We start from the raw sequence: 527,137 nt of genomic DNA, 5'->3' as shown, positions 1-527,137 counted from the left end.
TCTTTGCTTACTGAACTGATTTATTGTGACTGATACGACTTCCCTTCTGTTCTCACAGACACATCCGCACGCAGCGCGGCGCCGTGGTCCGCACACGCGGGAAGCCGTGAATTATGGCGCCGCTCGTGACCACAGTTTTTCTAGGAAGCTCAATGTCCAAAGATTTACTGCTCTTTGTTAAATGTTTGTAAAACCGCATTCGTCCTCCTTCACTCTCTTTTACGTCTTTCTGGGCCGAGTTCGCCTAATGGTTAAACCGCCCGACCGCGTCCATTCTGTGCCGCCACGCACTATTTCTGTGGAGTAATACGAGTTGCGAACGCCGGGCTGCTGCTGCTGCACGTTGCAAGAAAGTCTAGTTAAACCTTTTATCCTGCAGTATTGATCCAACGGAAGCAAAAATATCCTCTATGGAGCAGAAGCTAATTGTCCTCATCGCAGGGATGATAGATTTCCTATTCCTGCTTCCAATATGGCAGACTGAACAGCTCTCCCGGCCGCGGCCCCGCCCCCAGCGCCTCTTACTGATTAGTGCAGCAAAGACATCAAGAAGCTAATTGTAAAATAATTTAATGAATCAACCATCACAATCCCCTGGGACATAGAGAGCAATAATCTCACGCAGGGGCCCTGTAGCAAAACACAGAATTGGGCCCAATCCCCCCCCCCCCGCCAAAAAAAATTAAAAAATACTATATAACTTGGTGGCTCGGCTCTGGGATACCACAAATTCATACAGTCACCACATAAATGACCAGCTCTGCCCAGTGATGGTGATTACAGCGCTGTGATCACAGGTGACGTCTCCTCTAATTGGTAATCTCAATTTTCATGTTTGTTCTTTATCGGGGCCCAGACCACCATGAAGCCTTCCTCCAAGTGTGATTTTCACACCAGTCCGCTGCTATTCCCAAGGAACCTCTGCGGCCTCGTAGTGCTGGCATCGCTCCGGTAGCCCCCCATAGTACTGATGTAGCCCTCGTGTCTCTCCTGTAGCCCCCAATAGTACTGTTGTCTCTCTGGTGTCCTTCCTGTACCCATAGTACTGATGTCCCCTGGTGTCCCTTCTGCACCCCTCCCCCATAGTACTGATGTCCCCTGGCGTCCCTCCTGTAGCCCCCCCCCCCCCCATAGTACTGATGTCCCCTGGTGTCCCTTCTGCACCCCTCCCCCATAGTACTGATGTCCCCTGGCGTCCCTCCTGTAGCCCCCCCATAGTACTGATGTCCGCCTGGCATCCCTCCTGTAGCCCCCCATAGTACTGATGGCTCTCTAGCGTCCCTCTTCAAGCCCCTCATAGTACTGATGTCCCCTTGGCGTCCCTCCTGTAGCCCCCCATAGTACTGATGTCCCCCTGGATTCCTCCTGTAGCCCCCCATAGTGCTGATTTACCCCTGGCGTCCCTCCTGTAGCCCCCCATAGTACTGATGTCCCCCTGGCGTCCCTCCTGTAGCCCCCCATAGTACTGATGTCCCCCTGGATTCCTCCTGTAGCCCCCCATAGTGCTGATTTACCCCTGGCGTCCCTCCTGTAGCCCCCCATAGTACTGATGTCCCCCTGGCGTCCCTCCTGTAGCTCCCCGTAGTACTAATGTTCCCCTGGCATCCCTCCTGTAGCCCTCCATAGTGATGATGTAACCTTGGCATCCCTCCTGTAGCCCCGGATAGTACTGATGTCCCCCTGGCGTCCCTCCTGTAGCCCCCAATAGTACTCATGTCCCTCCTGTAGCGCCTCATAGTACTGATGTCCCCTTGGCATCTCTCCTGTAGCCCCCAATAGTACTGATGTCCCCCTGGCGTCCCTCTTGTAGCCCCTCCATAGTACTGATGTCCCTCCTGTAGCCCCCCATAGTACTGATGTCCCCCTGGCGTCACTCCTGTAGCCCACCCTTAGTACTGATGTCCCCCTGGTGTCCCTCCCGTAGCCCCCAATAGTACTGATGTCCCCCTGGCATCCCTCCTGTAGCCCCCCATAGTACTGATGTCCCCCTGGCGTCTCTCCTGTAGCTCCCCCATAGTACTAATGTCCCCCTGGTGTCCCTGCTGTAGCCCACCAATGTACTGATGTGCCTTCTGTAGCCCCCCATAGCACTGATGTTCCCCTGGCGTCTCTCCTGTAGCCCCCCATAGTACTGATGTCCCCTTAGCGTCCCTTCGGTAGCCCCGCATAGGACTGATGTCCCCCTGGTGTCCCTCCTGTAGCCCCCCATAGTACTGATGTTCCTCCTGTAGCCCCTCATAGTACTGATGTCCCCCTGGCATCCCTCCTGTAACCCCCCATAGTACTGATGTCCCCTCTGGTGTCCTTTCTGTAGCCCTCCATAGTAGTAATGTCCCCCTGGCGTCCCTCCTGCAGCCCCCCCCCCCATAGTACTGCTGTCCCCTTTGTGTCCCTTCTGTAGCCCCCAATAGTACTGATGTCCCCTTGGTGCCCCTCATGTAGCCCCCAATAATACTGATGTCCCTCTTGTAGAACCAATAGTACTGATGTCCCCCTAGCATCCTGCCTTAGCCACCCATAGCACTGATGTCCCTCTGGCGTCCCTCCTGTAGCCCCCCATAGTACTAATGTCTCTCTTGCGTCCCTCCTGTAGCCCCCCATAGTACTAATGTCTCTCTTGCGTCCCTCCTGTAGCCCTCCATAGTACTGATGTCCCCCTGGCGTCCCTCCTGAAGTCCTGCATAGTACTGATGTTTCTTCTGGCATCCCTCCTGTAGCCCCCCCCCCCCCCCCCCCCCGTAGTACTGATGTCCCCCCGGTGTCCCTCCTTTAGCCCTCCATAGTACTAATATACCGTGTTTCCCTGAAAGTAAGACAGTGTCTTACTTTCTTTTTATCCCCAAAAGCCCCACTATGTCTTACTTTCGGGGTATGTCTTATATTGGAGTGACAATATAAGACACTCCAATACTGGAGTGACAAGTGCAGGGGACGGCGCGGTGACGCCGGCAGTGACAAGTGCAGGGGACGGCGCGGTGACGTATGGAGAGGGGGGCGGCGCTCATTTGGATCAGACAAAGGCCGCCTGCACACGAGCGGAAATCCCGCCGCGGGATTTCCCGCGGGATTTCCGCCGCTGAAAGTTTGCATAGGAGTGCATTAAAATACGCACTGCTATGCAGACGGCCGCGGTTTGGCCGCGCGAAATCTCGCGCGGCAAACAAACCGCGGCATGTCCTAATTTTCTGCGGGGCACGCACTCACTCGGCCGCCGGCTCCGGTCTGCGCATGCGCCGGCTGAGCGGCAGCCGGCACATGAAAGAGTCGGGGCCGCCAGGTGCGGGTGAGTACGCGCTCGTCCCTGCAGGCGCTCGGGTCGGATCGCGCGGCGAGAATTCTCGCTGCCGGATCCGACCCGCTCGTCTGCAGGCGGCCAAAGGCGGCAGACGCGGTGACGTATGGAGGGGGGGACGGCGCGGAAGTGGGCAGGAGGCGGCGCTCATTAAGATCAGAGGGAGGTGGCAGACATGGCGACGTATGGAGAGGGGGACGGTGCGGACGTGGGCAGGAGGCGGCGCGCAGCTAGATGAGAGGGAGGCGGCAATACCCCCGTGTTTCCCCGAAAGTAAGACATATGTCTTACTTTCGGGGTACGGCTTACATTGGCCGACCCCCCTGAAACCCCCGATACGTCTTACAATCGGGGGTGTCTTACTATCGGGGAAACACGGTATCCCCCTGGCGTCCCTTTTGTAGCCCCCCTAGACTGTAGCTCCTCCCCCTCCCTGCGTTTACACAGAATGTTATCGTTCAGAACATTTTTTAAACGAGCAAAACTGACTGCTAATCCTTCCGTTCAGCAGCATGTGACGGCTGAGCGACGGGGATCGTGCATTTCTCCTACACCCCTGAGAGTCAGCCGACATATAAGTCGGGGCTCATGCGGTTTAACTCCTAAAATACCTGACACTTTTAGGGATTTTACCCAGACATCGAACACACAGCTCCGCTACATCCATCCTGATCCCCACACATCACACACACAGCTCCACTACATCTATCCTGATCCTTAGACATCACACACATGGCTCTACTACATGATCCTGATCACCACACATCACACACACACAGCTCTGCTGCGTCCATCCTGACCCCCAAACATCATACACACAGCTCTGCTACATCCATCCTGATCCGCACACACATCACACACACAGCTCTGCTACATCCATCCTGACCCCCAAACATCACACACAGCTCCACTACATCCATCCTGATCCCCACACATCACACACAGCTCCACTACATCCATCCTGATCCCCACACATCACACACACAGCTTCGCTGCATCCATCCTGACTCCCAAACATCATGCACACTGCTCTGCTACATCCATCATGATCCCCACACAGCTCTGCTACATCCATCCTGACCTCTAAACATCACACACAGCTCCACTACATCCATTCTGAACCCCAAACCTCACACACACAGCTCTGCTACATCCATCCTGACCCCCAAACATCACACACACAGCTCTGCTACATCCATCCTGACCCACACAACTCCAACACACACACACACACACACACAGAACAGAGCAAAGTCCTGCATCCACTGATCTCCCCTATGGTCATATGATCTCTGACTCCTCCCACACAGGGTATCCCATGGCGGGACATCACCACAGGTCCTGGAAGTTGCCAACTCTGCAGGTCTGTATGTTCCCTCGTGTCAGTACTAGGGGGCAGTGCAGGCTCTGTAAGGGACTTCTGGCAGACTGGGCTGTACGGAGAAGCTTCTCTGCGACCAGTCAGTCACACGTGGTCCCGGGTAGAGCGCACACAGGGAGGCCGGCAGGCGCTGCTTCTCCTGCAGCAGCTCTAATAGTAACTCCTCTACCTCCCGCCTCTACCAGAGCTGACTGGCTGAGCTGTCACCACCCTCACTGACAGCACCTGGGGGCAGCCGCCCCTGCCCCTGCTACACCACTAAGCCAGCAGTCACATGATCATCAGGTCGAGCGCTATGTAGCCTGCAAGAGAGAAGCAGAAGAGGTTAAAAATCCCTTCTGCCCTCTTCTCCGGGTCCTTGGCTGCGACTAAAGACCTCTTTAGACGCAGCAATTTTCGCTCAAAACTTGCTCAAAGCCATCTTTTGAGCGATAATCGTTGTTTCTAACTGCACTGACATCCTGCAGTCTTCGTTAAGCATGCTGAAAGATCAATGATCAGTTATCAGCGGGATACAGCTGATACTATTGTTTCAGCTGTATCCCGCTTTCTGAACACAGGCGGGGTATGAAGAACACAGCGGTCCAGATGTTATTCATCCCCCGCTCGGAGCGCTCGGCTATATAACAGCCGGGAACAGCTGGATGTAAAAGATGAAGCCCCTGCAGACTGTTTGGGCCATCTGGAAGAATGATTGTCCGGAGAAGATGGCGGGCGCTACCATGAGTCCTTGTCATGTCAACAGTAAAGCACCCTGAGACCCTTCATGGGTGGAGGTCTTCTCATCCCAGGGAGCGGCTCACTCACAGCCGAAGACCACCGCCATGAATAAAGAATGGGATCTAAACCTCATCCAAGAGCAAAGTCTCCCAACCCTCCGGGAGCATCTGGTGATGAACAATGCTTCCTCCAGCATGATGGAGCCACGTGTCACAAGGCAGAAGGGGTAACTAAGTGGCTCGGGGAACAAAACATTGATATTTTGGGTCCGTGGCCAGGAAACTCCCGAGATCTCAACCCCATGGAGAACTTATGATCAATCCTCAAAAAGTGGGCGGACAAACAAAAATACAGAAACTGTGATCAACTCCAAACACGGAATAGGTAGAATGCTGATATCCAGCCTGTCGGGGCGAAGTGCAGAAGTCTTGTAGGGGCAACACTGTAAACATGGGGGCTCGGCCTAAACTTGATGTATTTGTCAAACAAAGTGTAAAAACTTATGAATGCTTCTACTTATACTTCAGTAACCATAGAAACAGACGACTAACAGAGCTAAGACACTGAAGCAGAAAACTATGAAAACCCACATTTTTATCAGCTTCTAAGCTTTTGGCCACAACTGTAACATCCCAGGCAGCGATGAGCAGCGGCGACCGTCACCTCAGCCGGGGGCAGCATACCTCCCAATGTGGAAGCAGTTGTCGGGCCGCGCCGGATGGAAGAGAGAAGCGAAACGTGCAGAATTATGGAGCTGTTAAATAGAAGACCTGGAAACTAGAAGTGACCTCCAGTGATGGCCTCTTCCTTGGAGCTCCCATGTAGGAGCGTACGGGATCTCCTCTGGGAATACCGATACTTGTGGATGGATTATCGTCGTTCTGAAGGCCAAACTGCGCCAAAAAACACATGGCCCAAACCACTAACTCCACCAGCTGCCAGGAAGGGGTCAGCGATTCATGCTGCTTGTGCAAAATTCTGCCCCCCCATCAGCAACAGAAATCTGCATCCATCTGACCAGGAGATGTTTCTCCGCTGCTCAGTGATACAAGTTGTGTGCTCTTTTGCCCGCTGGCAGTGAGACCCCGGCTAGTCTAGCACTGATGACCGGCCTTGGTGGAAGTCGCTCCGATCGCTGGATTTTCGCATCTAATGTGGATTCACACTGAAACTGATCCACGGAAAACTTGTCACGTGATTTTATGCTCCGGGATCACAGGGAGAACTACCGTACAGGGGAGCGCCAATTGTGAGGGCCGGGGCTCTGATAAAGGACCAGGGGTCTGATTAAGGGCTGTGGGCTCTCATAAAGGGGTCAATCCGTGTATATTTTGTGGCCCATCTGAAATTGCATACCTAAAGGACCTGTCTGAGGCTTTGTGGACGGGGATGTTATAATAGATGTCCTGGACGTCGTGATGCAGTCGGAATACATGAGATTTACGGCGGCTGAAATTTTCTCCATCATGAATTTCTTGCACTTGACAAACTAGCAGAGTTTGACCTTCCCAACCAAGATCTCCGGAGAGAGAAAATAACCGTGTTGTCATGCTGGGACCGGAGAAAGAACCTGTTCTGGCAACAAAGTCCTTATTTCTGACTCGCAGAGCATGTATTCATTTCTAGAGGCGACTCGGTGGGTGGCGCTATTGCTGCTCTGTGGCCACGGACCATCTATCTACATGCAGCGTATCTTCTATACTGTGGGCTCTCCTTCTACTCTGGTTACCTACCAAACAAACATCGGACAAAGCCTCAAAGGATAAAGTGGCTCCTTGTGAACTTTTCTCTGGGCTGTACATAAGATGAGACGCTAGCTTGTGATTCCCACGGTGAACCAGACGCTGCAGAGCACAGCGGCACTATACAACCACATAAAGGAAACCGCGGGAACCGGAGCCCCGACTTCAGGATGCTCAGAGGTAACTTCTAGAATCGATGTAAATTCACCCTCTAGACACATCATTACTATCTACACCCAGGGGCGCCCCGAGCCTACATGCTGCCTGAGGCAAAGTGTGAAATGCCACCCCCCCCCCCCAAAAGCCACTCATTATCCCAACTCATATAAAAAGTATTGAATATTGCCTGAAGTGACAGAGTAATAGTGTCTCCAGTATTAATAGCGATCCCCTTGGTGGCCCCAGTAGTAATAATGTCCATGTACAAACTAGATGGTCTACATCGTGGGTCCCACCTTGCAGTTGGACACAGGATCCTGGCAGCTCTCCCGAGCATCCATCGGGATATAAGGAACGGTGGGTACACCTCTGTTACATTGGTTATAAGCCAACCAGGATGTGGAGGTGTTAGTGGAGTTCTCTCCCAGGAGCCCCACTAAGCACCGGGCAAGTCCTGATTTACCCATCTATATTTCCATCAATTTGCCTATTTTGCCAGGTGGAGCGCTGTCCTAACATTACCTAGTAGTACTAATAATCACATTAATCACCCCAGTAGTAATAGTGTTCCCCATAGTTGCCCCAGTAGTAAGTGAACCCCATAAGTGACCCCAGTAGTAATAGTCCCCCCTGCAGTTTATGTCCAGCTGAGCAACAACCCAGAAGTATTCAAGTCAGTGTCCCCATTACTCCCAGTAGCAGTGATGGCTGTAATGTGAGTGTGACCCCCAACGTCTCTGCCCGGCGTCTGCCTGCAGGTCAAGGGTCATACTACAATGGGGATAATGGGGTCAGTCAGTTGAATGCTTGTTGAGTTGCTGCCTGGCCGGCTCAGGTCACCTCACGATAGGGGCACCCATGTGTACCCCACCTCACAGAAAACACCATAGCAGGAAGGTTTTGCCACAACGCTATACAGTTTTCAGGATGTGTTCAGAGAAAACAAGTTGTGCAACCTAAAGCCATTTTGGGCCAATCATGATGAAAGGGGGAAACCAGTCTGTGCAGCTCTCCGGTGACACCACGGCCACAGAAGCGGCTTTGTGTTGGTTTTTGTATCGGGATAAAGAGTAAAGATGCCTCTAAGATACCGATGAGAAGGGTTTCATCCTACAGGTGAGTTTACTGAAGGTGTCATCGTAGAGTGATGGACAGCTGGTTGATCTTTAGTTGTAGAATGACACTCAATGGGATGCCACAACCACGGGTCAAATCTGGAGACTGGTGTCAGTAGAACTGAATGTGCATCATCATAATGAGACTGGAGCCCTGAGATGAGCGTCACAACGCACAGATAGACACATTTGACGTCATTGAGTAGCGGCTCCACAGTCCGCAAATGGCGACACTCTCAGAGTTTATGGATAGAGTCGAATGCTCCAATATCAATGTAGGGGCCCAGAACGTCTATTCCTGGCCCCTCCATAAATGTCATACGTGTCATGTCTTTTGTGTAGATGCACTGTGCAAACTGTCTCCTGTTATGTGTATTGCACAGCTACAGCAAGTGAGGGGTTAATGTCTGCATGTGACTGGGAGATGTCTGCAGATGTATCAATGAATGCCCTGTCATCTGGTATGTTAGAGTCTGTAAGTATGAGTGGTGTGGTAGTGCAGTCCATCATCTTCTGGGTTACTGAGAGAGAGTGCCGGCCACATGGGGGTACCTTCAACTCTCGTGTGGTGAAGAGATGGAGGAAGAGGAGAGCTATCCTGAGGACCCCAAGGCCAGGAACCAGTAGAGAGTGAGGAGAAAGAGAGACTGAGAGAGAGCGTGAGAAAGAAGTCCAAGACCACCGTGCAGAGGAACTGTGTTTCAAGAGTGTCTGTGAAGTGACCCTACCCCTATCCTCCACTGGGAGAGTTCCCCTTCCAGGAGCGGTACCTGACAGATAACGCAGGTGTGCAGGATCAGTGTCATCCTGAGTTTCTTCCCTGACCTCCAACCGTTTGTTCTTACCTGCACTGGTGTGTTCCTGATGTGTGTGACAATTAAGTTTTCAAGTAAAGTTTTGCCCGGCCCTGACCATTCCCAGGGACTGAAGTACTTCAGCCTTACGTTGTGTGTGAATTCTCTTTATTACCGCCAAGGGTCACAAAGCGGATATCAGCTGGCAGCTCTGCAAGGTGTCCACGACCTCCAGACCTCTCTCCAATGGAGGATCTACTGGACATCATTGGACATGGAGTGGTCGCTCTCCAACAGCCTGGTAATGAAGAACTGTGGATGACGGTCAATACCACACGGTCAGCTCCACCCTAGAACAGGATTCCAGCACTCCTTGAATCGCTGCCACGCCACATTAGTGACCGTAACGCCCAACGTGCAGTATTAGGGAAAAAGGCTTACCAGCAGCACATAACTGTACCCAAATCAGGTGTGACTGAGGTCATGCAATATCCACCGAGGAACTTGAACCACCGGTCCCCTTAACAAATCCAAAATAAGAAGAGTGCCAGCATATATGGGTGCAGAATACGTCAGCTCAGCAAGGACCCACAGGGTCGAAACGTAGCTGTTTATCTTTGGCATGGAAGAATAAAGTTGCGTACTATTCTGCACCCATTTATGCTGCCACTCTTCGTCATTTGTATCGCCCAACATGGCACCCCACTAGAGATGAGCGAGCATTGTCCTTAGCGAGTATCTGCCCGCTCGAAAGAAAAGGTTCGGGTGCCGGCGCGGGTGAGCGGAGAGTTGCAGGAGTGAGCAGGGGGGAAAGATGGAAAGAGAGATCTCCCCTCCATTCCCCCCTGCACTCCCCCGCCGCTCCGCGCCCCCCCCCCCCCCCCCGCCGGCACCCGAGCCTTTTCTTCCGAGCGGGCACGTATTCACTAAGGACAATGCTCGCTCATCTCTACACCCCACTATTTACTAATTATCCCGGTTATTGGGGTTCAGGAGATGTGAAATTGGTTGGAATTAAAATCGATTGTTCAGGACTTAATTCTCTGTGTGTTGAGCTTCAGCTCATTCTGAGCATTAGTGGTGACTCCTCTGTGAGGCCGTGTATTGGGGTGACCCTTGTATCGGTGTTATCCTTGTATTGGCGTTATCCTTGTATTGGTGTTATCCTTGTATCGGCGTTATCCTTGTATCGGCGTTATCCTTGTATCGGCGTTATCCTTGTGTTGGCGTTATCCCTGTATTGGCGTTATCCCTGTATTGGCGTTATCCTTGTATTGGCGTTATCCTTGTATCGGCGTTATCCTTGTATCGGCGTTATCCTTGTATCGGCGTTATCCTTGTATCGGCGTTATCCTTGTGTCGGCGTTATCCCTGTATTGGCGTTATCCCTGTATTGGCGTTATCCTTGTATTGGCGTTATCCTTGTATTGGCGTTATCCTTGTATTGGCGTTATCCTTGTATTGGCGTTATCCTTGTATTGGCGTTATCTTTGTATTGGCGTTATCATTGTATTGGCGTTATCCTTGTATCGGCGTTATCCCTGTATCGGCGTTATCCCTGTATCGGCGTTATCCCTGTATTGGCGTTATCCTTGTATTGGCGTTATCTTTGTATCGGCGTTACCCTTGTATTGGTGTTATCCTTGTATTGGCGTTATCCTTGTATCGGCGTTATCCCTGTATCGGCGTTATCCTTGTATCGGCGTTATCCTTGTATCGGCGTTATCCTTGTATCAGCGTTATCCTTGTATCGGCGTTATCCTTGTATTGGCGTTATCCTTGTATTGGCGTTATCCTTGTATTGGCGTTACCCCTGTATTGACGTTATCCTTGTATTGGCGTTATCCCTGTATCGGCGTTATCCTTGTATTGGCGTTATCCTTGTATTGGCGTTATCTTTGTATCGGCGTTATCTTTGTATCGGCGTTACCCTTGTATCGGCGTTACCCTTGTATCGGCGTTATCCCTGTATCGGCGTTATCCTTGTATCGGCGTTATCCTTGTATTGGCGTTATCCTTGTATTGGCGTTATCCCTGTATTAGCGTTATCCCTGTGTTGGCGTTATCCTTGTATCGGCGTTATCCCTGTATTGGCGTTATCCCTGTATTAGCGTTATCCCTGTATTGGCGTTATCCTTGTATTGGCGTTATCCTTGTATCGGCGTTATCCCTGTATTGGCGTTATACTTGTACTGTCGTTATCCTTGTATTGGTGTTATCCTTGTATCGGCGTTATCCTTGTATCGGCGTTATCCTTGTATCGGCGTTATCCTTGTATTGGGGTTATCCCTGTATTGGCGTTATCCCTGTATTGGCGTTATCCTTGTATTGGCGTTATCCCTGTATTGGCGTTATCCTTGTGTCGGCGTTATCCCTGTATTGGCGTTATCCTTGTATTGGCGTTATCCCTGTATCGGTGTTATCCCTGTATTGGCGTTATCCCTGTATTGGGGTTATCCCTGTATTGGCGTTATCCTTGTATTGGCGTTATCCCTGTATTGGCGTTATCCCTGTATTGGCGTTATCCCTGTATCGGCGTTATCCCTGTATTGGCGTTATCCTTGTATCGGCATTATCCTTGTATCGGCGTTATCCCTGTATCGGCGTTATCCCTGTATCGGCGTTATCCTTGTATCGGCGTTATCCTTGTAATGGCGTTATCCTTGTATTGGTGTTATCCTTGTATCGGCGTTATCCCTGTATTGGCGTTATCCTTGTATTGGTGTTATCCTTGTATTGGCGTTATCCTTGTATTGGTGTTATCCCTGTATTGGCGTTATCCCTGTATTGGCGTTATCCTTGTATTGGTGTTATCCCTGTATTGGCGTTATCCTTGTATTGGCGTTATCCCTGTATTGGCGTTATCCCTGTATTGGCGTTATCCCTGTATTGGCGTTATCCTTGTATCAGCATTATCCTTGTATCGGCGTTATCCCTGTATCGGCGTTATCCCTGTATCGGCGTTATCCTTGTATCGGTGTTATCCTTGTATTGGTGTTATCCTTGTATTGGTGTTATCCTTGTATTGGTGTTATCCTTGTATTGGCGTTATCCTTGTACTGTCGTTATCCTTGTATCGGCGTTATCCCTGTATCGGCGTTATCCCTGTATCGGCGTTATCCCTGTATCGGCGTTATCCTTGTATCGGTGTTATCCTTGTATTGGTGTTATCCTTGTATTGGCGTTATCCTTGTATTGGCGTTATCCTTGTATTGGTGTTATCCTTGTATTGGCGTTATCCCTGTATTGGCGTTATCCCTGTATTAGCGTTATCCCTGTATTGGCGTTATCCTTGTATTGGCGTTATCCTTGTATCGGCGTTATCCTTGTATTGGCGTTATCCTTGTATTGGCGTTATCCTTGTATTGGCGTTATCCTTGTATTGGCGTTATCCCTGTATTGGCGTTATCCTTGTACTGTCGTTATCCTTGTATTGGGGTTATCCCTGTATTGGCGTTATCCTTGAATTGGCGTTATCCTTGTGTCGGCGTTATCCCTGTATTGGCGTTATCCTTGTATTGGCGTTATCCCTGTATTGGCGTTATCCCTGTATCGGCGTTATCCCTGTATCGGCGTTATCCCTGTATCGGCGTTATCCCTGTATCGGCGTTATCCCTGTATCGGCGTTATCCCTGTATCGGCGTTATCCCTGTATCGGCGTTATCCTTGTATCGGCGTTATCCTTGTATTGGCGTTATCCTTGTATTGGCGTTATCCTTGTATTGGCGCTATCCTTGTATTGGCGTTATCCTTGTATTGGTGTTATCCCTGTATCGGCGTTATCCTTGTATTGGTGTTATCCTTGTATTGGCGTTAACCCTGTATTGGCGTTATCCCTGTATCGGTGTTATCCCTGTATCGGCGTTATCCTTGTATTAGCGTTATCCTTGTATTGGCGTTATCCCTGTATCGGCGTTATCCTTGTATCGGCGTTATCCTTGTATTGGTGTTATCCTTGTATTGGTGTTATCCTTGTATTGGCGTTATCCTTGTATTGGCGCTATCCTTGTATTAGCGTTATCCTTGTATCGGCGTTATCCTTGTATTGGTGTTATCCTTGTATTGGCGTTATCCTTGTATTGGCGTTATCCTTGTATCGGCGTTATCCTTGTATCGGCGTTATCCTTGTATCGGTGTTATCCTTGTATCGGCGTTATCCTTGTATCGGCGTTATCCTTGTATTGGCGTTATCCCTGTATCGGTGTTATCCTTGTATTGGCGTTATCCTTGTATCGGCGTTATCCCTGTATCGGCGTTATCCTTGTATTGGCGTTATCCCTGTATCGGCGTTATCCTTGTATCGGCGTTATCCTTGTATTGGCGTTATCCCTGTATTGGCGTTATCCTCGTATCGGCGTTATCCTTGTATCGGCGTTATCCTTGTATCAGCGTTATCCCTGTATTCGCGTTATCTTTGTATTGGTGTTATCCTTGTATTGGTGTTATCCTTGTATTAGCGTTATCCTTGTATTAGCGTTATCCTTGTATTGGCGTTATCCTTGTATTAGCGTTATCCTTGTATCGGCGTTATCCTTGTATCGGCGTTATCCCTGTATTAGCGTTATCCCTGTATCGGCGTTATCCCTGTATCGGCGTTATCCTTGTACTGTCGTTATCCTTGTATTGGCGTTATCCCTGTATTGGCGTTATCCTTGTATCGGCGTTATCCCTGTATTGGTGTTATCCTTGTATTGGCGTTATCCCTGTATTGGCGTTATCCCTGTCTCGGCGTTATCCCTGTATTGTCGTTATCCTTGTATTGGCGTTATCCCTGTATTGGCGTTATCCTTGTATTGGCGTTATCCATGTATTGGCGCTATCCTTGTATCGGCGTTATCCCTGTATTGGCGTTATCCTTGTATTGGCGTTATCCTTGTATCGGCGTTATCCTCGTATTGGCGTTATCCCTGTATTGGCGTTATCCTTGTACTGTCGTTATCCTTGTATTGGCGTTATCCCTGTATTGGCGTTATCCTTGTATCGGCGTTATCCCTGTATTGGTGTTATCCTTGTATTGGCGTTATCCCTGTATTGGCGTTATCCCTGTCTCGGCGTTATCCCTGTATTGTCGTTATCCTTGTATTGGCGTTATCCCTGTATTGGCGTTATCCTTGTATTGGCGTTATCCATGTATTGGCGCTATCCTTGTATCGGCGTTATCCCTGTATTGGCGTTATCCTTGTATTGGCGTTATCCTTGTATCGGCGTTATCCTCGTATTGGCGTTATCCCTGTATTGGCGTTATCCTTGTACTGTCGTTATCCTTGTATTGGCGTTATCCCTGTATTGGCGTTATCCTTGTATCGGCGTTATCCTTGTATCGGCGTTATCCTTGTATCGGCGTTATCCTTGTATCGGGGTTATCCCTGTATTGGCGTTATCCTTGTGTCGGCGTTATCCCTGTATTGGCGTTATCCTTGTATTGGCGTTATCCCTGTATTGGCGTTATCCCTGTATTGGCGTTATCCTTGTATTGGCGTTATCCTTGTATTGGCGTTATCCTTGTATTGGCGTTATCCTTGTATTGGCGTTATCCTTGTATTGGCGTTATCCCTGTATTGGCGTTATCCTTGTATCGGCGTTATCCTTGTATCGGCGTTATCCTTGTATCGGCGTTATCCTTGTATCGGCGTTATCCTTGTATTGGCGTTATCCCTGTATCGGCGTTATCCCTGTATCGGCGTTATCCCTGTATCGGCGTTATCCTTGTATCGGCGTTATCCCTGTATCGGCGTTATCCCTGTATCGGCGTTATCCCTGTATCGGCGTTATCCCTGTATCGGCGTTATCCTTGTATCGGCGTTATCCTTGTATCGGCGTTATCCCTGTATCGGCGTTATCCTTGTATTGGCGTTATCCCTGTATTGGCGTTATCCTCGTATTGGCGTTATCCTTGTATTGGCGTTATCCTTGTATCGGCGTTATCCCTGTATCGGCGTTATCCTTGTATTGGCGTTATCCTTGTATTGGCGTTATCCTTGTATTGGCGTTATCCCTGTATTGGCGTTATCCTTGTATCGGCGTTATCCTTGTATCGGCGTTATCCCTGTATTGGCGTTATCCTTGTATCGGCGTTATCCTTGTATTGGCGTTATCCTTGTATCGGTGTTATCCTTGTATCGGCGTTATCCTTGTATCGGCGTTATCCCTGTATTGGCGTTATCCTTGTATCGGCGTTATCCTTGTATCGGCGTTATCCTTGTATCGGCGTTATCCTTGTATCGGCGTTATCCTTGTATTGGCGTTATCCTTGTATTGGTGTTATCCTTGTATCTGCGTTATCCTTGTATTGGCGTTATCCTTGTATCGGCGTTATCCTTGTATTGGCGTTATCCTTGTATCTACGTTATCCTTGTATTGGCGTTATCCTTGTATCGGCGTTATCCCTGTATCGGTGTTATCCTTGTATCGGCGTTATCCTTGTATCGGCGTTATCCTTGTATTGGTGTTATCCTTGTATCTGCGTTATCCTTGTATCGGCGTTATCCCTGTATCGGTGTTATCCTTGTATCGGTGTTATCCTTGTATTGGCGTTATCCTTGTATTGGCGTTATCCTTGTATTGGTGTTATCCTTGTATCGGCGTTATCCTTGTGTTGGCGTTATCTTTGTATTGGCGTTATCCTTGTATTGACGTTATCCTTGTATCGGCGTTGTCCCTGTATCGGCGTTATCCTTGTATCTGCGTTATCATTGTGTTGGTGTTATCCTTGTATCGGCGTTATCCATGTATTGGCGCTATCCTTGTTTTGGCGTTATCCCTGTATCGGCGTTATCCCTGTATCGGCGTTATCCTTGTATCGGCGTTATCCTTGTATCGGCGTTATCCTTGTATTGGGGTTATCCCTGTATTGGCGTTATCCTTGTGTCGGCGTTATCCCTGTATTGGCGTTATCCTTGTATTGGCGTTATCCCTGTATTGGCGTTATCCTTGTATTGGCGTTATCCTTGTATCGGCGTTATCCTTGTATCGGCGTTATCCTTGTATTGGCGTTATCCTTGTATTGGCGTTATCCCTGTATCGGCGTTATCCTTGTATTGGCGTTATCCTTGTGTTAGCGTTATCCTTGTATTGGCGTTATCCCTGTATCGGCGTTATCCTTGTATCGGCGTTATCCTTGTATCGGCGTTATCCTTGTATCGGCGTTATCCTTGTATTGGCGTTATCCTTGTATTGGCGTTATCCCTGTATCGGCGTTATCCCTGTATCGGCGTTATCCCTGTATCGGCGTTATCCCTGTATCGGCGTTATCCCTGTATCGGCGTTATCCTTGTATTAGCGTTATCCTTGTATTGGCGTTATCCTTGTATCGGCGTTATCCTTGTATCGGCGTTATCCCTGTATCGGCGTTATCCTTGTATTGGCGTTATCCCTGTATTGGCGTTATCCTTGTATTGGCGTTATCCTTGCATCGGCGTTATCCCTGTATCGGCGTTATCCTTGTATTGGCGTTATCCTTGTATCGGTGTTATCCTTGTATTGGCGTTATCCTTGTATCGGCGTTATCCCTGTATCGGCGTTATCCCTGTATCGGCGTTATCCTTGTATTGGCGTTATCCTTGTATCGGTGTTATCCTTGTATTGGCGTTATCCCTGTATCGGCGTTATCCCTGTATCGGCGTTATCCCTGTATCGGCGTTATCCTTGTATTGGCGTTATCCTTGTATCGGTGTTATCCTTGTATCGGCGTTATCCTTGTATCGGCGTTATCCTTGTATCGGCGTTATCCCTGTATTGGCGTTATCCTTGTATTGGCGTTATCCTTGTATTGGCGTTATCCTTGTATTGGCGTTATCCTTGTATCGGCGTTATCCTTGTATCGGCGTTATCCTTGTATCGGTGTTATCCTTGTATCTGCGTTATCCTTGTATCGGCGTTATCCTCGTATTGGTGTTATCCCTGTATTGGCGTTATCCCTGTATCGGCGTTATCCTTGTATTGACGTTATCCTTGTATCAGCGTTATCCTTGTATCGGTGTTATCCTTGTATTGGCGTTATCCTTGTATTGGCGTTATCCTTGTATCGGCATTATCCTTGTATCGGCGTTATCCATGTATTGGCGTTATCCTTGTGTTGGCGTTATCCTTGTATTGGTGTTATCCTTGTATCTGCGTTATCCTTGTATTGGCGTTATCCTTGTATCGGTGTTATCCTTGTATCTGCGTTATCCTTGTATTGGCGTTATCCTTGTATCGGCGTTATCCTTGTATTGGCGTTATCCTTGTATCTACGTTATCCTTGTATTGGCGTTATCCTTGTATCGGCGTTATCCCTGTATCGGTGTTATCCTTGTATCGGCGTTATCCTTGTATCAGCGTTATCCTTGTATTGGTGTTATCCTTGTATCTGCGTTATCCTTGTATCGGCGTTATCCCTGTATCGGTGTTATCCTTGTATCGGTGTTATCCTTGTATTGGCGTTATCCTTGTATTGGCGTTATCCTTGTATTGGTGTTATCCTTGTATCGGCGTTATCCTTGTGTTGGCGTTATCTTTGTATTGGCGTTATCCTTGTATTGACGTTATCCTTGTATCGGCGTTGTCCCTGAATCGGCGTTATCCTTGTATCTGCGTTATCATTGTGTTGGTGTTATCCTTGTATCGGCGTTATCCATGTATTGGCGCTATCCTTGTTTTGGCGTTATCCCTGTATCGGCGTTATCCCTGTATCGGCGTTATCCTTGTATCGGCGTTATCCTTGTATCGGCGTTATCCTTGTATTGGGGTTATCCCTGTATTGGCGTTATCCTTGTGTCGGCGTTATCCCTGTATTGGCGTTATCCTTGTATTGGCGTTATCCCTGTATTGGCGTTATCCTTGTATTGGCGTTATCCTTGTATCGGCGTTATCCTTGTATCGGCGTTATCCTTGTATTGGCGTTATCCTTGTATTGGCGTTATCCCTGGATCGGCGTTATCCTTGTATTGGCGTTATCCTTGTGTTAGCGTTATCCTTGTATTGGCGTTATCCCTGTATCGGCGTTATCCTTGTATCGGCGTTATCCTTGTATCGGCGTTATCCTTGTATCGGCGTTATCCTTGTATTGGCGTTATCCTTGTATTGGCGTTATCCCTGTATCGGCGTTATCCCTGTATCGGCGTTATCCCTGTATCGGCGTTATCCCTGTATCGGCGTTATACTTGTATCGGCATTATCCTTGTATCGGCGTTATCCATGTATTGGCGTTATCCTTGTGTTGGCGTTATCTTTGTATTGGCGTTATCCTTGTATTGACGTTATCCTTGTATCTGCGTTATCATTGTGTTGGTGTTATCCTTGTATCGGCGTTATCCATGTATTGGCGCTATCCTTGTATCGGCGTTATCCTTCTATTGGCGTTATCCGTGTATCGGCGTTATCCCTGTATCGGCGTTATCCTTGTATCGGCGTTATCCTTGTATTGGCGTTATCCTTGTATCGGCGTTATCCCTGTATTGGCGTTATCCTTGTATCGGCGTTATCCTTGTATTGACGTTATCCCTGTATTGGCGCTATCCTTGTATTGGCGTTATCCTTGTATTGGCGTTATCCCTGTATTGGCGCTATCCTTGTATTGGCATTATCCTTGTATCGGCGTTATCCTTGTATCTGCGTTATCATTGTGTTGGTGTTATCCTTGTATTGGCATTATCCTTGTATCGGCATTATCCTTGTATCGGCGTTATCCATGTATTGGCGCTATCCTTGTATTGGCGCTATCCTTGTATTGGCGTTATCCATGTATTGGCGCTATCTTTGTATCGGCGTTATCCCTGTATTGGCGTTATCCTTGTATCTGCGTTATCCCTGTATTGGCATTATCCTTGTATTGGTGTTATCCTTGTATCGGCGTTATCCTTGTATTGGCATTATCCTTGTATCGGCGTTATCCCTGTATCGGCGTTATCCTTGTATCTGCGTTATCCCTGTATTGGCATTATCCTTGTATTGGTGTTATCCTTGTATCGCCGTTATCCATGTATTGGCGTTATCCCTGTATTGGCGTTATCCTTTTATTGGCGTTATCCCTGTATCGGCGTTATCCTTGTATCTGCGTTATCATTGTGTTGGTGTTATCCTTGTATTGGCGTTATCCATGTATTGGCGTTATCCATGTATTGGCGCTATCTTTGTATCGGCGTTATCCCTGTATTGGCGTTATCCTTGTATCTGCGTTATCCCTGTATTGGCATTATCCTTGTATTGGTGTTATCCTTGTATCGGCGTTATCCTTGTATTGGCATTATCCTTGTATCGGCGTTATCCCTGTATCGGCGTTATCCTTGTATCTGCGTTATCCCTGTATTGGCATTATCCTTGTATTGGTGTTATCCTTGTATCGGCGTTATCCATGTATTGGCGTTATCCCTGTATTGGCGTTATCCTTTTATTGGCGTTATCCCTGTATCGGCGTTATCCTTGTATCTGCGTTATCATTGTGTTGGTGTTATCCTTGTATCGGCGTTATCCATGTATTGGCGTTATCCCTGTATTGGCGTTATCCTTTTATTGGCGTTATCCCTGTATCGGCGTTATCCTTGTATCTGCGTTATCATTGTGTTGGTGTTATCCTTGTATTGGCGTTATCTTTGTATTGGCGTTATCCATGTATTGGCGCTATCCTTGTATTGGCGTTATCCTTGTGTTGGCGTTATCTTTGTATTGGCGTTATCCTTGTATTGGCGTTATCCATGTATTGGCGTTATCCCTGTATTGGCGTTATCCTTGTATCGGTGTTATCCTTGTATTGGCGTTATCCTTGTATTGGCGTTATCCTTGTATCGGCGTTATCCTTGTATTGGCGTTATCCCTGTATTGGCGTTATCCTTGTATTGGCGTTATCCTTGTATTGGCGTTATCCTTGTGTCGGCGGTATCCCTGTATTGGCGTTATCCTTGTATTGGCGTTATCCCTGTATCGGTGTTATCCCTGTATTGGCGTTATCCCTGTATTGGGGTTATCCCTGTATTGGCGTTATCCTTGTATTGGTGTTATCCCTGTATTGGTGTTATCCTTGTATCGGCGTTATCCCTGTATTGGTGTTATCCTTGTATTGGCGTTATCCTTGTATTGGCGTTATCCTTGTATTGGCGTTATCCCTGTATTGGCGTTATCCTTGTATTGGCGCTATCCTTGTATTGGCGTTATCCTTGTGTTGGCGTTATCCTTGTATTGGCGTTATCCTTGTATTGGTGTTATCCTTGTGTTGGCGTTATCCTTGTATTGGCGTTATCCCTGTATTGGTGTTATCCTTGTATTGGCGTTATCCTTGTATTGGCGTTATCCTTGTATTGGCGTTATCCCTGTATTGGCGTTATCCTTGTATTGGCGTTATCCTTGTATTGGTGTTATCCTTGTGTTGGCGTTATCCCTGTATCGGTGTTATCCCTGTATTGGCGTTATCCCTGTATTGGGGTTATCCCTGTATTGGCGTTATCCTTGTATTGGTGTTATCCCTGTATTGGTGTTATCCTTGTATCGGCGTTATCCCTGTATTGGTGTTATCCTTGTATTGGCGTTATCCTTGTATTGGCGTTATCCTTGTATTGGCGTTATCCCTGTATTGGCGTTATCCTTGTATTGGCGCTATCCTTGTATTGGCGTTATCCTTGTGTTGGCGTTATCTTAGTATCGGCGTTATCCTTGTATCGGCGTTATCCTTGTATCGGCGTTATCCTTGTATCGGCGTTATCCTTGTATCGGCGTTATCCTTGTATTGGCGTTATCCTTGTATTGGCGTTATCCTTGTATTGGCGTTATCCCTGTATTGGCGTTATCCTTGTATTGGCGCTATCCTTGTATTGGCGTTATCCTTGTGTTGGCGTTATCTTAGTATCGGCGTTATCCTTGTATCGGCGTTATCCTTGTATTGGCATTATCCTTGTATTGGCGTTATCCTTGTATTGGCATTATCCTTGTATTGGCGTTATCCATGTATTGGCGCTATCCTTGTATTGGCGTTATCCATGTATTGGCGCTATCCTTGTATTGGCGCTATCCTTGTATTGGCATTATCCTTGTGGTCAGTTCTACCCTCCATGCCTCACCTGATGTCTCCAGCTCTAAGTGTCCAGCAACAAGTGTTTGATGCTGTTGAATGATGCAGTTACTAATAATCATCAACCTTCTCTCTTTCACCAACAGGTATGTTTCACTCATCCATTGCTGCACTCCATCTGCATTTGATTGCTCCGCCTTCCCTCCACTGACTCTGCTGTGATACCTTTAAATTTGTCATAATCTGTGCGCAGTGGTATGTCCCATTGCTTCATATAAATTGAATTGACTCTATTTGTACTATATGTATTTTCCTCATCACCTCCCCCAAATAGTTTTCTCCCTGTCTCATCTTAGTGTTGCTGGACACAGTTTGTTTTTGTAAGAGGGCAATAAAGCCCCCACCATCTTGTTCATTAGCCATCTAAAGGTGGGTCAGCTGGTTGACTAGTGAAATGTAACAAGCCACTCCCAGCTGAAGTCCTGGAGCCAGAACTTTAAAGTCAGTTCTACCCTCCCTGCCTCACCTGATGTCCCCAGCACTAAGTGTCCAGCAACAAGTGTTTGATGCTGTTGAATGATGCAGTTATACAGCGCAGTTGGACAGTGCAGGAGACAGGTAACATGCACAACTGTCCAAAGCCTGGAGGGAAATGCTCTCCTCTTTGCATTGATCTCCATCACTATCCTCTTTTCAAGCCTTCACACTTTCTTCCAACGCCCAGCCCCAACACACCCCATCCACATCAGCCCCTCCCTCCTCTCCTCACCTATGTATGGCTCCCATGCACTGTTCAACTTCCTAAGACGCCTCCAACCCCCCAATACTGCAGAGAAACGCCTCAGACACCCACACAAATCCCCTAGCCATGTGCTCACCCTTGCTACTCTGCTACTCCTAGCTGCAGGGGACATCTCCCCCAACCCAGGCCCACCCCGTACTGTTCTCTACCAAAATGCCCCCCCTGCTCCATTCAAATGCGCCCTATGGAACTCCCAATCTGCGTGTAACAAACTCCCAACTATCCATGACCTTTTCACCAGTAAACACTTGAACCTGCTCGCCCTCACGGAAACCTGGATACAGCAGTCCGATTCTACCTCCCCCGCTGCATTGTCCTATGATGGCCTGCAGTTCTCCCACACCCCCAGATCGGATGACAGACGCGGTGGAGGAGTAGGCATCATCCTCTCCCCAAACTGTACCTTCCAGGTCATTCCCTCAGCTCCCTCGCTTACCTTTCACTCCTTCGAAGTCCACACCCTGCGACTCTTCCGCCCACTGCCTCTGCGTGTCGCAGTTATTTACCGCCCCCCAGGTCCTACCCGCCTGTTCCTAGACCACTTTGCTGCCTGGCTCCCCCACTTCCTATCCTGTGAAATCCCAACCCTTATCCTTGGTGATTTCAACATTCCTACTAACGACTCTAGCTCCTCATCTGCCTCCCGGCTCTTAACACTTACCTCCTCCCTTGGCCTATCGCTAATCTGACTCCCCCACTCATAGAGATGGTAACACTCTCGATTTAGTTTTCCTCCGTCTCTGCTCTGCCTCTCACTTTACTAACTCCCCCCTTCCACTCTCGGATTACAACCTTCTCTCTTTCTCCATCAGGCACCCTAGCATCTCTCCTGACCCTCCTATCTATCGCACCTCTAGGAACCTCCAGTCTGTCCGCACTAAACAGTTTGCCGAAACTATTCAGTCCTCCCTATCGCCTATCTATCGCCTCCCCTGCCCTAACCTGGCAGCCGAATACTACCACACCACCCTCAGCCGTGCCCTGGATGAAGTGGCACCGCCCGTGACGCGAGCTGTCAAACGCAGACCACGGCAACCCTGGCTCACATCCCAAATGCGCTTCATCCGGCGGTGCTCTAGGTGCGCCGAGCGGCTGTGGAGAAAGTCAAAGCTGCCAGCAGACTTCCTCCACTTCAAATTCATGCTTAAAATGTATAACCTAGCCCTTCACCATGCCAAACAAGTTTATTTCACCTCCCTTGTCTCCTCACTATCCCACAACCCCAAACAACTCTTTGAGACCTTACACTCCCTCCTCAGCCCCAAGGAACAGGCCCCTGCGACAGACCTGACTGCTGGAGAACTAGCTGCCTATTTCAAAGAAAAAATCGACCACATTCGAAAAGAAATCTCTGAAAGCTGCATGGTTAGCCCTGATCCCAGCTCCATCAGCACTGCACCCAGCACCTACTCACTATCTACGCTAGAACCAACGACAGAGGAAGAAGTCTCCAGGCTCCTTTCTGCTGCCCGACCCACCACCTGCGCTAGCGACCCTCTCCCCTCTCACCTCCTCTGCTCCCTTTCCCCAGCTCTCATTACTCACCTTACCACAATCTACCACCTCTCCCTAACCTCTGGCACTTTTCCCTCCTCATTCAAACACTCCATTATATCCCCTCTGCTTAAAAAACCAACCCTGGACCCGACTAATGCTGCCAACTACCGACCCGTCTCAAACCTCCCCTTTATCTCCAAATTACTGGAACGCCTGGTCTACTCCCGGCTTACTCGCTTTCTCTCTGACAACTCACTCCTTGACCCCCTCCAGTCTGGTTTCCGCTCTCTACACTCGACCGAAACTGCCCTTACAAAAGTAACAAATGACCTGATGACTGCAAAGTCGAGAGGTGATTACTCCCTACTAATCCTCCTTGACCTGTCTGCTGCATTTGACACTGTCGACCATAATCTCCTTCTCACTATGCTCCACTCTATTGGTCTAAAGGATATTGCTCTCTCCTGGTTCTCTTCCTACCTCTCTGACCGCTCTTTCAGTGTTTCCTTTGCTGTTTCTATCTCTGCTCCACTTGCTCTCGCTGTCGGGGTACCCCAGGGCTCGGTCCTTGGTCCCCTTCTTTTCTCTATCTGTACTGCCCCAATTGGACAAACCATCCACAGATTCGGCCTCCAATACCATCTCTATGCTGACGACACCCAACTATACACCTCCTCTCGTGAGATCTCTGGACCATTCCTCCAAAATATCACCGACTGTCTGTCCGCTGTCTCTAACACTATGTCCTCTCTTTTTCTCAAACTAAACCTCTCTAAAACTGACCTCCTTGTCTTTCCACCTTCTAACCGACCTCCCCTCAACATCTCCATTCCAGTGTCTGGCACCATCATAACCCCCCGACGGCATGCCCGATGCCTTGGGGTCACACTGGACTCTGACCTCTCCTTTGCCCCCCATATCCAATCTCTGGCCCAAACATGCCACATGCACCTCAGAAATATTGCTAAAATACGTCCGTTCCTAACCACGGACACGCTAAAGACACTCGTGGTTGCGCTCATCCACTCCTGGCTACTGCAACTCGCTACTCATCGGCCTCCCCCGCACTAGACCCGCTCCACTCCAATCCATACTAAATGCAGCAGCTAGACTCATTTTTCTACCCAGTCGTTACTCAGATACCTCTGCATTATGCCAGTCGCTGCATTGGCTGCCCATCCACTGCAGAACTAAATGTAAACTCCTCTACCTCACTCACAAAGCTCTGCATGGCGCTGCACCGCCATACATCACCTCCCTCCTGTCAGTATACCACCATACATCACCTCCCTCCTGTCAGTACACCACCCAGCCCGCTCACTCCGATCGGCTAACACCCTCAGACTAAACACCCCTGTAATACGAACCTCTCATGCTCGCCTACAGGACTTCACCAGAGCAGCACCCATCCTCTGGAACGCTCTACCCCAAGGCATCCAGACAATTCCCGATGCACGATATTTCAGACGTGCCTTAAAAACGCACCTCTTCAGGGAGGCATACCAAATCTCCTGACCTAGTCCCTCGCCGCTCCCTATGGTGCTCCACCCTGTTTGCCTTCTGATAAAATTCCCTATTGCCTGTGTTCCCCCCCCTGCACCTCCTGTACCACCCCCAACCCATTTGTGTCTAACCCAATGTATCTCACATTGTAATTGTTGTATTGTTTTGCATTTATCCATGCCTGAAAGCGCTGCGGAATAAGTTGGCGCCATACAAATAAAGATGATTATTATTTATTATTATTATTATTATATTATTGGCGTTATCCCTGTATTGGTGTTATCCCTGTATTGGTGTTATCCCTGTATCGGCGTTATCCTTGTATTGGCGTTATCCTTGTATTGGCGTTATCCTTGTATTGGCGTTATCCTTGTATCGGCGTTATCCTTGTATTGGCGTTATCCTTGTATTGGTGTTATCCCTGTATTGGTGTTATCCTTGTATCGGCGTTATCCTTGTATCGGCGTTATCCTTGTATTGGGGTTATCCTTGTATCGGCGTTATCCCTGTATTGGCGTTATCATTCTATCGGCGTTATCCCTGTATTGGCGTTATCCATCTATCGGCGTTATCCCTCTATCGGCGTTATCCTTGTATTGGTGTTATCCTTGTATCGGCGTTATCCTTGTATCGGCGTTATCCCTGTATTGGCGTTATCATTCTATCGGCGTTATCCCTGTATTGGCGTTATCCATCTATCGGCGTTATCCCTCTATCGGCGTTATCCCTCTATCGGCGTTATCCCTGTATTGGTGTTATCCCTGTATTGGCGTTATCCTTGTATCGGCGTTATCCCTGTATTGGCGTTATCCTTGTATCGCCGTTATCCTTGTATCGGCGTTATCCTTGTATCGGCGTTATCCTTGTATCGGCGTTATCCTTGTATCGGCGTTATCCCTGTATTGGCGTTATCCCTGTATCAGCGTTACCCTTGTATTAGCGTTATCCTTGTATCAGCGTTATCCTTGTATCGGCGTTATCCTTGTATTGGCGTTATCCTTGTATCGGCGTTATCCCTGTATTGGCGTTATCCTTGTATCGGCGTTATCCTTGTATCGGCGTTATCCCTGTATCAGCGTTATCCTCGTATTGGCGTTATCCCTGTATTGGCGTTATCCTTGTATCGGTGTTATCCTTGTATCGGCGTTATCCTTGTATCGGCGTTATCCTCGTATTGGTGTTATCCTCGTATTGGCGTTATCCTCGTATTGGTGTTATCCCTGTATTGGCGTTATCCTTGTATCGGCGTTATCCTTGTATCGGCGTTATCCCTGTATTGGCGTTATCCTTGTATCGGCGTTATCCTTGTATCGGCGTTATCCCTGTATCAGCGTTATCCTCGTATTGGCGTTATCCCTGTATTGGCGTTATCCTTGTATCGGTGTTATCCTTGTATCGGCGTTATCCTTGTATCGGCGTTATCCTCGTATTGGTGTTATCCTCGTATTGGCGTTATCCTTGTATTGGCGTTATCCCTGTATTGGCGTTATCCTCGTATTGGTGTTATCCCTGTATTGGCGTTATCCTCGTATTGGCGTTATCCTCGTATTGGCGTTATCCCTGTATTGGTGTTATCCTCGTATTGGTGTTATCCCTGTATTGGCGTTATCCTTGTATTGGCGTTATCCCTGTATTGGCGTTATCCTCGTATTGGTGTTATCCCTGTATTGGCGTTATCCTCGTATTGGCGTTATCCTTGTATTGGCGTTATCCTTGTATTGGCGTTATCCTTGTATCGGCGTTATCCTTGTGTCGGCGTTATTGTTGTATCGGCGTTATCCTCGTATTGGCGTTATCCTCGTATTGGCGTTATCCTTGTGTCGGCGTTATCCGTGTATCCGCGTTATCGCCAGCATTCTTCCTCCAATCTGTTTCCGGTATGAAGAAGCATCACTTTTCTCCTCGTCTCGTCTGGTCAATGAGATGCTAAGCCCTGGCGCAGTTCTCGGAGCTCCAGCTGAGCCGCCCTTTCACTATCTGCCAGCATGTTGCATTGTAAGTAATGCTTTCCCTTGTCTGATGTGCGAATCCATTATTGTGAATCCAACCGTAAAGATTGCAAAATCTCTTGTTTGTAAATCTTCTTCCACGGCTCCCGCCATGCACACATCTTGGGGATGCTTTAGCCATGCGCACATCTTGGGGATGCTTTAGCCATGCGCACATCTTGGGGATGCTTTAGCCATGCGCACATCTTGGGGATGCTCCGGCCATGCGCACATCTTGGGGATGCTCCGGCCATGCGCACATCTTGGGGATGCTCCGGCCATGCGCACATCTTGGGGATGCTCCGGCCATGCGCACATCTTGGGGATGCTCCGGCCATGCGCACATCTTGGGGATGCTCCGGCCATGCTCACATCTTGGGGATGCTCCGGCCATGCGCACATCTTGGGGATGCTCCGGCCATGCGCACATCTTGGGGATGCTCCGGCCATGCGCACATCTTGGGGATGCTCCGGCCATGCGCACATCTTGGGGATGCTCCGACCATGCGCACATCTTGGGGGTGCTCCGGCCATGCGCACATCTTGGGGGTGCTCCGGCCATGCTCACATCTTGGGGATGCTCCCGCCATGCGCACATCTTGGGGATGCTTCCGCCATGCGCACATCTTGGGGACGCTCCAGACATGCGCACATCTTGGGGACGCTCCAGACATGCGCACATCTTGGGGACGCTCCGGACATGTGCACATCTTGGGGACGCTTCCGCCATGTGCACATCTTGGGGACGCTTCAGTCATGCGCACATCTTGGGGACGCTTCGGACATGCGCACATCTTGGGAATGCTCCTGCCATGCGCACATCTTGGGGACGCTCCCGCCATGCGCACATCTTGGGAATGCTCCCGCCATGCGCACATCTTGGAGACGCTCCCGCCATGCACACATCTTGGGGACGCTCCCGCCATGCGCACGTCTTGGGGATGCTCCGGACATGCGCACGTCTTGGGGATGCTCCCGCAATGCGCACGTCTTGGGGACGCTTCAGCCATGCGCACATCGTGGGGATGCTTCAGTCATGTGCACATCTTGGGGACGCTCCCGCCATGCGCACATCGTGGGGATGCTTCAGTCATGCGCACATCTTGGGGATGCTTCAGTCATGTGCACATCTTGGGGACGCGCCCACCATGCGCACATCGTGGGGATGCTTCAGTCATGCGCATATCGTGGGGATGCTTCAGTCATGCGCACATCTTGGGGACGCTCCCGCCATGCGCACATCTTGGGGACGCGCCGGCCATGCGCACATCTTGGTGACACTCCGGCCATGCTCATATCTTGGGGACGCTCCCACCATGCGCACATCTTGAGGATGCTTCCTGACTGAATATTGACTAGAAATACTATTAAATGTATTAAGTGTTTCAGACCCTTTTCACCCACATGTATATATAGGGGTACGTGTATGCCAACCATGGCTGGCCTTAGCTACGTGCGACCCATGTGGTTCCACAGGGCACCAACCACCAGCTCGTAGGGTGGGCAGATGTAGACTGGGGACAATTGCCCTCCATCGGTCCACCTGAGCAGATAAACTTCCTTCATGTGGCAATGTCTTGTAGAGCCACGGGAATCATTGTCTTCCTGGCTTTTCCTCCTCGTCTTTGATGTTTCAAGGCCTTAAAGGGGTTGTCCCGCGGCAGCAAGTGGGTCTATACACTTCTGCATGGCCATAATAATGCACTTTGTAATGTACATTGTGCATTAATTATGAGCCATACAGAAGTTATAAAAAGTTTTATACTTACCTGCTCCGTTGCTGGCGTCCTCGTCTCCATGGTGCCGACTAATTTTCGCCCTCCGATGGCCAAATTAGCCGCGCTTGCGCAGTCCGGGTCTTCTCCTCTTCTCTATGGGGCTCCGTGTAGCTCCGTGTAGCTCCGCCCCGTCACGTGCCGATTCCAGCCAATCAGGAGGCTGGAATCGGCAATGGACCGCACAGAAGCCCTGCGGTCCATGGAGACAGAGGATCCCGGCGGCCATCTTCAGCAGGTGAGTATGAAGACGCCGGACCGCCGGGATTCAGGTAAGCGCTGTGCGGGTGGTTTTTTTAACCCCTGCATCGGCGTTGTCTCGCGCCGAACGGGGGGGGGTTTAAAAAAAAAAAAACCCGTTTCGGCGCGGGACATCTCCTTTAATATCAGCCCATTGGTCCCTCTGTAACACAGTCACTTAGTTCTGCTACAGTATTCATGTACTTAGCTTGCTTCTGGTATTGTATTTATGTACTGCGGGTGGTTTCTGTTATATTGATCAGCTTGGTTCTGGTGCTGTATTTATGCTATGAGCTTAGTTCTGGTTCTGTAACTATGGTATGAACTGGTACACTATTGCCTCTTCTGATGTAGATGTAAGGGGGAGGCGCTGCTTACCCTCCCCTTACAGAAGAGCAGCATGCAGCCGCTCTGTCAGAGCAGTTAATGGCCGCACCACACGTAACACCACCGCTTGCTTTATGGATATGCTGCTATATGGTTGCTTTTACACAAGCTGACTGCCTATTAGTGCAATATATATATATATTTTTTTCTTATGACGGGAGGAGGGAAGTGCATGAAATGTTTTGCACAGGTCGTCATCTAAAGTAAGGCCAACACAAATGCCAGAAGGAGAAATGTGTCCACCGGCCGCCTGTGATCCGTGCTGTAATTCTAGGTGCAATGTTTATGTAGAGAAGGCGCCGGGGGTCCCCGAATGGAGTGAACTTCTCATGGTCTTATATGCGATAGTCCTCATGACCCGGGTATGTTAGACTCACTCCCCCATTATTACACACTCTCTTCCTTACTTAACTACAATAAACCACTGAGACCAATTTCTTTGGAAATTTTTGGCCACAGCAGCCAAGTTTATTAAACAAAAACACATACAATTATTTTAACCTTTTAATACGAGGGGAGGCCCTGGAGGCAACCAAAAAATACCAAAATTACCAAAAGGGGTCTGGTGTTAAATAAATAAATAAATAAATAAACAAACCCGTACCTTGCCTCCAGCCGTCACCCGCCTCGGAGACACCACTAGCCCCCCTCCACCGGGATGCTAGAAAAACAAAAATATCTTAAGGCCACCCGGGATCCCTTCCCTGGCCTTCTCCCACACACCAGCCCCAACACCATAACACCAGGGTGATAATACCGGTGAGGCCGTCTCCACCAATACTTCCTTTCACCCAACATACCAACTCAGCCTCCAAGGACCCCTCCCCCCGTCCGCCACAGCCAGCAGAACTTACTCCCTAAGTCTGCGCAGCCCCCACAATCGCAGAGCCCTCTCTATCCCCTCTTGGATCGCCAGTGTCCACATATCGGTACCAACCTCATTGAGGTGTACCCCATCACTCCTCCAGTAACCCCCATAACCCCCTTCAAGATCATGGTGGCGAATCTTTACCCCACCATTCCGAACCACAAAATTCGAAATGTGCCTATTAATTTTAATGCGAGCTTTGTTTATCTTTTCTACTGATCTCGCCATCCGCCACGTTTTCCTAGGCAAGATCTCCGACCAAACCATGATCATGTCCGGGAATAACCTTCGCATGCGCAAGAAGTCATGCTGTATGTCCCTGCGTATCTCCCTCGCAGGTCTTCCACCCAGGTCATTGCCACCGGCATGCAGCACTAAGATGTCCGGTGCCTTGTCTAGCTCAACAATTTTTTGCACCACTGACGGGCTCAAACCCCATTCTGCAGCCTCTGTAGCCGCACCAATCCTAAAAGAATGGGATGAATAACCCACTCTTTCAAGGCCTAACTGCTCCAGCGCCTTTTTTAACACTGCACTTAATTGAAACTTTGATAGGTACAGGCCATTCCTATGCTGCAATAATGGACCATCCTTTATTACCAAAACTTCCATCAGATTCTTCACACACCCCACCGGACACATACGTGCCCCAGGTACTGACCCAAGGACAATCCTTTTCCCTTTTCCTAATTGGTCGGTCTTGGAGCTTCTCAACCAGATTTCCAACTGGTCCCTCAATAACGTAACGTCTGTGCACAGCAGACCGCCCCCCATTTTTGTGCTGGGTGATACCAACTCACTAATACGAAAAGCCCCAAAAAAGGCTAAGGAGAACGCCGCCTTAAACAAACTTGATTCAAACGAGTTATGACAAACCACCTCCAATGCCTTCCCCAAATTCTCCAAAATGGCAAAAGATATCGGCCGTCTACCATCTTTTCCCCGTTTTCCCCTTCTAAAACCTTTTAAAGCTTGCCGTACTATAAACTCTTTAGTAACATCCCTCCAACCTTGCAATTTAAAATTAAACGCTATAGCTGCCATAATGCGATCCACCTTAGCCACTGACCAACCACTACTAGACGCCTCACTCAATAACCATAACAAAGCCCCTGTCCTATCTTCATCACTATGGACTTCCCCCAAAATTCCCACCCAACGTTCCCACTCCTTCCATGCCGAATCATACGCTTTCCGCGTATTCTCAGCTAAAGATCGTCTTATAAGGTGCTCCGCTGCACGTCTACCAGACTCCAAAGTTCTTGAGGGCATCGAATTCCTTCCTCCTCTGCATCCGGCACCAATGTTCGAAAACGCTCCCACTGAAAGCGAGAAATTGAGTCAGCAATGGCGTTCTCAATCCCCGGAACATGCACAGCAATTACCCATGTGTTAAGTGACAAACACAACAAAACCAAATGCCGTAACAAGTCCACCACTGGGGGGCGAATGCGCACTCAGAGCATTGATAGCTTGTACAACCCCCAGATTGTCGCAACAAAACCTAACTTTTTTATTACGAAAATAATCACCCCAAATTGCCACTGCCACGACAATTGGGAATAACTCTAACACCACCAGATTTTTAACCAAACCTGCTTCCACCCATTCCTTTGGCCATGCCGCCGCACACCATTGTTTTCTAAAGATTGCACCAAAACCTGTGCCCCCTGCAGCGTCAGTGAACAGTTCCCAATCCACATTATCCACCCCTTTTTCCATCATAATTGACCGCCCATTATATTTTCCAAGGAATGACAGCCAAACTGATAAGTCAGCTTTCATTTCCTTTGTGACCCTAATGAAATGGTGAGGAGATATTACCCCCGCCGTTGCCCTAGCCATTTTTCTACTAAAGACTCGCCCCATGGGCATAATCCTGCAGGCAAAATTTAGTTTCCCTAATAAGGATTGCAGATCTTTAAGCGTCACTTTTTTGCTTGACCTTACCTTAAGTAGATCGTGCTCCAAAGAAGACAACTTCTCTGGCGGCAAACGACACTCCATAGCCACAGTGTCAATTACAATCCCTAGAAAACTCAAACATGTTGCCGGGCCTTCCGTTTTTTCCGGAGCCAATGGCACACCGAAATGACCTGCGACCCATTGCACCGTGTCCAGAAGGTTCTTGCAAATATCATTATTTGCCGGCCCCATACACAAAAAGTCATCTAAGTAATGGATGACTGACCGAATACCTGCAACGTCACAAATCACCCACTCCAAAAAAGAACTGAACGCTTCAAAGTAAGCGCAAGAAACAGAACACCCCATTGGTAAACATCTGTCGACAAAAAACATCCCCTCCCAATAACAACCCAGCAACCGACAACTGTCTGGGTGTACTGGCAACAAACGAAATGCTGATTCAATATCAGTTTTCGCTAGCGTCGCCCCCATCCCATACTTGCGTACCCATTTTACGGCTGCATCAAACGATGTGTATACCACCGAACAGAGTTCTGGATCGATCCCATAATTTACTGACGCCCCTTTTGGGTACGACAAGTGATGAATGAGCCGAAATTTGTTCGGCTCTTTTTTAGGGACCACCCCTAGCGGGGACACCACTAAATCCTCCCAAGGCGGGGCCTCAAATGGACCCGCCATTCTACCTAAACTAACCTCCTTAAACAATTTTTCATGCACGACCTCCCTATGCTCCGCCGCCGACTTCAAGTTTTTCAACGAAAACGGAACTTGATGCCTCGGTCGAGGTATCCTAAAACCCTGTTCAAAACCTTCAAACAAAAATAACCCCTTTTCCTTATCCGGGTATCTATTTAGATAGGGGACCATCCTTTGAAGATTCACCGGTGTCATCCCTTTTCCAATTGCTCCCCCCCCTTTTCCCTTATCCTTTCTGAAGCACCGAGAGGCGCCGTGAGATGCGCCTTCACAAACTGAGCAGACGTGCTTGAACTTGCATGTCGCTCCAAATTTACATTTTCCCTCATTAAATTGCCAGCAAACTCCTGGCTTTTTTCCTCCTGCTTGTCCCCCCTGTTGTCCGCTCCCCGAAACCCCGCTTGTGCCGGCTGCGCCTAGTCCTCCCTGAAAGGGATGCCCGTGTCTAGCCGGGGCCATCACTCTAAGCCATAGACCGATGTCCTTATGGTCCCATCGGATGCTGGGCCTAACCGACTTCCGCTGACGAAATTGTTCGTCATAACGGAGCCAAGTTTGCCCCCCGTATGTGCGGTATGCCTCTCCTATGGCGTCCAGGTAGCAGAACAAACCCGAACAATTCTCTGGATTCTTTTCGCCAATAACGCTCGCTAATATTGCGAACGCCTGTAACCAATTCTGAAAAGTTTGCGGGATCAATCGCCACCGCCTCTTTTCCTCTTCCTCCTTCTTGTATTCCGTCCTTTTTCCCTTTTCCAGATTAAATTTTTCCAACGGGAGTAGAGAGAATATCTCCACGTACTCATCCCGCCAGATCTTCTCTTTTATCTCTTTTTTCAGGTGTGCCCCCAAAGGACCCTCAAAGCACACATACACCTCTCCCTTAGCCTTATCATCAAGCCGCACTGCATTCCCGTCCTTCTCTGTCTGAACGGCGACTGTTACCCCTGAAGTCGCCGACGCTGTACTGACCGGCTGACTGTCCATTAATGTTCCTGCATCATTTGCCGAACCGGCCCCCCCCCCTTGCTAGCCAAGCCGCCACAGGCGACGGACCACTCAGGCCCCCTGACGCTAACCCCCTTTCACACCTTACCAAGATTTCCCGCACATTACCCAATAACTGACTTAGATCAGCCTCACTGCTGCCCCCCCTTTCTCTATCACCTACTCCCCCAACCCCCACATTACCGCCAGCATGGATGACATCACTCTCTTGCATTGCATTTCTACAATGCATAACACTTCTACCCCGCACTGCGTCTGACATTACATTACTATCCTGCATAACATTTTTATCTAGAGATAAAGACAAATAGGATAACACATTTTGCTCACCAGGCCGCATGGGCGCTGTGTCCCCACCAGCCGTACTGCGCGGATCCTGTGGAATCTCCGTTCTCCTGTACGCCATGGAGTCCTCGATCGTCGCTGAACGCTGACCTGTCAGCATGTGACCCGAGCCACCCTGATGCTCGTGCTGTGTCGGCACCATAACCGCCGACCTGATAAAGCCCCTTGATGGTCCTGCCGCTGCACTGTCGCCTGACAAACTCCTCTCACTGGTGCGCTCAGCCGAACGCACCGTTGCCCTGGGCGGATTTTCATGTTGCTGGTCATCTTCCATACCCGGCCCTGCTCTCCTTGAGCCGACCGTCCTGCACCTAGATCCTCCCTCAGATGGCCCCTCGCGCGCCTCACGCTGCCTGGCTGGCACCCGGACCGGTGCATCATCCAAGGCACCAGCCGTTGCTTCTCCTCTGCCTCTCATTACAGGCTCCGCTAGCCCCGCCCCCCGAGGAGAGCGGGACCTGCGAGAAGCCGTTAAGCCAGGCCGGCTTGCCGGATTCCTCCTGACCGGTCTATCACTGGCCCCCTTTGCTCTGGGAGCAGGACGACCGGCCAAAGGGTCCCCGGAGGGGCTCCTGTACCTGCGCCTGGGTTGTGGCTCATTCTCCTCCGCTATGAGCCTTGTCGGAGGACGGGCCCTGCGCGCGCGCTGCGCTCTCCCACTCATCTCAGACGTCGCCGCTGCTCCTGCCTCTGCCGCTGGACCCGATGTTGCCGCTCAAACGTTCAGCATGCCGGCTACCTCCTGCTGTAGCCACCCTGCCGGGTGGCGCTCCGCTGCTGCCCTCAGCTGCTCTAACACTTCCTCAACCGAAGCCATAGTAAGTCTCAATTCTTTCTTACTGCTGATAGCACTCTGGTATGTCACACAGCTAATACCAGATTTTAAAATGGCGCTCCCGCCCAAATTACCCTTTTTATGAGTACTTTTAACCCCTCCCCTTACTTAACCCCTAACCAATTAAATTAAATATAAATAGCCCACTCTCCTAAGTCCTCCCCCCCCCCTTCCTTTCCCAAGCTTACTTTTATTATTTATTAACCCTATCCTACCCGCTCCATTCCCTAACAACCCTGTCATGCAGGGCCTACTCTCATGGGCCCCTGCAGGGCCCGATCCAGCCCCGAGCTTTCTGCTTGCTGGCATGGCTGACTGCTGTAGAGAAGGTGCGACTGATTTGCATTGTGAGTCACAACGAGACCAAATTCACTTACACTGCCTGCATCACAAGTAATGTGTCGTGCGTCACAGAGTCCGTGAGCGGCCGGCCCAAAGCCAGAGAGATTACCGCTCCGCTTCATTCTCTTCCCTTCAGTCGGAGGAATACTATAAAATCATTCTCCCACATTCACCACCAAAGGAAGACTGCGGCATGCAACGCTTACCACCAAAGGAAGACTGCGGCATGTACTGCTTACCACCAAAGGAAGACTGCAGCATGTACCGCTTACCACCAAAGGAAGACTGCGGCATGTACCTCTTACCGCCAATGTAAGACTGCAGCATGTACTGCTTACCGCCAAAGGAAGACTGCAGCATGTACCACTTACCACCAAAGGAAGACTGTGGCATGTACTGCTTACCGCCAAAGGAAGACTGCGGCATGTAACGCTTACCACCAAAGGAAGACTGCGGCATGAACTGCATACCACCAAAGGAAGACTGCAGCATGTACTGCTTACCACCAAAGGAAGACTGCAGCATGTACTGCTTACCACCAAAGGAAGACTGCAGCATGTACTGCTTACCACCAAAGGAAGACTGCAGCATGTACTGCTTACCACCAAAGGAAGACTGTGGCATGTACTGCTTACCGCCAATGGAAGACTGCGGCATGCAACGCTTACCACCAAAGGAAGACTGCAGCATGTACTGCTTACCACCAAAGGAAGACTGCAGCATGTACTGCTTACCACCAAAGGAAGACTGCAGCATGTACTGCTTACCACCAAAGGAAGACTGCAGCATGTACTGCTTACCGCCAATGGAAGACTGCGGCATGTAACGCTTACCACCAAAGGAAGACTGCAGCATGTACTGCTTACCACCAAAGGAAGACTGCAGCATGTACTGCTTACCACCAAAGGAAGACTGCAGCATGTACTGCTTACCACCAAAGGAAGACTGCAGCATGTACTGCTTACCACCAAAGGAAGACTGCAGCATGTACTGCTTACCGCCAATGGAAGACTGTGGCATGTACTGCTTACTACCAAAGCAAGACTGTGGCATGTACCACTTACCGCCAATGTAAGACTGCAGCATGTACTGCTTACCGCCAAAGGAAGACTGCAGCATGTACCGCTTACCACCAAAGGAAGACTGCGGCATGTAACGCTTACCACCAAAGGAAGACTGCAGCATGTACTGCTTACCACCAAAGGAAGACTGCAGCATGTACTGCTTACCACCAAAGGAAGACTGCAGCATGTACTGCTTACCACCAAAGGAAGACTGCAGCATGTACTGCTTACCACCAAAGGAAGACTGCAGCATGTACTGCTTACCACCAAAGGAAGACTGCAGCATGTACTGCTTACCACCAAAGGAAGACTGCAGCATGTACTGCTTACCACCAAAGGAAGACTGCAGCATGTACTGCTTACCACCAATGGAAGACTGTGGCATGTACTGCTTACCACCAAAGGAAGACTGCAGCATGTACTGCTTACCGCCAAAGGAAGACTGCAGCATGTACCACTTACCACCAAAGGAAGACTGTGGCATGTACTGCTTACCGCCAAAGGAAGACTGCGGCATGTAACGCTTACCACCAAAGGAAGACTGCGGCATGAACTGCATACCACCAAAGGAAGACTGCAGCATGTACTGCTTACCACCAAAGGAAGACTGCAGCATGTACTGCTTACCACCAAAGGAAGACTGCAGCATGTACTGCTTACCACCAAAGGAAGACTGCAGCATGTACTGCTTACCACCAAAGGAAGACTGTGGCATGTACTGCTTACCGCCAATGGAAGACTGCGGCATGCAACGCTTACCACCAAAGGAAGACTGCAGCATGTACTGCTTACCACCAAAGGAAGACTGCAGCATGTACTGCTTACCACCAAAGGAAGACTGCAGCATGTACTGCTTACCACCAAAGGAAGACTGCAGCATGTACTGCTTACCGCCAATGGAAGACTGCGGCATGTAACGCTTACCACCAAAGGAAGACTGCAGCATGTACTGCTTACCACCAAAGGAAGACTGCAGCATGTACTGCTTACCACCAAAGGAAGACTGCAGCATGTACTGCTTACCACCAAAGGAAGACTGCAGCATGTACTGCTTACCACCAAAGGAAGACTGCAGCATGTACTGCTTACCGCCAATGGAAGACTGTGGCATGTACTGCTTACTACCAAAGCAAGACTGTGGCATGTACCACTTACCGCCAATGTAAGACTGCAGCATGTACTGCTTACCGCCAAAGGAAGACTGCAGCATGTACCGCTTACCACCAAAGGAAGACTGCGGCATGTAACGCTTACCACCAAAGGAAGACTGCAGCATGTACTGCTTACCACCAAAGGAAGACTGCAGCATGTACTGCTTACCACCAAAGGAAGACTGCAGCATGTACTGCTTACCACCAAAGGAAGACTGCAGCATGTACTGCTTACCACCAAAGGAAGACTGCAGCATGTACTGCTTACCACCAAAGGAAGACTGCAGCATGTACTGCTTACCACCAAAGGAAGACTGCAGCATGTACTGCTTACCACCAATGGAAGACTGTGGCATGTACTGCTTACCGCCAATGGAAGACTGCGGCATGCAACGCTTACCGCCAAAGGAAGACTGCAGCATGTACTGCTTACCACCAAAGGAAGACTGCAGCATGTACTGCTTACCACCAAAGGAAGACTGCAGCATGTACTGCTTACCACCAAAGGAAGACTGCAGCATGTACTGCTTACCACCAAAGGAAGACTGCAGCATGTACTGCTTACCACCAAAGGAAGACTGCAGCATGTACTGCTTACCACCAAAGGAAGACTGCAGCATGTACTGCTTACCACCAAAGGAAGACTGCAGCATGTACTGCTTACCACCAAAGGAAGACTGCGGCATGTACTGCTTACCACCAAAGGAAGACTGCGGCATATACTTCTTACCGCCAATGGAAGACTGTGGCATGTACCACTTACCGCCAATGTAAGACTGCAGCATGTACTGCTTACCGCCAAAGGAAGACTGCAGCATGTACCACTTACCACCAAAGGAAGACTGCGGCATGTAACGCTTACCACCAAAGGAAGACTGCAGCATGTACTGCTTACCACCAAAGGAAGACTGCGGCATGTACTACTTACCACCAAAGGAAGACTGCAGCATGTACTGCTTACCACCAAAGGAAGACTGCAGCATGTACTGCTTACCACCAAAGGAAGACTGCAGCATGTACTGCTTACCACCAAAGGAAGACTGCAGCATGTACTGCTTACCACCAAAGGAAGACTGCAGCATGTACTGCTTACCACCAAAGGAAGACTGCAGCATGTACTGCTTACCACCAAAGGAAGACTGCAGCATGTACTGCTTACCACCAAAGGAAGACTGCAGCATGTACTGCTTACCACCAAAGGAAGACTGCAGCATGTACTGCTTACCACCAAAGGAAGACTGCGGCATATACTTCTTACCGCCAATGGAAGACTGTGGCATGTACTGCTTACTACCAAAGCAAGACTGCGGCATGTACCACTTACCGCCAATGTAAGACTGCAGCATGTACTGCTTACCGCCAAAGGAAGACTGCAGCATGTACCACTTACCACCAAAGGAAGACTGCGGCATGTAACGCTTACCACCAAAGGAAGACTGCGGCATGTAACGCTTACCACCAAAGGAAGACTGCAGCATGTACTGCTTACCACCAAAGGAAGACTGCGGCATGTACTACTTACCACCAAAGGAAGACTGCAGCATGTACTGCTTACCACCAAAGGAAGACTGCGGCATGTACTACTTACCACCAAAGGAAGACTGCGGCATGTAGCGCTTACCACCAAAGGAATACTGCAGCATGTACCGCTTACCACCAAAGGAAGACTGCGGCATGTACTGCTTACCACCAATGGAAGACTGCGGCATATACTGCTTACCACCAATGGAAGACTGCGGCATGTACTGCTTACCACCAATGGAAGACTGCGGCATGTACTGCTTACCACCAAAGGAAGACTGCGGCATGTAGCGCTTACCACCAAAGGAATACTGCAGCATGTACCGCTTACCACCAAAGGAAGACTGCGGCATGTACTGCTTACCACCAAAGGAAGACTGCGGCATGTACTGCTTACCACCAATGGAAGACTGCGGCATGTACCGCTTACCACCAATGGAAGACTGCAGAATGTACCGCTTACCACCAAAGGAAGACTGCGGCATGTAAAGCTTACCACCAAAGGAAGACTGCGGCATGTACTGCTTACCACCAATGGAAGACTGCGGCATGTACCGCTTACCACCAATGGAAGACTGCAGCATGTACTGCTTACCACCAAAGGAAGACTGCAGCATGTACTGCTTACCACCAAAGGAAGACTGCAGCATGTACTGCTTACCACCAAAGGAAGACTGCAGCATGTACTGCTTACCACCAAAGGAAGACTGCAGCATGTACTGCTTACCGCCAATGGAAGACTGTGGCATGTACTGCTTACTACCAAAGCAAGACTGTGGCATGTACCACTTACCGCCAATGTAAGACTGCAGCATGTACTGCTTACCGCCAAAGGAAGACTGCAGCATGTACCGCTTACCACCAAAGGAAGACTGCGGCATGTAACGCTTACCACCAAAGGAAGACTGCAGCATGTACTGCTTACCACCAAAGGAAGACTGCAGCATGTACTGCTTACCACCAAAGGAAGACTGCAGCATGTACTGCTTACCACCAAAGGAAGACTGCAGCATGTACTGCTTACCACCAAAGGAAGACTGCAGCATGTACTGCTTACCACCAAAGGAAGACTGCAGCATGTACTGCTTACCACCAATGGAAGACTGCAGCATGTACTGCTTACCACCAATGGAAGACTGCAGCATGTACTGCTTACCACCAAAGGAAGACTGCAGCATGTACTGCTTACCACCAAAGGAAGACTGCAGCATGTACTGCTTACCACCAAAGGAAGACTGCAGCATGTACTGCTTACCACCAAAGGAAGACTGCGGCATATACTTCTTACCGCCAATGGAAGACTGTGGCATGTACTGCTTACTACCAAAGCAAGACTGCGGCATGTACCACTTACCGCCAATGTAAGACTGCAGCATGTACTGCTTACCGCCAAAGGAAGACTGCAGCATGTACCACTTACCACCAAAGGAAGACTGCGGCATGTAACGCTTACCACCAAAGGAAGACTGCGGCATGTAACGCTTACCACCAAAGGAAGACTGCAGCATGTACTGCTTACCACCAAAGGAAGACTGCGGCATGTACTACTTACCACCAAAGGAAGACTGCAGCATGTACTGCTTACCACCAAAGGAAGACTGCGGCATGTACTACTTACCACCAAAGGAAGACTGCGGCATGTAGCGCTTACCACCAAAGGAATACTGCAGCATGTACCGCTTACCACCAAAGGAAGACTGCGGCATGTACTGCTTACCACCAATGGAAGACTGCGGCATATACTGCTTACCACCAATGGAAGACTGCGGCATGTACTGCTTACCACCAATGGAAGACTGCGGCATGTACTGCTTACCACCAAAGGAAGACTGCGGCATGTAGCGCTTACCACCAAAGGAATACTGCAGCATGTACCGCTTACCACCAAAGGAAGACTGCGGCATGTACTGCTTACCACCAAAGGAAGACTGCGGCATGTACTGCTTACCACCAATGGAAGACTGCGGCATGTACCGCTTACCACCAATGGAAGACTGCAGAATGTACCGCTTACCACCAAAGGAAGACTGCGGCATGTAAAGCTTACCACCAAAGGAAGACTGCGGCATGTACTGCTTACCACCAATGGAAGACTGCGGCATGTACCGCTTACCACCAATGGAAGACTGCAGCATGTACTGCTTACCACCAAAGGAAGACTGCAGCATGTACTGCTTACCACCAAAGGAAGACTGCAGCATGTACTGCTTACCACCAAAGGAAGACTGCAGCATGTACTGCTTACCACCAAAGGAAGACTGCAGCATGTACTGCTTACCGCCAATGGAAGACTGTGGCATGTACTGCTTACTACCAAAGCAAGACTGTGGCATGTACCACTTACCGCCAATGTAAGACTGCAGCATGTACTGCTTACCGCCAAAGGAAGACTGCAGCATGTACCGCTTACCACCAAAGGAAGACTGCGGCATGTAACGCTTACCACCAAAGGAAGACTGCAGCATGTACTGCTTACCACCAAAGGAAGACTGCAGCATGTACTGCTTACCACCAAAGGAAGACTGCAGCATGTACTGCTTACCACCAAAGGAAGACTGCAGCATGTACTGCTTACCACCAAAGGAAGACTGCAGCATGTACTGCTTACCACCAAAGGAAGACTGCAGCATGTACTGCTTACCACCAATGGAAGACTGCAGCATGTACTGCTTACCACCAATGGAAGACTGCAGCATGTACTGCTTACCACCAAAGGAAGACTGCAGCATGTACTGCTTACCACCAAAGGAAGACTGCAGCATGTACTGCTTACCACCAAAGGAAGACTGCAGCATGTACTGCTTACCACCAAAGGAAGACTGCGGCATATACTTCTTACCGCCAATGGAAGACTGTGGCATGTACTGCTTACTACCAAAGCAAGACTGCGGCATGTACCACTTACCGCCAATGTAAGACTGCAGCATGTACTGCTTACCGCCAAAGGAAGACTGCAGCATGTACCACTTACCACCAAAGGAAGACTGCGGCATGTAACGCTTACCACCAAAGGAAGACTGCGGCATGTAACGCTTACCACCAAAGGAAGACTGCAGCATGTACTGCTTACCACCAAAGGAAGACTGCGGCATGTACTACTTACCACCAAAGGAAGACTGCAGCATGTACTGCTTACCACCAAAGGAAGACTGCGGCATGTACTACTTACCACCAAAGGAAGACTGCGGCATGTAGCGCTTACCACCAAAGGAATACTGCAGCATGTACCGCTTACCACCAAAGGAAGACTGCGGCATGTACTGCTTACCACCAATGGAAGACTGCGGCATATACTGCTTACCACCAATGGAAGACTGCGGCATGTACTGCTTACCACCAATGGAAGACTGCGGCATGTACTGCTTACCACCAAAGGAAGACTGCGGCATGTAGCGCTTACCACCAAAGGAATACTGCAGCATGTACCGCTTACCACCAAAGGAAGACTGCGGCATGTACTGCTTACCACCAAAGGAAGACTGCGGCATGTACTGCTTACCACCAATGGAAGACTGCGGCATGTACCGCTTACCACCAATGGAAGACTGCAGAATGTACCGCTTACCACCAAAGGAAGACTGCGGCATGTAAAGCTTACCACCAAAGGAAGACTGCGGCATGTACTGCTTACCACCAATGGAAGACTGCAGCATGTACTGCTTACCAACAATAGAAGGCTGCAGCATGTACCGCTTACCACCAAAGGAAGACTGCGGCATGTACCATTTACCACCAATGGAAGACTGCAGCATGTACTGCTTACCACCAAAGGAAGACTGCGGCATGTACCACTTACCACCAATGGAAGACCAAAGGAAGACTGCGGCATGTACTGCTTACCACCAAAGGAAGACTGCAGCATGTACCGCTTACCGCCAATGGAAGACTGCAGCATGTACCGCTTACCACCAAGGGAAGACTGCGGCATGTACTGCTTACCGCCAATGGAAGACTGCAGCATGTACTGCTTACCACCAAAGGAATACTGCGGCATGTACCACTTACCACCAATGTAAGACTGCAGCATGTACCGCTTACCACCAAAGGAAGACTGCGGCATGTACCACTTACTGACAATGGAATACTCTTGCATGTACCGCTTACCGCCAATGAAAGACTGCGGCATGTACCACTTACCGCCAAAGGTAGACTGCAGCATGTACCGCTTACCGCCAATGGAAGACTGTGGCATGTACTGCTTACCGCCAATGGAACACTCTGGCATGTACCACTTACTGCCAAGGGAAGACTGCAGCATTTACTGCTTACTGCCAATGGAAGACTGCGGCATGTACCGCTTGACTCCAATGAAATTCTCTGGCATGTACTGCTTACTGCCAATGGAAGACTGCAGCATGTATCGCTTACCGGCAAAACAAGACTGCAGCATGTACCGCATACCGCTAATAAAAGACTGTGGCATGTACCACTTACTGCCCATAGAATATTCTGGTATGTACTGCTTACCGCCAATGGAAGACTGCGGCATTTACCACTAATGGAAGACTGCGGCATCTACTGCTTACCGCCAAAGGAACACTGCAGCATGTACCGCTTACTGCCAATGGAGTACTCCAGCATACACTGCTTACTGCCAATGGAATACTCTGGCATGTACCACTTAATGCCAAAGGAAGACTGCGGCATGTACTGCTTACCACCTATGGAAAACTGCAGCATGTACCGCTTACCACCAAAGGAAGATTGCAGCATGTACCACTTACCGCCAATGGAAGGCTGCAGCATGTACCGCATACCACGAAAGGAGGACTGCGGCATGTACCACCTACCACCAATGGAGGATGGCAGCATGTACTGCTTACCACCAAAGGAAGACTGCAGCATGTACTGCTTACCACCAAAGGAAGACTGCGGCATGTACCACTTACTGCCAATGGAAGACTATGGCATGTACCACTTACCACCAAAGGAAGACTGCGGCATGTACTGCTTACCACCAAAGGAAGACTGCAGCATGTACTGCTTACCACCAAAGGAAGACTGCAGCATGTACTGCTTACTGACAATGGAATACTCTTGCATGTACCGCTTACCGCCAAAGGAAGACTGCGGCATGTACCGCTTACCACCAAAGGAAGACTGCGGCATGTACCGCTTACCACCAACGGAAGACTGTGGCATGTACCACTTACCACCAATGGAAGACTGTGGCATGTACTGCTTACTGCCAATGGAACACTCTGGCATGTACCACTTACTGCCAAGGGAAGACTGCAGCATGTCCTGCTTACTGCCAATGGAATACTCCAGCATGTACTGCTTACCACAAATGGAAGACTGCGGCATGTACCGCTTACCACCAATGGAAGACTGTGGCATGTACTGCTTACCGCCAATGGAACACTCTGGCATGTACCACTTACTGCCAAGGGAAGACTACGGCATGTACCACTTACCACCAAAGAAAGACTGCAGCATGTCCTGCTTACCACCAATGGAAGACTGCATCATTTACCGCCAATGAAAGACTGTGGCATGTACTGCTTACTGACAATGGAATACTCCGGCATGTACTGCTTACCACCAATGGAAGATTGCAGCATGTACTGCTTACCGCCAATGGAAGACTGCAGCATGTACTGCTTACCGCCAATGGTAGACTGCAGCATGTACTGCTTACTGACAATGGAATACTCCGGCATGTACTGCTTACCGCCAATGGAAGACTGCAGCATGTACTGCTTACTGACAATGGAATACTCCGGCATGTACTGCTTACCGCCAATGGAAGACTGCAGCGTGTACCGCTACCAGTCAATGGAAGACTGCAGCATGTACTACTTACCGCCAATGGAAGACTGCAGCATGTACTGCTTACCACCAAAGGAAGACTGCAGCATGTACTGCTTACCACCAAAGGAAGACTGCAGCATGTACTGCTTACCGCCAATGGAAGACTGCAGCATGAAGCGCTTACCACCAAAGGAAGACTGCAGCATGTACCGCTTACCACCAACGGAAGACTGTGGCATGTACCACTTACCACCAATGGAACACTCTGGCATGTACCACTTACTGCCAAGGGAAGACTGCAGCATGTCCTGCTTACTGCCAATGGAATACTCCAGCATGTACTGCTTACCACCAATGGAAGACTGCGGCATGTACCGCTTACCACCAATGGAAGACTGTGGCATGTACTGCTTACCGCCAATGGAACACTCTGGAAGACTGCGGCATGTATCACTTACTGACAATGGAATACTCTGGCATGTACCATTTACCAACTATGGAAGACTGTAGTATGTACTGCTTACTGCCAATGGAATACTCCAGCATATACCGCTTACTGCTAATGGAAGAATGCGGCATGTACCACTTACCACCAATGATAGTATCACATAGATTACTTACCGCCAACGGAAGACTGTGGCATGGACCGCTTACCGCCAGTGGAAGACTGCGGCATGTACTGCTTACTGACAATGGGAGACAGCGGCATGTACCGCTTACTGCCAATGGAATACTCCAGCATGTACCGCTTACTGCTAATGCAATACTCTGGCATGTACAGCTTACCGCCAATGGTAGACTGCGGCATTTACTGCTTACCGCCAATGGAAGACTGTCGAATGGACTGCTTAATGCCATTAGAAGACTTTTGCATGGACTGCTTACTGCCAATGGATGACTGCGGCATGTACCGCTTACTGCCAATGGAATACTCCAGCATGTACTGCTTACCGCCAATGTAAGACAGCGGCATGTACTGCTTACCACCAATGGAATACTCCAGCATGTACCGCTTACTGCCAATGGAATACTCCGGCATGTACCGCTTACTGCCAATGGAATACTCCGGCATGTACCGCTTACCACCAATGGAAGACTGTCAAATTGACCTCTTACTGCCATTAGAAGTCTTTGGCATGGACTGCTTACTGCCAATGGATGACTGTGGCATGTACTGCTTACTGCCAATGGAATACTCCAGCATGGACCGCTTACCGCCAATCGAAGACTGTGGCGTCTACCGCTTACTGCCGATGAAATATTCAGCAACCGAGACACAAGGCACACCACTGAGGAGATGGCAGGGGTAGTTGTTAGGGTTGTCATAGTGGCACTATCAAACTCCTTCCGAGGGACGCATGCAGCATCAGCCAAGGCACCGCTAGGTCTCTTTCAGGCAATGCTATGACAGTGGTTACCAGAATAAATGGTGTAGTGGGCTTGAATAAAGCTGCCACGGGTGTCGCCACCATTATTCCACATCATGTCCGACGGGAAAATTAAGAAAGTCCACACACAGATATTTGATAACTTTAGTCACTGGGAACAGTCAGAGAATGGAACTTTACTTTCAGAAATGGTGACTTCTGACACCAGTGTAGGAAGAACAAGTCAAAGAGGTCAAGGAGGAGAACACAGGATGAAACCAGGACTACAGTCCAAGTTATCTGTATGACTCTGCTCCTGGACACACACGCTTTGGGACACATACATTCCGGGACACAGGATGACACTGGGACTACAGTCCAAGTTATCTGTATGACTCCGCTCTTGGACACACACACTCCGGGACACAGGATGACACCGGGCCTACAGTCCAAGTTATCTGTATGACTCCACTCCTGGACACACACACTCTGGGACACAGGATGACACCGGGCCTACAGTCCTAGTTATCTGTATGACTCCGCTCCTGGACACACACACTCTGGGATACAGGATGACACTGGGACTACAGTCCAAGTTATCTGTATGACTCCGCTCTTGGACACACACACTCTGGGATACAGGATGACACCGGGCCTACAGTCCAAGTTATCTGTATGACTCCGCTCTTGGACACACACACTCCGGGACACAGGATGACACCGGGTCTACAGTCCTAGTTATCTGTATGACTCCACTCCTGGACACACACACTCCGGGACACAGGATGACAGCGGGCCTACAGTCCTAATTATCTGTATGACTCCGCTCCTGGACGCACACACCGGAGGCAGACTAATCACTCCACTGACACTCACTTGCAGACAGGTGTCTGAACACTGCACAGTGGGCTCCTTCTCTCTCTTTCCTAGGATAGGAGTCCGGGCGTTAAAGGGGTTGTCCCGCGGCAGCAAGTGGGTCTATACACTTCTGTATGGCCATATTAATGCACTTTGTAATGTACATTGTGCATTAATTATGAGCCATACAGAAGTTATCAAAAGTTTTATACTTACCTGCTCCGTTGCTGGCGTCCTCGTCTCCATGGTGCCGACTGATTTTCGGCCTCCGATGGCCAAATTAGCCGCGCTTGCGCAGTCCGGGTCTTCTGCTTTCTTCAATGGGGCAATGGGGCTCCGTGTAGCTCCGTGTAGCTCTGCCCCGTCACGTGCCGATTCCAGCCAATCAGGAGGCTGGAATCGGCAATGGACCGCACAGAAGAGCTGCGGTCCACGGAGGAAGAGGATCCCGGCGGCCATCTTCACCGGTAAGTATAGAAGTCACCGGAGCGCGGGGATTAAGGTAAGCGCTGAGCGGTTTTTTTTTTACGTCCCTGCATCGGGGTTGTCTCGCGCCGAACGGGGGGGGGGGGGTTTGAAAAAAAAAAAAACCCGTTTCGGCGCAGGACAACCCCTTTAAGTCATTCGGGAACCTCTCTTCGTCTTCCATCTTTTTACCATATGAGGATTGAAGGTACTCCCATGTGGCTGGAACTCTCACTCCACACACTACCGTTGAAGACGATGGACTTTCTTTTGCTCTTACCTTACACTTCTATTTATACCTTACATACCCACGTGACAAGGCAATTGGTTACATTTTTCAGACATATCTCAGACATTCACAGACATTAACCTCTCACATGCTGCAGCTGTGCAATACACATAACTAGTGAAAAGACAATTTGCACAGAGCATTCACACTAAAGACATGACATGTATGACAATTATGGAGGGGCCAGATATATAGACTTCGGGCTACTACAGAATACTCCGGCATGGACCGCTTACCGCCAGTGGAAGATTGCGGCATATAACGCTTACCGCAAGACCGTGGCATGGATTGCTTACCGCCAATGGAAGACTGTGGCATGGACCGTTGTATAGTCACCTATTACAATTAAAGATGCTGTATACTTTTTTTACAGCATCCATCTGTTTAGGAAAGTGCAAACTGACCAACACAAACCTGCCCGCTGCATGTCGAAAGGAGGCTGTTTTGGCACATGCCAGCCGCTCGGATGCCATCGCTCCATTCAGCAAATACGCAGGAAGCTTTCCAGCACTTACATGTTCACATGACCGGACATGGAGGGTCTTAAGGCCTTTATGGGCCAATATTCAGCCAAGCAGCAACTAACAAAGGATGTTGATCCGCGATCGTTCGCTGCCAGCGGCTCTTTATGCGTCTAAAAATACACGACAACCGAGTGCCGCTCCGCTGGCGGACAGTTGGCCATTATACAAGCCCTTTTTTTGGCTGAGTGTTGAGGCGGATCAGGCTGTAAGAAGCACCAGAATCTAGAGGCGGGTCATACAGGGCGCCAATGCCTAAAAGTCAGTTTTTAAATTTGTTAGACACTTGTGGCAAGTGTCACAGTATTTCGGGTACGATGTGGACATCAATGTGGGGATGGTGTCACGGTAGTCGGGCACCATATGGACATTAATAGGGGGGGTCACGGCAGTCAGTTACGATGTGGACATTAATGGGGGGTGTCACAGTAGTTGGGGTACGATGCAGATATTAATGGGGTGATGGTGTCACGGTAGTCAGGGTACGATGCAGATATTAATGGGGGGATGGTGTCACGGTAGTCGGGCACGATATGGACATTAATAGGGGGGGTCACGGCAGTCAGTTACGATGTGGACATTAATGGGGGGTGTCACAGTAGTTGGGGTACGATGCAGATATTAATGGGGTGATGGTGTCACGGTATTTAGGGTACGATGTGGACATTAATGGAGGGATGGTGTCAAGGTAGTCGGGGTACGATGTGGACATTAATTGTGGGAAGGTGTCACGGTAGTCGGGGTGCAATGTGGACATCAATGGGGGGATGGTGTCACGGTAGTCAGGGTACGATGTGAACATCAGTGGGGGGATGGTGTCACAGTAGTTAGGGTACAATGTAGATATTAATGGGTAGATGGTGTCACGGTAGTCAGGGTACGATGTGGACATCAATGGGGGATGGTGTCACGGTTTTTGGGGTATGATGTGGACATTATTGGGGGGATAGTGGGTCGGCAGTCGGGCATGATATGGACATTAATGGGGGGGTGTCACGGCAGTTGGTGTACAATGTGGACATCAGAGGGGGATGGTGTCACGGTAGTCGGGGTACGATGTGGACATCAATGGGGGGAATGGTGTCACAGTAGTCAGGGTACATTGTAGATATTAATGGGTAGATGGTGTCACGGTAGTTGGGGTACGATGTGGACATCAGTGAGCAGATGGTGTCACGGTAGTCAGGGTATGATGTGGACATTATTGGGGGAAGGTGTCATGGTAGTCAGGGTACGATGCAGATATTAATGGGTAGATGGTGTCACGGCAGTCGGGTTATAATGTGGACATCAATTAAGGGATAGTGTCACAGTAGTCAGGGTATGATGCAGATATTAATAGGTAGATGGTGTCATGGTAGTCAGGGTACAATGTGGATATTAACAGGTAGATGGTGTCACGGTAGTCGGGGTATGATGTAGACATTAATGGGGAATGGTGTCACAGTAGTCAGGGTACGATGCAGATATTAATAGGTAGATGGTGTCATGGTAGTCGGGGTACGATGTGGACATTAATTGGGGGATGGTGTCACTGTAGTCGGGGTACGATGTGGACATTAATGGGGGGATGGTGTCACTGTACTCAGGCACGATATGGACATTAATGGGGTGGGGATCACGGCAGTCGGGGTACAATGTAGATATTAATGGGGTGATGGTGTCACAGTATTTAGGGTACGATGTGGACATTAATGGAGGGATGGTGTCACGGTAGTCGGGGTACGATGTGGACATTAATGGAGGGATGGTGTCATGGTAGTCGGGGTACGATGTGGACATTAATTGGGGAATGGTGTCACTGTAGTCGGGGTACGATGTGGACATCAATGGGGGGATGGTGTCATGGTAGTCAGGGTACGATGTGGACATTATTGGGGGGATAGTGTCACAGTAGTCAGGGTACGATGTAGATTTTAATAGGTAGATGGTATCACGGTAGTCCGGGTACAATGTGGACATCAATGTGGGGATGGTGTCACGATTGTTGGGGTACGATGTGGACATTATTGCGGGGATAGTGGTATGGCAGTTGGGCACAATATGGACTTTAATGGGGAGGTGTCACGGCAGTCGGTGTACGATATGGACATTAATGGGGGTGTCACGGTAGTCAGGGTACAATGTGGATATTAATTGGGGATGGTGTCATGGTAGTCGGGGTACGATGTGGACATCAATGGGCGATGGTGTCACAGTAGTCAGGGTACGATGTGGACATCAATGGGGGGATGGTGTCACGATAGGGTACAATGTGGACATCAATGGGCGATCGTGTCACGGTAGTCAGGGTACGATGTGAACAACAATGGGGGGGATGGTGTCACAGTAGTCAGGGTACAATGTAGATATTAATGGGTAGATGGTGTCATGGTAGTCGGGGTACGATGTGGAAATCAATGAGCGGATGGTGTCACGGTAGTCAGGGTATGATGTGGACATTAATGTAGGGATGGTGTCACGGTAGTTGGGGTATGATGTGGACATCATTGGGGGATGGTGTCACTGTAGTCGGGGTACGATGTGGTCATTAATGTAGGGATGGTGTCACGGTAGTTGGGGTATGATGTGGACATCATTGGGGGATGGTGTCACGGTAGTCGCGGTACGATGTGGACATTAATTGGGGGATGGTGTCACGGTAGTCAGGGTATGATTTGGACATTAATGGAGGGATGGTGTCACGGTAGTCAGGGTACGATGTAGATATTAATGGGTAGATGGTGACACGGTAGTTGGGGTACGATGTGGACATCAATGAGTGGATAGTGTCACAGTAGTCAGGGTATGATGTGGACATCAATAGGGGGATGGTGTCACGGTAGTCAGGGTATGATGTGGACATTATTGGGGGGGAAGGTGACATGGTAGTCAGGGTACAATGTGGACATCAATGGGGGGATGGTGTCACGGTTGTTGGGGTATGATGTGGACATTATTGGGGGGATAGTGGTGCGGCAGTCGGGCACGATATGGACATTAATGGGGGGGTGTCACGGCAGTTGGTGTACAATGTGGACATCAATGGGGGATGGTTTCACAGTAGTCAGGGTACGATGTGGACATTATTGGGGGGATGGTGTCATGGTAGTCAGGGTACGATGTGGACATTAATAGGGGGATGGTGTCACGGTAGTCGCGGTACGATGTGGACATTAATTGGGGGATGGTGTCACGGTAGTCAGGGTATGATTTGGACATTAATGGAGGGATGGTGTCACGGTAGTCAGGGTACGATGTAGATATTAATGGGTAGATGGTGACACGGTAGTTGGGGTACGATGTGGACATCAATGAGTGGATAGTGTCACAGTAGTCAGGGTATGATGTGGACATCAATAGGGGGATGGTGTCACGGTAGTCAGGGTATGATGTGGACATTATTGGGGGGATGGTGTCATGGTAGTCAGGGTACGATGTGGACATCAATAGGGGGATGGTGTCACGATAGTCAGGGTACGATGTGGACATTATTGGGGGGATGGTGTCATGGTAGTCAGGGTACGATGCAGATATTAATGGGTAGATGGTGTCACGGCAGTCGGGTTACAATGTGGACATCAATTAAGGGATAGTGTCACAGTAGTCAGGGTATGATGTAGATATTAATAGGTGGATGGTGTCATGGTAGTCGGGGTACGATGTGGACATTAATTGGGGGATGGTGTCACTGTAGTCGGGGTACGATGTGGACATTAATTGGGGGATGGTGTCACAGTATTCGGGCACGATATGGACATTAATGGTGGGGGGATCGCGGCAGTCGGGGTACAATGTAGATATTAATGGGGTGATGGTGTCACAGTATTTAGGGTACGATGTGGACATTAATGGAGGGATGGTGTCATGGTAGTCGGGGTACGATGTGGACATTAATTGGGGAATGGTGTCACTGTAGTCGGGGTACGGTGTGGACATCAATGGGGGGATGGTGTCATGGTAGTCAGGGTACGATGTGGACATTATTGGGGGGATGGTGTCATGGTAGTCAGGGTATGATTTGGACATTAATGGGGGGATAGTGTCACAGTAGTCAGGGTACGATGTAGATTTTAATAGGTAGATGGTGTCACGGTAGTCGGGGTACAATGTGGACATCAATGGGGGGATGGTGTCACGATTGTTGGGGTACGATGTGGACATTATTGGGGGGATAGTGGTACGGCAGTTGGGCACGATATGGACATTAATGGGGAGGTGTCACGGCAGTCGGTGTACGATGTGGACATTAATGAGGGGTGTCACGGTAGTCAGGGTACAATGTGGATATTAATTGGGGATGGTGTCACGGTAGTCGGGGTACGATGTGGACATCAATGGGCGATGGTGTCACGGTAGTCAGGGTACGATGTGGACATCAATGGGGGGGATGGTGTCACAGTAGTCAGGGTACAATGTAGATATTAATGGGTAGATGGTGTCATGGTAGTCAGGGTACGATGTGGACATCAATGGGGGGATGGTGTCACAGTAGTCAGGGTACGATGTGGACATCAATGGGCGATGGTGTCACAGTAGTCAGGGTACGATGTGAACAACAATGGGGGGGATGGTGTCACAGTAGTCAGGGTACAATTAAGATATTAATGGGTAGATGGTGTCATGGTAGTCGGGGTACGATGTGGACATCAATGAGCGGATGGTGTCACGGTAGTCAGGGTACAATGTGAATATCAATTAAGGGATAGTGTCACAGTAGTCAGGGTTCGATGAAGATATTAATGGGTAGATGGTGTCATGTTAGTTGGGGTACGATGTGGACATCATTGGGGGGATGTTGTCACGGTAGTCGGGGTACAATGTGGACATTAATTGGGGGATGGTGTCACTGTAGTCGGGGTACGATGTGGACATTAATGGGGGGATGGTGTCACGGTAGTTGGGGTATTATGTGGACATCAGTGGGGGATGGTGTCACGGTAGTCAAGGTACGATGTGGACATTATTGGGGGGATGCTGTCTTGGTAGTCGGGGTACGATGTGGACATCATTGGGGGATGGTGTCACAGTAATCGCGATACGATGTGGACATTAATTGGGGGATGGTGTCACGGTAGTCAGGGTATGATGTGGACATCAATAGGGGGATGGTTTCACGGTAGTCAGGGTACGATGTGGACATTATTGGGGGAATGGTGTCATGGTAGTCAGGGTACGATGCAGATATTAATAGGTAGATGGTGTCATGGTAGTCGGGGTACGATGTGGACATGAATAGGGGGATGGTGTCACGATAGTCAGGGTACGATGTGGACATTATTGGGGGGATGGTGTCATGGTAGTCAGGGTACGATGCAGATATTAATGGGTAGATGGTGTCACAGTAGTCGGGGTACGATGTGGACATTATTGGGGGGATGGTGTCACGGCAGTCGGGTTACAATGTGGACATCAATTAAGGGATAGTGTCACAGTAGTCAGGGTATGATGTAGATATTAATAGGTGGATGGTGTCATGGTAGTCGGGGTACGATGTGGACATTAATTGGGGGATGGTGTCACGGTAGTCGGGGTACGATGTGGACATTAATTGGGGGATGGTGTCATGGTAGTCGGGGTACGATGTGGACATTAATTGGGGATGGTGTCATGGTAGTCGGGGTACGATGTGGACATTAATTGGGGGATGGTGTCATGGTAGTCGGGGTACGATGTGGACATTAATTGGGGGATGGTGTCATGGTAGTCGGGGTACGATGTGGACATTAATTGGGGGATGGTGTCATGGTAGTCAGGGTACGATGTGGACATTAATTGGGGGATGGTGTCATGGTAGTCGGGGTACGATGTGGACATTAATTGGGGGATGGTGTCACGGTAGTCGGGGTACGATATGGACATTAATTGGGGGATGGTGTCACTGTAGTTGGGGTACGATGTGGACATTAATTGGGGGATGGTGTCACTGTAGTTGGGGTACGATGTGGACATTAACGGGGGGATGGTGTTACAGTATTTAGGGTACGATGTGGACATTAATGGAGGGATGGTGTCATGGTAGTCGGGGTACGATGTGGACATTAATTGGGGAATGGTGTCACTGTAGTCGGGGTACGATGTGGACATCAATGGGGGGATGGTGTCATGGTAGTCAGGGTATGATTTGGACATTAATGGGGGGATAGTGTCACAGTAGTCAGGGTACGATGTAGATTTTAATAGGTAGATGGTGTCACGGTAGTCAGGGTACAATGTGGATATTAATTGGGGATGGTGTCACGGTAGTCGGGGTACGATGTGGATATTAATTGGGGATGGTGTCACGGTAGTCGGGGTACGATGTGGACATCAATGAGCGGATGGTGTCACGGTAGTCAGGGTACGATGTGGACATCAATGGGGGGATGGTGTCACAGTAGTCAGGGTACGATGTGGACATCAATGGGCGATGGTGTCACGGTAGTCAGGGTACGATGTGGACATCAATGGGGGGATGGTGTCACGGTAGTCAGGGTACGATGTGGACATCAATGGGCGATTGTGTCACGGTAGTCAGGGTACGATGTGAACAACAATGGGGGGGATGGTGTCACAGTAGTCAGGGTACAATTAAGATATTAATGGGTAGATGGTGTCATGGTAGTCGGGGTACGATGTGGACATCAATGAGCGGATGGTGTCACGGTAGTCAGGGTACGATGTGGACATTATTGGGGGGATGGTGTCACGGTAGTCGGGGTACAATGTGGATATCAATTAAGGGATAGTGTCACAGTAGTCAGGGTTCGATGAAGATATTAATGGGTAGATGGTGTCATGTTAGTCGGGGTACGATGTGGACATCATTGGGGGGATGTTGTCACGGTAGTCGGGGTACGATGTGGACATTAATGGGGGGATGGTGTCACGGTAGTTGGGGTATGATGTGGACATCAGTGGGGGATGGTGTCACGGTTGTCAAGGTACGATGTGGACATTATTGGGGGGATGCTGTCTTGGTAGTCGGGGTACGATGTGGACATCATTGGGGGATAGTGTCACGGTAGTCGCGATACGATGTGGACATTAATTGGGGGATGGTGTCACGGTAGTCAGGGTATGATGTGGACATTAATGGGGGGATGGTGTCACGGTAGTCGGGGTACAATGTAGATATTAATGGGTAGATGGTGACACGGTAGTTGGGGTACAATGTGGACATCAATGAGCGGATGGTGTCACGGTAGTCAGGGTATGATGTGGACATCAATGGGGGGACGGTATCATGGTAGTCAGGGTACGATGTGGACATCATTGGGGGGATGGTTTCACGGTAGTCGGGGTATGATGTAGACATCAATGGGGAATGGTGTCACAGTAGTCACGGTACGATGTAGATATTAATGGGTAGATTGTGTCACGGTAGTCGGGGTACAATGTGGACATCAATGGGGGGAATGGTGTCACGTCTGTTGGGGTACGATGTGGACATTATTGGGGGGATAGTGTCACGGCAGTCAGGCACGATATGGACATTAATGTGGGGATGTCACGGCAGTTGGTGTACGATGTGGACGTTAATGGGGGGTGTCACGGTAGTCGGGGTACGATGTGGACATTAATTAGGGGATAGTGTCATGGTAGTCGGAGTATGATATGGACATTAATGTGGGGGTGTCACGGTAGTCGGGGTACGATGTGGACATCAATGGGGGGATGGTGTCACAGTAGTCAGGGTACGATGCAGATATTAATGCGTAGATGGTGTCATAGTATTCGGGGTACAATGTGGACATTAATGGGGGGATGCTGTCACGGTTGTCAGGGTACGATGTGGACATTAATTGGGGGAGGGTGTCACCGTAGTCAGGGTACGTTGTGGACATCGATGGGGCGATGGTGTCACGGTAGTCAGGGTACGATGTGGACAATAATGGGGTATGGTGTCACAATAGTCAGGGTACAATGTAGATATCATTGGGGGATGGTGTCACAGTAGTCAGGGTACGATGCCAATACTTTGTCTCTCTGTGGTCCTTGCTGCTTTGTTCTCTGATGTAGGTTTTGACACCTTATGGAGCTACACTTCACAAACACCGGCTGCCTCCTTTCTTGTGCTGCTGACCCTCCAGCAGGCACAGATTCTCCTGGAATGTTTTCATCCATCCAAGACGGCTACAGCAATTTTCTAACCATTTGATACACACTGTTCTCTGATTGGCCATTGATGACATTGTCACATGAGCGGTGCTGGCCAATCAGAGAGCAGATATAGTGATTAGTAGTCTAACACCACCTGGCACTGTGGGGGCTGGATAGTCTGAAGATTGTCAGACATCTGATAACGTGGCCCGGAGCTGGCGGATTAGAGCGACAGCATTGAAGAACAACCACAGATTTCGGTCCTCGTACAGAACCTTGTCCTGGATTTGCAGGGTCACTTTAGGAACTGACTGCCCCTTTAGATCGCTGTACGGTGATGGAAACGTTGTGGCGGGATCGCTTAGGAAAACGCATCGTGTGCGGCGGGAATTTAAAGCAAATCAGTACAATTTTTTCATGTTTTTTAATGTGTCAAATAGTCATTTTGTATTTAGTGCCTTTAATTTCCAGAATTGCCGGATTGGCGCGACTCCTCGACTCCTCGTTCACCGTGTTATCCCCTTGAATGGATTGATTTACTGTCCGTTAAGCTGAGACCTTCCTAGAAATTTATGGTGGGCGCCTGACTGTAGCATTATATATGGCACATTACTAAACTGCAGATACAGACGAGCCGGCGAGGTGGAGTGGGAACGAGCCTGCAGCACAAAATATCAGAAATGCAAGCCAACGAGAAGCGGCGCAAGCAGAACGCTGATCCAATAGCGGCACGGATACTTCTATTGCCACCGGTAAGGCCTCCTTCCCACGAGCGTGACGGGCTCCGCCGCGTAATATTCCGCAGTGAAGCCCGTCACGGCGCCCCCCAGAGACCCCATACTTACCAGCGGAAGATAGCGTGAAGACGCTTCCCCGCCCACCGCCGTCGCGTCATGTGATACGCCCCCCGCGTCACATGACGCGGCCGGCCGCGTCATATGACGCGCAGCGGTAGGCGGGGAAGCGTTTTTTCACGCTATCTTCCGCTGGTTGCAGCGGGAGATAGCGTGAACGGACGGCTTCCATTGACTGCAATGGAAGCCGTCAGCGCGTACAGCCCGTCCTCACCCGCAGCAAATAGAGCATGTGGAATTACGCATCGTGGAATTACGCATCGTGAGCATTGTGCTATTAGGTTCAATAGAACCTAATAGCATGGGGCAACGCAGCGGATTTTTGCCGCGGATTTACGCGGCGTAAATCCGTTCGTGGGAAGGAGGCCTTAAACACAGACAGTTAAACTGCTTATTAGCAAGGTGCCGGACATCACTCACCTAATGGAGAAGGGACAAGGCACCAGACATCACCCATCTGATGGAGGAGGGGCAAGACACTGGACATCACCCATCTGACAGAGAAGGGGCAAGGCACCAGACATCACCCATCTGATGGAGAAGGGACAAGGCACCAGGCCACCCATCTGATGGAGAAGGGACAAGGCACCAGACATCACTCATCTAACCGAGAAGGGACAAGGCACTGGACATTACCCACCTCACGGAGAAGGGACAAGGTACCAGACCACCCATCTGACGGAGAAGGGACAAGGCACTGGACATAACTCATCTGATGGAGAAAGGACAAGGCACCAGACCACCCATCTGATGGAGAAGGGACAAGGCACTGGACATTACCCATCTGACGGAGAAGGGGCAAGACAGCAGACATCACCCATCTGACTGAGAAGGGGCAAAGCACCAGACATCACCCATCTGATGGAGAAGGGACAAGGCGCCAGACATCACCCATCTGATGGAGAAGGGGCAAGGCACTGGACATCACCTATCTGACAGAGAAGGGGCAAGGCACCAGACATCAACCATCTGATGGAGAAGGGACAAGGCGCCAGACATCACCCATCTGATGGAGAAAGGACAAGGCATCAGACATCACCCATCTGATGGAGAAGGGACAAGGCACCAGACATAACCCATCTGATAGTGAAGGGACAAGGCGCCAGACATCACCCATCTGATGGAGAAGGGAGAAGGCACCAGAAATAACTCATCTGATGGTGAAAGGACAAGGCGCTGGACATCACCTATCTGATGGAGAAAGGACAAGGCACCAGACATCACCCATCTGATGAAGAAGGGGCAAGGCACCAGACATAACCCATCTGATGGAGAAGGGACAAGGCACCAGACATCACCCATCTGACCAGAAGGGACAAGGCACCAGACATCTCTAATCTGATGGAAAAGGGACAAGGCGCTGAACATCACCTATCTGATGGAGAAAGGATGAGGTGCTGGACATCACCCATCTGATGGAGAAGGGACAAGGCGCTGGACATCACCCAGCTGATGGAGAAGGGACAAGGCGCTGGACATCACCTATCTGATAGAGAAGGGACAATGCACCAGACATCACCCATCTGACAGAGAATGGACAAGGCATCAGACATCACTCATCTGATGGTGAAGGGACAGGACACCGGACATCACCCATCTGATGGAGAAGGGACAAGGCACCAGACATCACTCATCTGATGGTGAAAGGACCGGACGCCGGACATCACGCATCTAACAGAGAAGGGACAAGGCACTGAACATTACCCATCTGACAGAGAAAGGATAAGGCAGCAGACCACCCATCTGATGGAGAAGGGACAAGGCACTGGACATTTCCCATCTGACGGAGAAAGGACAAGGCATCGGACATCACTCATCTGATGGTGAAGGGACAAGGCACCAGACATCACTCATCTAACGGAGAAGGGGCAAGGCACTGGACATCACCCATCCGACAGAGAAGGGGAAAGGCACTGGACATTACCCATCTGACAGAGAAAGGACAAGGCACCAGACCACCCATCTGATAGAGAAGGGACAAGGCACCGGACATCACCCATATGATGGAGAAGGGACAAGGCACAAGACATCACTCATCTGATGGTGAAGGGACAGGGTGCCGGACCACCCATCTGTTGGAGAAGGGGCAAGGCACTGGACATTACCCATCTTACAGAGAAGGGGCAAGGCACCAGACATCACCCATCTGATCGAGAAGGGACAAGGTGCTGGACATCACCCATCTGATGGAGAAAGGACAAGGCACCAGACATCACCCATCTGATGGAGAAGGGACAAGGCGCCAGACCACCCATCTGTTGGAGAAGGGGCAAGGCACTGGACATCACCCATCTGACAGAGAAAGGACAAGGCACTGAACATCACCCATCCGACGGAGAAGGGGCAAGGCACTGGACATTACCCATCTGATGGAGAAAGGACAAGGCACCAGACCACCCATCCGACGGAGAAGGGGCAAGGCACTGGACATTACCCATCTGACAGAGAAAGGACAAGGCACCAGACCACCCATCTGATGGAGAAGGGACAAGGCACTGGACATTTCCCATCTGACGGAGAAAGGACAAGGCACCAGACATCACCCATCTGATGGAGGAGGGACAAGGCGCCAGACATCACTCATTTGTTGGAGAAGGGGCAAGGCACTAGACATCACCCATCTGACAGAGAAGGGGCAAGGCACCAGACATCACCCATCTGATGCAGAAGGGACAAGGCACCAGACATCACCCATCTGACGGGAAGAATCAAGGCACCAGACATCACTCATCTGATGGAGAAGGAACAAGGCGCTGGACATCACCTATCTGATGGAGAAGGGACGAGGCCTGGACATCACCCATCTGATGGAGAAGGGACAATGCACCAGACATCACCCATCTGATGGAGAAGGGACAATGCACTGGACATTTCCCATCTGACGGAGAAAGGACAAGGCACCAGACATCACCCATCTGATGGAGAAGGGACAAGGCGCCAGACCACCCATCTGTTGGAGAAGGGGCAAGGCACTGGACATCACCCATCTGACAGAGAAAGGACAAGGCACCAGACCACCCATCTGATGGAGAAAGTACAAGGCACCAGACATCACCCATCTGATGGAGAAGGGACAAGGCACCAGAAATCACCCATCTGTTGGAGAAGGGGCAAGGCACCAGGCATCACCCATCTGATAGTGAAGGGACAAGGTGTTGGACATCACCCATCTGATGGAGAAAAGGACAAGGCACCAGACATCACCCATCTGATGGAGAAAGGACAAGGCACCAGACATAACCCATCTGATAGTGAAGGGACAAGGCGCCAGACATCACTCATCTGACGGAGAAAGGACAAGTCACCAGACATCACCTATCTGATGAAGAAGGGACAAGGCGCCAGACATCACTCATCTGACGGAGAAAGGACAAGTCACCAGACATCACCCATCTGATGGGGAAGGGGCAAGGCACCAGACATAACCCATCTGATGGAGAAGGGACAAGGCACCAGACATCACCCATCTGACAGGAAGGGACAAGGCACCAGACATCACTCATCTGATGGAGAAGGGACAAGGCACCAGACATCACCCATCTGACAGGAAGGGACAAGGCACCAGACATCACTCATCTGATGGAGAAGGGACAAGGCGCTGGACATCACCTATCTGATGGAGAAGGGACGAGGCCTAGACATCACCCATCTGATGGAGAAGGGACAAGGCATCAGACATCACTCATCTGATGGTGAAGGGACAAGGCACCAGACATTACTCATCTAACGGAGAAGCGACAAGGCACTGGACATCACCCATCTGATTGAGAAGGGACAAGGCGCTGGATATCACCCATCTGATGGAGAAGGGACAAGGCGCTGGACATCACCCATCTGATGGAGAAGGGACAAGGCGCTGGACATCACCCATCTGATGTTCAAGGGACCAGGCGCTGGACATTACCCATCTGATGTTGAAGGGACAAGGCGCTGGACATCACCCATCTGATGGAGAAGGGACAAGGCACCAGACATTACTCATCTATGAAAAAAAGACTTTGGCAGCATCCAGGGTGCAAATTGATATCCAAAATTTTATTCCCCCATCACAGAAAAACAGGCTACGTTTCGGCCATGTTGGATATCACCAATCTGATGGAGAAGGGACAAGGTGTCAGACATTGCCCATCTGTATGATTTTGCTGTGTTAATTGATACCAGGGACTTATTAGGCTGCACTGTCGATGTGAACACTTTTGGCCGTGCAAAAAAGTACAGAAAGCAACGTGGATATACTCGCAGAAACACGTGACAGCGCTCCATTCAGTGCGCAATCACATCATGCTCTCGCGAGTGTATGTACGCCTTCGCTCGTGCGGCGGTCCTTAACTATCCTATACACCGGTTTTCGACGGAAGTTCTAGCAGCCGAATATACAGGGAATAGAAGTCATGGTCACCAACGGGTTGAGTCTCAGTAGTATAGCGCACCCAGAAAGATGGCCGCTGATGTATGACGGCTGTTTGTAAACTGGAAACACGGACGTTTTTGTGTGAATAGCCGTGTTTGCCAGCGTAAAAACAGCCATCCTGCCTCCACAGCACCCTAGGGTGAGACACGTCAGGGACCCGGGGATGTGATTGTTATGCTTCCGGGGGCTCCGCTGACGGTCGGTCGTCCTCTGAAGTCGGCGCACCTTGCTTTAGTACAGTAAAGTGAGAAGCTGCCACAGCGGGGAGACGGTGGGCCATCAGCGGGGACCTGGTAGGGTGCTTGGGGACATGACAGGGTAACATACGCAATGTTTTGCTATTGGTATCAGAATTTTTTTTTTCTGTTGGTTGGCCGAGCCCGTGTAGGCCCGGTCCCCCTGGCCACAGGAAGGGCTTCCCCCCATTCCCATGTGTGGGCCAAGGTTATAGGAGAGTTATAAGGGCAGTTATAGGAAAACCATTGGGCAGTTATAGGACAGTTATGGGACAGTTTTTACCTATAACTGCTGTTTTACTGTTAATCTCCATTCAGCATCATCTCTTATATTATGCACCACATCTTCCAGCTGTTGGACAGAGCGGCTGTCTTGCTTTCATGGTGCGTCGTGTGTTGGTACAATAAAGCTCTTCACTATCCACCATTTTGAAGTCGACTATCCCTTCTGTTTTTCATGGCCAGATTCCAGTCTTTGTCCTGAACCTCTTCTTCATTTGATCTCATTGTGACCAACTCAAACGTATTTGGCTTTATGTTCTCTCAAGAAGTCAATTTTCAGTCAGTATAATTCCTGTGATGGACTGTACTGCACAAGCTCTTTAGAGGGGACACAGACGCTCCTGTCATAGTTACTGATGATGACCACACAGGTATACTAGAGGAGATCACAGCTCATCCTCCTGACTGTATACTTATGGTCTGTAGCTTATTTAGGTGTATAGAGAAGGTAATGATATTTACACTGTTCTCCCTACAAGACCGTCTATAGCTGCTCCTGTAATCCTGTGCCGATGCATCATGGGATTGGCAGCACAGAACAGTAAAAGTGAAAGCAACATCAAAAGGTGTCTGATAAGCATCAGACAAGGGGCTGCACTGCATGGAAGACCTTCAGAGTGTGACAGACAATCAGGTGAGGGGGGCAGGGAGGAAAAATGTGTTTTTGCTGGAGTGGCCCTTTAATTTAACTACTACAGATGTCAAACTAACTGTTCTTAAGTTCTCAGCTTCCTCTGTACTACCCTTCATAAGGATGTGTACAACGATGGCCATTCTCCGATCACCAGGAACATCTCGTGTTAGAAGGGACTGGATACACAAATCAGAGGTGCAGAAATCACAGGTTGGTGTTTTCAGGACCATTAAAGGGGGCGGGGGGGGGGGGGGCGTCTGGACCATCGCCTCATTCAACTTTAAGCTCCTCCATATCCTTGAAATTAGTCTTTCCAAAGTTTAATACCTTGACTTCAGTAAGACATTGTTCAACGTCTGTTCTTATGTCAAACCATGAACATTGGCGGTTGCTGGAACCCAAACTGTCTGCCACCTCAACCTCAGATCCCCATTAGTAAGTACTAAATCTAGAATGTTTTTCCTCTTCTTGATGACCTAAGAAGCTGTTTCAGAGATGCGTCTATAAATGCCTCTATGAAATGGTGAGTCCTGAGACATCATCCGAGGCGGCCCAGAAGTACGACGCTAAATAGGAGGCGAAGTAAGACACTCTCCGGGCCGCAGAGATGGAGCTCCGGCCGCTATGTAAGGACTAATTACACTAAAGTCCATTTATTAGACATTGGCAACAATTACATCTTCATGTAAAATGCAAAAGAAAAAGGCTAAAAAGTAACATTTACATAAACAGAAAGTGTAAAGTAAGAGGAAGAAAGACAAACAGACGGAGAAGAACAATAAAGTACAAAGAGGATAAAAACCAATGAGTATAATAAGCCGGAGAACAAAGGAGAAGGGAAAATCTTTTGTGGAGTGTCAGAGACTAAGATGTCAAGAGCGGGTCAGCTGAAGGACGCTTCCAAGAGCCGGGAACCGTCAGCTTACCTGGAACATAAAGGAAACGCAACGGTGATGCATTCCCCCGACACCTCCAGAACGTTATGGACTGTCACCGTGTAAAGTATCTTCAGACTATAAGATGCGACGGATGATAAGACAAAGTCAAGTCTACTTGGCAGAAAATATATTTACAAGCCGCCGTCTGACTCGGAATATCAGACACACAAGGAATCTTGCAATGTAATTCTTCCCTTTAAAAGTCAAATATACTATAAAGGGCTGTAAGGGAAGACGGATGGGGCTTCCAAATCATGAAGACATCAGAAGAGAAAAAGGATGCGACTCCTGAATGAGGTTTGCAAGCGTTCATGCACAAGCTGCAGAAACAACCTCATGCTGCACACCTCCCAACCTCTCAACAGGGAGAAATGGGTCAACCGTTGTGGCACACCAGGCTAACGTATTCTGTGAGGCCCTCACCACTCTCACAATTATAATGCCCCTCAGTGACCCCTCTCAGTAATAGTCCCCCTCAGTGAGCTCCTCACAGTAATAGTCCCCCTCAGTGAGCTCCTCACAGTACTAGTGCCCCTCAGTGAGCTCCTCACAGTAATAGTCCCCCTCGGTGAGCTCCTCACAGTAATAGTGCCCCTCAGTGACTAACTCACAGAAAGAGTGCCCCTCAGTGACCCCTCTCAGTAATAGTGCCCCTCAGTGACCCCTCTCAGTAATAGTGCCCCTCGGTGAGCTCCTCACAGTAATAGTCCCCCTCGGTGAGCTCCTCACAGTAATAGTGCCCCTCAGTGACTAACTCACAGAAAGAGTGCCCCTCAGTGACCCCTCACAGTAATAATGCCCCTCAGTGACCTCCTCACAGTAATAGTGCCCCTTAGTGACCTACTTACAGTAAAAATGCCCCTCACTGACCACCTCACAGTAATAATGCCCCTCAGTGACCACCTCACAGTAATAATGCCCCTCAGTGACCTCCTCACAGTAATAGTGCCCCTCAGTGACCTCCTCACAGTAATAGTGCCCCTCACTGACCTCCTCACAGTAATAGTGCCCCTCAGTGATCCCCTCACAGTAATAGAGCCCCTCAGTGACCCCCTCACAGTAATAGTGCCCCTCAGTGACCCCTCACAGTAATACAGCCCCTCAGTGACCTCCTCACAGTAATAGTGCCCCTCAGTGACCTCCTCACAGTAATACTGCCCCTCGGTGACCCCCTCATAGTAATAGTGCCCCTCAGTGACCCTCTCACAGTAACAGTGCTCCTCAATGATTCCCTTAAGAATTGCTCATGTGTATGACCCCATTCAAATGCACAAATTTGGCTTGATTTTGTCGCCCAGAGTTGGTGTAAGAAGGAGGGGTTCAGGTTCCTGGAGAACTGGGCTGACTTTGCTGTAGGTTACAGGCTCTACCATAGGGACGGGCTGCATATTAATGGGGAGGGGGCAGCGGTGCTGGAGGAGAAGATGGCTAGAAGGTTGGAGGAGGGTTTACACTAGGCACTGTGGGGAGGGCAAAAAGAGAAACAGGGGGGTAGACAGTGTAAATAGTGACCTGGGGCCAAGTAATGGGAATGGAGGTCGAGCAGGTGTGGGGTTAGTACAATTAGAACTGACAGATCAGCCAATAGTACCATTAGTATCATGATGAATATAAAGAACAAAAACAACCGTATAAATTGTATGGCAACGAATGCAAGAAGTCTGATCGGTGAAGTGGGCGAGAATGACTGATGAAAATTACGATATAGTGGGAATAACGGAAACATGGCTTGATGATAAGTGTGATTGGGCGGTGAATTTACAGGGTTACAATCCCTCCAGAAGAGACCGTGGTGAACAGAAAGGGGGAGGGGTATGTCTGTACATTAAATCGTACTTAATGCCGAGACTACGGGAGGATATAGGTGCAGAAGATGAACACGGGGAATCTCTGTGGGTAGAAATACAGGGAGAAAAAAAATAACAAAATTCTGATAGGGGTTTTCTATAGACCACCAAAAGTAACAGAAGGAACTGAAACCTTACTATTAAGGCAGATAGAAGAGGTGTCAAACCGCAACAAAGTAATTATCATGGGGGACTTTAATTATCCGGATATAAAATGGGAAAATGAAACCTGCAGATCTCACAGGAGGGATAAGTTCCTGAGAACAATTTGTGCGGGAGCAAACTAGAGGGAGGGCCACTCTGGACTTAGTATTAACTAACAAACCGGACCGAATAATGGGGGTACAGGTTGAGGGACACTTGGGAAATAGTGACCACAATATAATTAATTTCCAGCTGTCATTCCATAAGAAACCTTATCAGGGAGCTACAAAAAAAACAGATGGAATACACACAAAGGTTGTAAGGGAACTAAGTGATGTGATAGCTAGACCGCTATTTCTTATATTAATGGATACTAGACCGGAGTTGTACCACTGCATTGGCACATTGCCAATGTGGTTCCAATATACAAAAATGGGTGAAGAAGAGAGCCTGGTGACTACAGGCCGGTAAGTCTCATTTCAATAACCGGAAAAATATTCGAAGGGTTTCTGAGAGACGCCATCCTAGAATACCTCAAGAAGAACAACGGCATAACTACTCATCAGCACGGGTTCATGAGGTAGGCTCATTTTTCTATCCAGCCGATTCTCAGACCCCCCTGCACTATGGTTGCCCATCCACTGCAGAACTAAATTTAAACTCCTCACCCACGAAGCTCTCCATGGCGCTGTGCCACCGTACATCGCCTCCCTCCTGTCAGTACACCACCCAGCCCGCACACTCCAATACGCTAACACACTCAGACTATACACCCCTCTAATGCCAACCTCACACGCTCGCCTCTAGCACTTCACCAGAGCAGCACCCATCCTCTGGAACACTCTACCCCAAGGCATCTGGACAATCCCTGATGCACAGAACTTCAGACGCACCTTAAAAACACACCTCTTCAGGGAGGCATAACATATCTCCTGACCTAGTCCCCCGCCCATCCCTATGACTCCCTACACCTTCCACCCTGCTTATTGCATACGACTTTTACCCCTTCACCTCCTTACCACCCCACCGTTTGCTTCCTAATACCTGATTCCTACATGTAATTCCCGTACTGCCTGTTCCCCATGCCTTATCCCCCCCCTTGTACCTTCTGTACCAACGCCACCCTGTTGACTTCAAACTGATTATATCTCACATGCAATTGTTGTGTTGTCTGTGTTCTCCCTGCTTGTAAGGAATAGGTTGGCGCTATACAAATAAATTATCATTATTATCTTCCTCCCTGCCGGATCCACTTCGGACTTTGGCTAAAAATATTACATCAAAAGTAAAGCATGAGCCGGTGTCAGTGGGACAAATGTAGGAAAAGGCGCAAGCATCTTAAAGGGGCATGAAAAATATTGTTAAATTTAGATTTTTTGTATTTACACTTTCTAAAAATAAATATTAGAATAGCGCCCCCTGCTGATTATGTCCCCAAATATTCCAGGACTGATGCTAGAATAGCGCCCCCTGCTGATTATGTCCCCAAATATTCCAGGTATGATGTTAAAATAGCGCCCCCGCTGTGTTTTTACCCTAAGGTATTCCAGGGCTGAGAGATACTGCAGAGAAGTGAGACTGAGCGTGTGCAACGCCCTTGTGACATTTACTGTGGGGGACACAGCACAGAAGAAACAGGTGGCGCACTCCTTTTAATGCATTGTTTCAGCTGGTGGCACCTCTGTGTACCAGATGGAAAGTTCTACTCCAGCTCCAAGCTGGACTGGGTGTTTGCTAGAACAGCTTCGCGCATAGATTATAGTACAAGAGAAGCAGCGCATGTGGCCACGCCCCCTAGAGCTGGACCCCGTTCTTTTTGAATGAGTGGTGATAGTATATTGGCACGTGCACCACGACTGCAATTTTTGGACACCAGAATTCTGGCATCCCGGAGGGGTGCAGCAGCCCCAGTGCTTGCAGGGAGTTTCCTACTTGACTGTTGACCTACAACAAACATTTGGATGCAACATTTTTCGCCTTAAAACCCCCCGCTGTGTCAAATCGTTAAAAAAATGTCTGTTTTTCTCAGAATAGACGGCGTGTGCCGCCGGCCGGCGGGCGTTTATTCCTTCACACCTTCTATCTGTTCAGATCCTCTCCCGCATTCAGCTATAAAAAGCATCTAATTGTCGGAGTCCCGCGGGACCCAATCTCACATCCCCTGTTTAAAAATTGATCTAAACTCTTTACTGTTGGATGAAGTGAATTATTTTTGGTGGATTCCGACCCCTAAGAGAGATAAAAGTACGTGTTATAGGGAACTATTGCGCAATGTTGTCTACGGGCCAAGTTTCAATCTGATTAACCCTAATGAGGAGGTTGGGGCAGCTGCAGTTCCGGAGGTTCGTCTCTGCTGTTGGACACCTTGGAAAGCCTTCAGTGAAAAGCGCATTCACAGCACTGTGTCAGTCTCGCTGATGTAATTCACTTTGCTGCTTCATTATGCGTGTTATTTAAATTTCTATTTCCAGCCTCGGAAAAGTGACTTTTAAAAGCAGAAGTAAAGGCCGCTCCAGTCTTGGCGCTTTAACTGCCTGAACAACTGAACTGCTGATGACTGATGCAAACTGAGGTCCTCTGCTGAAGCAGGTTGTTGGATGGGTCAACAGGGTGGTCTTTTGGTACGAGGTCTACCTTCAGGTCTATCTTTGGGAGGACTACTGCCTGAAGAAACGTCCAATAGAATTCTCATAAGGATGAGCGTCATTGTAAAAGGCAACGTGGCAGCAAAGGACCGAAGTTGGGCCACAGTTTTATTTGCTTGGAACCAACTTGCTTTATTACCAACGGAACTCAGCAGCGGGTTTGGTAGTCAGTAGGGGGGGCAGTACTGTTCAGGACTTTTTCATTAAATTACATAGCTCATTCAAACTTTGCATGTTGGTAGAACTCTTCCTCTGTAGTTTAGTACAGCAGCCCTTCTTCTTCACTGCACATAAGTGATAGATTCCAAGCAGAAACAACATGGCTGGGAGAAATCTGTGATCCTTCCTTTAGATCTCTTGCCGGTGGACTATTCATGGGAACCTACACAACTACAAATGATGAAGGATTTTAAATATTTGGGAGTTGTGGTATCTTCTAAGCCTCAAGACTACATTTCTGCCAATCTGCTTCCATTGGTCGAGGTCTGGAGTTGTCTCCCTTTGTCGATTGTGACTGTTTTGGGGGGTGACAAGGGCGCAGTTCTCTTTTATTTTCTGGAATGTGGCCGTATGGTGACTGGCGAGAGGTAAACTGAGTCACTCAATAAGATTAGAGAAGCCATAAGAAGGAAGAAAATGAAGAAGAATCTGAAAAGGATCCACATTCACATTGACAACGTATGACCTCAGACATCTCTGGCAACAAATCAGGTAATGGGCTGGTCGGTGGTCCCCCATACCGACTGGCTGTGCTGCCCTCTAACTTCCGCCTGTTTGTCCAATGATTCGATGACACAGACCAGGTGAAGAGCGGCTACAAGAGTGCAGAATTCATGAGTAGGATTCAACGATGGCACAAATGCTTCGCTGACGATGGAGACTGGGTTTAGTACTTTTGGGCTTACGTCATTTAATGGAAACGTTCCGACTGCTGTTGCATTATTTTCAGTATGACCCTCGTAGGAGAGGAAGTATAGTGTTCGGTGCTGCAGCATTCTAGCCATCAAAATAACCTGCTCCGTGACCGACCCCAACGGACCAAACTGTAAGCAAGAAGGAACATGGGCTTAGTGTTTGTTAAGGCTTTGATCAGAGTAGCATCAGGGCTTGGATATATTAAGCAGCCGTGACACTGGATGATCTTCAAACAGATACTGGTGAACCTTGACGGATCCCATTGACTTACTGGACTTCTGACATTATTGACCACCTGAATAGCACTGCAGTCTATTGTATTCTTGCCATGATAAAATACTAGATGGGTTGGCTGAAAACCAAACAGATCTCCAGAGGTGTGACATAAGAACATTGGGCATGTCTACATATAGAAGATCCAGCTTGACTAGTGATCCATTTCATTTTCTTGCTACAGAGGTGTCCTGCCTTTCTCTTACTCCTTAAACCAACCTCCAGTCCCGGACTCGGTGGGGGAGTTACATTACTCGGTGTTCTTCTTTACTGCTGTACAGTCGTAGAGCCAGCAGTTCCTGGGGCCCCAGTCCGGTGCTCTCAGGTGACCGCATCCCTTCATGGATGACTTATTGCACACTGTGCATTGTTAATAAGCCACTGCATGCTTTCTGATTGGCCACGGCTGCCCACATAAGTGGCATAGACATCTGGGATCAACAGACTGGGGCTCCAGTAAGCCAATAATGACTGTATAGCAAAAGATGAGGGCTCCAGGTAATATAATCACACACACACTTTAGGCCTCTTTCACACAGGCGACAGTTATATCGCCCCAAGAAAATCGCAGTGATATCGCATGGGTGTTTTGTGCGATACCACTGCGTTTTCTTGTGACTATATCGCGACTTTGTGTCGCTCTGTTGCACGACTTTGTAGCGCTCTTTTGCTGAGGTTTTCGGGGGAAGGGGGGGGGGGTGTTGAAATACAAGCCCTAGCCCGAAAATAAGGCCGAACTGTGTAAAAAAACAAAACAAAAAAAACCCCATCACCTAACAGTCGCTGTCAGCCCCATTGCATAACTTCTCTACAGGTCCCCGGGACTTGTTTGAAGTCTTCAGGCAACACTTTCTGGTCAGGAGTTTGAACCCCCCCCCCCCCCCCCCCCACCCCTCCAGGAAGCGCAGCCTCTGATTTGTTCTCATTGAATGGCTGTGATTAGTTCATCGAGCGCTGGCTCTGATTGGCTGTTAGGTAAAGTGACGAGACGTCCTGATTAAGGTGGGAAAGTCCCGTTTTGGGAACCTGTGTCCTACCTTCCGTCGGGACCCTGGCGGGACAGCCATTTGTCCCATTTTTGGAACATCTGGTCACCATAGTGATTACCAGCTGGGGTGCTGCAGCTCCCCGCCGGTAATCACTTTACAGAGCGGCGGTGGATGCCTGAACTGATGGCAGTGTGCATCCGGGATCTTCCTCCCCTGATCTCTCCTCTTTAGTTCCGCAAGAGGAGAGAAGAAGGGAGGAGGCTTCTGTGGTTGCACACACACTTCTTCTTGCAGCAGCGCTGAGAAGAGGAGAAGTAGTGGCGCTTTGAAGACTGGAAAGAGGGTAAGTATATTGGTTTCATGGGGACTCTGAGGGCTACTGCAGGGGACACTATTACTACTGAGACCACTGGGGCAACTCTGCACATGGCAGCATAAATCAAGCTGACTTACGGTATGTTCACACGTGGCGGAAATGCTGCCGAATGTCCACAGCAGAAATTTTCACCGCAAGTTCCGCAGCATTTCTGCAACCAAAAAAAACTGTCAAAATCTCTACCATTAATGTGGATTTTGACTGAAAATCAGCCGCGTACGTGTAGCTGATGTCATACTATGCGGCGCTCCCCCTCACCTCCTGCTAGTCGGGTACCGCGCTGCTGGTCAGGTGTTGCTGGTCAGGTGAGGCCACTACAGGCTGCTGGGAACCAGAAGCCGGGGAGCGCTGACAGCGGAAGGCCTACGGAGGAGGTGAGGGGGAGCGCCGCATAGTATGACATCAGTTACGGATACGCAGCTGATTTTCAGTCAAAATTCACAGCAACGGCACGGAGTCTGACAGTTTTTATGGAAGCAGAAATGCTGCGAAATTTGCTCCGTCTTTTTTGAAACAGCCCTGTACTTTTTATAAGGGCAGAGGTCAAATCATGCATCACAATAAGCCCCACCCCTGACCACACCCCTCTGACCACACCCCTCTGTTAGGGAACATATTTGGTTGTTTGTTTTTTTTTAATGCAGCTAAGGCTTATTTTAAGGACAAACAGTAGGATTTCCTACTGTAAAAGTTGCATTGCACCATAAAAAATGCATTTTCATGCAATGTGATGCAACAGAAAGGAAGGCTTCATAGGGGAACATGGGCTTCAAAAAAATTGCAAATTGCGGCTGTATAGAGCATGCATGATTTTGTATTCGTGCAGTGACGCAGGCTACAAGACATGGCTTATGTGAAGGAACCCGTAGGAAAGCATGGGCTTCACATGCATGCAATTTGTGGCGCTGCCGCATTGTGAGAGAAAACCACACAATTTTGTCACCCGTGTGAGAGTGGCCTTAATGTGACTCTGGTTTAAAGGCACAGTTCTGCTCTTGGAGTGGAGGGGTATATCACCTGTAGCTGCTCTTCTTTGCTGCCCCTCCGATCTGCCAATTGTAGGTCCTGTTTTTGGCCATGCAAGATGGCTGATGCATTTTTCAGACTACCTATTCCCACAATGCATTGGTAGTGTTAGACTAGCAATGCACTGCATCTGCCCTCTGATTGGGCAGTACTGATTAGATGCCCTGGCCAATCAGAGAGCAATGCACAGTTTGCATTGTGTAGCTGTGGTGGCCATCATGAACATCCAAAACAGAAGCCAGAAGTGGCAGCCTGAATGGACAGGTGATATCCTCCTGCGGTCCCAGGACAGAATCGCTTCACCTAAACCCATGGAGGACACTTGTGTGTCACTACGTTTGCAGTAAGCACTATGTGAGACGGCGGTGGTGTCGTCCATCAGCATTGCTTTGTGTTGGGTATTGCTTTCCGTAATGTTGCGCTGCCTAATATACTTTTACGTACTGCCATTCTTTATTCCGTCGGCTCATGTTGTCGTCGTGTTCGCGCCGCCGCAGCCCCTTCACCTCGCCTTTATTTTTAGAGGAACTTTCTGGGGATAAAAAAAATAGCACAGTGGAGAATAACAATCTAAGCAGGACTTCTGGGCTCTCGTGTCGTTCTTGGCAGTGATTGGCTGAGCAGCCGCTCTGGGAGCGGGGCGGCGGCACGGGACCTTGGGGCCATTCATCAGGTGAGCAGTGCCTATTTGTTTTATTCTCTACCATTCGCTTCCCCTACGTCTTTTCTTTGGGTCTCGTAAAGCCCTTAATGTTGCAGCTGTTCCGCCTCGGGGACGACAGTGCAGAGATCTTGACCGCAGTAAATGTCAGGTCTTTGTGTGGTTTTTTTTCCTTTGCAGAAGGGATATTCGTTCTCTGATAACGGCGATCTGCTTTGTGACGGGAGCTGCAGTAATGTCGTAGGGGAGACGTCCGCGGACAGCCCACAATGGTGTCCTTCAGCCTGCGGTGTACGACTTCTTCTATCTCACGGAGAACCAGAAGCATTTTCAGGAGCTGGATAAGAAAAACCTCGAGGAAAGGGAGAAAAAGGGAAAGAAGGTCCACATTACCATCCGAACGTGTCTAGGGTACATTCTCCATCCTTCTATGCAATCAGGTAGGCATGTGTGGTGTTTTATGTTCACCGACCGCCCCTTTATTACAGACCCCCCTCTAGTAGTGTTGGACTCCTTTCACCTTCCGATCTGGAGCAATTCATTGTGGTGCAGATCCCATTGGGTGATGAGACCCTCCTGCAGGTATACCGGCCCTGGCGGACAGGAAGCTTCCTGTAGTTGCCGCAGATTAGATGGCGGTGCTGACATGTTCTGACCGGCTGACAGGAAGGGGTCAGCGATTCATGCTGCTTGCGCCAAATTCTGACCTCCCATCAGGAACAGAAATCTGGACTCATCTGACCAGGAGATGTTAGACGGGGACAGAGAGTCACCTTCCAACAGGACAAGGACCCTAAGAATACGACTAAAACTACACTGGTGGGCTCTACGGGGAAACATGGAAATGTCTTGGAATAAAAAGCCGAGACCTCAATCCAATGGAGAGTCAGTGGTGAGCGTGAAGATGGCGGCCGCCAACACAACCAGCTAACTGGAGGAGTCGGAGCGGTTTTACCTGGAAGAATAGGAGACAATGAAGACCCCAAGAGGCTCGTAAAACAAAGAGGCTCCAAATAAACGGGTTCACCTCCAGTTACATCTTGTTGCGGCGGACACGCGCTCCGTTTTCCTTACGTTGGGATTCTCAGTTGCATCTGTAATGGCGGCTGACGGCGGCTCCCCAAGGCACCGAACACTTCGACTCATTAACGTTCTCCGTGTTTTCTTTAATTATTGTTTTTGCTTCAGTAGGAAATATTTTTCATCTTCAAAGTGATCAGCAAGTTGTGTGAATCACAAAGTACAAACCCACAAAAATCCATTCTAATTCCAGGTTGTAATGCAAGAAAACATGAAAAATAGCGGGGAAGGTTGAATAACTTCGGGGGCCTGCGTGCGAATCTGAGAGACGACTGAAGCCGAAAACAGTCTGTTCTAAAATCATATATAATAAGTCCACCCGGCAAGATAAACAGCAGTAATCGGCACATACTGGGGAGTCCCGTTATTATGGCACCTCTTATGTTGGCAGCACATGGCCATGAAGGAAGTCACGGGTGGTGGCGGCTTGTTGGGTACATATGGGGTGCGATGGGCCGTCTGCTCACATATCACTCGTTGGATAATTGGGGTGATTTATCACAGTGGGGATGATTATTGGCTTTCGGGGCGTTGGTGGTGGTATTTCTGAAATAGCGCAGCTTGTGAACGGTCCGCGTGCTCCTGTGATGAGAGTGTATCGTGAATGGACAAATGGCATCATGGGGGATAACTAATGTGGGAACTGAGGAGCACCACACGCCACTGATGTGAGAGGTGAACGTCAGCTATGAAGGTGCGCGACGGCCAACCAATACGTTACAGTGGAGCCGCTCACCATGAAAATGAAGCAGGGGGCTACCAGAAGTATCTAAAGCAGCAAACCCGACTGCATACGGGGCTCTGAAGCAGATGGATGGTCCCCGCACGTATGCTAATGTAGGGGCATCGGAAGAAAAGGCTTCAATCTGCTCGGCAGTGTCGGAATTGGACCACCGCTCCGATGAGTCACATTCATCGACCAGATGGATATCAGCGTGTCAGGCGAGAAGCATCAGAGAACAAAGACCCTGCGGCCCCTGCTGGATGACCACCTGCTGGTGGTGGCAGCATTATGGGAATATCTTCACGGTGTTCTCTGGGCCGCTCATCCATGTGGAAGTCACTCTGAACCGATCTGGCTATGAATCCACCCTTGCAGATCACTTACACCCATGCTGATTATCTCCCGGGGACAGATGGGATCTTCCAGGAAGACAATACAACATGTCACCTGCTAGAAATGTTCGACAGTGGTTGAAAGAACATCGCTGAGACTTCCAAGTACTTCCCTGGCCCCCTAATCCCCCGACTTGGACCCAATTGGGCATTTGTGGGACCACCTCGATTGTCGTGTTTGCTCTATGGATCCTCCCCCACGCACCCTCCAACAACTGTAGGATGTAGTCAGCATGGCTCCACATACCTGAGACCACCTACCAGCCCCTTACTGAGTCACTCCCGACCCGTCTAGCTGCTGTCCGTGCGGCACACGGCGGTTACTCCGGATATTAGCTGGTGGTCAGAATAATGTGACTCCACTCTGTATATCCATATAAATGGTAGCCGCGACGGTTAAGAGAAGGTCACTGGACTGCATCCGTAAATTAAAATCAGGAGTCACTCAGCATCTCTGTAGACACAAACCTGGGAATATTGTAACGTGTTGTTTGTGGCGGAGTGCCCCTTTATGTTGTCCTACAGACTGATTTGCATAGGTCCCCTCCGTGACCACAGATGAGCCGCGGGATTCCCACCAATAGTTTTTATCTTTACTTATTCATTAACTAAAATGAAGCCGTCAAGACGACTCCGGCACACGACGACCAACCGGGGGATGGGGGGGGCTCTGGATCAAGGCCTGACAAGCGTCAAAGGCTTCACAAAACAAGACGATTAAAGTTTAATGTTCCAACGTCAGGCCCAAAGATGAAGAAGAAGGAGAGATGAAAACACCGGGGAAGGCTCAATAATCCTAAGAGACAGTCCAACCGAAGACCACAGAGTCTAAAGATCTCCCCGATTCACCACACCGGCTGCGGCTCGGTAATAACTTTGGTGCATTTCTAGATAGTTTTGTCTAACTTTATAGCAGCTGTTGGTTCGCTTAGTCTGAGCAAGAATGTTTGTGCATAAGGTTGCATTTAGGCTTTGCCCCTTTTCCGTAACACCCTTGTTGAGTAGGACACGGTGGATTCTATTTGGTGCATTCATTTCATAGGTAGGTCTAGAGCTTGGTGTACAAAAAGCGCTCCGACCTCCCTGACTATGCAATGTTCTCCCTGCTGTGCGGTGTATATGTGACTTGGGCAGCGTGCAGCAGAAGCAACGCCATCTTGTCCACAGCGGAGTGAGAGAAATCAGCTTGCCAGACAGTCGCCTCGCCCGTAGCTCCTGAGGTGTGACTGAGCCCCGCTGACATGGATGGTTCTTGGAGGCATCAGTGGTTTCTTTTTTCCAAGCCAGAAGCAAGAGAAGGTGAAGAGGTCTTACAGCATCAGAAGGTTAGAATGCCGGAAGACCTCTTCACCTTCTCTGATCAAGTACTAGCCACAGCCGGTGGAGTACAGCTACTTCGGTGAGGCCGAAGTCAAGCCTGGCCTGATGTTGGTCCACCAGACTTGCTGCCAGAATGCCAGGTAGGCCCGCCTCCCATGGGCAGCCATGCCTGTCTGGAACTGATGCCTGAGGCCCTGTTACACCTTGTACATCTGCCTCTTTGTAGACATGTGCAACTTAACACGACAGATCCTGGAGTGCATGACAGAACCCATCGACTAAAATGGGTTCCACCCAGTTCCGTCCAGGGGTTCTGTTTCCAGCATGTACAATGGAAGAACAGAACAGACAGAAGTGTGAACAGAGCCGGAGCCCGAGGCCAGAAGAGTTCTCAGAAGCCTACACTCATGATTAGAAACAACCCATGGAAGGTCACCTACTAATGCTTCCGCCTATATAATGAGCAATATCCACGGTTTATGGAGTAGCACCATTGACTCCCAGTGGATTAGATGAGACGGCTTTAGAACTGATCAACAGAAAAAGACTCTTCAATGTCAAAGTGAGAACGACTCTGCGAGTGATTTACATTCATTACAATTATTAGCTGACAAATACATAACTATTCACCTTCAGATCGGCCTTACTAGAGGCCGCCGCCGCGCTGAGGGCTGTTTGAAGTCTGTGTGGAACATTCGTTAGCAGTTTTGCACCAAACTTTGATGCGCTTTGGAGTATTTAGGCCACGCCCCCTTTTATAGACTTCCAGAATGTCTAGCGAGGTGCAAAAAGTGTCTAAAACTCATCAGAAATGTGGTGCATGCAGTGGCGGATTAACTCTACCGTAGGCCCCGGATGGATCACACAACTCGGGCCCCTTGCTGTATCTATGTTTGTTCTCCACCTTTCAAAGCCGTTACCTTTTTATTTCTCCACTGACATGGAGCTGTAGTTTTTATTGGTCCCGGCGCACAAGACGCACCACGTGGAGGATGAACGTAAGGTTGTGTTCGCACTGGTAGAGAGAACAACACAAACACCAGATGACAACAATCTGTACTGAAATGCTACAACCGATGAACCGGTCAAACGCCAAAACACCAATAATACCAACATGCATAAGAAGATGGAACAGCCCCACGCTGGAAGAACATATACGCTGAGCAGCACATCGTTCACACAAACCAACAGACAGGGACATATATACACCCTGACAACACCTCGTGTCTGGTCAATGATGACTATGATAATACACTGCAGGACTTGCTTGTCACGGCAGCATTAACCACGCTCCCTCCCGGAGGGACACGCGTAGCCTCAGCCAGGGCAGCGCTGGGTCTCTTCCAGAAACCCCTAGGAGAGGGATGCCCAATAAACTGTAGAACGGGGATAGTAGTTGTCACGGGTGACGCCACTGTTCCGATACACATCAGAATGACCTTCGGTGGAGAATAAATGAGCAGCAGACAGATATAACGTACCTCAGGTCTCTGGGAACTATCAGGGCCTGGAACAACTTTACTTAAACAAACTCCAGCAGTACAAGAAAAATAGACAATATTCCAGGTGCAGGCATTTAGACAGACTTGATTAGGAGTACCTCCGCGCGGTGATCCCAGGCTTCAGGACACCCATGTTTGAACAATTGAAGATGCGTACCTCCACACAGCTGTCCCAGACTTCAGGACGCTTGGGCGTGAACAATTGGTGAAGAGTAACTCTGCACTGGGCCTTGGGTAAAACTCCACTTCTCTCTCACGCTCTCTCTCTTGAATTTGGGCTCACTCCTCTCTCATTCTAGATCAGGCAATCCAGGGAACCTCCCCTCTTCTTCCATACTTCACTACATGAGGGTTGGGTTAAAGGTACCCTCATACAACCAGCACTCTTGATCAGGAACTCAGAAGACATGGACCTCTTCCCGCTCTCAGATGCTCACATTTACAGCCTCACTCTTCCACGTGACAGGACATAAACAGGACATAAACAGATACATTTTCGGACAGTCTCCAGGCTTTGCAGACCCTTAGGCCTCATGTTCACTTGCAAATTCTAATTTAGGATCCGCAGCCCATAGGGAGGCATTAGACACCCGCAGGTAGTTAAATACCTGCGGATGTCATTTTTCCCTGCAGACGCGGATACGCGTGCAGGAAAAAATCCGGACCATGCTCCATTTGGTGCGGGTCTCCCTATTGAAGCTTATGGAAGCCGTCCGGATCCGCGGGAGACCTAAAATCAGAATATACCCACCTGTGCGTTTCTTCCCTTCTTCCCAGCCGGATCTTCTTGCTTCGGCCCGGCGGATGTGCCCGGCGCATGCGCGCGGCACGCAGCCGGCGTGCTGAGCACATCCTCCGGGCCGAAGAAAGAAGATCTGGCCGCGAAGAAGGGAAGACACGCGCAGCCCGCAGCAGGTGAGTTTCTTTTTTCAGCCCTTATGTCCGCGGGGCAGGAGGGACCCGCTGTGGATTCTCCATGGAGAATCCATAGCGGGCTTGATTTTCCCCGTGGACATGAGGCCTTAACTCATCACACCCTGCAGCTGTGCAATACACATAGCAGGATGACTAGACAGATTTGTACAGTGCACCAATACAAGGCATTACATGTAAGACATTATGGAGGGGGCCAGGAATGTATGTACTGGGCCACTACATAGACAGGATAGTGGTGCGACAGGGAGGATTCACAGGATGGCAAACGAGTCCACAGTCCCAGTTATCTGTCTGGTTCTGCTCCCGGCCGCTCTCCTCTCTCCAGCTCTCTAGCGGTACACACTCACAGTTAGTTGTTACACTTAGCACTGCCTGGCTGTTCCTCTCACTCTCTCTCAGTTCTCCATTTTAGCACCAAGGAGTCCTGGGTTATTTGCTCCCAGGGCAGGCATTAGGCCATCGCTCAGCCTCTTCCATCTTGGGGATCCTCGTAGGACAATGCACAGTCTCTCTCTCTCTTCCCAAGACTCTGGCAAAACCCACTCTCTCTCTCTTGCAAGAAGAAGACGACTCTTTCTTATACTCACTTGCATACACCTTGCAAACACATATATATCACACGATCACGTGACACACAACAAGATACATTTTTCAGACATAACCCAGACGTTAACCCATTCAGTGCTGCAGAGGTGCAATACACATCAAATGCACACACATTGAAGACACTGACAATACAAAAGCACAAGACAAACACATGCATACTTATGGAGGGGCCCCGTTAACTCTGGGCCACTACAGTCCCCCCTGCATAGCTGTGTCAGTGCATCTCTCCATGGGTTCCTGCAGGGATAGTGAGGGCCCAGAAGAAGACAGTGGGTCTGTCCTTATCAGGACAATAACTCTGCTTGCAGGCAGGGGCTCCTCCCTTCCCTGTTTGGTAGGGGATGGGTTATTCCATCTCCTGGAGTAGTGATCAGTGTCCTGCATTGCGTGGTGTATGATACTTGCATTTAGTGTGAACGTCACCCTGCGCCCGTGCTGAGCATGGTGCTCTTGTGCTGCGCGGACGTGACAGGATCATTTCTCCTAAGGGAGAACACCTAGAAGGTGTGAGGAGACTTATAAGGCCAGTAATGATCCTCTGGGAAATATGCAAATGTGAAGATGGAACAATACCTCTATAGCGCCACCTAGTGGAAGGCATCATTCCTGCATCTCAATTTCAGACCTTTTAACAGGCCTTGTAACAATGACTGGGAATATGAGACAAAGCCAGAGTCTTCTCCAGAAGGAAGAGAGATAACTGTGTACAGACAGACTGTTTGGGGGGTTTTGCCCCTCATCGGTGTGCCCTACATTGCTGGCCTATAGATGTGGCATCCATTGGCGCAGACAGTACCACAAATATCAATATTTGTTTGGATTCCAATTGGATTAAATACTCATTTTGGCAAAGACAAAACATGCTGCGACTGCACCCAACCGGGCCGTGTGAACAAGTGCTACATAATCAGCCTTTTTTAATCTCGGCTCTTAATAGAAACTGGGTTACAATTATCATTGCTTGAAACCAAGTTTTGCTCTGACTTTCCAAAAATTCCCTCAGGAGTCAAATCTCCCCCAAGTTACATCTCGCTACAACACAAAATCCGCCTCTTGAAAGTGACCCATTACCATAAACACATGCAACGAGACAAGAGAGGCTGGAGAATACAGATGGTCTCGTCAGCCAGACAAATCAATAATTGCGGGTTCATGGAAACCAAGTCAGCCACAAACCAACGAGGCTTCATGCGTCCCAAAGAACGGGCTACAATTCTCATAAGAGATAGAAGGCACTTATACTAAATAGTTAAGTCTTGGAGGGCACCGTTTCTCCTTGTGGAGAGTGCTATGTGGGCATAGGGAGCTTTATAGACATGCAATGCAACGTGGGAGGTGAAATATGCAAATTAGCTCTACTTCCAGGAAGAAAAAAAACGGTCTCTTTAGCGAAATAGTTTTCCTTCCTCCAAGAAGGAAAGCTAATTAGCATACCTGTAGACAGTAATAAATCTACGTTTGGACTGGAGGTAATTGACATTTAATGGGCCTGATCCGCCTGATGCTCCTCAGCGTGGATGGAATCCGCGTCAATAAGTGATATGTGACTGACGTTCTTTCTGCAACACAGATTCCAGACTGCGGCGCGGATCCCCACAGATTCCAGACTGCGGCGCGGATCCCCACAGATTCCAGACTGCGGCGCGGATCCCCACAGATTCCAGACTGCGGCGCGGATCCCCACAGATTCCAGACTGCGGCGCGGATCCCCACAGATTTCACATGAAAGTTACATTGTTTAAACGTTCCGTTAAGCTTAGGTTACAATATTGTAAACTTACATTGTATCCTGTACACAGAAATCATACCGCGCTGCAGCAAAACTCACCGTGGGCGCCATCCACTGACAACCCGGGTATGAACTGAACGCCCCTGTATTAGACCCCTATCTAGTAGTGCGTTGGATCTCCTTTTGTCGTGGTGTAGAGCCCACTAGATGATGACATCATCCTGCAGAAATACCGGCCCCTGCGGACAGGAAGCTTCTTGTAGACACCGTAGATTAGATGGCGCTGACATGTTCTGACCAGCTGACAGGAAGGGGTCAGCGATTCATGCTGCTTGCGCCAAATTCTGACCTTCCATCAGCAACATAAATCTGGCTCCATCTGACCAGGGGATGTTTTTCCGCTGCTCAGTGATACAAGTTTTGCGCTCTTTTGCCCGCTGGATTCTTTCTGTTTCTCTTACACACAATGGCGCTGGAACTGGTCGCCCGCTGTTATACCATCCGTGCGGAGGAACGGCGAGTTGTGCGTTCGGACACGTTAGTTGGAGCTCCAGCGTTGTATTCAGCTGACTGTGCAGCCTGTTGGTCAGAACGATTCCTGACATCCTCCTCCGACCCCTTTCAGCGATGAGTTGTTTCTGTCCACAGGATCCCCTTTCACTGAATGTTTTCCTCGATCGCGCCATTCTTGGTATACTCGCCACACCCTTTCATGAGAAAGACCCCCTGCGGTTGGCGGTGAGCCCCCGGCTAGTCTAGCACCGATTACCGGCCTCGTTGGAAGTCGCTCCGATCGCTGGATTCACACTAAAACTTATCCACGGAAAACTTGCCCCGTGAAGGAAGCGCCAATCATAAGAGGGAAATGGGGGCTTTAATAAAGGGGCCATTTAGTGCATATATATTCTCTCTTCATGCAGCCACCAATAGGGGGAGCTAATTACATAAGTGATAGTGAACACAATGGGACCTGTAGAGGCAGGGAGCTCCCTCTAGTAGGCGCAGCTTGCACAAACCATGTGGCTGGAAGCGAGGGAAGTAGTTCAGTACCGCGCCGCCTCTCACATGGTCATCTGCACGCTCCGCCTCTCACATGGTCATCTGCACGCTCCGCCTCTCACATGGTCATCTGCACGCTCCGCCTCTCACATGGTCATCTGCACGCTCCGCCTCTCACATGGTCATCTGCACGCTCCGCCTCTCACATGGTCATCTGCGCGCTCCGCCTCTCACATGGTCGTCCGCGCGCTCCGCCTCTCACATGGTCGTCCGCGCGCTCCGCCTCTCACATGGTCATCTGCGCGCTCCGCCTCTCACATGGTCGTCCGCGCGCTCCGCCTCTCACATGGTCGTCCGCGCGCTCCGCCTCTCACATGGTCATCCGCACGCTCCGCCTCTCACATGGTCATCCGCACGCTCCGCCTCTCACATGGTCATCCGCACGCTCCGCCTCTCACATGGTCATCCGCACGCTCCGCCTCTCACATGGTCATCCGCACGCTCCGCCTCTCACATGGTCATCCGCCCGCTCCGCCTCTCACATGGTCATCCGCACGCTCCGCCTCTCACATGGTCATCCGCACGCTCCGCCTCTCACATGGTCATCCGCACGCTCCGCCTCTCACATGGTCATCCGCACGCTCCGCCTCTCACATGGTCATCCGCACGCTCCGCCTCTCACATGGTCATCCGCACGCTCCGCCTCTCACATCGTCGTCTGCACGCTCCGCCTCTACGGCAAATTCTGCGCTGTATGACAGGATTATTTGTCTCACAACTCCCTAATATTTTATTAAGGTTATATGACACAAGGTGGAGGGAGTTTCCTCTTCTGCCATAAAGCCATTTCCATATGATGGCCCCCAAGCTAAGGGCCCAGAAGATGCCGGGGATTTGTCTGATTTTTGAAAGTGGAAAATCCCTTTAAATATTTCAGTTAATTGCTGTTCATCCAAGTCAGAGATGGAGATTAGAGCGCCTAATGCAGGCGCCCCGGAGTGTTTATGTATGTAAACCTGCATAAATCTCCGTAATGTAATTGCTGGGACATGAGATGACGGAACCAGATGAAAACTGATGGATACTTGGATGCTCTGATCAATCTGATTAGAAAGGTGAGCGCAGAATATTGCTAGTCAATTATAAAATAAAGCCGCCGGAGTTTATGGGGCAAATTACCAAACGGCAGAGTCCGGCATGTAAAGTAGTTGGCAGCGTTGGACGCTTGTCACGGCATAGATGGAAGTGTAGTGGCCCAGTACATCTATCCTGCCCCCCCCCCCCCCCCCATTATGTCATACATGTCATGTCTTATGTCGGTGCGCTGTGCAAATCTATCTAGTCATTCTGTTATGTGTTTTGCACAGCTGCAGCAAGTGAGAGGTTAAAGGGGTTGTCCCGCGAAAGCAAGTGGGGTTAAGCACTTCTGTATGGCCATATAAATGCACTTTGTAATATACATCGTGCATTAAATATGAGCCATACAGAAGTTATATACTTACCCCCTCCGGTGTTGGCGTCCCCGTCTCCATGGCGCCGACCAAAGCCGCCTTCTGCCTGGATTAGACGCACTTGCGCAGTCTGCCCTCTTCTGTCCTGCTCCGGCGTGCTCGCGCCACAGAGGTCTTCTGCACATGCGCAGACCGGAGCGGTCCCTTCAGCGGGACAGAAGAAGCAGACTGCGCAAGCGCGTCTAATCCAGGCAGAAGAAGGCTTCGGTCGGTGCCATGGAGACGGGGACGCCAACACTGGAGGGGGTAAGTATATAACTTCTGTATGGCCAATATTTAATGCATGATGTGTATTATAAAGTGCATTTATATGGCCATACAATAGTGCTGAACCCCACTTGCTTTCCTGGGACAACCCCTTTAAGTGTTTGCAAGAGACTGGGAGATGCCTACAATGTATCAATTTGTCCTGTCATGTGGTGTGAGTGAGAATATAAATAGGAATGTGTGAGAGACTGGGAAAGGAGTCTCTGGACTGTTCTTCTGGGTTTCTGAGAGTGCCAGCCACATGGGGGTACCTTCAACTCCAATATGGTGAAGATTGGAGGAGAAAGAGCAGTTCCTGATCTTCTGTGTGCCAGTGACAGTGGAGGAGTGAGAGTCCTAAGAGAGAGAGAGAGCGTGAGCATGTTGGCGGTGAATCATGGCCAATTACCCGTTCAGAGGTACTCCCCTACTGCTTTTCCTATGTGGCCGTCCTGTGTCTTAGGATCGGCGCGCAGAGGTACTTAAATCCTGCTTTGCCTACAGGGCCGTCCTGTGCCTTGGGATCACCGCGGAGAGGTACCACTGCAGCTCCATTATTTACCACCGACGGTCTTTTCGGTGGGTAACGGAACGGTGGTGTCACCTGTGACAACCCCTATTCCTGTTTGCAAGTTTATTGGGCATCCCTCTCTGAGGGGTGTCCGGAAGAGGCCCAGCGCTGCCCTGGCCGAGGCCACATGCACCCCCCCGGGGAGGGAGCGTGGTAAGTGTTGCCGTGACAAGCAACCATCCTACCCTCCCAGCTCCTCAACGTACGCCCTGTGTCTGGGGTCACCCTACTGGACGCTGCAGAAGTTTCTCACATAATAAGAGGACCACAATGCTGATTCCCCCGGAGGTTGGTGCATCTCCACTGGGGAGCTCAAATATCTGTGTCTTATTGTAAAGGGGTGACACTTAAGGGGGTAACCCTTACCCTCTGGTTTAACAATTTTCTGCATGTGCCTTACAGCATTTTAGTTATTGTATGTTGTTTTGTGTTGAGCACTTTAAGGTGGAGGAGCGAGGCGCCAACCAGAAGGAAGCCCATGCCAGCTTAGTGCTCAGAGGAAGCCATGATCCAGGAGAGAGTAGACACATCCAACGGTTCTCCAACGGGGACATATTATTGGTTTAGGCCCAGGAGGAACTGGTGGTCTTCATCAGCATGTTATAGAGAGAGACTATACCGCTACTGTGCGTGGCAATTACTGGAGCGACCGGTATATGTAGTGGCCCAGAGGGTATTACACAGTGGTTAAATAGTCGGTAAGTCCTTCATACCCGACTATGAGCTCCTGCTGAGACATAGAAGGTATCTAGCAGGAGAGAGACCCTTTCTTTCCCCTGAATTACGGGCTAAAGCTATTGTACCCAGCAACGGTGCACTTCGGATTGGCTGTTTACTAATAAATTCCTAAATTACTATAAATATAAGTGTGTTGGTGCCCCGAGTTCATCCGCAGGAAAAAAAAAAGACATTATTTACTGTTTCAAATAAAGTTTTATTTTACTGCAAGCATGGAAGCCATGCCAGTGTGATTTGTGACTGATTGTAATGTCTTACCGGCGCTGGATAGGAGCCGCGGGTGTAGTAGCTATGCAGGTCACTAGAGAGTAGTCAGGATTGCCAGGAGTTGCTATCGAGAAGTCTCAGTTGTAGTACAAATGCATGAGGCAGGTAACATAGTCAGGAGGGAAGCCAGAAGTCTTGTAGGAATAGTAGCAGAAGGGAAGCTGGATCAAACGCTCTGGAGCAGAATAACCACGCAATGCAGGAGTCGTGGCCAGGCTTTTATAGGAAGTACAATCAAGACAGAGGCAAGATCCCAATATCAATGCTGACCAGCGGGCAGGAAATGGCCGGGCCAGGGGAGCCTAGGGGGATGAGATCAGAGACCTGTCCAGGGCCCTCCTGCTTTTCCTCATCTGGCCTCACCCGCTCTAGGATTGACCCCCACCAGTTCCTCTGTTCTTGGAAGCACTAATGTCTAGCCAATTTAGCCAATGGAGAGGAGTTCCAGGCATCACCATGCCTCCAGTAGGATGTAGTTGAGGAACTCTGGTTTGGATAAAAGTTTTGGCCAATTGTATGATTTGAAAAAGTTGTTGGATGTGATATCTTCTGTTGATGCCCCCATCTATGTGTTGTACCAATCAACCATAACATTAAAACCAATATTGTGTAGTTCCCATTGTCTTACTAAACAGCCTGGACTCCATAAGCTCCCTGAAGGTGTCCTGTGGTATCTGCACCAAGATCTTAGCAGCAGATACAAGTATAAAAAAAGTTTACTCTAAGTGGACGGTCATGCTATAGAATAGGAAAAGAATGGATACTTACCTCTCTTCTCCTCCGGGAAGCAGCGGAGGAGCTCCATTGAATCTCCCACTGTCAGTTTTGGACAGAAGTCAGGTGACCGCTGCAGCCAATCAGAGGCCACAGTGTCACCTGCTGTTCTCCTGGCATAAATGCTCACATCTTGGGCGTGATGATGCCAGGAGTTCGGAATGAGATGCTGCAACCTCTGATTGGCCGCAGACTCACCTGAGTTCCAACCAGAACTGACAGCGGGAGATTCAATGGAGCTGGTTCTTCCTGGGGGAGAAGAGAGGTAAGTATCCAATCTTTTTTTTATTTTCTAGTGCACCCGGCCATTTAAAAAAAATGTCAATACTCAGACCGCCCCTTTAAGTTGTCGTGTGGTCTCCGTGGATCCAGTGTTAGTCCAGCATATCTGGTAGATGTTCGAGCGGAATGAGATCTGGGAACATGGAGGCCAAGTCATCATCTTAAAGTCACGTTCTTCAAACCGTTTCTGCCAGCAGCACCACAATGTGTAATATGGAGCCTCGAGACTGGAGAAGGAGGGCTACATGACCTGGTGCCGCCTTCTAGAGCCATACAGCTGTGGATCCGCCTTTATCATTTGCCCGTTGGCAGTCTTCCAAGATGACTGCGCCATTTCTTGTTCATCATTAGTCTAAGAAATTGCGCGCTGCTACGATTGGCCTCGGAAGCAGTGCTGGCCGATACACAGTGTGCATTCTAAGAAGAGGAGCAGCCATCTTGGAAAACTGCCAAAGGTAAACATATCATATGAGTCCCTAAACAAATTCTCAACCGGAGGATCACTTTAAAGGGGCTCTTCAGGACTTATACTATTGATGACCTATCCTCAAGATAGGCCATCAATTAGCAGAGGCCCACCAGTCAGGATCCCTGCTGATCCCTGACTGCACTGTCACTATGGACAGCGCTGGAAACAGATAGCGCTCTCCGTATTGCAGTGGCCCAGTTTGGTACTGCAAGTACAGATCCCATTGAATTCAACAGGAATTGTCCCTGCAGTACCAAACTGGGCCACTGCACTGCGGAGAGCGCTATCTGCTTCTGGTGCTGTCCGTAGTGACATTGGTACTGGAAATCAGCTGGTCAGCAAGTATCCGGACCTGCGGACCCCAGCTGTGCTGAGGATACTTGATCAATAGTGTTTTCCCCCGGAGAACCCCTTTAAGTTCCTCCATATAGTGTCCAACTAATACCTACATCCCGCTAGCGTCCAGCAGCTCCGCACACTAAGGAACCCAGCAGGGCTGTACAATTCATGGTGGTTGCCAGCGTTGCATGCCAGGCTATGGGTGTCACCTCCTTCAGCAGGGTCAAAGCCATTAACCCTTTCCAGTCCAATTTGTATATGGTTTTCCTAGGGGGCTTACTCTTTTTCTGCTGTTATACAATAGCGCTATATGCTGGCTAAAGCCAGTACTGCATGAGGTGACACGTTGGATAGGCTCCGACAGCAGAGAGGCTGGCAATATACAGTAAGAGAACCCCGACGAATGTCTTCCAACATCGGAGCTGTACAGCCTTAAATTATAATGTCTTCAGAGGTCAGACAGTGGATTGGAAAGGGTTAACATGGTGGCGCACATTGTTCCATTTAAGCCACTCCCCCTTGTCGAGTGAGGTCCAGTGGATTATTCTTTTTGGAGCACTGGCTTCATCAATAGGTCTATAGCTCTGATGCGGCTTTATGCGCCAACTTTCCATGATGAAGCCTAAGTGCGATGGCGTGAGTATCTGCGCCCAGTGATCCACAGCTGTTTATCGGATCGCACCCGCGCCGCTGATGGGGGCGGCTCTGCTACTAATATCACACTGCTGTCTGCTGGTTTCTCTGAGCGCTCGGCAGCCAGATGTGTTCCTTAAAAGCTCGCTGACAATCGCTGGAAGCTTCTCCGTGCGCTTTTATTTTGAAAAGCTTCTCGAAAATAAATTGAATGTAATCGAGGATTCTTCGCCGCGGCGCCGCTTCGTCTTCCATTGTCTAATCACAATCTGATCACAGAAACAAATCCCTTTTAACTGGGTTTGCTGTGATTTGCTTGCTGATGTGACAATTTGCCGGCGCTGATATGAATAGTACAACAACAAAGCGCTTCCCATTTTTAGAGGAGGAGAGCATCTGTCACCCCGGCCGCCCGGCACGCCGCGGTCACACGGGCGGCTGCGATTGGTGGAGCACCTATCAGTCACTGCCCCCCGGGGACGGAGTGTGAGAGGTGCTCGGGGCGGCGCTCCCCTGCAGACGGGCGATGGTGCCACGAGCAGGATTACTATTCCTGACACGCTCCGGCTGGAGCTTCCAATATAGCGAGGAGGACGGGGAGCGATGCGCCGGCTGTGATTACATTTTAAATTAAACTCATCTTGCTGATTTTTTTCTTTTTGGCGGCGTTTGCTCCCGCGCTCACGGATAGCAGCCGTCACGCCGGCATTAGTGGAGGATCAGATATCTGGGCTGCTACATTGTTGCTTGTTTGCTTATTGTTTCTCCTTTTGTAAGGGGGGCAGAATATCCTTCGCGGAGATCCGAGACCCCCAGTCCGACTTACGGATTGGGACGCAGGTTCGCAGCAGAATTTAACTAACTTGAATTACACGCAAAAATCTTGGTGCAGAAGTTTCCACGGGCGGAATATCTGCCGCGGAATGTTCCGGTACGTGTGACAGCGCTCTTAGGGTGGTTTCACACGGATGATTGCAATCGTGGCAAAATGGCGTCTTTGTTCCCGTGATTGTCATTGAGTGTCAGCGATGCTTTTTCTTGAGAATAATCTCGCATTGCGTTGCTGCCGCCCACGATGAAATTGCGCAAATTTTTATCGCAAAAGTCAATAGGACTTCGTAATGTTAAAAACACATCGCATTGCATGAAAAGCGCAAGTTCGGGCGTTGAGATGCGATAAAAAGGAGGCTCCATAGGGAGCATATCGCAGGAAGTTAAGGCGTGCCGCGATTTTTTTTGTTTTGCAACATCGCTAACGGGTAGGAAATAGAGATGAGCGAACGTGCTCGGCCACGCCCCTTTTTCGCCCGAATACCGCGATTTCCGAGTACTTCCGTACTCGGGCGAAAAAATTTGGGGGGCGCCGTGGCGGCACGGGGGGGTAGCAGTGGGGAGTGGGGGGGAGAGGGAGAGAGAGAGGGCTCCCCCCTGTTCCCCGCTGCTACCCCCCGCACCGCCACGCCTCTCCCCGCCCCCCGGCGCCCCCTGAATCTTTTCACCCGAGTACTGAAGTACTCGAAAATGGCGGTACTCGGGTGCGTAACTACTCGAAACGAGTACGTTCGCTCATCTCTAGTAGGAAACTATTAAAAATCATTGGTTTCATAATTCAGCGTTTTCACTCAATCTCGCATCGGACAAAAATTGCACGATTTTATCGCCCCGTGTGAGAGCGTTCTTAGGGTGGTTTCAGACTGCCATATGCGCAGCCCCCGCTCGCCGGCACGGGGCACAGGGGCACACGAACAAGGCTTTTTTCTTTACCGGCCATTGAAACCCCGCGCCATAGAATGCTGATAGTAAAAACAAAACCTCTGAAATCCGTGGTTTCGTTTTGTCCCGTTCTGCGGCCGTAATTATCACCTTAAGGTCCATTGGAAACAACGGCGCGGCGTTCCGAGGAAACGACAAAAGATGCTGCGAATTTTATCCCCGTAGCATCGCAGTTAAGGACGAAGCCGCTCATGTGGATCCATCAATTCTAGAGAATGGAGTTCATATTCGTGCGAGTTTTGTGCGTCTCGCAGCGCCCCAAAGTCGCACGAGATTCTCGCCAGCGTGAATGTAGCCTTAGGCAATATTTACACTCTGCGTTCTGTGAGCGCAGTGCGGTTGGGAGAAAACCGTCTGGCATCGCAGAACATGGAATTCTGACGGCCGTGAAAATCACGTTTTTTCAAAAAGAAAATGTAAAATGCTTCCATTTCCACTGGTGTGATTCTTGCGCGGTATTACTGCGCACGAGAAAAGATAGGACCGGCCTTGTCTTTGTCGCACGTAGTTATTTTCTCGTACGCAGTAGCGCGAACTTTGAACTGTCAAAACAAAAAACAATTTTGACAGGTTGATGCGCTAATATGCCCGCAGCGGCGAGCGCATTGGCGCATGTGTCCGTCTATTTAAGCCCTGAGGCCATATTAGACAGTCATCAAACTGAGGCGGGTTCTGTCCTGTCCGACACGGATGATGAGCGCCGCTTCCCTCCGATCCGCAGTCCGAGATTGAGATACCGCTGCCTGTCCTGCGAATATCGCACGCTAACAGGTCCTGTAATGTGCGGTGCCTCGTACCACCACAGAGGAGGTGCCCGTGGAATGCGCGATACACGTTGCGCCTGAAGAGTCTCGGGTGTAATTCGCTAAGCCGCACATAATTGCAGACTGACCGGATCGCAGCAGAATTTTGCTATTTTCAAATCCACAAAAAACACTTGGTGCAGAATTTTCCAGACTGCGAAATATTCCAGCAGGTGAGCGAGCGCCATAATGTGCACCAACAATCCGCTTACAGTGCGCCGCCAGGGATTTAGAACGCGAACGCCTGATTTGCATTTAAAATCTGCATCACTGAAAAAAAATCGGCTCCAGCAGTCACAGGATTGGCCAGCATCACCGTAGGACCTGCTGCAGAAGTCACAGGATTGGCCAGCATCACCGTAGGACCTGTTGCAGCAGTCACAGGATTGGCCAGCATCACCGTAGGACCTGCTGCAGAAGTCACAGGATTGGCCAGCATCACCGTAGGACCTGCTGCAGAAGTCACAGGATTGGCCAGTATCACCGTAGGACCTGCTGCAGAAGTCACAGGATTGGCCAGTATCACCGTAGGACCCGCTGCAGCAGTCACGGGATTGGCCAGTATCACCGTAGGACCTGCTGCAGTATTTCTTGTATGAAGTAGAGAGATGAATATTGTTTGTAATTTTATAACAGACAATTGTTTTTAAAAAATTCTTAATTGGACAAATGATAAACTTCAGCAGACTGGCAGCCACCACTAGGGGGAGCTCACTGCATAATGCTGTATTATTATATATGTAGTGGGCTTCTGAGCTCCCCTGGTCAGAGGGCCGATGGGGAAGCGCTCCAGAGGCTTGGGAGGCATGAACTGTGAAATGGTGCCCCCCCCCAAAAAAAAACAACCTATTTTACAGGCATTGAAAGCACCAATACACAAAATACTCAACACATATCTGAACCATCAGTGACAAAGTAATATGGTTCCTAGTAGTGGCCCAAAAGTAATAGTGACCCTCTGAATGGCCCCAGTAGTAATAGTGACCCTCTGAATGGCCCTAATGGTAATAGTGACCCCTATATTAGCCCCAGTAATAACAGTGACCCCCCATAGAGGCCCCAATAGTAATAGTGACCCTCTGAATGGCCCCAGTGGTAATAGTGACCCCTATAGTAGCCCCAGTAATAACAGTGACCCCCATAATGTACTTCTAGTCAGTCAGCAACTCGACAAGCATTCCACTCAGTCCATCTGTGGCTTCACTTCGGCTGGTGCTGCAACCATCAGTCTGTGACCCCGGACATCTAGACAACCGACAACCCCCCCCCCCTCCTCCCGATATCTACGTTCCGGTACGTAGCTCAGATACTGGGGGGAGAGTTCAGGAGTCACTGACTGGTGACAGCAGCGGCAGCCGGAGTGAATGAAATGTTTGGCGGGTTAAACATAATCTCTGGCTGGGCTGGTGACGTACCAGTGGGGGGGCACCGCTGCTGCCCCTCTGAGTTCCTGCAGCCTACCGCCTGAGGCCACAGGCTCAGGTAGCCTCATGGTGGGGGCGCCCCTAGTGGTGGGTGCTGGAAGTTTATCACTTAGAGACCCGACCGCTAGAAACATAAATAAAGAAGTAATCGCGCAGAACTTTGAACCAATTTAGATACAAAAAAAAGCATTGAAGGGTAAATATTCACTTTAAAGTCAAACTCTCAGCAGACTTTGCTCTCAGCCATTGGTTACCTATTAAATCTGCAAACCAGGTGATTATTCATCTCTTGGTCGGTGATTTTCGCCTTTGATCACTCCGTGCGCCAAATTAATAATGCAGCACAAAGTTCAAGTGAATAATCTCCATTGACTATGATAGATAAGCGGTTAATCACATGAAGGTGGGAGATTAATAATTGGTAGCTAATTGCATAAGGTGACATCAAGTGATGCCTGGAGATTAATATTTGATTTTAACCCACTAATGACCAGGGTATTTATGGCTTTAATTACCAGCCGCTGTTAAGCGATTTCACGTATGTGCGGTTTAATGATCGTACAGTTAGGATCTCGGAGCAGAAAATATATGGCCCCATTAGCAGAGCTCAGCATAGAGCGGCGGCCCGCTGAGAGCTCTGACACATATATGGCTCCTTTATGAAGCTCTATTAAAGTTCTCATCCACCCTTCTAGCTTCACTTCTAAACCCTCTATGGGAAGCGCTGGGATAATGATATAATTGTGGATGCTTGTAGGCACCACTAGGGGGAGGAACTTGTATACAGGTTTATACAGCTGCTATTGTTTGACATTGGAGCTTGCAGTGAGTTCCCCCAGAAGGCAGCTGCAGGGAGAGCCATTTAAAAGGGTTGTCCCACTTCTAGCCTCAGCATAGGTCATCAATGGCAATTTGGGGCGGGGTGTTTCGCCATCCAGGACCCCCAGCAATCAGCTGTTCCCTTGGCCAGACAATTAGTGCAGGAAGCAGGCAGCGCCATACATCGTGCAGTGCTCGGGGTTGGTACTGTAGCGCTGTCTGCTTCCTGCACCAAAACAGCATTCTACACTAAGACACCAGCCAGGGCAAATGCTGATCGCTGGGGTTCCGGGGGGGTCAATCTGCTACTGTATAAGGGTCCGGCCAGCGTATAGCGCTCCTATAGTAAGGTTCTTTTGCCCTCCAAAATGCTTGTGACATTTGGCCTCTAGTGGACAATTACTGCTATTGCAATTATTTCCTGGTTGTAAAAAAAGCTTTTCCCTGTTGGTCATGGGGTGCGGCGCACGAGGGCCGGGACCAGAAGAGATGGGTTGGTGAGGGAGCAGGGTAATGCATTGAGCCCTCAGTACTCGCTATGCCAGTGCGTTTGCAGTGAGCGCCTCGAGTTGACGCTTCCAGTGCAGCTTCTTCAGGTATCCCCAATCCGGCCTTCCCCGCTGTGACATCAACCCTTCTCCAGAGCTTCTGTGAAGGCTAAAGTTCACTATGTGGACTATATTTGGGTGACCAGTAAATCCCACCCCTGTAACCGGGCCTATCCGGTGCTTCATGGACCAAGGACTACCGGAGGCTCCGCTGGCCTTTCCCCCAGCAGGGGGTCCCGGCTCCACCTGAGCCTCCCCTCTTGCTGAAGGTGGTCAACAGCTAGAAGTGGCCACCTTCCACTTTTTGAAGCTCTTGAACAGATTCTGCTGGGCGGCGTTCTCATGTAGAAATGCAAAAACCAACAAAAATGGATGCAAAAAGACATTTCAGAAAGAAATAATTATAGTAAAAAAAAAGCTGCTGTAAAACCGCAGAGAAATCAGTCAGCGACTAATCGACGGCAATTGCAGACGCCCGCGCACAAACTGACTTGTGGCAAAGATGGCATCCTGTAATAGTGCCGCATTAAAGGTCACTGAGCTCTTCAGCGTAATCATGGGATGACAGAAGTCTGTAGCAGAACTTCCATCTATTCTTCGCCTTCGGAGGCTCCGTCTACCTTGTAGCTCACAGCGGCGGCGCACGGCGGCCTTCTGTTCGAGGGTCTTCTCAGATGCTCAATTATCTTGTCAGACGCTTTTTACTGTGGAAGCCATAATGCCCCGTAATGTGTAAGCGCCAATTCATACTGACTCCCATTACGTCTTCTAGACGCTCCATCACACCTTCTATTGTCCTCATGACGCCTATAAAGTGAGGGAACACGAGCTCCCAGAACCGGCAGCCAATCAGGACGTCCAGAAATAGGAATCGTGACAATATGTTTCACTGCTCCTTTCTCTTACTTGTGAATTGCATCACATTTATGGCACCATTAAAGGGGACCAGTCACGTTGCAGAGGGTGTCTGATGTGCGGGCATCATGTAGTAGAGCCGGAGGAGCCAAGCGACATATAGGTTCATGGGGAAGATTCAGTAGAACTTGTATTATATTCATCTGAATCCCTGCTCTTGCTATACTTAGGAGTCCAGTGGGCGTGTATACAGATAGCTGGAGGACCGCCCACTGGACTCCTAAGCAGAGAAAGAGCAGGGATTTAGACCAATAAATGACAAGTTTAAGGGCTCATTCATATGAGTGTAAGCGCATTTTGGTTGCGTACATACGCTGTGTGTTTGAGAGACCAAAACGCGCTTACGTCTGTGTATTTCACCCGCTCTGGTTTGTATTGTGTATGTGTGACACAGAGTGTTAAGGCAGCAGAATGCAGTCCTGACGGTTGTAGGTTCAATCCCCGCAAGGTTCAGGTAGCCAGCTCAAAGTTGACTCAGCCTTCCAAGGTCAGTTAAATGAGCACCCAGCTTGCTGGGAGGTAATAAACAAATTACCTGAAAAGCGCTGCGGAATATACAAGCCATCTGATGCAGACCACGGTAACCCTAAACGGCTCTTTGATACTTTTCACTCCCTTCTCAGCTCTAAACCGCAGCCCCCCATGACGGATCTCAGTGCCGAAGAGCTGGCTGCTTACTTCAAAAAGAAAACTGACGACATCCGGCAGGAAATAACTTCACAATCCCAGACTAGCCCCGACCCTAATCTACCGATAGCTCCTGCTCACTATCTGTACTCAGACCAACGACAGAGGAAGAAGTCTCCAGCTTTCCTCTGCTCACCCCACCACCTGCGACCCTCCCCCTGCCACACCTCCTCCGCTCTCTCCCCCCTCACACCTCCTCCGGTCTCTCTCCCCCTCACACCTCCTCTGGTCTCTTTCCCTCTCACACCTCCTCCGGTCTCTCTCCCCCTCACATCTCCTCCGGTCTCTCTCCCCCTCACACCTCCTACGGTCTCTCTCCCTCTCACACCTCCTCCGGTCTCTCTCCTCCTCACAACTCCTCCGCTCCCTCTCCCCTCACAACTCCTCCGCTCCCTCTCCCCTCACACCTCCTCCAGTTCCTCTCCCCTCACACCTCCTCCACTCTCTCTCCCCTCACACCTCCTCCGCTCCCTCTCCCCTCACACCTCCTCCAGTTCCTCTCCCCTCACACCTCCTCCACTCTCTCTCCCCTCACACCTCCTTCGCTCTCTCTCCCCTCACACCTCCTCCGCTCTCTCTCCCCTCACACCTCCTCCGCTCTCTCTCCCCTCACACCTCCTCCGCTCCCTCTCCCCACACACATCCCTTTGAGGAAAAAAATAGCAATATGAGAATACAACTAAGCCGTTATTATGTCAGACACAATTCAGCGGTCCTGACAGAAGACACCGACCTACCACCACCACAGAGATCTGGTGGGCTGAAGGATCTGTGGTGATGTCACTGCTGTGGGAGGAGCCAAGCTGTGTTTGTCTTGTGTGGTAATCAAGCTGCTGTGTGTGTAATGTATGGGGATCATAATGGATGTACCATCTAGCAGAGCTGTGTGTGTGACGTGCATGTAGCAGAGCTTTGTGGCGCATTATGCCACCAGAAACACTAGTACTATAATTTCCTAATAATTACTAGTTAGTATCACATTGGTGGGGGTCAGTCACTTGGGATCCATATTGGTCAGCTCTCTGAAAAGGCCGCAGCAGTCTAGTGAGCATCACAGCCTCCTCTCTGGCAAATGATGTCACGTTCATTAGTCAGCTGGCCTAAAAGCAGCTCAGTCCAAGTGAAAGAGACAGATGAGCTGCCATGCCTGAAACCACCACTATGAGATGAATGGCGCTGTGATTTGTGGGGTCTCATGTGGCTGCAGTGCTCACCCGAGTGCCATGGCCACTACAAACAGTGGATTGGCGGATATCCCGAGCAGCGGATATTGATGACCTGTAAAGTAATTATTCGGGAAGATTAGCGCACATCAAGTACTAGAGCGCTATTTATATTTTGCAGCACTAACAGAAAGCTCACTTATTAGAATCCTTCCATCTTTCCGACCGCCGCATACTCCGTTATCTGAATTGCTTGTCTGACCTATTTACCTCACTAGTCTGTAAATTATAGCGTTATCGCTCCCCTCCAACTGCTTCTCCATAACTCCGCAGACTGTGACTCACTAGACTCTGCTACGACATAGTTCCCTCAGTGCGTCTATTCCATGTATGACGTTGGCAGTCCTGTACGTGAGCACAAGCATGTTCTTTGGTTTTCCACTAGCCCCAGATGTCCTCTGTTAGCACAGTATTGGAGAGCCTTGGGTCCACCAAGGGGCGTATTAAGTCAACCTGGGCTGTATGAAGATTATGGCCCCCACCAGCCTGAAGATTTAAGGCCACCTGACAATTACTGCATAGGTCTCTAAACAGACACAAGCTTACTACAAATATACAGTACCAGAACCAAGCTTACTGTATAGATACAGCAGAAAAACCAAAAATACTACGTAGATACGACGCCAGAAACAAACTAATTATTTATATATAGTCAAAAACACTCCAGCCCCAAAAGAAGCTGATGTTTTACTACAGACCCCATCCTGCAGTTCCATCTCAGGCAGATCTGTAGATGATGAGAGTTGTGGTGATTAGATGGACGGTCTTGTCACCGAAGGCCCTAAAACTGGTTTCCCCCTTGGCCTATAAGAGGCTCTCGGAGGCTCCTTGTATGTAGTGACCTCTTCTTCCGCTTCTGTGGAGCTTGTTGACTACTAGACGCCTCTACGACGCAGAGAACAGATGTCACCCCATTACCAGAGTCTGAGAGGGGCGCATTATTGGGAAGTGAGTAGCTGGATGGTCATATCGATGAATTGTCCCCCACCGGGCCATTCTGACCAGACTGTTAGGAGGTGTTGGGACCAGTGGATGGGGGCACAAAAGGCGACCGGGCTCAAGACGCCCCCTACAGACCACCAGTAGAGAGGAGCATCTGACCAGACTGTTAGGAGATGTTGGGACCGGTGGATGTGTGAGGGCACACAAGGTGACTAAGCTCAAGACGCCCCCTACAGACCATCAGTAGAGAGGAGCGGCTGACCAGACTGTTAGGAGGTGTTGGGACCAGTGGGTGCGGGTACAAAAGATGACCGGGCTCAGGACGCCCCCTACAGACCACCAGTAGAGAGGAGAGTCTGATCAGACTGTTAGGAGGTGTTGGGACCAGTGGATGTGTAAGGGCACACAAGGGTGACAGGGCACAGGACACCCCATACAGACCACCAGTAGAAAGGAGCGTCTGACCAGACTGTTAGGAGGTGTTGGGACCAGTGGATGGGGGCACACTAGGTGACCGGGCTCAGGACGCCCCCTACAGACCACCAGTAGAGGGGAGCATCTGACCAGACAGTTAGGAGGTGGTGGGATAGTAGATGGGGCACACAAGGTGACCGGGCTCAGGATGCCCCCTACAGACTACCAGTAGAGGGGAGCACCTGACCAGACTTTTAGGAGGTGGTGGGACGAGTGGATGGGTGAGGGCACACAAGATGACCGGGTTCACTGCGCCACAACAGACCATCCAGAAGAGAGGAACGTCTGACCAGATTGTTAGCAGGTGTTGGGACCAGTGGATGGGGGCACACGAGGTGACCGGGCTCAGGACGTCCCCTACAGACAACCAGTAGAGAAGACCGTCTGACCAGAATGTTAGGAGGCACTACATAGATATGGTACCAGTACTAGAGATGAGCGAGCATACTCGCTAAGGGCAATTACTCGATTGAGCATTACCTGCCCGCTTGGAAGAAAAGGTTCGGCTGCCGGCGGCGGGCGGGGAGCAGCGGGGGAGAGTGGGGAGGAATGGAGGGGAGATCTCTCTCCCTCTCTCCCCACCGCTCCTCCCTGCTCACTACCGCAACTCACCTCTCACCCGTGCCGGCAGCCGAACCTTTTCTTCCAAGCGGGCAGGTACTCGCTAAGGGCAATGCTCGCTCATCTCTAACCAGTACCAAGCTTACTACATAAATAGCCGAACAAAACAAATTGGATGTATGATAAACAGCATACAGATGACACGCTGCTGTGTCCCGGCCAAGGTCACCGGTTTAGAAGAGGTCTTGATGAACACGTAGTGTGAGGCCATGAGAGACGGATACACTAAGAATTTTCTGGAGCATTTGTGACAGATTTGGTGCGGAAATGTTGAGGATTTGCTGCAGTTTTCGTTTTTTGCATTGAAATAGGTGAACTCTGTGCTGACAATCACCTGCATGAATCAGCGCTCAGGTTGGTTGTAATGAGCGAGCACGCTCGTTTAAGGCAGATACTCCAGCGAGCATGGGTCTTCTCGAGTAACTGTTACTCGTCCGAGCAAATGTGGGGGGCGGCAGGGGGAGAGAGAGAGTTCTCTCTCCCTCCCCCCCCCCCCGCACTCCCCCACCGCCCTCCACATTTGCTCAGACGAGTATCTGACTTAAACGAGCGTGCTCGCTCATCTCTATTGTTTACCCATGTGGCCACTGCAGCCAATGGGAGGCCGGCAGGGACATCATTAGTGATGTCCTGTAAGCCTGCGACACATTTACCGGACGTCACCTGTCAGATTCCGCAGCTCCGCGCTGCCATGATGGCGGGCCAATGCCGCAGTAAGTATATTTCTTTTATACAGTTTGGGGGACGGGGAACCCCTTTTTGAATCTCATCCATTTTACCGCTAATGTAAATGAGGTGGAATTTCGGCTTGGAACATCTGCAGCGTTTCAGTTTTGTACGCCCGTCTCCATACTACTGCGCGCTTTTAGGTGTCTTTTACGTCACGCTTGCACATCCAGCGCCATTTCTGCCTCAGCTTTCCGTCTTCTATGCACGGGGCAGAAGCCTGGTTGGAAACATAGGGATTAATATACGTGACGGAGGCTGCTCGGTTCTCACCTGGTTTTTGTCGCCATGTGGTTTTATGCATAGAAGATGGAAGGCCAAGATAGATCCGACTGCGAATGTCCAAATGTGATGCGAAAGAAGCCCTACATCCACGCCCGCAGCGCTACGCCTTACACAGGTGGACATATAACCGAGACATGTACTCTGATACATACACAGGTGTGACTTACACACATAGGCAACAGCATGCGGCCACATACATACTGCTATAGCTTCTAGCCAGGGCCACCAGCAGGACCTAGCAAGTACTTCCCCAGCCAATCACTTAGTCTCCTTGGCTATATCAGGCATCCTCCCGCTATGGAGGCTCTTGAGGATTGTGGGTTTTTTGGTCAGGGCGCTACTAGTTATCCTCATTCTCTGGGTCTGACTTTGGCTTTTCCTGACTACGTTCCTTTCTCCACTCCTGACCTCACGTTGTTATACTGACCATGTTCCTGTCTGCTGCCTGCCTGGCCTCTGGCCTATTGTATAATGCTAAACCTGTTCTGAGTGTGCTGACAGTCACTGCCTGCCTTGGATTATCTGACTACGCCTCTGTTCACACCCTCATGTGCTGCGCCTTGGTATACAGTAGCATCAGCTGCCACGTTACTGGGACTACTTCCAGTATAACGGACTGCTGACCCCGCAGTGAAAACCACATCTCAACTGACAGGGTTAGAAGGTGAAGAATGAGCTTCCTCGGGTGACGCTTTGGATTTGGCCAAAAACCAAACCAGTGTGTGGCTCAGCAGGTCTACATCTGCAGATCCTGGAAGTAATTCAGATGTACGTACAGCTCAGGACGCTTTCACACGGACAGGAAAATTGTGCAAGATTTGTGCGTTTCGAGACACACAAATTTCGTATGCAGGGGCGTAACTAAAGGCTCATGGGCCCGGGTGCAAAAGTTCATCTTGGCTCACCTCTCCCTGCTCCATCTCAACTTCTCTTAACCCCTTAACACTACAGGCCGTACAGTTACGTCCTGTAGGTTCGGGTGTGTATGCAGGTGAAGTGGCCCGAAACACCTATTTCCGGACCCTCCATAATTGTCATACATGTTGTGTCTTTTATGTGGATGCTCTGTGCAAAGGGTCTTGTCTGCTGTTATGTGTATTGCACAGCTGCAGCATGCAAGAGGTTAATGTCTGAAAGTGGCTGGGATATGTCTGGGAAAGTATCAATATCTGTAGATAGAATCTATAGAGTTCCTGATCTTCAGCAGTTGAGAGAGGAGTGAGAGTGCCGGCCACATGGGGGTACCTTCAACCCTCATGTGGTGAAGTGATGGAAGAGGAGAAGAGGTATTCGGAGGCCTTCCATGCCAGGAGCCGCCTCTGATGAGAGAGAAGTGAGGAGTCCTCCATGCAGAGCTGTCTAGCAGAGTGCAGAGTGAGTGTCAGTGGAGTGTTCCCCCATCCTCCTCCGGAGTGTTCCCTGTCCAGGAGTGGAGCACTGCAGATAACTAAGGCCGCCTGCAGACGAGCGGAAATCCCGCCGCGGTATTTCCCGCGGGATTTCCGCCGCTGAAAGTCTGCATAGGAGTGCATTACAATACGCACTCCTATGCAGACGGCCGCGGTTTGGCCGCGCGAAATCTCGCGCGGCAAACAAACCGCGGCATGTTCTAATTTTCTGCGGGGCACGCACTCACCTGGCCGCCGGCTCCGGTCTGCGCATGCGCGGGCTGCGCGGCAGCCGGCACATCAAAGAGCCGGGGCCGCCAGGCGCGGATGAGTACGCGCTCGTCCCTGCAGGCTCTGGGGTCGGATCGCGCGGCGAGATTTCTCGCTGCCGGATCCGACCCGCTTGTCTGCAGGCGGCCTAAGACTGCAGGCCCGATATCATCCTGGGTTCTCCTCCCTGACCTAGCACTAGCAAGTTGTCTTTACTGGACGTGCGAGTTAATTGTATTCTACTGCACCTTCTACAGTAAAGTTCCCAGTGATTGAGGTATTCAGGTTTATCAGTGTGTGGACTCTAATCATCCGCCGGATACTCAACGGTGTGAAGGAACAGTGGCGTCACGCGTGACAACTTCACGTCCACAACACCTATACAAGTAACCACTGTCTCAGCGTTGCCTGGAAGAGGCCTAGTGGTGCCTTGGCTGATATTTCGTGCGTCCCTCCGGGGAGGAGTCTGGTAGAGCCACCGTGACAAGTGCCAACTCTACCCAGCCTGCTCCTCAGCGTGGGCCTCATGTCTGGGTTGCCGCGGAACACTACACAGGTCGATCCTGCTCCATAAAATGTGGGTGCTGGCTGTTTCTTACAGCTGACACCCGCCCGCAACGGCTCCGATAAACCGCACCACTTATCGGAGCTGTTAACTTTTTAAATGCCACCCTCAATTCTGACAACGGCATTCAACTGCTCTGACTGATGTTCAGGGGTCCCACGCTGCCCCCCGCGATAAGATTGCAGGTTGCTGTGCGAGTGTCATGGCAGCTGGCGGCCTTCTGGAAGACATGAGGGCTGTTTTTGCAGATTGCCTATCAAGCCATGCCTGTGGAGTGGCTTCATAGATTGCCTGTCGGATCGCGGTGTGATGTCATGCTGCTGCATCGGTCAAAACATCGCAAGTTTATTAATTATTTCATAAAAAGTAATAAACATTTTAAAGAAAACCCTTTTTCCATATTAATTATAAAAGAATCTAATTAATAAAACAAAAAAGTACATTTGGTATCGCTGCGTCCGTAAAAGTCCGATCAATCACGGTAACGCATTATTTACCGCGCACGGAAAACGTCGGCAGAAAAAAAACGCCAGAATTGCTCTTTTTTTGGTCACTTTTTCTCCAAGAAAAACATTTAACAAAAAGTGATTAAAAAGTCACATGGCTCCAAAATGGCACAAAGAGAAACTGCCGGACGTCTCAGGGAAACGCTCCCAGACCGCCAGGCTGACATGAATGTACGATCTGTGGTCGTCAGAAAGCGCCGCAGAAAACACATTTTTTTCCAAAGATATTTTTATATTTTAAAAGTATTACAGAAAAAAACCCTCTAGATTTGTAGAAGTTGCACCGACCGCAGAGTAACGCCGGCAGCTCATTTTTGCTGCAGTTTGTAGACCGTAGCAGCAAGACCCCCTCAAAGATGGCAGAATTTCATTTTCTTTCCATTTCATTCCACTTGGAGGTTTTTTTTAAGTATTTCAGCAGAATAATTATACCATAGAAAAATACAACTCGTCCCACAAAAACCCCCACGAGCCTCCGGCAGCGGAGTTTAAGGGAGTTATGAAGGGGGGATAAACTGTCAGTAAGCCCCTTTAATGTAACAGTATTACTGCGCCGCCGCGCCGCCTCCAGCCTGAAGTGCAGTGTGAAGTCTGCTGCAGATCTGCCTGTGTGAACGCCCCCTCAGGTGCTCTGATGCCTTTGCACTACATACATGTACATGACTCAGCTCTACACACGTGACACATATTGGGGCTCATTCTCATTAGTGCTAACGGATTCTGTTTTCCTCTCTGTTTGGGGGCAGCATCCTCCGGCCAAATGGATCAACTGAACAGACCCCATTGACTATAGCGGTCTGCCATCTTACGGGGTGGAGCGGCACGCTACACTATTCTGTCCTGTTTTCTTTAGCAAATTCAGTAATGGAGGCTCCGAATGAATCCCAAACGCTGATGTGACCCAAAGGGCTCGTTCCCATGAGTGTATGTGTGCACCGCTGGGGGTCCCCGTTGTACACATTACAGCCCATACGCTCTGCCAGCAGAGACCACGTACGGATTGCCTATGACACTGCGCATGCCCACGTGTGATGCGTCACGGACATGCGCTGTGCTCAATGCATGTATATGGACAACGTGTCATACACAGCCTATACTAGGACTGCGGATGATACGCGGAGATATACAGCGCGCTGCTATTTATTTCTCCTGCGCATTGATATGCAGCGCCTGCACGCCGGTGTGCGTGGAAGAGTGACGGTCCATTGGCGTTCACTGCCTCTATTCACCACATGTTGCGCATGGGATATACATGTGTGTAACACGCGGTGACAATCCCCCCGTGAGAACGAGCCCTCACACACATCAGCCTCCTCCTCCTCTGCGACAACGGAGCAGCTGTCAGTGCAGGAGGGGGGCAGCCGGTCTGATGTAGCAGAGCTGGAACCGTAGCCTCTCAGCCAGACGCCATCGACCAATCAGTGACAGAAGCTTTGATGATCAGTGGAACAACCAATGAGAGTTTACTTCAGTATGATGAAGGGATCGCTAATTGATTAGCCAGGTCTTCCTTCTGTGTGCTGCGATCCTTGTGTAGACTGTGGTGAGGGGCCCGTACCCAGCTAAGGGGCCCGGTCACAATGGCGACCCCTAGCGGTACGCCTATGCTTGCATGAATATGAACCCCATTCTTTTGAATGGAGTCATATAGATGGGTGGTGTCTTATATTTTCGTGTTCCTTAGAACGCACGGCGTGGGAGGGGCACGCGACTGCAATACGAGGTTTCCCATTGAAAACAATAGGCAACACTTGCCGATCCTCTGACAGGGCTGAAAGTGACACCAGAGGATTGTAACTGTACTGAAGTCATGGGAGGCGCTTTTGACATAAAAATGCCTCGCATTGCAGTGAAACACACGTTAGCGAGCGCGATATTGGGCCGATATCGCACTCACCCGTGTGTAGGTAGCCTTAGGCCTCTCTCACACTTGCTGCTTTTTAATGCAATTAGCACCTTGTCCCAAGTGCCGCACTAACCGCGGTACAACGCTGCCATTGATTTCCATACGGCATCACAGAGCAGCAATATTCGAGCGCTGTTTGTTCTATTTTTCAGCTTTTTTAATGCACCCCATCACCCATCACCACGACCTCTTGTGTTCTAGTCGGCAGCTCTCTCCGCTAGGCTATCCAGGACTTGGACAGTTCCCTTGCTGAAACCTAGCCTTGTTGTGTATTTCCCAGTTTCCTAGTTCCTGCTCACTGGCCCTTACCCCGCCCCTGTTCCCGATTGCACTTCCTATATAAGCCTAGCCCTGCCACTCCTTCAGTGCGTGATTATTGTGTTCCATCACCTTGATCAAGCTCCTCTTCCTCCGGCTCCTCTACAAGCATACCGATACCTACTGCTGCTGGCCTTTGGCTTCCATTGACTACGCTTCTCCCTCATCCATTTGTACTGCATAGTGTGACTTCCCGATAACGACTCCCGGCTATTATAACTACTCTCTAGCGACCGGCTCGGCTACTACACCTGCGGCTCCAATCCAGCAACAGTAAGATGCGACAAGATAATCACGCCCAAACATGGAACCCGTAGTGAACGACCTGTGGAAGCAAGTTACAGAGCTCCAAGAGATATTTGCAGGATTACAGACATTGGTGCTAGATCAACAGAAGGAAATCATCAGTTTACAGAAGCAACTTCTGGACTTGCATCACTCAGGCTTCGATGTCATAGAATCCTAGAATGGTAGAGTTGGAAGGGTCCTCCGGGGTCATCGGGTCCAACCCCCTGAGCTATCCAGGCTGTCCGCATTGCACTGCCCACAAGTTTGGCGTGGATCGCCATCAGCATAGAGGCTTCATCAATCAATGCCGGATTAATTTCCAAATGCAGCCCACATTGTTTAGCAGTGACCGGAAAAAGGTGCTCTTTGTCAGTAACCTCCTCACTGATGTGGCGCTTGACTGGGCTTCGCCATATGTAGAGACCAACAGTAATCTCCTCGACAACCTCAATGCCTTCACGGCCGATATGGGTCAAATCTGGGCTGAAGGGTGGTTACATAGCCTACGATAAGGGAGATGTTCCGTTACAGAATATACGGCAGAGTTTCGTCGCTGGGCCAATGATACCATGTGGAATACTGCTGCACAACAGAGCCAATTGTGGGATTCTCTAAATGGGTAAAAGACGAACTTGCCAGAGTGGAGGCTCTTGATAACCTGGAATACTTCATCCATTTATGCATCTGGATTAACCAGAGACTTTTCGAGCGCCAAAGGGAGAGATTGCGGGGTCAATACATGTTTAGTCCCCACCCAAGGACTGAAGCCGCCCCCCAACCCACGCAGGTGGATGTCATCTGCAGACCTCTCTCTATCACGAAAAAAGAAAGGCGTCGGGCTGAAAATGTTTGCCTCTATTGTGGGAGCTCAGGACATTATGCCCCAAACTATCCACGCAAACCCCAAAGGACTCTTGCCTTGGCCCACGGCAAGCCAATGGCCAATCCAGCCACCATGAAACAAGGGGATACCATCCAATACACCTTTGTACCAGTAATTCAGGATGGTGTGGAAACCGTTTCTCCGCTTCACCATTTTGTCCTCCCAATTGAGATTGTAATGGGCAATCAGAAGACACAGTGCTCAGCGATGTTGGACCTGGGTGTAGGGGGGAACTTCATGGACTTAACATTCGCTTGTGACAAAGACATTGCAACCAGACTTCAGTCCATACCGATAGATATGAAAAACATGAATGGGTCACTCTTGTCTTCAGGCCCCATCACACAGGAGACAATTGAACTGGAGCTCCACATGAACCCTGACCACCACCAGACAATCAGCTTCCAGCTCATCTCATCGCCCAAGTTTCCAGTGATTCTCAGGATCCCCTGGTTTTCTACCCATAATCCCTCTATCAACTTGGAAACCAGGACCATTGCCTTCTGCTCAGAATACTGTAAGGAAGACTGCCAGATGGCAGCATCCGCCCCTATATCAGTGCAAGACCTCAAGGATGAGCAACAGGACTTGGAGAAATTACTAGTACACTACCAGATGTTCAAGGATGTTTGCATCAAGAAGAGATCTGATCAGCTGCCACCTCACCAGCCGTATCGAGATGAATACACCAACAAGAGTGCCTCCTCAGCACACAAAAGATGCGACGCATCCAATATATTCATCTGGATACATAAATTCAAACTGCACCAATCTGCTGCCTGACGTCTCTTTATTGTATGACGCGGTTTTCCTTGGGAATTTGGACCCGGTCCCGGTTTAGGCGTGCAGACGAGCTTAAAGCTACATCTTCTTTCAAGTTTCTTCCCCCCCCGATTGGTGGTCGTGAGTGCTGCTGTGCATCATACTTTATTCACCTCACCAGCCGTATGACTGTCCTTTAAGCTGCTCCCGGGCTCTTCTATTCCAATTGGGCATATCTTCAACCTTGCTAAACCTGAGTTAGGGGCCCTTTGGAAACATCTAGATGAAGATCTAAGGAAGGGCTTCATCAGGCCTTCTTCCTCTCCAGCAGGAGCACCCATTTTCTTTGTTAAAAAGACGGATTCTACTCCCTAGTACGTGCATCAATTACCGGGAATTAAACAAGATTACCATCAAGAATCACTATCCTCTCCCATTATTCCCAGAACTGCTGGGGAGGCTTCGGGCAGCCAAGGTCTTTACGAAACTGGACCTCAGAGGAGCATAAAGAACAGAGCAGAGGAGAAAGAGGTGCAGCAAGAAATGACTCTACCCACAAAGAACTGTGTAGTAAGCGCACAGAGTCCTCCTGAATGGAGAAAATTAAGTGCTGTTGTGAAGAAGAGGAGAGTGCTGGTTGTGGGGGTTTCCCTATTGAGAGGAACAGAGGCCGCTATCTGCAGACCTGACACCTCACCAGAGGTGTGCTGTCTTCCAGGGGCACAAATCAAAGATGTGTCTGATAGGACAGAACACCACCCATTCCTACTAATACATGCAGGGATAAATGACTCTGCAAAAAAGGACCTTGCAACTATCTGCAGAGACTTTAAGACCTCAGAAAGAAGGGGAAGGAACCAGGAGCTCAGGTGGTCTTCTCATCCATCCTCCCATGGAATAAGAAGATGGAGCAGGATTCTAGAGGTGAACAACTGGCTACGTCGATGGTGCCGTCAGCAAAGATTTGGATTCCTAGACCATGGAGTGAATTACCCATATGATGGACTGCTTGGTAGAGACGGGTTGCACCTTACAGACAGGTAAGCATATATTTGGTGGGCGCCTTGCTTCACTCTTCAGGAGAGCTTTAAACTAGAACAATATGGGAAGGGAAGTGAAAAGCAAACATATACAGCTAATTATAATGACATTTGAGACCCTTGTTATTAAAAGGGGAAAGAAAGAACAAAGACAAAAAATTCTGAAGGAAAGTAGAGGAGCAAGAGACACCGATCACAAACGAACATGTTTTTAGAATCCTAGAATGGTTGAAAAGTTGAAAGAGACCTCCGGGGTTATCGGGTCCAACCCCCTGCTCAGTGCAGGATCACTAAATCATCCCAGACAGATATTTGTCCAGCCTTTGTTTGAACACTTCCATTGAAGGAAAACTCCCCACCTTGCTAGTGGGGGCCACAGGGTTCAGTATTAGGCCCCATTTTGTTCAATATATTTACCAACGACCTGATAGAGGGGCTGCACAGCAAAATATCAGTATTTGCAGATGACACACATACAAGATAATTAAAGGGGTTGTCCCGCGGCACCAAGTGGGTCTATACACTTCTGTATGGCCATATTAATGCACTTTGTAATGTACATTGTGCATTAATTATGAGCCATACAGAAGTTATTCACTTACCTGTTCCGTTGCTGGCGTCCTCGTCTCCATGGTGCCGTCTAATTTTCAGCGTCTAATCGCCGGATTAGACGCGCTTGCGCAGTCCGGTCTTCTTCTTTTCTGAATGGGGCCGCTCGTGCCGGAGAGCGGCTCCTCGTAGCTCCGCCCCGTCACGTGCCGATTCCAGCCAATCAGGAGGCTGGAATCGGCAATGGACCGCACAGAAGACCTGCGGTCCACCGAGAGTGAAGATCCCGGCGGCCATCTTCACCAGGTAAGTAAGAAGTCACCGGAGCGCGGGGATTCAGGTAAGCACTATCCGGTTTTCTTTTTTAACCCCTGCATCGGGTTTGTCTCGCGCCGAACGGGGGGGCTATTGAAAAAAACCAAAACCCGTTTCGGCGCGGGACAACCCCTTTAATACAATGGGGGACAATGTGCGGCTACAAACGGACCGAGATAAGCCGAGGGCTTGGGGGGGGGGGGGGGGGAAATGGCAAATGGAGTTCAATGTTGATAAATGTAAGGTTCTGCACATGGGCAGGAGAAACGGATGTCACCAATATACACTAAATGGGGTACTGCTAGGGAAAAGTGATATGGAAGAAGACCTCGGGTACAAGTGGACTGTAGATCTAACTGGAGCAATCAATGCCAGTCAGCTGCTGCAAAGGCTAATAAAGTCTTGGGGTGCAGTAAAAGAGGTATAGGGAACAATGACCCAACCGTTAACATCCCTACCGAATCTCATGTTCATATTAGGCAAGTGGGCAGAACACTCAGGACTTAGAGTAAATATAGACAAATCGGATATAGCATTCATAAACACTCCAGAAAATCTTAAAAAATTACCCAAGCTTAATTTCCAATTCCAATAGAAACAACCCTATATAACTTATCTGGGCATCAACCTGACTACCTCCTTTCTTTCCCTCTATAAATGGAACTATCCCACTCTACTCAAGACTCCAGCTGCGGACCTGGTAAAATGGGACAAACCCCACCTATCCTGGATAGGAAGAATAAACTCAATCAAAATGGTGACCCTACCAAGGATACTATATCTTTTCAGATGCTTACCAATACCTGTTCCTGCACATACTATTCGCGAATTTCAACGATCCATATTTAAATTTATATGGGCTAATAAACGTGCCAGAATCAGGCACAAGGTAATGCATTACCATCGTAGCCTAGGGGGATTGTCCGTACCCAACCTGATGAAATATTACAAAGCAGCACGATTAGCCCAATGGATGATCTGCTTAAGCGAAAAGGTGAGCCCACTTTGGGTAGAGATGGAGTAAAGTCACATTAAACCACACTCGGTAGCTTACCTGACCTGGTCCACGAGCCCACTCCCCCCGGGAATGCTCCAAAGGAGCCCTCTCTCCTACTACTCCCTCCTACTGTGCAGGAGCACCCGCTTCAAGCATAAACTCGCATCTAAACCCTCCCCACTACTACCAATAGTTCCCCACCCGCAATTTGCTCCAAGTCTTGATCGCGCCCAGTTTGCATGGTGGAAAGGAAATGGCATACACATACTTAGTCACTTCTATAATAAGACAAGGCTATATACTATACAACAATTTATAAACACCTTCAAACCTCCCACACAAGAGTATTTCAGGATCAACCAAGTATTCCATTTCATTCACTCCTTATCGGCACCCCTACACTCCCCCCCACCCACCCTATTTGAAAAACTCTGTACAAAAGACCCTTCCCAAAGAGGAACCCTCGCAAACATTTATAATATGCTAAACAAACCTGAGACCGAAGAAAAACTATCCTTTATGAGGAGGTGGGAGGAGGATATGGGAGTAGAGATGTCCTTAGAAAGATGGCGACACTGCTGCACTACGATCACAAAGGGCAGCCAACAGGTCACTCTTGTGGAAATGTCAGTCAAAATACTGCACAGGACATACTTGGTACCACAGAGCCTACATTGTCTGTTCCCATCCTCCTCTCCACTTTGCTTCAGAGGGTGCCAGGCTATGGGCAGTATGACCCACATCTGGTGGTCCTGCCCGGAGGTGGCCAAATTATGGACGCAGATACACAACCTGTTAAAACGCATGTTCATTGGCCTGATACCGAAGTCACCCACAATGCTCCTTCTGGGAAATCGTGAACCTGGAATTAGATTTAAAGCCCATAAGCTTATTCAAGATAAACAATGGCCGGCACTCCCAGGACCTGAGCACGGGGGTCAGGCTGTATACACTACTTGCTTTAAAGTTTTATTGTCATCAATATTCTCAGTGCGACGCGAGACTTTGAGAAAGTCGTCCTGCATGACGACGAAACGCGTCGCACTGAGGATATTGATGACAATAAAACTTTAAAGCAAGTAGTGTATACAGCCTGACCCCGGTGTTCAGGTCCCGGGAGCGCCGGCCATTTTTTATCTAGTCTACAAACGAACTACTTTGGAGTGGGTCCTGTTATCCAGCAGGACACAGAAGCCTAGCAGCCAACCGGACGCACCAGGGGATTTACAAGCCAAGAAGAAGTGGAGGTGTTGGTGAGGCCTCTCCACAGGGGCACTCGCCATACACCGGGTGAGTGTAACATCAGATAGAGCATTATTACTCCAAGCCAATACGGGTAACGCCTCCCTGACATCTATGTATAAGCTTATTCAAGTTATTTGTATGGCCGCAAGGATCCACTTCGCCTCCAAATGGAAAACGCTGAACCTCTCCTTTTTAGAGGTGACAAACAGAATCTCTACAATTATGCTATACGAAGGAATCCACGCCATCCGGACGGACACCTTAACAAATGTTCTGACCACATGGCAACGAGGATAAATTACCTAGCGGTTCCAGGGCTACATAATATATCCTCCACCACCTAAAAATGTATAACACAAACTTACTTAAGATTCTCAATAAATCGTACCATGGGGAAGATGTGGATCCCTGACGACCCCCTGTTCTGTTCCCCCTGTTAACCCCTCCCAATATTATATGCCAAGAGTAAAAGATTGTATTATAAGCTAAATAATACCAGACAGCTTAACTTAAGCCCCCTGCGTGGGGACACGAGTATGTATGTTACCGTCTCACTCTTGGAGAAAAAAACCTTCAATAAAAACCGTTGAAACTAAAAGAGGTATAGGGGCGAGGGGCGAGAACATTATCCCCCCACTATATAAGGCACTTGTCAGGCCTCACATGGAATACTGCGCACAGTTCTGGTCACCGGTGCTCAGGAGGGATGTTACAGTGCTGGAGGGGGTTCAAAGAAGGGCAACTAAACTAATACATGGAATGACGGGACTGGAATACCCAGAGAGGCACCAAAACTGGGATTATTCACCCCGGAAAAAAGACGGCTAAGGGGCGACCAAATAACTGTATAAATCCATGAGGGGACGATACAAGGATCTCTGCCAGGATCTGTTTATACCCAGGACTGCAACGGTAACAAGAGGGCATCCGCTACGTCTAGAGGAAAGCAGGTTTCATCACCAACACAGAAGGGGGTTCTTTACTGTAAGAGCAGTGAGACTGTGGAACTGTGCCTGAGGACGTGGTGATGGCAGGATCCATAGAGGAGGTTAAGAGGGACTAGATGTCTTTCTAGAGCGCTATGATATTACCTGATATAGACATTAGGTGACCAGCGGGGTTGGTGATTTCAAATGTTGATCCAGGGATTATTCTGGATGCCATTATGGAGTCAGGAAGGATTTTTTTTCCTCCAAATGAGCTAAATTGGCTCTTTGGGTTTTATTTGCCTTCCTCTGGGTCAACAAGGAGGGGGGTTGAAACAGGCCGAACTAAATGGACATTGGCTTCATTCAGCCAAATATACTATGTTACCTTTTACACAAATGCACAGAACATGGGAAACAAACAAGGAGAATTGGAGCTCCGAACACAGGAAGAAAAATATGATGTCATAGGCATCACGGAAACTTGGTGAGATGATACACATGATTGGAATACAAGGATTGTAGGATACAACTTATTTATAAGACACAGACCTAATAAAGGGGGGGAGGTGTTGTGTTGTATGTTAGGAGAACATTCATCTCCACAGAGATTCAAGCTTCAGAGCTGGGAGTTCTGTAGAAACTGTTTGGGTAAAAATACAAGGAGAGAACAACAGAAAGGGCACTAAAAACCTGATTGGCTTTGCAAATTTTACAGAAAATTTATCAAGGACTTCTCAAAAGTCATCTCTCCCATCACCTCCCTCACAAAGAACGTGCACACATTTTCCTGGTCCCCAGAGGCACAAACCACTTTTGAGAAACTAAAGACTCAATTTACTTCAGCACCAATACTGATCCACCCAAACCCAGAGTTGCCTTTTGTTGTGGAGGTGGACGCCTCCAACTCCGTGGTGGGAGCCATTCTGTCACAGCGAATGGGAGATGAGGTGCAACTGCACCCTTGTGCATTTCTATCCTATACATTATCACCTGCTGATAAAATGTTGGGAACAAGAAGCTTCTGGCCATCAAAGTAGCTTTCACCGAGTGCAGACACCTTTTGGAAGAAGCCCATCATCCAGTGACTGTTCTTACTGACCATAATAATTTAGAGTTCCCCGCACTTGCAAGAGGTTTTCTGTGAGACAAGCACGATGGGCCTTCTTCTTCTCCAGGTTTCATTTCATTGTGTCCTACCGCCCCGGTGCCTGAAATGACAAGGCAGATGCATTGTCCAGGGTATGTGCAGGGCAAATACAGACAACACAATTCTGCTCCCAAAACTTTTTGGGGCATCTTACACTCTGAAGACCTCCTAACAAAGCCTAAAGGAGGATATGAAAAGGAGATACCCAGGGAAACTGTCACCTGAGATGTCTGGAGGTTATCCTCAAAGAGGAGGGCTACTGTCAGGGCTCAAATCCACGACCTCTTGTGTTCCAGTCGGCAGCTCTCTCCGCTAGGCTATACAGGGCTTGGACAGTTCCCTTGCTGAAAGCAAGCCTTGTTGTGTATTTCTCAGTTACCTAGTTCCTGCCCCCTGTTCCTGATTGCACTTCCTATATAAGCCTAGCCCTGCCACTCCTTCAGTGTGCATGATTATTGTGTTCCACCACCTTGATCAAGCTTCCATTCCTCCTGCTCCTCTACAAGCATACCAAAACCTTCTGCTACTGACCTTTGGCTTCCATTGACTACGCTTCCATCTCATCCATTTGTACTGCATACTGATACCCCCTTCTGGTGCTATCCTTTGGCTTCCATTGACTGCGCTTTTATCGCATCACATTTGCACTGCATACCATGATTTCCTGATAACGACTCCCAGGTATTTTGACTACTCTCCAGTAGCCGGCTCGGCTACTACTCCTGTGGATCCAATCTAGCATCGGTAAGATGCGATAGTGGCCTCAGTAGTAACAGTTGCCCCAGTAGTTATAGTGACGACCACAGTAGCCCCAGTAGTAATAGTGACCCCCACAGTAGCCCCAGTAGTAATAGTGACCCCCCACAGTAGCCCCAGTAGTAATGATGTCCCCTTTATCAGCCCCAGTAGTAACAGTGACCCCCCTTAGTAGTCCAGGTAGTAATATAACTCTCCCTGAAACCCACATAGTTCCCCTTGTCCTGGTCTTCAGAGCACCACTGTTCCTCTCTTTGGCGTTGTTGTGGGTGGAATGTGTGCGCCCGGACGCCCGTGGCACCGCAGAGTGATTACCAGCCAGGGAGCTACGGCACCCCAGCTGGGAATCACTTTAATGGTGACCTCGCATCCCAAAGGTGGGACACAGGGTCCTAAAGCAGGACTGTCACACCTAATTGGGGATGTCTAGTCACCTTAAGTTAGGGCAACTAGAATAAAGGAGGTAAAAATATATATTATATACCCCTAGCCACACCCCCTTTTACCTTGGCCCTTATATCTTTGTGACAAAGCTTGCATCTCCAGCTTGGTGCAGACCCTGGAACCAGATAGGACTGTCATAGAGGCGCAGATGGAGAAGTGTGCAGCGCCCCCGCTTGGTCGTGCAGACACAGCTCCCGTTGAAGCGATGCCTGTGGATAAGTCATGAATTTTTAAGAGCTGAAAAACCCCTATGAGATTCCTGGTTGTCAGAAACCTCCAATGCCCGGGCATGCAAGGCGCCCCCTTCAGCACGGGCAATGATGCTCCCTGTGGCCCCGCACAAGTCCTGCAGCCCTAAAGGGCCCTGTAAGATGGTCCGATGCTGATTCAGGGCACATCGCTCTCCTCCGCGCTCCCAGTAACCTTCTCCCTCTCGCACGTAACAGGACTACAAGAAGCTGAGGTTCGGGGTGCTGTTTGCTGCTGCCCTCTCCTCTCCTGCCGGTGACACGGAGGGCGCGCCGCGGTGACTGCTCATTGTCATTCACAGAAGCGTTTCTGCAGGTTTAAGGTCAGAAATTGATTTCTTTTTTATTTTGTGACTCTGGGGAAGAAACTCGCCAGTGATTATAATGATCCATCTAACATGTGTCATTTCTGCAGCAAATCCAGAGATGCTCCACAGGGTCAGGGTCCGGGATAACAACTCTCAGCATCCTCAGGGTCCGGGATAACAACTCTCAGCATCCTCAGGGTCCGGGATAACAATTCTCAGCATCCTTAGGGTCTGGGACAACCACTCTCAGCATCCTTAGGGTCCGGGACAACCACTCTCAGCATCCTCAGGGTCCGGGACAACCACTCTTAGCATCCTCAGGATCCGGGATAACAACTCTCAGCTTCCTTAGGGTCTGGGATAACAACTCTCAGCATCCTTAGGGTTCGGGACAACCACTCTCAGTTTCTTTAGGGTCCAGGACAACCACTCTCAGTATCTTCAGGGTCTGGGAAAACCACTCTCAGTATCTTCAGGGTCCAGGACAACAACTCTCAGTATCTTCAGGGTCCAGGACAACAACTCTAAGCATCCTTAGGGTCCAGAACAACCACTCTCAGTTTCTTTAGGGTCCAGGACAACCACTCTCAGTATCTTCAGGGTCCAGGAGAACAGCCCTAAGCATCCTCAGGGTCCGAGACAACAACTCTCAGCATCCTCAGGGTCCAGGACAACAACTCTCAGTATCTTCAGGGTCCGGGAAAACAACTCTCAGCATCCTCGGGGTCCGGGACAATAACTCTCAGTATCTTTAGGGTCCGAGACAACCACTCTCAACATCTTCAGGGTCCGGGACAACAACTCTCAGTATCTTCAGGGTCCAGGACAACCACTCTCAGCATCTTCAGGGTCCAAGACAACCACTCTCAGTATCTTTAGGGTCCAGGACAACCACTCTCAGCATCCTCAGGGTCCGGGACAACCACTCTCAGCATCCTCAGGGTCCGGGACAACCACTCTCAGCATCCTCAGGGTCCGGGACAACCACTCTCAGCATCCTCAGGGTCCGGGACAACCACTCTCAGTATCTTCAGGGTCCAGGACAACCACTCTCAGCATCCTCAGGGTCCGGGACAACCACTCTCAGTATCTTTAGGGTCTGGAACAACCACTCTCAGAATCTTCAGGGTCCAGGACAACCACTCTCAGCATCCTCAGGGTCCGGGACAACCACTCTCAGTATCTTTAGGGTCCGGGACAACCACTCTCAGTATCTTCAGGGTCCAGGACAACCACTCTCAGCATCCTCAGGGTCCGGGACAACCACTCTCAGTATCTTTAGGGTCCGGGAAAACCACTCTCAGTATCTTCAGGGTCCAGGACAACCACTCTCAGCATCCTCAGGGTCCAGGACAACCACTCTCAGTATCTTTAGGGTCTGGGACAACAACTCTCAGTATCTTCAGGGTCCGAGACAACAACTCTCAGCATCCTCAGGGTCCGGGACAATAACACTCAGCATCTTTAGGGTCCGAGACAACCACTCTCAGCATCTTCAGGGTCCGGGAGAACCACTCTCAGTATCTTCAGGGTCCAGGACAACCACTCTCAGCATCTTCAGGGTCCGGGGCAACCACTCTCAGTATCTTTAGGGTCTGGGACAACAACTCTCAGCATCCTCAGGGTCCGAGACAACCACTCTCAGTATCTTCAGGGTCCAGGACAACCACTCTCAGCATCCTCAGGGTCCGGGACAACCACTCTCAGCATCCTCAGGGTCTGGGACAACCACTCTCAGCATCCTCAGGGTCTGGGACAACCACTCTCAGTATCTTCAGGGTCCAGGACAACCACTCTCAGCATCCTCAGGGTCCGGGACAACCACTCTCAGTATCTTTAGGGTCTGGGACAACCACTCTCAGTATCTTTAGGGTCTGGGACAACCACTCTCAGTATATTCAGGGTCCAGGACAACAACTCTCAGCATCCTCAGGGTCCGGGACAACCACTCTCAGTATCTTTAGGGTCTGGGACAACAACTCTCAGCATCCTCAGGGTCCTAGACAACAACTCTCAGCATCCTCAGGGTCCGGGACAACCACTCTTAGTATCTTTAGGGTCTGGGACAACCACTCTTAGTATCTGTAGGGTCCGGGACAACCACTCTCAGCATCCTCAGGGTCCGGGACAACCACTCTCAGCATCCTCAGGGTCCGGGACAACCACTCTCAGCATCTTTAGGGTTTGGGACAACCACTCTCAGCTTCCCAGATTCCTGGAGAAATATTGGGGTTCACATCTGAATTTTGAAGTTTGCAGCAGAATAAGGGTGCGTTTACACGGTTGAGAGTGATATTGATGGAGAAGCTGTTAGTGACATCAGACTCTGAGATTGCAATCACTTCGCTGCAACCTGCAATTTTCATGTATGTGGAAATCCCATCTTGTTTCAATAGTAGCAGCACGTCCACTTCATCCCCTTCACATGGCCTTCGTGTGCGCCTGCGATATTTTGCAGATCCATTGAAAATAATAGGTGATATTGCTTAAAAATATTACATGCTGAACGTTACCGTCTCGCAGCGATGTGAATCGCTCATGTGAAAAAACACATTGAAAATAACGGGTTCTGTAGCTGCAGGTTTTGTGTGTCTCACAATGCACAAAACTCACACGGAAAAATCGCCCAACGCACCCGAAGCCAAGAGTGGAAGCGCGGCATCACTAAGCAAGTCATTCTAATCATCACTTTCATTAGCTGCGAGCAGGACTGTGAGGAATTTCGGTTTAGTTTGTGCCCCCCTATAATCAGGGTCTGTTCTCTTTGCCCCCCTATAACCAGCGTCTATCCTCTTTGCCCCCTATAATCAGGGTCTGTTCGCTTTGCGCCCCCTATAATCAGGGTCTGTTCTCTTTGCCCCCCTATAACCAGCGTCTATCCTCTTTGCCCCCCTATAATCAGGGTCTGTCCTCTTCGTGCCCCTATAATCAGGGTCTGTTCTCTTTGCCCCCTATAATCAGGGTCTGTCCTCTTTGCCCCCTATTATAATTAGGGTTCGTTCTCTTTGTGCCCCCCTATAATCAGGGTCTGTTCGCTTTGTGCCCCCTTATAATCAGGGTCTGTTCTCTTTACAGCCCCCCTAAAATCAGGGTCTGTCTTCTTTGCTCCCCCTTATAATTAGGGTTTGTTCTCTTTGTGCCCCCCTATAATCAGGGTCTGTTCACTTTGCGCCCCCTTATAATCAGGGTCTGTCCTCTTCGCCCCCCTATAATCAGCGTCTTTCCTCTTTGCCCCCTTATAATAATCAGGGTCTGTTCTCTTTGCAGCCCCCCTATAATCAGGGTCTGTTCTCTTTGTCCCACTATAACCAGCGCCTGTCCTCTTTGCCCCCCTATAATCAGGGTCTGTCCTCTTCGCGCCCCCCTATAATCAGCGTCTGCACTCTTCGCACCCCCCCTATAATCAGGGTCTGTCCTCTTTGCCCCCCTATAACCAGCGTCTTTCCTCTTTGCCCCCCTATAATCAGGGTCTGTCCTCTTTGCGCCCCCCTATAATCAAGGTCTGTCCTCTTCGCGCCCCCCTATAATCAAGGTCTGTCCTCTTCACGCCCCCTATAATCAGGGTCTGCCTTCTTTGCTCCCCATTATAATTAGGGATGTTCTCTTTGTGCCAACCTATAATCAGGGTCTGTCCTCTTCGCGCCCCCCTATAATCAAGGTCTGTCCCTTTCACGCCCCCTTATAATAATCAGGATCTGTCCTCTTTGCGCCGCCCTATAATCAAGGTCTGTCCTCTTCGCGCCCCCCCTATAATCAAGGTCTGTCCTCTTCACACCCCCTATAATCAGGGTCTGTCCTCTTCACGCCCCCTATAATCAGGGTCTGTCCTCTTTGCGTCCCCTTATAATCAGGGTCTATCCTCTTCACACCACAGTATAATCAGGGTCTGTCCTCTTTGCGCCCCCCTTTAATCAAGGTCTGTCCTTTTCACGCCCCCTTATAATAATCAGGATCTGTCCTCTTTGCGCCCTCCTATAATCAAGGTCTGTCCTCTTCGCGCCCCCCCTATAATCAAGGTCTGTCCTCTTCACGCCCCCTATAATCAGGGTCTGTCCTCTTCACGCCCCCTATAATCAGGGTCTGTCCTCTTTGCGTCCCCTTATAATCAGGGTCTATCCTCTTCACACCACAGTATAATCAGGGTTTGTTCTCTTTGCGCCCCCTTATAATCAGAGTCTGTTCTCTTTGCACCCATCCCCCTATAATCAGGCTCTATCCTCTTCATGTCCCCCTATAATAAGACTCCATCTTCTTTACACCCCCGTATAATCAGGGTCTGTTCTCTTTGCCCCCCTATAACCAGCGTCTATCCTCTTTGCCCCCCTATAATCAGGGTCTGTACCCTTCGCGCCCCCCTATAATCAGGGTCTGTCCTCTTTGCAGCCCCTCTATAATGAGGGTCTGTCCTCTTTGCCCCCTATAACCAGCGTCTGTCCTCTTTGTGCCCCCCGATAACCAGGGTCTGTCTTCTTTGCTCACCATTATAATTAGGGTGTTTTCTCTTTGTGCCCCCCTATAATCAGGGTCTGTCCTCTTTGCATCCCCCCCCCCTATAATCAGGCTCTATCCTCTTCATGTCCCCCTATAATCAGACTCCATCTTTTTCACACCCCCGTATAATCATGGTCTATCCTCTTTGCGTCCCCTTACAATCAGGTTCTGCTCTCCTTGCGTCCCCCTATAATCAGGGTCTTTCCTCTGCACACCCCCTATAATCAGGGTCTGTCCTCTTTGCACCCCCACCCTATAATCAGGGTCTCTCCTCTTTGCGCCCCCCTATAATCAGCGTCTGTCCTCTCCGCGCCCCCTATAATCAGGGTTTGTTCTCTTCGCGCCCCCCCCCCCCTATAATCAGGGTCAGTTCTCTTTGCGCCCCCCCCCCCCTATAATCAGACTCCATCTTCTTCACACCCCGTATAATCAGGGTCTGCCCTCTTTGCGCCACCCTCTAATCAGGGTCTGTGCGCTTTGCGCTCCCTTATAATCAGGGTCTGTTCTCTTTGCCCCCCTATAATCAGGGTCTACTCTTCACGCCCCCCTATAATCAGGGTCTGTCCTCTTTGCAGCCCCCTTATAATGAGGGTCTGTCCTCTTTGCCCCCTTATAACCAGCGTCTGTCCTCTTTGCCCCCCTATAATCAGGGTCTACTCTTCGCGCCCCCCTATAATCAAGGTCTGTCCTCTTTGCAGCCCCCCTATAATGAGGGTTTGTCCTCTTTGCCCCCTATAACCAGCGTCTATCCTCTTTGCCCACACTATAATCAGGGTCTGTCCTCTTTGCGCCCCCCTATAATCAAGGTCTGTCCTCTTCACGCCCCCTATTACCAGGGTCTGTCTTCTTTGCTCCCCATTATAATTAGGGTGTGGTCTCTTTGTGCCCCCCTATAATCAGGGTCTGTCCTCTTTGCATCCCCCCCCCCTATAATCAGGCTCTATCCTCTTCATGTCCCCCTATAATCAGACTCCATCTTCTTCACACCCCCGTATAATCAGGGTCTGTCCTCTTTGCGTCCCCTTACAATCAGGTTCTGCTCTCTTTGTGTCCTCCTATAATCAGGGTCGTTCCTCTGCACACCCCTGTATAATCAGGGTCTGTCCTCTTTGCGCCCCTATAATCAGGGTCCGTCCTCTTCGCACCCCCACCCTATAATCAGGGTCTGTCCTCTTCGCGCCCCCCTATAATCAGGGTCTGTCCTCTTTGCCCCCTATAATCAGGGTCTGTCCTCTTTGCCCCCTATAATCAGGGTCTGTCCTCTTCGCGCCCCCCTATAATCAGGGTCTGTCCTCTTTGCCCCCTATAATCAGGGTATGTCCTCTTCGCGCCCCCCTATAATCAGGTCAGTTCTCTTTGCGCCCCTATAATCAGGGTCCGTCCTCTTCGCACCCCCACCCTATAATCAGGGTCTGTCCTCTTCGCGCCCCCCTATAATCAGGGTCTGTCCTCTTTGCTCCCTATAATCAGGATCTGTCCTCTTCGCGCCCCCCTATAATCAGGGTTTGTTCTCTTCACGCCCCCCTATAATCAGGTCAGTTCTCTTTGCGCCCCTTATAATCAGGGTCTGTCCTCTTCGTGTCCCAATAATCAGGTCTTGTCCTCTTTGCCCCCCTATAATCAGGGTCTGTCCCAGAGGCGTAACTTGCAGCTCCTGGGCCCCAATGCAAACCTGTAACTGGGCTCCCAACTATCATGCTTTATTCATAGTACTGGGTTCCCTATATGGACAAGAGAGGCCTTATGGGCCCCCTAAGGCTCCTGGGCCCGGGAGCAACCGCATCCCCTGCATCTTCTATAGTTACTTGTCCTCTTCGCATTCCCCTATAATCAGGGTCTGTCCTCTTCGCGCCCCAATAAACAGGGTCTGTCCTCATTGCGCCCCCCTATAATCAGGATCTGTCCTCTTAGCTCCTCTATAGTCAGGGTCAGTCCTCTTTGCCCCCCTATAATCAGGGTCTGTCCTCTTCGCCCCCCTAAAACAAGTGTCTGTCCTCTTTGTCCCCCTATAATCAGGGTCTGTTCTCTTTGCCCCCCTATAATCAGGATCTGTCATCTTCGCGCCCCTATAATCAGGGTCTGTCCTCGTTGCGCCCCCCTATAATCAGGGTCTGTCCTCTTCGCGCCCCCCCCTATAATCAAGGTCTGTCTACTTCACCCCCCTATAATCAGGGTCTGTCCTCTTTGCCCCCCTATAATCAGGGTCTGTCCTCTTTGCCCCCTATAATCAGCGTCTGTCCTCTTTGCCCCCCTATAATCCGGGTCTGTCCTCTTCGCAGCCCCCTATATTCAGTGTCTGTCCTCTTTGCGCCCCCTATAATCAGGGTCTGTCCTCTTCGCACTCGCCTATAACCAGGGTCTGTCCTTTCACGCCCCCCTATAATCAGCGTCTGTCCTCTTTTCTCCCCTATAATCAGAGTCTGTCCTCTTTGCCCCCCTATAATTAGGGTCTGTCCTTTTCGCGCCCCTATAATCAAGGTCTGTCCTCTTCGCACCCTCCTATAATCAAGGTCTGTCTACTTCGCCCCCCTATAACAAGCGTCTGTCCTCTTTGCCCCCCTATAATCAGGGTCCGTCCGCTTCACACCCCCCGATAATCAGGGTCCGTCCTCTTCGCGCCCCCCTATAATCAAGGTCTGTCTACTTTGCCCCCCTATAATCAGGGTCTGTCCTCTTTGCCCCCCTATAATCAGGGTCTGTCCTTTTTTGACCCCCTATAATCAGGGTCCGTCCTTTTTGCGCCCCTTTAATCAGCATCTGTCCTTTTGCACCCCTATAATCAGCATCTGTACTCTTTGCCCCCCTATAATCAGGGTCTGTTCTCTTTGCACCCCCCTATATTCAGGGTCCGTCCCCTTTGCCCGCCCTATGATCAGGGCCCGTCCTCTTTGCGCCCCCCTATAATCAGGGTCTGTCCTCTTCGCACCCCCCTATAATCAGGGTTTGTCCTTTCGCGCCCCCCTATAACCAGGGTCTGTCCTTTCGGGCCCCCTATAACCAGGGTCCGTCCTCTTCGCACCCCCCTATATTCAGGGTCCGTCCTCTTTGCCCCCCTATAATCAGGGTCTGTCCTCTTTGCCCCCCTATAATCAGGGTCCGTCCTCTTTGCACGCCCCTATAATCAGGGTCCGTCCTCTTCGCACCCCCCTATAACCAGTGTCTGTCCTTTCGCGCCCCCCTATAACCAGGGTCTGTCCTTGCGCCCCCCCTATAACCAGGGTCTGTCCTTTCGCGCCCCCCTATAACCAGGGTCTGTCCTTTCGCGCCCCCCTATAATCAGGCTCCCCTCTATAAGTAGTTGCTTGCATGCAGTGCTGGGTACATTGTTGCAGGTGGAGCTTCGCTCCCATCGATCGCCCGTCCGTTTCTACCTGTAGAGCGCCGTTTTCTCCCCTCTTTCTGCCTTACGTCATCCCTCCAGCCAATCACCCTGTTCCCATCAACTCCATTTCTTGCTCTGACCCCCTCGGTCTCTAACTAGCCCTCACCCCTCCTTTCTGCAATCCCTTCTTCCACGTAATCCCTCCTTCTCCATCGCTCGCTTCCCCGTCCTCCTCTCCATCGCATCCTCCCTTCTTCATGTCTCTTCTCGGCTGCATCCCTGGATAATCCTGAAGGAAGACGCAACTCATTGTCTCCTGCGTCGCCCCCCGCTCCCCCCAGATGTGCTGCAGTTAGGAGGCTCCGTCTGTAAGATGACACCCGGGGCAGAAGAATGAAGCATGGAAGAGAAGGAGAGGGAAGACGCGGAATATCCCCCCGCCTCGTCACCTCGTATTATTAGACATCGGAAATCCTAGGAAGAAGTGCGAGCGCCCGCGGACGGCAACATGCGCTGAGCGCCCGGCTCCTATTCTCAAAGGTAAAACTCCTCCACGTTTCCGTCTCGCGTTGCATCCCGTTCGTTCGTTCGCTTCTTAAGATTTTCGCTATTTGATTACGTTCTAAACTGCATAAAACAACCGAAAAAAGCCCCGAAGCCCATCAGTCATTCTGCCCGCCGCTCGCCAACCTCCCCATTAACCCTTTGCGTATGTGCCGATAGACACGTCCTAAGTTCCCGTGACATGTCCCCGCGCGAACGTGTTATCAATATAATAACACCGTGACGTTAAACCCTGTCACTTGTCAGTCAGGCGGCGGACTAAGGAGCGCTGTGGTACAAGGAGGGGTTAACGGGATGACTTCCTCCATATGAAATCAGCGGCATGCATCCTATACAATGCGCTGCTGCATCATGCGGAGCCGCGGCTCTATCGTCCGGGCTCTCGCCTGCAAGCTGCCGCTGAACGCGGTGGTGGATTGGGGTAATGAGCCCCCTCCCCGTGTAATGAGTCCATGTCTGGTTATGAATGTGTGTTCTCTTGTGACACGAGCGGCAGGTGGACGCGGGCCGAGCGGAGCTGCACCAGCTGCGGATGGGGGGTCTATCCCTCCGGAATGGATGATGCCCATATCATTAGTTACTAAGCAGAGCTGGACGTGTTCGCTGCCGGAGGACGAATGCTAATGACGGGCCGGGACGGGCTCGCTGGATACAAGGTTGCAGCCGACGGCTCGCTGGATACAAGGTTGCAGCCGACGGCTCTGACTTGTGTCAGGAGGCAAATTCTAATTATTGGATTGTGTTTCACGGCAGACAGGGTGGGCCAAATGTTAATGTGCCTCGTGCCAGCCCTACCAGGGGGGAACACTGGTGCCAATCTATTTGTATGGGCAGCGAATCAGAGGATCTAGAAGTAGACTTGTATACATGGAGGACGCAGACCTCTACATGCTGCTCTGTTCACATGCTGCAATGTCCTTTAACCCTTTCCAGGCAGAGTGAATACATAGAGATCACATGGTCACCATGTCTTGCATCTGTTATATCAGGGCATCCAAAATCAGGAAGCTCTTGGGTACTAAAGCAGCCCCCGATTGGAGAGGGGTAAGATAGCGCCCTCTGTTGGTGGAGCGTCAACTGACACCTATGCACTTTATAAGGAAAGCACATGGCAGGGTGTATTTAAAGGGGTTGTAAACTATTGATGGGCTATCCTCAGGTCTACTAAGTCATCAATAGTAGATTATTGGGGGTTCGTTGCCGAAGCCCCCTGCCGATCAGCTGTTTACCAGGACGATGCACTCGTACACTGAACTGAAATCTGTAGGAAGCAGACAGCTCCGCTCTTACTGTAGTGGCCACGTTTGGTATTGCAAGCCAAGTTCCCACTGGAATGAAGAAGTGTAATACCAAGCTTGCCCACTGCAGTGGGATCGGAGCTGTCTGCTTCCTGCAGATTTCATTTCAGTACACAAGAGTCCAGCAAACAGCTAATCGGCGGGGGTCTCAGGCAGCGGACCCCCACCTATCTACTATTGATGACGTATGCTGTGGATAAGCCCTCAATAGTTCAGAACCCCTTTAGGGTGCATTCACAGGGCACGTTCCATGTGCAATAGCTAACCGATTGCGATATGGTCAGCTATTGTGTGTGAAAGCAGACACGGCTTCAATGTGTTTATTCACAAGAGCGATTCTTCTCTCAGACAATAAAACAAATCGCTGCGCGCCTATTTAGGTAGGATTACGGCCACAAGGAACGGGTATCTGGCACCATCAATGCCAGGAAGTGAGAGAATCTTACACCTGGCAAAAGCACCCTGTTGGCGCCGTGAAGTCATCGCACCTTTGAAATCAATAGCATACATCTGTGAGTCAGATCAGAAGGGGGTTTACTAAGGCTTTCATCCTGGGCATCGCTGGTGGCACAAGTACCCAGATTCCCACAAATGAATGAGAAAGTCTAAGTGGCATGTAAATGTGGGCATGGAGCGGGCTCTAAAGTTTAACCTTTACAGACTTACCACCTGACAATTCTGCAAGCAAGGGCATCTTCATGCCATATGTGTGTGGTGCCCACAGCAGCTGCAGCCCAAGAGGTTGCAGCGGCAAAAACATTATGATTCTGCACACAGGGTGCAAGTGCCAAGCTTACGCCCATCCTACTACTCACATGCAGTGCCCGCATGTGAGCTACTGCTTTGTGACTCTGGGGTTGGACTGGCAGCGCCGCCATGTGAGCTGTAGGTTTGTGACTCTGGGGTTGGACTGGCAGCGCCTGCATGTGAGCTACTGCTTTGTGACTCTGGGGTTGGACTGGCAGTGCCCCCATGTGAGCTGCAGGTTTGTGACTCTGGGGTTGGACGGGCAGTGCCCCATGTGAGCTGCAGGTTCATGACTCTGGGCTTGGACTGGCAGTGCCCCCATGTAAGCTGCAGGTTCATGACTCTGGGCTTGGACTGGCAGTGCCCCCATGTGAGCTGCAGGTTCGTGACTCTGGGGTTGGACTGGCAGTGCCCCCATGTGAGCTGCAGGTTCGTGACTCTGGGCTTGGACTGGCAGTGCCCCCATGTGAGCTGCAGGTTTGCAGGCTCCGGCATCCACGCTGCAGACTGCAATGTTTTCCAGGGTGGTGAGCCGGGGTTGAGCTCCTCCGGGGATGCAGCTGCACAATGTCCTCTCGCACCAGGCAGGTTTCATTACTGTCCAGGCGTCTCCTCATTTTGCACATTCCGGCTGTGCGCTCGCAGAGATTGTGACTGTGCAAATTACACACTGACATTTAAAAAGTCATTTGTCAGATGATAATTAGAAACGTGATTTCTGTGACTGTTCTTCTGTATCTGCACAGCGCAGACTCCTATTTTTCCACATATTTAGCTCTTTCTACACGGGGGCCTGCGCATGAATATTCATCTCATTCCATCATGGGCATTAAATGGAGGAGAACTGTAAATGTGGAGATGAGAATGATCTATGTACACAAAGCCTTCTGCCAGGTTTCTCTAGAGCGAACCCGAATACATGACTTTTCAGAATAAAGCTGCATGTACATGAGGAATAACATCTGACCATTACATTACTTGTATCCTGCCTTTATCACCAGCTTTCACTTTGCAGATTGTATATCCAATTCTCAGCCTTCTCTGAGCTGGTGGGTGTAGACTGCTGCTATGATGTTTCCATACACTGTACACATAGGAGAGCAGGATCTCTTCTCCATCTCTGAGCTGGTGGGTGTAGACTGTTGCTATGATGTCTCCATACACTGTACATATAGGAGAGCAGGATCTCTTCTCTATCTCTGAGCTGGTGGGTGTAGACTGCTGCTATGATGTTTCCATACACTGTACACATAGGAGAGCAGGATCTCTTCTCCATCTCTGAGCTGGTGGGTGTAGACTGCTGCTATGATGTATCCATACACTGTACACATAGGAGAGCAGGATCTCTTCTCTATCTCTGAGCTGGTGGGTGTAGACTGCTGCTATGATTTCTCCATACACAGTACACATAGGAGAGCAGGATCTCTTCTCTTTCTCTGAGCTGGTAGGTGTAGACTGCTGCTATGATGTCTCCTTAAACTGTACACATAGGAGAGCAGGATGTCTTCTCTATCTCTGAGCTGATGGGTGTAGACTGCTGCTATGATGTCTCCATACACTGTACACATAGGAGAGCAGGATCTCTTCTCTATATCTGAGCTGGTGGGTGTAGACTGCTGCTATGATGTCTCCATACACTGTACACATAGGAGAGCAGGATCTCTTCTCCATCTCTGAGCTGGTGGGTGTAGACTGCTGCTATGATGTCTCCATACACTGTGTACATAGGAGAGCAGGATCTCTTCTCTATCTCTGAGCTGGTGGGTGTAGACTGCGGCTATGATGTCTCCATACACTGTACACATAGGAGAGCGGGATCTCTTCTCTATCTCTGAGCTGGTGGGTGTAGTCTGTTATGATTTCTCCATACACTGTACACATAGGAGAGCAGGATCTCTTCTCTATCTCTGAGCTGGTGGGTGTAGACTGCTGCTATGATGTCTCCATACACTGTACACATAGGAGAGCAGGATCTCTTCTCTGTCTTTAAACTGGTCGGTGTAGACTGCTGCTATGATGTCTCCATACACTGCACACATAGGAGAGCAGGATCTTTTCTCTATCTCTGAGCTGGTGGGTGTAGACTGCTGCTATGATATCTCCATACACTGCACACATAGGAGAGCAGGATCTCTTCTCTATCTCTGAGCTGGTGGGTGTAGACTGCTGCTATGATGTCTCCATACACTGTACACATAGGAGAGCAGGATCTTTTCTCTATCTCTGAACTGGTGGGTGTAGTCTGTTATGATTTCTCCATACACTGTACACATAGGAGAGCAGGATCTCTTCTCCATCTCTGAGCTGGTGGGTATAGACTGCTGCTATGATGTCTCCATACACTGTATACATAGGAGAGCAGAATCTCTTCTCTATCTCTGAGCTGGTGAGTGTAGACTGCTGCTATGATGTCTCCATACACTGCACACATGGGAGAGCAGGATCTCTTCTCTATCGCTGAGCTGGTGGGTGTAGACTGCTGCTATGATATCTCCATACACTGTACACATAGGAGAGCGGGATCTCTTCTCTATCTCTGAGCTGGTGGGTGTAGACTGCTGCTATGATGTCTCCTTACACTGTACACATAGGAGAGCAGGATCTCTTCTCTGTCTTTAAACTGGTGGGTGTAGACTGCAGCTATGATGTCTCCATACACTGTACACATAGGAGAGCAGGATCTCTTCTCTATCTCTGAGCTGGTGGGTGTAGACTGCTGCTATGATGTCTCCTTACACTGTACACATAGGAGAGCAGGATCTCTTCTCTGTCTTTAAACTGGTGGGTGTAGACTGCAGCTATGATGTCTCCATACACTGTACACATAGGAGAGCAGGATCTCTTCTCTATCTCTGAGCTGGTGGGTGTAGTCTGTTATGATTTTTCCATACACTGCACACATAGGAGAGCAGGATCTCTTCTCTATCTCTGAGCTGGTGGGTGTAGACTGCTGCTATGATGTGTCCATACACTGTACACATAAGAGAGCAAGATCTCTTCTCTATCTCTGAGCTGGTGGGTGTAGACTGCTGCTATGATGTCTCCATACACTGTACACATAGGAGAGCAGGATCTCTTCTCTATCTCTGAGCTGGTGGGTGTAGACTGCTGCTATGATGTCTCCATACACTGTACAAATAGGAGAGCAGGATCTCTTCTCTATCTCTGAGCTGATGGGTGTAGACTGCTGCTATGATGTCTCCATACACTGTACAAATAGGAGAGCAGGATCTCTTCTCTATCTCTGAGCTGCTGGATGTAGACTGCTGCTATGATGTCTCCATACACTGTACACGTAGGAGAGCAGGATCTCTTCTCTATCTCTGAGCTGGTGGGTGTAGACTGCTGCTATGATGTCTCCATACACTGTACACATAGGAGAGCAGGATCTCTTCTCTATCTGTGAGTTGGTGGGTGTAGACTGCTGCTATGATGTCTCCATACACTGTACACATAGGAGAGCAGGATCTCTTCTCTATCTCTGAGCTGCTGGATGTAGACTGCTGCTATGGTGTCTCCATACACTGTACACATAGGAGAGCAGGATCTGTTCTCCATCTCTGAGCTGGTGGGTGTAGACTGCTGCTATGATGTCTCCATACACTGTACACTTAGGAGAGCAGGATCTCTTTTCTATCTCTGAGCTGGCGGGTGTAGACTGCTGCTATGATGTCTCCATACACTGTACACATAGGAGAGCAGGATCTCTTCTCTATCTCTGAGCTGCTGGATGTAGACTGCTGCTATGGTGTCTCCATACACTGTACACATAGGAGAGCAGGATCTGTTCTCCATCTCTGAGCTGGTGGGTGTAGACTGCTGCTATGATGTCTCCATACACTGTACACTTAGGAGAGCAGGATCTCTTTTCTATCTCTGAGCTGGCGGGTGTAGACTGCTGCTATGATGTCTCCATACACTGTACACATAGGAGAGCAGGATGTCTTCTCTATCTCTGAGCTGGTGGGTGTAGACTGCTGCTATGAGGTCTCCATACACTGTACACATAGGAGAGCAGGATCTCTTCTCCATCTCTGAGCTGGTGGGTGTAGACTGCTGCTATGATGTCTCCATACACTGTACACATAGGAGAGCAGGATCTCTTCTCTATCTCTGAGCTGGTGGGTGTAGACTGCTGCTATGATGTCTCCATACACTGTACACAGAGGAGAGCAGGATCTCTTCTCTATCTCTGAGCTGGTGGGTGTAGACAGCTGCTATGATGTCTCCATACACTGTATACATAGTGGTGCAGGCTATCTTATATTTTGCATACACAGAAAAGCAACAGCATAAAGAATATTATACAGCAATCCAGAAATATGAATCCAGCACTGGTTGAGATAAAGCACTTGCTATAAGTTGTAGCAGGGTCTCTTTCTCTAATGGAGTGGAACTCCTACAGCCATATATACTATATTTTAGTCTGCTAGTGATTTCCCTCACAACTTCCACATACAGATGCATTCTGAAACTGCTGAGTGTGGATGCGCTCTGAATGCAGTGAGGGGAATAAGCTGCTGCCACATATAACCCCCCGACAGCTTATCTACCCAAAAACAAAAGAAAACTGGCCATGTTGAAATCCAATTGTTTGATCCTTTTCTCCCCCCGCATCTGCCATTGATGTAGAGCCGAGACGCCACCACTCACATCAGATGGTCGGTCATTTGGCAGTTTCGGTTGACATAAGCGCTGAAGCTTGCTTCGAAAACAATAGCGCATATGTTTTAGCGGTATCACAGGAATAGCTGTTTACTGTCAGCGTCTCTCCGTGGTCGTACTAATCTAATGACCCCGCGGTTCAGAAGCAATTTACTCTCTGCAGAACAACAAGTACCCTGCTTTACAGGCTCACAACCGTGGTGGGACATGAGCTGCTATGGTTGGCTAGAAGAGTCATTTTAGGAAAGACTCTGTAACTAAACCCAAGGTCTGCCGGCTATTTCATGTGATCTGCCAGTATCTCATTGATTAAAGGCGGCATACAATTCCTTCCTCGCCAGGCCTGTCGGGCTCCCGCATGACTCCACCTCGTAGGGCCCTTTGCCTACTAGAATATCGGCTAAACTGTGGGTTTAAACAATAATTTCCCCCTCAGATGTTCCGTAATGAGGTGCGTTTCCTTAGAAGAATTCTTAAGCCGGGCCTCACAAGCGTCTGGAGACTCGCAGCGTCCTGTCATAAATCACATGGCGTTGTTCTCCAGTTTGTGAGGGCAGCTTACTGGGTTCTAGGTGCTACAAGAAAGGATATTAAAGTAGAAGGGGACGTCCCCGGGGGCCGGTGCTGGTTCACTACAGATGACTGTACATCAGTGTGTGCTATCAAATATTCATGGGCTGTGGAATATTATTCTGTTTCTTATGCTAATGCACGCAGGGATGAACGCCCGCCATCGCCTCCGCGGGTAACTGGTTACATACAACCGCGTATACCGACTCCTCAGAGGCTTCTCCTTTCTCTAGAAGACCTTCCAGTAGACCTCCAAAGCATCCAGGACCTCCGCAGGTTCTGATGGCCGACGACCCCGGACGGGAATCTGATCAAATGTGTCTTACCGTGTATCTCGCTGTGTCAGGCGGTAAGACGACTGAGGCGGCATTCTTGCTCAAATGAACTTTACAGAACGCAATTGAAACTTGGCAAACGGCACCATCTCTCTTATTTGGCGGTCGCAGCAACCGACTCACTTGAACTGATGATGATTACACTTTGGCTCGTCCTGCAAAAGTCAGGCTCAGCGCTCTCTCCTTCTCTGCAGGCAACTCTCCTTGCTGACATCCAGGAGGTCTCTGATGGTCGGGAGGTTTCTGATGTCCATGAGGTCTCTGACATCCGGGAGGCCTCTAACGCTCTGGAGGTCTCTGACATCCGGGAGGTCTCTGATGTCCAGAACGTCTCTGACGTCCAGGAGGTCTCTAATGCTCTGAAGGTCTCTGACGTCCCGGAGGTCTCTGACGCTCGGGAGGTCTCTGATGTCCAGGACGTCTCTGACGTCCAGGAGGTCTCTAATGCTCTGAAGGTCTCTGACGTCCCGGAGGTCTCTGACGCTCGGGAGGTCTCTGACGTCCGAGAGGTCTCTGATGTCCAGGCATAACTGTCCGGCACTCAACAGGGAGTGGTTCCACAATGGTACTTCAGTCATCATGCTCATTACAGCACATGCGTACATGGCTGGCCTTACATGTAACCCCTACGGGCGCACAGGGCACCCACCAGCTTGTAGGGGGACAAGCAGGCAGATGTAGAGAGGGATTGATCAACCTCTTAAGTCTTCCTGGCCAGATGATCTTCCTCTGTGAAATAACATATATAATCCTTCTACTCTCCACCCCCCGCTATATTCTGAGGCACTGCTGGCTGCTCATCAGTGTCCCACAACACAATTGCTTAATTCTGCTACTGTATTGATGTTATGATGGTTATGATGCTGTATTTATGAATATTCTTAGCTCGTGTATTGTTTCTATGTACTGAGCTTGGTTATGGTGCTGTCTCCATGTTATGAGCTTGGGTTTGGTGCTTTATTTATATTCTGAGCTTGGTTCTGGTGCTGTATTTATGATATACGCTTGGTTCTGGTGCTGTTTATGATCTGACCTTGGTTCTGGTGCTGTGTTTATGTTGTAAGTTTGGTTCCGTTGCTGTGTTTATGATATGAGCTTGGTTCCGGTGTTGTGTTTATGATATGAGCTTGGTTCCGGTGCTGTGTTTATGATCTGAGCTTGGTTCCGGTGCTGTGTTTATGATCTGACCTTGGTTCTGGTGCTGTGTTTATGTTGTAAGTTTGGTTCCGTTGCTGTGTTTATGATATGAGCTTGGTTCCGGTGTTGTGTTTATGATATGAGCTTGGTTCTGGTGCTGTTTATGATCTGACCTTGGTTCTGGTGCTGTGTTTATGTTGTAAGTTTGGTTCCGTTGCTGTGTTTATGATCTGACCTTGGTTCTGGTGCTGTGTTTATGATATGAGCTTGGTTCCGGTGCTGTGTTTATGATATGAGCTTGGTTCCGGTGCTGTATTTATGATATGAGCTGTTCTGGTGTGGATATGCTGCTATCATGCTGTTTTCTGCACAAGCGGTGTACAGGCAGACTGCCTATCAGTGCAATGTATAGACTGTTTTTTCCTTATTGGTGCTACCAAGAAAAATCCTCATAGGACCTCATGTAACCTAAGGCTGGAGTGTCCGCCAACTGCCCGCCGTACAGCCAATCCGCTTGTGTGTGAACCTGGCTTACTCAGCCACGTCGACAGCCGTACTTTGCCGGAGCTGCTTTCCGTCACTACCACTCGCATACTCATCATTTTCGAGGGACATCAGATATTATACCAAGACCAGGTAGGTCCATCGTTCCTGTTGACACTTACAGTATGGTGGCTGTGGCCCTTGCATCTGGAGGCGCGCGGGCGTGTAGAGCGCTGATAGCAATGTGTCACTGTCTCCCGCGTATTAGCACACATCCCCAGATGTGATCCGCTTGGGTGTCTGATAAGCTAATGGCCTCTTATGTCACATAATCAGGAGCGGAAACTGATGAGCAGGATGGCTGGCGATGACTTCTGCTCTCGAAGCTCATATCTCGCCGCCGGCCGGCGCTGCTATTTATCTGGCATTGCTTGTCATTCATGCCTGACATTTTGGATGAGCGAGTTCTGGGAGAGCGGCGGTTCTCACATCACCAGTTGACCGCCTGCAGTTTGCATTACTGTTGTACAATGCAGGTAAGTGGCGTGAGAGGTGAGTCGCTGTGGAAGTCATTGTCACCTGTGCAGTCTATGAATATCTCGCAGTGCTACGTGCAAACTGAGCAGCTGTTCAGCCGCTACACGCTCCATCACACAGCCGCGCTCCACCTGCAAGAAGCCAGATACTAATATCCACCGCGCATCAAAACCCGCACGCTGTGCCCAAGCTCTACCGTCTAGACGATCCGTAAGAATGTGCGGCTTCGGTATGGCATCCGCACGGCGGCAGACCCAAAATGAAAGCGGCGATGCCATCAGAAGGACCAAGCCCCTGCAGAAAGGGAGACCCCCTCTCCTCTCACACAGTCATCAGACGACTGACCAGGCTCAGCAACCACCACCCAGTCAGCGACCACCACCCAGTCATACATAGCCCCCTGCCCTTGGCTCCTACATGATGCGCACCCTTCTGTTACTCTCTGAACTCTCTAGTCACGCAGCTTATTTTTCTTTGCAGGATGCCGAGAACTTTCTCAGACTTTTGGGGAGGTGGGCGAGCCAAGCCCCACACTGCCCTATCATGAGGGCTGTCCATGGTGGCGACGTGCTGCCCGCAACATCAAGATCAGAACCCCTTCTCTTCTGCGCTGCCCAGTGCTTTGTATGCTCCCCACTCCCTAGCTCTGCAAACTGGCAGGGGAGTGGGGACTGGCACTGACGCCTAGAGCGCCTCGTCTACTCTTCCCTCCCCAGCCATGGCAGTGGGCCAATGGAGGGGTACAAATATTGCCATAGTACTACAAGTGCTGGTAGACGCCTTCTCCTCCTGTCCCCTCGCCTGGCTGCATCCCAGAACAGGAGGAGGCGGGGCTTAGTGCAGCCATTGGCTGCTGCTCGGAGTGGCTGTCAGCCGCTGACCTGTGTCAGGGGGGTGTGGGGCACCGCTCATCCCCCTTACAGTATTGCACATGTAGTGCACGGAACGTCTGCAGTATAGTAGAAGGTGAGTAGATGACGTTCCTTAATGAATCTCATCCACACACTGGGGACATTTTCACTTCAGAGCTGCAGTGCGGATTCTGTGGATTTCTGATGCAGAAGGTTTGCATATTTTTTGAGGATCTTCCTCACTGACTTGAATGGGAAAGTCAGATCTGCAGTAAGATGTGCTGTTGGGTATTTTGCTGTGAGCTGCCCTCGGATTCACAGCAAAATGTGCAGGTTTCATAAACAGACATCCTCTGTAATACGCAGGAAGATCTGCAGCGAATCTACCTGATTTGGTGCAGATTGGTCTTGCAGGTTCAGCTGGGCGCCAGTTCGTATCCCGGCTCCCCTGCCAGTTAGAGCAGCAAGGAGTGGGGAGCATACAAAGCACTGGGCCACGCAGACAAGAAGCGGTTCCGTCATTGATGTTGCAGGCAGCACGTCGCCACCCATGGCAGCCCTCATAATAGGGAAAGTGTGGGGCTAGGCTCGCCCACCTCCCCGAACTTTCAAGAAGATTCTTGGCATTCTACAAGGAGAAATAAAAGAAAAGGAGCCGCATCACTAGAGGGCCAGCAGGATGGGTGTAGAGCAGAAGCATGGGTGTAGGGCCAGCAGCATGGGTGTAGGGCCAGCAGTATGGGTGTAGGGCCAGCAGCATGGGTGTAGGGCCGGCAGCATGGGTGTAGGGCCAGCAGCATGGGTGTAGGGCCAGCAGCATGGATGTAGGGCAGCAGCATGGGTGTAGGGCCAGCAGTATGGGTGTAGGGCCAGCAGCATGGGTGTAGGGCCAGCAGGATGGGTGTAGGGCCAGCAGCATGGGTGTAGGCCAGCAGCATGGGTGTAGGGCCAGCAGCATGGATGTAGGGCCAGCAGCATGGATGTAGGGCCAGCAGCATGGATGTAGGGCAGCAGCATGGGTGTAGGGCCAGCAGCATGGGTGTAGGGCCAGCAGCATGGGTGTAGGCCAGCAGCATGGGTGTAGGGCAGCAGCATGGGTGTAGGGCCAGCAGCATGGGTGTAGGCCAGCAGCATGGGTGTAGGCCAGCAGCATGGGTGTAGGGCCAGCAGCATGGATGTAGGGCAGCAGCATGGGTGTAGGGCCAGCAGTATGGGTGTAGGGCCAGCAGCATGGGTGTAGGCCAGCAGCATGGGTGTAGGGCCAGCAGCATGGGTGTAGGGCAGCAGCATGGGTGTAGGGCCAGCAGCATGGGTGTAGGGCCAGCAGCATGGGTGTAGGCCAGCAGTATGGGTGTAGGGCCAGCAGCATGGGTGTAGGGCCAGCAGCATGGGTGTAGGCCAGCAGCATGGGTGTAGGGCCAGCAGCATGGGTGTAGGGCCAGCAGCATGGGTGTAGGCCAGCAGCATGGGTGTAGGGCAGCAGCATGGATGTAGGGCCAGCAGCATGGGTGTAGGGCAGCAGCATCGGTTTAGGGCCAGCAGCATGGGTGTAGGGCCAGCAGCATGGGTGTAGGGCCAGCAGCATGGGTGTAGGGCCAGCAGCATGGGTGTAGGGCAGCAGCATCGGTTTAGGGCCAGCAGCATGGGTGTAGGGCCAGCAGCACGGGCCTATGTATGACTTGGTGGTGGTCACTGGACTTAGCGATTTGCATGCCTGTTAGGCTGCATGCATGTCCATCCAGTTCAGCCTTTTACCCCCCAAAGTTGATCCAGAGGAAGGAAGAAAAACCCAACGGGGTAGAGGACAATTTTCCTCATTTAAGGGAAAAAATTCCTTTCCAACTCCAATCTGGAAGAGGAACAATCCCCGGATCGCCGACCCTTCTGACGTTATTAATGATTATAGGGCCTCTTTCACACGAGCGTTGCTGTTTTAGGCCGCCCACATCGCTGCCGAATATCGCATGAACAGGAAAAAGCCACGACTAAGTTGAGGCTAAATCTCGTGTTTTCCCGCCCGTTCACACTGCCAGAACTCCTTCGGCCGGGAGAAATCTTCTAAAAGACTTCTATTGGCTGAATAGAGCCAGCTGCCATGATTTAGCAGCGCTAGCCACTGCTATACGCCCCTCCCTTTGCCGGCAGCATAGAAGCCTATGGGAGCTGCCAGCTGATTGTGGCCAAGACCTACCTATTCCAGCCGCGTCATAACATCGTCCGACGTATTCGCCCGCGGATGCCCGATCTTCACCAGACGGATGTTATTAAACAGCTAATAATCGGCCATGTGAATGGATGCATTGGACGGCAGCGCTTCACACGGGCGCAATTTTTTTTACTACAGCTAAATTAGCCGCGTAAATACTTTATGTGAATAAAGCCTAAAGACGTCCAGGGCCCTCTTGAACTCTTTTATCAAATTCGCCATCACCACGTCCTCAGGCAGAGAGTTCCATAGTCTCACTGCTCTTACAGTAAAGAACTTCCTTGTGTGTTGGTAATGAAACTTTCTTCCCTCTAGATGTAGAGAGCGCCCCCTTGTTACAGTCCTGGGTATAGTAGATGATGGGAGATATCTCTGTACTGACCCTGATATATTATACATAGTTATTAGAGCGCCCCCTTGTTACAGTAATGGGTATAATAGATAATGGGAGAGATCTCTGTACTGACCCCTGCTAGATCTATACATAGTTATTAGAGCGCCCCCTGGTTAGAGTCCTGGGTATAATAGATGATGGGAGAGATCTCTGTACTGACCCCTGATATATCTATACATAGTTATTAGAGCGCCCCCCTGTTACAGTCCTGGGGTATAATAGATGATGGGAGAGATCTCTGTACTGACCCCTGATATATCTAGACATAGTTATTAGAGCGCCCCCTTGTTACAGTCCTGGGTATAATAGATGATGGGAGAGATCTCTGTACTGACCCCTGATATATTATACATAGTTATTAGAGCGCCCCCTTGTTACAGTCCTGGGTATAATAGATGATGGGAGAGATCTCTGTACTGACCCCTGTTATATTATACATAGTTATTAGAGCGCCCCCTTGTTACAGTCCTGGGTATAATAGATAATGGGAGAGATCTCTGTACTGACCCCTGATATATCTATACATAGTTATTAGAGCGCCCCCTTGTTACAGTCCTGGGGTATAATAGATGATGGGAGAGATCTCTGTACTGACCCTGATATATCTATACATAGTTATTAGAGTGCCCCCTTATTACAGTCCTGGGTATAATAGATGATGGGAGAGATCTCTGTACTGACCCCTGATATATCTATACATAGTTATTAGAGCGCCCCATTGTTACAGTCCTGGAGTATAATAGATGATGGGAGAGTTCTCTGTACTGACCCCTGATAAATCTATACATAGTTATTAGAGCGCCGCCTTGTTACAGTCTTGGGTATAATAGATGATGGGAGAGATCTCTGTACTGACCCCTGATATATCTATACATAGTTATTAGAGCGCCCCCTTGTTACAGTCCTGGGTATAATAGATGATGGGAGAGATCTCTGTACTGACCCCTGATATATCTATACATAGTTATTAGGGCGCCCCCTTGTTACAGGCCTGGGTATAATAGATGATGGAAGAGATCTCTGTACTGACCCTGATATATCTATACATAGTTATTAGAGCGCCCCCTTGTTACAGTCCTGGAGTATAATAGATGATGGGAGAGATCTCTGTACTGACCCTGATATATCTATACATAGTTATTAGAGCGCCCCCTTGTTACAGTCCTGGAGTATAATAGATGATGGGAGAGATCTCTGTACTGACCCCTGATATATCTATACATAGTTATTAGAGCGCCCCCTTGTTACAGTCCTGGGTATAATAGATGATGGGAGAGATCTCTGTACTGACCCCTGATATATCTATACATAGTTATTAGAGCGCCCCATTGTTACAGTCCTGGGTATAATAGATGATGGGAGAGATCTCTGTACTGACCCCTGATATATCTATACATAGTTATTAGATCGCCCCCTTGTTACAGTCCTCGGTATAATAGATGATTGGAGAGATCTCTGTTCTGACCCCTGATATATCTAGACATAGTTATTAGAGCGCCCCCTTGTTACAGTCCTGGGTATAATAGATGATGGGAGAGATCTCTGTACTGACCCCTGATATATTATACATAGTTATTAGAGCGCCCCCTTGTTACAGTCCTGGGTATAATAGATGATGGGAGAGATCTCTGTACTGACCCCTGATATATGTATACATAGTTATTAGAGGGCCCCCTTGTTACAGCTGACATTTCAATTTCCTCTGCAGAAAAAGCTATTTAATAGATTTGCTTTCTCCTCATCACCTTCTACAATTTTTCTCACATTATTAATTAAAGGGCCCACACTTTTACTATTATTCGTTTTACTATTCATGTAGTTGAGCAGTTTAGGGTTAGTTTTACTCTCCTTGGCAATAAGTCTCTCTGTCTCCATCTTTGCTGCTTTCCCCTGATTTTCCCTTATCTGTGTTTAGTGCCTCCTCGCTGCCTCCGTGTTTTAGCAGTGTAAACGCATTATTTTTGCTGCTTATTGCCCCCCTACATCTCTATTGAACCATATGGGTTTTCTCGTATTCCTGGCGCTTTTCCTCCTGGTCAGATGTTGGTGCGGCTTTGGCTTCCGAGCGTCTGCACTCTGTCTGCGGATGATTGCGAAGTGATGCTGGATACAATCGCTCCACCTTCTCGTTTTTTGCACACAAGCCGGCAGCGCCCATGCGTGCGGCACGGATCAGAACCAGTCCGTATTTCACAGGGCAGGGCTGGACGCGCTCGCCTGAATGGGCCTGAGGGTGATATTTGCGGCACGGGTGGCATATATTGGCGGGCCGTCACCCGTGGAGATGATATAAACCGATAGAAATACATTTTCTTCATCCGGATTAGAATCGCAGCAGGCGGCTCGTAACCGAGAAATTAGGACTAATTGTTGGTTTGAGGCGGCGCTCATCGGATCTGCAGCCGCTGATGACTCGGTTGTGCGGAGAATACGGCCTTTTGTCTGAGGCTGGTAGTAAACACTTTGCAGTGATAATAGGCTGCAGGAGAGCGGCGCGGCCTTTGATTCAGACGCACAATTGCCTCGTTAATGGAAGCCATAGATTACAGGCCCGGCGCGGGGAGCGGTATTTTTAGACGGGTATTTATACTCTGCTTTCGCCAAATGTGACTTTACAGACACAGATGAGAAATAGCGGCCGGGCTGGAAGCGTCTCGGATCCACTTTACAGAAAATATTACAGGGCGCCGAAAGTAGCAATTATGTAATATATTGTTAGCGGGGGGCGTGGCGCCGAATTACACAAGGTCAGGCGGTGGAATGTCAAATCTACCACAGATGCCACGCGGTTCAGGCAGCGCGCCGTGGTCTGCAGCCGGCCAGTGTCTGCAGACGGGCTACTAGCCCATGGATGATGCCAGCAATATTAACCCTTTCAGGAGCAGAGATGTTTCAGTTTTTTGTTTCCTCCCCGCGTTCCGACCGCCATAACTTTCTTATTTTTCCACTGTCGCGGCTCGCTGGGGGCTTGTTGGTGGTTTTTGTGGGAAAAGTGACATAAAATATACTGAAAAACGTTTAAAAAAATCAATTGAAGTAAAATGGAAAGAATGCAATTGCGCCATTTTTGGGGGGAGGTTTTCACAGCGTTGAGGAGATGGTCACCACGGCATGCTAACTTTATTCTGCGGGTCTCTATGGTTACAGCGATGCTAAATGTTCGCGGTTTATTTTGTTGCGCTACTTTAAAAAATGTTTTAAAAAAATTGCTGTTAAACCCGCCTTTCTGCCGCCCTCGACTGCCGTAACTTTTCTTCCTTTTCCGTCAGGCGGATGCGAGGGCTGATTTTCGCACGGTGACCTGTAGTGTTTATTGGTAACATTTTGCGCTAAGTGCGACGTTTTGATCGTGTCCCGGCGGTTCCGGCGTTGTGCTGACCGGGAGCACAAGTGATTTTCCATGCATCTTCCTCCTGATTTCCTCCATTCTTGTTTTTGACTCCTCAGATTCGTATATCTGTATCTTTTAGACGCGCTCCGGGTTTAGGGCTCTTTCGTACAGCCACGTTTTCACAGCCGGCCGATATACGCTGCCGTCCGATGTATTGGACTCCAATGTCTGCGCCTCTGCCGTATGCACGCTATATACTCGCAGCGCTGCCGTATATACCGTACACGTTCACGCGCAGTCCTCATACGCACTCAGCTCTGCTGCACGCAGCTCACATGTACACTGCTGTACACTTTTACTCTTGGGGCTTATTCTCACGCGTTTTATCACAGCTCTGTTACCGCGACCGCGTGAAGCGTTAGATGCCACTGCCTTCATTAATAGCCAGGGAAAAGCGTTCGGCCGGCCAAGAAAGAATATCAGCGGCCGAATACGCCGGCCAATGTGTGACGTGGCCGGAGACGGTACGACTTGCCTTATCCTTCAGCCGCGATCAGCTGGCGGCTCCAATAGGCTTCTACGCTGCCGGCAAAGGGAGGGAGTTCAGCGGCGGCGAGCGCTGGGAGAACATGCCAGCTGGCTCCATTTAAATAAGAGAAGCCATGCTGAGCATTTATGTCGGCCAGAGGACTTCGGGGCTGCAATGTCTATACGTGGCCCCCGGCCGTGTACAGGGACGAGAAAATGCAAATTTTAGCCGTGACTTAGTTTTGGCGTTTTCTTGTTCACGCGTTTTTCGGACGCAATGCGGCCAGCTGCAAGACCAATCACCTGTGTGAAGGAGGCCTTAAAGCGGTTGTGAACTATTGATGGCCTGTCCTCAGGACAAGTCATCACTAGTAGGTTGGTGGGGGTACATCGGCTGGGACCTCCAAAGATCAGCTGTTTACCAGTGTGATTGTGCACTGAGCAGACAGCTCCGTTCTTACTGTAGTGGTCAGACTTGGTATTGAAGGCATAGTTCCTATTTATTTCAGTGCCTGTAATATCACACATGGCCACTACAGTAAGAATGGAGCTGTCTGCTCCCTGCAGAATTCAGTTCAGTATGCAAGTGCAGTGGCCTGGCGAACAGCTGATCAGCCAGTAAATTCTCCTGCCTGAATGTGACTCCTCCCACTGGTCATGTGATCATGATATCAGAAAGATCCCTCAGCTCATGACTTTTTATTGCTTGCTGCTGCCTAAAGCTCAATGATTGCTGTGCTGAAGTCAGAGAGACCTGCAAGAAGCGCCGTCTCCCCTACAAGGTCCCTCCGGAAGCTGAATGCGCGGCTTCAGGATTTTTTTGGTTTTCTCTTCAGATCATAAGATTTCGTCTTGCTAAAAAGTGCGTTTTATAATCCAAAAAATCCAGTATGTAAACTAAGGAGCCCCTTTATTAGAGCCCGTCTGGTATCATGTGTGACCTCCCTCGACCTTCAGGACTGCAGCAGTGCATCCATCCACAGATATCAGAGTCCCAGGTGCCAAGAACACCCTCCCCGCCATCAGTGCACCTCCACCAGCCGACAGGAAGGGGGCAGCGATTCATGCTGCTTGCACCAAATTCTGACCTCCCATCAGCACATAAATCTGTCTCCATCTGACCAGGAGATGTTTCTCCGCTGCTCAGTGATACAAGTTTTGCGCTCTTTTGCCCGCTGGAGTCTTTCTGCTCCTCTTAGACACAATGGCGCTGGAACTGGTCGCCTGCTGTTATACCATCCGTGCGGAGGAACGGCGAGTTGTGCGTTCGGACACGTTAGTTGGAGCTCCAGCGTTGTATTCAGCTGACTGTGCAGCCTGTTGGGCAGAACGATTCCTGACATCCTCCTCCGACCCCTTTCAGGGATGAGTTGTTTCCGCCCGCAGGATCCCCTTCACTGGATGTTTTCTCAAAATACTCTCTCCAGGAGACACTCCCCCCACGGTTGGCAGTGAGGCCCAGCTAGTCTAGCATTGATGACCGGCCTTGTTGGAAGTCGCTCCGATCGCTGGATCTTCCATCTAATGTGGATTCACACTGAAACTGATCCACGGAACACTTCTCACGTGATTTTATGCCGCACTCCGGGGTCACGGGAAGAATTACCGTACAGGGGGCGCCAATCGTGGGGGGGGGGGAATCCTAATAAAAGGGCTGTCAGTTCAGGCGGCCTCCACTGGGGAAACCGCTGTATTATGGCCGCATGAGACCCGCCGCCTCCTTCCTCATGATTGCACCAGACGGCCGCGAAGTGCGAGGCGAGGGGCGACATTTGCAGCTGCACTGATTTGCTTCCTGCACCGTCCACCTTTTGCTTCTTTAGCTCAATCTCTGAAATGCTGAAAGCAAAAACAAATAGTTTTTAGCGCTGTGCGGCGCTGGCGGCGCGTCCATGCAGCGCTACGTCTGCACGTAGGCCTCATTACATGTAAAATAATAGCGGGGACATTTGCAGTTTGTGCAGCCGAGCGCGGATGGATTTGGGGCAATGGAAAAAACAATTACTAGCAGCGTGAAGATTACCACAAATTGCTTGCTGACTGCGGCGCGGCGGATGCGCGGTAATTGCAGAGGGGGGCACTTTTTGGCCACATAAGGGAGCTCCTAATATGAATTCCTGTTGTAATGCTATTTAGTGGCGGCGGCGCGGACCTTTCTGCTCGCTGCGATGTGCTGCGCGCCGTCCGAGGACCCCGAGGCCTGAAGGTCGTCTCTCCTCTCTAATTACTCCCGGCGGACCTGTATTACAGCAGAGGAGATTATTCCAACAGGTGGGGTTAGTCGCCGCGGCGGTGAGCGATAGCAGCCACCGTGATACGGCGTCCATTCATCGTGACGGGATGCCTGGCGCTGGCCGTTCCTGCAGGGGGGGCGGCGGATAATAAATGTCACCAGAAGGATTTAATGTATTCACAGTCTGCGCATTATTCAGCTCCAGAGGAAGAACATCATGAATCTCCCTCCAAGGTACAAACCACAACAGGAAGAACCGAGACGACCAAGCACAGATCCATCTTCTCCTCCCAGACTTCAGGCTTGGAAGGTCCAGGATGATGCCGGCAGGCCTCTCGCAGGACACGGAGCGCGCGGTGATATATATACGGGATAGACCGGAGCATTAGTCACTCATTCTGTAGTCTCGCATGTTTAGTACGTGATTACCAAGGCCGCCATCTTCCCTGAGCCGGGACGCCACAACATTACTGCTGCCAGGGGCCCACTCATTGTGCAGGCATTGGGAGCCCCAATACACGACATATCAGAACCATCGAGACTTGTCTGAAGTGACAGAGTAATAGGGTCTCCAGTACTGGCCACAAGTAATAGGGTCTCCAGTACTGGCCACAAGTAATAGGGTCTCCAGTACTGGCCACAAGTAATAGGGTCTCCAGTAGTGGCCACAAGTAATAGGCTCCCCAGTATTGGCCACAAGTAATAGGGTCTCCAGTAGTGGCCACAAGTAATAGGGTCCCCAGTACTGGCCACAAGTAATAGGGTCTCCAGTAGTGGCCACAAGTAATAGGGTCTCCAGTAGTGGCCACAAGTAATAGGGTCTCCAGTACTGGCCACAAGTAATAGGGTCCCCAGTATTGGCCACAAGTAATAGGGTCTCCAGTACTGGCCACAAGTAATAGGGTCTCCAGTACTGGCCACAAGTAATAGGGTCCCCAGTATTGGCCACAAGTAATAGGGTCTCCAGTAGTGGCCACAAGTAATAGGGTCCCCAGTATTGGCCACAAGTAATAGGGTCTCCAGTAAATGTCCCCAGAAATAGAGTTCCCACTAAATGTCCCCCATAGTGCCCCAATAGTAATAATGCCCCCAGTAGTAATACTGATCCCATGAATAGGCCCACATGTAATCGTGCATCCACAGTGATCTAGTTGTAGTAGTGTTCCCAAGTAGTATCCCCAATAGTAGTAGTGTCCCCTATAATGGTACCAGTTGTATTTGTGTCCCTATTAATGGCCCCAGTACTAATAATGTCCCCATTAATATTCCCAGTAGTAATAGTGACACCAGTAGTAATAGTCTCCCCAATAATGGTCCTAGTAGTAATAGTGACCCCATAGTGTCCCCATTAATGGCCCCAGTAGTAAAAGTAGCCCACACAGTGGTCCCAGTAGTTTTACTGTCCCCCATCATGCCCCTGTAGTAATAGTGACCTCTTCATGGTGGCCCCAGTAGTAATAGTGACCCCATGAATGGCCCTAGTTGCAGTGGTGACCCCAGAGTGATCCAGTAGTCATAGTGTCTCCAGGAGTGTCCCCAGTAGTAATAGCGTCCCTCATAATAGCCCCTGCAGTATTAGTGCCCCCATAGTGACCCCAGTAGTGTTACTGTCCCCCGTAGTAATAGTGACCCCATGAATATCCACAGTTGCAGCGGTGACCCCATAGTGATCCAGTAGTGGTAGCGGTTCCAGGAGTTTCTCCTATAGTAATAGTGTCCCCCGTAATAGTGACCCCATTAATGTCTCCAGTAGTAATAGTGTCCCCATTAGTGGCCCAGTAGTAAAAGAAGCTCGCACAGTGGTCCCAGTATTAATACTGTCCCCCCATAATGGCCCCTGTGGTAATAGTGGACTCAATTGTAAGTGTCCCCCATAGTGCCCCAGTTGTAATACTGACACCACGAATAGTCCTAGTTGTAATAGTGTACCCATAGTGATCTAGTAGTAATAGTGTTCCCAAGTAGTATCACCAATAGTAATACTGTCCCCCTTAATGGTACCAGAAGTAATAGTGTCCCCATTAATGTCCACAGTAGTAATAGAAACCCCACAGTGGCCCTAGTAGTAATAGTGTCCCCCATAATGGCCCCTGCAGTGATAGTGACCCTAATAGTGGTCCCAGTAGTATTAATGTTCCCATTTATGTCCCCAGTAGTAATAGTGTCTCCCACAGTGGCCCCAGTAATAATAGTGTTCCTATTAATTGCCCAGCCTTATAGTGGTCCCAGTAATACTGTCCCCACATAATGGCCCCTGTAGTAATAGTGACCCCCCTATAGTGGCCCCTGTAGTAAGTGTCCCCCATAATGTCCCCAGTAGTAATAGTGGCCCTAGTAATAATAGTGACTGCCACAGTGGCCCCAGTAATAATAGAGTCCCAATTAATGGCCCCAGTAGTAAATGTGGCTCTCATAGTAGTCCCAATAGTAATACTGTCCGCCATATTGACCCCTGTAGTAGTAAGTGTCCCCCATAGTGGCCCCAGTAGTAATAGTGACCCTAATAGTGGTCCCAGTAGTAATAGTGACTCCATTGTGGCCCCAGTACCAATAATGTCCCCAGTAGTAATAGTGCCTCCCATAGTGGCCCCTCTAGTATTGCTGTCCCCATTATTGGCTCCAGTTGTAAAAGTGGCCCCCATAGTGGACCCAGTAGTAATAGTGTCTCCCGTAGTGGCCCAGTAGTAATATTAGCCCCCATTGTGGTCCCAGTAGTAATAGTGTGCCCCTTAATGGGCCCAGTAGTGATAGTGGCCAGGGTAATAACAGTGTCTCCCATATTGGCCCCAATAAAATCGTGTATCGGTTTCGGTGTGAATCCACATTAGATGTGAAAATTCAGCGATCGGAGTGACTTCCAACGAGGCCGGCCATCGGTGCTAGACTAGCCGGGCCTCACCACCAACTGCTAGGGTTTTTCTCGTGTAACGGTGCAGAGAGTATACAGAGAATGGCGCAATCAAGGAAACCATCTAGTGAAAGGGGATCCTGCGGACGGAAACAACTCATCACTGAAAGGGGTCGGAGGAGGATGTCAGGAATCGTTCTGGCCAACAGGCTGCACAGTCAGCTGAATACAACGCTGGAGCTCCAACTAACGTGTCCGAACGCACAACTCGCCGTCCCTCCGCACGGATGGGATATAACAGACGACCGATTCCAGCGCCATTGTGTCTAAGAGAAACAGAAAGACTCCAGCGGGCAAAAATAAAAAATATATTCCATTGTAGAAGCGGTGAGCGGTGTAGGGCTCACGTGGTTAAGTGTGATGGAGATCCTCCGGGGGGTTCACATACTTGTTCCTGTATGTTCTGCCTGCTCATTTCTGTGGGTCCATGATGTCATGGTGCATCGGCCTTCATTATCTCTGACCTGATCTGTTTTTGTGGGATTTTTCTAGGGTCAGTGGGTGACAGAATGAGTAACATTGACGGAAACCCATGCTGGATAGTCATTCATTGTCCGTCAGCTTAGACCAGCGGCGGCTCCGGTAGGCGGCGGTTTTGTGCCACATTTTTATTGTTTTATTCCGTTTTAACAGAGAAAACTCCCAGAAGCCAGAAGGCCGGAGCAGCGAGCTGGAGAAGGTGATCCCACCCACATGGTATACTTAATAGTACATACGGTAGTTACTCTATGTAGCACATAGTAGGTCCATCAAGTCCAAGCAAGGTATTGGCGAGGATGTGGACAGGCAGGAGGGGGCACAGGGTATCGGCGAGGATGCGGACAGGCGGGAGGGGGCGCAGGGAATCGGCGAGGATGCGGACAGGCGGAAGGGGATGCAGGGTATCGGCGAGGATGCGGACAGGCGGAAGGGGGCGCAGGGTATCGGCGAGGATGCGGACAGGCGGAAGGGGGCGCAGGGTATGGAGTTATCTCTATGGATAGCTTGAGGTGTAGAGCGGCCTCTTCCCCCGATTGGACTGTGTTGTTGAATGATGATATAGCTTTCTTCCTTGCAGTCATGGCGGAGGTGACTCCCTTTGGGCTGTATGAAGGCCTGGGACAGTTAGGAGGGAGCAGGGACTACGTGTAGTGCTGCAGGACTCTTTGTGCAGTATTAACATAATGATAGGGAAGCCGTGACCCGTAATAATAGAGAAGGATGAGCAGCAGATAGGTAGAATGGCCCCATGTAAATGGGAGGTTTGACACTGCTTGCTTGAGTCCAGTGGGCCAGGCGGGTAATAGTGACCCCCATAGTGGCTCTATTAGTAGTAATGACTCCCATAGGGTCACGGGTAGTAATTCTTTCCCCAGTAGTGGCCCCCAATAGTAATAGTGTCCCCCATAGAGGGCTGTGCAGTAATAGTGACTCCATAGTGGCCCCAGTATAAATAATGGTCCATTAGTGACCCAATAGTAATAGTGCCCTTCGTAGTGATCCCAATAGTAATAGTGACCCCATGAATGGCCCCAGTTGCAGCGGCGCACCCCCTACATGTTTATCATGGCATATAGCAAACCAGGGTAAAGGGAGAAGGACATACGGGACTGTATCCTCATCCCAAGAACTGTTGGGGCATAAGTCCATGGAAGTCCAAGTGTAATGTGCAACACCTTGCCTAGGGTACAGAGTAGGAGAAGGCCTGAACCTACAGAGGCATATGACTGAGACTGTTGCCACGGGGCAGGAGACTGGCTACAGCGGCTGCTGCAGGAGAGGAGAGCAATGGCGAGGCGCCCGGGGCTCCGGAGTGTGGTGGCCACGTGAGGGGGCTATAATGGATGAGTGGTGGGAACACCAATATGACAGAGCAGTGAGGAGCATCCAAGTCAAGTGTGAGAGGAGGCCAGCAGAGTGGCAGGTCAAGCCTACTAGGGTCTGGTGAGGGACGGGTGAAGTGGTGGCAATGGAGAATAGATGAGCTGAATATTAACGGGGTCCCCGGGTGATGGAGGATTAAAAATAATGGCAGCAGACGTGTTAAAACAATAAAAGCAGCCGTAATCACCTGTTCGTTCCCCTGGCGATCCAGTACTGAAGCTCCCATAGTCTTTCCTTATGAATAGCTACCCCCTGACCATTGCACCCAATCTGAGGCCACAGCAGTCACATGCCGTCCTCCTGGCATCACGGCTCCCAGCATCTGAGCTGTGATGCCAGGAGAACGGCACATGAGACGGTTGCAGCATCTGATTGGCTGCAGCAATCAGGTGGTAGCTGTTTGAATTGTGCCCGTTTCCCCGACACCATCTGCCAGGAGGTCTCCGGACACACAGGAGAGTTGTCTGATCCCACCGACATCGTGAGGTCCTGTTGACTCTTGAGTGATGTGTATGTAGGGGGGGGAATGTCATGGAGTTGGTCAACAACTTCGAGGCCAACCATGATGGACACATAGCCTGGGACCCGGGGGCAGATAGGGGACATACAGGCCTATAACCCCTCCCGAAATACTTCAAACATGATTCAAAGATCTACTTGCGGGAGGTTTCTTCCCTGGACCCCGACATGACGGATCCCACCTCCAGGCCGCCGCGCTCCCAATGTTTCTGCTTGCCTATAGAAGACATTTTTGCTCGTCCACAGAAATATCTAATGAGCTAACTTAGTTTAATTCTTCGTCTCTCCGGCGTCCCAGAATGACACGTTAGCCGCGGACGTCGTCAGAAGATTCCGGACCTGCTGGATTAACTGTGTTCATACAAATGTTTCTGCTAATTAACGAGCCGTTTGTGACATTCTGTGTGGGCGGACGTGTTTCTCTCCAGATTGTTTGCTTGTATACAGAAAACTGCAAAAGGGAAAATTATCACAAAAAAAACGAAAAAAAAGCAAAAGTATGGAGTCCTTCGTGATTTATCGTGTTACATCATTGGATGACCGTTGGTTCATGTGCGCCAATCAACACAAAATGAGGCTGCAAACAGAACATAGGCAGCATTTTAGCCATGGTGTCCGGGTGCTACATTTATTCTACTGTGCCAGGCATGATCCATTACATGTGCAGGGAGGAGAGGAGGTCAGCTGTGACTATTGTGAATGGTGGCTCCTGTGTTATCTATATATAGGTGTCTCCTCTCAGTGTAATCCTGTCTGTGCAGGGAGGGGAGGAGGGGAGCTGTGACTATTGTGAATGGTGGCTCCTGTGTTATCTATATATAGGTATCTCCTCTCAGTGTAATCCTGTCTGTACAGGGAGGGGAGGAGGTGAGCTGTGACTATTTGGAATGGTGGGTCCTGTGTTATCTATATATAGGTGTCTCCTCGGTGTAATCCTGTCTGTACAGGGGGGGGGGGAGGAGGTGAGCTGTGACTATTGTGAATGGTGGGTCCTGTGTTATCTATATATAGGTGTCTCCTCTCAGTGTAATCCTGTCTGTACAGGGAGAGGAGGAGGTGAGCTGTGACTATTGTGAATGGTGGGTCCTGTGTTATCTATATATAGGTGTCTCCTCTCAGTGTAATCCTGTCTGTACAGGGAGAGGAGGAGGTGAGCTGTGACTATTGTGAATGGTGGGTCCTGTGTTATCTATATACATGTGTCTCCTCTCAGTGTAATCCTGTCTGTACAGGGAGGGGAGGAGGGGAGCTGTGACTATTGTAAATGGTGGTCCTGTGTTATCTATATATAGATGTCCCCTCTCAGTGTAATCCTGTCTGTACAGGGAGGGGAGGACGTGAGCTGTGACTATTGTGAATGGTGGGCCCTGTGTTATCCATATATAGGTGTCTCCTCTCAATGTCATCCTGTCTGTACAGGGAGGGGAGGAGGTGTGCTGTGACTATTGTGAATGGTGGCTCCCGTGTTATCTACATATAGGAGTTTCCTCTCAGTGTAATCCTGTCTGTACAGGGAGGGGAGGAGGGGAGCTGTGACTATTGCACTATTGTGAATGGTGGGTCCTGTGTTATCCATATATAGGTGTCTCCTCTCAATGTCATCCTGTCTGTACAGGGAGGGGAGGAGGTGTAATCCTGCCTGTGATGATAATGAGGTAACTACTGTTATGTGATCTCCACAGAGTAGGTAGAGTCAACTGTTTTGAGTCTTTTGCTCAGTGTGAGGACTGCAGGACATTGTAATGTAGATAGTTGCTGCAGTCACACCTTGCAGACTGGTGTACAGTACTCTCCTTTAAAGGGAACCGGTCATCACCTTTGAACCCCATAAACTATGTAATGGGGCCCAAGGGTGATGGATCGGGAGTCTGTGGATCGGTGCTCCATACTCACCAGGCCCCCCGTTCCAGTGATGTCTTTCCACAAAATAGAGATGAATGTGCGAGCGCGCACTACTAGGTGAGAAGGATCCCGCTGTCTTCCCGGGCAGCTCGGCGGGGAGCAGCATTGGGGCACCCAGTGGGTATGGAGCTACCCATACTCCCCGGCCCATCACCTAGAAGCACCATGCTGTCATTTCGGGGGCTCGGAGGTGATGACAGGTTCGCTCTAAGTAGTAACATTCTTGTTATCATAAAAAGACGGTCTGAGATAATCCTATCTTAAATGCATCCATTGTAAAACCGCAGCCCTCTAATTTAGGGGAGGGACGCGGCCCCCGGACGGCAGGGGCCCCATGATCCCCGCTGCACACATTCTCCAGTCTTCTTACTTACTTCAGTGATTTGTTCGGAGTCTCATGTATATTCGTCAGGTGGATAAAAGTCGGCGTCTTATACTGCATTGTTACCACCTAAAGGCCCTTTTACACGGACGAGGTCCGGGCAAACGATGCTGACGGCGCCTCCCAGTGAAGCTCGGTGCTGTTACTCAGGAGCGAGTATCGCTGGATCACCAGCATGGCGGTGGGGTGGCTGGGGAGCGTTCTCCTCCTGCTCTCACCCCTACCGCCTCCATTCACTGTAAGCAGCGGGCGTTCAGTTTTCAGCATGCATGAATACTCGCGGGAACAACCAGAATGATGTCATCCCACGTAGCAAGGCCTTAAGAGATGCCATCAGCAAACCTCTGTGGACCGCAGTGAGGATACCACAACTTGTGCCTTTGAAATCTCTGACTATTCCAGCAAATATAAGTTGATCCCCAGTTCCTGCAGGGTGTTATACATTTGGCGTAGTTGTCAGCATAGATGCAAGGGCATATTGACTTGTAGAGCTGGAAGGGACCTCCAGTGGTCATCGGGTCCTACAGGGGCATCGGGTCCTCTGGGGTCATTGGCTCCAACAGGGTCATTAGGTGCTCCAGGGTCATTGGGTCCAACCCCCCGCTCAATGCAAGATCCCTAAATCATCCCAGACAGATGTCTATCCGGCCTCTGAACTCTTCCATTGAAGGAGAACTCCTCACCTCCCGTGGCAGCCTGTTCCACTCATTGATCCCCTCACTGTCTAATATCTAATCTGTGTCTCCTCCCTTTCAGTTTCATCCTATTGCTTCTTGTCTTTCCTTGTACAGATGAGAATAGGGCTGATCCCTCTGCACTGTGACAGCCCTTCAGATATTTGTAGACAGCTATTAAATGTCCTCTTGGCCTTCTCTTCTGCTAAACATTCCCAGATCATTTAACCGTTCCTCATAGGACATGATTTGCAGACCGGTCACCATTTCTCTGAACTTGCTCCAGTTTGTCTAGGTCTGTTATAAAGTGGGGTGCCCAGAACAGGACCCAGTGTTCCAGATGAGGTCTGACTAAGGAAGAGTAGAGGAGGATAATGACCTCACGTGATCTAGACTCTATGCTTCTCTTAATACATCCCAGAATTGTGTTTGCCTTTTTGGCTGCTGCATCACATTGTTGACTCATGTTCAGTCTGTGATCTATTAGTATACCCAGGTCTTTTTCACATGTGCTGCTGCTTAGCCCAATTCATCCCATTCTGTATGTGCTTTCTTCATTTTTCTTGCCCAGATGTAGGACTTTGCATTTCTCCTTGTTAAATACCATTCTGTTAGTGGCCGCCCACTGTGCAAGCTTTTCTAGATCTTCTTGAATCCTCTCTCTCTCTCCCCTAGTGTTAGCTATCCCTCCTAGCTTTGTGTCATCGGCACATTTGATCCGTTTCCCACAATTCCCTCCTCCAGATCATTTATAACAATGTTGCCCAACACTGGGCCCAGGACAGAGCCTTGTGGTCCCCACTTGATAGATTCTTCCACTTGGATGTGCGGCCATTTATGACCACTCTTTGAGTACGATCACTCAGCCAGTTGTGAATCCACCTAACAGTTGCCTTGTCAGTCCCAGATCTGATAAGCATGGGTTGATAAAACCCTTTTGTTGTGTGATAGTGTTTGGGCATATGATTAAACTGGTAGTTGACATGCCCATACATGCCTTCACCAAGCCCGTGGTTGCCCCTAGACACTTCTCATAATAAGCCTTGAGAGAGGGAAGTATCAGAGTATGAAGGAGGGATCTACTACAGGACTGTCTTCATTGTCTGATTTATCAGCCCCTCCAAGCTTTGCACAGTAGAACTCTCTCTACAGTGTCGGATTTACTGTTCTGCCCAGTGAGGGCGATGGAGGACGCTCGGGGTGATGGGGGACGCTCGGGGTGATGGGGGATGCTCGGGGTGATGGAGGACGCTCGGGGTGATGGGGGACGCTCGGGGTGATGGGGGATGCTCGGGGTGATGGGGGATGCTCGGGGTGATGGAGGACGCTCGGGGTGATGGAGGACGCTCGGGGTGATGGGGGACGCTCGGGGTGATGGGGGACGCTCGGGGCGATGGAGGACGCTCAGGGCGATGGGGGACGCTCGGGGTGATGGGGGACGCTCGGGGCGATGGAGGACGCTCGGGGTGATGGGGGACGCTCGGGGTGATGGGGGACGCTCGGGGTGATGGGGGACGCTCGGGGTGATGCTGAGGGCTTTATGGTTTCTCAGATGAAAAGCTGTGTAAATGTTGCCAGGACTCCTATGCGCTACTGCACTCCATAGCGGCGAGCGTATTAGCACATGCCCCATGTGTTTTTGCCCTCATACAGGAAAGGCTATGTGCAGGGGGGAAGCAGGACCCACCAGGCCTCTCCCACGGGTCCTCGCTGCATTTTCAAAAAGTTTTACCTAAAAATAGTGAATTTAATCTTAACCCCCTAATGCAACATGACGTAACCTTACATGTTGTGGCTGGCGTGGGACCGGAAGTGAGCCGCACCATCCAGCAGCAGGAGCTGGCTGTTACCAATAGTCGGCTCTCGCTGCAACAGAAGGGTTCATTAGGAAAGCGACCCCCGCTGTTAACACCTTACATGACACGATCTATGTAGATTGCGACATGTAAAGGGTTCACAGAGGGAGGCGATCCCTCTGTGACGTCATTGGACCCCTGTGATGTAATCGCAGAGGACTGACGGGTTGCCATGGCAACAGGATGCCAGATACAGGCGCCTATGATCTCTATAAAAAGCGATAAGGCATTTCAGTATAGACGTCCTGCAGTGCCTTACCACAGCGATGATTGCTGCTATGGATCGGGTCCGCTTCAGGGACGTAAGCCGTGTAAAAAACTGAGAAAAATAGTGTAAAACAACATAACAAAATAAACCCTTTTTTGCTCATTTTTCCCCTGCTTGTATAAAAAGCCGACATATGTGGTATCATCGTGTCCGTAAAGACCTGTACTATGATTTCAGGACACCATTAATCCTGCGCAGCAAAAACCGTAAAAAAATGGAGGCAGAATGGGTATTTTGTTCATTTTACCTCCCAAAAAGTGATGAAAAAAGCTGTATCTATCCCAAAATGGTGTAGATAGGAGGAGTCTGGCTTTGCTAGTGAGAGTTCTGGGACGGGGGTCCACTGTACACTGATGAAGGGTAAATACCCTGAAACAGCTGTCTGTGCATGGAGTCTGGCTTTGCTTTTAATTCCCAGTCATTGTTACAAGGCTTGTATAAAGAGTCTAACTTTGGCTTGAAGAATTTCTGCCTTCCAATAGGTGGCGCTGTGGAGGTATTATTCCATCTCCCTTATTTCCATATTACCCAGAGGAGCGTGCATGGCCTTTTGAGTCTCCTCATTCACCTTCTAGATGTTCTCCCTGAGAAGAAAATATAGTGTTTCTGGCTTTCAAAAACTAGTCCCAGTGAATGTTAGAGGTTTTGCTTGGTGAAGTATCAGGTGCTGAGGCCCCGCCAACCACTGAAACGAAGCTGCAGAAGTGCTCAGCCGAGCTCTGTGCTGCTTCAGATGTGATTGGCAAGCGGTGTGCGGACTGACAGACTTTCTATTGAGCCCATACGGCGCTTCTTGGAAAGCCGTAAAGTGTCGGTCGGACACGGCGCTTCTGCTCTGCCGTAGTTTTCACTAAGGGGCAATAGACCTTTATGTTACCCCGCCGCAAGATGGAAAATAACACAAGCAGCTAAACAAGCCAAAACGGCATTCCTAGCCGCACAAAGCGCTGCATATTTATGTAATGCGCAGGATGGCGAATGCAAATCACAGAAATCACAGCTGTTATCCGAGAATAATTACTTCTTGTTTACATTCTGAAAGCCCCCAAAAAACAATAAGAGAAGCGGAATGATTCCAGGTGATCCATATGGATAATGTTAATGTTACATCAGTAAAGTGCGGCACTTATTTCATCCTGATACATAAATCTGGAGCCGAACAGCGAACATTTCAGAGTAAAAATAGCATTAAACCTTAAGATATGCAGCAAGTTACAGATTGTGGTGATGGTACCCGGGGGGGGGGGGGGGGGGGATTGGGAACGGGGTGACTCGCCCGATGACCTCAGCTTACATCCTGGCACTGCCACGCTGCCCGCCGCCCCTTCTGGCTCATCCAATATAACCATAAGATTGAGTTTGTCATTATGTCCTTGGGACAAATCCAAGACGATACGACCTTTTCACCGAAGTGTCCCGCTGAAAGTCAATGAGATACTTAAAGAGGACCTGTCATGTCCTCGAGTCAGCGGGTCTGGCTGCATAGAGTACCAGCCGCAGACCGCTGACTCTCCAACAGCCTTTATTTAATTCCTACTTCCTGTCATGTCTGCCCTGAGCGTAAGAACGCACCACGCCCGGGGCGAACGCAAACAGAAAGCTGGTCATTATGCTACGTCCGTGTAGGCTGTGAGAACAACGACCTACATGGGCGCAACCCAAGTATGTCTTGGAGGCAAAGGAAGGGGGGGGGGGGGATGGGACGGGCATACATGACCTTTGAACTTGGCCAGTATTTTTTTTCTTACAAAGGTGGCAGCCCTATCTTCACTGCTCGCTGCCAACGAATGATATCAAAGTTAATTGACAGTGAATAGTAGTGACCGCCCATTTGACTGATTTGTCCCCCGGCACTTGTAATCTAACGGCACTCAGCACAGGGGACCGAAGTTCCGTAGGAGCAAAATAACAGCTGCTGGTGAGCAGGGCTGCGGATGGGAAGCTATGCAGCCAGCCTCAGAAATTGGAGGACATGACACGTCCTCTTTAACCCCCTTCCGACATCCACAGGACATATTTGGCAGATGTTAGGTGTCATTGTGTAGAATGGCTTGGGGACTTAGGCCAATTTATAGATGATGGGTGCTGGCTCAAACTCATGCCTGGATCAGAGACAACTCCAGTGACAGCTGTAAACCCTTTAGATGCTGCTGCCATTTCTGACAGCAGCATCTAAAATGCTCCACAGAGTGGGGGGATTCCCTCTGTCACTTGAACAGGCAACGGTTCGAAAGTTGTGGAAGCCTTCAGGAAGTCCCTAGAGTTGCCACGTATTTCTGCCTACTAAGAAATGGCTTACTAGGATGCATGCAGAACATACTGCAATACTTCAGCAGTAAAGCGACTTCTAGTTCAAGTCTCCAATTGAGTTAAAGATAAAGTAAAAATAAGAATAATCATTAATTTAAAATTAATACATTTTTAAAAATATTAAAAGTTTAAAAGCTCCATTTTCACAATCATCACATAAAATACATAATACATTTGGTGGCGCCGCGCCCATAAAAGGCCAATTTATTACAATATCTTATTATTTTTTCTGCACGGGGAACTATTTAAAAAATACACAATGATAGAATTGCAATTTTTTTAGTGCCCCCCCCCCCCCCCATCTGCAAGAAAAACTAAATAAAAAGCAGTCAAAAAGTTATATGTCCCCAAAACGGTAGAAGGAAGAAGCCCGCACACAGCGCCATCAACGGCAAATGTTATGGGAGTCAAATGACAGGACACAAGGTCATCTTTACATGAAATAGGTTTCGTTTTTAAGTAGTAAAACATAAAAACCCCTAGATATTTGGCTCTTGTGCGGAGCTGCAGACTAAAGGGGACCTCATATTAACTGCAGCATCAACGCTGAGAGAACAAACTCCTGAAAATGGCGGAACTGTGTTTTCTATCCGTTCCACTCTGCTTAGCTTTCCAATACATTATATTGTACTACTCCACGAGCCCTCCTGCAGCCATTCACAGGAAAAACGGTAAAAAGTTATGATTTTTTGAAGGTGGGAGAAGCAAATAACAATGAAAACAAAAAGTGCTGCAACAGCAAGGGGTTAAATGGATTGTCGGACGTTTCAACAATGTAAGGAAATACTAAAGGAAATAATAAAAGAAGGTTTACTGACCGTTTCCATCCTCCACCGCTCATGCACCTCCTGGTACCATGTAGTGCTGAGGGAAGTGATTGGCTGCAGAAGTCACATGGGTGGACAGTCACATGACCACTGCAGCCATGTAAATATGGAGGACTGGAGTGGCAGGAGATGCAATAAGTGAGCAGAGCTTCTTTTGTTATTTTTTACACTTCCTGGGTTTACCTCTTTCTTTTTATATCTCAGACCACCCCTTTAAGTCCACACTAAGTAAATTGCATAATGAAATTGGGGGTCAGTTAAGAGCCTAGCTGAGGGGGCTCTTGGGGTATGTACCCCAGGTGCTGGGTAGTAGTTGAGGTGCTAACAAGCCATGTTGCCTTGGATAGTGTTACATACATGCAGAGCGCAACTATGATGCCCTGCAGGGGGCGTCACCAACAGATCTACTATGGTGCATAAATGATCAGGATGAACCAACATGAACACCAAAATGTATTAAAATGTGCATAATGGACTAATACAGGAGCGGGATTGCTATCCCTAAAAACTTGGGCTTGGCGGACCTTGCCTAATAGTAGGGCGATCGTCCTAAGAAGGACAGCTTCACGTTTCGAATCTAAGAAGCCTAGTCTGACCCTAGATGGAATATAGAGAAGGATGTACAGCAGATGGTAGAGCTAACAGAGCTAGGCTGGCGGTCCACAGCCACACTATGCAGCATCCGAAGAGCAGGCCACGGCCTAGGAGACAGCAGGGTAGAGTTTGGGCCTTGTCACGGTGGCTCTACCGTCTACCACCGGGAGGGTAACCTGTGACACGTCCAAGGGCCGAGGTCCAGGTTATTAAATAGGGAAACCCAATATCGGATTACCTTAGTCTCTTTGGTCACGGGTGACGCCACCGTTTCTTCTGCAACGGGGGATTCCTGGATGGTGGAGTAAATCCTCTCTCGAGTAGCTTCTGTAGGAAATTTCAAGTTGGCAGAGTAAATTCACACACACACGGGTACCTTTTAAAACCGGGCGACCGGTCGTTTTACTTCAATTTCCAATAACTAACCAGTTCAGTCATTTCTTGATAAATGGTGTAACAGGGAGACCTCCCAGGATCACAGGGGAGACCACAGCCACAGTTATCTGTAGCTCCCGGCCCGGCACCACGCTTGCTTTCCTCTCTCAGTCTCTACCGGTACACACTCACAAACACATATATTAAGCATCATCACGTGACAGACAAAAGGATACAAAACCCAAACAGTCATGTCACAACCAGACACTTAACCCTTTCAGTGCTGCAGCTATGAAATACACATCATTCTTGCAACACAGAAGACAACCATAATACAAATGCATGCCACTACAACACCACAAACAAGACATAATATGGATGGATTGGGGACAAGGCACTAGACATGACCATCTGGTAGGGTAGAGGAACAGACAGGACTTGCCTTGACTCTGACACCCAACGATCCACATGTACAATGTGGAAACAAACTAAACATGAGTTAAACAACAGTTCCAAATAGCATGCATGCACACACCAACAAGCATAGGGACAGATAGGGAACAAAGGCGTTAGACAACACCCATGTGATGGAGTACAACAAACAGAGCCCGCACAGCATGGATATAGGCAGGACAGGAAAATGACCCATGCCCAAGTCAGGGCGGGGCCAGAATATGCACAGATAATCGCTGATTGGCTGGCCAACTAATCAGATCATACACCACAGGAGCTGGCGGAGAAGAAAAGAGTAGCACACTAAGGAATTTCCAACATACAATACTTAAGGGACCTTTTGCAGTGACAAACAAAACCTAAGGGATCCTCTGCAGTAACAGGATTTCGGCTGAGAAGCTGTAACAATACCTCACCTTCAAAGAGGGACCTCTAGACCCCAAGGTGCTGTCCACAAATGATCTATGTCATTCTCTACTTTTTGCCCCAGAGCCTCAATGCACCGATGTTCAGAGTTGCCTTCTTGGAGCTTCTTCTCCTCTTCAGACACCTAGACAACAGACTTCCTTCCAACTCCTAAAGCTGCCTAACACGGCACCATAATAATTGGCTGGCTGGTAAAATCACCAAACAGCCAATTTAATCATCAACTACCTGCAAAGCTGTGACCCTATAGAGGGGTAGAGTTGGAAGGGACCTCCAGGGTCATTGGGTCCTCCGGGGTCATCTGGTACAACCCCCTGCTCAGTGCAGGATTCACTAAATCATCCCAGACAGATGTCTGTCCGGCCTCTGGATACTTCCATTGAAGGAGAACTCCCCACCTCCCGTGGCAACCTGTTTCACTCATTGATCCCCCTCACTGTCTAATATCTAATCTGTGTCTCTCCTCCCTTTCAGTTTCGTCCCATTGCTTCTAGTCTTTCCTTGTGCAGATGAGAATAGGGCTGATCCCTCTGCACTGTGACAGCCCTTCAGATATTTGTAGACAGCTATTAAGTCTCCTCTCAGCCTTCTCTTCTGCAAGCTAAACATTCCCAGATCCTTTAACCGTTCCTCACAGAACATGATTTGCAGACCGCTCACCATCTTGGTAACTCTTCTCTGAACTTGCTTCAGTTTGTCTATGTCTTTTTTACAGTGGGGTGCCCAGAACTGGACACAGTATTCCAGATGAGGTCTGACTAAGGAAGAGTAGAGGGGGATAATGACCTCACGTGATCCAGACTCTATGCTTCTCTTAATACATCCCAGAATTGTGTTTGCCTCTTTGGCTGCTGCATCACATTGTTGACTCATGTTCAGTCTGTGATCTATTAGTATACCCAAGTCTTTTTCACATGTGCTGCTTAGCCCAATTCCTTCCATTCTCTATGTGCTTTTTCATTTTTCTTGCCCAGATGTAGGACTTTGCATTTCACCTTGTTAAATACCATTCTGTTAGTCACTGCCCGCTGTGCAAGCTTTTCTAGATCTTTTTGAATCCTCTCCCTTCCCTAGTGTTAGCTATCCCTCCTAGCTTTGTGTCGTCGGCAAATTTGATCAGTTTCCCCTCAATTCCCTTCTCCAGATCATTTATAACAATGTTGACCACCACTGGGCCCAGGACAGAGCCTTGTGGTCCCCACTTGATACATTCTTCCACTTGGATGTGCAGCCATTTATGACCACTCTTTGAGTACGGTCACTCAGCCAGTTGTGAGTCCACCTAACAGTTGCCTTGTGAATCCCAGATTTGGTCAGCTTTTCAATAAGTATGGTATGAGATACTTTGTCAAATGCTTTACTAAAGTCAAGATATACTATATCCACCGCATTTTCCTGATCAACCCAGTCAGTGATTCTGTCATAGAAGGAAATTAGACTCGTCTGGCAGGACTTGTTTCTTACAAACCCATGCTGGCTCTGGGTAATTACTCCATTCTCATCCAAGTACTTGCATACATGCTGTTTAATAATCTGTTCAAAGATCTTTCCCAGTATAGAAGTCAGGCTCACAGGCCTGTAGTTTCTTGGATCCACCTTCTTCCCTTTTTTAAAGATAGGGACAACATTAGCCCTTTTCCAATCTTCTGGGACTTCTCCTGTTCTCCAGGAATTTTCAAAGATTATGGCGAGTGGTTCAGCGATTACCTCTGCTGCTTCCTTCAGTATCCTAGGATGTAATTCATCTTGACCTTGAGACTTGAATTTATTTAAATTAAGGCCCTTTTAGATGGGGTGAATGTTGGGCAAACGATGCCCGACATTCGCCCCTGCTCATACTAGCTTTCATGCACCTGCACAGGAGCTTGTATCGTTAGCTTTCAGCTTCCCCGCTCCTTTCCATTAAGTTAACATAGTGGTTGTTCAATACTGAACAGCCACTATTTACACTTAATGATGAACGATCTGCTCATCGTCCATTGTTTATGCTGCATAAACGATGGGCGATGAGCTGATCGCTCATCATTCAGTGTAAATAGTGGCAGTTCAGTACTGAACAGCCGCTATGTTAACTCAATGGAGAGGGACAGGGGAGTGAGAGGAGAGAAATCTCCTGCAGCCGCCCAGCCCACCTGCTGGCTGCTCTGCAAGTGAGCCAGCACTTCTAGCTCATGTACAGGAGAACGAGAACGAAGACACATAGGGACGCATGTCGGGCATCGTTTGCCTGATATTCGTTCTGTCTAAATGGACCCTCAGCTATGTGTTCCCTCACCATCTCTTTGCTAATAGATAGCCTGCATTCTTTTATTTAAATTCTCTTTAAATGCTTCCCATTCTCCCGTCTTTTAGGGATTGGTAACGATTGTACTTTGAGAATCTCATTTCACAATATTTCCCAACCTTCTTGGACATTTCTGTCCTTAAGAACATCCAGCCATTGGATTCTTCCAATCCTCTTTCTGAGTTCATTGAAATCTGCCTTTTTTGAAAGGTGAGTGCATAGCAACAGGAGCTTAATCTGACAACTATGACAGACACAGGGGTGTAATGATAGTGCCCACTGTCTCTGGACAATGAAACAGTTGCAGCTGCTGGTGCTTGTTGGACGATCAGATTCTCCGCTCTACTGGTGGTCTGTAGGGGGCGTCCTGAGCCCGGTCACCTTGTGTGCCCTCATCCACTGGTCCCAACATCTCCTAACAGTCTGGTCAGACGATCCTTTCTACTGGTGGTCTGTAAGGGGCGTCCTGAGCCCAGTCACCTTGTGTGCCCTCACACATCCACTGGTCCTAACACCTCCTAACAGTCTGGTCAGACTCTCCTCTCTACTGGTGGTCTGTAGGGGGCGTCCTGAGCCCGGTCACCTTGTGTGCCCACATCCACTGGTCCCAACACCTCCTAACAGTCTGGTCAGACGCTCCTCTCTACTGGTGGTCTGTAGGGGGCGTCCTGAGCCCGGTCACCTTGTGTGCCCTCACACATCCACTGGTCCCAACACCTCCTAACAGTCTGGTCAGAACAGCGCGGTGGGGAACAATTCATCGATACGACCATTCAGCTTCTCATATCCCAATAATGCGCCCCTCTGGTAACGGGGTAAAATCTCTTCTCTGTGTCGTAGAGGCGTCTAGTGGCTAACAAGCTCTACAAGCGGAAGAAGAGGTCACTACACACAAGGAGCCTCCGAGAGCCTCTTATAGGCCAAGGGGGGAACCTCTTTTATGGTCTCCGGTGACCGTCCATCTAATCACCACAACTCTCATCATGTGTATATTTGCCTGAGATGGAACGCCGAGATGGAATGCCTAAGATGCATGCCAAGTTTTGCCTCAAAATGACAACTCCTTCTAAGGGTGCAATTTTTCTTGACAAAGAGTGTATATTGACATGCAGGATGCCACTTTCCATGGAGACATTAGTTCCAATCATAATACAAATCAATGACTGACAACTGGAGTTGATGTTCGCGGTTTATTATTTCATTATATAGACAATCATTTCCTGAGCGGTACATAGTTCGAAAATAAATCCAAACAAAAACGTTCAAGTACTCAATTCATCAGATAGACAATTCATTATACTCATCAAGACAGAATAATTGGCCTTAGGAGAAGTAAAATAATGGATGGAGCTTTCCACGGATTCTGCAGAGTACTCCAAAACTATATTAAAATGTACGCAGCCCTTGCCAAGTAGCATTCATTCACATAAAGGGTTTTTGCAAGATGCACAACTGCTCCTTCAGTGCTGGGTCCCCACCGAGCGCCTCACCGCCCGGGTCCTTCTCTTGGCACTCTCAGCAGTTAGTTAATTTTGTTGGGGGAAGCTGCAACCATCGAAGCTTTTTCCTTGCAGTGGCCAATACAGGGGGGATGTAGTATTGAAATTGGGCTAGGAGCAGTAGACCCCACGAGCGCAGGTTCACTGGACTCCAGTGCTGATACCGCCCTTTCCGTGTAATGGAGACTGCAACTACTTGAACCCAAGGTCAGGCCGGATGGGGTTCAAAGGGAAGGGGGCGGCTGGGTCAGGAACAGGGCTCGGCCACAGGGAGTACACCATAGTGTGTGGGTAAAAGACTCATATTGAAGCTCAAGGCTCTAGCTGACAGCCGGGAATTGTTATTAACTGCTTAAACAACAGTCCTTACCAGTTTTGCTTATCCCCTTTACAAGGGGTCTGTAGAACTGGATGCAGAAGAGCCGGGAACAGTAGAGGGGTTCTTTTGTACAAAGTCCCATTAACCATAGTTGAATGGCTACAGATGAGATGTTTTTCTCTCTCTTTTCGTCCCGAAAGACCTTTCAATGCAAATGCTTCACTGGGCTGCCCCTGGGAGATAAGTCCTAATGCTGTTGACGAAGATTCGTACTGATTCTGCTACGTGTGAAAGCACCCTTAATGCACCTTCCTGTTTTAGCCTTACTTTTACATCATAGGATGTAGCCAAGAAACCTACTTAAAAAGTGGAAAAACTCAGCTGTTTCCCTGGTTGGATTGGAAGTCACGAACCAAGAAGACTAGATGAATAATGATGCAATTAAAAAGCAGTTAGATTTGCATTATTGGTGGGACTGTTCTGGTTCATAAACATGACGCCCTTTTCATTGAGCTAATCCAAACTAAAAATGACTCTCTTACCCATCCGGAATATCTCACGAAGGACACAAGGATGTATTTTCTCTGGTCTCCTGATCTGCATTGTATTCACACCTCGCACCTAAATGTGACACCTGTCTAAAGGAATTATCAGAGTTCAGAAGCCGAGTCCACCGACTCCAAAGAATTCTTCCCACTTACTCAGTTAGAAGGTTTATGTAGTTCCAGAAGTAAAGAGGCAAAGAATAAGGCTGAGGTTAATTTAGGGTATTGCAGCGACCGCGGCGCAAGGCACACCACTGAGGAGATGGTGGGGTAACTGTTAGGGTTGTCACGGTGGCACTACCAACTCCTCCCCTGAGGGACACGTGTGGCCCTTGGCCAAGGCACTGACAGGCTTCTCCAAGCAATGCTAATGGTGCGGTTACCTGAATTAATGGTGCAGTGGACTTGAAGAATTCTGTCATGGGTGACGCCATCGTTCCTTACTCCGCGGGAAGTCCAACGAGGAATAAGAAAGTCCACACGGTTAACTTGATAAACTCAGTTGCTGGGAACGGTCAACAACCAGAACTTTACTTGAAGACAGATAACTTGATACAGGCTCACAATTTTCTGTGGGAAATTTCCCACACCAGTGCAGGAAAGACAAGGATGGAGGTCAGGGAGGAGACATGGGATGACACCGGGCCTACAGCCGAGTTATCTGTAGGACTCCGCTCCTGGACACACACACTCCGGAAGAGGACAAGAACACTCCACTGAACACTCACTTTTGGGAAGCTTCTAGACACTGCACGGTAGACTCACTCTCTTTTTTCTCAGGGTAGGCTTCTTGGACATGAACCTCCAGGATACCGCTCCTCTGCTTCCACTCTTCACTACATGAGGGTTGAAGGTATCCCCATGTGGCTGGCACTTACTCTCTGACTGACTAGAATGGATCTCTCTTTACTTGCACCTTGCACTCACATATATCTTGCATGCTCACATGACAACACAAATTGTTACATTTTTCAGACACATCCCAGACATTCACAGACATTAACCTCTTACATGCTGCAGCTGTGCAATACACATAACTAGTGACAAGACAATTTGCACAGAGCATTCACACTGTAGACACGACATGTATGACAATTATACAGTATCGTTCCATCAGCTGGACATCATGTACCGTCTGCCTGGACTGTCCACTCTAATATCCCATCAAATGTGATGAGGAAAGTCTAGCAATGTGGATACAACACAACTAGTAGTTCGGTATTCGTGGGATCCCACAAGGCAGGTAGATTAGGAGAGGGAGCACACGGTGCAGTAAGCAGTGACCGTCTTTACAGTCTCTATAACTTGTCACACAGTTTCAGAATGTTGTCATGGTTACAATACTGACACTAGAGTTTGCAGCCCTGTTCTGGCTTGTTAGCCCTTGTGGGATCTAGTTAATCGTAAAGTAACACAGAAGAAAGTTTTTGTGTCATTTTTGCTGCAGTGCGTACGCCATCATAGCAAGAAACCCCAAAGATGGTGGATTTGCGTTTGTTTTAAATTTCACTCGACTTAGAAGTTTTCACTACATTATGTGGTAGATTACATAGCACCATGGAAAAATACAACGCAGCACACGAAAAACAACTCGCCCTCCGACAGCAACGTCGATGGATAAATAAAAGAGTTGTGAGTTTTTGAAAATGGGGAGGAAAAAGCAATAATGAAAAAAAGGCCACATCCTCCGGACTCAGACGGGCGTTGTGATGTGCAAATTTATGTGCGCAAAATAATATGCGTGACCGAAGCGACGTCACACTGAAAAAACCGCACCTGGCAGCGTTTATGTGCACATAAAGTGCGCTGCCTGCTATTCCCTGCTGAGGCTGTGACAGCTGCAGCAGGGAATTCCTTGGATGTCCTACCTTTCGTCAACGGAGCCGGTGGCAGCAGCGGTTGCCTTATTGTCATTCAGAGAACATCGCGCTCCCCTGCCACAGCTGTCACAGCTGTGGCAGAGGATTTCTCCATCTCCACGGGGAGTCCCCTCATCACTGAACACTGTGACAGCTGTGACAGCATTGTGTCCAGTGACAAGGGGACTCCCCACGGAGATGAAGAAATCCTCTGTCACAGAGGCAGAGGACCACAATGCTATCCAATTGAATTCAGTGGAGCTGGCGCTACAGCTGGCTCCATTAAAAGCAATGGGCTGCCGGCAAGCCCTGCACTGATTTTCAGGGAAGGGCTTAAAATATAAGTCCTTCCCTGAAAGTCATTCCAAAAATGTGTAAAAAAAAAAATATATATATATATATATATATATATATATACTCACCTCTCTGCAGCTGCCGGGGCTCAGGCGTGTCTAGCCGGGTATTCTTCTGAACTGATCTGAAGTGCTTTCAGATTTAAAATCCCCGCTTGCTGAAAGGGCTGCCTCTGATTGGTCACAATGCTCAGCCAATCAGAGGCAGCCCTTTCAGCAGGGGGAGGATTTTAAATCACCACCTGCTGAAAGCACTTCAGAGCAGTGCAAGGAGAATACCCGGCTAGATGCGCCTGAGCCCGGGCAGCTGTGGAGAGGTGAGTATATATATATTTTTTACACATTCTAGGGATGATTTCCATGGAAGGGCTTATTTTTAAAGCCCTTCCCCAGAAAATCACTGCAAGTATCTGGAAGGTTTGGCTTCCCCCCAAAGGGGTCGGAGGCGGATGACAAGAATCGTTCTGCCCAACAGGCGCTGCACAGTCAGCTGAATAAAACACTGGAGCTCCAACTAACGTGTCCGAACGCACAACTCGCCGTTCCTCCGCACGGATGATATAACAGCGGGCGACCAGTTCCAGCGCCATTGTGTCTATGAGAAACAGAAAGACTCCAGCGGGCAAAAGAGCACAAAACTTGTATCACTGAGCAGCGGAGAAACATCTCCTGGTCGGATGGATCCAGATTACTGTTGCTGATGGGAGGTCTGAATTTGGTGCAAGCAGCATGAATCGCTGACCCCTTCCTGTCAGCCGGTCAGAACATGTCAGCACCACCATCTAATCTGCAGCGACTACAAGAAGCTTCCTGTCCGCAGGGGCCAGTATTCCTGCAGGATGATGTCATCACCTCGTGGAATCTACGCCAATTGCTGCAGTTATGAAGACCATGGGAGGCCCAATGCTTCTCTGATGGGGATCTCATAAAGGGGCCACTCTGGGTCTATTGAACCCAACTCTCACCTTTTCTAAGGCCCCCGCTCATCTGTCACAGATGAAAATCTGATTGGACAAGCCTCACCACCACTTCTGGACCTTGTTACTTTTTATGTCCACCAGTAAATCCCTTCCGTGTCTTCTGGGCCATATAGGACACTTTCCATTTACTGACCACTTTAATAAAACTCCTGCAGTCACATAGTGAAGAGGGATGGGGGGCTCGGGACCCTTGTTCAGTGATTGGTGGGGGTCCCAGTAATGGATGACGGGTATTCATGGGACAACCCCTTTAGTATGCCGTGTGACTCCAGTGGACCTATATAACACTCTGCTGTTTGATGGCTTCAGTCTGGGTGGAAATGTTTGTGGCAAAAAGAAAATGAAGAAAAATAAATAAGAAATTTCCAGTATTTTAAGAATATATCATGTTGGAGTCGGTATATAGATGGCGGTATATAGATGACGGTATGTAGATGACGGTATATAGATGACGCTATATAGATGACGGTATGTAGATGACGGTATATAGATGACGGTATGTAGATGACGCTATATAGATGATGCTATATAGATGACGGTATGTAGATGACGGTATAGAGATGACGGTATAGAGATGACGGTATATAGATGACGGTATGTAGATGACGGTATGTAGATGACGGTATATAGATGACGGTATGTAGATGACGGTATGTAGATGACGGTATGTAGATGACGGTATATAGATGACAGTATGTAGATGACGGTATGTAGATGACGGTATGTAGATGACGGCATATAGATGACGGTATAGAGATCACGGTATCGAGATCACGGTATATAGATGACGGTATGCAGATGACGGTATGTAGATGACGGTCTGTAGATGAGGGCATATAGATGACGGCATATAGATGACAGCATATAGATGACAGCATATAGATGACGGTATATAGATGACAGCATGTAGATGACGGTATATAGATGACGGTATATAGATGACAGTATGTAGATGACGGTATATAGATGACGTTATGTAGATGATGGTATGTAGATGACGCTATGTAGATGACGGCATATAGATGACGGTATATAGATGATGGCATGTAAATGACGGTATATAGATGATGGTATATAGATGACGGTATGTAGATGACGGTATGTAGATGGCGGTATATAGATGACGGTATGTAGATGACGGTATGTAGATGGCGGTATGTAGATGGCGGTATGTAGATGACGGTATGTAGATGACGGTATGTAGATGACGGTATATAGATGGCGGTATATAGATGACGGTATATAGATGGCGGTATATAGATGGCGGTATATAGATGGCGATATGTAGATGACGGTATGTAGATGACGGTATGTAGATGACGGTATGTAGATGGCGGTATGTAGATGGCGGTATGTAGATGACGGTATGTAGAAGACGGTATGTAGATGACGGTATGTAGATGGCGGTATGTAGATGACGGTATGTAGATGGCGGTATATAGATAACGGTATATAGATGGCGGTATATAGATAACGGTATATAGATGACTGTATATAGATGACGGTATGTAGATGACGGTATATAGATGACGGTATGTAGATGACAGTATGTAGATGACGGTACATAGATGGCGGTACATAGATGACGGTACGTAGATGACGGTACGTAGATGACGGTACGTAGATGGCGGTATGTTGATGGCGGTATATAGATGACGGTATATAGATGGCGGTATATAGATAACGGTATGTAGATGACGGTATGTAGATGGCGGTATGTAGATGATGGTATATAGATGGCGGTATATAGATGACGGTATGTAGATGGCGGTATATAGATGACGGTATGTAGAAGACGGTATGTAGATGACGGTATGTAGATGACGGTATGTAGATGGCGGTATATAGATGACGGTATATAGATGGCGGTATATAGATGGCGGTATATAGATGACGGTATATAGATGGCGGTATATAGATAACGGTATGTAGATGACGGTATGTAGATGGCGGTATGTAGATGACGGTATGTAGATGGCGGTATATCGATGACGGTATGTAGAAGACGGTCTGTAGATGACGGTATATAGATGACGGTATGTAGATGACGGTATATAGATGACGGTATGTAGATGATGCTATATATATGACGGTATGTAGATGACGGTATATAGATGGCGGTATATAGATGGCGGTATATAGATGACGGTATGTAGATGACGGTATGTAGATGGTGGTATGTAGATGGCGGTATGTAGATGATGGTATGTAGATGGCGGTATATAGATGACGGTATATAGATGGCGGTATATAGATGGCGGTATATAGATGGCGGTATGTAGATGGCGGTATGTAGATGATGGTATGTAGATGACGGTATATAGATGACGGTATGTAGATGACGGTATATAGATGGAGGTATGTAGATGACGGTATGTAGATGGCGGTATATAGATGACGGTATGTAGATGAAGGTATATAGATGAAGGTATATAGATGGCGGTATATAGATGGAGGTATGTAGATGACGGTATGTAGATGGCGGTATGTAGATGACGGTATGTAGATGGCGGTATGTAGATGACGGTATGTAGATGAAGGTATATAGTTGGTGGTATATAGATGATGGTATATAGATGGCGGTATATAGATGAAGGTATATAGATGGCGGTATATAGATGATGGTATATAGATGACGGTATATAGATGACGGTATGTAGATGATGGTATATAGATGACGGTATATAGATGACGGTATATAGTTGGTGGTATGTAGATGACGGTATGTAGATGGCGGTATGTAGATGACGGTATGTAGATGACGGTATGTAGATGACGCTCTTATGTGCGGGAAGAAGGTAAAGATAAAACCTGAACACAGACGCAGCGTGCGTTAAATGAATGTTCGCCATGCTACATCTGTTTGTTTAACCCCTTCAGAACCAAGGATGGGATCCAGAGTGGAATCTAGAGCTGATCCCGCACCGTACATGGAGGGGCAGCTGACACCTGCATACAACAGCAGCAATCAGTGTAAACACTGAGCACAGCTGTTAACCCTTTATATGCCTCAAAGGGTATTCGCAATTTGTTAATGACTTCCCCCTACGATGAAATTCGGTTGCTATGGCAGCCTAGTGCCTTCTGATGGGCCCCCGGGGTAGACTGCCTGTCGGAATACGGCATAATGCAATACTACGGTGCTGCATTATTATACTCTATGAGCGATCAGATGATCCCGAGTTCAAGTCCCCCGTGGGGACTAAAGAAAATGTATGATTGTGTAGAAAAAGTTTTATTATTAGAAAAATTAAAATGGATTAAAAATGTAAAAAAATATTTTCCCATATTTATAGTTTTTAAAAAAGCATATTTAGTATCGCTGCGTCCGTAAAGTGCGATCTGTTAAAGTAACGCATTATTTATTCCGCACGGTGAACATCAGAAAAAAAAATACACATTGACAGAATTGCGCATCTCTTGTCATCCCATATCCCTAAACAATGGAATAAAAAGCGATCAAAAAGTCGTATTTACTCCAAAACGCTGCCAAGGGAAACTACAAGATGTCCTGAACCAACCCCCCCCCCCCCCCCCCCCCCCGCCCTCGGACACGCCCATCAGGAGAAAATAATAACAAAAGGCATTTGTTTAGAAGTAGTACAGCAAAAACATATGTATAAAGTTGGTCTCATCAGAATCGTGCCGACCCAGGGAGGAAAGTTAGGTCTCTTTAGCCGCAGTGTGTGCGCCGTAGACGTTCTTTTTTTTTTTTTCATTTCAGTCCACTTAGGAACTTTTAAAAGAACATTATAGGGTACATTAAATAATACAACTCGCCCCTCAAAAAACGACAACAAGCCCTCCAGCAGCAACTAGTTAGACAAATGAAAGTTATGATTTATTCAGAAGGGGGAGGAAAAAAAACAAAAATGAAAAAGAAAAAAAAACAGGGACGTGTCATTAGGACTTATTCACATGAGCGTATATTGGCCGCCGTTTTCACGGCCGTCCGATATACGCCACCATCTGAGCTGTCTTCCCCTTCCCTCCCCCTTTCCAGCTCTCTGCTCTCTCTCCTCCCGTCCGGCTGTTTGCAATGGGGGTGGAGCCCATACCATTGCTTAGCTCTGCCCCTGTCCCGCCTCCTCCCTTGCAAACAGCCAGAGGGGAGGATAGAGGCAGGGAGCCCACAAGGAGGAGGGAGGGGGAGACAGCTCAGATGGTGGCATATATTGGCCGGCCATGAAAACGGCGTCCGATATACACTCATGTGAATAAGCCCTAAGGGGGTTAATACTTCCGCAGGCTTCACAAATTGCATAGGTGCGCTAGCCTAATGGCGTAGTGTACTGCAAAGTCCAATGTTAACAGTGCCGGGTCTGTACCACGGCGTACCGTCAGTTATCTGACTGAAGCATTTAGATGCAGAGCTGACGCCAAAGCGTTGGTCATGTGTCAGCGCGTTTGCGTCAGGAAGCCTCCCGGCTGATTACAACCTGCAGCCAAAAACAATTAATACCTTTAAGAAATTTACAAGCAGATTTAAAAATTGAACCAAGTCCGATGTGCCGGCGCTTGTGCTTCATAGACCGCCGATATAACAGCGGCCTCCATTATTAGCGGCTCCACATATGTTACAGACCCCCAAGTCCTGTTATTACGGGCAGAGAAGGTATCAAATCCTTCACTAATTCACAGCATGAGAAGAGAACAAAAGCAGCCAAAGGCCAATAGTTGTTACTTAAAGGGACAGTGCCGCCCTAAAACCATTCTTAGCTTCACATGGCCCGAGTATAGCAGTCATGTGTCGCCTCTTCCAATCCCTCCCATTTCCCCCTTCTAACCCCGGCAACTAAAACACAGACACTGTATATTTTAGATCATTTTATTTAATGATATTAAACAAAAAGATAAACTCAGTTCAACATTCTATTTAATCGGAGGGAAGGTGAAGGGGAGGTGAAGTGGAGGGGGAGGGAAGGTGAAGGGGAGGTGAAGTGGAGGGGGAGGGAAGGTGAAGGGGGGAGGGAAGGTGAAGGGGAGGTGAAGTGGAGGGGGAGGGAAAGTGAAGGGGAGGTGAAGTGGAGGGGGAGGGAAGGTGAAAGGGAGGTGAAGTGGAGGGGGAGAGAAGGTGAAGGAGAGGTAAAGTGGAGGGGGAGGGAAGGTGAAGGGGAGGTGAAGTGGAGGGGGAGGGAAGGTGAAGGGGGGAGGGAAGGTGAAGGGGAGGTGAAGTGGAGGGGGAGGGAAGGTGAAGTGGAGGGGGAGGGAAGGTGAAGGGGAGGTGAAGTGGAGGGGGAGGGAAGGTGAAAGGGAGGTGAAGTGGAGTGGGAGGGAAGGTGAAGGGGAGGTGAAGTGGAGGGGGAGGGAAGGTGAAGGGGAGGTGAAGTGGAGGGGGAGGGAAGGTGAAGGGGGGAGGGAAGGTGAAGGGGAGGTGAAGTGGAGGGGGAGGGAAAGTGAAGGGGAGGTGAAGTGGAGGGGGAGGGAAGGTGAAAGGGAGGTGAAGTGGAGGGGGAGAGAAGGTGAAGGAGAGGTAAAGTGGAGGGGGAGGGAAGGTGAAGGGGAGGTGAAGTGGAGGGGGAGGGAAGGTGAAGGGGGGAGGGAAGGTGAAGGGGAGGTGAAGTGGAGGGGGAGGGAAGGTGAAGTGGAGGGGGAGGGAAGGTGAAGGGGAGGTGAAGTGGAGGGGGAGGGAAGGTGAAAGGGAGGTGAAGTGGAGTGGGAGGGAAGGTGAAGGGGAGGTGAAGTGGAGGGGGAGGGAAGGTGAAGGGGAGGTGAAGTGGAGGGGGAGGGAAGGTGAAGGGGAGGTGAAGGGAGGGGTAGGGAAGGTGAAGTGGAGGGGGAGGGAAGGTGAAGGGGGGAGGGGGAGGGAAGGTGAATGGGGGAGGGAATGGAAAGTGAAGGGGAGGAGGGGAGGGAAGGTGAAGGGGGGAAGGGGAGAGAAGGTGAAGGGGAGATGGAAGGGAAAGGGGAGGGGGCCTTGGAGCTACAAAATCTGGTGCTTAAACCAATTAAACAATAAAAGCCTTTTTGCCCCCAGCCGCCCCCACCGGCTCGGAGGCACCACTACCCACAGTAGTGAAGGTGATGCCACACCTATCTGACTCACTCCGATTCTGGACCAACTTCAAGGACCTCCGACCCACCACAGCAAGCATAACTTAATGTCTTCAGCCTAAGAGGCACCCCACAATAAGAGTACACACTAATCCTTTCTGAATGGCCGCTGCCCACATGTCGATGCCCACCGCATTCAGATGACCAGCGGCATTCCGCCCCCAAAAATTGCCATGTCCTGATTGCAGATCAACATGGTACTACTACAGGACATTCCGCCAAAAATGAGCCCCCGCACAACTACATCAACAGAAAAATAAAAAAGATATTGTGCGCAGAAGATGACCGCAGAACATAATTGAAAAAAGTAAATGTCTTTTAAAAAAAAAGAGCAGTATAGTAAAAAAAAACTATCCAAGTTTGGTATCGCAGTAATCGTACCGCCCCATAGAATAAAGTTATCAGGTCATTTTTCTTGCAGTTTGTACGCCCTAGAAATAAGATGCACTGAAAAATGGCGGAATGTCATTTTTTTTTTTCATTTTACTCCACTTAGAATTTTTAAGAAGTTTTTCAGTACATTATATGATAGATTATATAGCACCACTGAAAAATACAACTCGTCCCGCAAAAAACAAGCCCTCATACAGCGACGTCGATGGAGAAATAAAGGAGTTATGATTTTTTAAAGGGGGGGGAGGAAAAACGAAAATGGAAAAAGAAAGGGCCGCATCATTAAAGGGTTAATTTTTCCACCAACCGTGCTGCGCTCCATGTTTTCTGCAGAAACAAAGTTCGTAAACCCAATATGTCATAACGGATGTCTTGCATTAAATCCTAAAACGGGCGCGTACCCAAGTTCTTTCCCCCGACGTGTAAAACCAAAATATCTGCAGCCCGATTAAGCCCCACAAATCGATTCACCTTGGCAAAACTCTGCTCCACTGCATGCCTCGCAAACCCAACACTGCACCACTGCAGCTTTCCTTGAAAAACCTAGTTGTCTGCCGTTGGGTCTTAATTTCGCCCGCTCTGCACCCCGATATACAACAGAATGCCCAAGAATCGAGATTAAAGCCGCGACCTGAAAAATTAGAAAAAAAGGAACAATAACCGCCCTATCAATAACCAGAACATTGGCACAACTGCCGTCAGCAACTAGGCCAATACTCTACTTACCCTCTCTCCCCGCCCGCTAGTTACAAGATCCTAGCAGCCCCTGTGAACGAATATAGGACTTATAACGATGAGACTCCCGTCTCCCAATTCTCTGAGATGTTTCTGGGCAGAACCCCAACGCACCGCTTTATTCGCCAACCCTATCCTAAAAACGGGTGATGAAAACCCAGAGCCATCAAGGAGGACAATGAAGCATTTGGAGCTGCTGGTGTTTGTCGGACGATCAGACACTCCTCTCTTCTGGTTGTCTGTAGGGGGCGTCCTGAGCCCAGTCACCTTGTGTGCCCCCATCCACTGGTCCCAACACCTCCCAACAGTCTGGTCAGAGGCGCTTCTCTACTGGTGGTCTGTAGGGGGGTCCTGAGCACGGTCATCTTGTGTGCCCCCATCCACTGGTCCCAACACCTCCTAACAGTCTGGTCAGACGCTTCTCTCTACTGGTGGTCTGTAGAGGGCGTCCTGAGCCCGGTCACCTTGTGTGCCCCCATCCACTGGTCCCAACACCTCCCAACAGTCTGGTCAGAAGCGCTTCTCTACTGGTGGTCTGTAGGGGGGTCCTGAGCCCAGTCACCTTGTGTGCCCCCATCCACTGGTCCCAACACCTCCCAACAGTCTGGTCAGAGGCACTTCTCTACTGGTGGTCTGTAGGGGGGTCCTGAGCCCGGTCATCTTGTGTGCCCCCATCCACTGGTCCCAACACCTCCCAACTGTCTGGTCAGAAGCGCTTCTCTACTGGTGGTCTGTAGGGGGGTCCTGAGCCCAGTAACCTTGTGTGCCCCCATCCACTGGTCCCAACACCTCCCAACAGTCTGGTCAGAGGCGCTTCTCCACTGGTGGTCTGTAGGGGGGTCCCGAGCCCGGGCACCTTGTGTGCCCTCACACATCCACCGGTCCCAACACCTCCTAACAGTCTGTTCAGACGCTTCTCTCTACTGATGGTCTGCAGGGGGCGTCCTGAGCCGGATCCTCTTGTGTGTCCTCACACATCCACTGGTCCCAACACCTCCTAATAGTCTGGTCAGATTCTCCTCTCTACTGGTGGTCTGTAGGGGGGTCCTGAGCACAGTCACCTTGTGTGCCTACACACATCTACTGGTCCCAACAGTCTGGTCAGATGCTCCTCTCTACTGCTGTTCTGTGGGGGCGCCCTGAGCCCGGTAACCTTCTGTACTCCATCCACTGGTCCCAACACCTCCCCACAGTCTGGTCAAATACGCTTCTCCACTGGTGGTCTGTAGGGGGTTCCTTAGCCTGGTCACCTTGTGTGCCCCCATCCACTGGTCCCAACACCTCCCAACAGTCTGGTCAGAGGCGCTTCTCTACGGGTGGTCTGTAAGGGGTTCCTGAGCCTGGTGCCCTTGTGTGCCCTCGTACATCCACTGGTCCCAACAACTCCTAACAGTCTGGTCAGATGCTTCTCTCTACTGGTGGTCTGTTGGTGGGTCCTGAGCCTGATCACCTTGTGTGCCCTCATCCACTAATCCCACCACCTCCTAACTGTCTGGTCAGATGCTGCTCTCTACTGATGGTCTGTAGGGGGTGTCCTGGGCCCAGTCACCTTGTGTGTCCCCATCCACTGGTCCCAACACCTCCTAACAGTCTGGTCAAATTCTCCTCTCTACTGATGGTCTGCAGGGGGCGTCTTGAGCCCGGTCACCTTGTGTGTCCACACACATCCACTGGTCCCATCAACCCCGAACAGTCTGGTCAGACGCTCCTTTCTACTGGTGGTCTGTAGGGGGGTCCTGAGCCCGGTCACCTTGTGTGCCTTCACACATCTACTGGTCCCAACAACCCCTAACAGTCTGGTCAGATGTTCCTCTCTACTGGTGGTCTTTAGGGGGGTCCTAAGCATGCTCACCTTGTGTGCCTTCACACATCTCCTAGTACCAACACCTTCTCACAGTCTGGTCAGACGCTCCTCTCTACTGCTGATCTGTGGGGGCGCCCTGAGCCTCGTAACCTTGTGTACTCCCATTCACTGGTCCCAACACCTCCCAACAGTCGAGCCAGATGCGCTTCTCTACTGGTGGTCTGTAAGGGGGTCCTGAGCCTGGTCACCTTCTGTTCCCTTACACATCCACTGGTCCCAACACCTCCTAACAGTCTGGTCCGAGACTTCTCTCTACTGGAGGTCTGTAGGGGGCGTCCTGAGCCTGGTCCCCTTGTGTGCCCCCATCCACTGGTCCCAACACCTCTTGATTGTCTGGTCAGATACTCCTCTCTACTGCTGGTCTCTAGGGGGCGTCCTGAACCCAGTCACCTTGTGTGCCCCCATCCACTGGTCGCAACACCTCCTAATAGTCTGGTCAGATACTCCTCTCTACTGCTGGTCTGTAGGGGGCGTTCTGAACCCAGTCACCTTGTGTGCCCTCACACATCCACTGGTCCCAACATCCACTAACAGTCTGGTCAGACGCTCCTCTCTACTGGTAGTCTGTAGGGGGCATCCTGAGCCCAGTAACCTTGTGTGCCCCCATCCACTGTTCCCAACACCTCCTAACAGTCTGATCAAACTCTCCTCTCTACTGGTGGTCTGTAGGGGGCGTCCTGAGCCTGGTCACCTTGTGTGCCCCCATCCACTGGTCCCAACACCAAAAAACAGTCTGGTCAAACTCTCCTCTCTACTGGTGGTCTGTAGGGGGCGTCCCGAGCCCAGTCACCTTGTGTGCCCTCACACATCCACTGGTCCCAACATCCCCTAACAGTCTGGTCAGACGCTCCTCTCTACTGGTGGTCTGTAGGGGGCGTCCTGAGCCCGGTCACCTTGTGTGCCCCACTCCACTGGTCCCAACACCAACTAACAGTCTGGTCAAACTCTCCTCTCTACTGGTGGTCTGTAGGGGGCGTCCTGAGCCCGGTCACCGTGTGTTCCCTCACACATCTACTGGTCCCAACAACCCGTAACAGTCTGGTCAGACGCTGCTTTCTACTGGTGGTCTGTAGGGGGGTCCTGAGCCCGGTCACCTTGTGTGCCTTCACACATCTACTGGTTCCAACAATCCTAACAGTCTGGTCAGACGCTCCTCTCTACTGATGGTCTGTAGGGCGGTCCTGAGCATGGTTACCTTGTGTGCCTTCACACATTTCCTAGTACCAACACCTTCTCACAGTCTGGTCAGACGCTCCTCTCTACTGCTGATCTGTGGGGGCGCCCTGAGCCTCGTAACCTTGTGTACCCCCATCCACTGGTCCCAACACCTCCCAACAGTTGGGTCAGATGCGCTTTTCTACTGGTGGTCTGTAAGGAGGTCCTGAGCCTGGTGACCTTGTGTGCCCCCATCCACTGGTCCCAACACCAACTAACAGTTTGGTCAAACTCTCCTCTCTACTGGTGGTCTGTAGGAGGCGTCCTGAGCCTGGTCACCTTGTGTTCCCTCACACATCCACTGGTCCCAACACCTCCTAACAGTCTGGTCCGACGCTTCTCTCTACTGGAGGTCTGTAGGGGGCGTCCTGAGCCTGGTCCCCTTGTGTGCCCCCATCCACTGGTGACAACACCTCTTGATAGTCTGGTCAGACGCTCCTCTCTACTGGTGGTCTGTAGGGGGCGTCCTGAGCCCAGTCACCTTGTGTGCCCTCACACATCCACTGGTCCCAATATCCCCTAACAGTCTGGTCAAACTCTCCTCTCTACTGGTGGTCTGTAGGGGGCGTCCTGAGCCCGGTAACCTTGTGTGCCCCCATCCACTGTTCCCAACACCCCCTAACAGTCTGGTCAAACTCTCCTCTCTACTGGTGGTCTGTAGGGGGTGTCCTGAGCCAGGTCACCTTGTGTTCCCTCACTCATCCACTGGTCCCAACATTCCCTAACAGTCTGGTCAGACGCTCCTCTCTACTGGTGGTCTGTAGAGGGCGTCCTGAGCCCGGTCACCTTGTGTGCCCTAACATATACACTGGTCCCAACATCCCCTAACACTCTGGTCAGACGTTCCTCTCTACTTGTGGTCTGTTGGGGGCGTCCTGAGCCCGGTCATCTTGTGTGCCCCCATCCACTGGTCCCAACACCAACTAACAGTCTGGTCAAACTCTCCTCTCTACTGGTGGTCTGTAGGAGGCGTCCTGAGCCCGGTCACCTTGTGTTCCCTCACACATCTACTGGTCCGAACAACCCCTAACAGTCTGGTCAGACGCTCCTTTCTACTGGTGGTCTGTAGGGGGGTCCTGAGTCCGGTCACCTTGTGTGCCCTCACACATCTACTGGTCCTAACAACCCCTAACAGTCTGGTCAGATGCTCCTCTCTACTGATGGTCTGTAGGGGGGTCCTAAACATGGTCACCTTGTGTACCTTCACACATCTCCTAGTACCAACACCTTCTCACAGTCTGGTCAGACGCTCCTCTCTACTGCTGATCTGTGGGGGCACCCTGAGCCTCGTAACCTTGTGTACCCCCATCCACTGGTCCCAACACCTCCCAACAGTCGGGCCAGATGCGCTTCTCTACTGGTGGTCTGTAAGGGGGTCCTGAGCCTGGTGACCTTGTGTGCCCCATCCACTGGTCCCAACACCAACTAACAGTTTGGTAAAACTCTCCTCTCTCCTGGTGGTCTGTAGGGGGTGTCCTGAGCCTGGTCACCTTGTGTTCGCTCACACATCCACTGGTCCCAACACCTCCTAACAGTCTGGTCCGACGCTTCTCTCTACTGGAGGTCTGAAGTGGGCGTCCTGAGCCTGGTCCCCTTGTGTGCCCCAATTCACTGGTCCCAACACCTCTTGATAGTGTAGTCAGATACTCCTCTCTACTGCTGGTCTGTAGGGGGCGTCCTGAACCCAGTCACCTTGTGTGCCCCCATCCACTGGTCCCAACACCTCCCAACTGTCTGGTCAGAAGCGCTTCTCTACTGGTGGTCTGTAGGGGGGTCCTGAGCCCAGTAACCTTGTGTGCCCCCATCCACTGGTCCCAACACCTCCCAACAGTCTGGTCAGAGGCGCTTCTCCACTGGTGGTCTGTAGGGGGGTCCCGAGCCCGGGCACCTTGTGTGCCCCCATCCACTGGTCCCAACACCTCCCAACAGTCTGGTCAGAGGCACTTCTCTACTGGTGGTCTGTAGGGGGGTCCTGAGCCCGGTCATCTTGTGTGCCCCCATCCACTGGTCCCAACACCTCCCAACTGTCTGGTCAGAAGCGCTTCTCTACTGGTGGTCTGTAGGGGGGTCCTGAGCCCAGTAACCTTGTGTGCCCCCATCCACTGGTCCCAACACCTCCCAACAGTCTGGTCAGAGGCGCTTCTCCACTGGTGGTCTGTAGGGGGGTCCCGAGCCCGGGCACCTTGTGTGCCCTCACACATCCACCGGTCCCAACACCTCCTAACAGTCTGTTCAGACGCTTCTCTCTACTGATGGTCTGCAGGGGGCGTCCTGAGCCGGATCCTCTTGTGTGTCCTCACACATCCACTGGTCCCAACACCTCCTAATAGTCTGGTCAGATTCTCCTCTCTACTGGTGGTCTGTAGGGGGGTCCTGAGCACAGTCACCTTGTGTGCCTACACACATCTACTGGTCCCAACAGTCTGGTCAGATGCTCCTCTCTACTGCTGTTCTGTGGGGGCGCCCTGAGCCCGGTAACCTTCTGTACTCCATCCACTGGTCCCAACACCTCCCCACAGTCTGGTCAAATACGCTTCTCCACTGGTGGTCTGTAGGGGGTTCCTTAGCCTGGTCACCTTGTGTGCCCCCATCCACTGGTCCCAACACCTCCCAACAGTCTGGTCAGAGGCGCTTCTCTACGGGTGGTCTGTAAGGGGTTCCTGAGCCTGGTGCCCTTGTGTGCCCTCGTACATCCACTGGTCCCAACAACTCCTAACAGTCTGGTCAGATGCTTCTCTCTACTGGTGGTCTGTTGGTGGGTCCTGAGCCTGATCACCTTGTGTGCCCTCATCCACTAATCCCACCACCTCCTAACTGTCTGGTCAGATGCTGCTCTCTACTGATGGTCTGTAGGGGGTGTCCTGGGCCCAGTCACCTTGTGTGTCCCCATCCACTGGTCCCAACACCTCCTAACAGTCTGGTCAAATTCTCCTCTCTACTGATGGTCTGCAGGGGGCGTCTTGAGCCCGGTCACCTTGTGTGTCCACACACATCCACTGGTCCCATCAACCCCGAACAGTCTGGTCAGACGCTCCTTTCTACTGGTGGTCTGTAGGGGGGTCCTGAGCCCGGTCACCTTGTGTGCCTTCACACATCTACTGGTCCCAACAACCCCTAACAGTCTGGTCAGATGTTCCTCTCTACTGGTGGTCTTTAGGGGGGTCCTAAGCATGCTCACCTTGTGTGCCTTCACACATCTCCTAGTACCAACACCTTCTCACAGTCTGGTCAGACGCTCCTCTCTACTGCTGATCTGTGGGGGCGCCCTGAGCCTCGTAACCTTGTGTACTCCCATTCACTGGTCCCAACACCTCCCAACAGTCGAGCCAGATGCGCTTCTCTACTGGTGGTCTGTAAGGGGGTCCTGAGCCTGGTCACCTTCTGTTCCCTTACACATCCACTGGTCCCAACACCTCCTAACAGTCTGGTCCGAGACTTCTCTCTACTGGAGGTCTGTAGGGGGCGTCCTGAGCCTGGTCCCCTTGTGTGCCCCCATCCACTGGTCCCAACACCTCTTGATTGTCTGGTCAGATACTCCTCTCTACTGCTGGTCTCTAGGGGGCGTCCTGAACCCAGTCACCTTGTGTGCCCCCATCCACTGGTCGCAACACCTCCTAATAGTCTGGTCAGATACTCCTCTCTACTGCTGGTCTGTAGGGGGCGTTCTGAACCCAGTCACCTTGTGTGCCCTCACACATCCACTGGTCCCAACATCCACTAACAGTCTGGTCAGACGCTCCTCTCTACTGGTAGTCTGTAGGGGGCATCCTGAGCCCAGTAACCTTGTGTGCCCCCATCCACTGTTCCCAACACCTCCTAACAGTCTGATCAAACTCTCCTCTCTACTGGTGGTCTGTAGGGGGCGTCCTGAGCCTGGTCACCTTGTGTGCCCCCATCCACTGGTCCCAACACCAAAAAACAGTCTGGTCAAACTCTCCTCTCTACTGGTGGTCTGTAGGGGGCGTCCCGAGCCCAGTCACCTTGTGTGCCCTCACACATCCACTGGTCCCAACATCCCCTAACAGTCTGGTCAGACGCTCCTCTCTACTGGTGGTCTGTAGGGGGCGTCCTGAGCCCGGTCACCTTGTGTGCCCCACTCCACTGGTCCCAACACCAACTAACAGTCTGGTCAAACTCTCCTCTCTACTGGTGGTCTGTAGGGGGCGTCCTGAGCCCGGTCACCGTGTGTTCCCTCACACATCTACTGGTCCCAACAACCCGTAACAGTCTGGTCAGACGCTGCTTTCTACTGGTGGTCTGTAGGGGGGTCCTGAGCCCGGTCACCTTGTGTGCCTTCACACATCTACTGGTTCCAACAATCCTAACAGTCTGGTCAGACGCTCCTCTCTACTGATGGTCTGTAGGGCGGTCCTGAGCATGGTTACCTTGTGTGCCTTCACACATTTCCTAGTACCAACACCTTCTCACAGTCTGGTCAGACGCTCCTCTCTACTGCTGATCTGTGGGGGCGCCCTGAGCCTCGTAACCTTGTGTACCCCCATCCACTGGTCCCAACACCTCCCAACAGTTGGGTCAGATGCGCTTTTCTACTGGTGGTCTGTAAGGAGGTCCTGAGCCTGGTGACCTTGTGTGCCCCCATCCACTGGTCCCAACACCAACTAACAGTTTGGTCAAACTCTCCTCTCTACTGGTGGTCTGTAGGAGGCGTCCTGAGCCTGGTCACCTTGTGTTCCCTCACACATCCACTGGTCCCAACACCTCCTAACAGTCTGGTCCGACGCTTCTCTCTACTGGAGGTCTGTAGGGGGCGTCCTGAGCCTGGTCCCCTTGTGTGCCCCCATCCACTGGTGACAACACCTCTTGATAGTCTGGTCAGACGCTCCTCTCTACTGGTGGTCTGTAGGGGGCGTCCTGAGCCCAGTCACCTTGTGTGCCCTCACACATCCACTGGTCCCAATATCCCCTAACAGTCTGGTCAAACTCTCCTCTCTACTGGTGGTCTGTAGGGGGCGTCCTGAGCCCGGTAACCTTGTGTGCCCCCATCCACTGTTCCCAACACCCCCTAACAGTCTGGTCAAACTCTCCTCTCTACTGGTGGTCTGTAGGGGGTGTCCTGAGCCAGGTCACCTTGTGTTCCCTCACTCATCCACTGGTCCCAACATTCCCTAACAGTCTGGTCAGACGCTCCTCTCTACTGGTGGTCTGTAGAGGGCGTCCTGAGCCCGGTCACCTTGTGTGCCCTAACATATACACTGGTCCCAACATCCCCTAACACTCTGGTCAGACGTTCCTCTCTACTTGTGGTCTGTTGGGGGCGTCCTGAGCCCGGTCATCTTGTGTGCCCCCATCCACTGGTCCCAACACCAACTAACAGTCTGGTCAAACTCTCCTCTCTACTGGTGGTCTGTAGGAGGCGTCCTGAGCCCGGTCACCTTGTGTTCCCTCACACATCTACTGGTCCGAACAACCCCTAACAGTCTGGTCAGACGCTCCTTTCTACTGGTGGTCTGTAGGGGGGTCCTGAGTCCGGTCACCTTGTGTGCCCTCACACATCTACTGGTCCTAACAACCCCTAACAGTCTGGTCAGATGCTCCTCTCTACTGATGGTCTGTAGGGGGGTCCTAAACATGGTCACCTTGTGTACCTTCACACATCTCCTAGTACCAACACCTTCTCACAGTCTGGTCAGACGCTCCTCTCTACTGCTGATCTGTGGGGGCACCCTGAGCCTCGTAACCTTGTGTACCCCCATCCACTGGTCCCAACACCTCCCAACAGTCGGGCCAGATGCGCTTCTCTACTGGTGGTCTGTAAGGGGGTCCTGAGCCTGGTGACCTTGTGTGCCCCATCCACTGGTCCCAACACCAACTAACAGTTTGGTAAAACTCTCCTCTCTCCTGGTGGTCTGTAGGGGGTGTCCTGAGCCTGGTCACCTTGTGTTCGCTCACACATCCACTGGTCCCAACACCTCCTAACAGTCTGGTCCGACGCTTCTCTCTACTGGAGGTCTGAAGTGGGCGTCCTGAGCCTGGTCCCCTTGTGTGCCCCAATTCACTGGTCCCAACACCTCTTGATAGTGTAGTCAGATACTCCTCTCTACTGCTGGTCTGTAGGGGGCGTCCTGAACCCAGTCACCTTGTGTGCCCCCATCCACTGGTCCCAACACCTCCCAACTGTCTGGTCAGAAGCGCTTCTCTACTGGTGGTCTGTAGGGGGGTCCTGAGCCCAGTAACCTTGTGTGCCCCCATCCACTGGTCCCAACACCTCCCAACAGTCTGGTCAGACGCTCCTCTCTACTGATGGTCTGTAGGGCGGTCCTGAGCATGGTTACCTTGTGTGCCTTCACACATTTCCTAGTACCAACACCTTCTCACAGTCTGGTCAGACGCTCCTCTCTACTGCTGATCTGTGGGGGCGCCCTGAGCCTCGTAACCTTGTGTACCCCCATCCACTGGTCCCAACACCTCCCAACAGTTGGGTCAGATGCGCTTTTCTACTGGTGGTCTGTAAGGAGGTCCTGAGCCTGGTGACCTTGTGTGCCCCCATCCACTGGTCCCAACACCAACTAACAGTTTGGTCAAACTCTCCTCTCTACTGGTGGTCTGTAGGAGGCGTCCTGAGCCTGGTCACCTTGTGTTCCCTCACACATCCACTGGTCCCAACACCTCCTAACAGTCTGGTCCGACGCTTCTCTCTACTGGAGGTCTGTAGGGGGCGTCCTGAGCCTGGTCCCCTTGTGTGCCCCCATCCACTGGTGACAACACCTCTTGATAGTCTGGTCAGACGCTCCTCTCTACTGGTGGTCTGTAGGGGGCGTCCTGAGCCCAGTCACCTTGTGTGCCCTCACACATCCACTGGTCCCAATATCCCCTAACAGTCTGGTCAAACTCTCCTCTCTACTGGTGGTCTGTAGGGGGCGTCCTGAGCCCGGTAACCTTGTGTGCCCCCATCCACTGTTCCCAACACCCCCTAACAGTCTGGTCAAACTCTCCTCTCTACTGGTGGTCTGTAGGGGGTGTCCTGAGCCAGGTCACCTTGTGTTCCCTCACTCATCCACTGGTCCCAACATTCCCTAACAGTCTGGTCAGACGCTCCTCTCTACTGGTGGTCTGTAGAGGGCGTCCTGAGCCCGGTCACCTTGTGTGCCCTAACATATACACTGGTCCCAACATCCCCTAACACTCTGGTCAGACGTTCCTCTCTACTTGTGGTCTGTTGGGGGCGTCCTGAGCCCGGTCATCTTGTGTGCCCCCATCCACTGGTCCCAACACCAACTAACAGTCTGGTCAAACTCTCCTCTCTACTGGTGGTCTGTAGGAGGCGTCCTGAGCCCGGTCACCTTGTGTTCCCTCACACATCTACTGGTCCGAACAACCCCTAACAGTCTGGTCAGACGCTCCTTTCTACTGGTGGTCTGTAGGGGGGTCCTGAGTCCGGTCACCTTGTGTGCCCTCACACATCTACTGGTCCTAACAACCCCTAACAGTCTGGTCAGATGCTCCTCTCTACTGATGGTCTGTAGGGGGGTCCTAAACATGGTCACCTTGTGTACCTTCACACATCTCCTAGTACCAACACCTTCTCACAGTCTGGTCAGACGCTCCTCTCTACTGCTGATCTGTGGGGGCACCCTGAGCCTCGTAACCTTGTGTACCCCCATCCACTGGTCCCAACACCTCCCAACAGTCGGGCCAGATGCGCTTCTCTACTGGTGGTCTGTAAGGGGGTCCTGAGCCTGGTGACCTTGTGTGCCCCATCCACTGGTCCCAACACCAACTAACAGTTTGGTAAAACTCTCCTCTCTCCTGGTGGTCTGTAGGGGGTGTCCTGAGCCTGGTCACCTTGTGTTCGCTCACACATCCACTGGTCCCAACACCTCCTAACAGTCTGGTCCGACGCTTCTCTCTACTGGAGGTCTGAAGTGGGCGTCCTGAGCCTGGTCCCCTTGTGTGCCCCAATTCACTGGTCCCAACACCTCTTGATAGTGTAGTCAGATACTCCTCTCTACTGCTGGTCTGTAGGGGGCGTCCTGAACCCAGTCACCTTGTGTGCCCTCACACATCCACTGGTCCCAACATCCCCTAACAGTCTGGTCAAACTCTCCTCTTTACTAGTGGTCTGTAGGGGGCGTCCTAAGCCCGGTAACCTTGTGTGCCCCCATCCACTGTTCCCAACACCTCCTAACAGTCTGGTCAAACTGTCCTCTCTACTGGTGGTCTGTAGGGGGCGTCCTGAGCCCGGTCACCTTGTGTTCCCTCACACATCCACTGGTCCCAACACCTCCTAACAGTCTGGTCCGACGCTTCTCTCTACTGGTGGTCTGTTGGGGGCGTCCTGAGCCCAGTCACCTTGTGTGCCCTCACACATCCACTGGTCCCAACATTCCCTAACAGTCTGGTCAGACGCTCCTCTCTACTGGTGGTCTGTAAAGGGCGTCCTGAGCCTGGTCACCTTGTGTTCCCTCACACATCCACTGGTCCCAACACCTCCTAACAGTCTGGTCCGACGCTTCTCTCTACTGGAGGTCTGAAGTGGGCGTCCTGAGCCTGGTCCCCTTGTGTGCCCCAATTCACTGGTCCCAACACCTCTTGATAGTGTAGTCAGATACTCCTCTCTACTGCTGGTCTGTAGGGGGCGTCCTGAACCCAGTCACCTTGTGTGCCCTCACACATCCACTGGTCCCAATATCCCCTAACAGTCTGGTCAAACTCTCCTCTCTACTGGTGGTGTGTAGGGGGCGTCCTGAGCCCGGTAACCTTGTGTGCCCCCATCCACTGTTCCCAACACCTCCTAACAGTCTGGTTAAACTCTCCTCTCTACTGGTGGTCTGTAGGGAGTGTCCTGAGCCAGGTCACCTTGTGTTCCCTCACACATCCACTGGTCCCAACACCTCCTAACAGTCTGGTCCGATGCTTCTCTCTACTGGTGGTCTGTAGGGGGCGTCCTGAGCCCAGTCACCTTGTGTGCCCTCACATATCCACTGGTCCCAACATCCCCTAACAGTCTGGTCAGACGCTCCTCTCTACTGGTGGTCTGTAGGGGGCGTCCTGAGCCCGGTCACCTTGTGTGCCCCCATCCACTGGTCCCAACACCAACTAACAGTCTGGTCAAACTCTCCTCTCTACTGGTGGTCTGTAGGGGGTGTCCTGAGCCCGGTCACCTTGTGTGCCCTCATCCACTGGTCCCAACACCTCCTAACAGTCTGGCTTGACGCTTCTCTCTACTGGTGGTCTGTTGGGGGCATCCTGAGCCCAGTCACCTTGTGTGCCCTCACACGTCCACTACGCATGAGGGCACACATTTGCATGAGGTAAATACGCATGCAAATATACATACACTCAAGTGAATCCGACAAAACACACCCCTCCTACCATCGCACAAAACACACCCCTCCCACCATCGCACAAAACACATCCCTCATATTGCCGCACAAAACACACCCCTCCTACCATCGCACAAAACACATCCCTCCTACCGTCACACAAAACACACCCCTCCTACCGTCGCACAAAACACGCCCCTGCTACTGCCGCACAAAACACGTCGCTCCTACTGCTACACAAAACATGCCCCTCCTAGTGCCACACAAAGCACACCCCTCCTACCGCCACACAAAACATGCCCCTCCTACTGCCACACAAAACACGCCCCTCATACCGCCACACAAAACACGCCCCTCCTACCGCCACACAAAACACGTCGCTCCTACCGCCACACAAAACACGCCCCTCCTACTGCCACACAAAACATGCCCCTCCTACTGCCACACAAAACACGCCCCTCCTACCGCCACACAAAACACGCTCCACAATAGGTAGCATCACTAAGGGGTTAATCGCAGTCCAGCCCTTTGTTACAGAGTTTCACATCTGGCATAAATGAACTTCATTCTGCGGGTCGTTACAATTAAGGCGATTCCAAATGTATCCTTTTTCCCAATCCTCAGTGTATGGCGCATTGTGAGTGCTGTGACTCTGTTGGCTGCATGAGGGGTGTTTGCAGGAGGCATTGTTTTCATTGCCATCACGTCGGCCTGCCCCGACTACGACTTAGCGATTCCTCTGTTGTTCTAAGGATACAAGTGTTTTTCCTTGTTCTGTTTTTCCCCCGTTGGATTTAACATTCTGTGTCTGAACATTATTTGTAACTTTGTGACCTTTTCCTCGTCCTTCACTATGTGATTTCCTACACAATACACTGCAGTACTTCCATACTCCAGCGTATTATGCCTGTCAGTGGCAAACTCACCCACAGAAGTGACAGACCAGAAGAGGTCAGAAACTGTGCAGGCATTTATGGGTGAGATTCCAGTACGGAACATTTTGTGCTGATTGCTCGAAGTGTCCGGAGGCCTGTAAATGAGCGTTAGGCTGGTGGCGGAGCACCGGCGCTGGTTCCTGCACGCAGCGCTCATGCGTCGGCCTCCCCTAAAGCATTTTAGTCGTTTGTTCTTACAATAAATGTTTCACAGCTACATTCTGCCTCCACAAGACTTGTTACCGCTGATAGCAGGCCGGTGAGGAGCCGTTCCTACCGCTGTACCCCCGTCTAGTGATGTCAGCACGGGGGGCTTGTAATTCTTGTTATTCCGGCCCCTCGGCAGAATGGCCTTTAGGCCTCATTCGCACAGCTGCAGTAACGCTCTGGTTACTTTGTACTAAAACAAACTGTCTGTAGTATTGCATCCTCTGCAGCGATCTCAGCCTCCATCTACCTGCAGCCATCATCGCCCGCTGCTGGAGCAGCTGCTTGCTCTGCCCTTCTTGGTGCTGCGCTCCGCTGCTACGTCTCAGGGGCTTCACATGGGTGGCTTTTATAGTCTAGCATTATGTCCATATGTCCCGGAAATCCTGCAGGTTTCTCATGAGAATGGAAAGTGGATTTGTTACAACTAGCATGAAGCCTCCTGCTGCTTTACTATCTCCTGCCTTCTAACTTGTTGTTGGGTAGGAGAACAAATGGGGTATAGGGGAGTGGATCCCTGGGAGGGGGAAAGTAGATCCCTGGGGTGGAGGTGGGGAGAAGATCCCTGGGGACGGGGAAGTAGATCCCTGGGGAGGGGGAAAGTAAATCCCTGGGGAGGCAGGGAATAGATCCCTGGGAAGGAGGGAGTAGATTGAGGGAGGGTGGTAGATCCTTGGGGGTGGGGGAGTAGATCCCTGGGGAGAGGGGAGTAGATCCCTTGGTCAGAACAATTTTTTCTTCACTGGTAGGGTCAAAGCTTCTATAACAGATGCAGCCATCCCAAGTACCATCTCGACCTGCAGGGAGGACGTATATGTGACCAAGCCAATTAGCGACCTTTTAGAGAAGCCCAAACACATGAGAATAGTAACTCAACTTCTCTGTTATGCAGTATAAATATAGATACATTTTCGGGCTAAAACAATCCTTCCTCGGTATTTGATGGTGACGTACTCAGCCTGTGTCCTCCCAGTGACTGAGCAGCCACCCGGGCTCCATGTCTGTCCACTGACCTCTCACCTAGCCACCACTCGGACTCCCTCCACAGTTGTAATGGCAGGGAATGCTGGCAAGGAACGTTACGTGTGAAAAGCAGAGAGACAGTGAGCCAAGCATTGGGTGGCGGCTCAAAGTCCCTGGCAGGAGCACAGGCTGGGTACGTGCCCAGAAAATACTGAGGAAGGGGCATTTAGCCCCAAAATGCATCTATAATTATGTTGGATAACAATATAACAGAGAAGTTGAACCACAGTTTTCGTGAGTTCGCGCTTCTTTGAAAGTTTGCGTCTTCCTCCCAATTTTTAACAGCTGATTGGCTTAGTTTGTTTTTGGGACAGCTGCTATAACCCGTAGCGGGGGACCTCACTGCTCAGCCTAAGCCTCACTTAGTAGTAGTAGCTATTGGTTAGCCTCCCTATAACTACTTTTTACTTGGTCAATGTGGTGCAGCTGATAGCTGTGACAATGTGTGTTTAATCCAGGATTCCTTGGAGTCCAATTTGTTTAGTCAGTTTGTCTTGATTACCTTATTATACTAATTGATAAAAGTATGTGTATAATTCATGTGTAGTAGCCCAGTACATCATCCTGGTCCCTTCCATAAATGTCATACATGTTTGTCTTATGTGGATGCACTGTGCAAAGTCTGTCTTGTCATATCCAGTATGTGTGTTGCACAGCTGCAGCGTTTGAAGGGTTAACCGTAATAAAATCATAGTCTGCATGTAAATGTTGCAGTTTATCATGCCATGTGGTATGTGAGAAGGTATATATAGGAGTAATTGAGAGCGGGGAGTGAGTTCCATCTTGCCTGCCAGCTAACAAAAAGCCACATGGAGGCACCTTCAGCTTCCTTGTGTTGAAGATGGAAGCGGAGGAGAGATTTCCCATGAGAACTGAATTTTGGATTTGAGTGGAGTGAGCCCCAACAAGAGAGTGAGCATTTGTAAGTAATCACTTTTCCTAACAAGGCCAGTGCAGAGGTACTAAGTAATTCAACAAGCTTTCCTACGCGGCCGTCCAAACCAGGATCACCATGTAGAAGTACTCCCTTTAAGTTAATAATTGCTGACAGAGTGCCTGTGGAGTGACCCTACCCCTTTCCTCCTCCAGAGTGTTCCCCTTCCAGGAGAGGCTCCTGACAGATAACGTGGACTGCAGGACCGGTTTTATCCTGAGTTTCCCCCCTGACCTCTGATCTCTTGTCTTGCCTGCACTGTAAAGACTGTACCTAAATTGCCTTTTAATTGTTATTTTTGCAAGTTTACTAAAGTAGTTCATACCGGGCCCTAACCGTTCTTGGGGACCCGCGGTACTAAAAGATTGTGTGTCTGTGATTATTTTACCCTGAAGAACATACCGGTGTGTGTAAGAATGATGGTGTCACCCGAGACAACTACTACCCCCATCCTCCTGTTTATTGGCAGTGGCCTGCAGTTATACTCTGGCCTTGGCTGCGTGTCATCCCTCATGGAAAGGAACCTGGTAGGTGCCGCTGTGACAAGCTTACACTTAACCCTCTCAGCTCCTCACGTATGTCAGGTGCCCGGGGTATCCCTCAGGGATGCTACACACGGATTGGTATTTACAAGAGTTATGCCTTGATGCTAAATGTGTATGAGGGTGCCGCCGCGTGCTTCAGCTTGTATTGTATTGGCGCAGCCATGGTGTATGTGCACCTATTATATGCCTTTGCTTGTTGGATGTGCAGACCTTGTGTTTTTTGTTGCCTTGGCTCATTATTCAGTTTGCTTGTTAACTTCTCGTCTGAGTCCTAGTGCCCTCTTCTTCTTCTCAGGGATAGTGTTTTAGACAGTAGGGTCAACTGAGGGCTACTTGGCGACAGTGGGGTCTGGTGTTGAGGGGCAGTGTTAGGGAAAGATATAGGGAGAGCTAGCATTAGGAACAGGATTTCTCAGGTAATATCTTTTCCATGTGCTGCAGTTTCATCCTAATCATCATCTGATTACCATCACCCTCTGCTCTGCCATATAATGGTGAGTCCCCCATTTGAGCTTTACTCTGTTGATATTTGCTTCATATCGATACCTTTTGTGATATCTGGTTGATACAAAGTTTGTCTCTGCTGTACATCCTGGAGGTATCTGAGTACTGGGAGACACTGTGTGTACCCGGGTAAGATGACGGCTAAAGGTGAAGTGACGTTCTTCTGTTTCGCTGGCATTGTTGTGTAGGGGGCGTCCCTTTCAAAGTAGAGGGGTGAAATCTGCAGCGGAATCCACCATTTTTCCTTTTTCGCTGCACATTTGTGATGAAATACGCCAATAACTTTGTGGCCGATTTCCCGACGTGAAGCAGAATAGCCTTGAATTTGCCGCTACATCACAGTACAGGCCGTTCCTCTTGTGTACTAACCATCCACTATGTAACCGTAAACCGTTATTTACACAATAGTTATGTACTAAAACATGAGCCGTACAGAGAAAGAGTCAAGATTAGTATAAAACATGGCAAATAAAAGAGGAAGATATAAAACAGGCAACACAGGATACCGTTATATCTGGGAAGACAATACTCATGGCGAACGCAAAAGCTCGCCACTCCAGTAAACCGCGCCGAAGATGTCAGACACCGCGATCGCTGTAATAAAGCAACGGGGATCGGGAAAACCTTTACAGATAAAAAGCACATAAAGTTTTTATCTAGAGCATAACTGAAGCTTCGTAGACTGTGAACAATGAGGGAGGTAACGCAGCGGCTTAAAGGGGTCTAAAACCCCAAAAACATAAAGAAAAAATGCACATTTATAAACAGATTTAGTTCAGAAGTGGGAAATAAGGCGACAACCAAGAGTGTTGTGGACTGTCATCTCATGTAAAAAGGGGCTCTACTATCCCCTGATATATCTATACATAGTTATTAGAGCGCCCCCTTGTTACAGTCCTGGGTATAATAGATGATGGGAGAGATCTCTGTACTGACCCCTGATATATCTCTACATAGTTATTAGAGCGCCCCCTAGTTACAGTCCTGGGTATAATAGATGATGGGAGAGATCTCTGTACTGACCCCTGATATATTATACATAGTTATTAGAGCGCCTCCTTGTTACAGTCCTGGAGTATAATAGATGCTGGGAGAGATCTCTGTACTGATCCCTGATATATCTATACATAGTTATTAGAGCGCCTCCTTGTTACAGTCCTGGGTATAATAGATGCATAGGAGAGATCTCTGTACTGACCCCTGATATATTATACATAGTTATTCGAGCGCCCCCTTGTTACACTCCTGGGTATAATAGATGATGGGAGAGATCTCTGTACTGACCCCTGATATATTATACATAGTTATTAGAGCGCCCCACTTGTTACAGTCCTGGGTATAATAGATGATGGGAGAGATCTCTGTACTGACCCCTGATATATTATACATAGTTATTAGAGCGCCCCCTTGTTACAGTCCTGAGTATAATAGATGATGGGAGAGATCTCTGTACTGACCCCTGATATATTATACATAGTTATTAGAGTGCCTCCTTGTTACAGTCCTGGGTATAATAGATGATGGGAGAGATCTCTGTACTGACTCCTGATATATCTATATATAGTTATTAGAGTGCCCCCTTGTTACAGTCCTGGGTATAATAGATGATGGGAGAGATCTCGGTACTGACCCCTGATATATTATACATAGTTATTAGAGCGCCTCCTTGTTACAGTCCTGGGTATAATAGATGATGGGAGAGATCTCTGTACTGACCCTGATATATCTATACATAGTTATTAGAGCGCCCCCTTGTTATAGTCCTGGGTATAATAGATGATGGGAGAGATCTCTGTACTGACCCCTGATATATTATACATAGTTATTAGAGCGCCCCCTTGTTACAGTCCTGGGTATAATAGATGATGGGGGAGATCTCTGTACTGACCCCTGATATATCTATACATAGTTATTAGAGCGCCCCCTTGTTACAGTCCTGGGTATAATAGATGATGGGGGAGATCTCTGTACTGACCCCTGATATATCTATACATAGTTATTAGAGCGCCACCTTGTTACAGTCCTGGGTATAATAGATGATGGAGAGATCTCTGTACTGACCCCTGATATATCTATACATAGTTATTAGAGCGCCCCCTTGTTACAGTCCTGGGTATAATAGATGATGGGAGAGATCTCTGTACCGACCCCTGATATATTATACATAGTTATTAGGGCGCCCCCTTGTTACAGTCCTGAGTATAATAGATGATGGGAGAGATTTCTGTACTAACCCCTGATATATTATACATAGTTATTAGAGTGCCTCCTTGTTACAGTCCAGGGTATAATAGATGATGGGAGAGATCTCTGTACTGACCCCTGATATATTATACATAGTTATTAGAGTGCCTCCTTGTTACAGTCCAGGGTATAATAGATGATGGGAGAGATTTCTGTACTAACCCCTGATATATTATACATAGTTATTAGAGCGCCCCCTTGTTACAGTCCTGGGTATAATAGATGATGGGAGAGATCTCTGTACTGACCCCTGATATATTATACATAGTTATTAGAGCGCCCCACTTGTTACAGTCCTGGGTATAATAGATGATGGGAGAGATCTCTGTACTGACCCCTGATATATTATACATAGTTATTAGAGCGCCCCCTTGTTACAGTCCTGAGTATAATAGATGATGGGAGAGATCTCTGTACTGACCCCTGACATATTATACAAAGTTATTAGAGCGCCTCCTTGTTACAGTCCTGGGTATAATAGATGATGGGAGAGATCTCTGTACTGACTCCTGATATATTATACATAGTTATTAGAGCGCCTCCTTGTTACAGTCCTGGGTATAATAGTTGATGGGAGAGATCTCTGTACTGACCCTGATATATCTATACATAGTTATTAGAGCGCCCCCTTGTTATAGTCCTGGGTATAATAGATGATGGGAGAGATCTCTGTACTGACCCCTGATATATTATACATAGTTATTAGAGCGCCCCCTTGTTATAGTCCTGGGTATAATAGATGATGGGAGAGATCTCTGTACTGACCCCTGATATATTATACATAGTTATTAGAGCGCCCCACTTGTTACAGTCCTGGGTATAATAGATGATGGGGGAGATCTCTGTACTGACCCCTGATATATCTATACATAGTTATTAGAGCGCCCCCTTGTTACAGTCCTGGGTATAATAGATGATGGGGGAGATCTCTGTACTGACCCCTGATATATCTATACATAGTTATTAGAGCGCCACCTTGTTACAGTCCTGGGTATAATAGATGATGGAGAGATCTCTGTACTGACCCCTGATATATCTATACATAGTTATTAGAGCGCCCCCTTGTTACAGTCCTGGGTATAATAGATGATGGGAGAGATCTCTGTACTGACCCTGATATATTATACATAGTTATTAGAGCAGCCCTTGTTACAGTCCTGGGTATATTAGATGATGGGAGAGATCTCTGTACTGACCCCTGAAATATCTATACATAGTTATTGGAGCGCCCCTTGTTACAGTCCTGGGTATAATAGATGATGGGAGAGATCTCTGTACTGATCCCTGATATATCTATACATAGTTATTAGAGCGCCCCCTTGTTACAGTCCTGGGTATAATAGATGGTGAGAGAGATCTCTGTACTGACCCCTGATATATGTATACATAGTTATTAGAGCGCCCCCTTGTTACAGTCCTGGGTATAATAGATGCTGGGAGAGATCTCTGTACTGATCCCTGATATATCTATACATAGTTATTAGAGCGCCTCCTTGTTACAGTCCTGGGTATAATAGATGCATAGGAGAGATCTCTGTACTGACCCCTGATATATTATACATAGTTATTCGAGCGCCCCCTTGTTACACTCCTGGGTATAATAGATGATGGGAGAGATCTCTGTACTGACCCCTGATATATTATACATAGTTATTAGAGCGCCCCACTTGTTACAGTCCTGGGTATAATAGATGATGGGAGAGATCTCTGTACTGACCCCTGATATATTATACATAGTTATTAGAGCGCCCCCTTGTTACAGTCCTGAGTATAATAGATGATGGGAGAGATCTCTGTACTGACCCCTGATATATTATACATAGTTATTAGAGTGCCTCCTTGTTACAGTCCTGGGTATAATAGATGATGGGAGAGATCTCTGTACTGACTCCTGATATATCTATATATAGTTATTAGAGTGCCCCCTTGTTACAGTCCTGGGTATAATAGATGATGGGAGAGATCTCGGTACTGACCCCTGATATATTATACATAGTTATTAGAGCGCCTCCTTGTTACAGTCCTGGGTATAATAGATGATGGGAGAGATCTCTGTACTGACCCTGATATATCTATACATAGTTATTAGAGCGCCCCCTTGTTATAGTCCTGGGTATAATAGATGATGGGAGAGATCTCTGTACTGACCCCTGATATATTATACATAGTTATTAGAGCGCCCCCTTGTTACAGTCCTGGGTATAATAGATGATGGGGGAGATCTCTGTACTGACCCCTGATATATCTATACATAGTTATTAGAGCGCCCCCTTGTTACAGTCCTGGGTATAATAGATGATGGGGGAGATCTCTGTACTGACCCCTGATATATCTATACATAGTTATTAGAGCGCCACCTTGTTACAGTCCTGGGTATAATAGATGATGGAGAGATCTCTGTACTGACCCCTGATATATCTATACATAGTTATTAGAGCGCCCCCTTGTTACAGTCCTGGGTATAATAGATGATGGGAGAGATCTCTGTACCGACCCCTGATATATTATACATAGTTATTAGGGCGCCCCCTTGTTACAGTCCTGAGTATAATAGATGATGGGAGAGATTTCTGTACTAACCCCTGATATATTATACATAGTTATTAGAGTGCCTCCTTGTTACAGTCCTGAGTATAATAGATGATGGGAGAGATCTCTGTACTGACCCCTGATATATTATACATAGTTATTAGAGCGCCCCACTTGTTACAGTCCTGGGTATAATAGATGATGGGAGAGATCTCTGTACTGACCCCTGATATATTATACATAGTTATTAGAGCGCCCCCTTGTTACAGTCCTGAGTATAATAGATGATGGGAGAGATCTCTGTACTGACCCCTGACATATTATACAAAGTTATTAGAGCGCCTCCTTGTTACAGTCCTGGGTATAATAGATGATGGGAGAGATCTCTGTACTGACTCCTGATATATTATACATAGTTATTAGAGCGCCTCCTTGTTACAGTCCTGGGTATAATAGATGATGGGAGAGATCTCTGTACTGACCCTGATATATCTATACATAGTTATTAGAGCGCCCCCTTGTTATAGTCCTGGGTATAATAGATGATGGGAGAGATCTCTGTACTGACCCCTGATATATTATACATAGTTATTAGAGCGCCCCCTTGTTATAGTCCTGGGTATAATAGATGATGGGAGAGATCTCTGTACTGACCCCTGATATATTATACATAGTTATTAGAGCGCCCCCTTGTTACAGTCCTGGGTATAATAGATGATGGGGGAGATCTCTGTACTGACCCCTGATATATCTATACATAGTTATTAGAGCGCCCCCTTGTTACAGTCCTGGGTATAATAGATGATGGGGGAGATCTCTGTACTGACCCCTGATATATCTATACATAGTTATTAGAGCGCCACCTTGTTACAGTCCTGGGTATAATAGATGATGGAGAGATCTCTGTACTGACCCCTGATATATCTATACATAGTTATTAGAGCGCCCCCTTGTTACAGTCCTGGGTATAATAGATGATGGGAGAGATCTCTGTACTGACCCTGATATATTATACATAGTTATTAGAGCAGCCCTTGTTACAGTCCTGGGTATATTAGATGATGGGAGAGATCTCTGTACTGACCCCTGAAATATCTATACATAGTTATTGGAGCGCCCCTTGTTACAGTCCTGGGTATAATAGATGATGGGAGAGATCTCTGTACTGATCCCTGATATATCTATACATAGTTATTAGAGCGCCCCCTTGTTACAGTCCTGGGTATAATAGATGGTGAGAGAGATCTCTGTACTGACCCCTGATATATGTATACATAGTTATTAGAGCGCCCCCTTGTTACAGTCCTGGGTATAATAGATGCTGGGAGAGATCTCTGTACTGATCCCTGATATATCTATACATAGTTATTAGAGCGCCTCCTTGTTACAGTCCTGGGTATAATAGATGCATAGGAGAGATCTCTGTACTGACCCCTGATATATTATACATAGTTATTCGAGCGCCCCCTTGTTACACTCCTGGGTATAATAGATGATGGGAGAGATCTCTGTACTGACCCCTGATATATTATACATAGTTATTAGAGCGCCCCACTTGTTACAGTCCTGGGTATAATAGATGATGGGAGAGATCTCTGTACTGACCCCTGATATATTATACATAGTTATTAGAGCGCCCCCTTGTTACAGTCCTGAGTATAATAGATGATGGGAGAGATCTCTGTACTGACCCCTGATATATTATACATAGTTATTAGAGTGCCTCCTTGTTACAGTCCTGGGTATAATAGATGATGGGAGAGATCTCTGTACTGACTCCTGATATATCTATATATAGTTATTAGAGTGCCCCCTTGTTACAGTCCTGGGTATAATAGATGATGGGAGAGATCTCGGTACTGACCCCTGATATATTATACATAGTTATTAGAGCGCCTCCTTGTTACAGTCCTGGGTATAATAGATGATGGGAGAGATCTCTGTACTGACCCTGATATATCTATACATAGTTATTAGAGCGCCCCCTTGTTATAGTCCTGGGTATAATAGATGATGGGAGAGATCTCTGTACTGACCCCTGATATATTATACATAGTTATTAGAGCGCCCCCTTGTTACAGTCCTGGGTATAATAGATGATGGGGGAGATCTCTGTACTGACCCCTGATATATCTATACATAGTTATTAGAGCGCCCCCTTGTTACAGTCCTGGGTATAATAGATGATGGGGGAGATCTCTGTACTGACCCCTGATATATCTATACATAGTTATTAGAGCGCCACCTTGTTACAGTCCTGGGTATAATAGATGATGGAGAGATCTCTGTACTGACCCCTGATATATCTATACATAGTTATTAGAGCGCCCCCTTGTTACAGTCCTGGGTATAATAGATGATGGGAGAGATCTCTGTACCGACCCCTGATATATTATACATAGTTATTAGGGCGCCCCCTTGTTACAGTCCTGAGTATAATAGATGATGGGAGAGATTTCTGTACTAACCCCTGATATATTATACATAGTTATTAGAGTGCCTCCTTGTTACAGTCCTGAGTATAATAGATGATGGGAGAGATCTCTGTACTGATCCCTGATATATTATACATAGTTATTAGAGCGCCCCACTTGTTACAGTCCTGGGTATAATAGATGATGGGAGAGATCTCTGTACTGACCCCTGATATATTATACATAGTTATTAGAGCGCCCCCTTGTTACAGTCCTGAGTATAATAGATGATGGGAGAGATCTCTGTACTGACCCCTGACATATTATACAAAGTTATTAGAGCGCCTCCTTGTTACAGTCCTGGGTATAATAGATGATGGGAGAGATCTCTGTACTGACTCCTGATATATTATACATAGTTATTAGAGCGCCTCCTTGTTACAGTCCTGGGTATAATAGATGATGGGAGAGATCTCTGTACTGACCCTGATATATCTATACATAGTTATTAGAGCGCCCCCTTGTTATAGTCCTGGGTATAATAGATGATGGGAGAGATCTCTGTACTGACCCCTGATATATTATACATAGTTATTAGAGCGCCCCCTTGTTATAGTCCTGGGTATAATAGATGATGGGAGAGATCTCTGTACTGACCCCTGATATATTATACATAGTTATTAGAGCGCCCCCTTGTTACAGTCCTGGGTATAATAGATGATGGGGGAGATCTCTGTACTGACCCCTGATATATCTATACATAGTTATTAGAGCGCCCCCTTGTTACAGTCCTGGGTATAATAGATGATGGGGGAGATCTCTGTACTGACCCCTGATATATCTATACATAGTTATTAGAGCGCCACCTTGTTACAGTCCTGGGTATAATAGATGATGGAGAGATCTCTGTACTGACCCCTGATATATCTATACATAGTTATTAGAGCGCCCCCTTGTTACAGTCCTGGGTATAATAGATGATGGGAGAGATCTCTGTACTGACCCTGATATATTATACATAGTTATTAGAGCAGCCCTTGTTACAGTCCTGGGTATATTAGATGATGGGAGAGATCTCTGTACTGACCCCTGAAATATCTATACATAGTTATTGGAGCGCCCCTTGTTACAGTCCTGGGTATAATAGATGATGGGAGAGATCTCTGTACTGATCCCTGATATATCTATACATAGTTATTAGAGCGCCCCCTTGTTACAGTCCTGGGTATAATAGATGGTGAGAGAGATCTCTGTACTGACCCCTGATATATGTATACATAGTTATTAGAGCGCCCCCTTGTTACAGTCCTGGGTATAATAGATGATGGCAGAGATCTCTGTACTGCCCCCTGATATATGTATACATAGTTATTAGAGCGCACCCAGGACTGTAACAAGGGGGAACTCTTATAACTATGTATAATATATCAGAGACCTTTTAGATGATACCAAATCCGGCCGCTGCAGTTAGTACGGAGCTGTCTGCTTCCTGCAGAAATTAGCTCACAAAATGGGTGCATTGACCCAGAGAACAGTGGACTGGTGGAGGTCCCTGGGGACAGACCAAAGTCTATATACTATTGATGACCTATTATGAAGATAGTTTGGACAACCCCTTTAAGAATGGCTCTCACACAGGTGGACTGGAGCCATCCATGGATGGTCATTCATCTGAATGGCTGACATTGAAGGCTCTGGCCGGTGAAGGTCTCCTCCAGGAGTCGGACCCACAGCATGCAAGCCACTGCAGTCTGGAAAGAGCTGTCTCTGATGAGACAACCGCCAGATGGGGCTGAACTGCAGATTTACAATATTTGCTTAGTAGGTTTCCAAAACCGCATCAATCCGTAGAATATGTGGCCGGCTCATTAGCCGCGGTCCTTCCTGTTGTCCTCCTCATCGCTGTCACACGTCTTGTACGGTCTGCCACATGTTAGCCGCGTCTTCGTGTTTATTCAGCGCCGTCTTCCATCTGCTGCTGCTCATTTTAGTTCATTATTTTCCAATATGTTGGATATTTACTCACATTTATTAATTAGCTTCAAGTGACGGCAAATAAGCAACAAAAGGCAAGAAGAGAAAGTTCTCACAGGAAGTTAGCCGAAACATTCTAAAGCAACTTTTATTTCTTAAAGTTGTCTGACCTGTTAAAGGGGAAGTGTCGTCAGAAAGTGACCCGTTAGACCAATGAAGGGTTTATGCTAAACATATTTGGTGATTTTCTTTACATTTTTGATGTCACAATCTATTTTTTTTTTTTTTTTTAATCCTGAAATGTTGCAGTTCTCACACCGACCTCTAAGCCTCATAATAGCCAGACACTGGTCTGTGAAGGAAACTTCTCAGCTCATCACAGGCAGGATTACACTGAGAGGAGACACCAATATATAGATAACACAGGACCACCATTTACAATAATCACAGCTCACCTCCTCCTCTCCCTGTACAGACAGGATTACACTGAGAGGAGACACCAATATATAGATAACACAGGACCACCATTTACAATAATCACAGCTCACCTCCTCCTCTCCCTGTACAGACAGGATTACACTGAGAGGAGACACCAATATATAGATAACACAGGACCACCATTTACAATAGTCACAGCTCACCTCCTCCTCTCCCTGTACAGACAGGATTACACAGAGAGGAGACACCTATATATAGATAACAGGACCATCATTTACAATAGTCACAGTTCACCTCCTCTCCCTGTACAGGCAGGATTACACTGAGAGGAGACACCTATATATAGATAACACAGGGCCATCATTTACAATAATCACAGTTCACCTCCTCTCCTCCCTGTACAGGCAGGATTACACTGGGAGGACACACCAATATATAGATAACACAGGACCACCATTTACAATAGTCACAGCTCACCTCCTCTCCTCCCTGTACAGACAGGATTACACTGAGAGGAGACACCAATATATAGATAACAGAGAAGCCACCATTCATTATAGGTGATCTCACTGCTCACCTCCTCCCCTCCCTGCACAATGACTTCTGCACAGAGGACGCCGACAACACTCTCCCATAGAAGTCAGGGATTCATCTTCAGACTGCAGGCTACCAGGGTTCAATATGGCCGTCCGTATAATTATACACAGAAAATAGAATAAAATGATCTACTGTGAGGAGAAGACGCGTTGCGGCTCGAATCGTCTGATACAGCGATGGTTTATGATGCTAATTTCAGGTGACGGACTTCCTTTAATGTGTGAAGCAAGGAGGTTTTAACGATCATGAATAATAACTGGGATCTGCCCTTCCATGATGATGAAATACGAGGCACATCGCAGCTAAAGGCTTCTGGATGATCTACGGCTCTGAGTCATCGCAAATCACAAATCCCAAGACCGTTCTTCCCTGTGGAACAGGACTTCCTGTAAGGGGGACGCAGATTTCGGTGCGCGGCGTTATATTTCTTCTCGCAGCCGTCGTTCATCCTACGGGAAATACTTGTAGGAGAAGAGAATGGCGATTCGTACAGCGAGCAACGCGGCGGCAAATCTAAGGGGGCGGGGCTACTTTCCCCCCATATTAAATCGTTATCACCAAACCTACCCTAGACGCCCCCGGCTCAGGTCCTCTTGGGCCTGCAGATCATCAATAAGGGACTTTTATTATGTAGCTTTATAATCGCCTTGTTTTACCTTTTGTTTTTCTTTGCCTAAATGTTTATGAGCTGATCGCCCAGAATGGCGTCACTATGGCGGAAAAGGTGGGAGACCCCCAGTATTATCCTCAGGGGGAGGTCCTTATGATGAGGAAAGGGTTAAATAGGAGTTGTCCCTCCCTTGTATGAGGTTAGGGTTGCCACTTCTGTCACCCAAAAATACTGGCCAAGGTAAAAGCGGGCGTGGTTAAGGGTGTGGCTTAAGTTTTTACCTCCGTTATTCCAGTGCCTCAGTACTAATAATGCCCTCTGTCTCTGGTCCCGGTATTAATAGTGCCCCAATAGTAATAGCGCCCCCTCTTGGTTTTCTCCCTACCATGAACCTCCAGCCAAGAAGCATCCTTGTCATCATCAAGTGCTGTATCTCACTATGAAGCTCCGCGTGGGACGGCACGCTGCTGCAGCGCTCACAGAGAATCCTGACTCCTCCCCTGCGTAAGTACATGCAGGAACAAAGACGCCGGGAGGAAGAACAGGATCTTCTCTGAGCTTCAGCGGTGTACCATCCGACCAGAGCTACAGTGCTTGATGTGATGGTTGCTGCCCAGTGGAGGTGCTCACACCAGGTAATTGCTTTCTACCAGCCATTAGTATGGCACCCCATGCCCTCCGCCTTACTGAATGGAGCAGCATGCAGCCCAGCGACCAATGGCTGTGGTGGTAGCTCCCCCCTCTGCTTTAGGAGGGGAAGCGGGGACATGAGGAGAGAGACAGCAGCAGAGACCCTGAGGCAGAGACAGTGGCAGAGACCCTGAGGAGAGAGACAGCAGTAAAGACCCTTAGGAGAGAGACAGCGGCAGAGACCCTGAGGAGAGAGACAGCAGCAGAGACCCTGAGGAGAGAGACAGCGGCGGAGACCTTGAGGCATAAACAGCAGAAGAGATGTAGGTTGAGTGAGAGTATGTGGCGGAGGGTAAAAGATTGGGCAGTATCCTAATGCTTGGGAGCTGCCCGTCTGGAGAGAGAGCGACTTCTCTGAATCCTGAAGACCCGGTGGTGAAGATAGACGGCTGGCCACATCCCTGGGGTGAGGAGAAGGAGATTTTCTTTAAGCATAAGTGGACTTTGACCGTTGACATGGCGTCCCGTGAAATCCCTGGCCAAGGTGGGGGAAAGGACTAATGGGACTGTACCAGCGTTACCTTGATATAGTTATGGCACCTGGTTTAGCTTATATAAGGCCTTGTGGGAAAGGGTTAATAGACCTGAAGTTGAAGTGTGATGTAAATGTTACTGCTGACCTCTGATACATATGATGGTTATGGTGCAGTGTGATACAGTGTTACGGGAAGTGTCTGTGGCGCAGGAAGTGTAATGGCGCAGCGAGGCGCATGACAGACAGCAGTAGTACGGAGTAGCGCAAAGTAATGTGAATTGAGTAAAGTCGCACCGGAGTAAAACCGCTAGTGTGATGATGATGTGACGACCTCTGGAGATATGGCTGGCGTCTAAGACGTGTGGCGCGGGGTTGGGGATCAGCGGTGGGAGTGGCCGGCTGCCTGCTGGAGTCACTAAAATGTACTGATTGCAATAAAATCTTGGCTGCTACGTTTTGCATCAGTGAAGCGAGATACTTCCTCTTACTGCGCTGGAAGACGAGGTGGTCTCACACTGCACTGACCCCCTAATATTACCGGCTACTAACAAAGAGATGCCAACCAAGTAGCCGTCCATCCCCTCCCCCTTCGGAGTCCTCCCACAAATGACATTCATCTACCTGATAGGTAATAGATGTCTGATCGCCAGCTTGGTTCTGGTGCTGTACTCATGTTCTGAGCTTGGATCTGTATGTTCTAGTGCTGTTTTATGTTCGGAGCTTGATTCTGGGACTGTATGTTATGAACTTGTCTCTATGTACTGATATTAGTTCCGGTACAATATTTATGCACTGTGTGTGGTTCTGGTTTTGAACTATTCTTTTGGGGTACACTGCTACCCTGATGCTGAATATGGGGAAGGGACTTGTTATTTGTATAACGCCAACTTATTCCGCAGCGCTTTCAGGTAATTTGTTTATTACCCCTCCACCAAGCTGGGGGCTCATTTTACCGACCTCAGAAGGATGTGTAGTGCACAGAAGTTGACCTACACATCTGTTCTGGATGGCCCGTGTGGTCTTGTGTTTCTGTGTTTTCCCACTGTGTTCTGTGTGTATGAATATGATGTGTATTGCCGCACTGATTTGGTTATGTCTGGGAAAGTATCTATTTGTATGTCATGTGACCTTGTTCTATATATATGTGGGTGCAAGGTGCATGAAGTGGTTGTTGAGTTTAGCGAGACTAGACCTGTACTCGGACACCCTCAGTCTAAGTACTAGAAGACATGGAAGAGGCTGAGTGGATACCCCTCTAGGCCGTGAACCCCTTCTTCTCATTACCCTCTTTAATGGAGTACAAGTGGAGTTTGCTCGCCGTGTGGCGTGACGTGAATCGGGTGCAGAGATCCGTGAGAGCGGACCGGTAAAGTGTTGGTGGAGTTTCTCCAGAGTCGGTGTCTGGGACCAGGGACTACAGATAACTCGGCCTGTAAGTCACCCTGTTTCTCCCGTGTTTCCTCCCTGTCGCTTCGCGTGTTCTGAACCCTCACTATCTTTTCCAGAGGATGTAAAGAGGACTGTTGTTGCCAATTGTTATTTCAAGTTTTTCAGTAAACGGCTTTAGCGACCTTTCCTGGTTTGGCCTTTTGAATTCTACCCCTTGTGTGGACTCTTATTAATTCCGCGGAGAGATCACCACGGAAGAAGGAACGGTGGCGTCACGAGTGACAAGAAGGACTCCCCGAGGGATGGAAGGCTGAGTCAACCTTGAGCCGACTACCTGAACCAAGCGGGGATTGAACTCACAACCTTCAGGACTGCACTCTTAACATTAGGCAGACAGACTGCCTATCAGTGCAATACATGTAGTTTCTTTGCTTTAAGACGGGTGAGGGGTGCCATCTAACCTAGGGCCTGATTTGAGAGGTGAGGCAACGGTTCACTCTCTCTGGGCAGACACACACACTTGTCAGCGCCTCATTCAGAAATCACGTTTGCTGAATGACTTTCTTCGCTCTCACCCGTCTCGGTGGATTTCTCTGGATACCAGTCTGTGTCTGTTTGTTGGCGGTTGTACCCCGGCCACGTAGCAGTCCACACGGCTGAGTGTACACAATGAGTGTTTCCATTCACTGACAGTAAGATGAGATCTTGCATTATGTTTCATTCTGCAATCAATAAACTTCATTTACATAAACGGCCTCATCCCCGTAAGATCTCAACATTGTATTTCAATTTTTTAATCTGGCACCAGATATACGGCTGTAATAACACTAATGTACTTGGCATCAGATACGCGGGTTTTATGTCTGTCACTTGGCATCAGCCGAGGATCTAATACACACAGTTACATGGCTAATAACGCAGAACAAAGGCATTAGGTTGACTCGACTACATTAGGTTGAAGCCATTGTTAGAATATAGACGGCCTTATAATATGACGGGGGGGGGGGGGGCATCAGACACTCAGTCCGTCCATCGCGGAATACGAGGGAGCGGCGACCAGCATTTGTCTGGCTCCCACGCCGTCGCCGGCTGATATATTACGCTCCGGTGTATATTTAAATGAGCTAAACAAGTTCTGTCAAATAAGATGTAAATGGCGACTCGCAAATAAACAACCAGAAATCTGCGGCTCCCGGGTGTTTGTCAAATTCTGATGCGTAAAAATGCAACAAAAATATCAGTCCTGTCGTTTCTACACAAACTACCGTTCACGAGTATATGAGCTGCGCGCCTGCGGGCCGCCATCCAGCGTTACTTTATTACAGCCCGCGGCCCTCTCATGATTGGCGCCCCCTGTACGGTAATTCTCCCCGTGACCCCGGAGCATACAATCACGTGACAAGTCTTCTGTGGATCAGTTTCAATGTGAATCCACATTAGATGGAAGATCCAGCGATGAGGGCATCCGCTACGATTAGAGGAAAGTAGGTTTCATCACCAACATAGAAGGGGGTTCTTTACTGTAAGAGCAGTTAGACTGTGGAACTCTCTGCCTGAGGACGTGGTGATGGCAAAATCCATAGAGGAGTTTAAAAGGGGACTTGATGTCTTTCTGGAGAGGAAGGACATTATAGGATACAAGTCTTAGGTTAATTGTTAATCCGGGTATACAGGCAGGTAGGAACTATTAGGGGTTGGTCCAGGGAACAGTCTGATTGCCATTAGGGAGTCGGGAAGGAATTTTCTCCCCAAAAGGGCTAATTCGCTTCTGCTCTTGGAGTTTTTTGCCTTCCTCTGGATCAACACAGGAGGATAGACAGGCTGGACTAGATGGACATTGTCTTCATTCAGCCTTACGAACTATGTTACTATGTTCCAGCGAGGTCCGGTCATCGGCACTAGACTAGCGAGGGTCTCACCGACAACCACGGGGGGTTTATCATTTAACAGGGTGGCGAGTATACAGAGAATGGCACGATCGAGGACAACATCCAGCGAAAGGGGATCCTGCGGACGGAAACAACTCATCACTGAAAGGGGTCGGAGGAGGATGTCAGGAATCGTTCTGACCAACAGGCTGCACAGTCAGCTGACTACAATGCTGGAGCTCCAACTAACGTGTCCGAACGCACAACTCGCCGTTCCTCCGCACGGATGGTATAACAACGGACGACCAGTTCCAGCGCCATTGTGTCTAAGAGAAACAGAAAGACTCCAGCGGGCAAAAGAGCGCAAAACTTGTATCACTGAGCAGCGGAAAAACATCTCCTGGTCAGATGGAGACAGATTTCTGTTGCTGATGGGAGGGCAGAATTTGGTACAAGCAGCATGAATCGCTGACCCCTTCCTGTCAGCCGGTCAGAACATGTCAGCACCGCCGTCTAATCTGCAGCGACTACAAGAAGCTTCCTGTCCACAGCGGCCGGTATTCCTGCAGAAGCATTTCATCACTGAGTGGGATCTACGCCATGACGAATTGCTGCGGTTCCGAAGGCCAAAGAAGGTCCATCCCTACTAGATGGAGGTAACAAAGGGGCCGTTCAGTTTGTGCATTCAATATGTAATATATATATAGAGAGAGATTTTGTTATTCTTGCCTCGCAGTTTCCCCCGTTGAGGGTCACAGGTCTCTGGCAGGACGAGCCTCCGTCCCCGTGTGACACCTTCCCTCCGTGTCTGCTGGCAGCTCAGGGACTTGTGAATATTTTACCATAGAAAAAAGGCAAGAATGTAACAAATTGGCGCGTGTGAACATTCCGGCTTGTACTGCGGCCCCCGGGCTCTCCGTGTGCTGCTGTCACCGCAGGGCAGGTGATGCGGACATCAGGCTTACAAACACATAGATTTTTATAACACGGCTTTGGAGATGAAGTTGCTGCAGAAGCTTCTAGTAACAGACAAGCAATATGCGGTTAGACAACCTGACTGACACTAAGTTTCTGCTTAACTCCCCCGTGAGCGGGGGATGGTAACAATCTGCTATAAATCACAGAGATCCGCAACACACTTCACTATAGAACATGCGGTAGAACCGCCCAACGTTTCACCCCCGCTAGTGATGTCCAATAACTAGTCCACAAGTGACGGATGAATATGTGTTCCTCTGGTGTCGGCTCGAGATTCGTATTTGTAACCAGGAGGCCTGTGTTTCAGTCACTACCCATGTGCACATCGGGCCTTTTCTTGAGGACCTACCTCACTTACATATCTCCAGTGAGTTCAGTACCATGATGGAGGTGACACGTCTTTGCATGTCTGTGGGTACCTTGATTCATAGAGCTGCAGGTCGATGTGAATACTTTGTAGCCGTCTCTCTAGCTGGAGTCCCTGCAGTCTTGTTCTTTCAGCAACGTCGGTTCTTGTACGTTATGGAGCTGCCTGCTTTCTTGAGCCACTGACCCTCTCTAACAGGCACAGATTCTCCAGGACACGTCCTCCACGGCTCCCCAAGCCACCTCCTCACACCTTTGGCAGCTCTCTCTCCCAGCAATGCAGCTCTGGGTCTAGTTCTGGGCACCCCACTTTATAAAAGACATAGACAAACTGGAGCAAGTTCAGAGAAGAGTTACCAAGATGGTGAGTGGTCTGCAAATCATGTCCTATGAGGAACGGCTAAAGGATCTGGGAAGGTTTAGCAGAAGAGAAGGCTGAGAGGAGACTTAATAGCTGTCTACAGATATCTGAAGGGCTGTCACAGTGCAGAGGGATCAGCCCTATTCCCATCTGCACAAGGAAAGACTAGAAGCAATGGGATGAAACTGAAAGGGAGGAGACACAGATTAGATATTAGACAGTGAGGGGGATCAATGAGTGGAACAGGTTGCCACGGGAGGTGGGGAGTTCTCCTTCAATGGAAGTGTTCAAACAAAGGCTGGACAGACATCTGTCTGGGATGATTTAGTGATCCTGCACTGAGCAGGGGGTTGGACCCGTTGACCCCAGAGGACCCTTCCAACTCTATCATTCTATGATTCTCTCTTAATACTCAGTACTACTAGAATTACTTTCCAGCTTGCAGCTCTCTATGATCCCAAGTTCTTCTGATCTTCCACCTGACCTCTGCAGCCAATGGGAATTCACGTACAACACTCTATAGAGAAATATACAAACTGCAGTAATGTATGATGGCCAGTAGAGGTCGCTCTTATGCCATCCAGATGACATAACTATAGGAACCATACCAGAGCTCATTAAGGGGTCAGAAACGCTCTTTTCTCCTTAGGGAGAGCAACTATATACTATAAACTAAGTGAGGAGACTCAAATGGCCACGCACGCTCCTCTGGGTAATATGCAAATAAGGGAGATGGAATAAATCCTCCACAGTGCCACCTATTGAAAGGCAGCATTCCTTCGAGTCAAAGTGGGACTTTTTATACAAGTCTTGTTACAATGACTGGGAATCAAAAGCAAAGCCAGACTCCATGTACATACAGCTGTTTCCGGGTTATTGCCCATCATCAGTGTACAGTAGGAGTCTGGCTTTTGCTAGTGAGAGGCCTGGGACAGGGGTCAGAAATGCTCTTTTCTCCTTAGGGAGAGCAACTAAGTGAGTTTATAGTGCATAGTAGTGCATGGGACTACTATGAGCTACTATAATTGCCTACAGCTACTATAGTCAGGTAGATTGGCACTTTGGGTCCTTGGGCGAGTCATAATGGGCCCCTGTGTAATCCATGCCTTTATAACCCCATGTTTACACACATCCCTGTGTGCCACCCAATCTGACCAGCTTTACCTGATAGTAACGCCAACCCTGAATGTAATGGATTCATGCCATCTATGATTGCCCATAGTACATGTTCAGTGGTGCCATCCACCTGAAGTGTGCCTGCCTCCTCCAGGTGCCAAGATTACAGGACCTTCTAGTAAGCAGCATTGCTGCAGGACTCCCTTATCAGAATCTATGTGACGAATACAAATAAAGTAGATGGTAACATAGTAGCATACACAGACAGCTGTTTGGGGGTAATGGTGGCTGGTTTATGGTTTTGGCTTACAATTCCCAGTCATTGTTACAAGACTTGTTTAAAAGGTCTGACATTGACTTGCAGGAATGCAGCCTTCCAAGAGGTGGCGCTGTAGAGGCATTGTTTCATCCGGTTCATTTGCATATTTTCCAGAGGAGCATAAATGGCCTTATAAGAGAAAAAAAAGCCTTCCTGACTCCGCTTCCTGCAGTAGGATACCAGCCTCGTGGAGAAGCTAATTGCCAGGGGCCCCACGATAGCCAATCTCCTATTCTGAGGAGAGCTAAAAGTGGGAGAATGCCTTTAAGAGAATTTTAATTAGTTATGGGACAGACATAACTCCTAATCATCCATATACGCTCTTTGTAAAACCCCCCGCCCAGAAGAAGTTGTCATTTTGTGGCAAAGCCTGGCATGCGGTTCCATCTCAGACAGATATTATTTTCATTGTTCCTTAGGAGGGTTCTGGTACTTCTGTTATGTCATAACTTCACGTTAATAGCGTCTACTTGGGGTGATGACAACAACCCTTTCACCAGAATCCCCGGCATTACCCTGCGGCACGCACACTGCCTCCCAGTTTCTACAAATTGGCGGCAGCGAGGTGCGTGTAGCCTCAGACCTTCTCCATACATGCCCAATCTATACCACATTTGGCCTCCTCCTTCTCAGTGATTCCGCTTCCTCTCATGCAGGCCTGTCATCATACTTTCAGACACTTTCACTATCCTGGCAGCTGCTGGGATTCCACATCCAGATACCTTCTGCCATCGAGGTCTGGAAGCTGCTTGGCTGCTCACACCTAACACCAGAGCCGCACAGAAGCCTTTACTAACATGTTGGCTCCCATGACTTTCTTCGCTTTGGTCCCACACCTCTTGGTATCACCCAACAGAACCTCCTCAGCCAGTGCCCAGAGGCCTTCCCTGGCATACTGCTATCGGTGACTGTATCACTATGTAACTCCTCATATACAATGTTGCCCACACCAGATGCCTTGCTGCACCATAACCATCGCAACGAACATCTAACTATTCTATCAAATACCTATGCATGGACTGGCACAAACTATGGTGCCCAAATGTAACCCTTCCTGGCAGTCTCACAGAGTCCAAAACCCTCACCTGGCCAGGGAGTTTATTTCTATAGAACTCGGGGGAACACGTGTACGTGCGACCAGTGCCGGCATCACCTTTACCGGATATAGGCCCTTCCAGGTTGGACCCTGGTGGCGGTTCCTGTCTTTGTTGGTGCAGCATCCACTGCACAGACCTCTACAGCTGTTGTTCTGTCTCTGCCTTCAGGTCTCGGCAGGGCCGGAGTCTCCCCTACTTCCATGCGCTGCTGGATCCTCGGCTCCAGTCATCCAGCCATTCGTTGGCAAGGGGAAGTGTTTTGTATGTTGGCATGATCCTGGGTCTGAGAGAACAGCCCCTGTATATTATATGCTGCAGGGGCGATCTCTTGTGGATGACGTCTGCAATTGCTAGTTTTGTGTAATTGCCCCTAGGATGCCTATGATTGGTTTTGGTGGTCACAGGGGAACGTCGGGATGCTCGCGACCGTTGTGCGCTAGAAGACACACATATGCTTGTTGTGGTGTAGTATATGCCAGCTCGAGACCGAATTACACATGGCTGCTGGTTGGTGCCCTGAGACAGACCCTCTGACATGACCGACTTGTGTTCGGCCTAACGCCCGCTCCAAATAGAGATGTCAGTTAGAGACTTTGAATCTCGCGGTATCCCTAACACAACTTGTTGACCGAAAAGACTGCGAATGTCTGGACTACCCTTGGGGCCCAACTCTACTCACCGAGGAAGGACTGTACCATGGTTACTTCATGAGGGATTGTTGGCCAAAGACTGTTGTAGACAGCCTGCCATCACATCGGATGCGTAAGGACTGGTGTTCGCAGCCGGATGGCGGCTGCTCTGGAGGTGTCAAGGCATAAACCCTTGTCGACCGTAATGCATGAGCGTGATTAAAGGTACTTTAAAAAGCATGGACCCATGGTAGAAGAGCGGATGTGTAGGCGAAATCTGCCACTAGAGGACAAGAAACTGGTGACGACCGGGCTTGTAGTTCCTGTCAGCTCTGGCCCAGTGATCCAAGACGAGTGCGCCCTACAGACCCTATTCGTGCGCGGTAAGTTCCCTTTCCCTGAACCTACTGGAGGGTCCCAACACCACCCTGGGGTCTTTCCCCTCAGCTGCCTTTTCTTTCCCCTATGAGGCAGCAGCTGCGCAGACTTTTCACAGCCCCTTGTGTCTGACCCTCTGAGTCCCTGGCAGATCCTTCTTGGTGGTTGGCCTCCGTCACTTCAAGAGCTCTACTGCATTGTACACTGCTGTGACACAGTTTATAGAGCACCATATCGGCACCTAGAGGGCACTTTGGAGGGCGCAGGGCTTAGGCCCTTACATTGCCCCAAATGTAGACCTGATTTCCTTGGCGGTGATGCATTAGCCAAAGACGTGAGGCCACCTTGTGCCCAACTTTGGAGCTCCGCTCATCCTGTTCCTTTCGCTCCCCTTTGCCATTTCACAGGCAAGGGGGTGGGGCTTAGTGTAGCTGCTGTAAGAGCAGTGCAGCAGCGCTGTGAGCGTGCAGAGGGAGCGTTGAGTGCTCCCTTCATCCTCCTTACATCAGAGTTACAACGCTGGAGAGGTGAGTTATGGTTCCCCTTTTATTTTATGGCGTTTCCTCCCTTTAACCTAATTGTTTTCCGATCTCAGAAAACCCATTTAAAAGAGAAGCCGCAAATCTTAACATTTCTGAACCCGATATGGGAAGCCGCTGGACCGGGACGGCGGCCAAAAACAGACATTTAAAACATATTTTAAATAATTATTGCTGCACATAAAAAACTCCTGGAAACCAAAGAGCCGAATCAATAGGAAAGTTCTCTGCTTAGAATAAAAAGTAATGGAGGCAAAATGTAACAAGGAGAGCTTTTCATGGTCTGGAATGAGAAGAAGGTGGCGGAGGCCCGAAGAAAACTACAAGGGAAATGATGTGACCCATAAAAAGAATCTAAAGTAAAACGGGAAGACAAATCGCCGAGTAAAGGAAAATGTTCCTGGAATATACAAAGAGCAGAAAAGATTAAAGCCGAGAGAAGATCCGAGGTAGACTGAGAGGGGAAACGAGGAGAAGGCGCACTCCTTGGCGGCAGAAGCATCCTTCAGATGTCCTCCTCTACAATCAGTGCGGCGGGTTCTCCTTTAAGCGGAAAGCAGCGGGAGAGAATGACACAGAAAAGGAATATTCATAGACGGTAATATAATTGCAGCAACCAATGCCAGGCAGCTGCTGTCAGGGCGAATAAGATCATGTCGTGCATAGAGAGGAGCACAGATGCAGATAAGGAAGAGCTCGTTTTAACTCTGCTTACATCATTTAGACTAAAGGTTTCTGCTCACTTTGCCGCATCTTCTGTGGCGGCCGCAGTCGTGACTAGTGCGCCATCGCTGTCATATGCGGTAAACACAGACTGTCCAATCCGAAACGCAACACTTCTGTGGCTCAAAATACAGCAGTAAACCGGCGCATGGGCCGCATTTATAATGCAATCTAGACACCCTGTGCCCCTCCCTATACAGCTTTGAGAAGTGTCCAGAAAAGGGGGTCTGACTAAGTAGAGTCCTTCAATGCGTCTGATTAAAGGGGTCATCCGGTTACTGGAGATCCCCGCTTCAATAGGCCTCTCTGTGTGAAAATAAATATTTAAAGAGATATACTTACCCCTCTGCGGCCGCCGGGATCAGCACTACAGTCCCGCTGTGGTCCCGGTGATTGTTGTAACAGATGATGTCACGGAAGTTCAGGTGACGCTGCAGTTATTTTTTTTCTTTACTATTTTTATATTTTTTCATTTTCCTGTTGGGGACTTGAACTGCGATCCTCTGATTGCTCTAATAATACACTGCAAACTGCAGTACTTCTGTACTGCAATGCATTATCAATAATCATAGAAAATCACAGGCTATGGCAGACCGAGATGCCATTGAGTGGCGTCTGGATGTCTTCACAGCCCATCAGCTCTCCATGATTACAGTGCAGGAGGGGAGCGCGGGAAATGCAGTCTCTGCCGTACGATCACTCATACTAGTTCAATAGCGGATGCCTCCAAGTTGACGATGCCTTGCAGCAGAGGCTACTCCCGGGAGTATCCCCAGCCCCTGTTCACACAGCGTAGCTCCTGCTCTACGTCCGGTGACCACTCAGAGTACCAACGCTTCCACCCCGTTACACAAAGCCTTATGGAAAGGGCCAATGGATCCATGAGGTGTATAGAGGAAGGCATCGAACAGGTACAAGTCTCAGCTAACAGCACTGGGATAAATTTGGCGCATCTTTCGTCTAACTCGCTGCCGGCATTAATAAATCTGCCCCAGTGAACTCATGAACAATCTGACAGATCTGCATGATCGGGATACATGTTTTCTGCATTATCGGTAAACTCCTCAGACCGGACGGGGGGACATAAACGTCATCAGTTAAATATTAGAGCTGCAGATAGAAGATCCACAGACGGGGAGGTCCATTAGGTATTTGGTCGCTGAACCTGCGCCGGCATAATGCATTAAAACCCACTTTAGTACGAGCACGCTGTTCGCAAATTAAATACAATCAATCACGATCAGCAGAGAAGAAAGCAGACGAGCGCTGCTCCTGATTCCGTTAATGTTGTCTTTATTCACGGATGCCTGACAGAAGAAGGCGGTGGCAGCGTGCGGTCTGTTCTCGGTCGTGACTAATTGTTTGACTGTGTTCTCTATCATCCGGCATCTGGAAGTTTCCTCTTCCTACTTCTGATGGGTAAATATTTGCACCGCTCTTTGGATCCAGTAAACGGTAACGCAGCCGGTAATCATTATTAGCCACAATGAACTACTGTTGGGGCGCCTGATGGGGGACGAGGAATGGAGACCCCCAGAATGACAGGCAAGAGGGGCCTGGCTGGGCATGGGTGGTGGAACCCTTGGCGCAGTAAGCCTGCCCCCCACCAGGATGGAGCTAACAGCCAGGGCAGTCTCTTGCCCCTTCTTGCCCTCACTCTGGTAGTGCCTCCTGTCACTCCAGTGCCGTGAAGTGAAGCGCTGATCCATCACACTGAACCCTTGTAGGAGTTATTGCTTACGATTCATCCCGAAATCCGGAGGTATAATTGCAAACTGCGTCCCCCTAATCCGATGGTTTGGGGAACTGGCTGGTCTATGTCTCTGAGGCCGATGCTTGAATAAAGTCCAGTAGCGCCAAGAGCTGATGCACGCGTCCCCGATCATCTGTACGCTTCATGGAGCTCTGAGGCCAAGGCGCGGGCACGGTCTATATATATTGCAGCCATGTGCCTGGAGGGAGGGTACATCCCCCCAGATGCCTAGCCGGGGGCAGATAAAACTCCAGTCCAGCTCTTCCTTCTGGATCCTCTGAGGTCAGGCAGTCGGGGTCAGGAGGGAGCACATCTTCTGGTGGGCTGATGCTGGTTGCTGACCATTGCTGCCCATTAGCAGTAAGTGACAGTCCTGCAGTTGAGTTGGCCCCTTGACGGGCAAGGCTTTGTTCTGTTGCACCAGGTCTTGGTGCTGCCGGCGGTTGCTGTCTTCACAGGGGTCTTCTGTTCTATTGCTGAAATCAAGAATAATGAAGCAGTTTGGCCTTTTCTATGGACCGATTGAGCTGCTAGGTCTTCGCCGACCTCCTCCATACAGACATTGCTACAATGTATCAACCACAAACAGCAATTGGACTTTGCCTTTCAATTCTGCGCAATCCCAGAGTGCGACCCGTCTGCACTGCTAAGCGGAAATGTCAGCCGCCATGTTGACGAGAAAATAGAATTGTTGATGGTGGAAAGACCATCAGGAGAGCGAAAGGAAGTAGGTGAGAAGCTTGAAAACGATTTTACACGCTGTCTTGGGCAACAAAAGAACATTTGGATGATGGTGATGCAGCTTCTGCTCGGAGGACGGCCGTCGGGAAGAAGACACCACCACAACGGTGGGCTCCGCTGCCTCGTTCAGAGACTGTCGGACCCCCGCACACGTTGGCCACGTTATCAAACTTAACTGCTGTAAGTAAACAGAGTTCCTTGTCTGACGGTCGTGTGGCCCCCCAGTCCGTCCAACGACATCTGCCCTCCGCATGCCCTATTGTGGGGACGCCTGGAATTCAATGGCACCAGTGGGCCCTTGTACCCATGCGCAGCCACCTGATGCCTGGCAAAGGCTAACACCCCCACCCACCCCCTTGTGTCCCTGCTCCTGTGTCCTCCCTCTTTGTGCCCCCCCCCTTGTGTCCCCGCTCCTGTGTCCTCCCTCTTTGTGCCCCCCCCCTTGTGTCCCCGCTCCTGTGTCCTCCCTCTTTGTGCCCCCCCCTTGTTCCCCGCTCCTGTGTCCTGCCTCTTTGTGCCCCCCGCCCTTGTGTCCCCGCTCCTGTGTCCTCCCTCGTTGTGCCCCCCCCACCCTAGTGTCCCCGCTCCTGTGTCCTCCCTCGTTGTGCCCCCCCCACCCCCTTGTGTCCCTGCTCCTGTGTCCTCCCTCTTTGTGCCCCCCACCCCCACCCCCTTGTGTCCCCGCTCCTGTGTCCTCCCTCTTTGTGCCCCCCCACCCTTGTGTCCCCGCTCCTGTGTCCTCCCTCGTTGTGCCCCCGCCACCCTAGTGTCCCCGCTCCTGTGTCCTCCCTCGTTGTGCCCCCCCCACCCTCTTGTGTCCCTGCTCCTGTGTCCTCCCTCTTTGTACCCCCCACCCCCTTGTCCTGTGTCCTCCCTCTTTGTGCCCCCCCACCCCTTGTGTCCCTGCTCCTGTGTCCTCCCTCTTTGTACCCCCCACCCCCTTGTCCTGTGTCCTCCCTCGTTGTGCCCCCCCCCCACCCTAGTGTCCCCGTTCCTGTGTCCTCCCTCTTTGTGCCCCCCCCACCCCTTGTGTCCCTGCTCCTGTGTCCTCCCTCTTTGTACCCCCCCACCCCCTTGTCCTGTGTCCTCCCTAGTTGTGCCCCCCCCCCCCCTTGTGTCCTTCTCACCCATTACAATATACAATACTTCTAGCGGCGTGTAAAGGATGACTTGTTTTATTCCCCACCGCTGGAGCAGGACGGAGGCGCCGCGATCACCCGCCAGCTCTGTCCGCTGCAGTTCTACATTTTCTCTGCTTGTTCATCATCTTTCTGTTCTGGTCAGGAAAGTTCTGGAGTTAATGAGATTTCATTCCTTCTGAACGTCCTGAATGTTTAATCGCCGACGACATTGCTCTGTACATGCGGGTGTGGAGGCGAGCGGCTTCTCTCCATATACTACATGTCTCATCCGTCCTGGAGGCGGCATCTACGGACTCCTCATGATATCCACACGGTGCGTCACAAGAGCACAAGCCACAGTGCCCCCATAATGACGTCCAGATTGGGGGATACAAGGAATGGCGCTATATACTGGGGAGGACGTAAGATACGCCAAAAGTGATTGATAGATGGTGGAGGAGAGACCCCCATGGACCTTCAAACTGTGACATCACTGTGTATTATCTCTGTACTGTGACATCACTGTGTGTATTATCCCTGTACTGTGACATCACTGTGTGTATTATCCCTGTACTGTGACATCACTGGTGTATTATCCCTGTACGGTGACATCACTGTGTATTATCTCTGTACTGTGACATCACTGTGTGTATTATCCCTGTACGGTGACATCACTGTATGTATTATCCCTGTACGGTGACATCACTGTGTGTATTATCCCTGTACTGTGACATCACTGTGTGTATTATCCCTGTACTGTGACATCACTGGTGTATTATCCCTGTACGGTGACATCACTGTGTGTATTATCTCTGTACTGTGACATCACTGTGTGTATTATCCCTGTACTGTGACATCACTGTGTGTATTATCCCTGTTCTGTGACATCACTATGTGTATTATCCCTGTACTGTGACATCACTGTGTGTATTATCCCTGTTCTGTGACATCACTGTGTTATCTCTGTGCTGTGGCATCACTGGTGTATTATCCCTGTACGGTGACATCACTGGTGTATTATCCCTGTACTGTGACATCACTGTGTGTATTATCTCTGTGCTGTGACATCACTGTGTGTATTATCTCTGTGCTGTGACATCACTGTGTGTATTATCCCTGTACTGTGACATCACTGTGTGTATTATCTCTGTGCTGTGACATCACTGGTGTATTATCCCTGTACTGTGACATCACTGTGTGTATTATCTCTGTGCTGTGACATCACTGTGTATTACCCCTGTGCTGTGACATCACTGTGTGTATTATCCCTGTACTGTGACATCACTGTGTGTATTATCTCTGTACTGTGACATCACTGTGTGTATTATCTCTGTACTGTGACATCACTGTGTGTATTATCTCTGTACTGTGACATCACTGTGTGTATTATCCCTGTGCTGTGACATCACTGTGTGTATTATCCCTGTGCTGTGACATCACTGTATTCGGCAGCAATCAGCAGGTCTTCTGTATCTTCCTTTTAGTTTAGCATCCTATAAAGGATTGCTGACAATTACATGTAGTATAACTGCGCCATTTTCTGGACGCCCTCCGTTGTGTCGTCGCGGTTCTTCTCGGTCGGTTTCTGCGTTCAGCATTTGTCTTCCTATTTCATAACCACAAACCAAGAAAATTAGAAAGTCGACTCCGGCCTCCTGTGTTATCAGCAACAACGGCACAATCTATTCCATATTTTAATTATCACTTCGTTAATAATTTAGTGTTTTGCAGAGACGTCTGAGTGTGAGAGGGAAGCCGCGTCCTTCCTGCAACGACCTTGATTTGTGCCACGGCGCGGTCGCGCGGCATCCGTCGGTCTGTGTGGGTTGTGGCGCATTATTCCGGGTCCCATGTGCTCGTTTATATTTGTGTAATCCCATAATTAGCATTGACTGCAGGTTATTTATGTTCTTCTGCAGTCTTGGAAGTTGGAGACCACGTAGCACATTAAGGAACGCCGCGGGGCTCGCTGCCTTTTTTAGAGATTTGGAGAGAAATTGTTCCTAAGATGACATGGAGGGCGGACGAGCGCTGCTCTGCTGAATACAGAGAGTTCTGCTCAGTTAGAGGTGATGACGGACCGTGTCTTTTATCAGCCTTATTAAGTCCAACCTATAATCCACCGCGTTGATCCAGAGGAAGCCCAAACCTCTATAATGCAGACGCCAACTGCCCCCTACTAGGGCAAAAAAATCCCTCAAATGTGGCAATCGGGAGAAATCCCCGGATCAATGTCCCATCGCCAAACATCTGATACTCCAAATTTGTGATATTGTACAAGGTGAGGCAAAAGTCTGGACACACCCGTTTAACTGATGTGATAATAAGAAATTTGGCTTCCAATGTGAAAATGTATTATTTTGGAGGGAAGCTGAATTTTTGGGTGCAGGAGACTTTTTCAGCGGCCATTTTGAACCCTACCATACTGACTTCAGCTGAGGTTTTTCACATGGGACATCGGTCATGTGATATATCAAGCTTGGCTAGAATTTACTTCAGAACACCCTGGAAGTGTCAATTTTGTCCTCTTTCCTTGTTTAGGAGTTAAAGGGGCGGTCAGAGTATGATTTTTTTTAATGGCCAGGCATGCTATAAATTAACAAAAGAAGCAGCACTCGCCTCTCCGCTTCCCTCGGGCAGCAGCCGTACGGCTCTGGTGAATCCCCTGTGGTGCGGGCTGGAGGTCAGGTGACTGCTGCAGCCAATCAGAGGCAGCAGCATTGCATCCCGTTCTCCTGGCATCAGCGCTCACATCCTGATTGGCTGCTGTGATCACCTGACTTCTGGCAGGCATGCCGGGATCAATATAAATTATTTTATTTTATAGCATGCCTGGCTATTTACAATGCCCTGCTGGCCACCGGATTGGTGGAGAGGTCCGGTACAATGGCCGCCAGGTTGCTGGGCTTTTATCTCTGGAGCCCTTTATAGTCTCTTGTGTAGGCGGTAAAAATACGCAAATTGGTTTAGCTGAAACGGCGAATCCTGCAGTGCTGCGGAGAAATATCACCTGCAGGTCTCCAGCGTATTCAGGAAGACTGGATTAGAGGTTTAACCCCGTGTATCCAGAAGAATGGTGGGCGGAGCAAACACATCATGGAAAGCACTTTGTGAGACTTCGCCTTAACTTAACTCCTAAGCAAGTAAAGATAGGGTAGCTTGTAGCCAAGTCTGATCTATCACATGACCATCCCATGACCATCACATGACCCCCTTCACATTCAAGAAACCTGAGCTAAATTCAACATGGCGGAGTTCAAAATGGCTGCCAAAAATCTCTCTTCCACTCGGCTAGGCCCTTCGTGTCCATGTGTGCGGTCTGACTAATGAGTACAGATACAAAACAATATGCAACCAAACATTAGTCGCTACGGGTGAGTTATACTTCCATCAATGTCTGTTTATTATCTAGTATACAGAAAGTCTTCACACCCTCTCACTGTATTATGTTGTCTCAGACGAAGACTGACGGCGAGGCTCCTGCTCTAACCGCCAACAGTGGGGAAGCCTCAGATCCTGGCAGTTTAACCCCTTACATGCCACAATAAATAGCGACTGCAGTATGTAAGCAGATGACAGGGGGAGGGGCTCCCGCTGCCACCCATCAGTACCCGCAGTGTGAACAAGGGGTTCCCATGGCAACCGTGTCTGCCATGTAACTCAGCCTAGTAGACCCGGCCTCCAGCAGAGTCTAATAGGCTGCTACCATGGGCAGTTTATATTGTAGTACATTATGTCCCCTTCAGGGGTTAAAACACTTCGGTAAAGAAAGTCAATAACATTTAATTTAAAGAAAACATCTTTGGGCCTCCGTCAGACGGGCGTCTTTATCTGCGCATGCTACTTGTGTTTGCGATCCGCATCTATATAGAACCAATGCTTTTCTATGGCAGCGGTCAGATGCCCGATATTTACCTGCGCACAAAAATGCAAAGTGGTAAATATCGGGCAGCGGATCGTAAAACGCAGGTAACTGTGAGGTCCATGTTTTTTGGATGTGAAACCCCTGAATGTTGTCACATCCAGAGGTTCACCTTGTGCCCAATGGGGCTGGTGGCAGCGGCAGCAGCGGCGACCCCATTGAGGGCATACAGTGAAGATCGCGATCCTCTGGCACAGCTGCAGCCCAGGAGCGCGATGTTCTCTCTCTGAATTCAGTGGAGCCGGCGCTCCACAAACTGAACCCCGCCATCAGATACGATGTTCTCGGGAACCCCATGGAGGCGAATGGTTTCTTTTGCAAAAATCTTGGCAAATTCTATTGCCGAAGGGAGCTTCTTTAATGCCACGTAATGTGCCATCTTCGAGAACCGATCGACTAGCACTAAAATAGTGGTGAACTTCTGGGATTCCGGTAGGTCGGTGATAAAATCTACCGATAACTGCAACCACAGACGAGCAGGCACCGGTAACGGTCTCAGAGGCCCTCCGGAGGACGCCGCCGGCTTTTACCGCGCGCGGGACAGAGCATCCCTTAACAAAGTGGTGGATCTCCTGAGACATGCCTGGCCACCAGAAGGGTCTAGTACAAAGATACAGAGTCCCCTGCACCCCCAAATGGCCTGCGAGAACAGATGAGTGAGACTCTTCAATGACCCTGAGACGTAAGGTCTGGCACAAACCATCTGCCCCCCGGCACCCCCGAGGGAGCGTCCTGCTGACAGTTCTGTAGTTGAGGGACGAGATCAGATTCTACAGCTGCCACCACCACCCAAGGTGCCAGGATATACTTAGCAGTCACTGTCTCACTTTCTGGCAACCCAAAACTCCGTGAGAGGGCGTCCGCCTTCACATTCTTCTACCCTGGAATATATCACAACGAAATTAAACCTGGCGAAATACAACGCCCACCGGGCCTACTGAGCCGTGAGTCTCTTAGCATTGGCGAGGTATACCAGGTTTTTATGATCCGTATACAGGGTAATGGGGTGTCTAGCCCCCTCCAAATGGTGTCGCCACTCTTCAAGGGCCCATTTGATCGCCAGTAACTCACGGTTACCCACGTCGTAGTTACGTTCTGCCGAGCTAAACTTCCGTGAAAAGAACGCACATGGGCAATACCCGGATCTCCCGCCGACTTCCTGAGACAATACAGCCCCCGCCCCCGCCCCCACCTCAGACGCATCTACCTCAATAAAAAATGGCCGCCGTGCATCCGGCTGTACTAACACTGGGGCAGTAGTAAATGCTCTTTCAAGACAACTAAAAGCCTGGTCTCCATTGGAGAGCAAAAACAAAAACCCCGCTGGGCAATTTTAAGGGCCAGTTATTATGTTACGGTATCCTACCCGCTGATACGCCAGCCAGGGTGCCCTAGAACTTACCCGCAACCCCTGTCGCTGCCTACTTGCCTCCAGTCCTGGCTAAGCCCAGGCGGGCAACTGGGCGGCGGTCCCTGCTCTCACTAGGGACCGAGAGGGGGGACTGGCGTACCAAGATGGAACAGGGTAGAATACCGACAGGAAATACATGCAGACCGAGGCGGATGGGAGAACCTGGCAGATATAGCAAAACATGACACACAGGAGACTGGCAGGCAGGATGCCAGCTGACAGAAACCAATAACTAGCAGTGAACGGACCTCACTGCCAGCCTTATAAACAGAAGCCTCCGCCCAGGGGCGGAGAGAGGGAGGCGACACCTCCCAGCAGAATCCCATACACAGGGGCTGTACTCACAGGCGTGCACGCACGTCGCTGCCTGGACCCACCAGTGCACACCCCACGCCGACCAGCCAACCGGGGGGATGCGCCCCAACCACGGGACTCAGGGCCCTGCTGCCCCAGGAGTACCCACAGCTGCCGCGTGGTAACAAAGCACTTCAGAGCAGTGCAAGAGAAGACCCAGCTGGATGCGCCTGAGCCCCGGCAGCTGCAGAAAGGTGAGTATGTGTATATATATATATATTTTTTTTTTATATACACATTTTAGGGATGATTTTCAGGAAGGACTTATATTTAAAGCCCTTCCTCAAAAATCACTGCAGGACTTGCCGGTAGCCCATTGCTTTCAATGGAGTTGGCTGTATCGCCGGCTCCATTGAATTCAATGGGATAGCATTGCGGTCTTCTATGACAGGGGTCCCCAACCACCGGGCCGCGGACCGGGGCCGGGCCGTTGGGTGTTTAGCGCCGGTCTGCGGCACCGCCGGGAACTTTTGCTCTAAACACAAGGCCCGCGGGCCGAATCCGGCCCGCTGCCTTGTGTTATGTGGCTCGCGGTGTGCCGACGCCGCTCACCACTGAAGCGATTACCAGTGGGGGCGCCGCAGCTCCCCGCTGGTAATCACGCTGATCCCGGCGCACACTGATGTGTGCAGCCCAGAACGCTTCCTCCCCGAGTCCCCTGCTCATTAGTTCCGCAGGAGAAGACTCGGGGAGGAAGCGTTCTGGGCTGCACACTGACGTCAGGGCAGAGAGCGACGCTGACAGCAGGGAGGAGGTAAGTATATGGGTTGCGGGGCTGCTTACTACTGTGGGGGGGGGGCTACTTATTACAGGGGAAGGGGCTGCCTATTACTGGGGGGACCTGCTTATTACTGGGGGGGGGGAGGCTGCCTATTACTGGGGGGGGGGGGGCTGCCTATTACTGGGGGGGACCTGCTTATTACTGGGGGGGTTGCTTACTGGGGGGGGTACTTATTACAGGGGAAGGCCCTGCCTATTACTGGGGGGGGGGGGGGGCTGGTTATTACTGGGGGTGGGGGCTACCTATTACAGGGGAAGGGGCTGCTTATTACTGGGGGGGGGGCTACTTATTTCAGGCAAAGGGGCTGCCTGTTACTGGGGGCGGGGGGGCTGCCTGTTACTGGGGCGGGTGCCTATTACTGGGGGGAGGCTGCTTATTATTGGGGGGATTGCTTACTGGGGGGGCTGCTTATTACTGGGGTGGGGTGGGGGTTACTTATTACAGGGGAAGGGGGTGCCTATTACTGGGGGTGGGGCGCTGTCCATTACTGGGGGGCACTGTCTATTCCTTGGGGGGGCTGCCTATTACTGGGGGGGACGGGGACCTGCTTATTACAGGGGTGGGGGGGACCTGTTTAGGACGGGGGGGACCTGCTTATTATTGGGGGGACCTGCTTATTACTGGGGATGGGGGCTACTTATTACAGGTGGAGGGGCTGCTAATTACTGAGAGGTGGGGGCTGTCTGTTACTGGGGGGGGAGATAAATTATATGCTGCCCTATGTGTGTGCTGCCAGGACATTCTAAATGTCATAATTAAATAAGAAAGCACTAAACTCCAACCCCCTTCATAACCCCGCCCCCTATAACCAAATCCCCGCCCATGTCCCGCCCAACCCTGCCGGGCCTTGTAAAAGTGGTCCTGCTTGAAGCCGGTCCCTGGTGCCAAAAAGGTTGGGGACTACTGCTCTATGACAATGCTGTGATTCAGTGTCCAGTGACAGGGGGACTCTCCGCAGAGATGAAGAAATCCTCTGTCGCAGCTGTGGCAGGGGAGCGCAATGTTTTCTGTATGTCAGTGAGGCTGCCGCCGGCCCCAGGTGAAGCCCCTGGATGTGACAGCATCCAGGGGGTTTCACATCCAAGGAATCCCCTGCTGCAGCTGTCACAGCCGATCTATGGCGTCCAAGTGCGTTTCTTTCTGCGTGCCGCCCACTTCGGTTATGCAAATTTTTGTGCGTTCTGTGCACAAAAGATTTGCACGTTAAAATGCCCGTCTGACTGAGCCCCAAAATGGATAAGATCCCCCAAATGTTTTACAAAGCAGCACATCATAGATGTTACCACGCTGGTAGCGACCCAGATAATGACAGTAACTTGTAATGTATCGCCCTCGCTGAACGCCATAAAATAGTTTTACAAAGTAACCCCAGAATTGTTGTTTTTCTTTTGCTCGCCTCTCAAAAAAGCGTAATATAAAACAATCCAGTAGTCACATGTACCAATAGAAACTGCAACAAAAACAAGCTCCGCAGAGCCCCGCCGCGTCTTAGAAGGCGGCCATGTGGAGGCAATGTTTTTCTTTAAAAGCATGAGGGTTTTTTTGTGTAAGCGCAGTTATTAAATCCCAGTCATTACGGTGGCCAGACGTCCTGATTTAGTCAGGACAATTCCGCTTTCCGCCAGGACCCAAGCGGGACAGCCATTTGGGTCACCATTATAGTGATTAGCAGCCAGAGTGCCGCGGCTCTCCTCGCACCAGAGATCATGTGATCTGCAGGCTTCCTCCCTCCTCCACGTGCCGTTGTCAGGGTGATATCGGCACTCATCTATTTGTGTCTGTTCTACTAGACAGAACAAGCCGATACACAATCTCCTACTGACAGCAGAACGGAGTGTAGGTTGCCACCTTTGTCGCGAAAAAATATCGCCCATGGTTAAAAGGGGGCGTGGCTTGAGGTGTGGCTTATTACGGTATACTATTTGACCTCCAGCACCCGGTGGCTTCTAGTGATTGCAGCCTCGCTGGCTGCACAATGAAAGCCAACGCTGGGTTAACCAATCACAGCCATTTAATGACGTCATTGAATGGCTGTGATTGGTTAACCCAGCGACAGCTTTCATTGGCTGACGCCTGCGCTGGCTAGCCAATCAGAGCATGGGCGGTCGGGGCTGGTATTTAAAAATACCGGCCTGTAATATGGGCGGTAAAAAAAATAATAAAATACCGGCACCAGCCTGGCGGGCAAAATACTGGCCAGACCGGTGGATTACCGGCCGGGTGGCAGCCCTAACGGAGGGTGAGGGAACTTGCTGCACAGTTGGCGGGCCATAGAAAATGAAGTGGCGGGCCGGATTTGGCCCAAGGGCCTTGTGTTTGACATGTGTGCCTTAACGCACTCCTCTAGGGGTGTGCTGAGTATTCGGACCGCACAGTATTTGAATGAATCTAATGTGAACTGTGTGGTCCACAGACACGGGTAATTACGGGGGCTGGTTGGGATGGCACATGGGGCAATAATACCGGGTATCCCTCTTCCCCTCATGCTTGCTGCAAACCCAACACTTTTTTGGGGGTATTCCTTGCCCTCAGCGGCGGGGATGGGGTGTAAGAAGTGGCGCTCTGTGAGTCCCCGTAATCTTGCTCAGGTGCGGCGGTGTCAACAAGCTGCTCCTGGAACTGCAGGAAGGCGAGCGTTCCCGGGGCTTCTTGTAAATTACGTATTACAGGTAGCGGTCTGAATAACGCCCGGCTCACATGGTTGTACGTGGAATCCACTTGTGGAGGCCGGCAGCGGATCCCAGCTGTGAGCCCGGCTGTGACCCTGCGTACGGCCGTGTAATGTACGGCGCATAACTGCCTACTCACACCGGCGGTCATGCGCAGTACACCACTTTTTGTTTGTATTTCTCGCTTAGCGATGACCCGGGGACCCGCAGCCCGTACACCATGTACTTACGTATGGGCTGCGGGTATATCCACGATGTAGTTACGTATGGGCTGCGGGTATATCCACGACCGTGGAGCACAATGGGCTCTATGTCACGGATCTCCGCAGTAAAATAGAACCTGCTGCGTTCTGTTTTCTGCGAGTGGATTACGTAATTCCAACCCGCTAATGTGAGCGGAATTGTATAATCCAATGCGATTGATCTGCGTATTACCGCGGATCAGACGCATGCGGAATCCGCAATTTCTATCCGGTCATGTGAGACCGACCTAAGGTAGATTGGTACCTTTTTATTACCTGACCGGGGACTACTGGTCTCTGCCCCGGGCTCTCGGGTACCTTTGGTCGCTAGCAGCAAGGATATATTAAATTTCCCAGGCCCTTCCCGGCCCCTGCGCATGTGTCTGGCGTTTTTCTGGCAGGGGCGTGCGCAGGAGTCGGGGAAGGTCTATGGAGGATGATCGCATCGGGGTTCAAATGTGCAGGCCTCCGCTAAAAAGTTTCATCTCTTCTCACTGATTGCATCGGTGGGGGGAGATGAAACTTCAACTTTTAAAAAACTTTTATGTGATCGCCATTATCCATTGGATAGCAGCGATCACGTGACCAGGAATAGCACACTGCCGTCCCCCGTGAACTCTCCAGGCTGTCGGTGACCTTTGGTAGCCAGGAGCAGGGAGATTTTAATTTTCCGGGGCAATCCTTGACTTTTACGTATGAGTCTGCCATTATGCTGGCAGCGCATGTGCGAAGCTGGGGTAAGGCCCGCAGATAAAGATCCCATCTGGGGACAAATCCGGGGACCTTAGGTACGTCATTTCATCTCCCCTCATGCATACGATCCATATGGGAAGATGACACTGTAACTTTTTAAACTTTTTTTTACACTCTAACTTTCCATGATCACCATTATCCATTTTTTTAAACTTTTTTGAACGTTATTGCGATTGGTGCTATCCAGTGGATAACGCTGATCACATCGCTGGGTGGTCTCCTCGCGGCCCCCCATGACAGCTCCATGTTGTCAGCTACCTCCGGGCACCGACAGCCTCCCGCTGTCACGTCCTCAGCCCACGTGGGTTTAATTCCCGCAGGAAGCATGTTTTTACGTCCTCAGGGATTAAAGCCCACTTAGGCAGGACGCCAAAACACTATGGGCTGGGCACTAAGGGGTTAAGAAAGCAAATCTGCATTGTACATCAAAGCAGGTGGATGAAGCATGAATAAAGCTATGAGACATTGTGGCACGCAGCTCTCGGATAAGAGGCAATCGATTACAGTTCACAGCAGCGATAATACGCCGAGCAAACCTGACTGATGGGATTGTAAGAACTATGACTATAAGACAATAACCTGTGGACCACTAGGGGGCGTCATCAAGGCACTGAAGAGGGTTTACCAGTAATGGAAATTGGTGCAGATTTTGACATCATCCGTGTACCTGCAGCTGATGTCATACTATGCGGCGCTCCCCCTCACCTCCTCTGAGCTCTTCCTGCTGTCAGCGCTCCCCGGCTTCCGGTTCCCCGCGCCGCTGGTCAGGTGAGGCCATTACAGGCCACTGGGAACCGGAAGCTGGAGAGCGCTGACAGCAGGAAGGGGGAGCGCCGCGTAGTATGACATCAGCTGCGGGTACACGGATGATCTGCACCATTGGTACGTATTTTGTCTGTTTCTTGGATGCAGCAATACTGTGTAATTTGCTTCCTGTCTTTTTTGAACTGGCCCTGTATTTTTTATAACGATGGAGGAGAAATCATACGTTGTGATAAGCCCCGCCCCTGACCACACCCCTTTGTCCCGCTTTGACCCTGGGAAAGTCTGGTCACCTTACAGTAATCGTGCCGCTGCAGATTAGGGAGGATTCACAAAATGATGAATGCTGTAGAAACAAAACCCTCAAAATATGTTGGAGTTTCTGAGGGGTTCCTGCAACACCCCAGAGGGGTGACCCCGGGCGCCTGCTAACGGGAAGAGCTGGGAGGGATAAGTGCTGTATCGTCACGGTGGCACCTACCAGGCTCTGGTCCCTGAGGGATGACACGCAGCCAAGGCCGGAGCAGGATCGCAGGTCAGCTTCCACACTCCTTTGGCAGGGAGTGCCAATAAAGGGGATAAGGGGGATTGTAGTCATATATCACTCGTGACGCCATTGTTCCCACACACCGTTATTTTATGTGGCGGAGTAACAAACACGGAGACCTGTGTGCAGTACTTCAGATCCACAGGAACGGTTAGGGCCGGTATAACTTTTACTTGAATATTAACTGTTATAACAGGTAATGTAGGTACAATTTACTTTTAGACATTTACAGGCTATGGCTCTGAGGTAGAGAGGACACAGGATCTATACGGCCCTACAGTCCACATTATCTATATATCACGGGTCCTGGATTGGGAGCACTCCGGAGGAGGAAGGGGGGTAGGGGTCACTCCGCATACACTTACTCAGGAAGGCTTAGCCACTATACACCCCGCACAGCAGATGCGTGGGTGTCTCAATCAAGTACCTCTGTGCGGTGATCCTAATGTCAGACAGCCGCACAGGAAAAGCCTGTGGTGTGAATGGGTACCTGTTTTCAGAAACTAGGGTTGCTCTCTCTCTCTGTTGCTGGGACTCACTCATCCCATGCGACTCACATGCAGTACGGGCGTCTCTCCTTCTCCTCCATATTAAACACAGGGAAACCAGAGATATCCTCCTGCACCCCTGCGGATTCTCCAACAGATGGGGAAGATGGATGATCCTCAATTCCTGCAAACGGAGCCTCTCCTTCTTCTCCATTTTCGATACAAGGAAGCTAAAGGTACTTCCCTGCATCACTGTGGGGCGTCCAACAGCATGGGCAGATGGATGATCATCAACAACCCCTCAAACACTCACTTTATCACCTCACCACATGTACCCCATGACATTAGAGAATAGATACATTCAGCAGCAGAGCTCACAGGCAATCACTTTATTACAGTTAACCCTTCAGATGCTGCGGCTGTGCAACGCACATACAGAAAATTAAATGACCGCTTTGCACAGTGCATCCACATGAGACAATACATGTATGACAGTTATGGAGGGGACCAGGATGGTGTTCTAGGCCACTACATTTCCATCCTTCCGACCCAAAAAAGTTCTACAATACATTAAATGTCCCACAGATTGCAGCCATTAAACATGCAACTCGTCCCACAAAAAAACACATTCCTACATACGGCTGTCAGCGAGTCATGGCTCTGAAAATCACTTTGTCTTAAAGGGGCTGTCACCATGTTTTTGCATCCTCCTGAGAGCACCATTAGGTAGTGCTGGTCACACTGATATGTCTGCTGCGGGGATCTGTGCAGGAGTTCTGGAGAAACTTGCTTTTATGAGTAGCAGCAGCTGCACAGAGGAGTGCAGGAAGTAGTCCTGGATATTCATGAGCTGCAGGCTAGCTCCACCCACCTTGTCCTCCAGCTTTCTCTATGCACGATAATAAGCAGACAGCAGACATTCATTGGCTGAAGGGTGGGTGGGTGTGTCTGCAGCTCATTAATATGCAGGACTAGCTGTGGGTCTGGCTGCTACTACTAAAAGGCAAGTTTCTCCCAAACTCCTGCACAGATCCCCACAGCGGACAGATCACTGTGATCAGTGTGACGGGCGTTACCCTATGCTGCTCCCAGTGAGGGCGGCACAAACATGGTGACAGAGTCTCTATAAGGCGGTCACTAAGGAGATAAGCATTTCAGGGAGGACGATCCACTCCAGGCATAGCACTTACCTAAAGGCCCTCAAATTACGTGTAGATGGGTAAAACCAGGCAAGAGTCGCCCCCAGCAAGCGCCAAAGAGCACCTACACCTGATTATATTGCACTAACGACCCAGCTTCCCACAGTTGGCCGCGCCTCGGATCATCGCGCCAATGTTGCTCTGACGGTTGCAGTTAATAATGGTGGAGTTTAGGTGCGGTGATAGCCGATGTACATGTTGTGGTCGTGTAATCCCTGCAGTCAGCAGATTTAGTAGGAAGATAACCCAAGAAGCGTTTACTATCCTAAGTTCCTTAAACCGTTCTCGCCGTATGCTAATGATCTCTTGGAGCGTCCGCGTGGCCGTCACTTTGTAGGCAGAACTATTACGACCTCAAGGCTATACGGATCAATAATCATCGATCCTCCGTGACAAATGGTTTCCTTAATGAGAGCGCGTCCCGTCAAGCCGCCATAATAAACAATTGTGATTTCACCGGTTTTAAAGTCCCTCCTATTGAACAAAGCTCTCCTCCGTTACTGATAGGTTTGTAGCCCTGAAGCAACGGGAAAGGCTTTGGATCAATACTTTAACTCCATGAGGTCCAAAGGAATCGTTAGAAAGTCATTTCAGGCAAATTATATAAAAGCCAGAACCCCAACAGGATTTTACAGATCTGTTTTTTATTATGAGATTCGCCCTACCTCGGCAAGGGTTTGCGCCAATTTTTGATTCTGGGTTTAAGGCTAGAGGCTTGTCATGGTGCGGACCCCCGATGCCAGTGACTGGTTTGGCCTCGGGCTAGTCATGACGGCTGCACCTAGGGGTCCTCTGGTTTTCATCCTTTAACCCCTTCTATGAGGGATCTGGTCTTCGTTGGAGGAGCCCCAAGCTGTTACTCAGTGGCAGCCAACACAGACCGGTCAAAAGTCTTATTACCGCGTAGCAGACTGATAGGCAAAGATGTAGTTGATATAAGAGGCCAAAGCAGGACAGGTGGAGCTCATGCAAATATGAGAGACAAGCTGGGTACTGGTGCATCTTGTCTCCACCACAAGTATAGCTGGAGACTAGTGAAGGGCAGTATCCGCCATGATTACGCACCCAAGCTCCTGATTGGCTAGGGTTGCTGTGTGCGGTGTGATAGAGCCGGCTGAGGAGCAGCATGACCGGGCGCAGCGGGATGCTGGGAGGCTGATACTGGATTTGTCCCACCTGCATCTTGGAGACGACAAGGAAGGGTGCCGTAGGAGGGAGAATGGCGCTGCGCAGCACAAGAGCACAGCGGCGGGGCCACTGAAAGCACAGGAGCGCCGATGGGACCACGCAGAGCGCCGGCCTAAGTGACAGGAGGCAGGAGGGTACTACCTCCGCCGAAGACCAGCCTGACACTTACATGCTGTCTGCGGGGGCCCAAGACGGCCATTAGGGGTAACACATGCAGTACTTCACTAGTAAATGCAATGTCGGAAGAGGAGTGATCCAGCCACAGCAGCGGTGTCGCAGTCAGGGAAGATGGTTGGCAAGATACTCACAGCTCCAGCCTCTCACTTACAGTGTCAGGAGTGCGGATGGCAGCCCATCGGGTAAAGTACCAGCTAACCCTTGTCTCCACCCATACTTCCAGTGGAGACAAGATACCTGAGTACTGACAAGCTAAAGGTCAGGACAGGCAGCAGTCAGGCAAATTGTGGTCCAAGAACGAGCCACGGTCAGGAGAGGAGGTCAAGAAAGCTGGGTGGAAAGGCACAGGTCAAAACCAGGAGTCAACAACAGCATCTTTGCTGAATCTAATGGAGCCTGTCACTCAGCAACTTCCCATGGGAGAGCAGGGGCGTAACTATAGGGGGTGCAGGGGATGCAGTTGCACCCGGGCCCAGGAGCCTTAGGGGGCCCATAGGGCCTCTCTTATCCATATAGGGAGCCCAGTACTATGAGTAAAGCATTACAGTTGGGGGCCCTGTTACAAGTTTTTCATCGGGGCCCGGGAGCTTCAAGTTACGCCTCTGCGGGAGAGGGTTCCCTAAATAAGCAAGAAACTGTCCAGATTGGTTGGGGGTGAAAAAGCTGTGTGCACACACTATGGGGGAGACAGAGAGCTGGAGGGGCAGAGCAGTGGTGGGGCGACCAGCAGGAGGCGGAAGAAGAGATGAAAGGGCCTGCTAGCCGTAACATTGTTTGCATCCATGCTTTCATATGAAGCAGTGAGTCCCCTGAGACCTGCTGCCTGGGTCTTACCCTAGTTTGCATTGATAAGTTTTCCCCATCCCAGCCCATTAGCGCTGATGCTGATGATTGTTCTTGCTTCTTTGCATTGATCTCCGCCTGCCAGCGACATTGTGTAATCCTACCAGCGTTAGATACTAGATGACGCCTGCAGCCTTCAGTTTCACTATTCCTACTTTATTTCTTATTCATACCCTATAAGATTCTCGGCTTTCTCCTGCGGAGTCACACTACTACGAGAGGACCGTGAATGTTGTGGTGCTGAAGTCCAGCAGCTTTGGATTTTTTCCGATTTTTGTGTTGCATCCACTCCGATCAGCCGCGCTCTGTAGTCGGAGTAGTCCGAGCCCTGAACACTTTTCATAGCCTTTATCACTTGTCTGCACACAGTTTGCACTGACAGTCATTTTTGCAATGGGGATTGATTCAAGATGTTGCACCATTTGTCTTCTACAGCTTCCATATCACTGCAAACTGAAGCTGCAGAATAAGTCTCAGTAGGCAATCCAGCGGTGAGGCTGGGCGGACGGCTTCGTTTTCAGCCCTTATCCTTCCTCTGCGCCTTCCCATCAGCTGGTTTATGACCACAACCAAGAAGAACATAGTCATAGATAAGAAGGTGCAGGAGAGGAGAGCACAGAGGGAAACCAGGTCATCACTCCAGCACACTGACGGATCCCCTACTTGGACTGCAGTGTCTGTATACAGTGATATGTAGAAGCTGCAGAAGACAAACGCTGCAACATTGTAATTAAACTCCAATGCAAAAATGATCGTCAGCCCAAAATACAAGCATCTTAAGGAAATAAAATGGCCATCGCCTACAAGCAGGATTCACACCAGACTGATGGCCTTAGTTGGCCTTCATCAGAGCAGTCTACCTCACCAACTTTTCAACATTTGCAGAGCAATAATGAAGCAGGCGGCACTTGACTACACCGCTCTACAAGACAGGAAATGTTAAGTGGCAGGTCACTTAAGGGACTTCAAAAGCCAGGGACTAATCACTAGTGAAGGCATTCCCTAACGATGCTGCAGCTCACCCCCGCGGCCCTGCAAACACAAAGAGAAGGGAATTCTTTCCCAGCCTTCCCTCCGCACCGTCTTCGGTTTGAAGATAATAATCGAATTACTGAATTTGGTCTCCACCGAGACGGTTTTGTCTGCAGCCTCAGGTGCTGCCGTCCCTGCAGGCTCATCGCTACAATGTTTGCCCCTTCTCAGAGCTTCTATTGGAGGACAGAGAGGAGCGAGGATTTACTTATATCAGCTGGAAATAGTTACAGCGAAGAAACATCTTTAAAGGGGTTTTCTCCGACTAGGAAAAAAAATGTAGTCAAATAAAGGAGTTGTGCGAAGATGCCCAACGCCTTTGAGAATGCGTGGCTCGGGTGATCGACTGATCGCCCCCAAGTCCCACTCTCGGCATCCCTGGTAAACAGCTGATCTCGCCAGGGGAACTTGAGGCCAGCAGCGGCTACTGCAGGGGAAATGTGCTATTACTGGACGGCCGTCAGGATGGAAGCTACTCTTACTGAGCGCCTCTCCATTCTGGCACATGGACAGGGGTCCGGGGTGGGAGCCCGACTCATTCATGTGCCACAATTCGGTTGCTTTATTTATGTACTGAGCTTCATTCTGGTGCCGTATGCATGTTAGGTGCTCAGCTCTGATATTTGTATCTGTATTTATGCCCGCACCTTGGTTCTGGTTCGGTCTGTGTGTGTGTGTGTGTGTGTGTGTGTGTATATATATACACTACCGTTCAAAAGTTTGGGGTCACCCAAACAGTTTTGTGTTTTCCATGAAAAGTCCCACTTATTCCCCACCATGCGTTGTGAAATGAATAGAAAATAGAGCCAAGACATTGACAAGGTTAGAAATAATGATTTGTATGTGAAATAACATTGTTTTTACATCAAACTTTGCTTTCCTCAAAGAATCCTCCTTTTGCAGCAATTCCAGCATTGCACACCTTTGACATTCTAGCTGTTAATTTGTGGAGGTAAGCTTGTGAAATTGCACCCCACGCTTCTAGAAGCATCTCCCACAAGTTGGATTGGTTGGATGGGCACTTCTGGCGTACCATACGGTCAAGCTGCTCCCACAACAGCTCAATGGGGTTCAGATCTGGTGACTGCGCTGGCCACTCCATTACCGATAGAACACCAGCTGCCTGCTTCTGCTGTAAATAGTTCTTGCACAATTTGGAGGTGTGTTTAGGGTCATTGTCCTGTTGTAGGATGAAATTGGTTCCAATCAAGCGCTGTCCACTGGGTATGGCATGGCGTTGCAAAATGGAGTGATAGCCTTCCTTATTCAGAATCCCTTTTACCCTGTACAAATCTCCCACCTTACCAGCACCAAAGCAACCCCAGACCATCACATTACCTCCACCATGCTTAACAGATGGCGTCAGGCATTCTTCCAGCATCTTTTCATTTGTTCTGCGTCTCACAAACGTTCTTCTTTGTGATCCAAACACCTCAAACTTGGATTCATCCGTCCACAACACTTTTTTCCAGTCTTCCTCTGTCCAATGTCTGTGTTCTTTTGCCCATCTTAATCTTTTTCTTTTATTGGCCAGTCTCAGATATGGCTTTTTCTTTGCCACTCTGCCCTGAAGCCCAAAATCCCGCAGCCGCCTCTTCACTGTAGATGTTGACACTGGTGTTTTGCGGGTACTATTTAATGAAGATGCCAGTTGGGTACCTGTGAGGCGTCTGTTTCTCAAACTAGAGACTCTAATGTGCTTATCTTCTTGCTTAGTTGTGCAACGCGGCCTCCCACTTCTTTTTCTACTCTGGTTAGAGCCTGTTTGTGCTGTCCTCTGAAGGGAGTAGTACACACCGTTGTAGGAAATCTTCAATTTCTTAGCCATTTCTCGCATGGAATAGCCTTCATTTCTAAAAACAAGAATAGACTGTCGAGTTTCAGATGAAAGTTCTCTTTTTCTGGCTATTTTGAGCGTTTAATTGACCCCACAAATGTGATGCTCCAGAAACTCAATCTGCTCACAGGAAGGTCAGTTTTGTAGCTTCTGTAACGAGCTAGACTGTTTTCAGATGTGTGAACATGATTGCACAAGGGTTTTCTAATCATCAATTAGCCTTCTGAGCCAATGAGCAAACACATTGTACCATTAGAACACTGGAGTGATAGTTGCTGGAAATGGGCCTCTATTCACCTTTGTAGATATTGCACAAAAAAACAGACATTTGCAGCTAGAATAGTCATTTACCACATTAGCAATGTATAGAGTGCATTTGTTTAAAGTTAGGACTAGTTTAAAGTTATCTTCATTGAAAAGTACAGTGCTTTTCCTTCAAAAATAAGGACATTTCAATGTGACCCCCAAACTTTTGAACGGTAGTGTATATATATATTCTCACAAGCTTGATTCTAGTGCTGTATTTATGCAAAATACAGGCAGGCTGACTATCAGTGCAATACATATAGTTTTTTTTCTATGAAGAAGGGAGGCTTGGTCAGTCTCTGAACACTTCCATTGAAGGAGAACTCCCCACCTCCCGTGGTAACCTGTTCCACTCATTGATCCCCCTCACTGTCTGATATCTAATCTGTGTCTCCTCCCTTTCAGTTTCATCCCATTGCTTCTAGTCTTTCCTTGTACAGATGAGAATAGGGCTGATCCCTCTGCACTGTGGCAGCCCTTCAGATATTTGTAGACCGCTATTAACCCTTTCCAATCCACTGTCTGACATTTAAAGACATTCTGATTTAAGGCTGTACAGCTTCCAATGTCGGAAGACATCCGGCAGGGTATTCTTACTGTATATTACTGGCCACTCTGTTGTTGGGGGCCTCTACAGCATGTCCAATACTGCAGTACTAGCTCTAGCCAGCAGGTGGCGCCATTGTATAATAGGAGAAAGAGAAAACTCCCTAGGAAACCCTGAATCTAAAATTGGATTGCAAAGGGTTAAGTCTCCTCTCAGCCTTCTCTTCTGCTAAACATTCCCAGATCCTTTAACCGTTCCTCATAGGACATGATTTGCAGACCGCTCACCATCTTGGTAACTCTTCTCTGAACTTGCTCCAGTTTGTCTATATCTTTTATAAAGTGGAGTGCCCAGAACTGGACCCAGTATTCCAGATGAGGTCTGACTAAGGAAGAGTAGAGGGGATAATTACCTCACGTGATCTAGACTCTATGCTTCTCCTAATACATCCCAGAATTGTGTTTGCCTTTTTGGCTGCTGCATCACATTGTTGACTCATGTTCAGTCTATGATCTATTAGTATACCCAAGTCTTTTTCACATGTGCTGCTGCTTAGCCCAATTCCTCCCATTCTGTATGTGCTTTTTTTCATTTTTCTTGCCCAGATGTAGGACTTTGCATTTCTCCTTGTTAAACACCATTCTGTTAGTCGCGGCCCACTGTGCAAGCTTTTCTAGATCTCTTTGAATCCTCTCTCTCTTCTACCAGCCCATCACCCCCCCCCCCCCCCCCTCATCACTCCTGCTTAGTTCAGCTACTATATTTAAGTACGGAGCTTGTTTCTTGTGTTGTATCTATGTACTGAGCTTGGTTATGATGCTGTATCTGTGTTATGAGGCTGATTCTTGTGCTGCATTTTGTTATAAGCTTAATTCTGGTGCCGTATTTACAGAGGCAACAAATTTTACTTTGATTATGATAGGAGGGAGCAGAAAGTTATCTTAATCCATGATAAAGCTATTGTCGTATCGCATCACGTCAAGATAAAGAAAATCTCAGCTGTTTGTTATAAGCTCGTTTCTGGTATATCTATGTACTGAGATTGGTTGGTGCTGTATTTACTGAGCTTGGTTCTGGTTCTATATGTTATAAGTTTAGTCCTGGTGTTGTATTTATGTTATAAGCTTGGTCCTGGTGCTGTATTTATGTTACAGCTTGGTCCTGGTGCTGAATTTATGTTATGAACCTGGTTCTGGTACAGTATTCATTTACTAATCTGTTCTGGTGTGGATATGCTGCTATCTTGCTGCTTTCTGCACAAGCAGTGTACAGGCAGACTGCCTATCAATGCAATACATATTGTTTCTTACTTGTGACTGGATGTGGGGGGGGGGGTCACAATGCGGCATCAGAAGACCGGTACGGCCCATTGACACTACTAGTTTTACGGTACAGATGCCTGGGGTCCCAGCTCTCTGGCCTTTGAAGACTCACCAGAGTAAGGGAGGGGATCCGTGGAGCAGTGGGACCGCACCGGATAGCGGACTGTTGCGCCTTCCCTGTTTATATGGATCATTGTATATAGCTTAATGTTTCCAATGGGATTTCCGCTGACTTTGTTGGAGGCCTCATTATAGTAGTGAATAAACCCGCACAAGCGACAGCGGTACCTGATGGAATCCAGACCGGCATCCTTTGTTTGTGATCCGCACAATAACACTCACATGTATAAAACATTCCATCTTCCTCTTCTTCGTCTGAATGGCGGTTCAGCACCTGATGGTAGTAAGCGGCGCGCCACAAGCTGAGAATTCAATAGCGGGTAAATCAAGGTAAATGGAGGGTAATGTAGAGCGTCCTGCGGCAGAGCCGTAGCGCGGAGCTGCGGAGGTGGAAGCTGGGAGACGCGCCTCGAAGCCGCCGAGTCCATACATTCAGCCACTTATTGTGTTGCAGCTGCAGATTGCAGGAACCCATCTACTTACTGATTGTAGAATGAAGCCCATAATACGCTTGTGGACGACTTCCAAAACAGCAATTCTGCGCATTAGTGCCAGGGAGATAACATACAATAAGAGAGGAGATGAATGTCAGACAACATGAAGATGGCGATAAACATCACTCACATCCTCGTACTGTAAGCGCCCAACGTCCCACCGTCTCCAGCGAACAGCTATGGTTGGAACCCCGGATGGCTGACAGCTACCTTCCTGACCCCTCATGCATGCTGGCCAGAAGTCCGCGGACAGACCCCTCTGGCAGCTTATCTCCCCTACGGACAAACGGAAATTCACAGCCGATCCTGCAAGCGGATATCAGGGGAAGGCGGGACACCTCCAGCAGGGTCAGCCGATGAGACCCGCCACCTCCCCGGTCAGACCAGGGACCGAAGGGAGGGGGGGGGGGGGGGGTATGACCTGCCATTGGTCTTCACTTGAATCCGCCAGTTTTGGGCTCGTCAGTATAACTGCTACAATCTTATGACGACATAACTAAGGCTGGTGGCACACGAACGGATTTGCAGTATCGGCGGTTGGTGTCCACACCGAGGATCCGCAGCAAATACCGTTCAGAACATGCTATGCCAAATTGCTTTTTATTACACACTTGCGGAAACGAATTGCAATTTCAGCGAGCAGAGTAAGCATCGCAGCATGTGCCCCTTACATGCGGATTCCGCACAACTGGCTTCCATTAAAGTCAATAGAAACCATCCGAGCCGTGGCCCGTTGCGGATAGGATAAAAGACTTCACTGTGTATTATATCTGCGCTGTGACATCACTGTGTATTATCCTTGCACTGTGACATCACTGTGTATCATCCCTGTACTGTGACATCACTGTGTGTATCATCCCTGTACTATGACATCACTGTGTATTATATCTGTGCTGTGACATCACTGTGCGTATTATCCTTGCACTGTGACATCACTGTGTATTATCACTGTTCTGTGACATCACTGTGCGTATTATCCTTGCACTGTGACATCACTGTGTATTATCTCTGTGCTGTGACATCACTGTGCGTATTATCCTTGCACTGTGACATCACTGTGTATTATCTCTGTGCTGTGACATCACTGTGCGTATCATCCCTGTACTATGACATCACTGTGTGTATTATCCCTGCTCTGTGACATCACTGTGTATTATCCCTGCACTGTGACATCACTGTGTGTTATCCCTGTGCTGTGACATCACTGTGTATTATCTCTGTACTGTGACATCACTGTGTATTATCTCTGTGCTGTGACATCACTGTGTATTATCCCTGTACTGTGACATCACTGTGTGTATTATCCCTGTACTGTGACATCACTGTGTGTATTATCTCTGTACTGTGACATCACTGCGTATTATCCTTGCACTGTGACATCACTGTGTATTATCTCCGTGCTGTGACATCACTGTGTGTATTATCCCTGCACTGTGACATCACTGTGTATTATCTCCGTGCTGTGACATCACTGTGTGTATTATCCTTGCACTGTGACATCACTGTGTATTATCTCTGTGCTGTGACATCACTGTGTATTATATCTGCGCTGTGACATCACTGTGTATTATCCCTGTACTATGACATCACTGTGTATTATATCTGCGCTGTGACATCACTGTGCGTATTATCCTTGCACTGTGACATCACTGTGTATTATCTCTGTGCTGTGACATCACTGTGTATTATCTCTGTGCTGTCACATCACTGTGTATTATCTCTGTGCTGTCACATCACTGTGCGTATTATCCTTGCACTGTGACATCACTGTGTATTATCTCTGTGCTGTGACATCACTGTGTATTATCTCTGTGCTGTGACATCACTGTGTATTATCTCTGTGCTATGACATCACTGTGTGTATTATCCCTGTACTGTGACATCACTGTGTATTATCTCTGTGCTGTGACATCACTGTGCGTATTATCCTTGCACTGTGACATCACTGTGTATTATCTCTGTGCTGTGACATCACTGTGTATTATCTCTGTGCTGTGACATCACTGTGTGTATTATCCCTGTGCTGTGACATCACTGTGTGTATTATCCCTGTGCTGTGACATCACTGTGCGTATTATCCTTGCACTGTGACATCACTGTGTATTATCTCTGTGCTGTGACATCACTGTGTTATCCCTGTGCTGTGACATCACTGTGTATTATCTCTGTGCTGTGACATCACTGTGTATTATCTCTGTGCTGTGACATCACTGTGTATTATCTCTGTGCTGTGACATCACTGTGCGTATTATCCTTGCACTGTGACATCACTGTGCGTATTATCCTTGCACTGTGACATCACTGTGTATTATCTCTGTGCTGTGCGGTGGTGATGAGACTCGGGGCTTCAGCGTCAACTTGACTTCTCTTTTTTAAATCCAGCAACATGTGGCGTTTTGAGGCCAAGAACCCTTCATCAGAGGATGGAGCTTCATACAAAGGTCCTAAGTAAACTGCTGTAATTCCCCATTACTACTCGGATTAGTATGACGGCTGGGTGGGCTCCTCAGGACCCCAGAAGTCTGAAGAAGAGGCACCCGCCTCAAAGTGCATCACATTAAAAGAGGTCCAGCGGGCGTCCTGCCCTCGAGTCCTGTCGCACGTACCGCGGCGGCAGCGGATCCCAGTCTCTCATACATTGATTATAGAGGAATATAGATGGAAATCTACCACCGTCCACATGTAGGTCATCAATGTCTTGTCCCAGAAAACCTCTTTAAAAGCGCTTCAGAGGTACCGTAATAACAGCCCTATCCTTATAATGGACCCGAGTACACATGGCTCTGGGCAGTGCCAGCCTTAGGGTAGATGGAGCCCTTTCTTGGCGACCTCCCAAAGTGATATATATGTGCAGAAAGCAGTAATATAGCAGCAGACCCACTGCCAAAGAGCTCAGTGAATACATACTGTACCACAACCAAGCTAATAACTAATACAGCACCAGAACCAATCTAATAATTAATACAGCACCAGAACCAAGCTCAGTATATAAATATAGCACTTCCCTCTGGTGCATTACAGAGGCACCAGAGGGAGGAGACAGAGCAGAGGATTCATGTAGCTCCATGGGATACTGCCCCATGGAAGAAGGTGATCTGGCCAGGTGGACCTAAGACAAATGACATTCTCAGTACAGGCATACAGTACCAGGACTGAGCTCAACAACAGATACAGCATCGGAACCAAACTCCTAATATAAATACAGTATGAATTAACCTCAGTACATAGGATATAGCACCAGAACCAAGCTCATAACATGAATACAGCACCAGAACCGAGCTCAGCACCAGAACTAAACTCATAAAATAAATACAGCCCCAGAATCAAGCTTATGACATAAAAGAAACAGTAGCAGGACTAAGTGATTGTGTTGTGATTGTGATGAGGGTGATTCATGTAGCTCCACAGGATACATCTGGCTGGGCAGACCTAAGGGGGACAATGGCCGCAGGCCTGCAGGCTGCTGTCCGACCGCACACTGTAGGTCGCTGGTAGATAAGGCAGGCCCGGCTCCGGACCTGTGACAGTAATGAGCTGAATGGTCTCATTAAAAGACAATTCTGGAGCGTTGGGGTAATTTGCATGCCATGCGGCCCCCGAGGCGCAGATGAATCTACTTCCATGCTAGGTGGAGTGATAATGAGAGGCCGACGCCACCTCCGATCACCATCCGGCGCTTCATCACCGCTCTATTTCTAATAACCTCCTCTTTAAGCATCCATTGAATGCGGCATTTCCCGGCGGATCTCCTGAGTCTTCCCTCGTTTATTTGCTTTAGATTATCGTTACTTTGTGACTAATTTCTTGCGCATTTATTAGCGGCGGAGCTGATGTGACATTAATGATTTCACGCTACCAGATATGGCTATTGAGCTTCTTGCATCCAGGGATAATAACATTAGTGCCGTTCTTATGGAGTCGGCAGGAGCGCGAGATGCTTCTGGATGCCGGCCGCCCCTGGTGGATTGCAGCTTACTTCACATTTGTTAATGAGGTTTTACAGAAACGTATTTAGATCACATGATGCTGGAAACGCTGAAGGATTTGTAAGAGCGCCGTGAGGACGCCGAGGCCGGCAGGTTTTACGTCAGGGGTAGAACTTTTGCAACCTGTTGCTTTATTTTTGCCTCCATCTGCCGTTGAGCGCCCCTGATGTTCTCTCCAAGGGGTCGTCCAGGATTAGAAGAACAGTCAGGACCAGGCGGCGCCCCCAACAGGTTATGTCTGTGACATCCGTGCAGGGCTTGTCCTTATGTGGTCTACATGGGTGTGACTTTAACCCCTTGGTGTTTTGGGTGCACATGTACACCCTCTGCCATAGGGGTTTGTATGGAGCAGGTACACATAGGGCAGTGCCGGCTGTTTCGGGGAGCTGACACCTGCTAGCAATAGCTGCAACCACGCTCACTCAGCTGTTTACACTTGTAATGCCACTGTCCATTCTAACAGCAGCATTTGAATGCTCGGATCAAAGTTCGGGGGTCCAGAACAGCCCCTCCTGCATTGGGATTGCAAGGTGATGTTTAGTTGCCATGGCAGCTCAGGACCTTCTGAAGGCCCCAGGGCTGCCATGTATATCTGCCTATTAGGAAGGGCCTGTCCTAATATAAGGTGACCAGGCATCCCAATTTAGGTGGGGCAGTCCCACTTTGGGACCCTGTGTTCCGCTTTCCCCAGGGTCCCAAGTGGGACAGCCATTTGTTTTCAGGATGCAGGGTCATCATGAAGGTGATTACCCCCCAGAGTGCCACAGCTCCGCGGCTGGAAATCACTCACTGGCGCTGCTGCGGGATACACATAGTGTGCATCCGGGATCCTCCTCCCCTGACCTTTTCTCGTTGCCCTCAGTATGTGCGCCCCGCAGCAGCACCAAGCAAATGTGCAGCAGCGCCTGAAGACAAGAAGGAGATAAGTATATTGGTCTCAGGGAGGCTCTATAACTAATGAGGCCACTGTGGGGGTCACTATTACTACTGAGGCCACTGTGGGGGTATCTGTTACTACTGAAGCCACTGTGGGGGACACTTTTTTTTACTGGGGCCACTCTTCATGTGGCAGCATATCTCGAGCTGACTTAGGGTATGTTTACATGCAGCAAGCGAGGAGCAGGACACGGTAGAGCTTGGGGCCTTGTCACGGTGGCTCTACAGTCTCCCACCTAGAGGGTAACCGGTGACACATCAGGTTAATAAACAGGGAACCCAATACTGGATTACCTTAGTCCTGTTTTGTGTCACGCGTGAGGCCACTGTTTCTTCTGCCGCTGGGGAATTCTTAGATGGCGGAGTAAACTCACCCTTGCACGGCCTCTGTGGGGCAATTCCTAGTTGGCGGAGTAAATTTACACATACACGGGGTTCTTTTAAGACACAGCCTCCGGAAACGGACGGGCAACCGGTCACTTTACTTGAAGTAACTTGATTACAACTTCAGAATACAAACCAGTAGGAAAACAGTGCAGAACATCAAAGTGGTGTGCCAGCGGGGATTCACGGGGGGACAGGAGAAACCACAGTCACAGTTATCTGTAGGGCCTGATCCCGGCAACACACTCTCTTCTCTCCAACACTCTACCGGTCAACACTCACATTTGATAGAAAGAGTGCGCTGCATGGCGGTTCCTCACTTTTTCTCTCTCGTTGTACAGAAGGAGTCCTTTCATATCTCCAGGGTACAGCAGGCCAAGGGCTGGCTGTAGACTCCTTTCAGCCTCTTCCATTCTGGGCCATACAGGCTGAAGGTGTCTGTGTGGTCCACTTTCAGAACCCCGACCCGACTGCTCAGACTAATTCACTCCTGCAAGCCCAGAACAACCTTTTGTGTGCACCTTGCAATCACATATATCACACCGGTCACGAGGGAAAATGTACAGTAAGAATGCGCCTTATGAAACAAATCTTCAATCAATGAAAATGAAGTATGGAAGGTGAATGAAAACTCACCTGGTGCTCAAAGGGTTAACCGAGTAACGGAGGAGAACACGAGCACCAACAGACAGAAGTAACAGAGGAGACTACGAGCAGCAACAGACAGAAGTAACAGTGGAGACTACGAGCAGCAACAGACAGAAGTAACAGAGGAGACTACGAGCAGCAACAGACAGACGTCAGGCAGGGCTCAGACAGGAGTAAATCAGTGTCAATCGGTACAGCTGGGTCCAAAAAACAAGTGTTTTTTCTGATGTAATTGGCGTCTGGCAGTAAGAGACGCCGGCCGGGATTTTTTTTCAACTATAGTTTGCATTGCACATACGCAGGTCAAACGAGAGACTGAAGCAGCTAGCGGCGGAGGGAGGAGGACGACACGCCGGAGAGACAGAGAGCGGGGTCTCCTTGTAAACTGCCCCGCACCGGTGGCCTCAGCTGAAGGCTGCGCATCATGTAGGGCGTGCTGACTTGTACCGGGCCCCTGAGGGCAGCAGACCGTGGCCCCCTTCACATGGGTGTTGCGTTTTTCAACACTGCCTGCATCTCTGCCGAAATCTGCATGAACCAAGAATATCTTGTAAGGGGACCTTTCACACCAACACAAATCTCTCCAGAGGACACAGCAGAATGGCCATTGTGAAATCCCCCGGACTAAATGCAGGTCTGGATGCAGAATGGCCAACGGAATTAAACCATTTTCAGTTCTGCAATAAAATCTGCACATTAAACCGGCAGAACTTTCTGTAGGACAGCAGTTTCTGCTGCATCCTGTGAACGGATTCCACCTGTGTGAAAAAGGTCTGAAAAGTGCTTATTCCAAGAGGTTCTGCAGCATCAGAGATTCTAGCCCGTCATTTTGGGTGTTTCTTGGATGTACTCCTGGTGGTCCAACAGATCGGGTTTTCCTACTGGTTACTTCCAGCGGTCCGACAGATCGGGTTCTCCTACTAGCTACTCCCGATGGTCCGACAGATTAGGTTCTCCTACTAGTTACTCCCGACGGTCCGACAGATCAGGTTCTCCTACTAGTTACTCCCGGCGGTCTGACAGATCAGGTTCTCCTACTAGCTACTCCCGACGGTCCGACAGAACGGGTTCTCCTACTAGTTACTCCCGGCGGTCTGACAGATCAGGTTCTCCTACTAGCTACTCCCGACGGTCCGACAGAACGGGTTCTCCTACTAGTTACTCCCGACGGTCCGACAGAACGGGTTCTCCTACTAGTTACTCCCGGCGGTCCGACAGATCAGGTTCTCCTACTAGTTACTCCCGACGGTCCGACAGATCAGGTTCTCCTACTAGCTACTCCCGATGGTCCGACAGATTAGGTTCTCCTACTAGTTACTCCCGACGGTCCGACAGATCAGGTTCTCCTACTAGTTACTCCCGGCGGTCTGACAGATCAGGTTCTCCTACTAGCTACTCCCGACGGTCCGACAGAACGGGTTCTCCTACTAGTTACTCCCGGCGGTCTGACAGATCAGGTTCTCCTACTAGCTACTCCCGACGGTCCGACAGAACGGGTTCTCCTACTAGTTACTCCCGACGGTCCGACAGAACGGGTTCTCCTACTAGTTACTCCCGGCGGTCCGACAGATCAGGTTCTCCTACTAGTTACTCCCGACGGTCCGACAGATCAGGTTCTCCTACTAGTTAATCCCGGCGGTCCGACAGATCAGGTTCTCCTACTAGCTACTCCCGGCGGTCCGACAGATCAGGTTCTCCTACTAGTTACTCCCGACGGTCCGACAGATCAGGTTCTCCTACTAGTTACTCCCGGCGGTCCGACAGATCAGGTTCTCCTACTAGCTACTCCCGACGGTCCGACAGATCGGGTTCTTAAACTGTAGTGGCCCAGAGTTAGGGCCCCCACAACACTTGCTTGGCTACCTCATGTGAGTTGTCCTTGTGCGTCCACATTGTTGTTGGTCTTTGAGATAGGTGTATTGACCTCCTTAGGTTGTCATGAAGTCAATGTCTGGTGTTTGTGTCACCAAACTTTAATGTGTCTGTGCTCCTGTCAACCTAACCTGCTGTGTGGTGTGAATGGTGAGGGTGTAGGCTAGAGGCGGGTTAGGGGCAGAGTTTGTTGAGGAGAAGGGAGATGTAGTCGGTGAGGAAGGACGTGTGGAGGAGGCTTAGGTTCTGACGCTGCCATCTGGGCTAAGCCCAAGCCCCTCTCACCTGGGGATGGTGGATGACCTCGCTGGGGATCGAGAGTCAGTGACAGTTTTTGGAGAAGAAGTCGGCGGAGAATGTTGTGCACTCCCCTGCTTAACTACAGACTTGTAAGTCAGGGCAGACGTGCTTCCGGTTCAAACAACGCTTTGACTACCGACTCTCTATTTGGTTCTGATGTTTCATTACCATAAAAGGCCCTGGCATCACATGAACATTCAAATGATCGTATTCATCATCACCGTCATTATTCTTGCCACTGCGCAGCCGGCCAGGCTTGATATTCCAGGAGGGGACAGTAGACCCACTGTTGACAACTGATTCCCCGTTGTCTCCCTACAAAGGTCTGCGCTCGGCCACCGCACTACTAGTTACCCCTGGCGGTCCAACAGATCAGGTTCTCATACTAGTTAAAAGTCTTCAAGTTGGGGTGGAGGTACTGCAAGAAAATAGTCTGTATTACGTTGGAAAGTCATTTGCCTGCACTGTAAAATTTCTCATTGAGCCGCCTTATATAATCCGTTCAGGTTTTGCTAAAGTAAAAGTTTATGCTGGGCCCTAACTGTACCTAGGGGCCCGTGGTACTCAAAAAACGGCTCTGTCTGTAATTATTCTCCGCCGAAGATCATTCCACATTCTCCTGTGTATTGGCATTCCCTATCCGAGGGGTGTTCCTGTGCCCTGCAGATATACTCTGGCCTTGGTTGCAGGTGCCCCTCCGGGAAAGAAATCTGGCGAGTGCCGCCGTGACTAGCCATCACCTAACCCTCCCAGCTCCCCACGTATGTCAGGTGTCAGGGGTCTCCCTATGGGGCGCTGTACCAGTCCGGACCATACCTGGGGTTAATAGGGCCCAGGCTAGATGATACCCAGCTAAATGATGGCTAATGCCAATTCACACCCCTCAGACCAGATTATACCCCCATGATAGCAGTAGTGTTGGGTGATGTACGCAGGAACTACTTAATGTTTCAGCATTTTATCTGGGGTTCGGCTTTGTCAGGTAAATTAAGTGAGAAAACTAACTGAGTTTATTCTTAAACTCTAGACTTCTATAACTTCAAGCAGAAAACCTTCAATCAGTAAAAATATTAGACTTCAGGGATCACTAGCGCACACAGGAGTGGCTACACCATAAGATAAGAGCACATACCCATTATAATGCAGCTGTAACATAATGTTCAATTATTTGACTGTTCAGAATATAATAAGTCATGAAGTCCTGAAACTTCTACGACTAGCAGGTCCTCGCCACGATATAAACGTTCAGGGTTAAACACGGACCACAGCATCAGAACGGTCATGCTTGTTTTCAGGATAAAGTGCATGTTGTGTTGTTGACGGCCGGTAGCTTGCGGGACGGGTCAACTATCCATGGAGTCTTCGACTTTAGTGTGGATGATGATGCTGCAACTCAACAGATTGGCTGTGGCCATGATCTCTGCATCAGTTGCCCAGACTCCATCACAAGAGATGCCAGAGGTCTTCACATATTTATTTACGTTTTGGTTCATGTAGCCCTGTAGTTTTTTGTCAAGTCCGTGTTCATGTGGTGGATGACTTCATCTCTAAGAAGGTAGTGGTTATCCTCCGATGCTGTCAGGATGTACGTAGTTGATTGCCCGGATGTAGCAGTTCCCATCACCCTTGGTTTTATATGTGGTTGTCCAAGGTCCCTTGTGTGTCCATAGTACACCTCTTTACCAAACGTTAGGCCAAGAGTGGTGCTAAGATACTTCCTTCCTGAACTTGGAAGTCTTAGTTGTCTGCTTGTTTCTATGAGATGTAGGTGTCATCATTGTTTGGTTCTTCAAGTGCTCTTTTGAGTGTCTTTTGCTTTGGGCAGTCATTGGCACAATCATCGGGGGACTGTGGTGGTAGAGAAGCATCTTCATCCTGGTAAATCTTAAGGTCGCTGGCATGGTAGGTGTTGCTCAGTATCTTGTCAGTCTTATTGTTCCTAAGTTTTACTCTTCCCTTGGTCAAGGATTCTACAACTACGTAGGGTTCAATCCAGCGTGGTTCCCTCTTAGAACCCATACGATGAAAATGGCGCTGATTCTTGATATAAATGGAGCCGGCAGTGATTTCTTTGTTGTTGTTGTGTCGGCGATCCAAGGCACGCTTCTGGTGTTCCTGGGCAGAGTGGATGTTGGTACTGCCGGTTAGGTGGAGCTTTTTATAAGTGGTTTTCAGTGTATCCAGCAAATCAGGGTTGGCATCATCTAAAGGGGTATGGAGTCCACAGTGTCATCTTCTGAGGTCTATAAGAAGCTTGGTCTTCCACCCATACATGACCTCATATAGAGTGCACGGGGTTGAGGCATGCCGAGATTCTTTGAGTGTTCAATTGTCATGTTCCCACTAACCATTTATTTGTGGGTGGTAGGCTGATGAAAAACGGTGATCTGTTTGAAAATGCTCCATCAGGTTGTCGATGGTCAAGTTCACAAAATCTCATCCCTGGTCGCTAATCAGATGGTGTTCATACTGCCAAGACGGAAAATATTGGAGTATAAAAAATTTGCTACTGACTTGGCCCTCTTCTCTGGACCATCTGCTGCTTCAGCCCACTTGGAGAAATGATCAGAAGCAGCAACTATGTATATGTTGGCTTTGGATGTTTCTTGAAGGGGACCAATCATATCCATCCTGACTAAGCTCCATACTTTTCCAGGCACTTGTATACTGTTGAGTTGTGGAGTCTCCTTGCTGATTTTTGGATATGCCAGAACCTATTTGACAAGCTTTGACATGTTGGTCCCTCATTCCCTTCCAGTAATAACGGTCACAGATATTGGCTAATGTTTTATCTCTGCCAAAATGACCACCAGAAGTTGGATTGGCATGACCGGCTTCAGGAAACTTGGCAGTCGGCGTTTAGTGAGAACCTCCATTTCCCCGTGGTAAAGAATCCCTCCTTCTCATGGATCTGGCTTCGCTGTCTGAACAGGGACTTGGCGCTCACACGTTTCTCTGGAAGTAGATCGCAGATCGTTGTGCTGCAGTGTAGAATCTCAAAAGATGGCCGTATAGTTGGCCTCTGTGGTTGTAAAGACTGGAAAACCGCTATGTGTCTGAGTATGATGAGACTGTTAGGACCGGCGGCTCTCGGGGTCTCCGTGTCAGGTGCGGTGCAGGGGAGCTCCGGTCTTGGTGACCTCCCCTGGCTGTCGGGGTCCCGGACACTGGCTCCGGGCGCATGCTCCTGTGCTCAGGGGGCGGCGCCTGGATAATCGAGTTGCTGGGGATGCGGCTGATGCCGTCCCCGTTGCCATGACATCCTGACTAGGATGATCCGCACTGCTGCTGGATGTCTGGATCTCCTCACTCGTTGCCTTATGTCTGGGTCTGGTTGCTGGTAGGGCCTCGCCCTAATTAGCAGCTGGGCGGGAGTTCTGACAGCATTTAAACCTGCCTGTTTCCTCCCAGCATTGCCAGTGTATGTTTGTCCCCAGGCTACACCCGCATATTGGGATTGTGCTCCCGGCTTTTGACCCTCGGACTTCGGACCCAACTTTGCTTTGCCTGACCCCTTTGTACCTCTCACCCTCCAGTTGCCGACTCGGACTGTCTGATTCTCCTCTTTGTTCGTTTGTTTCCAGTGTTTGTCTGTATCGGTCCCGGTGCCCCACCTCCCTAGTAAGTGTTGGGACCGTCGCCCAGTTGTCGCCCTGGGGCTTAGCCCAGGGGGGCAAGTAGGTAGGGACAGGGGTAGTGGGTTGTTTTCTGGGAATCCGGCACCCGGACCCCAGATCCCTGACATAGATGATAAAAAGAGAAGACGCGCTATATGAAAGTGTTTGGGCACTCGGCGAATATTCTCGGTTTGTGGCCGCTTTATCACAATTGATAGCGAATATTTGTCACGTCTTCATCACAACGTTACTGTTAAACATAAGTCACCGTTCACGACTGACACACGTTAATTACCAGACATCAGTACTAGATGGGTACATTCTGGCCTGGGCTATTTTACACCCCCGGATATAGTTTGGCCTAGGGCAGTTTATGCTCCGGGGTATACTGGGCCAAACTATACCCGGGTTTAATCTGGGTCGGGGTTAATTTAGCCGGTTACACTGCATCATACCGACCGTCCTCTGTTGTTGATTGGCGTGTATATGGATTTCTCTGCTTCACTGTATTCACATGTAAACCCCGCCCCCACACGCTTCCGCGCACCTCAGTCCTCCATTATTAGCTGAGTCGTCAGTGACATACTGAGCATTGTTACTCCCACTGTGCCCGAGGTCAGGTGACTGTGGGAGTAACAACCCTCTAAAGAGACAATACACACAGTGATGTCACAGCACAGGGATAATACACACAGTGATGTCACAGCACAGGGATAATACACACAGTGATGTCACGGCACAGAGATAATACACACAGTGATGTCACAGCACAGGGATAATACACACAGTGATGTCACGGCACAGGGATAATACACACAGTGATGTCACGGCACAGGGATAATACACACAGTGATGTCACGGCACAGGGATAATACACACAGTGATGTCACGGCACAGGGATAATACACACAGTGATGTCACGGCACAGGGATAATACACACAGTGATGTCACGGCACAGGGATAATACACACAGTGATGTCACGGTACAGGGATAATACACACAGTGATGTCACGGTACAGGGATAATACACACAGTGATGTCACGGTACAGGGATAATACACACAGTGATGTCACGGTACAGGGATAATACACACAGTGATGTCACGGTACAGGGATAATACACACAGTGATGTCACGGTACAGGGATAATACACACAGTGATGTCACGGTACAGGGATAATACACACAGTGATGTCACGGTACAGGGATAATACACACAGTGATGTCACGGTACAGGGATAATACACACAGTGATGTCACGGTACAGGGATAATACACACAGTGATGTCACGGTACAGGGATAATACACACAGTGATGTCACGGTACAGGGATAATACACACAGTGATGTCACGGTACAGGGATAATACACACAGTGATGTCACGGTACAGGGATAATACACAGTGATGTCACAGTACAGAGATAATACACACAGTGATGTCACAGTACAGAGATAATACACACAGTGATGTCACAGCACAGGGATAATATACACAGTGATGTCACAGCACAGAGATAATACACACAGTGATGTCACAGTATAGGGATAATACACACAGTGATGTCACAGCACAGGGATAATACACACAGTGATGTCACAGTACAGGGATAATACACACAGTGATGTCACAGCACAGGGATAATACACACAGTGATGTCACAGCACAGGGATAATACACACAGTGATGTCACAGCACAGGGATAATACATACAGTGATGTCACAGTACAGGGATAATACACACAGTGATGTCACAGCACAGGGATAATACACACAGTGATGTCACAGCACAGGGATAATACACACAGTGATGTCACAGCACAGAGATAATACACAGTGATGTCACAGTACATGGATAATATGCACAGTGATGTCACAGTACAGGGATAATACACACAGTAATGTCACAGTACAAGGATAATACACACAGTGATGTCACAGCGCAGAGATAATACAGTGATGTCACAGCACAGGGATAATACAGACAGTGATAATACAGACAGTGATGTCACTGTACAGGGATAATACAGACAGTGATGTCACTATACAGGGATAATACACACAGTGATGTCACAGTACAAGGATAATACACAGTGATGTCACAGTACAAGGATAATACACACAGTGATGTCACAGTACAAGGATAATACACACAGTGATGTCACAGCGCAGAGATAATACAGTGTCACAGCACAGGGATAATACAGACAGTGATAATACAGACAGTGATAATACAGACAGTGATAATACACACAGTGATGTCACAGCACAGGGATAATACACACAGTGATGTCACAGCACAGGGATAATACACACAGTGATGTCACAGTACAGGGAGAAGTGTATTATCACTATATATTGCCAGACGTTGACTGAATAATGTGAATATATAATTAAACAAAGCCTCCTGGCGCACATTACAGCGACTAGTTCCGCCGTTCCGGTGCCACCATGAAGGTGTCATGCAGGGATAAACTGCAACATTGTTACCTGAGAAGAGATCCTTATATCAGGCAACCAACACCAGTTCCTCCACATTGAGCGCCCGCCACTAACCGCTTGTTACCGCCGGTGTCTAACAGCAATCAGCAGGAGCGGCGGCACTGGGTCCTCTGTAGCCGGCATCCAGTGATCAGCAGGAGATAAGCCCACCTGCAATACGCTTACAGAATCGCTCGGACTTTATGTACAATCTATCCATATGGAAACTGCGGCGGACGGAGATCAATAACATATGCTGCTTCGGAGATAATGTGAACAGGACCCGAGACGAGCCGGGGAGGCGCAAAATACATTGTACGGCGAGAAAGAGGAAATTGAAAAAAAAATTAAATGTAAATGGCGAGCTGGAGGAGGGGGAGGGGTGCAAATGCGACTACAAGACGTAAAAGTCATTTACAGCAACAATATGGAGAAAAGGGAAGAAAAACAACTGAATGTTAGTGAATGCGGGGAGGATCTCCTCCACTGTCATGGATACGTCACAGAACATTTTAGTGGAATTATAGATGTAGAGTCTGTGAAAAATGTATGTGCCCCCCCCCCCCCACACCCACCCTGCCCATTTTCCCAATTTCTTCTATTCTTGCATATTTGTACCTGTTGAATGTTTTAGATGTTAACGAGGCTCGTCAGGAAACAAGGGGTCAGCCTGGCCCGATTTTTGGAGACAATCACTGGAAAATCGTCTTCTCCAAAAGGCTTGCTGACCAACAGTGGTGGCGGATGTGGCTCAGTGGTTAGCACCGCTACCTTGCAGTGATGGAGTTCCAGGTTCAAAGCTGTCCAATGGCAACATCTAGATGGAGTTTTTCAAAGCCCATGCAGATATTGCCCTTGCTGAGATTTCAAACTAGGGCCCCAGTACTACAGAGCAACAGCGCTAACCACTGAGCCACATTCATCAAAAAGGCACCACCAGCCACTACAACCACCACCATAGAACTTGGGGGCATTTGGCTGCATCATAGCTGTATAATTGGGGAAACATGACCAGACCAATTCCAAGCCCCCCCCCCCCATCCCCCCTTGCTGCGATGAAAATTACACTGACCAGACTCACTTACGTAATGCAGAATCCAGTCCACCCATTCATCCTAAATAACCCCTTCCTCAAAAATCAAACTATAATCCCTGCCAGTTTAACCATGGCCATAAACAGAGCCCGGGAGGGTCGGTCACCGGTAAACGCTGTCACCAGAATGGCCGTCCAGCCCTGGGCAAGATACTGCAGGCCCCAGCCTAGGAAACAGTGGGGTAGAGGTTTGGCCCTGTCACGGTGGCTCTACCATCTCCCACCAGTGAGTAACCAGTGACAAGTCCAAGGGGCCGAGTACAGGCTTGTTACGATCGTGTGGGCAAACTAAGAAAGAGGCCCACACGATCGTGACCAAATGGGAAAGAGTTGGATGCACAAGTGTTTCAGACAAACTTGTCTTATGCTAACGGGAGGACGACATGGCCCTACCTAAGAGGGGGCATCACCCCTAATAAAGGGCGGCCAAGCGGTCTTCGGAACTGGGCCCTGGCTGCTCCTAGGAACCATGCAACGGAACAGGAGACATACACATGCCACATGACAGGGACAAAACAACAGGATACACAGAGCAGAGAACACAGCAGCCAAAATGCAACCACTAGTAACAGATGATAAGCTGAATATAAATACCAGGTATTAGTTGAGATTTTGTACAAAACATGGAAGCCAGTAGGCCACTTCACGGCTCCTGGTTACACTGCTAGTCCCTACACTAACCTGGAGTCCAGCAGAACCAAACACAGTTCACCACACGCTGCAACAGGACAGAACAGAGCACACAGATCACAGGTCACACAGCAAGCTGACACAAAACTGACAGAAAATAAACGTACAAATGAACATGAACCATAGCACACTTCACACAGATGAAACTCACAGCAAGTTTATGTGTCCTCATACAGGGGGGATAGACAGTCAGCCACCGAGCTGACATAGGGAACTCTGTCAGGGATCCATCAACTAACACACAGAGTGAGACATAAGATGTTTGGAGGCTGCACCTGTAAAGGAAAAGGGAGCTGCATGAACTGCAGACCAGGACTACAGGTGTCTAAACCATCTTGGGGAAGCAGAGAGACAACAGACCTACATGCAAACACAGAGTGGGAACATACCAGATACATCCAAACAGTTCAAGACCAGCTTCAGACTAGCAAGAGCTGGGTTTATATGTGCTGAAGACTAAAGGAGATTGGCTGCTGGAGAATACCACACCCAGCCAGCTCAATTAACCCTCAACCACCTGTGGAGCTGTGCTGCTAGGAAGCTTAGAACTACAGATCCCAGCATGACAGGTAACACGGCTATTAAGGGAACGCAATGATGGATTACCTTAGTCCTTTGTATCACGGGTGACACCATCATTCCACCCTCTGTGGTGAATCCAGTTGTTGGTAATAAGGAGTCCACGCACAGGGGGTTAACTTTCTGAGCCAAACCGGGACGGTTGCTGAAGCTCATTTACTTGAAAATAACTTGATAATACACGCCAGCAGGAAACAGTGCAAAAACACCAAAGTGGTGTGACGGAGGATTCACGGGGGGACAGGAGAAACCACAGTCCTGTTATCTGTGGGTCCTGGTCCCGGCAACACACTCTCTTCTCTCCAACACTCTACCGGTCAACACTCACATTTGGATGAAGGAGTGCGCTGCATGGTGGCTCCTGTGGGGTACTTTCATATCTCCTGGGTACAGCAGGCTCGGGGCTGGCTGTAGATCCCTTTTAACCCTTCTCCATTCTGGGCCACAGGTGTCTGTGTGGTCCTCTTGCAGCACTTCAACACTCCTCTCTCTTGCAAGCCCAGAACAGAACACCCTTGCACACACCTTGCAATCACATAGATCAAGCATGGTCACATGACCACCTACTCACAACATAAAATGATACATTTCCAGACAGACATCTCACGTACCAGACAGTTTAGGCCCCCTGCACTAGTGTGGGAAATTCCGCGGTGGGATTTGCCGCAGAATTTCTGCCTGTGGAAGCTGCCATAGGATTGCGTTAGAAAACACAATCCTAGGCAGACGGGCGCGATTTGTCCGTGTGAAATCTCGCACGGAAAACAAATTGCGGCATGTTCTATTTCTGTGCGTCGCTCCGTGAGCCCCGCACAGAAATGTCAATCCCCGGCCGCTGGCCCCGCTTTGCGCATGTGATGGCTGGACGGCAGCCGGCACATCACAGAGCAGGAGCCGCGAGAGCAGGTGAGTGCCGCTTGGTCCCTGCAGGGGCTCGGGTCGGGGCCGCCCCGGCCGTATGCAGGCGGTCTAACTCTTATAATGCTGCAGTTATGCAATACACATCAATGATGCAACACAGAAGACCCTGACATTACAGTGGACCAACACATACACACTATTATGGAGGGGCCCTATTGTTCTGGGCCACTACAGTATAATGCCTTCCCCTCCCTTTAAGTCAACTACTCTCTTCGCTTCCCTGTTCCCCTTGTCACGGTCACCCCTCCCCTCCTTCCAGTTCCCATATTGGATGCAGTTTCACTAACCGAACCCGGAAGTGAGCACTGCTAGATATAAGCATCACTTATATACAATGTGATCGGCTAAAGGTCACATGATGTCAACTTCTGAAGAGATTCACAGACGGATGCCAAGCAGTCATTGGTTAAGGCGGCCAGAAGATGGCGACACAAAATATAAGTCTTATTTTAAAGTAGTACAGAAAACTCTCTGCTGTAATCGTTCTGACCCCAGAATAAAGGCAGCAGCTCTTTTTTGCCGCAGTGTGTACGCCTTAAAAATAAGACCCCCCAAAGACATTACAATTGCGCCTCGCCCTCTGTTTCACCGAGGCGCGTCCAGTAATTGATGCTCCATTTGTGATTTGTGGCAAAATGACACTTTTCTACGTTATTGAGGCTTGACAAATGTGACGCGAGGCGGAACCGCTGCGTCCTGCAACCTCTCATGATGAATAAACGCTGCCGTTTATATGGATTCTCAGGCGTCTCGGATAAAGTGATTCCGTGGAAAGATGTCACCAAGTTTAGTACGGAGGGCTACAGGCGGTCCGCGGGACTCATACCACTGATGGGATGCGCCTTTATCGGCAATCACCCCCACCAAACGTTCCCTGAGGTTGCAAATAAGATCGGCACAATGTTGAACAGTTTTGGACCCTTTTCTCTCCCTCAATGTGCTTCAGTTGGTTAGTATTTCTGGGATGCCTTGTATGTACAGCCCTCTTCAGGCCACGCCACAGCATCTCCACAGGGTTAAGGTCAGAACTCTGAATAGGACATTCCGGAACACAAATCTTTTTCACCTTTTCTTCAGCTAATTTCCTTGTGTGATTTGGGTTGTTGTCTTCTTCCATCACCCAACATCTCTTCAGCTTGAGGTCCAGGATGGACGGCCTTATTATATCCTCCTGTAAGATGTTCTGATCCACCTAAAATTCATTCTTCCCTTAAAAGGGTTCTGACACGGATAATGTTTTTATGCTTTAGCAGCCATTGTTTCCTGGTCGGCCTCATGGACACAGGGAACCCAGGATTAATGGCTGTTAAAGCATAAAAACATAGTACTTACCTAATACTTACCTTGTTGTTGTCATCCGGGGGGGGGGGGGGTCATCTCCCGGCAGGCAGTCGTCTTCCTCTTCTTCCTCCGATGAGCCGCCCCCTCTCCGGGATTGCGCGCATGCGCAGTGGAGAGGTTCCCTCTGACAGGAGTCAGGATGGGCTGCGTCTCAACTGTGCATGACCAGAACTCCAACTTCAGCCAGGACAGACGGGCCGCCCACAGCAAGCACTGCTTGTGACGTGCTTGCTGTGGGTGGCCTATCCGTTCACCTCGGAAGTGGCTGACGGACGGAGCAGAGCAGGAAGCGGTCATTTTGACTGCCACAGATGAAGAAGCCGGACGGAGGGGACATGCCTGACGATCGGTCCTGGCCAGGCAAGGTGAGTGACATTTTTTTTTTCATGTCAGAACCTCTTTAATGATCACAAAGTGTCCAGGCTGCGAGGAGCAAAGCAGCCCCAAAGCATGATGTCCGCTCCACCAGGCTTCACAGTTGGGTGAGGTTTGGTGTTGGTGTGCTCAAAGCCAACGTCGGGACGATAAATGAGGCCAACGGTCGTCCAGCAGAAAGCAAAGTCCTATAACAAGCCGTGGTCAGCTGGGATGTCAGGAGAGAGGATGTGGTGTCAGCAGCAGGGGAACCGAGGGGCACAGCACCACCCATGACCCATGGGAAGACCTGCTGTTGGCCACAACCACTGGTGGCAACCAATTGTGTGTTATTACTCGCGGTCACCTGTACTTGTGGCGGAGGCCACAATCGGACCCCAGTTATTAGTAATCATTGTTAAAGTCCACTCCAAGGGGTTCACTTACTTTGTCTTGTAACTGTACATTCATATACTTCTACACACTGTGATATGTGTGCAGACATATATAGATGCAGGTACATATATATACACACACTATATGTATGTGCAGGGACGCCGCGCCGCAGATTATTCCAATACACCACAAATAAGGCAAAAAACCTGTTTTTTGCTCATCCACATGATTTCCAGTCGTCTGTACGTCACATTTCGGCCCGACACTCGCTTAGATCCTGACACTTCTTCATTCTTCTACTTCCAACACTTGTTGCTGTCTAATACAGTATATCCCATAATATATACATAATATATCCCATAATACAGGCTGAGGCAAAAGTCTGAACACACCATTTGGCTGGTGTAATAATGAGAATATTGACTTCCAGTGTGGGAAAGTATTAATTGGGAGAGAGGCTGAATTTAATAATAATAATAATCTGTATTTGTATAGCGCCAACATATTCCGCAGCGCTTACATAGACGGGGGGATACAGAAAGACAAAAGTACAAACATTACAGAACCACGGTTACATAGTAATCAGCTGATGGAGACAATAGGGGTGAGGGTCCTGCTCCAACGAGCTTACATACTACGAATAGTGGAGTGATACAGAAGGTAAAGGGGCTGGAGATGTGCACAGTATGGTGGGGTGGAGATGTGCACGGTATGGCGAGGTGGAGATGTGCACGGTATGGCGGGGTGGACAGTGAGGGATGTTATACACGTAGACAATGGTCAGACATTTAGCCGTGTGACGGCAGAATCGGTATGACTGCAGGAGCGGTTTATGATGGCTAGCAGGGATTGCAGTCAGTAGGTCAGGGAGCATGTTATCAGGTGGAGTACAGAGGGGTTTGTTTAGGGAATGCGGTATGCCTCCCTGAAGAGGTGCGTTTTTAGAGCACGTCTGAAGTTCTGCGAGTCCTGGATTGCTCGGGTAGCCTTTGGTAGTGCGTTCCAGAGGACCGGTGCTGCTCTGGAGAAGTCTTGGAGGCGGGAATGAGAAGTTTGAATGAGAGGGGCGCTCAATCTGGTTTCATTAGCAGAGCAGAGAGCCCGGGCTGGGTGGTGGATTGAGATGAGGGAGGCGATGTAGGGGGGCGCTGCGCTGTGGATGAGGGATACAATATAGGGGGGCGCTGCACTGTGGATGAGGGATACAATATAGGGGGGCGCTGCACTGTGGATGAGGGATACAATATAGGGGGGCGCTGCGCTGTGGATGAGTGATACAATATAGGGGGGCGCTGCACTGTGGAGGGCTTTGTGGATGAAGGTGGCGAGTTTAAATTGAATTCTGTATTTAACGGGCAGCCAGTGCAGTGACCGGCACAGGGCAGAGGTGTCCGAGTAGTGGCTGGACAGGAAGATGAGCCTGGCTGCCGCATTCAGGATGGATTGGAGAGGGTAGAGTCTGGTGCAGGGGAGGCCGATCAGCAGCGAGTTGCAATAATCGAGCCGGGAGTGGATGAGGGCGACAGTGAGAAAAGAGCGGATTCTTGCGATGTTCTTGAGGTGCAGCTGACATGTTCGGGCCAGAGATTGGATGTAGGAGGTAAAAGAGAGATCAGAGTCAAATATGACCCCAAGGCAGCGGGCGTGCTGGGAGTTATGGTGCCACACACTGAGATGGAGATGTCAGGAGGAGGTCGGTTAGTGGAGGGTGGAAATACCAGCAGGTCAGTTTTTGAGGGGTTTAGTTTTAGGTAGAGAGAGGACATGGTGTTAGAGACAGCGGACAGACAGTTGGTGATGTTTTGGAGGAAGGGTGCAGAGATGTCCCGGGCAGAGGTGTATAGTTGGGTGTCATCAGCATAGAGGGGGTATTGGAGGCCAAATCTCCTGATGGTTTGTCCAATAGGGGCTGTGTAGATAGAGAAGAGAAGGGGGCCGAGGACAGAGCCCTGGGGGACCCCAACAGCACGGGGAAGAGGAGAGGGCCGAGGACCAAGCCCTGGGGGAGCCCAACAGCAAGGGGAAGAGGAGGGGAGGTAGAGCCAGCAAAGGAGACACTGAAATAGCGGTTAGATAGGTAAGAGGAGAACCAGGAGAGAGCAGTGTCCTTTAGGCCGATGGAGCAAAGCTTACTGAGGAGGAGTTTGTGGTCAACAGTGTCAAACGCTGCAGAAAGGTCGAGGAGGAGCAGTAGGGAGTAATCGCCCCTTGATTTGGCTGTCAGTAGGTCATTGGATACACTTGTAAGGGCAGTTTCTGTCGAGTGTTGAGGTCGGAAGCCAGACTGTAGGGGGTCTAGGAGAGAGTGCTCTGATAGGTAGCTTACAAGGCGGGAGTAAACCATTCGTTCTAGTAGTTTGGAGATGAAGGGGGGGTTTGAGATGGGTCGGTAGTTGGCAGCATTAGTCGCGTCCAGAGTCGGCTTCTTTAGCAGTGGGGATATGATGGCGTGTTTAAAAGAAGAGGGAAAGATGCCAGAGGTCAGAGAGAGGTTGAATATAGTGGTGAGATGGGAGATGACCACTGGGGAGAGGGACCGGAGGAGGGGTGAGGGGAGGGGGTCGCTAGCGCAGGTGGTGGGGCGAGCAGAGAAGAGCAGTTTGGAGACTTCTTCCTCTGTCGCTGGTCTGAGTACAGACAGTGAGCAGGAGGTAGATGCAGTGCTGACAGGACTAGGGTCAGGGCTAGTCTGGGATTGGGAAGTTATTTCCTGACGGATGTCATCAATTTTCTTTTTGAAGTAAGCAGACAGCTCTACAGCACTGAGATCCGTCATCGGGGGGCTGCGGTTTAGGGCCGAGAAGGGAGTGAAAAGTATCAAAGAGCCGTTTAGGGTTGTGGGATAGTGAGGAGACGAGAGAGGTGAAGTAGACTTGTTTGGCATGGTGGAGGGCAAGGTTGTAGGTTCTGAGCATGAATTTGCAGTGGAGGAAGTCTGCGGACGTTTGCGATTTCCTCCACAGCCGTTCAGCACTTCTAGAGCCCCGCCAGATGAAGCGCGTTTGAGGTGTGAGCCAGGGTTGCCGCGTTCTACATCGCATGGCTCGGGTCCTGGGGGGCGCCGCTTCATCCAGGGCATGTTTGAGAGCGGTGTTGTAGTGAGCGGCAGCCAGGTTGGGGCAGGAGAGGAGAGAGATAGAGGACAGAGAGGACTGTAGGGACACAGCAAAGTTCTGGGTGTGAATGGCCTTAAAGGGGTTGTCTCGCGAAAGCAAGTGGGGTTCAGCACTTCTGTATGGCCATATTAATGCACTTTGTAATATACATCGTGCATTAATATGAGCCATACAGAAGTTATTCACTTACCTTCCCTGCGCTGGCGTCCCCGTCTCCATGGCTCCGTCTAACTTCAGCGTCTAATCACTGAAGAGACTATAAAGGGCTCCAGAGATAAAAGCCCAGCGACCTGGCGGCCATTGTACCGGACCTCTCCACCAATCCAGTGCCAGCAGGGCATTGCACATCCCGCCATCTGCGTACAGCCACCTCAATGTGCGGAGGTGCGCCATCCTGTGGAACGTATCGCGGGAACTCGCTGCCCTCAGATTCACATTACACAACGGATTAAACATTTAACCCCGTGCATCCAGCAGAAGCATGGAAACCTTAAACATGCCACGGAAAGCACTTTGTGGTACTTCGCCCTGACTCAGGGGGACGGTCTGAGGATAGAAAAGTAGTTTAAATGGCCGGGCATGCTATACAATAAAATCATTTATATTGACCCCTCTTCTCCCCCAGGAAGCAGCAGAGCGGCTCCAGCGTGCGGGCCAGAAGTCAGGTGACCACAGCAGCCAATCAGAGGCTGCAGCCTCTCATTCCGAACTCATGGCTTCCAGGATGTGAGCGATGATGCCAGGAGAACGCGACACAATGCTGCAGCCTCTGATTGGCTGCAGCAGTCACCTGACCTCCGGCCCGCACCGACAGCAGGAGATTCACCAGAGCCGTACGGCTGCTGCCCGAGGGAAGTGGAGAGGCGAGTGCTGCTTCTTTTGTTAATTTATAGCATGCCTGGCCATTAAAAAAAATCATACTCTGACCGCCCCTTTAACTCCTAAACAAGTAAAGAGGACAAAGCTGACACTTCCAGGGTGTTCTGAGGTAAATTCTAGCCAAGCTTGATATATCACATGACCGATGTCCCATGTGAAAAACCTCAGCTGAAGTCAGTATGGTAGGGTTCAAAATGGCCGCTGAAAAAGTCTCCTGCACCCAAAAATTCAGCTTCCCTCCAAAATAATACATTTTAAACATGCCAAAACTGACACTTGCAGGGTGTTTCGGAGTCAATTTTAGCCAAGCTTCATATATATCACACAATCCTCTTCCGATTTGACAAACCTGAGATGAATTAAATATGGCAGAGTTCAAAATGGCCGCTGAAAATGCCCCCTCCACCAAAAAATGCCGCCTCCCTCTGGACTAATACTTAATTACACCAGTCAATGTGTGTGTCCGGACTTTAGCCTCACTCCATATATATACATATATACACACACATTGACTGCTGCAATCATATCCCATAATATATAAGAAGTCTGAACCCAAAGATGATGGCCGGGAATGCTATAAACAGCGTGACGTCTGTCGGAGGGCAGCGAGGCGCGAGCACAGAACTCCCGGCGCTCCAGCACCCCTTCTTACACGGCACATGCTGTACATGAATACCCTGCTCGGACCCGGTACTGCAGCACAAGGAGGCCTACAGATCAGCAGCCATGCATGAGGCACTGAAGGATAACCCATTCTCCCCAGGATGAATGCTGGTAGGGCCAATACCCGCGTACTGCGGTATATGATGCTGCATGCCATCATTTTGTTTGTCACTGAATGCATGAAAATAAATCTGCTGCGTGACCCTCGGATCTCAGCGGGTGCAGAACTTGGGCTGCGCCTGGTCGGTGTGCTGCGGGGACATCTAGAGGATAGAACCAGCATTACATGCACACGGCTGTTTCTGAGTCTTGCATCATAAGGGCTTGTTTAGACGGCCGTATTTACCTCTCGCCATGATACACAACAAGCTCCCATAGACTTTTATGGCAGCTGGAAAAAAGGCAGGAGTAGGGAGTCACCCTGCGGACAAGGCTGGGATAAGAGGACGGCCGGCACTAATTAGGCAGATCGGTCATTCCAAGGATTTCTGCCGATCGTTGGTTTCCATCGCTTCCGTGTATTTTTTAATATGGCTTGAAATACGCGACTAAAGATCGGGACTCGATTGCGTCAAACCTTCATTCATGCGATTATACTAAAGGGGCATCCCAGGATTTAACTGATCCCTATCCCCACAGACCTCCTCATCAGCGGTGAGAGTCGCAGCGCTGCCTTCACTCCCATTGAAATGAATGAGCGCCGCGCTTCCCTACGCTTCCTGCAGAGGACATGAAAGAGCAGCGGGCGCTCCTATTCATTTCATTGGGAGTGAAGCCGGCGCTCCAACTTCCTCCTCTGATGACGATCAACTGAGGGATGGCTTCCACCGCTCAGGACCCCTGTCCATCAACTACCAGCTAAACTACACCTAGCTAAACAGGGCACCCACCCCAAAAAGGGTGACCTCGATCTCACACCTCTCCCTAAAAGCCCCAACTCTGGGCAATAAGAAGGGAGAGTAAGAAAGAGCCCAATCCCTGATAGATGTGCCCGATCCCTGATAGATGTGCCCGATCCCTGATAGATGTGCCCGATCCCTGATAGATGTGCCCGATCCCTGATAGATGGGACGATCCCTGATAGATGTGCTCGATCCATGATAGATGTGCTGATCCCTGATAGATGTGCTGATCCCTGATAGAGGTGCCCGATCCCTGATAGATGTCTCCGATCCCTGATAGATGTCTCCGATCCCTGATAGATGTGCCCGATCCCTGATAGATGTGCCCGATCCCTGATAGATGTGCCCGATCCCTGATAGATGGGACGATCCCTGATAGATGTGCTCGATCCATGATAGATGTGCTGATCCCTGATAGATGTGCTGATCCCTGATAGAGGTGCCCGATCCCTGATAGATGTCTCCGATCCCTGATAGATGTCTCCGATCCCTGATAGATGTGCCCGATCCCTGATAGACGTGCCCAATCCCTGATAGATGTGCCGATCCCTGATGGATGCGCCCGATCCCTGATGGATGCGCCCGATCCCTGATAGAGGTGCCCGATCCCTGATAGAGGTTGCCGATCCCTGATAGACGTGCCCGATCCCTGATAGAGGTGCCCGATCCCTGATAGAGGTGCCATCTGCCCCCTTAAATAAACCACTCAAAATAAATGGAAAAAGAAGATGTATTTGGGCAAAAAACAACATAATCACAAGGAAATAGCTAAAAAAGAGAAAAAAGGAAAGAAAAAAGGGGGGGGGGCAATCCTAATAGGGATAATAATAATGATTGCTGCCCCTTTAAATAGACAATCATACAAAGCAGGACAAATCTGAAAACAAAACACCAAAAACTATTTTGTCCTTTTCTTGTGGATTTACTTGGGATTAGTTGAATCTTTTGCCCGGATCTTCAGTTTACTTTTATTGTGTCTGCTGAATTTAAAGGGGTTGTCTGGGCTCTTTTAAATTGATGACCTATCCTATACCATCAGTAGTTGATGGACGGGGGTCCGCCACTCGGGACCCTCAGCATTAACTGATCATTTAGCCTGCTGTGATGGATTCGGACCACCGGCTTCACTTCCATTATAGTCAATAGGAGCGCCGCACTGCTACCCCCCGTCTGTTACTGACATCCTGTCCTGGGCAGGAAGTGGCGCTCCCGTTGATTTCAATGGGAGTGAAGCCAACACTCTGACTTCCTCCTGAGTGGAGGACCCCCATCCATCAACTACTGATGGCCTATCCAGAGGGGGCTCATATATCAGTCACTGGGTCTCTTTCTTCTTACTGTGCAGGGTAGGGGCTTCTAGGTGAAGTGGGTGATCAGGGTCATCTCTTTCGGGGCGAGTGCTATTTAGGTAGTTGTTCATGAGGGACTTTTTAGTTTTTGGAGAAAAAGCCAGAAGAGGTTCACAGAGAGCGCGAAGTATACGGGAAGGTATACAGGAAGGTCTTCTGCTTCTCCGTACTGCTGGAATCACTTCCAATAATCTGCTGGGTGTGAAGCCTCGCTGATAGGTTTGTGTGCCTGCTAGGATCTGCAGATGAGTGAAGGCGCGTCATCCGCACAGCGGATCCCAAATGCAGGAGACCTGAGTCAGAACCATCTGTTCAGGCACCACTAGTGTTACGGCGTGTGCGGACCTGTTGTGTAGGAGCAGCCGGCGCAGCCCCTGTAGATATGCTTCTATTTACATCTGATCGCGGCTGTTTCCTACTACGGCGGAGATGACGGCAGCTGTAACTGCTCTTTTCTGTATGCACAGACATAAAAGTACTGCGCAGCACGAGCCGGCAGACAGGAGGGTGAAAAGACGCCATTTACTAATGTTATCGTCAGTTAATGTGGATGAATCACTAAGGTCCCGGATTTTACATTTCATGCTATTTGCTGTTTTTGCTTATTATTTGCATGTTTTGACACACGGGCGAGATTCTTTCACAAAATTTGTGCGTTGCAAGGTGCACAAATCTCACACGCATATGAACCCCATTCTTTTGAATACACATGAGTGACATTTTTCAAAATCACATCACACTGCAGCAGTCTACACCAACCAGCTCAGAGATAGAGAAGAGATCCTGCTCTCCTATGTGTACAGTGTATGGAGACATCATAGCAGCAGTCTACACCCACCAGCTCAGAGATGGAGAAGAGATCCTGCTCTCCTATGTTTACAGTGTATGGAGACATCATAGCAGCAGTCTACACCCACCAGCTCAGAGATAGAGAAGAGACCCTGCTCTCCTATGTGTACAGTGTATGGAGATATCATAGCAGCAGTCTACACCCACCAGCTCAGAGATACAGAAGAGATCCTGCTCTCCTATGTGTACAGTGTATGGAGATATCATAGCAGCAGTCTACACCCACCAGCTCAGAGATGGAGGAGAGATCCTGCTCTCTTATGTGTACAGTGTATAGAGACATCATAGCAGCAGTCTACACCAACCAGCTCAGAGATAAAGAGATCCTGCTCTCCTGTGTGTACAGTGTATGGAGACATCATAGCGGCAGTCTACACCCACCAGCTCAGAGATGGAGAAGAGATCCTGCTCTCCTATGTGTACAGTGTATGGAGATATCATAGCAGCAGTCTACACCCACCAGCTCAGAGATACAGAAGAGATTCTGCTCTGCTATGTGTACAGTGTATGGAGATATCATAGCAGCAGTCTACACCCACCAGCTCAGAGATGGAGGAGAGATCCTGCTCTCTTATGTGTACAGTGTATAGAGACATCATAGCAGCAGTCTACACCAACCAGCTCAGAGATAGAGAAGAGATCCTGCTCTCCTATGTGTACAGTGTATGGATACATTGTGGCAGCCGTCTACACCCAGCAGCTCAGAGATAGGGAAGAGATCCTGCTCTCCTATATGTACAGTGTATGGAGACATCATAGCAGTATTTTGCACCCACCAGCTCAGAGATAGAGAAGAGATCCTGCTCTCCTATGTGTACAGTGTATGGAGACATCATAGCAGCAGTCTACACCCACCAGCTCAGAGATAGAGAAGAGATCCTGCTCTCCTGTGTGTACAGTGTATGGAGACATCATAGCGGCAGTCTACACCAACCAGCTCAGAGATAGAGAAGAGATCCTGCTCTCCTATGTGTACAGTGTATGGATACATTGTGGCAGCCGTCTACACCCAGCAGCTCAGAGATAGGGAAGAGATCCTGCTCTCCTATATGTACAGTGTATGGAGACATCATAGCAGTATTTTGCACCCACCAGCTCAGAGATAGAGAAGAGATCCTGCTCTCCTATGTGTACAGTGTATGGAGACATCATAGCAGCAGTCTACACCCACCAGCTCAGAGATAGAGAAGAGATCCTGCTCTCCTGTGTGTACAGTGTATGGAGACATCATAGCGGCAGTCTACACCCACCAGCTCAGAGAGAGAGAAGAGATCATGCTCTCCTATGTGTACAGTGTATGGAGACATCATAGCAGCAGTCTACACCCACCAGCTCAGAGAAAGAGAAGAGATCCTGCTCTCCTATGTGTACAGTGTATGGAGACACCATAGCAGCAGTCTACACCCACCAGCTCAGAAGGTAGAGAAGAGGTCCTGCTCTCCTATGTGTACAGTGTATGGAGACATCATAGCAGCAGTCTACACCAACCAGCTCAGAGATGGAGAAGAGATCCTGCTCCCTATGTGTACAGTGTATGGAGACATCATAGCGGCAGTCTACACCCACCAGCTCAGAGATAGAGAAGAGATCCTGCTCCCTATGTGTACAGTGTATGGAGACATCATAGCAGCAGTCTACACCCACCAGCTCAGAGAAAGAGAAGAGATCCTGCTCCCTATGTGTACAGTGTATGGAGACATCATAGCGGCAGTCTACACCCACCAGCTCAGAGATAGAGGAGAGATCCTGCTCTCTTATGTGCACAGTGTATGGAGACATCATAGCAGCAGTCTACACCCACCAGCTCAGAGATAGAGAAGAGATCCTGCTCTCCTATGTGTACAGTGTATGGATACATTGTGGCAGCCGTCTACACCCAGCAGCTCAGAGATAGGGAAGAGATCCTGCTCTCCTATATGTACAGTGTATGGAGACATCATAGCAGTATTTTGCACCCACCAGCTCAGAGATAGAGAAGAGATCCTGCTCTCCTATGTGTACAGTGCATGGAGACATCATAGCAGCAGTCTACACCCACCAGCTCAGTGATAGAGAAGAGATCCTGCTCCCTATGTGTACAGTGTATGGAGACATCATAGCAGCAGTCTACACCCACCCGCTCAGATATAGAGAAGAGATCCTGCTCTCCTATATGTACAGTGTATGGAGACGTCATAGCAGCAGTCTACACCCACCAGCTCAGAGACAGAGAAGAGATCCTGCTCTCCTATGTATACAGTGTATGGAGACGTCATAGCAGCAGTCTACACCCACCAGCTCAGAGATAAAGAGATCCTGCTCTCCTGTGTGTACAGTGTATGGAGACATCATAGCAGCAGTCTACACCCACCAGCTCAGAGAAAGAGAAGAGATCCTGCTCTCCTATGTGTACAGTGTATGAAGACATCATAGTAGCAGACTACACCCACCAGCTCAGAGATAGAGAAGAGATCCTGCTCTCCTATGTATACAGTGTATGGAGACATCATAGCAGCAGTCTACACCCACCAGCTCAGAGATAGAGAAGAGATCCTGCTCCCCTATGTGTACAGTGTATGGAGACATCATAGCAGCAGTCTACACCCACCAGCTCAGAGATATAGAAGAGATCCTGCTCTCTTATGTGTGCAGTGTATGGAGACGTCATAGCAGCAGTCTACACCCACCAGCTCAGAGATAGAGAAGAGATCCTGCTCTCCTATGTATACAGTGTATGGAGACATCATAGCAGCAGTCTACACCCACCAGCTCAGAGATAGAGAAGAGATCCTGCTCTCCTATGTATACAGTGTATGGAGACATCATAGCAGCAGTCTACACCCACCAGCTCAGAGATAGAGAAGAGATCCTGCTCTCCTATGTGTACAGTGTATGGAGACGTCATAGCAGCAGTCTACACCTGCTCGCTTAAGGAAGACAATAATTAGATATAGTGCCTACTGCCTACACATGGAAAAATGCAAGATGCAAGTCTTATAATGACCAGATATATTGCTATTCCTCATTTTCTCACACAGTAGATTATTTAGAAAAGCGACGTTCAATTTAAAGAGGACCTGTCAACCTTTTCTGACATGTCTTAGCATGGGCGTACGAATAGGAGGTGCAGAGGGTGCGGTCATACCTGGGCCCAGAAGCCCTAGGGGGCCCATAAAGTCTCTATTCCCCATATTGCAAACCAATCCAATCAAAGAAGCTTCATAATTGGGGCCCAGTTCCAGATTTTGCACTGGGGCCCAGCAGCTTCAAGTTTCGCCACAGTGTTGGCTCTGATTGGACAGTTTAACTGTATAATGATACTCCTAAACTGGTAACGCCCAGTTGTCCATGGATTCATAAATTGACAGGATGAATAACAGAGGAATGACACGATGAAGAGAAGCTCCACTATGAGGAATACAATTGTACAGACAGCTGATCTGTAGGAGCAGCGAGCTACATTGTATCACCCTGGCCATGTCGCCCACAATTCAGGCATCTGATGCCCGATGCGACCAGACAAACCTTTTACTGAAGTCTTGTAGAATGTGAACCCCCTCCTCTCGGGCGCTGTGTTAGCGGGATGTCAGGAAGCGCCTTCTGAGAGAAAGGAAATGTTTGCTGAGACGATTAAAAACAGTGAAAGGTGTAATTTTAGTTTAACAGTAAAGAAATTGGCCACGATTGAGCGAGCGCCGACACGGCCCCTACGCCGGTGCGCGGCAGTAAATTCCCCGGTGTGCGTCTGATAACCACGCCACGCTGGCTGATCTCTCCCCATTAAACATGATCAATTACTGGATGTGATGAGCTCGGCATCAGCTGCGCGCCGTCCACGCTTCCGCAGCTCGCTGATTCTGGAGCAGCTGCTGCAGGTCAAACAAACCCATCAGGAAAAAAATGACACGGAGGTTTGGAGGACGAGAAGAGGCGCGACCTGTTGCACCGCAGTAAACATCATTTATCTGCACGCGTTTATGCGGCTGCGAGCGGATTGTTTCGCTCACAAAGTAACCGCCATCTGTTGAGAGTGCAGAAAAAAGGACTGAGCGCGAACCGACTGCGAGGCGCCTGTTGTACGGCGATGAAGTCCTGCCCTACCTTCTGGAGGAAACAACTGTCCGGAGGACGCTCACACCTCCGCCAACGGCTATCCCCTCTTAGAACGAAGCAGGTAAAAACTAAAGTCCAGCATATACCGGGCACGCACGGCGCCGGGCAGACCCATTCACTATAACAAGGTCTGTCCAGTATCTGGCGTGGCGGCGGACATGTTCCTGGACACAAGGGGGCAGCACCTGTGATGGTTAGGCTGGGATTTTATGCCAGGTTTGCAGTCTGACTTGAGCCTCCGGCCCGGATGGGAATGGGGGGGATGTAATAATGCCCCATTACCCCTCATGGCCCTGTTTAATAATAATGCCCCACAAGGTCCTGTGCATGTCATGTCATCGGCCTACTCAGAAGCAAGCTGAGACCTGCGGCACGGACTGCAGGGGACAGGAGGAGCGGCACAGGTGAGGTGAGTATACAGTAGTTTGGTTTTTGCAGTGGCACATTTCCACTAGTGGTGGAATATAATAGGCACAGCTTGGACAGCCATGGGCCCCCGGATCCTCAGGGGCCACCCCTACCACCCCTTTTAAAAGAGACCCAAATCAGAATACCACCATTGGTATGTTAACGCCTTCCTGACCACATTACATGAATTAACAGGCTGATGAGCGAACAGTGTCTGCATCCAACGTCATCGGAACGACGAGGCTCATCCCATAGAGACACGGGGAACTGAGCTAATAAATAACCCTCAGCCCAAGGCGCATACAGAGCGCTCCCACATTCTGGCAGTAGCTAGGGAACCCTGTGACATCACTAGTGACATCACAGGGGTTCCCTGTGCAGTTCGGGCTTGGAGACATGCAGAGAAGATGTGCTTTGCCTCCTCCCTGCATTTCTGTGCATACAGATCACAGATCAGAGATCTCATGGGCTCTTAGCATTGGATTACTGCGATCTGTATGCAGCGAACACATATATAATATCATAGTGAAAAAAATAACAATAAATAAATACAGTGAAATGTTGCAAAAAACAAATAAAATATCGAAACTAAATAAAGAACAAGAACCAAAGCACAATACATAAATACAGCACCAGAACCAAGCTCAGTATATGGATACAGCACAAACCAACCTCAGTATATTGATACAACACCAGAACCAAGGTTAGTAAATAAATATAGCACCACAACCAAGCTCATAACATAAATACTGCACCAGAACTAAGCTCAGTACATAGATACAACACCAGAACCAAGCTCAGTACATAAATACAGCACTAGAACTAAGCTCAGTACATAAATACAGCACCAGAACTAAGCTCAGTACATAAATACAGCACCAGAACTAAGCTCAGTACATAAATACAGCACCAGAACTAAGCTCAGTACATAAATACAGCACCAGAACTAAGCTCAGTACATAGATACAACACCAGAACCAAGCTCATAACATAAATACTGTACTGGAACTAAGTTCATAATATAAATACAGCACCACAACCCAGTTCAGAACATAAATACTATACTGGAACCAAGCTCATACTATAAACACAGCACCAGAACCAAGCTCAAAACATAAATACAGAGAAAACTAAGCAATCGTGTTGCGGGGACATCAATGGGCTGATAGTGGCACTTGGAACGTCAGAAGGGAGGAGACAGAGCCAGAAGGATGATGATTCATGTAGCTCTACAAGATGCAATGGCAGGGATCATCTGGCCGGGCAGACTTTAGGGAGCGGTTTGCATATAGCCAAGGCCAGCCATGCTCGAGACCCTGTTTGACCCAGAACAAAGAGGTTCTGGTGTACCTCGTGCCCTCCTGGTATTACTGGGCAGTGCTACATTCCCCCGCAGGTCCCGCACTCTCGGGCAGGCTGCGCACGTTGGCCATCCCTTTAGACAATAGGTCGTGTCCTGATAATAGATTTCCTTTAACCAGATGGAGAATAGGCTAACAGTAGCGATGGAAACATCCCGATGCGGCTTGTAGTCATTATGTTGTACGCCGGTAATCTGCGCTCCATCTGTTCCATCCATGTTGTGGAGGACCTGACAATATTGTATCAAATCCACAATACAGAAGGGCTTTATGCACTAATGGAAGAAGAAATGTAGCAACATGGCGTCCAATCCCCTGGGTCATCGGACGTGTATAGCGCCACATACAGCTCACCCCTCAGCACTAAGGCTACACTGGGGAGAGATCTGACTACGAGATCGCATTTTATATGCGACGGCACAACTGTTGGCTGTCAGATCTGCATCAATCATGTCATTGGAAGCATAAGGAGGCAGCAGAGCCTCATTGAGCTCTATGGATGCCAAATTACGCCAAATTAAATGGAGCCGTTATCCGCTCGTGTGCACGCGGTTATACTGCGCATTCTTTTATGGGGCTCCATACAGTTTATGATGTTCCTATCTGTACGTTTTAACCAGCGCTGTAGCTCCAGAATTACTCGGATGTCATGGATTATGTGTGCCGTTAAATTGCTAAGTAAAGTTTTATCACTTTGGGAAAATAAGGAATGCGACTAAACCTTGTAGAGAAGTGGAATGACCCCGCGAGGCTCCCGGGGAGCAGACCACTTCTTTGTCCTCTACGGTTCCGTGGTGTTTGTATCGCCGCTGGTTATACGCTGTTTATACTGTTCTGTGGCGGTTCTGTTACACAGGGATCCCATGGACTGGGGGTGGAGCGCGGGAGCAGCGCTATAACAAGGGCCTAACTTTGTGTTGAGTTTGATTGCAGTGCCCGGTTTCTCTAACTTTTGTCTAGTTCTAACTGTTGGGGGATGTTCTTGCATCGGTACCAGCTGGGCATGGTGGGCCCCGGGGAGCCTGGTAATGGCAATGGGGGCTCTGCATGGGTGGTGCTGGTAGGAATGGTCCAGACTGGGCTTCCAGTAGCCGACCTCAACAGTATCCATGGACAGGCCGGGGAATCTGGGTTCCTCTAGCTCAGGCTTCGTCTGCTCATCGTCGGATCCGTTAATAATCGTCTTGGCACCAATTCCATGCATATAACAAGTAGAGCTTCATTAAAGGTCCCCCCAGGAGCCGCTGGGGCGCACAGTGTGTTAGAAAGCATAGCAACAAATTTGCAGTCTGTCGATGTAAGTTTCCCCCTTAGTATTGTTGCCTGCCGGAGGCCGAGCGCTGGGCAGGAGTAGGAACACAAATCAGCGGTAGCATGCAGAAGGGGCCTCGCAGGCCAAGGCCATTCCAGGAGGTTCTAGACAACCCAGCACTCTGACGATAGCAGCGGCTTTAAGCACCGGCAGGCGCTGCGTTAGAATAGTCCACCAGTCCCTCGTGGATGTCGCCAGGTCGACACCCCTTCACCTTACCTTGCATGTAATACAAATACCATGCAAGGTAAGGTGAAGGGGTGCAAAGTCTACCCTCCTTACATAGTGAGGAGCGGGCAAAGTCCTGGAAGACTGGGTCTTGCAAGAGAGGTATGAGAGAACAGACTAGAACAAGCTCCACCTGCGCTTCGGAGCTGATGAAGGGGCGCTGGGCCCAAAGGAAGGTGCGGGGTTCCCTGTAACCGTGGCTGGGACTGAGGCCACACTCACCGATGTGGAGGGAGCTACAGAGTCACTTATTGCAGTCTGCATCAGGCTAGATTTACAAGTAGGGGTCATCGTACCTTGTTCTCGTGTTTCGGGGCAGCAGGGTAACTAGGCTGTCATGGCTGTGCCACCTAACATGAGGTATGCGGTGATACTTTACCTCATTGTAGGGCCCCCTTAGAAGTAGAACCCAGCAGGATCGCTGAAGAAATGCCCACAACTTGTATTTACAAACAGTTTAACTTGGGCCGATCCGGCCGAAAAACAGAACAAGCAACAAGCCCCTCGTGGGGTACAATAGCAGAAGAAAGTCTATTTCCTCAGTAATTCGGATAAGTTCACAAACTCCATAGGGCAGCAATTAAGCGTGTCTCTAAACAGATCCCACCGGACGGGCTCCTCCAGGGGTGGCCCCTCTATTATGTGAGTCCACAGGGACAACCTCCAAACAGCCCCTAGGGCAGAAACTCTGCTTGTGCCCAGGGAGGAGCAGCACACACCCGCTCACTGCAGCGACACAGCAGCCCGCTCCTGGTCCCGGCTAGTGATGCGAAGGGAGAAGAGTGGCCACACCCCCAAGTCCCATCCCAATCTACAGGTGGGCTTCACTAGAGTCCGAAAAGTTCAGCTCAGGCGAGCAATCCCACACACGAGGCCTGGATAGAGATAGAACGCCACGATTCGTTTTGCGCGCGTGTTTTCACGCAGACAAATTGCGGCTGTGGGCATAGGATTGCATTTTCTAATGGCGGACATTCTGCGGGAATTCCCACCCATGTGCAGGGATACAGAGAGAGAGAAGGAGTGAGTGGAAACTCCACTGCAATGTAGAGTGCCTGCCAACGTGATTGCCCTCCGGCAGAGAGCTGGAGAGTTTGAAAGGAGTTTGTGCCGGGACCAGAGCCCTATAGATAACTGGGACTGTAGACTCCTCTGGGCACCTGTGATTTTCTCCCTGTCGCATCACCCTGTGATTTTCTGCACTGTTCTCCTGCTGGTGTGAAGTCTACTTGTCTGGAACTGTACCTACGTTTTTCCAGTAAAGAGGCAGCGCCGACCGTTCCCGGCTTTGCTAGTTAGTCATTCCCTGTGAATGTGGACCCTTTATTCTATCGCCTGGATTCACTGCAGAGGAAGGAAGGTGGCGTCACTCGTGGCAACCAACCGCCAAGTTAGACCACGTATTGGGTTACCCCTTTGCAAAGCCTGCTCTCAGTTAATTGGACAGGTCCTGTGCTACCCTCAGGATGGGAGATGGTAGAGCCCTGTGACAAGCCCTAAACTCTACCCCACTGTCTCCTAGGCTGAGGGCCCGCTCCTCGGACGCTGCTCATGGTGCTATTCTATTCATTTCGATAGGGGTGGAAATACCTGAGTACGAGTGCTTGGCATCTCCGGCAGTCCCATTGAAGATGAATGAATCCGCATCGCACATGATCAACCCCCACTCCATTCTGTCTCCTCCTCACTGCAGGGGGTGCAGGGAGCCCACAGTGGTGAGAAGAGGGGAACACAGGACTCTTGTTCTTGGGATTGGTGGGGGTCTCAGTTGAGACCCCCACTGTTCAGACTTTTATTGTCGGTTCTATAGACAGGTGATAACAGTCACATTTGGGGATCAATAGAAGGCTTATTTCTACATGTTTGGGGCTAGTAGCGGCCCTCTGTCAGGTGGCTGGATGAAAGGTCGGGTAGTGGAGTGAAACGCATTGAAGTAGGTTTTTTATCTAATGTTTGTGCAATATAAGTGCGTTAACAAGTTCATCTTATTTTACATGAAATCACAGATAGTGCCGACCCGCGGCCGGAGTCCCATCTGCTGTTTACCCCTCCTAAGTGTCTTATACAGGAACCAATTCAGGCGGCAGTCACAATATAACCTCCATACCGCCCAATGGGCTGAGTACCTTGCAGCCATAAAGGGAGGCGCTATAGGGTGCTTCGTGCTGTCGGCTTCATGCCAGTCCCGCCCACGAGGAGCCGGCTCTTCTTTCTCTGCATGATGTTTCAGAATTGTCCAAGACACAAAATGCTGTCAGGTTCCAGCAGCAACTCTCTCTGCAAGATGTTTTATGTGCCTCATGGTTATTTCTATTTCCGGACCGGGTCCCTGCCTACACCCGGGTTGTTGGCTCAGCTGTACAACTACGGCATGAGCGCGCTCTTCCAGCACCACAGATGCTATGCCCCCTCTCACAGCCTGGTATTCAGCTGCTGGGCACCAGGGCAAAATCTGTAACAGAGCCCCCAACTATCATGCTTCACTTATAGTGCTAGTCTTCTGATATAGATGAGCTTATACCGCCTGGACACAGTGCAGGGGAGGCCGCCATGACTGTGCTAGGAGGGAGGGCATAGAGGGATCAGTGGCCAATGGTGACAGGGGGGGGGCAAGTGTTTATGATATAAGCCCTGCAGATAGAATGGTTCTTCCCATGTAGGCAGCCAGTTAAGCCCTTTCCCGCCATGTTGTCTGTCTTTTTCTCCACCCGTACCTCCCCTGCCATGGCCATTTTGGCTATCCTTATGCAGACTGTGGTCGGTAGGCGTTAGTTTCCCATAGGGGGCAGTTAGGTGCAGTGGGCAATGAAGTTGTATTGTCTTCGTCATGGCAGCTGGGGGCAGTCTTTGACTTCGGTGGTTAAATTTGGTAGGGAAGGATACATAATGGCTATACAGTCCCCAAATTAATGTGCAGTGGTTTCTTTCTCTGGCTGGATGTTGGGGGCTCCTGTAGGGTGTTATCCTTCTGGAGCTACATGAGGTGGTCACTGATTGCATCTGCAGGTGGTCTTGTTGGTGCCTCCTTCCCAGGTCACGGCTGCAGGTAAGAGTCGTATACAGAGTGCCACCAGAGTCACAGCTCCAAGGACGTCCGCTGGTGTCAAGGTGTTCTCAGTGTTGTATGTTTGTAAGTGTTGGTTATGTACAACTTTAGGTACAATTTCTTAATGTTGGATGGTCATCGCTATCTAAGTAGTTCCTCTATCTTCTTGTAATAAACGGCTGTTGTGGCTCTAGCACCCACTCTTGACCTCCCCGTTTTCTTTGGCTGGATTGGAACCATGTAGAGTGTTGGGAATGGTTGGACAACTCCGACTCAACTTATTCAAGTCAGGGGAAGAGCTGGGATGTACGGCGCCGCCTGCATCCACGGTAGTTACACCCCTGCTGGTTCTCTTCAAGAATGGTCACCCGGAGCCCCTCTGTGATTGACGTTTATGGTTTCTCCACGCTGCCCAGAGCGGCGCCGTCTGCTCTTCTCTGGCACCGCCTGCCTGTTATGCTGCCAGCTTCAAAAAAGGCATTTTAAGTTATATTGTAGATTTTAGCTGCGCATCTGCTCTGGCTGATTACCGGAGGCGAGCGCACTGATCGCCATTCTAAGCCGGTCCATTATCATCTGGAGCCGCTCTGCCAAGGTGCTTTGTCTTCCCGGCTCAGATGAATATGTATCTCGCTATTGTTCCTCCGCTTTATTTTTTATTTTCAAGGCCAAAGCCTATTAAAAGACTATTTCCGGAGTACAGCGAGCTGCGGCGGCGCGCCCGGCGATCGGCACCGGCTTTATTGGAATCTCTTTCGTTGATTTTCACCTCTGCTTTCTGAGAGACGGAGCTTTTTTGATTTTACCTGTCGAAAGGTAATTATTATTAGTTGGAAGCAGATTTTTTCCTGCTTTGTGTCGCCACAGAAGGTTTTTATTCTTTCGTTGATGGAGCCGCTTTTTACGGAATGAGCTGTAGTTTTTACATACATGTTGTTGATCACCTTGTATTCATGTTTTGGGTCAGCAGGGGTAACAATCTCCTCCCCCCCCCCCCTAATTCTGGCATTTTGTCAGTTTTTAAAAGATGTATAAATAAAGTGTTATTTAATGGCTCCTCGATGTCCGGATGTGATGACAACAATTAGGTTTATTTTTACTTTTATGAGTTATAAGAAAAGTTGGAAACGTTTTTTACCTTCTGATACCTTTATATTTTTTACATTTTTTTTTTGGCAGCCCCCGTAGGTGACTTGATCATGTGATCACTGTGTTGCCTATTAAGCCCTGCCAGAGGCCACAGATCGGGCTTGATAAGCAATCATGCATGGCGTCTCTGGGGAGCAGTCACTAGACCCGACGCCCCGCAGGCCAGGAAGAAAGGCTTTACTGCTGGTCTCTACATAATGCTGTCTCCACCGGCTGACTGGCTCTGGGGGGCCGTGCCCTCACACAAGCTCGTTTATTTCTCAGCACACTTGTTTTGACCCCCTTAGCGGAGCGCTCACCTGGCTTTTTCCAAGGCTTTTCTATTTAGGTTGAGCCCCATCTGCATTTTGGGTTTGGTCCAGCCATTTGTGTCTCCCTCTATCACATGCAGTCAGTGCACGCGGGATGCCTGGTGGGCCGCCAAAACACCCCCTCCGTCTGGCTGCTTAGACATTTGGTCAGCTATGACCGCAGCATCTTAATGGTTAATTGTCGTGACCGGAGCCAATTGCCCATGGCTATCAGAAACAGATGGCTATCGGGAGCGGAGGTGACTCCTCATATAACTACACCCTCCGTATTTATGTGAGGCGGTCAGGATGGGGTCCCCTGAGGGAATATTCCGCTATGTAGATGCTGGCCGCACACGCCACCTTAAACTGAACTCGCCACGCCCGGCCGTTACGTACCCCTGGCTTTCCGGATAGCGTTCTACCTTGTGTTGGGATCTCTAATGAATGGGACCCTTCGGCATGAATTGGTGGGATAGGTAATAATCTTTATTTGTATAGCGCCAGTATATTCCGTAACGCTGCCGAGGCTCATGGGAACTCAAACAATACGAAAGTTACAGAAGGTACACGAGTTCCATCTGGTATTCAGTTATTTGGAAACAAAGGGGGTCGAGGGGATCCAGATCGTAATGAATGCCCAATCTCAGGGACCCCCAGCGATCACGAGAACAGTGCACCCCCAATGCCCCAAGGGAATGGAGTCCTGGTGTACAGGGGAGAGCGCCACCATTGGGAGACGGAAGGAAACTGGTGCGTTCGGCCGTCTCCCCTGGAAGTGGATGGATTAGGGGTCATTCACATTCGAGGTGCAGCACTCTCATGGCCACCGGGGACGTGGTCAGGTATGCGGTCGGGTGGGCAGAGTTCTTCCCCCGGGGTTCTTGTCCTGATGCAGATTGCTTCCCACATTTGAAAAGGTGAAATCCTGCAGCATACGTGCGGCTCCACACAAGCGTCTACCGCGCTCGCAGCAGCCTTATTGCGGAGGAACAAGGTTTGAGGAGGGCCAGAGTCAGCGTGCTGCTCGCATCGGCGCACGTTACTGAGCGCAGGCCACACCCTGTCCGCGGGTTTAATGGCTATTTAAGCCTATTAAGGTCCGCTGTGCACGTCTACCTGTGTTTTGCGCAGTCGCACCTTCCACTTGCACATTTTCGCACCAGCCATGGACTTTTATGGTAGAGCAGGACCTATTTTTTTGTGCACGCACCAACAGCGAGCGCAAACACGCTTATTGGAACAAACCCACTGAATTGGTTCTACTCTCAGTGCAGCGCGTGACGAAAAACAAAACCGCTGACCTCCATGGTTTCGGTCTAGCAGGATTCTGGCGCGTTAATACTACGTGTGAGAAAAGACACGGCCGGACCTTCTGCCCGCTTTTATTTTTCTTTGCCCGCGCGCAATAGTGTGGAATTTGAAGCGCTCTGACTGCCTCATGCGCCAATACGCTGCACAGCGGCGAGTGTAGTTGCGCACGCGCCCATCTGAGGAGGCCCTCGTTCGGCTGCAGAGGCTCGCAGATATTTTCTGCCCCGTGTGACTGAAACTTGGTAAAACCTGACCCAGATCTGCAAACCTCATTGCGTGCAGCGAGCCGATCTGTCCTACGGACGAGACTCACGGCAATGGGAAGAGAGAAACACCTGAGCGCCCGCGGCGCCGCCCGCCTGCCAGCCGCCCATCTCTGTTGCAGATGGACATTTGTGCTGACCTGTAACCCTCGCCTTTGTTGTGAAGCTTCTTCAATGGTTCCGTTTCCACTATCAGGATTGTCGCGCGTTAATACCGCGTGCCGGGGGATCGGGCCGCACCCATCATGCTGCCTTTTTTTCAATCTGGTGTAATAGTGCGGAGTATGAATAGTCCAAAAACACCCGGCTCACGGGCCATCCCAAGCGTATCGGCGCCTCTGCGTTTTAGTTCCCTCATAGTCTGAAAAATTGGTGCCAAGTGCAGCAGTTATCAGTCGCGGCGGCCGCAGGGTCTTTTTGGCGCAGTTTGCTGGGCAGGTTAGACGCTTCTCTTCTGTCGGCCACCTCGCCGCTGCCGCATGATACTCGGCGCGCTTTTCAAAAATGTGTTTGATGTGTAAAATGTATAATGAATTTGCCGCATGCACCGGACGCCATTTTTTGCGGCAGTTCTTAGTAAACGCCCCCTTGTCCGCGCTTCTCGCTCAGCAGAAGGTCCATTTTTCTATTAGATCTTTTAATCCAATATGCAAAAAAAGCAACATAAGAAAATGGCGCCGCGCCTTCACTTTGGCAGCTAAAGGGCCCCTCTGCCGAGATGTCTTGTTCATTGCCGATGCGGCTCGCCCCCACTATAAGTCGGTTATCTGAAACTTCCTCCTCAGACGGTCATGTGATCTCAGTTCTGGCCAGCTCAGATCTACTTGGGGTTATGTGTTCATTTACTAGTCAGTTTCTCAGCCTGTGTGATGCTGTTACATGGATCCACCACAGAAACTGCCTAGAGGGGGCACAGACCCTCCTATCACAGTTACTGATGATGATCACACAGGTATAATAGAGGAGGTCACTGCTCATCTTCCTGAGTGTATACTTATGAGTTGTAGATTATTTAGGTGAAATAGAAGGTAATGAAGATTAAGCTGTCCTCCAGCAGGCAGAAATGGTACAGCCTCTAGCTAATCATGGGATAGATGTGAAACTGAAAGCCTCAGCCTCAGCATAGTGCCTGATAAGTATCAGACAGGAAGCTGCACTGCAGGGAAGTGACTTCAATATACAGAGGAGACCACCAGAGTGTGACAGGCCATCAGGTGACAGAAGTGATTAAAAATGTGTTTCCCAGAGTGACCTTTTAATAGAAATCCCTCATTTCCCCTCTGCCGCGCTCGGTCTGGCGGCCCTGGCCGTGCGTTATTGGCCGCAGCACTGATGGGATGCTTTGTGATAGGAGATTTTGAATAAGTTCTATTATTAGTTGAGAATGTAAAAGTTCCCCTCTTGCTCACCCCGTTGGGGGGGGGGGGGGGCGTCGTTGCACACCTCCGTCCCTTCCTCGCCTGACCTCGCCGTTTCTGCTGCCTGGTTGTTTCTGAGGTTTCATTGCTAGAGTATGAGGAATGTTCTTTCCATCTGGGTCATAAATCTGGCGTGCCGCAGTGTTCATCATCCCTCCTTTCTTCTTTGCAGGTATTTATGGAGCGCCCGCATCACCAGAGGGCTTCATGACGATTTGTGTAAAATGCTCCGTGTCTTGGCGCCTCTGGTGCTTCTCTTGCTGTTGCTGATGAAGACCACCGGTAGCCCCCACTCTATCCGAATTGGTAAGTTTGGCCAACGTGTCCCGACGTGATTACTAATAGTGGCAGGTATGTAATATCCCCTCTTCTTGCACTAGGTTTTCCTAAAGGGGTTTCCGGTCTTTACCCCGTTTTCGCTGCGGACCCCTTATTGTGGTTTTCATTTTCTCTTTTTGCTCCCCACTTTCAAAAAATCCTAACTTTCTTATTTTTCCAGCAATGTAGCTGCATTAGGGCTTGTTGTGTGTGGGACACGTTGTATCCGCTTGTTGTGTGTGGGACACGTTGTATCCGCTTGTTGTGTGTGGGACACGTTGTATCCGCTTGTTGTGTGTGGGACACGTTGTATCCGCTTGTTGTGTGTGGGACACGTTGTATCCGCTTGTTGTGTGTGGGACACGTTGTATCCGCTTGTTGTGTGTGGGACACGTTGTATCCGCTTGTTGTTTGTGGGACACGTTGTATCCGCTTGTTGTGTGTGGGACACGTTGTATCCGCTTGTTGTGTGTGGGACACGTTGTATCCGCTTGTTGTGTGTGGGACACGTTGTATCCGCTTGTTGTGTGTGGGACACGTTGTATCCGCTTGTTGTGTGTGGGACACGTTGTATCCGCTTGTTGTGTGTGGGACACGTTGTATCCGCTTGTTGTGTGTGGGACACGTTGTATCCGCTTGTTGTGTGTGGGACACGTTGTATCCGCTTGTTGTGTGTGGGACACGTTGTATCCGCTTGTTGTGTGTGGGACACGTTGTATCCGCTTGTTGTGTGTGGGACACGTTGTATCCGCTTGTTGTGTGTGGGACACGTTGTATCCGCTTGTTGTGTGTGGGACACGTTGTATCCGCTTGTTGTGTGTGGGACACGTTGTATCCGCTTGTTGTGTGTGGGATATGCTGTATTTGCTTGTTGTTTGTGGGACACGTTGTATCCGCTTGTTGTTTGTGGGACACGTTGTATCCGCTTGTTGTTTGTGGGACACGTTGTATCCGCTTGTTGTGTGTGGGACACGTTGTATCCGCTTGTTGTGTGTGGGACACGTTGTATCCGCTTGTTGTGTGTGGGACACGTTGTATCCGCTTGTTGTGTGTGGGACACGTTGTATCCGCTTGTTGTGTGTGGGACACGTTGTATCCGCTTGTTGTGTGTGGGACACGTTGTATCCGCTTGTTGTGTGTGGGACACGTTGTATCCGCTTGTTGTGTGTGGGACACGTTGTATCCGCTTGTTGTTTGTGGGACACGTTGTATCCGCTTGTTGTTTGTGGGACACGTTGTATCCGCTTGTTGTGTGTGGGACACGTTGTATCCGCTTGTTGTGTGTGGGACACGTTGTATCCGCTTGTTGTGTGTGGGACACGTTGTATCCGCTTGTTGTGTGTGGGACACGTTGTATCCGCTTGTTGTGTGTGGGACACGTTGTATCCGCTTGTTGTGTGTGGGACACGTTGTATACGCTTGTTGTGTGTGGGACACGTTGTATCCGCTTGTTGTGTGTGGGACACGTTGTATCCGCTTGTTGTGTGTGGGACACGTTGTATCCGCTTGTTGTGTGTGGGACACGTTGTATCCGCTTGTTGTTTGTGGGACACGTTGTATCCGCTTGTTGTTTGTGGGACACGTTGTATCCGCTTGTTGTGTGTGGGACACGTTGTATCCGCTTGTTGTGTGTGGGACACGTTGTATCCGCTTGTTGTGTGTGGGACACGTTGTATCCGCTTGTTGTGTGTGGGACACGTTGTATCCGCTTGTTGTGTGTGGGACACGTTGTATCCGCTTGTTGTGTGTGGGATATGTTGTATCTGCTTGTTGTTTGTGGGACACGTTGTATCTGCTTGTTGTTTGTGGGACACGTTGTATCCGCTTGTTGTGTGTGGGACACGTTGTATCCGCTTGTTGTGTGTGGGACACGTTGTATCCGCTTGTTGTGTGTGGGACACGTTGTATCCGCTTGTTGTGTGTGGGACACGTTGTATCCGCTTGTTGTGTGTGGGACACGTTGTATCCGCTTGTTGTGTGTGGGACACGTTGTATCCGCTTGTTGTGTGTGGGACACGTTGTATCCGCTTGTTGTGTGTGGGATATGTTGTATCTGCTTGTTGTTTGTGGGACACGTTGTATCTGCTTGTTGTTTGTGGGACACGTTGTATCCGCTTGTTGTGTGTGGGACACGTTGTATCCGCTTGTTGTGTGTGGGACACGTATCCGCTTGTGGTTTGTGGGACACGTTGTATCCGCTTGTTGTGTGTGGGACACGTTGTATCCGCTTGTTGTGTGTGGGACACGTTGTATCCGCTTGATGTGTGTGGGACACGTTGTATCCGCTTGTTGTGTGTGGGACACGTTGTATCCGCTTGTTGTGTGTGGGACACGTTGTATCCGCTTGTTGTGTGTGAGACACGTTGTATCCGCTTGTTGTGTGTGAGACACGTTGTATCCGCTTGTTGTGTGTGGGACACGTTGTATCCGCTTGTTGTTTGTGGGACACGTTGTATCCGCAGTGGCGCCATTTACGGTAATGTATTGGAAAACTTTTAAAAATGTCTAAGTGGGATGAAAGAGAAAGGAAAATGCAATTGCGCCAAATTTTGTGGGATTCACGGTAGAGTAAATGACGAGTTATCTTTATTCTGCGCGTCGGTACTATTATGATGATTCCAATTAATATCCTTTTTTATGTATTATACTTAAAATAATTTAAATAAAATACCTTTAAAAATACTTTCTGTCGCCATTTTTTGCCCGCCATAACTTACACTTTTCCGTCGATGCAGATGTGCGAGGGCTCGTCTTTAGGAGGTGGCCTGTAGTTTTTATTTGCACCATTTTGGGCTATATATAGCTTTTTGATAGGTTTTTATTCCTGACCCAAGATCTAAAGAGCACTTCTGGTATTGCGCATTTTTCTCTGACGGCGTTCCCCATGTGGAATTAATGATGTGATTTTTTTTTCTTATGATTTGGGTTTTTGAAAAAGCAGCAATATCAATTTTTATATTTTAACTTGTGATTGTTTGATTGTTAAAACAGTATTTTCACAAGCATTCTATTAAGCCCTGCAATAGGCATGTCTTAACCCTTTGCAATCCAATTTTGGATTCAGGGTTTCCTAGGGGGTTTTCTCTTGCTACCTTTATACAATAGCACCATCTGCTGGCTAGAGCCAGTACTGTGGTATGAGACATGCTAGAGAGGCCCCCAACAACATAGCGGCCAGTAATATACAGTAAGAATACCTTGCCGGACGTCTTCTGACATTGGAGCTGTACAGCCTTCAATCAGAATGTCTTTAGATGTCAGACAGTGGATTGGAAGGGGTTAATAGGCAATCATTGATAGCCGTCCAGAGGACCTATACAAGGCTGCCATGACACCCAAGCAGCACCTCCCACTCTCATCATGAGGGGACTGTTTGGGGCATTTCAATCCCATTCAGGATGTTTAAATGTTGCTGTCAAAATTCACAACAGAATTTAAATGGTTAACAGCTGGGTTCAGAATTATCTCTGTTGTGGCCGGGTGTCCGCTGTTGTAGTAGGGTGTCAACTGTTATGGGCAGGTATCGGCTGTTGTGGGTGGATGACAACTGTTGTGGCCAGCTGTTGGCTGTTGTAGGGGGGTGTCGGCTGTTGTGGGGGGGTGTCGCCTGTTGTGGGGGGGTGTCGGCTGTTGTGGGGGGGGGGGGTGTCGGCTGTTGTGGGGGGGGTGTCGGCTGTTGTGGGGGGGTGTCGGCTGTTGTGGGGGGGTGTCGGCTGTTGTGGGCAGGTATCGGCTGTTGTGGGGGGATGACAACTGTTGTGGGGGGGTGTCGGCTGTTGTGGGGGGTGTCGGCTGTTGTGGGCGGGTGTCGGCTGTTGTGGGCGGGTGTCGGCTGTTGTGGGTGGGTGTCCGCTGTTGTGGGCGGGTGTCGGCTGTTGTGGGCGGGTGTCCGCTGTTGTGGGCGGGTGTCAACTGTTGTGGGCAGGTATCGGCTGTTGTGGGTGGATGACAACTGTTGTGGCCGGGTGTCGGCTGTTGTGGGCGGGTGTCCTTTGTTGTGGGTGGGTGTCCGCTGTTGTAGTAGGGTGTCAACTGTTGTGGGCAGGTACTGGCTGTTGTTGTCGGGTGTCGGCTGTTGTGGGCAGGTATCGGCTGTTGTGGGTGGATGACAACTGTTGTGGCCGGCTGTCGGCTGTTGTGGGCGGGTGTCAACTGTTGTGGGCAGGTATCGGCTGTTGTGGGTGGATGACAACTGTTGTGGCCGGCTGTTGGCTGTTGTGGGGGGGGTGTCGGCTGTTGTGGCCGGCTGTTGGCTGTTGTGGGGGGGTGTCGGCTGTTGTGGGCGGGTGTCAACTGTTGTGGGCGGGTGTCAACTGTTGTGGGCGGGTGTCCTTTGTTGTGGGTGGGTGTCCTTTGTTGTGGGCGGGTGTCGGACACCAATGCAGTCCTTTAGTATTCCTGCTCGCAGCATGCAGCACAAAGAATAAGACATAATTCCTGCTGAGCTTGTTGGCCTCATCTGCCAAGTATCTGCATGTACGGTATGAAGGACATTCCTGTATTGTGCGTCCGGGCAGAAGACCCCTCTAACTGATAATCATCCAATGGATGACAGTGATCATGTAAAGTTAAAAAAAAAAGTGTAAAAAAGTTTTTAAAAAAAAGTTAAAAAAGTTTTTAAAAGTTTTAAAAAAGTTTAAAAAGCGTACGTTTCATTTCCCCTCACGGATCATATCCATAAGGGAGGATGAAAGTACGTACATAAGGCCCCCAGATTTATCCGCGGACCTTACCCCAGCTTCTGCGCACACGCCCGTCGCCAAAGTGGCGGACGCATGTGCAAAAGCTGCGGATTGCCAGGATAATTGAAATTCTCCCTGCTCCTGGCTTCAAAACGTAGCCAAGAGCCTGGAGATTTCACGGCTACATACAATGGATAATGGCGATCACGTAAAGGTTTTAAAAAAAATTGAAGTTTCATCTCCCCTCACTGATGCGATCGATGAGAGGAGATGAAACTTTTTACCGGAGGCTTGCGTATTTGAACCCCGACGCGATCCTCCTCCGTGAATTTACCCGGATTCTGCATATGTGACCGCCGGCAAAATTCCGGACACATGTGCAGGAGTCGGGGAGCCCAGGAAACTTAAAATCCCCTTGCTCTCGGCGACCAACGGTCGCCGAGAGCCTGGAGAAGTGATGGGTGGCCTCGTTGAGCGGTCCCTGGTCACGTAATAAAAAAGTAGCGCTCTAACATAGGTCGGTCTCACATAACCGGATAGGAATTACGGATTCCGCATGCGTCTGATCCACAGTATTACGCAGATCAATCGCATTGGATTACACAATTCCGCTCACATTAGCAGGTCGGAATTGTGTAATCCACTCGCAGAAAACAGAACGCAGCAGGTTCTATTTTACTGGGGATATCCGCAGCATAGAGCTCATTGTGCTCCATGGCCGTGGATATACCCGCAGCCCATACACAACTACGTTGTGTACGGGCTGCGGGTACCTGGGTCATCGCTAAGCGACGGTGCGGGAAATACAAACAAAAAAAAGGTACTGCGCATGACCGCCCATGTAAGTACGCAGTTTTGCGCAGTACATCACACGGCCGTACGCAGGGTCACAGCCTGGCTCACAGCTGGGATCCGCTGCGGGCCTCCGCAAGCAGATTCCACATCCGGCCGTGTGAGCCCGGTGTTATTCAGACCGCTACCTGTAATACGTATTTTACAAGAAGCCCCGGGAACGCTCGCCTTCATGCAGTTCCAGGAGCAGCTTGTTGAGCGCCTTCTGTGCGAGACCGCCGCACCTCATCAAGCTTACGAAGACTCACGGAACGCCACTTTTCACACCCCATGTCTGCCACTAAGGTCAAGAAATACCCCCCAAAAAGCATGAGAGGAGAGGGGATACCCGGTTTTATTGCCCCATGTACCCATCCCAACCAGCCTCCGTAATTACACCTGTCTTCGGAAATACCACACAGTTCACATAATTACTTTTATCTAAGATTTGCGAACACCAAAAAGGGCGCGGATGGGGGGGGGGGAATTTTTAGGGAGTCAATTTTTCAGTTGTGCCCTGAAATCCAATGGGTGTTCCCTCCTTTATAGGCCTTGCCATGTGTCCTGTAAGTAGATGAGGGCCACAATGGGTATGTTTCTGAACACGGGACAAACGGGGGTATCCATTTTGGGGTGAACGTCTTCATTCCTATGTACGCTGTACAAAAAAACTTTTTAAATTTAAAAAATTGCCAAAAAAATTGAAAATCGTGACTTTTTCCTTCTGCTTTGCTTAGATTCATTCAAATACTGTGGGATCAAAATACGCAGTACACCCCTAGATGAATTTGTTAAGGGGTCTCGTTTTCAAAATGGGGTCATTTGAGGGGGTTCTTTATCGTTTTGGCCGCTCAAAGGCTCTATAAGTGGGCGATGGGACCTGGAATTTATTCTGTTGTACCCTGAAATCCAACGGGTGCTCCTTCCATTATAGGCCTAGCCATGGGTCCTGTAAGTAGATTAGGGCCACAAGGGGTATGTTTCTGAACACGGGACAAACAGGGGTATCCATTTTGGGGTGAAAGTCTTCATTTATATGTGTGCTGTACAAAAAAAACCTGTTTTTAAATTGACACAATAGCCCAAAAAAATGAAAATCGTAATTTTTTCTTACTGCTTCGCTTAGATCTATTCAAAAATTGTAGGGTTAAAATACACAGTACACCCCTAGATAAATTCATTAAGGAGTCTAGTTTTCAAAATGGGGTCATTTGTGGGGGTTCTATATGGTTTTGGGCGCTCAAGAACTCTACAAGTGGGCAATGGGGCCTAAAAGGACTTCAAGCAAAATCTATGTTCTGAAAGCCACCGACTACTCCTTTTATTTTGGGCCCCGTTGTGCATGCGGACATAAGATTAGGGCCACAATGGGTATATTTCTGAAAACAGCACAAACAGGGGTATCCATTTTGGGGTGCAAGTCTTCCTTCATATGTGTGCTGTATAAAAAAGCTGTTTTTAAAATGACAGAATTGCCAAGAAAACGAAAATCCTAATTTTTTCCTTTTGCTTTGCTTGAATTTATTCAAAAACTGTGGGGTCAAAATACACAATACACCCCTAGATAAATTCGTTAAGGAGTCTAGTTTTCAAAATGGGGTCATTTGTGGGGGTTCTATATGGTTTTGGGCGCTCAAGAACTCTACAAGTGGGCAATGGGGCCTAAAAGGACTTCAAGTAAAATCTATGTTCTGAAAGCTACTGACTACTCCTTTCATTTTGGGCTCCGTTGTGCATCCAGACATAAGATTAGGGCCACAATGGGTATGTCTCTGAATATGGGACAAACAGGGGTATCCATTTTGCGGTGCAAGTCTTCCTTCATATGTGTGCTGTACAAAAAAAGCTGTTTTTAAAATGACAGAATTGCCAAAAAAAACGAAAATCACAATTTTTTCCTTCTGATTTGCTTGAATTCATTCAAGAACTGTGGGGTCAAAATATGCAGTACACCCCTAGATAAATTCCTTAAGGGATCTAGTTTTCAAAATGGGGTCATTTGTGGGGGTTTTGTATGGTTTTGGGCGCTCAAGAACTCTACATGTTTGCTATGGGGCCTAAAAGGACTTCAAGCAAAATTTCTGTTTTGAAAGACACTGACTACTCCTTTCATTTTGGGCTCCGTTGTAGACTCAGATATAACATTAGGGCCACAATGGGTATATTTCTGAACACGGGAGAAACAGGGGTATCCATTTTGGGGTGTAAATCCTCATTTTCATGTAAACTATAGGAAAAAAAATATGTCTTTAAAATGACAGATTTGCAAAAATATGAAATTTTACTTTTTCTCCTCTAAATTGAATTAATTCCTGAAAAAAAACTGTGGGGTCAAAATACTCAGGACACCCCTCAGTGAATACGTTAAGGGGTGTAGTTTTTTAAATGGGGTCATTTGTGGGGGTATCTATTATTCTGACACTCATGAGCCGCTGCAATCTTGGCTTGGTGTAGGAAAACAAAGTGTTCCTCAAAATGCTAAAAAGTAATGTTAAATTTGTACGTCTCCTAAATGGTTAAAAAAAAATGAAAGTTTTTGCAATGTGCGCCCAAAATAAAGTAAACGGGTGGAAATATAAATCTTAGCAAAAATTTCTATATTATGTTTGCACATATTTAAGATATTGCAGTTGGAAATGTGAAAAAATGACGATATTTTTCAACATTTTCCCAATTTTGGCGCTTTTAATAAATAAACACAAATTCTATCGGTCTAATTTTTTCGCCTGAATGAAGTACAACATGTGGCGAAAAAACTATGTCAGAATCGCTTGGATATGCAAAACCTTTCTGGTGTTTTTCCATGTTAAAGTGACACATGTCAGATATGCAAAATTTGGCCTGGTCATAAAGGCGCAAACAGGCCTGGTCACTAAGGGGTTAAATCTTACAAAGACAGGAATGTTCTTGGAGGTCCGGCGAGTCTCCTCAGCAGACGTTCTGCTTCTACTGTGTAGACTCCGGCCATTTACAGCTGCGCTGCTTCCTTTCCGCTGTTATACAGATGGAGATAAATTTAACTTTCTGCTACAAGTTATGTTATTTTTAAGCCATTGAATAGCGATTGTTCTCTCATCTTCATACAACAGAAGCCGCTGAAAGGGCAAATAAATGGCGGCGCAGAAAGGTATCTGAACACGGTAAAAGTTGAACTTGCCTACATCTGTATATACAGCAAACATTCAGGGTTTCATGTTCAGGTTTATGTTCCAACTGAAAAATATAGGGTCATTGTCAAAAACCCCCAGAAGAAGCTGATGTTTAGCTGTAAAACCCGTCCTGCGGTTCCATCTCAGGAAGATCTGTAGATGATGAGAGTTGTAGTGATTAGATGAACGGTCTTGTCACCGGAGGCCCTAAAACTGGTTCCCCCCTTGGCCTATAAGAGGCTCTCGGAGGCTCCTTGTGTGCAGTGACCTCTTCTTCCGCTTGTGTAGAGCTTGTTGGCCACTAGACGCCTCTACGACACAGAGAAGAGATTTCACCCCGATACCAGAGTCTGAGAGGGGCGCATTATTGGGATGGGAGAAGCTGGATGGTCGTATCAATGAATTGTCCCACACCAGCCATTCTGACCAGACTGTTAGGGAGTGTTGGGACCAGTGGATGTGTGAGGACACACAAGGTGACTCGGCTCAGGACCCCCAACAGACCGCCAGTACAGAGGAGCTTCTGACCAGACTGTTAGGAGGTGTTAGGACCTGTGGTGGGAAGCACACAAGGTGACTGGGCTCAGGACCCCTAACAGACCACCAGTAGAGAGGAGCATCTGACCAGACTGTTAGGAGGTGTTGGGACCAGTGGATGTGGGCACACAAGGTGACCGGGCTCAGGACCCCCCCCCCCCCTACAGACCACCAGTAAAGAGGAGCATCTGACCAGACTTTTAGAAGGTGATGGGACCAGTGGATGTGTAATGGCACACAAGATGACAGGGCTCAGGCCGCCCACTACAGACCACCAGTAGAGAGGAGCATCTGACCAGACTGTTAGGAGGTGTTGGGACCAGTGGATGTGGGCACACAAGGTGACCGGGCTCAGGACCCCCTACAGACCACCAGTAAAGAGGAGCGTCTGACCAGACTGTTAGGAGGTGTTGTGTTAGGGCTCGAACCCGCAAGCTCGTGTGTTCCAGTCCCTCTCCATTAGGCTATTCAGGACTTGGACAGTTCCCTTGCTGAAACCTGGCCTTGTTCTGTATTTCTCAGTTTCCTAGTTCCTGCTCCCTGGTCCTTACCCCGACCCTGTTCCTCATTGCACTTCCTATATAAGTCTCGCCCTGCCACATCTTCGATGTGTAATTATTGTGTTCCATCACCTTGATCAAGCTCCTCTTCCTCCGGTTCTCTACAAGCACACAAATACCTACTGCTGCTGACCTTTGGTTTCCATTGACTATGCTTCCATCTCATTCATTTGTACTGCATATTGGGACTTCCTAATAATGACTCCCGGCTATTCTGACTACTCTGTAGTGACCGGGTCGGCTACTACACCTGCTGCTCCAATTTATCATTGGTAAGATGCAACATGTTGGGACCAATGGATGGGGGCACACAAGGTGACCGGGCTCAGGAAGCCCCCTACAGACCTCCAATAAAGAGGAGCGTCTGACCAGACTGTTAAGGGGTGTTAGGACCAGTGGATGTGGGCACACAAGGTGACCGGGCTCAGGACGCCCCCTACAGACCACCAGTAGAGAAGACAGTTTAACCAAACTGTTTGGAGATGTTGGGACCAGTGGATGTGGGCACACAAGGTGACCAGGCTCAGGAGGACCCCAACAGATCAGCAGTAGAGAGGACAGTCTGACCAGACTGTTGGGAGGTGTTGGGACCAGTGAATGGGGGCACACAAGGTGACTGGGCTCAGGACCCTCCCTACAGACCACCAGTAGAGAGGAGCGTCTGACCAGACTGTTAGGAGGTGTTGTGACCAGTGGATGAGGGCACACAAGGTGACCGGGCTCAGGATGCCCCTTACAGACCACCAGTAGAGAGAAGCATCTGATTGTCTGACAAGCATTAGCAGCTCCAACTGTTCTGTTGTCCGCCATTCAGAGACAGCAGGCGCCATTATTACACCCCTGTGTCTGTTGGAACCATTTTCAGGCATTTGGCTGAAGGACATTTGTTTTCATGGCCCCCATTACATGTAAGGCCTCTGACAACCACTGTCGCCTCCATTTGCAGCGATGTCCTGAACGATGAAACTGGACGCTACGGAGGGGAACTGGGTTTTCTGCAGCGATGAATCCAGGGTTTAGTTTGGGCGCTGATGACGGTTGGGTTTGTGTCTGGAGACCTCGGGGTGAACAACTCAATCCTGCCCCCTTACCAATAATGCGTAATTAGGGCCGGCAGGGTAACTTCCTTCCCGACTTTTTGTTCCTGCTGCGATAGAAGTCTATGGGAGCTGCTGTGCAACACTGTATCTGTTCACATGGCGTTTGCGCTATTTTTACTGACGCAATTATTTTATGTGGCACAAAAACAGTCGTCTGAACGACCCGATTGAAATCCAATTTTTCTGGGCGATTTTTTTTTTCCATAGCAAAAAAAGTGTGTAAATACAGCGGTCTGAATAGGCCCTTGGCACGCACTCACACGGGCAGATTCTTTACGCCATATTATGCACGGACCGTGGACAGTATTAACCCCGTTGATTTCTGATGAGCTATTTAGGCGTGTTTTTTAGGCTTCTTTCACACGAGCAACAGCGATATTGGCACTACAAAATCCTGGCGATATCGCAGCTGTGTTCCCGCGATTTTGTAGCGTCAGCGGTGCGTTTTTTTTTTTTCCAAAACTGCACATCGCTTCGCTGCTGCTAGTGATTTTATCACAAGAAAGTTAGGCCCTCCTCCTAAAATAAGCCCTGAATTCTATGGAAAAAAAGAGGAATGCTTAACTATAAGGTTCGGTCTGGGGCCTCCGCTGCTCTCCAGAGTTCCACCGGGCATCCTGCAGTCCTCATTCGCCCAAAGAAGATCACTTCATGGTTATGGGATTCAAAAATCGCAGCTCCAGGAAGAGATAACTCTGATTGGTTCATTGAGCGCTGCATTGATTGGCTGAGTAGTGCTGCATGAACCAATGTGAGGGCTGTGAGTGGTTCATGCAGCTTTGCATTGATTGGCTGAGCAGAGTTTAAAGAACCAATCACGTTGTGGAGACGGGATTTATGAATTGATTAGCCAATTCATAAAAAACGCGCACTGCTGCTCTCATCCACTCATCCGGCTCGATTATTACAACTCGTTGCTGATCGGCCTCCCCTGCGCCAGACTCTCCCCCCTCCAATCCATCCTGAATGTGGCAGCCAGGCTCATCTTCCTGTCAAGCAGCTACTCGGACGCCTCTGCCCTGTGCCGGTCACTGCACTGGCTGCCCGTCAAATACAGAATACAATTCACACTCCCCACCCTCATCCATAAAGCCATCCATGGCACCGCGCCGCCGTACATTGTATCCGTTACCCACAGCACCGCACCGCCCTACATTGTATCCCTCATCCACAGCGTAGCGCCCCCTACATTGTATCCGTTACCCACAGCACCGCACCGCCCTACATTGTATCCCTCATCCACAGCACCGCGCCGCCCTACATTTTATCCCTCATCCACAGCACCGCCTTACATTGTATCCCTCATCCACAGTACCGCGCCACCCTATGTTGTATCCCTCATCCACAGCGCCGCGCCGCCCTACATTGTATCCCTCTTCCACAGCTCTGTGCCGCCCTACATTGTATCCCTCATCCACAGCGCCGCCCTGCCCTACATTGTATCCCTCATCCACAGCACCGCACCCCCCTACATTGTATCCCTCATCCACAGCACCACGCCGCCCTACATTATATCCCTCATCCACAGCACCACGCCGCCCTACATTGTATCCCTCATCCACAGCACCACGCCGCCCTACATTATATCCCTCATCCACAGCACCACGCCGCCCTACATTATATCCCTCATCCACAGCACCGCCCTACATTGTATCCCTCATCCACAGCACCACGTCGCCCTACATTGTATCCCTCACGCACAGTGCCGTGCTGCCCTACAGTGTATCCTTCATCCACAGCACCGCCCTACATTGTATCCCTCATCCACAGCACCGCGCCGCCCTACATTGTATCCCTCATCCACAGCACTGCACCGCCCTACATTGTATGCCTCATCCACAGTATCGCGCCGCCCTACATTGTATCCCTCATCCACAGCACCGCGCCGCCCTACATTGTATCCCTCATCCACAGCACCATACTGCCCTACATTGTATCCCTCATCCACAGCACCATACCGCCCTACATTGTATCCCTCGTCCACAGCACCGCACCGCCCTACATTATATCCCTCGTCCACAGCACTGCCCTACATTGTATCCCTCATCCACAGCACCGCGCCGCCCTACATTGTATCCCTCATCTACAGTGCCGCCCTACATTGTATCCCTCATCCACAGCACTGCGCTGCCCCACATTGTATCCCTCATCCACAGCACCGCCCTACATTGTATCCCTCATCCACCGCGCCGCCCTACATTGTATCCCTCATCCACAGCACCGCCCTGCCCTACATTGTATACCTCATCCACAGCACCGTGCCGCCCTACATTGTATCCCTCATCCACAGCACCGCCCTGCCCTACATTGTATACCTCATCCACAGCACCGTGCCGCCCTACATTGTATCCCTCATCCACAGCACTGCCCTGCCCTACATTGTATCCCTCATCCACAGCACCGCACCGCCCTATATTGTATCCCTCATCCACAGCACTGCCCTGCCCTACATTGTATCCCTCATCCACAGCACCGCACCGCCCTACATTGTATCCCTCATCCACAGCACTGCACCGCCCTACATTGTATGCCTCATCCACAGTATTGCGCCGCCCTACATTGTATCCCTCATCCACAGCACCGCGCCGCCCTACATTGTATCCCTCATCCACAGCACCATACTGCCCTACATTGTATCCCTCATCCACAGCACCATACCGCCCTACATTGTATCCCTCGTCCACAGCACCGCACCGCCCTACATTATATCCCTCGTCCACAGCACTGCCCTACATTGTATCCCTCATCCACAGCACCGCGCCGCCCTACATTGTATCCCTCATCTACAGTGCCGCCCTACATTGTATCCCTCATCCACAGCACTGCGCTGCCCCACATTGTATCCCTCATCCACAGCACCGCCCTACATTGTATCCCTCATCCACCGCGCCGCCCTACATTGTATCCCTCATCCACAGCACCGCGCCGCCCTACATTGTATCCCTCATCCACAGCACCACACCGCCCTACATTGTATACCTCATCCACAGCACCGTGCCGCCCTACATTGTATCCCTCATCCACAGCACTGCCCTGCCCTACATTGTATCCCTCATCCACAGCACCGCACCGCCCTATATTGTATCCCTCATCCACAGCACTGCCCTGCCCTACATTGTATCCCTCATCCACAGCACCGCACCGCCCTACATTGTATCCCTCATCCACAGCACTGCCCTGCCCTACATTGTATCCCTCATCCACAGCACCGCGCCGCCCTACATTGTATCCCTCATCCACAGCACCGCCCTACATTGTATCCCTTGTCCACAGCACCGCACCGCCCTACATTGTATCCCTCTTCTACAGCCCCGCTCTACATTATATCCCTCATCCACAGCACCGCACCGCCCTACATTGTATCCCTCATCCACAGCACTGCGCTGCCCTACTTTGTATCCCTCATCTACAGCACCGCGCCGCCCTACATTGTATCCCTCATCCATAGCACCACTCTACATTGTATCCCTCATCCACAGCACCTCGCTACATTGTATCCCTCATCCATAGCACCGCTCTACATTGCTTCCCTAATCTCAATCCATCACCCAACCTGCAACTTTTGCTCAACTAAACCAGACTGAGCGCCCCTTTAACCCGAACCTCTCATTCCTGCCTCCTAGACTTCTCCAGAGCAGCACCGGTCCTCTGGAAAGCGCTACCCAAAACTATCTGAGCAATCCCGACACACAAAACTTCAGGGCTGCCCTAAAAAAACGCACCTTTAGGGAGGCGTACCGCGTTCCCTAAACCAAACCCCTCAAGTACTCCGACTGATAACATGCTACCTGTTCTACTGACTGCAATACCTGCCAGCCGTCATCAACTGCCCCCTGCAGTCACACTGATTCAGCGACTATACAGCCTGACCATTGTCTGTGTGTATAACATCCCTCACTCTCCACCCCACCGAACCTGGCGCACCTCCACCCTGCCGTACTGGGCCCATCCCCACCTCGCCATATCGGGCCCAACCCCACCCTCCTGCACACATCTGCAGCCCCTTTTACCTTCTGTATCCCCCCCATTATTTCTAGTAATCAGCTGACTAAATGTAACAGGGTTTTGTTTCTGTTCCCCATCTTTGTATGCGCTGCGGAATATGTTGGCGCCATATAAATAAAGATTATTATTATTAAGTATTCCTTTTTTTCTGTTAATGCAGCTAGGGCTTATTTCAGGGGTAGGGAAATAAGGGAGTCGCATGAAAATCACTAGTTCGTGAGATGTGATGCGCTAAACAAGGAGGCTTCTGTTAGGACTGGCAGGGGCAGATGGACAGGTGAGCACACAAAGGTCAGGTCAATAATTGCGGGTGTAGGCAGAAAAGTCCAAACCAAACACTGGCAACAGAGTCGGGCCCAGCAAGGTATATATGCAGAACTCCCGGCCCAGAGGGGCGGGCTGACGTCACACGACGACCATTGGGAATCACAAAGCCGCCTCCCCCTGGTGGCGCGCACTGGCCTGAGCGCCGTGCGGCCAACCACTGGAGGGATGTACCTCTTAAGGAGTGACTTGTGGAAAACCCTATGGATTCTCCACGTGTCCGGCAGTGGTACGCCATAGGATTAATAACTCTGGTGACTGGAAAAGGGCCCACAAATTGGGGAGCCAGCTTCAAAGATGGCACTTTTAACTTCAAATTCTTGGAAGACAAGTATACCAACTGGCCCACAGAAAAAGGTTCAGAAATAGTAATCTACTCCTCCTTGGCACCGCACCCCTGGGCTGCTCCAAGTTGCCCTGCACCTTCTCTCACACCTCCCACAGGTCCTGAATCCGGGTGTCTGCAGAAGGATTGTTAGAGGAGGAGAGGAAAGACACCGCGAAACTGGGATTAAAACCAAAATTACAGAAGAAAGGAGAAACACCAGACGCCGAATGTGTATGGTTATTGTTGGCAAATTCAGCCAACGCTAAATAATTGACCCAGAGACTCTGACAATCACTCACGTACATTCTGAGGTACTGAACCAGTTCCTGGTTCATACGTTCCGTCTGCCCATTAGACTCCGGGTGGAAGGCAGAGGAAAACGACAAGCCAATACCGATACTCTTACAAAAAGCTCTCCAAAACCGGGCAACAAATCGGAATCCCTGGAATCCTTGATAAATACGGTGGCTAACTCAGGAGCGGGTGGAAGCTTCTTAAGAGCAGTAAAATGCACCATCTTGGATAATCTGTCGACAACCACCAAGATGACCGAGCACCCCTGGGACTCGGGCAGGTCGGTAATAAAATGCATCGACAGATGGGTCCATGGTCTCTCCAGAACGGGAATAAGGTTGAAGCGGACCTTCAGGCCATCTCCAAACTCTTCCCTCGGGCACAAATAGGACAGGACTTGACATATTCCCTGACGTCCCGAGACATTTGTGGCCACCAATACTTATGGCCACACAACTCCAGGGTGTTTCGGACTCCTGGATGACCAGCTAAGACCGACGAATGAACTTCCTCCAATTTAAGGAGCTGCAAGGCATGGGGAACAAAAAACCTCCCCTCGGGGAGGCCCTTGAGAATAGACTATTGAGCCGCCAGGAGTAAAGCAGAGGTGTCGGACGTAAGGGCGGCAACCACCACGCCTGGGCCCAAAATACTCTCCGGCTGAGGCTCCTCTACCTCGGGTACCCCGAAGCTGGGTGACAAAGCATCAGCCTTGACATTCTTGGACCCAGGCAGTACAAAATTGAGGCGTGAAAAAAACAATGCCCACCTGGTCTGAAGAGCGTTCAAGCGCTTGGCGGACTCTAGATAAACTAAATTATTATCATCCATGAGGACCGTAATAGTATGACGAGCGCCCTCTAAGTGTCTCTATTCATCAAATGCCCATTTTATGGCCAACAATTCCCTGTTGCCAATATCATAGTTGAGTTCTGCCTGATTAAACTTCCTGGAAAAGAATGCACAGGGTTGGAGACCAAGTCGGCCGGGAGATTCCTGCGAGAGGACTGCCCCTACCCCATGCTCAGAGGCATCGACTTCAATGATGAACGGGCGATCTAGATCTGGCTGAGCCAAAATCGGTGCTGTGGAGAAAGCCCTCTTGAGAAGTGCAAAGGCCTTCACTGCCTCTTGCGACCAGGAATCAACCCTAGCCCCCTTCTTAGTCAGGTCAGTCAAGGGCTTGGCCACCACCGAAGAGTTCTTAATAAATTTACGATAAAAGTTTGTGAACCCCAAAAAGCGCTGTAATGCCTTTAAGTTGGCGGGTTGCACCCATTCAGTGATGGCCTTGACCTTGTCCGAGTCCATCTACATGGCTGATGGAGAAAAGCAAACTCCTGTACTCTGAAAAGGCATTTCTCCAACTTAGCATACAAGTGATGGGCTCAAAGGCAGGAAAGCACTCTGCGCAAATGCTTGACATGGCTCTCCCAATCAGAAGAGAATATCAGAATGTCATCCAAATATACAACCATGAACATGCCCAGGATGTCGTGGAAAATGGTGTTAATAAAAGCTTGAAACATAGCTGGTGCATTAAATACCCCGAATGACATGACTAGACCTTTAAAATGCCCAAAAAAGGAGTATTAAACGCCGTTTTCCATTTGTCCCCCTCTCTGATACAGATGAGATTATAGGCTCCCCGAAGATCAAGCTTGGAGAACCAACGGGCTCCAACAACCTGGCTGAGGAGGTCAGGAATCAGAGGTAAAGAGTACTGATTCTTGATGGTTATCCTGTTCAAGGCCCTATAATCAACACAGGGCCGAAGGCCACCATCCTTCCCCACGGAAAATAACCCTGCCCCTGCGAGTGATTCGGAAGGACGTATGTGTCCCTTGGGGAGACTCTCCATGATATACTCCTTCATTGCCTTGCGTTCAGGGACAGTTACATTATCGATCTTGCAATTCCATTCACGGTGCGGAGGTAACAGGTCTCAGACAGTTGTTTCAGAAAAATCCTCAATATACGGAGGTAAGCCCTTTACCTGACACTCAGTGGAATGCACCAGGACTGAGACCAAATGCTCGCTGCAACCGGGCCCCCATTGCACTAATTCAGAGGTGGACCAATCAATCTGGGGATTGTGCAGCCGGAGCCAGGGTAACCCAAGGACTAGAATCAACTAAGAGGCCCTCCATCACCAGAAAAGAGCACACCTCAGAATGCAGCGCCCCTACAGAAAAGACTAGTTCAGGAGTCCTCGTACTGATTAACCCCGCCGACAACGGAGTAGAATCAATACCCAAGACCCGGATTGGAGGATTCACCGTTAAAAGACATGCAGACATAGATTTGACAAATTCCAAATTAATGAAGTTCTCGGCAGCCCCTGAATCAATGATGGTCCTACTGTTGAGGTGATGAGTATTATAAGTAATGGAGAACGGCACAAACAATTTGGAACATTCCAGAAGTACCTGAGCACCTAGGTGATCCCTCCGGACAGTTTTCCGGCGGCTGTTTCTTGAGGCAGTTGGCGACCCGATGACCTGGACCTCCGCAATACAGACATAATCTGTTCCTGAGCCGGAATTCCTTGCATTCCCATGGGGACATAGAGCCCGCTTCCATTGACTCCACTTCGTTGGTAGCTGAGGTCATGGACGGATTCTCGGACTGGGTCACGGGCAGTTCGGTCCACGTCTTGCCTCGGGCCCTAAGACGACAGTCAGCCTTTACAGTGATAGTCATGGCCTTCGCTAACGTCTCTGGTTCTGGATGCGACAACAACAGATCTTTTACGGACTCTCCCAACCCAGTTAAAAACAAGTCTTTCAGAGCGCGGTCATTCCATCTTGATTCCACACAAAACTGACAAAACTGGGAACAGAATTCTTCTGCGGGACGTTTTCTCTGTCGAAGACTCAATAACTTGCTCACGGCGTACCCCGCCCTATCACTCATCATAAATCTGCCCAAGGGCCATAAAAGAGACATCAACCGATTGGCGACACCGCGAATCGGGAGGTAGGGAGAATGCCCAGTTTTGAGGGTCACCCCTCAAATGTGAAATAACAATACCCAGCCTCTGGTATTCAGAACCCGACGAGTGGGGACATAATTCAAAATACAACCTACAGGCTGCCCGGAAAGAGAAAAACGTCCTACGGTCACCAGAGAAAACATCAGGTAGAGAGATCTTGGGCTCGATCCCCGACCCTGGGGCTGCAGCAGTTGTGACCGAAGTACTGGTAGCGGTCTGCTCCTGTTGCTGGAGCCGAGTAGATGGGTCTTGCACATAACCTGTCAAGACTTATACTTGATTGGCAAGAGCAGCCACAGCCTCCATATCAGGGGGCAAGCGGGAAGGTCGAAACGGGTACCCAGCGGCAATATGGGCCAGTGTTTCTGTTAGGACTGGCAGGGGTAGATGGACAGGGGACCCCTACACCAGCCCTCTCCCGTGTCCTTACCTACTTGCCCCCCTGGGCTAGGCCCCAGGGCGACAACTGGGCGACAGTCCCTGCGCTGCACTAGTGACAAGGACCCCAAGGAAGGAGGGACGGGGAGACCAGCAGGTGAGCACAGCGTAGCAGACTGGAAGCAACAAGCGAGCAGACCAGAGAGTAGTCATGAAGCAAGACGGGTCAGACCGAAAGACACGTGTGAAGTACAGGAGGGCAAAACAGAGGCAGAGTCAAATGAAAGGCCGAAGTCAAACACACAAGGGTCAGGTCAATGATAGCGGGTGTAGGCAGAACGAGTCAAACCAAACACTGGCAACCAAAGTCCGGCCCAGCAAGGTATATATGCAGGACTCCCCGCCCAGAGGGGCGGGGTGATGTCACATGACGACTGGAGGGAATCATAAATGCGCAGTACAGACTTTACCAAAAAACAAAAACCTTGCTTTCCCGCATCATTGCTTGTCAATTGCAGAAGGGCTGCGGGTCGGACGGCTTCCATTGACTTCTTCCGCGTGGAATCCACTCAAAAACAGAGCATGCTGCGATTTTGTTTTTTTCCTCCACAAGCGGAAGAATCGCAATTGATTTTCGCTCATGTGTAGGAAACAGCGCTTTTCCTTGGCGTGCTGTGGAAGGTATTTGCTGCAGAAGCCGGAGGCGGACGCCTGCTCTGGATTCTGCAATGCACATCCGGTCGTGTGCGGCCGGCCGAAGGGCTTCAACAGACGAATGCACGCACAAACACTCTCGCTGCATGAACAAGGCTCGTCCGCAGCGGCGCACCCTCCCCTTGATTTGTTTATCCCGCCATAGACTCCTATGGTAGCTTTCTGCATAACACGTAGAGGGATCAGCAGGTCCCATCTGTTCTCACACACGGGAATTGTGCAAGAAACGCTCTCAGGAGAGCGAAGCCATTGAAATCAATGAGTTTGCTTCATCCCTTTTTCCGGGCGTGAGTTTTCCGCGTGCGCGAACACGTTTGTCTGTTTCAGCCATGATACTGTTGTACCCATTTCACTGGTAATTACCCCACGAGGCGCCGGCCGTTCACATCAGCACTGCAGGGTCTGCAGCATACGTTTATAAAGCAGTTCATTGGGGGAGGGAATGGATAAAAAACAGACTTACCTCCCTGCTTGCACCGCCGTCTGCTCCCCTGCTGGAGTTTGCTTTCCTTGGCTGCAGCAGCCACCTACCCGTTTAACCATGTAGCTGCTGCAGCCAATGACCGGCTATGAAACAGAGCATCATCAGTGACATCCTGTATGCAGACGTGGCCCTCGACATTAGGAGCCCTTATGACCTATTTACAGAACGGCACTGGGGCCAGAAGTCCCCTCCGCAGGTCTCGAGGGGTTTTAGTTAAAGGGGTTTTCCACTGCTCGAAATCTCTGCCAATCAGCTGATTGAAGTAACAGCGGAGCCCGGGTGAGTGCTGCAGCCGCTTCAGTCTACACCAGGCACAGCGCCGTAAATTCTATAGTGGCTGTTTCTGGTATTGCAGCCATTCCAGTTCACCTGAATGGTAATAAGTTGCTCTCTGGCCGAGTGACATCACAGACCTGAGAAGAGGGTGGGTGCTTACCTGAGCATTGGGGCCCCTTCACTTAGCTGATCGGCAGGGATCCCAACCTGCAGACCCCACTGATCAACTACTGTTGCCCGGCCGGTACATAGGACGATGTATGATGTTCTGTTCGCGGGTAAACAAGTACGACCGCCTGCAGGCAATGTAAAGACAGACGGGAGGTCGGGAACGGCGGCAGGGGAGGCAGCGCTGTTGTACGGGGTGGGCATAGAGGGGTTTATATACATGTATATATTTTAACCGTCAACTGGCTCCAACATTTAGCAAACTGGACAGCCCCTTTAAGGCGCCAGATCCGTTGGGCACTATGGGGTTAATCTTCTTTGTAATCGCGCAATGCCTTCCTTGTAGAAGCAACTCCATTACAGGCCGCGCGTATTGACTTACAGGAGTTGTGATTACACGGCACAGATAGACGCGGTCTCTGCGGACGGCGGCGCACATTGTGCTGCAGACGCAAGGAGGCAAGTCAAGTTATTTTTGCAAATGATCTCTTACCACCGAATCTCAGAGTAGCGAAACCGACGGCGGCGGAATGTTTGATGTGCGGCGCGGGCAAAGAATCTGATGAGAGAGATACGGAGGCAACCGGGAATTGACAGAAAGCCTTTAGTGAGCGGAGAGACGTCTTTCAGAGGACCTTGCTTTAATGCATCGGACATCAGACACTCGAAGGGGCGCCATTACTTTTATACAATGTATTACCGCTATTCCAAACCGTAACGCAGCGGCGGGAGCCGAGGCTTATTCTTAGTGATAAACTCCTTTTCATCTTTTTGTCCTTCGGTCGCGTCAATCATTTGCTTCACAGTCACCTAAAAGAGAACCAATTCCATGAGGGTCAACCTTTAACCCTTCGCGCTTGCATCCACTTGTACCACTACATAAGAAGTACCGTGATAAGATGCTGTAAAATGCGCAGAGTCTAATCGCGGTGAATGTGCAGAATTACTGCTGATTGTGGAATAATATCTCGCCTGATAAGATTAACATACAATGTTGGATCTCAACAATAGAGCGACATCGCTAGACCTCTGGGGGGCGCTCTGAAGGTAATCTCATTCTCTTACAGCTGCAATCCTAGATGACCCCATGGAGTGCAGCAGAGGAGAACGACTTTCAATCACACTGGCCAAGGACAGAATAAACCGGACCCCCGAAAGGCAAGGAAAGTCCAAACTGGAGGTGGACATCTTCGAGCTTCTGAGAGACAGCGAGTATGAGACGGCGGAAACAAGTAGGACGGTTCTTCTACTAATAGTGTGATGCAAATGTGCTATAAAGTACCGTGTTATTTACTAGCAGTGATGGTTATATGATGAACGGCCCCTATATTACAGCCCCCCCCCCATGGGCACCACCCCACTGACAGCTCACAGTCATACTCTGACCGCCCCTTTATTACCCGCCATCTATTCGCGTTGGACCCCTGTGGCCATCTGAACCGCAGCAATTTGTCATAAATTTCACTGGGTGATTAACTCGTTCTGTAGGAATATCGGCCCCTGCGGACAGGAAGCTTCTTGTAGTTGCTGCAGATTAGATGGCAGTGCTGATATGTTCTGACGGCTGACAGGAAAGGGTCAGCGATTCATGCTGCTTGTGCCAAATTCTGCCCTCCCATCAGCAACAGAAATCTGTCTCCATCTTACCAGGAGATGTTTCTCCGCTGCTCAGTGATACACGTTTTGTGCTCTTTTGCCCGCTGGAGTTTTTCTGTTCTTCTTAGACACAATGGCGCTGGAACTGGTCGTCTGCTGTTATACCATCCGTGTGGAGGAACGGCGAGTTGTGCGTTCGGACACGTTAGTTGAAGCTCCAGCGTTGTATTCAGCTGACTGTGCAGCCTGTTGTTCAGAACGATTCCTCACATCCTCCTCTGACCCCTTTTATTGGATGTGTCGTGTCCTGCAGCAACCAAGACACGAGGCCCACACTGAGGAGCTGGCGGTGTAGAGTTGTCACTTGTTATGGTGGCTCAACCAAACTCCTCCCCAGAGGAATGTGTGCAACCTCAGCCAAGGCACTGACAGGCCACTTCAGGCAATGCTGGAACAGCAGTTACCTGTATAGTGGTGTAGTGGGCTCGAGAAGTTGTCACTCGTGACGCCACGGTTCCTTCACACCATTGGTTGTCTGGCGAGAAAAATAATAGAGTCCACACACAGTTATAGTTGAATACCTTAATCACTGGGAATGGGCAGTGACTGGAACCAATTTCAGCAAGGTCAGGGAGGAGAACACAGGATGACACCGGGCCTGCAGTCCTAGTTACTTGTAAGGCTCCACTCCTGGACACACACTCCGGGACACAGGATGACACGGGGCCCACAGTCCTAGTTATCTGTATGACTCCTCTCCTGGACACACACACTCCGGGACACAGAATGACATCGGGCCTACAGTCCTAGTTATCTGTAAGGCTCCACTCCTGGACACACACACTCCGGGACACAGGATGACACCAGGCCCACAGTCCTAGTTATCTGTAAGGCTCCGCTCCTGGACACACACACTCCGGGACACAGGATGACACCGGGCCTACAGTCCTAGTTATCTGTATGACTACACACTCCGGGACACAGGATGACACCGGGCCCACAGTCCTAGTTATCTGTAAGGCTCCGCTCCTGGACACACACACTCCGGGACACTGGATGACACCGGGCCTACAGTCCTAGTTATCTGTAAGGCTCCACTCCTGGACACACACATTCCGGGACACAGGAAGACACCAGGCCTACAGTCCTAGTTATCTGTAAGGCTCTGCTCCTGGACACACACACTCTGGGACACAGGATGACATCGGGCCTACAGTCCTAGTTATCTGTATGACCCCGCTCCTGGACACACACACTCCGGGACACATGATGACATCAGATCTACAGTCCTAGTTATCTGTAAGGCTCCCCTCCTGGACACACACACCGGAGGTGGGAAGAACACTCCACTGACACTCACTTGTACACTGCACGGCGGCTCCTTTCTTCCACTCTCATTCAAGTTAGGGGTCCTGTGATGGCAACATCGGGATACCTCTCCTCAGCCTCCATCACTTCACCACATGAGGATTGAACAAACCCCCATGTGTCCGGCACTCTCTCTCAAGGAACCCAGAAGAACAGATTCTTCCTTGCACACCTTGTAAGCACTTATATAACATCCCATGTCACATAACAAGACAAACTTGTTACATTTCCCAGACAGTCACAGACATTAACCTCTTACATGCTGCAGCTGTGCAATACACAACTGGTGACAAGACAATTTGCACAGAGCATCCACAATGAAGACATGACATGTGTGACAGTTATGGAGGGGCCAGATATATAGACTTTGGGCCACTACAGATGTTCTCTTCAATTGAGCCATTCTCGGTATGCTCTCTGCACTGTTACATGATAAACCCCCCGCGGTTGGCAGTGAGCCCCTGGCTACTCCAGCATTGATGACCGGCCTCGCTGGAAGTCGCTCCGATCGCTGGATCTTCCATCTAATGCGGATTCACACTGAAACTGATCCACAGAAAATGGATCAGCTTCTGCACACAGGATGTTTGGAGCTCAGCCAGAGTGACCGCTGGGCTCTTGATCTCTCTTACAAGACCCTTCCCCTCCTTAGTTTGGGGTCGGCAGCTCAAGGAAGAGTCCTAGTTGTTGTTCATGTAAGTATTATGGGGACCGCTGGGCTCTTGGTCTCCTCTCTTACAAGACTCTTCTCCCCCTTAGTTTGGGGGACAGGGGGACGGGGGGGGGGGGGGGGGGGAAATCGGCGGCTCTAGGAACAGTCCTGGTTCTTCTCCCATGCAAGTATTATGGAGGCCGCTGGGCTCTTGGTCACCTCTCTTACAAGACCCTTCTCCCCCTTAGTTTAGGGGGGGGGGGGGTCGGTGGCTCTAGGTATAGTTCTGGTTCTTCTCCCATGTAAGTATTATGGGGGCCGCTGGGCTTTTGGGGACTTTCAGGGCAGCAGAGATGTTTTTGTAGCTTCTCCAGATCTGCGCCTCCACACAATCCTGTCACTGAGCTCTGCAGGCAGTTCTGTCCTCCTCATGGACTGGTTTTGGCTCTGATCTGCATTGTGAGTGGTGAGACCATTTATAGACGGGGGTCTTATGTCTAATCAGCTGAATTTACCCCAGCTGACTCCAATCAAGGTGTAGAGATAATCTAGAGATATGGTAGTCCCAGATCTATGTGTCACTTGTCAGACCGCAGGGTGGGAATACTCATGTCACTGCAAAATGGGAGTTTATCATTTTTACAAATGTACAAAGATTTCTCTGTTTCTGTTGTCACTTGGTCATTCTGGGGTCTGAGTGCAGAATGAGGGGGAACAACATAACATGTAAAAAGTGAGAGTGTGTGGGGCCTTCCCGGACACACTGTAAATATATGTAGAGCACTGGGGTACATCAGTCCTGCAGCCTAGTACTGGGCGGCTTCCCTGCGGATTCATCTCAGTCCAGCTGTCTGCGTTTTGCTGTTTTGCTTGCTGCGTTAGATGGAAGCTGCGGGGCGATTCCTAAATGACTGACTTTTATCTCCTTGCTGCAGTGTGCCAGATCCTTCCCAAAGGAGTGCTGGGGGTCCTGGGCCCCTCGTTCAGCCCGTCATCCAGCTCCATCATCAGCAACATCTGCGGAGAGAAGGAGGTGAGCCGCCCGCCTGCCGCCCGTCTGTCGCCCGCTGTCCTCACCCGCCATCACACATCGTTTCCTCTCTCTCGTCTTTTACTGTTATTTTCCATGTTTTCCTCTGATTTGTTTGACAATTACATCTGTAAAGTGGAACTAAGTATCTGACAATGGCGCCTGCGTTCCCTGATACAACATGTAACAGACGCTCGTCACGCGGTGGGAATCGTATCCGTTCGCTTTTATGTCGGGGTGATTATTCTCCGCTGACAAGAAATAAAATTACAATCTAGTTATTATTGTAAGTGAGAAGCATAAAACCCGCCGTCATGGGGGTCGCAGAGGGTTCGTCGCGGACATCATTGGAGTCCAGGATGAAATTCTGCATCCAAAATCCACAACGCATCTAGAAGACGCTGTGGAAGGTAACTGAGAACCCGCACCTCCTGCGCCGTTACCATATCGGGTCACATGGTAGCGCCACTCTCCATTCCCATCACGCCATCACTGCGGACTGCTCTCTACATCGGCCATAATCAAGGGGGCGGGCTTAGTTGAAGATGCATCAAACAGCCAGACCCCTTCTTTTAGCCATTAACCCCAACATCTGCGCGGCCGTATGAGGGCTGGCTGTGTGATAGGGAGACAATGTCCACCCTGCTCAGCTTGCTTCCTCTCTGGTGTCCGGCTGGTATTGCAACATGTTGGCCCTCTATGATTACGTAGCGAACGGCTGATGATGTCACAGAGGGAGCGCCCCCAGGTGATCCACTCACAGTAATAGTGCTCCTCAGTGACCCCCTCACAGTAATAGTGCCCCTCAGGAGCCCCCTTAAAGTAATAGTGCCCCTCAGAGACCCCCTCATAGTAATAGTGCCCTCAGTAATAGTGAGAATGCCCCTCAGTAGCCCCCTCATCATAATAGTGCCCCTCAGAGACCCCCTCATAGTAATAGTGCCCCTCAGTGACCTCCTCACAGTAATAGTGCCCCTCAGTGACCTCCTCACAGTAATAGTGCCCCTCAGTGACCCCCTCACAGTAATACTGCCCCTCAGTAATAGTGATAGTGCCCCTCACTAACCCCCTCATCATAATAGTGCCCCTCAGTGACCTCCTCACAGTAATAGTGCCCCTCAGTAAGCTTTTTAAAGTAATAGAGCCCCTCAGTGACCTCCTCGCAGTAAAAGGGCCCCTCAGTAACACCTCAGTATCAGTGCCCCTAGTGTCTCCTAATATGTAATAGTGCCATTGAGTAACCCCCTCACAGTAATAATGCCCCTCAGTAACCGTCTCACAGTAATAGTGCCCCCAAGTGATCCCCTAATGGAAATAGTGCTCCTCAGTAACTCCCTTACAGTAATAGTGCCCCTCAGAGACCTCACAGTAATAGTGCCTTGCCGTAACCCCTTTACAGTCATAGTGCCCCACAGTAACACCTTCACAATAATTGGGCCCTTCAGTAACCCCCTCATCATAATAGTGCCCCTTGGTGACCTCACAGTAATAGAGCCCCTCAGTGACCCCTGACAGTAATAGAGCCCCTAAGTGACCCCCTGACAGTAATAGTGCCCCTCAGTGACCCCCGGACAGTAATAGTGCCCCTCAGTGACCCCCTCGCAGTAATAGTGGCCTCTAAGTGATCCCCTTACAGTAATAGTGCTCTCCAGTAACTCAGTAGCACCTCAGTATCAGTGCCCCTAGTGTTCTTTCTGATGTAATAGTGCCATTGAGTAACCCCCTCACAGTAATAGTGCCCCCAAGTGATGCCGTAACAGTAATAGGGACACTCAGTAACCTCCTCACATTAAAAGTGCCCCACAATAACATCCACACAGTAATAGGACTCTTCAGTGACCCCCTGATTATAATATTGCCCCTCAGTGACCTCACAGTAATAGGAATAGTCCCTCGCCGTAACCCCCTTACAGTAATAGTGCCCCACAGTAACACCTTCACAGTAATTGGGCCCTTCAGTAACCCTTTCATCATAATATTGCCCCTCAGTGACCTCCTCACACTAATAGTGCCCCCAAGTGATGCCGTAACAGTAACAGGGACACTCAGTAACCTTCTCACAGTTATAGTGCCCCACAATAACATCCATACAGTAATAGGGCCCTTCAGTGACCCCCTCATTATGATAGTGTCCCTTAGTGACCTCCTCACACTAATAGTGCCCCCAAGTGATGCCGTAACAGTAACAGGGACCCTCAGTAACCTCCTCACAGTTATAGTGCCCCACAATAACATCCACACATAGGCCCCTTCAGTGACCCCCTCATTATGATAGTGTCCCTCAGTGACCCCCTCACAGTAATAGAGCCCCTCAGTAACTCCTTTACAGTAACAGTGCCCCTACTAACCCCCTCATTATAATAGTTCCCCTCAGTGACCCACTCACAGTAATAGTGCCCCTCAGTGACCTCCTCACACTAATAGTGCCCCCCAAGTGATGCCGTAACAGTAATAGGGACCCTCAGTGACCTACTTACAGTTATAGTGCCCCATAATAACATCCACACAGTAACGGGGCCCTTCAGTGACCCCCACATCATAATAGTGCCACTTTGTGACCTCACAGTAATAGAGCCCCTCAGTGATCCCCTCACAGTAATAGAGCCCCTCAGTGATCCCCTCACAGTAATAGAGCCCCTCAGTAACTCCCTTACAGTAATAGTGCCTCTCAGTAACCCCCTCATAGTAATATTGCCCCTCAGTGACCTCACAGTAATAGGAATAGTCCCTCGCCATAACCCCCTTACAGTAATAGAGCCCCTCAGTGACCTCCTCACAGTAATAGAGCCCCTCAGTAACTCCCTTACAGTAACAGTGCCCCTACTAACCCCCTCATTATAATAGTTCCCCTCAGTGACCCACTCACAGTAATAGTGCCCCTTAGTGACCTCCTCACACTAATAGTGCCCCCCAAGTGATGCCGTAACAGTAATAGGGACTCTCAGTGACCTCCTTACCGTTATAGTGCCCACAATAACATCCACACAGTAATAGGGCCTTTCAGTGACCCCCTCATTATAATAGTTCCCCTCAGTGACCCCCTCACAGTAATAGTGCCCCTACTAACCCCCTCACAGTAATAGCGCCCTTTTATAACCCCTCAGTCACCCCCTGCCCGTAATGCCCCTCAGGGACCCCCTCACAGTAATAGTGCCCCTCAGTGACCCCCTCACAGTAAGAGTGCCCCTCAGTGACCCCTCAGAGTAATAGTGCCCCTCAGTGACCCCCTCACAGTAATAGAGCCCTTCAGTGACCCCCTCACAGTAATCGTGCCCCTCAGTGACCTCCTCACAGTAATAGTGCCGCTCAGTGACCCCCTCACAGTAATAGTGCCCCTCAGTGACCTCCTTACAGTAATCGTGCCCCTCAGTGACCTCCTCACAGTAATAGTGCCGCTCAGTGACCTCCTCACAGTAATAGTGCCCCTCAGTGACCTCCTTACAGTAATAGTGCCCCTCAGTGCCCTCCTCACAGTAATAGTGCCGCTCAGTGACCTCCTCACAGTAATAGTGCCCCTCAGTGACCTCCTTACAGTAATAGTGGCCCTCAGTGCCCTCCTCACAGTAATAGTGCCGCTCAGTGACCCCCTCACAGTAATAGAGCCCCTCAGTGACCTCCTTACAGTAATCGTGCCCCTCAGTGACCTCCTCACAGTAATAGTGCCGCTCAGTGACTCCCTCACAGTAATAGAGCCCCTCAGTGACCTCACAGTAATAGTGCTCCTCAGTGACCTCCTCACAGTAATAGTGCCGCTCAGTGACCCCCTCACAGTAATAGAGCCCCTCAGTGACCTCACAGTAATAGTGCTCCTCAGTGACCTCCTCACAGTAATAGTGCCGCTCAGTGACCCCCTCACAGTAATAGAGCCCCTCAGTGACCTCACAGTAATAGTGCTCCTCAGTGACCCCTCACAGTAATAGTGCTCCTCAGTGACCCCCTCACAGTAATAGTGCTCCTCAGTGACCTCCTTACAGTAATCATGCCCCTCAGTGACCTCCTCACAGTAATAGTGCCGCTCAGTGATCCCCTCACAGTAATAGAGCCCCTCAGTGACCTCACAGTAATAGTGTCCCTCAGTGACCCCTCACAGTAATGGTGCCCCTCAGTGACCCCTCACAGTAATGGTGCCCCTCAGTGACCTCCACACAGTAATAGTGCCCCTCAGTGACCTCCTCACAGTAATGGTGCCCCTCAGTGACCCCTCACAGTAATGGTGCCCCTCAGTGACCTCCTCACAGTAATGGTGCCCCTCAGTGACCTCCTTACAGTAATAGTGCCCCTCAGTGACCTCCTCACAGTAATGGTGCCCCTCAGTGACCTCCTTACAGTAATAGTGCCCCTCAGTGCCCTCCTCACAGTAATAGTGCCCCTCAGTGATCTCCTCACAGTAATGGTGCCCCTCAGTGACCCCTCACAGTAATGGTGCCCCTCAGTGACCTCCTTACAGTAATAGTGCCCCTCAGTGACCTCCTCACAGTAATGGTGCCCCTCAGTGACCTCCTTACAGTAATAGTGCCCCTCAGTGAGCTCCTCACAGTAATAGTGCCCCTCAGTGACCCCCTTTCAGTATCCGTGCCGCTACTGCCCCCTCACAGTAATGGTGCCCCTCAGTGACCTCCTTACAGTAATAGTGCCCCTCAGTGACCCCCTTTCAGTATCCGTGCCGCTACTGCCCCCTCACAGTAATAATGAAAAGACGAATGTATTTGCGAGGCATTTTTGTATGTGAAAATCCCGCCTGTAGCGCGGCAAAATGACGCCATTCAATTCAATGCATTCGTTGCATTCGTGTTTCTGGCGGGCAAAAATCTTTGTCCGTGTTATGCAGAAAGCTGCCATATGACAGCTTAAAAAGGGCGGGGAGGGAGTGATGCTGCGTTCAGCAGAAGGAAAAGACGACACCCGGCGCTAATTTGGCGTTTAATTGCCAGTCTATTCCACGGATGGTGTAAGCGCACGCGTGTGAACCGGCATCTACAGCGCAAAAGTGACAGTCCTGTGCGCCGCCATGTGTGTCAGCCCGCTTCCTGCCATCTGCCAACCTAGTTCAGGCGCAAATAAGATCCGGAATCGACAAACGTATTTGCGCACGCTGTTTTTGCTCTAATTGTGTTAGGTATAAATCCTCTGTAACCCCCAGGGCTCCGTCACGCCGGCGGAACGTACAGCGAGAAGGGAGAATGGAGAGATTCGCATTTCTTCCGTATTTTGGACCGGCTCCTGGTTCTAGATGAAGAATCCCCCCGTGTGACAGAGCCCTCAGAATGATGTACAGCGCAGCGCATCTTCATATGGAGGACTGGTCCTCCTCAGACCCCAGTGTGACAGCTGCTGCGGCACCTCTTGTGTCTGCCCTTCATCTCTGAAGCAGCCGCCGGTATAGATTTCCCGCAGCTCCAGGGGCCGTGACGTCGGGGAGACAATGGCGCTATATATAACATCTCTTACACCGACTGTACGGCGAAATGAAGTTATTGAACGTCTGCTGAATAGAAGATGCAGAGAGACGCGTGCGGCCGCCTATTTATAGATTAATAATGGCGCGGCGATGACAGCTGCCAAGAGACGGTTCACTCAGCGCCCGTCAGATGAAGCGATGAGAGGATCCGTACGTTTACTGGAGGCGGCTGAAGGCAGCGATCAGCGCGGGAATCACTTGTAGAACTCGAGCGGCGACTAAAGAGACATCCCTCCTGTCATGAGCGCCACGTAATCCGCGCAGCAACACGCTGATCTCCGAGAGGAAGGGCGACGCCACACCGGCGTAAGGCGCGTTCACACCGGCAGCGCGTTGTACACGCAAATACGCTACATGACCAATCTGCACCGCAAGAAATTAATGAGCGTTCGTAAATGGGCACGACGTACGCAAAAAAACCGCAGATTCACCGCGCGTTTATGCAGAATAGCAATGGGATTTTGTGTGCGCAAACAGGCGGTGCGTCCGAATACACACGGGAGCGGGCCAAACACGCGGTGCGTACGAATACACATGGGAGCGGGCCAAACACGCGGTGCGTACAAATACACACGGGAGCGGGCCAAACACGCGGTGCGTACGAATACACACGGGAGCGGGCCAAACACGCGGTGCGTACGAATACATACGGGAGCGGGCCAAACACGCGGTGCATACGAATACACACGGGAGCGGGCCAAACACGCGGTGCATACGAATACACACGGGAGCGGGCCAAACACGCGGTGCATACGAATACACACGGGAGCGGGCCAAACACGCGGTGCGTACGAATACACACGGCAGCGGGCCAAACACGTGGTGCGTACGAATACACACGGCAGCGGGCCAAACACGTGGTGCGTACGAATACACACGAGAGCGGGCCAAACACGAATACACACGGGAGCGGGCCAAACACGAATACACACGGGAGCGGGCCAAACCCGCGGTGCGTACGAATACACACGGCAGCGGGCCAAACACGAATACACACGGGAGCGGGCCAAACACGAATACACATGGCAGCGGGCCAAACACGAATACACACGGGAGCGGGCCAAACACGAATACACACGGGAGCGGGCCAAACACGAATACACACGGGAGCGGGCCAAACACGAATACACACGGGAGCGGGCCAAACCCGCGGTGCATACGAATACACACGGGAGCGGGCCAAACACGAATACACACGGGAGCGGGCCAAACACGAATACACACGGGAGCGGGCCAAACACGAATACACACGGGAGCGGGCCAAACCCGCGGTGCATACGAATACACACGGCAGCGGGCCAAACACGCGGTGCATACGAATACACACGGCAGCGGGCCAAACACGCGGTGCATACGAATACACACGGCAGCGGGCCAAACACGCGGTGCGTACGAATACACACGGCAGCGGGCCAAACACGCGGTGCATACGAATACACACGGCAGCGGGCCAAACACGCGGTGCGTACGAATACACACGGCAGCGGGCCAAATACGCGGTGCGTACGAATACACACGGCAGCGGGCCAAACACGCGGTGCGTACGAATACACACGGCAGCGGGCCAAATACGCGGTGCGTACGAATACACACCGCAGCGGGCCAAACACGTGGTGTGTACAAATACACACGGGAGCGGGCCAAACACGTGGTGTGTACAAATACACACGGGAGCGGGCCAAACACGCGGTGCGTACGAATACACACGGGAGCGGGCCAAACACGTGGTGTGTATAAATACACACGGGAGCGGGCCAAACACGCGGTGCGTACGAATACACACGGGAGCGGGCCAAACACGAATACACACGGGAGCGGGCCAAACACGAATACACACGGGAGCGGGCCAAACAAGCTGTGCGTACGAATACACACGAGAGCGGGCCAAACACGAATACACACGGGAGCGGGCCAAACACGAATACACACGGGAGCGGGCCAAACACGCGGTGCGTACGAATACACACGGGAGCGGGCCAAACACGCGGTGCGTACGAATACACATGGGAGCGGGCCAAACACGAACGCACACGGGAGCGGGCCAAACACGCAGTGCGTACGAATGCACACGGGAGCGGGCCAAACACGCGGTGCGTACGAATACAGACGGGAGTGGGCTAAACACGAATACACACGGGAGCGGGCCAAACACGCAGTGCGTACGAATACACATGGGAGCGGGCCAAACACGAACGCACACGGGAGCGGGCCAAACACGCAGTGCGTACGAATGCACACGGGAGCGGGCCAAACACGCGGTGCGTACGAATACAGACGGGAGTGGGCTAAACACGAATACACACGGGAGCGGGCCAAACACGCAGTGCGTACGAATACAGACGGGAGCGAGCCAAACAAGCTGTGCGTACGAATACACACAGGAGCGGGCCAAACACGCTTATGTCCATGTGAGCCCGGCCTTCACTAAATCTATGGACTTTTAGGACGACGCATTAGGGCTTCTGGACATGAGCGTATGCGCAAAACAGCTTGCCGCAGCACAAGGCGTCCACACATAGACTTCTATGGGACCTTTGCTGCACGAAGCGCAGGCGGATGGAGCAGGACCGGTTCTTTTAAACAATTGTGAGTTTTGTGTGTCTGTAGATACGAATACGGACGGGCGCTGTTCACACGGGCGACTTTCATCCGTGGTTTCTGCGTGTCACGAGGTGCGCAGAAATCACACGTGAAGAGAAGCCATTATTGTGAATGAATTGTTTTCATCTGTGTTTTTTCTCGTCTGAACTCGCGGCTCGTCCTGTTTGGGCGCCGGCACATCATTTTCTATGCGCTGTGTACGCGAATGCGATGCGGCTTTTACCATTAGAAGTATGGGAACCGCTTGTGATTATTTTCATGTGCGTGACGCTGCAGCGATGCGGTTTTCACCCATTCATAGGATCATCGCGGGTTTCTCGGACCAGTACGGCACTCGGCTGCCCTATACATGCCCTCGTCTTCACCCAGCAGTGCCGCCCATCCCGCGGGCGTGTTGTTACTTCGGGTTGGACTGTGATTTGCGACCATAAATGCGTCCGTTTAACTTCAGAGTAAAATTGGCTTCATCATGAGCAGGAGAGTCATCCGGAGTCGCGGCTGCAGCCGTGGCGTAGTACATCCCTGCGACCGCCGCAGCCACACTAAACAAAGACTGCGGAGGACCAACGACACGTCGGCGCTGCAGCGGCGCGGGCCGGCAGTAAACGGGGTTTGTCGTCAGTTAAAGGCTCATTAATGATGAAGTAATAACCGGCTCTTCACTGTTAATTGGCGTGCGCTTTGCCTTAAACTGCGCGGCCTTTAGCATCGAACGGTCCGTAACTAAATTAGTTGGCTGCATTAAGCAGGAGGAGCGCAGCACCGCAGGCGAACTGCAGACCCGTGGTCGCCGCAGAACGGACTGCATGAGATACTTAGGTTTCAGTTACAAGTCCCGAAGCAGCTGGACAATTAAGGGTTAATAGCGAGTGTCTGCAGCGTTCCGCTAATAGCGTCCTGAGGGCTCATTCACACCCGCGAGCTCCTGGCGTTGTGAGACGTGCGGTGAGATAGGCGCCAAGGTCATTAACGGGTCTATTTACATATAAGCTGTGAGATACAGAGTCACAGTCTGTTCTTTGTTCCATCTCGCCCGTTGTTTCCGATGGATCGCAGTGCGCCGACGCATGCCGGCGGTTTCATGCGACGCCATTTTAAATTTCTTGCTATTGAGAATTCATGTGACTTTCACACGTGTAAGAACGCACGTTCAACATGCGAAGCGATTGTCTTGCTGTGAACAAGAGCGGCAGCGGGCTGTCTGTGGCCGTAAATACAGCGACCTGCACCTTCCTTGGTCGTCGCATCACCACAAGTTGTTAGCGGTCAGTGACTATTTAAGGCGGTATTAACAGCTCTCCCTCCGTATATCCTAGAGATGCGCAGCGGTCGTCCGCCATGTAAGGCGGCACTTTATAATGTGATGTTAGAACTGCAGCGTCCCATAGGGAGACCCCGGAGTCCGGACATACATGGGGAGCTGGGAGTGTATAGTGCTGACGTGTCACGGTGGCATTTACCAGAAGGGACACACGTAGCCAAGGCCAGAGGAGCACCTCGGCCACCCCTAGGATAGGGATGCTCAATAATGGGGATAACAGGGATAACTGAAGTCACACGTGACGCCACTGTTCCTACACACGGTATGACCCTTGGCAGATAAGTAATTCAGCCACGGACAGTTCTTGAATACCACGGGTCTCTGGGAACGGTCAGAGCCCAGCATAAACTGTACTTGAATGAACAGACATTACAGGGCAGTTCAATGATAGACTTCACAGTGCAGGCAGTTTAAATAGACTTTAGAAGTTAGTACCTCCACACGCGCTCATAGACTTGTAGATGCCAGTGTGTGAACAGAGATTAGAAGCCTTCAGTACCTGCACCCAGCCTTGGGGACGCCTGGGTGTGATAAATGAAGGGTGTACGTCTACATGGTGAGCCAGACTTCGGACGGCCGTGTAGGAAAATCTAACAGCATAGATAGTACCTCTGCACCGGCCTTGATGGAACACAGATTAGAACTTCCAAATTTTCTTTCTCTCTCTTCCATCTTCACCACACGAAGGCTGGAGGTGCCCCCATGTGGCTCTGTACTTTAGACTCTTTCGTGGTGAGGAAGATGGAACTCCTGCTCCTTTTCCGCTCTCAGTCACACACTCTCTCACCACATGACAGGACCTAACTGATATTTACATGCAGTCTCCAAACTCTAAGGCTGGGGTCACACGGGGCGGATTCCCAACGGAAAGCCCGCGGTTTGGCCACAGCAAAAACCGCGAGATTTCCGCCGGGAGAACCACCGCGGAAAAACCAGCGGCGACTTTGAAGCGGCCCGGCCGCTCGCTCCTCCGCTGCGGCTGTCGCTCCCATAGAGGAGAGCGCGGCCGCAGCGGAAAGAAAAAAAGAATAGACATGTTGCGGTCGGCAAAGCCGCGCCGCAGCCGCGGTTTCTGCCGGATTAACCGCAGCGGATTGGGCGTCCCGTGTGGACGAGATTTATGAGAAATCTTGTCCACATGGCTGGCTAATCCCGGAATTAGCGGCCGCAGGCGGATTTGCCGCGGCGAAATTCCGCTTGGAATTTCCGCAGCAAATCTGTCCCATGTGAACCCAGCCTTACCCTTCACCTGCTGCAGCTGTGCAACACACATACTGGAAATAACAGGACAGCTTTGTACAGCGCATCGACATAAGACAGAACATGTATGACATTTATGGAGGGGACCAGGATGGTGTACTAGGACACTACATGAGCACAAGGTAGAGATCTTCACACTGATCGCAGTGATCTGTCTGCTGCAGGATCTGTGCAGGAGTTCTGGAGAAACTTATATTGTATCAGCACCTGCACAGAGGAGTACAGGAAGTAGTCCTGCATATTCATGAGCTGCAGGCTAGCTCCACCCACCTTGTCCTCCTGCCTGCCTCTTACTGAGCTGCCAATCATTGGCTGGAGGGCAGGTGGGCGTGGCTGCAGCTCATGAATATGCAGGACTAGTTCTGCTGCTACTAATAAAATGTTAGTTTCTCCCAAACTCCTGCACAGATCCCCACAGCGGACAGATCACTGCGATCAGTGTGACGGGCGTTACCCTATGCTGCTCCCAGTGACGGCGGCACAAACATGGTGACAGGGTCTTCAGACAGAACCGCCCAAATAGGACATGAGACAATCCAACATCACACAGCATCGCTGCGAGAGAAAAGCTGACATGTAAACGAACCATGGTTATCCCCATGTGATCAATGCACAGAAATCGTGCAGCAAAACCACCCGTGTAAACACAGCCTTAAGGCCTGAGAGGTGCGGACGTACCGGCGGTCTGCCCCGGTTAGTATCCAGTGGTTACGCCCTGTACGCTGCGCTGTTTTCCTGGTCGGACGCGCTCGCTGCCTTCACATCCTGTAATGGCGACACTTTGTGCAGTTGTGAACGCGCGCTCGTCAGTAACCGGCAGCGGGGCATTGTGGGAGATGTCGGTTTTGTACTCGTCAGCCATTAGAATTAATGTGGAAATCTGCAGCTGGTTGGAAGCAGCGGCGCCGCCGGTCGGTTCCGGAGTTCAGTGCGACGATTTAGGTGGACGTCTGTTGTAATGGCGGTAAGTGGGAGCGGTCGGGGAGGTTTGGACATTTTCCCCTTATCCTGAGATGGAGCGCCGTGCGGTACCTTCTGTTATTTCCCTCTCCGCTGCTTTTCGATGACTTTTGTTATATAAAAGTAATAGATTTTTCGTGGCTTTTGTTGACTCGTCGCAGAAAGTTGTTGCTGTAAAGTTAAACTTTGCTTCCTCTGTCGTCCGACGACTCGTTGTTCTAAGAGTTGCTGTAGCAGAGCTCTCTGACGTCTAACCTTTGCTCCGGCTCCTCACACCTTCCTTCCGTTCTCCGTGTTCGGACTCTAATCCGGCTCTTTCTCCCGTCTCTCCATCAGGTGCCGCACGTTAAAGTGTCCCCGGAGGAATTCCTAAGGTTTCAGTTTCAGAGATTCACCACTTTGAACCTTCATCCCAGCAACACGGACATCAGTGCGGCGATTGCGGCTCTCCTCAACTTCTTCAACAGCACCACTGCCTGTCTGATCTGTGCCAAAGCGGAGTGTAAGTACTTGGCGCGCCATTTAATTAACCAACTGCTCGATCCGCTCGCCCTCGCGGCGCCTCTACAAGCAGACTGATTACTCAAATGTAAAGTGTTGGAAAATGTATTTAATGGAGTATGGGAAATAAGCTGCCGATATTGTGGCGGCGGCCTCGCCGCGGCTCGTACGTGCTGAACGATTACCGACAGGCAGCGCCAGGGGCACGGTTACTGCCGCAGGGCTTCTGAGTGCATGCGATGCGGCATCATAGTGATGTGGAAATGACCTGCTTATTGTGGAAGTGTAAGGGGTTAAATCCACTTTTTGATCCGCTTGCCTGTAGATGGGTAGAAGGAGCTTCCGAGACGGAACTCACATGATTGTGACATCACTAAAGTCCTGAAAGTCACTAGGACTAGCTGTGCATGAGGACTAAACCCCGCCCCCAGGGAATGTCGCGGCGGCCATCTTTGCCTATAGATGTGAGCGGTGTGTGCATGACAGCAGGGGCTGCTTCACAGAGACAGAGAGCGACTCCAGAGCAGTGTGGGCAGCAGTGTAAGAGCGGCAACCGTCAGCCAGAGGGCCTATAGACCCAGGGGGCAAAAGACTACAAACCGCATGGAAGGAGAGGGAGTCTGCAAAGAAGATGGCGGCACTGTGGACTTCTAATCCACGAAAACTGTCATAAATATGAGACTGGTCCAACGACCACATGAGGGACAGTGATGATGACGGACGAGCTCAGACTGAGGGCGTATCTCCCTGGAGACTGTGATACGGGGAATGTAGGAACGGGCAGGACGCAGCGGGACGCTTCGTGTTTATGGGAGTTAATGGGAGTTATAGGAGGTTTGTTAGTATATGAAGTGTAAAGCGGTGCGCGGGGGGCGGGGCACTTGGGAGATGGCGGTGCTACAGGCTCATACGTGATGATGTGAGTTTCACCTGAGGTCACAGATGATATTCTCACCTCCGGTGTGATCCCGCAGCAGTACGGAGCTCCTACAGTCTGTGTACCTACGGTGTATTGGGCTGTGGGGTTGACGCACCGCGAACCGCCAGTAATACGGGGTACAATGAACTGCGAGGACAGCAGTCCGTGAGGGATAGAAGTACGAAGTGCCGTGTCCCGCCGCAGTCACCCCTCATATGTAATGGATGTGGTGGCAGGAGACTCCAAGGGAGGCAGAGATGTATGCGGCACGTATGGTGTATTCATCCCGCGCCCGTATGTTAGAGGTGTGCAGCTCTGCTTAGTCATATGTAGCATTAACGTATTTGTAGCTTCTCATGGAGGGAGGCTTCAGCCCAGTTTGTTTTATAACATGTGCCGTCTGTCACCACCGCGCCATTCATAACACCACCTGCTTCATGATTATAGTCGCACGTTCAATTTACCACCATAGTTAAAGAGAACCTGTCACTAGTTGGTACTGCCCCCTACAGGCAGCATGACGTCCAGACAGATGCCCACATTACAGGGGTGCTGCAGCACTTCACAAGAACATGTGATTGAAAGACCCGCTGGGGGTCCAGAGCGGTCCTGACAGCTTCTCCCCGCTGGCTAGTTAGACGGGTTTCTCTCTGTGCATGGGGAGAATACCCATAATGCGAAAACAAACATGGCGGGTGTGAACCCCCTGTACCACTGATTTGGCTTTGTGCCATCCCTAAGGGCTGCTCTAAGGGGTCTCCTGGTCTTCTCGACAGGGAATCCCCAGGGGCACATATTCCCGGGTGCAGTGATAGCAGACTCAGCGGGGCCAACAGAGCGTAGTACCAATGAGACGGGAAGGGGGGAGGCAGTCTAACGGGCCGAGGTCAGGACAGGTGGAGGTTCTGCAATCTAGTAAATTAGGCTGGAGGTCAGAAAGCCGAGTATACAGGCAGAGCAAGCCGAAACCTGGAACACCTTCACTGACAACCTGCTGATCAGGCACCTTCCCTTGGGGGGTTGTCTTATAACCCCGGGAAGGGTCTGGATAGGTTGGGCACAGGAAAGCTGGGTGCAGACGGAGAGACCTGTCAATCTAGCTATCTGGGTGGGGTGGAGCCTGCGAGGCACCGCCCTCTTGACTCTTTCTCCTGTTTCCGACGGCTCTTTAAAGGATGTTTTTTCTGTTTTTCCTGAAGCGCTGTAAAGCATTCCTCTGTGTAATATGGCCGCTTGTACGGACTCCATGCTGCCCGTCGTTCGGCCAACCTGAGCCAAGCCATCGGTTCCCTTTAAATCACGGTCCTAATTATGACTAGAAATGTATCAGCCGATCAATAACCCTCCTGTGTAATCGGCCGCTCATTAATCAGAGTTATTGGAAGCTTGCTAGTGGCGACCGTCTGCTGTATCCTACGTACCCCGCACCCTAATACCGGCCTTTTCTTACCAGACTCAGAAATGTCCAGTTCCCGATATTCTCGTATGTCTTTAGTATTACGCTGTGGGCTGAGCGCCCGTCTCTGGCCGTCTAATCGTCGTCCTATGCTTTTCGAAGGGACAGTAGCTGTGAATAACACGCTAAAACATAGGGAATGCCCTGAGGAGTGTGCCAGGATAGACGGATAGACCCCGCTGTGCCAGTATGCCCACCTCCAAGTCTGGCGTGTGATTCCCCGCTGTCCCTCTGAATGCCATCGTCCCCCTTTCTGTTGTACTGCTTTGGCACAGCACCTTGTATTAAGATCAGCTAGTTATTCAGGGGTTAATGCAGATTAGTCAGACTCCTGAATGCAGCCGGTCCGTCATGCTGGGGGCTTGAGGATTATACTCAGTCATTGTATCCACATTCCTTGTGCCTCATGTCCACATGCCGATCGGATTCTGCTAACTTTATTTCATTTGTGGACGGCCATGTATCCCTATGGGTGGATTGAATTGTGGATTTTCCGCACGGGTGACCCGCGTGGATTCCCCAAATCGGATCCGCCCGTGGACATTGGGCCTTACTCTTATCAACATAGTTATGTATGCACACCTCACATTGTGTATTCGTTCCTCAGTACTATTTGTCACTACTTTTGTAATGATTTGCTATTTGTGTAAGCAATAAGGCATAACTTAGGGAGTTGTCCCCTGTGATTGGACATTACACATTCCTTTGTTCTACTTCACATTATACATAAAACTGAGCTGGTCCCTCAGAGAGAGCACAGTGGGTACTTCACACAGTTGATTCCTCCTGTTCTTTCTCTGATGATCATCGTTCATTAATTTGGACACATGAGAAAACTCAGATCCCAGTAGACCTAATGCAGATTCTAAATTTTAAGGGGTCCTCCAACAGCCCCAATCCCTGGTCTTAATTACAGGACAGATTCCATGGCCATTACTATTCTCTTGCCTATTTTAGGCCTCATGCACACGGCCAGGTTGGATTCTGACTACAAGATTCTCGCAGCGAGATGCGACCTGTGCCCCTGCAGTGACCCCGCTTACCCATCCGGCGTACATCCAGAAATATTCCACCACCCTCACTGGGTCTTGCTCCATCCTCCTTTTTCTTTTCTTTTACTCACCATATGATGTTAGTACTGCTGGTCCACCATAGGATGTTAATAATGCTGGTCCACCATAGGATGTTAATAATGCTGGTCCACCATAGGATGTTAATAATGCTGGTCCACCATAGGATGTTAATACTGCTGGTCCACCATAGGATGTTAGTACTGCTGGTCCACCATTGGATGTTAGTACTGCTCGTCCAACATAAAATGTTAGTACTGCTGGTCCACCATAGGATGTTAATAATGCTGGTCCACCATAGGATGTTAATAATGCTGGTCCACCATAGGATGTTAATAATGCTGGTCCACCATAGGATGTTAATACTGCTGGTCCACCATTGGATGTTAATACTGCTGGTCCACCATTGGATGTTAGTACTGCTGGTCCACCATTGGATGTTAGTACTGCTGGTCCACCATTGGATGTTAGTACTGCTGGTCCACCATTGGATGTTAGTACTGCTGGTCCACCATTGGATGTTAGTACTGCTGGTCCACCATTGGATGTTAGTACTGCTGGTCCAACATAAAATGTTAGTACTGCTGGTCCACCATATGATGTTAGTACTGCTGGTCCACCATATGATGTTAGTACTGCTGGTCCACCATAGGATGTTAGTACTGCTGGTCCACCATAGGATGTTAGTGCAGTGTGTGAAGAGGTAGTACTGCTGGTCCACCATATGATGTTAGTACTGCTCGTCCACCATATGATGTTAGTGCGGTGTGTGAGGGGGTAGTACTGCTGGTCCACCATAGGATGTTAGTACTGCTGGTCCACGATATGATGTTGGTACTGCTGGTCCAACATATGATGTTAATACTGCTGGTCCACCATAGGATGTTAGTACTGCTGGTCCACCATAGGATGTTAGTACTGCTGGTCCACGATATGATGTTGGTACTGCTGGTCCACCATATGATGTTAGTACTGCTGGTCCACCATATGATGTTAGTACTGCTGGTCCACCATATGATGTTAGTACTGCTGGTCCACCATAGGATGTTAGTGCAGTGTGTGAAGAGGTAGTACTGCTGGTCCACCATATGATGTTAGTACTGCTCGTCCACCATATGATGTTAGTGCGGTGTGTGAGGGGGTAGTACTGCTGGTCCACCATAGGATGTTAGTACTGCTGGTCCACGATATGATGTTGGTACTGCTGGTCCAACATATGATGTTAATACTGCTGGTCCACCATAGGATGTTAGTACTGCTGGTCCACCATAGGATGTTAGTACTGCTGGTCCACGATATGATGTTGGTACTGCTGGTCCACCATATGATGTTAGTACTGCTGGTCCACCATATGATGTTAGTACTGCTGGTCCACCATATGATGTTAGTACTGCTGGTCCACCATAGGATGTTAGTACTGCTGGTCCACCATAGGATGTTAGTACTGCTGGTCCACCATATGATGTTAGTACTGCTGGTCCAACATATGATGTTAGTACTGCTGGTCCAACATATGATGTTAGTACTGCTGGTCCACCATATGATGTTAGTACTGCTGGTCCACCATATGATGTTAGTACTGCTGGTCCACCATATGATGTTAGTACTGCTGGTCCCCCATAGGATGTTAGTGCTGTGTGTGAGGAGGTAGTACTGCTGGTCCACCCTATGATGTTAGTACTGCTGGTCCACCACAGGATGTTAGTACTGCTGGTCCACCATAGGATGTTAGTACTGCTGGTCCACCATAGGATGCTAGTACGGCTGGTCCACCATAGGATGTTAGTACTGCTGGTCCACCATAGGATGTTAGTACTGCTGGTCCACCATAGGATGTTAGTACTGCTGGTCCACCATAGGATGTTAGTACTGCTGGTCCACCATAGGATGTTAGTACTGCTGGTCCACCATAGGATGTTAGTACTGCTGGTCCACCATAGGATGTTAGTGCTGTGTGTGAGGAGGTAGTACTGCTGGTCCACCATATGATGTTAGTACTGCTGGTCCACCATATGATGTTAGTACTGCTGGTCCCCCATATGATGTTAGTACTGCTGGTCCACCATATGATGTTAGTGCTGTGTGTGAGGGGGTAGTACTGCTGGTCCACCATAGGATGTTAGTACTGCTGGTCCACCATAGGATGTTAGTACTGCTGGTCCACCATAGGATGTTAGTACTGCTGGTCCACCATAGGATGTTAGTACTGCTGGTCCACCATAGGATGTTAGTACTGCTGGTCCACCATAGGATGTTAGTACTGCTGGTCCACCATAGGATGTTAGTACGGCTGGTCCACCACAGGATGTTAGTACGGCTGGTCCACCACAGGATGTTAGTACGGCTGGTCCACCACAGGATGTTAGTACGGCTGGTCCACCACAGGATGTTAGTACTGCTGGTCCACCACAGGATGTTAGTACTGCTGGTCCACCACAGGATGTTAGTACTGCTGGTCCACCATAGGATGTTAGTACTGCTGGTCCACCATAGGATGTTAGTACTGCTGGTCCACCATAGGATGTTAGTACTGCTCGTCCACCATAGGATGTTAGTACTGCTGGTCCACCATAGGATGTTAGTACTGCTGGTCCACCATAGGATGTTAGTACTGCTGGTCCACCATAGGATGTTAGTACTGCTGGTCCACCATAGGATGTTAGTACTGCTGGTCCACCACAGGATGTTAGTACTGCTGGTCCACCATAGGATGTTAGTACTGCTGGTCCACCATAGGATGTTAGTACTGCTGGTCCCCCATAGGATGTTAGTACTGCTGGTCCCCCATAGGATGTTAGTACTGCTGGTCCCCCATAGGATGTTAGTACTGCTGGTCCCCCATAGGATGTTAGCACTGCTGGTCCCCCATATGATGTTAGTACTGCTGGTCCCCCATATGATGTTAGTACTGCTGGTCCCCCATATGATGTTAGTACTGCTGGTCCCCCATATGATGTTAGTACTGCTGGTCCCCCATATGATGTTAGTACTGCTGGTCCCCCATATGATGTTAGTACTGCTGGTCCCCCATATGATGTTAGTACTGCGGGTCCACCATAGGATGTTGGTGCGGTGTGTGAGGGGGTAGTACTGCTGGTCCACCATAGGATGTTAGTACTGCTGGTCCCCCATATGATGTTAGTACTGCTGGTCCCCCATAGGATGTTAGTACTGCTGGTCCACCATAGGATGTTAGTGCTGTGTGTGAGGAGGTAGTACTGCTGGTCCACCATATGATGTTAGTACTGCTGGTCCACCATATGATGTTAGTACTGCCGGTCCATCATATGATGTTAGTGCTGTGTGTGAGGGGGTAGTACTGCTGGTCCACCATAGGATGTTAGTACTGCTGGTCCACCATAGGATGTTAGTACTGCTGGTCCACCATAGGATGTTAGTACTGCTGGTCTGCCATAGGATGTTAGTACTGCTGGTCCGCCATAGGATGTTAGTACTGCTGGTCCACCATAGGATGTTAGTACTGCTGGTCCACCATAGGATGTTAGTACTGCTGGTCCACCATAGGATGTTAGTACTGCTGGTCCACCATAGGATGTTAGTACTGCTGGTCCACCATAGGATGTTAGTACGGCTGGTCCACCATAGGATGTTAGTACGGCTGGTCCACCATAGGATGTTAGTACGGCTGGTCCACCATAGGATGTTAGTACGGCTGGTCCACCATAGGATGTTAGTACGGCTGGTCCACCATAGGATGTTAGTACGGCTGGTCCACCATAGGATGTTAGTACGGCTGGTCCACCATAGGATGTTAGTACGGCTGGTCCACCATAGGATGTTAGTACGGCTGGTCCACCATAGGATGTTAGTACGGCTGGTCCACCATAGGATGTTAGTACGGCTGGTCCACCATAGGATGTTAGTACGGCTGGTCCCCCATAGGATGTTAGTACGGCTGGTCCACCATAGGATGTTAGTACTGCTGGTCCACCATAGGATGTTAGTACTGCTGGTCCACCATAGGATGTTAGTACTGCTGGTCCACCATAGGATGTTAGTACTGCTGGTCCACCATAGGATGCTAGTACGGCTGGTCCACCATAGGATGTTAGTACTGCTGGTCCACCATAGGATGTTAGTACTGCTGGTCCACCATAGGATGTTAGTACTGCTGGTCCACCATAGGATGTTAGTACTGCTGGTCCACCATAGGATGTTAGTACTGCTGGTCCACCATAGGATGTTAGTGCTGTGTGTGAGGAGGTAGTACTGCTGGTCCACCATATGATGTTAGTACTGCTGGTCCCCCATATGATGTTAGTACTGCTGGTCCACCATATGATGTTAGTGCTGTGTGTGAGGGGGTAGTACTGCTGGTCCACCATAGGATGTTAGTACTGCTGGTCCACCATAGGATGTTAGTACTGCTGGTCCACCATAGGATGTTAGTACTGCTGGTCCACCATAGGATGTTAGTACTGCTGGTCCACCATAGGATGTTAGTACTGCTGGTCCACCATAGGATGTTAGTACTGCTGGTCCACCATAGGATGTTAGTACTGCTGGTCCACCATAGGATGTTAGTACTGCTGGTCCACCATAGGATGTTAGTACTGCTGGTCCACCATAGGATGTTAGTACTGCTGGTCCACCATAGGATGTTAGTACTGCTGGTCCACCACAGGATGTTAGTACTGCTGGTCCACCATAGGATGTTAGTACTGCTGGTCCACCATAGGATGTTAGTACTGCTGGTCCCCCATAGGATGTTAGTACTGCTGGTCCCCCATAGGATGTTAGTACTGCTGGTCCCCCATAGGATGTTAGTACTGCTGGTCCCCCATAGGATGTTAGTACTGCTGGTCCCCCATAGGATGTTAGCACTGCTGGTCCCCCATATGATGTTAGTACTGCTGGTCCCCCATATGATGTTAGTACTGCTGGTCCCCCATATGATGTTAGTACTGCTGGTCCCCCATATGATGTTAGTACTGCTGGTCCCCCATATGATGTTAGTACTGCTGGTCCCCCATATGATGTTAGTACTGCGGGTCCCCCATATGATGTTAGTACTGCGGGTCCACCATAGGATGTTGGTGCGGTGTGTGAGGGGGTAGTACTGCTGGTCCACCATAGGATGTTAGTACTGCTGGTCCCCCATATGATGTTAGTACTGCTGGTCCCCCATAGGATGTTAGTACTGCTGGTCCACCATAGGATGTTAGTGCTGTGTGTGAGGAGGTAGTACTGCTGGTCCACCATATGATGTTAGTACTGCTGGTCCACCATATGATGTTAGTACTGCCGGTCCATCATATGATGTTAGTGCTGTGTGTGAGGGGGTAGTACTGCTGGTCCACCATAGGATGTTAGTACTGCTGGTCCACCATAGGATGTTAGTACTGCTGGTCCACCATAGGATGTTAGTACTGCTGGTCCACCATAGGATGTTAGTACTGCTGGTCCACCATAGGATGTTAGTACTGCTGGTCCACCATAGGATGTTAGTACTGCTGGTCCACCATAGGATGTTAGTACTGCTGGTCCACCATAGGATGTTAGTACTGCTGGTCCACCATAGGATGTTAGTACTGCTGGTCCACCATAGGATGTTAGTACTGCTGGTCCACCATAGGATGTTAGTACTGCTGGTCCACCATAGGATGTTAGTACGGCTGGTCCACCATAGGATGTTAGTACGGCTGGTCCACCATAGGATGTTAGTACGGCTGGTCCACCATAGGATGTTAGTACGGCTGGTCCACCATAGGATGTTAGTACGGCTGGTCCACCATAGGATGTTAGTACGGCTGGTCCACCATAGGATGTTAGTACGGCTGGTCCACCATAGGATGTTAGTACGGCTGGTCCACCATAGGATGTTAGTACGGCTGGTCCACCATAGGATGTTAGTACGGCTGGCCCACCATAGGATGTTAGTACGGCTGGCCCACCATAGGATGTTAGTACGGCTGGTCCACCATAGGATGTTAGTACGGCTGGTCCACCATAGGATGTTAGTACGGCTGGTCCCCCATAGGATGTTAGTACGGCTGGTCCACCATAGGATGTTAGTACTGCTGGTCCACCATAGGATGTTAGTACTGCTGGTCCACCATAGGATGTTAGTACTGCTGGTCCACCATAGGATGTTAGTACTGCTGGTCCACCATAGGATGTTAGTACTGCTGGTCCACCATAGGATGTTAGTGCTGTGTGTGAGGAGGTAGTACTGCTGGTCCACCATAGGATGTTAGTACTGCTGGTCCACCATAGGATGTTAGTACTGCTGGTCCACCATAAGATGTTAGTACTGCTGGTCTCCCATAGGATGTTAGTACTGCTGGTCTCCCATAGGATGTTAGTACTGCTGGTCTCCCATAGGATGTTAGTACTGCTGGTCTCCCATAGGATGTTAGTACTGCTGGTCTCCCATAGGATGTTAGTACTGCTGGTCTCCCATAGGATGTTAGTACTGCTGGTCCCCCATAGGATGTTAGTACTGCTGGTCCACCATAGGATGTTAGTACTGCTGGTCCACCATAGGATGTTAGTACTGCTAGTCCACCATAGGATGTTAGTACTGCTAGTCCACCATAGGATGTTAGTACTGCTGGTCCACCATATGATGTTAGTACTGCTGGTCCACTATAGGATGTCAGTGCTGTGTGTGAGGAGGTAGTACTGCTGGCCCACCATAGGATGTTAGTACTGCTGATCCAACATAGGATGTTAATACTGCTGATCTACCATAGGATGTTAGTACTGCTGGTCCACCATAGGATGTTAGTACTGCTGGTCCACCATAGGATGTTGGTACTGCTGGTCCACCATAGGATGTTAGTACTGCTGGTCCACCATAGGATGTTAGTACTGCTGGTCCACCATAGGATGTTAGTACTGCTGGTCCACCATAGGATGTTTGTACTGCTAGTCCACCATATGATGTTAGTACTCCTGGTCCACCATATGATGTTGGTGCGGTGTGTGAGGGGGTAGTACTGCTGGTTCACCATAGGATGTTAGTACTGCTGGTCCACCATATGATGTTGGTACTCCTGGTCCACCATATGATGTTGGTGCGGTGTGTGAGGGGGTAGTACTGCTCGTCCACCATATGATGTTAGTACTGCTGGTCCACCATAGGATGTTAGTACTGCTCGTCCACCATATGATGTTAGTACTGCTCGTCCACCATATGATGTTAGTACTGCTCGTCCACCATATGATGTTAGTACTGCTCGTCAACGATATGATGTTGATGCGGTTTAGCCGCTGCAACGGCCGGCACTTGGCTCTGCTCCCCTGTGGTCTGTTTATCTCTTCCATGAAGGCAGTTGCCCGCTGGCCATGGCTCAGCTGATGTAGGAGGAAAGCTTCCTCCTGCAGTACCAGCTGTGCCCTAAACATGGCACTCGGCCTCCCAGCATGCACTGTCCAACCTCTCTCAACTGGTTCCCAGACTGACCAGAAGGAGAGCGCCAACAATCAGAAGTGGGGTCACAGCAGGGCTACCCCCTTACAGGTGGACAGGGGTCCGCTGGGGTCCACTGCTCAGGATACCCATCAGATGATCATCTGAGCCAGTGCAGTCGGCCAGACGTAGTCATCACTGGTCAGTGGAGGAAGTCAGAGCGCCGGCATCACTCTCACGGAAATCAGCAAGAGCGCCGCACTCCTCCTATATCTCTAATAGTCAGAACAGAAGACGGCGCTCCACGGGAGGGAAACTGTGTTTGTTGTGATCAACTGACCGCTTGTAGGGAGGCTCTAGTACCCTGTTGTACCACCTCTAGCTTAGATACAAAATGTGATACAGGAGGCATGGAGGCTCTAGTACCCTGTTGTACTGCCTCTAGCTTAGATACAAGATGTGATACGGGTGGGCATGGAGGCTCTAGTACCCTGTTGTACCACCTCTAGCTTAGATACAAAATGTGATACAGGTGGGCATGGAGGCTCTAGTACCCTGTTGTACTGCCTCTAGCTTGGATACAAGATGTGATATGGGGGGCATGGAGGCTCTAGTACCCTGTTGCACCACCTCTAGCTTAGATACAAAATGTGATACAGGAGGCATGGAGGCTCTAGTACCCTGTTGTACTGCCTCTAGCTTAGATACAAGATGTGATACGGGTGGGCATGGAGGCTCTAGTACCCTGTTGTACTACCTCTAGCTTGGATACAAGATGTGATACAGGGGGTATGCTGGCTCTTGTACCCTGTTGTACCGCCTCTAGCTTGGATACAAGATGTGATACGACCAGCCATGGGGGGGCTCACAGGTTCTGTATGGTATCCTGCGGCATATCTCTCCACATTTGCTCTAGTTGAGTCTCTGCATCATGTAAACTCCTAGGCTGTGGAAGTTGGCATCTCAGACATGTTGTATTGGCGGTAAATCTGGTGACCGGGCAGCCACGAATGTGTGACAGTGTTGTGGGGGCTTCCGTGACCCCCTTGTGTGTGCGGCCAGGCATTATCCTGTTGGAAAATATACAGGAGATGTAGAACTTATACCAGCTGTATATGTATAATTATATACAGTAGATACCCAGGTTATACCAGTATGCTCCATATCACTATATACAGGAGATGTATAACTTATACCAGCTGTACATATATAATTATATACAGGAGATACCCAGGTTATACCAGTATGCTTCATATCACTATATACAGGAGATGTATAACTTATACCAGCTGTCCATATATAATTATATACAGGAGATACCCAGGTTATACCAGCATGGTCCATATCACTATATACAGGGGATGTATAACTTATACCAGCTGTCCATATATAATTATATACAGGAGATACCCAGGTTATACCATCATGCTCCATATCACTATATACAGGGAGATGTATAACTTATACCAGCTGTACATGTATAATTATATACAGGAGATCCCCAGGTTATACCAGCATGCTCCATATCACTATATACAGGATGTATAACTTATACCAGCTATACATATATAATTATATACAGGAGATACCCAGGTTATACCAGCATGCTCCATATCACTATATACAGGGAGATGTATAACTTATACCAGCTGTACATATATCATTATATACAGGAGGTACCCAGGTTATACCAGCATGCTCCATATCACTATATACAGGATGTATAACTTATACCAGCTATACATATATAATTGCATACAGGAGATACCCAGGTTATACCAGCATGCTCCATATCACTATATACAGGAAATGTATAACTTATACCAGCTGTGCATATATAATTATATACAGGAGATACCCAGGTTATACCAGCATACTCCATATCACTATATACAGGATGTATAACTTATACCAGTTGTACATATATAATTATATACAGGGGATACCCAGGTTATACCAGCATGCCCCATATCACTATATACAGGAGATGTATAACTTATACCAGCTGTACATATATAATTATATACAGGACATACCCAGGTTATACCAGCATGCTCCATATCACTATAGACAGGATAAAACTTATACCAGCTGTACATATATAATTATATACCGAAGATACTTAGGTTATACCAGCATGGTCCATATCACTATATACAGGTGATGTCTAGCTTATACCAGTAGTACATATATAATTATATACAGGAGATACCCAGGTTATACCAGCATGGTCCATATCACTATATACAGGAGATGTCTAGCTTATACCAGTAGTACATATATAATTATATACAGGAGATACCCAGGTTATACCAGCATGGTCCATATCACTATATACAGGATGTATAACTTATACCAGCTGTACATATATAATTATATAGAGGACATACCCAGATTATACCAGCATGCTCCATATCACTATATATAGGATGTATAACTTATACCAGCTGTACATATATATTTATATACAGGAGATACCCAGGTTATACCAGCATGTTCCATATCACTATATACAGGAGAAGTATAACTAATACCAGCTGTACATACATAATTATATACAGGAGATACCCAGGTTATACCAGCATGGTCCATATCACTATATACAGAAGATGTATAACTTATAGCAGCTGTACATATATAATTATATACAGGAGATACCCAGGTTATACCAGCGTGCTCCATATCACTATATACAGGATATACCCAGGTTATACCAGCATGCTCCATATCCCTATATACAGGAGATGTATAACTTATACCGACTATACATATATAATTATATACAGTATATACCCAGGTTATACCAGCATGCTCCATATCCCTATATACAGGAGATGTATAACTTATACCAGCTGTACATATATAATTATATACAGGAGATCCCCAGGTTATACCAGCATGCTCCATATCACTATATACAGGAGATGTATAACTTATAGCAGCTGTACATATATAATTATATACAGGAGATCCCCAGGTTATACCAGCATGCTCCATATCACTATATACAGGAGATGTATAACTTATACCAGCTGTACATATATAATTATATACAGGAGATACCCAGGTTATACCAGCATGCTCCATATCACTGTATACAGGAGATGTATAACTTATACCAGCTGTACATATATAATTATATACAGGAGATACCCAGGTTATACCAGCATGCTCCATATCACTATATACAGGAGATGTATAACTTATACCAGCTGTACATATATAATTATATACAGGAGATACCCAGGTTATACCAGCATGCTCCATATCACTATATACAGGAATATATATAGCTTATACCAGCTGTACATATATAATTATATACAGGAAATACCCAGGTTATACCAGCCATACATATATAATTATATACAGGGGTCTCTGCAGTCCTATCTTTCTTCGTGTTCTCGCATCGCATCTCTTGATGATTTCTATGGGTTCGGCGGCATCATCGTACCGTGTACTAGGGGCACACGATGCAAAGTTTCCCATTGTCAGCCGTGGCGGCGGCTCGCTACTTCCCTGGCGTAATGCGAGACGTTTCTAAAACAAAAATGACTCGCATCCACGGCAAAATGCGAATGCGATACCGCCTTAGGGGCTACGGGCCAACCTTTATGTAGTCCATGGAACGTGTCCTGTTTGGAAAGCTTATGCCAAGGGGCAGATCATGTATGGAAATCCGTTTTGCGGCTGTAGGTATCATGGTTTAGGTATGGGTACTGGTACAGGGCAGAGCGGACTGTGGCACCCGGGCCCTGAGCCTTTAGTTATGCCCCTGGACCAGACTGTGCACTTAATCACCATAACTCCCATCATCTACAGATTTGCCTGAGATGGAGCCGCATGCCGGGGTCCGCAGCAGAGCGGCACCTTCTTCGGGGGCCGCGCAGGAGGTTCTCTTTAGTTTTTACAATTTTATGTCTAAACTTAAATGCACATAATCAGTGACATCATGTGGATCTGCGGGTAACGGTGGAAAGCTGCAGGCTGACATCCAGGATCGGCTGCTGATAAACCGCAGGAAGTACAGTTGGGCTTATCCTCCATAGCTGTACCCGGCTCATCGCGCCCTCACTTACTCCTCTGCAGCGTTGGATGGTTCCCGGTGGGGGGGGGGTTATCTAATTCTGCGGTTAGACAGTAATTGACGGCTGTGATAGATGTGTGGGCTGCCGGCTCCTCGCTGCACAAAGAGCCATGTCACCGGAGGTTCAGGCGCTCCCGGGGTTCCTTCCCGGCTTCTGTTGGTGGGATTTACGGGGGTGGATTGGAGCGTCTCTTTGTAGACGGTCAGGGTTTGGTGCGCAGGGCCGGCGGCACACGGGGTCCCAGTGCGTCCGTATTGTGGAGTCATTCTGGGACGTGTCGGATGGAGTGTCCTTACAGCGCCAAAGTCTTCCATGGAAGCAGAGCCTATATCTTGTCTCTGTAGTCGGACCTGCGCTCCACTTGCCGCTCCTTGTTCCGCACGTTCCATAGGACTCCGGGTAAGAAAGATTATTTTTTTAAGTTTCCATTTAAAATGGAAGAATGCAAGACACCTGAGCAAGCGAACCCCGGAGCAGCGGCGGGCGTCCGGCACCGAGCATAGATCACTATGGCCCCCTGCACACGGGCCGAAATTCTGCGGCAGGACGTGCCCGCTTCCATAGGATTGCATTACAAAACGCTATCCTATGCAGACGGACGCGTGAAACGCTCTATTTCTGTGCCAGTCTCGCAGAGGCCCGCACAGAGATGTCTCTCCCGGCGCCCTGGCTCCGCTCATGCACCGGCTGGGCGGCAGCTGGCAGATCAGAGCCGGAGCCGCACTGGTCCCTGCAGCGGGATCTGACCATCTGCAGGTGGCCTATGGGATATGCATTGAATGGCCCCTTTATTAGAGCCCCCAACCTCTTCATGATCGGCGCTTCCTGTACGGTAATTCTCCCCGTGACCCCGGAGCATAAAATCACGTGACAAGTTTTCCGTGGATCAGTTTCAGTGTGAATCCACATTAGATGGAAGATCCAGCGATCGGAGCGACTTCCCACGAGGTTGGTCATTGGTGCTCGACTAGCTGGGGGCTCACTGCCAACCGTGGAGGGTTTTCTCATGTAACGGTGTGGAGAGTATATAGAGAATGGCGCGATTGAGGGAAACATCCAGCGAAAGGATGGAAATAACTCATCACTGAAAGGGGTCGGAGGAGGATGTCCGGAATCGTTATGACCAACAGGCTGCACAGTCAGCTGAATACAACGCTGGAGCTCCAACTAACGTGTCCGAACGCACAACTCGCCGTTCCCCCGCACGGATGGTATAACAGCAGACGACCAGTTCCAGCGCCATTGTGAGCGGTAAAGCGTAATCACTCAATACTTCTGCTGTGCTACAGCAGAAGTATCGCGTGACGGACGGCTTTCATTGACTACAATAGAAGCCGCTTGCACAGTTTCCCGCGGCAATTAGAGCATTTTGCACTTTCTTTCATGCTGTGGAATTCCACAGCTTGAACATTGAGCTATTAGATTCAATAATAGCTGCGGGATTACCCCGCGGATTTCCACTGCATGAAACGCGGGAGACATCTGGCCATGGGCATTAGCCCTGACTAACCTATTAGCACAGAAACTGTTGTATCACTCATGTCTGTTATTGAGCACATGGAGTAAACATCCACAGTGCAGAACGAAACCAGGTGAACCCCTTCATTAAAGTCTATGGACAGCAATGTACTCAATCCTTTCCAAACAGAGGAGGAGCAGAAGCATTACAGATAGCTGCTATATAAAGCAAGCATATGTGAGCGTGCAGGCTGTATTTTATGTGTACTTGTTGCGTCCTGACTGGACATGAAGGATTAATAAACATAATGAAGCACAACCGTGCAAAACTAAACCAAAGCACCACTGTGCATAACAAGCATGACTAAACCAAAATGGGTAAATCCCTCCCTAAACAAAATCCCTTATCCCAGGAGCGAGCCATGCCTAACCGGCAGGCTGATCGCTCTGATAAGTGCGGACCTGGGCCACTGATAAATCCTTACCGGGGACCCTGAACACTATAAGCAATGCAAGGTGACCAACGGTGGTACTTATCTATAACAAACTTCCAACTTTCCATGACCTCTTCACCACTAAACACTTAAACCTGCTCGCCCTCACGGAAACCTGGATACAGCAGTCCGATTCTATCTCCCCTGCTGCATTGTCCTATGATGGCCTTCAGTTCTCCCACAACCCCAGATCACGTGACAGACACGGCGGAGGAGTAGGCATCATCCTTCCGCCCACCTGTACCTTGCAGGTCATTCCCTCAGCTCCCTCGCTTACCTTCCATTACTTTGAATTCCACACCCTGCGACTCTTCCGCCCACTGCCCCTGAGTGTCGCAGTTATTTACTGCCCCCCAGGTCCCACCCGCCTGTTCCTAGACCACGTTGCTGCCTGGCTCCCCCACTTCCTATCCTGTGAAATCCCAACCCTCATCCTTGGTGATTTCAACATCCCTACTAATGACCCCAGCTCCTCATCTGCCTCCCGACTTTTAACGCTTACCTCCTCCCTTGGCTTATCACTAATCTCTGACTCCCCCACTCACAGAGATGGCAACACTCTCTGCTCTCCCTCTCACTTTACTAACTCCCCCCTTCCACTCTCAGATCACAACCTCCTCTTTCTCCATCAGGCACCCTAGCATCTCCCGCGACCCTCCTATCTATCGCACCTCTAGGAACCTCCAGTCCGTCCGCACTAAACAGTTTGCCAAAACTATTCAGTCCTCCATGTCCCCTGTCTCTCTCCTCCCCTGCCCTAACCTGGCAGCCGAACACTACCACACCACCCTCAGCCGTGCCCTGGATGAAGCAGCACCCCCCGTGACTTGAGTCGTCAAACGCAGACCACGGCAACCTTGGCTCATGTCCCAAACGCGCTTCATCCGGCGGTGCTCTAGGTGCGCCGAGCGGCTGTGGAGAAAGTCAAAGCTGCTGGCAGACTTCATCCACTTCAAATTCATGCTTAAAACGTATAACCTAGCCCTTCACCATGCCAAACAAGTTTATTTCACCTCCCTTGTCTCCTCACTATCCCACAACCCCAAACAACTCTCTGAGACCTTTCACTCCCTCCTCAGCCCCAAAGAACAGGCCCCTGCGACAGACCTGACTGCTGGAGAACTAGCTGCCTATTTCAAAGAAAAAAATTGACAACATTTGAAAAGAAATCCCCAGAAACTGTATGGTTAGCCCCGATCCCAGTCTCCTGAGCACTGCTTCCAGAACTTACTCACTTTCTGCGTTAGAACCAACGACAGAGGAAGAAGTCTCCAGGCTCCTTTCCCCTGCCCGTCCCACCACCTGCGCTAGCGACCCTTTCCCCTCTCACCTCCTCCGGTCCCTTTCCCCAGCTCTCATTACCCACCTCACCACAATCTACAACTTCTCCCTAACCTCTGGCACTTTCCCCTCCTCATTTAAACACTCCATCATATCCCCTCTGCTTAAAAAACCAACCCTGGACCCTACTAATGCTGCCAACTACCGACCCGTCTCAAACCTCCCCTTCCTCTCCAAATTACTAGAACGCCTGGTCTACTCCCGCCTTACTCGCTCTCTCTCTGACAACTCACTCCTTGACCCCCTCCAGTCTGGTTTCCACTCTCTACACTCGACCGAAACTGCCCTTACAAAAGTATCAAATGACCCGATGACGGCGAAGTCGAGAGGTGATTACTCCCTACTAATCCTCCTTGACCTGTCTGCTGCATTTGACACTGTCAACCATAACCTCCTTCTCACTATGCTCCGCTCTATTGGTCTAAAGGACACTGCTCTCTCCTGGTTCTCTTCCTACCTCTCTGACCGCTCTTTCAGTGTCTCCTTTGCTAGTTCTATCTCCTCCCACTTCCTCTCGCTGTCGGGGTACCCCAGGGCTCGGTCCTTGGTCCCCTTCTTTTCTCTATCTATACTGCCCCAATTAGATAAACCATCCACAAATTTGGCCTCCAATACCATCTCTACGCTGACGACACCCAACTATACACCTCCTCTCGTGAGACCTCTGGACCATTCCTCCAAAATATCACCGACTGTCTGTCCGCTGTCTCTAACACTATGTCCTCCCTTTTTCTCAAACTAAACCTCTCTAAAACTGACCTCCTCGTCTTTTCACCTTCCAGCAGACCTCCTCCAACATCTCCATTCTAGTGTCTGGCATCATCATAACCCCCAGATGGCATGCCCGATGCCTTGGGGTCGCACTGGACTCTGACCTCTCCTTTGCCCCCCATATCCAATCTCTGGCCCAAACATGCCACATGCACCTCAGGAATATTGCTAAAATACGTCCGTTCCTAACCACGGACACGCTAAAGACACTCGTGGTTGCCCTCATCCACTCCCGACTCGACTACTGAAACTCGCTACTCATCGGCCTCCCCCGCACTAGACTCGCTCCAATCCATACTAAATGCAGCAGCTAGGCTCATTTCTCTATCCAGTCGTTACTCAGAAGCCTCTGCATTATGCCAGTTGCTGCATTGGCTGCCCATCCACTGCAGAACTAAATGTAAACTCCTCACCCACAAAGCTCTGCATGGCGCTGCGCCACCATACATCGCCTCCCTCCTGTCAGTATACCACCCAGCCCGTACACTCCGATCGGCTAACACCCTCAGACTAAACACCCCTGTAATACGAACCTCTCATCCTCGCCTACAGGACTTCACCAGAGCAGCACCCATCCTCTGGAATGCTCTACCCCAAGGCATCCGGACAATTCCCGATGCACGAAATTTCAGACGTGCTTTAAAAGCGCACCTCTTCAGGGAAGCATACCAAATCCCCTGACCTAGTCCCTCGCCCCTCCCTATGGTGCCCCACCCTGTTTGCCTTCTAATAACTGATTTCCACATGAAATTCCCTATTGCCTGTGTTCCCCACCCCCTGCACCTCCTGTACTTCCCCCAACCCAATTATGTTAAACCCAATGTATCTCACATTGTAATTGTTGAATTGTTTTGCATTTATCCATGCCTGAAAGCGCTGCGGAATAAGTTGGCGCCATACAAATAAAGATTATTAGTATTATCTATAGCAGCAGACTGCAGCAAGGGAATGGAGCTCCAACACCAGGCTGTGCTCCTCGCAGCAGACTCAGGAGCAGACTGAAATTGACCATCACCGAGGTCAATCCTAGAACAGATTATATAGGGCAGGGCAACGAGAGACAGGTGAGAACTGACATCACTCACCTGACACCACGCCCCTTAGCCCCAGGAAAGGCAGAGACACTGCTAAAACCTGGTCTGGCCTGATAGCAAGGTGAAGATCTCAGACTGGGAGGACTCCCCTTCCCCACCTTAGCTCCCCACTATCTTATGAAATAAAAACACAACAACCTGCTGGCGTTTTACGTGGGTAGGCCACAGCTTTATTTAATTTCTCTTTTACTCCACTTTATACCCATCTTCCATGCCGCTTAAAACTGCTTTATGAAATTTTAAACTTTTAAACGTGAAAACCAACCAGGCATAAGACAGCCCCATAATGGGCCTGTACAGCCCTTCCATCCATTGCTGGCATGGAAAAAAATTACCGCCACCAAGGATGCAGCATATCCCTATGCTGCACTCCGCCCCCCACATGCCAGCCACAACGCCTCCTCTACCCCGTCCTGCAAGCCTGACAAAAACGTGTCGGTGCCAATATCACTAAGGTGTACACCGTCACCCCTGAACATACCTATCTCTCTCTTTTCTAACTCCCAGTGTCTAACTGACACCCCCCCAATTGACTGAACAAATTTGGACATCTTAAAATTAACGTTCTTCCTTGCTCTTTCTATAGCCTCCATATCCCTCGCGTCCCTCCAGAACCTTCTGGCCACAATATCTGACCAGACTAAAATAACGTTGTTGAAGAATTTTTTAAACCGGCATAAATCCTCCTTCATCAACGTCAGCAACTCTCCCACTTTAACTTTCCCCAGATCGTTTCCACCCGCGTGGATTACCAAGATCACTCTATCTGGTGACCGCCTGCTGATTTGCAGTACCTCGTGGAGCAGCCCGGTCCATTTCAAACCTCGTATGCCGTGCCATTGCACGCATACGTCTTTTTGTCCCAAATGGGGACCCATCGGCCTGGCTCTAGCCCTCTTTTCGGCCCAAAATATGTAGGAGTGTCCTACCACCCACACTGTCCAATTTGAACCTGTAAAACAAATCAAGAAAAAACAGGGGAAGAAAATGTCCCCAACATCAAACTCATAACCATTTTTACAATACTCTCAAATCCGGCCTTACGTAGGACCGATACGCCTCCAACTTCCATCTACCCACCCTTTTTACTTCCTCACTTCGCAACCCGCAGGCAAAAGCCGACGTGGCCGCCCCAATTCTAAACGAATGAGACCCAAATTCGTTTGGCGCAAAACCCAGGTTTTTAAGGCATGACCTCATTACCGCCGTGAACTGGTACCTTGTTACCGGAAATCCCGCCGCGTGCACCAATAGCGGGCCGCCCCCGCTGTGGTGTACCATAACGTCTCTAACTAACCTTACTGGGCACCACTCTGTCCCCAGCGCACGAATCCGCAACCATTCACCCGTTCCGTATATGTCAGTTTTCGATTTTCGTATACAAATTTTAATATCGTCGTCCCCGAGCGAAACATCCGAAAATTGAAGACCTCCCGGATTATTTTTACTCGTCGATACTAATTCGCCCAACCGCAACGCCGCAAAAAAGGCCAAGGAAAATGCAGTTCTAAAAAGCGCCGTTTCTTCCGCGTTCGCACATACTGATCCCATTATCTTCATCATTGCGCAAAGCAGCTCGAAAGTGATCGGGCGTCTCCCATCCCGAGAAAACTTCTCTTTCTTCCAACCTTTCAGTATTTGCGTAAAAACAAAATCCTTTGTCACGTCGCGACTCCCGTGTAGGCGTAACAAAAATGCTATTGCCGAAACATGTTTCCTCGCCGCATCTGCCGATGCCCCCCGCCCGCGCAGGTTCGCCAACATGTCTAAAGTAACCGCTCTAGCCTGCTCCGCATTCGGAAAAACCCCCCCGGCGACCTCAAACCATTGCTTCCAAATCGCATTATAACGCCGCCATGTGGCTTCGGTTACCGACTTACGGACCAGATTCAGGAGCTCCTTTCTATTATTTGCCACAAGAAAGCAGGGCAACATACCCCCTCGCCGTCCGCCGTCGGGTGAAGCTCCCTGAATTTCGACATCTGGAATCGAGAAAGAGCGTCAGCTTTGTTATTTAAATGTCCTGGTACATGGCTCGCTTTGAACTTTATGTTATGCTGTAGGCAATCCAAAATCAAATGGCGTAAAGCCGCCAACACCAATTTGCACGCTGAAGACTGTTTATTCACTGCTCTCACCACCGTCTGGTTATCCGACCAAAAACATATACTTCTATTAGCCAACACCGGGCCCCATAGTTCAATGGCGACCATGATGGGAAAAATTTCCAACAGTGCTATGTTTCTCGTCCATCCTCTCTCGACCCAGGCTTCCGGCCACAAGGCGTTGCACCACCTGTTACCAAAAATCAAACCAAAACCGCAGGCTCCGGCTGCATCTGATACCAGTCCTAGCTCCTCACTGTCGACTTCTTCCCTTTGGCATATTACCTGCCCATTGAAAGTTTCGAGAAAAACCTTCCATATGTGCAGGTCCGCCTTCATTTCCTTTGTCACCCTGACAAAATGATGAGGCTCCTTTGCCCCTCTCGTCGCCAAAGACAATCGCCTCGAAAAGGCGCGTCCCCTGGGTATGACCCGACACGCGAAATTTAGCAGGCCCAGCAGCACCTGCATTTGAAGCAGTGTAACTTTCCGTGATGTACTAACGGTCTCTACCATCTGCCGCAGCCGCGCAATATTTTCTTCTGGTAGCCGAAACACCATATCCTTAGTATCGATCTCGATACCTAAGAACTCCAAAGCTGTCACTGGCCCTACTGTCTTCTCCGCGGACAGGGGGACGCCTGCTCTTTCCATCAGCCTCTGAAAAGATGCCAATAGAAAACCGCATACGCTTGACTCGGGGGGCCCTACGAACAAAAAATCGTCAAGATAGTGTAAAACTGAAGGGATGCCCGTCTCGAATCGAAGTATCCATTCCAAAAATGAACTGAAAACCTCAAAATAATAGCACGAAATAGAGCATCCCATCGGTAAACACATGTCCACAAAATAGCAACCTTCCAATCTACACCCCAACAGATGAAAACAATCAGGGTGTACCGGAAGCAACCTGAAAGCTGATTCAATGTCCGCCTTGGCTAACATCGCACCAGCTCCCGCCCGACGGACTAGATGCACCGCCCGGTCGAAAGACGCGTACGACACTGCCGCTTGCTCTTTCGAAATCCCGTCGTTGACCGAATCTCCCGCCGGAAAAGATAAATGATGGATAAGCCGGAACTTGCCCGGTTCCTTCTTCGGGACCAGCCCCAAAGGTGAAACCCGCAAGTTCCCGAATGGGGGTTCCCGAAATGGGCCCGCCATCCGACCCAATTCCACCTCTTTCAGTAACTTCTCCATCACCAACTCTTTGTTTTCTCGAGCCGATTTTAGCTTGTCGCAGAGCCTAAGGGAAAAGGTCGGGTTGTGCGGTATCCGGAAACCTTCCGTAAAGCCTAATCTAATTAGTCTTGACTCCTGCGTCCTGTGGTACCGGACGAGCCACCGCTCCAGGTACCTGACGTTCACTGGGGTTCGCTCCTGCGCTGGGCACCCCTGGTGTAGCTGCTGTCCTCTGTCGCCTAAAACACCGTACCGCGGAGTGTGCTCCTCCGCACACTGAGCACTCGTGCCGAAACTTACACGATGCGTAGAATCGGCAATGACCTTCGTTGAAGGCCCAGCACGATCCGGAGGGTTTCGGTGCCGCAGGTGCCTGCTGTCCACTGGCGCCTGCAGCGGTCCCCTGAAAAAACGGCTTTATCGGCTTTTGTGAAAGAATAAGCTGGATCCACACATCCGTTGCTTTCGTGGCCCAGCTTATGTTCCTCATTCCGGAAATACGACGACGAAAATCCTCGTCGTACCTCCACCACGCCGACCCTCCGTGCAGTTTATACGCGCTATGAATGGTGTTCATATACACCAATAATTCGGGACCCTTCTGTGGACTGTGTTGACAGGCTACGTGTGCCAACATTAAAAACGCCTGTAGCCAATTACCAAATGTTTTGGCTACTTTCGCTTTTCTATCGGTCCCACGTTTCGAAAACCGCTCCTTGTCGACAGCAATATGTTCCACCGACAGTAGTGACCATATGTCCACATATGTACTATTCTTAATTTTCTCAGTTATCTCTTCCGTCAAGCCCACCCCGAGCGGGGCTACCCCGCAGAAAAGTGTATCTGCGAACCTCAAACCGTCACCAACCAACTCTTCGCCCCTACGACTCGCCCCTTGCGAGCTCTCGGGTGCGTGAGCCAAACCTTTACCAACCTCGAAACGATTTACCAGCGCTTTAAGCGCCCCCATAAACTCTTCATCACACAACTCTTCGCCCCTACGACTCGCCCCTTGCGAGCTCTCGGGTGCGTGAGCAAAACCTTTTTCAACTCCAGAACGATTTACCAGCGCTTTAAGCGCACCCATAAACTCTTCGTTGTACTTATCACCAGATGTTACCGATACATCCCAAACATTCCTGTAATGTGACTCACCCGCCTTGTTCCTCCCTGGTCCCGCCAAGAGGAAGCTCGGGCCGGGTGGCGTTGATGTACGATCCCGCCTTTGGCCTGCGTGTCGTTCCGTGCCCAAATCCTGGGTGACACCACGGCTCCTCTGGCTCTGCGCACTGGATGCCCTACCGGCCGAAGATGCCATATTGTGCCTGCTACTGCGGGGGCCGTACCTATTATCTGCGGAAGAAGCCGGCGAGAGAGATGAAGTATCGCGTGAAGCCCGAGCGTCCCGCTCCCGGCCGCTGCGCCTATCGTATGCAACCGCCGCTCCTGCCCTTCTCTGTGCGTCCAGTAAAGGGGCCTTCCTTTTCCGACCCTCATCCTCTGGAGACACTGAGGAGCTCGTAGCTACCCGCGCTCTTCTGCCTGCCCTAAACCGCTGCGCCCCTTTTCCGCTTCTGCGCCCCCCCACCCCGCCATACTTACCTTGCCCTGCTGCTTGTTCCTCCCTGGCGCGCCAACTTGCTCGCTCCCTTGCCGAGCTGCCCGGTGAGCGCCCGCCTGTGTGCCGCTCGTGTCGGGCGCCCTGCCATCCGCCGGATGCCCCTAATGCCGCTGTTGCCTGCTGCTGCACAAAACGCCCCCGCCCCTCCCCCCCCTCCCCTCTTCAGGCAGAGGGGCTGTTGCCAACGCCCCAAGCCCACTTCTCATGTATACTATGCTGCCTGCACTGTCCTCACTATCCCTACCCTCCCTTCTATTTAGCCTCCTAACGCCTCTCTTTGCCATCCGACCCCCCCCCCCCCTTTCCCTCCCGCTACCTCCGCTTAGCTCTCCCTCCCCTCCGCTAAGCTCCTCCGGGCTGAACAGGGACTCGCTCCCGTAGCCCCTTGTGGCCTCCTTCCGAAGTGCAGGCCTCCCGCCAGTACTACTTCCGGCTCGCAGATCCCTCCGCCTGCTGAGGGAGACACGTGTCCCGCTCTCCCTCTCCTTCGCCATGACCCCCTGCACCGCCACGGGATTCCCCTTGCCCGCGCTGGACTTACCCGACCTTGGCACCGCTCCTCCGCTCCTGGTGAGTGCACCTCCGGCTTCCGCTCCGCTCTCGTCCCCACTCCTGCGCTCCCCAGACCTGTATGCGTCCGCCTGGCGCTGCGACCGCGCCGCTCCACTCCCGCTCGCTCCCGCTGCTCTTGGGCTGCTTCTGCCCCCTTTCTTCGGCGCTGGGCTGGGGCTTAACCTTGCCGGTGGTTGCCTTCTTCTTTGCGGCCTCCCACGTGGTTCTGTGCCGCCGCACTCCGCCGGTGGCTCTTCCTCCGCTCTCGTCTCCGGTACCGCCGCCGCTGTCCGGAACTCTTCGGCCATCTTCATGAGCCACTGGGGACCCTGGCTGGCCACAGCTTCACGAATTTGTTGTGCGAGATGCTCCATCTTCAGTCTTGCTTGCAGACCTCTCCTGGTGCGACTTCCCTCTTCTTTCTCCTTCTGAGCACTGACTCCTCCTCTTCCTCCCTCTCTCTCTCCTATCCCTCTAACCCTTCCCTTGGTCGCTTCCTTCCTCTCCATCTTGTTAGCCCCGCCTCCCAGTCCCCCACAGCTTCGTTAGACACTTTGCTGTTCCTTAGGACAGCTGCAACTGTGTCTTAAGTGAGTGACTTGGGATTCAAGGACTTTGGAAGAGTCACTTGTATTTGTTTTCTGCTTATTTATTTAATTTTTTGCATATATTACTTTCATCTACCAGTACGATCCCCAATTAAAGTGTGCTTCATGACTAACAATGCCGTCCAGTCTGCATCTTGTGCCATGTATGCCGTCCAGTCTGCATCTTGTGCCACGTATGCCATCCAGTCTACATCTTGTGCCACGTATGCCGTCTGGTGTACATCTTGTGCCACGTATGCCGTCTGGTGTACATCTTGTGCCATGTATGCCTTCTGGGGCACATCTTGTGCCACGTATGCCATCCAGTGTACATCTTGTGCCACGTATGCCATCCAGTCTACATCTTGTGCCATGTATGCCGTCTGGTGTACATCTTGTGCCATGTATGATGCCCTTGACCAGCCGGCTGCATACTGCTGTATGAGATGTGAGCGTGTTGCACATTTGGAAGCCCCGAGCCTGAATCTAAATGAACGGCTTGTAACCCTGAGATCCATTGGCATCATGGAAAGGATGTGAATCTTATATGAAGACAACTATAATCCCCCCAAAAATGTCAGTCCCACTCATCAACCGCTCTAACCACCCCGAAATAAATGTCCAGGACCGGACTGCAGAGATCATCAGTAAAATATGGTTTATTGAGAAATAATGAAAAAACAGAACATGAAGGAAGTGCAGCATCGATACAAGGGGGACCATCACCGAGGTCACATATACAAGGTCCCAAAGACAATCTTGCTCATGGTAACCTGCCATAGCTGCAGCCCAGCTCAGTGTCATGTACAGAGTAAAGTGCCCGTATGTTTCCGTGTATCAGACGCACCCCCAGGTTTCCCTCCCAAAACTCACAAAAAAATAGATGTTGAACATGGAATAGTTCGCGTTTATGTAGTTCTGTTCTGTGTTTAAACATCAGTAAAAGTCCTCATTACACTCCCCAGCCTTCCTCATCGCTGCCGGCAGGGTCTCTGCAGGTCTCCCCGTTCACTTCCTGTTTACAGGTTGCTATGGGGACCAAGCGCAGGGGACTACAGGCCCGGACGGGCAGCGCTGACAGGACATGGCGGGTGAGTATACGGTGGTTCTATGTGTGTACTGTGTATTGTGCTGTGTACTGTGTGAGCTGTGTGTAGGTACTGGTGTATCTGGTCTCCACCAGAAATATGGATGGAGAGCTGCACAGTGACAGGTAACGCCTTTGTTCTGCCCTGTTAACAACCCTCTCAGCTTCCAGCTTCTCTGTAGTGGCACTCAGCGCAGCTTCTCCCTGTCAGCGCAGCTTCTCCCTGCCCACTTCAGCTTCTCCCTGCTCACCGCAGCTTCTCCCTACCCACCATATAACTGGGTTGTAAGCGCTGGTAAGAAGAACCTGATCCCCATATCTGCATTCACCCCTGCGGCTGTTGGACTACCAGAGGGCAGCAGTGAATTATAGGCTGCGGCCGACAGAGGTGAGATATGTGCCCTTGTGAAGTGTGCTGTGTGCCCGGGGAACAGCGAGATGATAGGGGGAAAGTTACTGACTATCCCTGCCCTTACCACAGGTAAGCCTTCCTTCATGGCTGCAGCTGCCCCCTGTGCTCTCTCAGGTCCTGCCATCCTGGTGGCTTCTTGCTTCCCTACATGCCGGCAAAACATTGCAGGTGGGCGTGCTTGTGGCCAGAAGGTGTGTTTCTGGCAGCCAATGCAAAGTTTTGTGGGCGTGAACTAGGCGTTATCTTTAGCTCAGGCAACCCAAGCCATACTTCCGGTGTAGACAAGATACACCAGTGCCTGTGTAGTGTGTATGTAGTGTGTGTGGGACGGCGTCGAGCATACTCACCTAGCCGCTGCTCTCCCTCTCCCCGGCGCTGCTCTGTACTGCGCCGGCATGTTAACGTAAGTTTTGACTGGATCGCTTCCCATGAAAAATGTTGGCATCTTGTGTATAAGACGTGGGGGGATTTTTTGACAAAAAATTTTATCAAAAAACACGTCTAATACACGGAAAAATACAGTAAGTTTCGCCCGAAGCGAAGGGCCAAACGCGCACTTTGGGGTGCAGGAACTTCTGGGCCCTCGGTTACGTGGTAACACTTTAGCTTTGCTGCGCCTACTGCAGGTTACTATGAGCAGGACTTTCTCTGCGACCTTCTTATATGTGTGATGGTGATGGATTCCCTTGTATTGATGATGCATTCCTGTTTTTTAAATGCCTTTATTATGTATGTAATATATGTTTCTAATGATTATCTCTGCAGTCCGGTCTTGGACATTTATTTTGGGGTGGTTACCATGGAAAGGAGTTTGCTGCTCACTGAACCGACACTCGCTGGGGTAGATGTGGGGGTGGATGGTAGTAGGGGGTGCAGGATGAGCAGGCAGCTAGCTGGGTGACAGGAGGAGGGATAGAGGGAAGAGAGCCAATGCCGGTGGATGTCTGCTCCAATAAGCAGAGGAATAGGATCTTAGAGAAGGAGGTCCTGGTAGTGCGGGACTCAATTATAGGGGGGACAGACAGGGCAATCTGACACAAAGACCAGGATCATCCAACGGTGTGTTGTCTTCCTGGCACGCAAGTTCGGCACATCGCAGATCGGGTTGACAGATTACTGGCAGGGGCTGGTGAGGATCCAGCGGTCATGGTGCACGTTGGCACAAGTGACAAAGTTAGAGGGAGTTGGAAGGTCCTTTACCCCTTCCCTCCATATAACGTAAGGGTACGTCCTGGAGGCGGGATACTTCCTGCAGCTGGACGTACCCTTACGTCATAGGGATATCGCGCTCCCTTTGTAATGTTATCGGGCTCTCGCCATGTAATCGCAGAGAGCATGGCAGGTTGCCATGGCAGCAGGACGCCACCTACAAGCGTCCTGTATTGCTAGTGTCTATGATCGCTATACAAGCGATAAGGCATTGCAGGAGAGAAGTCCTGCACTGCCTTAGTATAGAGATAATCAGCGGTATGATGTGAGTCCCATCATACCAAAAAGATACTAAAAATGTGGGACAAAAAACCTTTTGGGGGGGCTTTTTCTCATATTAGCATTAAAAACCCCACATATTTGGTATTGTTGTGTCCGTAACGACGCGTACAATAAATTGCACATGCTTTTTATCCTGCACGGCAAAAAGCGTTAAAAAAATTCTAAAAAAACTGAGGCACAATGCTAATTTTTAGCATTTTGCCTCCTAAAAACGCAATAAAAGTGATCAAGAAAGCCGTATGTACCCCACAATGGTAATAATAAAAACTACAGCTTGTTTTGCAAAAAATAAGCCCTCATGGAGCTCCATCCATGGAAAAATAAAAAAGTTATAGGACTTTGAATGCAGTGAGTTTAGAAAAAAAAATCCAAAAAAAGAGTTTTTATTGCAGATAAGTGGAAAAACCTAAAAAAATATATATAAGAATTTTGGTATCGTTGTAACCGTACCGACCCGCGGAAAATGTATTGTGTCATTTATGCTGCAAGATTAAAGCTTTAAAAAAAAAAAAAAAAAATCTATGGCAGAATTGATGCATTTTTTCTCCCTGCTATCGTAAAAAAAAAAATTAAAGTTTTACAATGTAGTCTATGTACCCAAAAATGGTGCCGATAAAAACTATAGTTCGCCACGCAAAACACAAGCCCTTATACAGCCGCGTCGACGGAAAAATAAAAAAGTTATGGCTTTTGAAAAATAGAGATTAAAATCCGCCAAAAATCGTTACATCCTTAAACTCAAAATAGGTCGTGTCCTTAAGGGGTTAAAACTAATTCAGGGACCTAGGATGTAAGCTTAGGGCGAGGACCACGAAATAAATATTTTCTGAAATACTCCCTGTACTACGAGCCACACCAGAAAGGCATCAGGAGATTAGGGAGGTAAACAAGTGGCCCCCGAGTTGGTGCAGGAAGGAGGGCTTCGGGTTCCTGGAGAACTGGGCTGACTGCTGTCAATGGGGAGGGGGCAGCTGTGCTGGGAGAGAAGATGGCTAGAAGGTTGAAGAGAGTTTGAACTTCTTTCAAGTGCCCACCTCTGGGGCACTCTATACACATCAGCCCCTCTCTCCTGTCCTCACCTATGCACAGCTCTCATGCACTCTTTACCTTCTTGCTTAGCCTCAAACCCCCTAGTGCCACTAACAAAAATAACAGCCGCCCTCATAAATCTCCTAGCCATCTGCTAACCCTCTCTATCCTGCTGCTACTAGCTGCTGGGGATATCTCTCCCAATCCTGGCCCACCCTCCACTGCTCCTAGCTATCACCCCCTACCTGACTCACTAAGAAAATCCCCAAGCCCAACTGATAGCCCATGCATAGCCTCCCCTGACTCCTTTAAATGTGCCCTCTGGAACTGCCAGTCAGCATGTAATAAACTCCCCACCATCCATGACTTTTTTACTGCTAAATCTTTAAACCTGCTAGCTCTCACAGAAACGTGGATCCAGCAGTCTGACGCGGCCTCCCCTGCTGCACTGTCTTACAATGGCCTGCAGTTGTCCCATACCCCGAGACCAGATGACAGGCGTGGCGGAGGAGTAGGTGCTCTTCTTTCCCCGAAATGCACCTACAAGGTCATCCCCCCTGTACCCTCACTCACTTTCCCATCATTTGAGGTACATATGCTACGGCTTTTCCGCCCGCTGTCCATGCGAGTAGCAGTTATCTATCGCCCCCCAGGTGCTCCTCGCCTGTTTTTGGACCACTTTGCTGCCTGGCTCCCCCACTTCCTATCCTATGAAATTCCAACCCTCATCTTAGGTGATTTTAACATCCCCACTAATGACCCTATGTCCCCATCTGCCTCTCAGCTTCTTTCGCTCACCTCCTCCCTTGGTCTCTCTCAACTCACAGCCTCTCCCACTCACAGGAATGGCAACACTCTTGATCTGGTCTTCTTCCGTCTCTGCTCTGTTTCCAACTTCACTAACTCCCCTCTCCCGATCTCGGATCATAACTTCCTCTCTTTCTCTGTCACACTCCCTACCATCTCTCCAGACCCACCTACCTACAGTACCTACAGGAACCTTAAGGCCATTCACACCCATGACTTTGCTGAATCCCTACAGTCCTCTCTGTCACCCATCTCTCTCCTCTCCTGCCCCAACCTGGCTGCCGCTCACTACAACACCGCTCTCAAACATGCCCTGGATGAAGCAGCGCCCCCCAGAACCCGAGCCATTCGATGTAGAACACGGCAACCCTGGCTCACACCTCATACACGCTTCATCCGGCGGTGCTCTAGAAGTGCTGAACGACTGTGGAGAAAATCGCAAACGGCACCAGACTTCCTCCACTACAAATTCATGCTCAGAACCTACAACCTCGCCCTCCACCATGCCAAACAAGTCTACTTCACCTCTCTAGTCTCCTCACTATCCCACAACCCTAAACGGCTCTTTGATACTTTTCACTCCCTTCCCAGCCCTAAACCGCAGCCCCCGGTGACGGATCTCAGTGCTGAAGAGCTGGCTGCTTACTTCAAAAAGAAAATAGACGACATCCGTCAGGAAATAACTTCCCAACCCCAGACTAGCCCTGACCCTAGTCTTGTCAGCACTGCATCTAGCTCCTGCTCACTGTCTGTACTCAGACCAGCGACAGAGGAAGAAGTCTCCAAATTGCTCTTCTCTGTTCGCCCCACCACCTGCGCTAGCGACCCTCACACCTCCTCCGTTCCTTCTCCCCAGTGGTCATCTCCCATCTCACCACTATATTCAACCTCTCTCTGACCTCTGGCATCTTTCCCTCTTCTTTCAAACACGTCATCATATCCCCACTGCTAAAGAAGCCAACTCTGGACGCGACTGATGCTGCCAACTACCGACCCATCTCAAACCTCCCCTTCATCTCCAAACTACAAGAACGCCTGGTTAACTCCCGCCTTGTAAGCTACCTATCAGAGCACTCTCTCCTAGACCCCCTACAGTCTGGCTTCCGACCTCAACACTTGACAGAAACTGCCCTTACAAGGGTATCCAATGACCTACTGACAGCCAAATCGAGGGGCGATTACTCCCTACTGATCCTCCTCGACCTTTCTGCAGCATTTGACACTATTGACCACAAACTCCTCCTCAGTATGCTACGCTCCATTGGCCTAAAGGACACTGCCCTCTCCTGGTTCTCCTCCTACCTATCTGACCGCTCTTTCAGTGTCTCCTTTGCTGGCTCTACCTCCCCTCCTCTTCCCCTTGCTGTTGGGGTCCCCCAGGGCTCGGTCCTCGGCCCCCTTCTTTTCTCTATCTACACAGCCCCTATTGGACAAACCATCAGGAGTTTTGGCCTCAAATACCACCTGTACGCTGATGACACCCAGCTATACACCTCTGCCCGTGACATCTCTGCACCCTTCCTCCAAAACATCACTAACTGTCTGTCCGCTGTCTCTAACACCATGTCCTCTCTCTACCTAAAACTAAACCTCTCTATAACTGACCTGCTGGTATTTCCGCCATCTACTAACCGACCTCATCCTGATATCTCCATCTCAGTGTGTGGCACCATAACTCCCAGCATGCCCGCTGCTTTGGGGTCATATTCGACTCTGATCTCTCTCTTTTACCCCCTACATCCAATCTCTGGCCCGAACATGTCAGCTGCACCTCAAGAACATCGCAAGAATCCGCTCTTTTCTCACTGTGGAGACGTTAAAAACGCTTATTGTCGCCCTCATCCACTCCCGGCTCGATTATTGCAACTCGTTGCTGATCGGCCTCCCCGCACCAGACTCTACCCTCTCCAGTCCATCCTGAATGCGGCAGCCAGGCTCATCTTCCTGTCCAGCCGCTACTCGGACGCCTCTGTCCTGTGCCGGTCACTGCACTGGCTGCCCGTTAAATACAGAATTCAATTCAAACTCGCTACCTTCATCCACAAAGCCCTCCACAGTGCAGCGCCACCCTATATCGCCTCCCTCCTCTCAATCCATCAACCAGCCCGGGCTCTCCGCTCTGCTAACGAAACCAGATTGAGCGCCCCTTTAATTCGAACTTCTCATTCCCGCCTCCAAGACTTCTCCAGAGCAGCACCGGTCCTCTGGAACGCACTACCAAAGGCTACCCGAGCAATCCAGGACTCGCAGAACTTCAGGCGTGCTCTAAAAACACACCTCTTCAGGGAGGCATACCGCATTCCCTAAACAAACCTCTCTGTATTCCGCCTGATAACATGCTCCCTGACCTACTGACTGCAATCCCTGCTAGCCATCATAAACCGCTCCTGCAGTCACACCGTTTCTGCCGTCACACGGCTAAATGTCTGACCATTGTCTATGTGTATAGCATCGCTCACTCTCCACCTCGCCATACTGTGCACATCTCCAGCCCCTTTACCCTCTGTATCACCCCATTACTTGTAGTATGTAAGCTCGTTGGAGCAGGACCCTTACCCCTATTGTTTCCATCAACTGATTACTATATGTAACCGTGGTTCTGTAATGTTTGTATTTTGTCTTTCTGTATTCCCCCCCTGTCTATGTAAGCGCTGCGGAATATGTTGGCGCTATACAAATAAAGATTATTATTATTATTATTACTAGGAACTGGAGGGAGGGGCAACCAGAGAGATGGGGGGGGGGGGGGGGGGGAGATAGTGACCTGGGACTAAGTAATGGAAATTGGGTGGAGCGGCGGGAGGGGTTAGTAGAGTTAGAAGCGGCAGAGCAGTTTATAGGGATACACGATATAAAAAAATAACTAAAACCTTTTCAATTGTTTGGTGCTGGAAGTCTGACCAATAAGGTGATTAATGCTAGAAGTCTGACCAATAAGGTGATTAATGCTAGAAGTCTGACCAATAAGGTGACTAATGTTGAAAATCTGGCCAATAAGGTTGACAAACTGAAAGTAATGATGTCTGAAGAAAAGTACGACATAGTGGGAATAACGGAGACCTGGTTGGATGAAAGCTGTTACTGAATGGTGAATTTACAGGGTTACAGTCTCTTCAGAAGCGGTCGTAAAAAAACAGAAAGGGGGAGGGGTATGTTTTTATGTAAAATTTTGTTTAAAGCCCACACTATGGGAAGATATATGGGAGGGAAATGAACATGTGGAACCTCAATGGGTAGAAATACATGGAGGGAAAAACAAGAATAAAATCCTCCTAGGGGTTTTCTACAGACACCAAATATAACATAAACTATTGAAAATCTATTACTGAGGCAAATAAATGAAGCAGCAAATCACAATGAGGTAATTATTATGGGGGACTTTAACTATCCAGATATAAACTGGGAAGCCGAAACCTGCAGATTTCAGAAAGATAACGACTTTCTGTCAATTACTAAAGATAGATACCCAACTTGTACGGAAACCAACTAGAGGGGCGGCCATTGTGGACTTAATACTAATGAAACAGACCTGACAGAATAACAGGGGTGCAGGTTGGGGGGCCACATAGGAAATAGTGACCATAATATAATACATTTCATCTTGTTTTATAGGGCAGCTATGAAAATACTAAACTTTAGGAAGGCCAAGTTCCATCAGCTTATTGATGCCCTTAACCTTATTGACTGGGATCATGTGCTCAAAAATAAGAGTACGAACAATGAATGGGAAACGTTTAAGAACATCCTAATTACTTACTGTGAGCGGCTCATGCCTTACAGGAATAAAAGACTTAGTAATAGCAGAAAACCAATGTGGCTCAAGAAAGATGTAAAGGGGGCAATAAACAGCAAAATAAAATGTTTAAACTACTACAAGAATAAGGCAGCGAAGAAGCACTAAAAACCTATAAGAAAAAAATATATTATGTAAAAAACAGATAAAAGCAGCAAAGATGGAAACAGAGAGACTTATTGCCAAAGAATAAAACTAACCCTAAACTGCTCTTCAACTACATAAATAGTAAAAAGATTAATACTGAAAGTGCTGGCCCTTTAGTAAATAATGTAGGAGAAATTGTAGAAGGTGATGAGGAAAAAGCAAATCTATTAAATAGTTTTATCTCCAGTGTACAAAGGAACATGAAATGTCAGATGAGATGCAGAGTGATAAAGTAAACTCTCCACTAAATGTCACCAGTCTATCTCAGGGAGAAGTGCAGAGCCGACTTAAAAAGATTAAGATGGACAAATTGCTGGTTCCTGATGGCATACACCCCCAGGTTCAAAGGGAATTAAGTAATTCTGCACTCCTTCAGTAGTGGAGTTGGTAAACTGTTCCCTGGTCTTGATAATAACTGGACGTCTCATTTCAGGTCTCCTGAACCTTGAAAAGCTCCTCCGGCAGTTTCTGATTTCCAAGGACTGTCTCTCGGTCAGGATGCTTGATGATACCTGGGATCCAACACCCCTTCTTAAGGAGATTCGTGACGACAAGACCGGCACTATTATTATTCACGCCAACGCATCAATGTCCCACACGATTCTGATGAAGGTACTCTGCGCAATATTCATCCACCAAAGCCATAAAACAGGAATCTGGGGCTCCTATGTACTAATCCAATAAAAACTGTTAGGGCGGACACCCACTGGTGTTTTTTTCTCCACTGCGCTGTGAGAGTAAAGGTAAAGTCTTGCAGCGTAGTGTGGGGAAAAAAAACGGCATCATGCCAGGATATCGCTAGTCTTTTCAATGGGGCCAGTGGCAGCAGCGCTAGCCCCATTGAAAAGAGCTGGAGAATGCCGGGGACTTCTGCCACAGCTGTGACAGCTGTGGCAGGAGTTTCCTTCTTCCCCGCGGGGGCCGCAGGAATGAAGGCATCCTCTGTCACAGCTGTGGCAGAAGTCCGCGGCATTCTATCCCATTGCTTTCAATGGGATTGGCACTGCTGCTGATCCTATTGAAAGCAATGGTTTTTGCCAAGCCCCGAAGTATGATTATCCACCTCCTGAAAGGGCTGTGCTGATTGGCTGAGCGCTCAGCCAATAGCAGCTAGTGCTTAGCTATTGGCTGAGCGCTTAGCCAATGGCAGATAGCTCTTAGCTATTCATTCATAAATAGCAATATCTTAGCTATTTATAAATGAATAGCTAAGGGCTATGTGTCATTTGCTGAGCGCTCAGCCAATAGCTAAGCACTAGCTGCTATTGGCTGAGCCCTCAGCCAATCAGCACAGCCCTTTCAGCTCCCCGCCTGCTGAAAGAGCTTAATAGCAGTGCAGGGGAGCCAGCCGGAGGACGCATCTGAGCACCGGAGAGGTGAGTAATTTAAAATAAAAAAATTTTTAACACTTATTGCTGATTATCGGGGAAGGGCTTATATTTCAAGCCCTTCCCTGATAATCATACAGCGGGGCTTGACACAAAGCTGTGCTTTCAATGGGATCGGCAGCAGTGAAAGCAATGGGATAGAATGCCGCGGACTTCTGCCACAGCTGTGACAGCTGTGGCAGAGGATTCCTCCATCTCCGCGGTCCCCGCGGGGATGAAGGAAGCTCCTGCCACAGCTGTCACAGCTGTGGCAGAAGTCGGCGGCATTCTCCCTATGTTTTCAATGGGGCCAGCGCTGCTGCCGCTGGCCCCATTGAAAGCACTTGCGATATGCTGGTTCTATACCGGCGTCTTTCTTGCGCTGCGAGGCGAGAGTTTTCTCGTGCTCTCACAGCGCAAGAGAGAAAATATCGCCAGTGAGCGTCCACCCTTACCGTCGGCTGGGGTGACTGGATTGTAGGGAACTAGCAGTGGGCACAGCTCAGTCATGTAACCACATGTGTCACCAACATTTACCGCCACCTACGTATGGCAGGTCTGGGTCCTACACAACTAAACTCCATTGTTAGAAACTTTAGCACTACCATGAACGGCATTGGCTGCTGTCCCCATAACACGCTGTTCGTCTTCAGGGAAAGTTTTAGACAAAGTGTGCCACAGGGCAAAATTAAAAGTGGGGCCCGACATGCTCTTATCAGTGGGGCCCCAAATGCTCTATCAGTGCTGATATCTAGCGCTTCCATGGGCATTGCTATACTTATAAGATTAGGGGGCACAACCCCAAGGCATGCAGTGTGTCCCCCAACACACACAAACACTGACTTATAACAGTAATACACCAGGACCGACTATTACCGCCATACAGCTAGTAAAAGCTACTGAACAAAATGCACCATAGAAAGGCCAATATTAGCAATGATACCACTATACCAGGCCCAAATAATGCCGCCACACCATGACCGCTGCCATTACTACTACAAGTGACTGATATTACCATAGTGTTACTGGACATAATGCACTATAGAAAAACCAGTATTACTATTTATACTGCCATACACGGTCCAAATAATGCCGCCACACAATGGCTAGTACTGAACAACATTACCATAATGTTACTATATAAGAGCCACTGTACAAAGACCATACTAGCACCACACAGTGACCGGATAGTAGTACCGTATTTCCCCGAAAATAAGCTCTACCCTGATATTTTGGGATTTTCAGGGAGTCTTAAAATATAAGCCCTAGCTTGATTACCTTAAAAAAAAAAAAAGCAATACATTACCTAGCAGGCGCGGTCCGGGTCCTGCTGCAGCTCTTCAGAGCTTCGGCACGCTTGTATCAGTCCTCAGTCACTGACAGAAGATTGCTTTCTGGTTATGGGATTCATAAATTCCGCCTCCAGGAAGTGATTGCTGTGATTAGCTCTTGAGCGCTGCATTGATTGGCTGAGCGAGCTCGAGAACCAATCACAGCTATCGCTTTGTGGAGACGGGATTTATGAATTAGTCAATCATTGCCATGGCTCAGCCAATTCATGAATCCTGTGTCCACTACGCAATGGCCGTGATTGGGTCTTTGACCACTGCATTGATTGGTTCTCGAGTGCTGCTCAGCCAATCAGAGTCATCGCTTCTTGGAGGCGGGATTTATGAATCCTGTAACAAGGAAGTGATCTTCTGTCGGTGACTGAGGACTGAATCCAGCGCGCTAGAGCCCCGGAGACCAGCGGGAGAACCCGGACCGCACCTGCTGGGTAAGAATTATAAGACATCCCCCCAAAATAAGACCTAGTACCTCTTTTGGGGCAAAACTTAATATGACAGGGTCTTATTTTTGAGAGAAACACAGTAGAGACCAGCTCCACACACGTGCTCTGCAGACCGTGTAGATGAAACCAGTACAGTTAGATGCAGTGACTTGCAGGCGATGTCCGTTCTGATTGGAGTTGCTCACTTTTCCTATCTCTTCCATCTTGCCCAGACGACCATGAATATCTCTTCCAGTCTCAACTCGTCTGAAGTGTTTGCCACTCATACATCTTTGGCTCTTCACTTCTCCAGCACCCTACCCACCATTTATCCACCTACGCAAATATCCTGTCCTAGTGCTATCCCCAACTGAGTCTGCTGCTGCCCGCATTTTCCCTGTGTACCTCCCAAATACTGTAATTGAGCTGTTATGGTTAGGCTGCAAAAAATAGTGGCGCACAGCTGGCACTCCTGAAATCAATAGTGCCAAATAGTGTCCCCCACAAATATAATGCCCAACAGACTGCTCCCTGTGCCCCTCTGGTCCTTCTCTTTTACACTCTCCCTATGACCCCCTTATTTACATATTCTTCTCCCTATGGCCCCATTTCTCTTAAACGCAGCTCCCATTGTTACACAAACTGCTCCCCATACACCTTCTACTACACAAACTGCTCCCCATGCCTCATCTCTCTCACCGACTGCTCCCCATACCCCTTCTACTACACATACTGTACCCTATGGCCCCAATTCTCTGAAACACGACTCCCATTGCCTCCATTTGTTACACAAACTGCTCCCCATGCCTCATCTCTTTTACAGACTGCTCCCCATACCCCTTCTACTACAGACTGCTCCCCCTTCCTCGTGTCTCTCACAGACTGCTCCCTTGCCTCATCTCTCTCACAGACTGCTCACCATACCCCTTCTACTACAGACTGCTCCCCATGCCTCATCTCTCACAGACTGCTCCCCATATCTTTTCTACTAGACAGACTGCTCCCCCTGCCTAATCTCTCACAGACTGCTCCGCATACCCCTTCTACTACACAGACTGCTCGCCATGCCTCATCTCTCTCACAGACTGCTCCCCTGCCTCAGCTCTCTTATAGACTGCTTCCCATGCCCCTTCTACTACACAGACTGCTCCCCCTGTCTCCTATCTCTCACAGACTGCTCCCCATACCCCTTTTACTACACAGACTGCTCCCCATGCCTCATCTCTCTCACAAACTGCTCCCTGGACCCCTTCTACTACACAGACTGCTCACCCTGCCTCATCTATCTCACAGGCTGCTCCCCTGCCTCATGTCTCTCATAGACTGCTCCCCATACCCCTTCTACTACACAGACTGCTCCCCATGCCTCATTTCTCTCACAGACTGCTCCGCATACCCCTTCTACACAGACTGCTCCCAATGCCTCATGTCTCTCACAGACTGCTCCCCATACCCCTTCTACTACAGACTGCTCCCCATGCTTCATGTCTCTCACAGACTGCTCCCCATACCCCTTCTACTACAGACTGCTCCCCATGCTTCATCTCTCTCACAGACTGCTCCCCATACCCCTTCTACTATATAGACTGCTCCCCCTGCCTCAGGTCTCTCTCAGACTGGTCCCCTGCCTCATCTTTCTCACAGACTACTCCCCATACCCCTTCTACTACACAGACTGCTCCCCATGCCTCATCTCTCTCACAAACTGCTCCCTGGTCCCCTTCTACTACACAGACTGCTCACCCTGCCTCATCTATCTCACAGGCTGCTCCTCTGCCTCATGTCTCTCATAGACTGCTCCCCAAACCCCTTCTACTACACAGATTGCTCCCCATGCCTCATTTCTCTCACAGACTGCTCCGCATACCCCTTCTACTACACAGACTGCTCCCAATGCCTCATGTCTCTCCCAGACTGCTCCCCATACCCCTTCTACTACACAGACTGCTCCCCATACCCCTTCTACTACACAGACTGCTCCCCATGCCTCATTTCTCTCACAGACTGCTCCGCATACCCCTTCTACTACACAGACTGCTCCCAATGCCTCATGTCTCTCCCAGACTGCTCCCCATACCCCTTCTACTACACAGACTGCTCCCCATACCCCTTCTACTACACAGACTGCTCCCCATGCTTCATCTCTCTCACAGACTGCTCCCCATACCCCTTCTACTACATAGACTGCTCCCCATGCCTCATTTCTCACAGATTGCTCCTCTGCCTCATCTCTCACAGACTGCTCCCCATACCCCTTCTACTACACAGACTGCTCCCCATGCCTCATTTCTCTCACAGACTGCTCCCTATACCACTTCTACTACACAGACTGCTCTCCATGCCTCCTCTCTCAAATACTGCTCCCCTGCCTCGTCTCTCTCTCAGACTGCTCCCCTGCCTCGTCTCTCTCTCAGACTGCTCCCCTGCCTCGTCTCTCTCTCAGACTGCTCCCCTGCCTCGTCTCTCTCTCAGACTGCTCCCCTGCCTCGTCTCTCTCTCAGACTGCTCCCCTGCCTCGTCTCTCTCTCAGACTGCTCCCCTGCCTCGTCTCTCTCTCAGACTGCTCCCCTGCCTCGTCTCTCTCTCAGACTGCTCCCCTGCCTCGTCTCTCTCTCAGACTGCTCCCCTGCCTCGTCTCTCTCTCTGACTGCTCCCCTGCCTCGTCTCTCTCTCTGACTGCTCCCCTGCCTCGTCTCTCTCTCTGACTGCTCCCCTGCCTCGTCTCTCTCTCTGACTGCTCCCCTGCCTCGTCTCTCTCTCTGACTGCTCCCCTGCCTCGTCTCTCTCTCTGACTGCTCCCCTGCCTCGTCTCTCTCTCTGACTGCTCCCCTGCCTCGTCTCTCTCTCTGACTGCTCCCCTGCCTCGTCTCTCTCTCTGACTGCTCCCCTGCCTCGTCTCTCTCTCTGACTGCTCCCCTGCCTCGTCTCTCTCTCTGACTGCTCCCCTGCCTCGTCTCTCTCTCTGACTGCTCCCCTGCCTCGTCTCTCTCTCTGACTGCTCCCCTGCCTCGTCTCTCTCTCTGACTGCTCCCCTGCCTCGTCTCTCTCTCTGACTGCTCCCCTGCCTCGTCTCTCTCTCTGACTGCTCCCCTGCCTCGTCTCTCTCTCTGACTGCTCCCCTGCCTCGTCTCTCTCTCTGACTGCTCCCCTGCCTCGTCTCTCTCTCTGACTGCTCCCCTGCCTCGTCTCTCTCTCTGACTGCTCCCCTGCCTCGTCTCTCTCTCTGACTGCTCCCCTGCCTCGTCTCTCTCTCTGACTGCTCCCCTGCCTCGTCTCTCTCTCTGACTGCTCCCCTGCCTCGTCTCTCTCTCTGACTGCTCCCCTGCCTCGTCTCTCTCTCTGACTACTCCCCTGCCTCGTCTCTCTCTCTGACTACTCCCCTGCCTCGTCTCTCTCTCTGACTACTCCCCTCCCTCGTCTCTCTCTCTGACTACTCCCCTGCCTCGTCTCTCTCTCTGACTACTCCCCTGCCTCGTCTCTCTCTCTGACTACTCCCCTGCCTCGTCTCTCTCTCTGACTACTCCCCTGCCTCGTCTCTCTCTCTGACTACTCCCCTGCCTCGTCTCTCTCTCAGACTACTCCCCTGCCTCGTCTCTCTCTCAGGCTACTCCCCTGCCTCGTCTCTCTCTCAGACTACTCTCCTGCCTCGTCTCTCTCTCAGACTACTCCCCTGCCTCATCTCTCTCACAGACTGCTCCCTATACCCCTTCTACTACACAGACTGCTCCCCATGCTTCATCTCTCTCACAGACTGCTCCTCACACCCCTTATACTGCACAGACTGCTCGCCATGCCTCATCTCTCTCACAGACTTCTCCCCTGCCTCAGCTCTCTCATAGACTGCTCCCCATACCCCTTCCACTACACAGACTGCTCCCCCTGCCTCATGTCTCTCTCAGACTGGTCCCCTGCCTCATGTCTCTCACAGACTACTCCCCATACCCCTTCTACTACACAGACTGCATCCCTGTCTCATATCTCTCACAGACTGTTCCCCATACCCCTTCTACTACACAGACTACTCCCCTGCCTTATCTCTCTTACAGACTGCTTCCCATACCCCTTCTACTACACAGACTGCTCCCCATACTCTTACTACACAGACTGCTCCTCATGGTTCATCTCTCTCACAAACTGCTCCCCAGACCCCTTCTACTACACAGACTGCTCACCCTGCCTCATCTATCTCACAGGCTGCTCCCCTACCTCGTGTCTCTCATAGACTGCTCCCCATACCCCTTCTACTACATAGACTGCTCCCCATGCCTCATTTCTCTCACAGACTGCTCCCTATACCCCTTCTACTACACAGACTGCTCTCCATGCCTCGTCTCTCTCACAGACTGCTCCCCTGCCTCGTCTCTCTCTCAGACTACTCCCCTGCCTCGTCTCTCTCTCAGACTACTCCCCTGCCTCGTCTCTCTCTCAGACTACTCCCCTGCCTCGTCTCTCTCTCAGACTACTCCCCTGCCTCGTCTCTCTCTCAGACTACTCCCCTGCCTCGTCTCTCTCTCAGACTACTCCCCTGCCTCGTCTCTCTCTCAGACTACTCCCCTGCCTCGTCTCTCTCTCAGACTACTCCCCTGCCTCGTCTCTCTCTCAGACTACTCCCCTGCCTCGTCTCTCTCTCTCAGACTACTCCCCTGCCTCGTCTCTCTCTCAGACTGCTCCCTATACCCCTTCTACTACACAGACTGCTCCCCATGCTTCATCTCTCTCACAGACTGCTCCTCACACCCCTTATACTGCACAGACTGCTCGCCATGCCTCATCTCTCTCACAGACTTCTCCCCTGCCTCAGCTCTCTCACAGACTGCTCCCCATACCCCTTCCACTACACAGACTGCTCCCCCTGCCTCATGTCTCTCTCAGACTGGTCCCCTGCCTCATGTCTCTCACAGACTACTCCCCATACCCCTTCTACTACAGACTGCACCCCCTGTCTCATATCTCTCACAGACTGTTCCCTATACCCCTTATACTACACAGACTACTTCCCTGCCTCCTCTCTCTCACAGACTACTCCCCATACCCCTTCTACTACACAGACTGCTCCCCATACTCCTACTACACAGACTGCTCCTCATGGTTCATCTCTCTCACAAACTGCTCCCCAGACCCCTTCTACTACACAGACTGCTCACCCTGCCTCATCTATCTCACAGGCTGCTCCCCTGCCTCATGTCTCTCATAGACTGCTCCCCATACCCCTTCTACTACACAGACTGCTTCCCATGCCTCATTTCTCTCACAGACTGCTCCGCATACCCCTTCTACACAGACTGCTCCCAATGCCTCATGTCTCTCACAGACTGCTCCCCATACCCCTTCTACTACAGACTGCTCCCCATGCTTCATCTCTCTCACAGACTGCTCCCCATACCCCTTCTACTATATAGACTGCTCCCATTGCCTCATCTCTCACAGATTGCTCCTCTGCCTCATCTCTCACAGACCCCATACCCCTTCTACTACACAGACTGCTCCCCATGCCTCATTTCTCTCACAGACTGCTCCCTATGCCCCTTCTACTACACAGACTGCTTTCCATGCCTCCTCTCTCTCACAGACTGCTTCCCTGCCTCGTCTCTCACAGACTGCTCCGCATACCCCTTCTACTACACAGACTGCTCCCAATGCCTCATGTCTCTCCCAGACTGCTCCCCATACCCCTTCTACTACACAGACTGCTCCCCATACCCCTTCTACTACACAGACTGCTCCCCATGCCTCATTTCTCTCACAGACTGCTCCGCATACCCCTTCTACTACACAGACTGCTCCCAATGCCTCATGTCTCTCCCAGACTGCTCCCCATACCCCTTCTACTACACAGACTGCTCCCCATACCCCTCATACTACACAGACTGCTCCCCATGCTTCATCTCTCTCACAGACTGCTCCCCATACCCCTTCTACTACATAGACTGCTCCCCATGCCTCATTTCTCACAGATTGCTCCTCTTCCTCATCTCTCACAGACTGCTCCCCATACCCCTTCTACTACACAGACTGCTCCCCATGCCTCATTTCTCTCACAGACTGCTCCCTATACCACTTCTACTACACAGACTGCTCTCCATGCCTCCTCTCTCAAATACTGCTCCCCTGCCTCGTCTCTCTCTCAGACTGCTCCCCTGCCTCGTCTCTCTCTCAGACTGCTCCCCTGCCTCGTCTCTCTCTCAGACTGCTCCCCTGCCTCGTCTCTCTCTCAGACTGCTCCCCTGCCTCGTCTCTCTCTGACTGCTCCCCTGCCTCGTCTCTCTCTCAGACTGCTCCCCTGCCTCGTCTCTCTCTCTGACTGCTCCCCTGCCTCGTCTCTCTCTCTGACTGCTCCCCTGCCTCGTCTCTCTCTCTGACTGCTCCCCTGCCTCGTCTCTCTCTCTGACTGCTCCCCTGCCTCGTCTCTCTCTCTGACTGCTCCCCTGCCTCGTCTCTCTCTCTGACTGCTCCCCTGCCTCGTCTCTCTCTCTGACTGCTCCCCTGCCTCGTCTCTCTCTCTGACTGCTCCCCTGCCTCGTCTCTCTCTCTGACTGCTCCCCTGCCTCGTCTCTCTCTCTGACTGCTCCCCTGCCTCGTCTCTCTCTCTGACTGCTCCCCTGCCTCGTCTCTCTCTCTGACTGCTCCCCTGCCTCGTCTCTCTCTCTGACTGCTCCCCTGCCTCGTCTCTCTCTCTGACTGCTCCCCTGCCTCGTCTCTCTCTCTGACTGCTCCCCTGCCTCGTCTCTCTCTCTGACTGCTCCCCTGCCTCGTCTCTCTCTCTGACTACTCCCCTGCCTCGTCTCTCTCTCTGACTACTCCCCTGCCTCGTCTCTCTCTCTGACTACTCCCCTGCCTCGTCTCTCTCTCTGACTACTCCCCTGCCTCGTCTCTCTCTCTGACTACTCCCCTGCCTCGTCTCTCTCTCTGACTACTCCCCTGCCTCGTCTCTCTCTCTGACTACTCCCCTGCCTCGTCTCTCTCTCTGACTACTCCCCTGCCTCGTCTCTCTCTCAGACTACTCCCCTGCCTCGTCTCTCTCTCAGGCTACTCCCCTGCCTCGTCTCTCTCTCAGACTACTCTCCTGCCTCGTCTCTCTCTCAGACTACTCCCCTGCCTCATCTCTCTCACAGACTGCTCCCTATACCCCTTCTACTACACAGACTGCTCCCCATGCTTCATCTCTCTCACAGACTGCTCCTCACACCCCTTATACTGCACAGACTGCTCGCCATGCCTCATCTCTCTCACAGACTTCTCCCCTGCCTCAGCTCTCTCACAGACTGCTCCCCATACCCCTTCCACTACACAGACTGCTCCCCCTGCCTCATGTCTCTCTCAGACTGGTCCCCTGCCTCATGTCTCTCACAGACTACTCCCCATACCCCTTCTACTACACAGACTGCATCCCTGTCTCATATCTCTCACAGACTGTTCCCCATACCCCTTCTACTACACAGACTACTCCCCTGCCTTATCTCTCTTACAGACTGCTTCCCATACCCCTTCTACTACACAGACTGCTCCCCATACTCTTACTACACAGACTGCTCCTCATGGTTCATCTCTCTCACAAACTGCTCCCCAGACCCCTTCTACTACACAGACTGCTCACCCTGCCTCATCTATCTCACAGGCTGCTCCCCTACCTCGTGTCTCTCATAGACTGCTCCCCATACCCCTTCTACTACATAGACTGCTCCCCATGCCTCATTTCTCTCACAGACTGCTCCCTATACCCCTTCTACTACACAGACTGCTCTCCATGCCTCGTCTCTCTCTCAGACTACTCCCCTGCCTCGTCTCTCTCTCAGACTACTCCCCTGCCTCGTCTCTCTCTCAGACTACTCCCCTGCCTCGTCTCTCTCTCAGACTACTCCCCTGCCTCGTCTCTCTCTCAGACTACTCCCCTGCCTCGTCTCTCTCTCAGACTACTCCCCTGCCTCGTCTCTCTCTCAGACTACTCCCCTGCCTCGTCTCTCTCTCAGACTACTCCCCTGCCTCGTCTCTCTCTCAGACTACTCCCCTGCCTCGTCTCTCTCTCAGACTACTCCCCTGCCTCGTCTCTCTCTCTCAGACTACTCCCCTGCCTCGTCTCTCTCTCAGACTGCTCCCTATACCCCTTCTACTACACAGACTGCTCCCCATGCTTCATCTCTCTCACAGACTGCTCCTCACACCCCTTATACTGCACAGACTGCTCGCCATGCCTCATCTCTCTCACAGACTTCTCCCCTGCCTCAGCTCTCTCACAGACTGCTCCCCATACCCCTTCCACTACACAGACTGCTCCCCCTGCCTCATGTCTCTCTCAGACTGGTCCCCTGCCTCATGTCTCTCACAGACTACTCCCCATACCCCTTCTACTACAGACTGCACCCCCTGTCTCATATCTCTCACAGACTGTTCCCTATACCCCTTATACTACACAGACTACTTCCCTGCCTCCTCTCTCTCACAGACTACTCCCCATACCCCTTCTACTACACAGACTGCTCCCCATACTCCTACTACACAGACTGCTCCTCATGGTTCATCTCTCTCACAAACTGCTCCCCAGACCCCTTCTACTACACAGACTGCTCACCCTGCCTCATCTATCTCACAGGCTGCTCCCCTGCCTCATGTCTCTCATAGACTGCTCCCCATACCCCTTCTACTACACAGACTGCTTCCCATGCCTCATTTCTCTCACAGACTGCTCCGCATACCCCTTCTACACAGACTGCTCCCAATGCCTCATGTCTCTCACAGACTGCTCCCCATACCCCTTCTACTACAGACTGCTCCCCATGCTTCATCTCTCTCACAGACTGCTCCCCATACCCCTTCTACTATATAGACTGCTCCCATTGCCTCATCTCTCACAGATTGCTCCTCTGCCTCATCTCTCACAGACCCCATACCCCTTCTACTACACAGACTGCTCCCCATGCCTCATTTCTCTCACAGACTGCTCCCTATGCCCCTTCTACTACACAGACTGCTTTCCATGCCTCCTCTCTCTCACAGACTGCTTCCCTGCCTCGTCTCTCTCAGACTGCTCTCCATACCCCTTCTACTACACAGACTGCTCCCAATGCCTCATGTCTCTCTCAGACTACTCCCCTGCCTCATCTCTCTCACAGACTGCTCCCCATACCCCTTATACTACACAGACTTCTCCCCTGCCTTATCTCTCTCACAGACTGCTCCCCATACCCCTTATACTACACAGACTGCTCCCCTGCCTTATCTCTCTCACAGACTGCTCCCCATACCCCTTCTACTACACAGACTGCTCCCCCTGCCTCATGTCTCTCTCAGACTGCTCTCCTGCCTCATCTCTCTCACAGACTACTCCCCATACCCCTTCTACTGCACAGACTGCACCCCCTGTCTCATATCTCTCAGACTGTTCCCCATACCCCTTATACTACACAGACTGCTCCCCTGCCTTATCTCTCTCACAGACTGCTCCCCATACCCCTTCTACTACACAGACTGCTCCCCCTGCCTCATGTCTCTCTCAGACTGCTCTCCTGCCTCATCTCTCTCACAGACTACTCCCCATACCCCTTCTACTACACAGACTGCACCCCCTGTCTCATATCTCTCAGACTGTTCCCCATACCCCTTATACTACACAGACTGCTCCCCTGCCTTATCTCTCTCACAGACTGCTCCCCATACCCCTTATACTACACAGACTGCTCCCCATGCCTCATTTCTCTCACAGACTGCTCTAAATACCCCTTCTACTACACAGACTGCTCACCATGCCTCATCTCTCCCACAGACTGCTCCCCATACCCCTTATACTACACATACTGCTTCCCTGCCTCATCTCTCTCACAGACTGCTCCGTATACCCCTATACTACACAGACTGCTCCCCTGCCTCATGTCTCTCACAGACTGCTCCCTATACCCCTTCTACTACACAGAGTGCTCCCCATGCTTCATCTCTCTCACAGACTGCTCCTCATACCCCTTCTACTACACAGACTGCTCTCCTGCCTCATCTCTCACAGATTGCTCCTCTGCCTCATCTCTCTCACAGACTGCTCCCCATACCCCTTCTACTACACAGACTGCTCCCCATGCCTCATCTCTCTCACAGACTGCTCCCCATACCCCTTCTACTACACAGACTGCTCCCCATGCCTCATCTCTCTCACAGACTGCTCCCCATACCCCTTCTACTATACAGACTGCTCCCCTGCCTCATTTCTCTCATAGACTGCTCCCCATACCCCTTCTACTACACAGACTGCTCCCCTGCCTCATCTCTCTCACAGACTGCTCCCCATACCCCTTCTACTACATGGACTGCTCCCCATGCCTCATCTCTCTCACAGACTGCTCCTCTGCCTTCTCTCTCTCACAGACTGCTCCCCATACTCCTTCTACTACACAGACTGCTCCCCATGCTTCATCTTTCTCACAGACTGCTCCCCATACCCCTTATACTACACAGACTGCTCTCCTGCCTTATTTCTCTAACAGACTGCTCCCTTTACCCCTTCTACTACACAGACTGCTCCCCTGCCTCATCACTCTCACAGACTGCTACCCTATGCCCCTCTTTGTTACACATACTGGCACAGAACATAGAGACGAGCAGAATCAGTTTACAACGGAGATCGCTGTTCTGCTGCACATAATGAAAGCATTTTTAAGTGGATATACCATTTTACTAATTAATTGCATAAAGATCTAATGAGACTATTGAGCGGCAGTCAGCGCGGGGCTCGGAGTAACTCGCACTCATTAATAGCACTCGGCTGGAAAGCTTTCATTTTAATATTGCAAAAAGTAGAACATTAAACGCCTTTCATCTGCGTTCTATCTGCTTTACAAGAGTTTAATAAATGTCGCATATTCAAAGTAAGCGCTCGCTAGATCTAATTAAATGTTTGTTTTTACTCTTGTGCAGGCTGCGGAGCTGGGAATGGTGTCGGCGTACTACACGTACATCTTCACAAACCTGGTAAGAGCTTCAGGCCTTGATGTTTAAACATTAACCCATTAGTGTAGAGCCATCTGCCTCTATCCGGCCTCGTATTAGTGAAGCAGCACCGCCTCACTCTTACCACTGGATGAAACAGAACCTTTAACACCGACCGCCCCTTCATTCCCCAATGTAGTATTGTTGGGCTCCTTCGGTCTTCAGATCTGCAGCGATTCATCGTGGTGTAGATCCCACTCGGTGATGAGACCCTCCTACAGGAATCTCGGCCCCTGCGGACAGGAAGCTTCTTGTAGTTGCTGCAGATTAGTTGGCGGTGCTGACATGTTCTGACCGGCTGACAGGAAGGGGTCAGCGAGTCACGCTGCTTGCGCCAAATTCTGACCTCCCATCAGCAGCAGTAATCTGGCTCCATCTGACCAGGAGATGTTTTTCCGCTGCTCAGTGATAGAAGTTTTGCGCTCTTTTGCCCGCTGGAGTCTCGTCTTTCTGTTTCTCTTAGACACAGTGCCGCTGGAACTGGTCGCCCGCGGTTATATCCCATCCATGCTAAACTTTGTTACATGAGTTTTTGCAGATTGGAGTCAGTAAGGAATTTTTTCCCTTTAAGGAAAAAAATTGTCTTCTACTTCATTGGGGTTTTTGCTTTCTCTGGATCAACATTGGGGTGGGGGAGGGGGGTAATAGTCTGAACTGGATGGACATGTGTCCTATTTTGGCCTTACACGCTAGGTTACTATGTTACGCAGGGTCACCTGTGGCCGCGCCCGCACTACAAGCACACCAAATGCAAATGAACAAATCTGCTAATATAATATCATCTGGCATACACAGACCGCTACGAGCTCTAGCAAATAGTACAGCTATATAATAATACTCAGCTTAACTCAATCTTCACAGGTACCGCAATATAACATGTCAGTGTGCAAGAGAAACTTCAATAAGTCTTAGAGTAGAAGTGGGAATGTATCTCCAATATGCCACAAATCAAACTACTAACCGTCCGTGAGTGAGTGGGTTTGTGAGTGACTTACATGCTCCGCCCCTGATCACATGACAGTGACATCATCACAGGTTCTGTACGCACACGGCTGCTGTCCGGCTAAGTGCTTGTTAGTGTTCCACAGCAACTGAAGCAGCAGAAGGTTTGTAGTCCGCTTGTAATGCAACACCTGTGATGAGGTCTCTGTAATGTGATCAGGGGTGGAGCATGATGGTGATGCCATCACAGGTCCTTCATCTTCAGTGCTGTGCTGCTTCTGATCCCTGTTGTATGGGATGAACAATGTATGTAGCAGAGCTGTGTGTGACGTGCATGTAGCAGAGCTGTGTGTGACGTCCATGTAGCAGAGCTGTGCGCGACGTCCATGTAGCAGAGCTGTGCGCGACGTCCATGTAGCAGAGCTGTGCGCGACGTCCATGTAGCAGAGCTGTGCGCGACGTCCATGTAGCAGAGCTGTGCGCATGTGACATGCATATAGAAGAGCTGTGCGCGTGTGACGTGCGTGTAGCAGAGCTGTGCGTGTGACGTGCGTGTAGCAGAGCTGTGCGTGTGACGTGCGTGTAGCAGAGCTGTGCGTGTGACGTGCGTGTAGCAGAGCTGTGCGTGTGACGTGCGTGTAGCAGAGCTGTGCGTGTGACGTGCGTGTAGCAGAGCTGTGCGTGTGACGTGCGTGTAGCAGAGCTGTGCGTGTGACGTGCGTGTAGCAGAGCTGTGCGTGTGACGTGCGTGTAGTAGAGCTGTGCGTGTGACGTGCGTGTAGCAGAGCTGTGCGTGTGACGTGCGTGTAGCAGAGCTGTGCGTGTGACGTGCGTGTAGCAGAGCTGTGTGTGTGAAATGCATTTAGCAGAGCTGTGTGTGTGAAATGCATTTAGCAGAGCTGTGTGTGTGAAATGCATTTAGCAGAGCTGTGTGTGTGAAATGCATTTAGCAGAGCTCTGTGTGTGAAATGCATTTAGCAGAGCTCTGTGTGTGAAATGCATTTAGCAGAGCTCTGTGTGTGACGTGCATGTAGCAGAGCTGTGTGTGTGTTTTGATGTGCATGTAGCAGAGCTGTGTGTGTGACATGCATGTAGCACACAAACACTGGTACTATAATTTTCTAATAATTACTAGTTAACAGTATATTGCAGTCGACACTTTCAAAAAATCAAAGTGTATCAGTTCACAAATAGCAATTGTTTCACAGATTAAATGGCAGACAGCGTCTCTCTCCACCCACTGCTATCAGTATACTAAGGGCACCTTCACACTGGCGAAAAAAATTGCGTGATTTTCGTGCGATGCGGTAGTGGCTGAAAACGCAGAATTATGAAAGCAATGATTTTCAATGGTTTGCGATGTTTTCACTCCTGCGATGTTGCGAGAAAAAAAATTGCAGCATGCTCTATCTTTCTGCATTTCCGTTTTTTTATCTCCCATGTTTCCCTATGGAGACTCCTTTTTATTGCATCGCAAACCACAAACTTGCAATTTTCCTATTGACTTTTGCGCTAAAAAAAAAAAAAACCGCAGTAAAATTGTGCAAAAAAATGTGCAAGAAAATCGCAAGTGACAACAATGTTTTTGCGAGAAAAAGCAGCACTGAGACTCAAAAATCGCGAGAAAAAAAGTTGTAATTTTTCTGCAATTTTCTCGCGGGGATATCGCGATTGCCAGTGTGAAGGACCCTAACAGATACGTCCCACGCTCATGACATCACAGGTGTCACACTGATTGGGCCCATTGCATAGCGCACACACATTCCATAGCGCTGTACACAGATAACCATCACTTGCCCCATTGGGCTCACAAGCGAGATGTGATCCCAGGACCCCGGCAGTGCTGACCATTGAGCCACCTTGGCATCCATCACTCATAGGCTGCTGTATAGCGTGCGGCGCCATTCTCTTTCTATATTGTGGTCTACTGATATATACTAATGGGCCCCTACGGACAGCATTAACTCGAATGTCGGGAAATTTCAGCGCTACACAGAAAGCACACTTTTTTGTTTTTTCTGAAGGCTCCGTTCCGCTTTCGATCTCTCTTCTGCTTCGTACAGTTCAGGATCTGCTGATGAAACCCGTGTGACCTCGGCCTCCAGCCGCCAGGTGCCCTGTAGCCGTGTGCAGCGGGTCGTAGTCATACATGTATCCAATAACCTGAATGTAACGGCCATCATCCAACAAGTTGCTGGTAGAATGTACTGACCGATCTCGGTTGGCTTTCAGGAATTCTCTCTCCAACCCTTCGACAGCCCGTTGGACGAGCGAGTCAACATCCTGAGTTTTTCTCTGTTTAACCAGTCACACGCCTACTATCAAGAATTTTCCCAAATCCTTCAGCAGTCCTGGGAGGAGAACTGCGACCATTCCCCGTTCACCGGCCCCGCGGTAAGTGCTTGGTCGGGGTCATTGTGTTACTCTCTACTAGGCTGGACTCATATCATGGCTTCTGCCTCATGGGGGGGGGGGTCTTCTTCTGGATAATAGGCTGAACTGGTTGGACTGGGGGGTTCTCATCCTTACACACTGTTACTCTATCTGTCCATCAGATGTGACTTGGGTTAGATCAGAGGGCTACACCTGGGAGTCCCTGGTTTTCATTCTTTAACCCCACTAATTGGGATCTGGTCTTCACTGGGGGGAACCCCAGAAATAGTCTCTGTTAAAAGGCAGCTGATGCAGCTTGCTCAGGTTTTTGTAATGCAGTACCGGAGGGTGTAGATAGAGACGTAGTTGAGAAACAGAGCCCTGGTTGGGACCGATGAGCTGCTTCTGTAACTGGGAAGCAGGCAGACGGCCAGAGCAGGCAGCAGGAGAGAGAATGTGGTCAATAAAGGGAAGGCTGGGTGAGACAGGCATAGATCAGAACAAGGACTGCAACACCTTTACATGCTATAGAGACTGACTGCTCAGGTATCATCAGATGAAAGGGGCAACCTAAAATAGTGCAGGAACTGTCAGAATTGGCTGGGGACAGTATAGCTGGGTGCGTACACTGGCGCTTTAATTGCTGGGCCAATTGTGTGCACCTTTTGGGCAGCAGCAAGAAGGGACAGGTGACAGTGGCTGCCACTGGGGACAGAGGCAGGAAGAAGTAGACAGTCACCGCTGGCGGGACGTGGTGAAGTAAGTCAGATATTGTAGCCCCAATACACGACACAGATCTTGTTCTAAAGCAAGACCAAAATTGCGTCTCTAGCCGCATCCCAGGCTGAGATAGTCCTTAGAGTAGCGGCTCCCTCTGCAGGATCAGCACGGCCAGCCTCTTCTTTATGGGGATAGGCAGTTCGGGGGTACATACTTTGTTCAGTTATCATATTATTTACATCTTGTATCACTTACTGTATGTTAGTAGAAGCAGATAACCGTCCGGACAGCTCCGTCCCGATACAGTAGCTGGATGCCAGCGATGGCGGAATTAATGCCTTTCTAATGTTTTGTCTCTTCCAGCTTTCCGCTGCGTTACTGTTTGATGCCGTTTACAGCGTTGTGAACGCGGTGCAGGAATTAAATCGAAGTCAAGAGATCGGTGTCAAACCCCTTTCATGCGGCTCTGCACAAATATGGCAGCATGGTACCAGTCTTATGAACTACTTGAGAATGGTGAGGAAAGGCGAGGAAGGGCGAGGGAGTCGCAATTCTCAAACGGCTTTTGTTCTTTAGTAAAATTGCATGATGTCATCTAAAAGGTCCCGCTGTGACGGCAGACGCTGTTCATACTGAGCCTCCCTCAGTGATATATGTAGACCAGCATTTGGGCGTATACCGACCGCGATATATGCCACTGTGTGTGAAGGGGAGGAGCTTAGGGCCGCCCAGGATATACACCACAGGCCACACCTTTAATCTGAGGCAGAAATACAAACACAGGGCTGCCTGTCCGCCTCCAACATAAGTGCCCCTCATTACCGGCTGGGGGGGCTAATGCTCCCAGCCTAAACTTATTAGCAGCACCAGTCCGGATAGTCGTCCTGTACTCACACCGGTCTTGACCCACAGCTTGGGGTCCGTATACCTCCTGCAGACACTCCATGCTTCCTCTGCTGGTTTACATCCACCTACTGGAGCAACTAATTGGCTGAGTAGCAGGTGATCCCGCTAGGATAGGAGTGATAGGAGTCTGGGAGAACTAGACCTCCACTACAACTCCCACCATCCTGGCACAGGTGGGACATGCGGTCTCACAGTACAGAAAAAACATCAGGGTTCATTCACAGGGACGGATTTACTTTTGGTCTGTGAATTCGCAGCGTATTCGCCATCTGAAACTGTTTGCGTATCGTCTGCATAGTTAAACCTTCCTGCAGATTTGGGGTGTGAACCCGCTGCCTACTTACCGCAGTATTTGTTACATGCATAATACGGCTCACTTGTATCGGGGGCATTTTAACATGTGGAAAAAATCCCACCCTACCGAAAAAGGCCATTAAAGTCAGTCGGAGGACGTGAATACACACGAATACGTAGGATACATGCATATCCACTGCGTATTTACGTTTGAAATCATAAGGGCCTTCGTGCCTTTTTCTTTTGCATGTGAACATTCGCACAAAAACAGCAGGAATACGCCCCATCTTAGTCAGTGAAAACGTTGCATATTTCACGGACCAAAACTGGGTTATTTGCAACTTTTTGATTTTACACAATTTTTTTCACATTTTATACAATTTTTTTGTTGGATACGCAGGGACCAAAAAAAGAGTAATTCTGGCACTGCGCTTTATTCCTGAAGGCGTTTACCGTGCGGTATTAATAACGTGATGTTTAAATAAATTGCACTTTAACAGATGCAATAATACCAATTTTTACATTTGTTATTTTTTTTTCTTTTTGCTTTTAATATTTATTATTTTTGTAATAATTGGAAAAAAAATATTCTAACTTCTTTTATTGTCCCCATAGGGGACTTGAACTTGCAATCATTTGATCACTTATACAGTCTACTAACATACTATAGTATGGCAGTATACTGTATTCTGGCAATAATTCATGGCAGCCTTGGGGATCTTCAGAAGGCCTGAGGCGGCCATGATGCCGAAGTTGCAGCCCACAATTTAATCATCGGGGAGGTCATGCAGGATATTTCAATCTTGATTGGGACATTTAAATTCCGTTGTCAGAATTGACAGCGGCATTTGAAAGGTAACAGCTGTGATCAAAGTGAACTCCAATGTCAGCTGTTGCCAGCGGGTGTCAGCCGTTAGCCACAGCTGACACCCGCCATGTATGGGTCAGGTGTGCATCTGCCCAGAGTAGGAGATCCATCAATGAGGCTGGACTGGCGGCTTGGCTTCCAGCCCTTCTCTCTTCTCTCCTTCACCTTCAGCTCATTTATTGCCCGATGAAAGTTTCTCTGTTATGATCATAAATTAGCTGATAAAAAGTGGCAAAGAGGAAAAAGCAGAAGTGAGCGGTCCGGCCGCCCTCACTGACAGATCTCAGACTGCAGTGTAAACTGCTGGAGAGGAAAGAGCAGAAGTGAGCGGTCCGGCCGGCCTCACTGACGGAACTCAGACCGCAGTGTAAAGTGCTGGAGAGGAAAGAGCAGAAGTGAGCGGTCCGGCCGGCCTCACTGACGGATCTCAGATTGCAGTGTAAAGTGCTGGAGAGGAAAGAGCAGAAGTGAGCGGTCCGGCCGGCCTCACTGACGGAACTCAGACTGCAGTGTAAACTGCTGGAGAGGAAAGAGCAGAAGTGAGCGGTCCGACCGCCCTCACTGACATATCTCAGACTGCAGTGTAAACTGCTGGAGAGGAAAGAGCAGAAGTGAGCGGTCCGGCTGGCCTCACTGACGGAACTCAGACCGCAGTGTAAAGTGCTGGAGAGGAAAGAGCAGAAGTGAGCGGTCCGGCCGGCCTCACTGACGGATCTCAGATTGCAGTGTAAAGTGCTGGAGAGGAAAGAGCAGAAGTGAGCGGTCCGGCCGGCCTCACTGACAGATCTCAGACTGCAGTGTAAAGTGCTGGAGAGGAAAGAGCAGAAGTGAGCGGTCCGGCCGGCCTCACTGACAGATCTCAGACTGCAGTGTAAAGTGCTGGAGAGGAAAGAGCAGAAGTGAGCGGTCTGGCTGCCCTCACTGACGGATCTCAGACGGAAGTGTTTGTATACAGAGATATATAGAAGCTGCAGAAGACAAACACTGCAGCATTATTAATGAGACCCACACTGCTAAAATGATTGGCAGCCCAAAACACATATAATTACCTGCCCCCCCCCCCCCCCACATCACCAAGGGGTCCGTAGTCTTTATACCTGCAAATATAGACAAATATTGATCTACAAGTTCTACCAGAATTAGGAGGCAGTAAAGGGTTTTGTTCCTATAGTTCAGCCCTTGTTAGAGATGTGGTCTCTAGATGCAGAATCCAGCAAGCAGGCGTCTCCTCCAGCGGCCGCCCCTCTGCAGCTCAGAGACTTGTTCAAGCACTAAACCAACTGAACATGACTATCCTGTGTGGCGGCCCGGATACTCGGTGGCTATCTTCTCTGTATCTGAGACCTGCTCCAATCTTCAAGGAGCCGCCTACATTATAGACATGATGACAGCGGTTGCAGATAACAGCATGGAGCCCAATGTGCATCACCTTCCACAACTGGTCATTCTGGACATCCTGCTGTTTTGGGCTGAACGGGTCTTTCTTGCACTTCTTACATGTAATTTCCGCACATTAGTAATAGAGCCGCCTTTGTTGTTTCTCCGGTCGCTGTCCGTTTTGGCCTGATGTTTGACTGTGTGGACGGGATATAAAGGTATTGGCAGCCAGTTCTTCTGGTTTACAGTAGATGGATGTTGGGACTCATCTTGATGATCGTCTCCTCGTAGTAATACTCCCAGATTACAAGAATTCCCAACCCCAAACCAATAGGACGTCGTCAATGTACGGCCCGCACCTCAGTATGGATGATGAAAAAGGTTATCATCTGTGAGAACAGAGAGCTCCGCCCATCTCATCACCCAACAGAACCTGTTCATTAGTCCTTAACACGGACCTTTACAAATGTAAGATGTATAAAAGGAAATCCCACTACTTTAAGTGGTTTGTATCGAGGTGCCATCCCTGCTTCTCATGTCCTGTCCGGGCATAATGAATATCATAGAGCGGGGCACCCAGCAGGGTGACCCAGAACGGAGGCCTGCTCAGTGGCTCCCAACCCGGTGGACCTTCTTCCATCCTGTAGTAGTTCACCTACCCTCATGTACTTACCAGCCATGGCAAGCAGTTTGATGGGGATGCAGAGAGTGGCATTCCGAACCCAACATTCTCAAGAAGGGGACATCTTGCACAACGCTTTTAATAGCAAAACAATAAAAGTGCACTTAAGTAAAAACGTATTAGACACGCATGACCCAACCAAAAACTTGTGATCATGCAAAATTATGAATGTTTTTGGTACATCCTTACTGTTTTTTAACTATCTAGGTGCACTTTGTATGTAGGGATGTCTGTAGGTGGTCATCAGCTCCTGTAGGTGATCATCTGTGGTTGTAGGCGATCATCAATGGCTGTAGGTGATCATCTGTGGTTGTAGGTGATCACCAGTGGCTGTAGGTGATCACCAGTGGCTGTAGGTGATTACCAGTGGCTGTAGGTGATTACCAGTGGCTGTAGGTGATTACCAGTGGCTGTAGGTGATTACCAGTGGCTGTAGGTGATCACCAGTGGCTGTAGGTGATCACCAGTGGCTGTAGGTGATCACCAGTGGCTGTAGGTGATCACCAGTGGCTGTAGGTGATCATCAGTGGCGGTAGGTGGACATCAGTGGCGGTAGGTGGACATCAGTGGCGGTAGGTGGACATCAGTGGCGGTAGGTGGACATCAGTGGCGGTAGGTGGACATCAGTGAGGGTAGGTGGACATCAGTGAGGGTAGGTGATCGTCAGTGGCGGTAGGTGATCGTCAGTGGCGGTAGGTGATCGTCAGTGGCGGTAGGTGATCGTCAGTGGCCGTAGGTGGACGTCAGTGGCGGTAGGTGGTCGTCAGTGGTGGTAGGTGCTTGTCAGTAGTGGTAGGTGGTCATCAGGTCAGTACAAAGAGGTTTTGCCTGAATGGTTTCCCCAGCGGTGCAGAGGAGGCTTTCTGGATTCTGCAGCTATAGAGCAGGTGACTGAGTGGCTCCGCTGGGAGCGTCGGGCAGCGGATGTATTGCCGGCGGCTTTCTGTTATTGTCTCTCTCTTGCACAGGTAGAGTTGGAAGGTCTCACCGGACATGTGGAATTCAATAGCAAAGGTCAAAGATCGAATTATGATCTGAAGATTCTGCAGTACACCAAGACGGGGTTCCAGGAGGTAAGGAGCGCGCGCGGGGGGGGGGGGGGACTTATGTTTCTCCTTCTTATACCATACAAGCCGATTTCTAATCCTAACCAAGAAAAGTGATTACAGTCTATGAGGAAATAGGGGGACACAAGAGCTTACAGTCTATGAGGAGGAAATAGGGGGACACAAGAGCTTACAGTCTATGAGGAAATAGGGGGATACAAGAGCTTACAGTCTATGAGGAAATAGGAAAGACACAAGAGCTTACAATCTATGAGGAGGAAATAGGGGGACACAAGAGCTTACAGTCTATGAGGAAATAGGGGGATACAAGAGCTTACAATCTATGAGGAGGAAATAGGGGGACACAAGAGCTTACAGTCTATGAGGAAATAGGGGGATACAAGAGCTTACAGTCTATGAGGAAATAGGGGGACACAAGAGCTTACAGTCTATGAGGAAATAGGGGGATACAAGAGCTTACAGTCTATGAGGAAATAGGAAAGACACAAGAGCTTACAATCTATGAGGAGGAAATAGGGGGACACAAGAGCTTACAGTCTATGAGGAAATAGGGGGATACAAGAGCTTACAATCTATGAGGAGGAAATAGGGGGACACAAGAGCTTACAGTCTATGAGGAAATAGGGGGATACAAGAGCTTACAGTCTATGAGGAAATAGGGGGACACAAGAGCTTACAGTCTATGAGGAAATAGGAGGGACACAAGAGCTTACAGTCTATGGGGAAATAGGAGGGACACAAGAGCTTACAGTCTATGAGGAAATAGGGGGACACAAGAGCTTACAGTCTATGGGGAAATAGGGGGACACAAGAGCTTACAGTCTATGGGGAGGAAATAGAGGACACAAGAGCTTACAGTCTATGAGGAGGAAATAGGGGGGACACAAGAGCTTACAGTCTATGAGGAGGAAATAGGGGGGACACAAGAGCTGACAGTCTATGGGGAGGAAATAGAGGACACAAGAGCTTACAGTCTATGAGGAGGAAATAGGGGGGACACAAGAGCTTACAGTCTATGGGGAGGAAATAGAGGACACAAGAGCTTACAGTCTATGGGGAGGAAATAGAGGACACAAGAGCTTACAGTCTATGGGGAGGAAATAGAGGACACAAGAGCTTACAGTCTATGGGGAGGAAATAGAGGACACAAGAGCTTACAGTCTATGGGGAGGAAATAGGGGAACACAAGAGCTTACAGTCTATGGGGAGGAAATAGGGGGACACAAGAGCTTACAGTCTATGAGGAGGAAATAGGGGGGACACAAGAGCTTACAGTCTATGGGGAGGAAATAGGGGGGACACAATAGCTTACAGTCTGTGGGGAGGAAATAGGGGGACACAAGAGCTTACAGTCTATGAGGAAATAGGGGGACACAAGAGCTTACAGTCTATGGGGAGGAAATAGGGGAACACAAGAGCTTACAGTCTATGGGGAGGAAATAGGGGGACACAAGAGCTTACAGTCTATGAGGAGGAAATAGGGGGGACACAAGAGCTTACAGTCTGTGGGGAGGAAATAGGGGGACACAAGAGCTTACAGTCTATGAGGAAATAGGGGGACACAAGAGCTTACAGTCTATGGGGAGGAAATAGGGGAACACAAGAGCTTACAGTCTATGGGGAGGAAATAGGGGAACACAAGAGCTTACAGTCTATGGGGAGGAAATAGGGGGACACAAGAGCTTACAGTCTATGAGGAGGAAATAGGGGGGACACAAGAGCTTACAGTCTGTGGGGAGGAAATAGGGGGACACAAGAGCTTACAGTCTATGAGGAAATAGGGGGACACAAGAGCTTACAGTCTATGGGGAGGAAATAGGAGGACACAAGAGCTTACAGTCTATGAGGAAATAGGGGAACACAAGAGCTTACAGTCTATGAGGAAATAGAGGGACATAAGAGCTTACAGTCTATGAGGGAAGAGGGGGACACAAGAGCTTACAGTCTATGAGGAGGAAATAGGGGGGACACAAGAGCTTACAGTCTATGAGGAGGAAATAGGGGGGACACAAGAGCTTACAGTCTATGAGGAGGGAATAGGGGGGCACAAGAGCTTACAGTCTATGAGGAGGGAATAGGGGGACACAAGAGCTTACAGTCTATGAGGAAATAGGGGGACACAAGAGCTTACAGTCTATGGGGAGGAAATAGGGGGACACAAGAGCTTACAGTCTATGAGGAAATAGGGGAACACAAGAGCTTACAGTCTATGAGGAAATAGAGGGGACACAAGAGCTTACAGTCTATGAGGAAATAGGGGAGACACAAGAGCTTACAGTCTATGAGGGAATAGGGGGATAGAAGAGCTTACAGTCTATGAGGAGGGAATAGGGGGGACACAAGAGCTTACAGTCTATGGGGAGGAACTAGGGGGACACAAGAGCTTACAGTCTATGAGGAGGAAATAGGGGGACACAAGAGCTTACAGTCTATGGGGAGGAACTAGGGGGACACAAGAGCTTACAGTCTATGAGGAGGGAATAGGGGGGACACAAGAACTTGCAGTCTATGGGGAGGAAATAGGGGGGACACAAGAGCTTACAGTCTATGAGGGGGAAATAGGGGGACACGAGCTTACAGTCTGAGGGAATAGGGGGACACAAGAGCTTACAGTCTATGAGGAAATAGGGGGACACAAGAGCTTACAGTCTATGAGGGAATAGGGGACACGAGCTTACAGTCTATGGGGAAATAGGGGGGACACAAGAGCTTACAGTCTATGGGGAGCAAATAGGGGGGACACAAGAGCTTACAGTCTATGAGGGAATAGGGGACACGAGCTTACAGTCTATGGGGAAATAGGGGGGACACAAGAGCTTACAGTCTATGGGGAGCAAATAGGGGGGACACAAGAGCTTACAGTCTATGAGGAGGGAATAGGGGGGACACAAGAACTTGCAGTCTATGAGGAGGAAATAGGGGGACACGAGATTACAGTCTATGGGGAAATAGGGGTACACAAGAGCTTGCAGTCTATGGGGAAATAGGGGGACACAAGAGCTTGCAGTCTATGAGGAAATAGGGGGACACGAGCTTACAGTCTATGGGGAAATAGGGGGACACAAGAGCTTACAGTCTATGGGGAAATAGGGGGACACAAGAGCTTACAGTCTATGAGGAAATAGGGGGACACAAGAGCTTACAGTCTATGATGAAATAGGGGGGACACAAGAGCTTACAGTCTATGGGCAAATAGGGGGACACAAGAGCTTACAGTCTATGAGGAGGAAATAGGGGGGACACAAGAGCTTACAGTCTATGGGGAGGAAATAGGGGGACACGAGCTTACAGTCTATGGGGAAATAGTGGGACACAAGAGCTTACAGTCTATGATGAAATAGGGGGGACACAAGAGCTTACAGTCTATGGGGAAATAGAGGGACACAAGAGCTTACAGTCTATGGGGAAATAGGGGGACACAAGAGCTTACAGTCTATGAGGAAATAGGGGGACACAAGAGCTTACAGTCTATGAGGAAATAGGGGGACACAAGAGCTTACAGTCTATGATGAAATAGGGGGGACACAAGAGCTTACAGTCTATGGGGAAATAGGGGGACACAAGAACTTACAGTCTATGAGGAGGGAATAGGGGGACACGAGCTTACAGTCTATGGGGAAATAGTGGGACACAAGAGCTTACAGTCTATGATGAAATAGGGGGGACACAAGAGCTTACAGTCTATGGGGAAATAGGGGGACACAAGAGCTTACAGTCTATGAGGAAATAGGGGGACACAAGAGCTTAAAGTCTATGAGGAAATAGGGGGACACAAGAGCTTACAGTCTATGATGAAATAGGGGGGACACAAGAGCTTACAGTCTATGGGGAAATAGGGGGACACAAGAACTTACAGTCTATGAGGAGGGAATAGGGGGACACAAGAGCTTACAGTCTATGGGGAAATAGGGGGACACAAGAGCTTACAGTCTGTGGGGAGGAAATAGGGGGACAAGAGCTTACAGTCTATGGGGAGGAAATAGGGGGGACACAAGAGCTTACAGTCTATGAGGAAATAGGGGGACACAAGAGCTTATAATCTATGAGGAGGAAATAGGGGGGACACAAGAGCTTACAGTCTATGAGGAGGGAATAGGGGGGACACAAGAACTTGCAGTCTATGGGGAAATAGGGGGACACAAGCTTACAGTCTATGGGGAAATAGGGGGACACAAGAGCTTGCAGTCTATGGGGAAATAGGGGGACACAAGAGCTTACAGTCTATGAGGAGGGAATAGGGGGACACAAGAGCTTACAGTCTATGGGGAAATAGGGGGACACAAGAGCTTACAGTCTATGGGGAGGAAATAGGGGGACACAAGAGCTTACAGTCTATGGGGAGGAAATAGGGGGGACACAAGAGCTTACAGTCTATGAGGAAATAGGGGGACACAAGAGCTTATAATCTATGAGGAGGAACGAGGGGGGGCACAAGAGCTTACAGTCTATGAGGAGGAAATAGGGGGACACAAGAGCCTACAGTCTATGAGGAAATAGGGGGGACACAAGAGCTTACAGTCTATGGGGAGGAAATAGGGGGACACAAGAGCTTACAGTCTATGAGGAAATAGGGGGGGCACAAGAGCTTACAGTCTATGAGGAGGAAATAGGGGGGACACAAGAGCCTACAGTCTATGGGGAGGAAATAGGGGGGACACAAGAGCTTACAGTCTATGAGGAGGGAATAGGGGGGACACAAGAACTTGCAGTCTATGGGGAAATAGGGGGACACAAGAGCTTACAGTCTATGAGGAAATAGGGGGACACAAGAGCTTACAGTCTATGATGAAATAGGGGGGACACAAGAGCTTACAGTCTATGGGGAAATAGGGGGACACGAGCTTACAGTCTATGGGGAAATAGGGGGACACAAGAGCTTACAGTCTATGAGGAAATAGGGGGACACAAGAGCTTACAATCTATGATGAAATAGGGGGGACACAAGAGCTTACAGTCTATGAGGGAATAGGGGACACAAGAGCTTACAGTCTATGGGGAAATAGGGGGGACACAAGAGCTTACAGTCTATGGGGAGGAAATAGGGGGGACACAAGAGCTTACAGTCTATGAGGAGGGAATAGGGGGGACACAAGAACTTGCAGTCTATGAGGAGGAAATAGGGGGACACGAGCTTACAGTCTATGGGGAAATAGGGGGACACAAGAGCTTGCAGTCTATGGGGAAATAGGGGGACACAAGAGCTTACAGTCTATGAGGAAATAGGGGGACACGAGCTTACAGTCTATGGGGAAATAGGGGGACACAAGAGCTTACAGTCTATGGGGAAATAGGAGGGAAACAAGAGCTTACAGTGTATGGGGAAATAGGGAGGACACAAGAGCTTACAGTCTATGGGGAAATAGGGGGACACAAGAGCTTACAGTCTATGACGAGGGAATAGGGGGACACAAGAGCTTACAGTCTATGGGGAAATAGGGGGACACAAGAGCTTACAGTCTATGGGGAGGAAAAAGGGGGACACAAGAGCTTACAGTCTATGGGGAGGAAATAGGGGGACACGAGCTTACAGTCTATGGGGAAATAGGGGGACACAAGAGCTTGCAGTCTATGAGGAAATAGGGGGACACAAGAGCTTACAGTCTATGATGAAATAGGGGGGACACAAGAGCTTACAGTCTATGGGGAAATAGGGGGACACAAGAGCTTACAGTCTATGAGGAAATATGGGGACACAAGAGCTTACAGTCTATGAGGAAATAGGGGGACACAAGAGCTTACAGTCTATGAGGAGGGAATAGGGGGACACAAGAGCTTACAGTCTATGGGGAAATAGGGGGACACAAGAGCTTACAGTCTATGAGGAAATAGGGGGACACAAGAACTTGCAGTATATGAGGAGGAAGTAGGACGGAACAGAAGAGTTTACAGTCTATGGGGAAATAGGGGGACACAAGAGCTTACAGTCTATGAGGAGGGAATAGGGGGACACAAGAGCTTACAGTCTATGGGGAAATAGGGGGACACAAGAGCTTACAGTCTATGAGGAAATAGGGGGACACAAGAACTTGCAGTATATGAGGAGGAAGTAGGACGGAACAGAAGAGTTTACAGTCTATGGGGAAATAGGGGGACACGAGCTTACAGTCTATGGGGAAATAGGGGGACACAAGAGCTTGCAGTCTATGGGGAAATAGGGGGACACAAGAGCTTACAGTCTGAGGAAATAGGGGGACACAAGAGCTTACAGTCTATGATGAAATAGGGGGGACACAAGAGCTTACAGTCTATGGGGAAATAGGGGGACACAAGAGCTTACAGTCTATGAGGAGGGAATAGGGGGACACAAGAGCTTACAGTCTATGGGGAAATAGGGGGACACAAGAGCTTACAGTCTATGGGGAGGAAATAGGGGGACACAAGAGCTTACAGTCTATGGGGAGGAAATAGGGGGGACACAAGAGCTTACAGTCTATGAGGAAATAGGGGGACACAAGAGCTTATAATCTATGAGGAGGAACTAGGGGGGGCACAAGAGCTTACAGTCTATGAGGAAATAGGGGGACACAAGAACTTGCAGTATATGAGGAGGAAGTAGGACGGAACAGAAGAGTTTACAGTCTATGGGGAAATAGGGGGACACGAGCTTACAGTCTATGGGGAAATAGGGGGACACAAGAGCTTGCAGTCTATGGGGAAATAGGGGGACACAAGAGCTTACAGTCTGAGGAAATAGGGGGACACAAGAGCTTACAGTCTATGATGAAATAGGGGGGACACAAGAGCTTACAGTCTATGGGGAAATAGGGGGACACAAGAGCTTACAGTCTATGAGGAGGGAATAGGGGGACACAAGAGCTTACAGTCTATGGGGAAATAGGGGGACACAAGAGCTTACAGTCTATGGGGAGGAAATAGGGGGACACAAGAGCTTACAGTCTATGGGGAGGAAATAGGGGGGACACAAGAGCTTACAGTCTATGAGGAAATAGGGGGACACAAGAGCTTATAATCTATGAGGAGGAACTAGGGGGGGCACAAGAGCTTACAGTCTATGAGGAGGAAATAGGGGGACACAAGAGCCTACAGTCTATGAGGAAATAGGGGGGGCACAAGAGCTTACAGTCTATGGGGAGGAAATAGGGGGGGGACAAGAGCTTACAGTTTATGAGGAAATAGGGGGACACAAGAGCTTACAGTCTATGAGGAGGAAATAGGGGGGACACAAGAGCTTACAGTCTATGAGGAGGGAATAGGGGGGCACAAGAGCTTACAGTCTATAAGGAAATAGGGGGACACAAGAGCTTACAGTCTATAAGGAAATAGGGGGAGCAAGAGCTTACAGTCTATAAGGAAATAGGGGGAGCAAGAGCTTACAGTCTATAAGGAGGAAATAGGGGGACACAAGAGCTTACAGTCTATGAGGAAACAGGGGGACACAAGAGCTTACAGTCTATGAGGAAACAGGGGGACGCAAGAGCTTACAGTCTATGAGGAAATAGAGGGGACACAAGAGCTTACAGTCTATAAGGAAATAGGGAGGGACACAAGAGCTTACAGTCTATGAGGAAATAGAGGGGACACAAGAGCTTACAGTCTATGAGGGAATAGGAGGGACACAAGAGCTTACAGTCTATGAGGAAATAGGGGGGACACAAGAGCTTACAGTCTATGGGGAGGGAATAGGGGGGACACAAGAGCTTACAGTCTATAAGGAAATAGGAGGAGCAAGAGCTTACAGTCTATGAGGGAATAGGAGGGACACAAGAGCTTACAGTCTATGAGAAGGAAATAGGGGGGATACAAGAGCTTACAGTCTATGGGGAGGGAATAGGGGGGACACAAGAGCTTACAGTCTATGGGGAGGGAATAGGGGGGACACAAGAGCTTACAGTCTATGGGGAAATAGGGGGACACAAGAGCTTACAGTCTATAAGGAAATAGGGGGAGCAAGAGCTTACAGTCTATAAGGAAATAGGGGGAGCAAGAGCTTACAGTCTATAAGGAGGAAATAGGGGGACACAAGAGCTTACAGTCTATGAGGAAACAGGGGGACACAAGAGCTTACAGTCTATGAGGAAACAGGGGGACGCAAGAGCTTACAGTCTATGAGGAAATAGAGGGGACACAAGAGCTTACAGTCTATAAGGAAATAGGGAGGGACACAAGAGCTTACAGTCTATGAGGAAATAGAGGGGACACAAGAGCTTACAGTCTATGAGGGAATAGGAGGGACACAAGAGCTTACAGTCTATGAGGAAATAGGGGGGACACAAGAGCTTACAGTCTATGGGGAGGGAATAGGGGGGACACAAGAGCTTACAGTCTATAAGGAAATAGGAGGAGCAAGAGCTTACAGTCTATGAGGGAATAGGAGGGACACAAGAGCTTACAGTCTATGAGAAGGAAATAGGGGGGATACAAGAGCTTACAGTCTATGGGGAGGGAATAGGGGGGACACAAGAGCTTACAGTCTATGGGGAGGGAATAGGGGGGACACAAGAGCTTACAGTCTATGGGGAAATAGGGGGACACAAGAGCTTACAGTCTGAGGGAATAGGGGGGCACAAGAGCTTACAGTCTATGAGGAGGAAATAGGAGGGACACAAGAGCTTACAGTCTATGGGGAAATAGGGGGACACAAGAGCTTACAGTCTATGAGGAAATAGGAGGGACACAAGAGCTTACAGTCTATGGGGAAATAGGGGGACACAAGAGCTTACAGTCTATGAGGAAATAGGGGGACACAAGAGCTTACAGTCTATGAGGAAATAGGGGGACACAAGAGCTTACAGTCTATGGGGAAATAGGGGGACACAAGAGCTTACAGTCTATGGGGAAATAGGGGGACACAAGAGCTTACAGTCTATGAGGAAATAGGGGGACACAAGAGCTTACAGTCTATGGGGAACTAGGGGGACACAAGAGCTTACAGTCTATGGGGAACTAGGGGGACACAAGAGCTTACAGTCTATGGGGAAATAGGGGGACACAAGAGCTTACAGTCTATGAGGAAATAGGGGGACACAAGAGCTTACAGTCTATGAGGAAATAGAGGGACACAAGAGCTTACAGTCTATGGGGAACTAGGGGGACACAAGAGCTTACAGTCTATGAGGAGGAAATAGGGGGGACACAAGAGCTTACAGTCTATGAGGAAATAGGGGGACACAAGAGCTTACAGTCTATGGGGAGGAAATAGGGGGGACACAAGAGCTTACAGTCTATGGGGAAATAGGAGGGACACAAGAGCTTACAGTCTATGAGGGAATAGGGGGACACAAGAGCTTACAGTCTATGAGGAACTAGGGGGACACAAGAGCTTACAGTCTATGGGGAAATAGGGGAACACAAGAGCTTACAGTCTATGAGGAAATAGGGGAACACAAGAGCTTACAGTCTATGGGGAGGAAATAGGGGGGACACAAGAGCTTACAGTCTATGAGGAGGAAATAGGAGGGACACAAGAGCTTACAGTCTATGGGGAAATAGGGGGACACAAGAGCTTACAGTCTATGGGGAGGAAATAGGGGGGACACAAGAGCTTACAGTCTATGAGGAGGAAATAGGAGGGACACAAGAGCTTACAGTCTATGGGGAAATAGGGGGACACAAGAGCTTACAGTCTATGAGGAGGGAATAGGGGGACACAAGAGCTTACAGTCTATGGGGAAATAGGGGGACACAAGAGCTTACAGTCTATGGGGAGGAAATAGGGGGGACACAAGAGCTTACAGTCTATGAGGAAATAGGGGGACACAAGAGCTTATAATCTATGAGGAGGAACTAGGGGGGGCACAAGAGCTTACAGTCTATGAGGAGGAAATAGGGGGACACAAGAGCCTACAGTCTATGAGGAAATAGGGGGGGCACAAGAGCTTACAGTCTATGAGGAGGGAATAGGGGGGCACAAGAGCTTACAGTCTATGGGGAGGAAATAGGGGGGGGACAAGAGCTTACAGTTTGAGGAAATAGGGGGACACAAGAGCTTACAGTCTATGAGGAGGAAATAGGGGGGACACAAGAGCTTACAGTCTATGAGGAGGGAATAGGGGGGCACAAGAGCTTACAGTCTATAAGGAAATAGGGGGACACAAGAGCTTACAGTCTATAAGGAAATAGGGGGAGCAAGAGCTTACAGTCTATAAGGAAATAGGGGGAGCAAGAGCTTACAGTCTATAAGGAGGAAATAGGGGGACACAAGAGCTTACAGTCTATGAGGAAACAGGGGGACACAAGAGCTTACAGTCTATGAGGAAATAGATGGGACACAAGAGCTTACAGTCTATGAGGAAATAGAGGGGACACAAGAGCTTACAGTCTATGAGGGAATAGGAGGGACACAAGAGCTTACAGTCTATGAGAAGGAAATAGGGGGGACACAAGAGCTTACAGTCTATGGGGAGGGAATAGGGGGGACACAAGAGCTTACAGTCTATGAGAAGGAAATAGGGGGGACACAAGAGCTTACAGTCTATGGGGAAATAGGGGGACACAAGAGCTTACAGTCTGAGGGAATAGGGGGGCACAAGAGCTTACAGTCTATGAGGAGGAAATAGGAGGGACACAAGAGCTTACAGTCTATGGGGAAATAGGGGGACACAAGAGCTTACAGTCTATGAGGAAATAGGAGGGACACAAGAGCTTACAGTCTATGGGGAAATAGGAGGGACACAAGAGCTTACAGTCTATGGGGAAATAGGGGGACACAAGAGCTTACAGTCTATGAGGAGGAAATAGTGGGGCACAAGAGCTTACAGTCCATGGGGAACTAGGGGGACACAAGAGCTTACAGTCTATGGGGAAATAGGGGGACACAAGAGCTTACAGTCTATGAGGAAATAGGGGGACACAAGAGCTTACAGTCTATGGGGAACTAGGGGGACACAAGAGCTTACAGTCTATGGGGAACTAGGGGGACACAAGAGCTTACAGTCTATGGGGAACTAGGGGGACACAAGAGCTTACAGTCTATGGGGAACTAGGGGGACACAAGAGCTTACAGTCTATGAGGAAATAGAGGGACACAAGAGCTTACAGTCTATGGGGAACTAGGGGGACACAAGAGCTTACAGTCTATGAGGAGGAAATAGGGGGGACACAAGAGCTTACAGTCTATGAGGAAATAGGGGGACACAAGAGCTTACAGTCTATGGGGAGGAAATAGGGGGGACACAAGAGCTTACAGTCTATGGGGAAATAGGAGGGACACAAGAGCTTACAGTCTATGAGGGAATAGGGGGACACAAGAGCTTACAGTTTATGAGGAAATAGGGGGGACACAAGAGCTTACAGTCTATGAGGAAATAGGGGGACACAAGAGCTTACAGTCTATGAGGAAATAGGGGGACACAAGAGCTTACAGTCTATGGGGAAATAGGGGAACACAAGAGCTTACAGTCTATGAGGAAATAGGGGAACACAAGAGCTTACAGTCTATGGGGAGGAAATAGGGGGACACAAGAGCTTACAGTCTATGAGGAAATAGGGGGACACAAGAGCTTACAGTCTATGAGGAGGAAATAGGAGGGACACAAGAGCTTACAGTCTATGGGGAAATAGGGGGACACAAGAGCTTACAGTCTATGGGGAGGAAATAGGGGGACACAAGAGCTTACAGTCTATGGGGAACTAGGGGGACACAAGAGCTTACAGTCTATGGGGAGGGAATAGGGGGGCACAAGAGCTTACAGTCTATGAGGAAATAGGGGGCACAAGAGCTTACAGTCTATGGGGAGGAAATAGGGGGACACAAAAGCTGCTGCATTCAGGAAGGGGAAGACCTATCAGTAGGAAGTTACTGAATGGATGAGGACAACAGATAGGAGTTTTTGCTGCTTCTACATTAAGAAAAGGGCGGATTGTGGAGATGTTTTTGAGGCGCAGGAGACGAGCGAGTGACCAGGAGTGAAGGCGAGTCACATATGGATGCGGAGAGGCTGTGCGGCGGCGGCCCTGCGCTTCATAGCCTGACATGATGGAAAATGGCTTCTAGTGGCCACATTAAGTATCCGGCATTGATACTTTGTAACGGATTTCATCATGTTTCCCAACCATCTACTTCACTGCAAGCAGATCTGTCTGGCTGTCAGCTGAGAGCGGATTGCAGTGACATCCGGCCGCCAGCAGAAGGCGTGAATGAGTGCGGTCAGGATAGCGGCTGGCAGGGGCACTGAGACGACCTTGTACTCCCCTTCAGCATTCATGTCATTTGTTGAGCATCCCCCTGACTCAGATCTTGTTCTCCCCCAGATCGGCCAGTGGCACGTCACCAACGGCATCTCCATGGACAAAAGATACTTCTTCCAAAACCTTTCTGACAGTCTGGCAAATAAAACCCTTATAATCACCACCATTCTAGTAAGTCTCCACCGCTTCTTGTATCTGCTCACATCCTGGGTCTACTCCGCAGGGAGATGTCTATCCCATGTGCCCGTCGCCACCCGGTGGTTGTCAGTTGGATTGCAGACTTGTCACAATCATACTGAGTTTGTGTCATTAGTAATTGGCGATCTTCTAGGATAATGTATTGTGTATATCCGGCTCCTCACCATATATAAGGGCCCACTGAGGGGCCCCTCCAGCGCTGCCGCTCTTACCTGTTGTTTTTTCTCTTCTCATGCGGTGAGTGGTTCCATTGCCCAACGCGGACTCACTCCCCCTCCGGATGCTAATCATGCCTCCCCGCGCCGCCTGTCCTTTCTGGCACTCGGATGTCACTGCGCACGCGCTGAAGTGCGGTGTTAGCACAGCTCTCTAGTGACACGTGGCGTCTCCGGCGCCCTATGAGCGGGCATGGTTAGTATTTGGAGAGGGGAACCGCCCATCAGATGCTCCAGACGCCATTTATATACCACTGAGGAAGGGCAGAAATAGTAGCACTGAGGAAGATAAGAGAGGAACGGTAGGTCCCCCTGGTAGGTAGGTCCCCCTGGTAGGTAGGTCCCCCTGGTAGCAGCACATTATATGTGATGAGGAGCCACAAAACCTCTTTTACATGACCTCCCTAACGGGTTGTAAATCTCATGGGATTTTCTCGGCCGTGTGAAAGCGGTCTTAACCCCCTAATGACCAGGCTGTTTTGTACCTAAAGGACCGGACACTTTTTAGGGCTCTTACCCCTGTGGCGGTTTTACTGCTGTATTTTTTTCCCGTGACGTTTAGGCCGATGTTTTTTATATCTTTTTTACTGACTTATTTTTTTGTTGTTTAGTTTTAATGGGGGTAAAAATCTTTTTTAAACTTTTTTTCTTGCTAATTACTACATTTATGCTGATATGTACAGTAACGGGCTCCTCTTTTTGTTTTGGTCATTTTGATATATAATATGTACGGTTTCAGATTACAGGCGCAGACGGCGACTGTTTTGGGTCATTTTCTTTTTTATGTATATTTTTTTATTTTATTCTCTAATCTTTTTCTTACTTATTTCTGTAACTATTTTTTTTACCCTCTATGTCCCCCATGATGCCATATAAGACCTCTGGGGGTCGTCCACATGTTTCTTTTTTTATTGCACACTTTTTCCCCTGTAGCCGGGGCATCCATACGAGCCGCATCCATAGGAGCTCCAGTTACAGGGAAAAATCCCCCTGTAGTGACAATAGCCACTGGCAGAGCTGATCGGGGTCTGCTTCGACCCTGCAGCTCTGCTGTAGCAGGGAATCCCGGCAGTCACGTGACCGCCAGCTAGCGTAATGAAAGGAACACTTCCACTGTCACTTCTTAGTACATAGCACTCATTGAGCGCTATATACCAGGGAAAAGAGAAGACAGAAGCAGTTAAACACCACTTCTCCCTTCTCCTCTGGGTTCTCAGCTGTGACTGACAGCCGAGGACCCAACCTGCTCCTGCTTGATAGCAGCAGCAGAGGCTTTAATCCTGCGCCGTATTTCTGCTATCGGGCGGGACTAAAGCCCAAGACCAAGTGCTGTGTATTAACAGCGCTCGATCTTTAAGGGGTAAAGAGAAGCACAAGTCATCAGGTTTTGGCTCAACTTCTCTGTTTCATTAAATCCAGCATGAATAAGCACGTTTCTGGGCTGCGGCGCCCCTTCCTCACTAGACCAGGACATAAGAAGGATGGGGGTGGCGTTATACAAGTACAAATATGAGGGTATGGAAAATGGGTGAAAAGATACGAAGAAAAGAAAACAACAAAAAGCAAAGGAACCGAATCGGCATCTCAGGGGGTTAGACAGCAAATACATAAATATCCGCGGTGGGGGTGATGGCGGACGCAGGATCATGTCAGACTGCAGTTATTTCACCGCTTGTCGCATCAGACTTCCAGATGTTTCCGGTGTCGTATTAGTTTGATATGACATAAGTGGAATATCGGTGGGAGTCTGGAAGCTGAGCCCCCCCCACCTGCTAGAAGGGTCTCCCCGCCGTCTCTGCTGTTCTACATGGACTTGCGGGGGCTCAGCCAAGAGTGACGCTTTGCAGAGCGCTGCAGCCCCTTGATTCTCGCACCGAGACCCTTCACGATTCTTCTGCGGACATTGCAGGATGGGACTTTGTTCCCCTCAGCTTCATCTCCTTGCTATTCTGCGCTGACTGTGAGGCGCTATTATGTATCCGGGCGGCTGATGCGGAGTAATTACCTGAGAACAGCAGGTAGAGCGATCTGCTCCTCTGTTCGCGGCCCCCTGATTACACACCGCCAGTTATTAGCGCTAATGAACAGACGGGGAAGATTCCACAATCCGCATCGCAGACAGAACCGACATGATGAGCTCTACTATCACTGCAGAGTTTGCAGCGCAGCCACATTTGGCGCCATGTTTCCAAGCACATCCCTCCCCTCTCGTCGAGCCCCCCATCCTGCCGCCCCCTGTGATATGTAAGTATATACGCATGTACATGTGAAGGTTTTGCGATATAGCTAAGCCCCGCCCCCCACAAGAGTTTTGCTGGCCATCTTGGCTTTAAAAGCAATTTGAGCCGCGCCATAATACCAGCATAGGCTTAATACTCAGCAGAGTCAGCAGGATGGCACCAGTAGTGCCTGGTTGCCCAAGGACGGGCACTGTTCAAATGGGGAGCTTGTAAGGGGGTTACAAATAATAATTTGCACATGCGAAGATTTAGTGCTCAAGCTAAGCCCCGCCTCTCTAACGAGAGTTTCGGTAGCCATCTTGGCTTTAAAGGCACTTTAAGTGGTGCTATGATAACCCCCGGCGCCTGCTGCATATGTGCCCTCAGGACAGCTCATACCTATGCATGTGCAGATTACACCCCTCAGGATTGTTTCGCGGGACCTGCTGCCCCCCGAGGGCATCAATGAATCAAGGAACTATAACTGTAGAACTCGCACTATCACTGCGGCCCATCTAGTGCGACAGAGGGGCCGGCGGGGCCACAGCGGTCGGGCTCAGATGGTCATTAGTGAAGCAGAAGACCAGTGAGACGCCTGCTGACTGCTTGCCCTGGAGGAGCATTACTTGCCACCTCCCTCTGCTCAAGCTGACGGTCGGGTTCGTGCGGCCCCCCGCGTCCTGCTGAGTGGCCCTGTATTACGGCCTGTGAACACATATAAAGGCGCCGGCACATTTATCACATTTTCTTGGCCCTTGTTACTTATTGCTCGTCTCTGGAGCCGTAAATCTGCTGGCCGCCCTTATATATAATTCATCAGTGTGATGTAGCCGCTGGATTCTGTGAGCTCAGGAGCGGCAGATCATCTGCACCGTGTCCAGTAGACGGATATGGCTGCATCAGCTGGACATCATTTCATCAACTCCGGCTTCAAAAAGCAAAACTGCTGCTGCAGAACCGCAGAATTGCTCTACTTGAAGACGGCGCATTTCCATACTGCACCTCGCAAGGGTGGCTGCAAGTAAGCAGATGGTTCCGTATCTATAGCGCATCCGCAGGATACTAAAGCCTCTCAGATAAGGGTCCCAGATGGGATACCCTATTATATATATATACGGCACCCATATATTCTGCTTGTGCAGAAGGCAACATACCCACAGCAAAACAGCTAAGTGAATAAATACTGTACCATGACCAAGCTCAATACATGGATACAATACCAGAACTAAGCTCATAGCATAAATACAGCACCACAACCAGGTTCATAACATAGATACAGCACAGGTACAAAACTCATACATAAATACTACAGTACTAAGCCCCGAACAAAGATGCAGCACCAGAACCAAGCTCATAACATAAGTACAGCAACAGAACCAAGCTCATGTATAAATGCAGTCCCAGAACCAAGCTCATAATATAAGTACAGCAACAGAACCAAGCTCCTATATAAATACAGACCCAAAACCAAGCTTAGTGTATAGAAACAGCACTGGAACCAAGCTCATAACAGAAGTACAGTACCAGAACTAAGCTCATAACATAAATACAGCACCACAACCAGGTTCATAACATAGATACAGCACAGGTACAAAACTCATACATAAATACTACAGAACTAAGCCCCGAACAAAAATGCAGCACCAGAACCAAGCTCATAACATAAGTATGGCTCCAGAACCAAGCTCATATATAAATACAGTCCCAGAACTCCAAGCTTAGTGCATAGATACAGCAATAGAACCAAGCTCATTACATAAATACAGCAGCAGGACTAAGCAATTGTGTTTCGGGGCACTGATTGGCTGATAGCAGTGGCTTGGACCATCAGAAGGGTACAGAGAGAGCCGGGAAGAGGATGATTCATGTAGCTCCACAGGATGCTGCTGCATGGAGGAAGATAATCATCTGGCTGGGCAGACCAAGGGGTCCCCAGCCTAAATCTGCCTGGTGCCTTCCCCTTCAAGCAGGCGGCCAGTGCCCTGTATAACTGCATGAGTTGCACATAGCCAAGGTCAGCCATGTTTGGAGCAATATTTTGAGGGTGTTGTGAGGGGGGCATGATCTGTAAACAGGGCGGGGCTGTATGTCTGTGAAGATTTTGTGCCCTCCTTGATTTTTGGTTCAGGTGTCCAGAACAATATTGAAGAGGCGGTTGGCCACGTGGGCGCAGCAGTGCAGAGGTAATTCCTGCAGGATCGTGGGGGGGCTCCGCAGGCCCCCCCCAACTAGCTACCTACCATCCGTGCTGTAAAGCCTTGGCATTCAGAGGGTTAACTGAACGGAGGTTGTAAGTGGATGTTACTGTTCCAGGCAATTAGTGGTTTTATACTACAGACTCATTATGGATTTCTGTATTATAAAGTTTTATTGTTTTCCCACAAGTCAACTGAAACGCCAAATACTTTCATAGGAAAGCATGTGTTCTGAGGCGTTATAAGTGGAAAAACCCCAAAATATATATATAATTTTGTCGTAATTGTACTGATGACAAATATATGATGTCATTAATACGGCATGATTAACATGCTGACATCATTGGTGTCTTTTTACTTCCTACAATACATTAGTAGTACACAAAGATGGTACCAATAAAAGCTACAGCGCAACGTGCAAAAAACATCCCCCTACGGCCGTGTCGACGGAAAAATAAAGTTATGGCTTTTGAAAAGTTCAGATGAAATCCTAAAAAAAAAAGTGGTTGCATTTTTGAGTCCAAAACAGGCCACGTCACTAAGGGGTTAAACACGCCAATCATTTGTTTCTCAGGAGTTAAAGGGATCCTTTTTCAATGTGTTTGCAATCGCAAAACAGTGCGCTCACCATAAGATGTTTATTTCCAAAACGCTCCGTTCTCCAGACACTGCAGCTCTTGATTCCTTGGCCGTCTCTTCAATGGAAAGAGTGCTGAGATCGCTGCCGGATTGATAAAGTCCGGTCCGTGTTTTAGACTTGGTTCTGCCCCTTCTAGCTCAGTAGGTGTGACGTAATGTAGTCACATCTGTGGATGGTTAGCTGGGTATTTACCTGGGCTGATACTGAGCTAAGGTGCTGTGAATTGCCAGTTGCTCGCTGTCTGAGCAGGTAGTGGCTCCCGTGGACAGCGTGGTCTCCGCTGCGACGTGAACAGAGAACGGCTCTGTGTGCTGCGGCTTCACTACCAGCCAAGTGTGTTGTTTCATTTGAGTTTCCTTTTGGGGTTTGCTTTGTCCTTTATTTTGCTGGCCAAGTAGGGTTACTTAGTCCCAGGAACGAGTGCAGGCCCGCATCTATTGAAGCGATCAATCTGCCATGTTAGGCAGGGCCCTCTCCCTCAACGTCACGGATTTAGGGAAAGACTTCCCTTTATTTTGTGTTGTTTATTGCAGTTGTGGCACTTTGGGCTATTATTGTGCATAACTGCAGGTGCTTCTCCAGCACGTTCCTTGCAAACATGACAGAATTCACTGCCGTACTTACTCAGTAAGGGTCCGTTGGATGTGCTTTTGTAATTCTGCATAGTCATATTACTCTTTTCAGCTAGTTTTTGCCTATTAATCTCAATATACCGACGGATGAGCGCCAGAGTGATGGTTAAACGGGCGCCATTACCTCTGTGTACTGTGCCTGCCATCTAGATAAAGCTTCACACCCCATATGTTAATTAGCCTCAGACCGTCCGATGGGCGGGTCACATGTACCATCGGTCCGGGCTCTCTTCCTCCCCCTTCTATGTTGATGGACGTCTCCAGCGCCGGCTGCTGCACACATCACGTGTTCCACGTATGGCGTGCCTGCGCTACACTGAGGATGGCGCATGCATCTGACGTCCTTCCTGATGAGGAGTCACAGTGCATGCATTTGAAGCCTCAGCTGGCGGTTGTGATTCGCCCATCGGATGGTCCGAGGTGCATTAACATACGGCGCGGGAAGCCTTTCTGCGGCTTTATCTAGATGGGAGTAGCTGTGCACAAAGCTAATGGCGCAGTTTTAACGGTCATTCAGTCGCTCATGCTTCAGTTAGCTGACGGACGTCCTTCAAGTAATCTTGTACAAAACCTTCACATCCACCTCTTCAGTATCAGCATTTGCTCTTTTTTGGGGTAAAGCCGCCATGTTTGTAGTCTTTTCCTGCGGTAATTGTAATGTTGTGTGTTCCTGTTCACTAATGATGTCTACATATGAAATGTTACATACAAAGCCGTCGGATCCAAACACAACCAGGAACTGATTGCAATAACCAAAACCAGTTATCTTACAGGAAAATCCATATTTGATGCTAAAGCCAAATCATCAGGAACTGGAGGGCAACGAGCGGTACGAAGGGTTCTGCGTGGACATGCTGAAGGAGCTCTCCAAGATCCTGCACTTCAACTATAAGATCCGCCTGGTAGCCGATGGCCTCTACGGTGTCCCAGAGCCGAACGGCACTTGGAACGGAATGGTGGGAGAGCTGATATCAAGGGTAAGAGCAGACATAAAATCTATGGAGACACTTACAAACTGGTCACGGTCCCTTACCTGCAGCGTCTCTTTCTCCAACGCCACCTCTCCCAGAGCTGAGGGCATCTGCACAAGACGTCAGCAGCAGATCCTGTAAGATGCTCGGTGCGGCCTCCACGGATGCTCCATTGGAGATCTGGGAATATGGAGGACAAGTCTTCACCGCCATCTCCTTGTCCTCTTCTTGAGCAGTTGCTGCAGTGCAGCGCATTATCCTGCTGGTAGAGGGCGCTGCCATTAGGAATGCCCTGAACGGGTGTACAGTGTGGGCAGTGGATGTACATTCTCTTTGCCTCTAGACCAATTGTGATAACAGGCTATCATCGTTGCTAACCTGCGTCTGGAGCGCCCCCCAAACCTGTCCCCATCCCTGTCCTTGCATCTGCTATATTAGGTACGCACACCCTAGGGTCCATGCCTAAGCAATCAGTATACATTGTAACAAAGACCCATTTGTGTTTGTTCTGGTTTTAACTCTTTGACTCCTGACGATTTGGACTTCTGTGCTCCCTGCCGTCTGCTCTGATTACCAGGCTTCGCTGCCTGCCCTGATCTTCTGCTTGACCTTCATTATTGCACCGAGCCCTGACCATTGCTATGTTCACACCATCAGGTCCCGAGCCTCAGCCCTGACCATTGCGATGTTCACACCATCAGGTCCCGAGCCTCAGCCCTGACCATTGCTATGTTCACACCATCAGGTCCCGAGCCTCAGCCCTGACCATTGCTATGTTCACACCATCAGGTCCCGAGCCTCAGCCCTGACCATTGCGATGTTCACACCATCAGGTCCCGAGCCTCAGCCCTGACCATTGCTATGTTCACACCATCAGGTCCCGAGCCTCAGCCCTGACCATTGCTATGTTCACACCATCAGGTCCCGAGCCTCAGCCCTGACCATTGCTATGTTCACACCATCAGGTCCCGAGCCTCAGCCCTGACCATTGCTATGTTCACACCATCAGGTCCCGAGCCTCAGCCCTGACCATTGCTATGTTCACACCATCAGGTCCCGAGCCTCAGCCCTGACCATTGCTATGTTCACACCATCAGGTCCCGAGCCTCAGCCCTGACCATTGCTATGTTCACACCATCAGGTCCCGAGCCTCAGCCCTGACCATTGCTATGTTCACACCATCAGGTCCCTAGCCTTAGCCCTGACCATTGCTATGTTCACACCATCAGGTCCCGAGCCTCAGCCCTGACCATTGCTATGTTCACACCATCAGGTCCCGAGCCTCAGCCCGGACCATTGCTATGTTCACACCATCAGGTCCCGAGCCTCAGCCCTGACCATTGCTATGTTCACACCATCAGGTCCCGAGCCTCAGCCCTGACCATTGCTATGTTCACACCATCAGGTCCCGAGCCTCAGCCCTGACCATTGCTATGTTCACACCATCAGGTCCCGAGCCTCAGCCCTGACCATTGCTATGTTCACACCATCAGGTCCCGAGCCTCAGCCCTGACCATTGCTATGTTCACACCATCAGGTCCCTAGCCTTAGCCCTGACCATTGCTATGTTCACACCATCAGGTCCCGAGCCTCAGCCCTGACCATTGCTATGTTCACACCATCAGGTCCCGAGCCTCAGCCCTGACCATTGCTATGTTCACACCATCAGGTCCCGAGCCTCAGCCCTGACCATTGCTATGTTCACACCATCAGGTCCCGAGCCTCAGCCCGGACCATTGCTATGTTCACACCATCAGGTCCCGAGCCTCAGCCCTGACCATTGCTATGTTCACACCATCAGGTCCCGAGCCTCAGCCCTGACAATTGCTATGTTCACACCATCAGGTCCCGAGCCTCAGCCCTGACCATTGCTATGTTCACATCATCAGGTCCCGAGCCTCAGCCCTGACCATTGCTATGTTCACACCATCAGGTCCCGAGCCTCAGCCCTGACAGTGTCAGCTGCTACACCACTGGGACTGTTTGTGCAAGTAACTGCTTGGGAACCCCACAGCAAAGACCATATGCTTGGAGGGGTCAAGGGGGAAAACCGGAGATCCCCTGGTGCTGCCTTCACTGTTAGCCTTAAGCCAAAGCTGTGTGCAGCACGGTGCGTCTACATCGATCTGCCTGGCACAGACTTGGCTTAGGGCTAGATCTAAGGTCAGCTCCTTGGGGTTTGCCACTTGTCATCCTTTAACCCCACCAATCAGGATCTGGTCCTCAATGCAGGAACGGCTAGATCAGAAATAAACTCGGTTAAGAGGCAGCTGATGCAACTTGGTCGGGTCTACAGTAATGTGCCCATTTTCCCTGCTTCTGATTCATAGACTTCAAGAACTGACAGTTTTTTTGCTGTCCTAATATACCTTGACAAGTGCCATTGTCACCACATGCTCATTATGACTCATGCCACTTGGTTTTAATCTTTTGGCCGATTATCCATTAATAGACCCGCTCAATCGTATGGAAGAGGCAAGAAAATAGATGAGACGGGATTGTAGCAAATAGAACCTGATAATAAGGAAACAGAATGATAGAATAGCAGAGTTGGAAGGGACCTCCAAATGTCTATCTGGCCTCTGAACACTTCCATTGAAGGAGAACTCCCCACCTCCTGTGGTAACCTGTTCCACTCATTGATCCCCTCACTGTCTAATATCTAATCTGTGTCTCCTCCCTTTCAGTTTCATCCCATTGCTTCTAGTCTTTCCTTGTACAGATGAGAATAGGGCTGATCCCTCTGCACTGTGACAGCCCCTCAGATATTTGTAGACAGCTATTAAGTCTCCTCTCAGCCTTCTCTTCTGCTAAACATTCCCAGATCCTTTAACCGTTCTTCATATGACATGATTTGCAGACCGCTCACCATCTTGGTAACTCTTCTCTGAACTTGCTCCAGTTTGTCTATGTCTTTTATAGAGTGGGGTGCCCAAAACTGGACCCAGTATTCCAGATGAGGTCTGACTAAGGAAGAGTAGAGGGGATAATGACCTCACGTTATCTAGACTCTGTGCTTCTCTTAATACATCCCAGAATTGTGTTTGCCTTTTTGGCTGCTGCATCACACTGTTGACTCATGTTCAGTCTATGATCTATTAGTATACCCAAGCCTTTCTCACATGTGCTGCTGCTTAGCCCAATTCCTCCCATTCTCTATGTATCTTCTTCATTTTTCTTGCCCAGATGTAGGACTTTGCATTTCTCCTTGTTAAATCCCATTCTGTTAGTCGCCGACCACTGTTCAGGCTTTTCTAGATCTTTTTGAATCCTCTCTCTTCCCTAGTGTTAGCTCTCCCTCCTAGCTTTGTGTCATCAGTAAATTTGATCAGTTTCCCATCAATTCCCTCCTCCAGATCATTTATAACAATGTTGAACTGACAGAACAGACCTTCCTGTAACAATCCATGACAGTCTATTAGTATACAATAACATGATACAAATGTAGCTGCACATGTAGTATTAGGCGGGCATTGTTCAGACCACTTAATGTATTCCCGGCATTGTTCAGACCGCTCTATATAGTGCCAGAATTACTGCAGCTGCTTTTCAGTGCAGACACAATGAGACGGTGAGGTTACCCCATAACATCTCCAAAGTAACGTCCCTGGATACAAAGGCACACAGATCTGTCCTTGGACCCCCAGACAGCTGCAGCGCTCAGTAATGGTGATTGCTTGTGGCGTTCAGGACACATTTATTTTCCTCACTCTGATTGTTGCACCGACACACTGAGCGCAGCTCCTCTCAGCAAACGCTGTACCCATCAGCCTCGCTAGCTGCACCCCTGGGGCAGGGAGCTGATCATCCTGTACAGTTACAAGGGTTTCACACAGTGGAATTGCTTCACGCTGAACTTCCACAATAATGTGAAATGTAAGTGAACCTTAGGGGTTTTAGAGTGAACCTGTCCGCAGCTAGCAGCACCATAATGATGCCGCTCATAGGGCCGTGGACTCAAGCTGCAGGCTGTGCACATGCAGAGTGTGCAGATTTGAGTCCAATGCACAGTCCGCATGGTGCATGTGTGGACTTTCGAAGCTGGCAGCGTGGGTACCAGGAGGTAGGTAAGCATAAAACGTACCTCCCTGGGAACCTGCCCTATGTCTGCCATAACTTAGTTTATGGTGCTTATAACCAGTGACGGGTTCCCTTTAAAACCACGTTCACTTCCATTTTACTGGTTCATATAGTTATATAATTTGGATGGTATAAGGGTGACCTCTACTGGCCATCATACATTACTGCAGTTTGTCTATTCTTTTATGGAGTGTTATATGTGACTTCTCATTGGCTGCAGAGGTCAGTTGGGAGATCTGGAGGACTTGATATCAGAGAGAGCTGCTAGCTGAAGAGCAATTCCAGTGGTGCTGAGCTCTAAGAGAGACTTCATTGCCAGGACAGAGAGCTGCCAGAGGAGTGAGGAGTCAGCTTGTTGAGCCGCGGAGGATGAGTCCTGGAGAATCTGTGCCTGTTAGATCCTGTCTGTGGCACAAGAAAGGAGGCAGCTCTGGGCTATGGAAAGAAAAGCATTACCACAAGTTAAAGCTAGAATGAGTCAGCCCTTGTCTGAGAGGCCAAGATACAAAGAGGCCCGGTCAGCCGCTGCTATGAGAAGTCAGTCTGTGCCCCTCGAAGTGCGAGATGATGCCAAGACTGACCAGCTGCAATGTTGGCGGTGTGGAGAAAGGGGACATGAGGCGGAGTACGGTACCACTGATGGCAGTATTAGGACCAGAGTGAGAACTCGGGACGGTCTTAAAGGGGTTGTCCCGCGGCAGCAAGTGGGTCTATACACTTCTGTATGGCCATATTAATGCACTTTGTAATATACATTGTGCATTAATTATGAGCCATACAGAAGTTATCAAAAGTTTTATACTTACCTGCTCCGTTGCTGGCGTCCTCGTCTCCATGGTGCCGACTAATTTTCGGCCTCCGATGGCCAAATTAGCCGCGCTTGCGCAGTCTGGGTCTTCTCCTGTTCTCTATGGGGCTCCGTGTAGCTCCGTGTAGCTCCGCCCCGTCACGTGCCGATTCCAGCCAATCAGGAGGCTGGAATCGGCAATGGACCGCACAGAAGAGCTGCGGTCCACGGAGGAAGAGGATCCTGGCGGCCATCTTCACCGGTAAGTATAGAAGTCACCGGAGCGCGGGGATTAAGGTAAGCGCTCCGGTAAGCTTTCTTTAGGTCCCTGCATTGGGGTTGTCTCGCGCCGAACGGGGGGGGGGGGGGGGTTTGAAAAAAAAAAAAACCCGTTTCGGCGCGGGACAACACCTTTAAGTGATGAGTTCAGTCACCCAACAAGAAAACCCTGGAAAACAAAAGGCCCATCTTAGACAAGAGGTCTTCTCCGAACTGCAACAGTGGGAACACCTGCAAGTAAAAGACCTGGTCCTGCATGCAAGAGTTCAGCTTCCCGCGGACCCTGATGCACAGTGGCAGGTGGTAATCCCCGGAAGGTTCGCACAGGATACCACTGGAGAAGCACATGAGCGGGGAGCTCACTTTATGGCTAATAAGACATTTCAGTGGCGGCTGCGGTTCATGTATTGTCCGCAATGAGAAAAGACTGCTGAGGAGGTTTTCCCATTTGTCCTGTCGGCCCCTTGTCCCAGCGTTTCCCACTGACATCCTGATGTCTTCCCCACCATTGGGACCTCTCCCTACCAAGGGTCTCCAACCGTATTTATTCCAGCTGATATGACAGAGAGGTTTTGCTCCGAAACGCCTTTTCTTGTGCTGGTTATTCGTATTATGTATGGAGCGCTGAGGCACCAGTCTTGGTTTTGTTTGCACTCCTCAGACTTGTCCAAAATGTGAAGTACCAAAAGTCCAGAATAGCGCGTCCCTGTACAAACCATCCAGATCAAAGAGCCTCTTGAAATCCCGATGATTGATACCTACTCATCAGGCAGTCAGGGAGTGAACATCAGTACTGTTTGTCATGACAGACCACTTCTTAAGGTTTGCATTGGTGTCTCACACCCATGACCAGACTGCTGAATCTGCTGCCTGTGCAAACTGTATGGGTGCCCAAAATGCATCCACTCAGACCAGGGGGTCTATTTTTAGGGAAAAGTCATGGACGAGCCGCATAAACTGTAGGCATCAAGAAATCCTGGACTACCCCATACCTCTCACAAAGGAGCATGTGAGAACTTCAACAGGACTGTTACGTTCGTGTGGGCAAACAAACCCCGGGCCCACACAAATGTGACCCGGACACAAACGGGAACCGATTGACAACACACACTCGCCATGCATACCTGTACACATAAGCAGATGTAATGGCTCTAAAAGTAGGAGGTATTGGTTCGTATATTGGCCAAAATACTTAAGCCTGCATGCTGCGATCAAGGCTCCTCATTGTCTTGCGGGTCCCTACGCTAGCAAGACAACTGAACCTAAGCTGCAAGGAGAATGGTAGGACCCTACTTAATAAGCAAGGTGATCGCCTCAAACCTCAGTCCTAACTATCCCTCAAGGGTTAATACACAGAACCAGAACAGACTGGCACACAGAACACAAATCACACAGCAACACACTAGGGATAGCATGTCAGACACACAACCACATAGAACAGGACAGTTCACTCATGTCTAGCCACCAGCACAGACCTACAGAACATGACTCTGTTCACACCATATACACAGAACAGGGCTAGTCACACCTAATGTCTGGCCACATGCACAAACACTGGCATGGCCCCTGTTCACCCACATAACATGTACAGGTATGCAAAACCAACAAACCCTAGAGTGAAGGGAAAACAGCTTCCTCTTGCAGAGGAAGGATATTTATCTGCAACCAGACCAGTGGTGATTGGCTAGCCGGAGAACACTAGACCCAGCTAGCTTAATCATTCCACACCTGTGGAGCTGTGCTGCTAGATATCTATGTGGTACAACAGATCCCAGCCAGCACAACCCTAACAACTGTGTTACAACTGCTCCTCACCTTGGAGGACAATGAGAAGATGAGATGTCCTGAACACCTCCCAGAGCTCATGTGGGCTTACAACAATCAGGTTCACAATATCATGGGCTACACCCCTTGCATGCTGCTTTTTGGCCGAGTTGAATAATAAATTGTTGAGCTGAATCTTGAGCAACCTGAAGATACAACCGAAATAACGTATGTCGTGGGTGTGCGAGCATCGGCATTGGTTGCAAACAATACAATGGCTTGTCTTCTCTTTCTGCTCTGCGATGTGCCGGCTGGCGCACAGCTGCGCATGCGTAGTGTAGAGCCGGTGTGTCAGCGGTGACTCTTCTGTGCGAACCTCTGCGAGGCTCGCACTGAAATGGGGCATGCCACGATTTTGTTACCGCATAGGATTGTGTGCACGCATGCAATCCTATGGCAGCGTGCAACGGTGGAAATTCTGCACAGAATCTCACTGCGGAATATCTGTCCATGGGCATTGGGCCCTATCCGGCTCTGCACTTCCTCCTGTGTTAGGCTTGCAATATTTAGTGAGGGGTTTGTTTTATTCCCTGCATCTCATGTGACATGTCCTTTTCGTTTGTGAATACACTTAAAAAGAAACTATTTCATAGATTTGTTCCCCCCCCCCCCCCCCCCCCCCATCGTCTTCTTTGATTCCTCCTGCATTATTTGTTAAAGAGCCAGCGCTCTTGGTGCAAATCCTCTTACTGTTAATATAGTTAAAGAATAGTTTTGGGTTGTTTTTGCTCTCTTTGGCGATCAGTCTTTCTGCCTCCTCCTTGGCAATTTTGATCTTTTCTTTACATATTTTGTTTTTTTTCCTTGTATGATTTTAGCGCTTCTTCGCTGCTTTCTTTTTTTCGTTTATTGCCCCCTTACAGTCTTGTTGAGCCACATTGGTTTCCTTCTACTTGTGGTTCTTTTATTTTTGAAGGGTATGAACTGCTCCATGAGGGAATTAGGATGTTTTTAAACTTCTCCCATTTGTCGTCTGTACTGTTCTTTTGAGGATGTTGTCCCAATTAATGTTACCGATAGTAGTTCTAAGCTGATCAAATTTTGCTTTACTGAAGTTTTTTTTTTGTTGTTGCTCCCTGATAAGGCTTCCTATTGAATGGCAGCTGGAAATTAACTATATTATGGTCACTATTTCCCAAGTGTCCCTCAACCTGCACCCTCATGATTCTGTCTTGTCTGCTGGTTAATACTAAGCCTAGAATGGCCCTCCCTCTAGTTGGCCCCCGTATCAGTTGGGTAAGGTAGTTATTCATCTGGCAAATTCAAGTGCATAGTTGACGTATTTACTGTTCTTATCTGGCCTTGTTGGTAATTTCTTTGTCAGATGACTGGCAAGCTTAAAGCAGCACAAATGTCCGTCATCTGTAAGTTCATGTGAGTCTTCCACACAGGGAAGGGCAGTCCATGGGCAGCCTGTATGAATTTATTACATTCGCTCCAAACCATGAGTTGGAAAAGAGGAAAAACAAACCTGCAATATGTCTGCAGAGAAGGCACACATCAATGCCCAGTGCCGAATGACAGGGCGCATGCGCAAAAGGTGTGGTCACATGGACCGGGGCTGACGTTGTGGCTCCACCTCCAGATTGTGGGCGACTCAGGCGATCAGCTGATGAATGAGCGTTTGCTCATATGTTGGCTAATCACTACCTTATTTACACAGGGCAACAGTTTGGTGAATGAGGGCTTTAATGAATGTTCATTCACCATCATTGGCCGGTGTAAGAAACAAGGATACTTTTTAAAGAAGCCATTTATCTGACCTATGAATCACTTCACTACATTTGATTGTTTTCTTGGTGTTTTGGTGTTTTCATTAACAGCATTCAGTTACCATTCTATCTATAACAATGATGTATCCGACATCTATATCCCTGCAGAAAGCAGATCTGGCGGTCGCTGGACTCACAATCACAGCGGAAAGAGAAAAGGTGATCGACTTCTCCAAACCCTTCATGACGTTAGGAATCAGTATTCTCTACCGCGTTCACATGGTAAGGCTCTTGTCATCCTTAGGTCTTTGAATGGTGGTAGAATAGAGGTGACCCCGGCTGAGATCTCCTGTAATGTAGAGGAGCAGCGCATGCCACATGACAGGGACAGAACACAGAGCCAGAAAACACAACATACAGCAGCCAAAATGCAACCACTAATAGCAGATAGTAAGCTATATATAAATACCAGGTATTAGTTGACATTTTGATCAAAACGTGGAAGCTAGCGGGCCACTTCACGGCTCCTGGCTATACCGCTAGTCCCTACACTAACCAGGAGTCCAGGGGAACTGGACACAGGTCACACAGCAACACACTAGGATTAGCATGCCAGACACCCAACCACATTGAACAGGAGAATTCACTCCTCATGTCTAGCCACCTGCTCAGACATACAGAACTTGACACTGTTCACACCATATAGCCCCTACAGGGCTATCCACAGCGCCAAAACTGGACACACAGAAGTAACATGACTGCTCACCCTGGACACCAGACAGACACTGACAGGAGCTGGGTTTATATGTGAGCAACGACCCAGGAGATTGGCTAGCTGGAGATCACCACACCCAGCTAGCCCAATTAATCACCACCTGTGGGGCTGTGCTGTTAGTAGCCATAATACTACAAGTCTCAGCAGCACAACCCAACACTACTCTTGTTTTATCCAACCAGTCAGAGCGCTGTCTCCAGAGTCAACATTAACCTTAAAGGGATTGTGCCAAAAAAATGGGACCTTCAAGACCCCTGTTCTCGGGACTGGTGGGGGTCCCAGAGTTCATAACTTGTTATTTGAGCACAACCCCTTTAGTGGAATATTTTCCACTTCTGAGACTCCTGTCTGTCTTCTTACCAACGCAAGCCAAGGCAATTGGCAGTGCTGCATGCAAGAAAAGACTAAATGCACAGTTGGTACGCAGGCATGTCTGCCTCTCCATTAAAGTCTTAAGGAATTATGGAAACCGCTGAGCAAACAACTCCTAAGGCTCATTCACATCTGCATTACGGATTCGGTTTTCCTGTTCTACCATAGCAGCAGAAAAATGGACTCCCTGGCCAGATGGATCCATCCGATCATGGAACCGAACAGCACTGGATGGACTCCACTAGACTCCAGTTATGCCCTCTGCCATTTGCAGGACAAAATAACACTGCATCGTGTCCTTTATTTTAAGGAAAAACCCGGCAATGGAAACTCCAACCGGATACTTCTAGACTGTTTAAAGGCAAAGTTAAAGAATCCGGAAAATTACTTTATTCTTCTTATTATTTTTTTTTCTTTTCTTCTCCTTCTTTTCTTCTGTAGTCTCCTCATCTTTCCTCTTCCTTCTTTTCCTTCATAGTCTCTTCGTCCTTCTCATCCTTCTTCTCCTCCTTCTTTTAGCTGGTTTGGCCGGCAGGAACCACCCAAGGTTCAAGTTCTCCCCAAACATTTAGCAAGGTTTAACTGTTTGTTCCCTCAACACTGGTGGAGACAATCTGAAATATAAATGTATTTCTCGTGCAGCTTTGAACTTCTCCCTTTTCATTTTCACATAGGGACGGAAGCCCGGCTACTTTTCTTTCCTGGACCCGTTCTCCCCTGGTGTGTGGCTCTTCATGCTTCTTGGCTACCTGGCCGTCAGCTGTGTGTTGTTCCTTGTGGCTCGGTAAAACTTACTATATTTCTTGTCATTTGATTGTCACGTAAGGGAGGAAGTGCAGTGTTTGTTGTAGCGCAGCATCTGGAGGGGGCTGTGATCAGCTCATGGTCTGCCATCTCCGTTCTGGTGATCCCATCGTGGGTGTTCGCTGATTGTTCACCCTCCAGCACCGTTTTGGATGTATTTCTCTGACAGCTCCAAATTTGCTGCATAGACCGATACTGAGCGTTCAGGGCTTCATGGGACTGAACGGTGGGACAGTTTGCTGTAAGCGTCTACCAGTGGTGACCGCTGCGGGTTATATTTTACAGCAGCTCCTCGGCTGAGGATTTTGGAGCGCTGTACACGAAAACTGAAGCACCAACTGCTATAATAAGAAAATAGCGCAGAAGTTTAGGCCTTAAAACAACAGAAAAGGCAGATATTCACCCTAAAGAGGAGCTGTCATGTGATCAGCGGGGCTGGGATATAGCCCTGCAGCCCTCTGACTCTATTGCATCCCGTTCTTTTTTTGTGCCCTCCTGTTCTTCTGCCTCAATCTCCATTAGATTCAGCTTTTGGCACCTTGAAACTGTCAAGTGGGTGGTCCCTCTGCTCACTGTCACTTGGTGATATCAGTGCGTGGGAGAAACCTGACATCACCCATTGACCGTGATCAGAGAAGACCGCCCCCTTGGCAGATTCCAAGGTCCAGGAGCCGAATCTATCAGAGGTCGATGCGGTGGAACAGATGGGAGTGCAAGGAAAAGAAGAGGTGTGAGTCAGAAGGGCCACTGCTGCCGAGGCCAACCTCAGGTTTACATGAGTCCTGGGGCAACTGAGTCACAGTGGGCCTCCTTAGTAGTTTATAGGCCCCATTAGGCTGTGAGTAACTAATAAGGCTTCACTCACTCACATACATCATCTTCTGCCTTGCCCTTTTCTGGCTTGGATTGTGCGGAATGACATAAGCGGCACAATAATATCAGTCTGCCGCCTGCATGACAAAGAAGGTGGTAGAACAGGAGGCACTCGGCTTAGTCATTTGTATCTGTGCCTTTAACATATGGATACAATTGATTTCAAAGAATGGAACCGAATCGATCTCACTCCTGAGTGGCCGCTCAGGTTCAGGGGCTCCGGCACTTTCCTGGGTTTACCAGGTGCTGACACTGGCTACAAAGCTATGCAGCCGGCCCACTGATCAGATGACATGGCAGCTCCTCTTTAATGTTTCATGTACTCAGCAGTATTAAAGGGGTTGTCCAGGACTAAACTATTGCTGACCTGTCCTCAGGATAAGTGATCAAAAGTTGATCGCTAGGGGTCCGCCACTTAGAGTTCCCGATGATCATCCGACTGAAAAGGCTTTAGAGCAGCTAAGTCCCATTGAAGTGAATGGAACAGAGTTGTAAAACCAGGCAGAGTCGCTATACAATGTATGGCAATGCACCTGGTATATACTGCAGTGGCAGCGGCGTCACCCAAGTGTGGCTTGACTTCAATCAGCTGATCGTGGGGATCCAGAACGCATTGTTTACGCCGCCTGTAACACAATCTGCTGCTTTATTTTGTTTCAGTGCGCAGATTTTTTCCCGTATAGCGAGAGGTCCATTAAAATATGTAATCATACTGTAAGTGAGGCGTAATAAGGCACCTCTGGCGTAGTTGTATCATAGTCAGTGACTGCGGAGTGTGTGGGCTGATGAGCCGCCGTCACCTTGGGATGCATAATTGGGGGAATGTCACTGGGCTTCACTAACATCATAATGTTAATTAACCGTGCGTGCGCTCCATGGCAGCGCTCTACTGACGCATCGTGAGGCTGTACAATCATCCACAAGATCGGAGAAATCATAAGCGATACGATTATAGAGCTGGGGAAACCCTGACAGCAATAGGAGCTTCTAGAAATGCAGTTCTGCAATAACTTTCTCAGTCTGGTTCATGATCTCTTCCATCATCTATTATACCCAGGACTGTAACAAGGGGGCGCTCTAATAACTATGTATGGATATATCAGGGATCAGTACAGAGATCTCTCCCATCATCTATTATACCCAGGACTGTAACAAGGGGGCGCTCTAATAACTATGTAGAGATATATCAGGGGTCAATACAGAGATCTCTCCCATCATCTATTATACCCAGGACTGAAACAAGGGAGTGCTCTAATAACTATGTAGAGATATATCAGGGGTCAATACAGAGATCTCTCCCATCATCTATTATACCCAGGACTGTAACAAAGGGGCGCTCTAATAACTATGTATAGATATATCAGGGGTCAGTACAGAGATCTCTCCCATTATCTATTATACCCAGGACTGTAACAAGGGGGCGCTCTAATAACTATGTATAATATGTCAGGGGTCCGTACAGAGATCTCTCCCATTATCTATTATACCCAGGACTGTAACAAGGGGGCGCTCTAATAACTATGTATAGATATATCAGGGGTCAGTACAAAGATCTCTCCCATCATCTATTATACCCAGGACTGTAACAAGGGAGGCTCTAATAACTATGTATAGATATATCAGGGGTCAGTACAGAGATCTCTCCCATTATCTATTATACCCAGGACTGTAACAAGGGGGCGCTCTAATAACTATGTATAATATGTCAGGGGTCCGTACAGAGATCTCTCCCATTATCTATTATACCCAGGACTGTAACAAGGGGGCGCTCTAATAACTATGTATAATATATCAGGGGTCCGTACAGAGATCTCTCCCATTATCTATTATACCCAGGACTGTAACAAGGGGGCTCTCTAATAACTATGTATAGATATATCAGGGGTCAGCGCAGAGATCTCTCCCATCATCTATTATACCCAGGACTGTAACAAGGGGGCGCTCTAATAACTATGTATAGATATATCAGGGGTCAGTACAGAGATCTCTCCATCATCTATTATACCAGGACTGTAACAAGGGGGCGCTCCAATAACTATGTATAATATATCAGGGGTCAGTACAGAGATCTCTCCCATCATCTATTTTACCCAGGACTGTAACAAGGGGGCACTCTATTAACTATGTATAATATATCAGGGGTCAGTACAGAGATCTCTCCATCATCTATTATACCCAAGACTGTAACAAGGGGGCGCTCTAATAACTATGTATAGATATATCAGGGGTCAGTACAGAGATCTCTCCCATCATCTATTATACCCAGGACTGTAACAAGGGGGCGCTCCAATAACTATGTATAATATATCAGAGTCAGTACAGAGATCTCTCCCATCATCTATTTTACCCAGGACTGTAACAAGGGGGCACTCTATTAACTATGTATAATATGTCAGGGGTCAGTACAGAGATCTCTCCCATCATCTATTATACCCAGCACTGTATCAACGAGGCACTCTAATAACTATGTATAATATATCTGGGGTCCGTACAGAGATCTCTCCCATTATCTATTATACCCAGGACTGTAACAAGGGGGCTCTAATAACTATGTATAGATATATCAAGGATCAGTACAGAGATCTCTCCCATCATCTATTATACCCAGGACTGTAACAAGGGGGCGCTCTAATAACTATGTATAGATATATCCGGGGTCAGTACAGAGATCTCTCCCATCATCTATTATATCACAGGACTGTAACAAGCAGGCGCTCTAATAACCATAGCTACAGCTACTGTAAATTCCGCAGCAAATGTGCCTCGTGTAGTAATAGTGACCCCTATAATGGTGGCCCCAGTAGAAATAGCATCCCCTATATTGGCCCCAGTAGTCATAGGGTCTCCCATTGCCGCCCCAGTAGTAATAGGGCCCTCTTTGCGGCCCCAGTAGTGATAGTGTCCTCCATTGCAGCCCCAGTAGTAATAGGGTCCCTCATTGCCACCCCAGTAGTAATAGGGTCCCTCATTGCCACCCCAGTAGTAATAGGGTCCCTCATTGCCACCCCAGTAGTAATAGGGTCCCTCATTGCCACCCCAGTAGTAATAGGGTCCTTCATTGCCACCCCAGTAGTAATAGAGTCCCCCATTGCGACCCAAATAGTGATAGGGTCCCTCTTTGCAGCCCCAGTAGTGATGCGGTCTCCCATTGCCGCTATGCTCTTCAGATGCAGGGAAAGGAAGGGGTTAAACTATTTACTACACACAGCCTTCCCCGTCTCTGCTGCATTGGAGATGACAGGCAGCAGAGATGGAAGGCTGTGACAATAAGAAGTGGCTTAACCCCTTTCTCTCGAAAAAGCATCCGGACAGGTACGCAGGGTCACCGGCTGGGTACCTGGTCGGATTCTGCTGCATGATCCAACCCAGTCGTCGGCCTTTTTTGAGTGTTACAATATTACATGTTATGGCACTGATTACCCAGCAGCGTCGGTGGTCCGGGGATTATTCCGATTAGCAGATTGAGTCGGGAAGGAATTTTTTCCTTCAAATGGGGTAAATCTGCTTCTGCCTCATTGATTTTTTTTTTTTTTTTACATTCCTCTGGGTTAACATTGAGAGGTAGGGGGATGGTGGTGGTGGTAACAGACTGAACTGGATGGACATACGTATCTCATGCTACATACAGAGGTGTCTCACCTTAAAGTGACCCTCCAGTGCCATGACTATCTAAAGCTTCATTTACACGCAACAACTATCACTGAAAATTTGTTCAAACGTTGGCTTTTGAGCACTAATTGTTGCGTGTAAACACTTCCATCCTTCACTCTTAGGCTGTCCGATGATTTTTAGGTGAGCATAAAATCCATCATTCAGCAGGAGAGAGATAGCAGGGACCACACGCTGTGTTCTCCATGGGAGCAGCTGATTACATTGTATTCAGCTGACATCTCCTTTGCTATTACACAGGAGTGATCATCGCTGAGTGAATGGAGGCAGTATGTAGTACAAGCAATCAGATGAGCGCAAGTTCAATTTCCCTGTGGGGACTAAAGACAAACAAAAATATCAAGTTTAAAAAAAAAAAAAACTTTTCCAGTTTTTCTGTAAGAAAAAAATCACAGCAAATAAAAAAAACTAAGATAATTGGTTTTGCTGCATCTGTAAAGGTCTGATCTATTACAGCATTTCCTTATTGTGGTTTATTTCAGACAGTTTTGATGCGGCGTTCTTGTACATTGCGGTGCGGGGGGATCGTCCAGGTATCACTCTTCAGCTTCCTCACTAATGTCTCCAATATGTTTCCTCAGCTTGACTCCGTATGAGTGGTACAGCCCTCATCCGTGTGTGCAGGGGCGATGCAACCTCCTGATCAATCAGTACTCTCTGGGGAACAGTCTGTGGTTTCCAGTCGGAGGATTTATGCAGCAGGGATCGACCATAGCGCCCCGAGCGCTGTCTACGCGATGCGTCAGCGGAGTTTGGTAAGAGAGGTGACCTCTCCCAGCGATGCCGAGGTCTTATGAATCATATTCATTCCTGTTCAAATAAGGGCGCTTCAGGTGCGATGATACCCAAGATGGGGGGGGGGGGTAATTTTAGAAAGAGGGGAATAAAGGTTGTTGCTATTGTTTACGACCCTGTAGAGGACGTGAACCTACGATGATATGATCGCATTGATAGTACACTGCAGTACTTTTTCACTACAATGCATTACCATTTATCATAGCGATCACAGGTCATGGCATACCCAAACCAATCAGCTTTTCGCAACTACATGACAGAGGGCCAATGACATCACAGAGGGAGCACCTTTTATATGCCACAATCAACATTGATCACGGCATATAAAATGTTAACAGCAAGGATCTATGTTCTCACCGATCCCTGCTGTTGCAGCGGGAGGCCAGCCACCAGTCATGTCCATCTCCTGCTGCGGATGGCACAGGCTCAGCTTCTAAGCCCTGGCATACATAGGACCTAAGTGTAGGCCCTTTCATGGAAACCTCTTCTAACCCAGGTCGTAAATATATGCCCTGGGGCAGGAAGGGGTTAAAAGGTTCTTTCCCAGTAATGCCATTTTTCCCCAAACCACAAGATAAGCGATAAATGTTTGATCGCTAATGGTCCAATTAATGGGATACCCAACAATCCTGACATCTGTGCACCCCATGTGAATGGAGCGATGGTGTACATCCAAGACAGCACTTTATTCACTTCTATGGGATGGAGGAAGATTACTGAGTGCATCGATCTCATCGATCTCCCTCTGTCCCACAGCAGTGGATGAAGCAGTGATCACACGTGCAGCAACGCTCCATTCACGTGGGGAACTTGGGATGCAGATATGTCAGGATCGCTGGGTGTCCCAGCATCAGACCCTCAGTGGTCAGACTTTTATCCTCAGGACTATTTTAGTCTGTGCACTAATACCTGAGTGGGTCCAGTGCACAGATATTAAATGTCTTCTCCTCCACTGTGGCCCGCCCCCATGTCCCAAAATCTTTTTTTGTGGATAAAAGACACATCCGCCTACCCCAGACCCCGAGCGCTTTCTCACGGTCTCCGCTCACCTCTGGGTCCAGGAGTTAGATACCCATCTAAGCATGTGACTGCTGTGGCCAATCACTGGCCTCCGTGGGTAATGAAACCAATGACTGGCTGCGGCGGTCTTGTACTTCAACAAGCACATGACTGCTAGACCCAAAAGTGAGAGGAGACAGGAGCAATGAAGAGAGAAGTAGAAGTGCTTCCGTTATCCTAGCCTGCCCCTGTGTATCCACTCCTGCCTTTGGCCCAGAGTTAATGGGAGAGCGCTGCACTGCCACACCGGGCCTTCCAGCCAGCCTACAGCTACTTCAGCTCAACGGATTGGCTGGAGTCCTGGGTGGGGGAACCTCAACAATCTGCTGTTGATTACCTATCCTGAAGATACTGTAGGTAGTCAATAATGCTGGACCAAAAAGCACTTGTATTTTACTGGTGAAAAGAAACCTAGTGCGTAACTAGAAGCGAGTGTCCATTTGTTCTTCATTTTGCTCTTGCAGGTGGGCGTTCACCCTAATTATAATATCATCCTATACCGCTAATCTTGCTGCCTTTCTCACGGTGCAAAGAATGGACGTCCCCATCGAGTCAGTGGATGACCTAGCAGACCAGACCACCATTGAGTATGGTACAATACACGGAGGCTCCAGCATGACCTTCTTTCAAGTAATTATCAGTCCATCAGTAGATCTGGGAGTAGTTTATGGTAAAATGTTACATCTGTGCAGGCCGTGGGGACAACGATCTACATGGACACAACTCAGATGAGGGCTGGAAGGAAGAAAGAGTAAGGGCATCCATACGTGACCACAAAAAGGACATCCTACCTACATGCGGGGTGATCGTCCCAATAGGGACGGCCCTACACTAGAACCTAGGGGCACCTGTCTGACCTAGATGGTAACAGGCAGGAACCAGACAAGGGAAATACAACATACATATTAAACAGGACAGTTCACTCTGATGTATGGTCACCTACAACAGACACTGAACACAACCCTTTCACACTAAGTGACTGCAACATAAAGGGAACACAAGACAAGTCATTGGTCACACCTAGTGCAATCCGCACCTTCAGACATGCACAGAACACAACATTGTTCACACCTGATGTCTGCTCACTTCACAGAAGGAAACTCCACTCAGAACCTCATGCATGGCCAAGTGTCCCCACACCGAGAAAGGGGAAAGTGTCAGATACCAAACTGACGTAAAAGGAACATGTCAGACATCCCCCACCTGACAACGAACAGGACATCAGATATCTGGGGGCCGCACCTGATAGAAGGGAAGGGAGAAGGGGCTGCAGAACATGCAGACGGGGACATCAGGTGTCCAGACCATCTTCAGGGAGGTGGGGGAGACAACTCAAACTAGAAGCATGTATAACACCAAGTACTGAGTAGGAAAGGGATGAAGTGACCGGCAACCTCTAGTAAGAGGGGTATTTATGTGTACAGACTGGTGGTGATTGACTGGAGAACTCCACATCATCAGGCAGCCAAATCACCCACACCTGTGGACGTGTGCACCCGGAAACCCCCAGAACTACAGGTCCCAGGAGCACAACGGGACACAACATAGTTAGGGTTGTCACTCGGAGACTATAACTTGGGATGGTTTTGCACGAAGGGTTGTGCTGAAAGTAATAAAGGGTTCAGAACTCTTTCATTAAAGGGGTTGTCCAAGTTGTAGATTCCCTGAAAAAACGTGCATTAACATAACAAATTGGCTTGTACTCCCCTTTCCCCTTTCCCCGCTGTGTCTTGTGCCCTCGCTCAGGATCTCCCCTCTGACGTCACATTTACAGGCTTCCCCAGGCTGTTTAAGGGACATCACAGGCAATGATAGCGATCAACAATTAAAGGAGATGTCCCGCGCCGAAACGGGTTTTTTTTTTTTTAAACCCCCCCCCCGTTCGGCGCGAGACAACCCCGATGCAGGGGTTAAAAAAACCACCCGCACAGCGCTTACCTGAATCCCGGCGGTCCGGTGACTTCAATACTTACCGCTGAAGATGGCCGCCGGGATCCTCTATCTTCGTGGACCGCAGCTCTTCTGTGCGGTCCACTGCCGATTCCAGCCTCCTGATTGGCTGGAATCGGCACGTGACGGGGCGGAGCTACACGGAGCCGCTCGGAGCCCCATAGAGAACAGCAGAAGACCCGGACTGCGCAAGCGCGGCTAATTTGGCCATCGGAGGCCAAAAATTAGTCGGCTCCATGGGAACGAGGACGCCAGCAACGGAGCAGGTAAGTAAAAAACTTTTTATAACTTCTGTATGGCTCATAATTAATGCACAATGTATATTACAAAGTGCATTATTATGGCCATACAGAAGTGTATAACCCCACTTGCTGCCTCGGGACATCTCCTTTAATCACTGAGCCCTGTTGTTGGCTGCAGTGCCTGTGGCATCCCGTAAACCAGGCAGGACTGCAGCCTGTAAGTAAACACAGGCGCGAAGGACCAAGCGGCACTGCGGGACACAGCGGGGAGTATATGCTTGTTTGTTATGTTAGTGCATGTGCAGCGTCCGAGGAGCAGGCCCACAGCCGAGGAGACAGGGAAGTACAGAAAGGCCTTGTCACGGGGCTGTACCATCTCCTCCCTCTAAGGGTAGCTCAGGACCCGACCCTATTAATGCAGGGGAAGATCACAGGGGGTAGTAACCGGGGGTCACCTTAAGTCCATTTGTCACTCGTGATGCCATCATCCCGTTCTCTGTGGTGGATCTCTTAGACGTAATAAAGTAGTCCACACACAAGGTAACTTTCTGAACAAGAACCGGGAACAGTCGATTCTGCTCGTTTACTGTAAACTCTTGAACTCTGATCCAAAGAAAACAGTCTTGGTACAAAAACAACAAATCAAAGTGGTGCAACCGGGAGAATTCACAGTCCAAGTTATGTGTAATCTCTCTCTCTCTCACTCAACACTCTCTCAACACACTCTCTCTCTCAACACTCTCACTCTCTCTCTCACACTCTCACTCTCTCTGTAAACTCTCTCTCTCTCTCAACACTCTCTCTCCCCTCTTCCTACTATGAAGTGGTCGGTCCTTCTCTCAGCGCTTAGCAGAGGCACCGAGGTCTCCTGGGTCGAATGGGCCTAAGCGGAGTGCAAAGAAGACGCTTGGCCTCCTCCATGCTCCCCACCGATCTGCCGGGTGTCTGTGTGGCTCACCCACTCACTTCACTCCTTTCTTTCTTCCTTTTTCTCCTCCTTTCTCACTTTTTCTACTCTGACCTGCATTCTTGAAAACACATATTCATATATCGTAATCACATGACCACAAAATGATACACTGAATATGATACATTTTCTAGACAGGACAGAACATACCAGACGTTAACTCTTTCAGTCCTGCAACCATTCAATATACATAAATCAAATGCACTCCGCAGACAAGATAATGGCACGAGACAGACCTATAACATGATGGAGGGGCCGCACTAACTCTGGGCCAGTACACATGGGGAACAGGTTTATGAAGAACATACAACCCCTAGAAGTTACATCCAGCAGGTCTGTAGAGAAGCTCCTCCTCCATAGTATCAGAGCTGTTCTTCCTAATGACATATAAAGAACACACTCCAAGCAGAATCCGTCTTCTAGCATGGAGTTCTTGATGAGAGAGGGTGCTGGTGGATCCCCATAAGGCCGCCTGCAGACGAGCGGGTCGGATCCGGCAGCGAGAATTCTCGCCGCGCGATCCGACTCGAGCGCCTGCAGGGACAAGCGCGTACTCACCCGCGCCTGGCGGCCCCGGCTCCTTCATGTGCCGGCTCCCGAGCAGCCGGCGCATGCGCAGACCGGAGCTGGCGGCCGGGTGAGTGCGTGCCCCGCAGAAAATTAGGACATGCCGCGGTTTGTTTGCCGCGCGAGATTTCGCGCGGCCAAACCGCGGCCGTCTGCATAGGAGTGCGTATTTTAATGCACTCCTATGCAAACTTTCAGCGGCGGAAATCCCGCGGGAAATCCCGCGGCGGGATTTCTGCTCGTGTGCAGGCGGCCTAAATGTTTGATGTGTATCAGGGGTGCGATGGGAGGCCTTGTGAGTTAATCGTTAGTTGTTGGTGGCACTATTATACATCTGACATTTCAATCACTTCGTATTCACAGCTTTTTGCAAGGTGACAAATAAACCCTAAAAGTCTGACATTGTGCGTTTGTATCCACCATGTGTGATGAATGATGGGAACTTTCATGGACCCAGCAATTTGCATTTTTTTTGTTTGTTTTTGAGCTTTTTATGTGAGAAATGGGGAAAGTTTTTTTTTGTTTGTTTTTTTTCTACTTTCAATATTTATTTTTTAATAATATTTAATAGTTTTTTATTTATTAAACTTCTTTTTACTTTTTTTAGTCCCCATGTAAAATATCATATAGTATTTTTACTGGTAACCCGGTAAGCCTTGCCACGAGCTGGGCTTAAAGGGGTTGTACCAAAATTCCAAGTTATCCCCTGCAACTTGCTGATCAATGTGGGTCTCACTGCTGAGAACCCCGCTGATCTGCAAAACAGGGATCCCAGAACGCCTGTTCTCCTCACTATGGGGTTACTGTACCCGCACAGTGAGGAGGAGACTGAATGGAGTGCTGGTCGTGCAAGCGCACTAGTGCTCCATTTGCTTTCAACCTGGCGCAGATACCGGAGCATCACCCACTTGGGTATTTCCATCAGCCCTAATAAAATGATTAGAGCGCCGACCGCACATACATGACCAGCACTCCCTACATGCTGATGTCACTGCCGGAGGAGCTGCGATCCCTGCAGTGACAGGAGAGTGGGACAGGGGAATCCCATGCTCGAGATCAGTGGAGGGCTCAGTGTTAAGACCCCGAATGATCAGCAAGTTACCCCCTATACTGTGGATATCCTGGGGTGGGGGATAATTTTATATTCTGGTACTGCCCCTTTAATAGACTGAAATCATTGCTGACCCTGGGAGCCATGGCAAGTAATTGGTACCCCACAATCATGTCGCAGTGGGGTACAGGAGGGGTTTCCCCTCTGGCTTGCTGCTTGGACACCACCGTCAGTTCCAGGCGTGGCTGTTGCTGTTAGCTGTAAGAACAGCTGATGGCCGGCGGGTATGGTTCTAGCCTGCTGCACACCCCCACTTGTCCCCTATGATGGGTAGATCCATCAGACATCATTAAAGGGGTTGTCCCGCGGCAGCAAGTGGGGTTATACACTTCTGTATGGCCATATTAATGCACTTTGTAATGTACATTGTGCATTAATTATGAGCCATACAGAAGTTATAAAAAGTTTTTCACTTACCTGCTCCGCTGCTAGCGTCCTCGTCTCCATGGAGCCCGCCTAATTTTCGCCGTCTAAAATGGTCGAATGGCCAAATTAGACGCGCTTGCGCAGTCCGGGTCTTCTGCTTTCTTCAATGGGGCTCCGTGTAGCTCCGTGTAGCTCCGCCCCGTCACGTGCCGATTCCAGCCAATCAGGAGGCTGGAAGCGGCAATGGACCGCACAGAAGAGCTGCGGTCCACGGAGGAAGAGGATCCCGGCGGCCATCTTCAGACGGTAAGTATAGAAGTCACCGGAGCGCGGGGATTAAGGTAAGCGCTGTGCTGTTCTTTTTTTCAGTCCCTGCATCGGGGTTGTCTCGCGCCGAACGGGGGGGGGGGGGGGGTTGAAAAAAAAAAAAACGTTTCGGCGCGGGACAACCCCTTTAAGGGGTTTAGGCCTTGTGTATGGTTGGGAGCGGTAATAGGGCCCCTGTGGAGCATCATGCATGAGGGGCCACTGTTCCTCCAAGCTCCTCCGTTTTCATTCACCAGTCATATTCTTGATTGTCTGATGTAATGGAGGGAGATCTCATCATAGAAGCATTGGTTCTTTCTAGAATGTCTCGGAGAGTTGGATGCACATGGGGTTCCTGCGGCTACAGAACTGCAGGGGGAATGTGTGCCATGGAGAGCCTCCGGCACAGCGCCGGAGACTTTAGGGGGATGTGCTTTCCCACTTTCCTCTTGCTTTTAAGCCCTCCAATCACTGATCTGACACTTCCCGACATTCCACTGTTCCCGGCTGAAGAGACTCGTTGCGTCACTCGTCACCCATACAGACTGTGACGATCCTCTCTTCCCCTCTAGAATTCCCGCTATCAGACCTATCAGAGGATGTGGAATTACATGCACTCCAAGCAACCAAGCGTATTTGTCAAGAGCACCGAGGAAGGAATCGCCAGAGTGCTGAACTCCAACTATGCCTTCCTACTGGAGTCCACCATGAATGAGTACTATCGGCAGCGCAACTGCAATCTCACTCAGGTCGGAGGTCTGTTGGACACTAAGGGCTACGGCATTGGCATGCCCATAGGTAGGTGACACAGAGAACCCCGCTTACTTCATGCCTCTAAGATACATCGTTCTACTATACAATTTTCCACTAGAAATTACACCGACCACCCCTTTTTTACCTCCCCCCCCCCCCCCCACACACACACACGCACACACACACATCTAATAGCGTTGGGCTCCTTTGGCCTTATGAACAGCAGCCATTCATCGTGTTGTAGATCCCACTCAGTGATGAAATCGTCTGGCAGGAATACCGGCCCCTGCGGACAGGAAGCTTCTTGTAGTTGCTGCAGATTAGATGGCAGTGCTGACATGTTCTGACAGGAAGGGGTCAGCGATTCATGCTGCTTGCGCAAAATTCTGACCTCCAATCAGGAACATAAATCTGGCCCCATCTGACCAGGAGATGTTTCTCCGCTGCTCAGTGATACAAGTTTTGCGCTCTTTTGCCCACTGGAGTCTTTCTGTTTCTCTTAGACACAATGGCGCTGGAACTGGTCGCCCGCTGTTATACCATCCATGCGGAGGAACGGCGAGTTGTGCGTTTGGACACGTTAGTTGGACCTCCAGCGTTGTATTCAGCTGACTGTGCAGCCTGTTGGTCAGAACGATTCCTGACATCCTCCTCCGACCCCTTTGTTTCCGTCCTCAGGATCCCCTTTCACTGGATGTTTTTCTCGATCGCGCCATTCTCGGTATACTCTCCACACAGTTATATGATAAACCCCCCCCCACGGTTGGCACTGAGGACCGGCTAGTCCAGCACTGATGACCGGCCTCGTTGGAAGTCGCTCCGATCGTTGGATTTTCCATCTAATGTGGATTCACACTGAAACTGATCCACGGAAAACTTGTCATGTGATTTTATGCCGCACTCCGGGGTCACAGGGGGGAAATAACCATACAGGGGGCGCCAATCGTGAGAAGGCCGGAGGCTGATAATAAAGGGCCGGGGGCTGTAATAAAGGGGCGGTCAGTGTATTTGTCATTGTGAGCCTACTGAGTTAATGTTATGACCTGACTGTTTCTTCTGCTCCAGCGATGCCGCATGTTGTCTAAATGTTACTGGATTGGAAATCTGTAGATGAATATATCAATAACTGGAAATTAATATTTTTTTGCCCTTAAGGCTCAGTTTTCCGAGATGAGTTTGATTTGGCAATCTTACAGCTTCAAGAAAACAACTGCCTTGAGGATCTGAAACGAAAGTGGTGGGATGGGGGAAAATGTCCTAAAGAAGAAGACCACCGAGCAAAAGGTGACGGTGCGCTGCTGCAAATGATCCACCAAATATATGGTCTGTGTTGGGGATGTGAAGTGGCAATGGCTATAAACCTGTAAGAACTACTTGCTGAGGGTTTCCCTTTATCTTGCTTTTCTCCATCATCCTTATACAAACAGTCTTCAGACGTAGACGGGTGATAGCTTTGTGATGAAGCAGTCTATTGAAATGACCATATGGTGAGGCTCATGGCCGGCCTTGCTGAGGTCCGACCCGTGACAGAGTGTTGGCCACCATCTTGTAGACTATAGGCGATCATCCCCCTTGGGTACACCCAGCTAGATGATCTCCTTCAAACAGCATCTCCTTGGCTCTGCCTCTTCCCCTCTGATACTCTGAAGCGTCGGTCGGCCCATCAACACCCGAAGCAATGGCTTAGTTGTATCTATCTGTGTACTGAGGTCCTTCACACTGTATTTCTTCTGAACTTGGTTCCGGTGATGTATTAATGTACTCCGGTTGGTGCTGCCTTATTAACAACCCCAAGTCCACAATAGTTGGGCCGCTATGTAAAATGTAAAGAAAAAGGAATGTAATGATCTGTAGATCTCGTCTGACCATATTATATTCACACTACAACATAGAACGTATTAGAGGGGGGGACAGTTTCCATTTCATTTAGAAATTGCCGGCAGCGACGCATCTCACAACAGTCGGTCGGGCCGTGTCTACCATCATGTAGCATCATCTCTTTTGGAGGTCAGGAGACCAGATGACGTTTTGGGAGAGGACATGGTCCCGTTCTTGTCTGATGGAGGCTTATAGCTGCTCCACAGTATGAAGTCATCTTGGCCAAATTTTTCAATCCATAATATACTAAATGTTTCCTATTGGCGGACGGTCCGGGCGGCAGGTACCATAACATATTCTGCTGAGGGAAGCACTGGTGGAGGCTCCTCAAGCTCATAGGGGAGTATAAAGCAAAGGTTGGCAGCACAACCGGTGCTGTATCTGAATTCATTGAGGCGGCTGGCCTGAGGGTTTGGTTCCCAAGTACTGCCCATTATTAGACCCTCCAGCCCTTGAGGCCCGGGCCCCAGACTCCGTCTACCTGAACTAAGTGGTATGGAGAACGTGTAGAGTCACTGGTTGGGCTTTTGTAGATTCCTGGCCAACTGAAAGTGTTCCAGTCCGGAGAAAGCATAAAACAGTTGATAAGATATGCGGATAACGATGTTCATTGGCGGCTGGGACTTATCGTTTTCTCTTTTCCCAGGTTTAGGAATGGAAAACATCGGTGGCATCTTTGTTGTGTTAATTTGTGGTCTTATAGTTGCTATTTTCATGGCCATGCTTGAGTTCCTGTGGACGATACGCAATTCTGAAGAATCTGAGGTAAAATAGGACTTCCTCTCTAGCATTATATCTAAGTACTGTGTAGATTGCTCATTATATGTTAAGCTGCATGGGGGTGTAGCGGAGCGAAGAATCTGGTGTGACCTGTTGGCGAGTGCTGACTTGAAGGTAGGGGCGTAGCTGGTGGGGCAAGAGGGGCATGTTCCCTCGGCGCCGTTGGTGAGGGTGGAGTCTGTGGGGGAATACAATGCCTGCATAAAAAAAGCAGTAGGTACAGCAGCCACCTTATCCACTTATTAGGGTTATCATTGGCTGGACCAGCATTACATAGCAGCGTGCGCTGGACGGCTGTCGCATTAGCTGCTGTCTTACATTCTGAGCTCTGTTAGTGTAAGTCATCAGGTGATGTGACAGCCGTCCGGTGTATGCTGCTGTATAGTGCTGGTCCAGCTGTCACATCCAGCTGCTGTATAGTGCTGGTCCAGCTGTCACATCCAGCTGCTGTATAGTGCTGGTCCAGCCAATGGCAGAGCATATAATTTGCCCTCCTTCAGTCTCTTACCCCAGCCGGCATCGGTGGGGATGCTGCGGCCACTGCGGTCACCTGACTTAGACCAGATGTTCACCTCAGGAGCTGGCACTGAGGCCATGGGAGACTATCAGCTGTGTCCCAGTGGGCAGAAGAGAGATGAGTAAATAAATAAATCTTGGTATTTGTATAGCGCCAACTTATTCCGCAGCGCTTCCAGGTAATTATTACCCCCAAGCTGGGTTCTCATTTTACCAACCTCGGAAGGATGGAAGGCTGTGTCAACCTTGAGCCGGTTACCTGACTCAAGCGGGGATCAGACTTGCAGCCTTCAGGTCATAGGCGAGAGCTTACACTCTGCGCCACACGAGGCTCATATATATATATATATATATATATATATATATATATATGAATGAGCTGGGCCTGGCATTATATATATATATATATATATATGAGCTGGGCCTGGCATTATATATATATATATATATATGAGCTGGGCCTGGCATTATATATATATATATATATATATATATATATGAGCTGGGCCTGGCATTATATATATATATATATATATATATGAGCTGGGCCTGGCATTATATATATATATATATATATATATATATATATATATATATATATATATATATATATATATAATGCCAGGCCCAGCTGTTAGAGAAGTTTTCATGGTAGTGAATACTTGTTGAGCGATTATTGCAATAATCAGGTTGGGAGTGACCGACCCGATTCTAAAAAATAATTGTGCATTGGGATGCAAGATTCTGACATCCATTAAAATCAATAGGAGTAAAAATTGGGTTATCTAATTTGTCCTCCCAAATTTTCCTTGATCAACAGTGGTGTGGGCCAATGGTGATGGGGTCCCAGGCTCGAATGTCCATCAAGGCCAGATAAAAACCTAGAACTCCAGCAGTGCTGAACCAACACAGATGTCCCTTCTGCTCAAAGCATTAATATTTTGGTGTATTTTTGCTAAAAATCAGCCCGATTTTATCCTCCAGCCGATCCCCAGGAGCTACACTAGTAGTGATGAAACCTCTTTAAGGGCCAGTTGAAAGGCAAATAGCAGCCTCTAGTGGTATGGAGTAAAGACTGCAGCACAATATCTTAAAGTATGACACAGCGGCCACTAGTGGCCAATTCCTGAAATGGCAACAAGATCCTCACAGGCTGTCAGGATTTTTGTTTTTCTGTTCCCACGATGCTAAAGATAAACAGGAATGCCAACGCAGATGTGAACTCTAGTATTGTGTCGCCAGCTCCGGGCGGCCCGGCTGTCATTATGTGTCACACATCCAATATACTGATAGTTTTATTTATTTTGTTTCCAGGTTTCCGTGTGCAAAGAAATGGTGACAGAGCTGAGCAACATAATTCTCTGCAAAGACAGTCTCCTGCCGCGTCGTAGACGTGGGGGTATTATACGTTCTCGATCTACCATTCAGGATGATAGAAGAGGACGCAACACCAGTATTCTCAGTAATGGGAAGCTATGTGGTGGCAGCGGGCCCGACCCATTGGCACAGAGACTGGCGCAAGAAGCAGCTCTAGTAGCCCGCGAATGTACACATATTAGAGTATGCCCAGAGTGCCGCCGCTTTCAAGGACTCAGAGCTCGACCCTCACCGGGATCTCCAGCACAAAGTGAGGAGAGTTTATGGGAGAAGACTACAAACAGCAGTGAGCAAGAGTAGAGCGCCGCGAGCGACGGCGGAAAAACAAAAACATCCAGTGCTGTTTTTTTTTAGTCCCGTCATTGAATTATACGATTAAACTTTTTACAGCTACTAAAATCCTGTTAGTGGATCCTCCACGGTACAAAAATGTCTCCCACAATGGATTTCTGGTGTCGGAGCTGCCGATAACGTTCCTGACAGCCTAAAACTGATGGGTCTCGTACAGATTAGCGGAGGACTAAGACGAGTCACGCCAGATCATTATTTTTGGATCTTGAGGGCCATTGTCTTCCTTTACCCAAAGTCATAAACACCTAGAAGCTTCTTCTTCTTTGGATCCCCACGGTGTCTGTAGGACTAAAACTTCTGTCTAAAGCGGTCCCTTGGATCTGGTGCGAATCCGTTTATTCACTGTTCACCATCAGGAAAGCGTCTTGGTGTCTTACTGAGTTGAGAGCGGCCTCCCACGGCTGCGGTCTATGTGTGTCTTCAGGTTGTGTTATGCCAGTCTTCATGTTTGTAGAAACGTCCAGCCCTGTATGACGTGTACATCCCGGCCACGTGAAAAACTCTACAGTCTTGGTGTCATGGGGTATAAATACGGATGGCTGTCGTGTAAATATACAGCTGTGTCATCGTGTAACGGGAATAAGGGCTAGATTTACTAGATGAGCATTTGTGAGAGGAGGAAAGCTCTACCCCCCCCCCCCCCCCCACCGAACCCCCCAACCCCAACACCAACACCAACCCTATACCGTTATTGCAATACACTGGCAGGGCGGTGTCGCAGACCGTAGACAGCTGTCACGCACCGCTCTTCTACAGTAACGCACCGCTTACATTATGTCACATTTGGTAAATCTACCCCTTATAACTAAAAAATACGAATCCACCCCAGGAGTCCACAAAAGCTGTGTATGAAAGAAGTATAATATTTTTTGATGAAATCTACAATTCTATGCAATTTCTGTAAAATAAAGAGAACAATTCTTAGTATGTTCGTATAACTGTAATATCTGCACAGCATCCTGGGAGATGCCGGGGGAACCCTTACTGAAATATGTTGGTTTGGTACAGCAGAAGAGAGGGAAAAAAGACTGCAGCAATCAGGACTGTCTACCACCACGGGCCCCGGGGTAGATGAGGGCCCCCCCACCCGTCAGACGTTTTAAGATGGTCTATTGCTTATCACACAGATATCATACCAGAACCAAGATCATTACATAGATATGATACCAGAACCAAGATCATTACATAGATATGAAACCAGAACCAAGATCATTACATAGATATGATACCAGAACCAAGATCATTACATAGATATGATACCAGAATCAAGATCATTACATAGATATGATACCAGAACCAAGATCATTACATAGATATGAAACCAGAACCAAGATCATTACATAGATATGATACCAGAACCAAGATCATTACATAGATATGAAACCAGAACCAAGATCATTACATAGATATGAAACCAGAACCAAGATCATTACATAGATATGAAACCAGAACCAAGATCATTACATAGATATGATACCAGAACTAAGATCATTACATAGATATGAAACCAGAACCAAGATCATTACATAGACATGAAACCAGAATCAAGCTTTATCTACTGTATTTATACACTCATTGTCAAAAAATCATCCCCCCGGACGGAGTTGTCGGCTGAAACATTCTCTGTGCGATTTTAACTTTGATATAAGTGATTACAATATCTGCGCAAAAGGTGGGCATATAGCTTGTATACAAGATGTGATACGGGTGGGCATGGAGGCTCTAGTACCCTGTTGTACCGCCTCTAGCTTGGATACAAGATGTGATACGGATGGGCATGGAGGCTCTAGTACCCTGCTATACCACCTCTAGCTTGGATACAGGATGTGATATGGGTGGGCATGGAGGCTCTAGTACCCTGTTGTACCGCCTCTAGCTTGTATACAAGATGTGATAGGGGTGGGCATGGAGGCTCTAGTACCCTGTTGTACCGCCTCTAGCTTGGATACAAGATGTGATACGGATGGGCATGGAGGCTCTAGTACCCTGCTATACCACCTCTAGCTTGGATACAGGATGTGATATGGGCAGGCATGGAGGCTCTAGTACCCTGTTGTACCGCCTCTAGCTTGTATACAAGATGTGATACGGGTGGGCATGGAGGCTCTAGTACCCTGTTGTACCGCCTCTAGCTTGGATACAAAATGTGATACACGTAGACTGTGGAAGTTGACGTCCCAGATGGTCCCGTACATGTTTTATTAGTGACTGGACACGGAAGTGTGACACATCCCCTGGTCCCAACACCTCCTAACAGTCTAGTCAGACGCTTCTCTCTACTGGTGGTCTGTAGGGAGCATCCTGAGCCCCGGTCACCTAGTGTGCCCCCATCCACTGGTCCCAACACCTCCTAACGGTCTGGTCAGACGCTCCTCTCTACTGGTGGTCTGTAGGGAGCATCCTGAGTGTTGTCACCTTGTGTGCCCTCACACATCCACTGGTCCCAAAACCTCCTAAGAGTCTAGTCAGACGCTCCTCTCTACTGGTGGTCTGTAAGGGGCGACCTGAGCCCAGTCACCTTGTGTGCCATGACACATCCACTGCTCCCAACACCTCCTAACAGTCTGGTCAGATGCTCCTCTCTACTGGTGGTCTGTAGGGAGCATCCTGAGCCCCGGTCACCTAGTGTGCCCCCATCGACTGGTCCCAACACCTCCTAACAGTCTGGTCAGATGCTCCTCTCTACTGGTGGTCTGTAGGGAGCATCCTGAGCCCCGGTCACCTAGTGTGCCCCCATCGACTGGTCCCAACACCTCCTAACAGTCTGGTCAGACGCTCCTCTCTACTGGTGCTCTGTAGCGGGCATCCTGAGCCCGGTCACCTTGTGTGCCCCCATTCACTGGTCCCAACTCCTCCTAACAGTCTGGTCAGACACTCCTCTCTACTGGTGGCCTGTAGGGAGCGTCCTGAGCCTGGTCACCTTGTGTGCCCTCACACATCCACTGGTCCCAACACCTCCTAACAGTCTAGTCAGACGCTTCTCTCTACTGGTGGTCTGTAGTGGGGTCCTGGGCCCGGTCACCTTGTGTGTCCTCACACATCCACTGGTCCCAACATTTCCTAACGGTCTGGTCAGAACGGCCTGTGGGGTACAATTCATTAATACGACTATCCAGCTTCTCCCATCCCAATAATGCACCCCCACTGGTAACGGGGTGAAATCTCTTCTCTGCGTCGTAGAGGCGTCTAGTGGCCAACAAGCTCTACAAGCGGAAGAAGAGGTCACTACACACAAGGAGCCTGCAAGAGCCTCTTATAAGCCAAGGGGGGAACTACTTTTAGGGCCTCCGGTGACAAGACCGTCCATCTAATCACCACAACTCTCATCATCTACAGATCTGCCTGAGATGGAACTGCAGGACGGGTGTTATAGCAAAACTTCTAGGGGAAGGATTTTTTATGACAATGAGTGTCCATTACAGAATTACTACAACTTTACTAAGAGTACTACATAAATACAGTACCAGAACAAAGCTTACTACATAGATACAGTACCAGAACAAAGCTTACTACATAAATACAGTACCAGAACAAAGCTTACTACATAAATACAGTTCTAGAACAAAGCTGGCTACACAGATACGGTACCAGAACAGAGCTCACTGCATAGACATAGTAACAGAACTGAGATTACTGCATAAATACTGTAACAGAGCCAAGGTGTATGGACACCTACCTCGTGTGGTTTCATGGATCCTTGGAACTGCAATCAGATAGGCGATCACAGAATGGCCAGCAGCACAGATGGTCAGACAAGCCTGGATGATGACATAGTAGAGCTGTATCAGTAGCAGACTGATGTAGCAGAGTTGTGCAGGTAACAGGCCAAACAAGGCTCAGTAACATAAGGTGACCTGGCAGCTATCAGAAGCAGACCAAGAATCAACTGCACCAGGCAAGGCATGACTGGAGTCCAAAGATGTAAATAAGGTAGGTAAAGAGTTAATCAGGAACCACTGTGGCACCAGAGACCAAAGACCAGGAAGAATTAACTATTGAATTGCTGCATTAGACATAGCACATTATCAAGACATGCTTGTAGGATCATATAATGTCCTGGCTGAGACTCTAGAGGTGCGCAAGGACGTCCCAGCAACATGGCGCAACCTCCGCAGAGGCATAGAAGGTGATGCCATAATGATGACCTACAAGAAGCCCTCCGATCGGCGCGGCGGCACAAGGTTACTGTATTCATGGGTCCCTATTGAAAATGATGCCATCCTTTAGCAGCTGGACTTGAGCTCCAAGTACAAATGTCAGAAATGGTTCCCCTATATGCCCCATACTATAAAAAATACTGGGCTGTGTTGGGGTCACGGAGGCAAGTCTGTAGGGGTGTAGTCAGCGCAGGCCCGACATGTCAGGCGTGAAATTTCATTTCTTAATTCTAAACAAATTTACATCTTTCCAACAAAGTGGACGAATGAGGGGTCTGCGATACGAGAAGTAACGTACATGTGGTAGGAGAGCGACGTCAGGGGCGAAAGTCAAGCCTATATTTGTACCCCCAGAGTCATGGGGCATTCGGTGGGCAGATAATGTAGATTAAAATGCGTTTTCATGAAGCTTAAAGCCTGTAGGTTCAGTCCGGTGGTTACTGAGGTCTCCTATCAGCATGATGGACTCTCGTGTAACGACTGTTTTCTCCTAAGCCGCCATCATTATTGGAAACACCCAACATTGCATTCAGGAAACTCTTGGCGAAGCTGCAGAATCCCTTTGCCGGTAGCCGGCTTCACATCCTTCTCAAACCGCAGTTGGTGACAAACATCCAAGGATAGCCAAATTAATTATTGTAGCACATTGAGCTAAATTGTGTAATTGCCAAATCCTAACGTAATGGTTGCTTTCCTTGTATGTGATAACGGCGCCGGAGCGTCTTCATCATCACCGGGGTGATCAGTATCCACATCCAATGAGCACTGGATGTACTCGGGGCTCCAGTAGCTTGGAACCCACAACACTCAGCCGCCCTAACTTTCACACGCTCCCGATAAGCCTTTTGACTTTCAGAATTAGTGATTTTAGACTTTTTGTAATTTTCATGAGCCGATCCATCCTCTCAAATATATTTTCAATAATTTTGAAGCTATTTATTAGCCATATGTCGCAATTTTTCGCACTTCTTCGCACCACAATTTTCTGAACAATCCTTATTTGCTTGTTTTGCCATATACTTGTAGAAATAGCTGAGATGAATCACACAACACCTCACATGACATGATAGGATGCCGCAGTCCAGAGCTACCCAAATGCTGGCGGCGCTGTAGATGTAATGAGGTCCAAGCAGAAGGTCAGGTAATAACGAAGACCAAAAGTCAGAGTTGTCAGAAGCCAAGCAGGAGCCAGAACCAGAATACATAGCTAACAGGGGCTTTGCCATAATGCCTAATTAGACCAAATGCTTAGGCTTCCAACGGACCTACAAACTTTATCGCTAAATACCGCTTCTCCCATTGATGTGGGTGGAATTACAGGACCAAATTACCCTTCGAAAGTCTGCAACCCTGGGGCAATGGAGGAATCCAAACCACTTTGATCTAATAGCCCCTATGTATACTGAATTAGTCGCCTAGTTATAAAGTCATATCCACACCATGACCTACTGAATAATCCTTTTGCTAATTTTTGGGGATCTGAGGACGCCCTTCTCTTCACCATATTTCTAATCCAATCAGACCGAGAGAAAACAAAAGCGTCTGGAAAGCAAATAATCAAATCCTCCAAAGGCGCCAGAGAAAAAGTGGATAAAAGCTCCCGACAATCCTCACTTTCATCCAATACTACATCAGTGAGTGCAGCTGATGTATCTGAAAGCATCTTGGAAGAAGTCAATACTCCCCCCCCCCCCCCCCCATCTCCTGCAGACAATATGGAATCAACACAAACAACCTCGGTATCTCAGGGGGTGTCAAAACCGCTCCTACCTCTGTTTGATAGCAGATTGGAACATTACACAAATCAAATCAGCATTGTCACAAATGACCAACAGTACCCAGAAGATAGCAGAGCTGGAAACAATGGCCCAACACTCAGAACAAACCCTCATAACATTAGAAACTTCTTTTAAAAGATGCCAATCCAAAGCAGAAGTCAAGAAACTTGACGACCTGTAAAATGGACACAACCAAAACAATTCATGCTTCATCGGAATTCCTGAATAGGTGGAAAACAACCAACTAGTCACTTATCTGGTGAAGGACCTAACACAAGTTCTGCAAGCTGACATACCAACAGATCCTGTAATAACAAAAAGAGTTCACTGTATCCGACCCCCTAGGGCTGACCAAGACCTGTCATTGCTAAATATACACACCGGGCAACTAGGGAAGCAATCCTGCAAGCATATAGACATCATAGAATGGTTGGAAGGGACCACCAGGGTCATCAGGTCCTCCGGGTTTATCAGTTCCTCTGGGGTCATCGGGTCCAACCCCCTGCTCAGTGCAGGATTCATTAAATCATCCCAGACAGATGTCTGTTCAGCCTCTGAATGCTTCCATTGAAGGAAAACTCCCCACCTCCCGTGGTAACCTGTTCCACTCATTGATCCCCTTCACTATCTAATATCTAATCTGTGTCTCCTCCCTTTCAGTTTCATCCCATTGCTTCTAGCCTTTCCTTGTACAGATGAGAATAGGGCTGATCCCTCTGCACTGTGACAGCCCTTCAGATATTTGTAAACAGCTATTAAGTCTCCTCTCAGCCTTCTCTTCTGCTAAACATTCCCAGATCCTTTAACCGTTCCTCATAGCACATGATTTGCAGACCGCTCACCATTTTGGTAACTTTTCTCTGAACTTGCTTTAGTTTGTCTATATCTTTTTAAAAGTGGGGTGCCCAGAACTGGACCCAGTATTCCAGATGAGGTCTGACTAAGGAAGAGTAGAGGGGATAATGACCTCACGTGATCTAGACTCTATGCTTCTCTTAATACATCCCAGAATTGGGTTTGCCTTTTTGGCTGCTGCATCACATTGCTGACTCATGTTCAGTCTATGATCTATTAGTATAGCCAAGTCTTTTTCACATGTGCTGCTGCTTAGCCCAATTCCTCCCATTCTGTATGTGCTTCATTCATTTTTCTTGCCCAGATGTAGGACTTTGCATTTCTCCATGTTAAATACCATTCTGTTAGTCGCTGCCCACTGTGCAAGCTTTTCTAGATCTCTCTTCCCTAGTGTTAGCTATCCCTCCTAGCTTTGTGTCATCAGCTAATTTGATCAGTTTTCTCTCAATTTTCTCCTGCAGATCATTTATAGAAATGTTGAACAACACTGGTGTCGGGTTGTGCTGCTGGGATCTGTTGTTCTATATGGGTTTCCAGCAGCACAGCTTCAAAGATGTGAGATAATTGAACTAGCTGGGTGTGGAGTTCCTCCCGAATCTGGTGTTGTGTGTCAGGTGGCTGATGCCTGACACTTTCCCCTTTATGTCAGTTCAGTATCTGACTCTTTCCCCTTGGTGTGAGGACACTTGCAATAGCTATTGCTTAATATCTGTATGCATGAGAGTTCTGAATGCGGTTTCTGTTCTGCGTTATTAATGTGAACAGCAACATGTTCATTGGGTCTTTGCAGGTGGCCAAATTAGGTGTATGAACAGTTCTATTCTGTCTTGTGTGTAAATCCCTGCCATGTTGGTGTGAGCTGCAACCTGTTCTGCTGTGGATCGTTTGCCATCTAGGGTGAGGTAAGTCCCCAGGTTTCAGCGTGAGGCAGTCCCTGTTAGGACGCATGCAGGCAGGTTTCAAGTGGTAGTTGTCTTGTGAAAGTAGGGACCTGCAAGACAACAAGGAACCTTGAAGTGGGCTCGTGTGCTTAAGTGACTTGGCCAATTCACGAACTAATACCTCGTACTTTTATAGCTATTCCATCTGATTATGTGTGCAGGTAAGTATGGTGCGTGTTTTGGTCGTCAGTTCAGTCTTTATGTTATGTCTGTCCATGAGTCCAGTATGCAGTTCTTCCCTTTGGTGTAGCGGTGTTCATTGGTGTAGTATCTTAAGTTTCCAACCTGTACCAGCATGTCCTGTTTGGACGCGATACCATCCTTGCATCCGTTCTGCAGCATGGTGCGCCCAGTGGACATAATAACTGGGCCCAGGACAGAGCCTTGAGGTACTCCACTTACCACATTCTTCCAATTGGATGTGCTGCCATTTATGACCACTCTTTGAGTACGATCACTCAGCCAGTTGTAAATCCACCTAACAGTTGCCTTGTCAATCCCAGATTTGGTCATTTTTTCAATAAGTATGGTATGAGATTGGTGATTCTGTCATAGAAGGAAATTAGATTTGTCCGGCATGACTTGTTTGTTACAAACCCATGCTGGCTCTGGTTAATTACTCCATTCTTATCTAAGTACTTGCATACATGCTCCTTTAATAATTTGTTCAGAGATTTTTTCTGGTCTAGAAGTCAGGCTCACAGGCCTGTAGTTTCCTGGGCCCACTGTGTTCCCTTTTTTTGAAAATAGGAACAACATTTGCCCTTTTCCAATCTTCTGAGACTTCTCCTGTTCTCCAGGAATTTTCAAAGATTCCAGCGAGTGGTTCAACAAGTACCACTGCTGCTTCCTTTAGTATCCTATGATGTAATTCATCTAGACCTTGAGACTTGGATTCATTTAAGTTAGCCAAGTGTTCCCTCACCATCTCCCTGCTTATAGATAGCCTGCATTCTTGTATTCCCCAATAGCACAGGGCAGATCAGTTAATGTTCCATCTACTTTCTGAGAGAAAACAGATACAAAATAAGAATGTAAAAGTTCGTCCTCAAAATCATTTTTAACCAATTCACCAATTTTATCTTGTAAACATCCTATAGCATTTTGGACTTTTTTTTGCTTTTGACATACCCCTAAAATCCTTTTTTTTATTGCTTATGGCCTATGTTGCAAGCCTCAATTCATTATCAGCTTTAGCTTTCCTGACACTTGCCCTACAGTTTCTGCAGACCCCATTATATTTTTCTTTGGATATTCCCCCCTCTTTCCATTTGATAAACATATTTTTCTTCCTCTTTAACATGTGTACAAGTTCTGTGTTTATCCATCCGGGTCTCTTTAAATGCTTCCCATTCTCCCTTCTTTTAGGGATTGGTAACGATTGTGCTTTGAGAATCTCATTTCACAATATTTCCCAACCTTCTTGGACATTTCTGTCCTTAAGAACATCCGGCCATTGGATTCTTCCTTCCCTCTTTCTGAGTTCAGTAAAATCTGCCTTTCTGAAATCCAACCTTGAGGTCTGAGTCTTCTCAGGTCTTCCTCCTCTTGTTATCCAACATCCAAGGATATCCTGATCACTGCCTCCTAAGGTCCCAGCCACCCTTACTTCCTCAACCATTCCCTCCCTGTTGGTAAGAATTAGTCCCAAGATAGCAGATCCTCTTGTTTTCTCTTCTCCCTTCTGGAAGATAAAGTTGTCACAAGAGCGGATAAGAATCTGTTGGATCCATTACTTTTACCTGAGAGATTCCCAACAAATGTCTGGATCGGTAAAATCTCCCATGATCACTATGTTGGGCTTCTTTGAGAGCTTGGCCATCTGATGTAGAAAGAGTTCCTCCATATCTTCTGCTTGTCCTGGTGGCCTATAGTAAATGCCTACAATGGGGTCCTTTCTGTTGTTCTCTCCTTGTATTCTTCCCCAAACTGTTCCTACAGAACTCCCAGCTCTGAAGCTTGAATCTCGGTGGAGATGAATGTTCTCCTAACATACAACACAACACCTCCCCCCCTTTATTAGGTCTGTGTCTTATAGATACATTGTATACTGCAAGCCTTGTATCCAATCATGTGTATCATCCCACCAAGTGTCCGTGATGACGATGACATCATATTTGTCTTACTACATCCCGGTGACCTTTTGATTCAGGGAATGAAAATCTTTATTTTCCAGGACATTCCAACTACTGTTACGCAGAAGCGCAAAACATTTACCCCAATATGTTGTATTTTACATGATTGGAACACGTTTTTCAACTCTTGTACCCTGTGAAGAAACATGTTCAGAAGGAAACAGATCTCTCACCTTCAACACCCCAGAAGAAGATTGAAGGCGCATGCATCTCGGAGATGTTGGGACTGATGTTTGCTGGTGTGGGGCGTCCAGGAGGCTACTGTACTTTAAAGTGTATGGACTTAGCAATTACTATGTTTATCGATGATAATCTGGTTAAATGTTACTGGTTTTTTTCTTTTTCCTTTTTAGTCAGACCAAGCTTTTTTCAGTTTTTCCATTTTTGTTTTTTCGTCCCCCCTTTTAAAAAATCGTAACTCCTTTGTTATCCGTCCATATCGCTGTATGAAGGCTTGTTTTTTGTGTGCCGAGTTGTATTTTTCAATGGTACTATTTAATGTACTGAAAATATTTTTAAAAATTCTAAATGGAGAGAAATAGGAAAAAATAAACTTCCGCCATCTTTCGGTGCTTCTTGTTTCTATGGCGCATAAACTGCAACAGCTGCACTACTTGTATTTTTTTCAAAATGTCAAGATATTTCATTTTTTTAAATTATTTTTGCCAGGTATTTTATTTTTCCATCGACATAGTTGTGTGAGGGCTCATTGTTTGCGGGACGTCCTGTAGTTTGTGTTGGAACCATGTTGGAATACATGCGACTTTTTGATCACTTTTTATCACATTTTTTTCTTGGAGACCAAAAAAATGCATTTCTGGCTTTCTTCATTTTTTTCTGACGACGAGGTAAATAATGCATTACTTTGACAGATCGAACATTTATGGACGCAGCGATACCAAGTATGTATTTTTGTTTTAATATTTAGATCCTTTTTTTTTATTATTAATTTTTTTTAAATAATTTATAAAACTTTATTACTTGTACTTTATTTTTTGTCCTCCTAGGGGACCACAACTAGCGATGCTCCTGAGCATTACATCATATTGCGATCGGGCAGGCAGTCTATCAAGCCACACCATGGCATGGCTTGATAGGCATTCTGCCATGACTGCCCTGGAGCCTTTCAGAAGACCTCCCGGCTGCCATGACACCTGCACTGCTCCCTGTGATCTCATTGCGGGAGCCGTAAGGAACGTTTGGGGATTTAAATGTCGCTGTTAAAATTCACAGCAGCATTTAAAAAGGTTAACAGATCCAATGAGCTCATCGCAGCGGTTGCCGCCTGGTGTTGGCCCTACGATCTCCTTTCATACACGTCCTACATATGCAGGACGCAGAAACACAATAGGCTGGTCACTAAGGCGTTAACTCTGGAAACTGGTTTTTCACCCAGGGAACAAAGGATGCGGACCTTCCTCAGCGCAATAGCAGCAACAATGCGTTGTACCTGCGGCTCGCTGAGACCAAACGGGGCAACGATGAAGGTGTAGATAATGCAGAGGTAATCTCTTCCATGCCACTTAATTAACTATACTTAACCAAATAGCAGAAGGTGAATTTCCGACCCCCGCTACCCTGCGATTCATAACTTGGAGCCTAGCAGGACTTCGCACTCCCAGTAAATGATAAAAAGTGTTCCCACACGTGAAACTTTACAGACCAGACATCATTTATTTACAGGAAACGCACTGGAGATGGAGGTGGTGGGGGGGGGGGGTGTAGCTTGCGGATACCATGGATGGACCCCTGCTACCCTGCATCATACACATCAGCAGCTCGCGGTGCAGCCATTCTGATTCGGAGGGGAGCGCCATACATGATTGAAAGGTCCATAGTAGATCCACAGGCAGATATCTCATATTGTGAGTAAACATATTGTTTGGTGCAGATATGCCCTAATAGCAACCAGTCAACATTGTATTCTGCTCCGGTACAATTACTGCAGCCGCACTCAACAGACAAGTCATGGAGGGCAACTTCAGTGGTGCACAGGATAATCACTGGACAGGCCCATTGTCATCATCATCAATCCACCCGATTATCCTCTTAGATTAAGTGTCTGTTTTGCTGGAGCTTCGGCTGGTACTTCCTGACATTTATCAGGAATATGAAGATTCATCGCATCTTTGGGGGATTGGAGGACTTTCGGCACTTCCTGAGGCTCCAGTGGAACAATTGTGCAGATGATAATGGAGTAGATTGCACTATTCTGGATGGCCTCCAAGGCTGTTATGTGAGGACATGGGATGGGCCAGCTGATAATGAATTGAGGCTTGTAAGAGAGGCCAAAAACATTAAAAATGGATTTTTGGGGCATGTCAAAAGCAAAAGAGAAGTCCAAGAAGCTATAGGATGTTTTCAGGATAAAAATGGTGAATTGGTTAAAAATGATTTGAGGACGAACTTTTACATTCTATTTTGCATCTGTTTTCTTAACATTTGCAGATGATATACTCTTAATGATCAGCAATCCAAAAAAACGTCCCAACACCGCTAATACAAGAAATAGAAAACCTTGGCAGTTTCTCAGGTTAGACTTTAAATCTAGGCAAGACAGAAGCATTGTTACTTCAGGGCCCAACAAGACCCTTTTGGACAACCCATTACCCATTAAGATGAGACAAAATCTCCATACACTACTGAGGAATATGTGTAAGTGCAGACCCCTCCAGATTATATAGAGACCCTCACATAAAACATTCAAAACTCCAGATTCTTGGAAGAACATCTCACTCTCCTTTTAGGGAGGGCTAATTTACTCAAGATGGTGGAGTTCCCTCGTCTGTCGTAGCTCCTCCATTCCCTTTCCATAATCTTAAATCCAAAAGATGAGAGAAGGATCAACTATTTATATAGATCTTTCATATGGAATGGGAAGGACCCTGCGTAGCACACAAGACACAAAGCCAATGGCGGGATTCATTTCCTCCATGTAAAAGCCTATAATGTAGCATCGCATTGTCCAGAACGGCTCATATTCTACATCAAATTGTACAAACTTAGTCTTGGAACAAAAATGTCTTTCCCAATATCACTGCCAAATATCCTTCAGCCCCCGAACACAGAAATCCTGGAGACTATTAGGGAGAATCCTTTACTGCTGACTGTATGGAAGGGATGGGGCAGATTACGCCATGATAGTCCCCCCCCCCCCCCCCCATATCTCAGTTATAAAACATCCCAACTTTTAAAACAAAAACTGTCACCGGACATTTATCCTCGGCTCAGGAGATCGACCAAATTATTGCATAAACAAGAGAAACACATTTTGCTTTCCGAAGAGGAGAGACAGAAGTTTCCGGAGACTCCGGTAACGTTTATTTCTTATCTGCAGGCCAGACATTATATCCAACAACTTCTGCCAGAGTTCCGATACTTTGAGTTCCGATACTTTACGGGAGACACTTGGATTCCTAAACCAATGGCCACACGAAGCCTGATGTCCAGGTTGTATAGGTCCAACGGTAACATACAAGTGTGGACACTGACCCTAGAATCAGACGTTGGTCCGCAGACCCCCAGAGCTAACTCCCGGACTGATACTTAATTCTATAGTATCTGCTCAGAAATATTTACTAGAGATCAGCAAGAACCAAAATGCTCGGGTGCTCGTTGCTCAAGTCAAACTTTTTGTAATGCTCAAGTGCTCGTTTCGAGTAACGAACCCCATTGAAGTCAATGGGAGACTCAAGCATTTTTGTATATCGCCGATGCTCCGCATAGCTGATGACTTCTCAGACACCAGAAAACATCAGAGTCATGGAAACACCACAGAAATGGATAGGGCAGTGCAGGGGCAGCATGCCTGGCTGCATCTGAGGCTCCCAGGTCCCACTATTAAGCCAAAATGGGGGCAAGAGCCTGGCGGTCACACCCTAACAATTTACTTGGGACAAAGCCTCATTAGCAAGGCACACGTGCTGGCACATCTTAGCTAAGCACAACACTACCTGCAACCAAGGACAATCACTGCTTGTGGGTGACACCGCTGCCTCTTCTCCTGGGTTCCATGCTGGCATTGCTGTCCAACCCTCCGCACGACTCTGCGTCCACAGCACACACAAAAGTGTCCCTGCGCAGCCTTCAGCTGGCCTCATAGCCATACCACTCTCATGTCTATTTATAAGTGCGTCTGCCATGAGGAGGAACTGGAGGCACACACTGCAGAGGGTTGGCAGGGCCTGGTAGTGGTGGCTCCCCGACTAATCTTGGTGCAGCACAGGTTGCACACCACTGTTCATTGGTCGTCCGCGCTCTCACTAAAAAACATCCACACCTTTGAACACCCAGCCCTCTGCACGGAGGCTTGCCGCAAGGTGGTGCTGTGGGAAACAGTTGGGGGATTCTTCGCTTTGGCCCTGCCTCTACCCCTGGCCACCCCACTGCCACTTCCAACCTGTCCTGCTGCTGCACTTGCCTCCCCCTCTGAAGCCCTGTCCTCAGTAGGCTTAGCAAACCAGGTGGGGTCAGACACCTCATCGTCCAGCTGCTCTTCCTCCAAATCCTCTGTGTGCTCCTCCCTCAGACTTACTGCCCTTACTACTACCTCACTGACAGACAACTGTGTCTCATTATCCTCATCCACAAAAAGCTCTTGAAACAGTTGCCGGAAGTCCCCAGCCTCATCACCCGGACTCCGGGAACTTTCCAAAGATTGGGCATCGGTCACGACAAACTCCTCAGGTGAGAGAGGAACCATTTTTTCCCACCCTGGGCAGGGACCCGAGAACAGTTCCTGGGAGTCTGCCCGCTCATCAGAATGTGTCATTTTCATGGAGTGAGGAGGCTGGGAGGAAGGAGGAGCAGCAGCCAGAGGATTCAGAGTTACAGTCCCTAGGCCGGGATTAGTGGACTGTGTAGAAGACTAGGGGTTTGATACATTGCTGGACGTGTTATCAGCCATCCACAACAGGACCTGCTTGCACTGCCCCTCTTGTAATAAAGGTCTACCACGCGGACCCGCAAATTGTGATAGGAAGCCGGGGAGCATAGGGACTTGGCGCTCTCCTAATCCCTCAGCAGCTGGCTGTGATGCACCCTGCCCAGGACCTCGGCCTGCGCCCACACCCTCATTGGATGCCTGCGGCCGCGCCCACGTCCATGCTCTCGACCCTCTCTCTACTCCTCATCATGTCAGATTAAGGGTAGAGGACGGCCAAAATAAATTACCCCACCGTATAGCACTGAGAACTGTGGCTAATTTACCGCACACAGAGACTTGTAGATAGCAGAGGCTCTATGCTGTGACCGGAAATAATGAACCCGCTGTCTTGCGCTGATACCTAGGGGTGATTTACTGCTTGCAGAGACTTGAAGATAATAGAGGCTGTGTGGAGTGGGAGAAAACTCTAAAGCCAGTGGATAGTGCTGGTAACTGCGGCAACTTCACCTCACCCAAGGAAAGGGTATTGTGCGACGCTCTGCACAGGGGCAGAAAGCTATACATCCAGTGGATAGTGCTGATAACTGCGGCAACTTCACCCAACACATAGAATGGTATCTGTGAAATGCTGTTCTGCAGTGGGCCAGGAAATATTTGCGTACTATTTAGCAATGAGAGTGTAGGGGGTCAAAACCAGACCGTTCAGCTGATGCTGTCTGCTTCCGAATTAGTCTTAGATATGAGTACTCAGACGACGCAAATGGACGACCACATGCACCATGGGATTGTCATAAGCGGAGTGAAAGTTTATTCAGAGTTACAGAAATTATAGAAGAAGTTTGCTGACGTAATGATTTAATTACTGCGCATGCCCGGGGTCGCTGGACACCTGGACATTCTTAAATGAACAATACATCTTTCAAAGACGTCTCCTACATAAACAATATATCAACGTTCGGGGACAGTTGTATCAAAGCAGAATATGTCTTTGGATAAGATTCTCGGAACATGAACAGAAAAACAGAATCACATGTGAAAGTACTGATAAGACAAGTTTCAGGGTCACATAGTGGGAAGAAGACAGATAAAGGGTAAAGCTTGGAAGAGAAATTAAATGTATTTTTCTTATTTATTCTAAGACAAGGGCCAATCTAGAATTAACCCCTCACAAGAGTGAGCTGCTATAGCTGTAATGCTCTGCAGAGGGATAGATGTTTAAAACAAAAAACAGGTGCACTACTGCTCCCAGCCAGCCACAACTGTAATGCACACGGTCAGATGTGGCCCTAAGAAGGACCGTTGGGGTTCTTGAAGACAGGACCTACGTTAACACTATCCCTGAATGAGCAACAGCACTTTCCCTAATCTCTGCCAGCATGTGTCTGAGGCGAGCCGCGGGCAGGACCACTTTAATTACTCGGTGGTCACCTGATCGGCCCAGCCACTCACTGCTGGGGGGTGGGATAGGGCTGGCACGTCACAGCAGGAAGTGGTAATGCCTTCCCCGCATGTCTATTAGCTAGAAAATGGCGCTAAACATGCGGGGAAGGAAATGGAATTGACTCAAGTACCGTGTGGTGCTTGTCTTGAGTAACGAGCCTCTCGAGTACCCTAATACTCGGACCAGTGTGCTCGCTCATCTCTAATATTTACCCTTGGCCAGATTCCTGGAAGCGAGATCGCAAGTTAGTCGCAGATCCTCCTTACGGCCTCCACGGGGGATTATATGGGCATGTATGTAACCCCATACTGTTATAACGCAACAAACACTAATGTCTGCAGTCTGCGGACCGCTCCCCTCATGCGGCCCTCATGGACACACATTTATTCTCTATGGGCCATTTTTGGATACTTAGCATCGATGCCTATGCGAGCGTGACGTTACCCTTCATAGCGGCAGCGGGACTGAAAGCCGACAGCGGCTCCTTTCACACTATTTCTGGATAAACTTGCCTTTCTATTCCAAATGGATTGGACTGAAACCTCGCGCTCCGGAGAGAAGACAACATTTTCTGCGACTTTAGTCAGATGTTGCTGCAGAGAGTTAGGGACAAACGAGGAGTCCGGTAATAACTGAACATTAACGACACATTGTATATCAGTGCCAACACAGTATAACAAGGGGATAGAGGCGCTTCTAATAGATTTGTCTACTGTTTTACATCCCTGCCCCCTTTATGGGGTCACCCATCAAGTAATGGCCCTCCAGGGCCCAATGTACAATTATTAAAGGGATGGGGAATAAAAGTGGGGGAGGGGTTTTATCTCTTGTGAAGTCACAATACAAAACACAATGTACAAAGTATTATCAGCGGTACTAGTGCGCCAATCTATAGGGATATTAATGTTTTGTGAAGGGAACACATAGTTTAGCCACGGCGTCCGGATTCTCAGAAATGCCTCGTGGCGGTCAAGAGTTATTGAGGTCAGTTTTTGTTTATTAACTACCAGTCCCAAGAGCCCATCTTCCTAGACCGGGCGATTGTCTGTCTGGTTGTTAGCTTAAGAATTGCTTACATTACACATGGGGCTGGTGGCGCGCCCCTTTAAGGAGTGATGGATGCTGGGCGCGGCGGGGTCTCCACATCCATCCCATGCATTCCCAGGACGAAGTCACACAATTCCCCCCCTAGAAATGTTTTGCTGGACTTCTGGGGAGAGGATTAGCGCGGCGCCCCCTGGTGGGACGGGGCACATGATAAAAGCAGGTCGGACTTTCTCCTCTTTAGTGTTTATTCTGGCCTTTGACCCCCGATACAAGTTGGTAGTCTTGAGGCGACAGAGAATATTCCTGCTGCCCCTTCTATCCATGAGATCCACGCTGTAGGGACTGCTTATCCCCAGCATCGTATCGGAGGGGGATCCCCGGTGCCGTCTACAGACCCTCATGTTAAATATTAGGAAAAAACATAAAAAGCAGCCGCCGAGTGATAAACGCGTCCCTGCAAGATACCATGGAGGTAAACCCTGAGCGGCCCTTTCCGTCTTGCTACATTTATTGCAGCGAGACGCTATATGTTCCACGTGGCGTCAGTTGGAGAAACGCGCCGCAATGTTGGATCGCTGCGATTGACACATCCATGACTGATTCGGCGGCGGTTGAGTATTGTCTTGGCGGCCCGGAATCACTGCGCATCGCGGAACCCGGCGCACGTCAACTAACAGGAAGGAGGGTGTCAGGAACAACCCCCATCCACGGGTGTCAGGAACAACCCCCATCCACGGGTGTCAGGAACAACCCCCCTCCACCCAACAGCTGGCGCTGAGGCGTCCACAATCACAAGGACCCCGATCTCGGGAGGGAAGGACTGCGATGGCTTTAGGACTAAAACACAATGACTGCGGCCACCGAGCAAAACGGGCGCTGCGGAACCAGACACCACATACGCCATGATACAAGATATAACCGCCAACTGCGGTGCGCTCGGATGTTCCGGGCAGCGGAGGTCAGCGGAGCCGCTGAGATGCGCGACGCTTCCTGACGGATCCCACCACCACTCCTCGCTGATACACGGCCAGGAATCCCCTCCTGCACATCGTCAGCGAGCGACACAACACGGAGCTTGTTGGCAGATGGCGCCGTCCAGATTGTTGGGAAGTAGGTAGCGCTGGCATCGGTGTTCCTACCAGCTGCACCGGGCCGGAGGGTCTTCTCCAAGAAATGGTCATCCATTTTAGGCTGAATGCCCACGGCTGTATCCGCCCCTGTGCCCAGCGGTGCCCCCTGCATAGCTGCCCGCAGTCGTCTCTTCTAGATTGCCGATGTGCCGTGGGTCGGACGGCTTCCACACTGGATTAGGACGTGCTGCCATTTTCCCTCCGCGACCGACAATCGCACTTGATTTCATCTTGTTGATTTCCATAGCATGTCTATAGGCGGTGACCGCCCGCTCCAGATTCCGCAATACTAGTACGCCCGTGTGCAGGCGGCCATGATGTGAGGTTATGGGAAGAACGGTCTTTATTGGCCACAACAACCAATCAGAGCTCAGCTCTCATTCTGCCAGAGCTCATTAATATGCGAGAGCTGAGCTCCGATTGGTTGCTATGGGCAGGCAAGGACATTCCTACTATAAGACTACATGTCCTTCCTGGTTGCTGCTGACCGGGTCATGTGACTGCTGCAGCCAATCCCTGACTATATAAGGTCACTCCTGTTGCCACTGATTGGCTGCAGCAGTCACATGACCCGGTCAGCAGCAACCAGGAAGGACATGTAGTCTTATAGTAGGAATGTCCTTGCCTGCCCATAGCAACCAATCGGAGCTCAGCTCTCATTCTGCCAGAGCTCATTAATATGCGAGAGCTGAGCTCCGATTGGTTGCTACGGGCAGCCAAGGACATTCCTACTATAAGACTACATGTCCTTCCTGGTTGCTGCTGACCGGGTCATGTGACTGCTGCAGCCAATCCCTGACTATATAAGGTCACTCCTGTTGCCACTGATTGGCTGCAGCAGTCACATGTCCCGGTCAGCAGCAATCAGGATGGCCATGACATCAGGCCGTTGGGATCCCAGTCACCTGACCTCGGAGGCAGCGGGAGTCACGATCCTCAAGGCGCTGAAGCCTCATCTTGTAAGGGAGCGCTGAGGTGCGGGGGAGGGGTGGGGGGCTATGATTTATATTATGTCTCCTGCAGCACACTGTAATACCATAGTACTGCATTATACTGCGGTCTATCAAGCCTTAATAGGCGATCCTTCATGGCAGCTCCGGGGGCCTTCAGAAGACTGCTGGCTGCCATGACAACCGAACAGCAGGGGGGGGGGTCTGCTTGGGACCCCTGACTGTGTGGGGGGACACGGCTCCCAAGCTAGCTGCGCACAGACACCCGGCGTGTGCTCTACCTGCCTGGCACACTTTGGGAAAGGGTTAATTCCCCATCCCCCTACATGTAAGGGGTCTCTGGTTACTGGACGGCCCCCCTCCACCGCGATCCCACGCCGCCATGCTGTCACAGGAATCGGGTGGCGGCGGCTCCAATCCTGAGCGCCACGATGCCCGGAGTTCTAGAAGGTGACGTCATGTGACCTCCTGGGGGCCGCCGAGTCTATCTGGGGGTCTCCGCTGACCCCTTAGGGCCCGCCGTCTAGGCCTCGGGACGTCCTTGCGTTATCTGCGGTTCCTCCCGCGGTCGCCGCGGCGCGAGACGTATTTCTCAGCAGGGTTTCTGTCGGCTTATAAACGCCCTACGAGGCTGGCAGAGGTTTGTGCCGCCATCTTCCAGGTCACCCGCTGTCGTTCTCTCCAGTGTCAGCCGGCGGCTGTGATGTAGATGGAGGAGCGCGGCGACAACCGGAGGTCAGGCGGCCTGGAGGAGCGCCCCGCTGCGGGTCGGCCTGTAGGCTGGCGGCGGTCACTACGTGCGCTGGGATCTGCGGGTTTCATATCTGTCACTGCACGGATTTTCAACAGTTAAAATTAAAAGCCGCCCCCCCCCCCCATAACACCGCGCGAGCGGCGAGACAACCGGCAGGTGTGAGCAGACCCAAAAAAGGGAGCTGCGAGAGAGCTCGGACAGCCCGCCCACCCACGTGACTCATCACATGACCTCCCCTTCCTATACAAGGGATCACATGACACCGATCACATGCTGCTGCCTCCTCCCTCTGGTCACATGACGCTGACGTCACGGCAGGTCCTGCAGCGTCTGCTGGCTGCTCCGATGTGACAGCGCGGGGCTTGAGGAGTGCGGAGCCGGCAGTGTGAGTACAGGGGGCCCCGAGGTGCGGAGCCGGCAGTGAGAGTACGGGGGCCCCGAGGTGCGGAGCCGGCAGTGTGAGTACGGGGGGCCCCGAGGTGCGGAGCCGGCAGTGTGAGTACGGGGGGCCCCGAGGTGCGGAGCCGGCAGTGTGAGTACGGGGGGCCCCCGAGGTGCGGAGCCGGCAGTGTGAGTACGGGGGCCCCGGAGCCGGCAGTGTGAGTACGGGGGGCCCCGAGGTGCGGAGCCGGCAGTGTGAGTACGGGGGGGCCCCGAGGTGCGGAGCCGGCAGTGTGAGTACGGGGGCCCCGGAGCCGGCAGTGTGAGTACGGGGGCCCCGAGGTGCGGAGCCGGCAGTGTGAGTACGGGGGGGGGCCCCGAGGTGCGGAGCCGGCAGTGTGAGTACGGGGGCCCCGGAGCCGGCAGTGTGAGTACGGGGGGCCCCGAGGTGCGGAGCCGGCAGTGTGAGTACGGGGGCCCCGAAGCGCGCAGTGTGAGTACGGGGGCCCCGATGTGCGGAGCTGGCGGTGTTAGTACAGGGGGGCCCCGAGGTGCGGAGCCGGCAGTGTGGGTACAGGGGGGCCCCGATGTGCGGAGCTGGCAGTGTTAGTACAGGGGGGCCCCGAGGCGCGGAGCCGGCAGTGTGAGTACGGGGGCCCCGGAGCCGGCAGCGTGAGTACGGGGGGCCCCGAGGCGCGGAGCCGGCAGCGTGAGTACGGGGGGCCCCGAGGCGCGGAGCCGGCGGCGTGAGTACGGGGGGCCCCGAGGCGCGGAGCCGGCGGCGTGAGTACGGGGGGCCCCGAGGCGCGGAGCCGGCGGCGTGAGTACGGGGGGCCCCGAGGCGCGGAGCCGGCGGCGTGAGTACGGGGGGCCCCGAGGCGCGGAGCCGGCGGCGTGAGTACGGGGGGCCCCGAGGCGCGGAGCCGGCGGCGTGAGTACGGGGGGCCCCGAGGCGCGGAGCCGGCGGCGTGAGTACGGGGGGCCCCGAGGCGCGGAGCCGGCGGCGTTAGTACAGGGGGGCCCCGAGGCGCGGTGCCGGCGGTGTGAGTACGAGGGCCCCGAAGCGCGCAGTGTGAGTACGGGGGCCCCGATGTGCGGAGCTGGCGGTGTTAGTACAGGGGGGCCCCGAGGTGCGGAGCCGGCAGTGTGCGCGCTTCGGGGCCCCCCCGTACCCAGTGTGAGTACGGGGGCCCCGATGTGCGGAGCTGGCGGTGTTAGTACAGGGGGGCCCCGAGGCGCGGAGCCGGCAGTGTGAGTACGGGGGCCCCGGAGCCGGCAGCGTGAGTACGGGGGGCCCCGAGGCGCGGAGCCGGCAGCGTGAGTACGGGGGGCCCCGAGGCGCGGAGCCGGCAGCGTGAGTACGGGGGGCCCCCGAGGCGCGGAGCCGGCAGCGTGAGTACGGGGGGCCCCGAGGCGCGGAGCCGGCAGCGTGAGTACGGGGGGCCCCGAGGCGCGGAGCCGGCAGCGTGAGTACGGGGGGCCCCGAGGCGCGGAGCCGGCAGCGTGAGTACGGGGGGCCCCGAGGCGCGGAGCCGGCAGCGTGAGTACGGGGGGCCCCGAGGCGCGGAGCCGGCAGCGTGAGTACGGGGGGCCCCGAGGCGCGGAGCTGGCGGCGTTAGTACAGGGGGGCCCCGAGGCGCGGTGACGGCAGTGTGAGTACGAGGGCCCCGAAGCGCGCAGTGTGAGTACGGGGGCCCCGATGTGCGGAGCTGGCGGTGTTAGTACAGGGGGGCCCCGAGGTGCGGAGCCGGCAGTGTGCGCGCTTGGGGGTCCCCCCGTACCCAGTGTGAGTACGGGGGCCCCGATGTGCGGAGCTGGCGGTGTTAGTACAGGGGGGCCCCGAGGTGCGGAGCCGGCAGTGTGAGTACGGGGGGGCCCCGAGGTGCGGAGCCGGCAGTGTGAGTACGGGGGGGCCCCGAGGTGCGGAGCCGGCAGTGTGAGTACGGGGGGGCCCCGAGGTGCGGAGCCGGCAGTGTGAGTACGGGGGCCCCGGAGCCGGCAGTGTGAGTACGGGGGGCCCCGAGGTGCGGAGCCGGCAGTGTGAGTACGGGGGCCCCGATGTGCGGAGCTGGCGGTGTTAGTACAGGGGGGCCCCGAGGTGCGGAGCCGGCAGTGTGCGCGCTTCGGGGCCCCCCCCGTACCCAGTGTGAGTACGGGGGCCCCGATGTGCGGAGCTGGCGGTGTTAGTACAGGGGGGCCCCGAGGCGCGGAGCCGGCAGTGTGAGTATGGGGGGCCCCGAGGCGCGGAGCCGGCAGTGTGAGTACGGGGGCGGTTACCACCCCCCCTTCCTCCCCCCACCTCATGAATTGCAGGATTGTTCCAATTTGAGCCAACAGTGCCGTCACCGCGGTGCTCAGACAGTCAGCGCATCCCACGGGGCACGGTACAATATCGCCGTAACTGGGATGCACGATATGACGCTTTAAAAAATGTACTGCATTAAACGGTAACGTGATATATACAGGGGTGGACAAAAATATGGAAACACAGGGTATATTAACTGTTAGCACTGAGCTGCCCTTTTGACCCCGGCTTGGCTAAGGGGTTTCCTGCCACATTGGTGTTGACTTCACCTCTTGCCCTGCTCCGGCTGGTAACAGCAGATGAGTGGCTCCACCCCCGACCGATGGAACCTTGTTGCTGGGCAGATGGTCACTTTGTCACATTACCTCCACCTACAATCGGTCTGCCTTACTGTAATATCACTTATAAGCCCAGGTGGTTTAGGGCATTTCCTACGGTGTTTCCATACTTTTGTCCACCCCTCTATTTACTGGAGCCTCTCGCTGATTCTCCATCCAGGTTATCAATGATTAATTAGCTGCTTCAATGACAGAAAACGCAAAACCAGCAGGAGGAGGAGACGTTCCCCGCGTGATAGAGGGGATTACAGCATCGGTTACTGCGGCTCCACTGAGCGACGCAGCAAAGTGACAGCCTGCAGGGGGCGAGACGGGTTCAGTGGGGCGAGACGGGCGCCGGCTGCAGCAACGTTACATGCCGTCTGCAGGGAACACAAGCTGAAGTGCAGGAGAAGCCCAGGCCCCCCGCCACGTAACAGAGAAGCCGAGTGTCCGTCCCCCGCTAACACTGCACCCCCCATCCATGTAACAGAAGCCGAGCGTCCGGCCCCCCGCTAACACTAACCCCCACATAACAGAGAAGCCGAGCGTCCGGCCCCCCGCTAACACTAACCCCCACATAACAGAGAAGCCGAGCGTCCGGCCCCCCGCTAACACTGCACCCCCCACCCACGTAACAGAGAAGCCAAGCATCCGTCCCCCGCTAACAGTGCACCCCCCACCTACGTAACAGAAGCCGAGTGTCCGGCCCCCCGCTAACACTGCACCCCCCACACGTAACAGAGAAGCCGAGCATCTGCCCCCCCCGCTAACACTGCACCCCCACCCGCGTAACGGGGAAGCCAAACGTCCGGCGCCCCGCTAACACTGCACCCCCCACCCACGTAACACAGAAGCCGAACATCCGCCCCCCGCTAACACTCCACCCCCACCCGCTTAACGGGGAAGCCGAGCGTCCGGCGCCCTGCTAACACTGCACACCCACACACCGCCCCCCCCCCCACGAAACGGGAAAGCCGAGCGTCCGGCCCCCCGCTAACACTGCACCCCCACCCACGTAACAGAAAAGCCGAGCGTCCGGCCCCCCGCTAACACTGCACCCCCCCACACGTAACAGAGAAGCCGAGCATCTGCCCCCCCGCTAACACTGCACCCCCCACCCACGTAACAAAGAAGCCGAGCGTCCGGCCCCCCGCTAACACTGCACCCCCCACCCACGTAACACAGAAGCCGAACGTCCGGCCCCCTGCTAACACTGCACCCCCACCCCCCCCACCCACGTAACACAGAAGCCGAGCGTCCGGCCCCCCGCTAACACTGCACCCCCCACCCACGTAACACAGAAGCCGAGCGTCCGGCCCCCCGCTAACACTGCACCCCCCACCCACGTAACACAGAAGCCGAGCGTCCGGCCCCCCGCTAACACTGCACCCCCCACCCACGTAACACAGAAGCCGAGCGTCCAGTCCCCCGCTAACACTGCACCCCCACCCACGTAACACAGAAGCCGAGCGTCCGGCCCCCCGCTAACACTGCACCCCCCACCCACGTAACACAGAAGCCGAACGTCCGGCCCCCTGCTAACACTGCACCCCCACCCCCCCACCCACGTAACACAGAAGCCGAGCGTCCGGCCCCCCGCTAACACTGCACCCCCCACCCACGTAACACAGAAGCCGAGCGTCCGGCCCCCCGCTAACACTGCACCCCCCACCCACGTAACACAGAAGCCGAACGTCCGGCCCCCTGCTAACACTGCACCCCCACCCCCCCACCCACGTAACACAGAAGCCGAGCGTCCGGCCCCCCGCTAACACTGCACCCCCCACCCACGTAACACAGAAGCCGAGCGTCCGGCCCCCCGCTAACACTGCACCCCCCACCCACGTAACACAGAAGCCGAACGTCCGGCCCCCCGCTAACACTGCACCCCCCACCCACGTAACACAGAAGCCGAGCGTCCGGCCCCCCGCTAACACTGCACCCCCCACCCACGTAACACAGAAGCCGAGCGTCCGGCCCCCCGCTAACACTGCACCCCACACACGTAACACAGAAGCCGAGCGTCCGGCCCCCCGCTAACATGGCCCCCCATCTGTTTTTCTTTGCAGGGAGACAAGCTGCAGGCAATTTGGCCACGAAGCTCCGTATGTCAGCGGCGGACTAGGCGTCCGGATGGTGAGTAGCCCTGATGGCGGTGTTCACACGCAGGATGGGTGGGGAAGCTGCGGCAGACCTTCAGTGGAGGCGTGGCGTTACGTGGCGCCTGCTGGTGGACTGTCCGCGGAAGCAGATAAAGCTTGACGTTATTGCATCGTATGAAGAACCTCTGCCTGTGTGCACCCGGGGCCCTCAGACCTGCTGACATGCTGCACAAGTGACATCACGTATGTAGGTGATACAGGAAGTGACATCACGTATGTAACTGACTCCCATCCGGTGTCCGTTTAACCCCTTATATGGCGCTTAGTCCTGGGCTGTAATCCCCTCTGATAGTCAAAATGCGGTGCAGGATTAAAGCCTCTGCTGCTGCAATCAAGCAGGAGCAGGTTGGGTCCTCGGCTGTCAGTCATAGCTGAGTACCCGCAGGAGGGAGAAGTGGCTTTTAACCACTTCTGCTCTCCTTTCTTGGCTCAATGAGTGCTATGTACTAAGAGGCGGAAGTGTTATATCCACTACACGAACTGGCGATCATGTGACCGCCGGGTGCCCCCTTTCATAGAAGAGTTGCATGATCCCAGCAGACCCTGAGCAGCTCTGCCATTAGGGGATGTTTCCTTGTAACTGCGGCTTCTCTGGACGCCCCAGCTACAGGGGAAAAGTGTGGAATAAAAAATATATATATGTGAATGACCCCCAGAGGTCCTATATGATGTCCCACACACACAGCTCTGCTACATGGTACATCGTACATGTTAGGGGGGTCTTTGATCAGACCGTTCAGCTGATGCTGTCTGCTTCCGAAGTAGTCTTAGGTATGAGTACTCAGACGACGCAGATGGACGACCACATGCACCACGGGATTGTCAAAAGCGGAGTAGAAGTTTATTTTCAAAGTACAGAATTTAAAGAGAAGAATTTGTTAGGTAATTATTCAATCACTGCGCATGTCCGCGGGCGCTGGACATCTGGAGGCACCATTAACAATACTCCTAACAAGACACCTTCCCAGGACAGTACAACATATTAGGATCAGTTTATCAAAAGTAAAAAGTATTCAAGGATACTTTCCCAGAAGGGAAGAAAAAGGAGGACAGATAAGAACTCGTGTGAGAGAAAAGGGAGGATAGATAAGAACTCGTATGAGAGAATGGGGAGGATGGATAAGAACTCGTGTGAGAGAATGGGGAGGATGGATAAGAACTCGTATGAGAGAAAAGGGAGGATGGATAAGAACTCCTGTGAGAGAAAAGGGAGGATAGATAAGAACTGGTGTGAGAGAATGGGGAGGATGGATAAGAACTGGTGTGAGAGAATGGAGAGGATGTATAAGAACTCGTGTGAGAGAATGGGGAGGATGGATAAGAACTCGTATGAGAGAATGGGGAGGATGGATAAGAACTGGTGTGAGAGAAAAGGGAGGATAGATAAGAACTCGTGTGAGAGAATGGGGAGGATGGATAAGAACTCCTATGAGAGAATGGGGAGGATGGATAAGAACTCGTGTGAGAGAATGGGGAGGATGGATAAGAACTCGTGTGAGAGAATGGGGAGGATGGATAAGAACTCGTGTGAGAGAAAAGGGAGGATAGATAAGAACTGGTGTGAGAGAATGGGGAGGATGGATAAGAACTGGTGTGAGAGAATGGAGAGGATGTATAAGAACTCGTGTGAGAGAATGGGGAGGATGGATAAGAACTCGTATGAGAGAATGGGGAGGATGGATAAGAACTGGTGTGAGAGAAAAGGGAGGATAGATAAGAACTCGTGTGAGAGAATGGGGAGGATGGATAAGAACTCCTATGAGAGAATGGGGAGGATGGATAAGAACTCGTGTGAGAGAATGGGGAGGATGGATAAGAACTCGTGTGAGAGAATGGGGAGGATGGATAAGAACTCGTGTGAGAGAATGGGGAGGATGGATAAGAACTCGTGTGAGAGAATGGGGAGGATGGATAAGAACTCGTGTGAGAGAATGGGGAGGATGGATAAGAACTCGTGTGAGAGAATGGGGAGGATGGATAAGAACTCGTGTGAGAGAATGGGGAGGATGGATAAGAACTCGTGTGAGAGAATGGGGAGGATGGATAAGAACTCGTGTGAGAGAATGGGGAGGATGGATAAGAACTCGTGTGAGAGAATGGGGAGGATGGATAAGAACTCGTGTGAGAGAATGGGGAGGATGGATAAGAACTCGTGTGAGAGAATGGGGAGGATGGATAAGAACTCGTGTGAGAGAATGGGGAGGATGGATAAGAACTCGTGTGAGAGAATGGGGAGGATGGATAAGAACTCGTGTGAGAGAATGGGGAGGATGGATAAGAACTCGTGTGAGAGAATGGGGAGGATGGATAAGAACTCGTGTGAGAGAATGGGGAGGATGGATAAGAACTCGTGTGAGAGAATGGGGAGGATGGATAAGAACTCGTGTGAGAGAATGGGGAGGATGGATAAGAACTCGTGTGAGAGAATGGGGAGGATGGATAAGAACTCGTGTGAGAGAATGGGGAGGATGGATAAGAACTCGTGTGAGAGAATGGGGAGGATGGATAAGAACTCGTGTGAGAGAATGGGGAGGATGGATAAGAACTCGTGTGAGAGAATGGGGAGGATGGATAAGAACTCGTGTGAGAGAATGGGGAGGATGGATAAGAACTCGTGTGAGAGAATGGGGAGGATGGATAAGAACTCGTGTGAGAGAATGGGGAGGATGGATAAGAACTCGTGTGAGAGAATGGGGAGGATGGATAAGAACTCGTGTGAGAGAAAAGGGAGGATAGATAAGAACTCGTGTGAGAGAATGGGGAGGATGGATAAGAACTCGTGTGAGAGAAAAGGGAGGATAGATAAGAACTCGTGTGAGAGAATGGGGAGGATGGATAAGAACTCCTATGAGAGAAAAGGGAGGATAGATAAGAACTCGTGTGAGAGAAAAGGGAGGATAGATAAGAACTCGTGTGAGAGAAAAGGGAGGATAGATAAGAACTGGTATGAGAGAAAAGGGAGGATAGATAAGAACTCGTGTGAGAGAAAAGGGAGGATAGATAAGAACTCGTGTGAGAGAAAAGGGAGGATGGATAAGAACTCGTGTGAGAGAATGGGGAGGATGGATAAGAACTCCTATGAGAGAAAAGGGAGGATAGATAAGAACTCGTGTGAGAGAATGGGGAGGATGGATAAGAACTCGTGTGAGAGAATGGGGAGGATGGATAAGAACTCCTATGAGAGAAAAGGGAGGATAGATAAGAACTCGTGTGAGAGAATGGGGAGGATGGATAAGAACTCGTGTGAGAGAATGGGGAGGATGGATAAGAACTCGTGTGAGAGAATGGGGAGGATGGATAAGAACTCGTGTGAGAGAATGGGGAGGATGGATAAGAACTCGTGTGAGAGAAAAGGGAGGATAGATAAGAACTCGTGTGAGAGAATGGGGAGGATGGATAAGAACTCGTGTGAGAGAAAAGGGAGGATAGATAAGAACTCGTGTGAGAGAATGGGGAGGATGGATAAGAACTCCTATGAGAGAAAAGGGAGGATAGATAAGAACTCGTGTGAGAGAAAAGGGAGGATAGATAAGAACTCGTGTGAGAGAAAAGGGAGGATAGATAAGAACTGGTATGAGAGAAAAGGGAGGATAGATAAGAACTCGTGTGAGAGAAAAGGGAGGATAGATAAGAACTCGTGTGAGAGAAAAGGGAGGATGGATAAGAACTCGTGTGAGAGAATGGGGAGGATGGATAAGAACTCCTATGAGAGAAAAGGGAGGATAGATAAGAACTCGTGTGAGAGAATGGGGAGGATGGATAAGAACTCGTGTGAGAGAATGGGGAGGATGGATAAGAACTCCTATGAGAGAAAAGGGAGGATAGATAAGAACTCGTGTGAGAGAATGGGGAGGATGGATAAGAACTCCTATGAGAGAAAAGAGAGGATAGATAAGAACTCGTGTGAGAGAAAAGGGAGGATAGATAAGAACTGGTATGAGAGAAAAGGGAGGATAGATAAGAACTCGTGTGAGAGAAAAGGGAGGATAGATAAGAACTGGTATGAGAGAAAAGGGAGGATAGATAAGAACTCAAGGGAGGATAGATAAGAACTCGTGTGAGAGAAAAGGGAGGATAGATAAGAACTCGTGTGAGAGAATGGGGAGGATGGATAAGAACTCGTGTGAGAGAATGGGGAGGATGGATAAGAACTCGTGTGAGAGAATGGGGAGGATAGATAAGAACTCGTGTGAGAGAATGGGGAGGATGGATAAGAACTCGTGTGAGAGAATGGGGAGGATGGATAAGAACTCGTGTGAGAGAATGGGGAGGATAGATAACTCCTATGAGAGAAAAGGGAGGATAGATAAGAACTCATGTGAGAGAATGGGGAGGATGGATAAGAACTCGTGTGAGAGAATGGGGAGGATAGATAAGAACTGGTATGAGAGAAAAGGGAGGATGGATAAGAACTGGTATGAGAGAAAAGGGAGGATAGATAAGAACTCATATGAGAGAAAAGGGAGGATAGATAAGAACTCATATGAGAGAAAAGGGAGGATAGATAAGAACTGGTATGAGAGAAAAGGGAGGATAGATAAGAACTCATATGAGAGAAAAGGGAGGATAGATAAGAACTCAAGGGAGGATAGATAAGAACTCGTGTGAGAGAAAAGGGAGGATAGATAAGAACTGGTATGAGAGAAAAGGGAGGATAGATAAGAACTGGTATGAGAGAAAAGGGAGGATAGATAAGAACTCATATGAGAGAAAAGGGAGGATAGATAAGAACTCAAGGGAGGATAGATAAGAACTCGTGTGAGAGAATGGGGAGGATGGATAAGAACTCGTATGAGAGAAAAGGGAGGATAGATAAGAACTCATGTGAGAGAATGGGGAGGATGGATAAGAACTCAAGGGAGGATAGATAAGAACTCGTGTGAGAGAATAGGGAGGATGGATAAGAACTCGTGTGAGAGAAAAGGGAGGATAGATAAGAACTCGTGTGAGAGAAAGGAGAGGACGGATAACCAGAACAGAAAGAAATACAGAAAGATAATAATTTCAAACAGTGAAATTAAAGCTTATTTTTCTCTATTTTATTTGAGACAGGAGAAAATCTAGAATTAACCCCTCACATACATCACACACAGCTCTGCTACACCCCACACATCTCACACACACAGCTTGGCTCCTCCCACAGCAGTGACATCACCACAGGTCCTTTAGCCCACCGGATCTCTGCGGTGGTGGTAGGTCGGTGTGTTCTGTCAGGACTGGAGAGTTGTGTCTGAGATAATAGCGGTTTAGTTGTATGTGTTATTTTTGTCCTCCCCTTCCAAGAGCACCAACTGTGCTGTTCTGTTGGTCAGACTTTGTGTTTTATATATGTTGTAGGACATTCAATGACATCAGCAGGGGTGGAGCAATGACAGCAGGGGTGGTGCATGAGAAGCACATACATACATACAGGCTTACTCACTCACTCACTTCCAGACAAGTGGTCATTGGTAGTTGGGTAATACAGACGTACATTACCCATTAGCTGCCTCCTCTGATTTGGGGCCTGACCGGATGTTCGCCGCCAGAGTAGTAGGCACCAAGCTATGACGTCACAGGATCACAGCCTACTGTCCCTCAAACACAGCCTCCCAGTGGGGCTCTGCATGCGTTCCGACTAGTATGACAAGCACAGCGCCGCGTGAAACACAACATGCGCTCCACGGCATCAGTAACCCAGAAGTGGAGACTGAACAGTATAATGCGAAGATTTCCGCATCCTCCGTGCGTTGGAGCCGCTCCGATGTTGGTTGAACTCCTTGGTGACAGTCCACGTATGGTAGACTAGCTGATATACCCGGCTTCGCCCGAGTTAATTTGGTACTGGTGTTTATGTGGTGTTCACACGGAAAATCTTATGAAGTCGTGGTTACTTTAGAGATACTGAGGAAAAACATACACTACCGTTCAAAAGTTTGGGGTCACATTGAAATGTCCTTATTTTTGAAGGAAAAGCACTGTACTTTTCAATGAAGATAACTTTAAACTAGTCCTAACTTTAAACAAATGCACTCTATACATTGCTAATGTGGTAAATGACTATTCTAGCTGCAAATGTCTGGTTTTTTGTGCAATATCTACAAAGGTGTATAGAGGCCCATTTCCAGCAACTATTACTCCAGTGTTCTAATGGTACAATGTGTTTGCTCATTGGCTCAGAAGGCTAATTGATGATTAGAAAACCCTTGTGCAATCATGTTCACACATCTGAAAACAGTCTAGCTCGTTACAGAAGCTACAAAACTGACCTTCCTGTGAGCAGATTGAGTTTCTGGAGCATCACATTTGTGGGGTCAATTAAACGCTCAAAATGGCCAGAAAAAGAGAACTTTCATCTGAAACTCGACAGTCTATTCTTGTTCTTAGAAATGAAGGCTATTCCATGCGAGAAATTGCTAAGAAATTGAAGATTTCCTACAACGGTGTGTACTACTCCCTTCAGAGGACAGCACAAACAGGCTCTAACCAGAGTAGAAAAAGAAGTGGGAGGCCGCGTTGCACAACTAAGCAAGAAGATAAGCACATTAGAGTCTCTAGTTTGAGAAACAGACGCCTCACAGGTACCCAACTGGCATCTTCATTAAATAGTACCCGCAAAACACCAGTGTCAACATCTACAGTGAAGAGGCGGCTGCGGGATTTTGGGCTTCAGGGCAGAGTGGCAAAGAAAAAGCCATATCTGAGACTGGCCAATAAAAGAAAAAGATTAAGATGGGCAAAAGAACACAGACATTGGCCAGAGGAAGACTGGAAAAAAGTGTTGTGGACGGATGAATCCAAGTTTGAGGTGTTTGGATCACAAAGAAGAACGTTTGTGAGACGCAGAACAAATGAAAAGATGCTGGAAGAATGCCTGACGCCATCTGTTAAGCATGGTGGAGGTAATGTGATGGTCTGGGGTTGCTTTGGTGCTGGTAAGGTGGGAGATTTGTACAGGGTAAAAGGGATTCTGAAGAAGGAAGGCTATCACTCCATTTTGCAACGCCATGCCATACCCAGTGGACAGCGCTTGATTGGAACCAATTTCATCCTACAACAGGACAATGACCCTAAACACACCTCCAAATTGTGCAAGAACTATTTACAGCAGAAGCAGGCAGCTGGTATTCTATCGGTAATGGAGTGGCCAGCGCAGTCACCAGATCTGAACCCCATTGAGCTGTTGTGGGAGCAGCTTGACCGTATGGTACGCCAGAAGTGCCCATCCAACCAATCCAACGTGTGGGAGATGCTTCTAGAAGCGTGGGGTGCAATTTCACAAGCTTACCTCAACAAATTACCAGCTAGAATGTCAAAGGTGTGCAATGCTGGAATTGCTGCAAAAGGAGGATTCTTTGATGAAAGCAAAGTTTGATGTAAAAACAATGTTATTTCACATACAAATCATTATTTCTAACCTTGTCAATGTCTTGGCTCTATTGTCTATTCATTTCACAACGCATGGTGGGGAATAAGTGGGACTTTTCATGGAAAACACAAAATTGTTTGGGTGACCCCAAACTTTTGAACGGTAGTGTATGTTCACCATTTTGCATAGTTCTCTGCGTTACTCAGGAAACACCACGTGGAGGTAACCATGCAACGTTTCCTTCATATAAAATGACATCAGGAAGTGCGAGAATTAGATTCCGTACATAAAATTTGGACGCTAATTCTTTTGCGCATAGAATTGAATAATCGAGGTGGGACCCATTAGCTTTTCCTATTTATGACATAATCAATGCTCGTGCCAAATTTCCTGTTTCTATGACACCGGAAAGTGAGAAAATTATATCCGTACGTAAACTTTGGATGCTAATTCTTTTGCGCATAGAATTGAATAATTGAGTTGGGACCCATTAGCGTTTCCTATTTATGACACAATCAATGCTTGTGCCAAATTTCATGTTTCTACGACATTGGGAAGTGAGAGAATTAGTAGTGAGTGAGTGAGTCAGGGCTTTCGTCTTTATTGATTTGTGCAGGGTTGTACAGAGGGGGTCCTGGCGCCGAGCCCCTCCCTACACAGCAGGCGGTGGCTGTCTGTGGCCGCGGTTAGGCTGTATTCATACAGGTGATTGTATCATACGAGTCTTCTGCGTTGTGCGGCACAAAACGCGCCCAGAAATAGAAGTTATTTACATATGATAAGAAGACCGCCCAACGCTGCTGCAGCGCAGCTTGGTTCTGGGCCATATCACCAGTGATTTCGCACATGGACCCCACATGTACAGCTAAATGTCTACACAAATAAACGGGGTTGTCAGCCGCACTCGTCAATCTCCCAATCATGGATGTAGTGGTATCAGATGCCGATGTCCAGGGGCGGCGCCGATGTCCAGGGGCGGCGCCGGTGTCCAGGGGCGGCGCCGGCGCCAGTGTCCATGGGAGGCGCCAGTGTCCATGGGCGGCACCGACAGGGTGTGGTAACTACAAACTCCCCACTTAACCATGAGTGACGTTGATTTTCCTCCCATGGTACCAGTATACAGCAGCTGTTTGGACCGGCAGCGTTGGGCTTTTTGAAGCTGGATACCGTATACATGCTGCCACCTCCATTACTTATCATTAACCAATCACCAATACACACCTAATTAACCCCTTCTATCCCTGTCAGAGGGAGGCACATGAGTGACAGCAGCTCCATCCACTCTGCTGCTGAGAACATGCTTACCGCCATCACCGTCTCTTCCTCGCTTCTGCGCATACGCGGGACTCATAATAACTCACACCAGAACACCGCCACTGGTGTCACCCTCTGTGTAGACCAAGTGCGCCCGCGCAGGCTGACAGACATCGCGCGGTACTTTCTATTAGGCTTAATGTGAACTCAGCAGTGTTAATGGGCGCGGGGTATTACCATGACAACCAGGCACTTCACCGCGATCTACAGTACATAGCTAGGTCCCATAGCCAGCATACCACCACCGATCACCTATTGGCACCCCATATATGGACAGACACGCTGCAGGTATCAGCATATGGGGAGTCTACACAACCTCCATAAATAAGCCCCATATGTGGAAAAGACCCTGTCAGGGATTATACAGCATGTAGTCCTATATCCCTTCTAAAGAGCAAATCAAGTGTGGCTGCATAGACTTCTATTGCCCAAAATAATGCAACATAATAACACCATAACCCATGTCACCATGTCACTGCCTGTATGACTCCGGAGGGGCAGAAATCAGCAGAATGCTCCACCAATCACTGTAGAGCGTGTGTCCTCGCGGGCCGCCCCCGCCGGACAATCTAGAGGCCGAGTGAGAAAGTATAAAAAGATTAGAAAACCCGTCACTAGCCATAAACGCCCATCACTAGCCATAAACACCCATCACTATCCATAAACACCATCACTAGGCATCAATGCAAACAGCCACAAGAACAACTATAGATAAGGGGCGGTACTAAACCTGAGGCAGACAATGTATCCACTCTGTGTATCTAATCTATGTATCCACTCTGTATCCAATCTATGTATCCACTCTGTGTATCTAATCTATGTATCCACTCTGTGTATCTAATCTATGTATCTAATCTATGTATCCACTCTATCTCTGTCTTGTTGAGGCCTCTCTCTGTTTCCCCCTCTTATGGGATCTTCTGATCTATTACCCTGAAGCGAAGTTGCTAATCCAATGACCCCGTCCCTCCAATGTCCGGGCACGGGCCGCTCGATTTCACCCTTGTGACTGATTATTCTGGATCTACTTCCATAGTGATCTCCCCTACATAGAGGAGACCCCAATAACTAAAGACGATCGGCAGGTAAAATGATCCCGAACGCAAAAAGACTCCCCTGTATGTGGGGGACTCAACCAGCCCTTTTAGCCTGTTACCATGTGTCCCCAAATCGCTGGATTTACCAGCCCTCCTATGAGGACTTTTAGGAGATGTCGTAACTAGAGATGAGCGAGTAGTGCCTTAGCCGAGTATCTCCCCGCTCGTCTCTAAAGATTCGGGGGCCGGCGGGAAACGACGGGGAAGAGCGGGGAGGAATGGAGGGTAGATCCCCCCCCCCCCCACTCCCCGCCGCAACTCACCCCTGTCACCGGCATCTTTAGAGACGAGCGGGGAGATACTCGGCTAAGGCACTACTTATCTCTAGTCGTAACATCAGAGATAGGTGGGTGACTTCATATAAAGGGGTAGACAGGAGGGCAGGGCAACGGGCGCTATCAACCCATTCTTAAGAACAACACCATGACTATATAAGCAGCGTGAACCCATCAGATCGGCATGGCGCCCCCTGTAGGCCTTATTATCAACCACTGCAGCATTTCCGGATAAACACACGGTTTTCCCATCATGCTCTGAAATGGCGCTATCAAAGAGGCGGGCCTCGCTGTGCTGTCCCCGCCCACATTATAGTGACTGACCGCCCCACACCCGCAACAGAAGGCTCATTAAAACAAGGGGATTAACCCCGTACCTCTTTACTCATTACCACCCAGCGCATGTGACGCGTTTCGGGGGCGCGGACCCTCAGAGCGGCTGCAGACTGCAAACTAGTATGTATATGAGAAGAAAACAAAACATGAACATGATCAGTGAGGCCAAAATTAGGGGCCATGACTGTGTAATTCCTCCGTTGCAGCCGTACGAGGATTGGTTTTTTTTGTGGGATACGTTGTGTGCTTTGCTGCCATCATTTTGGGTACATATGATGTGTTGTATATGCCTTTTTGGGGGGAATTGAGAGGAAAAAAGAAATTCTGCCATTCTTGTTTTTTGTGTTTCACTTTTATGGGGTTCAGTGTGCAGAATAAATCCAGAGCCATTCATTATGTGGTGGGAGGCGTACGCAGGCAAGCGCTCACCTCCCTGCAGTCGTGGGCCGCGCTCGCCTCCCTGCAGTCGTGGGCCGCGCTCGCCTCCCTGCAGTCGTGGGCCGCGCTCGCCTCCCTGCAGTCGTGGGCCGCGCTCGCCTCCCTGCAGTCGTGGGCCGCGCTCGCCTCCCTGCAGTCGTGGGCCGCGCTCGCCTCCCTGCAGTCGTGGGCCGCTCGCCGGCACGCGCTCGCCTCCCTGCCGTCGTGGACCGCCCGCCTCCCTGCCGTCGTGGGCCGCCCGCCTCCCTGCCGTCGTGGGCCGCCCACCTCCCTGCCGTCGTGGGCCGCTCGCCTCCCTGCCGTCGTGGGCCGCTCGCCTCCCTGCCGTCGTGGGCCGCTCGCCTCCCTGCCGTCGTGGGCCGCCCGCCTCCCTGCCGTCGTGGGCCGCCCGCCTCCCTGCCGTCGTGGGCCGCCCGCCTCCCTGCCGTCGTGGGCCGCCCGCCTCCCTGCCGTCGTGGGCCGCCCGCCGGCACGCGCTCGCCTCCCTGCCGTCGTGGGCCGCTCGCCTCCCTGCCGTCGTGGGCTGCTTGTTGAAGGACAACTATTGCGGTTTGTCCTGTTTGTGCAGGACTGTCATACAGATCCGAGGAGCCGTCGTACATCGGGAGACAAGCTAGAGCGAGCGGACAGACTATAAATACATTTGCGCTGTTTACGTCCATTATGCCGTCCTTACCGCACAGAGTATAAAGTAAAGAGGGAAATATTGATAAGAGCCGTGTAACGTGAGGATATAATTGTGCTGTAATGATGTCACCGTCCGACTGTAATGCCGGCTGTAAACATTAGCTATTCTTTGGCAATTATACCCATGTTAGAATGATGTGAAGACTCGTCTCGGGCTCCGGGGCGCTCGGCGCCGCCTGCATGTCATGTTATCATCACCAGAATACTGCAGTGCAGCTTCAATGGCTTCCTGGAAGTAGAAAATACTGCAAGCGACTCACTAATTACCACAGAGAAACATTAACCTTCTAATGTAAATTGGGCTCTAGCTCTTATTCTCAGTTCTCTCTGATCTGGTGGGTGTAGCCTGCGGCTATGATGTCTCCATACACTGTACACATAGGAGAGCAGGATCTCTTCTCTATCTCTGAGCTGGTGGGTGTAGACTGCTGCTATGATGTCTCCATACACTGCACACATAGGAGAGCAGGATCTCTTCTCCATCTCTGAGCTGGTGGGTGTAGACTGCTGCTATGAGGTCTCCATACATTGTACACATAGGAGAGCAGGATCTCTTCTCTATCTCTGAGCTGGTGGGTGTAGACTGCTGCTATGATGTCTCCATACACTGTACACATAGGAGAGCAGGATCTCTTCTCTATCTCTGAGCTGCTGGGTGTAGACTGCTGCGATGATGTCTCCATACACTGTACACATAGGAGAGCAGGATCTCTTCTCTATCTCTGAGCTGGTGAGTGTAGACTGCTGCTATGATGTCTCCATACACTGCACACATAGGAGAGCAGGATCTCTTCTCTATTCCTGAGCTGGTGGGTGTAGACTGCTGCTATGATGTCTCCATACACTGTACACATAGGAGAGCAGGATATCTTCTCTATCTCTGAGCTGGTGGGTATAGACTGCTGCTGTGATGTCTCCATACTCTGTACACATAGGAGAGCAGGATATCTTCTCCATCTCTGAGCTGGTGGGTGTAGACTGCTGCTATGATGTCTCCATACACTGTACACATAGGAGAGCAGGATCTCTTCTCTATCTCTGAGCTGGTGGATGTAGACTGCTGCTATGATGTCTCCATACACTGTACATATAGTAGAGCAGGATCTCTTCTCTATATCTGAGCTGGTGGGTGTAGACTGCTGCTAGGTCGTCTCCATACACTGTACACATAGGAGAGCAGGATCTCTTCTCTGTCTCTGAGCTGGTGGGTGTAGACTGCTGCTATGATGTCTCCATACACTGTACACATAGGAGAGCAGGATCTCTTCTCCATCTCTGAGCTGGTGGGTATAGACTGCTGCTATGATGTCTCCATACACTGTATACATAGGAGAGCAGCATCTCTTCTCTGTCTCTGAGCTGGTGGGTGTAGACTGCGGCTATGATGTCTCCATACACTGTACATATAGGAGAGCAGGATCTCTTTATCTCTGAGCTGGTGGGTGTAGACTGCTGCTATGATGTCTCCATACACTGTACACATAGGAGAGCAGGATCTCTTCTCTATCTCTGAGCTGGTGGATGTAGACTGCTGCTATGATTTCTCCATACACTGTACACATAGGAGAGCAGGATCTCTTCTCCATCTCTGAGCTGGTGGGTGTAGACTGCTGCTATGATGTCTCCATACACAGTACATATAGGAGAGCAGGATCTCTTCTCTATCTCTGAGCTGGTGGGTGTAGACTGCTGCTATGATGTCTCCATACACTGCACACATAGGAGAGCAGGATCTCTTCTCTATCTCTGAGCTGGTGGGTGTAGACTGCTGCTATGAGGTCTCCATACACTGTACACATAGGAGAGCAGTATCTCTTCTCTATCTCTGAGCTGGTGGGTGTAGACTGCTGCTATGATATCTCCATACACTGTACACATAGGAGAGCAGGATCTCTTCTCTCTCTCTGATCTGGTGGGTGCAGACTGCTGCTATGATGTCTCCATACACTGTACACATAGGAGAGCAGGATCTCTCCTCTATCTCTGAGCTGGTGGGTGTAGACTGCTGCTATGAGGTCTCCATACACTATACACATAGGAGAGAGCAGGATCTCTTCTCTATCTCTGAGCTGGTGGGAGTAGACTGCTGCTATGATGTCTCTATACACTGTACACATAGGAGAGCAGGATCTCCTCTTATGTTACTGTCGCTGCCCCCTCATAGGTAACAGCAGCTTAGAGAATATTCTAAAACCGTATTGAGCAGTCCACATTTGATTTCAGTAGCTGAAGGACACTAAATAACTTACTAGAAGCATCGATGTGAGTCTCCTTTTCCTTCTCCTCCCTCTCCCCTCTATGGACATCTGTGGGCACCATGAGACAACACTCCACCTCCATTTTCTGCAATCCCTTTTGTTGTTTCTGTTAGTAGAGACAGACTTCACATGACAACAGGCAGTGGACAGCAAATTAGAAGTAAGGGAGCCCCCTAGTGGCAGCGCTTTAGATTCTTCAATCCAAATATATTATTTTAGGTAAAGAAAGTGATTACCTTTTTTACTCCGAAATAAGACCTTGTCTTATATTATTTTTTTGCCCCAAAAGAGGCACAGTGTTTTATTTTCGGTGAGACATCGCAGGCATTCACTGAATGGCTGTGAATGATGGAGCGCCGGCTCTGATTGGCTGGCACTCGATCCAATCACAGCACTCTCTCTTTCTGGTGACAGGGCTTTGAATACCCCGTCTCCAGCAAAAAGTGATATGTCAGCGTGGAGGACTAGCAGGAGGGACTGAGACACCGCCGTCTAGGTGAGTATTTAGGTTTTGTTTTTTTTCATGCAGTTTAGATAGGCCTTATTTTGAGGGTAGGGCTTATTTTTGGGAAGCGCTGTAGTACTTTTGCTCGTTCTCACTTTGGAAACCACATAAACACACGGTCTACATGAGCCTCCAGCGGTATATCGTATTTGTTGCTGCTCTATGGCCTTTGCCGTTGTATTACCACGTATGGCAGGTAAGTGTCCTTGTAGACGAGCCGCTCGCTCATCCCCTCTCATGCGGCCTGTTTGTACCGGCAGATGCAGCGTCGGCTCGTCCAGCCGTTCACATTCTGCCGAGACATGCGGAACGAGCGCCGCGTAAACCGAACGATTAATGAGCGACACAAGGATGGATTTAATGTCTGCAGGAAATGAGCCGTTCTCATCCGTCGTTAACCCCTTGGTGACGCCCCCATTGTCTTTATTACGTCGCAGCTAGGTGGGCTTTACTCCTCAGGGACGTAAAAACATGCTTCTGGTCCACGTGGGCTGTGGACATGACAGCCGACAACCTGGAGCTGTTATGGGGGGCCGGGATATCCCACCCCCGCTCATGCGATCAGCACATGGAGAGCGTCAATCACCTAAAAGTAAATAAAAAGGGGAAAAAAGTTAGTTTCAGCTTTCCTCACGGATCGCATTCAGGAGGGGAGCTGAAATCACTCACCCCGTCCTCCGCGATGTCCCGCACCCTGGGAAATTTAAAATCTCTCTGCTCCGACCAGCTTGTGTAGTCGGGAGTAGAGAGATCACCGGGGGGCCGGTCACATGATCAGTGTTAGCCAATGGATAACAGCCATCAGTTAAAGTAAAAAAAAAAATATATAGTTTCAACTCCCCTCATGGATCATATCCACGAGGGGGATCATATCCACGAGGGGGGTCATACCCATGGGGGGGGGGGGGGATCATATCCACGAGGGGGGCCATACCCACGGGGGGGGGGGGGATCATATCCACAGGGGGGGGGTCATACCCACGGGGGGGGGGATCATATCCACAGGGGGGGGTCATACCCACGGGGGGGGATCCTATCCACGAGGGAGATCCTATCCACGAGGGAATAATATCCACGAGGGGGATCCTATCCATGGGGAAATCATATCCACGGGGGGGCGATCATATCCACGAGGGGGATCATATCCACGGGGGGGGGGGGGGGGGGGAGAAATCATATCGACGAGGGGGGTCATATCGACGAGGGGGATCATATCCACGGGGGGATCATATCCACGAGCGGGATCCTGTCCACGAGCGGGATCCTGTCCATGAGGGAGATCCTATCCATGAGGGAGATCATATCCACGAGGGGGATCATATCCACGAGGGGGATCATATCCACGGGGAGGGGGGATCATATCCACGGGGGGATCATATCTGTGAGGGAATAATATCCACGAGAGGGGATCATATCCACGAGGGGGGGGGGGGAATCATATCAACGAGGGGGATCATATCCATGAGTGGAGATGAAGTGACGTACCTAAGGCCCCCGGATCTATCCGTAACCATTAGGTTGTCGGCTGCGTTGATCACCTTTGCTCGTTTGTACGGTCTCTGGCCGGCTGCCCATGTACGAGTCGGGTTCTGCATGTGGGCTCCCACAGCAACATCCGGCTGTGACCCCGGCCGGCCACCATGCGTATATTCGCTCTTCTGTATTGCGGCCGCTCGCCGTTGGACATGCACAGTACAGAGGTTTCTCCCGCGCCGTCGCTAGGCGATGATGTCGGTACCTGCGGCCTACCCACAATGTCCATTGCGGATGAGCTGCGAGGTTGATGGCTTCCGTTGGCTGCAGTGGAAGCCGTCCGTACGGATTCTGCGCAAAAATAGGACATGCTGCGACTTTTAAATCCGCTTGCGTAAATCGCTATCTGCTCATCTGAGCCGACATGCGAATGTTCTGTGTTTACAATAGGTGTGGATACCGTAGATCGTCCGTGCGGGTGACAATCATGGGGGCCGCAATTGAAATCTGTCATGTGAAGCCGGCCTGTGTGATGGCTGGGGCACGAGCTGTGACGGCACACTCCGCAGCAAGTGCCGGTGGCACGGGTATTATCAGCGCCTGCATGCTGAGGAGCTCCAGTACTGCAGGCAGGGGGCACTGTAACAGTTTGTACTGCGGTGGGCCGGCTGCCTGCAGGGGGCTCTGTAACAACTTGTACTGCGGTGGGCTGGCTGCCTGCAGGGGGCTCTGCAACAGTTTGTACTGCGGTGGGCCGGCTGCCTGCAGGGGGCTCTGCAACAGCTTGTACTTGGGTGGGCCGGCTGCAGGCAGGGGGCTCTGTAACAGCTTGTACTGTGGTGGGGCGGCTGCAGGCAGGGGGCTCTGTAACAGCTTGTACTGCGGTGGGCCGGCTGCAACCAGGGGGCACTGTAGCAGCTTGTACTGCGGTGGGCCGGCTGCCTGCTGGGGGCTCTGCAACAGCTTGTACAGTGGTGGGCCGGCTGACTGCAGGGGGTTCTGTAACAGCTTGTACAGTGGTGGGCCGGCTGCAGCCAGGGGGCACTGTAGCAGCTTGTACTGCGGTGGGCCGGCTGACTGCAGGGGGCTCTGTAACAGCTTGTACTGTGGTGGGACGGCTGCAGGCAGGGTGCTCTGTAACAGCTTGTACTGTGGTGGGCTGGCTGCCTGCAGGGGGCTCTGTAACAGCTTGTACTGTGCTGTGCCGGCTGCCTGCAGGGGGCTGTGTAGCAACTTGTACTGGGGTGGGCTGGCTGCAGCCAGGGGGATCTGTAACAGCTTGTACTGGGGTGGGCTGGCTGCCTGCAGGGGGCTCTGTAACAGCTTGTACTGTGGTGGGCCGGCTGCAGCCAGGGGGCTCTGTAACAGCTTGTACTGGGGTGGGCCGGCTGCAGGTGGGGGCTCTGTAACAGCTTGTACTGTGGTGGGCCGGCTGCCTGCAGGGGGCTCTGTAACAGCTTGTACTGGGGTGGGCCGGCTGCAGGTGGGGGCTCTGTAACAGCTTGTACTGTGGTGGGCCGGCTGCCTGCAGGGGGCTCTGTAACAGCTTGCACTGCGGTGGGCCGGCTGCCAGCAGGGGGCTCTGTAACAGCTTGTACTGTGGTGGGCCGGCTGCAGCCAGGGGGCTCTGTAACAGCTTGTACTGTGGTGGGCCGGCTGCAGCCAGGGGGATCTGTAACAGCTTGTACTGTGGTGGGCCGGCTGCAGGCAGGGGGCTCTGTAACAGCTTGTACTGGGGTGGGCCGGCTGCCTGCAGGGGGCTCTGTAACAGCTTGTATTGCGGTGGGCCGGCTGCAGGCAGGGGATCTGTAACAGCTTGTATTGCGGTGGGCCGGCTGCAGGCAGGGGATCTGTAACAGCTTGTACTGGGGTGGGCCGGCTGCAGGTGGGGGCTCTGTATCAGCTTGCACTGCGGTGGGCCGGCTGCCAGCAGGGGGCTCTGTAACAGCTTGTACTGTGGTGGGCCGGCTGCAGCCAGGGGGCTCTGTAACAGCTTGTACTGTGGTGGGCCGGCTGCCTGCAGGGGGCTCTGTATCAGCTTGCACTGCGGTGGGCCGGCTGCCAGCAGGGGGCTCTGTCACAGCTTGTACTGTGGTGGGCCGGCTGCCAGCAGGGGGCTCTGTAACAGCTTGTACTGTGGTGGGCCGGCTGCAGGCACGGGCTCTGTAACAGCTTGTACTGGGGTGGGCCGGCTGCAGGTGGGGGCTCTGTAACAGCTTGTACTGTGGTGGGCCGGCTGCCTGCAGGGGGCTCTGTAACAGCTTGCACTGCGGTGGGCCGGCTGCCAGCAGGGGGCTCTGTAACAGCTTGTACTGTGGTGGACCGGCTGCCTGCAGGGGGCTCTGTTACAGCTTGTACTGTGGTGGGCCGGCTGCCTGCAGGGTGCTCTGTAACAGCTTGTACTGGGGTGGGCCGGCTGCAGGCAGGGGGCTCAGTAACAGCTTGTATTGCGGTGGGCCGGCTGCAGGCAGGGGATCTGTAACAGCTTGTACTGGGGTGGGCCGGCTGCAGGCAGGGGGCTCAGTAACAGCTTGTATTGCGGTGGGCCGGCTGCAGGCAGGGGGCTCAGTAACAGCTTGTATTGCGGTGGGCCGGCTGCCTGCAGGGGGCTCTGTAAAAGCTTGTACTGTGGAGGGCCGGTTGCAGGCAGGGGGCTCTGTAACAGCTTGTACTGTGGTGGGCCAGGTGCCTGCAGGGGGCTCTGTAAGAGCTTGTACTGCGGTGGTCCGGCTGCAGGCAGCGGGCTCTGTAACAGCTTGTACTGCGGTGGGTCGGCTGCAGGCAGGGGGCTCTGTAACAGTTTGTACTGTGGTGGGCCGGCTGCAGGCAGGGGGCACTGTAACAGCTTGTACTGCGGTGGTCCGGCTGCAGGCAGGGGGGTCTGTAACAGCTTGTACTGCGGTGGGCCGGCTGCCTGCAGGGGGCTCTGCAACAGCTTGTACAGTGGTGGGCCGGCTGCAGGCAGGGGGCTCTGTAACAGCTTGTACTGCGGTGGGCCGGCTACCTGCAGGGGGCTCTGTAACAGCTTGTACTGCGGTGGGCCGGCTGCCTGCAGGGGGCTCTGTAACAGCTTGTACTGCGGTGGGCCGGGTGCCTGCAGGGTGCTCTGTAACAGCTTGTACTGCGGTGGGCCGGCTGCCTGCAGGGGGCTCTGTAACAGTTTGTACTGGGGTGGGCCGGCTGCAGGCAGGGGCTCTGTAACAGCTTGCACTGTGGTGGGCCGGGTGCCTGCAGGGGGCTCTGTAACAGTTTGTACTGCGGTGGGCCGGCTGCAGGCAGGGGGCTGTGTAACAGCTTGTACTGCGGTGGGCCGGGTGCCTGCAGGGGGCTCTGTAACAGCTTGTACAGTGGTGGGCCGGCTGCCTGCAGGGGGCTCTGTAACAGTTTGTACTGCGGTGGGCCGGGTGCCTGCAGGGGGCTCTGTAACAGCTTGTACTGTGGTGGGCCGGGTGCCTGCAGGGGGCTCTGTAACAGCTTGTACTGTGGTGGGCCGGCTGCAGGCAGGGGGCTCTGTAACAGCTTGTACTGCGGTGGGCCGGCTACCTGCAGGGGGCTCTGTAACAGTCTGTACTGCAGTGGGCCGGCTGCAGGCAGAGGATCTGTAACAGCTTGTACTGCGGTGGGCCGGCTGCAGGCAGGGGGCTCTGTAACAGCTTGTACTGCGGTGGGCCGGCTGCAGGCAGGGGATCTGTAACAGCTTGTACTGCGGTGGGCCGGGTGCCTGCAGGCGGCTGTGTAGCAACTTGTAGTCATTGTTTTGGCTTCTCCATGACGACCACAGAACTTTGTGCACTGACTTCAACTGCCAAGTGGTGGGGACAGGTCGCTGCGGTCACACAGTGCAGCTGTACAATGTGGTCCTGGACTGAAGTCCTGTCCTGGAATGTGGTGAGTCACCCCAAGAGCTGACACTCGCTTCCGCTTGTATTTGCAGCCTGTTTTCTCTACAAGTAAGGGGGGGGCTGCAGTTGGGTTCCCGGCGTCGGTGTATTTGAGGTGCAGATGGGTCCCCTGTGTGTCTGGCACTGGTCACACATAGTGGCCCCTGTGCTTTGTAGTTAGGGCCGCGCTGCAGAATGTAACAATGGACGTTTACATGCAGGGTTGTTGTGAGGCCGCCTGCACATAAAGGGTTTACATGGTGGGACCCGCGGTCGGCGTCCGCGCACATACCGCTCGTAGCACGTTATGGAGAAGCGCTTCTCCCTGCACTCACGGAAGCTCATTGCGATTTCTGCGAGCAGAGGAAAAAATCGCAGGATGCTGTACTTTTGCGCGGTGTCCACAGGGACGGCTTCCATTGAAGACCTTGTGGATTGATGGCGGGTACCAGGGTCATCGCCTGGTGACGGCGCGGGGAAAAGGAACATTTTAAAAAAATCCATACTGCGCTTGACCACCGGCGTCTCTCTGCAGCCATCCGCTGCGCGGGGAAAGAAGATGAACGACCGATACGCGGGGTCGCCGGCTACCACTGTGGGCTCCCGCATGTGGCATCCAACCCGTTTGTGTGCAGGCCGCCTTAGTCAGGTTTTTTGGTGTTTGTGGAATAGATGCTGATTGTGTAGCACCTGGGCTGTCCGGGAGGGCCGCCATCGCTGCTAGTCTTTAATTTACGTTTAGCATTTGTGTCGGGGAAAGCTTCTGAGGTATCATATCGGGTGAACCCAGACCCCCGTAGTAAAATGACACACTTAGATATTTACCGCGGCCGCTGGCATCCAGCGCTGCTGCCACGCTTGTTGTTACAGGTGATCGCTGCAGCATAGTGGCGCTCAGGCTGTGGGCTCTGGTGCCAGAAGAGCGAGTGCAGATGCTGCAGCGTAGAGGGGTTCCTCGGCACCTCCTTAACCCCTTAGTTACTGTTTTGGCCCGGGGGGGCTGGAGGGGTTTTGAGAAGTTTTCATTTCCACTTTTAAAGGCCAGATCTTCCGCACGCCGCCGCGGCCGCAGGAGGGGCGCTGGTTGTGCGGCGCGGCAGTCCTTACTGATACCAGCAATTAGCTGCATGTAATGAATCTTTTATTATTTTTGGGGGAGGCAGGAAGAGAATATTTCATATCTGCCATTCGTTGCTTGTTGCTGTTTAGCGCGTTTCGGGTTCACGTGGCTTTTTATAAATCCCTTTTATGGCGGGTTTTTTTTTTTTTTAGACAAGATGCACTTTGGTTCCGTTTTGTTTTTACGAAGCGTTTGCCGTAACAGAATGTTTCCACAGCGGGGGATAAGACTTCCTGAAATTCCTTGCTGCGGAATTACTAATCGTGTGCGGAGCCACCCTGAGGAAGGTGGTGCGGCGCGGCCCGCTCTGCAGCCTCACCGGGGGGGGTCTTCTGCTCAGCAGCCCTCTGCCTCCTCTTTGGCTGCCTGTCCACGGCCGAGCTTGCATTGCGTTCCCCGCGTTGCTATGCAGAGTGCTTCCCCCCTGTGTCCACGAGCGGAGAAGACGTGAATCATTGCAATTCCCCACTCACGGCCGGCAAATCGCAGCATGCGATAGGCTGACCGTCGGAGATCCGTCTGCCGGCTCCCGTGGTGGTGATCTGCTCCCGTGGACAGGCGGCCTTCCTCCTCATCTCTTCTTTCTCTCTCGTCCACATTTTGCATTTTACCGTTTCCTGAAGATAGAAATGACCGCCGACGTTTCCCTGCAGCCCGGGGGATTTCCTCAGTCGCTTCATTGCTGTAAATCTAGAACTTTCTTCACTTCTATTGCTGTGTGACTTTATGACAATGTTTTTAGCTGTAGGTTTTGGGACCTGCGTGTCAGTTATCCCCCATGTGGTTGCAGCTACTCCACCCCTTCACAACCACTGATGCTGCATTCACGTTGCTGCAGCCTGGGCTCCATGCAGCAGCGGCCCCCATCATCCCCAACAGGTAGAACACCCAAAACAGGCTGTCTGGATGCCGTCACTGAGACCTGATTGGTTCCAGTTCCAATGATGTCACCACTGACAGCCAATCACAATGCTTCCAACTGCCGCGGGGTGTCAGCGCTGTGAACATGTTACTGTCAGTGTGAGATCGGAGGAGTATATGTAAAACACACGAGCTCCGCATTAACCCCTTCCATTACCGTCACCTCTATTATGTAGATAGTGCCGGTGATTGTATGATGTCGGGTTACTAGAAATAGCTTACATCTATAGGGATGTGTTCACACCAGCAGATGTCAGTGCAGATTCTGCCACAGATCTGATCTCACATCTATAGGGATGTGTTCACACCAGCGGATGTCAGTGCAGATTCTGCCACAGATCTGATCTCACATCTATAGGGATGTGTTCACACCAGCGGATGTCAGTGCAGATTCTGCCACAGATCTGATCTCACATCTATAGGGATGTGTTCACACCAGCGGATGTCAGTGCAGATTCTGCCACAGATCTGATCTCACATCTATAGGGATGTGTTCACACCAGCGGATGTCAGTGCAGATTCTGCCACAGATCTGATCTCACATCTATAGGGATGTGTTCACACCAGCAGATGTCAGTGCAGATTCTGCCACAGATCTGATCTCACATCTATAGGGATGTGTTCACACCAGCGGATGTCAGTGCAGATTCTGCCACAGATCTGATCTCACATCTATAGGGATGTGTTCACACCAGCGGATGTCAGTGCAGATTCTGCCACAGATCTGATCTCACATCTATAGGGATGTGTTCACACCAGCGGATGTCAGTGCAGATTCTGCCACAGATCGGATCTCACATCTATAGGGATGTGTTCACACCAGCGGATGTCAGTGCAGATTCTGCCACAGATCGGATCTCACATCTATAGGGATGTGTTCACACCAGCAGATGTCAGTGCAGATTCTGCCACAGATCAGATCTCACATCTATAGGGATGTGTTCACACCAGCGGATGTCAGTGCAGATTCTGCCACAGATCCGATCTCACATCTATAGGGATGTGTTCACACCAGCAGATGTCAGTGCAGATTCTGCCACAGATCTGATCTCGCATCTATAGGGATGTGTTCACACCAGCGGATGTCAGTGCAGATTCTGCCACAGATCTGATCTCACATCTATAGGGATGTGTTCACACCAGCGGATGTCAGTGCAGATTCTGCCACAGATCTGATCTCGCATCTATAGGGATGTGTTCACACCAGCAGATGTCAGTGCAGATTCTGCCACAGATCTGAAATCGCATCTATAGGGATGTGTTCACACCAGCGGATGTCAGTGCAGATTCTGCCACAGATCCGATCTCACATCTATAGGGATGTGTTCACACCAGCGGATGTCAGTGCAGATTCTGCCACAGATCTGATCTCGCATCTATAGGGATGTGTTCACACCAGCGGATGTCAGTGCAGATTCTGCCACAGATCTGATCTCACATCTATAGGGATGTGTTCACACCAGCGGATGTCAGTGCAGATTCTGCCACAGATCGGATCTCACATCTATAGGGATGTGTTCACACCAGCAGATGTCAGTGCAGATTCTGCCACAGATCAGATCTCACATCTATAGGGATGTGTTCACACCAGCGGATGTCAGTGCAGATTCTGCCACAGATCCGATCTCACATCTATAGGGATGTGTTCACACCAGCAGATGTCAGTGCAGATTCTGCCACAGATCCGATCTCACATCTATAGGGATGTGTTCACACCAGCAGATGTCAGTGCAGATTCTGCCACAGATCTGATCTCGCATCTATAGGGATGTGTTCACACCAGCGGATGTCAGTGCAGATTCTGCCACAGATCTGATCTCACATCTATAGGGATGTGTTCACACCAGCGGATGTCAGTGCAGATTCTGCCACAGATCTGATCTCGCATCTATAGGGATGTGTTCACACCAGCAGATGTCAGTGCAGATTCTGCCACAGATCTGAAATCGCATCTATAGGGATGTGTTCACACCAGCGGATGTCAGTGCAGATTCTGCCACAGATCCGATCTCACATCTATAGGGATGTGTTCACACCAGCGGATGTCAGTGCAGATTCTGCCACAGATCCGATCTCGCATCTATAGGGATGTGTTCACACCAGCGGATGTCAGTGCAGATTCTGCCACAGATCCGATCTCGCATCTATAGGGATGTGTTCACACCAGCGGATGTCAGTGCAGATTCTGCCACAGATCTGATCTCGCATCTATAGGGATGTGTTCACACCAGCGGATGTCAGTGCAGATTCTGCCACAGATCTGATCTCGCATCTATAGGGATGTGTTCACACCAGCGGATGTCAGTGCAGATTCTGCCACAGATCTGATCTCACATCTATAGGGATGTGTTCACACCAGCGGATGTCAGTGCAGATTCTGCCACAGATCTGATCTCACATCTATAGGGATGTGTTCACACCAGCGGATGTCAGTGCAGATTCTGCCACAGATCTGATCTCACATCTATAGGGATGTGTTCACACCAGCGGATGTCAGTGCAGATTCTGCCACAGATCTGATCTCACATCTATAGGGATGTGTTCACACCAGCGGATGTCAGTGCAGATTCTGCCACAGATCTGATCTCACATCTATAGGGATGTGTTCACACCAGCGGATGTCAGTGCAGATTCTGCCGCAGATCTGATCTCACATCTATAGGGATGTGTTCACACCAGCGGATGTCAGTGCAGATTCTGCCACAGATCTGATCTCACATCTATAGGGATGTGTTCACACCAGCGGATGTCAGTGCAGATTCTGCCACAGATCTGATCTCACATCTATAGGGATGTGTTCACACCAGCGGATGTCAGTGCAGATTCTGCCACAGATCTGATCTCACATCTATAGGGATGTGTTCACACCAGCGGATGTCAGTGCAGATTCTGCCACAGATCTGATCTCACATCTATAGGGATGTGTTCACACCAGCGGATGTCAGTGCAGATTCTGCCACAGATCTGATCTCACATCTATAGGGATGTGTTCACACCAGCGGATGTCAGTGCAGATTCTGCCACAGATCTGATCTCACATCTATAGGGATGTGTTCACACCAGCGGATGTCAGTGCAGATTCTGCCACAGATCTGATCTCACATCTATAGGGATGTGTTCACACCAGCGGATGTCAGTGCAGATTCTGCCACAGATCTGATCTCACATCTATAGGGATGTGTTCACACCAGCGGATGTCAGTGCAGATTCTGCCACAGATCTGATCTCACATCTATAGGGATGTGTTCACACCAGCGGATGTCAGTGCAGATTCTGCCACAGATCTGATCTCACATCTATAGGGATGTGTTCACACCAGCGGATGTCAGTGCAGATTCTGCCACAGATCTGATCTCACATCTATAGGGATGTGTTCACACCAGCGGATGTCAGTGCAGATTCTGCCACAGATCTGATCTCACATCTATAGGGATGTGTTCACACCAGCGGATGTCAGTGCAGATTCTGCCACAGATCGGATCTCACATCTATAGGGATGTGTTCACACCAGCGGATGTCAGTGCAGATTCTGCCACAGATCGGATCTCACATCTATAGGGATGTGTTCACACCAGCGGATGTCAGTGCAGATTCTGCCACAGATCTGATCTCACATCTATAGGGATGTGTTCACACCAGCGGATGTCAGTGCAGATTCTGCCACAGATCTGATCTCACATCTATAGGGATGTGTTCACACCAGCGGATGTCAGTGCAGATTCTGCCACAGATCTGATCTCACATCTATAGGGATGTGTTCACACCAGCGGATGTCAGTGCAGATTCTGCCACAGATCTGATCTCACATCTATAGGGATGTGTTCACACCAGCGGATGTCAGTGCAGATTCTGCCACAGATCTGATCTCACATCTATAGGGATGTGTTCACACCAGCGGATGTCAGTGCAGATTCTGCCACAGATCTGATCTCGCATCTATAGGGATGTGTTCACACCAGCGGATGTCAGTGCAGATTCTGCCACAGATCTGATCTCGCATCTATAGGGATGTGTTCACACCAGCGGATGTCAGTGCAGATTCTGCCACAGATCTGATCTCACATCTATAGGGATGTGTTCACACCAGCGGATGTCAGTGCAGATTCTGCCACAGATCTGATCTCACATCTATAGGGATGTGTTCACACCAGCGGATGTCAGTGCAGATTCTGCCACAGATCTGATCTCACATCTATAGGGATGTGTTCACACCAGCGGATGTCAGTGCAGATTCTGCCACAGATCTGATCTCACATCTATAGGGATGTGTTCACACCAGCGGATGTCAGTGCAGATTCTGATCTCACATATAGGTGGGATATGTATTGCGGATAAATGTCAAAATACGCATCAAACCCGCAGCGGCGGGGAAAGCGGAACTTGATGTGTATTTTCAGCTGCGGAAGCTTGGCACCATCTCTGCTACATGTGAGCGAACCGCGAGATTAATGCATTCCATAAACTAGTTATTACATCCCAGGAAGCGGGGAATACGGAGCGCCATACAGGAAAGGGGAACCTAGATGTAAGACGTGACCTAAACGAGGAGATCCGGACGTGATGATCATTGGTGCAGGCAGGGGTTTGTATCTTCAGGTTGTCACAAAAGTAGCAAAAATGACAAATTTTAAACATTTTCTTCAACTTTGACAGTTTATATAAATACACGTAAATCACATCGTCTACGTCTACCACAACGTGCGACAAGCGGCCGCGGTCAGGGTGAGTCGGACGTGTAGAGCCTTTTCCGGGTTATTCTCTGTTAGCGACACACGGGAGACTTCTAAGATTTGGCCTGGTCATTAGGGCACGGACAGGTCTGGTCCTGAAGGGGTTAACCGTTTCTACCTGCGAGCGGCGGAGCGTTTGCCCTTTGGCGCCGTCTGTAACCTGGCTGTCCTTGTTCTTCCAGGAATCGGAGATGGAGCCGCCTTGTGGACGGAGTTACATGCAGGTGCTGTGCGAGAAGTACAGTCCGGAGAACTTCCCCTACCGCAGGGGTCCCGGGGCCGGAGTGCACGTCCCCCCAGGGCCGCAGGTCTCGCCCATGAAAGGTAACAGTCGTCTCTGTAACAATGGCGCACATTCTCTGTAGGGGCTCCTTCACATGAGCTAGTTGTGTTGTCCTACAGGATAGGGAATGATCTGATCGGCGCGGGTGCGATTGCGGAGTGCGTGGAGCGGCGGGCACGTATGGGACTGCCGGAGACCGTGGGGTCCAAGTGCCCAGCTGTCTCAGCGATCCCACTGACATGAATGGTAGCGTGCCGCAGATACTGCCACGTCGTGTGTTCGACAGGTGCCATCGGTGCCACACTCGGCACCTCCATTCATCCCACCATTTCTGGGGTGCCCTGCTGCACTTAACCTGAAGGAAACAGGCAAGCGCTGCACTCAGTCCCACTTTTGTGTTTTTTCGTTGCCTCTTTTTTATGTTCTGCCCCTCAGAGGCTTCTGAAATCAATCAGAAAATGGCATCTTAGAAGCCAAGCGAGTGCAGAAACACCAGCCGGCCACTAGGTGGCAGAAATGTACAGTAAACCTTATCAAAGGAAAGTTCTTACAGCAGAACTGATGGCGGTATACGTCGCCATAAGTAAAGGCGCTGAACAGAGTGGCGCTTGAGCGTGCGAGGAGACGTTCACAGTCCGGGGAAACTTACTTAGAACAGCGTCTTATAAGAATACCCAGAGAGGCGCCAACCTCCTAATGACCTTGGCGCCTGTCTTGCTGCTCCATGCACCATACCTGCGCCAGCTGCTGCGGATGCCAGCTATAACGCACCTTCTGGCGTAAGTTATAGTAAATCCGATGTTAGGTCACGCCCCTTTTTTATTAAGCCAGCCCACTTTTAGAACCGTGGCAGTAGGGGGGGGCACAATAGGCACACGTTTTTGAGTAAGCGGGAGCAAAAGTTTGTGGCTTTTCTTGCAGCAGAAAGTCATAAATGTGTTTGTGTTCTGCTGCGATGGGAGTGACGGAGACGGCCGAGTCCGGCGCTCACCGCTGTCCATCAGCCTCGTAGATGCAATAAGGAGCAGCCGGTCCGTACTTGCATCGCTCCGATCAGCCTCCTCCTTGCTGTGCCCATGTGACTGGACGGGACTCCAGAAGCCATGTTCCAGTGATCGGTGGGCTGTGAGTGGTCAGACGTTTATCGCCTCTCCTCCCCGTTGTGGGACGGCCCCCTCCCCCACTTTTCCCCGTGACCTCGCGCTGTCATGTAATAGTGTTGTTTTGCAGAACTGTTTGCATGGGGCTGATCTAGCGGCTGCGTTCTGCGGACTGACGCGGTTGTCCGCATGTTCTGTGTTGCAGATCGTCTGAACCTTCCGAGTATCCTGGTGCTGAACAGCTGCGGCATCAGCCACGCCGGAGACGAGAGCGAGATCGCGGCCTTCTGTTCCCACGTGTCTGAACTGGACCTGTCTGGTAACAAGCTTGGCGACTGGCAGGAAGTAAGCGGACAATGACGTTCACTCGCGGTCGGCCGACAAGTGAGCCTGCGGCTGCCTGTTGACTGATCCGCTCTTTAGCGCTGCTGTAAAGTCATCCTTGTTGGCAGCACATCTTCCCGCGTAAACAGGGACGCGTATATAGGGGGCAAACTGTCACGACTCACCAGCCGTCACAGTCTTGTGGCATAACGGCCACGACACGGAACAGTCCGGAATCACAATGTCCGCTACATGATGAGGCTTTTGGCACGGGCGTCATGTCGCTGCAGCAGTTACCTTTTGGCATCGTATGTCTAATATTCCTCAGGGTCCCAGTCATTGCAGAGGGTTCCTTGGGAGTCATATGTTGAAGATTTCTTAAGTGTTTTATGTTTCCTGGCCAATCAAGAATAATGGACGTTTATATGCTCCCATCCAACTCTTGTAGAGTGCCCATTGTTTACCAGATTCTCCTGGCTCCACCCTCTTGTCAGATAAGTGTCTTCATATTGGGCTGTTGTATCTGCTGCTGTGTCAGTAGGGACTACTATCTGTTAATTGGCATTCCCGGTTTCTATCTAGGGACCGTGTAGATGGCACAGGTTCGGGACGTAGGGCCGTCCTTATCAGAATGATCGCCCTGCTGTAGGCAGGGGCTTTCCTGTATTAGTGTGGTAGGGCTACATTTCGCCCATTCTGACAAGGGTGACTCCACCCCGAACCTGGACCCTAATCGCCCTATTATTCCCTAATATCAGAAGATGGGGAAGAGGGTTAAGGAAGAGAGAGGGAGGGGGGTTGGAGAAGTGTAGATACCCCACAGCATCCAAAATATCACCAATGGGACCTGAAAGCTCAAAACAATCCCCAATAATGTTTGATCTCTTCCATCGATGGCGCTAAAGAGGGTCTTTATTAGTTTTATCCATCCATTTCACGCCACCAATCACAAGGGCTCGTCGGGGATGAGCGACTAGAAATGTCAGTAATTAAGCAATATCCAGGATCACGTCTATCATTCTTATAGCAGTTCTGTACAAACAGCAGATATCAGAGATCCATCAGTCCATAACAAGATCCCATCCTTTATCTACTCCGTATAGCAGATGGCAGATAACTGCGGGATATAAGCTGACGCCGCCCTCTTGATACGTCCCCCAACCACATCCCCCCTGTGCGCCCGTTCTGTTCCCTTCTCTCTGTTTGGTCCCAGTCTCCCCTTCTCTCATCGAATCACTTCTATTACCTGAGATGTGAAGGACCTTCCGGATGCTTCCACCACCTATGGTTGGCCATGCTTTTATCCCCCTTATTTTCTATGTTCCCTATATGTGTCCACGTACACATATATACCACCGCTTGTGTCCGACAATTCGCAGTATCTGTCCGTATCGCTCTTCCCTGCAGTAATACAGATCTGATATTACTATATCTACCTGCTTCAGGTCTCTCCCAGCCACATATCTGAGCTTTGTGAAGTGCAACCAAGATGTCCCCCAATCTATACCTCCTCCATACGTGATCACTGGTGAGCAGATGGTGGTCTCTTATGTCTGTGGGCCAGAATCCATTAATTAGTTCTCCAATCTCTCGCTGTGAGTTTCCAGTGACCCCAGGCTGTGCATCCTGCTGACTCCTGACCAGGGCTTTAATTAGGTCCGCCCTGTCCCAGTGCAACGTACATCCCTCTGTTAGTATACTTATACGCCACTTATCATATAATGAATGGCCTCATCACATGTAACTCGCTGAAGGACCTGTGAGGACGGTTGGAGTTGGTCAAGGTATTGAAGGACCTGTGAGGACGTCACCGTCATGTTCTAGGGGCGGAGCTCAGAGCTCCAGTGATTCAGCTGCTTCTTGAGACGAAGGACCAGTGATGACGTCAGCGTCCTGTGATCAGGGGCGGGGCATGTAACTCAGTCACTCACGGACAAGTGGTCATTAGTACTTAGATTTGGGTACCCGTCTCCCTCATCGGAGTCCGGTCTAAACGCTTAGAGAGGGACAGTTTCTCGACATTCTGAGATCTTGTCCCTTGGAGACTCCCCATTTGCGGGACCTTGGGGGGGTGGAGGAAGTGATGGCCGGGGAGCTGAGGGGGTGGAGGAAGCGATGGCCGGGGAGCTGAGGGAGTGGAGGAAGTGATGGCCGGGGAGCTGAGGGGGTGGAGGAAGTGATGGCTGGGGAGCTGAGGGGGTGGAGAAAGCGATGGCTGGAGAGCTGAGGGGGTGGAGGAAGCGATGGCCGGGGAGCTGAGGGGGTGGAGGAAGCGATGGCCTGGGAGCTGAGGGGGTGGAGGAAGCGATGGCTGGGGAGCTGAGGGGGTGGAGGAAGCGATGGCTGGGGAGCTGAGGGGGTGGAGGAAGCGATGGCTGGGGAGCTGAGGGGGTGGAGGAAGCGATGGCTGGGGAGCTGAGGGGGTGGAGGAAGCGATGGCTGGGGAGCTGAGGGGGTGGAGGAAGCGATGGCTGGGGAGCTGAGGGGGTGGAGGAAGCGATGGCTGGGGAGCTGAGGGGGTGGAGGAAGCGATGGCTGGGGAGCTGAGGGGGTGGAGGAAGCGATGGCTGGGGAGCTGAGGGGGTGGAGGAAGCGATGGCTGGGGAGCTGAGGGGGTGGAGGAAGCGATGGCCGGGGAGCTGAGGGGGTGGAGGAAGTGATGGCTGGAGAGCTGAGGGGGTGGAGGAAGCGATGGCCGGGGAGCTGAGGGGGTGGAGGAAGCGATGGCCGGGGAGCTGAGGGGGTGGAGGAAGCGATGGCCTGGGAGCTGAGGGGGTGGAGGAAGCGATGGCCGGGGAGCTGAGGGGGTGGAGGAAGCGATGGCCGGGGAGCTGAGGGGGTGGAGGAAGCGATGGCTGGGGAGCTGAGGGGGTGGAGGAAGCGATGGCTGGGGAGCTGAGGGGGTGGAGGAAGCGATGGCTGGGGAGCTGAGGGGGTGGAGGAAGCGATGGCTGAGGAGCTGAGGGGGTGGAGGAAGCGATGGCTGGGGAGCTGAGGGGGTGGAGGAAGCGATGGCTGGGGAGCTGAGGGGGTGGAGGAAGCGATGGCTGGGGAGCTGAGGGGGTGGAGGAAGCGATGGCTGGGGAGCTGAGGGGGTGGAGGAAGCGATGGCTGGGGAGCTGAGGGGGTGGAGGAAGCGATGGCTGGGGAGCTGAGGGGGTGGAGGAAGCGATGGCTGGGGAGCTGAGGGGGTGGAGGAAGCGATGGCTGGGGAGCTGAGGGGGTGGAGGAAGCGATGGCTGGGGAGCTGAGGGGGTGGAGGAAGCGATGGCTGGGGAGTTGAAGGGGTGGAGGAAGCGATGGCTGGGGAGCTGAGGGGGTGGAGGAAGCGATGGCCGGGGAGCTGAGGGGGTGGAGGAAGTGATGGCCGGGGAGCTGAGGGGGTGGAGGAAGTGATGGCCGGGGAGCTGAGGGGGTGGAGGAAGCGATGGCCGGGGAGCTGAGGGGGTGGAGGAAGCGATGGCCGGGGAGCTGAGGGGGTGGAGGAAGCGATGGGAGCTGAGATCCTCCTGCTGGACTGACTGTTTCCTGTTTCTCGAAGGTCAGTAAGATCGTGTCCAACGTGCCTCAGCTGCAGTTTCTGAACCTGAGCTCCAACCCGCTGCACGCGTCCGTCCTGGAGAGGGAATGTGCCGCCACCTTCTCCGGTATCCGTAAGCTGGTCCTCAACAACTGTAAAGTGTCCTGGGAGACGGTCCACACGCTGCTGCTGGAGCTGCCGGAGTAAGTAGGGAGTCGCGGTATGGGGCATCCTTGGTGTCGGACCAATAGAGCGCAGCCCAAATGTAGCCCAAGCCAGAGCCACACAGCGCCATGGGTAATGGCGGAGGGAGGGGGGGGGAGGGGCGGCCACACTCCAGCGGGTTGTAGTCACTGGCAGGGCAGCTTGTAACGCAGGTAGATGAGCTCAGAATAGACAGATTCCTCCCGTGATGCAGACAGGCCCCGGCCGTCTCGCGATTGGATCTTTCCAGTACGGTTGTTTTGCCCGTGACCCCGGAGTGCGGCATAAAGTCACATGACAAGTTTTCCGCGGATCAGTTTCAGTGTGAATCCACATTAGATGGAAGATCCAGCGATCGGAGCGACTTCCAGCGAGGTCGGTCATCAATGCCAACCGTGGGGGGAGTGTCTCCTGGAGAGAGTATTTTGAGAAAACATCCAGCGAAAGAGGATCCTGCGGACGGAAACAACTCATCAGTGAAAGGGGTCGGAGGAGGATGTCAGGAATCGTTCTGACCAACAGGCTGCACAGTCAGCTGAATACAACGCTGGAGCTCCAACTAACGTGTCCGAACGCACAACTCGCCGTTCCTCCGCACGGATGGTATAACAGCGGGCAACCAGTTCCAGCGCCATTGTGTCTAAGAGAAACAGAAAGACTCCAGCGGGCAAAAGAGCGCAAAACTTGTATCACTGAGCAGCGGAGAAACATCCCCTGGTCAGATGGAGCCAGATTTATGTGGTGATGGGAGGGCAGAATTTGGCACAAGCAGCATGAATCGCTGCCCCCTTCCTCCCAGCTGGTGACAGTGCAGTAATAGCGGGGAAGGTTATTTTGGCGCAGGGTCCTGTGATATCAGTGGATGGACGCCATAATGAATTGCTGCAGATCTGAAGGTCCTCCCTTTTCCCTATAAGCGCAGTGTAATAATCATATTGTCCTATTTTCAATATAAATGCAGTGTAATCCAGTTGTATCGTCCATTTTTACTGTATGAGCGCAGTGTAATAGTCATATCACTCATACGGGAAACAGGACACAGTGTAATACAGTCATATCGTCCCGTATGAGCGAAGGGTAATACAGTCGTATCGTCCTGTTTACCGTATGAGCGCAGTGTAATACAGTCGTATTGTTTCGTTCCCCGTATGAGCGCAGTGTAATAGCCCATATCGCCCCTATTTACGGTATGAGCGCAGTGTAATAGCCCATATCACCCCTATTTACGGTATGAGCGCAGTGTAATAGCCCATATCACCCCTATTTACGGTATGAGCGCAGTGTAATAGCCCATATCACCCCTATTTACGGTATGAGCGCAGTGTAATAGCCCATATCGCCCCTATTTACGGTATGAGCGCAGTGTAATAGCCCATATCGCCCCTATTTACAGTATGAGCGCAGTGTAATAGCCCATATCACCCTGTTTCCCGTATGAGCGCAGTGTAATAGCCCATATCGCCCCTATTTACGGTATGAGCGCAGTGTAATAGCCCATATCGCCCCTATTTACGGTATGAGCGCAGTATAATACAGTCGTATCGCCCTGCTTCCTGTATGAGCGCAGTGTAATAGCTCATATCGCCCCTATTTACGGTATGAGCGCAGTGTAATAGCTCATATCGCCCCTATTTACGGTATGAGCGCAGTGTAATAGCCCATATTGCCCCTATTTACGGTATGAGCGCAGTGTAATAGCCCATATTGCCCCTATTTACAGTATGAGCGCAGTGTAATAGCCCATATTGCCCCTATTTACGGTATGAGCGCAGTGTAATAGCCCATATTGCCCCTATTTACAGTATGAGCGCAGTGTAATAGCCCATATTGCCCCTATTTACGGTATGAGCGCAGTGTAATAGCCCATATTGCCCCTATTTACGGTATGAGCGCAGTGTAATAGCTCATATCGCCCCTATTTACGGTATGAGCGCAGTGTAATAGCTCATATCGCCCCTATTTACGGTATGAGCGCAGTGTAATAGCTCATATCGCCCCTATTTACGGTATGAGCGCAGTGTAATAGCCCATATTGCCCCTATTTACGGTATGAGCGCAGTGTAATAGCCCATATTGCCCCTATTTACAGTATGAGCGCAGTGTAATAGCCCATATTGCCCCTATTTACGGTATGAGCGCAGTGTAATAGCCCATATTGCCCCTATTTACAGTATGAGCGCAGTGTAATAGCCCATATTGCCCCTATTTACGGTATGAGCGCAGTGTAATAGCCCATATTGCCCCTATTTACGGTATGAGCGCAGTGTAATAGCCCATATCGCCCCTGTTTACGGTATGAGCGCAGTATAATACAGTCGTATCGCCCTGCTTCCTGTATGAGCGCAGTGTAATAGCTCATATCGCCCCTATTTACGGTATGAGCGCAGTGTAATAGCCCATATCACCCTGTTTCCCGTATGAGCGCAGTGTAATAGCCCATATCGCCCCTATTTACAGTATGAGCGCAGTGTAATAGCCCATATCGCCCCTATTTACGGTATGAGCGCAGTGTAATAGCCCATATCGCCCCTATTTACGGTATGAGCGCAGTGTAATAGCCCATATCGCCCCTATTTACGGTATGAGCGCAGTGTAATAGCCCATATCGCCCCTATTTACGGTATGAGCGCAGTGTAATAGCTCATATCGCCCCTGTTTACGGTATGAGCGCAGTGTAACCCCGTTATTTCATCTTGCAGCCTGGAGGAGCTCTTCCTGTGCCTTAATGACTATGACACCATCGTTAGTTCTCCGGTTTGTTTTCGCTCCCTGAAGCTCCTTCATATCACGGACAATAACCTGCAGGACTGGTCGGATGTCTGTAAGCTGGGCACCATGTTTCCGTGTCTCCACACCCTCGTCCTCGCAAATAACAACATTTTGGCCATTGAGGATTTGGACGGATCGCTCTCCCGGCTGTTTCCAAATCTGCGCTCAATAAGCCTTCATAAATCAGGTGAGGCGCTCTACACGGGTGGAGCGGTGGTGGAGCTGGGGGTCGGGCCCTCTACACGGGTGGAGCGGTGGTGGTGCGGGGGTCGGGCCCTCTACACGGGTGGGGCGGTGGTGGTCCGGGGGTCGGGCCCTCTACACGGGTGGGGCGGTGGTGGTGCGGGGGTCGGGCCCTCTACACGGGTGGGGCGGTGGTGGTGCGGGGGTCGGGCCCTCTACACGGGTGGGGGGTGGAGCGGTGGTGGTGCGGGGGTCGGGCCCTCTACACGGGTGGGGCGGTGGTGGTGCGGGGGTCGGGCCCTCTACACGGGTGGGGCGGTGGTGGTGCGGGGGTCGGGCCATCTACACGGGTGAGGGGTGGAGCGGTGGTGGTGCGGGGGTCGGGCCCTCTACACGGGTGGGGGGTGGGGCGGTGGTGGTGCGGGGGTCGGGCCCTCTACACGGGTGGGGCGGTGGTGGTGCGGGGGTCGGGCCCTCTACACGGGTGGGGCGGTGGTGGTGTGGGGGGTCGGGCCCTCTACACGGGTGGGGGGTGGAGCCCTCTACACGGGTGGGGCGGTGGTGGTGCGGGGGTCGGGCCCTCTACACTGGTGGGGGGTGGAGCCCTCTACACGGGTGGGGCGGTGGTGGTGCGGGGGGCCGGGCCCTCTACACGGGTGGGGCGGTGGTGGTGCGGGGGGCCGGGCCCTCTACACGGGTGGGGCAGTGGTGGTGCGGGGGTCGGGCCCTCTACACGGGTGGGGGGTGGAGCCCTCTACACGGGTGCAGCGGTGGTGGTGCGGGGGCTCGGGCCCTCTACACGGGTGGAGCGGTGGTGGAGCTGGAGCTCGGGCCCTCTACACGGGTGAGGGGTGGAGCGGTGGTGGTGCGGGGGTCGGGCCCTCTACACGGCTGGGGCGGTGGTGGTGCGGGGGTCGGGCCCGCTACACGGGTGGGGGGTGGGGCGGTGGTGGTGCTGGGGGGGGTCGGGCCCTCTACACGGGTGGGGGGTGGAGCGGTGGTGGTGCGGGGGTCGGGCCCTCTACACGGGTGGGGCGGTGGTGGTGTGGGGGGTCGGGCCCTCTACACGGGTGGGGGGTGGAGCCCTCTACACGGGTGGGGCGGTGGTGGTGCGGGGGGTCGGGCCCTCTACACGGGTGGGGCGGTGGTGGTGCGGGGGTCGGGCCCTCTACACGGGTGGGGGGTGGAGCCCTCTACACGGGTGGGGCGGTGGTGGTGCGGGGGTCGGGCCCTCTACACGGGTGAGGGGTGGGGCGGTGGTGGTGCTGGGGGGGGTCGGGCCCTCTACACGGGTGGGGCGGTGGTGGTGTGAGGGGTCGGGCCCTCTACACGGGTGGGGGGTGGAGCCCTCTACACGGGTGGGGCGGTGGTGGTGCGGGGGGTCGGGCCCTCTACACGGGTGGGGCGGTGGTGGTGCGGGGGTCGGGCCCTCTACACGGGTGGGGGGTGGAGCCCTCTACACGGGTGGGGCGGGGGTCGGGCCCTCTACACGGGTGGGGCGGTGGTGGTGCGGGGGTCGGGCCCTCTACACGGGTGAGGGGTGGGGCGGTGGTGGTGCTGGGGGGGGGTCGGGCCCTCTACACGGGTGGGGGGTGGAGCGGTGGTGGTGCGGGGGTCGGGCCCTCTACACGGGTGGGGCGGTGGTGGTGTGGGGGGTCGGGCCCTCTACACGGGTGGGGGGTGGAGCCCTCTACACGGGTGGGGCGGTGGTGGTGCGGGGGGTCGGGCCCTCTACACGGGTGGGGCGGTGGTGGTGCGGGGGTCGGGCCCTCTACACGGGTGGGGGGTGGAGCCCTCTACACGGGTGGGGCGGTGGTGGTGCGGGGGTCGGGCCCTCTACACGGGTGGGGCGGTGGTGGTGCGGGGGTCGGGCCCTCTACACGGGTGAGGGGTGGGGCGGTGGTGCTGCTGGGGGGGGGGGTCGGGCCCTCTACACGGGTGGGGGGTGGAGCCCTCTACACGGGTGGGGCGGTGGTGGTGCGGGGGGTCGGGTCCTCTACACGGGTGGGGCGGTGGTGGTGCGGGGGTCGGGCCCTCTACACGGGTGGGGGGTGGAGCCCTCTACACGGGTGGGGCGGTGGTGGTGCGGGGGTCGGGCCCTCTACACGGGTGGGGCGGTGGTGGTGCGGGGGTCGGGCCCTCTACACGGGTGAGGGGTGGGGCGGTGGTGCTGCTGGGGGGGGGGGGTCGGGCCCTCTATACGGGTGGGGGGTGGAGCGGTGGTGGTGCGGGGGTCGGGCCCTCTACACGGGTGGGGCGGTGGTGTTGCGGGGGGTCGGGCCCTCTACACGGGTGGGGCGGTGGTGGTGCGGGGGGTCAGGCCATCTACCCGGTTGGTGGTGCCCTTCTGGGGCGTCTTGTTGTCTACCATCAGATGGGGACATTAATGAGTGTATCTTCTCTTTCACCATAATGTGCTTCAGAGTATCAGCACTAGGGGGCAGCGCGAGGACTGTATTAGAGCGGTGGTTACGGCTTCAGCTAATGTTACGCATCTTGTAATGAGACGTTTTACAATTTTGCAATGTTCTTTCTGTATCAATTCCTCATGATTTCCAAGATCTCTGCTTGCAGTCATCTCACAGGAGCCTGAAGGGTACGTTTACGCAGTCGTTGTTCCACGTGGTCTCTTTCCACTGCGTATCAGTGGGTAATAAAATACCCCATTTAATTGCACTGGAGGCACAATGTAAGCAAATTTGATGTGGACCTAAAGCCCCAGAGATGGGGAGGGGGGATTATGTCACCGGGTGCCCTTGTTTTTCCCCATGCTGCAGCGGATCCACTTTTCTTGGGGTCTAATTTCATTTTTCGAACATGGCTGGTCAGGTGAACCGCATCGGCCAATGAGCAGCCCGCAGTGTCTTAGACAACCAATGCACCCTCGGGGTTTAATGAGCTCCAGGCAGCAACCATGTTGGAAAACTGGATCACGGGAAAAAGAACGGCAACAGGTAATAAAACTCCTCCGTCTGGACAAAGTTTTGTTCCGGGATCGGAATTGCTACATGTGTGACTTTATCCAGGCTTCTCCCAACAGCGTCTTGGTTGGATTGGAAAAGCATACGCACTTGTCAGAAATGTACGACCCCCCCCCCCCCCACCCCCAGCCACAAACTACATGGAAAGGAAATCTAAAAGTGACCTCATCCCTTTAAATGAACACTAACTTTTCACACAAGTTCTGCTCCTCTGACCGCCTCCGTGTGCCATCAGTTTTGTAACAGGCTGGCATTAAAAAAGTGTTTGTGCATTGCCACCAAAAATCCTGTTTGAAGTGCCCAACACTAGGGGGCTCCCTTCCAGCACTGACTGTAACTACTTGCAACAGAGGGGCGGGCATTCAGAGGCTGCCTGGCAGCTGATTGGAGCAACATGAGAAGTGTGAGAGGAAGTTCCACCCAGTACCGTACTGGCAGAATGACTGATTAGGACACCCCCCACCTGTAAGTAGACAATATATTATATAGTCCTAGGTATAATACATAATGGTAGAGATCTCTGTACTGACCCCTGGTGTAATATACATAGTTATTAGAGCGCCCCCTTGTTACAGTCCTGGGTATAATAGATGATGGGAGAGATCTCTGTACTGACCCCTGGTGTAATATACATAGTTATTAGCGCACCCCCTTGTTACAGTCCTGGGTATAATAGATAATGGAAGTGATCTCTGTACTGACCCCTGATATATCTATACATAGTTATTAGAGCGCCCCCTTGTTACAGTCCTGGGTGTAATAGATGATGGGAGAGATCTCTGTACTGACCCCTGATCTATCTATACATAGTTATTAGAGAGCCCCCTTGTTACAGTCCTGCATATAATAGATGATGGAGAGATCTCTGTACTGACCCCGGATATATTATACATAGTTATTAGAGCGCCCCCTTGTTACAGTCCTGGGTATAATAGATAATGGAGAGATCTCTGTACTGACCCCTGATATATCCATACATAGTTATTAGAGCACCCCCGTGTTACAGTCCTGGGTATAATAGATGATGGGAGAGATCTCTGTACTGACCCCTGATATATCTATACATAGTTATTAGAGCACCCCCTTGTTACAGTCCTGGGTATAATAGATGATGGGAGAGATCTCTGTACTGACCCCTGATATATCTATACATAGTTATTAGGTCGCCCCCTTGTTACAGTCCTGGGTATAATAGATGATGGGAGAGATCTCTGTACTGACCTCTGATATATTATACATAGTTATTAGAGCGCCCCCTTGTTACAGTCCTGGTATAATAGATGATGGGAGAGATCTCTGTACTGACCCCTGATATATTATACATAGTTATTAGAGCGCCTCCTTTTTACAGTCCTTGGTATAAATGAACTGATGATGGGAGAGATCTCTGTACTATCCCCTGATATATCTATACATAGTTATTAGAGCGCCACCTTGTTACAGTCCTGGGTATAATAGATGATGGAGAGATCTCTGTACTGACCCCTGATATATCTATACATAGTTATTAGAGTGCCCCTTGTTACAGTTCTGGGTATAATAGATGATGGAAGAGATCTCTGTACTGACCCCTGATATATCTATACATAGTTATTAGAGTGCCCCCTTGTTACAGTCCTGGGTATAATAGATGATGGGGGAGATCTCTGTACTGACCCCGGATATATTATACATAGTTATTCGAGCGCCCCCTTGTTACACTCCTGGGTATAATAGATGATGGAAGAGATCTCTGTACTGAACCCTGATATATCTATACATAGTTATTAGAGCGCCCCCTTCTTACAGTCCTGGGTATAATAGATGATGGGAGAGATCTCTGTTTTCGGACCCCTGATATATTATACATAGTTATTAGAGCGCCCCCTTGTTACAGTCCTGGGTATAATAGATGATGGGAGAGATCTCTGTACTGACCCCTGATATATCTATACATAGTTATTAGAGCGCCCCCTTGTTACAGTCCTGGGTATAATAGATGATGGGAGAGATCTCTATACTGACCCCTGATATATTATACATAGTTATTAGAGTGCCCCCTTGTTACAGTCCTGGGTATAATAGATGATGGGAGAGATCTCTGTACTGACCCTGATATATTATACATAGTTATTAGAGTGCCCCCTTGTTACAGTCCTGGGTATAATAGATGATGGGAGAGATCTGTTATATTATACATAGTTATTAGAGCGCCCCCTTGTTACAGTCCTGGGTGTAATAGATGATGGGAGAGATCTCTGTACTGACCCCTGATATATCTATACATAGTTATTAGAGCGCCCCCTTGTTACAGTCCTTGGTATAATAGATGATGGGAGAGATCTCTGTACTGACCCCTGATATATTATACATAGTTATTAGAGCGCCCCCTTGTTACAGTCCTGGGTGTAATAGATGATTGGAGAATCTCTGTACTGAACCCTGATATATCTATACATAGTTATTAGCGCACCCCCTTGTTACAGTCCTGGATATAATAGATGATGGAGAGATCTCTGTACTGACCCCGGATATATTATAAATAGTTATTAGAGCGCCTCCTTGTTACAGTCCTGGGTATAATAGATGATGGGAGAGATCTCTGTACTGACCCCTGGTGTAATATACATAGTTATTAGCACATCCCCTTGTTACAGTCCTGGGTATAATAGATGATGGCAGAGATCTCTATACTGAGCGGTGATATATTATACATAGTTATTAGAGCACCCCCTTTGGTACAGCCATGGGTATAATAGGTGATGGGAGAGATCTCTGTACTGACTACTAATATATGTATACATCGTTATTAGAGCGCCCCCTTGTTACAGTCCTGGGTATAATAGATGATGGAGAGATTACTGTACTGTCCCCTGATATATCTATACATAGTTATTAGAGCGCCCCCTTGTTACAGTCCTGGGTATAATAGATGATGGAGAGATCTCTGTACTGTCCCCTGATATATCTATACATAGTTATTAGAGCGCCCCCTTGTTACAGTCTTGGGTATAATAGATGATGGGAGAGATCTCTGTACTGACCCCTGATATATCTATACATAGTTATTAGAGCGCCCCCTTGTTACAGTCCTGGGTATAATAGATGATGGAAGAGATCTCTATTCTGACCCCTGATATATCTGTACATAGTTATTAGAGCGCCCCCTTGTTACAGTCCTGGGTATAATAGATGATGGTAGAGATCTCTGTATTGACCCCTGATATATTATACATAGTTATTAGAGCGCCCCCTTCTTACAGTCCTGGGTATAATAGATGATGGGAGAGATCTCTGTACTGACCCCTGATATACATAGTTATTAGAGCGCCCCTTGTTACAGTCTTGGGTATTATAGATGATGGGAGAGATCTCTGTACTGACCCCGGATATATCTATATATAGTTATTAGAGCGCCCCCTTGTTACAGTCCTGGGTATAATAGATGATGGGAGAGATCTCTGTACTGACCCTGATATATCTATACATAGTTATTAGAGCGCCCCCTTGTTACAGTCCTGGGTATAATAGGTGATGGGAGAGATCTCTGTACTGACTACTAATATATGTATACATCGTTATTAGAGCGCCCCCTTGTTACAGTCCTGGGTATAATAGGTGATGGGAGAGATCTCTGTACTGACTACTAATATATGTATACATCGTTATTAGAGTGCCCCTCAGCCATTTTGTGTAGATTAAATATTCCTAATTTTGATGACCTCTCTGGGTCTTGTAGTCCGCCCATTTGATTTATTACTTTAGTTGCCCCCTTTGTACCCGCTCAAGCCCTGATATGACTTTCTTGAGTCCCGCTGCTCCAAACCGTCCACAATATTCCATGTGTGGTCTGACCAGCGACTTGTAAAGAGGAAGAACAATGTTTTCGTCATGCGCCCCTAGACCTCTTCCGATGCCTGCTTTGATCCTGTTTGCCTTGGCAGCAGCTGCCTGACACTGGTTGCTCCAGTTAAACTTACAGTTTTAATCCCCCCAGTCCTTATCCATGTCGGGGTCCCCAGTGATTTCCTATTCAGTGTGTAATGGTGACGTGTACCCCTCATCTAACACTTTTCCCCCCACTTCTCCAGATCCATTTGCAGTCTCTCTTGCGTTTGTCTTTACGTAGTTTTGTATCATCTGCAAATGTTGATATTTTACTGCACAATCCTTCTAGCGGGTAAATAATAAATACACTACAAAGTATAGGACCCAAAACTGCCCCCTGTGGTACCCCACTAGTAGCCCCTCCAATACTGACCCCTGTGGTACCCCACTAGTAACCTCTCCAATACTGCCCCCTGTGGTACCCCACTAGTAACCCCTCCAATACTGATCCCTGTGGTACCCCACTAGTAACCTCTCCAATACTGCCCCCTGTGGTACCCCACTAGTAACCCCTCCAATACTGACCCCTGTGGTACCCTACTAGTAACCCCTCCAATACTGTCCCCTGTGGTACCCCACTAGTAACCCCTCCAATACTGACCCCTGTGGTACCCCACTAGTAACCCCTCCAATACTGCCCCCTGTGGTACCCCACTAGTAACCCCTCCAATACTGACCCCTGTGGTACCCTACTAGTAACCCCTCCAATACTGCCCCCTGTGGTACCCAACTACTAACTCCTCCAATACTGCCCCCAGTGGTACCCCACTGCTAATCCCTCCAATACAGCCCCCTGTGGTACCCCACTAGTAACCTCTCCAATACAGCCCCCCCGTGGTACCCCACTAGTAACCCCTCCAATACAGCCCCCAGCGGTTACCCACTAGTAACCCCCCAATACTGCCCCCTGTGGTACCCCACTAGTAACCCCTCCAATACAGCCCCCTGTGGTTACTCGCTAGTAACAGTGACCCAGTCAGAGTATGTACCATTTATACCCACCCTCTGTTTCCCATCACTGACCAGTTACCCCCGTACACACATTCTCACCTAGACTGAGTATTCTCATCTTATATACCAACCTTTTATGTGGCACAGTATCAAAAGCTTTGGAAAAGACACACAAGATCCAGTGACTCCCCGGTGCAGTCTAGAACGTACCTCCTCGTAGCAGCTGATCATGTTGGTGTGACGGGAGCGATCTCTCATAAACCTGCTGATACGGAGTTATACAGCTATTTTCCATGAGGTCCTCCAGGATGGCGTCTCAGAAACCCTTCAAACATGTTATCCACAATAAAACTTACCAGCCTGTAGTTTCCAGAAGTTTGACCCCTACTTGAATATCGGCACCATGTTAGCTGTGCGCCAATCCAGTAGAACAGACCTCGTCACTACAGAGTCCTTAGATATAAGAAACAAGAGTCTGTGTATCATATTACTTAATTCCCTTAAAACCCGGGGGTGCATGCAATCGGGATCGGCTATTTGTTGGTTTTAATCTTTTTAAGTCGGCTCTGCACTTCTTGGGTTAGTCTGGGGACATTTAGTGGAGAGTTTACTTTATCACTCTGCATCTCATCTGACATTTCACTTTCCTTTGTGAATACACAGGAGAAAAAACTATTTAATAGATTTGCTTTCTCCTACATTATTTATTAAAGGGCCAGCACTTTCAGTTTTAAATCTTTTTACTATTTTTATATCATTAAAGAACAGTTTAGGGTTAGTTTTACTCTCTTTGGCAATAAGTCTCTGTCCCTAAATCTGATTTGTACATAATTTATTTCTTTCCTTACAGGTTTTTAGTGCTTCTTCGCTGCCTTCTTCTTGTAGTAATTTCAATGCTTTATTTTTGCTGTTTCTTCCCCCCTTACATTGTTATTGAGCCACATTGGTTTTCTCCTATTACCTTACAGGAATAAAAGACTTAGTATGAGCCGCTCACAGTAAGTAATTAGGATGTTCTTAAACGTTTCCCATTTATTGTTCGTACTCTTATTTTTGAGGACTTTGTCCCAGTCAGTAAGGTTTAGGATATCTCTGAGCTGATGGAACTTGGCCTTCCTAAAGTTTAGTATTTTTGAAGCTCCCCTATAAAATTCATTTTTGAAAGACAAGTCGAAATGTATTATATTCTGGTCACTATTTCCCAGGTGCCCCCCAGCCTGCACCTCTGTTATTCTGTCAGGTCGGTTGGTTAGTATTAGGTTCAAAATGGCCGCCCCAATAGTAGGGTCCCGTACAAGTTGGGTAAGATAATTATCTTTAGTTATTGACAGAAACTTATTACCTTTATGAGATCTGCAGGTTTCTTACCTCCCAGTTTATATCCGGACAGTTACCGTCCCCCATAATCATTACCTCATTGTGAGTCTCTGCTTCATCTGTTTGATTCAATAATAGCTTTTCAGTGGCTTCTGTTATAGTTGGTGTCTGTAGAAAACCCCTAGGAGGATGTTATTGTTGTTTTTCTGTTTATGTATTTCTACCCATAGAGACTCCACACTTTCATCTCCCTCCCATATATCTTCCCGTAATGTGGGCTTTACACAGGACTTTACAAAAAGACAAGCCCCTCCTCCTTTCCGTTTGTTACGATCCCTTATGAACAGACTGTAACCCTGTAAGTTCACCGCCCAGACACAGCTTTCATCCAACCAGGTGTCCGTTATTCCCACTATGTCGTAGTTTTCCTCAGACATTATTACTTCTAATTCATCTACTTTATTGGTTAAGCGGCCAGTTTTAGCGCCCTCGCTGGTCAAACGGCCAGCATTAGCGCCCTCGTTGGTCAAACGGCCAGCATTAGCGCCCTCGTTGGTCAAGCGGCCAGCATTAGCGCCCTCGTTGGTCAAGCGGCCAGCATTAGCGCCCTCGTTGGTCAAGCGGCCAGCATTAGCGCCCTCGTTGGTCAAGCGGCCAGCATTAGCGCCCTCGTTGGTCAAGCGGCCAGCATTAGCGCCCTCGTTGGTCAAGCGGCCAGCATTAGCGCCCTCGTTGGTCAAGCGGCCAGCATTAGCGCCCTCGTTGGTCAAGCGGCCAGCATTAGCGCCCTCGTTGGTCAAGCGGCCAGCATTAGCGCCCTCGTTGGTCAAGCGGCCAGCATTAGCGCCCTCGTTGGTCAAGCGGCCAGCATTAGCGCCCTCGTTGGTCAAGCGGCCAGCATTAGCGCCCTCGTTGGTCAAGCGGCCAGCATTAGCGCCCTCGTTGGTCAAGCGGCCAGCATTAGCGCCCTCGTTGGTCAAGCGGCCAGCATTAGCGCCCTCGTTGGTCAAGCGGCCAGCATTAGCGCCCTCGTTGGTCAAGCGGCCAGCATTAGTGCCCTCGTTGGTCAAGCGGCCAGCATTAGTGCCCTCGTTGGTCAAGCGGCCAGCATTAGCGCCCTTGTTGGTCAAGCGGCCAGCATTAGCGCCCTTGTTGGTCAAGCGGCCAGCATTAGCGCCCTTGTTGGTCAAGCGGCCAGCATTAGCGCCCTTGTTGGTCAAGCGGCCAGCATTAGCGCCCTCGTTGGTCAAGCGGCCAGCATTAGCGCCCTCGTTGGTCAAGCGGCCAGTATTAGCGCCCTCGTTGGTCAAGCGGCCAGTATTAGCGCCCTCGTTGGTCAAGCGGCCAGCATTAGCGCCCTCGTTGGTCAAGCGGCCAGCATTAGCGCCCTCGTTGGTCAAGCGGCCAGCATTAGCGCCCTCGTTGGTCAAGCGGCCAGCATTAGCGCCCTCGTTGGTCAAGCGGCCAGCATTAGCGCCCTCGTTGGTCAAGCGGCCAGCATTAGCGCCCTCGTTGGTCAAGCGGCCAGCATTAGCGCCCTCGTTGGTCAAGCGGCCAGCATTAGCGCCCTCGTTGGTCAAGCGGCCAGCATTAGCGCCCTCGTTGGTCAAGCGGCCAGCATTAGCGCCCTCGTTGGTCAAGCGGCCAGCATTAGCGCCCTCGTTGGTCAAGCGGCCAGCATTAGCGCCCTCGTTGGTCAAGCGGCCAGCATTAGCGCCCTCGTTGGTCAAGCGGCCAGCATTAGCGCCCTCGTTGGTCAAGCGGCCAGCATTAGCGCCCTCGTTGGTCAAGCGGCCAGCATTAGCGCCCTCGTTGGTCAAGCGGCCAGCATTAGCGCCCTCGTTGGTCAAGCGGCCAGCATTAGCGCCCTCGTTGGTCAAGCGGCCAGCATTAGCGCCCTCGTTGGTCAAGCGGCCAGCATTAGCGCCCTCGTTGGTCAAGCGGCCAGCATTAGCGCCCTCGTTGGTCAAGCGGCCAGCATTAGCGCCCTCGTTGGTCAAGCGGCCAGCATTAGCGCCCTCGTTGGTCAAGCGGCCAGCATTAGCGCCCTCGTTGGTCAAGCGGCCAGCATTAGCGCCCTCGTTGGTCAAGCGGCCAGCATTAGCGCCCTCGTTGGTCAAGCGGCCAGCATTAGCGCCCTCGTTGGTCAAGCGGCCAGCATTAGCGCCCTCGTTGGTCAAGCGGCCAGCATTAGCGCCCTCGTTGGTCAAGCGGCCAGCATTAGCGCCCTCGTTGGTCAAGCGGCCAGCATTAGCGCCCTCGTTGGTCAAGCGGCCAGCATTAGCGCCCTCGTTGGTCAAGCGGCCAGCATTAGCGCCCTCGTTGGTCAAGCGGCCAGCATTAGCGCCCTCGTTGGTCAAGCGGCCAGCATTAGCGCCCTCGTTGGTCAAGCGGCCAGCATTAGCGCCCTCGTTGGTCAAGCGGCCAGCATTAGCGCCCTCGTTGGTCAAGCGGCCAGCATTAGCGCCCTCGTTGGTCAAGCGGCCAGCATTAGCGCCCTCGTTGGTCAAGCGGCCAGCATTAGCGCCCTCGTTGGTCAAGCGGCCAGCATTAGCGCCCTCGTTGGTCAAGCGGCCAGCATTAGCGCCCTCGTTGGTCAAGCGGCCAGCATTAGCGCCCTCGTTGGTCAAGCGGCCAGCATTAGCGCCCTCGTTGGTCAAGCGGCCAGAATTAGCGCCCTCGTTGGTCAAACGGCCAGCATTAGCGCCCTCGTTGGTCAAACGGCCAGCATTAGTCACCATACAGTTTGGAAGGTTTTGGTTATTTTTTACCTTACTTGTATCCCTACTAACTGCTCTGCCAGTTCTAACTGTACTAACCCCTCCGACCGCTCCACCCCCATTCCCATTACGTAGTCCCAGGTCACTGTCTGCCCCCCTATCTCTCTGGTTGCCCCCCAGTCTCTAGAAAATCTTCATGGAAAAGTGAACTGAGAAGAACTCAAACTGGGTGCAAACAGCAGTAAAGCGGCAACCAGCGAGGAGCGCCGAGAAATGTTTGAGAACTCCGGTGCACTTTAAATGGCATATGGAATAATCCGGTGACCCGTCAGGGGCGACAAAGGCTCCACATCTGTAAAAATGCAGTAAAAGTGACCAAAAAAAGTCGGATGTCCTCCAAAATTGTGCAAAAAAACCGCTCTCCCTGATCTCCGCCCACGGAGAAGTGAAATGACGTTTTGGGCCTCTGAATGCAGCAATGACAAAAATAAGTCTCGGAAAAAAAGGGGGTTTTATTGTACAAAAGTAGAAGAACCTAAAAATATTATTTCGGCATCGTCCTAATCCTGCCGACCAGCAGAAGCCTGTCATCATCTATATGACATCAGAATGGATGTGGTTTTTCGCCCCGCAGTGACCCCTCCCACAGCGATGTAGACGGAAGAGGAAAAACATTATGGCTTCTGAAAAGGGAAGAGGAAAAAATCGCCGCATCCTGAAGGGGTTAAATAAGTGGCGTCAGCATGGATCTTAGTGTATGGGGTATATGCCTCCAGTGCCCAAAGCTGCGCGGTCAGTTGAAGATACTTGCATGGTCCTTAAGGGGTTAAAGGAGATCTGCGGTGACTTTCTGTCATCTCCTTCCAGCTTACCCCCCCTTGTTGGCGGCACACAATGGCTCCGCTCTCTGCCACCCTGCAGTTTATGACCCCTTTATGTGAAGTGCTGACAGCTGCCCTTTACCTGCCGCCTCGGCCCATTACTGCTTTGTATGACGGCGATTACCCTTATTAGCTGCAGCTGACAGCCGCGTCCCGCTGTATACACCCCATGAATATCCCGCTCTCTCTTTAGGTATAAGCTCCTGGGACGACATCGAGAAGCTGAACACGCTGCCCACGCTTGAAGAAGTCCGATTATTAGGGATCCCTCTTGTGGAGCCGTACAGCACAGAGGAGCGCAGGAAGCTCACCATTGCCAGGTACCTGTTCTGTGTTCTGGTTCGTCCCGCTCCGTAGGATGGAGATCCGGACTTGGGGTGACCAATGAAGTCTGCAGACGTTCTGCTCCCCACACTGCCTGCCGTATGACATGGCGCTCGTCATGTTGGTGGAGACGCGGAGCTGTACCAGTATTACCACAGGGTGGGTGATGCCACATTGTCCGGGATGTCTCTGTACCCGTTGGTGGTGAGGGTGGACTTCACTATAACCAATGGCCCCAATCCTTCCCAGGAGGAACCCCCCTTCATAACAAAACCTCCTCCAAACTTTAATGCTGGGACACAGCCATCAGATAGAAACTGCTCTCCAGGCAACCGCCACACCCAAGTGCCGCCATCCGATCGGAGGATGGTGTACTGTGATTCATCTGTCCACAACACTTGCTTCCACTCACTTACAGTCCGACACTCCAAGCACCATCGCAGACAGTGCCGTACACTGCATAGTGGCCCTGGTTGGTACTGCAGACTGAGTCCTATAGAAGTAAATAAGATTGCAGTACCAGTAAAGGCCACTATGCATAGTACAGCGCTATCTGCTTCCTGCAGCAGAACAGTGCAGTACAGAAAGACACTAAGCCTTCTTCGTGCTGGGCGTGTCGGTCTCTGGCTTTGCTCGGAGCAGTGTATGGTGTCTATGGAGTTCGTACATTCGTCATCCACAAGCCCCATCTTGTGCCGGAGCAGCGCACTGACTCTGCCCTGCTGAGGGCAGATAAGTGAGCTCTGAGCGTGCACCGCTCCCCGGACACGTGGCACAAGCGCTAGATTTGGAGCCACTTGTGGTTGTCCTGTGGACATCATCTATATCAGCCGCGAGGAGAGCGGTGTGCTTGCGGCGGAGACCCCGGCGACTGACGTGGTTTGGGTACGCTCAGCGGACGCTTCGGCACTAATTAACGTGCAGTGCAGGAGTTGTAAACACGTACGGACATAAGAGGGGCGAATACGGAGTGACGTACCGCTGCCAGGGGAAGCCTGCTGACGAAGAGCCGAGAGCTGCCCTCCGTGGCCCGCAGGTACCCCTTCTCTTGGCTTAAAGGGGTTGTCTGGTTAGAAACTGACTTTTTAACCCCTTAGCATGCGCCATATTTTGATCCTGAAGATGGGATGATTTGGGGGGAATTTTTATCTTTACATTTCAAAAGCCGTAACTTTTCTATTTTTCCGTTGACATGAACGTACGAGGGGTCGTGTATGTGCTCGTGGTTGTGGTTGTGCTCGTGTATGTGCTCGTGGTTGTGGTTGTGCTCGTGGTTGTGGTTGTGCTTGTGGTTGTGGTTGTGCTTGTGGTTGTGGTTGTGCTTGTGGTTGTGGTTGTGGTTGTGCTTGTGGTTGTGGTTGTGGTTGTGCTCGTGTATGTGGTTGTGCTTGTGGTTGTGCTTGTGCTTGTGGTTGTGGTTGTGCTCGTGTATGTGCTTGTGGTTGTGCTTGTGGTTGTGCTTGTGGTTGTGCTTGTGGTTGTGCTTGTGGTTGTGCTTGTGGTTGTGCTTGTGGTTGTGGTTGTGCTTGTGGTTGTGCTTGTGCTTGTGGTTGTGCTTGTGCTCGTGGTCGTGGTTGTGCTCGTGCTCGTGGTTGTGCTCGTGGTTGTGCTCGTGGTTGTGCTTGTGGTTGTGCTTGTGGTCGTGGTTGTGCTTGTGCTCGTGGTCGTGGTTGTGCTCGTGCTCGTGGTTGTGCTCGTGGTTGTGCTTGTGGTTGTGCTTGTGGTTGTGCTTGTGCTTGTGCTCGTGGTCGTGCTCGTGGTTGTGCTCGTGGTTGTGCTCGTGGTTGTGCTTGTGGTTGTGCTTGTGGTTGTGCTTGTGCTCGTGCTTGTGCTCGTGTATGTGCTCGTGTATGTGGTTGTGGTTGTGCTTGTGCTTGTTGTGCTTGTGGTTGTGCTTGTGCTCGTGGTTGTGCTCGTGGTTGTGCTCGTGGTTGTGCTTGTGCTTGTGGTTGTGCTCGTGGTTGTGCTCGTGCATGTGCTCGTGCATGTGCTCGTGCATGTGCTCGTGTATGTGCTCGTGTATGTGCTCGTGTATGTGCTCGTGTATGTGGTCGTGCTTGTGGTTGTGCTTTTGGTTGTGCTTGTGGTTGTGGTTGTGGTTGGTTGTGCTTGTGGTTGTGGTTGTGGTTGTGCTTGTGGTTGTGGTTGTGCTTTTGGTTGTGGTTGTGCTCGTGTATGTGGTTGTGGTTGTGGTTGTGCTCGTGGTTGTGGTTGTGCTTGTGGTTGTGGTTGTGCTTGTGGTTGTGCTTGTGGTTGTGGTTGTGGTTGTGCTTGTGGTTGTGGTTGTGCTTGTGGTTGTGCTTGTGGTTGTACTTGTGGTTGTGCTTGTGGTTGTGCTTGTGGTTGTGGTTGTGGTTGTGCTTGTGGTTGTGGTTGTGGTTGTGGTTGTGCTTGTGGTTGTGCTTGTGGTTGTGCTTGTGGTTGTGCTTGTGGTTGTGGTTGTGGTTGTGCTTGTGGTTGTGCTTGTGGTTGTGCTTGTGCTTTCAAAGTCCCATAGCTTCTTCATTCCCCATGGATGGAGCTCTCTGGGCTTGTTGTCTGCATGACAAGCTGTAGTTTTTATTGCCCCATCTTGGGGTACATTGGCTCCTTTGATCCCTCTTCTTGCACTTTACTCCCACTGCGTCCGGGGTCAGGTGGCTGTGGGTGCAGTACATTGCGGATGTCGCAGCTGGTAAGGGAGAGCTGAGGGGCTTTGCTACGGGGTTTGCTACAGCAAAGAAAGGAAATCTGCATGCTTGCCAATCAGGAACGGGGCGGCCGGCGCGGAGCGGAAAATCTGCCCTCCTCAACAGTGCGGTAAAACTTCAAATAAAGGTATGGGGGCGCGAAGTACAGAACTGATGAGCGATGAGGACGTCTGATTAGCAGCGCTGCTAGAGGTTCAGCACGGGTTGGATGGTGAAGACTTCATGACCGATTCCCTAAAAAGTCAGTTTGTCAGTGAAGAGCCCCTTTAAATTGTCCCAGAGCCCACATAGATGCCGGGTGCTGCCCGAGGCGGCTTCCTATAGACGGAGCTTACGATTCATTCTGAGACGGGCGGTAAGAAATAAGTCTTTATGATAAATCCGGAGACGATGAAGCGATTAGTGTGAGAAGAGCCTGGAATCCGCCGATGACCTGGATGATATTCATACTCTCTAAAGTTTCGCGCACGCACTCTTTCTATGGGGTCACTCTCCTGCATTTAGGTCTCTTGGCAGTAAGTGCAGCAGATTGATTTCAGCAGAGACAGATCAGGGCATTCTCTAATGCAGCATGGTGATGGTCTCGCTAATCTCTTCCTCTCATATGAACTCCTAGATTGCCGTCTGTTTCCAAACTGAATGGTAGTGTTGTCACAGAAGGTGAAAGAGAAGACTCGGAGAGATTCTTCGTCCGTTACTATATGAATGTCCCAAAGGAAGAAGTTCCATTACGGTGAGACTATAGACAAAGGCTAATAAGAAGGGCCCATGCCGAGGCACAATGTACTGCTCTGAGCCGTAAATATTGGGCCCGGGACAGAATGGCCGCCATTGTCCGCATTAAATTATCTTCAGCTTTCTTCTAGGAACTCTTCACGTCTAGTAAATTTGTTGCCAAAGTAAAATGAATGGTATTGAGGCGATTGCGGCTTATCTGGGACTCGGCAGATACAGGCCGCCATGTAAGGGAGTGTGTAGCTACTAATCACAAAAGAGGGGCGGGAAACCGCGGCAACAGAGGTGTTCTTTCTGTGCGGTGGGAGAGGAGCAGCTGCGAAAAAACACATGATCTTGTGATACTCCATCACGAGATGTCTATGCTATGAGTCTGTGCAGCCCCCGGTGGTGGTGATGTGCATTGCAGCCACTGTAGAGTTTTGTTTGCATGTTGCAATAATGTATTGAATGTTTATGGTGAGAAACTGGAGACTTTAAAGGAAGGTCAAAAAAATCACAAAAAGCGCCAGATCAAAAAACCAATCCCTTCTAATGTTCTCTGTTTTCCTGATTGGCCCTGATACCTCTGCAATTAAGTCCAAAGTTATCCCACACTGTATAGTCAGCAGAGTAGTGTCATCTGGCCTAGAGGAGGCACACTGCTTTGTAAGCGTCTGAGCCAACACCGCCCCCTTTTGTTGATGGGTGGGATTGGAATGAGCGTTCTGTTAAAGAGGTTTTCCAAGACTTAAAAAAAGTTAAAAGGATTGAATATTCTCCTATCGCAGCCGTTCCCCATCCAGGGCTGCCGCCTCGGTGCCCGCCGCACGTAACCCAGAAGAGGTGGCGGGTGGTCATGTGCCATTTATTGCGCATGTGACATCTCAATCACTCTCAGGCTTCAGCGGTAATTCTTACATTTTCAAATGTTATTCATTTTAAACCATTTTAGTATTTTTTATAACTTGCAGAAAACCCTTTTAAAGGCCCATTTAGACACATCGATATCGTTGTGTGCATTCAGGCTCGGAGCGGGGGTTGCAGAGGACAAGCTGGGTGGCCCCTCTTGTCTTCTGTATCCAGCTGTTCCCCACTCAGAGTGCCCTGCTGTTATACATCCGAGTGCTCTGAGCGGGGGATGAAGAACACAGCTGGACCGCTCTGTTCTTCATACCCGCCTGTCTTCAGGGAGTGGGATGAAACAACAGTATCAGCTGTATCCCACTGTGAATCCCTGATAACTGATGGTCAGCCCGCAGACAGACAACGGTGAGCGACGATATAACGAAAACTGCAGGATGTCAGTGCAGCTACACAGCGATTATCGCTCAAAAGACGGCTTTTGAGCGATAATCGTTGTCTAAATGGGCCTTTAGAGGAAGGGGGCGTGGCTAGCTCAGCCTGACTCTTCTCAGCCAGATAACTCTTCTCTGCTCATTTGCATGCGGCACGGCCTGACTTTGGATCTTAGTTGTAGAGGTACATGGGCTTGTTACAAACAGGGAGGATATTACAAATGATTGATAATTCATTCCCTGTTGGACAGTGAAGTCAGTTTTAGAGACGCGATGATGGCGATGGGACCCCTTTTAAGGTGATCACTGGCTATTCTCAGCATAGTTCATTAGAAGTTGATGACTTGGGGGGTGGGGGGGGCGCTCAGGATCGCACTGATCAGCTGATTAAAGAGGCTTCAGTACTTGGTCACGTTCATGGGATACAATGTAAAGCGCTGTGTCTGGTATGGACTGAAGTGACCAATGGGGTACACCGTCAGCTGATCAGCGGGGATCCTGAGCGATGGACCCACCGATAAACATAATCAGCGGTTTATTCCGGGAAAAGCCCTTTACCTGAATTCTCTGAAAGGTAAGAACGGACACATCTGTGGGGTTTGTGCTTCGGAATCTATATTATTTTCATAATGCAGAGTTTTCAGGTTGGGGGGAGGGGCGGGGGGTAACATTTTTGATGCTCCTTCTGCTTGTATTTCTGACTAATGCACAATATATGGATCCTGGGGAGATCCGCCTTCACAGACAGTGGTTTGTATTGTTTTATTGCTTGTAAAGTGAAGCAATGTTGCAGCTTCTGGGCGGAGTTATCTGTTTCCATGGAAACAAGTTGCAACAAAACCTTTTATCATCCATCATCTGAAGACGTCTTGGTAACTTACCAGATAGTAAGAACTAGAGGAAGGGAGCCTGATTACAGGAGCCGACTGCACAGGGCTGTAGCATCGGAGCCGCAGACACCAAAGGATACTTTGTTTTTTCTTTCTTTTATAAATGTAATTCAGAACGGATTGTCACAATTTCAAAAAATGATACAAAATTTCATCAAAAGATCGTTTTAGCTGATAAACAATTTTATATGTAAAGAGCTCAGTTTCTTGAGCTGGGCCGTTCTGACCAGACTGTTAGGAGGTGCTGGTACTGGTGGATGTGTAGGGGGACACAAGGTGACCGGGCTCAGGACCCCCCCTACAGGCCACCAGTAGAGCGGAGCGTCTGACCAGACTGTTAGGAGGCGTTGGGACCAGTGGGTGGGGGCACACAAGGTGACCGGGCTCAGGACCCCCCCTACAGACCACCAGTAGAGCGGAGCGTCTGACCAGACTGTTAGGGGGTGTTGGGACCAATGGATGTGTAGGGGCACACAAGGTGATCGGGCTCAGGACGCCCCCTACAGACCACCAGTAGAGCGGAGCGTCTGACCAGACTGTTAGGGGGTGTTGGGACCAATGGATGTGTAGGGGCACACAAGGTGATCGGGCTCAGGACGCCCCCTACAGACCACCAGTAGAGAGGAGTGTCTGACCACACGGTGAGGAGGTGTTGGGACCAGTGGATGGGGGCACACAAGGTGATCGGGCTCAGGATGCCCCCTACAGACCACCAGTGGAGCGGAGCGTCTGACCAGACTGTTAGGAGGTGTTAGAACCAGTGGATGGGGGCACACAAGGTGACCGGGCTCAGGACGCCCCCTACAGATCACCAGTACAGAGGAGCGTCTGACCAGACTGTTAGGGGGTGTTGGGACTAGTGGATGGGGGCACACAAGGTGACCAGGCTCAGGACCACCCCCTACAGACCACCAGTGGAGCGGAGCGTCTGACCAGACTGTTAGGAGGTGTTAGAACCAGTGGATGGGGGCACACAAGGTGACCGGGCTCAGGACACCCCCTGCAGACCACCAGTAGAGAGGAGCATCTGACCAGACTGTTAGGAGGTGTTAGAACCAGTGGATGGGGGCACACAAGGTGACCGGGCTCAGGACGCCCCCTACAGACCACCAGTAGAGAGGAGCGTCTGACCAGACTGTTAGGGGGTGTTGGGACCAGTGGATGGGGGCACACAAGGTGACCAGGCTCAGGACCCCCCCTACAGACCACCAGTAGAGCGGAGCGTCTGACCAGACTGTTAGGGGGTGTTGGGACCAGTGGATGTGTGAGGGCACACAAGGTGACCGGGCTCAGGACGCCCCCTATAAACCACCAGTAGAGAGGAGCATCTGACCAGACTGTAAGGCGGTGTTGGGACCAGTGGATGAGGGCACACAAGGTGACTGGGCTCAGGACGCCCCCTACAGACCACCAGTAGACAGGAGCATCTGACCAGACTGTTAGGAGGTGTTAGAACCAGTGGATGGGGGCACACAAGGTGACCGGGCTCAGGATGCCCCTACAGACCACCAGTAGAGAGGAGTGTCTGACCACATGGTGAGGAGGTGTTGGGACCAGTGGATGTGTGAGGGCACACAGGTGACTGAACTCAGGACGCCCCCTACAGACCACCAGTAGAGAAGAGCATCTAACCAAATTTCTAGGAGATGTTGGGACCAGTGGATGGGGGCACACAAGGTGACCGGGCTCAGGACGCCCCCTACAGACCGCCAGTAGAGAGGAGCATCTGACCAGCCTGTTAGGAGGTGTTAGAACCTGTGGATGGGGGCACACAAGGTGACCGGGCTCAGGACGCCCCCTACAGACCACCAGTAGAGAGCAGCATCTGACCAGACTGTTAGGAGGTGTTGGGACCAGTGGATGGGGGCACATAAGGTGACCAGGCGCAGGATGCCCCTACAGACCACCAGTAGAGAGGACCATCTGAGCAGACTGTTAGAAGGTGTTGGGACCAGTGGATGGGGGCACACAAGGTGACCGGGCTCAGGACGCCCCCTACAGACCACCAGTAGAGAGGAGCATCTGATTGTCCAACAAGCACCAGCAGCTCCAACTGTTTTGTTGGCGCCCCCTGTCTCTGGGTGGCGGACATCATTACACCCCTGTGTCTGTGCTTTGCTGATGGACATTTGGACTCGCAGCCCCCATTATATGTACGGCCTCTGACACCCAACGTCCCTTCCGTTTGCAGTGATGTCATGAACTGCTGACGACTCTTCATGGCTGGAGACTGCGGAGTGAGCGCCTCAGTCCTGCCCCCTGGTGGTATGATGGTCTGGGGGGATCATCGCTCAGGACTGTCGGGCCCCCCTAGTAGTAGTACGAGGGACAATGACAGCTCAGCGATATGTTCAGGACTCCCTTCTATGGGGTGGATTCTTTGCAGCACTCCTGTATTGCAGTGTATTACGCCTGTTGCTGGGTTCGTCCCCATAGATCTATAATGGACAATATATATATATATATACTCTAGTGCACAGGAGATCCGGTGGAGGGGCTGTAATAACCATTCAGATTTCCATCTTTTGCTCGCTGTTTGCTTCATAAAATAGCCGTCACTTGTAAGCCGCGACTAGCGAGCTTCCCCAAACCCTGAGAGTCGGAGCAGAGTCCAAGCTCCCCGCTGTCAATGCGCCCTTTGTCCATGGCTCTCCATCTGTGCAATGTGAAAAAGAGACACCAATAGGTCTTGTGCGCTGATTAATGGCTGAGTCTTTCCAGTTCACAGAACCAGTGTGCTATTCCAAACTGCCTGCAGCTCAGGTTGCAAGTGGCTGGGTCATTCTCCCCTGTGAATCCTCATGTTACTGGCTTCCACGGCGCGGGATCCCTCCTCACATTTGTGTCCGCTGCATGTTAAAACTTACTGCAAGTCTCTTCCAGCCAGTCGCCTCCGGGAGGCAGTCCGGCCAAATGGGACATATGCCCCCTCCAAAAATGTCCCCTGCTACCGTGGGTCCTCAGGGCCACCAGCGCCGCAGGTAAATGTCATACCGAGAGGCGGACCCCCGCCAATAAGTGGTTATATCGCCTAGACCCTTCTAGGTCCTAAACAAGTTCCAGTGCCAAAACCTGGGCTTTAAACGGCACTATGGCAGATTTACAGTCTGTTTAACCCTTTCCAATCCACTGTCTGACGTCTGAAGACATTCTGATTGAAGGCTGTACAGCTCCGATGTCGGAAGACGTCCGGCAGGGTATTCTTACTGTATAATACTGGCCGCTCTGTTGTCGGGGGCCTCTCCAGCATGTCCCACACTGCAGTACTGGCTCTAGCCAGCAGACGGCGCCATTGTATAATGGCAGAAAGAAAGCCCCCTAGGAAACCCTGAATCCAAAATTGGATTGCAAAGGGTTAAAGCTCCTGCAATCTAGATAGGGCAGGTCCGGTGACTGGTTGTGTACTGACAGCCAGGCTCCGACTGTAACAGCCAGGAGCAGAGAAACCTCCCTTCCTGACTGTTTAACTCCTTTCTTGCCACGATCAGTAGCAATCACAGCATGTATGTGGGTGACGGGGGAGGAGTCCAGTGGGTGACGGGGGAGGAGTCTTGTGGGTGACGGGGAGGAGTCCAGTGGGTGACGGGGGAGGAGTCTTGTGGGTGGTCCTAAGAAAGAGAAGGGATTTAGAAGAAGGAAATACGAGTTATACTGAAACATTTCCCACAAGCCTGTATATCAACCTGCTCGGCTCCTCCTGCTCTATAACCTGATGCCTGCAGATCGGACTGCATTGTTAAAATGACAAGTTCCCTTTAACGGATTAGCCAACACTGCTCACATGATCAGCGCTGGCCAATCAATTGGAGGGTAGTGCCCAGTGTACATGAGGACTCTGCTGGAGGTGGGGTCTGATAGGCTGAAATACCAGGCTGGCGGGGCATGTACACTGTATACTGCAGTACGGGAATACTGCAGTGCACCATCCTAGCGGCTAACAAATAGCGTCATAGAAGTTTAGTAAAAAAAAAGACTGTAAATTCAGAAGAAAAATTCTCCCACAAAGAAATTTTAAAATAAAAACATGGCGGTAAAAGTGAACAATTAACGTATTTAGATAATTATCCGGTGCGGCGAACAGCGGAAAAATAATTTAAAAAGAAAACTTTTTTTTGCTAATTTTTTTTATCCGTTTGCCTTGCAAAAAAGCAGCAATAAAAAGTGATCATAAGTTATATATGTACCCCAAATGGTATCGATGAACTGCACAACCTTCACACAAAAAATAACACAGGACGTACAGGGGGTGGACAAAAATATGGAAACGCCATACAAAATGCATGGGATTTTAATCATTAGCAGAATGAATGATTTATGCTGCACGGTGAGTCATAAAAAACCTTCTCCGTAAGGGCTGTTTGTTGCCACTACCTGAATAAAAAGGGATCAAACAGTCCATGTTAGCCCAAAATGCTACCACTAAAGCCCTCAGGTCGTCCCGCAGACACCGAGCCTTCGTACCGCTGCTTTTGATGAAAAAATCAAAATGTTGTGGGTCTTATAATGCGGCACAGAAAAAGGTTTTAGATTATTTCCTAAGTATCTTGATGTGCAAAAGTAGTTCCACATTAAACCTGTTGGTGCCGTCACTGCGCCGGTCCAGAGAATAACGGTGCCGTGTTTTGTCATGGGTTCTTTATGGCACGCTCAATGCCAATAAAACAAAACCCAAAAAACTGTTGTTTTTTTTAACATTTATTCCCCCCCCCCCCCACTACCCTTCCCCTCCGAAAAATTAGAAATTAAAAACAAGCCCTCATAATGCTCTGTTGACGAAAAACTAAATGCGCCAATTGCTAAGGATTTAAAGGGAAGCTATACTTTTTGGAGCCACGTTAATGGTAACCTGATCTGCCGGCAGCATCTTATAGAGCAGGAGGAGCTGAACAGGTTGATATACGGCTTTATGGGGAAAGAGGCAGTAAAACTGTATTTTATTGCTCTAAATATCTGCTTTTTCTATGGTTAGGAGTCCAGTGGGCGTGTACATACAGACAGGACTGTCAGTCACCGAGTCCAGTGGGCGTGTACATACAGACAGGACTGTCAGTCACCGAGTCCAGTGGGCGTGTACATACAGACAGGACTGTCAGTCACCGAGTCCAGTGGGCGTGTACATACAGACAGGACTGTCAGTCACCGAGTCCAGTGGGCGTGTACATACAGACAGGACTGTCAGTCACCGAGTCCAGTGGGCGTGTACATACAGACAGGACTGTCAGTCACCGAGTCCAGTGGGCGTGTACATACAGACAGGACTGTCAGTCACCGAGTCCAGTGGGCGTGTACATACAGACAGGACTGTCAGTCACCGAGTCCAGTGGGCGTGTACATACAGACAGGACTGTCAGTCACCGAGTCCAGTGGGCGTGTACATACAGACAGGACTGTCAGTCACTGAGTCCAGTGGGCGTGTACATACAGACAGGACTGTCAGTCACTGAGTCCAGTGGGCGTGTACATACAGACAGGACTGTCAGTCACTGAGTCCAGTGGGCGTGTACATACAGACAGGGCCGTCAGTCACCGAGTCCAGTGGGCGTGTACATACAGACAGGGCCGTCAGTCACCGAGTCCAGTGGGCGTGTACATACAGACAGGGCCGTCAGTCACCGAGTCCAGTGGGCGTGTACATACAGACAGGGCCGTCAGTCACCGAGTCCAGTGGGCGTGTACATACAGACAGGGCCGTCAGTCACCGAGTCCAGTGGGCGTGTACATACAGACAGGACCGTCAGTCACCGAGTCCAGTGGGCGTGTACATACAGACTGGACCGTCAGTCACCGAGTCCAGTGGGCGTGTACATACAGACTGGACCGTCAGTCACCGAGTCCAGTGGGCGTGTACATACAGACTGGACTGTCAGTCACCGAGTCCAGTGGGCAGTCCTAAGAAACAGCAGGGATTTAGCTGAATAAAATACAAGTTGTAGTAAATGTTTCCCCATAAAGCTACATATTAACCAGTTCAGCGCCTCCTGCTCTATAACATCATGCCTGCAGATCAGACTTAATTCTCAAAGCAAAAAGTTCCCTTTAAGGAAACGCGTCTCGTGACATCAGTCCCATAAATGAACGTGACCCTCTGGTTTTAGTACAGAATACTGTCCTGGGACTGGAGCGTTCTATTAGCTGCAGTCCGTCGTCTGTGCTGATGCGCCTCTGATCCTCCGCTGGTTCCCAATCTTCTGATTACCTAATCCCCACAATGCATTGGTAGTATTGGGGCTCCTGTCCACGGGCGATTGTGCATTGCGTTCCCCGTGGGGATAATCCGGCGTTGCTATGGAAAGCGCAGCCCCCAGTCCACAAGCGGAGAATCCAATCGCGGCGTGCCATGATTCTCCACGGTGGGCGCGTCTATCAGATTGACTCACCGCAGAGAACTGACAGTTGTCTCCCGTGCTCCCAGGCGGCGGAATATCGCTAATCCGTGGACAGGGGGCCTTAGACTACCGTGATACCTGCTCTCTGATTGGCCAACACGGTTCACATCATCAGCACTGACCAATCGGAGAGCAGTGCACAGTCTGCATTAGGAAGCTAGAAAACTACAGCTGCCGTCTTGGAAGGACATTAGCAAAGAAGACCAAAGCAGGCCATAACCCCGCCTTCGGGCCCGGGGTAGAATCCTTTCCCGAAATCGGACGTCCCTTTAAGGTATTGAGCCCCTGGGGGAGGCGGTGCGGAGTCAGGGATGCTTTTCATGCTCTCCTGCCTCCCTGTTCCTTTGCTGTTTCCAGGGATAACTTGGGTGATAATCGTGTAAAGCCGCCTTCAGCGCATTGCAGAGGGGCGTGTCTAATCTCCATAGAGCCGCCCACCTCTTAGTAAATTTGGCGCATCTTCGGCTTATGAAAATCTGTGTCGGCGGCCGCTGTGAGCCGGGGTAATGTTGTCTGATGAAATTCCATCTCCCCGCAGATATCAAGAGCTGGTGAGGAAATACGGCAAGCTGGAGCCGCTGGCGGAGGTTGACCTCCGGCCCCAGAATCAGGCGAGCGTTGACCTCCACTATGAGGAGAAGGTCCAGAAGATCAGCGTCCGGCTGGATCAGACGGTGGCCGAGTTCAAGAAGCAGCTGAAGGCGGTGGTGCAGCTCCCCACCAGCAACATGCGACTTTATTACTTGGACCACGAGACCCCTTTTGGGCTGGAAGAGATGAAGTTCAGCACCCGGGCCCTACACTCGTATAACGTCCGCGACGGAGTCAAATTTTTCGTGGAACCAAAAATGAAATGACCTTTAGTGATAGATGTGCCGGTACACGGGGCGGGCGGACCTTGTATCATGTAATGGGCTTTATATGCTTTTCTTCTCATCCCCGTTCTCGCATGGCGGCACACCGGCCCCTCCTCTTCCTCCACTTGAAGTTTAATTAGTGAAAGAAGCATTTTAAATCTTAACCCCTTTAAAGCTCTGTGCTTGCTGTCAGCGAATGGAAACCCTTTTGAAACTTGCATTGATCCTCTTCTGTCTGAACAGGAGCTCCTTGCAGGGATTGTCCATTGATCTAACATTACGGGCCAGTGAGTTTATGGGCGTTCTACCTTCCACTTACTAATTACACTAGCTTTTCACTGATGCCTCTGACCCTCGGGGCGCCTCAGGTCACTTGTGGCATTCAGGAAGACGTCCGGTCTGCTGATCGTGTGGCCGCCCCAGCTCGTCCCAAATCACACTGTATGCCTATAGAAGGCTGTCACCCTCCAGAGCTCCATGAGCACTTTTGGGGTTGTGTGACCAAACCTAGCGGTGCAGCCCTACCAGACGAGCTCATATTAAAGGGAGCGTCCCAAAGTTCAGACAGCCGGCCATAATATAATAGAAGCACCATTTAAGGATGGCGGAGCTCCTCTCGTAACCACCACGTACCCCGTCAGCTGGACTCCATCAGGACAAGTTGTGATTCTCAAATGAGTGTTGAAAATTGGGATTAATTGAGGCACAAAGGCCCCCTGTATGGAGCGATGGACGCCCCCAGCGGACGGACTGCGTTCAGCCGGTGCCCCCCCTGGGTGCTGCACATTGCCGGCTCGGCATCTTGTCGCTGCACTTCCACACGGATCCGTTACTGGGTTTTTTCCAGAAGTTCAGCTATAAAGTCAGAAAGCATAATGCAAACAATGCAGATGTGACCCGGCCTCGCAGGAAAGGGTGCCGTAAGGGTGCGTGGGTACGGGGCACACCTCCCCCGATGTGCTGCGTCACGGGGCTCTGAAGATGCTTCATCGAGGTCAGCAGTGAAGAATACGAGGGGCACCGTCACCGGCCTCTTCACTTACTAGCCCTCCGCTCCGCTGTGGGGGGCACATTTTAGTGTTTGTATCTTTTATCTGTACACATGTAAGACCACCACAAAGTAAGGTCCGCCTCACCACGGGATCAGTTTATGGCTGCAAACCTGTGGCGATCCGTACGACTGCACAAGGCCAAGCTGCAGCCATGATACTGGAGGCGCAGAAGCGCTCACCCAAGCACTGCGCCCATCAGCTGTCATGGCATAGACTTTATATGCATCCGTCTTCAGCTGCCGAGGAACGACTGTGTCCAAAAGTACCGAGTAATGGTGCAACCTGTGGAGAAAGTACAGAGCCAAGGAAAGGAAGCTCAACCAAAGAGGAGAGCGGGTAGATAAATCCCCCAGATTGGTGCCTGAAGGCTTTTCAGGGGTGTAGATGAAGGTGCTGCCAACCAGGTCAGACGCCCCCCTTGACGGGTGGAGGCCATTGTGTAAAACAATTGAAGAAGGAACCCGGTGCGCGGCGCAGACTCCCAGTCACTATTCTCTAGGCAGCCCAACGGAGACCCATCTTATTTATAATCTAGTATAGCAGCAACAAGACTCGTTTGGAGACCGAGGGCCCTTCATCAGTAAGGCCGCCTGCACACGAGCGTTCCGGATTCCGCTAGCGGATTTTCACGCGCATATGGTACCTAAGGCCTCATGTCCACGGGCAAAATAAGAATTAAAATCGGCAGCGGATTTTAACTCTTCTCCTGCCTGCGGATCCGCATCCCATAGGGATGCATTGACCACCCGCGGATAAATACCCGCGGATCGTCAATAAAAGTGATTTTTTTAAAAATGGAGCATGAAAAAATCTGGACCATGCTCCATTTTCATGCGGGTCTCCCGCGGGCTTCTATTGAAGCCTATGGAAGCCGTCCGGATCCGCGGGACACAAAAATCAGCTTTTACTCACCCGCTCCGGTTCTTCTCTTCGCCGCGGCGCCATCTTCTCTCAGTCGCGGCCGGATCTTTTTTCTTCGGGACGGCGCATGCGTGGGGCACGTCACCGACGTCATCATGCACATCCGCCGAGCCGAAGAAAGAAGATCCGGCCGCGACGAGAGAAGATGACGCCGCAGCGAAGGAAGTATCCGGAGCGTGTGGGAGGTAAGTTAATTCTGATTTATTCCTATTTTCAGCCCTCATGTCCGCGGGGCAGGAGGGACCCGCTGCAGATTCTACATGGAGAATCCGTAGCGGATCTGATTTTCCCCGTGGACATGAGGCCTAAATGTGCTTGCGGATAGGTGCAGATGCGTGAAAAATCACGCGCGGATATACGCGGATGTGTTGCGGAAAAAAACGCGCAGAAAAACCAGCAGCCGCCCCTTATTGTAAACCCAACCCCTAGAGAACTGCCCATTCCTTGGAAAACAGCTTAAAAACCAACACCCAGACTCCGTTTTGTCCCCCTTGCTTGTGCGAGCACCGGTACATTATTGATGTCTTTGTGATGGCTGATCCATGTAACTTTTTTCAGGCGCTTCTCCAGCGTGACTTTATTTCAGTCACTTCAAAAAAATTCACAAGAGGAAGGCCGCCTGCACACGGGTGGAAATCCCACGGCGGTATTTCCCGCGGGATTTCCGCCGCTGAAAGTCTGCATAGGAGTGCATTACAATACGCACTCCTATGCAGACGGCCGCGGTTTGGCCGCGAGAAATCTCACGCGGCAAACAAACCGCGGCATGTCCTATTTTTGTGCGGGGCTCGCACTCACCCGGCCGCCGACTGCGGTCTGCGCATGTGCCGGCTGCGCGGCAGCCGGCACATGAAAGAGCCGGGGCCGCCAGGCGCGGGTGAGTACGCGCTCGTCACTGCAGGCTCTCGGGTTGGGTCCCGCGGCGAGAATTCTCGCCGCCGGATCCGACCCGCTCGTCTGCAGGCTGCCGAATTCATTACTACAGATTTTGCATTCTTACATCCTGCATTGGCAAGAAATACTACCTATCTCCCTCTACAAATTTGCCTGTGAAGCTCTGTGCTGTGTGTTGGGACGCCTCCTACCATGCCTACTTCCTGTAGTCATAGCAACCAGTGACTCCATCTGCAGCTGCACTGCGGATGTACTGCGTGAAAAAACGCACCCATTCACTTGTATTGGAGGCTTCACGCGCAGAATCCGACCCAAATTAGAACAGGTCGCAGATTTTTTCACGCGCGTGAAAAAACGCGATACAAATCCGTCCGTCTGGGGACAACTGCGGATCCTCATAGGAGTATATTGGCTGCGGTCTGGGGCAGATAATGTGCCTAAAATAACGCGCTGGAAATTCCGTTTGTGTGCAGGCACCCATAGGCCGCCTGCAGACGAGCGGGTCGGATCCGGCAGCGAGAAATCTCGCCGCGCGATCCGACCCCAGAGCCTGCAGGGACGAGCGCGTACTCACCCGCGCCTGGCGGCCCCGGCTCTTTGATGTGCCGGCTGCCGCGCAGCCAGCGCATGCGCAGACCGGAGCCGGCGGCCAGGTGAGTGCGTGCCCCACAGAAAATTAGAACATGCCACGGTTTGTTTGCCGCGCGAGATTTCGCGCGGCCAAACCGCGGCCGTCTGCATAGGAGTGCGTATTGTAATGCACTCCTATGCAGACTTTCAGCGGCGGAAATCCCGCGGGAAATCCCGCGGCGGGATTTCCGCTCGTCTGCAGGCGGCCTAAGCTGGGATACGGCAGCCATTACACGGCCCGACACAGCAGCCAGCGGTAGTGAAGGTAAAAGCTGCTGCAGCGCCGACCTAGGTTTCCATCCCAGCGCGACGGGTGAAGAGGCCCTCGCCTCGAAACGCTACAATCAGACATATCGCTCTCCATTGACCTGCCTAAAGGATCGGGAGTCTGAAGGGATGAACACTTCACTTCTCCTTTATTCAAAGTGGCAAAAATGATGCGTTTCAAGGCATACAGACCCCTTCCTCAGAATGTGTTTAGGTCCCTAAACCTTGGCCTCATGCCACCATTGTTTTTGGTGAGGCGGTCGCTCTTGGCAGGCAGCTCCTCGACCGGCTGGGACTACTTCCACCGTTTCCCTGTAGTCAGCTCTTCAGTGGCATTCCTCCATCTTTCTCTGCTATATTCATTAGGAGGAATGTTGACAGCCGGTGGTCCGCAGTGCTTGAGCGAGCGCTTCTGCCCCTTCATTTCCGCTGGGGTCTCAGCATCTGGACCCCCATTGATGAATCTGCCATGCTGTGAGGGGTGTAATCGCCGTCCACGCGGCTTGTGCTCCTCCTGCTTCACAATTCACCGGCTTCACATCAGAAGTGCGTTCGGCCATCGGCTCGGTACAGGACATAACTCTGCTACCTGTATGATCATCACATAGCTGGAGCTAAACAACGAATGCCAGCAAGCAGAGATCTCGGAAACTGACCTGTAAATATTAGGCTGCGATAAAAGAACAAAACGAGTGTCCCGCCGCAGCGGCACTACAATGATGATGTGCCAACTATCTGCATCACCGGCGTGATTGAATGCAGCGGCCGTGTGCCAGTAGTGGGCAGCTCATCGCTGCAGGACCGCTGGGAACCTGCTCCTCATTATTGGCTCCGTCCAGGGGAGATCCTGAACTTGGCACCACTGGATGGAACTAAAAGGGTTGTACCAGATTGCAGGATATTCACAGGGCTAACTTGCTGAGACCCCCACTGGCCTCGAACAGGGGTCCCATTTTCCCCGTACTCCTTACTATGGGGTTACTGCACTGAGGAGGAGACTGACTGGAGCGCTGGTCGGGCAAGGACACTAGCGCTTCATTCACTTTCAGTGCGACTGCGGAGATGCCCAGCGGCTGCCACTCAGCTGTTTCCATTAGCCCATTGAGATAACTGGAGTGCTGACCCATAATGCTCAGCCAGCACTCCATTCATAGGGACGTCACTGCGGGGGACACCGGAGTCCTGTTCTTGAAACCGGCAGGGGTCAGTGAGACCCCCCACCCCACCTATCAGCAATTTACCCCCTATCCTGTGACTAGGGAATAACCTGCAGTTGTGGTACAACCCTTTTAATGAAAACTGCTACAATGGAGACCAGTAGATCTTCCGAGAAGGAGAGTGCAGTCCGCCATATTATTCTTTATGACACAAAATGCTGGAAAGTAACTGAACCCTCCAAGGTGGAGACCGAGGGGTCTGTGCTTCAGCAGTTTCCAATGATGGTCACAATAGACTGTCCAGGTCCCATCGAGGGGTGCCTTGATTTTAAACAGAAACTCTTGACAGGACCCCTGGACCGAGCCAATAACGAGGTCTGAACAGGCTGTAGCAAAGACCGGCAGGACTGCGGAGCCGAGCGGGAGATATAGCAGGTCAGTAATGTTTCTTGGAATACCCCTTTAAGTTCCCTGAGTCCTCGTGATTAAAGGGGTTATCCTGGGAACAAAACTTTTTTCAAAGCTGCTCACTATGCTGTAAAAAAAGAAGCCCTACTCCTCTGACCCGACCCCTTCGCTCCTCTGACCCGACCCCTTCGCTCCTCTGACCCGACCCCTCCGCTCCTCTGACCCGACCCCTCCGCTCCTCTGACCCGACCCCTCCGCTCCTCTGACCCGACCCCTCCGCTCCTCTGACCCGACCCCTCCGCTCCTCTGACCCGACCCCTCCGCTCCTCTGACCCGACCCCTCCGCTCCTCCTCACTGCCGGCTGCTGCATCGATGACGTCCCAATGCGCCTGCTGCAGCTTATCAAGGGGCAGAATGAGCTGCTGATCCTGCAGGGGTCGCATGTTACATAGTATGTGAGGCTGAAGGGAGACCATGTCCGTCCAGTTCAGCCTGGTCCCCCCCCCCCCCCCTGTTGATCCAGAGGAAGGCAAGAAAAACACAATAAGGCAGAAGCCAATTGGGGGGAAAAATTCCTTCCCGACTCCATAATAGCAGCCAGAATAATCCCTGGATCAACGCTTGATAGTTCCTACCTGACTGTAAGACCCGGATCACCAACCCGCTGGTGACCTAATGTCTATATCCTGTAATATCATAGAAAGACATCTAGTCCCTCTTAACCTCCTCTATGGATCCTGCCATCACCACGTCCTCAGGCAGAGAGTTCCACAGTCTCACTGCTCTTACAGTAAAGAACCCCCTTCTGTGTTGGGTAGTGGATGCCCTCTTGTTACCGTCGCAGTCCTGAGGTCGGTGATGTCAGCCGGAAGTGAATACCAGTGGGGTGATGGGGGCGGCAGGGCATCGGGGGAGGTGCGTTCGGCTTCTTTTATGTGTTTTGCTTTACGGTATTGTAAGCAGTTTGGGAAATGTTTGGTGGCCGGATGATCCCTTTAATGTATCCTGCAATTTGCCATCAAATATTGTAAAATAAAATCTATTTATTGTATAAAGTATATTTGTGATAGTTTATTTAAAGGGAACCTGTCGGTCCTATGAGCTGCTGGGCGGGCGTGCTGCGGCCAGGAGGGCGTCTGATGCCTAATGGCCTCCCTGATCCTCTCTTGTCTGCCTGGAAGCCGCGGCTCAACGCCTTGTAGATGTCATGCACAGAAGACGGGGTTTGGTGCAATTTGCACTAGAAATCTGATGTTTTTTTTACTAATGTGCCCCATGCGTGTGCGTCCGGAATGCAGAGTCCAACGCGGACCAGGCGGCTCCACCGGCGGCAGATGTAAGTATACAGAGCCCGCCTGAGCCCATTATCTTAGTTTGTGGGTCTCATAGTACCTGACCGGTTCCCTTTAACGTGGCCTACAGTTATAGATACATTACATCGCCAACAACCTGTGGAACTTTATGCTAATTCCTTTAACCCCTTCGCAACCGCTGAGAGTAACTTTGCATCGCCGCTGCCTGGGCTCTGTGCAGCAGCGACATAAATTTGCCAGGCGCTCCACTGACTATTGCAAGACCTCCACACCCCCTAGCAGCGAATACACCCGAAACAGGCTGTCACTGACAGCCAATCACAGCACTGGCCAGGAAAGTTTATATAAACGCCACACATTAACCCCTTCTATTCCAGTCACCCATACTTTTTAGTTACTGCAGGTGATCGTATGGCGGGGTCAATCATTTATATAGACATACATGAATCCGGTTCAGTTGACTTGTAGCCGATCCCGCTGCGGATCCGCCGCTGTTTTCACCATCTTAAAGAGAGGAGCGAAGTCTGTTGCCGATAAATGTCCAAACCCACGGGAGAGAACAATCTGCACCAATATCGCTACATATGAAGGTACCCTTATAGTGATTTATTACATAGACCGGTTATTACATCCGTTATGTAATAACGGGGATATAAATGTAAAATTAGATATGAAAACTAAAATAATATACGTCAACATTTTAAAAGTTACTGCTAAATTCATTAAATCTTCTAAATCGCTCAGAAATGTAAGAATTTTTTCAAATGTGCTTCCACAATAAAGTAAACAAGAGGAAATCGATGTGATAAGTAATTAGTACAGAATGTATCTGCAATCGTCACATAGAAGTTGAAAAACAACCTTTTCCTCAGTTTTGGCATTTTAATCAATCTTCTTCAGTCCGATCACTCGGCTTGTACCGCCCAAATAAAGAACAACGTGATGGAAGAAGACTGTCGAGATTACTTGGAGGTGTAACACCTTTCTGGAGGTATTCTCTGTTAGGGCTCATTCACACGAGCGTGAAATTCACGACTAAGCTGCGCAAGAAAATCACGACTGCCTGCGTGAAAATAGCGTAAATGGAAGATTTCCCATTATCAAGCCACAAGCTTAATTACCAATGGAATTGACCATTCTCACTGTTGGGAGCCGTGTGGTGCTTTAGAAAAGCACTAATACTCCAGGAGGAGAGAAAGGTGAAGGGAAGCCCTGGGGAACCCGCTTCTCTGCGGAGCTTGCCTTCATCTCAGCGGGGCTGCAGGAATATCCCCAGCAGCTGTGAGACCGGGTTTGCCTGCAGGGGAGAATAAGGGATTCCCCGGCTGCTGGGGATTTCCTTATTCTCCCCTGCAGCTGAACCCCTGTCTCGCTACTGCACTGAATATCCCTCCAGCCCCGCAGAGAAGGGGGTTCCCCATGACTTTGCTTCTCTCTCTCCCTGCTATGAGGTGATTCCCCTGTAGCGGAGAGAAAGGGGTAGTGGCGATTAGGGCTTCCCTGAGGGCGGGGGCTAGGAACTGACATTTAGCCCCATCCTCTCTCTTTGCTATGGGGGAATCCCTGGGACAGCCCCTCTAGCCCCACACTCTCTCTCTCCCTGCTACATGGCAATTCACCCATAGTGGGGAGAGGGTGGGGCTAGAAGGGCTCTCCCAGGTATTTCCCTATAGCAAAAGGCCTGCTTAGGCCGAAACGCGCTGTATTGTATTACATGTATTAAACCATGGAACCTACTACTGCTGCCGGTGCCTACCGATTATTTGATACGTTTTCCTGGATTAGGAGGCGCCTCCGTGAAGTAAGTTACCATTTGCTTACTCTTTCTCTGCATTACCTTCCTCTTACATGGTTTGAGCGCTGAGGAATTTTTCTTTTTATTTTGTAGAGAGATGGTGGTTCCCTCACTCCCCCCTCTCCGGGAATCCCTATAGCCACCCCCACTCTTTGCAGACGGGATGATTCCCATGTAGCTGGGATAGAGAGGTTTCCCTGCAGGGGAGAATAAGGAAATCCCCAGCAGCAAGAGATTTCCTTCTTTTCCCCTGCTGGGGAATTCATCTCCCTTTGCCTTGCAGAGTCTCCCATAGAAGTCTATGGAGACTCCTGCACTTTGCACACCAAAGATAGGTCAGGTCCTATCTTTTACTGGAGCAGGGAATATCCGTTGTGGGATCTCACTCGCGCATCTCCTATTATTTTAAGGTGCTATTTTTTTTCCCTTTCTCCCATCAGAACCAATGCATTGCTATGAAAGCGTTCAATTAGCCGCAGTTGTTTTGCGCGGTTAATATGGCGTGCGTTTCACAATCTCTTGAAGAAGGCCTTATAGTGACATATGGCAGGGTGCCAGAATTTGGCCCGGTCATCATGGCACAAGCAGGTCTGGTCTTGAAGGGATTCATTGGTTTTCCTTGCAATATTCTGTGAAAAATACAGTATTTTATCTGGATATTCCCAAAATCCCCTCCTCAGCCTACACCTCCTTTTATTGTCTCCTTCTCAACCTATAGCCCCCTTATGTCCCCCTTCTCAGCCTACAGCCCCCTTATGTCCCCCTTCTCAGCCTACAGCCCCCTTATGTCCCCCTCCTCAGCCTATAGCCCCCTTATGTCCCCCTCCTCAGCCTATAGCCCCCTTATGTCCCCCTCCTCAGCCTATAGCCCCCTTATGTCCCCCTTCTCAGCCTATAGCCCCCTTATGTCCCCCTCCTCAGCCTATAGCCCCCTTATGTCCCCCTCCTCAGCCTATAGCCCCCTTATGTCCCCCTCCTCAGCCTATAGCCCCCTTATGTCCCCCTTCTCAGCCTACAGCCCCCTTATGTCCCCCTCCTCAGCCTATAGCCCCCTTATGTCCCCCTCCTCAGCCTATAGCCCCCTTATGTCCCCCTTCTCAGCCTACAGCCCCCTTATGTCCCCCTCCTCAGCCTATAGCCCCCTTATGTCCCCCTCCTCAGCCTATAGCCCCCTTATGTCCCCCTTCTCAGCCTACAGCCCCCTTATGTCCCCCTCCTCAGCCTATAGCCCTCTTATGTCCCCCTTCTTTTTGTTGCAGGCATAGAATCTTTTTATCAGGTTTTAATTAAGCGTCGGTGGAGTTCGCGCTCCGCGATTTCCTCTGGAATTCTCTGTATATTCTGTGATGCACATGAAGTCTCTATCACCGTGTTTGGAGGATTTTGTTTCCTTCCTATTAAGTGAATATAACAAGGGACAATGTAAATGCTGAAGCTTCCCAGCGGCTTTGCTCCAACTCTGATTTCACTCAAAGGGGTCACATAAAAAAAGACCTATTTATCGGAGAGAGCCTCTCGCATCAGACAGTGAGGACAGAAGTAGAACTAATTGGCTTCAGCCGCACCGAGATTACAGCGCATCCCCAGTGCCCGCTCCGCACATGGATGTATACTCCGGCGTGACGCCATGGTTCCAAAATAACAAGAACATCTGTAAAAATTCAAGAAAAAATGTTTTGATATCCAGATTCTTTATGGAGCATTAATGACCCGAAACGCCGTAACATCTTGGAGACGTGATGTGCGCCGAACTGAAATAAAGAGGAAATGAGCTGCCAGCGTGTGTCTGTGGCCTTGTTTAGCTTTAAAGGGGTTGTAAACTATTGATGGCCTCCCTTCAGGGTCTGTCGTCAGCAGGGATCTGCCATTCAGGACTTCTGCCGATCTTCCGTTTGCTTTCATTCACTGAGCTGATTTCTGCAGGAAGCAAACGTCTCCATTCTCCCTGCAGTGACTAGGCTTGGCGAAGCTCCCATAGAAGTGAATGACCTGTAATACCAAGTCTGACCACTGCACTCAGAGCAGAGCTGTCTGCTTCCTGCAGTAATCAGCTTAGTTCATGAACACAAGGACCCAGAGAACAGCTGATCCCTGCTGATCTACTATTGATGACCCTGAAGATAGGCCATCAATAGTTTACAATTAAAGAGCCCCTTTAAGTAGAGATTTCCCACTGCATCAACTTTATTTTTTATCTTTCCATCACCATATGATGGTTTGTTTATTGTGGGACAAGTTATATTTTTTAACTTAAAATTTAAAGGAGGTTTTCCAGGCAAAAACTATTGGTGACCGATCCTTAGGATCGGTCATCAATAGCAAATCACTGGGGACCGGCCACCCTGGATCCCCAGCAATGAGCTGATCACCTGGCCCATTGTGCAGGAAGGGCCCTAGCTGGCTTCACTCTCCTTGAACTCAATGGGAACTGAAGCAAGCTCCTACACTTCCGACTGCGGGGTTGGAGACAGAAGTGTAATAGCCACTTCAGCTTCCATTGATTAGCTGATCGGGTCATTAGTTGATCACCGGGGATCCTAAGCGTCCGGTTTCGGCAATTACCTATTGACCGATCCTAGGAATGAACCAAAAATGGTTTTTGCCTGGAAAACCCCTTTAATGTACCGTATCTTGTACATAAAAACTTTCAAAAGTTTCTATGTAGATTAAGTGGGGTGAGATGGAAAAGACCCGCAATTGTGCCGTCTGGGTGGAGGAGGGGTTGCTTTTACGGCACTCAAGGTGGAATGAAAAAGCTGAGAAGCTCATCCTGTGGGTCCATCCGATGACGGCGACTCCAAATTAGTGTTTTATGTTGTACTATAAAAAAACGTCGCCGTCTTCTGACATCCGTATCTTTTTCTGGTGAGGTGCGGTCCAGGGGCGGTCCAGGGGCTTGGTCTGTTGTAGGGCCAGCTGTAGTTTCCCTTGGCACCATCTTGTGGTACATCCCACGTTTGGATGGCTTTTATATTCTGACATCGGGTTTTGTTTTTATTGCATTTACCGTGCAGAATAAATATTGCCGTATTTTATAGAATATTTACAGTAGACTAATATTTTATGGGGGCCGCAGCGCCAAACGTTTGGGTGTATTTCATGAAAATTAGTTAAAAGGGGTCTTAAAAAACTTTTAACTATTTTTTCTCCTGGTAAGAAAAAAAATCTCATCTTATTTTTATCTTTTTTTTCAGCTGAATTTTATTGTTTAAAACAGGAAAAATATTTTGTCCTGTTAACAAGCTGGAAGCCTGGCCAGAGACCGGACGGACCCGTTATAGTTCAGCATCGGTCTGTCATAAGACTAATCTGCTCAGCCTGGCCAGAGACCGAGCGGACCCGTTATAGTTCAGCATCGGTCTGGCCAGAGACCGGACGGACCCGTTATAGTTCAGCATCGGTCTGTCATAAGACTAATCTGCTCAGCCTGGTCAGAGACCGAGCGGACCCGTTATAGTTCAGCATCGGTCTGGCCAGAGACCGGACGGACCCGTTATAGTTCAGCATCGGTCTGTCATAAGACTAATCTGCTCAGCCTGGTCAGAGACCGGACGGACCCGTTATAGTTCAGCATCAGTCTGTCAGACTAATCCGCTCAGCCTGGCCAGAGACCGGACGGACCCGTTATAGTTCAGCATCGGTCTGTTCTGTCATAAGACTAATCCGCTCAGCCTGGCCAGAGACCGGACGGACCCGTTATAGTTCAGCATCGGTCTGGCCAGAGACCGGACGGACCCGTTATAGTTCAGCATCGGTCTGTTCTGTCACAAGACTAGTCCACTCAGCCTGGTCAGAGACCGGACGGACCCGTTATAGTTCAGCATCAGTCTGTCAGACTAATCCGCTCAGCCTGGCCAGAGACCGGACGGACCCGTTATAGTTCAGCATCGGTCTGTTCTGTCATAAGACTAATCCGCTCAGCCTGGCCAGAGACCGGACGGACCCGTTATAGTTCAGCATCGGTCTGTCATAAGACTAATCTGCTCAGCCTGGCCAGAGACCGGACGGACCCGTTATAGTTCAGCATCGGTCTGGCCAGAGACCGGACGGACCCGTTATAGTTCAGCATCGGTCTGTCATAAGACTAATCTGCTCAGCCTGGCCAGAGACCGGACGGACCCGTTATAGTTCAGCATCGGTCTGTCATAAGACTAATCTGCTCAGCCTGGCTAGAGACCGGACGGACCCGTTATAGTTCAGCATCGGTCTGTTCTGTCACAAGACTAGTCCACTCAGCCTGGTCAGAGACCGGACGGACCCGTTATAGTTCAGCATCGGTCTGTCAGACTAATCCGCTCAGCCTGGCTAGAGACCGGACGGACCCATTATAGTTCAGCATCGGTCTGTCATAAGACTAATCTGCTCAGCCTGGCCAGAGACCGGACGGACCCGTTATAGTTCAGCATCGGTCTGTTCTGTCATAAGACTAATCCGCTCAGCCTGGCCAGAGACCGGACGGACCCGTTATAGTTCAGCATCGGTCTGTCATAAGACTAATCCGCTCAGCCTGGCCAGAGACCGGACGGACCCGTTATAGTTCAGCATCGGTCTGTCATAAGACTAATCCGCTCAGCCTGGCCAGAGACCGGACGGACCCGTTATAGTTCAGCATCGGTCTGTCATAAGACTAATCCGCTCAGCCTGGCCAGAGACCGGACGGACCCGTTATAGTTCAGCATCGGTCTGTCATAAGACTAATCTGCTCAGCCTGGCCAGAGACCGGACGGACCCGTTATAGTTCAGCATCGGTCTGTCATAAGACTAATCCGCTCAGCCTGGCCAGAGACCGGACGGACCTGATATAGTTCAGCATCGGTCTGTCATAAGACTAATCTGCTCAGCCTGGCCAGAGACCGGACGGACCCGTTATAGTTCAGCATCGGTCTGTCATAAGACTAATCTGCACAGCCTGGCCAGAGACCGGACGGACCCGTTATAGTTCAGCATCGGTCTGTCATAAGACTAATCTGCACAGCCTGGCCAGAGACCGGACGGACCCGTTATACTTCAGCATCGGTCTGTCATAAGACTAATCCGCTCAGCCTGGCCAGAGACCGGACGGACCCGTTATAGTTCAGCATCGGTCTGTCATAAGACTAATCCGCTCAGCCTGGCCAGAGACCGGACGGACCTGTTATAGTTCAGCATCGGTCTGTCATAAGACTAATCCGCTCAGCCTGGCCAGAGACCGGACGGACCCGTTATAGTTCAGCATCGGTCTGTCATAAGACTAATCTGCTCAGCCTCGCCAGAGACCGGACGGACCCGTTCTAGTTCAGCATCGGTCTGTCATAAGACTAATCCGCTCAGCCTGGCCAGAGACCGAACGGACCCGTTATAGTTCAGCATCGGCCTGGCCAGAGACCGGACGGACCCGTTATAGTTCAGCGTCGGTCTGTCAAAAGACTAATCCGCTCAGCCTGGCCAGAGACCGGACGGACCTGTTATAGTTCAGCATCGGTCTGTCATAAGACTAATCTGCTCAGCCTGGCCAGAGACCGGACGGACCCGTTATAGTTCAGCATCGGTCTGTCATAAGACTAATCCGCTCAGCCTGGCCAGAGACCGGACGGACCCGTTATAGTTCAGCATTGGTCTGTCATAAGACTAATCGGCTCAGCCTGGCCAGAGACCGGACGGACCCGTTATAGTTCAGCATCGGTCTGTTCTGTCATAAGACTAATCCGCTCAGCCTGGCCAGAGACCGGACGGACCCGTTATAGTTCAGCATCGGTCTGGCCAGAGACCGGACGGACCCGTTATAGTTCAGCGTCGGTCTGTCATAAGACTAATCCGCTCAGCCTGGCCAGAGACCGGACGGACCCGTTATAGTTCAGCATCGGTCTGTCATAAGACTAATCCGCTCAGCCTGGCCAGAGACCGGACGGACCCGTTATAGTTCAGCATCGGTCTGTCATAAGACTAATCCGCTCAGCCTGGCCAGAGACCGGACGGACCCGTTATAGTTCAGCATCGGTCTGTCATAAGACTAATCTGCTCAGCCTGGCCAGAGACCGGACGGACCCGTTATAGTTCAGCATCGGTCTGTCATAAGACTAATCTGCTCAGCCTGGCCAGAGACCGGACGGACCCGTTATAGTTCAGCATCGGTCTGTCATAAGACTAATCTGCTCAGCCTGGCCAGAGACCGGACGGACCCGTTATAGTTCAGCATCGGTCTGTCATAAGACTAATCTGCTCAGCCTGGCCAGAGACCGGACGGACCCGTTATAGTTCGGCATCGGTCTGTCATAAGACTAATCTGCTCGGCCTGGCCAGAGACCGGATGGACCCGTTATAGTTCAGCATCGGTCTGTCATAAGACTAATCCGCTCAGCCTGGCCAGAGACCGGACGGACCCGTTATAGTTCAGCATCGGTCTGTCATAAGACTAATCTGCTCAGCCTGTCCAGAGACCGGACGGACCCGTTATAGTTCAGCATCGGTCTGTCATAAGACTAATCCGCTCAGCCTGGCCAGAGACCAGACGGACCCGTTATAGTTCAGCATCGGTCTGTTCTGTCATAAGACTAATCCGCTCAGCCTGGCCAGAGACCGGACGGACCCGTTATAGTTCAGCATCGGTCTGTCATAAGACTAATCTGCTCAGCCTGGCCAGAGACCGAGCGGACCCGTTATAGTTCAGCATCGGTCTGTCATAAGACTAATCCGCTCAGCCTGGCCAGAGACCGAGCGGACCAGTTATAGTTCAGCATCGGTCTGTTCTGTCATAAGACTGATCTGCTCAGCCTGGCCAGAGACCGGACAGACCTGTTATAGTTCAGCATCGGTCTGTCATAAGACTAATCCGCTCAGCCTGGCCAGAGACCGGACGGACCCATTATAGTTCAGCATCGGTCTGTTCTGTCATAAGACTAATCCGCTCAGCCTGGCCAGAGACCGGACGGACCCGTTATAGTTCAGCATCGGTCTGTTCTGTCATAAGACTAATCCGCTCAGCCTGGCCAGAGACCGGACGGACCCGTTATAGTTCAGCGTCGGTCTGTCATAAGACTAATCTGCTCAGCCTGGCCAGAGACCGGACGGACCCGTTATAGTTCAGCACCGGTCTGTTCTGTCATAAGACTAATCCGCTCAGCCTGGCCAGAGACCGCACGGACCCGTTATAGTTCAGCATCGGTCTGTCATAAGACTAATCCGCTCAACCTGGCCAGAGACCGGACGGACCCGTTATAGTTCAGCACCGGTCTGTTCTGTCATAAGACTAATCCGCTCAGCCTGGCCAGAGACCGGACGGACCCGTTATAGTTCAGCATCGGTCTGTCATAAGACTAATCCGCTCAGCCTGGCCAGAGACCGGACGGACCCATTATAGTTCAGCATCGGTCTGGCCAGAGACCGGACGGACCCATTATAGTTCAGCATCGGTCTGGCCAGAGACCGGACGGACCCGTTATAGTTCAGCATCGGTCTGTCATAAGACTAATCCGCTCAGCCTGGCCAGAGACCGGACGGACCCGTTATAGTTCAGCATCGGTCTGTTCTGTCACAAGACTAGTCCACTCAGCCTGGCCAGAGACCGGACGGACCTTTTATAGTTCAGCATCGGTCTGTCATAAGACTAATCTGCTCAGCCTGGCCAGAGACCGGACGGACCCGTTATAGTTCAGCATCGGTCTGTCATAAGACTAATCTGCTCAGCCTGGCCATAGACCGGACGGACCCGTTATAGTTCAGCATCGGTCTGTCATAAGACTAATCTGCTCAGCCTGGCCAGAGACCGGACGGACCCGTTATAGTTCAGCATCGGTCTGTCATAAGACTAATCTGCTCAGGCTGGCCAGAGACCGGACGGACCCGTTATAGTTCAGCATCGGTCTGTTCTGTCATAACACTAATCCGCTCAGCCTGGCCATAGACCGGACGGACCCGTTATAGTTCAGCATCGGTCTGTCATAAGACTAATCTGCTCAGCCTGGCCAGAGACCGGACGGACCCGTTATAGTTCAGCGTCGGTCTGTCATAAGACTAATCTGCTCAGCCTGGCCAGAGACCGGACGGACCCGTTATAGTTCAGCATCGGTCTGTCATAAGACTAATCTGCTCAGCCTGGCCAGAGACCGGAGGGACCCGTTATAGTTCAGCATCGGTCTGTCATAAGACTAATCTGCTCAGCCTGGCCAGAGACCGGACGGACCCGTTATAGTTCAGCATCGGTCTGTCATAAGACTAATCCGCTCAGCCTGGCCAGAGACCGGACGGACCCATTATAGTTCAGCATCGGTCTGGCCAGAGACCGGACGGACCCGTTATAGTTCAGCATCGGTCTGTCATAAGACTAATCCGCTCAGCCTGGCCAGAGACCGGACGGACCCGTTATAGTTCAGCATCGGTCTGTCATAAAACTAATCTGCTCAGCCTGGCCAGAGACCGGACGGACCCGTTATAGTTCAGCACCGGTCTGTCATAAGACTAATCCGCTCAGCCTGGCCAGAGACCGGACGGACCCGTTATAGTTCAGCATCGGTCTGTCATAAGACTAATCCGCTCAGCCTGGCCAGAGACCGGACGGACCCGTTATAGTTCAGCATCGGTCTGTTCTGTCATAAGACTAATCTGCTCAGCCTGGCCAGAGACCGGACGGACCCGTTATAGTTCAGCATCGGTCTGTCATAAGACTAATCCGCTCAGCCTGGCCAGAGACCGGTCGGACCCGTTATAGTTCAGCATCGGTCTGTCATAAGACTAATCCGCTCAGCCTGGCTAGAGACCGGACGGACCCGTTATAGTTCAGCATCGGTCTGTTCTGTCATAAGACTAATCTGCTCAGCCTGGCCAGAGACCGGACGGACCCATTATAGTTCAGCATCGGTCTGGCCAGAGACCGGACGGACCTGTTATAGTTCAGCATCGGTCTGTCATAAGACTAATCTGCTCAGCCTGGCCAGAGACCGGACGGACCCGTTATAGTTCAGCATCGGTCTGGCCAGAGACCGGACGGACCCGTTATAGTTCAGCGTCGGTCTGTCATATGACTAATCCGCTCAGCCTGGCCAGAGACCGGACGGACCCGTTATAGTTCAGCATCGGTCTGTCATAAGACTAATCTGCTCAGCCTCTGCTGTCATTCTCCTGCTCTTCAACCGGAACACCGGAGCGCTAATGGGTCAGGAGTCACTCAGTACGGGGCTGGTAGGAGGTCTTAGGTGGCTGGAGCCATGCTGACTGCAGTGCATCCCACAGTTGCTGGAGGGTGCTTGGGGGAGGATCCATAGAGCGAACACAATGATCCAGGTGGTGCCACAGATGCTTAATTGGGTCCAAGTCTGGGGAATTAGGGGACAGGCGAGTAGTTCGATGTTTTGGTTGTAGCCGTGTGATGTGTCACATTGTCTTGCTGGAAGATCCCATCTGCCCCGGGGAAGACAATCAGCATAGAACCATAGAATAGTAGAGTTGGAAGGGACCTCCAGGGTTATCGGCTCCTCCAGGGTCATCAGGTCCAACCCCCTGCTCAATGCAGACAGATGTCTGTCCAGCCTTTGTTTGAACACTTCCATTGAAGAAGAACTCCCCACCTCTCGTGGCAACCTGTTCCACTCATTGATCCCCCTCACTGTCTAATATCTAATCTGTGTCTCCTCCCTTTCAGTTTCATCCCATTGCTTCTAGTCTTTCCTTGTACAGATGAGAATAGGGCTGATCCCTCTGCACTGTGACGGCCCTTCAGATATTTGTAGACCGCTATTAAGTCTCCTCTCAGCCTTCTCTTCTGCTAAACATTTCCAGATCCTTTAACCGCTTCTCATAGGACATGATTTGCAGACCGCTCACCACCTTGGTAACTCTTTTCTGAACTTGCTCCAGTTTGTCTATGTCTTTTATAAAGTGGGGTGCCCAGAACTGGACCCAGTATTCCAGATGAGGTCTGACTAAGGAAGAGTAGAGGGGGATAATGACCTCACGTGATCTAGACTCTATGGTTCTCTTAATACATCCCAGGATTGTGTTTGCCTTTTTGGCTGCTGCATCACATTGTTGACTCATGTTCAGTCTATGATCTATTAGTATACCCAAGTCTTTTCCCCATGTGCTGCTGCTTAGCCCAATTCCTCCCATTCTGTATGTGCTTTCTTCATTTTTCTTGCCCAGATGTAGGACTTTGCATTTCTTCTTGTTAAATACCATTCTGTTAGTCACTGCCCACTGTTCAGGCTTTTCTAGATCTTTTTGAATCCTCTCTCTCTCTCTTCCCTAGTGTTAGCTATCCCTCCTAGCTTTGTGTCGTCGGCACATTTGATCAGTTTCCCATCAATTCCCTTCTCCAGGTCATTTATAACAATGTTGACCAACACTGGGCCCAGGACAGAGCCTTGTGAGACCCCCCACTGATGAGCAATAAATAATCGGTTTGTGTTGGTATCGGGACAATTTCAGAAAAATCATCATGAATCACAATAGTCTATTTCAACTCGATAGTGTAGGTGGTTAATCATGTCACTGAAAACACAAGAAGGACCACAGAGGGTCTCCTAGGTCAGACATCACACCAAGTGAGACATGTTATTGAGGCAGTGTCATACATCTTACAAGGAGAAGTTCTACCAGGTGAACAGAACAGCCGAGCGCGACCTCCTCCAAGGAACAGATGTAGAGCTTCAGAAGGTTCTTGTGCTTTTGAAAATTTTCGCTTTGGGAGAAGGAGAGCAGCAGTAGAGGTACTCCCCCCCCCCCCCCCCCCCCAACAGCAGCAGAAGTACCTCCACCACTAGTAACAGCACCTTCAGTCATATATGAGTAAAACTTGCCAGCATGCTAACTAATCAGTGGCATCTGTCATGGGGGTGCAGCTGCGCCGAACACCCTTTCTGATATCACGCTGGCTGTTGGGCAGCCTCATGTTGTGCAACCTCCGGCCACTCATCCAGCTTCGACACCCAGAAGACAAGGGCGCCAAAGCCATGTCTGAGTACATCCACATGGGAGCTGACATACTCTTGGACCATCATGGGTAAGTGCTGCCTGTGACTGTCAGTCCTACCCTGTGTCACACCTCTGTTAGACTTCCCCTGCCACCGATGGTGCTGCAGAGCTGTGACCCATTATGGATGCATCCCCACAGCTTCCTCCTGTGACCACACATCATTGTCCCTATGGCTCTGTAGCGTCTGTTCCAGCAGACAGACCACAGGGATGGCCATACTGATCGATGCGTCATTACGACTTACCATTTTGGTGGCTTCCTCAAAGCAGCCTACAGCAACACACGTCTATGATCTGCAGCCACTCAACAGGCGTCAAGTGACCAACGTCCATACAGCGTCTGCTAATGGCATGCACCATCTGGTACTCCATGATCGCTCTCTGCTGCTGGCTTAGTCTCTGCAACATGGAGTGCCACCATGTAGACACGTCACAGATGAGACGGTTGGGTGGTAGCCTAAACTGTCACTACACCTCCGCTAGACGAGAGACAGCTGGGTGTGAATACTGAAAGTGTAAGCTCAGTTTCCTGGACTTTTCCAGCAATGAATGTAAACCTTGATAAATAATTGTTCAGCCAGGCAATGCATGTGTGAGATGGGCGAGGTGAAGGGCTGCCAGCAGGTTGGCCTCATTGGCATACAACCTTGCCTGGCTTCAGATGTGGGTCAGCCACGTGTCAGCCTGGGCCTGCAAAGCCATGCAATTCTTGTATTCAGGCTCTGTACTCGAGGACGGTTTGGGTGGTATTTTTTTTCATACTCCCGTAGCTGGGGGTTGGAGGGCTGGTTGCTGACCTGGCACACACTGGAATATGGGGTAGATGTCAATGTCGGTGAAGGTGGTGGTGATGGCAGCGGCTCAACCTCTGCTCTCTGTTTCCCACTCTTGGCTTTGAAGCTGGCAGCCCAATTGTGGAGGAGAAGCCTGAAGTAGACATGCTACTGGACCTACACAACACTCTGTGCTCAGAGGCAACTGCATGACCTGGGAGGTGGAGGAGGAGGGAGCAGGATGAGGCTGACCTCTGGCCCAGCGTAGAGGAAAGGGCCGGAACGGGCCATGAAGGGCACATAAGTGGAGGCCCTGCATGACAGGGTTGGCAGGGAACAAAAAGGCAAGCGAAGGGTTAATTGATAGGTTGAGGAGGGGGAGTGTCGGTAGTTAGGCAGTTCCAGGGATTGGATAAGGGGGTGGAAGGGGGGGCAGTGGGGGGAGGACATAAAAGGGGGGTAATTTGGGCGGGAGCGCCATCTTTGAGAAATAGTTGAGAGACAAAGTCACACAATAGTGA

At 50.0% G+C, this 527,137-nt stretch overlaps 3 protein-coding genes across 7 annotated transcripts; all 3 read left to right on the top strand.

The window, feature by feature from the left end:
- Nucleotides 1-43,632: 43,632 nt before the first annotated feature.
- LOC136631714 (bile salt-activated lipase-like) lies at nucleotides 43,633-44,619 on the top strand. Its single transcript, XM_066606002.1, has one exon. The coding sequence runs from the start codon at nucleotides 43,633-43,635 to the stop codon at nucleotides 44,617-44,619; it is 987 nt and encodes a 328-aa protein (XP_066462099.1).
- A 77,553-nt stretch (nucleotides 44,620-122,172) lies between these two features.
- Nucleotides 122,173-421,205, top strand: GRIK4 (glutamate ionotropic receptor kainate type subunit 4). 2 transcript variants are annotated; one of them, XM_066606079.1, is made up of 20 exons: nucleotides 122,173-122,255; nucleotides 277,237-277,370; nucleotides 299,275-299,439; nucleotides 302,759-302,856; nucleotides 314,790-314,955; nucleotides 350,267-350,445; nucleotides 363,868-363,921; nucleotides 367,189-367,275; nucleotides 368,338-368,490; nucleotides 373,070-373,174; nucleotides 385,379-385,486; nucleotides 392,188-392,391; nucleotides 401,236-401,349; nucleotides 402,889-402,998; nucleotides 408,142-408,315; nucleotides 409,879-410,044; nucleotides 415,496-415,721; nucleotides 416,832-416,960; nucleotides 418,201-418,319; nucleotides 420,165-421,205. In XM_066606079.1, exons 2-20 carry the CDS (start codon nucleotides 277,289-277,291, stop codon nucleotides 420,525-420,527), a joined length of 2,802 nt encoding a protein of 933 aa, XP_066462176.1. In that variant the 5' UTR covers nucleotides 122,173-122,255; nucleotides 277,237-277,288; the 3' UTR covers nucleotides 420,528-421,205. The 2 variants fall into 2 exon arrangements, with proteins under 2 accessions (XP_066462176.1, XP_066462175.1); XM_066606078.1 differs by having other exon boundaries at nucleotides 367,114-367,275.
- Nucleotides 421,206-440,942: 19,737 nt separating this feature from the next.
- Nucleotides 440,943-506,635, top strand: TBCEL (tubulin folding cofactor E like). 4 transcript variants are annotated; one of them, XM_066606076.1, is made up of 10 exons: nucleotides 440,962-441,036; nucleotides 443,836-444,087; nucleotides 445,727-445,793; nucleotides 472,385-472,526; nucleotides 473,791-473,930; nucleotides 477,451-477,632; nucleotides 480,333-480,589; nucleotides 493,496-493,622; nucleotides 496,933-497,049; nucleotides 506,143-506,635. In XM_066606076.1, the coding sequence occupies exons 3-10, from the start codon at nucleotides 445,791-445,793 to the stop codon at nucleotides 506,459-506,461; spliced, it is 1,287 nt and encodes a 428-aa protein (XP_066462173.1). In that variant the 5' UTR covers nucleotides 440,962-441,036; nucleotides 443,836-444,087; nucleotides 445,727-445,790; the 3' UTR covers nucleotides 506,462-506,635. The 4 variants fall into 4 exon arrangements, with proteins under 4 accessions (XP_066462171.1, XP_066462173.1, XP_066462172.1 ...); XM_066606074.1 differs by lacking the exon at nucleotides 443,836-444,087 and having other exon boundaries at nucleotides 440,943-441,036; XM_066606075.1 differs by lacking the exons at nucleotides 440,962-441,036; nucleotides 443,836-444,087 and adding an exon at nucleotides 443,270-443,289.
- Nucleotides 506,636-527,137: the final 20,502 nt, after the last annotated feature.

Source organism: Eleutherodactylus coqui, chromosome 6, assembly GCF_035609145.1.
Source record: "Eleutherodactylus coqui strain aEleCoq1 chromosome 6, aEleCoq1.hap1, whole genome shotgun sequence".
Taxonomy (NCBI): Eukaryota; Metazoa; Chordata; class Amphibia; order Anura; family Eleutherodactylidae; genus Eleutherodactylus; species Eleutherodactylus coqui.
This window is presented reverse-complemented; position numbering and strand designations above follow the sequence as displayed.

Excerpts from the sequence above, each read along its gene's own strand:
- LOC136631714 (XM_066606002.1), top strand. The coding sequence starts at position 43,633 with ATGGAAGACTGCGGCATCTACTGCTTACCGCCAAAGGAACACTGCAGC.
- GRIK4 (XM_066606078.1), top strand. The coding sequence starts at position 277,289 with ATGCTCCGTGTCTTGGCGCCTCTGGTGCTTCTCTTGCTGTTGCTGATG. Across the intron at positions 299,440-302,758 it reads GTATGAGACGGCGGAAACAA|TGTGCCAGATCCTTCCCAAA; the intron begins GTAGGACGGTTC and ends TCCTTGCTGCAG. Across the intron at positions 392,392-401,235 it reads TGGGAGAGCTGATATCAAGG|AAAGCAGATCTGGCGGTCGC; the intron begins GTAAGAGCAGAC and ends ATATCCCTGCAG.
- TBCEL (XM_066606073.1), top strand. The coding sequence starts at position 465,403 with ATGTGGTCCTGGACTGAAGTCCTGTCCTGGAATGTG. Across the intron at positions 477,633-480,332 it reads CTGCTGCTGGAGCTGCCGGA|CCTGGAGGAGCTCTTCCTGT; the intron begins GTAAGTAGGGAG and ends TTCATCTTGCAG. Across the intron at positions 497,050-506,142 it reads AAGGAAGAAGTTCCATTACG|ATATCAAGAGCTGGTGAGGA; the intron begins GTGAGACTATAG and ends ATCTCCCCGCAG.